The 497,444-nt window shown below is 39.9% G+C and overlaps 7 protein-coding genes, 1 long non-coding RNA gene, 2 other non-coding genes and 2 pseudogenes across 17 annotated transcripts in view; 5 read left to right on the top strand and 7 right to left on the bottom strand.

Moving 5' to 3' along the window:
* Positions 1 to 17,825, bottom strand: part of ARMC10 (armadillo repeat containing 10) — an 18,011-nt gene extending 186 nt beyond the window's left edge. The window contains exons 1-6 of the mRNA XM_036327615.1: positions 17,355 to 17,825; positions 12,417 to 12,565; positions 9,114 to 9,248; positions 6,019 to 6,195; positions 1,780 to 1,851; positions 1 to 886 (exon numbers count right to left, since the gene is read on the bottom strand). The exon at positions 1 to 886 is cut by the window's left edge and continues 186 nt beyond it. Of these exons, the coding sequence (XP_036183508.1) occupies positions 635 to 886; positions 1,780 to 1,851; positions 6,019 to 6,195; positions 9,114 to 9,248; positions 12,417 to 12,565; positions 17,355 to 17,493 (924 nt within the window). The 5' untranslated portion in view covers positions 17,494 to 17,825 and the 3' untranslated portion in view covers positions 1 to 634. The remainder of the gene's footprint in view (positions 887 to 1,779; positions 1,852 to 6,018; positions 6,196 to 9,113; positions 9,249 to 12,416; positions 12,566 to 17,354) is intronic.
* Positions 10,357 to 10,484, bottom strand: LOC118666699. The gene has a single exon (XR_004971042.1). It is a non-coding gene; the product is annotated as a small nucleolar RNA SNORA11 (small nucleolar RNA).
* A 23,725-nt stretch (positions 17,826 to 41,550) lies between the features above and the next one.
* On the top strand, positions 41,551 to 175,169 carry FBXL13 (F-box and leucine rich repeat protein 13). Of its 3 annotated transcripts, XM_036327617.1 has the most exons (18): positions 41,551 to 41,618; positions 42,504 to 42,658; positions 44,464 to 44,573; positions 47,861 to 48,025; positions 64,223 to 64,318; positions 67,746 to 67,878; positions 88,101 to 88,153; positions 92,982 to 93,082; positions 99,380 to 99,509; positions 123,102 to 123,200; positions 123,717 to 123,834; positions 123,935 to 124,097; positions 127,919 to 128,038; positions 129,054 to 129,180; positions 146,064 to 146,147; positions 165,417 to 165,551; positions 169,007 to 169,170; positions 175,046 to 175,169. In XM_036327617.1, exons 1-18 carry the CDS (start codon positions 41,551 to 41,553, stop codon positions 175,167 to 175,169), a joined length of 2,145 nt encoding a protein of 714 aa, XP_036183510.1. The 3 variants fall into 3 exon arrangements, with proteins under 3 accessions (XP_036183510.1, XP_036183512.1, XP_036183511.1); XM_036327619.1 differs by lacking the exon at positions 165,417 to 165,551; XM_036327618.1 differs by lacking the exon at positions 146,064 to 146,147.
* On the bottom strand, positions 69,322 to 99,618 carry LRRC17 (leucine rich repeat containing 17). Its single transcript, XM_036327620.1, has 4 exons — positions 99,450 to 99,618; positions 84,995 to 85,901; positions 75,170 to 75,325; positions 69,322 to 70,427 (listed from the first exon to the last, which is right to left on the bottom strand). The coding sequence occupies exons 2-4, from the start codon at positions 85,764 to 85,766 to the stop codon at positions 70,030 to 70,032; spliced, it is 1,326 nt and encodes a 441-aa protein (XP_036183513.1). The 5' UTR covers positions 85,767 to 85,901; positions 99,450 to 99,618; the 3' UTR covers positions 69,322 to 70,029.
* LOC118666039 lies at positions 119,621 to 120,610 on the top strand (annotated as a pseudogene).
* Positions 148,946 to 232,974, bottom strand: FAM185A (family with sequence similarity 185 member A). 3 transcript variants are annotated; one of them, XM_036327623.1, is made up of 9 exons: positions 232,499 to 232,974; positions 229,484 to 229,593; positions 226,639 to 226,731; positions 219,012 to 219,150; positions 205,549 to 205,590; positions 198,283 to 198,378; positions 192,545 to 192,679; positions 179,474 to 179,535; positions 148,963 to 149,067 (listed from the first exon to the last, which is right to left on the bottom strand). In XM_036327623.1, exons 1-9 carry the CDS (start codon positions 232,947 to 232,949, stop codon positions 148,978 to 148,980), a joined length of 1,218 nt encoding a protein of 405 aa, XP_036183516.1. In that variant the 5' UTR covers positions 232,950 to 232,974; the 3' UTR covers positions 148,963 to 148,977. The 3 variants fall into 3 exon arrangements, with proteins under 3 accessions (XP_036183518.1, XP_036183516.1, XP_036183517.1); XM_036327625.1 differs by lacking the exon at positions 192,545 to 192,679 and having other exon boundaries at positions 148,946 to 149,067; XM_036327624.1 differs by lacking the exon at positions 148,963 to 149,067 and having other exon boundaries at positions 178,879 to 179,535.
* Positions 199,470 to 199,601, top strand: LOC118666688. The gene has a single exon (XR_004971036.1). It is a non-coding gene; the product is annotated as a small nucleolar RNA SNORA51 (small nucleolar RNA).
* A 6-nt stretch (positions 232,975 to 232,980) lies between the features above and the next one.
* CCDC146 (coiled-coil domain containing 146) lies at positions 232,981 to 345,808 on the top strand. Its single transcript, XM_036327616.1, has 19 exons — positions 232,981 to 233,581; positions 251,646 to 251,814; positions 305,108 to 305,190; positions 307,022 to 307,231; positions 313,604 to 313,661; positions 315,673 to 315,849; positions 317,671 to 317,744; positions 319,046 to 319,273; positions 319,909 to 320,095; positions 324,846 to 324,938; positions 325,525 to 325,695; positions 328,431 to 328,519; positions 328,605 to 328,769; positions 330,600 to 330,824; positions 332,679 to 332,907; positions 336,182 to 336,310; positions 338,840 to 338,977; positions 343,356 to 343,604; positions 345,281 to 345,808. Exons 2-19 carry the CDS (start codon positions 251,656 to 251,658, stop codon positions 345,479 to 345,481), a joined length of 2,865 nt encoding a protein of 954 aa, XP_036183509.1. The 5' UTR covers positions 232,981 to 233,581; positions 251,646 to 251,655; the 3' UTR covers positions 345,482 to 345,808.
* Positions 271,498 to 277,013, bottom strand: FGL2 (fibrinogen like 2). The gene is made up of 2 exons (XM_036327621.1): positions 276,256 to 277,013; positions 271,498 to 273,948 (listed from the first exon to the last, which is right to left on the bottom strand). The coding sequence occupies exons 1-2, from the start codon at positions 276,827 to 276,829 to the stop codon at positions 273,242 to 273,244; spliced, it is 1,281 nt and encodes a 426-aa protein (XP_036183514.1). The 5' UTR covers positions 276,830 to 277,013; the 3' UTR covers positions 271,498 to 273,241.
* A 2,286-nt stretch (positions 345,809 to 348,094) lies between the features above and the next one.
* LOC118666040 (gamma-secretase activating protein) lies at positions 348,095 to 422,916 on the bottom strand. 4 transcript variants are annotated; one of them, XM_036327627.1, is made up of 31 exons: positions 422,727 to 422,916; positions 411,130 to 411,206; positions 409,852 to 409,908; positions 407,536 to 407,605; positions 407,172 to 407,225; positions 402,068 to 402,156; positions 399,754 to 399,823; positions 398,720 to 398,769; positions 394,501 to 394,605; positions 394,202 to 394,261; positions 393,256 to 393,299; positions 392,292 to 392,377; positions 388,494 to 388,571; positions 386,581 to 386,658; positions 382,496 to 382,588; positions 382,165 to 382,382; positions 380,573 to 380,642; positions 379,785 to 379,867; positions 376,312 to 376,365; positions 367,013 to 367,141; positions 366,045 to 366,103; positions 365,353 to 365,384; positions 362,955 to 363,016; positions 359,983 to 360,078; positions 357,910 to 357,980; positions 357,349 to 357,443; positions 352,221 to 352,340; positions 351,327 to 351,388; positions 349,682 to 349,783; positions 349,418 to 349,517; positions 348,095 to 348,828 (listed from the first exon to the last, which is right to left on the bottom strand). In XM_036327627.1, exons 1-31 carry the CDS (start codon positions 422,827 to 422,829, stop codon positions 348,737 to 348,739), a joined length of 2,559 nt encoding a protein of 852 aa, XP_036183520.1. In that variant the 5' UTR covers positions 422,830 to 422,916; the 3' UTR covers positions 348,095 to 348,736. The 4 variants fall into 4 exon arrangements, with proteins under 4 accessions (XP_036183520.1, XP_036183519.1, XP_036183521.1 ...); XM_036327626.1 differs by having other exon boundaries at positions 359,944 to 360,078; XM_036327628.1 differs by lacking the exon at positions 349,682 to 349,783 and having other exon boundaries at positions 359,944 to 360,078.
* A 17,648-nt stretch (positions 422,917 to 440,564) lies between these two features.
* LOC118665675 lies at positions 440,565 to 458,951 on the bottom strand. Its single transcript, XR_004970732.1, has 3 exons — positions 458,826 to 458,951; positions 441,656 to 441,727; positions 440,565 to 440,876 (listed from the first exon to the last, which is right to left on the bottom strand). It is a non-coding gene; the product is annotated as an uncharacterized LOC118665675 (long non-coding RNA).
* Positions 458,952 to 474,565: 15,614 nt separating this feature from the next.
* On the top strand, positions 474,566 to 477,940 carry LOC118666563 (annotated as a pseudogene).
* Positions 477,941 to 497,444: the final 19,504 nt, after the last annotated feature.

Below are 497,444 nucleotides of genomic sequence, written 5' to 3' on the forward strand. Positions count from 1 at the left end.
ATATTCATATTTCAGGGGTGTCTTTCCACATTAGCACATTCAGATCTACTTAGTTCTTTAAGACTAGATGACTGACTTAACCAATTGACCATAGGTGGGCACTTAGATGGATCCCAGTATTTTATAACAGCATCTTTACATGCTGGCACACTGCATGGGAGTGGGTGAGTAGTAGGAAACATTTCTCTGAGAAGTTTACCATTTTCATTGACTAGAATAGATTTTAATAATTAGAACAGACTTCTGAAAGCAGTATGGCTAGGCTGGCAGGTGGACTCAAGAGCACAGGATCTCATTGTTACTAAAAGAAGGTCATTCCTGTGGCAGTTCTGAAACAATCACACACTAATGCTCTCTCAGGTGAGTACTAATCACAGCAAACAGCAGAAGAGTAGCTTACATATAAAAAGGTCACTGTCACTTCATGTAGAAGAAATAATTAAAGTAGCTCAGCAAAGAGCAAAATAAAAGGAAATAAATGTTTCAGAACAAGCATGGTCCAAAATACATCACAAGACTATGGCAAGTTCTAGCTGTGGAAATGATGAAATCTGACATTTACTGTTTAAATTCAGCAGCTGAAGATGAAGTTACTTCCAGACTGCATTACTCTTTGGAAAGTATGACCTACCAGTTAGAATTTGGGTATGATTGTTACCTTTTCCTTCACGTCCGCATCATGATGATTAACTAATGCTCTCATTTTCTGGGCACATTCTTCTCCATATAACAGGAAAAACAATGAACCTTGAGTGAAAGTAGGCTGAACAGTTAAGTGGCCTTCCTTTTTGAGGCAGTTATTTATATTCTGAAATAGTGTAAGAGCTCGAAGAAGAATCTCCTTTGCCACGTGGCCATCATAAAGGGAAAGGAATGATGAATCCACCTGGAAAAGGAAACAATAAGTATTTTAATATATGAAAACATTTTTCATGTATATTTTCATTTTAAAACTGTTGAATACATCTTAAAAATCTTACCATTGAACATTATCCCTACGATTGTATAACATAAATGCAAAATCTTACGTACCCCCATACTGTATACTAATGGAAAAAAGAGGTTTCATATTTTAGCTGAAAAATATGATTTCCTTGGAAACCTAGAATATAATCATTTGGGGAAACACCCATTTCCTTTTTTAAGGTCCATCATACAGTCTTCGTGGGGCCTCCTCAATTCACCCGTCAAACATTGCACACATAATGAGCAGGTGAACAGAGCAGGGTCTCTTTCCACAGGAGCTGAGTTCGTTCTAACTGCACCACCTCTGCTTCCTTCAGAATACTTATCTTCTAATTGTCTTGTTCTCCTGTTACATATTTTTGTCTCCTCCCTACACTGTAAGCTCCGTGAGGACAAGCACCGTATCACCCTGTACTCACTCGGAGGATCGGCACTCGCCCAGCATCGGGCGCGTGCTGGGAACGCCTTTCACACTAGTGTTTCCGTAGGTAAGAGATGCATGTGAGCATAACCAAGTCAAGTGTAAAAGAGGTGATGATACAAGTATATCCCAAACTGGGTGGAGACAGAAAAATTACTATTTCTTTTTACTAGGGAGACCTTTTCAAAAACAAATTTTAAAAGTAAAATATGCTCCTTACAAAAAGTTTGGGGAATTCAGGTAGGCAAAAAGAACCAAAGAAGAAACATAACACAATATTGCTCCTCAGAGATGATCCCTGTTAGCATTTTAAAAGGGATAAATCCATCCAGATCTATCTGTCCAAATCTACACATTTGTATATTTACAAAACAAACATGTAAGCTATTTACTTGGGCACCAAGTAGTCCTTCAGTCATGGCTGGATTTTCAGACAAATTCAACAGCAGTTTTAAAACTTGAACCTGAAATTAAGAACAACATTGGTTTATTTGAGACACTTCAGTTGGCATGAATTTTTCTCTCCCTGTCCTCTCGCCACATCACATTTTAAAGCACTGCCTATGCTTCAAGGTCTGGCTCAAATTCTCTTACTCCATGGAGGCTCTCAATTCATCTTATGTAAAAGGGATCGCTCCCTCCCTACCCACACCCACTCCTGCCCCCCAACACCTGGCACAGGTCTCAGAGCACTTGTGTTATTTAAACCAAATTTTTCCAATTACCTTGTTAGGGAGATAGGGAGAAAATTGTGAAGACAATATTCACTCCCACCTACATGCATATCTAACAGATGGTAGGTTTAACATGTGTTACATAAATTGTATTATGATTACTGTTAGGTGAAATATGATCTTTGGAACAAAAAGGAATCTTTCAAAGTTCAGTTTATTTCTATTTAAAGTATGAAAATTTAAAAACAATTTGGTTACCAAGATTAAATAAATAACAATATGGCCCTTTTCTTCTTAGTAGGTCACAATGAATCTTTGAATTTACTTTTTTAATGTGAAAATGCTTTATAATCATTTAAATAGGCAGTGATAGAAATAATCAGCAAATAAATGTTAACTTACAGGCAAGTAGCTAAAAAATCAGCACTCCTAACTGAAAACTTAGTAATAAAAAAATTAAAATAGAATTCCTACTTTAAAAACAAAGGTCAAATAAAACTGTACTTCCTACAAGATATTTGAAATGAGAGTGAGGAGCAGGGAGGGGGTTCTGAAGTCAGGAAACGGTGACAAATGTGCTCTCTACTAGACCCGAAAGGAACCAGATGTGTATTTTACAAAACTTTCTTTGATTACAAAGGCATTATGTGTTTACTAGAGAATATTAGCAAAGAAGATAGAAAAACACAAAAAGGAAATTCACCCATATTTCCATGACCAGAAATGATCACTATTAAGTTTTGGTATTTTCTCCCTGGTCTTTATGTACTTACTAGAGGCCTGGTTCTGCGGCCTGGCCTGCACCCTCTCACAATCCAGGACCCCTCAGGGGATGTTGGACTGCCGGTTTTCGCCCGATCCCTGCAGGCCAGACTGAGGGACCCCACTGGTGCACGAATCCATGCATATAAGATCTTTGGTTAATCTCTTCCTGCCCTCCCCCCTTCTCTCTGAGATTCATCAGTCTGTTCCATGTTTCCTGCCTGTGCATTGAGCGTCTGCCCCCTGGTGGTCAGTACGTGTCATAGCTATCAGTCAAACAAATGGTCGCTTAGGCTTTTATATATACAGATCGTACATATTGATATATTCCTTTGAACACGTTGAACATACTAATTTGTTAATCAAGGAGGAGAATATATGACTTAGCTTAATTTATTTTTTAATCAACTATTAAAAATTATGCAGTGGAAAACTAAAATATTGATATTAAACTTTATTTTCCTTAAATTTTTAAAAATAAAATTAATGATCATGATAAATTTCAAACAGTGCAGAAGAACAAGGTAAAAACAAAAGCCACCATCCTATCTGCCTACTGCACTCCCAGTGGAAACCACGGGTAACAGTTTCTTGTATATGTGGAGATCATGTTTTCCAGACAGACATCCTTTGTAAAATTACAGCCTTTTAAAGTGAAAGAGCAAAGACAACTTCTGACCTTTTTCTTTAGTGCATTTCCTAGAGTCACTGTCAGGTCTGGGTGGCCCACCTGGCTGCCAGCGACACTGATAGAAAGTGTTAGGAATAAACACTCGTCTCCAACTTCACTGAAGTTTTGATTAAGAAAACTGGGACCAGAGTTCTGAAATAGGGTGGCCCCAAAACTATGAAATAAGCTTGGATGAAGTCAACAGGATCTAAAAGGCCCTTAGTTGTCAATGAGGGCAGATTTACACCAGAAATAATAACTGCAGCAGCATACAGTATCCTGAACTAAAATTCCACGTTGCTATGCTCTGTAGAAGAGAGATGACATGGAAAAAACAAAACAAAACAAAAAAACCCACACCAAAGAACACAGTATGTATTTTGGTTTGAAACCACATTAAGTCTCTGCCTCTTATCACAGGTGCCATCTCGTAGTGGGCTCTGGGTCACTTCTCTGAGGCCAGTAGTTTTCTTTGCTCTCACTGGAGATGGAGCAGTTTATGTACATTCATCTTCCACTATTCCTGTTTAGTTAGGGATCACTGTTATACCCAAAAGGTTATTAGAGTGCATGAGATCACTTATTAAAAATATGATGAAAACAAAGTCATTTTGGTGGTTACTTACCAAGGAAATATCTAAAATGGATACAATTTCCCACTTACAAATGGATTATTATCCAAAAGTTAGTTTGCAAGCTGAAACTTTAAATTCTTTTTTTTTTTTTAAGGAGAAAAACAATGTTATAATTGGTGGTTAGATTCCCAGACAGACCATAAAAGCCAATTTTCTATTCCAGAAATATTGTACTAGGCACAGTAATGGAAAAACAGAAATAGAACAACATACTATTGTGGTGTGTGTCACCTTTTTTTTTTTTTTTTTTTTTTTTTTAAATAATTCTTACCCAAAGACATGTTTTATTGATTATTTAGAGAGAGAAACATGGACCAGTTGGTTGCCTCACATGTGTGCTCTGACCAGGGATTGAATCTGAAACCTGGGATCAAATCCACAATCTTTTGTGTGTATGGGACAATGCTCCAACCAAGTAGCCACAGCGGCCAGGGCGTGAGTCACCTTTTAAGAAGTCATAAAATATATTAAAACATAGACCACGTCTGAGACCGATCTTTACAGCCCCAAGGTCAGACTCGCCTGGCTCTGAACTCCAGTGTTCCTCTGGGGTTTGGGGTAAGGCAGCTGCAGAGAGAGGCGGAGGAAGGATTTTTCCTACAGCTGCCAGGCCACGGGGGCGAGGGAAGGGAGTTTCCACAGGGCCCCAGGGGCTGGAAGTTACCTTGGTCTCCTGGAGAGAGAGAGATGCTGATGGGTGCATGCATTTTGGAAATTGTCAATGGATGAAGCAATATTGTTAAGATATTACTATTACGATTATTACATTTAATTTTGAATGCCTTTGGGTACATCCAAAGAAGTTTGGCTGCTGGAAATATGGAAAGCCCACATAAAAACATCTCAGGTCAAACTTTAAAAGGATTATAATGGGGCTCAGCTGTGATCACGATTTGATAACCGCAGAAATCACTTCAGTGACACTGTGTATTTGGAGTCTGGCATCACATCCAGTTCTTCTAAAATGCTTGTGTGTTTGCCCAGCCAGTGCGGCTCAGTTGGTTGAGCAACGTCCTGTGCTCCAAGAGGGCTTCGGGCTTGATTCCTGGTCAGGGCACAGACCTAGGCTTGATCCCCAGCAGGGGCAAGTAGGGAGGCAACCAATCAGTTTCTCTCGCACATGCTTCCCTCTCTCTCCCTTCCTTTTTCTATAAAGTCAATGGAAATATCCTCAGGTGGCAATTTAAAAACAAACAAACAATAAAATGCTTGTGCATTTTTATGTCAACTGTTCAGAGAACAGAGACTAACACAGTAAAACACTGATGGGTCAACCCCACAAACCAGAAACTCTGATTAATCTGCCTTCTGTTTTTATGCTATTTCTTAAAAAATGGCACTTGATAAGAATACACACTAGTATGAGGGGTTGCTTAAGGAACTTTCATAGGGTGTCTCTTGAGAGTCTACTTAATTCACCTCAACCTATTGCTTCCTATGTCTACCTAACAGGTCAAAGTGAAGCACTGCAACATCCATTACTAAAACTTAAGAGTAGTATTAAAAAGATTTTTCAACCAATAATGGCTGAACCAAAAATATGTTTTGTTAAGCCCAAGGTAAGCAAAAATTCAATTCACCAGCACTATCACTCGAAGACGCCATTGGGGTGGGGTGGGGGAGGGAAGCTAGCCACCTTCAGTAGAAGGTAAACTGGTGTGCAGAAAACCAAATAAATACCAATCTATTGATAACCAAAATATATTATTTTCACAAGTTAATTTTGAAATTCGTATTAGGGGATAAAACTAATTTACTTTCTTGGACCCATGTAAGGGTTTTTAATAAACTTTAACTTTCTCTTTTGAGGGACTTGAAAATTCAATTCCAATCTTATAAACTTGATGCGATAGCTCTTTGTACTTGAAGTAATCACCGTTTCCTGCGTACCTTGGTGGTTCCATTTCCTGCAAGCAACACTTGGAACAGGTCTGTAATGTAATTGGTAAACATATGCTGATGGTCGTTGGTAACTGTCATGTTTGTTAGCAATCTCAGTCCCGCCAACTGCACAGGGGAGTTCAGGGGGCCAGAGAAGACATCCTCACAGACTTGACTGACGTATACCTGGAGGTGGGGGGAAAAAGTGAGCATCTTAGGATCTCCAAAGTTTTTCTATTTAACAGTAAGTTTCTGCATAGTGAGTCAACTGTTCTGAGCACAACAGAATTAAGGAGGAACATGTGTGAAGTCTCTTTGTACCATGGTTAAGCACCTTCACATAGGGTCTAGGGCAGTGACGGCGAACCTTTTGAGCTCGGCGTGTCAGCATTTTGAAAAACCCTAACTTAACTCTGGTGACGTGTCACATGCAGAAATTTTTTGATATTTGCAACCATAGTAAAACAAAGACTTATATTTTTGATATTTATTTTATATATTTAAATGCCATTTAACAAAGAAAAAGCAACCAAAAAAAATGAGCTCGCGTGTCACCTCTGACACGCGTGTCATAGGTTCGCCATCACTGGTCTAGGAGGTACATTAAGAAGTAAAAGAGTAAAGAAGGTGAGGGGAGAGTAAAATAGAATTTTGCTTTATAGTTAGTCCTATCAAAAATAAGCAAAACTATATATGGCCCAAGGTTCATATATGCCTAGGGGAACGTATCTGAACTACTCCTTCATAATATTATTAACCACCACTGGCAAAAAATAATGCAATGCCGGCAGTACTCCTATTTCACACGTAACAGAACTAAACGCAGTGTGATGGAAAGTTTTTTGAACTCTATTTTCTATGTCTGGCCATGGTCTTTCCACCTTGGAAAAATTCTCTCTCTCAGATAATTGGTATTCACCCAACTAAATCTGAATTCCACCAAACATTCTAACTGGTAAGAAAAATTCCTAATATAAATGCTAAGAAATTTAACATTTAAATAATACCCAGGTAGTATCCATGTTACCACAGAAACTAAAGCAATGGTAGTAAAGCAAAGAGAGATTAAATTTTTAATCTAGTTTCAAGATCTAAATGATGTTTACAAGTCAACTGGCTCTCTTGGGTCACAATTTCATCACACATCATTCCTTTAAAAAAAACCACAGCATTTCCTTAGCTCTTATAAGTCATATTTATGTCAGATAGTGATGTCTCTCAAAGCATTTCCTAAAATGTGTTGGGTATTTACATCCCTATTGTGTCGGAACCTTTTGCCATTTCAGTTCTAGCAACGAGATTACCAAATGGGCAGCTCAGTTATTTCTGGAGCTGTGCCCACCTTAGCTCATTCCTTTCTCCTGGAATTCCCTCCTCCCCAACTCTACCTGTAGAAAACTTAGACTTTAAGAGCCAGGTTGTAATCTACCTTTTACAGAAACTTTGATGAGATCTCCCCTTTCTATGTACTCAACGATGTTTTTAGTTACATTTTTCCTTAAAGTACTTCGTGTTCTGCCTTGATTACTTGCCTTATCTTTCCGTCTAACTTTCTTAAAAAAGATGTTAATTATGTTCATTTCTTAGCTCTGTACCACAGATCAGGAGCTCAATAAATGTTGAATTAACATAATTTCTTAATTTGTTATTTCTATCTTTTGATGTTATTTGACTCCGGCCTGGTTCCTTTACTACTTGGATTAAACTGAATCCCCAAATTCAAAAACTCACTGCATCTCTTACTGGCTGGTTTAGATCCCTCCCTCCTCCGCCTTATTTTACCCATTAATGGGCAGACATTATTCCAAAGGAGAGATATACATGGTCACTAAGTTCAGGAAAAGATGCTCAACATCACTAATCACCAGGGAAATGCAAATCAAAACCACAATGAGATGTCACCTCACACTTGTCAGAATGGCCGTCATTAGTAAACCAATAGCCTGGCCAGTGGTTCCAAGGATAGAGCACTGTCTGTGCACAGAGGGTCTCTGGTTCGATTCCCAGTCAGGCCGTATGAGGGAGACAACCAATCGACATTTCTCTCTGTTTCCCCTTCCCTTCCTCTCTCTCTAGAATTGATGAAAAGGCATAATCTCAGGTGAGGGTTAAAAATTTTTTTTCTTTAAATTAACCAGTCATCAATCAATCAACCAACAAACAAAAAGTGGCAATGATGGAGAGAAAAACCATCCCTGTGCAGTGTTGGTGGGAATGTAAACTGGTGCAGCCACTACAGAAAACAGTATGGAGGTTCCTCAAGAAATTAAAAATAGAACTACCATACGATCCAGCAGTTCCACTTCTGAGTATTTATCTGAAGGGAACGAAATCACTATCTCGAAGAGAAAGCTATGTCCCCACGCGCACTGGAGCATTATTCACAATAACCAGAGAGAGAAACAACCTAAGTGTCTGTTGACAAATGGATCAAGAAGACGTGATACACACAACGGAATATTACTCAGCCATTAAAGAGAATGAAATCCTGCCATTTGCCACAGGGATGGAATCTGGGTACATTATATGAAGTGAAATAAGTCAAACAGAGAAAGACAAATACTGAATGATCTCATTTATATACAGAATCTGAAAAAGCCTAACTCCTAGAAACAGAGTAGCAGGTGGTTGCCAGGTGCTGTGGGTGGGAGAAATGGGGAGATGTTGGTCAAAGGGTACAAACTTCCAGTTATAAGATGAATGAATTCTGGGGATCTACATACAGCAAGGCGACTATAGTAATACTCTAGTGCAAGCATGTCCAACTCGCAGCCCTTGTATACCTGAAAGTTGCTAAAAGACTAGATTTTAGATGTTCTTACCACAGGAAAAAGAAGGTAACTATGTGAGATGATGGAGGTGTTAGCTAACACTATGGTGGTCATCATTTTGTAATGTATGTATGTATCCAATCATCACTCTCTACACCTTAAACTCGCACAGCGTTATATGTCAATTATATCTCAATAAAGCTGGGGAAAAAGGGTAATTCTTGGCCACAACATTATAAAGGGTAGTCGACTAACATTTTATTACTGACCTTGTCATTGTTTTCTCTTTCATTTATCAATAACCTTACACATTTGTGATTTTAGATAGCTTACCTTTATCTTGATTTGATTTTCAACATTCACACTCAGGTTACTCAGTGCATTTAAAGCCTTCTCTTTAATACTGTGGTTGGGATCCTTGATTTTGCTTCCAACAATAGGAATACCACCCAATTCACGAATAATAACCTAAGAGGGGGAAAAACAGCACCATAAATTCAGTCTGTAGCCCCCTACATTGACTTCTTTGCATCCACAAACACAAATAAAAAATTAACGACTCTTTGGAAATATCTTTCCTATATACAACCCATAATTCCTATTTAAAAAATTTACCATCCATAATATAATAGGTAAAGAAATCAACTGATGTATGCATGCATAGAAGCATAACCAGTGGACATAAGACATTGGGGGATAGGGGAGGCTAGGGGACTGTCTAGGGCGGGGGGATAAAATGGACACATATGTAATACCCTTTGTAATACTTTAAGCAATAAAAAAAAAAAAAAAAAAAAAAAAGAAAAAAGAAATCAACTGAAAATAAAATTAAGATGTAATTATTTAAACTATTGCATGGCGATAAAGATTTGCACAGTTATTATAATGATCTCAAAGCAATTTACAAACAAAATTATTTCAGTTTGAAATAAGTTATATCACCTCTACACAGGCAAATTTATAAAAATATGATTTAGAATACTAAAGCAGTGTTTTGTTAAAATATATTCTTTGGGATACCAAGCCCTCAAGATGTTCATGGATGTTCCAGATGTTAATGGGTGTTCCATTTTAAAAAGGGGAGGTCTTATGGTTAAGCAAGTGTGAGAGACTTTGGGTATAATAAGAGTAAACATATTTCCTTCTTGTGATGCATTAATGTTCATGTGCACTGGGAGCTCCAAGAGGGGGTACTGAATACAGTACAACTGAATTCTGAACAGCACGGGTTTGAAATGCATGGGTCCACTTATACATGGAATTTTTTCAGTAAATTCTATAACTGTATTTTCCCTTCATCATCATTATTATTATTATTATTATTATTTATTTTTTTTTTTAAATATATTTTATTGATTTTTTACAGAGAAGAAGGGAGAGGGATAGAAAGTCAGAAACATCGATGAGAGAGATCGATCAGCTGCCTCCTGCATGCCCCCCAGTGGGGACGTGCCTGCAACCAAGGTACATGCCCTTGACCGGAATCGAACCCGGGACCCTTGAGTCCGCAGGCCGACGCTCTATCCACTGAGCCAAACCGGTTTGGCCATTATTATTATTATTATTATTATTATTATTATATAGGGCGTAATGTCACAGGAAGGTCATGGTGTCCTGCCACCTGTGAGAGTAAGCCCAACTTGCTGTTGGATGTGCTATACACAGAGGAGCCATTTTTCAGGCACTCTGCTCTCTCCACATCCAATCTTCCTTATTATTTTAATGACATTTTCTTTTCTCTATATTGCCTTATTTTAAGAATACAGTATATAATACATATAGCAAAATATGTGTTAATCGACTGTTTATGTTACCAGTAAGGCTTTGGGCCAACAGTAGGCTATTAGTAGCTAAGTTCTGGGGGTATCAAAAGTTATTTGCAGATTTTCAACTGTACGGAGGTTGGTGCTCCTAACCCTCTTACTGTTCAAGAGTCCACTGTATGTCTATGAACTGTATACAAAAAGAGCGTCATTTTCCAGGGTGGAAGTGATGGCAGAGACAGCTATTAACATCTTGCAGAACTGAAGTGCCACAGTTTGACAAATGGTTCCCAAATCTTCAGAGGAAAATTAACTCGGGAATTTCTCACAATCAATTGCAACACTATGATACTATGTGCCTTTGGCCCTGACGATGAGCTGTACAACTGCTTCAACTGTTATAAGAAACACAGGCTGAAAATGATTACTGTCATATTTACCAACAGCCCAATACCCTTATTCTGTTGTTAAGGGTGGGCACAGCATGGAGAGGGAAAAAACCTTCCCTCTGCAGTTCCAGGTTCTTCCCCAAAAACGTGTGGTTACTGTTACTAGAAAACAGCACACCCCGCCCCCTCCCCCCGGGCTAAAGCAGATCAAGGCACTATAATTAACGATGAGGGGCACTAACTCTCATTATCCAAGAAAGCACTGATTTGCCAGTGGCCATTGACCCACTTGAGTACAGTTTGTTTCAGAGAGATATAAAACTATGGCATCAGAAATATCCCAATACAGGCATGCCAATAAATTATTCTCTGTTATTTCTGATTGCCTGGCACCCCTCTTTCCCCGGGGGCAGACATGGCACCTCCTCTATCCCATACAGTCCCTGGTGGGACTGCTGGTCCGCTGTGTTCATATCCATCCCTGCAGTATGGCTGCAGGATGCTTCTGCGAGCCAGGCCTCGCTAATCATGGTCCATGGGGCCTTGACCCAGAGGCTTGACCCTAGCACAGCAACTCCACCTCCTGGACTATGAGCTATAGGGATGAAGGCTTCAGAGGCCAGTGGCTTTGTTTCCGTCCCTGTGAAGGAAACCTCTTTGCAGCCAGAGACACAAAGACCAGCACACAAAAAGAAGCAGGAGTAAGCAAAGACAGAAGACAGAGAGCAGCGAGCTCCGGTAACACTTTCCATCGTCTTGAACGGTATTCACTCGTGCCTGAAACCAGCGCTATTCTTGGATGTCCAAGTTAACGGAGCTCAATATTTCCCCTTTCTGGTTTAAAATAATTTAAGCTGGGTTCTGTCACTTGCGACTGAAAGAATGTGAGCAATACACAAATATTCTATTTCATTTTAAATTTCTAGAGCTTTATAGTAAACCTTGCCTTACTGAAGAAAACTGGACTGAAATAAAGTATAAAATTCCAATTAATTTTGCATTCATTACATGTTAAAAAGGGGCACTAGCTGAAAATAATAACTAAAAATTTTTCTACTCTTTCTTCATGGGGTCAGAGATGAAAGCATTCAAATTAAGCTCTTTAGTCTTATAAGCTGTTTACCCTGGTTAGTGGTTGTCGGAGTGATCCGGGGACAGCCTGCACCAGAACCATCCTCGTAAGAGTTATTACAGCGTAAAGCGTGTACTTAAATGTTAGAGGCTTTCATTGTTCTACTGCTGAGTGTGAAATAATTTAAAAGGCCACGCAATGCTAATGTTAGATACGCTTATTACGAATGTGATACCTGTGACCGGCTTCATAGGGATGTAGAAGCAGATTAATAATTACAGGTCTTTAAGCTGCTGCAGGTGTAAGTAGTCACAGTCTGTAGGTGAGGAAATGGAGGCTGTAACTCCGCAGGGTCGCCATCCCGCGGTGGGTAAGGATGGGAGGAGCCTGTGTGCCCAGACAGGGTACTCACCTGGTTAGCGGAAAAGGCTGCATTGTTACCCAGAGTGACCAACGCTCTTTCAATGATCGCAGGATCCTCCGTTAACTCAAGCAGATAAAGGAGTTTCTGAAGTTGTTCAGCATTTAGGACATCATCATATGAGCCATTGGTTAAGTCTTCTGCATAAAAAGAAAATGATATAAAGTTCACCTAAAATCAATACCAGATTAAAAAATTTTTACCACAGTAGTGAATGCTCTGATGCCAGGCATGGAGTTAAGCACTTTATGCGTTTTGTCTGATATAATCCTCAAGTAACCCTGGGAAGACGATACTATTGTAATCTACAGATGGTATTTTTTTTTTTTTAGTAAGACACTGCATGCCGCCGAAACCGGTTTGGCTCAGTGGATAGAGCGTCGGCCTGCAGACTGAAAGGTCCCAGGTTCGATTCCGGTCAAGGGCATGTACCTGGGTTGCGGGCATATCCCCAGTAGGAGATGTGCAGGAGGCAGCTGATCGATGTTTCTCTCTCATCGATGTTTCTAACTCTCTACTCTCTCCCTTCCTCTCTGTAAAAAATCAATAAAATATATATACATAAAAAAAGACACTGCATGCAAATAATATATAACCTTAATGCCAACTGCATTTTCTGTTTCTTAAAAAAATCAGGTACACCAATCCAATGAAACATTTGCCCATAGGAATGTGATTTGCATGAAGCAGACCTTTTCTGATCACAATTTTAAGGGCACCTCTGGCAGGAGAGAGTTATGGGAGGAACCCAATCGTGTTTCTGGTGTGGCACTTTTGTTTGGTTTATATGAACAAGGCATTGCTGACTGTGAGGCTCGATAGGTGTCCTGATCTGCTGTGGCGAAGACAAAGGCAAAGCTGTCATTTGAGGAAATGCCAGAACAGTCAGATGCTGGGTCTGCTCAGTGACTTTTAGAATTATAGCTTTTAACCTCAAGGAAAAAAAAGATCCTCTTTGCAGAAATGAAAACGATTTTTACAACACTAGTGGTCCGGTGCATGGATTCATGCACATTGAAAGGAATTTAATTAGAAGAAATATTTTAATATCACTATTTGCCCTTTCTCTATAATAGAAGTGTCAGAGATGAAAGAAAATTAGTAAAATGTATATGAAAATGATATATAAATTGACTAATAAACAACAACACAATAAAGACGATATGAAAACAAAAACATGATATAAAAACATTGATAAAAACAATGACTAATAAATTGATTAAACTTATTCTAATATCTGTGTATACCACATTAATAGTAAAAACACTTTCAGAAAGCTTGACTAATTTCCCTTATGATGAAGTATTTGCAACTTTAACTTTAATGTCACATGCTCTTTGAACTCGAGAGAAAGCAACATATAACTGACCATGTCCAAAAACGGGTTCAGGTCGGAAAATTCTTACTCTGTCTGATTGGCGCCAGCGAGAGCTTTATATGTATTGTGCATGTACGAGTCAATGCTTATTTTTAAATTGCCAGTGCGTGTCATATGTACCGGTCGGTCGGACAGTCGGATGCATGTATGGTTGGTCACTTAGCCATTTATATATATATATATATATATATATAGAGAGAGAGAGAGAGAGAGAGAGAGAGAGAGGGAGACTGACTAGCGGCCCGATGCATGAAAATTCATGCAAGAGTAGGCCTTCCTTTCCCCAGCTGCTAGCACTGGCTTCCCTCCGGCACCCAGGACCTGGGACCTGGGACCTGGGCTGGCTTCCCTCCGGCCCGGCTTCATCAGGAAGGACATCTGGAATGACATCCGGAAGGATGTCGGTCTAATTAGCATATTACCCTTTTATTATATGGATTATTGTATTATAAACATAGAACAATTCCTTAAAAGTAAAACTAGGATTATAGGTCAGACAATGCATGTGTCCACACTACACTATTGGAGGTGGGGGAAGAGAAGGGTTATACAAAATAGGTACTATATTATGTCACATTTGTACTTTTTCTTTTTAAAAACATGTACCAAATTATTATAGGAGGTTATCTTTGGGTGCTGGGGTTAAAAGTGACTTATTTTCCACCCTGTGCTAATAAGTATTTTCTGATTTTTTTAAAAACAACAAACATGCCGAAACCGGTTTGGCTCAGTGGATAGAGCCTCGGCCTGCAGACTGAAAGGTCCCAGGTTCGATTCCGGTCAAGGGCATGTACCTTGATTGTGAGCATATCCCCAGTAGGAGATGTGCAGGAGGCAGCTGATCGATGTTTCTCTCTCATCGATGTTTCTAACTCTCTCTCTCTCTCTTCCTTCCTCTCTGTAAAAAAATCAATAAAATATATTAAAAAAAAAATAAAAAAAACAACAAACATATGTTACTGCTGTAATTAAAATAATTAAGTAGCCCTAGCCGGGTGGCCCAGTTTATTGGCACATGGACTTGTACACCAAAAGGTTGCGGATTTGGTTCCCTGTCAGGGCGCATACCTAATTAACAATACTCTATATATACTTGAAAATTGCTAAGAGAGTTAAGTCTTAAAAGTTCTCACCCCAAGGAAAAAAAATTGTAACTGTATGGCGATGAGTGTCAATAAACTTATTGTAGTGATCATTTTGCAATATATACATAAATCAAATGACTGTAATTTGATATATGTATATATTGATTATATATATATACATACATATATATATAAAGAATGTTATATGCTAATTGTAGCCTCAATTTAAAAAAATCACCTTCTAAAAATTTAAGAATGATGCTGACAAAATGGGTTTTTCTCAGTGTTATTCAAAGACAAAGGTGTAGCTTCAGGAAGAAGATACTGTGAGCAACTTACTTTGTAAGCTTCCTGACCTAAGGTAATGGTGATTTTGGGAAACGATAAAATTAAGTTTAAAAAAGTAAGACTTTGGCACTAGCTGGTCTGGCTCAGTGGTCAGAGTGGCCACCCACGGACTGCAGAATCATGGGTTTGACTCTGGTCAAGGGTTTGATTCTGGGGGCAAGTACCTTGGCTGCAGGCTCGATCCCCGTACCCAGTCTGGGCACGTTGAGGAGGCAGCCAATCTATGTTTCTCTCCCCCCTTCCTTCCACTTTCTCTAAAAATCAATGGAAGAAATATCCTCATATGAGGATTAAGAAAACAACAGAAAAGTAAGACTTTGTCAGTCTTCATCAGAATAAGTGAGAAGTATGAGTCCAGGCCAACAGATCAATTACTTACACAGAAACATCTCTGACACAAAGACAACATGTTAGGCTTTGTAAAGAAGTATAAATGCACATCTTTAAAAAGAGCTTTCCTTTGTGGAAAAGGGGAAAGAGACCTCCCCATCCACTCCCCTTTCTTACAGCATTTCCTTGAGCAAACTTGTAATTCCTTTATGTCTCTGACATAAATATACATCTTTTTAAAAGGTAAGTAAGCCTCTTGCAATCCAATAAAGTCTTTCTTAGTGGCTTTGGGATTATCTGTTTCACCCAAAGAACTTGTATGCATATATGCATAACCCATGGACACAGACAATAGGTTGGTGAAGGCCTGGGCTGGGGGTGGGCTAGAAGGGGTCAATGGGGGAAAAGGGAGACATATGTAATACTTTCAACAATAAAACTAAAGACAAATAAAGAAAATGTAGCCCTGGCCGGTTTGGCTCAGTGGATAGAGCGTTGGCCTGCAGACTGGAGGGTCTCAGGTTTGATTCCGATCAAGGGCATGTACCTTGATTGCAGGCACATCCCCAGTAGGGGACGTGCAGGAGGCAGCTGATCGATATTTCTAACTCTCTATAGCTCTCCCTTTCCTCTCTGTAAAAAATCAATAAAATATATGAAAACAAGAAAATGTAAACACCAAGGAACACCAGATGGAGCTGATCTCGTCTCTGAGTTTAGGCTTGGCATCTGGCTCCATGTTGCAACCACCGGCTTATCAAACAGATACTGCGACGTCTTATTTTCCCTCAGGATAAAAGCTAACACAAAGAGCCACCCCAACTACCCGTGCACTTAGGGTGCACTATGGGGAGGTGGGCTTCCCTGCAGTCCCCGGGGCAAATGCTGCGGTCAGGTCCTCCTAAGGACAAGCTGTTGATCTTGAGAACATACACGTAATATGAATAGGTTACATCTGGGTACACAAAGAGGCGAGGACTCTTTGTCTTTGCAATCCTAGTAGCAGATCGCCTGCGATAGGGGTAGCAATCTAGCGGAGTGCTCATTCTATGATAAAGCTACTTAGTTCTTCGTTTGGAGAGAGGCGTTTCTTGGTTGGCAGGTGATTTGAATGATTTCCCTCACAGCTTCCATGACCGGAAACATTCCGCAAATCGTCGGAATCCTGAATGCAGCTTTCCACTTCTGGACAGAAACCTAATCCTGTGCCAGTCCTTGCCCGCCAGCAGGCAACGGTTCCATTTTGAAACAGCGGGGTCTGCACCGTCTCCAGCATCCCTGGGCTGCAGACCCCTGGACCACGGAGAGCAAGGCGCCTCCCCTCCCAGGGCCGGGCGGTGTCCAGGCGGCACTGCCCCTCGGACGTCCTGTCTTCCCGGGGAACGAGCTGCACCAGAACCTCACCGACCGCTCCGGGCCCCGCGACACCCCGTCCACAGTCGGGGGAATCCCTCTGGTAACACAAAGGCCGGAAGCGAGCTTCACCGTGAGAAGCAACCAACGTGCTTTTGAGAAATGGAATCCTCAGCTGCGACGCCGGACTCCGGCAGAAAGTTTCGCAATTTTTTCACCCCAGGATTTTGAACCAAGAAGTGGAGGCAGGGACGCGGCTCAGAACCGCACCCCAAGCAAGTGGACGACCCACCCTCTGCACCCGGGCCTCCCGCCCGCCCCGGCGGCGGTCCCCACCGCGAGCACAGGGAAGCCGTGGGCGCTGCGGCATCTTCGGCAACACCTACCCCTGGGCCAGCCCCGGTCCCCCCGGCCCCCCGGTTCCCGGAGCCTCACCTGCGGACCGGGAGGGACGCAGCCGCAGCCCCGGGCCGCCCCGCCGCTGCCCCCGCGTGAGCCGGTAGATGCAGTAGCAGGCGCCCGCCCCGAGGAGCAGGCCCGCCGCCACCCAGCCCGCGTCCCGGGCGCCGCCCATGCTGCCGCGGGGGCCGGGGCGCAGCGCGGGGGCTCGTGGGCGCCGGCGCCGGAGTCTGCGAAGCCAGCGGGTCGCGCAGCCGCCGGAGCTGCAGCCGAACCGCCGGGGGAGAGAGGAAATGGGAGTCGGAGCTCCGCCTCTCGGAAACGGCGCTGCGAACGGAGCAAAACCGCCCCCTCCGGCCACGACACATCCCGGCGGCTCCCCCAGGATGGAACGAGGGGCGGGGGGCGGGCCTGCCTCCGTGGAGCACCGCACCCTGTGGGACCCGAGGGGGGCACAGGGGCCTGCCAATGCCCGGGATGGGCTCCCCAGGACCTCCTCCCAGGCCCGGGCCGCCCGGCCCGAAGCCCGCCCCCCTCCCAGCTGGCCCCCGCCCACCCCGCCCCCAGCGCCCCGCCCACCCGGCCCGCGGTTGCCGGGGCAACGTCGGGACGCTCTAGAGGCCCTGACTCCCGCTCGGCACCTGCCCGCCGCCCCAGCGAGGAGAGGAGGCCGGGAGCGCAGTTTCAGTGGAGCCTCTTGCCATGGCCTCCCTACGCAATGCCAGCCCCTGGCTGAGAAATTACTTCAAGGAGAACTATATTCCTCAGATCTGCGAGGTACTGGAGCATCTTGGCGGCGGAGTTAGAAGGGGGAGGAATGGGAAGGGGTTTCCCAGAGGAGGGCTAGGGTTTGGCGGGCTGAGGGAGTGGAGAGGAGGAAGGGAATGGAAGAGGATGAAGTCAGCTTTGGTCAGGTCTGGGCTGGAGATAGAGATCCGAGAGAAGGCAGAGGGGTGATGGTGGTTGAAAGAGGGGAGTGGCCGACATCTCCCAGGGAGAAAGAGCGCAGGGCCCCAGGACAGAAACTCCAAACTCCAACTTTGAAGGTTTGGAGAAGAGCCTGGAGTCAAGATCAGGAGTGAGAAAGAGGTACCTTAGGGACAAAGGACGGAAACCAGGAGAGTGTGGCTTTATGAAGAGAGTGGGCAGTGGTGTCCACTAAGAGAAGGACCTGAAGGGGTCTAGGGGGTACGGCCCAAGGCCAGCCTGAGGTTTCAGTGGAGCGATGAAGGCAGAAGATAGATTGGGGTTAGCTAAGGAGAAAGGGGAAGGAGAGACCTTAGGAGGGAAGTAGCCAGCTTTTTGTGAAGGGAAGGATCCCACATCTAGTATTTTCTTAAACCGGAGGGAGGACTGCCCCCACGCCTCACCACCATAACAGGAGGGGAGGACAGGGGAGGAGTGGGCAGGTTTCGTAGGACGTCAAGAAAGTTCTCCTCTGGTGGCTTTTTTTTTTTTTTTTTACAAATATTTGGTGAGATGTTTGCCAAGAATGTGTATGCTGGGTAGGGATAAAGGGAACAGAGGTGAGGTATGGGGACATGAGGCAGAGAGAAGTCTAGGGAAGGAAAGAGAAGGTGAGCAGTATTGAGAACCCAGCTGGGGTAGTGACTCTCCTATGCAGTTGGGAGGGCAATTTGGTACAGTTCCCCTCCTTTATGGATGGTAATTTAATAAAATGTTAAATGCATCTGACTTTGACCAATCATTTCCACTCCTAGGGATCCACTATAGAGCTATACCTGCAATATAGGATTAGAAGGATGTATAAGATATTCATCATAACATTTTTAATAGTGAAAATAATAAATAACCTAAATGTGAATACAAGAACAAGATATTATGTAGAATTAAGTATATCGGTACCTTTTGAGAAGAAAAGCTCCCCAAGACATATTAAATTTAAAAAAAGAAAATGCAAGTTCCCATCAAAGTGTCTACTAAAATCTAGCTACTTATCTGATTTCACATATGTATGTATGTATGTATGTATGTATAGCTGTGTATGTATACATATGTATGTATAAATGTATAGGTGTGTTTAAATGTATATATGTATCTATATTTAAGAATAATACATGCATAGAACATATGCCAAACTATTTACAGCAAATGTTTTGGGGGATGGTTTTAGAGAATTCTCATTTTTCACTCTATACACATCTGCATTGTTTTACATTTTGTGATACATTTCATTTATGTTTTACCTTTATATAATTATGTTTGAAAATATGTAGAGAGCATGTACTCATCTTCCCAATTGTGTGATTTTCTCAAGTAGCACTCAGTAACCCACATGTAGGTACATAAATACAAGTTGACTTCATCCAGGATAGGAGTTTGCCAGGCATATAGGATGGAAGGGCAATGGTGAGGGCTCTAGGTTTTTGAGAGTGCCCGAAGTGATGGGCCACAGACTCTAGGACTAGGAAACGAGAATAAAACATAATACTGATATGTCAGTAGAAAGTGCAGGCTCCTGAGGGGTGAGTGAAGAGGGCTGGAGGGAGTAATTGAGTGAGGGAGCTGGAAAAGTAGGAGGTAGGAGTCAGAAAGTGGAATATTTGTATTTAAGATTCAGGATAAAGGCATTCTGAGTGATGATAGTCCAGGTTGGCCATGGAGCAGGTAGCAGAAGTGGATTTGAGTTGAGGGTCAGGGAGTATCAGGGAAGTGATAGTCACTTGAGCTTACTGAATCTGTTTTATGTTGTGTCCAGTCTACTGTTAAATACCACACATGAGTTCTTCATTTCAGATAGAATGTTTTCCAGTTCTAGAATGTCCCTTTGATTCTTCTTATACATTCCAATGACAATTCTGCATCTTTTCACCCATTTGGTCTGTCATTTCCTGTTTTCTTTAACATGTTAACTCTTGTTCTTTTAAAATTGTTGTCAATGTAAATTTGAATTAACATATTTATTAGAATTTAATTGTTAGGATAGAATAAATGTTCTTTATTTAAATCACTGGCTGGATTTCTGTCTCCTGACTGGACCTTGACTGACACAGAAGACAGCTGGAAAGGGAAACAGGGAACTTTCTGGGGATTTGGAAAATGACTACAAGGTGTGAATGTATCCACTGTCAAAATTATACAGCTAAGATCTGTGCATTTGAATTCATGTAAATTTTACCTAAAAAATGTAATTGAGAACAGGTAGGAAAATGGATGGATATATAAATAATATAAGAATAAGAATGGTGATAATTGTCAAAACTGGGTGATGGTGTTCATTGTTTATATATGTTTGATATTTTCCATTATAAAAACTCAAAATAAAAGGCATATCTGGGTGTTTTTTTTTCATAATGTATGTAGCTAGGGATGGGTGGAATTACAGGCTTGATTTGTCTGTATAGCCATTTTCTGTGTTTGCTTGCTGTATCAATTATCCATGGCTCTGTAATTCAACTGCAACATTTCGTGACTTAAAACTACAGGAATCATTTAGTTTGCCCAACAATCTGAAATTCTGGCAAGGTCTTTCAGGAAGAGATGTCTCTGCCCCATGTGGTACCATCTGGGCTGGATCAACAGGGGGTTAAAGATCCATTAAAAAAAAGAATAGGTTTATTGATTCTGAGAGAGAGAAAGGGAGAAGAGAGAAACATCAAGTGAGAGAGTAACATCCATCAGCTGCCCCCTGCATGCCCCCTACCAGGGACCAGGCCTGCAACCCAGCCATGTGTCCTAGCCAGAATCAAACCAGCAACCTTTCGATTGACACCCAACTAACTGAGCCACACCAGCTAGGGCAAAGATCCATTTTTAAAATGGTTCACTCACATGCTTGACAAGTTAGTGCTGGGTGTTGGCTGGGAGTTCAGCTAGGTCTGTGAACAAGTAGGCGTGGTTCCTTCATATGGGCCTCTCCATGGGCTACTTGAACTTCCTCACAGTATGGTGGCTTGGTTTTAAGACCAAGCATCCCCAGAGAGAACGATGTAGAAGTTCTATCACCATTATTACTGCAGCTCAGATGTCAATATAACGTTATTTTCACCTAGATTCAAAAGGAGGGAACATAGACCCTACTTGTTTTCATGTCATTCTTAAGAGATATATTTATTTGTTGGGTTTGTATCACAAAGTGAGACTTGATATTTTACATCATATTAGCTCAAATTTGTATGCTGGAAATCTTCACAGAGTGCAACCACACAGTATCATCATTTTAATTCTGGCACAGAGTCTCAAAATGGGCTAAGGTTGACTTGGCTATCTGTCATCACTGTACTGGTTTTCTTTGTTTTAAAATTGAATTTATTGGGGTACAGGTTTCAAATGCACAACTAAACAAACCCCATCATCTGCATACTGTATCATGTGTCCATCATCAGCCCAAGCAATTTCTTTCTGTCCCCATTTCTCCCCACTTTGCCCACCTCCACCTACCCCCACCCCCCTCACCCCTGTTTCCCTCTGGCTATCACCACACTGTTGTCTGTGTCTATGTGCTATGTAAATATGTTTTTGTGGTTCTTTTTTTTTTTTTTGCTTAATCCCTTCATCTTCTTTCATCCAGTCCCCCAGTGCCCCTTCCCGCTGACAGCTGTCAGTCTGTTCCATGTATCCATGCCTCTGTTTCTATTTTGTTGGTCAGTTTATTTTGCTCATTAGATTCCACATAGAAGTGAGATCACATGGTATTTGTCTTTGTCTGTCTGACTTATTTCACTTAGCACAATACTCTCCAGCTCCATCCATGCTGTCACAAAAGGATTTCCTTTTTTTTTTTTTTTTTTTACAACTGAGCAGTATTCCATTGTGTAAATGTACCACAGCTTTTTTTTCTCTCTAAACTTTTTATGTATATTTGTTAATCCTCACCTGAGGATATTTTTTTCCCATTGATTTTTAGAAAGAATGGAAGGGAGAAAGGAAGGCGGGGGGGGGGGGGGGAGAGAGAGAGAGAGAGAGAGAGAGAGAGAGAGAGAGAGAGAGAGAGAAGAAATATTGATGTGAGAGAGACACATGGATTGGCTGTCTCCTGAACACGCTCCAACTGGAGGCCTTCATTGGAACCTGCAACCCAGGTACGTGCCCTTGAATCTGTGACACTTCGTGTTTGGGCCTACGCTCTATCCACTGAGCCCACCGGCCAGGGCACCACAGCTTTTTTGTCCACTCATCTACCGATGGGCATTTGGGCTGTTTCCAGATCTTGGCTATTTTAAATAATGCTGCAATGAACATGTGGACCACAACAGTATCACTCAGTAAGTGGGTTGGAGCCCTTCTATCTGTAATGATCTCTCATTTCTTCTTTCTTTTCTATGTTCCCCAGGAGCAGATATATACTGGACATTAACAAGTCACCTACACAACATCTACTTCCCCCTTCTCTCTCCCTAATATTCCTTACATTTTTATGTTATAACCTACCCTTTCCCCTCACAGCTCATGTGCTTCAGGGAAACTGACTATTTGTATCTTAGGTTGGAGTCTGATTAACTTACACAAGCAGTGCATTGAGTTTTCTAGACCACAATGTTTGTGACCATGGCGGGTGGTGGTGAGGATCAGGGAAAGGGCAAGATGTGATCTAAGCCAATTTAGGTCAGGTTGCTTGTTGTAATGTTGGGATAGAGATTTATCATCTCTGGGTATTCATGGGGGAAACATGTAGCCCTGGAGCCATTGGCAATGATCCTGTGTCCGCAAGGAGAGATGGTTTTAGGGTGAAGTGGATTTTGAGGAAGGCAGCATGGGGAAATGGAAAGAAATCAGGTTTCTAATGACATCAGTAAGCCACTGGGTTAAACCTGCTACCACATGCGGTCTGGGCCCGAAGTGGATCTGCCTTGGGCTGGTCTGTAGTGTGTGGGTTCTTGACTTCATGTAGGAAAGATTTCACCAACAAGTCCAGGTGATTTTGAGAGTACGTTTACTAAAGCTGGGGACAGTGACACAAAGGACAGGCTTACGGTAGAAGTAACAGGAAAGCCCAGGGGGGCTACTTTGGCTTCTAGAAATGTCATAGGAAAGAAGTGAGCCAAGGTGGGGCTGCTGTTAGCTCCCTGGGAAGTCAGAGAAAAAGGGGGCTTTGGCGATAGGATCAGGGGGTAAATCCAGGATGAGCTGCCTGCTGCCCATCACTCCCCTAGTTGCAAGTCTCATGGGGACTATTCGAGTTTAGGAGGAAGAAAGTAGAGATATAAGGCATGAGCATGCTCTAGCGAGAGCACACCATGAGTCCTTTTTCTTGAGGCTTTTAAAAATCTTTCTTTGAACAGTGGGAATTCTAGGAAAGGTCTTAGGGCAGTGGTTCTCAACCTTCTGGCCCTTTAAATACAGTTCCTCATGTTGTGACCCAACCAGAAAATTATTTTTGTTGCTACTTCATCACTGTAATGTTGCTACTGTTATGAATTGTCATGTAAATATCTGATATGCGGGATGGTCTTAGGCGACCCCTGTGAAAGGGTCATTCGACGGCCAAAGGGGTCGCGACCCACAGGTTGAGAACCGCTGTCTTAGGAGCGTCTTAACAGAAAATTCATTAGCTTTCCAGGTGTGTCCTTCAATATGTTGATTCATCAAAATGTGAATAGAGAGGGGTCAGAGTTGTTATCTGGTTAGTTTATTTTCAAAGAACATCTAAGAGGGACCAGGACCCAGGCCCTTCTGTCCCAGGACTGTTGGAAGGTGTAAAGCATTTGCTCCTTAGTGTCCTTGGCTAGGGAAAATAAAAATTTGTGATTCATTAGCTGGCTGTAAATTGCTCAAATTGTTTGGCCTCATTTAGTGATTTTGTCTCAGTTTCCCTTATTCCACATGTCAAGGAATTTCCCTAGCTTCTTACTGTTCTGCCTCAAACCCAAGCTTGATCTTTTGAATTTGCAGTTGTAGGAGCCAATATATGTGGAGTTGAGGTTTATTACTTGAAACCTAAAGCATCTGAAGCAAGACAAAGGGGTCATTTTTGCTATGAGATTGCCCAGGTTGGATTCGTGGCGTGCCAATTACTAGTTGTGTGTTTTGAACAAGTTTCTCAATCTTTCTGCCTCAGTTTTCTTGTAGTAAGATTCCAGCTGGATGAGAGAGGCCTTTATTTCCTAGAGTGAGAGAAAGCAACTGTGAAAGGAAAAAATGGGAAAAGAAAATCACAAAATGTGTCCTCAGGAAAATCAGTTTTAGGCATAAACAAAGACCGTCCCGGAAGTATAAAAGCATGGGAAAATGCTGGGAACTGCTGTTTCTCATCATAGGTAGCCAGCTGTCTGGCTGGGTCGCAGGCCTGTTCTGGTCTCCCAGGGGCGAAAGCCCTTTTGCCTCTGTTTATATGGCTGAGGTCGCTGGACATCCTGTTTCCTTGATGGGCCTGGGCCGGCCTCTGTCACAGCTGGCACCTTCCTAAAACCCTCTCACTCTGGTTCAGCTTTCAGCTGAGCCTGTGTGTGGCTCACTGCATACAGTGCATACCGGTAGAAGTGGCGTCTTTCTTTCTCTTTATTTTTTTTAGCAGAAGTCCAGGGATGTAAGGTAGAGGAGAAGCACTGGGAGCAAGAAAATTCCGCTTCCTCCATTTACTCCCATCTACGCCCATCTTACAATATCCAAGAGCAACTCTGCTTTTATCTGTTTTGTATTTTGGGATTCCCATGAGTTTCATTTTTATTGATTTCAGAGAGGAAGGGAGAGGAAGAGAGAGAGAAAACATCAATGATGAGAGAGAATCATTGATCGGCTGCCTCCTGCATGCCGTGACTTCCTGGTTTATGAAGCCACACCAGCCTGTGACTTGCAGTTTTTAAAGATTTTTTTTTCTGATTTAAAAAGCGAATTTCCAACCACTGTGATCAGCATCCAGGCTCTGTCAGGAAATAATCTCTTCCTTGATGGTTCATGTTCTCAGTGTTGTAGGAAGCTAGTCTTTTCCCTCATAGACCATCAGTATCTGGTATGGCTTTCCTACAACATGGATGTATTGTTTATACAAAAGATATAAACATAGAGAAAGAGGGTGGCCTTTTTCTTTTTAGATCTTGGAGTTGATACTTTTGTAAACTTTAATTTTAGATTTGAAATAAATGAACTAAATGGTTAAATACTTGGAATTTGAGCAATAAAATACTTTCTATATATTATTTTAAGGTTTAGGAGAAATATATTTTAGAAATTCAGGTGTTTTTTTTTTTTGTTTGTTTGTTTGTTTTTTGACATGTCTGCCTGTAGACACTCAGCACCTGAACCTGATAGAACTGTGGGAAAACTGTGTTTCCTTCTGATTCCCCACTCTCACTGTGTTCATCATTTCTCTCTGAGAGCTCTGAGATACTCACCCCACCACTAATTGGAATCACCTTCCTTGGAGATATTCCTTTCAAAAGACATTGAATTTTGGAAGATATCATTAATATAACAGCTCAAACAATGAAGCCCTGTTGGTAGAATTTCAGACAGTAGGTCATCCAAAGTATTTAGAAATCTGTCCTCCTCTTTTTTTTTTTTTACTGTGCAGAAATCAGCACACTGTTTACAAACAAGGCCTGCCCCACAGGGACTCAAGATGGGCGAGACATTGTGGTGTAGTGCCTACAGAATGATTAAGCAGCTATTCATGCAATTGTATCTGAGAGTAAAAGAGTGCTCATCAAATTGTTAGCTCCGATTTTGGTTTAACATCTAGGAAAGAATAAAAGAGTTTGCAAAACTAGATCTGTCCAGCAGAGGGCATATTTAAATTACAAATCATGATTTTACGCAGTTTTCTATTTTTAGAAATAAATAAATACATTTTTTATTTTTATGATTTTATGCAGTTTTTATGCTTTATGTTTCTTTCACGATTACTTTTCCAATCTTTGTTTTAAAATTTTATTTATTTCTAAATCACATAGACTCTATTATGTGTCTTTTCATGAAATTTAATTTATTTTATTTTTTGTTAATCCTCATCCGAGGATATTTTTCCATTGATTTTTTTAGAGAGAGTAGAAGGGAGGGGTAGAGAGAGAGAGAGAGAGAGAAACATCCATGTGAAAGAGACACATCAACTGAGGTTGCCTCCCGCACTGGGGCTGAGGATGGAGCCTGCAACCGAAGTATGTGCCCTTGACTGGAAATCGAACCCAGGGCACAGGCCGATGCTCTATCCCCTGAGCCAAACCGGCTAGGGCAGGTCTTTTTAGTTCCTCTCCGTCACTCGCCGCCCCCCCCCCCCCCCCCCCCCCGGGACTAGTTGCTGCAAATATTTGACAGATATGCAAGAATCAGGAATTACTGAATACATGAACAAAGGACCAATAGCCAATGTAGGAGAGAAAGAACTATTTATAGTAGCTAATTTTGCTGGACCTTGGGGGCTAGAAGGTAGTGGCTTCCCCTGACGGTGGTATTTACTGAATTCTCTCAACCCAGCCAATCAAGTCACAGATGCAGTTCTAGAGGCAAACCTGCAGGGCATATGATTTATTATTTCTCCAGGAACAATTCACTTATCTGGGGATTAGACAGCTGGTAGCTGCCTCCCCTTTGGGTCAGGCGCAATCTAGCTGCTATCAGAATCTGTTGTCTTGCTCTCCTCACTCCACAGAGACTACATGCCCTCACCTGCCCCCTCAAGTTGAATGGCTGAGGTCAGTTGGCCTCTTTCAATAACCTTCAGTATTCTTTCAGTTACAGAGTTTCTAAAATAAAAATCTAATACCCTCTATTTAAATGTTGAGAAGACACAGCAACCCCTTTATTTTCAAATTTTTAACTTACTTCCATAGAAACAAATTAAGCTTTGCCCTAGAAAAACAGCATGCCGACTCCAGCGCTTCCACACATGGGGATTTCAAGAGGTTGTGAAATGTCAGTTTGGACGTGTTTTGGGTGTTGGGAGGGTAGGGAGGTTGAAGGGACTTTGAATAAACCTGTTTCTAAGAAAAGGGGTTTCTGTAACTGTGTGATTCTGGCATTGCATTTCTGAATGCATCCCCACCTAATAAAAGAAAAAACAAGGTGCAAACTGCATGTTGATTATTCCACCACCTATTTAAAAGAATTTCCTGGAGTGGGGGCGGGGTAGGGCTAGAAGGGGTCATGGGGGGGGGGGATGGGGACATATGTAATACTTTCAGCAATACAAGTTTAATGTTAATGGGGGGGGGGGAAGAATGTGTTTCTGGGTTTGCATATAAGTAAAATATTTCCAGATAAATAGCATACAAAAAACCCCCTTCAACTTCTGAAGGACGATACACATGCACACAACGTTGTGTGAGTGCAGGGTATGGGTAAGGGAGGAGCCCTGAGTTTGTAGTTTCAAAATCCCTGACTCTGTGAGTCACCGGGCCCTTCTTTGCCTCATCTATGAAGTCCAGAAGCAAGAATACAACCTCTAAAAGTCAAGGCCATCCTAGTTGGATCTTGGAAACAAACTGAACTGTGACTCTCTGAGGCAAGCCACCTGTGACCTTTGGCCATGTGAATGGTCTTGCTGGGGTTTGACCATGAGTGACCTGTTGGGTCTAAAGGAGGACCAGTCCCAGGTTCTGGCTTTTTCACAGTGTGGCTCTGCCTGCTCCTGTCTTATATTAATCTTTTACTCCCGTCAAATTGGTCTGAGCCCAAGGCTTTGCTCTTGCCAAGAGAAAGACCTTACCTTCAAGCCCCCAGTCCTTTCCTTGCCAGCTGGAAGATTCTCCAACTGCCAAGGACCCTCAAGCATGTGGTCATCACTTTTATCACTACTCTCATAGAGCAATTATTTTCTGTATTTAGGCCTTTAGCAGATTTCACTATGTTTATCTGAGTAGCTTCAAAGGTAAGACTTGCTCTCTTAAGTGTTGTGTATCTACCCCTAGCCCTAATAGACAGTTATTTTGTTATTTATATCTAAACTATTGTTCTATCAAGTTCTCTCTCCCAACCATTCCCACCCCAAATACATTTGTCCTAATCTTTTCCATTAGTCTTGATATAAAGTCACTCTCTCTCTGTCATCACACTGACCTTTGAATGATACAAGGGAATGTTTTTCAACTTCTTTTCTCTTTGCCCAAGTCTTTTCCTCTAATGGTAGTGGTAATTAGCAGTGGAATGGTTAAAAGTAATGATGATGGCTTGCTATCATTATTATCTATGAAGGACTTAGTTTGTGCTAGACACTCTTCAAAGTACTTTACATATATTTATTCAATTCTCATTATAGTTATATGGAATGTGTACTTTCATTATCCCGTATATAGTTAAGGAAACAGAGGGACAGAGAAGTAACTTGTCAGAGGTTACACATTAGAAAATTGCAGACCCAGTATTTAACCCAGTGGACTCTACCCATGGAATCATCTTGCTCCTTGGAAGATGGGTAGTAGTGGAAAGTAGACGTAACTGTCCTGGATTAACCCACATTTGTCATCAGTACCCAGTCAGCTTTCAGAATATTTGAAAAATATTAGGGACTGAGATTAGGGAGGCAGAGCCAAAAGAAAGTTAAGGATTACACAATTGTTTTGTGAATTTACAAGCTTGATAAAGCCAATTTCTGGATAATTAAGCCATGGTCTTTTTTTTTTTTTTTTGTCCTTGATTATGTAAGTTTTTACTAAGAAAACGAGCAATAATAAAGCCTTGATTAATATTTCTGAGAGTCAAACATTCATCTTGTGGGAATTTTTGCATGTTTCACCTCTGCTTATGAAGACCAAGCTAATGGTTTTGTGATTTTTATTTTCAGTAAGCAGAAAAAAAGCTATTAATTTACTAACTATATTTCTTATTGGCATGTAGCTAAGCACAGTTCACAGTCCAAATATATAAAACCTTAGGCTACTTTATTTTGCCTAGTGGGAAACTATGAAGCATGAGATTTGTTGTGCAAAAGTGAACATTCGAACTATGCTGGCTCCATATGCCTTTGTTAGCATTCCAGAGACTTATCCTTTCAACCGGAATTGACTTCCGCAAGTTAGCTTTTCAGGAAATGTAGTTGTCTGATCTATGAGCATGAAGACGTGAAAATAAATAAGCAATTTCTCCTATATCAGATTCCAACCTCCTTAAAAATTCAAGTTAAAGGCGAATTCCATGAAGGACTAGTTTTCAGGCTATATGATACATTTAGGTTGGAATCACCCTGAATCTAATAAAAACAAAGGTTCCTAGGCCCCGATCTTAGAGACCACATCACTCTCCAGGTGATTCTGATGTCCTCTGGGTGCCAAAATAGGATGGAGGACGGAGGAGGGGGCGCGGAGCAGGGAGTACAGGAACTCAGTATGAGGGGGGCCCAGGCAACAAGTGCAAGAGAGCAGACGACCTTTCATCAGAGCTATTCAGGGAATGGCCTGAAGTCTGGCCTCCATGTAATAGAAGACTCCATCCCTTTGGTGGCAGAAGACTATGCAATGTGGCTTGCTGCTGTGGTGAGGACCCCTGATCTCCTGTGCAAGTCTGTTCTCCAGGTTCGGGGGAGAAGTCGGTCTGCGGATGGCGAAGGGCTCGCTGTGAGCAGTGGTGGGGTTCGGTGAGGGAGCCGAGTTGGAGAGGGAGAGACATCTAGGTCTTACCATTTTGTCATAATCTTAAGGGCTGGGTTTTAGCCTGCAGGCTGCACACTAGGAGGGGTTCATGGAGCTACTGCGAAGTGGGAAGTGTTGTGCAGGGTTCAGTCAGGATACACTATCCTTTTCTTTTTGGAGGAATACTGTGTGGACTTTTGGGAGCCTAAGGATCTGCTGACACGTGTCCAATGGAGGTGAGAAGAACTGTGCATGACTCAAGAAGTGGAATTATTTTGTTCACGAGAGAGAGAGGAGTAGGAAAAAAGCTAGCAAGAATAGCTATAGGTGGAAGAAGGTCCAAAGAAAGCCCCCCACCCCACCTCCCTGGAGACAGTGGAGGGAAAGGCAAAGAGAATGTCTCAGGATTACAGGTGACTCCCGTGGGCTGCGTGCTGTAAACCTTTTTCTCTGTCTCAAATGGAAAAAACAAAATAATTTTGTATTATCTCACCAAAGCTGCTTCTTTGGGGTCAGGTTGTGTCGTCTTCATCTCCTTAGTTTCAGGATTCCTGTTCAGTTAGCTTTCAGGTGGTTCTGAGTGATGGTTGTTCTGCAGTTTCATTGTAGTTCTGATGTAGCTGTGGTAGTTTCTGAGTATCACATTGACCTACGCCTCCATCTTGACCGGACCCCACAGTAAATATTGATGGTGGATTTTCTCAATCACTTTTGTGGTTGGCTCTGAGGAGTCTTTTACTTTAAAAAGGACTTCTTCATACTTCAAAAGGGTGGAAAACCACTGATCTGAAGAATCACAACAATGTCTTCAATTTGTCTATAAAGCACTCCTCGCCTATTCAAAACACCGTGCAGAGACTCTATGGTGTCATTTATGATAGATTTTAAAAGAGAGTAAAGGTAAACTGCATTTTGTTTTGACACTGAATAAATATGGAGGGGTCTCTATAAAGCATGCATACGACAACTGTCATATTATTTGACTTTGTAGTCGTGTGAGGGGTCTGTCTGTTGCTCTGAGAACATGCAGATCCAGAAACCCTGATTCCATTTCCTTTCCCCAGGTCCTGTTGTGTGGTCTGCTTGTTACATGTCCTCAGGATCCGCTGAGGTTTTTAGAGGAAATGATCATCATTATAATGAAAAATGGCCTCGAAAGTCTTCTCTGGTGAGTCTTGCTTTGATTTGTGGTAGGGAGGTATTTTGAAGGTAAAATAAATGCTTCATTGTAGAGTATCAAAAAAGGTCTTGCTAATGAATGCTTCCAATCTCAAGATGGTTCAAGAATCCCTCCACATGCTTTTAAGTCCGAAAGGACTTGGAAAGGAACAATTTGCCCACTGGTTCTCACTTGAAAAATAGTGTTTTCATCAGTACTATGTGCTCTAGGGCAGTTTATTTCAGGTTGGACACTCGGAAAGGGAGGCATGCCTTCCTGGGGACACAGCAAAATCTTGAGGGGGTGGGGGAGGTAGTTTGAAAAAGCCCTCCTGGTGGTTCTGCTCTGCTTCTCCCCAGGGACCTGTCTCTTCCTCCCTGTCCTGTACACTCCATCCCAATAGCCAATGATTGAATTATGGAACTAACTACTATAAAATGAAATTAATTTTTCACTGTGTTTTATTATTAAAGGGATATGTGCATTGATCCATCAATGAAACCCAAGATTCGGAGATTATCTGAAACTTACTTGGAACAACTTTTTGGATTGGATGATCAGCTGGTAAGGATTAGTAATCAAGCATTCTAAAATATATTTTTTAAGTTTTGATGGAAATTTTCAAATACAATTTCGATTTTATAAGTGGTGTGAGAGCAGACTGATTTTGCAATTGGGGGCACTCCCAAAAGTGATGGGGCAACATACACACTGAGACACATACACATACACACAGCCATACTCATAGTAACACCTCCCCCAACCCCAAATTTCCACGAAGCATTGAGACAGGCATTTATTCTCCCTCTTTCTGATAAAACCTTTATATTTAATTTCCCCTTTGCCCCTTTTCTTTCCCCTCCTCTCTTGCATTTTTATGATGATGAAAATAGTGGAGTGAGATGCTTTAAAGGAGGATATTTTCTTTCCTTCCTAATCTACTTCTTTCTGTATTCCATCCCCCTTCATTCTTCCTGCCATCTGCTCAGGAATTATGCTCATAAAGACATGGCCAATGAGGTCTAAGTAAAAAGCCAGGCCAATTATTAATGGAAGGAACAACCAGCTCCAACAGCTGTTTTTGATCCTGTAAAGAGGGCAGGGAAGTAATTCAGGACATGGACGCTTTTAGAACAAAGACTGTGCATCCAAAAGAAGCTAAAATAGCAGAAGGCATGTGGGGAGAGAAATGCTGACACAAATTAGACGTTTGCGGGACCACGTGTGAGACCTCCAGACCCCAGGCTGATGTCTCAGTAAGCACAGGCAGGGTTGGGGAGTGGCTGGGGAAGTTGAGCATTGATAAGTGAAATGAAAGCCCCAGTCAAGGTGGGTGGCAAGATGCAGGAAGAATCTGAAGCATCATTTGGAAGACTGGGTAGAGAGTAACACCAATCATTGATCCTAATCACTGGTCGGCAACAGAGGGACAGAAATAAAGGGGTGAAATATTTCTGCCAAGCCCGAGGTGATTCTAAAGCACCAATATACTGGGAAGAACCAATATATCTGATTCTTATTGATCTGCATCATGGTGTGTGTGTGGTGTCTTAGTGACTTGACTTTATCAAACACAGACCTCTGATCTACTGTGAGCGCAGACAACTGAAAACCAAGTTCCTGGAGATGTTTGGGGCAACCTCAGGGGCTGAGGGGTTGATCCCCCATCCTCACCCCTTACCCACTAGAATAGTTCTGCTTTGGGTATAATGTCACTTGAAAAAAAGCTTGAGAACCATCCTAATAGACAAACATGGTAATTGACCATACCTTCGCTACGCCTCCCATTGGCTAATCAGCATGATATGCAAATTAACTGCCAACAAAGATGGCGGCTAATTTGCGTACTGCAGGCAGGACAGGACAGCGCGAGCCTCTGGTGCGCCACCATCCAGGGCAGGCCGCCCCTGCCTTGCCGCCCGGGACCAGATCAGCGGGTCCCGGGCGGCAAGGCAGCCCCACCCCAGAAGCCCCAGAAGCCGCCTGATATGGCAGCAACTCTATCAGTAAGCACTCTGAAAGTCAGTGGCATAAATGCACCAATTAAAAGACAGATTATGAGGGTGAATCAAAAACAAAACCCACTTTAAATATAAAGACACATATAGATTAAAAGTAAATGAATTAAGCTGCAGCCTGTTTTGCTCAGTGGATAGAGCATTAGCCCTTGGACTGAAGGGTCCCAGGTTCGATTCCAGTCAAGGGCATGTACCTCAGTTGCTGGCCTATCAAAGCATGTGCAGAAGGCAACCAATCAATGTGTCTCTCCCTTTCCCTTCACTCTCTCTAAAATTCAAGGAAAAATATCCTTGGGTGAAAATTAACAAAAACAAAGTAAATGGATTAAGTAACATTAAAGAGATTATAAGAAAAATATATTCCAAATTTTGTTAGTTGTATAATGGTTATGTTTAAATTATTAACACCTAAGAAATTGGGTGAAGGGTCCATATAATATGCTGTAGTATTTTATAGGGTTTTTTTTTTTTACATGTATGAGATTATTTCAAATTAAAATATTAAAAAATTAAAAATTAATAAAATATTAATTGAAATGTATCTGTATTACATGAAAAATCTCCTAATTGCTTCTAGCATAATTTATTAAATTGTGCTAAAATTTACAAGGGCTCAATTAAAAAATATCTTAATTCTAAATGATATAATAGAAAATATATAATAGTGCAGTTATAAGCACTTATCTGAAAATAAAAATTTAAAGAAGTGAATTTAAAGAAGGGATTAGCCAAAGAAAATATATGCACAACCCATGGACACAGACAACAGTATGGTGATGGCCAGAGAGGAGTGGAGGGCAAGAGCTGGGTAGAGGGGGAAAAAGGGGGGAAATAGGGACATCCTATATAATAATAATAAAAGGCTAATATGCATATTGACTGAACGGCAGAATGACCGGTTGCTATGATGCTTACTGGCCACAGGGGCAGATGCTCAATGCAGGAGCTGTCCCCTGGTGGCCAGTGCACTTTCATATGAGGGGAGTGCCACTCAGCCAGAAGCTGGCTCATGGCTGGCCAGCGGCAGTGGTGGCGGCAGGAGCCTCTCCCACCTCCGTGGCAGCACTAAGAATGTCCAACTAACAGTTTAGACCTGATCCCTTGGGGGCCTAAGCCTTTAGTCGGACATCCCCTGAGGGCTCCCTGGCTGCCAGAAGGATGTCTGACTGCAAACTTAGGCCTGATCCCCCAGGGAGTGGGCCTAAGTCAACAGGTGGACATCCCCAAGGGGTCCTGGACTGTGAATGGGTGCAGGCCGAGCTGAGGGATGCCCCCCCCCCCCCCAGTGCACAAATTTTTGTGCACTGGGCCACTAGTTGCTTATAAGACACTAAAACTGTTAAACACTACTGATCTCGAGGGGTAAACCTCATTGTCAGTATTTTGAAAGCAATCTTACAAAATGCAATTAGATTGTGTCCAATGTCTAGATAAAAGCCTATAAAGAATTAAAAAAATGCATGGAATTCCAAAAGACACCAAAGTTACTTCAAACAAAGTTTTATTTAAAAGCAATTCTCAGAAGTATTTCATGGTGTTGAAAGCACAGAGGATAAAATGGAAGCTGATCCTGACTTAAAAAGGAGTTTGACAGTTCACCAAGACATAGGAAAGATGCCCACTTCATGTCATAAGTTAGGAAAAATGGAAACTAGATGTGACTTTGCAAAATGTAAACCCCCAGATGCCTTGGATTGCTAGGTAGAAGGCTTACCCTAAATTGGCTATAGATTAATTCATTTCTTCTTCACCCTCAGAGAAAATTGAAAAGTTTTTTTTTTTAAACAAAGAGATAAGACACTAATTTGCAATGTTTTTAGTATTATAAATTACATATAGTAAATTTAGCTTTCCTTTTTAATTTTCTCTTTTACACAGTAATAACTGACAGTAATAGAGTGTTTAATGTTTTTGAAAAAACATTTTAAAGGCCACAATATTGGTTATTAATATTGCTTTGCGTGGTTTCAGCATGCAGTCATTTTTATGGTCTCACACTACACAGTCCGGCACAACAAGGGCTGTCTGTATGTGCCTATTTATAATTATATATATTTGTTTCTGTTTATGAAAACAGAGAAGATTTACTACAGGAAACTGTAAGTCAAATAGTTATAGGAAAAATAGGAAATGTTCTCATAACAGTAGATATAAAGTTTAACTGTGTTCCAAGATGAAAGGATCAACCATTGTAAGAAGGAAACTAACTTCACAGACTTGATTCTCATTTCATAGGAAATGACATCTCCAGGTGGGCTTACTAGTTATAAGAAGAAAAAGCATCCATAGCATTAAAAACTCTTTAACACAAAGCATAACACAAAAGTAGAGAGAATGCCATCATACAGCTTCGCAATAATCAACATTTTGCCATTCTTGTTCATTATTTCCCCCTTACCCTTTTTTGCTGGAGCATTAGAGAACAAATCCCAGGAGTTGTATTATTTTACCAGTAAATACTTCAGTGTGCATCTCTAACAGGAAATTAGATTTTTAGATTACGTACCACAGTGCCATTGTCTACCTAATGAAATTGGCAATAATTCCTGAATATAATCTAGTGCTGATTGTATTCCGATATATAAATTCCATATTCAGTCCATATTCAGGTGTCCCTAATTCTCAAAAGTGCCTTTTTACATATGGCTCTAAGTTGAAATCCATACAGGGTCCACACATTGGCTTGGTTGTTATGCATCTACAATCATTCGTTCTTATTTTTCCCTATGTCATTTCTTGAATAAAAAAGATAATGTGTCATGTAAAATGTCCCACATTCTCATGGTTTCTTCCGGCATCATTTCATTTGTTCTGTTTCTTGTATTTCCTGCAAGTTGTACTTAGACCTGCACAATATTCAAGTTCTTTCCCCCCCTTATTTCCCTCTTGGTGACAAAAAGGCTGCATTGCGGGTGTTGTGTTCTTCCTAGTGCATCCCACCAAGAGGCACCCCTGGTCTGGCTGACCCACTTTTAATGAATCTTGATACTTATAAACATTAATATAATTCCTCATTTAGCTTTATCCTTCAATGTAATTTTGTTTTGATCCTTCAATGGAATATTTTTATTTCAGAATAATAATGCCACAGGGCCACTAACAATAAAACTACCTCAGTTCAAGAAAATTATGCAATTCTTTTTGCCTTGAAGATGTATATTTCCTACCAGGTATTTTCAGTAAAAAGTTAATTTTTTACCTAAATTAATTCTGTTTTTGGTACTGAAGGTCAACTTTTCTTTTAATGATGTATAACATTACATGGTGCAAAATCAAAACAATAAAATGAGAAATATTGCTTGCATTTCTCCTCTTTAGCCTCCCTATTACCTCCCTTTCTCTAGGTAACCCATTTTCATAGTTTTTAGCTTATGTCCTTCCACTGATTCTTTTTGAAAAATACTAGCAAATACACTGTATTCTCCGCCCCTCTGACTTCTTACATGGAAATAGCAGACAGTAGCCTTTTGCTTCTTGCTTTTCTCAGACATTAAAATGTCATCACACAGAGTATTGTGTATTGAAATCCTAAAGTCCAAATGGAAGATGTTGACTTAAAAGGTAAGAAAAAAGAAAAGAAAAGAAATAATTAAAAAAAAAAAGATCTTACTGATGTAACAAACATAGCTTAACTATGAAAGGAAACTGGGGTTTTAACCATTTGGGAGAAACAGACAGATCCTGTGCCCCAAACAAGAATCAACTGGTTGATAACCACATCCACTCTTGCTGGTTTGCAAAAGTATTCCTTTTCTAGATTATTCCTTTTGAGTAGATTATTATTTCCTGAGAAGGCATCAAAATAAGTATTACTGTAACCTAGAAGAAATAAAAATAAAGATGTAAAGAAATAATTAAGATATGAACTAGATTCATGTTGTTTATTTTTAGGATAAATTTAAGTGTAAAATAAGTAATAATAGTTAATGATATGGCATTTATGTATGTTTATCTGCTGTGTATGGCATTTGAGAGTTCTAAATAACATATTTGTAAGTTTTTAATTCACTTTAAATTGTTTCAGCGGTTTTATTTAATAAAAATTTGTTATAAACATTTACATGTTTAAGAAAATTTAGTTTTTCTAAGTTGTATATATTTAAATCTGTTTATTAAATAGAGCACTAACGTACAAATAGCAATGAGTGTTTCTCTCCATGCACAAAAGCCTGCTGGGCATTAAAGTCTCTTTAAAAAATTTGCAGAAGTAAAAATTAAGAAACGTGCCTGGCCAGTGTGGCTCAGTGGTTGAGCATCAACCCATGAACCAGATCATAGTTTCATTCCTGGTCAGGGCACATGCCCAGGTTGTAGGCTCGATCCCCAGTGGGGGGCATGCAGGAGGCAGCTGGTCAATTATTCTCTTTCATCATCGATGTTTCTATCTCTCCCTCTCCCTTCCTCTCTCTGAAATCAATAAAAACATATTTTTAAAAAATTAAGAAATTATATGAAAGAAAATAAAATCTCACTAGTGAAGGCAAACATATAGTAAAGCTGGTAGACCAACCACTTATAAATCTAGTGTGAAACAATTAAAATTGCAAGAAGTACTTATTTATAGTTTTAACCTTTTCTTTTCCTCTTAATGAATTTCCTTTAACAGTTCTTGCAATGCAGGTTTAGTGGTAATGAACAACTCACATTTATTTTTCATTTGAGTCTTACCAGATTCCTTATATTATACTAGATACCTCAAATACTATAGAAGTAAATCATACTTTTCTAAGGGTATGATTTAAATTATAGCCATTTTCTTATATATAATAAATGCAGTGTCTTACAAAGTTAAAAATTAATGGGACAAATTACTACTGACATTAAAGAGCCATAAATTCAGTAGCTGTAATTCATGATTTCTAATTGTATTTCATTATCTTTTCATTTATTACAAAATTTCCTCTGGTCTCATCAGCCTGGGATACAACTAATTTATTACTTCAACATTGCCACCCTTTAACTTTAGAAACCATTTCCCATGGCAGAATTTTCTCTCGAATTTCCAGACTCAAAAAAAAAACCAATCTTACAAAACAATTGGACTCTCAGAAATCGTATGGTGATACACCTTCCCCCCGCTGCCCTCTCTTCACTTATAGCCAGCAGGTGCCTGTGTGCTGCAGCCCAGGTGGGAAGTTGATGTGAGTGGTTTGTGAGGGCCCAGAAACGGCTCTCACCCTTAGGTCCTCTATACCAACGCCAAGTGGCTCTTCCACTCAGGAACTTCTCCACAAAGTTGTCCGAATCCTTTACCCTCCATTTGCAGAGGCCAGATGGCAGAGAACTGGCCTGCAACTAGGCAGCTGTCTCATCCAATCAATCTGTACATATGTGCTGAGCTCCTACTGTGTGCAATACACTGCCAGCTGGAATAAAACAGTCAGAGAACATTTTCCAACCAGAAGCCATTACCAATATACTCTACGAAGAGTACAAAGCATGCTGCGGGGGCGTCAGTGGTGAAAACTGGAAGCTGAACCACTTTACCCAGTGTACCTGCCTATGACTGATGGCTCCACCGGCCAGAGGCACTGCAGAGCTGGAGCTGGAGTGGAGCTGACGCATGCCCTGCCCCAGGGTGTGGGGGAGGGGAGAGGAGGGAGGGGAGGGAGGGGAGGGAGGGGGGGTAGGGGTGGTGATCACAGGCCTGGAGCTCCTGTTGCAGGCCAGTCCCTCGGAGTTATTCTCTTAAAGCTGTGCTTCCTTGTGGAGAAAACAACAGGGTGAGGAAAAATCATCTATTTTAATTCTATTAGTGGGTTTTTGTTGTTTTTTTCTCACTGGGAGAACAATATATGTGAAATTAAAACAATAATTTAGGGAAAGAATTACTAACAGGGAATGTTACAACTACAAAGTCTTCCAACAACAGAAACAAAACAACACTTTTATGCTGATTTAAAGAGTTGATCATTAGAAAAGTCAAGTTCAAGCGTTACTGGCTGAATTATCATTTTTCTTTTCAAAGTCATTACTACCACAATGACTATTCATTTGATTGTGTAACATATTTATATTCTATGAACTATGCCATTTATTGTAGATATTTATATAGCACTTTTCAGGTTGTATCGTCTAAAGAGAAGTTTAGGCTTAAGAAATTGAGGGATCAGCAGCAGAGCTGAAAAATAGTAACGTAGATGAAATTGTCTTTGCTTCTGCCACCTCATTCCGTTTTTGGTTTTATCTTTCCTGCTATGATATCCCTAATACTCTTACTTTACTGATCTGGATTCCTCCCCCTACATCGTACCCCAACATCAGAGTTTAGCAGAATTTAGTAAAGATGACTTCAGTGGTTTACATTATCCCTCATCACAAGAATAATTTGCAAGTCACTGATCATCAGAGAGATGCAAATTAAACCGACAGTGAGGTATCACCTCACACCTGTCAGAATGGCTGCCATCAACAAGTGACAAGTGCTGTGAGAATATGGGGAAAAGGGAACCCTAGTGCACTGCTGGTGGGAATGCAGACTGGTGCATCCATTATGGAAAACAGTATGGAGTTTCCTCAAAAAATTAAATATGGAATTGCTGTTTGACCCAGTGTTGCCATTTCTAGGAATATATACTGAAAGACCCAAAACGCTAATCAGAAAGAATGTATGCATCCCTATGTTCATAGCAGCGCAATTTACAATAGCTAAGATCTGGAAACAGCCCACGTGCCCATCAGTAGATGAGTGGATAAAAAAGCTGTGGTACACTTACACCATGGAATACTAGGCAGCAGTAAAAAAGAAGGATCTCTTACCCTCTGAGACAGCATGGAGGGACCTGGAGAGTATTATGCTAAGTGAAATAAGCCAGTCAGAGAAAGACAAGTATCACATATCTCACTCATGTGTGGAATGTAATGAACAAAATAAACTGATGAACAAAATAGATCCAGAGACATAGAAGCATGGAACAGACTGTGGAATCTCAGAGGGAAGTTGGAAGTGGGTGGATGGGTGGGAAGAGATCAACCAAAGGACTTGTATGCATATATGCATAACCCATGGGCACAGACAATAGGTTGATAAAGGCCTGGGGTGGGGAGGAGGTGGGGGCGGGCTAGAAGGGATCAATGGGGGAAAATGAGGACACATGTAATACTTTCAACAATAAAGATTTAATTTTAAGAAAGGAGTAATTTGGCCCTAGCTGGTTTGGCTCAGTGGATAGAGCATCGGCCTGTGGACTGAAGGATCCCAGGTTTGATTCCGGTCAAGGGCACATGCCTGGGTTGTGGGCTCGATCCCCAGTGGGGAGTGTGCAGGAGGCAGCTGATCAATGATTCTCTGATTTCCAAATGGCACTGAACATGAAGCAGACTATCAGGGGGCCCGAGGGTTTTTGTTGTATGCCCGAAATAAATTCATGAATAACATTTGTTTGCTGTATCTATTAACAAAGATGTACAGCAATGTGCAAAGGTGAAAAAGGGTTGCCTTAGAAAAGTAGAATTCAGAATTCTGGGAAGTTGCAACAGATATGAACCAAACATCTCTACACCAAATAGATACGACCACCTGTTTGTGTACTTGTATGATAAAGAGGGTGGCAATAGCATTGGAGAAAACATACAGCATTAAGCACTTTACAGTAGCCATGTACATATAATAAGCGTGTCAATGTGTTAAAGAATGGACAGGAGGTACAGATGATTTCAATCATCCTTAGCCTTTCCCACATATTAATGTGTATTATTATAAATAGTTGCAAGTGATAAATTTGCATCTTTTTCAGTGTACACTTTTAATATACACGGTGTTCTATTTCTGCTTGGTAATTTCTGTATGCTTTATTTATTTATTTAAAATATATTTGATTGATTTTTTACAGCGAGGAAGGGAGAGGGATAGAGAGTTAGAAACATCAATGAGAGAGAAACATCGATCAGCTGCCTCCCCCACACCCCCTACTGGGGATGTGCCCACAACCAAGGTACATGCCCTTGACCGGAATTGAACCCGGGACCCTTCAGTCCACAGGCTGACGCTCTATCCACTGAGCCAAACCAGTTATGGCTGTATGCTTTTTTAAAAAGAAAAATCTCATTTTATACTCCTGAGAAGGCAAAATCACCCAGTTTAATAGTGACAGAGTGACCAGCAGAGTCACAGCTTTATAATCCTGTCAATATAGCTGCTAATAATAATGCCATAGTACTTACCTTAATGCTTTAAAGTAAGTGCAATATAATGGGAAATTTTAAAGCTGTGACTTTATCTTTTAAAATGTGGAAAGAGATCAACCAATGAACTCATATGCATAAATGCATAACCCGTGGACACAGACAAAGGTGGTGAGGGCCTTGGGATGGGGGTGGGAGCCGGTTGGAAGAGGTAAATGGGTGAAGAAGAGGACTTATGTAATACTTTCAACAATAAAATTAAAAAAAAAATAGGCAATAGGCATACACAATAAAATTCCAAAATATGTAAATGGCAAAGAATTCTTCCAGTTGGTTCCCCTTCTCCCTGCCGGGTTATGCTCCCCAGATGCAACCATTGCTCGCATTTTCCTGGGGACCTCCCAGAGGTGGCCCGCGTTTATTTCTAATATTTGTTTTATTTATTTGTTTGTTTGTTTATTTATTTATTTTAGATGACTCCAGACTTGATGATAAAAGCATGCACTTTTTACACTGGACATTTAGTAAAGAGCCACTTCAGGTACGAACGTGAGTTTTTATATACTATTTCTTCCTCTTTGTGTTCTTATTCTTGATAGTCTCCATATGGAGAAAAGCTCACTTTTGGCCAGATGTGCTGATTTTATCTCTAGTTATAGTTACTTAAAATATGTTCTTTATTTCTTCAAGGTATCACTTTGTCTTTTTCATCTATAATAATAAAAGCATAATGTGCTAATTAGACCGGATGTCCTTCCAGACGACCTTCCGGATGAAGCCGGGGCTGCGAGGGCCGAGGCGGAGGTGGCCGCCGTGGTGGCAGGGGCCGAGCCCCTTGCAAGAATTTTGTGCATCGGGCCTCTAGTTTTTAAGTAAAACTCCAAAATTGAAAATAGAGGTCCATAATTCTCTTATCTGGAACCCTTGGAGCCAGATGTGTTTTGGAATTGAGATTCCTTTAAGAGATAATTTAGACAGGTAATCTCTGTATAGACCATGGTTATTATATAACATTTTAGTGGTGTCTGGGGCAGCACATTGGAACAAAACATATTTGAATATATTAGTATTTCTATAGTCAGATAGATATATACTCTAACTGTGAAATGAAGAAAGACGTTGACCAGCCATGTGTCAGATGCAGAGAGATTTTGATGCAAAATTACCCTAGACCAGGTCTAGTTTTGCCTCTATATAGGTTATGAAAAAAACGTTTGGATTTAAGAGTTTTCTGGGCTTCAGAAATGTAGACAAGGGAAGTGCAAGCTCAAAGAAAATGCAAGGACCGTCTAGAACTAAAGCAATAAAAATAATTTATTTCTGTGCTGTGGTTTTTGAGGAGGTATTACTTTTTCTCCCTCTCAATTTATTTAGTAATATATTGCCATAACATTAAAATATTATTTTCTCTATTTTCTTCCTATAGCAGTTGGAAAGACATAGCAATTCCTCGCATAAGGGAAGAAGACATTATAGCTAAAAAAATGGAAATAGCAATTAAATATGACAATTTAAAACTTCAAAAATACGTATTTTATCCCTGGCACTCTTATGTGAAAAGTCTAAAAGAACAAATTAAAGGTAAATCCTTACACAGTAGCAATTATTTTCTATATCCCCGTATTCAAAGAATAAAAAAATAATAGTTAAGCATAATTTATACTAAAGAATTCATTATTATTATTATTAAAAATATATTTTATTTTTTCCATCACCATTTATTCTCCCTGTACCTTCCTCCCCCTCCCCTCCCCCCCACAATCACCACACTGTTGTCCATGTTCACAAGTTCTTTCTCTTTGTTTTTCTTTTTTGCTCAATCCTTCCACCCTGCAGCCCCCCGGAGCTGTCAGCCTGCTCTCTATCTAGAAGTCTGTCTCTATTGATAATTTATTATTTTTATGTCTAAAGAATTGTCATGAAACATAAAGCCACTAATTTAAAGTATTTAATAAGATTTGTCTCAAGGCATATTTTAAATAAAATTCTATATGTATTTTTGTGATGTACACACATATATAAATATAAATATAAATATAAATATAAATATAAATATAAATATAAATATAAATATAAATATAAATGTAAATAGGGACCTACTATGACCTTCCTTTACATAACAAAGAGCTGGTATATTATAGATAGGTTTCAAAATTGACTATCTTTTGTAGAGAGCTCTGCATTCTTTATAGATACTGCATTTAATGGATACATGAGGAAACCTAAAGAAAAATAAATTTCTTCTGCTTAAATCCTTGATGGTTGTAATGAGAGGACAGTGCATGTATGTAATCTTAAGAGCAGGGATAGAGAACTGTAGCCTCTTAGATTTTGTCCCGCTCCCCAGAGACTGCTTGTTTGTGGCTGCTGCAAATCACAAGAATCATGCCCCCTGGAGGGCTGCTGTCACAGTAGAGCCTCTGAAGGTTTTAACACCAGGGGAATGGGCTCTAAAACAGCCACTGCCCTCTGTGAGCGGAGTCCCCAGGCCTGCCTCAGTCATCCTCCTTCCTGGCCCCCTGAACTTTGAACCCCTAGCTCAAATATATATATCAGTCTATTTAATCATAGGGCATTTCACTAAATCAAAATACTACTTCATGCCCTAGTCAGTTTGGCTCAGTGGATAGAGTGTTGGCCTGCAGACTGAAGGGTCCCAGGTTTGATTCTGTTCAAGGGCACGTGCCCAGGTTGCGGGCTCGATCCCCAGTAGGGGGTGTGCAGGAGGCAGCCAATCAATGATTCTCTCTCATCATTGATGTTTCTATCTTTTCCTCTCCCTTCCTCCCTGAAATCAATAAAAATATATTAAAAAAAAATACTACTTCATGATTGTATTTCTATGAATAAATTTGGAAGTTCTTTTTAAAAAAATAATTTTATTAATTTTAGAGAGAGGAAGGGAGAAGGAGAAAGAGATAGAAACATCAATGCTGAGAGGGAATCATTGATCGGTTGCCTCCTGCACGCCCCCTACTGGGGCCTGAGCCACAACCCAGGCATGTGCCCTGACCGGAATCCAACTGTGACCTCCTGCTTCATAGGTCGATGCTCAACCACTGAGCCGTGCTGGCCATGCAGAAGTTCTGGTTTTATAAAGAACACATTTGTTTAAAAAATAAATTATCATATTTGTGTATATACATATTGACATTTTATTTACATCTATTACATCTTAATTTCTAAGGGAAAGGTGATATTTAAAGTTTAATAAAGTCTCAGGAGTACTATCTACTGCATAAAAAATAATTAATTTCAGATGTAATTAAAACCAAACAAAAACTATTAGATACAACATTAGTTCATATTATAAACATGATAGAATATTAAATACTTTTTTGGAAACAGTTTTAGCTATATACAGTAATCTAATAAATTTTCTTTAGATGTGCTATTGCGGATACAACAGATATTCCACAATAAGAAGCTAATAATAATACTACATAAATGGAGGGATAAAGCAATATATCAAAGTAAAAAGAGAGAAGAAGAGCTGGTATGGTATACTAGAAACTTAAATTTTTTAGAAACTAAATTTTGCTGTTATATTGATGTTGCCTTGGGTAATAATGCTATGTGTGAAAAATACTAAAATCTTGACTATTATGTGCTTTTGATGTAGGTCTTTGTTCTTTTAACGTAATAACTTAAATTTCACTTCAGCTATCCAAAATATTTCCTAATAAATTCTGTTGTTTCATTTCAACTATAAACATCAAGAAATTTTTTTAAATATTTTGTCTAAACTTATTGGTAAAGACACTAAGAATTTTGTTTAAACATGTATTTAAATAGATATAGATATGTAACATGGAAGAGAAACTATTTGATATGATTACAATAGAGAAATAAGTGATAAAAATGGAATAGATTTATTTTTCTAGATAAGATTAGATTGCTATTTATTCTTTTTCATCATTCAATTTAATAAATTATAATCTTAACATTAAATTACTTTTAAATGGCTGAATTGCTAAGGTTATTTATTATTATTTTTTAATATTTTTATTGCTTTCAGAGAGGAAGGGAGAGGAAGAGAGAGAGATGGAAATATCAATGATGAGAGAGAATCACTGATTGGCTGCCTCCTGCATGCCCCCTACTGGGGATCAAGCCCACAACCTGAGCACGTGCTCTTGACCAGAATCGAACCTGGGACCCTTCAGTCCGCAGGCCGATGCTCTGTCCACTGAGCCAAATCGGCTAGGGTGTAATAAATTATAATCTTAATATTAAATTACTTTTAAATGGCTGAATTGCTAAGCTTAAATGATCATTCTTAACTGGACACCCACTAGCAATTAAAGCAATCAAAATAGAGGACCGAAGCAAACTACTCCAACTTTAAAAATATCTCTAGGGAGCTTAAGTTATTAATATATTATTATTTAATACTAGAGGCCTGGTGCACGGCATTCGTGCACTGAGGGGCAAGGGGGGTCCCCTCAGCCTAGGCATCCCCTGAGGGGTCCTTAGTGCTGCCATAGAGGCAGGAGAGGCTCCCGCCACCGCCACTGTGCTTGCCAGTCATGAGCCAGGCTTCTGGCTGAGCAGTGCTCCCCCTGTGGGAGCACACTGATCACCAGGGGGCAGCTCCTGCGTTGAGCATCTGCCCCCTGGTGGTCAGTGCGCGTCATAGCGACTGGTTGTTCCACTGGTCGATTTGCATATTAGCCTTTTATTATATAGGATTTTAGAATAGTCACAGTATTTCCTGAGGTTAGACAGAAACATGCTGAAAATGTTTGTAGTTACATTGTTTAGTAGGTAATATTTTATTAATATCCTTTGAAATGAAAAGCAGAGATAAAAAAAAAGGAAAATTGGAAGGGATTAAACCTTCTGTTTTGTGCTTGCCCCTGAGGAAGGCAGGATCGATGCCTCCCACCCCAAACTGCTTCAGATGTAGAGACTGATGCTCCTGCACACTTACAAAGAGAGAGCCTGAAAAGATGGATTACTCACCTGACGGTGCTAGCGTCTGTGGTGGGATGAGATGTCTGCGGCATAGTTCCCGCTCCCTAGAAGTTTATCACCTCCTGGCATTGAATTGGTTGCAGGATATCCTCTAGCATTTGCCTTGTGTGGGCTACATTTTCAACCTTGCCAGTTAAACAGTTACACCGCGGGTACCACTGTTTTAAGTCTGCTCATTCAGTGTTTTCCACCACTTGGGGTCCTAAGATAGAGTTTTGACCCCAGGCCCCCTAGTCTGACCATTGCTTGTCTAATAGGGAAGTAGGTAACTGTACAAGACCAATCAGCCCCTGTCTACTCCCCAGAAACTGAACTTTCCTAAGAGCAGACAGGATTGTTCTCTTATGCATCGCCATACACTGAGCACAAAGTTTTGCACACAGTAGATATATATCCTATATAATAAAAAGCTAATAATGCAAATTGACCGAACGGCAGAAGACCGGTCACTATGACGCACACTGACCACCAGGGGGCAGACGCTCAATGCAGGAGCTGCCCCCTGGTGGTCAGTGCGCTCCCACAAGGGGAGCCGCTCAGCCAGAAGCCCTGAGCCTGGCTCGCTGCTGGAGAGCGCAGCAGCGGAGGCAGGAGCCTCTCCCACCTCTTGGGGCAGTGCTAAGGATGTCGAATTCCGGTTTAGGCCCCAAGGGCTCCTGGACTGCGGGAGGGCGCAGGCCGGGTTGAGGGAACCTTGAGTGCACGAATGTTGTGCACCCGGCCTCTAGTTACGATATAATAATGCCTATTATATATAAAATAATAGCATTATCCTTAATGTGGCTGTGGATTATAGTGCAGTTAATTAGGTTAATAAGACGTTTTCTTTTAGTTAATAAGACGTTTTCTTTTAGTTAATAAGACGTTTTCTTTTAGCTGTGTGATTCCTTGCCCTCACAAGCATCCTGCCTGCACCTAGGTGGAGTGAGGATGGCGGGTGTGTGCTGGGAGGAGAATGAGAGAACATTTCCGTGTGCTCGCTTTCCAACGCATACTCTTACTTAGGCTCTGATAAGTACATATATTAACACAAAAGTGTGTGTGTGTGTGTGTGTGTGTGTGTGTGTGTGTATGTGTGTGTGTGTGTGTGTGAAGAGGTCGAACACTTATTTACCCTAAAGGCTTTTCCCTTTATTATGCAGTTTTCAGGACTGTTTGGAAAGTTAAAATTGGGAATTTCTGTAATGATAAGTCAGGCAAATCCCCAAATTCTTTATTTCTGACTCTCCTTTTTATTTCTGTGCTACCTCCCTCCCTTTATGCTGCAAATACAGGTCCTATTGTTTTTAGAAATTTGACACTCTGGGTTTCAGCTTCCTTGTTTATAAAAGAGGATGTTGGGCCACATCTTTTGGAAAAAAGTATTTTTATTGATTTTAGAGAGAGAGAAAGGGAAAGGGAGAGAGAGCAACATAGATGAGAGAGACACATCACTGATCCACTGCCTCCTGCACAGCCCCTGCTGGGATCGAGCCTGCAACCCAAGCGTGTAACCTGACCGGTAATCAAACCAGTGACCTTCTTGGCGCATGGGTGGATGCTTAACCACTGAACCACAAAGGCCGGCTGGACCATATGTTCAAGGTGGCTGTCTGTGCCAATGTTGTATGACAACTAATGGAAATGATCTATAATGCTTTGGTGGTTCAGAGAATATTAAAAATGCCTGGATAATGATAATTTATGTACTGATGGTGATAATGTTTGATAGGTGCTATCATTGTGTCAAGCTTTGTACTTTATTTATATCATCTCATTTAACCCTTACAACAATTTCATGGAATTTCTAAATTGTTTTCATGGCAGTTGTTAAAACATGAAGTTCAATTGAAAAAATGGAGAAACAGGATTAGAAGCAGAGGTGCTGTTGAAGAAATCGTTTCTGCTGAATACATTCGGCCTGCAGACTATTTTGCAGCTAAAATTACTGAATGTGACCTTACACAGTTACCAGAAAGAGCAATATTGCAGGTTTGTATGAATTTATGTCTTAACTAGTTATTTTCACAATGTTTGTTCAAAGAGTGGTTTTATGAACCTTACATGAATGATGGAAGCCATATTTTGAGGAAATATTTTTTATAATTAGCTGTTGGCTATCTCATTTTATGGAGGCTATACATACATTTGGAAGCTATCAGATAAATATGACAATAAAAAATGAAGAAATTAAAGCTGTAGGAAATAAGAATGAAAACAATGTTTTTCATTTCTCCTTCAAACATATATTGCCATTTAAGGTGCAACAGATTTTAGGTACATGGCAATCAGCCGAGGAGGGAGCTGGGCGGCGAGGAATGGGGGGTGCATAACTGCCCACACCTCATCAAACAGGCTTCCTCCAATCACGAGCCTTATTGTGACTGACATCAGCTGATGCCATAATTGGAGGTGGAGGTGGAGTGTGTGCAGACGCAACAGGGATGCGAGCGTTCTGAGCCCATAAAGATATCAAAAAACATAATGAAATGAATAAAACTAAAAAAAAAAAAAAGACTGTACCCTTTTATGTAATGATGTTTACTTTGAATTTATATTAGTTCACACAAACACTCCATCCATGCTTTTGTTCCGGCCCTCCGGTCCAGTTTAAGAACCCATTGTGGCCCTCGAGTCAAAAAGTTTGCCCACCCCTGGCCTAGGTGGTCCTCTGCTTTGTTCCCTAGAAAGATTGCAGGGAAGAAGTGAGCCATGCTGTTAGGTCACCGGAAAATCAGAGAAAAGGGGGGCTGTGGAGACAGGATCAGGGGGTTTGCCCAGGATGAGCTGCCACTGCCTGCTGCCCCCTGGTGGCAAGTCTTGTGGGGATCTTTAGAGGTTAGAAGAAAGTAAAAATGTCATGCCTGACAGTTTCTAGAAGCTGGAAAAGGACAAGAAGTGGATTCTTTTTAGAGCTTCCAGAAGGAATGCGGCCCCGACAACATCATTTCAGCTCATTGAGATCTGCTCAGACTTCTGACCTCCAGGACTGCAAGATAAACTTGTGTGTTAAGCCACTAAATTTGTGGAAACTTGTTACAGCAGCAGTAAGAAAAGCCCAATACGATAGGATATACTCTATCTATTTCCATTTGGAACATTACTTGCCCAAACTGACATGTCGACTGTGAAGTGCATTTATTTAAAGCCTGGCTCATCTGACCCAAAAGTCTGTGCTCCTCTGCTCTGTTGCACAAGCTCTGCTCTTATTAAAGGATGACCCTGTGGCCCTAACTGGTTTGGCTCAGTGGAGAGCGTCGGCCTGCGGGCTCAAGGGTCCCAGGTTCGATTCCAGTCAAGGGCATGTATCTTGGTTGCGGGCATATACCCAGTAGGGGGTGTGCAGGAGGCAGCTGATCGATGTTTCTCTCTCATTGATGTTTCTAACTCTCTATCCCTCTCCCTTCCTCTCTGTAAAAAATCAATAAAATATATTAAAAAAAAAAAAAAAAAGGATGACCCTGTGGACTTTTCTCTTGAATGATTAAAAAAAAAAGTTCATGCCTGAGAACAGGCATGGGTGTGCTCCAGAGAGAGCCTGCCCAGCATCATTTGTCTTGAGGGGTTTTTAATCTCTCTTCTGGGGGCCAGAATCTTAGGGGAGGGCTTCAGCAGAATATTCATCAGCTTTCTAGGTGCGTTTTAAATATGCCAGTGCCTCAAAATGAGTGTATGAGGGAGTTTGGGATCATCCTCCGGTCAGCTTCACTGCTTTGCTTTTATCTTGGGTCTGTCTGTCTGTAATTGGGTTTTGTTATTCGTTCCCCTGACTTCATCCATCCTTGGGTTTAGTGGCCACAAATGGCATGAATTGGGTCTCTGTTCTCTACTTCCCTGACCAGGGTGATTTAAGCTCTTTAATCTTTAGGCAGAGAGGAGAGGTATAAACCACTTGCTCTCAAGTGTCCTTGGTTAGGGAAGATAAGGCCTTGCGATTCACTAGCTGGCCGTAAACTGGTTAAATTGTTTGGCCTTAATTTTCTTGTCTCAGTTTTCTCATTCCACTCGCCCAGGAATTTTCCTAGCTTCTTGCTATCGTGCCTCAATATCATGTCATGGGTTACGATCCTGCTTCCGGTCCCTTCTTCCAGCCGGGTTTCCCCCCTCCACTTCCATGTGGAATGATGTAGAGGCCCTTGGGGATATAAGACTTACAGAGTCTGCCAGAGTGCTCAAACAGGCGCTAGAAAAGAACAAGACTTTTGTGTTAAGTTTTTGCCTTTTTCAGGAGGAACAGCTGAGGATCTCAGAAATTAAATGACATCCCCAAAGTCACATAACTATAACTCTGCAACCAGAACCTGGTTTCCCTACATCGTTGGCTAGAATTATAGCCTCTATATCATTTTGTTTTTCTTCTGGAGAATTCTAAGGAAATGCAATATATATATATATGAATGAATATTTTACTCTTAAGACAAAAACAATAATTAAAAAACCACTATATATCTGTTTAATTGTACTACCCTTACACAAATATGAGTAATTGTGTTTCTTTTTAAAATGACTGAATTTTGATATGATATTAAAGCACAGCATTACTTTTGGAGATATTCTTAAATTTTTCTCAACATAATAAATTGGTAATGTCCATTAAAAATGCATAGGTAGCTCAGCTGGTGTGGCTCAGCAGTTGAGCATCAACCCATAAGCCAAGAAGTTGCTGGATTGATTCCTGGTCAGGGCACATGCCTGGGTTGTGGGCTTGATTCCTGCTAGGGGTGTGCAGGAAGCAGACTATTGATGTTTCTCTCTCAGTCTCTCTCTCTCTCTCTCTCTCTCTCTCTCTCTCTCTCTCTCTCTCTCTCTCTCTCTCTCTCTCTCTCTCTCTCTCCCTCTCCTCTCTGTTCTCTCTGAAATAAATAAAAACATACTTTAAAAAATGCATAGGTAATAAAAGAGTGTATTTATAGAATAGTGTAAAACTAGAAATCAATGATTCTAACACTCATGCCCTGAACAGTTGATTTTGTTAAGCTTATTTTTGCAATAGATTTGCAAAGTTAATTTTTAAATCAAAGTTTTAAAATAGGATTTAGTTTGGTGGCTTCTCTGGTCAACTAATTCTCAGGGAATTGAGAAACAAAGGTGTAAAAGCAGAAAAATATAATGTGAGTTGGATTTAATTTTATTTAAAAATTTGGAAGTATTAGTTTTTAAAATAAATGGAAATTTGTACATTTAGGTTGCCTGATGTTTTGAAGAAATAATTAAAAACAGCAATCTGGAATGGGATACAATTTGAACTTGGAAAACACATTTAAACTGTAGGCTTGCTTTTTGATCCAGTTACATCAACTCATGAAAACAAGTCAGGTTCTGTTTTATAATAATTTTTCTTAATATCACTTAGTGATGAGGAAAGGCTGTTTAGTTAGCAGATGCTAGGGCTCATACACTATCAGTCAAACTCAGAGCTTGTGGGAGGGTTGGCAAAGAACATTTTCCATGAAAAAGCAAGTTTTTTGTGTTGTTTTTTTTTTTCGTATGTGTGTAATTTGACAAGGCATACAGAGAAAGCCTTATGTTGATGAATTTGGAAAGTCTAACTAATGTTGTTAAGTAATGTAGTTGTCTTAAAATGTAAAGTTGCTTGATTAGTTTAAAAATATAAGCAGCGTCTTAGGGCTTTCATTTTATTTTATTTTATTATTTTTTTAAAAAAATATATTTTATTGATTTTTTACAGAGAGGAAGGGAGAGAGAGATAGAGAGTTAGAAACATTGATGAGAGAGAAACATTGATCAGCTGCCTCCTGCACATCTCCCACTGGGGATGTGCCCGCAACCCAGGTACATGCCCTTGACTGGAATCGAACCTGGGACCTTTCAGTCTGCAAGCCGACGCTCTATCCACTGAGCCAAACCGGTTTCGGCAAGGCTTTCATTTTAAACTACAACTTTTGTGTGTTTGTAAAACATATATAGCATGTGGACTTGCAAAAAGTTATAAAATCACCTTCAGATTTTATAGTGTTGATGACTCATCTTCCTTGGGGAAAAAAAAATTCAAAACCCTGGATAGCTATTAAAACTCAACCCATGTTGTAGGAGAAGAACCAGATGGTTCAGATCTTTTGGATTAAATTACTTAGAACTGCTAAACAAAAGAGTATTCTCAATGAGTTTTTGAATCCATGTTTTGATAACCTCAGGGGTCAGTCTGACCTCAATTCAACAAAGCAGAGAGCGGTTCCAGGTTTCACCGGTGTGTACGGTGTGAGCTACAGATAGGGAGGGTTCCAAACCACATTGCCTATGAGGCAACTGTGTGTGTGCTGGCTTGGCCTGTGGAATGGGTGAAAAAGCAGATGAAGCAAAATATCTGAAAATTGCTTTAGCATCGGTTTATTTTTGGTAGAGGATTGCTCTGCCCATAGACCTTGCCTTCATCATGTCAGTAATCAGGAATTCTATCTAAATGAAGTAGTTTATAAATGATCTTGCTGTCACATTTTAATGACGTGTAAATTGTACAAGATGCTACATTAATTTTAGCAAGAACCACCCTTGTGAAATGATACATCCACTTGTAGGATGAAAAACTGTATCACAGAAAGAGGCACACGGACAGAGACAGTGCGCTCTGGAGTCAGGGTGGCTGACTCTGTCACCAGCTGTGGGACTTCAGGCCTGTTGCTCAATCTCGTTGTTTCTAAACTGTCTGATTTGTAATGGGATAATGATGATATCTCTTGCATTTGCGATTGTGAGGATTAAATGTATTCATATACATGAAGTGCTTAGAACAATGCCCGGCATGTGGTAATTTCTCAGTAGAAATCACTGTTATTAGCATGTTGAATTAGATGACTGAATGATGAAGCCACTGATGGGAAGTCATGAAGACTGGCTTCTGAACTTAGCCCCGCTGGCTTGCTGACTTCCCACAGGACATCTAGCTTCTCTCAATCTCCGTTTAAAGCAGTGGTTCTCAACCTTCCTAATGCCGCGACCCTTTAATGCAGTTCCTCATGTGGTGGTGACCCCCCAACCATAACATTATTTTCGTTGCTACTTCATAACTGTAATTTTGCTACTGTTATGAATCGTAATGTAAATATCTGATCTGCAGGATGTATTTTCATTGTTACAAATGGAACATAATTAAAGCCTAGTGATTAATCACAAAAACAATATGTAATTATATATGTGTTTTCCGATGGTCTTAGGCGACCCCTGTGAAAGGGTCGTTCGACCCCCAAAGGGGTCCCGACACACAGGTTGAGAACCGCTGGTTTAAAGACTTTGAAAATCCCTAACAAAGAGAACGTACTTGTAGTTTCTTCTGTAAATGAGAGGAGGGCGGGTTAGATGGCCTCTATGATTATTCTAGCTTTAAACATCTCTAAATCTTGGCTGGAAACTAGCATCCCAGCAGAGGAAAATGTCAGGAGTGAATGCAAAAAATCCTGGAGCGCTTTGCTCATATTCTTGTCCCTGCTTGTAACGCTTTTCCATCCCACTGTTAGCTTGACTAGGTCTTTCTCGTTCTTTACATCTCAGCTTAAATGCCACCCATCAAAGTGACCTCTCTTAACTACCCAATCTAAAATGAATGCCTGCTATAATGCCTGGCTCTTTTCCTTCATAGCACTTCTCATTGTAAATAGCTATTGATTTTTAGCAACACTTTTGTTTTTTTGTCTGCCCTTCTAAATTATATGTTTTGAGATTTTAGGAATTACATTTGTTTTAATTACTTATTGATCCTCGGCACCTAAGAGATTGGCACAAGCAAGCACTCAATCAAGATTTTATTTCATTTATTTAACCATTATATTGGATGCCTATAATGTACAAAGCGATGTTTCAGGCATTGGGGAAATAGCAGTGGATTAGACAAATAGCCTTGTTCTTATATGTTAGTGTGAGAAATCAGATAGTAAATAAGTAAATAAACACACAAGAACATGTCATGAAGAATTAATGCTATGTAGAAAATAAATTGGGTTAAAGGATGAACACCTTTACCAAAAGGAACAGCAAACAAAAAGGCAAAAAAAGCAAAAATAAGTGGTTCCTTGCTCAACAAAGAAATATTTTGTACTAATTAAATTTCTTGGCTATCCCATGGAAAATGTGCTTCTTATTTTTTCTTTTAATTTCTTTTAATAAGATATTGATATGCTTAATAAAAGTATTATGCAAATTAAAGGCAAACAAGTGGGACTAGATCAAACTAAAAACTAGACAAGTGGGACTAGATCAAACTTCTGCACAGCAAAGGAAATCATAAAAAAATGAAGGGCTACCTACCAAATGGGAGAAAATATTTTCAAATCATATATCTGATAAGGGGTTAATATCCAAAATATACAAAGAACTCTTACAACTCAATAGTAAAAAATCTAAAACAAACCAACTTAAAAATGGGCAGAAGATCTCAATAGACATTTGTCCAAAGAAGACACACAGATCACCAACAGACACAAGAAAAGATGCTCAACATCACTAATCAGCAGGGAAATGCGAATCAAAGCTACAATATCCACACCTGTCAGAATGGATAGTGCCAAAAAGACAGCAAAAAAGTGTTGGTGAGGATGTGAAAAAAGGAAGACCCTATGCATTATTGGTGAGAATGTAAATTGGTGTAGCCACTATGGAAAACATTATGGAAGTTCTTCAAAAAATTAAAAATAGAACTATCATATGATCCAGAAATTCCACTTGTGGGTAGTAATCTGAAGGAAATTAAAACATTAACACAAAAAGATATATGTGCCCTGATGTCTACTGCAGCTACAATAGCCAAGATTTGGAAGCAACCTAAATGTCCTCTGATAGCTGAAGAGATAAAGAAGATGTGCTATATACACACAATGGAATATTATTCTGCCATATAAAGAATGAAATCTTGCCATTGGTGATAATATGAATGGGTCTTGAGGGCATTATGCTAAGTAAAATAAGTCAGAGAAGGACCAATATTGTGTGATATAAACAAAAACTAAAACCAAAAACCCAACTCATAGATGCACAGAGAATAGGTAGGTAGTTGCTAGAGGTGGCGGGTGGGTGAAATTGGTAAAGGGAGTCAAAAGTAAAAACTTCTGGTTATAAAATAAATAAGTCATGGGGATGTAATATACAGCATGGTGATGTCATGGGGATGTAATATACAGCATAGTGACGATAGTTAATAATACTGTATTGTATGTTGGAAAGTCGCTAAGGGAGTAGACCTTAAAAGTTCTCATCAAAAGAAAAAATACTTGCAACTGTGTATGACTATGGATGTTAACTAGACTTATTGTGGTGATCATTTTGCAATATATACAAAGATGAAATCACTATATTGTACACCATATTTAACTAATATGATGTTAAATGTCAATCATATCTCATTTTTTAAAAAAAGAGGCTGGGGTGCACTAGACAGGGCTGTCAGGGAAGGCTTCTCTCTGCTGAATATTTGTTGAAAGAATTGAAAGAAAAATAAAGCCAAGAAAATGGGAGAAATACTTCAGGGCAGTTGAGTGGGTCAGTTTGGCTAGAATGGGGAATTTACGTTGGGAGTAGAAGATATAAAACAAATGATGGGATGGGGCTAAATCGTTGAGGCCTTGAGTGTCCACTCAGGAGTTGGGCTTCATCAAGTGGGCAGTGACATGATGGCTGACTTACAAAGCTGTTTTCTTTACCCTTCACCTGTCTTCCCTCTCCTCCCCCTGCCTTGTTTGGGTTGGGGGAGGGAGTTTAGGTAAAGTCTGAAGGCAGACGGAGTCTTCTCTAAGAAGGAGCAGTTGGGTTACACCATGGGAATGAAAAGGAAGACTCGTGCGAGAACCGAAGCTGAATTCTGGAACTAGCAGCCTGAAATGAAAGGGCGAATGAAGAGGCCCACAGCATAGCGTTAAGTCTGGGTGACTAGGGGGTGGGGAACTCAGAACTAATAACCTCAGGAGCAGAGCCAGCTTCTTTATTGATCTTAAATGCATGACTCACACCACTCACCACTTATTCCTGACTCATGGGTCCTGTCTTGCCAAGTGTTTTTCTTTCCATACCATACAATGTTCCATTGAAATGGTTGGTTGAGCCTAATTCAATTTAGCCGTTTACCATCTCTTCTAGATGGCTTGTGATCTGCATGGAAGCATTTACCAATTAACTCAAAAGTCTGTGCTTTATGTTCGGAAGACAACTCTCCTTTATTGCACTACAATATAAAGTTAATTAGGAGAGAGCTGTTACCCCTTCCCCCTTCCCTGTGCCTTCCCTGGCCCCACCATCTCTAATTTCTTTCTTTCTATTGATTTATTCCCTCAGGTCTATAAATGTATTCTACTCACCCTATTACTGTAAGACATTTCTCAACCCTCCTCCTCTCTTGAATTAATACTCTATTTTTTATCCCTATATGTGTTGTCAGACTTCTTGACTCTATCTCCAACTACTGAGAGGCCCAGAAAATGCTTTAAACAGTCTCTACCTGAGTGTTCCAAAGGCACAGGCCAATCCATCATTTCCAAAGTAGAACTCATCATTTCCTTCCTCTAACTGTCTCTCCTCTATCCTGTTTCTAAATGAGTAGTATTATCATCAACTTCACTGACCTAGCTAGAAATTGGAAATAATCTTTGACTACATTTTTTTAAACGTGTAATCTCTCTTACTTTCTCTTCTACATTCCCTCTGGCACTCATCATCTATCAGTGAGATTGTTATTAAAGCTACTTCCTTGAGCCTTTCAACATCAACTCTTGACCTTGACTCATTTTTCATTTGCTTACCCAGGGCTATCTTTATGTTTCAAAAGTCACATTTATTCATGTCACTTTGCTGCTTAAAATCTTTCTTTGATCCCCATCGGCTTTAACATGGCCCATAGGGCCCTTTATGTTCTATTTCCTCACTTCAGCTTCATTGTCTACCATTTCCCCTCAGGAATTCTTGGCTCTAGCCAGGCTGAGTTGCCTTTTACTACCTTAAATTTGAATTAGTAGACTGAGTAAAGCAGATGACCCTCCTTAATGGACAGGCATCATTCAGTCCACTGAAAAAGGCTGAGTAAGAAGGAATTCTCCCTATACCTGACTGCCTTTGAGCTGGGACATCTCATCATCTGCTGTCTTCTGACTCAGATGAGCCTGGAATTTCTACCTTTGCCTTTTCTGGTTCTCAGGCCCTGGACTCACATTTGAACAATACAATTGGCTCTCTTGGGTCTCCAGCTGCAGAATTTGGACTGCTCAGCCTTCATAATATGGGGAGCCAATTCTTTATAGTAAAAACACCCCCAAAACCAAAAAGAACCCCAAACCATATATTACATATATATGGTAAATACATATAAATCTATAAATCTATGTCTGTATATCTCCTTTTGTTTCTGTTTCTTTGGACTAATACAAGGACAAATGGACGAAGAAGAGAAACACCAGGGTGATCAGGGAAACACCAGGATGGGTAATTTGGCATCTTAGAAGCTGGAAGAATGGAGGCTTTTCATTTAAAAAATACAGCTCTAGCCGGTTTGGCTAGGTGGATAGAGAGTCGTTCCTCAGACTAAAGGATCCTGGGTTTCATTCCAGTCAAGGGCACATACCTCACTTGCAGGCTTGATCCCAGACCCTGGTCGGGGTGCATGCAGTGTTACAGAAAATCAGAGAAGAACCAAGCAACGCTTAGAGAGATGGAGTTAAATTTATTATTATGATTACATGCGGGCCCAGAGAAAAATGTCTCTAGAATTCTGGGCGAAGTCACACAGGAAGTTTTCTGTATTTATATTTTTTTATTCTCTTTGTCTCCCATATATGGGGTTCTGTTCTGGTTCCCTTTGCAAGTTCTTAAAGAACCCCTATGTGCTGGGGCTTTGAGACCTCAATCAAAGGCGTGGCCAGGTGCCAGCACTGATAACTTCGTCTGGGGGAGGTTTAATGGCCGCTCTGAAATGGGAGTAGTCTTATTTTCCTTATTATTTAAGCCAGCAAGCATTACAGGAGCCAAAATAGCAGGGTTAAAATGTCAAACAGCAGTTTTTATATAAGATGGATGCTTCAGCAGGAGGCAACCAAGCGATGTGTCTCTCTCACATCGATGTTTCTCTCTCTGTGTCTCTCCCCCTCCCTTTCATTCTCTCTAACATCAATGGAAAAATACCCTTCAGTGAAGATTAACCAAAACAATCAAACAAACACAAAACAATATAGATGCCAAAACAAAAACTAGGTCTACAGTAAATGGTTAATGTCATTGTCTTCCTGGGGTTAAAAGAAGGCCCTACAGAAAAAGTTCTTAAATTTAGTTTCTAAAAGGGTAATATTTGTTAAATTTGATTAATGGATATGTGTTTGTTATTAAATTCTTTCTCTAGATGCTTAAATGTTTCATAATGTTTTACTTTGTTTTGATCAGGATTTCCCAAATCTATTTGACCACATAATCATTTTCTTTCTTACAAAATATTTTAAAATTGTTTAAATTCTAAGTAACACATAGAAATATTGCTCTATATATCCCTGGGATTTGATGTTTGAATGCTGGATACATATGGAATTTATGTACAAAACAATATTTTGACTTTTAATGGCATTTGGAAACATACTACAATGTTTTTTTAGGATATTATATTCTAGGTATTATATGTTTCCTTTGAGAATAAGTTTATTTTATTTTTTAAATTTTAATAATACATTTTATTTAATCCAATATATCTAGATTATTATCATTTCTACACTTAACCAATACACAAAAATTGCCAATGAGATATTTTATATTCTTTATTTCACACTGTATTTGACATCAAGTTTTTAATTTATGCTTTTACAACACTTCAATTCTAACGCTAAATTTTCATCAGATATACTTAATCAGATATACAGATATGTCAGATATACAAATATAGATACAGATTGCATTTAGCTCTCATGTCACATCTGAAAAAGTATTCACACACCCAGATTGCTCCACGTGTAATTAAATGTTTTCCAATAACCAAATCAAGCTTCAGATTTTAAATTTAAATTAAATTAAAATTTTTGGTTCCTCAGTCATACCAGTCACATTTCAAGTGCTCAATAGCCACATGTAGCTGGTGGCTGTTGTGTCAGATAGTGAAGAACAAGTGTAAATTGGGAAAAGACAGAAGAAGAATACAGAGTGAAAAACTTGGACATTAATTAATTAATTGTTGGGTTTTTTTTGCCTTAAAATTCTATATGCATGAGAAAATGCTCACATTAGGTAAATTTTAGAATATCTACCATTGTAAGCATTAGAAATAGTACCACATTAAAATTAAAATTAATGTCTAAGGAATGTCCTACTTTGGGTAGGCAAAGCAAGATAATTGCTAAGAATAGTCCAGGTGGTGTATCAGTATTTAAAACGTTGAAAGAACATGCAGGTTAGCCATGGACTTGGGTCGTTCACTTGTTAAGTATTTTACTCTTTGGAATTCTATCCAAGTGGGATATGGTTAAAACGTTCCCTAACTGTTTGGAAGTGAAAGTGTTGTTATACTTTTTTTTGACACGAGATGTTATATAAAAAGGAATGATTGGTTTAAACAAGGAACAGGAAACTTTTGACCGGTCAAGGTTTCATTTTGAATGAGGAGAATGGCTTCATTATACAACTGAGGTTTACTTTTGAACACATTTAGCCTTCAAGTATATGGGTGTTTGCAGAATTTTCACATGAATATTTCTTAGGGGAATTTGTCAGCAAAAGTGAAGGAAATCATCATCACCTGTCAAGTAGTTTATGGAAATTGTCTAATAATTATGAGCATTTGGAAAAATGTTCCAAATAGTGTTTATATGCTGAGGACTGAATCTTATGCTGAAAGGTGTTTTATAAGTAAATAAACTCATTCTATTCTAGGCTGGAACAATCTATCATTCTAGAGTAGGGTAAAGTTTCTGTGGAAATTGTGTAGGGAAACAAATCCTAAATGTAGAAAACTAGAGTGTGAATCGCAGCTCTGTATAACTGTGTGTTACAGACCCAATGTTTGTGCCTACACCAAATTCGTGTGTTGAAACCCTAACCCTCAATGAGATGGCATTAGGAGGTGGGGTCTTGGGGAAGTAATTAGGATTGGATGAGGTCATGAGGGTGAAGCCTCCCCGATGGGACCAGTGCCCTTAGAGCAGTGGTTCTCAACCTTCCTAATGCTGCGACCCTTTAATACAGTTCCTCATGTTGTGGTGACCCCCAATTTCATTGTTACAAATTGCACATAATTAAAGCATAGTGATTAATCACAAAAACAATATGTAATTATATATGTGTTTTCTGATGGTCTTAGGCGATCCCTGTGAAAGGGTCGTTCGACCTCCAAAGGGGTCGCGACCCACAGGTTGAGAACCGCTGCCTTAGAGCAAGATGATTGCTAAGAATAGACAAAAGAGCTTCCTCTCTGCCTTGTGAGGAGACAGCAAGAAGGCAGCCGTTTGCAAGCCAGGAAGAGTACCCTTACTAGAAGGAGTTCAAAGTTCATCTCTTCCAACAGGCTCCTCCACCCCGTCAGTATCCCCTCAGTAACACACCCGATGCTCTCTCATAGTCAGCGGAGAGGAACCCTTCCCAGCCAGCCCGCTCTATTTTAGTCCTTCCTTGCTGCTTCTCCCTATGTGGAGATCCTTCTCCATTTGCAAGACAGGTGCTGATATCCCAATACCAACCTAACACCACAGGGAATTAAGGAATATATTTATTTCTCACCACGAACATTGCAAATTTGTTTCTGTTGGAACTTGCTTGTTTTGGAGAGCAGAGGGTTACAACATCTAAAAATCAGAGAATCTTTATGTCAGAAGGGACTAGCCTAGAGGTCTTTTCTTAGATAAAGCTGGAATCTGCTGATTTCCCCTCTCAGAGATCCTGGTTCTAGCACGTGAGGTCACATGAGAACGAGAATATTTTGCTGTGCTCCTCGTGCTTCAGATTATTGTCAGCAGCTCAGCTCCCCATCCCAAGAACCATCCCTGGTCCCTTGCAGGAGTATCATTCATTTGCGCCCGAGCCAGGAGGTGCGAGGAGTGGACAGGAGGCTTGACGAGTCTCAGACTCTAGGAAGACTCTTCTTGCAGCTGCCTCTGAGTTCCTTAACTGGAATCATATTCCAGCAGGGCTCATTCCAACCACTTAGAGGCAGAGCAGGCGTCCTTGCATTTGTAATTCTGCTTCCCACTAGGGTGCAAGGTTCCTCTCTCATCTTTCGTCCTCTTTGTTACATCCATTCATTTCTTTCGTGACATGGGCTTCCAGTCCCCTTGCTCACCTTATTAGTTGTTCATGGACCCCTAGATGTTTTTCCTTCCAAAGATTAAAATTCCCCCTGGCACCTAGCAGGTACTGATACACATTGAATAAGAGCATCGAGTAGCCTCATACTTTATACTTATACTAGAAACCGGTGCACAAAAATTCATGCCCTGGGGGTGGGGGGGTCCCTCAGCCCGGCCTGCACCCTCTCACAGTCTGGGAGCCTCAGGGGATGTCTGACAGCGCGCTGTCTGGCCTCCCTATGTGGGAGGCAACTGGAGGGCTGATCAGGGGAGGCACAGGCGGTGAGTGGCTGACCCTGTCCCCCCCATCACCCCTCCGCTGTTGCTGGTCACCGCACCCCACCCCCATCGCCGTCCCCTCCTTCTGCCCGCTGGCATGCACCGTGGCTGGCCTGGTGCCTCCTGCTCGCTGGCCCCACCCCCCACTGACCAGTCATTCCGCTGTTCGGTCGATTTGCATATTATGCTTTTATTATATAGGATATAGTTTCACTGGCATATAGTTTTCTTAAAACTTCTTTTTTTTCTCCTGTGCTACATCTTTCCAGTTTGAGGGTTAGGATGTCTTGCCCATGAGAATAACCATGCAGTGTTTGTCTATGAAATTGAATTAAAAATCCATACTCACCTGCCTGATGTTTTCCCCAGGTTTCCATGTTGGCAACAGCCTGTGTTTCTTATGGAATTGTTTTCTAGTCTTTGCAAGTATAAATGCATTTAACATTTAAAAATTCTCAATATATATTATACTACAATGGCATGACTTCCTAGGAGAAAGTGAGGTTCATGGTAATTGCACTTAAATTCTTTGCAAGGTTTATTCCACACTGAGATGTGAACACCTGCCTTTAAAATATTCCTGGACAATATTCTATGGAATTAGTAAGGTATGACTGTCGCTGAGTAGGTGCTTAACAATAAGTGTTAAATGAGCTAGTAAATAAATAACTCCCCACATATTGGAAAAGGCATTATATGGCCTTTTTGAGTAGCTCCTGTTTTCTCTACTATATAGACAAGAATGCAAGTGTACCTTTCAGATAAAAGTCTGTCTCCACTTATGTAAGAATCTAGCATCTCTATGATGTGTAGGATCCAATTAGATAGAACTTCTAAAAAATTACAGATAATATCCTGTTAGGATTTATAGTTGAAAATAATTTAATCACGTTGATGTGGAAAAGTAAACCCTTTAAACTCAACACTAACAATTACACAATGGCAGTACAGTCGGGGGTCTAGTTTTAACCACTTGGTCATGAATCACAATAGTAATTATAAGCTTCTAGGTATGGCAGAAGCCTTGAGAGATCATCTCATCATAGAGCCTCATTCTTCTGATGAAACAGACTCAGAGGAGTTAGGTCACTGAACTGGGTTGAATAATATCCCCCCCAAATTCATGTCTACTAGTAATCAGAACCCAGAATGTGATTTTATTTGGAAATAGGATCTTTGCAGATGTCATTAGCTAAGATGGGGTCACCCTGGAAGAGGGTAGGTCCTAAGTCCAGTGACCAGTGTTTTTATAAGAGACAGGAGAGGGAGATTCACACATGCCCAGAAGGAATGAAGACCACATGAAGACAGAGGCAAGGGTTGGAGCGAAGTAGCTACAAGCCAAGGAAAGCCAGCGACCGCCAGAAGCTAGGAAGAAACAAGGACACCCTGCTGTGCCTGCAGGAGGATGGCCCTGCCAACGCTGTGATCTCACACGTCTAGACGTCAGAACTGTGAGGGAACAGGTTTCTGTTGTATGAAGCCACCAGTGTGTGGTAGTTGGTTACAGCAGCCTTAGGGAACCGAGCTCGTGACCTTCCGAGGGGCAGTGGCGATTCTGGAATAAAGGTCCAGGAAATAAAGCCTCGATCCACCCAGAGCAGCTGTGCTCGAAGTTCTCCTGTCTACTTCGTGTGTTGGAGCTTACTAGGTCTTTTTTTTTTTAATTTTGTTTTATTGCTTAAAGTATTACAAAGAGTATTACATATGTCTCCTTTTATTTTTTTCCTCCCCTTGACCTTCCCCTGGCCTCCCCTACCCCCCAGTGTCTTGTGTCCGTTGGTTATGTTTATATGCATGCATACAAGTGGAGCTTACTAGGTCTTAATGAGTTCTCTTACAGTGTGCAGCCCTTAGGGCGTTGCTTCCTGCCTTTCTCTTTCTCTAAGTCAGGGGTCCTCAAACTACGGCCCGCGGGCCACATGCAAATACAAATATTGTATTTGTTCCCGTTTTGTTTTTTTACTTCAAAATAAGATATTTGCAGTGTGCATAGGAATTTGTTCATAGTTTTTTTTTTTTAAACTATAGTCCGGCCCTCCAACGGTCTGAGGGACAGTGAACTGGCCCCCTGTTTAAAAAGTTTGAGGACCCCTGCTCTAAGTTGTTCTTAGGCAACCCTTACACAAATTTTAGTATGTACATTTACCTTAATAAAGCTTATAGTAAATTAATACCTATACTTTCTTCCGGAATAATTACCAGAATTTAGGACACTCTCTAGTTTTAGAATATTAGTATTATCTGATGTTTTGTTCCACCTTGTGTTTTGTTTTGTTTTTTAAATATATTTTTTCATTGATTTCAGAGAGGAAAGGAGAGGGAGAGAGAGATAGAAACATCAGTGATGAGAGAGAATCATTGATCAGCTGCCTCCTGCATGTCCCCTACTGGGGATTAAGCCATCATGTGCCCTTGACCGGAATTGAATCCAGGACTCTTCAGTCCATAGGCCAATGCTCTAGCCACTGAGCCAAACCAGCTAGGGCAAGTTATGGTGCTTTAGATAAAATTCCTATCTTCAGATAAAGTTCCAGCACTTAGATCCCTGCTTCTGCAATGTATGGATTACATTATCATTATTAATAGCAAAAAATGCTAAGTGGAAGAGTTACATCAAAATTCATATTTTTCAAAATGACCTATTTCTTTCCTTCGTGTTTAGATTTTCTCCAACCTCAATTTAAAAGATACGATAATTTTTGGTCAAGTCTGTCATGCCTGGATGGCAATGATACAAAATAGCACATTGTGGAATCATGTAAGTAGTCACTACCTGAAGCTGTGTCTTTACTGTCATGTGCTGCTGAACACATGGGGATATGTCCGAGAAATGTGTCGCTAGGTGATTGTGTCACTGTGTGAACCTCACCGGGTGCGTGCGTTTACACAAACCTGGGTGGCGTAGCCCACTACACACCCAGGCTACATGGTATAACCTATTGCTCCTTGGCTGCAAGCTTGTCCAGCATGTGACTGTACAAAACAACATGAGATTAAATCAAGCACAAGAGAAAATGATGCAATTAAAATACGTGGCAAACACGAGACGTGAGGCTGCTGCCTGGCGTAACAGCAACCTGTTTTACAGCGAACTTTTTTTGTGTGTAAGTAGGAGTACACACTAAAATAATGATAAATAGTATAATAAGTACCTAAACCAGTAACATAGTCACTTATGATCAAGTATTATGTCCTGTGTGTAACTGCATGTTCCATACTTTTATATGACTGGCAGCACAGTTGGTTTGTTTGAAGCAGCATCACCATAAACATGTGAGTAATGTGTTACACCACGATGTGACCATGGCTACCATATCACCAGGTGATAGAAAATTTTCAGCTCCATTATAATCATATGCAACCACCTTCACACATGTGGTCCACCATTGACTAAAATATCATTGTATGGTGCATGACCGTATTTTAGTTCTTAAAAGAGAATGGACTGCTGTAAGCCAAATGCAGTAGTGACTGCCTTCCTTCCTCTCCCCTTTATGTGGCCACCAAGAGTAGGTGCACTTATTTCTCTTGTGCAGGCATGATGAGCCTGAAAGATGAGATAAAAAGGCAATGTTATTTTAAGAGATACATTATTAGTTTTTTCTAATGTAAATGGTAGAAATAAATTGAATATTATTTTTGGATTGATACAAAGTTCTATTGTACCTGTGAGGCTTACCAGTGCCTAACTCAGGATGCTGCAGAGATAAATGAAAACAATGCAAGTAAAGTTCTGAGTGTAGAGCCTGTATGTAGGGAGCATGAAATAAATATCAACTATATTATTTGTTCAAAAATATAACAAGGCAGCCCTTAATATGGCACAAAGGAAAAAAAAACTGAGCATGAAATAAGGCTAAAATACACAACACGTAAACAAAGCTTGTTCGATATTCTCCGTGTGTTTGCATGCACACAGACACGCGTCCACCTAGGCATTTTCTAAGATGGACTTCCTAGGCCGGTACCTCTGTACCCTTCCCAGCCTACTATTTTTGTACTGTTCTTGTAACTTAGAACATGCCTGCGTTTCTCAGTCCAAAAAGACATTGGGGAGAGGTCTCAGCCAACAACCAAAAATAAGCATGTATTATCCCTGATGACTTCTCTATTCTGTTTCATGGATGATGCTTTAATCTCAACAACTATGATCATGTATGCCATCGATCAATTTTGCAGTGGCAACATTTCCTCTGTTGCCTAAAGTTCAATCAATAGCTGACTTTGCCACTGCATTCTGACTGCTGATGATGGGAGGACTCATGATATCATGTGCTTAGACTCACCTATGAAAAAAAAGCCAGGGCCATTCTGCAGCAACTCTAAAACTTACACACAAAAACCAGCAGGAGTTGACAACATGTCCGAGGCTCTAGTGTGATAAGTCACCTCAACATTTTTTTTTATCCCATCAGAGCACCATTCCATTGCTTGGCTGTACTGTTGTGCTCTTACCTTGTGCCACAATGGCAAGAAGAAAATGAGCTTCTGTCTTGGGTAAGCCATAATGGCTAACAAATTAAGTATTCCTGTCTTAAATTTATTTTTTTCCCCAAAATATATTTTTATTGATTTTTTTTTTTACAGAGAGGAAGGGAGAGGGATAAAGAGTTAGAAACACCAATGAGAGAGAAACATCGATCAGCTGCCTCCTGCACTGGGGATGTGCCCGCAACCAAGGCACATGCCCTTGACCGGAATCGAACCTGGGACCTTTCAGTCTGCAGGCCAACGCTCTATCCACTGAGCCAAACCGGTTAGGGCTTAAATTTATTTTTAGTTTAAGGCAGTTACTCTCAAACTTTAGCATGTCTCAGGATCATCTGAAGGGATTGTTAAAACAAATTGCCAGTTGCCACCCACAGAGTCTCAGTAGGGCTGGCGTGGGGCTTGACAATTTTCATTTCCAACAAGTTCCTGGATGATGCTGATGCTGCTGGTCCTAGAACCACACTCAAAGAATCAAAGTAAAGTGGGGTTTAAAGTAAGAAATCTCCCCCCGCCCGTGTGGCTCAGTGTTGAGCATCAACTATGAACCAGGAGTTACCTCATGTTTCTATTCCTGCTCAGGGCATATGATCCCAAGTAGGTGGCGAGCAGGAGGCAGCCAATCAATGATACTTTCATCATTGATGTTTCTATCTGTCTCTCCCTGTCTGAAATTAATAATATATATATTAATAAATCTCTTACTTAGTGACAGATTGGGGTGTTACTTTTTTCCTTTGGAAAAACCTTAAAGAAGAAAAAAAATGAATTCAAATGGTCTGAAAGAGAAAGAATATGTACAATATTAATATGAAGACAAATACTTCAGAAGCCTGGCAGAAAAAAACAGCACTTCTACTTAGAGACCTGACTGGGTAGATGGAGCATATATGAGCACATGGCCATGAATAACAAAGCCAGGATAGGAATTTAAGTTTCATTATGTTCAGCAAATTTCCCTTTCCACAATTCTATGTTGCCTTTCATGTTCAATTACTTTTTTGCCTTTATTCGTGAATGCTCAATTGTGGCATAACTATAACAAGCATTTTAGCACTAAGAATTGCTTTGTTGAGAAGGCAAAAATTTGAATGTTTATAAACTTACCCTTTCAACTGAAAAATACTACTAATACTATGTTATCAATGTTATTGTTTATCAACTAGCCCTGGCCACTCAGAACTCACATACACCTCTGTGCTCTTCAATTTTACATACAATCAGCCAGGTCCATTCAGGCGATTTTCTCTAGAATAATGTCCAAATTATGACTTACGAAAAGGTCATTATAACCACACACTCTAAATTGTCTTTCCTGTGGTCAAGGACCCAGCATATACTCTGTGCTCATAAAACAAAAGGCAGACATATTAACCCAGATTGCATTGCCACTGAAGTGGGGGAGGGCAGCCTTGGGCTAACTTGAGATGATGGGGGTGTCCAGTCCACTCCAAGATAACTGATCGGGTTGGGGTGGATGTGAGGCTGCCAACCCTCACAGCTGTTGACCTGGACCGGACATTTTGAATTTGTTTGTAATTAAACCTAGGAATGACCATGAAAAACAACAAGAACAAAAGACCCCCAAATGAGTGATATTATAAAAAATGTTTTAGTCCTTGATGCTTTAAAAATATTTAAAAATTTTATATGCCTAAGATCTTTTTATTTCTTGATATCATGTTTATCCTTTTTAGATTGATTTTTCCTCAGTAAAACATACAAACATGGATAAATATGTAGTGTATACGCTGCAACGGTGGCGTCTCAATGTGCTGCGCTTGAATTTTCGTGGTTGTCCTCTCCGATTGAAAACTTTGCGATTTGTCAGTAAGTATGTTAATTACAACTGTGTTGCTTTCTTGTATTTTAATTAAACAAATGTAAAGAAAGGTAAAAAGAAAATGGAAACCTCGGTTACAGTCTTAGGCCATAAGAATGCCAATTACACGAGTATAAAAAGCTTATAATGTGGTCAGCTCTTACTGGATTGTATATCCTAGGAGTTGATTTTTTCTCTATTCTAATTGATCACTTTTTTTTGTGTGTGTCTAGCATGTGTTTATCTATATATCATCAATTTATCTCCTAACATAAATAGTAGAAGAACATAGTCTCATTTTAAAAGTTCTAACAATATATAGTAAAAGCAAAATTTCTCTCAAACTCATACACTTACTAAAAGATACTCAATCTTATGTTTTCTGTTTTTTAAATATGTATTTACATATATGTGACTAAAAAGACAGTTAAAATTTTTAACATGAAAGAGGCCATATTAGCTTATATTTTCCTTTGGCTCTTAGGAATATTTTCATGCCAATACTTATAGATCTACCAAATTATTTTATTATTATTATCTTTTAATTTACCTTTATTGTTGAAAGTATTACAGAAGTCCCCTTTCCTGCTCTTCCCCCGCCCACACCATTAACCCCCTTACACAATGAAATAATTACTCGGCCATAGAAAAGAATGAAATCTTACTATTTGTGACAGCCTGAATGGAACTAGAGGATAGTGTGCTAAGTGAAATAAGTCAGACGAGAAAGACAGATGCCAGATGATTTCACTTACATGTAAAACCTAAAGAATGATATAAATGAACAAACAAAACAGAAACAGATTCATAGATACAGAGAACAGACTGATGGTTGCCAGAGGGGAGGGGACTTGAGGGACTCAGTGAAAAAGGTGAAGGGATTAAGAAGTACAGATTGGTTATCAACTATATTTTACTTCCCAAAATAATTATTGGGAAGGAAAGCACAGCATAGGGAATATAGCCAATACTCTATAATAATAAAAGTGTAATATACTGATTAGACTGGACGACCTTCCGGATGAAGCCGGGGCTGCGAGGGAAGCCGGTGCCGGCAGCCAGGGGAAGGCAGGCCTACTCTTGTACGAATTTTGTGCATTGGGCCTCTAGTGTTCTAATAACTATGCACTGTGCCAGGTGGGTACTAGAAATATCAGGGGGAACACTTTGTGAAGTTTATGACTGTGACCACTGTACTGTACACCTGAAACTAATACAAAATAATATTGGTTTTCAACTGTAATAAAACAATAATAAAGCGCACTCTGCAGTCCTGCACAGCAGAAAGGGCTTTCAGTGGTTCTCAACCTTCTGCCCTTTAAATACAGTTCCTCATGTTGTGACCCAACCATAAAATTATTTTCGTTGCTACTACATAACTGTAATGTTGCTACTGTTATGAATCATAATGTAAATATCTGATATGCAGGATGGCCTTAGGCGACCCCTGTGAAAGGGTCGTTCGAACGCCAAAGAGGGTGCAACCCACAGGTTGAGAACCGCTCATGATTCACATCCTCTGCAGCCCCTCCTCATTTTCTGACCTGCCTCCCACATAATTCTCGGATTCTCTACTGTTGCTTGTGACAATTCTCCTTCAGGTCTAGCTTGACAGTTTTGCAAGAATCAACGAAGAGTAGCTGAGGATTTGGAATGCACAAGAATCAGAAATGGAAATTTATTCAATGTATAAGCTGACTTATTGAAAACAGGTGGGGGTGGGGACGGGGTGAGGATGGAGGGGAGAGAATGACATTCTATTATTACCAGGCATTGGTATCTTTTCATTTTGATTGTGTTTAGATAGGTCTGTACAGCTATCAAGAGGCATGTAAAAATGAACATTTTAAAAATTATTTTTAAAAAGCAGTAAAAACATTTATAACAGGACATTATGCAACTCTAATGTCATTAGAAGCCATCTTCCGCAGGCTACTAGTTTGGAATCATCATCAAAGGCTGCTCTGCAAAGAGGCAGGCAAACAGGATGAGAGTATTTCCTTGATGACTCTCATAATAAAAAATAATTAAAGAAACCTTCCTTTAGTTGGATAACCCTGCATAAATAGGCAACACAGTTAATCAAAATGTAAACATGTGGTTTTTTTGACACCAGTACAGCAAATATATAACTACTTGCAACTAGAAGAATCTCTAAATTATCCCACTATAGTGATTCTTACACTTTGCTTCTTTGCTGCGTGCTCCCTATGTATTTTTTCCCACTCATCCTCTTCCGTATCCTGGTCAAACGTTTCAGGGTACGCTGGTAATTTGTCTTTGGGACATTCTTCATAGTAACTCCGAACGTATTTCCCCACAGACCACCCCTTGTATTCTTCAGGCATTTTGCATTCCAGGCCGTTATAGTGGACGTTGTAGTGGTGCTTTAACCAGTAGTAGAGGTAGTGGATGTTGTAGTCACATCTCCAAGGGTTATCTCTGAGCCACAAGAGTTTCAAAAAGTACAAGTCTTCTAATACTCCATAGTCAAAGTTTTGCAGGCTGTTGTTTGATAAATCTAACTCTTCTAAATGTGTGAGTCCTAAAAAAGCAGCTAGAAACAGAAAATATTTATTAAACCAATGAGTAATTTATTGGGTTAAATGCAATTGTATGCTGTTTATAAGAACAAATATGTTAAAAATAAGAGACTTAATTTATCCTGTTGAAAAGAAAATATTTTATCCCCTCCTTTTTCTCAGAGCACATACTTCAGAAAACTTGTAATGCTAAGTACTTTCTCCTCTCTTTGAAGTGTGTACATATCCTTTAGAAGACTAAGGCCTTTTGTCAGTTTTATGAGTCATAATGTCTTTCTCAAGGACCTGGGAGCCCCCCTCCTTGAAATGTAATCATCGAGAAAGATAGCACCCCTCTCTCCCAGTTTCTGTGGGAGGGTAAGAGCCTTGTTCTAAGTTGCAAAACTACCTCTTGTCATAAAGATAAAAGTTTGTTTTCCCCTTGATAAAGCCAATTCACTAACACAGTTGGTCACCTCAATCACCAGGTGAAGTTAGGATTAACTGTGTGTGACAAATGCTGCTGTCAAGTCCTCTTACTCGAGGACTAGCTGTCACTTATCCTGACACATGTATGCATTGGATTGTATCTGCTTGGCTATGCAAAATGTTGAGTTTTTTCTGTCTTTGCAATCTCTTAGCGGATTGCCTGTGATGTGCATCACCGTCTGGTTTAATGCTTTTTTCTTTCTCTACTATTTTTGTGGAGAGGATTCCTGTGTTGGGAGAACATTTTGTGGTGCCCCCCCCCCAATTATTTATTTATTTTTAATCTTTCTTGTTAAAAGTATTACATATGTTCCCTTTTTCCATCATCAACCCCCTCCAGCCCATCCCTGCTCCCGCCCCAGGCCCTTACCTCCTCATTGTCTGCATCCATAGGTTATGCATAAATGCATACAAGGTCTTTGGTTGATTACCTCCCACCCACCCACTGTCCCCTGCCTTCCAATGAACAAAATAAACAGATGAACGGAGTGGATCCAGAGACATGGAAGCATGGAACAGGGGCATTTGGGTTTTAATCGTGTTTTCCTAACAGTACATGCATCCAAATGAGAAGTGCTAAAATATATTTTTACTCAAACAAAGCTTTCCCCTGGATTAAATGGGCTAGAACACAATATTTTATATGCTTAAAATCAGTTTTAAGTTAGCTTTCTGAAAGATGTATTTGGGCTCACGTGCATGTTTATGCTCACTGGAAAGATGCCACAAAATCGGCATGAATTAGGAAAATATTTCAAATGTAAGATAAATGCATATAATATAAATGCATAAAACATGAAATTGTGTCTGGTGATGATTTGAAAGCTCCTTGGGATATCAGTAAACTCTGAAAAATGTCAAAAAACAGCCTTTTCCCAGGTTAGAGGGAGGGAATTATATTCCTATAGATATTTCTGTAGAGTCTAAAAACAAAACAATTTTATCAACATTTTGAAAACATCTGGTTGTGTGTTTGGCAGACTATGGTAGGGGGATGTATTTAATTCTGCTGGGGAATGGATACTTAAAACAAATATCAAAGACATAACACAAAATAAGACAACAAGAAGCTTTATTTTTTTTTAAAGTAAACAAATTCAAACCTAGATTATCCCTATTTTATTTGATGTGGACTGACCCTAAAATTTATCGTTCAACCCCAATTTCAAATATTTTGCATCGATTTCAAACATTTTCTCATTGCTGTTTTTAAATACTCTTGTTAGAGCATAAAGTGTTCTTATTTTGAATTTGGAAAACATGTCCTCATACTAATACCATCAAGCATTTTCATATCATTTGTTCTCAGACAACACCCATAATCCCCCCCTCAAAAATAACTCTATTTTAGTACAAAGCAAATAATTGGGGGTGTGGGGTGGGGAGAGCAGGCGGTAGAAAGGAGCCAAAGGTCAGCTCTTTGTCATCTTCGTTCTGAAGATACTGCATTTTTTTCTATTTGCTAACATTTGTGAGTCAATGATCTCAACAATTTACTTTTCTTAAAACAAGTCAGCCCTTCAGATTGAAAGCATGTGTAAACATTCCTAGATTTTATTTTGAAAGCACTACAGTTGTTACTGAAACCATCTGAATCCAGGCACGTTGAAAAGCTAGTTTTCATTTGTTTCTTAAGGGAGGTAAAACCCCTAGTAGAGTGTCTTCTTTCCCCTTCTTTACAATAATACCTGTAATTTATGAGATTGTCGCTCACGCCTCCTAAAGACTGGCAGATCTTACTGCATTTGTGTATCCACCAGCACAAGTCGTTAAGTAAGCCTACTTTGGCAGGGTTTCATCTCAAAGGCCTCAAAATATAGAAGGTCTTTTATTTTAAAACTCCTTTAGATCATTTAAAGTGCTGAGATACTTTTTTGTTCCAGAAGATATACAAAGAAAAGTGATTGGCATTTGGTAGGTGTTCAATACACATTTGCTAATGTAGAAAATACTTTCCTGGGATTGAATTGAACAAAGGAGAAAGAATGCTACTGCTGCATTTTACAGTGCCTGTCAGCAAGGAAATCGCAGTGGGTGAACAACATCACAGGCCTTCAGGAAAGAAATTCCCAGGGGATGGAAAAGGAGTCCTCTCAATTATAAGAACTTCATAACTGATGAGAGGAAAATATCCTTAGGAGTACAACAAATCCATTTTGTACTATTATCTATTTCTGTGTTGTCATCTCTTACTTTTCTCTGGTTTTCTTTATATAATGTAGCTTTATTGTAATTAAAATATTGTTTGCATTATTATGCACTACTTTAATAAATGTAACTTAAAGTCTCTTTTAGAGATAGCTCTAAAACTTGTTTTCATGGGTACTTTTTTATGGTTGTTGTTAATCCTCACCCGAGGATATTTTTCCATCGATTTTTAGAGAGAGTGGAAGGGAAGGGGAGAGACAGAGAAACATCGACGTAAGAGACACACATCAATTGGCTGCCTCCCACACTCATCCCTACTAGGGCTGGGGATGGAGCCTGCAACCGAGTTGTGTGTGCCCTTGATGGGAATCAGCCCCAGGACCCTTCAGTTTGCAGGCCAACACTCTATCCACTGAGCCAAACCGGCTAGGGCTGCGTGGATACTTTTGATAGTTGGTTAGTCAAGATCAGAAGGAAATTAGACACTTGCCCAGGGACCTGGGACATGGCATGCTTGTCTCGAGGGTCTTTGGTTCTCCTGGAGCAAAAGAAGGTCCCCACCTCCAGGACCTTCACCCTGTGGCCTGGCTGGCCTGCACATGAGCATGATTATTGCTTCATTTGGGAGAAGAGTTGTCTCTGTAGCAATCTTACTCACTGTGAAGTGAAAATTGCTTTGACCTCACAATTTAAAGATACTCCCAAGTTTACATTATCTGTACAGGCTACATATAAGTGTAGCGTATTGTTGTTCCCTTGAGAAATGTTTAAAAATTATGGTTTCTTAATATTTTGAAACAATGTTATTAATACTAAAATATACCTGCGTAGTTCTAGAACATTCATTTTCAATTTTCACTTCTATATTGTTAAAATCTGAATGTTCTATTAATGGCATTAAGTTACCACCAAGAAAAGCAGAAAATTGTGCTCACAATGTTTGACATTAACATTGCACTTTTAATAGTATTAATAACCGTTTTTTATAGATAAGAGTTTTCAAATTGAAATAGCACTGTTAAGGCACGTAGAATATGTATGTTACAAATCTGACTAATATTGCAGCAATTCTCAGTTCTTTCTAAATCCATTGTGTAATTCACCACTCTTGTTTTTGCCAGAGGCTTGCTTAGAAAATGGAGAAGAGATTTGAAAGATGGGAAGAACTGATCTTGATCTAGGATTAGATAAAATATGACTGGCTCTGGTTTGAGGACATTTTATCTTAATTTATGAACTTGGTGCTTAGCAGATTGTTTTAAATTTACTTTAAACAAGTTTTTTTTTTAAGTCCTACTTTAAACAAGTTGGAACTTAATGAATAGCAAAGAAAATGCCAAATCTGAATTTCCCTTTAAAAATCACATTTAGAATTTCACTAGCCATATATTCTTTTTTTTTGTATTCTATAAAACACTCTTATTTGAACTAATTAAACAACTGTTGCTTAGTAATATATAGTATTACATACTTCATAAAACATTTCTTCAAATATTTCTGAGTGCTAAGTGAAAGGGCGAGGGCTATGCTCTCCATCTTGCCCCGTACCCTCCATGTTGGGGCGGCCGCCATGTGCTCAGGAGAGTACCTTCTTCCCGGAAGCCCAGGCCCCTGCTGGCCACGCCCGGGATTTCTTTAAACTAACCAATGACAATCAAGGGACGTGCGCGCCATAGAGATGACCACATCCTGTGTAAGAAGACCCGACTGGCGCCTGGCCAATCGGCAGGGCCCACAGTCAGCTCCCCTCCCCTCACTCCACCCCCTATTAAAACCCTGTTTTTCCCACGGTGGGGGCACTCTGCTTCCGATCGCTGCGTCGGCCAGGAGGCAGGGTCGAGTTAGCTAGTTCAAATGAAGGACCTTCTGCTTTTGCATCGGACTGGCTAGTTCCCTGGTGTGGTTTCCTTGGGGATCTTGAAATCTGGGCATAACACTAAGCAAGTTTTAACCTAATCTAATCTAACTAAACAAGTTCTAATTAAACAAATTCTAAACTAATCACATTTAATTTAAATTCAAACATCTTATTATACAGTTTTTTTTAAAAACTAAATTGTATTTACTATAAATGTTGCCATAGGAAGAAAAAATAGACGACACCTGTCACCGGTTAAAAGGGCTTGTCTGTGGGACTTACCAGGATCGATGAATTCGATGCCATTGCTGCTAAGGTTTAATTTCTTTAGCTCATGAACATCTTCAAACTCCTTGGGCCGAAGTAGGTTGATTTTATTGTACGACAAGTCAAGTTTAACAATATCTGGAGGGATATTGTTTGGAACTTTCTTCAACTCTGGAAACATTAATAATATTCAGGTTATCAAGCCTCCTCTCGCTCCCTTTTGCTCTTAAATTCTTACACCTGTGTGACTGAAGCATCAGCTCTTACAGAGAAAAGGACAGCTAAAGCCAAAGAACACCCAAAAAAACCAAGCCTTCGCACGTGCCAAATTCTGCCAAAGCCTGTGAGCCAAGAGCGTGACTCTTAAGGGGCCACTCATTGCCGAGCTGTTCAGAGAAACTTCCTCAAGGCGGCGGCGAGAAATCAAGGGAACAAGAGGCAACACAGCTCAGTTGGCTCAGTCATCAGGGGAAGCCCAGGGTGGGCTCAGGCCTCCTGCCCATAGAATCACCCAGGAAGCTTAAAAAAAGAAAAGAAAAAGAAAGCTAAATTGAAACGCAGCAGTTCCAACCTTCTATTTGTGTTTTTACTAGAAAGTATTGCCTCTTTGATGCTTCTTTATTTTATCCTTCTCCTCAGCCCAACAAATAAGCTCAGGCCTCTCCACCCTAAAAAATCAAACAAACAGCTTGGTGACCCTCAAGGTGTCATCTTATTTCTCCTTTTCTTGGGTGCTAACATGCCAGAGAGAGTCGTCCTGACTTGTTGCCTGTGCACCTCATCTCGCACTTATTCTCTGAATTCTTTAATTCAGTTTATGCTCCGTCACTGCCGGACTCTTCCCAGGGGACAGCAGTGCCGGAACAACAGTACCAGTAGGTACACTAGCGCCACTGCTGCTGCTACCACAGGCCACGCCTCTGGAAGGGGCGGCCAGGTGACAGGTTAATAGGAAGCCAAGGCTCACCTCTTGTATCTCCTACTCTTTACGTCTGCCTTTAAACCATGCTTTTTTAAAAATATGAAGTGTGTTTATTTTATATTTTAGCGTAATGCTTGCCCTTTCTCTTATCCCTTTGGAAAATATTCTGAAGAGATCTTATCCCAAATAAATAAAATCAAAAATGAAAGAGGTGAATTAAGTAGGGCAAGTAAAGTCAGGTTCCTTTTCTGTTCCCACAAAAGGAAACTAGAAGAAACAAGTAAAATGTCCAGATTCACTGATACTTGAGAAATAGCATGGCCCCAAAACTTCCTGAATAAGTAGAGATGCTTTGAACTGGGTAGAGTAAAACAAATGCATGAAAGGTGGTAGCCATTTATCCATAATGCCCCTTTTGGTACAGAATAATTAAATTGTTGATAAATTCATATATATATATATATATATATATATATATATATATATATATTCTGTTATTTATGATTTCTTAATCCATAGTATAGTTACTTTCAAAAAGACTCAGGCTTATCCCTCCCTCCCCACCTCCCACTTTTTTGTTGTTGTTGTTGTTAATCTTCACCTGAGGATATTTTTTCTATTGCTTTTCAGAGAGAGTGGAAGAGGGAGGGAGGGGAAGAGAGGGAGAGAGACAAAGAGAAACATCCACATTAGGGACACAGATGGACTGGTTGCCTTCCACACCCATCCCACCTGGGGGCAGGAATTGAACCCAGCCCGGGTACCTGTCCTTGACTGGGAATCAAACCCACGACCCTTCGATGCACAGGGTCCAAGCTCTAACAACTGTGCACACCGGCCAGGGCTTTCTCCACTTTTAACAGCTCAGAATCCATGATCTTTAATGGGATGATATTGGTAGATCTTTCTTTAGTATCCTTTTTTTTTTCTCTGTTAAATTTGCTTTCTCTTTTTGATGGGATCTTAGTATCAATGTGCAGGAACTGTTCTAAGTTCTCTAACCAGTATTAAATGACAAGAACCCTATGAGCTAAGCAGCATTATTATCCATTTTATTGTCTTTAAAATATTTTTTATTGATTTTTTTTTTTTTTTAGAGAGAGAGAGAGAAAGGAAGGAAGAGGGAGAGAGAGAGAGAGAAACATCGATGAGAGAGAAACATCAGAAACATCGATCAGCTGCTTCCTGTATGCACCCCGACCAGTGATCAAACCTGCAACCTGGGCATATGCCCTGACTGGGAATTGAACTGGTGAACTTTCGGTGCATGGGACGACACTCAGCCAACTGACCCACATCAGCCAGGGCATATTATCCTTTTATAGATGAAGAAACTCAGGCACAACTTGCCCACAGTCACATTCCTAGGAATTAATCATAAACATATTCATCCAGAATCTATGCTTCTAACCACTATGCTCGGCTGCCTATGCATGGCACCTTTCTGTTTCATTGATGTTATTCCACCTGCTTAGAATCCTCAAGGTTGGCATGTAGGGTGAAATAGGGGAAGGGGAGCAACTGGGGTCAGTCAATATATTGGGATGGCCATGAGACCTTTCTGGGTCTGTACATATTTAAAATAACATCTCCCTGCTTTTAAGTGGGTAATAATAATAGTACCATCATTCCTTGCTTTTTCTCAACAGTAGTTATCAACTACCCTAGTATACATTTCAGTGGTATTTTTTTTTTTTCATTTCTTACCCCCTCCTCACCATGGAAGCTTCATGAGGAAGGCTTAGAACAATGCCTAATCCTATATAATAAACCCCTAATATGAAAATCTGAATGGCAGAATGACTGGAAGAAGGACCAGTTGCTATGGTGTGCACTGGCCACCAGGGGGCAGACGCTCAATGCAGGAGCTGCCCCCTGGTGGTCAGTGTGCTCCCACAGTGGGAGTGCCACTCAGCCAGAAGCCGGGCTCATGGCTGGTGAGCACAGCAGTAGTGGTGGAAGCCTCTCCCACCTCCACTGCAGGTGGGTGATAAGGAGCGAGGGCGTCCTGGACTGAGAGAGCCCTGGACTGTGAGAGGGTTGTCTGACTGCCAGCTTAGGCCTGATCCCCGGGAGGACAGACATCCAGCAGGCGGACATCCCCCAAGGGGTCCCAGACTGGAGAGGGTGCAGGCCGGGCTGAAGAACTCCCCCTCCCCCTCCAGTGCACGAATTTCATGCACCGGGCCTCTAGTATATCATAAATAAATAGATGGTATGTGGCAGACACCTTTTAAAATGGCACCTAATGATCCCCTCTACTGCTATTCATACCCTTGTGTAAAACCTTCCCCTTGAGTATGGGTTGAACCTAGTGATTTGCTTCTAACAATGCAGCAAATGTGATGGGATGTCCCTTCCATAATTAGGTTACAAGAAATTGTGACTTTTGCTCTGCTAGCAGACTCTCTGTTGCTGGCTTTGATGATGCAAGTTGTTATGGTGGAGAGGCTCACATGGCAAGGAATTCAAGGTGGCCTCTGGCCAGTAGCTGGCAAGGAATTCAGGCCCTCAGTCCAACAGCTCTTAAGGAATTAAATTCTGCTAGCAGCTGTATGAGCTTGGAAGGGAATCCTTTCCCAGTTCAGCCTTCAGATGAGATCACAGCCCGGAGCCCTGGTCAACACCTTGTGATTGCAATCCCGTGAGAGGTTATGAACCAGAGGACCTGGCTGAACAACGCCTGGTTTCCTGACCCACACAAACTGTGAGATAATAAAGTGTGCTGTTTTAAGCCTGGAAATTTTGGAATAGTTAGGCAGCAATAGATAACTAGCCCTTGGTAAATAATAGGAGCTCATTAATGTTTGTTATGTTTAATGATTCAGGTTATATATTGAGGCCTCTTCTAATAAAAGTACTTTGAAAATTTGGAGTGATCTTATTTCTGTCTTCCAATATGACATGGTTCCGTTTGACCTAGAGCTATATCTGTCAACATACTAAAAGGAGAAAGATTTTAAGAGTTAAACTTATTATAATGGTGCAACAGTAGGGTAATCCTCCCTTTAGGATCAGCAAGACCCTAACTGGAGAGCTATGGTCTCTCTTGGGCACTACATGTAAACAAGGAGATGGAGATCCTGGTGATAATTGGAAACCACAGAGATAATTGAGAACAGACATTAGAAATAATTTCTTGCACTGTGTGCCCATCACGGTGTAATATACAGATCTTGTGCCCTAGTGGTTTGGCTCAGTGGATAGAGCATTGGCCTGCGGACTGAGGGGTCCTGGGTTTGATTTCGGCCAAGGGCACATGCCTGGGTTGTGGGCTCGACCCCCAGTGGGGGGTGTGCAGGAGGCAGCCAATCAATGATTCTCTCTCATCATTGATGTTTCTCTCTCCCCCTCTCCTTTCCTCTCTAAAATCAATAAAATACATTAAAAAAATATATATATACAGATCTTGTAACATAGAAATTCACACCTATATTCACACCTATAACATATATGTTCACGTTGACCAATGTCACCCCAATGAATTAAAAAAAGAAAATTTCTTGGCATTTAGCATTTGGGATATCTATTGAGAATGGCTGTTACATCTTCTTAGAAGGCTTTTAAAAACAGAATAGAGCTTTACTTTGAAATCCAGAATCCCACCTCTTCTCACTTCTTCCATTGCTACCACAGTGGCCCATATCACCATCACCTCTTATCTGTGTCATCCCAACAGTATCCTAAACCTATGTGATCCTGTTAAAATGTTGTAAATCAGATCATGTCAGTTTTTTCATTTTCCCAGATGACTTCCACCCTCCAGGTGGCAGAATCCTGCAGTGGTTTTCCATCTCACTATGAATAAAAGCCCAAGTCCTCACCAAGGCGCTATAAAGCCATTAAAGGCGGTAGGTCTTCCTTGTCACCAGAGTCAGCATCTTCTAGGTTCTGGAAAGCAGCCTTTGTATCAGGACTTACTTACTGAACCCACATCTGCTGGGCTGCATCTGAGACCACTGGAGGACAAGGGTTAACCACAAATAAATGGGTAGAAAAAAGGTTTATGAGAACACCCTGAAACCCCAGCTTAAGCAACGTGGCAGACCTGTGGATGCTGGAAAAGGAACATGAATTGCAGAAACAACTTTGGCATTGTTAGCAGCAGCCATGAGTAAAAACAGGATCCATAAGTAATACCAGGAATTGCAAACCAAACCTTTTACTAGTATGGCTTAGAAAATCATAGAAAAATTTTATTGTATTGATGAGTATAAACAACTCTTTAGTTCCTTTGCTTTAAACTTGAATAAGAACTGAAAATATTGGTGTAAAGCATGCGTGTCTTTTTAAATTATTTATTTATTTATTTTTATTGTCTACAGTTTTACATATGTCTCCTTTTCCCCCAATTGACTCCCCCCCCCCATTCCCATTCTGGGCAAGCCCCCACCGCCCCAGTGTCTGTGTCCATTGGTTATGCTAACATGCATGCATACAAGTCCTTTGGTTGCTCTCTACACCCACCCCCCCCACAACCTACCATTTGTCTCTGGATCTATTCTTGTTCATCAAATTATGTTGTTCATTATATCCCACATATGAGTGAAATCATGTGATATTTATCTTTCTCCAGCTGGCTTATTTCGCTTAGCATAACGCTCTCCAGTTCCATCCATGCTATAAGCATGTTTGTTTTTATAAAGATTACATAAATACAAATTTCCCCAGGCCAGAGGTCAACTTTGGCCAGAGCTCCATTTCCAGACCAGACACCACGTGGTTAATTGCTGCCACCTGAAATTCTTTGTAAACCCTCAACAAATACCATATTTACTTGATTATCACCCCTGACAAGCCTTGCCTCTTCCCCAGCCAAGCCTTGCTGACTTTGAGGAGGAAACTGGGAAGTTTTCTCCATGTAATTTCCCATTTAATAGTCTATCTTGGTTGTCAGCAATGTCAGAACTACTCTGAAGGCTTAGTAGTAGTGGGTAAAGAGACATAAATGGGCCTGTTTATTGCAAATAAAAAAAAAGTTAATTATTGTTCAAGCCAGTGGTGAAATTAACTTCAGAGGCTCCTGGGGACAATTTATAGGCATAAGTCTTCCCAGTCCTAATCCTAGAGGTAAAATGAATCCTTAAAACTGGTAAATTATTCTGGTAAATGTGAAGCTAAAAGGCAGTTTTAAAACTGCTACTTTCATGTATTTTTGGCAAATCAATTTACCTCAATATGGCATAAACATGCTTTTCAACTAATCTTACATTTATTCCCTTTGAAAGACTAACGTTTGTTGGCAAAGTGCCTGTCTCCCACTGAATAAAGCTATTATTTATTTTTCTTACTGTCAGATGTTTAAGGCAAAAATAGTGATCTTTGAGGTCTATGTGGTCATATTGTGGTCAAACTGGCCCTACACATACCATCTGACTCATCATCTGTCAGCTGGGAGAGGCACAACTCCTGAGCTAGGGGATCTGTATTCGGGCCCTTGTGTGGTACCATGTGCATGGTACACTGTACAGAGCCCAAGGAGGAGGGCTCAAATTCTTATACATTTTCCTGGGTTAACAGACCATTGAAGGGAGAGATGACATTGCATAGGGCGCAATGGCGTGGGAACTGTTGGGGACTGCCTTGTGCGGCCTAATTTCTCGACACCTCAGTATCCTCATTTATAAAATGAGGATAATAGTACTGCTTTTAAGGTGGTGAGCAGTGCATGAAGTCATGCATGCAGCTGCTGTCTTCGGCACACCAAGCACTTAGGTGACAGCTCTGGTTCATTAGCATCACTGCCAGCTTCACTCTTGGTGGCATGTTCCAGGCTTCTTTAGAGCCTGCTTAGTGTCCGACATGTGGTGCAATTACTCCATCCTGGCAGGGAGCTCGAGATGAATATGGCAGGACAATTATTCCCAGCATTTGACACTTATTACCTACTTATAGAACGGATAAGGAAAGTTACAGTGAATTATATTCAGAATGTCATACTTGAAGTCTAGGCATGATTTTTAACTCCTATGTATTTTGATTTTTAAAGTTTACTTAAATTACTGCTTTACCAGCGCAAAGAAAGCAGCTTAGTTATTGTCATCCACCTAAGCACATGCCCTGGGCCAAGCAGCACCAAAAGGCATTTAATAGACAAGATCTTTGCCGTTAAACATACAGACATCAACGATATACTAAAAAATTAAAAATAATCAATAGATTTATATTGATTATATTAAAAGACAAAACTACTCTTCATTTTATCTACATTTTAAATCTAAAAAGTATAGCTTCTGGTTTATGTATTTTTTAACATGTGGAGGAACTTGAGTTGTCTTTTAGTGCAATGCCCTATGTTATATATGCTGTGTATGTCATTAAATTTTATTTATATTGTTTTCCAGTAAATAGTATGTGTATTTTTAAAGCAGGGGGAATGAATTTATGAGCATATATGGAAGATTGTATTTAGACAATAAGTGGAGGAAATAAAGCAATAAAAATATATTTGTATTTTTGGAAGTTTATTTTTGCCAAGAGAAAGACAAAAATATCATGGAAAAAGGACAAGGGCAGAAATAGGCTCATGGGAGTGGGAAAGGCCCAAGAATAGAAAAGCAGTAAAAAACAAATTTCCTAACAAGTTATCTCTTCTTAAATGAAAATGTAATCTAGCTACAGAAGTCTTTAACTTAGTGTTATTGGCATTTTTTTCTCAGATAATTAATAAACTTAACTGTACCTACTTACTCTTTACCACCTGATGCACCAAGTGCAAATTAACTTTATTTTGAAGCTAGAACCTCAGCAATATCAAGTAATTTTTCTAACCCAAGTCTAGGATTAGTAGCTTTGAATTAGTTTTTATTTTATTTTATTAAAAAATATTTTTATTGATTTCAGAGAGGAAAGGAGAGGGAGAGAGAGAGAGAAACATCAATGATGAGAGAGAATCATTGATTGGCTGCCTCCTGCACGCCGCCCACTGGGGATCAAGCTTGCAACCTGACATGTGCCCTGACTGGGAATCGGTGACCTCCTGGTTCATAGGTCGATGCTCAACCACTAAGCCACACTCACCTGGCTAGTTTTTAAAAATATAGTTCAAGTTTCTAAGCACTACAAAGGAAACCCTAGTGAAACACACTCCTCAGAATGAAGCACTACTCACCATAACAATATTTGGGAAATTCCACCCAATCTGGCCACAGGGGCACTACATACTCGTATACTGACTTTTCTGGAATTGTCTAATGCTTCCATTGTTCATATAGCTGCTGGCTTGAATATAGAATTTTAGAAGACAGCAGGATCAAGACCTTGCTTGGCCCAGTGACTTGACCTCCCCGAGGCTCATTTCCTCAACTGTAAATGGATAGTCAACTGTGGACAGGACTGTGTGTGGAGTACCTGGAACACAGGAGGTTCTCGATTAGTGAACACTCTCTTAAGTCCAGGCCCCCGGAATGGCATCTCCCGGGTTACAGTGCTGCAATTGCTCTGCTATAGCATCAAAATGTATACAATTCACAGGGTGTCACGGTAAGCAAACCTTCCCAGGCCACATGGCTGTGATGTGACCCAACCAGGTGCCACCTTCCAGAGCCCAACAGAAGGGGGCAGGGCTTGAGCATGACCTCGCTGACAAATGAACAAACTTCCTGCTGGCTCAGGTTGCCTGTTTCTTCAACGTCAGCACATTCCTGCCTATGGTTCCCTTGAGAGGAGCCAGAGTCTCTATGTTCTGAGCCTTCCCTTTTAGTTCTTAAGGAAACAAAACAAAGCAAAACCTGCCCCCAAGTAAGTGGAAGGAATGACACCATGCCCCACAAGACCCTAATTCATTGACATCTGGCTTTAATATAATATTACAAATAAGTTATTAATCCATATGCATAAATGAGACAGGCACTGTCCTACGGCTTGTTACCCTAGGGTAGATCAGGGGTTCTGAGACCACACTTTGAGAATGTCTTCGCTAACATGTCAGCAGCATTACTAAAACCTCCCTTCTGTTTTATTTCATGAATTTATCCTGTACGTGCACATCCTGCACAGTACTAGCCTTAGATTGTGTGGGAGAAAAAAACCCAGTAATGATTTTCAGGAAGCAGGTAATATTCTGGAAAGATTCCCTTAGTCTCATAGTTCTTTGATTCAATACTTTTAACTTAGTTTTTCCCGCCGTGTTTTTGTGTGTTTTATTTTGGGTAACTGGGGGACGATTAAGACACAGGATGTTAGCCAGTGCTTATTAAACCTGAAGACTAAACTATGAGCTACACCATCGCCGCATCCCACTTGGCCTCCCTCTGACAGCGCTCGCACCAGCCCTGCTCTGCACATGGTTCTCCTTGCGGTCGGCATTTCCCCACACATGCACACCATGTTCTGCCTTCACGTGGGGTAAGTCAGGTTATGTAAACAGCATTTTGCACTTGCTTTCATACCCACTGGTTTGCCTACATCAATTAAATTACATCAGATTTAAGATGAAAAGAATTCCTTACAGCCACAGCTTGCGGCAAGCGAATGAAAGTAAGGCCCAAATTGCTGTCCTTCCCACCCTCCTGTAATGTCCCCTAAACCACCAACCATCTTGAGTTTGGACTCCAGCACTGTCATTGGAGAAAGATTTCTGGGGGGAGTTACACCAGAAATTCCAAGGCATGGCTTGGTGTAGGAATGAGTTATAAGATTCAAAGAACATTTTAACTTGCCCATGAAAAAGAAAAAGCAAGAAACTTTATACACTGACTGGTGTTGGCTCCATGGTTGGAGCTTCATCCCATGAACCAAAAGGTGGCCGGTTCTGATTCCCAGTTTGCAGGTTCAACTCCCCAGTGGGGGTGTGTTTGGGAGGCAACCAATTGATGTTCCTCTCTCACATCGATGTTTCTCTCTCTCTCTCTCTCTCCCTCGCTCTCTCCCTCCCTCCTCTTTCTGAAATTAATTTAAAGAAAAAGAAACTTACAAACCTTTTCTTTTGCAGTCCAGTGTTTGTATGGGAAACACGTAAATGTGGCAAAGAGAAGAGTCCATCTCAGGCTTGATAACTGGGGGTCTCCCTGACACTTGGGGTTTCGGGTCCAATTGTTCCTTTTCTTCTTCATTACACAACTCTTCCGATTTTATCTGACGCAGCTTTTTATTTTTTAGTTCCTGTGGGCTTTCGCACTTGGCATAGTTCCCCAAATTTCGGTTCTTTGGGACCTGCAGCATTGAAATAAGCGTCTCTATGTCGCAGGTACAGTGCCAGGGGTTGTCGTAAAGGCGCAGGTAGCTCAGGAGAGGTGTGTAAATGAACACTTCTTCGGTCAACACTTTGATCTGGTTATGCTGCAGTAAGAGGGTGGTGAGTTTGTTTAAACCAAAGAAAGCCTCACTCTCAATTTTGGAGATCTCATTCTGTTGCAGATCCAAGCTTTTCAGCCTTTTGAACTCGGAAAACATGCTGTTCTTCAATATGCGGATCTTGTTTCTTGCTAACAACATGTGCAGCAAATCGTGAGGCCAGTCGGGCAGCACGTAAACTAGTTTTCTTTCTTGACAATCCAAGTATTTTTCATGAAGATACGTGTACACTTCGCAGGGGAGGCCCGGTGCGTAGCGTTTGACCGGGCTGGAGCCTCTCCGGCCCCCACCCACCCGGCCAGGATTCGCGCGGCTTCTCACACCCCCAGGGTTTGCCTTGCGGAGCTCAGCGGCTTTACAAAAGAAAAGCAGGACGATGATGGTAACCACGCGCATCCTGACACCCAGCTGGCCCCAATTACTTGGTATGACAGATGGAACAATGAAAGTATTCCTTTGAAATCCAAGTTTGGGTAATCTTAACTAATGCAGATCAGAACAAAGAGATCCAACTGAGGTATGGTAGAGTCCCTAGGTTGCAGGAAAAAAAAAATTAGTTAAGGACGTTGTAAACACCGTTATTGACAAATAGCAGCTTTTTTTTTTTTTTTTTTTAAGCAAGACATTCCTGATAATAAAGGCATATGCAGAGCAGTGGTGTATAAGGCTCTGCACCCTCCAATTGCCTTGTTTAGTGGCTAAATGTTGGAGCCCTGAGCATGAATCAAGGCCCTCCTAGTTGCTAATCTGTGCAACCTCAGGCAAATTACTTCATCTCAATTCTGCATCTGTAAAATGGGACTGAAGATACCTCTAGTATTGTTGAGAGGATGAAACAGGCTCCTGTGTGTGCCTGGTCCAGGGGAAGCATTCCACAGTGTTACGCTTAGCGCTGTGAAAACCGAAACCTGTAGTTTATCAGCACATTGGATTCAAGAATTGAAGGGTTTCCTCCCTCTTGCAGCCTTGAGATGTGCAAAAAAGAGAGGACTCAATGGCTGTCTTCCTGAGCTTATTCTTTCATTTACTGTCTCCCAACCACCAGTCATGTTGAATGTGGACTCCAGAAACGCTCAGGGTAAACTGAACTGTATTGGTATCCCTGGCTCAAGGTCACCTTCTCAGCAGTCACGGCTCTGCTGTATTGGAAGGCACACCCCTTCCCATTCCAGCTGCTCTCCACCTCTTTCTTGTTTTATTTTTCTCGAGAGCACTTATCACCATCTGTCAAAGCAGATATTTCTTTTGTTTATAATCGTCCCACCCCTTCCCCCCAAACAAGAATGTAAACTTCATCAGGGCAGGGATTTTTGTCTATTTTGTTCACTGTTGTATTTCTGGCACCTGTAGAGTTTCTAGCATGAAGCAGATTCTTGGCAAAAACTTGTTGAATGCATGAATTACTCTCAAGTAACTATTCTATAAAAATCTTAATCTCATAAACTTAGTTATTATATTTGGGAGGCAATCTATTTTTTCCTTAGCCAGCAAGTATTATTGATGACTTCCAAGGTCTGCACATATTAAAGAATTGTCTCCATTTTTATATGAAATAATTGTTTCCATTTTTTTTTCATCCTGAAAGTGGTTTTGGTTTGCATTTATTACTTAGGACATAGTCCATTCTTGGCAGATGAAGAAATGCTCAAAATGGATTTATAATTAACAACATTTTCTGTTGTTATTACTGTGGGGCTATGTGGTTAGGAATGGCAGATGTGTTTTCTACTCATTGGCCGTGTGAATGCCAGGATCCCTCCCTAGCCTAGAGTGTTCCTTCTTGATGGGTGTCCTCCACCTAGAATGCCTCCCGCTTCTTTGCATCAAGCATCCCTCCTGTGTACTGTGTGTTCCTGCTCCTAACTGCTACTCTTTTATCTCAGATTTGGAGTGTTATTTCCTGTCAGTCTGAAGTGTTGACTGTGTGTCACTTTCCTATCTAGCTCTGTGTGCATGTCTTGTCTTCCTTGCAAGACCATAAGCTGCACAGTTGCTTCTGGTCCCAGGGCTAATCAGGCACTTGGCCTTTCTAACCCTCCACTTCTCTAATTGTAATTCATCATAAATTGTATGTCAATTTAACCTTAAAAAATCATAAGTGTTTTGTTAATTACTATACTTGCTGAATTATTTATGATATGCATGCTGGAGTATTTGGAGGAAAGTATGCTGATGTCTGCAACTTACATTAAAATGCATAAAACATAAGATGGATTGAGGGACAGAGAGATGGATGTACAAGTGGATATGTGATAAAGCAAGTGCAATAAGATGTAAATTGTAGCATCTAGGTGGTGGGTATATTTATTGGACAATTCTTTAGTTCTCTCAACATTTTTGTATGCTTGAAATTTTTCATAATTAAATGTTAAAAGGAAACAGAAAACAACAACAAAAAATGAACAAAAAGTCATGCCACAAAAAAGCAGGTCGGTTTTCATCAGCGCTTTGAAGCCAAAAGCTCTAAATATATGCTGTTTTCCACAAAGTAGTATTTTTCTCTTTTCCACTTCCTTCTGTAATCCTCAAACAATAACAAACATGTGTATATATTTTAATTTTAAAGCCAAAAGAAATCGTTTTTCTGGGAAAAGAAACCAGTACTTAGAATAAGACTTGCCAAGGTTTCTGTGTTCTAATGAATACATCGCATTGAATGTAGGATGGAAAAACTTTAAGTTTAAACATTTGTAATATGTTGTTTAGTGATATGTCACTTGTTTAATTTAGGCCTCTGTAAAAATTTGCAAGAGCTGAATGTCTCTGACTGCTCAACACTCACGGTGAGTATAAGAAGCTTATTTTACTGTTGTTTACATAGCTTTGGGCTTGCTCTGTTGGAGTGCTAATACACAGAGGTGTTGCCAAAACATATGGCTGTGTGCTCATTTAGGATTAAATATGGAAAAAAGCAAACTATGTTAAACATTGGCAAGAAATGTTATCCTACTTATATAATGCTGTTATTAACCCTGTAGATATACGTCCAACGCTGGAGTCTTTGGAAAGTGGAAACAATTCAACAATTACACAAACATGAGCTATATTTATATTTAAAGCCGTGTGTATGTGAGACAGAAAAATTGGGACCCCGCAGAAACAATAGGCTCATTGTCATGGTCTTCAAGGTGGCAGTGCCAGAGAAGATGGGAATGAACATGTGAACCTAGCCAACTCTCTCCTGGCCTGTCTCCAGGCTTTCCTCTACCTCCAGTCTGTTTCCCACCCTGTGAGCACACTGATACTCTCTCTAAAAGGCAGATCTGACTATTTCATTTCCAGTTTCCATCATTTATACACATACTCACCATTTACATTATTGGATAAAGTCAAAGCTCTTTAAAATTACTGTACCTTGGAGACCCTCTGTGGTCTTGCCTCTGCCTCCCTTTCCAGCCTCATCCTGCTCCAAACCCTGCACACACATTGTTTCAGCAACCACGAGCTGCTTTGCTTTCTTTGCTGGCTCGCCAGGCTGCTGCTCACTGCTTTACCTTTGCTCAGGCTGTGCTCTTCGATTGGAATACGCTTTCCCTCAGGCCTCGGGTGCTGCTTTCCTCCTGGGCAGGCTTAAAGGCTTACTTTAGACCCCACCGCCTTTCCCAAGACATCACCGACTCCCAGGAGGAGTCTGCTGCTGCTCCTCTGGGTTCCTGTCCTAAGTAGCCCTAATCACTGTGGTTCTGCCTCCTCCACAACCCAAGAGGCCCAAAGGACAGGAGATATGTCTCATTTTTGGGGGGTAGTCGTAGCACAGGGCACAGGCCTTGCATAGGAAATACACTATAATACAGAGTGGGCCAGAAGTAGGTTTACAGTTGTGAGTATGTGAAGCACAGAGTTTATTCTTGTGTTATTATTTATTAATGATTGTATTACTTTCCACACAAACAACTGTAAACCTACTGTTGCCCACCCTGAATATGTTTAATGAATGAAACTATATGGAGATTCTAGTAGGTAATGGACAACATTGACTAGAACTTGAGCTTTCATCTTGGGTTGACATTGATATATGTCATAACTAACATTTCAAAAATAAATAAGATCAACCTAGAGAGGGAAAGGGAAAGGGAGAGGGAGAGGGAGAGGGAGAGGGAGAGGGAGAGGGAGAGGGAGAGGGAGAGGGAGAGGGAGAGGGAGAGGGAGAGGGAGAGGGAGAGGGAGAGGGCGTTGCATGGACGAGAAGAGGACTTAGAATTGAACCATGGGGAATGCTTGCTTTTAGGAGCAGTCAGAGAAGAAACAGTGAAGGCTCTTAAGAAGGAATATAAGAGAAGTAGGTTGAGAATAGAGAGGTATCACAAAAGGCAAGAGAGTGAAGAGTTTCAGAAGGAAGTTACCAAGTGAGCAAGGCCTCCTAGATTTGAAAATAGAAAGTGACTGGAGGCTTTTGCTAGAACAGTTTCCATAGAATTGTGGGGGCAGAAATCTCATTGTAGTGAATTGCAAAGTGGACAAGAGGTGAGAAAATGAGGCATTAGGTATAAACCTATTGTTCCAGGACAGTGACTAAGGGAGTGGCGGAAGAACACAGAGGCAGGGCAACCTGTTGTAGGTTTACAGAAGCTGGAGGAAACTCACTTGAAGCAATGAACAGAGCAAGTTCCTGAGGAGACAGGAGGGACTAGAATGAGGGGCCTGATGGTGTGGTGCCCTCATTAAGCACCAGCTCCAGGATGGATCCACGCCCCTGGGCAGAGGTGAGGAGATGTCATGAATTGGCTCCTCCTTGCTGCCTCCCCAGTCTCATCATCATCATTCTTTCTCTTAACTTTCTACTCTACTTCATTCATTCTGTTAATATAGTTTTAATTTATCTTTATTGTTGAAAGTATTACAGATGTCCCTTTCCCCCCAATGACCCCTTCTAGTCTGTAACTGCCCCCTGCCCCAGGCCTTCACCACGCTATTGTCTGTGTCCGTAAGTATGCATATATGCACACAAGTTCTTTGGTTGATCACCTCCCACCCACCACCATTCACCCCTACCTTCCCTCTGAGCTTTCTGTGGATACTTTTAGTACCTACTATGTTAATAATATATAGGGTGTCCCAAAATATGAACACACGTTCTTTGAATAATTATAAAGGCAGAGTTTATTAAAATATATTTTATCTTAAAAATTGAGCTATCAGCTGTTAAAGTTTGTATACATTTTTCTGGGACACCCTGTATTTATCTCTATCTATATAAAGATATATAGGGAATTTATTATTTATTATTAGTGTTATAGGGATTTAAAAATGAATCAAGTTTTAGTTCTTGCCTTCAGGGACATTCAGTTCTGCACTTAACATCATATTCTTTAAATTTGGCTTTCTAATAGGAAAGTCAAAACAATGCCACCTGCATTGAATTTGTAAACATCAAAATATGTTCCAGTTTTTGAGTCTAATAATATACAGGGAGGACCATTTTATCCAATTACATTTCATTATTGTTTTTCCCCTTGAGACAGACTGGAAGACGAGTTTACATTTAAGGAGTTGAGTACCATTCATTCAAAAAGCTTTAATTTCTACGGAGCTTGCCTTAAGAATATATTACCTTCAGAAATGTTTGAGTGCATTGTGGACAAATTCATAAGCCATTCTGCAATGTAGACACTAAACAGTTCTTACATTTCTGTGTTCTAACATCTGGGGTTTGAACTTAAACTTATTTTAAATATTGAGAAGAGGATTCATTTGCGTTTTTTCCAAACAGAAAAATGCAGAGATGGTTTGCCTCCTCATATCACAGGGGAAATCAGAGTCCTCTGATACATAAAGCATACTCCATCTTCCTTTTCCTGGTCCCCAAATTTTCATCTTCTCTGTGGCTACCTCCCTATCGGTGCATAAACCAGCTTTCTAACCTCCTCTGCCCCAGTTGCATTGTTGCCAGAGTCTTCCAAAAGATCCACAATCACTTTGATGTTTGATTGGCATCATGAATATTTTTGCAGATAGATATTGTTTGTATAAACTACAAACAATCCCACACATTGTGGTTGTTCTCTCCATTGCTTCTGGGAAAACTATACTGTAATTTCCACATAACTCCAAATCCTACATTTTGGTGGTGGGGTGTCTAGAAAACTGCTGACAGCTCCAAAGCAGTGGCAAGAGTCTATAAAAGCTCTGCCCTTGCATGCTTGTGGCATTGGCACATAGAACCTTTCCTATAGCAGAACTACAGTTATATAACCTGGGTCCTCTTTAAAGTGTGGTTTGCTGCCCCTGTAAATCAACCAGTTCCTGTCCCATGTGATAGAGGCCCAACATGCAGGATTTTATTACTTTAATATCCATGACTCCAGAAAATAATTAGGAATAGAATGTTAAACATTGATGATCCAGCTGAAAATAAACTTTTACAATCCTCAGTGATGTTCGGGGTGACCGTGCTGGCCATGCAGGACTCTTCCCCAAACCACATCCCCTAGCCAAGTGACAATTTACCTCTTCCTGCAATGGCCTATTCTTTCTAGAACCAATGTACCATAAATATTTAAAACTAGCTGACCACTTCTGTGTTCCTGGGGAGACTCACCAACCATCATTAAATAAATAAAAACCTGCTGCTACTCATTCTAGAGTGTTTATAAGTAGTTACCCTATAAGAAGCAGCCCCATTGCAATCAAGCTTGCAGTTCATCTGGTCTTGTAAATGTCCATTTAGGGCTCATGCTCGAAATCACTGTTTGTTTTCTCTCTCTCTCAGGTCACAGTCACCCCATTGTCTTGTACTTCAGGTTCAGCTCTCTGGGGGAGAGTTGCTTGAATCTTTGAGATCCTCTCCGACAGCACTCCCAACCCTGAATTTCATGTAGCCTATATTTTACTTTAGGCCACCTCAAACTTGTCATACATTTAGTGAAAATCTGTTTAGCTGTTTTAATATATTCAGGAACCGAACCATAGAAACTTAATTACATACACACGCGCGCATACACATACATCTATAAATAAATATAGATGTGTAAGCATGGACTCACTTTTAATGAAGTCCAGTTAAGAACATTTACTATTTCTGCATAATAATTTCAGTAAGTTTAAAAATTGGTCCATTTTTTTAATACATTTTATTGACTTTTACAGAGAGGAAGGGGGAGGGATAGAGAGTTAGAAACATTGATGAGAGAGAAACATCGATCAGCTGCCTCTTGCACACCTCCCACTGGGGATGTGCCCGCAACCAAGGTACATGCCCTTGACCGGAATCGAACCTGGGACCCTTGAGTCCGCAGGCCAACGCTCTATCCACTGAGCCAAATCGGTCAGGGCAAAATTGATCCATTTTTAAATCACTTTCATGCATCCAAAGAGTCAGGAGTGTTTGACCCTTGAACATCTGAGGTCAAATTACTTGTCAGGGAATTGAACTTGTGAGAATTCACATTTTAATGTAATGTCATTGTGACGAAATGGAACTTGATTTCCGGAAAAAGGGGAAGTAGTGGAGCTTCAAGCAAAATCAATACTTCTGTTTAATTTGATTTACTACTAATATCAAAGAGTATGAAGAGACCACATGCACATACTTTTTGAAGCAGGGAGAGAGGATAGAGAGACTAGCAAAGCCTGTGCGGCTTTGATAAGATTCTTCTCCCCGCATTCATGCAGGATGAGTCAATGAAACACATCTCTGAGTGTTGTCCTGGAATCCTGTATCTCAACCTGTCCTACACAGCTATCACCAACCGGACGATGCGGCTCCTTCCAAGGTAATGCTTCTTTTATCTGTATTGCACCGAAAAGAATTACACTCCTCTCGCTTGGGCTTGCTCCAGCATTCTTCAAAGGCAGTGCTCCTCTGACCCACACCCCAGTACTGCGGCACCCCTGTTCTGATAGCAGGACTGCTGCTTTCCAGTCCCCGAGCTGGTGCCTATCTCCTCCTGGCTTGGCGGGCCCAGGCCCTCTGCCTGAGTTGAGTTAGGTTCTGCTGTCTCTTTCTGGTCCCCCTTCCTGGGCATTGAAGCTGGGCCCCTAAATTCCAGTCCAGTGCCTGGGACTTCTCTACAATAGAATGCCTCATGCTTTCAGCCCTGCGTCCCAGATTCCCTGTTGCCACGGTCTGGTTACCTGTTGGAACATCTACCACCTCCAGGAAGTACTATTTACATTAATGAGTTTGGCAAAAGTCAATGAAAGCCTGTGTGAGAATTGATTAGTTACAAGGAGTTTACAATTGGGAGTTGTTGTTTTTTTACTATTATTTGTAAGTTGTGTGCTACACATCTTTTATATCTGCAAAATGTTGTTCCATAATCTTGATATTTCTGGTTGCAGGGAAATCTAAAGCCAGCTTGATTTTTTGGTTTCTTTGTTGGTAACCTATTCTTTTTTTTCCTGCCAAGATACAAGAAATTCCTTTTCTCTGAGTTATTAAAAGTATTTTCCAAGTTTAATTGTGTTCTTTCAATTAATTTTCCTGAAACATAGTAAACCTGAACATTAAAACTTAGCTCTTTTCTCAGTCAAGGAAGGTATTTTTCTTTTTAATGCTTCCATTCGATTTATTCCAGTTTTATCTTAAGAATCCCTTTTTATATTTAGATCAAATTAAAAAAAATTTTTTTTTTTATTGATTTCAGAGAGGAAGGGAGAGGGAGAGAGATAGAAACATCAATGATGAGAGGTAATTATTGATCAGCTGCCCCCGGCATGCCCCACACTGGGGATCAAACCTGCAACCTGGGCATAGGCCCTGACCAGGAATCGAATCGTGACCTCCTGGTTCATAGATCAACGCTCTACCATTGAACCACACTGGCTGGGCTAGATCAAATTCTTATTTTTGTCCTTCAAAGCTGTCATCTTCTCTCTCGTTTTTTATCTCTGAATACATTTTCTATCCAGAGAACATACTGCATTCTCTGTCTCTCAAAGTGTGCTCCAAGGATAGCAGTATTTTGGTAAATGTTTAATAACTGTCCAGGGCACAGGGAAAGGGGATGTTCTGATTTGTGGAAGTTACTGATTTCTATAGTGTAAATACTTCTACCATAGCCAGTTTTAAGCTACCAACATGTCGTCACTGAATGTGGAGTTGGGAAGCGATGCTTAATAGGCTCTTGTGAGCTGGAGTTCTATAAGTTTCTCTAATCCTATAAAACATCACTCACTACTTTTCTTTAGACATTCCATATTAAGATATATATTATATGCATACATGGGCATATATGAATGTGTGTGTGGCAACAGATAGAAAAATAGGCCCCCAAATGAGAATTTTGTTGTGATTTTAACTTTCAGTTTTTTGCTATTTAGCGAAAATTTAGGATAAGTGCTACTCAATACTGATGTGTGCTTTTTGTCATATGAAAAGAATGTACACTGACTTTCTTATCTATTATGAAAATATATTTCATAATGATTCTCTATTTTTGCTTTGTTTTCCATTGTTTCAAACATGCTTGGGTATGCAAAAGTGTTCTTTAAACTATAAATAACCAGAGAAATGTTGCTTGTTGCTGCTGTCATTCTCTCTTCAGTGCCTTTAGCATTTTTCCCCAAAGAAATGCTTTGCCAGAAGAAAGATGTAATTTGTTTGCCCTTCTTGGCAACATTGATTTGCCAGTTTTTTAATTGAATATTTTTCCTCTCTTGGTTGGGGACTTGTTCAGTTTTCTAAAGTTGAAAATGAGGCTAGCCATAGCTCATGCCCACTCCAGGATATTTTTTGCTTCTAAATATTTCCTGAATGAAACCCCTTTCCTTTATTCCCATTGCCAGAACCTAGGTGGCACTCTCAGCACCTCCTCTGGCACAGCATCCTGAGGGTTCAGCCTCTGGTCTCTTTTCCCTTCTTCAGTCAGCTTTGCCTTATGCCGCAAGAAGTATCATCTGGAACAGTAGTCTGATCATGTCTTTGACATGCTTGAAGTCTTGTCTCTTCCAGGTTCCTTTAACATTATCTGATCAAACTTATCTGCCAAGATATCAAACAAGGCAAGTGCTGAACTCTGGTCATTTGATTGCTGCATGCTTTTCTTTCTCTACAGCTGGAATGCCTTTCTCCTTGTCTATGCTAATCCACAGCCTTTGCACCTCAAGTCACACCATCCACCAGAAGTCTGCGTGGTTTCTCCTTCCCCTGAATTCTAATAGCAACATTCATTCACATGTTCATCATATATTGATGAACTACTATGTGCGAGGCATTCTAGGCAAAGCGTGGTCATTAAAGTGCTATGGAGCATTATATGTGAGTGTGGTGTGGTATCTCATTATTTTTCATATGGATGAATTGATCCTTCACTTGGCTTGGAAACTTCTTACTGGCAGACATTCTCATGCTGTATAGTCTCATCAGTGCCCATCAGAGTGGGGCAGAGAGAGGAAGCGGCTGCCTGGGCTGGACGTCCTCAAGACCTAGCCTGTAAATAGGAGGTCAAACCACTGTACTTGGCTTTTCTGTAGGGATTCTATCATGCGAAACGGTCTCTGGGAAACTGAAGAGCCCACACACTCATCTCAAAAGAATCCACATGTGAATCCTCTCTTTTACAGACTGGGTCTTGTCTTGGTGATTTTTTAGAGAAATTTTTGGTAAAATACATAGTAATTTTATATTCTTTCCAGTAGTAACTGCCTCAAGTGTCGGAGATCTAACACAGAAGGCCTAGATTCTTTGATGTAAAAAAAGCCAGAAGAATGGAGAAAAAATTATCTCTGTAGTTTCTATAAGAATTGTGGTTTCCTAAAGACTATCATAACAGTAGAAAAGTAAATAACAAACAGAAACCTCCCCTTACATTAGAAACTTTTAGTTATCAAATAATTAGGAAAAGATAAACACTGACTGCAAACACTGCCTTGAAGCATAATTAGAATAATAAAGTTGTTTCTGGGTTGGGAAAATTATGAACCAGATCTTCCTCGTGTAAGGGACACATTTCTTTGCCAAAATTCAAAATAAAAAGTAGCAGTATTGCATAAAATTTGCCAAATGCAATTTCACAGTCAACTGATACTTTTCCTCAGCAGTTTCAAATCTGTGGCCCTGTAAATCCCTAGAAAGGCCTACAGGGCCACTCAAGATTCCTGTACTTTGCTTTCAAACCAATGGTCCCCATGAGGTTGAAGAGAGCCAGCTAGTGACTTTCAATCTGGGAGTCATTTCCTCTAATGAACACCTCTTTTGCCAAATCCCAAGTTCATAGCCTGGGGCCAGTGGATCCCCCAAGGGGACCAGGGATAGAATTCAGAAGTTCTATGAATGTTGATGTGGGGGGAAAAAACCCTCTATTTTTACTAAGCTCTAATGGAAGTGTAGGTAAAATGTGGGATTATTTCAACCATATGCACCACAGATATTTTCTTATTCTTGTTATAAATATTTCAAAATAACATTGGCACTTGCCACTACTTCAAAATCATGGTAGTTGTTAGACCTCTATTAGATCATATAAAAATACTTTGATAATGACTATCAGTATGATTGGCTGCTTTTGTAATCTTGAGTATTTTATTTTATGCATCAGTAACATTATGCTGACGAAGGACCCATAGATCTGTATGATAACTGACACAAAAAAGTTAAGAACTCCTAGCTCAATTTCCATTCTTTTTTTGTATTTGATAATTGATCACAAGGACTTTAAGAAATTAAACAGTAGGCTTGTGCCACATTTAAATACATTTGAATACTCATGATTTTGTAAGAAACAGTTTTACTACTATAGTTAAAAAAAGACTAACTGATATACACAACTGAAAAATGGGATGAGAAGAATAGTCTGCAAATGAGTGGGCAGCACATGAGAGGAATACAAACAAAATCAGAGACTTTCAATCTCACTGGAGTTGAAAATGATTAAACATGGCATTACCACCATGACCAAAATGAGGGTGTAGATGCAATGTGAATCAGTTTTATGCATAACTTTTGTCAAATGAGTATCTATTTCTTTAAATGGAAGAAGATAGTACAAGCTTCATAAGAACAATTAATGTGTTGTTATTTGAGGTAGTGGCAATAATAGCAATATATATTTTTAAAGCCTCTACCATATATCCCTGCTGGATATACATATATACACACACACACACACATTTGTATTGATTCAGAGAGGAAGGGAGAGGAAGAGAGATAAAAACATCAATGATGAGAGAAAATCATTGATCCTCTGTGTCCTACATGCCCACACTGGGGATAGAGTCACAGCCCCGGGCATGTGCTCTGGCCGGGAATCGAACCATGGCCTCCTGGTTCATAGCTTGACACTCAACCACAGAGCCAGGCCAGCCGGGCTTTTTGCTGTTTATAATCATCAAAAGTCACTCTAAATATAATACTATTACACTTATGTCCTCATGTAATTGTCACACCTCTAAGGGGAAAAGCAGGTAGGATTATATCCATGTCAAAGATGAGAAAACTAAGCTACAGGAAAGCTGGAGGCCCACAATTAGGGTTAAAAAAAAAAAAGTTAATATAATCTCCACTTAACAAAAGCAGAAACAATCTGAGTGGTTAGGGAAGTTGCAATGAGTGTCAGAGCTGAGATTTGAATCCAATTTGGTCAGATTCCAAAACCTTGTGTATTTCCCATTGTGTCCTGCTGTCTCCTCACAATTCCTTTCTCTGAATTAGAGAGCTAAAGAGTTGTTAGAAATGATGTCCATCCCCCCATCCCCAGAAAAATTGTACTTTACTCAGTTGAATCACAAGGGTATACTCCAAGGAGGGGAAAATAAAGCATTTCCGAAACTTTGGCATAGCTCTTAGTTAACTGAAGGGACCCAGGACGGGGGACGTGTCTTTGGGATGTTAGTGCTGCTTTTTCCTTCACAGCCCTGCCCACCCAGCCGCTGGGGATCCAGAAGGCGTCCCTGTCTGTTCTGTCGAATCTCATAGACACAGCAATTACCAGAGAGAATCTGTGTTCCGAACCAAGTGATTCTCTATGGAATGGAAATCACTGTATCACATACATGTGCTTTTCAGATTTTCGGAATAAATCTGATTAACGGTCAGTGCTCGCAGATCTTATTTCCCACTTATGTGAAGGTAAACTCTATTATTCACTTGTGGGCTTTTGCGGGACAGAGAGGCATCTTCTTTCACTTTGGTTCTTTTTGCTTTCCCATTTGCTGTTAAACTGTTGCAGACCACAAATCAAGAGCATGTTGTTAATTTCATTACAAGAGCAGGCAGTCGTGGGAGTCCTTGTACTTTTAAAAAAAATGCCAGGATCAAGAGGATCTGGAAAGTTGTCCACAGAGTGTCCTCAAACTGTGAGCCCTTGCATAGCTTGTCCTAATTACCCCCCCCTTTTCTGGAAGCTCTCATTTTGGTCATGTTTAATTTAATTTAATCGGTTTCAACTCCAGTGAGATTGACGGTCCCTGCTGTAGTTTTTATTCCTTTCATGTGCTGCCCACTCATCTGTAGACTCTTCTTAATCCATTGTTAAGCTCTGCATATCAATTAGTCCTTCTTTAATTATAGTTATGAAGATGTTACAAAATCATGCGTATTCAAATCTAATTTCTCAAAGCATTTGCTGATCATGTCCATTTTGAGAGCCTGTTGTGTCAACTTTGCCTCCTTTCTGTCCAAATCCTCACTCTCATGTAACAGCTCATCGCCATTTAAATGTTTACAAAGGATTTGTATTTCTAAACATTTTACTCATTACTTTGGTGCCTCAAAGTTAAAACCTAAATGCAACAATAGTGCAAACTCTGTAACTTTGCTTTCACACACAAGCTAACTTCCAAACAATGCACAAACCTCCCAGCCCCCACAATTCCAGGCTTTATCTCAGCTTTCTTAAAAATCTAGGCACATCTTTCTTTTCATTTGAAACGTAATTAGGCATTATCTAGTTACTGCAATCTCCTTGACTTAACAGGAAGAGCATTAACAATAAGGTTCAACTGTTGAACATTTGCAAGGAGAAAAGATTCACTTACAGTTTTACTTCTCTTTGTCATAGTGGCTTAAGAAAGATGTGAGAAAACAACGATATTCACTTTCCTTCCTCTCTCCTCTCACCCTGTCTTTTCAGGCACTTCCACAACCTACAGAATCTTAGTTTGGCTTATTGCAGAAAATTCACAGACAAAGGCTTACGGTACCTGAATTTAGGGCATGGATGCCACAAGCTCATCTATCTGGACCTTTCTGGCTGCACCCAGGTTTGTCTTTTCAGTCTTCCCTTTCCTGCAGCAGGCGAGGAAGTCCTCCGGAGAGCGGGCTGCATCCAGTCCCCATGTTGCACTGACGCTGTGCACAGACTGCAGCACACTTTCCAGAGGTTTTAAATTACATGGCCACAGCTGCTTACATTTTCCCCAGGATCCCTACTATAGGCTCTTGGCTTCCTTCCACTGGGGTGTCACATCCACAAACAGGCAGAGCTCATTGGATGATGAAACAGACCACTTCTGTTAGACACGCTGAGCAGTTATAATGCCAGAGTCCAAATCCTGAAATTTTAAAAATTGCTACCAAGATACAAACAAAGGAAAACTCTTTTGAGGGAGAATTTGCAAGGAACTTTCTGAAAAGTCAATTGGCTCCCACATGGGTTTTCAAAGAGTAAACATGCTTCAAATGTAAGTGTAAGAAAGAAAATACAACACAGATTGTAATTTTAAAAGTTGCGTTATATCCTCAGGCTCAATAACACGCAGATTTGAGATCTATATGGGGGAAATATTTAACTATGAAAAAACAGATGAAAGAAATTTGGGCAGAAAATAGGGTGGAGTGTGGAGGGTAGGACATGGAACGTTGGCAATAGGGGTCATATCATTGAAAACTTCTTCTGCTCTATTTTGATTGATAAGAGTCATAATTCTTTTAACTTATTTTCTGTGTATTTTAGTAATATTAGTATCATAGTATATTCATTCTATGATACTACAATAGCACAGATGAGAACTGGCTGAAATATTGATAGTTACCATTTATTACTATCAATGAGTTGTTACTACATGCCAGGCACTATGTTGATTGCCTCATACATATCAGGTTTATTCCTTGTACAAATGCTGTGTAGTATGTATTTATGATTCCCATTTAGAAATGAAAAGACCCAGGTTGCACAGCTGATACACATCTGCTGGTAGATACCTCAGTTTCATGGTTACGAGGCAGTGGGGAGGACATAGGGGAAAGGAGAGGAGGACTCTAAGCTAGGTCTGAAACATCTAGAATTTACATTTTGAATGATCCAATGATGTGAGACTTGCTGAATAACATCTACCATCACTCTTATGACCCGGATGGTCTTGCCTCCAGCTTGACTAAGCTTTAGAAAGGCTTCTTTCTGAGGGTTGTCCCCTAATCTCTTTTTTCTGAGAGCATTTATTTACTTTAGAAACTTGCAGTTATACATTCTTTTTCTGTTCCCTTTGAATGTAAACCTCTTAAAAAGCGTTTTACTAGTTTTGCAACCCAGGACAGTCGTTCTCAAGTGCCTGGGAGCCATGCTTTGGAATGTAATCACCAAAGGAGATTACACCAGTATCTCCCAGTCTCTTTGGGAAGATAGAAGCCTAATGTGATATGGGTGTCCATTAGCGAACACAGATGGCCTAATCATGGAGAAAAAATATTTGCAAAGTCAGGAATGCCTGTATGTGCTCGACATAGCCCATCGATCACTCTTTTCCCTAAATATACATCCTCTGCTACTTTCCGCTAGCTCACCGCATGCTTAAAAATCCCCCACGTAAGTGTGACTTACCTCCTTGTTCTTCTTAGTTTTCATGAGGTAATTAATGTAGCAACAACACACAAGTACACATAGACATGTCCTAAGGATAAACATTCTTAGACACAGAAAAGTAGATACTTTACCCAGCAAAGTTATCATTTAGAATTAAAGGATAGATAGCTTCCCAGGCAAGAAAAAGCTGAAGGAATTCATCACCACAAGAAATATTAAATGTCTTCTTTAAGAAGAAATTTTAAAAAGATAAAAAAGAATGGTAAAATGGCAATAAATACGTATCAATAATTACTTTAAATGCAAATGGATTAAATACTCCAATCAAAAGGCATGTGGAGGCTGAATGAATAGCAAAACAAGATCCTTGCATATGCTGTCAACAAGAGACTCACTTCAGATTGAAAGACACACACAGACTGATAATAAAGGGATGGGAAAAGATATTTCACAAAAATGGAAACAAACAAACAAAAAAGCTGGGATAGCAGTGCTTATACAAGCAAAGTAGACTTTAAAACAAAGTCTATAGCAAGAGACAAGGATCCAGCAATTCCACTTTGGGTATTTATTTGAAGAAACCCAAAACACGAATTGAAAAGACATATATACTCATATGTTCATTACAGCATTTTTTGCAATAGCCAAGGTATGGAGATGACCTAAGTGTTCACCAGTAGATAAGTGGATAAAGAAGAAGTGATGCATATGTACAATGGGATATGATTCAGCCATAAAAAAGGATGCAATCTTGCCATCTGCAACAACATGGATAGAACTAGAGGCTATTGTGCTGAGTGTAATAAGTCAAAGAAAGACATATACCTTATGATTTTACTTATATGTGGAATCTAGAAAACAAAATAAACAAACAGAACAGAAAAACATCCAAATGCTCAATAAGAATAAATTGTCTCTACAATCATATATATTGGTTTATAATGTAGTTATATACATATTACTGCACAAGCAAATTTAACATGTCCTGAAATCTTAGAGTTCATATATAAGAAGCTTTATAGAAGTATTCCCAAATTGAACATGATAAAGTTTTACATGATGTTACTGATAATGAAGAGTGAAGATGAAAGAAGCTTTCAATACTATCAATTTTAAAGTTTTGATTAATTTTCCCAGAGGGAAGACAGTTATCTTTTTATTTCATATGTAGAAAATATTACAGAATATCAATTGTTATATAAAGAGGCCATTAAAGGGTGTTTAGCTAAAAATGTGGGTAAAAGTACTACAAAGGTGTGTTAATAATTTAATTAAGAAACTACAATATCCTAAAAAAAGAAAGAAAAGTTGAAATGAGAAGTTTCAAATCAGACTGTATGGCTAGGTATGTATGTAAAACACACAGACATTGTCTCTCTGTCTTTAAATTTTGAGCCAACATTTATAATGTGAACTTAAAAATCTAGACTTCAAGCTTCTCTTAAAACACTGGAATGCCGGGAGCCGGTCCATGCTTGCTGTTTCAAGGGACCTGGCATATATGGCATACTGTTCTTAATATGTTTGCTCACCTTCTTGGCACTATGTGTTTTAACCAAGGTCTCTGAGAAAGGTTGTTTCCCCAGGTAGGGATTTTCCCCTGAAGTTAGGGAGGGAATAAAACCTTTTAACTAAATGCCAGGTGGGTAATTAATCACTTTAACTACAAACAATCATGCTTAAGCTACATAATCTTTACTCCCTGGAATGGAGATAAGAAACGCCCTAACCTTTGGAATAGAGATTGATAGGATTGGAATCAACTGGTATAAATACAGATGTAACAAGACAGAACTTAGAAGACAGAACTAAGAAGACAGAACCTACACAGAACCTAGAGACAAAAGAACTTTGCTGGAGAGAACATGGCAAAAGATCCTGGACAGAAACTGGCCTCAGAACCTAGAGACAGAACCTAGCGAGAGAACATGGCAAAAGATCCTGGACCGAACCTGACTACAGAAATTGGCAAGAGAACCTGACTAGAACCTGGTGACAGAACCTGGCTGGAGAACCTGGAGAACCTGGCTGGAGAACCTAGCAAGACAACTGGACACAGAACCTGGCTGGAGATCCTAACCAGAACTTCGCTGGAGATCCGAAGCAGAACCTCTCTGGAGATCCAGACCAGAACTTGGCTGGAGATCCTGGCTGGAGATCCTGACTAGGCTGCTGATCAACTGAACACTGTCTCCGTGTCCTTCCTTCTTCACCGACTCCGTCTACACCTTTGGGGACCCCTGGACCCGCTGGGGTTGGACCCCAGCACTGGAAGAACTGGCAAAATTGGGCCTGCATTCTCGTATGGCATCCATGGCTGGAGCTGAGTCAGCCTCACCCCCTTGAGGTGGAGCATGCTCCGGTTTGACACCCTCTCCACTCGGTAATGTCTACCCATGCACTTATACCTAGGCTGCTACCACTTAATTGCATCGCCTACCTGTCCTCAGCAGCTTTTGAGCTTGGTCTGAATGTATAAAGAATAGATTTACTTTCCTGATTGTTCCTTAATTTGTAAGTCTCAGACCACAGAGAAGTTAGTATTTCACATCATTCTGCAAAACAATGGTTGGTTTATTTTGTTCATTCTTCTTCCATTTCCATTTGTTCATTTAATAGTTCAACAGAGATTTAGCTCTAAGTATCAGACATTGTTTCAGGCACTGGGAATCGTACCATTTAAAACTGAGCCGAAATAGGCTCCTTCTTACCCATGATATCTTTCAAATGGCTGCTGCTCTAGCTGCACAAAGAAGAGGTGACGCTGGATGTTATTGCTTCCGAGGGACTTCAGCCCTTTGAGGACACTCTGCCTACCTCCCCAGCTCTGGGTGTGAGAATAGATTATTCTTTCAGGCCTAGCTGCACTGATATGGCAGCACAAAAATGGTTTCGGAGAGAAAAACTGACAATGCACATATTTTTCAGGTTCTCCCCTTGGAAACTGAAATCTATTTTTTTATGCTGGAAATTTTTCACTATGAAGTCATGTATCTGACCAAGAGAAAAAGATCCTAATAAAACAAAAAGACTTGAGAGTAGAGGCTAACAGCTAAACGCTTTTCGCTGGTGTGTGAACTGAACGCCTGCTGCACACTGGACACTGTCTTCAGCATCCCTTTCTTCCAGGAACTCGGGGTTAGGATAAATGAAATATGTCAAGGGCAAAGCTTTAACGTAGTCACAGCTGCGCCAAACAGGAAAGATGTCTTTATACAATGTTGTGAAAGAATTTTCACCATACTTGTTAGAAAAAATAAACAAATGGATGATGGGGAATTGCAAAGAAAAGTGAAAATCAATTACATACATTTTAGAAATGTTCTGCATTCTTTTGGGACTGGATCAACGCTGTAGATGCATTAAGTAATGGGACCGATTGCCTCACAAATACCAGCACTTGCACCTGCACCTGCTTGTCATCATCTTTGCTGTGGTTGAGGTGATGCTCTGCTCAGTTTCTCCTCCTCAAAGAAGCCTCTGCTGACACTCAGCCCTAAGCCGGGACAGGGCTGCTCTAGCCTCCTCCTTCGCTACCCACTGCAGACCTCTAGCCAGATACTTGTCACTTGGAATTTTGTAGTATATTTTTCACTTAAAAAATATATTTTTTTCTTATTCCAGGTTAAACGAGAGAGAGAGAGAGAGAGAGAGAGAGAGAGAGAGAGAGAGAGAGAGAGAAGAACAAAATTAAGTAACCTAAAAATTAACCACCTAGAAATAATAGACAGTACTAGTAAAAGAAAACCTTTTGGTCTTTTTTTCTATGCAGATGTATAATCTTTTAAACTAAAATGGATTATATAGTACACATATCTTTCATCACTTACTATTCTATGAAGTAAATATCTATTTTATGTTATATTTTCCTGTAACTTACTCTTAATAGCTACATAGTACTCCATTATACCAAAACACCAATATGTATTTCACTATTCATTTTTGGCCTACCATATTTTGCTATCAATGATAACCTGTGAGGAAAATTCTGTAGCCATATCTTTGCATATGCTTATGCAATTTGGGGGTACAAATTTTCAGAAGTGAAACAGAGGATATAGCTATTTTTAAGGCTTTCCATAATTTTACAAAGGTTGTCAATTTACACTTACCATAAATGTAAAATAATGTTTGGTATCTTTATAAATATATTTAAAAATATTTTGCCGATTTGGCATTGAACATGACATTTTGTATTTTTAATTTGTATTTCTTTGGTCACGTAAGTTTCAACCATACCCAGGTACTTAATACATATTTATTGAATGATAGCATTCCTATTCCAAGAGGCTGACAGTGTAAAAATAGCTTTGAAATTAATTTAAAATTTTCTTTTAGAGCCTGATTGCAATGTTTTTTTCATGCTATTTTCAGAAGGAAAAATAAATCTACATTCACTAACCAGATTCAAAAATTCTGCTTGAGTCAGTTGAACAAATTTAATTCATTTGCTTTTATACTTACCGTTTACTCAAAGTTATAAAATCTAAGCCTATGCCATAAAACAGTTTTTTAAAACCCATGTCTAAACACAATTTGGGAAGACTTTTTGGAGACAAAATAATTTCACCATGTAAAGAAAGTACCCTTTCCTGTACTCCTTTGTTATCCATCGTGTGGGAGACATTGGCAACAGTGAATGGATGCCGTGTGATCTAATCATGGCAGACATTCATCAGATGTTTATTGAATATTTGGATTAATGGTTAAATAAGTGAGACTAATGAACTATTATATGAAATGTTGGTAGTTTTCCTTTACACCTCATACTTTTTTCAGGGACTGATCCTCTCCCCTGTGGTTTTGTGAGAATATACCCTAGTATTGGGAGCATGAGTTCTGGGGTACTTTTCATCCCAAGTTTGCCATTTACTAGTTATGGGTCTGGGGCAAGTTGCCTAAACTTTCTGTATATGTCAGTATCCTCATCTATGAAATGGGGAAAATACTAGTATCTACCTCATAAATGTGTTGTGTGAATGAAATGATTTGATGCATATGAGAAGGTTAGAACAGTGGCTGCAAAATAAGTGTTTAGTCATCATTAGATATTATTATTATTATTAGAGTATTGGTATTAGTATTTTCCTGGCCACTGGTCATTTGGCCCAGGCCTAGATAATCCTAAATTTCATAAGCAGTAGCTATGATTTTTCTAGGCAGAGTATGATCCTAGCAGAGCAATTCAACATTGGGAAAAATGTTGCAGGGTCTGGAGTGTGTAAGTCCAGGCTGATTTGTGATTCTCTTGCACAGGAATACGGAAGAAATTTGTCTGCAGTGGGAAAGAACGAAACCATTACAAAGAGGCCAACGTTTGAGAGGGAGAGATGACGTGTTAAGAAGGAGAGATGACATATTGCTTAGCTGGACTTTTAGTTAGACACACTATTAACTCCCTTTCTACCTAAGCCAGTTTATATTGAATTTCTATCATTGCAACTGAAAGAAACTGACAACTGGTGAGGGTGTGATTCCTAGTTAGCCTTTAGTTGGGGGAGCAAAGAATGCTTCTGTTTGGGCTTGATGGAGAACCTTACTCAAGAAAAAGAAAAAAACCTAAAACCCAGAGAGAAAGTTGTGAAGGTTTCTCATGGCTTTTCACATGCTTGAATTCTACCATGTACCTAAATTTGTTGCTTTGAGCATGCTCTGTGAATGACCACAAAGCAATCCTTAACACTCAAGAAGCCAGATTAAATCTGCTTCCTGTTTTGCTGGCACTGAGAGTTGGGACCTAATGAGTAGAGGCATTCCCTAATGACTTTTTTTTGGGGAGGGGGGGAGGGGTGATGACTTTTGTCAAAGTATAATAACCATACAGAAAATGCACAATGTTATGAACATTTATATACACTACTTTATTTCTGTTAGGTATACACATAGGAGTCCAATGGCTGGGTCATAAAGTATGTGCATGTTTGGCTTTTGTTGAGATTGTTAATTTCCTACATTGGTTGTATCAATCCTGATGACATATTTTATGATTTAGAAAACTCATGTAGATTTGATTTCTATGAGAAAGCTAACGCTGTGGCTCTCCAACCCCTTAAACATAGAGGGCCCCAGGGTTCAATTCTTGGTTCACTTTTCTTCTCAGCCTATACATACTCCTTTGGTAATCTGACCTAGAGAATGGCTTTAAATATCACCTACAATCATGAGCATATATGTGTATATATGCATTATATATATATATATATATATATATATATATATATCATCATTACATGTATATATATGTGTATACACATATATATGTACACACATATGTGTAACATATGTATATCAGAGGCCCGGTGCATGAAATTCGTGCACTGGGGGTGAGGGGGGTTGTCCCTCAGCCCTCTCCAATCTGGGACCCCGCTAGGGATGTCCGACTGCCCTCTCACAATCCAGGACTGCTGGCTCCCAACCGCTCGCCTGCCTGCCTACCTGATTGCCCCTAACCGCTTCTGCCTGCCAGCCTGATCACCCACAAACCGCTCCCCTGCCAGCCTGACCGACACCTAACTGCTCCCCCGATGGCCCGATTGCTCCCAACTACCCTCCCCTGCTGGCCCAATCGCCCCCAACTGCCCTCTCCTGCCGGCTCAGTCACTCCCAAATGCCCTCCCCTGCAGGCCTGGGTGATGGTCAATTTGCATACTGGTCATGACTAATTAGCATATCCAGGCTAATTAGCATATCCCTCTCTTAGTATATAGGATATAAAAGTGTGTTTATATATACATATATATGCTTATAGAAGCTTATATGTATATGAGTTTATATGTAATATCCTATATAATAAAAGCCTAATATGTTAAGTGTCTGGTTGTCCAGTCAGCCATTCAACCAATCAAAGCGTAATATGCTAATGATATGCTAAGGCTGCTCAACTGCTTGCTATGACGTGTACTGACCACCAGGGGGCAGATGCTGTGATTGGTAGGTTAGCTTGCTGCTGGGGTCCGGCCAATCAGGACTGAGCAAGATGGGCCAGACATATCCTGGAGCCCTCCCACGGTCCCTCCCCAGCTGGCCAACCTCCCACACCCCTCCCCGGCCCTGATCGTGCACCAGTAGTATCTCTCGGCCTGGCCTGCACCCTTTCACAATCCCTTGGGGGGATGTCAGAGAGCCGGTTTTGGCCCGACGGCAGAATGGCCAGTTGCTATGATGCACACTGACCACCAGGGGGCAGACGCTCAATGCAGAAGCTGCCTCCTGGTGGTCAGTGCACTCCCACAGTGGGAGTGCCGCTCAGCCAGAAGCCAGGCTCATGGTTGGTAAGCGCAGCAGCGGTGGTGGGAGCCTCTCCTGCCTCTGCGGCAGCACTAAGGATGTCCAATTGCTGGCTTACGCAATTGGGCCTAAGCTGTCAGTCGGACATCCCCCGAGGACTCCCGGACTGCAAGAGGGCGCAGGCTGGGCTGAGGGACCCCTCACCCCACCAAGTGCACGAATTTCATGCACTGGGTCTCTAGTATGTATATAGAAGTAATGTATGTATATATGTATAAATGCACACACACATGATATATAATATATATCACCAACCCAGACTTCTCTCTTAAATTTTAGACTCTTATATCTTAAAAATATTTTTAAACTTCTGCTCTAAAAAATAACTCCTTGCCCCACCTTTGGTCTTCCCCAGCTCCATATTTATAGTTGCATAGGCCAAAAATCTTGGAGTCATTTGTTTTGGATTAAATTGTATCTCCCCAAAATTCATATGTTGAAATTCTAACCCCTAGTACCTCATAATGTGACCTTATTTGGAAATAAGGTTGTGGCAGATGTAATTAGCTAAAAATGAGATCATTAGGTTAGGCCTTAATCCAATATGACTGATGTCCTTATAAATAGGGGAAATTTGGACACAGAAACACACATATGGGAGAGTGCCATGTGAACATAGAGATAGTCATCTAGAAGCCAAGGAGAGAGGCCTGGCCCATGTTCTTTTCTCACATCGAAGGGAGAAACCTCAGAAGGACCAACCGTGCTGGCACCTTGACCTTGGACTTTTAGCCTTCAGAACTGTTGGACAACACATATCTGTTGTTTAAGCCACACAGTTTGTGGTACTTTGTTACAGAAGATCTAGCAAACTAATGCAATATCCTTGACTGTTTTCTCTCACTCTCCACATCCACTCCATTGGGAAGTCCCATTGACTATTACTTCAGAATGCATCCAGAATCTGACCACTTCTCACCACCTCCACAGCTACCATCCCACTCAAAGCCACCATCATCTTTTGCCTGGATCATTGTGATAGCCTCTCAATTAGTCTCTCTGCTTTCACTTCTGCCTCCTACAAGTCTGCTCTCAACACAGCATCTGGAGTGATCTTTAAAAACACACACATTAATGTCCTTCTTCTGCTCAAATACTTGGTAAGGCTTCCTATTCACTGGATAAAAGAAAAACCTCAAAAGGAGCTCCAAGACCCATGTAATACGCCTCCTCCCCCAGTTGCCTCTCCAACATCACTTCTTACTATTCTTACCGACTCTGCTCGGGAACACTGGCTTCCTTGCTGTTCTTCAAACACAAAAGGTCTTGACTCATGGTTTCTTTGCACTGGCTGTTTTCTTTGTCTGGAATATTCTTTCTGCAGTTATCTGTTTTGGCTACCTTCTCCATCTTTAAGTCTTTCCTCACATATCCCCATAATGAATGAATAAATACATAAAAAGGCATAAGCTAAAATGCTCCAAAGAGATCCACATTGGTTCCCTATTCATTTTAGAGCTCTTTAAAACATGTCCAATTCCTTTCAAAATACAAAAATAGAAAATATGGGTAGCATTAAGAGTTTTAATGGAGAGGACAAAGGTACCCACTTGAACATGAGAAAGTGCCAATTAGGAGGGCAGTGATTCCTGATTATGTTTTCCCTTTATCCTCTGCTCTGTGTGTAACTCCAAGGATTCTCCTGTTGATATTATCTTTAGCTAGCCTCTTTCCATACAGACTCATGCATCTCTCGCTGTGTGTAGCAGTCAGTGGGTTATAGCACTGTGTAGAAAGCCAGACATGGAATGACCACAGCTCTGCTGGGAAGGAAGGCATTCCAGCTGAAACCTAAATGCTCAGAAACCAACAACTCTGAACAGGGAGGACAATAGGGACCAGAACCAGATGCAGAGTGGGGGGTTTGGAACAAGACACAGATTTTTTGTTTAGATTTAAGGTAAGTAAACCAGAGAATAAGAGAACTTGCAGTCAGTGTTTCTCTCTCTGTGCCTCCCTAGTTCTCATTTCCAGCCTCAGTTGTTTCACTAGGCTCACCTTTTCCCTCCTGCTGAGACACCCTGATACTATTCTTTCTCCCACTCACCAGGTTAGCTTTCACACATACTTTGAGGAACTGCTCAATCACAACCTTCGCTAGGACGCCCTTACTCCCCCGTCTTTCCCCAAACCCAAGCTGGGTTATGTTCCTCCCGTGTACACTTCCAGCATTGCACTTTCACTAAGCATTCTCTATGTATGCAGCAGCCTGTTTATTTGTCTGCTCTCCTCCCCATTGTGAGTTCCTTGAAGGCCAGAATGATGCCTTATTTACTGGTATATCTGTATCCTTAGTACATAATATAGTACCTGACTCACAGTTGGGCTTTGATCAATGTTTTGATGACTGAATGAATAAATAATGAATGAAAATGCAGCCAATTTTAAGGCTTGGCTGACCAGGTCCGTAGGTGAAAGTTTAGGAGGCCTGTTGGGTGGCTGAGAAGTTGGCAACTTACTAGACCTAGGTCTGATGATCTTTTCTTGGTAAGGGTTTGACATTTACAAGGAGAAAAGAGCCTAGGAAACTATGAAATAAGTGAAAGTATTTTTCATCAATTATTTTTTAGTCATTACACACAAGTCAAAAAAAATGAAAAGGGACAGCATCCCAGATATGTTCAAATGATTGGAATACTTGATGCAATAAATAATACTGGTTTATCAGTAGTTCTTGTACTGTTAAATCTCTCTGGGAGCCATGAATCTTAAAGGTAGGCCATCAAACTGCACACTGGAAGATTCCAAGGTCATTTCAGTTCTCTCCAGGCTACATAAATTCCAAATCCCCCTCTCAGAGAGGCAAAGATCATGGAAGGGTGGAAGGTCTTGTTCATCCCTGGGGTTTGTGGTGGAGGTGGGAGAAAGCCACAGAGGCACATCCAGAGATGAATGTACTAGCCCAATGGAATGAGATTGCATAAGCAAAGCATGAGTAAACAGGGATTTCTCTCTCCCCCCGCCTCCCCGCCCCCGCCACACACACACACACACACACACACACACACATAGCAGAAGTCAGTGAATAGTGAAAGGAGCCCCAAACTGGAGGTTGGAGACCTAGGATTTAGACCTTGCACGCCACTGACTAATTGTGTAACCCTGGGCACTTGGTTGTTCTGCCCCAGCACCCTCATCTGTAGAATGGCTAGGTTGGGCTAAATGATCTTTTTCAGCTTTAGGATTTTGTGCTTTTGTATGAAGAATAACCAAGATAACTAAAGAAGAAGAAATCAGGGGGAAAGAATAATGGATTTTATTTTGGAAATCAAATTTATTTGAGGTTCTTGTGTTACATCTGGATGTCAATGATAAGAACTACTTGAAAGTGGAAGTCTGGCCCTGGGCGCAGAGCTGGGAGTGGAGGTCCAGATTTGGCAGTTTATCAATAGGGGTAATTAGAACAATAAGAATGGTGTGACCAGCTAAACCAGTTGTAAACAAACATATTACATACCCAAATGAACTGGTAACAAATTCAAATTATAATTCACTTATATTTGTTTGATTCCATTTTCCTTTACTCTTTATTTTAATGGATAGTAATAATAATTGCACCATTTGTTGGGTCTTGACTATATAGTAGGTATTCAGTTAAATGCTTTACATTTTTTATCTCATTTAATCTTTACAAATAATTATATGATGTAGGTAAAATTATTCCCATTTTAGAGATGTGGAAACTGAATAATGGTGTGCTAGTAAATATATAACAATTGTCTAGGAGCAGGGAAAGCCCTACTTTGCAGTGGTTGCTGATACCCATGGTATAAATACTCTCACTGTGGTCTATTTCAAGCTACCAATGAGGTCATTGAACAGGAAGTAGGGGAAATATGTGCAATAGTGCACTATTATGTGCTATTTTCACCATACAGATACAATAAACATAAGTATCCTCAAGAGCAGAGATAATGGCAACATGCAACAAAAAATTAGGAAGTGATGACTTTGAGTACTCATTACCTTAATATAATTTATTTAATTTTAAATTTACATGATAGAATTTAAACTGTTTGAATTTAATAACTGGCTTGCAGAGTTCCTAAAAATTTAACTGTCTGCTCTCATAGTCTAGTAAGCTGGCTTCACACACCAGTGAAAATTTTGCTAAGACAGGGTAAATAACTTGCCTAAGGTCGTACACAAAATGCCTGGGCCAAGATTAGAACGTTGAGCCACCTAATTCTGAAGACCTGGCCCTTAACCACTAGACCAAGCATGTCAAACTCACGGCCCACAGGCCGCATGAGGCCCACAACAAATATTTTTGTGGCCCAGCCAATATAATGATATGTAAGAAACATTTTAATGAAAATTTTGTAACTTAATTTTTACAATATCTTGTTATACATAATTATTAATAATGAACTACAACGCTCACTAATGACTAATTACTATAATCATGTTGCATTCATTTCCCTATGCACCTTTCGCGCAGGTGCACAATTTCTCACCACTAATACTAGTAGCGAATATTTTAGCAGCCTATTGCCATGTCATTAGTCTTGGACTGACTTGTTTGGTGTGCGCAACAGGAAATATTTTGCTTTTGGAGAACAAGAAAAATAGGTTTATTTGCGTTACGCTTATTAATTTGTGCAGTTATTCAGTGTCTGGTAAGTTAATGTTCAAGAAAAAATTAATTTTTATTAAAATGTTCTATTATTTTATGTTAACGATAACTCTTTCATTCAGCCCTTTGTATTCAGCATGTCTTTATTGAAATAAACCTTTGTTTCTATGAAAATTGAAGCTTTTGTTTTCTTGTGGCCCACATAAACTTACACCTTGTTTATGTGGCCCGTGTTAGCCTTTGAGTTTGACATGCTTGCACTAGACTGTCAAGTGCTATGTACTGCATATTGTAAAAAAGAAAAAATATTGTTGCGTTTTCTATTGGAAGAAAATGCCTGCTCTTAAGCGTCATCAGTAAGAAGTTCTAGTGAAGAAGCAGTAATGAGTCAGGAAAATCACTGCAACTTCTGCTTCTCTGGATCGGTTCTTGTGCCTCAGTTCCTCAGTAAAGGAATGCTTTGTGTCCAACCTGTTGTTGGAAATAAAAGAATTCATAAAAATATTTTTATGTTGCTTATAGGTAGGACTCAGAAATATACGTGGTTTAAATAACTACTAGTTTGAATTTAACTTTATGCTAGCCATTATTGAAAGTAAAAAATAAAGAAATATAACAAACACCTATTATTTAGCACCCATAGCTTAATGTAATCTCTTTGCAGGCAAAATGTATACAGATGTTTATTGTATGAAGTAGTAAAAACATAAAACATCTGGCAGCAATTTTTAGATCTTGAAGAATCAAATGGCAAAATGACGAGTCTCAGGGGAGTAAGATCATGTTTCCCACTCCTGAAAAATGGTTTGAACAATTTTTTAATGTTTTCTGGAAAACCATACTTAATTCTGTTTCTTCGCTCTTCCCTATCTTAGGAAGTGACTTACCCACAGAATTTCATAAACTGTTCACAGAATTCTACGTAGTGTTTTGGACCTGGGTGAAGCCTGCGGTTAGACTTGCCCCTTTACCGGTAAAGCCACCAGCTAGCTCAGTAAATCTAGACAAACCAAACAGCGCTCTGGATTTTGTGCTGTAAGAAGGAAGCATCATGATTGTCAGTGCCTCGTTCACAAAGGAGATGGAGCTCCATTAGAACGCAGGGAAAGCTGTGAGCAATTTGGCCACTGGCTGAGGAAAAGAACAGGACAGTGAACTCTAGTCAGGAATGATGAAGCTTGGGAAGGGTCAGCTTACTTCTGCAGATCTCAGCTCTGAGTCACTGAGAGTGAGTGCACACGGAGTTGGCACACACGCTTGCCTTCCTGGCATCTGTAGGCTTCCCTAATCTTGTGCTCTAGTTCCTCACTCATGTTGGAAAATGAAACCTTTTATTCATGTTTGGCTTTCCAATGTTTTTAGGTAAATATGGTAATCTTTAACACATGACTATACTGTCTACCTCCTCCCTTTTTGGAACTACTAATTCTAATTTACCTTCTGCAAGTAACTTATTCCATAGCTACCTGGTCTATTAACAAACCTTTGTGGTCTCATACTCTATGCCAGGCGCCGTGTTGCTAGGTAAGGACAAGAGGGATAAGATACGGTCTGTGTTCCTCAGCAAGGAGATTAGACATGTGCACAGTTAGCGATGGTACAAGGCAGGAGATACAAACTGCAAGTGAGGGCTGGGGTCTTTGGTGCTCTGAGATGTAAGAGGAAGAAACAGCTCTGCCTGAAGTGATCAGGGAGGGCTCCCTGGGAGAAGTGCACTAGTGAACATAGATGGGGGGCTGGCCATGAAGAATATACAGACTAGAAAGTACAGGGTCATCCAAAGAAAGAGAATGGCAGGACCTCAAAAGGGACAGAATATTTAAAAGCTTTTCAAGACCCTGGAAAGTGTTGCTATTGAAGATACTTGTGGTATATTTGAATGCAATAAAATAGAATGCTCCATAATGTTTTGGGAGAAATCTTTGATTTTTTCCCAACAATTCATTCTCCTTGCTAAGCCAGGCTTCTTTGGGGTCACTAAGAGGTTGTAAAGGATATATGGATATGACTAAAGTCATCACATTACCCATTAGTCATTGGTAACAGTACTGCAGAATGAGAGAAACAGCTGGAAATGGTACAGGAACACCACTTGGGCCATGTTTACCTAAGATGGATATTTCTGACTGCCATGGAGGGTCTTGCCTATATATATATATCTTTTCTGTGCTGCTGAGCTAATTGGTTCAGAGACAATGTTGTATGAAAGGAGTAGAAAAATGGAAGTTTGGTGAGCTGTTACCCTCACTGAGGTAAGTCCCTTCCTTCTTTTCACTACCTTTGAGTGGCAAAGAGGGACCTGAGATACCCCTGGGTGCTCAGCACTTTGGTCTTCATTGTATGGATCACTTACAACTCCTTTTTGTGCTGTCATGCTGATGGGTTGAGACCCACCAGAGGGAGATGGAGGAATTTTCCTATGATCACCAAAGCTTCTCTGCCCCCATCAGCAGCTGTAGCTGTCTGCTGTGGCCTGAAATTGGAACACCACTGATGTGGCCAATTTGCCCAACTTCTTAACCAATGGGAGCTTAACCAGCAAAGAGCAGAGTGGCAGGGCTCCAGTTGGTGTCAAAATTGAAGCCATAAAATCACCTCACAACGAAACAAAGAGGGATCACATCCAAGTTTTGTAAGAATTCTATACAGATATCAACTGTGGCAAGGCCTGCTATTTTAACATGGCAAAATATTTTGTTTTTTCCCTTAGAGAGGAATTTTTAATTTCAGGCTTATACCCTATTATTTCAGTGAAGAGTAAGGACAACTAATGGTTGGCTAGAAGATTCTGGCAGGAATATTCGAGTCATAAAATATCAGCCAAGCATCTTTTTGGATATCCTAAAATAAACTGTGCAGAAAACTAGACATCCTAAGCCAGGACAAAACTAAAAAGCTGTTTCTCAGAGGTCTCCCTGACCCCCTTTTCTGGATACAATCTTACGGGTTGATAGCACCAAATTTTTGGCTGCATTGCAAGGAATCACTACGCTGTGGCTGATGACCGCTATCATCACTCTCCCTGCCTTGTTCAGGAAACCTTGTTAGGAGCATGTTTCCAAGAAAGCAAAAGAGACAAAGTTGTTTGTTTGTTTAGGGAAAGCCATTATTGGAGATTCTAGTGCTAGGGTAATGGACTAGGGTCTGAGATAAAGGGGAGGAACTTAGAGAAGCTTTGTAAAAAATGACTGTTTCCATCCCTGGAGTTGTGTGTCTTAATGAGGAGAGGTGGCCTCTAGCCCTGGCTCAGCCACCAGCAGTGTGACTCAAGACCATTCCTTCATTCATTCAGCACTTATAGAGCACACACTTTGTTTGACACTGTGTCCAACACTGAGGACCACATGGTGATGAATAGATAAGAAACATGTTCTCAGACCACACAATGCCTCTGAATACCATTTCTTTATTTTACAATGAGAGGGATGTGTTAGAATGATTTCTCAAGGCCCTCTATCTCTAGTTCTTAAATCTTTATTTTTCTGTAGGAGCACAATGCACCTGGAACAGTTACAGGAAAACTGGTACCCAACATGCATGCCAGACACTGTGCTAGCTAATCATTTTTATATAGAATCGCCTAAAATAGGAATTATCATACCCATGTTATAGATGAGGAAACTAAGCATAAGAGAGGTTGAGTTTCCTTTTGTGATACGTGAGAAAGAGGCAAAGACAATCCCAAACCCAGCTCTGCTGACTGACTCCAAGCCCAGCATTTTTCCCTCCTCCTCTGTTCTCCAGGTTTTTAATGTTCATTAATCTCCCCTGGACTTCTTTCTGCGAGTACTTATGGAAAATTTATTCAGGAATTCATGGCAGGCCCTTGCCAGTTTGGCTCAGTGGATAGAGCATCGACTCACAAACTGAAGGATCCCAGGTTCCATTCTAGTCAAGGGCACGTACCTTGGTTACAGGCTCAATCCCTGGCCCTGGTTGGGTGCATCGGGAGGCAACCAATCAATGTGTCTCTTTCACATCAATGTTTCTCTCTCTCTGTCTCTCTCCCTCCTTTTCACTTTCTCTAAAGGTCAATGGAAAAATATCCTCAGGTGAGAATTAACAACAATAAAAAACATACCTTCTCCCCCCCGCCCCCTCAAAAAAAAGAATCCATGGCAGTATAATACAAAATACCTCATTCTTGCCTAAGGGGTCTTCCATTAGTTTTCCCTTTCTCTTTACCTACTAAATTTTTCTTATTCATCCCAAGGATGATCTTGCCACTTCAGTCAAGCCCAGTGTTACCACTGCTTAGCCTTTGCTTGTACTTAACCTTTGACTTGGAATAATTTTCAGTCTGGTCTATTGCCAAATTCTGTACTCTTTCCCAGACTTTATTTGTCGTTGTTTTGTTTAATTTTTAGAGAGAGGAAGGGAGAGTGAGAGAGAAAGAGAAATAGAGAAACATCAATGTGAGAGTAACCCAGGTACACTCTCTTGACTGGGGATCAAACCCTGATCCTTTGGTGCTTGGGCCACCGCTCTAACCACTGAGACACTGGCCAGGGCAAGGAGTTGCTTCTCATAGATAAGCAAAGAAAGTGGTTTCTTGAAATGAAATCTACTCCTGGTGAAAATCCTGTGAAGGTTGTTGACATGACAATCAAAGATTTAGAATATTGCATAAACCTCATTGATAAAGCAGTGGCAGGGTTTGAAAAGACTGACTCCAGTTTTGAAAGATGTTTTACTGTGGGTAAAATGCTATCAAACAACATCTCATGCTACAAAGAAATCACTAATAAAAGAGAGTCAATCAGTGAAGCTAACTGTATTGTCCTGTTTTAAGAAATTGCCAAAGCCACCTCAAACTTTGGTAACTACCACCCTGATCAGTCCCCAGCCATCAATATTGAGACAAGACCCTCCACCAGCAAAAAATATGACACCTCACTGAATATTCAGATGATGACCAACATTTTTTAGAAATAAAGTTTTTAAAGATTAAGGCATGCAATTTTTTGAGACATAATGCTATTGTATACTTAATAGACTACAGTATAGTGTAAACATAATTTTTATATGCTGGGAAACCAAAAATTTGTGTGACTTGCTTTATGGCGATATTCACTGTACTGTGGTGCTCTGGAATGGAACCTACAACATTTAACATTTCCCTGCAAGGAGAAGTCCACAGTAATAGGTGATTCAAAAACTTCCTAAGGGCTTTCTTATGCTGTCTCTCCCAAACGATGATCTTCTCTTTCTTTTTTTCTTCTAATATTACATGGTTAATGTAGAAAGTTTGAAAAACACAGAAACTATCCACACTCTGGAGGTAATCATTGTTAACATCATGATGCGTTTCCTACTATGATGGTTCATTTTACGTGTCACCTTGGCTAGGCTATGTTGCCCAGTTGTTTGGTCAAACACCTGTATAGATATTGCCACAAAAGTATTTTTTTCAGGTGTGATAAGCATTTAAGTAAGTAGACTTTGAGTAAAGTCTATAATGTGGGTGGGCCTCATCTAATAAGTTTAAAACCTTAAGAACAAAAACTGAGGTTTCCCAAAGAAGCAGCAATTCTACTTTTGAGACTGAGACAAACCTGCCTGAGTTCCAGGCTGCAGATTTCAGACTCAAGACTTCAACATCCATCAGCTCTTCCCTGAATTTCCAGCCTATCATCTGCCCTACAGAGTTTGGACTTGACAACCCCCACAATCACGAGATGAATTTTTAAAATGAATCTTTCTCCCTCCCTCCCTCCCTCCCTCTTTCTCCCTCCCTCCCTCCCTCCCTTCCATCTTCTATCTATCTATCTATCTATCTATCTATCTATCTATCTATCTATTCAATTGGTTCTGTTTTTCTGAAGAACACAACTCATACACTAATTGCCCCCATTCTTTTGCTCACTTATTTCCTCTGGATTAGCACCTCTCAAACTATACTGTGCATGTAAAATACCTGGAAATCTTGTTCAAGTGCAGCCTCTGGGGCAGTAGGTGTTGGATTGAGGTTCGGTGTTTCTAACAATCTCCTAGTTAACGCCCATGCTGCTGGTCCGTAGCCCACACTTTGAGTAGCATGGATTTATATAACCAACTTTTTCTTTTAAACTATATCACAATCTCAGTTATTCTCCTAAAACATAATCTATAGTAACTGTAATACATTCCATCATAGGAGTTGACAAAGTTTAGGTTAACCCACTTCTAATTATTAGAATTTAAATTTGGTACTATTTTTTCAGTATTATGGAACTTTGCAATGAACATCCTTGTATATAAATATCCATGTGTAGCATTATATCCTTAGGACAATTTTGCCGAAGAAATTCCAGGGCCAAATAGATACATTGTTCAGCCTTTAAAAACATATTTCTAGAAAGCTGTTTAGAAAAAAATGATCTAAGTATTTTGGTCCATTCAGGCTGTTATAACAAAATATAGATTGAGTAGCTTATAAACAACAGACATTTATTTCTCACCATTCTGGAGGCTGGAAAGTGCAAGGTCATGGTGCTGACAGATTCAGTGTCTGGTGAGAATCCACTCCTTGGTTCCTAGATAGCACCTTACCTCCTTACCTTACATAGTGGGTTACAGCGAGGGATCTCATTGGGCCTCTTTTATAAGGACATTATTCCCATCCACGAGGGTAGAGCCCAAAATTACCTCCCAAAGCTGTCCTGACGGTGCTGTACTGATTGTTGCTGCTGGTGTTGGTGAATTAGAAGCAGGTATCTCCAAGAATGGGCAGACCCATGAATATGCCCGTCTGGCCTACACACTGGGTGTGAAACAGCTGATTGTTGGTGTTAACAAAATGGATTCCACTGAGTGACCCTAGAGCCAGGAAAGACACGGGGAAATTGTTAAAGAAGTCAGCACCTACATTAAGAAAATTGGCTACAACCCTGACACAGTAGCATTTGTGCCAATTTCTGGTTGAAATGGTGACAACATGCTTGAGCCAAATGCTAACATGCTTTGGTTCTAGGGATGGAAGTCACCTGTAAAGATGGCAATGCCAGTGGATCCACTCTGCTTGAAGCTCTGGATTGCATCTTGCCACCAACTTGTGCAACTGACAAGCCCCTGCATCTGCCCTTCTATGATGACTACAAAATTGGTGGTATTGGTACTGTCCCTGTGGGCCGAGTGGAGACTGGTGTTCTTAAACCTGGCATAGTGGTCACCTTTGCTCCAGTCAATGTTACAACTGAAGTAAAGTTTGTTGAAATGCACTATGAAGTTTTGAATGAAGCTCTTCCCGGGGACGATGTGGACCTCAATGTCAAGAACATGTCTGACAAAGATGTTCGTTGTGACAATGTGGCTGGTGACAGCAAAAATGGCCCACCAATGGAAGCAGCTGGCTTCACAGCTCAGGTGATTATCCTGAACCACCCAGGCCAGATCAGTTCTGGATATGCACCTGTGCTGGATGGTCACACAGCTCATATTGCTTGCAAATTTGCTGAGTTGAAGGAGAAGATTTATTGTTGTTCTGGGAAAAAAGATGAAAGATGGCCTTAAGTTGTTGAAATCTGGTGATGCTGCCATCATTGATATGATTCCTGGCAATTCCATGTGTGTTGAGAGCTTCTCTGATACCCTCCTCTGAGCTGTTTTGCTGTTTGTGACATGAGACAGAGAGTTGCCTTGGTGTCATCAAAGGAATGGATAAGAAAGCAGCTGGAGCTGGCAAAGTCACCAAGTCTGTCCAGGAAGCTCAGGCTAAATGAATATTATCCCCAATACCTGCCACCCTAATTTTAGTCAGTGGTGGAAGAATGGTCTCAGGACCCTTTATCTCAATTGACCATTTAAGTTTAATAATAAAAGAGTGGTTAATGATTACAATGCATCCTAAAACCTTCAGGAAGAAAGGAGAATGTTTTGTGGACCATTTGTGTGTGTGTGTGTGTGTGTGTGTGTGTGTGTGTGTGTGGCAGTTTTTAAGTTACGTTTTAAAAATCAGTACTTTTTAATGGAAACAACCAAAAATCTGTCACAAAACTTTGAGACCCATTAAAACAAAGTTTAATGGGAGAAAATAAAAAGGAATAATGACCTAAATAGAAGAGCTAAAATGATAAAACTTAGAACAAAACACTGGAGGTAAATATTCATGACCTTGGATTTGGCAATGGCTTCTTAGCTAGAACACCAAAAGCACAAGCAACAACAAAATAGATAAATTGAACTTTATCAAAATTAACAACTTGTATGTCAAAGGTTAGTACTTAAAAAGCAAACAATGGGAAAATATTTGCAAGTTATATATCTAAGTGTCTAGTATCCAGAATATATACAGAACTCTTACAACTCAACAACAAAAAGACAAATAATCCAATTTCAAATGGGCAAATGATTTGAATTAGACATTCCCCCAAAGAAGATATACAAATTACAAAAAGATGCTCAATATCATCAGTAATTAGGGGGCTGAATATAAAAATCACAATGAGGTACTATTTCAAACCCACCAGGAAATTAAAAAGAAAAAGGAAAATAAGTGTTGGCAAAGATGTAGAGAAATTGGATGCCACATAGATTGCTAGTGGGAATGTAAAATGGTGCAGGCACTGTGGAAAACATCTTGGTGGTTCTTTAAGAAGTTAAACATAGAATTATCATGGAACCCAGTAATTCCACTCCTATGGATATAACCAAAAGAATTCAAAACTGGTACTCAAACAAATAGATGTACATGCATATTCATTGTGGCACCATTTAAAATATCCAAAAAATGGAAACAACCTAAATATCCATCAACAGACGAATGGATAAACAAAATGTGGTATATTCATACAATCTATATATATAAGAGCCTAAGCGACCATTCAACCATTTGACTGATAGCTATGCCGTGCACTGACCACCAGGGGGCAGACGCTCAATGCACAGGCATGGAAACATGGAACAGAATGATGAATATCAGAGGGAAGAGGGGAGAGAGGAGGGTGGGAAGAGGAGGGTGGGGAGAGGAGGGTGCGAATTCGCACACCAGTGGGGTCCCTCGGCCTGGCTTGTGGGGATCAGGCTGAAACCGGCAGTCCAACATCCCCCGAGGGGTCCCGGATTGTGAGAGGGTGCAGGCCAGGCTAAGGGACCCTACCAGTGCACGAATCCATGCACTGGGCCTCTAGTGTTATATAAACTCACTTATAGAAAAAAATTTAGAATAGGTAAATTCACAGAGACAGAACACAAGTTAGTGATTACCAGGGTCTGGGAGAAGGCAAGCATGGGAAGCAACTGCTTAATATGTTCAGGATTTCCTTTTAGAACAGTGATTTTCAACCAATGAGTTGTAAGAATTTCTAAAACATGCAGTACCTGACTAGTTAGGGGCACTGACCTCTTTTCCCTTAGATTGTCAAATAAAAAAATGACAATAGCCAATACAACAATAGCAGTCCAGTGTGAATGAATCAAAATTATATCTATTTTTTTCATCAGATCAGCAAAAATATATTTTTTTGGTGTGCTGCAGAATTTTAGTAATTAATTTATGTATGCCACGAGATGAAAAAGGTTGAAAATATCTTGCTTTAGGGCGATAATATGTTCTGGAACTAGTTAGAGGTTGTGGTTGCACAAAATGATTAATGGTTAAATGGCTTATTTAAGTGATTAATTTTATGTTATGTGAATTTTACCTTAAATAATGAATATGTTAGCTAGACTTGTGATGATCATTTCACAATATATACATGTAAAATATTAAATAATAAAGAGAAAATTCAAATCTAGATTCTTTACCTGTAAGCCTGGTTACTATTTTATGATTACCATTTTATGGTTACCATTAAAAAATTTTTTTAAATTGATTTTGAGAGAGAGAGAGAAGGAGGGAGAGGGAAAGGGAGAGGGAGAGGGAGAGGGAGAGGGAGAGGGAGAGGGAGAGGGAGAGAGAGAGAGAGGGAGAGAGAGAGAGGGAGAGAGAAAGAAACATTAATGTGAGAGCAAAACATCAATCTGCTGCTCCTATATGCCCCCACCAGAGATTGAGTGCCCAACCCAGGCCTGTGCCCTGGCTGGGAATTGAACTGGCAACCATTTGCAGGGGGCGACGCCTAACCAACTGAGCCACATCAGCTAGCGTTGGTTTCCATTTTAAAACACAATAGCAAAATCATGACATACCTTTGTTTATTACTACCAAAGGGTTTTATTAGATTTCATTCTAATGAGTTCTCCCATTATTTCCACCTACTCTGTAAAATTCAGATTTCAGTCCAAGGCTTCAGGAACATTGCAAACAGCTGCACTGGAATCATGCATCTGATCATCAATGACGTGCCAACTCTAACAGACAACTGTTTAAAAGTAAGTAGTTGGAAAGTACATTTTCTTCTCAGTCCCATTAGATGGGCACATTTTTTAGTGACTTGAATTACTAAAAATATGAATGGGCTTTTCATATTCGTTTTCTTTAATAGTAAGAAAATCATTTAAAATTTACGCACGTACACATTTGAGCATTTGAATCCTTAAGTACCCTAAGAAACTTTGTTCACAGTTAGGATATTTTTGTTTCAGTGATATAGCCTAAGCATTAGTTTTAAGTTTAGCTCTATGTGTGAAGCTTCTAAATGCAGTGATTTTTTTCAGCATCCTATTTTTTCTTATTTTCCCATACTTTCATAACATGGTTTAATTCTGATTCCTCTGCATTATTCTTATGTATGTATACTAAAATATATTGAAAAAAGTCCTGTTTTCTTTGAAGAAAATGAAAATTTAATGGCTAATGTGTTTCTGGAAATATTTAGGAAAAACATGACCTCATTACTTCATTAAACTTGTGCTGTGGCTAATTTAATAATCTTTTTTCTTCTAAAGGCTTTAGTTGAGCATTGTCTTCGTATTACATCGGTGGTTTTCATTGGTTCGCCACATATCTCAGATCTTGCTTTCAAAGTCCTCTCTAAATGTAACCTCAGAAAGATCCGATTTGAAGGTCTGTAATATTAAAAATGTGGTTCAGCACTAACTTTTACTCTTGTGGCAATTTAAATACAGTACTTATCTCTTCTTCTGTGTTTTTTTTTTTAAAACAGGAAATAAAAGAATTACTGATTCATGCTTCAAACATATAGACAAGCATTATCCAAACATTAGTCACATTTACATGGCGAACTGCAAGGGAATAACGGATAGTAGCCTCAAGTCACTCTCACCTTTGAAGCAACTTAGTGTGTTGAATTTGGCAAATTGTATAAGGTAATGAGTCACTTAGTCATATATTCAAGAAACACTGAAACTCTGGATTGTGCCAGGCTTCCTTAAAGAGCTCATTGGTAGCAAACATGAAAGTCAGGAGTCCAAGTAGAGGCTGTGGTAACACAAAGGAGGGGTACCCAATCCAGACTGGTTATATGGGGGTGCATGGAGATTCTCAGGGAAAGCTCAGGATATGTGGAATCACAGGCCCTTCTAAAATTAAATGAATTCATAGAAAGACTTATGGACTATCTTTCCTAGTGAGTGTTCCCACAGCTGGTTCAGTTAACAGGTTTTCCCCAAATGGACTTTCAATCTTGCTTATGAGGAACCAATCTTGGGTACTGGTTAGAGTTCTCCTGTGTGAATTTGCTGACAGATGGGTAGATGGTGAGTTCTTACTAAAACCCTGTTTTCAGCGAGGCTACTATTGGGCTTCTATCCTGGTATTCTCAGGTGGGCAAGGATGAAATTCTTGCTGAAACCTCTTCACCAATGAATATCTCAGCTTCTTGCCTATGTAAGTTTCTTATAATATTATTGGGCCAGAGGATAACAAAACAGCATTTGATCCTATGATGTTGACTAATATTTGGGAAAACATAAGATGAGTCTGAGTAATAAGCTAAGCTACACAACATCTTAAGCCAGGTTGTCTATTAAGATGAAGAAGCACGTTTCTGGGGGGTGGGGGGGTAACACAGAATTTGAAATGAGGATTAGGAAATGAGGCCCCCTATCAATGGGCAGCAAGGAACTTAGGCCTCCTGCCAATAGCCATGTGAGTGAGCTTGGAAGCAGACCCTCCAGTCTCAGTCAAGCCTTCATATGACTGAAGCCCCAGCTGGCATTTTGACTGCAAGCTCATGAGCAAGCTGGCATCATGATACCAGCACAATGTGTATGTGTGCATATGTGAATGTGTACATACGTGCATATGTGTGTGTGCATAAGAGCTAATCTTATCTGTATTAATATGTGAAATAAAATTGATCTTTATTCTTCTATTTCACTCAGGCTTCTGCAGGTTAACTACTTTTAAAATAAATGGAGGTTTTCTGCTTCAGGCAGTATAGCTGGTAAAACCCTTTAAAGGACTCGGGCTTCTGGAAGAAGTTAGCTCAATGATTCTTCTCTATAGGAAAGCATCTTCTATTTAGGATTTCAGGGTTACCATAGATTAAGATCAAATAAATCGGTGTTCACAGTTATAGACCATCAAATGTACAAAAATAGGAGTTACCATGAAAAGGAGTCACTAGAAATGGCAAAATATATTTGATCTTCAAGTAATTCATATATTAGAATGATCAGATTTGGAATATTAAGTAACTATGATGCATTTGAAGAAATAAATAATGGAATCAGAAATATGAGCAGGCAACAAAATGTAAAAATAACTAGATTTATTTGAAAAGAAAAATAGCTTTTAGAAATAAAAATATAATATAGTTATTGAAATAAAGAAACTCAATGGATTGCTAATCAGCAGATTAGAACTCACTGAAAAGAGAAGAACAGAACTGGAAGATAACTACTTCCATAACATCAGAGTAAAAAACAAACAAAAAAGGAATTTATAAGACTATAATATAGGGTGAAAAGATAGAGTTTCAGGTTCGATTTTTAAAATCCATCTATGAAAGATACACCTAAAAAAATAAGCGAGTGAGTCGAAGAATAAACATTTTCTTAACCACACACCAATCCTTTAAAAATGGACTGTGCATGAAATTTTAAAGCAAGTTCCCACAACCATTAAATTATTGGTATCAACAAACCTGTATTAATTTTATTTAAGTTTGCTAATACATCTTTGCAATTTCTTTTTTAGTTATTTTATTTTAAATATGTTTCTTATAGACTACTTATGGCTAGATTTTATTAAACAAATTTGAAAATTTCTGTCTTAAAAGGGAATATTTTCAACGTTTTAATATGTATCATAATTATAAAACCAGAGTCCCAGTACACGATTAAATCGTGCGCGGTTAGGATCCCCAGGCCTAGCTGCAATCAGGGCCACGTCCGCTGCCCAGAGATGCTCCTCCACCTCCGTGGCCCCTGCCCCGTGAACCTCCCCGCTCACAGCCCCCGCCCTGCGAGGCTCCTTGGCCTCAGCCGCCCAAGCCCCGCGAAGCTCCATACTCATAGCCCCTGCCCTGCTCCTCCACCTCGCTTCCACCGCCCCTGCCCTGTGACGCTCCTCCACCTCAGCCACCCCGGGAAATTCAACGCTAACAGCCCCCGCCCTGCTCCTCCGCCTCGCATCCACTGCCCCTGCCCCGTGATGCTCCTCTGCCTCAGCCACCCCGGGAAGCTCCATGCTCACAGCCCCCTGCCCCGAGAGGCTCCTCACCCTCTACGGCCCCGCCCCGCCCCGCCCCGCCACGCTGTGAGAGCCGGACCGGTCCTTTGGTCATTTGGGCCCACAGTTCTTTCCTCCTGCCACCGCACTGTGGGAGGCCGGGGCACACAGCTCCCACTCCCTCAGCTCCCTAGCCTGCTGTTTGGTCATCCATCTGGTTGTGACGGCACCTGGATTTTTATATATATTAGGATTGACATATTTGATCTTCTTTTGCTACTATTTATACCTTTTTATCTTTTTTTTTTCCTTTTTAATGTATAAGCTATGTTTTGTTATTTTGTTTTATTTAATTTAAAATTTTTTATTTTTCAATTACAGCTTACATTCAATATTCTTTTGTATTAGTTTCAGGTGTATAGCATAGTGGTTAGATAATAATATACTTTATAAAGTGTTCCCCTGATATTTCCAGTACTCAACTGGTACCATACATAGTTATTACAATACTAGAGGCCTGGTGCATGAATTTGTGCACCAATAGGGTCCCTCGGCCTGGCCTGCAGGATTGGGCCAAAACTGGCTCTCCAACATCCCCTGAGAGGTCCTGGATTGCAAGACCTGGAATGGAGGCGCAGGCCAGGCCGAGGGACCCCACTGTTGCACGATCAGGGCTGGGGAGGGACTGCGGGAGGGCTCCAGGGCATGTCCAGCCCATCTCGCTCAGTCCTGATTGGCCGGACCCCAGCAGCAAGCTAACCTACCAGTTGGAGCATCTGCCCCCTGATGGTCAGTGCACATCATAGTGAGTGGTTTAGTGGCCTTAGCACATCATTAGCATATTACTCTTTGATTGGTTGAATGGACGACCAGACGATCAGACACTTAGCATATTAGGCTTTTATTATATAGGATTATTGACTATATTCCCTATGCTATATTTTACATCCCTGTGACTGTTTTGTAACTACCAATTTGTATTTCTTACATACTTTGCTATTTAAAAAGCTTTTATATATCTAGATTTTCTCTGCTTCAAAAGGAAAGGATCCATAGGTCATTTATTAGGATTCCAGTCCAACTAAATTGACCTTGTATTTAGTGGAAATTCCTCCAAGATTCTAGCAGTAGTGTGACTGTTAGTCTCCTATTTTTTGGTCTTTTTCTTTTGAGGATATTGCATCAGGGATTGCTTAGCTTGATCACATTTTAATCCAAGAGAAAGACACCTTAAGAACCATCTGTTTTCTTACTAATTATAATTATTATGACACTTAAGTGAAGAGGAATAGAATTTTTATTAAAACTTCTATTACTATCATTTATACTTTTTAAACAAATTAAACTAAAAGCTTTATAATCAAATTTGGTTTTAAAATGTTGACAAAATACCAGTAGAAAGATATTATCTTGCTATTTTAGAATATATGGGTGTAGTAACTACTATTTAAATAGTATTCCATGTACTGACATATCAAATCACATGTAAAGCTGTTTTTACTCTTTCCTACAGAATTGGTGATATGGGACTAAAGCAATTTCTTGATGGTCCTTCAAGCACAAAGCTAAGAGAGCTGAATTTAAGTAACTGTATCCAAGTGGGTGATGCCTCTATTCTGAGACTAGCAGAGCGGTATGATAAAACAATATTTTACATCATATCATTAGTAATTGCATATTTACTAATAAGGAGAGATTAGAGATAGAACTTCAAAGCCATTTGAAAAACATCAGGACCAGCCATAAAGCTGGTCCAATATTCCATGAAATAAAATAAAAGACATTGGAGTCATAGATTAAACTAATCTTTTAATTGCATCTGAGATGTTTCTTATGAATTTCACCTTAGAGAAACTTTGAAATGAATCATTCATGAAGTTATGAATATCTAGGCATGAATGACTTCGCTGTACTTTTCAAGGATATCATTTCCATGTAAATCTTTACTCAGGTATTTCCTAAGGGATGTTCTAGCTGGTGGATTTATTCTTCATTCTCCTTACTTGGCGGAGGTCATGTGTATACTAAGGGCCAAGACCAATTGCTGTTGTAAACTCGTAAGGGATAAGTAAGAAATTTAACCTTGCACTTGTAGTGATCATTCATTGTGTTACTTACATGATATGTATGTGATATATTTTTTCTTATTAGAAATTGGAATATGAAATGAAATCACAGAAAGAATCCTATATAATAAAAGGCTAATATAAAAATTGTCCCCTCCACCTGGAGTTTGGGAATTCAACCAAGAGGTTGACCAGGGGGCGGGGCCAGCTGGCCAACTGCCTGCAGCCCCTCCCTCTGGCCAGTCCCTCCCCCCCTTGCCCCACCCCCCGATTGGGGGCAGGGCCAGCTGGCCAACCATGGGAAGGGAGGCCTTGGCCAGCAACCACCAGCCACTAAGCTGCTAGGGGCCCTGCCAATGCATGAATTTCATGAACTAGGCCTCTAATGCTTTATATAATAACCCATCTCCTTTTCATCAACCCTTGTAATGCCAAATTATTTTCCACCTTTAAGCTTACTTTTATGTTGAGAAAAGTAAAATCCTTGCTTCAGTATTATTTGCTTTCCCAGATAGTTTTTATGTGAAGAAATTGTTACGGACAGTAGTTAAAAGCTAAAATTATTTTTTATGATTCTTTCAGCTGCCCTAACTTAAACTATTTGAGTTTACGAAATTGTGAACAACTGACTGACTCAGGAGTTGAATATATCCTAAACATCTACTCCTTGATATCACTAGATCTCTCTGGAACAAATATCTCTAATAAGGTAAAACAAATATTCAAAACAGTTCAATAACGTTTGTTTTCTGTAATATAATCATTTTCAATTTTGTAAACAATGAAAAGAACAACAATTACTTTTAGTTCTTAAAATATTAGATTATAAAAGGCAAGTTTAGAAATACTGTTTCTGGAATAGTGATAGATGAGTTACTTGTAAATCCTGGTCTTGTTTCTCTGTTTAAAAAATGCAAAATACAGTACTGAGAGGAGAGTCCTGACAGATCAGAGTGCTAGATGATAGATCTGAAATTTGCTTCATAATAGAAGTTGGTCAATGTAGAAATAATATATTTTAGATGGCTTAAGTAGATTTTTCTTGTGGATTGCATATTCTGCAAGACTACCTGAGTGCCTTGAGATCTCGGGCTAATTCAAAACTGAAGTCTAGAAATGGCCTCATCAAATGTACAAAAGAATACATTTACAGAACCTCATTTCCTGCAAGCTGCTGGTGCTCCCCATTAGAGTTGAAACTCAGGTCACATGCATCCTGTCACTGCAGCACTGCCTCATGTACTAATCAATGGATGATAAACCAGGAGAGATTTGCCATGCTGCTGAAAGACTGAAATGGGCTGTAGTTAGATTAGTAATGCACTGGCTTCTCTTGAAGTGCATTAGAGGGACACAGGAAGACAACAAAGGGGAGGCTCTCCCCTCCACCTGCTTCCTAAATCCCGATTAATCCCTTAAACTCAAGAACCCTACCTCACAGACAAGGATAGGAACTTCCCCATGTGCATCTCCAGCCCCAGTGCATCCCTCAGCATGACCTGTTTCTGTTTCTCACTGTATTACTGGCATCTGGGTTATGTGTCTACCCTTCCCCATCATTCAGTGGGCTCTTTTAGATGAAGGGCTATGTCTGTTTATTGGCTTTTCTTTCTTTGTCTAATAGAGAATTTCAGTTCACCCTCCATTCTGCTAGATCAGTGGTTCTCAACCTTCTGGCCCTTTAGATACAGTTCCTCATGTTGTGACCCAACCATAAAATTATTTTCGTTGCTACTTCATAACTGTAATGTTGCTACTGTTATGAATCGTAATGTAAATATCTGATATGCAGGATGGTCTTAGGCGACCCCTGTGAAAGGGTCGTTCGACCGCCAAAGGGGTCGCGACCCATAGGTTGAGAACCTCTGTGCTAGATGGTCTCTTCCTCCTTCCTTGGAGTATCATTAAGTGGTATGAGAGTGGGGGTGAGGAGCAGTTGTGCATAGCTAATTCATTATGGTGGAGTCAAGTCTTATCTTCTCAATGTTGTCTTCTGCTGGAATTCACTGAGATCTCTGAGGGCCCATTTGGTCTTTGGTTTCCTGTCTAGGTAGATCCTTATGTGTCTCCCCTGTCCCAGCATGAAGACCCCTTCAATTCTTCCGGCACCCTTGTCATATGTGCCTTGCTCTGTCCTCCTCTGGGTCATGCTAGACCACGGGGACTCTGTGAGTCTGTCTTAGGTCCATAGTCCTAGACATTTCCTGAAGACATTTTTCTGCTCTCAGGATATATTTGCCCTCAGACTCATTCCTCACCCATCTCTACAGAGTGGCTGATTCATGTTAACTGGATTCTAGTTGTGTTTGGTGCTTGTGAGGCACTTGTAAAGAGTCACAAAAAGGAAGAGGCCAGGATTTTCTTCCACCTTTCTTTGCATCATTATTAGCAGCTGCATTTCATTTATGATCGACTGTCTAGTCAGGCCTTCTGTGGTTTCACTTTCCTAGGTAACCTTTGACCCTGAGCTCCAATAATACCACCTTTTCCCATTGTTCTTCCAACATAGTAGTGGCTTCCTGCTGCAGCTAATCTTTAGACTGTGTCATTATCCCTTCGGCTTTTCAGGTTCTCTACCACCTATGTAGCCAATTCCCTGTCACAATTACATTTCCTCCATTTGAAATAGAGTTATTTCTGTTTTCCTCATTAGATCTTGGCTGATATATGGTAAGCTCATGAAAACTCAGATGCCTTGTTGCTTTTCACAGCCTTACCAGGAAAGGTGACATTGGTTCTCATTTATTTAGGACCCCAATTCTAGCAGAAGATTCCTACTTTCTGTCCAGCTGAATAGAGGAGGTCCCGAATAGATCTATGGGGGATCTTCCAGCATCTCATTCTTCTGCTTCCCTGTGATTCTCCCTTCCCCTCTCTTTACCCCTCTCTTTACCTTTCCTCTCTTCCTCTTCTCCTCCCGCCTCTTCTCCTTCCCCCTCTGCTCTTTTCCTCTCCTCTCTTCTTTGTTCCTCTTCTTTTCCCTTGGCATTGATTCCATATCTATTCTGGGGGTGGAAAAAATGTTCAAACTGATTGCATGGTTTTAAAAAATGTTATGCCCCAAGTGTTTCAGGGTTTAGGATTTGAAGCTTAAAGGTCATAAAAGTTTAAAGAGGAAGGATTTTTTTCCTGTGTTCTTCTATAAAAACCCTTCCCTGACACATCCAAATAGAATGCCCAGCTGTTGTCTGAAGAGTCACAGGGCAAAAAGAAATAGGGGGTCAGAGCTCATTATAAAAGACATTAAAATATAATGCCACCACAGAACTCATCACAAGCCTGCAGGGCCTGGTGAACATTTGTTGAATGAAGGGAGTGAACTTTAAATGCTCTTAGTTTTTAGCTTTTTGGGAAAACTCCGTTTTTATTTTCAAAGATGATATATTAAAAAATTACCTACTGAGGACAATTTAAAACTGTAAATGATAACCTCATTTGCTGTTTTCATTTTCTTGTAAAGATTATTCACAATCTGAGAGAGCAGTAAATGCACATGTAAGGGGAAGAGTGCTCATTGTTTTCTGCTAAAAGATCAAAAAAGAAGTCTTCTGAATGTTGTTGTTTTTTCCCCCTCCAAATCAGTAAAACTCTGATCTACCAGGCCAATGATTGACAATACAGTACCACAACAGCTGTGGAAGCTAACCGCTAACAGTCAAATTAAAATAAACCAACCTACTTGTCAACTTGAGCAGCTGAACACTAAGTCTGGATTGTAGGTCTGATGAAATGCAAATTTGACTACAGACTTAACATTTGAGATTTAACCTCTGAATTTACAGATATTTATGAGAGATCAAATGTGACCAGTTGTGCCTTTTGGGGGGAAAAACATTTCTTATGTTTTCTAATAATTATGTTCACTCTCAATTCTTTTCAATAATGACTTTTCAGTTAAAATCACAGTACTCAGTTAACAAATATTTGCTTTGTGCTCAGTTCTGGGGATGCCAGAATGAACAAAACATGACCCCTCTTCTGAGCACTTACTTTCTAATGCAGTGGTTCTCAACCTTCTGGCCCTTTAAATATAGTTCCTCATGTTGTGACCCAACCATAAAATTATTTTCGTTGCTAATTCATAACTGTAATGTTGCTACTGTTATGAATCGTAATGTAAATATCTGATATGCAGGATGGTCTTAGGTGACCCCTGTGAAAGGGTCGTTCGACCGCCAAAGGGGTTGCGACCCACAGGTTGAGAACCGCTGTTCTAGTGGCAGACAGGCACAGAGCAAATGGTTACAAAGTGTGACAGATGTGGGAACCAAAGAGAAGGGAAACAACCTGGCTCAGAGACTCAAGTAAGACCTGATCTTTAAAATATATATATATATTTCAGAGAGGAAGGGAGAGGGAGAGAGAGAGAGATAGAAACATCAATGATGAGAGAGAATCATTGATTGGCTGCCTCCTGCATGCCACACACTGGGGATCGAGCCCACAACTCGGGCACGTGCCTTGACTGGGAATCGAACTGTGACCTCCTAGTTCATATTTCAACGCTCAACCACTGACCCATGCCAGCCGGGCAAACCTGACCTTTTCCAATAGAAGGGGAATGGGTATGGGCTGAACCAACAAAATAGTCTGAACCAAGACACTGGGGTTTAAAAGTATGGTGGCATCCAGGAAATCTGCCGAATTAGGTATGGCTAGATTGTGAGGAGAGTGGTGAGAGATGATGTTGGAGAGATGGACAGGGGCCAGGTTGTGAGAGGCCGAGAAGCCACATTGAGGAATTGGTTCTCTGTCCTTTTGGCAATAAAAGGACATTCAGTACTGTCAATTAGACATGGTCAGATGGACATTTTGAAAAGATCTGTTTGCAGGAGGGACATGGGAATAGTAAGTGAACTTGTGGCTGATTATGAAGCTGAAATCCAGGTGAAAAGCTATGAGGGTCTGCTTTAGGGCTAGAGCCAGGGAGATGGCTGGAGCAAAGTCTGAAGACTTGAGAGACATTTAGATGGAAGGATCAACAAGAGATAGAAATAGACCAAGTACAGGGGTATAGACGAGAGGGAGGGGAGCAAGGATGATGCCAGATTTTTGGCGTAAGCATCTGTATAAATGGTAGTGTCCCTTACTAACTAACCTGTGTGCCTTCCACAGGTTGGGAAAATGTCTGCATTTAGTTTGAGTCATCTATAAGATAGTGTTATACAGAGGTAGAGAGCTCAGGAAATAAGCAGGAAAATCATTGTAATTCACTCCTCGGAGGTACAAGAACTTTATAGGCTTGCAGAAGGTGAAGGGGAATTGTATTCTGAAACTCATGGAAACTCATGAGGTTAATTAGCAAAGGAAAAAATACAGATATTTTAAAATCTAGAAAGATTTTATTTGAGAGAACTAATTTAAATGAGGAAAGCAGAGGGAACACAGTTATTTCAAACTGTATACACTTCTTATAATAATTTTATTGTCTTTATCCATTCCTTTGTAGAAAATAGTGATTAATGTATTGTATCATCCATGAACAAAAGTTGAAAAGTTATCTAATATGCATAACCCATGGACACAGACAATAGGATGGTCAAGGCCTGTGAGGGGGACAAGGGGGTGGGCTAGAAGGAGTTGCTGGGGAAAAACAAGGACATACGTAATACTTTCAACAATAAAGAATTTTTAAAAAAGAAGTTATCTAATAAGCACTTTAGGGAAAGAGGAAATATGTCAATTTTCCTCTTTAATATAAAGAGGATGGGCTTATAAGAGGGGGGGAAATAGACTACTAATGTAATAGTTTTTAAAGTATCTTAAAAGTCTTTAATCTTCTATAGTTTTTCTTAATGTCTTATTAAATGGGATGTCATTTATTCCCTTCCTACTCCAGAGGATTGGTTGAAAATGAGGTTATAGCTATAGCTCCATTTATATGGAAAAATGTTTTACACCAGTCAGGAGACTTATCATTTACTAAAGACCACAGAATCTACAAACAGGGCAGTTTAATCTGTAGCTTAAGTTGCCTTAGTCACCGCCATATTCATGAGGGAAAATGAGTCAGAGCAATGTTCCAGACGGTGTGCTTAGACAGTGGTTTAAGAAGATTTTCATTTGTCAAATTTTCAAAAAATTTCACTGTGAGTACTAGGTCTGGAGTGCCCATTATGTAGGCAATCTCCTGGAGTCCCCTCACTAGGATGTGAGATCCAGGAAGATTGAGACTTAGTTTTGCTAACTGATGCTTTCCCAGAGCTCTGGGGAGTAGTAGATAAATATTAATTGAATGAAAGAACAAATGCTGAGCTGCAGAGTTATCAAATGTGAATTAGACCTATTCTCTACAGCCCAATTTAGAAAGGTAAGTAAGTATGGATAATTTAAATACAGGTGTAATGATAGAGGAAGCAGAGGAAAGGATATCTTAATTCAGCCAGCACAATACAGAAGCATGGACATGCATGCTTGTTCAAGGAACTTTATGTAGCTTAGTGTACTACTAGAATACACCATGAAAAGAAGATGTGACTGAGGGAATTTCATGCTATGCCAGGAGCTTGGACTTGAACCAATGAAGGTGAAGCAACAACTGGGAGGGTAGTCACAGTGCTAGTCAGCCTCCTATTTTATATAGATTATTTGGTTGTTCTCTAGGGGATAGATTAGAGGGGAGAAAGACTAGAGGAAGGGAGACCAGTGGAGATCATTTTAGTATTAAAAAAAAAAGATGGTGAGTTCTTAAATTAGGTCAGAGGCCAGAACTAGCATGGGAAGGACATATTCAAGAATACGTAGGAGGTGAAACTAAAATAATTTGGTGATTAGTTTGTTGTAGAAGATGAAGACATAGGGAGGGGGAGATTGAAGAATAAGAATGATTCCAAAAATATGACTTTGGGTGGATTGCGGTCCTACCTCAAAAAAAGATAATGTAAGAAAAATAATAGGTCTTGAGGGAAAAGTTACTTCATTTTATCAGACTGAGTGAGAGTGTATGGAATATTCAGGCCAAAGGCTTGGGAGAGAGACCCTGAAGGGAGATTTAGATATGGCAGTCATGAGCATGGAAGTGTGAATATGACCAAGGTCCTAAAAGATAGTGTAGGGACTGAGAAGAAATGTGCACCCAGGAAAACACAACAGAATATCAATATTTAAGGATCGGGAAGGAGATCACAAATCTATGAAGGACACTAAAGAAAGGTGAAAAAGGTTATAAGAGAACCAGGTGAATGTAGTCATGTGTGAAGTGAGTGTTTAGGGAATAACCAACAGTGTCTAACAGAACAGAGAAATTAAAGACCAAAATTTGAAAGAACATTTACCATTAATTGAACAGATCCCTGCCTTACCCCTCTGATAACATTCCATGCATCTGTTCACTTCATTCCCTTTCCTCTAGCTCCACTGCCATCCTCTGGTTCAGTGATGGCAAACCTATGACACGCGTGTCAGAGGTGACACACGAACTCATTTTTTTGGTTGATTTTTCTTTGTTAAATGGCATTTAAATATATAAAATAAATCTCAAAAATATACGTCTTTGTTTTACTATGGTTGCAAAGATCAAAAAATTTCTATATGTGACACGGCACCAGAGTTAAGTTAGGGTTTTTCAAAATGCTGACACGCCGAGCTCAAAAGGTTCGCCATCACTGGTCTAGTTCCTCAAACAAGCCAATTCTTTTCTACTGCAGGACCTTTAAACACATTGCACCTTCTGTCTGAGATGCTTGTCCTTTCACCTTCCTTTTTACTTTTTTTATTGTTGACACTATTACAAATGTCCCTATTCTCCCCACCCACTTAGCCCACCTCCACTCAGCTCCCGCCTCCCATCCCCCCTGGTCATCACCACACTGCTGTCTGTGTCTATTGTTTATGCACATGTTTCTTTGACTAATCCCTTCACCTTCTTTCATCCAGTTCCCCCACGCCCCTCCACTCTGACAGCTGCCAGTTGGTTCCATGCATCCATGCTTCTGTTTCTATTTTGTTTTTCGGTTTATTTTTGTGATTTAGATTCCACATACATGTGAGATCATATGGTATCTGTCTTTCTCTGACTTATTTCACTTAGCATAATAATCTCCAGATCCATCCATGCTGTTGCAAAACGTAAAATTTCTTTAGCTTTTTTTTTTTTTCAGCTACATAGCATTCCATTGTGTGAATGTACCAAGGCTTTTTTTGTATTCACTCATCTACTGATGGGCACTTGGGCTGTTTCCAGATCTTGGCAATTGTAAATAATGCTGCTATGAACATAGGGGTGCATATATTCTTTATGATTGGTGTTTTGGGATTTTAGGATATATTCCTAGAAGGGGGATCACTGGGTGAAAAGGTTCACCAATTTTTTTCTTCAAGGTCCTATAGTTTTTCAGGTACAGGTCTTTTTATCTCCTTGGTTAAATATATGCCTAGGTACCTTATTAATTTTTTTGCAATAGTAAATGGGATTGTTTTCTTAGTTTCTTTTTCTGATAGTTCATTATTGATGTATAGAAATGCCACCTGTTTCTAAATTAATTTTGTACCCTGATACTTTACTGAATTTGTTTATTAGATCTAGTAGCTTTTCGGTAGAGTCTTTAGTGTTTTCTATATATAATATCATGTCATCTGTAAATAATGACAGTTTTACTTCCTCCTGCCCAATTTGGATGCCTTTTATTTCTTCTTGTTTGATTATTGTGGCTACTTGTCCTTCCACTCTTCATGTGCCTAGGGAGGTAGATGCTGAACAAGTTAATCACTGATGATTATGACATAAAGCATTTTGACATAAGCTAAGAGTCAAGCTTTTAAGATTTTGACTTAATTTGATCTATAATAAACATTTTTCATGCTGTCATAATTATCAGAAAATCATACTTCTCAATCAATATCATTTCAAGGCAATATCAATAGGTTTTACTTCATTGATGCATTTTTTCTTTAAGAAAACATAAATCACATGGTGACATCAATGTCTCTATGTGTTTTTCTGAATAAGTAAGCATTCTTTAGTTCCTGGGTACTGTAACCTTATGTCTGCCACATTACAGCACAGTTCCCTAGAAGGGTGTTTCCTACTTAGATGACTTCACAATAATAATGACTCTTGAATTATGAATAGCACACAAATTATTTTCAAATTAAATTGCAAAAAACCCCACCTAATTAAATATCGGCATGTGATATCCATGTTAATTTTAATTGCATATGTTATAAGGCCATCCAGTCTCAGATATTTCTAGCCAAAAATAATCTATGACTAAATAATATCCTTGAACAGAATGAAGCCAATGTGAGAACTTTAACAATCATTGTAGTCTAAATATATTTTATATCTCTTCCCCTTCTCCCCTCCATCCTTGCTGTCACTGCCATAGTTCAAGCACTGTTTCTTCTTATTAACCCCTCTTGCCTTAAATATCACTGTCCTCAAATTTACTCTGCTGCAGTGTGACCTTCCAGCATGCAAATGTGAACCTTTGACTTCCTTGCTCAGAATTCTTCAGGACCCTCACAGTGACTACAGTATAAAGTCCAAATAATCCAGTGTGAGGGACCAAGCTCTTCCTGAGGTGGCCCCTGCCTACCTATACTCTCCTATATGGCTCCCCAAGTGAAGCTCTCCTTGCCTTCCCATTTCTGCAAGTTATTCCCTCTGAAACATCCTCTCCCCTTATCTTCCAAGTTCCAGCTGTGTGGAGCTCTGCTGGAATTCCCGGGCAGGCTTAGGATTTCCCTGGCTTGTGTTTCCACCATATTTTGTAATGCCTTCACTGGAGCAATCAGCTCATTATATTTTAATATTTGTTCCAAGCCTGTCTCCCTATAGCACTATGTGCTTCTTGAGGGCAGAGGCTGGATCATCCTGTCTTTGGGATGCCCAGCATAATGCCTAGAATGTAAGACAATATAAAGTATTTGACCAGTGTGTCAGTGAGTGAATGGATCTGGTACCATTTCCTTCCTCTCAACCAAACACGGCTTCTTTAAATTCCACATGCTCTCAGCAAAGCTCTGCGCTGGAGAGGGAGTGCTTACAGCTGCATGTCTTAATCTGATGATACTCTTTCAAGAGACCACCCATCTGCAGGGAACACACACACAAAGCCTGAGGTTCAGGGAAGCAAAACTCTCAGGCAGGAAACATATGAAATCACTTGGGATTCAAGAAATAGAAAGAATGGGAGTGAAAAGGAAGGAAGCAGGCTAACTCAGAGACAAACGGATTTGCACATAACAAGAAGTCTGCCCTTGTACTTTTCCACATAAAATGGGACCCCTCCTTAGTCCTTTCCAGGCCCCTCTTTCCAGCCACTGGCTCTCTATAAATCTGCTGGTTCCATAACTGGCAATAGTGGTTTTCCTCGCACAGGTTACAGGCAGTTGTCCCCTGCAAAACGCCTACCAAAAACATTGCAAAAAGCAGCGGCCAACTTAAGCTTGTCACTTCCTTCACGGAAATTCTTTGGTGGCATAACCCTCCTCTCTACCTCCATCAGGTAAGAGGCAAACAGTCTCAAGGCAAGTTGCTCTATTTTTAGATAACAGAGATGCTGATTTTCCTTCCCTCCATAAATATATAAAGATCTGTTTCTGTGTGTTGACCAAAGCCTAGTTTCCTTCTGTAGGTCAATAAATTAGGCCAGGGAGGTTGATACCTTTAAGAAAGAAATATGATTACAAAATTCATACTAAGAGTCAAATAAATAGAAATAAACAAAAATAACTGAGAAGAAAAGGTAAGTTATTTATACAAAATTGTAATCACTAACCAGAATATAAAAGGGAAAATCACTTGGGAGGTTAAGATACATTTTCAAGGACATTGTACAAGACAGTGTTATCAGTGATTCTGGAAAGGGAATGTGTTAATCGAGATAAAACATATTTCCAAGTAGAAGTTTTGTCCTTTACTCATAAAATAATGTGGTAGCAACACCAAACAGAGCAAATCTTTCAGAAAGAAACATATGAAATGTAAACACTGATTCACAAAGGGAAATAGATTCCAAACAAGAATTCTGAGAGTATGCCAGCAAGATAAGAGAAAACTGGGTCTACTAAAAACAGCTAATTTTATAGACTATTCATTCATTCACAAGTATTTATTCATTGTCAAGTATGTCAAACACTATGCTAGGTTCTGGGAGTACTCAATTTAAAGCCATAGTACTGGACTCAAGGTGCAGCCTAGTGCCAAAACAGCAATAGTAAGAGCACTACATGGTTACAGATTCCAAAAAGCATGAGTTCAGAGTGTGGGTTCACCTCTTGGCTGGTGCCAGCACACTATGAGACCTTGGGCAAGTGACTTAACCTCTCTGTGCCTCCATTTCCCTCTCTTTGGAATAGTGATTATATTACTTTTCCTCAGTGTTGTGAGGATTAAATAAGATAACAAATGCAAACTGCTTAACATAGTGCCTGGCACATGGAAAGTATCCAGTACATCTCAGCAATAATTAACTTGATTTATGAAATAATGAGGCATATTTGTTGTAATACAGACTTGTGCACAGATCCTGCATCTTGGCAGAGTGGAGGCGTTGGAAAGTGGGTGCTATGTCTTGTGAAGAAGTCAGGCGAGGCTTTTCAGCTTTTGAGGTGCAGCTGAAAGCTTCGGTAGGTTACTTGTCAGGCAAAGAAGGAAAGGACATTCTCAGTGGAGGAAGAAGCAGGTCAAAAGGCATGGAGTCAGGAGAGAAAGTTACCTGTTGGAAGGTGACTTCATATTGTCAGAGTATGGCCCACGAGGACAGGGGACGTGGCGGGAGATGAAGTCGGAGAAGGAGGTGGAGGGAAGAATGTGAGTGGTCTTGGATGGCCGCAAAGCGATTCAGACAACACGCTATATGCAATGGGAGACACTCTGCAGAGAAGGACTCAGACAGATTTGGGCACAGAAATGACAGTAAGGAAGATCTATGTAAGAAAGGGTGAACTACTGCAATGATAGCTAGAAATAACGAGGTTTTGATAGTAGTGGCAGAAGGGACATGTATGAGAGATGTTTCGGAGGGAGTACAGACAGGGCTTGGTGATTGATTGGCTAGATAGGGGGAACAAAGGGGAGAGGAGGAGACACAGACAATGCCCAGAGTTTTAACTGGTCAATTGTAGACATGGTGGTATCATTAATCAGGAAAAGAATCTAAGAGAGGGATGAGGACTTGGAGAAAAGATGCTGAATTCTGTCTTAGATCTGGTTAATTCCAGCACCAGGACACATCTCTCTATACTATGGGCCCCTTTGGGCCTGGGTGACAAAAAGAAGATAAATACCCATTTGACTTTCAGAATTTTCATTTTTGTTTTGTTCCTCAGTATGTTTGGCAAGGAATCACAGAACTTTTATGCAACCATTTAACAACCTCCTTCTCTTCCCCCCCCCGCCCCCCCCCCCCCCCCCAAAAAAAATTCTACCTTCTGTACCACAACTCATGTCCCACTGTATCCTCAAAATAAAGGCAGGAAGAAAGGAGGCTGCTTTTGCTTGCTGACTGTCAAGGATCTTTTGTTTTATAGATTTCCCATGATCTAACCCCCAATAATTACATCAGAGTTTTCAGTCATCCTAGACTCCTGGCAAAATGTTTATAATTGGTGAATTTAGGTAAAGGGTATATATATATAGGTGTTCATTGTACCATTCTTTGAACCTTTCTATGGATATTTTAAAACTAAGGGGAACGGATGCTTTATGTTTATGTTCGTGATACTCATTAGCTAAACAATTCCAGATGTAATATTGGGAGGGAGGAGAGAATAGTTTTCAAGGACTTGTCTGCTTCTAAATGTTTGTGTCCACGGATCTGTTCCTGGCAGTGTTCGATGTCCCCTCTCACTACTACTAGAGACCCCAAACTGAGTAACTTCTCAAACAGCTCACACTTTCCAAATGCAGTCTTTGTTCGTGCTGTTTCCTCAGCCTGAAACACTGTTCCCATTATTTCGCTTGTCAAAATCTTAGTCTTTAGGCCCTAATTTAAATTCTCCCTTTTCCATGAAAGTCTCTTCTAAACTGCCAACTGGAAGCAGTGACTTTTTGCTCTGTGGCCCCCTCGTCTCTTTCTTGAAACACATCCTTGTTCTTTTTTGCATTATGGCCACTTATATGGCAGCTCATATTCCCTACCAAGGGAAAGCTTTGTTTACCTCTGTTGCATGGGATGAAATCCAAATTCCTCAGAATAATGTACAAGGTTCTCGTGACTTGGTGCCTACTTCCTTTTGGGTCTTATGTCTTGACATTTCCTTCAGTGACTCTCGTACCAGAGCTATAATATAAATCAACTATGAGGGGCGCCTGGGCCCTCTGATTCAGGTTCCTGACTTCCAAGGTCTACGACGGAGCAAAGTGCTCACCAAGATTCTTACGAATTTCTGGGGCCTCGCATTCTCGTCCAATTTGCAATCTGATTCTTCCAGTCTGCACACCAGCTGCTTTCCTCTGTGCTTCACCTGATTAACTTTTGCTCCTTCTTACACTTTAGGAAAATAAAAACCAAAACCTTTCCTGCAAAGCATCCATGAGTGTAGTTAACTTTTGAAGGAAATGAAGGAAGCTTTAAATTTTCATGACGTTACAACTTTCCTGAAAAGTAAGCATCCATCTGCCTTTGCCCCATGGAGACACAATTACTCCACCTTGTTGGTTCTTCATTCCTCTTTCTTTTTTCTTGTCTTTGGACTCTCCTCTTTCCATCCCTCCCAGAAGTAAAAGCAAGGCACCAGCCAATCCCCAGGACTTTTATCCCAAGCACTTAACAGGGTATTAAAACAAAACCAAAATAAAGCCCCACAGTTTTCTCCTTAAGAGAAGTTCTTGGATCAGCTTTCAGATATTTTTTAAAAATTTGTTATTGCCCTGGTTGGCATGGCTAAATGGTTAGAGCATTGGCCCATGCACCAAAGGGTCATGGGCTTGATTCCTGGTCAAGGGCATGTTACCTTGGTTGCAGGTTTGATCCCCTGCCCTGGTTAGCGTGCAAGTGGGAGTCAACCAATCAATGTCTCTCTCACTTTGATCTCTCTCTCTCTCTCTCTCTCTCTCTCTCTCTCTCTCTCTCTCTCCCCTCTCTTGCCCCTTCCACTCTCTCTAAAAAATCAATAGAAAAAATATCCTCGGGTGAGAATTGACAACAACAAAAAATTTATTATAAATCTATTCATGCCATGCTGTATAGTTCCCTATACATGCCATATTGTTTTAAATCTTAATGCTTTTGCAATTCTGTTCCTTCTTCCTAGAATGTCTTCCCCTCTATAATTTTCTTGGCAACTTATGATTCTCCTTCATGGAGTCTTCTCTAATCCACAGTGGCTGGCCTCATCATCCCTCTGTGGTACCACCACTGTGCACAGTATTTACCTTTTACTGGGTTGTAATAATCTGTTGTATATGCCTGTTTTCCATGCCAGACTGTGGACTCCTTGAGAGCAAATACTGTACCTCATTGACCTTTATACTCCCAGTTTCTACCCCAGAGCCTGATCAGTATAATAAATACATGCTAAATATATATCTATCAAACGAATATGAATTAAGAATGAATGCATTTTGCCCAGACCTGAGATTTAAGACTTTGTAAAAGTATAAAGAAAGTCTGTAAAATGTTGAAACCATCACTTTTTTCAGAGAACACCTCCTAGTTTGGAGCTTTTATGAGCCTCATGGTGCCAAGTAGAACATTTTACCTCGCTGGTTCTGATTTCTTTAGGTCATTAATCTGAAAAGCTTCTGAGTCAGAAAGCTATGATTAAAATGAACCCTGCACACACCCAACAGAGGACTGAACCCACAAGCTGGTATGTGCCCAGATTGGGGCTCAAACCTGCATCCCATTGGTGCACAGGACTATACGCTCCAACCAACTGAACCACACTGGCCGGGGCTAGGTCTGGCTTCTTTTACTGAGCATAAGGTTTTAAATGTTCCTCTATAGTAGTATGCATCAATACTTTTTTTTATTGCCAAATATTCCATTGTATGACTATAACACATTTATCTTTCATCATTTGAAACATTTGGCTACTTTTACTTTTTTTTCTAAATGAATAATGCTGCTAGGAATATTTGTGTACAAGTTTTTCTGTTGACATACATTTTCATTTCTCTTGGTTATATAGCTAGGAGTGAAATTGCTGAGGCATATGGTAACTATGTTTAACATTTTAAAGAACTGCTAGACTATTTTTTAAAGTGATTGGAGCTTTCCACATTCTCATCAACATTAATGAGTTTTAATTTCTTCTCATCCTCACCAAGACATTTTATTATCTGTCTTGTTAAGAATAGCCATCCTAGTACGTATGTAGTGGCATTTCATTGTGGTTTTGATTTGCGTTTACCTAATGGCTAATGATGTTAAGTAATAAAATTTTGAGGTCACACATTTTAATGAGCAATTATAGTGATAAAACAAGGAATTCTATTTTAATATTAGCAAATATTAATTTTTAGTGATTTTCAATAAAATGGTGAAGAGAATGTAGACTGTTAAATGTCACAGTTAGCAAGTGTACTTAATTTCCAGTTCACCTTAAAAAATTCTAACTTGGCTACATAATAAATATAATAAAACATATTTAGCTACTATCAAGTACAGGGCAAAGAGACAAACTTTGCATCTCTTACTTAATATTTTTGTTCAAACAATATGGTTTCTGTTGGGGGAATACCTAAATCCAGTTCTTCTAACATCAATAAAATAGCATCCACATCTGGAACCCAGACCACATGTGAATGGCTCCACAGGGTTTGGTCATTCTTTGTTTTGAAACAAGGAGGCAGAAAACATAATGTGTTCTTAACAAAAGAATCCACATTTGTAATAAAGTAATTAAAAGAATAAACAAAGTGATTTTATTTTGGGGTGGTGTACAAAAATGTTAACTGAAGTTAGATATTACAATTTAAACAGTGGCTTTGTTTAATAAGAATGCCAAGCACTTTCTCCCTTGATCTGGATTTTTTTATGTGCATCATTTAAAAAAAACATAATATTTTCAAAATCATTTTAAATTATGGTCCCAATGTTGTGTTTAAGATCAGTAAAATGTAAATCAATCCTGCAAATAAAAATTTAAAAGGAGAAATTCATATACCATTTTTGTTATTTTCCCTGCCAGCCAGTTCTGGGACGATAGAATGAGAAAGAACTCTCCTTGTCCACCTGGTCAAGGGAACATAGCTTATGGAATTATAAAAGTAATGTGATCCCAATTGCAACCCGGAGGATGGCATCGATAAGGCACATTAATCAGTTCATTATCTGAGAGTTATGCCAGTTTATGGGGGAAGTACTGAGAAGTGGGACCGCAAAACCACTCGTAAAAAATTTAAGGGCTGTCTTCAGAGAAATGCAAATAAAAACCACAATGAAATATCACATCACACCAGTCAGAATGGCTATCATCTGAAAGTCAGTAAATAACATATTGTTGAGGATGTGGAGAAAAGGGAACCTTCATGCACTGTTAATGGAATGCAAATTGGTGCACACACTATGGAAAAGAGTATGGCGCTGCCTCAAAAAACTAAAAATAAAACTCCCATATGACCCAGCAATTCCACTTCTGGGTATTTATCTGAAGAAAATGGAAACTAATTTGAGAACATATACACACTCCTATGTTCATTGCACCGTAGCCAAGAATTGGAAACAACCTAAGTGTTTATACACACACGCATACACACAATGGAATTTACACAGCAATAAAAAAATAAAATCTTGCCATTTGCAAGAACATAATGGACCAAGTAGGTATTATGCTAAGTGAAATAAGTCAGACAGAGAAAGACAAATACCATATGGCTTCACTTAAACATGGAATTTTAAACAAACATAAAATGAACAAACAAAACAAAAACAGAATCGTAGAAACTGATTAAAACTGATGGCTGCCAAAGTGGTGTGGGCGTAGGGATGGGTAAAAAAGGTAAAGGGGAATATATATAGTCAATAACATTGTGGTAAGTTTGCACAGTAATAGATGATAATGACTTAGTGTAGTGATCACATTGTAAGGTATATGAATGTTGAATCACTATATTTAGGCAAGAAACTAATATTATATATAAACTATAATTAAATTTAAGCTGAAAAGGGCAATCTGTTTTTTTTTAAATAAGAAGAAAGAAAGCTTTTGAACTGAAAAAGAAGTGGACTATTGATGAATGATTTTATCTGTCCTCAGGCCTTTATATAAAGATCTGTTCCCTCTTTTCAAGCAATTAAACATAATAAAATCAGCTAAAGGTTTTTAGGTGAGACAATAAGAATTTATTGAAAAACAGATTCATTAGCCACATTAAATATCTTCAAAATAAAGGTGTAAGTTTAGGGGTCTTTAAGAGTTGTTTGTATTGATTTAGATAACATTTACTTGGAAACAGGTAACAAGATAAGGAGTTTTCTGGTCCTGGGGTACTGTGACACTTTTTGCAAAAAACATTAGACAGAGACAACCTGAAATTTTTATTTAACATTGTTGCCTAACCAAAGTTATTTTATGATTTTCTAAGTGTAAAGAAATATAAGACAGAAGCTAAATCTTTTTGTATGAATGGCTCTCTTAAGGGAAATATATCTTCTATCTAAACTATAACCACAAAATAATCTTTACATTAAACATTTTTAGGGTTTGTCGGCACTTTCCAGACATAAAAAATTAAAGGAACTTTCTCTATCTGAGTGTTATGAATTCACCAATTATGGAATTCAGGTAAGATAATTAAGTCATTTTGATAAAGAATTAAGATGGAAAATTAAGCACAAATTAAATGAACTTTGTAGGTCACAGTGGGAAAAATGGTTTGGAAATATAACTACATGTATGTGATCTTGGTTGAGACAAAACCAATTCCTAGGATCAATAGGTATAGGGTGACATTTTACTTGGAGAATGATGAAATGCAATATGGTAAAAGTGTAAACCTATAAAGGTGTCCTGCATATAGAAATGTTATATAGTCTAACCATGAAAATTGGGAGAGTTTGAAAAGTTATACCAGGCACTTAACAATTAGGAACTTAAGTTTCTCAAACACAGCGGGTAGCATATTTTACCCAGAATGGAAGCATGAGGTAAGTAACTGGATATTATAAACAATTATGTGTTCAATTAGTACTTTAAAAACTCATGAGAAAGGTAAATTTCCTAGACCTAGTCTTGAGGCATACCTAGGAAGTCACAAAGTAGCTACTATGAGCAAGGTACAACAACATTAAGCATATCAATGTACTGTTATAGTAGAAAAACCAGAATCACATGTCATACATGTATTGAACTAGGATAAAATCTGGTTGCCTATTAGTAAATTGTGGAAGGTAACATTTTAAAAGGGAACCAATAAACTAGGAATGGGTAAATGTTAAACACTGGAAGCTCCATATAAAGTTTCTTGAGAGTTCAAAATCCCTGAGACGTATAAAAACCCGGAGCTAAACTAGAGGAAAAAAATTTAAAGAAACTTATTGAAGTAAAAGGATTTATCCCACAAGTGAAAGATAACACAAGTGATAGCTGACAAGTCCACAGAGAATGGCAAACTTGAAGATGTCTTCCATGAGTCTGTAAGCTTCTTTACAAGAAGTTCTAACATGACTAATAGGAGAGTGTTAAAGTATTATATAAACTGGTGCGCTATAGAGGGTGCCAGATCAAACAGTGCTATAGACGTGAGCATATAATTCTAGTTTTACAAAAACGGAGAATAGAAATGGAGGACTGCTGCTTTAAATGGTTGACTGACAATATGACTTAGTGAAGAAAAATTGTTTTCAAATTATTTTTGACTATATTTCATTTTGTCTGAACAATGTAATGGTACTTAAGGGAAAAATTTAAGAAATCTTTAGGGGCATTAGTGTCAAGCAATGTCAATTTCTTCCAATTCCAGATCCTGGGTATCAAGATTCTAAGATGTTCCTAAGAAATGTGCTTACTACTATATTCAATTGTATAAAGAATTAAAAAGAACAAACACTATCCTTAAAAACAAAAATCACAGAGAGGTCAACAAGTTCCATTTAGGACAAGATTGTAACTCTATAGTAACAAAAAGGGTTACAGAACATTTAGACGCATGTAACCTACTAGGAGAAAAAGCCAAAAGGTTCCTCTAAGAATAAACCATGATTTACTAGTAACTATTGCAGCTCATTTAAGGATTAAACATGCATTTACACAAAACTTTATCCATGAATATGATTTAGTCAGACTTTCAAAGGGTCTTTGACAAGGTGATAGAGCAAAGGCTATTAAAATAAAAGTTAAATATTAATATATTTAATATTGAATTATATTTCTTAAATGGTAATTACATTTGACCAACAACTATGAATCATTCAGAAGTATTAAAATCATTCAGAAGTGTTGAAACAGCCTCTTAATATGCATCACTTATTAATTTTTAAAATGCTCCTTTGGGTGAGAGTACTGATCAAACGGTGAGGCTGAGTACCAGGAAGCCAGCATTTTTTGCCATTTCTCTTTTGGTCAGTGGGTTCTAGTCATTTTTATTTTCACTCTTTAGAGCTTGAAAATTACTCTATTTTTAGGTACTCTGAGATATTTTAGATTAAAGCATTTACCCATATGCTAACTATATGGTCACAGAGCTGAGTTTAGCATAGCTTTAAAAAATGTAATCTTTTGCCCTGGCTGGTGTGGCTCAGTGGCCCATATACCTGAAGGGCTGCAGATTTGATTCCTGGTGAAGGGCATATTTCAGTTTCATTCCCTGGCCCCCATCAGGGTGCGTGTGGGAGGTAACCAATTGATGTGTCTCTCTCACATGGATGTTTGTCTCTCTCTCTCTCTCTCTCTTTCTCTCTCTCTCTCTCTCTCTCCCCTTCTCTCTCCCCCCTCCCTCCCTCCCTTTCACTCTCTCTAAAAATCAATGGAAAAATTATCTTCAGGCAAGGATTAACAAAATAAATTAAATAAATAAATCCTATATAATAAAGAGCTAATATGCAAATAGCCATCATGCCCTCACACCATCACGATGTGATGCCCTCATGCTGTCACAATCCATCACCAGGAGGCTGCGTGCTCAGTGGGTGCATGCGGGTGGGCAGGACTGCGTGCGTAGCAAGGCCTGGGAGTCCCGCAGCTCCGCGTGGCATGGAGGCCGGATCCCGGCTCCGGCCTACCTCTTCGGGGCAATCCATCCAGGAGCCCTGGATGGGTGGGCGAGGCCTATCTCTTTGGGGTGATTGATCGCGGGGCTCCCACACTGTGAGAGGGCACAGGCCAGGCTGGGGTACCCCCCACCCCAGAGTGCACGAATTTCATGCACCGGGCCTCTAGTAAATAAATAAATAAAAATAAAATCTTTTAAAGTAGGTATATATTTATTTTCAGTGATTTACAAGAAAAAAATGGGTGAATACAGGGGCATAGAAATATAGAATTATTTAATTATTAGTTGCACAAGATCAGCTGTTCTATTAAAGTTTACAAAAAAATTGTTTCTCTTATTACCCCCTTTTCCTGCCTTTGGTGTGTGTGTGTGTGTGTGTGTGTGTGTGTGTGTGTGTGGTGGCTTTTATCCAGTTTCACCCCTTCCAAGGTTCACACTTCCAGGCATGTGGCAATCTTTCTCCTCTGTGCCTCCTCCAGCCCAATTATTAAGTTTCTAAATAAACAAGACAAAGGAGGTGGGGAGGAGAAAGTGATGCATAAAGTCAATTCCACAATTCCTTTATCTAGATTTACAAGAGAGAGAGGAAGGGAGTAACAAAAGGTGATTAAACCGAGATGTTTGAATTATCTACAATTTGTCAGAAATTTTTTTCTTGTTATTTATAAAAGGTAACTATAGGAGAGTCTCTTTTTATCATAAGACATTGAAAACTTTTATTTTACCTGGTACATAATGATTTAATGAGAAAAACAAGTAATTAAGCATTTTTACACTGGTTAGGTTTTTCAAGAGTCATGAACTACCTCATTATAGTGTTACTGAAAACCACAACACATGCAGATTGAGCGTGTGTAGTCTCAGTATTGACTTTTTAGGATCTGGTTTTCATTACTTTCTTCAACTTGAGGTTTTTGTTTTTTTTCCTGAGAACATGAGACATTCAATGATCATGTTAAATTAAAATTATTTGGTGCTCATGAAGACACACATTTTGGGGTGTTCATGAATTGGTAGAATTAAAATCGTTAAAATAGCCATAATACCCAAAGCAATCTACAGATTCAATGTAATCTCTATTAAAAATACCAATGGCATATTTCACAGATCTAAAACAAACACTCCAAAATGTGTATGGAACCAAAAGTGACCCGAAATAACTGCAGCATGCTCAAGAAAAAAACAAAGTTGGAGTGATCACAATATCAGATATCAAGTTATACTACAAAGCTACTGTAATCAAAACAGTCTGGTACACCTTAGCCGGTTTGGCTCAGTGGATAGAGTGTAAGTCTGCAGACTGAAGGGTCACAGGTTCAATTCCAGTCAAGGGCACATACCTGGTCAGGGCTCATGCAGGAGGCAACCAATCATGTGTTTCTCTAACATCAATGTTTCTCTGTCTTTTCCTCTCTCTTCCACTCTCTCTAAAAATCAATGGGAAAAAAATATCCTTGGGTGAGGATTTTTTAAAAAATAGAAAAAACAAAAACAAAAAACCCCGACAGCCTGGTACTGGCACAAGAACAAGCATATAGATCAATGGAACAGAATGGAAGCCCCAGAAATTGACCCAAGCCATTATGGTCAATTAATATTTGACAAAGGAGGGAAGAACATACAATGGAGTCAAGACAGTCTCTTCAATAAATGGTGTTGGGAAATTTGGATAGATACATGCAAAAAAAATTGAAACTAGCCCACCAACTTAAACCATATACAAGATTGAACTCAAAATGGATAAAAGACTTAAATGTAAGTCGTGAAACCATAAAAATCCTAGAAGAAATCATAGGCAGCAAAATTTCAGACATTTCGTGTTACAAATGTTTACAGATACATCTCCTAAGGCAAAGAAAACTAAGGAGAAAATAAACAAATGGAACTGCATCAAAATAAAAAGCTTCTGCACAGCAAAAGAAACCATTAACAAAATGAAAAGGGAGTCCACTGTATGGGAGAACATATTTGGCAATGATACATCTGATAAAGGGTTAATATCTAAATATATAAGGAACTCATACAACTTAACAAAAGGAAGACAAACAACCCAATGAAAAAATGGGCAATAGACACTTCTCCAAAGCAGACATACAGATGGCCAAGAGACATATGAAAAAATGCTCAAAGTCACTGATCATCAGAGAGATGCAAATTAAAATGACAATGAGGTATCACCTCAGACCTGTCAGAATGGCTACCATCAACAAATCAACAAATGACAAGTGCTGGCGAGGATGTGGAGAGAAGGAAACCCTAGTACATTGCTGATAGGAATGCAGACTGGTATAGCCATTATGAAAAACAATATGGAGTTTCCTCAAAAAATTAAAAATGAAACTCCCATTTGACCCAGTGATCTCACTTCTAGAAATATATTCTAAGAGATCCAAAACACCAATCAGAAAGAATGTATGCACCCTTCTGTTGACAGCAGCACAATTTACAATAACTAAGATCTGGAAACAGCCCAAGTGCCCATCAGTAGATGAGTGGATAAAAACGCTGTGGTACGTTTACACAATGGAATACTATGCAGTAGTAAAAGAGAAGGATCTCTTACCCTTTGAGATAGCATGGAGGGACCTGGAGAGTATCATGCTAAGCGAAATAAGCCAGTCAGAGAAAGACAAGTATCACATGATCTCACTCATATGTGGAATCTAATGAATAAAATAAACTGATGAACAAAATAGATCCAAAGACATAGAAGCATGGAAGAGACTGTGGAATCTCGGAGGGAAGGTGGGGGTGGGTGGGTAGGAAGAGATCAACCAAAGAACTTGTGTGTAGATATTATAGCCCATGGACACAGACAAGTTTGATAAAAGTCAGGGGAAGGCTAGAAAGGGTCCATGGAGGGGGCAGAAGGAGACACATGTAATACTTTCAACAATAAAGATGTAAAAAAATAAGATGAAAGTTAGATATAAGGGCAGAGGGGAGAGAGGACAGCTATTTAGATTAAAGGTAATATAAGTTGCCCTAACCGGTTTGGCTCAGTGGATAGAGCATCAGCCTGTGGACTTAAGGGTCCCAGGTTCGATTCCGGTCAAGGGCATGTACCTTGGTTGCGGGCACATCCCCAGTAGTGGGTGTGCAGGAGGCAGCTGATTGATGTTTCTTTCTCATCGATGTTTCTAACTTTCTATCCCTCTCCCTTCCTCTCTGTAAAAAATCAATAAAATATATTAAAAAATAAAGGTAATATAAATTGAGAGGTTTTTGTTATCGTCCACAGGAGAGAGGATGGCGGCTTGAACAAGGGCAGTAACAGTGAGGTTGGAGAGAAGGGAATGCAATGGAAAACTTTTAGGTGGCAAAATCCATGAGACTTGATAATTTAGATGCGGACAGGGGTGAAGACATGGTTAAGGATGATCTACTTACATCTGGCTTGCCTGCCTGGGAGTTTGTGGAGCCCTCATTTTCAAGCCCTTTCCACAGCCAAGTCACGTAGCCAGGGCTATGAACTACCAAGTCCTATTCAGCATTTTGGCATTTATTGTGGCACTTTCTCTTCTTGTGATTTTCTCTGTGCTTCCTCTAAGCTCTCTGTACCCCTCTACTTGTATAAGTCTTTTAAGCATTCCCTCTCCCACTCTCTCCAAAGGCGTGTGGTGGCTGCAGGCAAGCTAAGGGAGCTCTGTTGGAATTTGTTACTGTTTTTACTCTATTTACAGGTAATTTCAAGAATGTCATTGTTCTTCAAACTCAAACATGGCCTCCTCTTATCTTTTATTATGAAAAAGTATCTCTAACAGATAAGGATATCTGTTTTTTAAAGCCCCGCAACCAGAATGCAGTGGGTATATTTATAATTACGTGAGAAATAAGAGGTATGTGGTGGAGTTTCAGCCTCATCTACTCTTCTGTGTTTTCTGTCTAGTTTGTATTCTTCACAAACTGGTTTACTGATATCTTGCAAATGGCATCACTGAGGAATTTTAAGAGCCTAGTTGTAGCCTGGGTTAATGTCATGTTCTCTGATTATCACAAAGGTATCTAAAAACTTTGTTTATGTGGTATAAGCAGCAGCAGAGATGCTAGAACCTCTGCTTCCTCATTGTTCTTTCAGAGCCCCCTCTTTTGAGATCCTCAATCTTGCCTTAAGTGCTTGGACATGAGATAACAAGTTCCTTTTCTCCTTTGATCTTCCCTGTGTTTTAACTTTTTATTCATTCTTGGGTTGCAAACTTTTATTTTTGCTATTTATTTGACCCTTAATAACAGATTTATCTTGATTTACAAATAGAAAGGGAAGTAGAGAAGATGGATTAAGGAATAAGGGAGGGTGGCCGTGGGGGGCAAATCACAAGTCACTTCATAGTTGGGAGAACAGCAGAGCAAGATCTATTGCTATTTATTTGGCTTTCAGCCTGACCCAGTACTGCTCAGTAAGTCAAGCAGTTCTATAGATGTGGGTCTGCTCCACGCTGAGTCCAAATGGGGGCTGAGAGTTCAGGGACCTTAGTCCTGTATCCTGGACTACCTGCACTATAAAAATGAGACCCTTATAATTAGTGTGGAGAATTTACATGGACACTCAGGTCAGAAGGTCTAGGAGTACCCACCTCACTCAGCAACAGTCCTGAGTCCTCCTCCCCAAGAATGGCCTTTGGCCAGTCTGTTCTGGACATTTCTCTCTAGAGTGTAAGAAGAGTTGGATTTATGTCTTGACCTAACATTCATGTTGAATTCATTCTTGCCCAAACAGCAAAAACTGGATTACTTTCCAGGGACTCAGTTTTCTGATTTTAAACTCTTATTTTAAATCACTATTTTTTTCTGACTAGTTATAAAATGTTTATGCAAGATTCTCATCAATTAATTTCATAAGTTGATAGACTTCACCCCCTAGTGCTTAACCACAATTGATTTTAGAGGCCTTTGACACATACTTACTTACAATGCCAAGGATGATGTGTTGACTCCACATAGCAACACTTTTTAAAAAGCCAACATGAATTTCTATTTGGTTTCTAAGATTAAATCATTCAAGAACTGTCAAAGCATAAGATTTCAATAGCCCCACCTCTTCTCCAGGGATAGTTAAAGCAACACACGTAGGACCCCTTTACAAAATGGCCTTAATCCTTGGCCTTTGGGGTGGTGGATGCTCTGAAATCTCCTGTATGGAGAGATGGGACATCTGGAGGTCTGGATACTTTATCTCTTGGCCATACTGCTCAGAAAAATTCTTTACCTTTTCCAATACTCCAGGTTACTATTAGGAATTAATTGACTAAACTGTCTGTGATGAAGATCCCAGAAGGTCGCAGGTTCAGAATAATTTTACAGGGTCTTGGTTGAGGGAAATAAGGAATCCCTTTGGTAGAATTAAGAAATGGGTATCTGGTATCTTAAGGAAAAAGCAACTCCCACAAAACCTGAAACAAGTAAGAGCTTTGTTACAGAAATCTGTGCTATCCATGCCAAGAATGGTCTCCTAGAATTTATAATAGAACAACATACACTTAAGAGATCCAAGTACCTAGAATCAACTGAGAATCACAGACAAACTCCTACCAAGATACCTACACATTATTTTGCCTTCAAAGGCTGTGAGCAAAAGAATTAAGCTTGCTATCCTCTGTTGCTTCTCAGAGTAGTGTGTTTCCAATTGTAGAGACAATTCAATAGGATTAGAAATTTGCTAAACTTCAAAGGATGTGGGATTTGATGGCTTGTCATTTTCCCACAGTCTGTAAGGTTCTGAGGAATACTGAAGTCATGGGTACCATGTTTTCTTGGCTGATAAATAGCTGACTTGTAAGAAAACCCCATACCAGTCCTGGCTTCTTGCCCACTCCCACTGGGGAGAACCATTCTCAGACAACTGAAGCACTGATGGACTCACTGAAAGAATGTGCACATCTGTTATTTTCATGAAAAGAACTCCAAAGAGAATGTGTTTAAAGGGAGATAATCCTTGGGAGTCCTCTCCCAACCTTGAAGCTGCCCCTGGGACATTATTTTATCTTATGTTAGACAAAACTTGCCAAGACATCAATAAAACCTGTCAGATCGTCTGAAGGCAAAAATAAAAAGGCAGGAAAAATAAACATCAGAATCCTACTTTTATTCACATAAGATTAAGACTTTATGCTTCTTTTGCTTCTTAAACCTAAATGACCAATCTGTCTTTTATCTTTTATGCTTTGCTATTTGTGCCTCACCTGATATGAACTGAGTTCCTGTGGCATGTCTCACAGGAGCTGTGATTTCTCCATGTTATGACTTCTAATAACCTTCTCTTATCAGATTCCACTTAAATTCTGCGCATGGTATTTCCTCATCCCAAAGTCTTCAGCATGTTAAACTATAGACGAGATTGTTCTAGATTTTCTCTGGTTCCACTGCTGACAAAAGCCAGCATTTGTATAGGGCGTATGTCTGCCAAGTGCTTTTGGAGTATACATTTTCAACTTCCAAGAAGCCTGCGAGATGGGTAGACAGTTGCTTTCATTCTCTTCAGATGAGGACACTCGAGGTTAAATAAATTGCTCAAGGTCACAGACACAACTTCTGTTTCCCAGCCCTCCCTTGACCAGGAGGCTCCCTTGATGTCATCTCTTATTCTACATGCCCCCAAATGAAAGATCAAGGCAGCAGCACCCATGGTTCATGAACTCATTATTTCCTAGAGATTCTTAAATGGAAGAGGTCACGAAAGGATGTTGTGATTTTGTCCTTAGAGTAAAAGTCCTGAGTTGCCATTTTCTTGATAAAGAATGAGAAAGAGAAAACATAGGGTGGCAGGCTGTGCAAATAGACACCTGCCAGCTCTTTCAGGCTGGTTAATATAACTTAGGTAATTCCCATGCCCTTCTTGTCCCACGGAGGCTTTTGGAGGAGTCCCAGGTAACTGGGCCACTGGACACCTTTTTGTTTCACTTATCTTAGAAAAATGGAAAATGTGGATTATGCCACAGGCCACAAGAAAAATATTTGATTGGCTTTCGGGAAGTCTAACCCTGGTTCATTTTTATTTAGGTGATAAAGTCTAAAACCTTAAATGGTTGTGGATTTCCCCCCCAATAAATCCTAATTATAAAATATAATTTAAGTAGGTTTTGTTGCATTCTTTTCCTAGTCTTCTTTCCAATACACATTCTCTCTCACTGCTTACCCTTTCTGTTATTTAATTTCCCCTCATTTGATGTCTTTTTATGCATTTGTCACATTTTATATTTTAAAAGTAATCTACTTGTTTTCATCAAATACTCAGGGTCTGTGCAGCCAGAAAATTGTCAAAGTTTACTGACAACCAAAGGTGTACTGTTGAGTAGATATCTCCAGAGAAAACATTTACTTTGGCAAATGAGTAAGAAAATCTATTTCAGTGTGACAAGAAAATATTAGAACTTCTATTTAGATTTATTTTTATCTCATACATTTTATTTGTTTTTACTAGAGGCCCGGTGCACAAAAATTTGTGCACTCGGGAGGGTCCCTCAGCCCAGCCTGTGCCCTCTCGCAGTCTTGGACCCCTCGGGGGATGACCACCTGCTGGCTTAAGCCCGCTCCCCAGGGGACTGGGCCTAAGCTGGCAATCAGACATCCCTCTGGCAGCCCGGGAGCCCTCAGGGGATGTCCACTTGCCAGCAGGGAGCAGGCCTAGCTGCAGTCGGACATCCTTAGCACTGCTGAGGAGGTGGGAGAGGCTCCCACCACCACCGCTGTACTGACAGCCGTCAGCCTGGCTTGTGGCTGAGCAGAGCTCCCCTTGTGGGAGCACACTGACCACCAGAAGGCAGCTCTTGCACTGAGCGTCTGCCCCCTGGTGGTCAGTGTGTGTCATAGTGACCAGGGATTCCCAGTAGCTCTGCTGTTAGGTCAATTTGCATATTACCCTTTTATTATATAGGATAGAGGCCTGGTGCATGGGTGGGGGCCAGCTGGTTTGCCCTGAAGGGTGTCCCAGATCAGGGTGGGGGTCCCGCTGGGGTACCTGTAAATTCTGAGCTGGGCAGGTCATGGTGGGTAGTCATACCCTAGGCTTATAACTTCTTTAGTAAAAGGTTTTTAAGCCAGCTTGGGTGAGGGGCTGAGGGCCGTTTTCAGACTGGCCACACCCCCTTCAGGGTGGGGGTCCTTGCTGGGGTACCTAGCCAGCCGGGGTGAGGGGCTGAGGGCCATTTTCAGGCTGGCCACACCTCCTTCAGGAAGGGGGGTCCTGCTGGGGTGCCTGGCCAGCCTGGGTGAGGGGCTGATGGCTGTTTGCAGACTGGCCAAGCTCCCCAGCGGGAACCCTTACCCCATGCAGGTGTGGCCAGCCTGGGTGAGGGGCTGATGGCTGTTTGAAGGCTGGTCACAACCCCTTCAGGGTGGGGGGTCTCCGCTGGGATGCCTGGCCAGCCTGGGTGAGGGGCTGAGGGCCATTTTCAGACTGGCCACACCCCCTTCAGGGTGGGGAGTCCTGCTGGGGTGCCTGGCCAGTTTGGGTGAGGGGCTGATGGCTGTTTGCAGGCTGGCTAAGGCCCCCAGTGGGGAGCCTCACCCCATGAGGGTGTGGCCATCCTATGTGAGGGGCTGATGGCTGTTTGCAGGCTGCCCACAGCCCCTTAAGGGTACGGGCCCCCACTGGGGTGCCTGGCCAGCCTGGGTGAGGGGCTGATGGCTGTTTTCAGGCTGGCCAAGCCCCCCAACGAGGATCCTCACCCCATGAGGGTGTGGCCATCCTGGGTGAGGGGCTGATGGTTGTTTGCAGGCTGGCCACAGCCCCCAGCCACCCAAGCTCCCAGTGGAGGCTGGCTGGAAGCAGGTATGTGGGATTTATTTAGCTTCTATAACTGAAACTTTGTTGTCTTTTGCAGAGGCCACAGCCGGCCAGAGCAGGCGGGAAGCTTGGCTTCCTCCATCACCGGGGCAACCAAGCCTCCTGCTTGCTCCAGCTCCGTGGCTGCCGGCCGCCATCTTGGTTGGGTTAATTTGCATATAGTCACTCTGATTGGCTGGTGGGCGTGGCATGGGCATAGCAAAGGTACGGTCAATTAGCATCTTTGTCTTATATTAGTGGAGATATGTACGGTTGAAAAATGGGCTCAAAATAAATCTGAGCAAAAGTAACCTCACAGGGCAATCTGATCATAAATTCTGAGCTGGGCAGGTCATGGTGGGTAGTCATACCCTAGGCTTATAACTTCTTTAGTAAAAGGTTTTTAAGCAAGCACTATCCATTTTTCTTGTGCATCTAGGTTAACACAGTTTTGAAATGCCAGAAGAAATCCTCTTTTCCAGACCCCTTAAAGGCATAGCCAACCTCAAGGGAGCACATAATCTCATTATCTATCCTATACCTTGCTTTCTCCCACCTTTTATGTAATCTTCCTTATTCTCCCTCCTTAATTCTAAATTTGTAAAAAACAAAACAAAACAAAACTGCAAAACTGTCCTTCTCTGGAGCATTTGAGATCTTGCTTCCTGGCCTGTGGTCAGTTTGACTCAAATAAACTCTTATAAAAATTCTCTACAGCAGCGGTTCTCAACCTGTGGGTTGCGACCCTTTTGGCAGTTGAATGACCCTTTCACAGGGGTCGCCTAAGACCATCCTGCATATCAGATATTTACATACGATTCATAACAGTAGCCACATTACAGTTATGAAGTAACAACGAAAATAATTTTATGGTTGGGTCACAACATGAGGAATTGTATTTAAAGGGCCAGAAGGTTGAGAATCACTGCTTTACAGGTTTGGGCATTTCTGACATCAACATATGATTTATAAGATATAATACATATTTAAATAGTTGTATGTCTATATAATTTATAAGTAAACTAATATACATTTATTGAAAGTATGTGCTCAAAATATTTTTACTATGGTGTGCATGATTTTAGAAATTTGGCGATCATAGCCTCTGAGAAGTAGTGAATAAAAATAATCGTACTAGCTACTACTTATTGACTGCTTACTGTGAGCCAGGTACTGTCAATTGCTTTATTCATATTAACTCATTCAATCCTCACAACAATCCTACTCTGTGCTCCAGACACTATGCTCTTAACCATCTTCCTACTCTACCTCCGACAATTATTAAACAGAGTGCAAGGAAGGACCAGACTTGGTGTTCTGAGAGTGATCTGTGGGAGCTCATTCTCCTCACTCCTGAGCTAAGAGGCATTTCTCATTCCTTTGGACACTTTCCCATATTGAACTTCTGCATCATAGATATTGGGGCCGCAAAGTTAAATTAGATAAAGACTTTGCTCTCCAGAAGCTATGGTCAATGTAGAAGGTAAGACAATTATATAGCTACAGTACAAGTAGAAAGTGAGAAAGACAAAAAAAGAAATAAAATATATGGGAATTTGGAAGAGGCATTTCTTCCAGAGGAATTGGGGAAAACTTCATGAAATAAGCCACTTTTGAGCTGGCTTAAAGCTAATGTTCATTTCTCGAATCGCCATTCAGTAACAAATTTCATCATGAAAGTATCTTTGGAAATATTTGTTTGGGGCCTTGGCCTTGCCATTTCCCCCTTTCAGAGACCTCTCCATAGTTAAAAGCAGCATGGTCCTCCAAGGTTGGGCCTTAGCTAAGCCTTTCTCAGCCTGAACTCTCTGGCATGGAGGGTGAAAATGTAACTCACCAAGGGAAGAGGCTCTCCATAGTTTGGTTTTGGTGGGAAGGCCCATATTTCCCAACTCAGTGTGCTCAGGCCACCACTCCTTCCTGCTCTGATGAGTAGTGAAACAAGGCTGTCTTTGGTGAAGTGGAGCACTACACCTTAAGCAATATACGAGGCCCAAGAAATTATAGTTTTGAGTTTAATTTATTACTTAAAATTGTGGAAGTTGTGTTTTAGCCTTTGAGGCAGCCTATAATAGTCTTCATTATAGAAAATGTTTCTTTTTTTAATTTTTTTTTTATTTTTTATTGATTAAGGTATTACATGTGTCCTTATCCCCACGTTACCCCCTACCCCCCCCCCCCCCCCCCCCGCTCATGCCCTCACCCCCCTGTTATCTGTGTCCATTGGTTAGGCCTATATGCTTGCATATAAGTCCTTTGGTTGATCTTTCCCCCTTACCCCCACCCTCCCCTACCTTCCCTCCAAGGCCCGACAGTCCAATCAATGCCTCTCCGTCTCTGGATAAGTCCTTCTTCATCAGTTTATGTTGTTCATTATATTCCACAAATGAGTGAGATCATGTGGTATTTATCCGCTCTCCAGTTCCATCCATGCTGTGGCAAATGGTAAGAGTTCCTTTTTCTTCTTCCTCTTCTTAAAGAATACCTTTCAGCATTTCATATAATGCTGGCTTGGTGGTAATGAACTCCTTTAGCTTTTTCTTATCTGTGAAGCTCTTTATGTGACCTTCTATTCTAAATGATAGCTTTGCTGGATAAAGTAATCTTGGTTGTAGGTTCTTGCTATTCATCACTTTGAATATTTCTTGCCACTCTCTTCTGGCCTGCATGGTTTCTGTTGAGAAATCAGCTGATAGTTGTATGGGTACTCCCTTGTAGGTAACTGACTTTCTTTCTCTTGCTGCTTTTAAGATTCTCTCTTTGTCTTTTGCTCTTGGCATTTTAATTATGATGTGTCTTGGTGTGGTCCTCTTTGGGTTCCTTTTGTTTGGGGTTCTCTGCACTCCCTGGACTTGTAAGTCTATTTCTTTCACCAGGTAGGGAAAGTTTTCTGTCATTATTTCTTCAAATAGGTTTTCAATATCTTGCCCTCTCTCTTCTTCTGGTATCCCTATAATTCTGATGTTGGTACGCTTGAAGTTGTCCCAGAGAATCCTTACACTATCTTCATGTTTTTGGAATCTTTTTTCTTTTTTCTTTTTCGGTTGGGTCTTTTTTGTTTCTTTGTATTTCAAATCTTTGACTTGATTCTTGGGATCCTCTTGTCTGCTGTTGGATCTCTGTATATTATTCTTTATTTCAGTCAGTGTATGCTTAATTTCTAGTTGGCCCTTTTTCATATCCTCGAGGGTCTCACTAGATTTCTTGAGGGTCTCACTAAATTTATCGGTGGTTTCCATAAAATTCTTGAAAAACCTTATAAATGTGGTTTTGAACTCTATATCCAGTCGTTTGCTTTCCTCCATTTCTGTCATTTGTGACCTGTTTCTTTGTCTCCGCATTTTTTATGCTTCCCTGTGTTGGTAGAGTGGTTTTGTGTGCTAGGTGTCCTGTAGGGCCCAGTGGCTCAGCCTCCCCAGTTGCCTGAGGTGGACACTCTTGGTGCACCCCCTTGTGGACTTTGTGCACAGTCTTGTTGTAGTTAAGCCTTGATTGTTGTAGGATCACTGGGAGGAATTGACCTCCAGGCCAATTGGCAGTGAGAATCGGCTGTGTCTGCAGTGGGAGAACCTCTGTGCTGAAGACACCCTTCTAAGGCAAGACTTGCTTCAGTGGGGCTTTGGTGCTCACTGAGTCTGCCCCCTGGGTGTGTCCCTTATGGATCTGAGGAGTTGTGATCTGGATGGTCCCCCTCTGACCACTGGGTACACTGGCTCTTGGAGGTTACCCAGCAGGAGCTATGAAGAGAACTGCAGATTCCCCTTCCTTTTTTGGAGTTTGGAGGTGCCCTGATGAGGCCCAGCTGTGAAGCAATGCAAGCTGCTGTGGGACCTTGGGCCTTCTCTTGGAAGTTATGGGTCTGTGGCCCAGCTGCAGTTTGTTAGGTAATTTTCAGGTTGCAAAGGGCCAGGGCATTCATATGCAAAAGCCTCTGCCACAGCCTGGGTGGGGCAGGGTCTCAGGGAATCAAAGGGCGGAGCAAGGAACTATGGCGGATTCTCAGCCCTGCCCTAAGGGGCCGCACGCGTCTCAGTGTCCCAACAATCCAATTGCTGCAAGCACCTCTGACGGAAAGCCGCCCTCGAATTCCGACTTCTGCCCGCTGCCAGACAGTCCAGTTTCTCCCTGTATGAGTCCTGGGTCCCCAGAGACTTCCCGGAACCAGAGTTCAGAGCATTCGGGAGCTTGTGACTCCCTCCCGATTCAAAAAGACAGCTGCGTCCTCAGGTACCAGCCCCTTTCCGTGCGCACGAGCCTCCGTACCTTTGCACTTTACTTCCGCAGCTCCTGACCCTCAATATGCTTTTCTTTTTGCTTCTAGTTGTAGAATGTCCACTCCGCCAGCCTTCCTGTAAGTTCTGGATGATGTCCGTTTTGTCTGTTTATTGTGTTCTGAAGTTGTTTTAGGAGGCAGCAATTTCAGTGTTTCCCTATGCCGCCATCTTAGTTTCTCCCAGAAAATATTTCTTGACAGTACAAGATATTTCCATAATTATCAATAGGGGAAAAAACCCCCCACAAAACGTGGTACTCTGGTAGAATTAATCAGACCTAATGAGACAAATAGCCAAGAAATGGTGTCAGGAAGTATGCAACATTAGGTGAGCTCTTGTAAGGCTGGGAACTACCACCTGTCGAGATGATTAAAATCAGGATTTTGGCAAAAGCACATTATTGTGACAGTCAGTAAATGTGAGTGAAACTCAGTCTCCACTACATACCCCATTTAGGAATGCAGTTATTAATTTCCTTCCCCCCCCCCCCCCCCCCGCCACTGACTCAGCTCAGAAGGTACAGGGGAAAATACTATTTAACTAAGAGATTTGGAAGTTTTCTTCAAGGTTGTTAACCCAAAGCAAAATTGGGTGATATGTGTGATGGGAGCAAAACTTGATAATATTTCTAAAAAATATGTTTTTATTGATTTGAGAGAGAGAGGAAGGGAGAAGGATAGAGAGATAGAAACATGGATGCGAGAGAAACATCGATCGGCTGCCTCCTGCACACCCTCTACTGGAGATTGAGTCTGCAATTCAGACATGCGCCCTGACCAGGAATCTAACTGGCAATTTCTTGGTTCATGGGTCAATACTCAACCATTGAGCCTCACAAGCTGGGCTACACTTGATAATTTTTGCCTTTTCTCTCCATCTTCATTATAAAGGATTTTAACATGGAAGAAGCTTAGCCTACCACTTACCAAGAAAAGAATATCAACTGTACTGGTACATGTATGATTCTGCACCACTAGAGCCAGAAAAGTATATAATAATCTTATCTGTAGGAGAGAAATGGAATTTAATGAGTGATTATGTTGAAACATGCCTGTAGACTTAAGTACTTAATATGACTTACATGTCTCTAAAGGAAAATATGAATATGAGAGAAAAAGTTCTGACTTATTTCTCGGATCTGCACTGATTTATGCCATGCATAAAGCCTTATACCAATTTTTGTGTCTCAGATTTTCCATGGATGAGAATGCTACCATGAATGCATCAAAGACTTTTTAATCATTTTTGCATTATTGTTTAATTTAAACCTCTGAGAAAGTTCAACTTCAAAGAATATTAGAGCTTTTGAAAAAAAAAGGCTTAATGCATAACTGATTCAAGCAGCCCAAGACATTAAGATATGTCACCAATGAGGGTTTTCAGACACTGAGAGTCTTGAATCTCCCTTTAAAGCTTGTTTCATGTCTTCATAAATTATTCTTATTGTTTAAATATTCCTTTTTGTTTTAAATTTTCTCTGGTTCATTGAAGGCTATCTATTCTCTAAGTAGAAAGCAATGTTATCCTACTCCTTGAAACATAAGAATTCCTGCATTATTAAAACAGAACTCTTTATATCATTGAAGACACATAAAGATTGATCAACCAACTAGTTTTTATTGAGAATCTACTGTATTCTATCCTATATGATAAAAGGCCAGCGACCATAACGGCATAATGACCAGAACGATCAATTGACCAGTTGCTATGAGGTGCATTGACCACCTCTCAGTCCCTCCCTGCAGCCTGCAGGCTCCGGTTGCTGGATGGCCAACAGGGAACCAGGGTGGGTGGCAGCAGGGCAGGACTGGGGACTGGTGAGAGGGCAGAAGTCAGAAGTTTTGGTCTCTCCCCCCGGCCCTAGGCTCCCATGGCCAGATGACGAACAGGGAGCCATGGGGACCTGGGGTGAGTGGCGGTGGTGAGTGGCAAGCGAGCGGAATGGATGACCTCTTGGTCCCTCCCCGCCCCCCCACCCTGGCCCGCAGGCTCTGATAGATCGCCAGATGGTGAACAGGGAACCAGGGTGGGTGGCGGTGAGGCAGGACTGGGGACTGGCAAGCAGGCAGAAGGCAGACCTCTTGGTCCCTCCCTCCAGCCCGCAGGCTTTGATCACTGGATGATGAATGGGGAACCCTGGGGAACTGGGGTGGGCAGCAGCAGGGCGGGACTGGGGACTGGTGAGCGGGCAGAAGATGGCCCTGATTGCAGGCTAGGCCTAGGGATCCTACCCGCACATGATTTTGTGTGCTGGGCCTCTAGTGGGTATGAGCGGCAGCTGCTGACCCTGATTGCTTCTCCACCTCCCCCTGCGCCTGAGTGGCAATCGGGGCCAGCAGCCATCTCTCGCACCCACTGCCGGAAACAGCCCCACTTGTACCTGCAGCTGGCACTGGAGCCACTGCTCACACCCGCTGCTGGCGCCCGGTGCCGGTCCCAGTCGCTCAGCACCATCAATGAGTGTGAGCAATGGCTGCTGGCCTCGATCGTCCCTGGGGGCTTCTCCACCTCCCCCTGTTCCTGAGGGGTGATCGGGGCAGCAGCTGTTGCTCACACCCACTGATGGTGCCGGCCTCACTCACACCTGCTGCAGGTGCCAGGCCCCCCAATCGCTCTGCGCTGTCAGCGGGTGTGAGTGGGGCCAGCGCCATCAGCACATGGGAGTGGTGGCAGTGGGAGCAGGGCTGCCAGGAGACAGGGGACTGGGGGCCATGGTGGGAGGGGCTGGGCGGGGCACAGAGGATGGGCCGAGACCAACCCCTGTGCCCACTGCAGCCTCGAGGCCCACAGTTCCTTTCAAGGTGCACAGATTCGTGCACTAGGCCTCTAGTTTTCTTATAAATATAGTTTTAGTATCTTGAATTAGAAACTTGGTTTCCAATTTCTACTCATCTTGACCTATTCAGATATTTTTACAATTACTGCCAGGTTTATTTTGTGGGTCATTTTGTTCTTGTATAACTGCTGAGTTGTAAACTTTTGACTGTTATTTCCTTGTGGATGCTAACTATCACTCAGTTCTATTGTGGTTTTTTTCTTTCTTTTTTTTTACTGAAAAGAAAATGAAAATTAAGAACCACTGACATATAGGGAAGAAATTCCAATGATTTCCAGGCTTTTACTAGCCCTAGAAATTTCACATGAATATTTTGGCATTTCAGAACAGTTCTAGAGGGTTGATGTTAAAAGTGGCAGATTCAGAACCGCATATATGGAGGGTCAACTAAGGGACTGGAGCATCCCTGGATTTGGGTATACACTGGGGTCCTGGAACTAATCTCCTGTGGATACTGGAGGACAACTGTGTTTTCCCTAATTTTAAGAAGAAAATGAGGCTCAGAAAGATCTATACTAATGGGTAGTGGAAATGGAATTACAATTCAGGTCTGCTTAATACCAAAGACTGTGTTCTTTCCATTATATTATACTATCAGCCCTAGAGTGTTAGCCATCTAATTCTCACCTCCAGATTTCTGTTCATCCACTCACTTGGGTGAATATAATGCTAATAATTGCTGACTATGTAGGTAAAATGTCATTAGTGCTAACTTCAAGAAAACCGAAATCTATTATCAGGAATTTGAATACTACTAAGTTATTAAGCTGCTGTGTGAATATCTTTTGTTGTAAATTATTTTTAGATGTAATGGCTTTTTTTCCCCAACAAGATGTAACACATCTATATTTGAGAACTGAAATGCATACTAGGTAAACTGCTATGGGTAAGAAGGCTGTATATGTATATAACATTTCAATAAAGACTAAGGAAAATAAAATAAAAAAACCTTTGACTTTGGAATCTCTTGCAGGTATTCTGCAAAGTCTCACAAATCTTGGAACAGTTGGATGTCTCTTATTGCACCCAACTATCAGATGAGTTTATTACAACACTGTCCATTTATTGCCTTAACCTCACATTTCTCAGTATTGCTGGCTGTACACAGGTATGTGCAGAAGTCAGAGCTCAGAAATATCAAATTGAAGCACTGTTAAAGAACTCAGGCAGAGCAGAAGTGAGAGGTGGACTCATCATAGAACTTATTTTTCTTAGCCATGTCTGAGGTATTCATTAGATTTTTTTTTCCTTTCCCCAAATTGGAAATAGCTTTATGATTTCATTTGTGTTACAATAGACTATTCATAAAGCTAAAAACAATCCTCACACAAATATTTAAAACGTGTCAAAGATTTACTTAATTAATTAAGAGAACCAACAAAATGGTAAAGCCAGTTCCTAGAGCATTTGGTTGAACTGAGCACTTACAGGAACTGAAGAAAGAATGTTGAGATCTGATTATTGAGTTAAGATTTGAAATTGGTTAATGACCCATAAGGTAATCAATCCATAACCTTGGAATTATAGTTTCTAACAGACAAAAATCATTTGCATTTCTTCTGAACAAAAATATAACAAGTTATACCATGTAACTTCACTGAATATGGGCCCTGAAAGTAAAGAGTATGTCAAACAAAGGCATAATTCCAAATAAATTCCTCAGGTGGGCCTGTTAATGTTCCAATATAACTTCAAGTGTTTGACTTTTTTTCTTGACATCTATTTATGAAAGAAATATATGCTCATTGTAAAGTATTTGGATTACATATAAAAGCATAAAGGAGAGAGTAAAAATTCATTGTCGTACCATCATCCAGACATAACCATTGTTGGTATTTTATACTTATTCTTGTAGAATGTACAAAGAAGTTAGAAAAAGTTATAGAATGTTTTGTATTTTTTAAAAAAAGAACACAATCATATTTTCCAAAATACATTGTAACCTACTTTTTTCTCTTAATATACTATGGACATATTTCTATGTCAGGAAATAGATTTGTGCTTCTGGATTAATATGGCAGATTGAGTATACACATATAGTTTTGTTTCCTCTTGAAACGTTACTAAAACTGCAGAAGAAGGGTGAGGGCCCACGTTGATAGGGAAAACAGGAGAAGAGACAAGAACAACAAAATTTGGGAGCCTGAAAACAGCTGGACTAATTTAGCAGACTAGAGATAGCTTTGAATACTAAATCAACAGTCCACCACCAACATAAGCAGGTCTGGAGCCTGCAGTGTACTCCACCTGTCACCGGTGTCTCAAAGGCTCAGGCCCGCGGGGAGCAGCCCAAACTCCACTGTCCTGCAGCCTAGAAACTAAAGAGGATGTTACACAAATAACATATTATGAAATGAATCACTCTACTTCAAAGATCTAGGGTGAGAAAAAGAAAGGGGGTTGATTATTTCAGAACCTCAATGTAAGGGAGAAGGGTTTAGCTTTACCAATTATGCAGGTCAAATGCGTATCCTGATTCAGAAAATGTGGTGACCATAATTTGGGCCAAACTAAATATTCCTCACCCAAAACCATAGGGCTATGGTCTAGTCCAGTGGTTTTCAACCTTCTGGCCCTTTAAATACAGTTCCTCATGTTGTGATCCAACCATAAAATTATTTTCGTTGCTACTTCATAACTGTAATGTTGCTACTGTTATGAATCGTAATGTAAATATCTGATATGCACGATGGTCTTAGGTTACCCCTGTGAAAGGGTCGTTTGACTGCCAAAGGGGTCGCGACCCACAGGTTGAGAACCACTGGTCTAGTCTAATATATTCCACCGATATTTCTTTTGATGAGCCATAAAACACTTTCAGTGTCTGGCTCATCATTCTAGATTAGGTTTCCCAAAAGCCCTTAGTTTAATCGTGAATGGTCACCTTGTCCATCTCCTGGAAGGCCAGCTTTTCCTTGCAACTAGCTTACTTTTTAGATCAGTCCTATGACCCTGTCCTACCCGGCACTAAAATCGGAATAACCTCTGTTCAACAGGACTCAGAGTAGGACCTTGTATCTGGGAGTTAAGAATGTAGCCAGTCCTCTCTGCCTCTAGTTCCCAGCCCCCATAAGTCTGGACACCTCAGTTATTGGAGGCCTTGAGTTTCTGGTTTACAGGAAGTGATGGACTCCTTTTCAGTTCCCCCAGTATCAATAAAACCTAGCACTCTGAACTCCACCTGTTCTGGACTTTTCTATGAATTCTTTTTCTTTCCTTTCCTCGACATTTCTGAGGGCTCCCCATACACACAATAACATCAGATCCTCAGAGACCCACATAGTATAATAGGAATGTCTGAAGGCGTTTTTGTGAGAATTAGTTGCAATGTTAAACCTTGGTCCTGAGCATGTTCTGGAAAAAGAGCATGCTTAGACAATGACATCTTTTTTTCCAAACTTAAAAGTGTACATTTCAATTGAATGGTTTTTCCGCATAATTCTCTCAACTTTATGTTAAAAACAAGTCAAGTCTTATGTATGTTTTAGAATGTCCAAACATTTAAAGAAATTAAATCCAGTTGGACAAACATTCCCTTGGAGTGTAATCTAGTTGATTCTTCAGTAAGTCTCAGTTCAATTACAAATTCAAAAGCTAGATCCTAAGTGAAATAATCTAAGAAGTGGAGTTGAATTATTTCTGCAAAACATCTGGGCAAATTTTCAAGATGTTGGAGCCCTTAGCAGAATTTATCTGAGTGAGTTTCGTGTAATGTCTGTGGCTTCTGCTCTTCTTTCTCCCGCTGCCTGCAAACGTCTGTCTCGCTTACTTGTCCTTTCCCAGAACCATGCTACTTCACATGCAAACTATCAGCAATGTCCAGACCCCTTCTCATAGCAATCTGACCCTGTCTACAGGTTAACTTTTAGTGTTGTTAATTTTAGAGTTCTGTAACATGTGATGTTATAAAGCTCACTGCTGCAGCATTTAATAACTTACATATATTGATGTAACAGGTATTATTACTAAGGAAATTTTGTTGAAGTTTCCCATCCAAACAAGAGATCTCTAAAAAGAATAGCAAGATCACAAATTCTGTTGGTGCCACTTGAAATATGTATTTTATTGGTCTGAAAACAGTTATATCACTAATGTAAGAGTTATAGACCTACCATGTGGCAGGCTGATTAAAGACAATCTGCAAGTGCCCTATTTGTTAGGGACTAAAAGTTTGTGTCCTTCCCCACAAATATTTGTGTTTTCTCAAAATTCATGTTGAAATCCTCATCCCCAATGTGATGGTATGAGGAAGTTAGGCTTTGGGAAGTAATAGGGTGAAACCACCATGATGGGATTATCAGAATAGGAAGAAACGGGAGCTCTCTCTCTACCAAGAAGGTAGCTATCCGTAAACCAAGAAAAGGGCCCTCACCACACACTGAATCTGTGGGCACCTTGATCTTATACTTCTCAGCCTCCAGAACTGGGTGAAATAAATGTCTATTGTTAAAATTACCCGGTTTATGGTATTTTGTTATAGCAGCCCAAACTGACTAGTACACTGTTCTTCCCTGGGATGAAGTTCATCACAATAATCTGTACTTACTTTGGCTGTGTGTTCAGATTACTGACTCAGCAGTGGAGGTGTTATCAGCAAAATGCCATTACCTGCACATTTTGGATATTTCTGGTTGTTCCCTGCTTACTGATGAAATATTTGAGTTTCTTCAGATGGGCTGCCAACAGCTCCGGATCCTTAAGATGGAAGACTGCAGCCTTATTTCCAGGTAAATATTCACCCGATTATGTGAAGCTTTGAGAACTACTTTCTGAGAAAACAGAATATGTGACTATGGCATTTGTGATACATAATACCTTTTAGACTTAGAAAGTTTCATTTTATTTTTTGCCTAATTGAAGCCAACATTTTGAACTGCATCAAGGGAAGCTCCCGTATAAAATGGTCTTTGTGGTTTTATATCCCTCTCCCAGTAGATCTTCTTTTAAGCACTTCTCCTTCCTTGACCTTGCAGATGTCCAAATGATCACTAGCTCTCCCTCTACTCATCTCTCAAAAATTTCCATTCAGTTACTTTCCCCTAGGGGTTAAGAAAATAATCGGCTTAAACCAGCTCCCAATTTAATATAAATTGCTAACAGTTATCTTAAGCTCCATAACTCCCAAAGCAATTTGCTTGACAGTTGCCATTCATTTAACTAGGGGCTTCCTATAAGATCTGGTGTGCAGAGTAAAGTATTCTGACTTGACTATTATGGGCCAAATGACTGTTTCCTCAATTTGCAAAATGTTTCCAGTGAAATAACAGAGGGGTAAATAAGCATTTTTGTTTGTTTGTTTCCAAATATTAGCTATTGTAAATTGTGCAGATGTCCTTTCTGACTGGTATTTCTGTTTTCTTATGATATATCCCTAGATGTGGGATTACTGGGTCAAATGGGAGTTCCATTTTTAATTTTCTAAGGAAACTCCATACTGTTCTCCACAGTGGCTGCACCAGTCTGCATTCCCACCAGCAGTGAAGGAGGGTTCCTTTTTCTCCACATCCTCACCAGCACTTGTCGTTTGTCATTGATAGACATTCTGACAGGTGTGAGATAATATCTCATTGTTGTTTTGATTTGCATCTCTCAGATGATCAGTGACTTTGAGCATGTTTTCATATGTCTCTTGGCCTTCTGTATATCCACTTTTGAAAAGTGTCTAAGTCCTTTGCCCATTTTTTGATTGGACTGTTTTTCTTCGTTAAGATGTATGAGTTCCTATAAATTCTGGAGATTAGGCCCTCATTGGTTATAACATTGGCAAATATGTTCTCCCATGCAGTAGGCTTTCCTGTTTTGTTGATGGTTTCTTTTGCTATGCAGAAGCTTTCTATTTTGATGTAGTCCCATTTGTTTATTTTCTCCTTAGTTTCCATTGCCCTAGGAACTGTATCGGTAAAGATATTGCTACGACATATGCCTGATATTTTGCTGCCTATGGAGTCTTCTAAGATTTTTCTAGTTTCCCGTCTTACGTTTAAGTCCTTTACCCATTCTGAGTTTATTTTTGTGTATGGTGTAAGTTGGTGGTCTAGCTTCATTTTTTTTTTTTTTTGGCATGTATCTATCCAATTTTCCCAACACCATTTATTGAAGAGACTGTCTTGACTCCACTGTATGCTCTTGCCTCTATTGTCAAATATTAATTGAGCATAATGGTTTGGGTCTATTTCTGGGTTCTCTGTTCGGTTCCATTGGTCTATACGTCTGTTCTTGAGAACAGTGGCTTTGTAATATAGCTTGATACCTGGTATTGTGATCCTTCCAACTTCATTCTTCTTCCTCAAGATTGCTGCAGCTATTCGGGGTCTTTTTTTTTTTTATTCCAAATGAATTTTTGGAGAGTTTGTTCTAGGTCTGTAAATATGCCATTGGTATTTTAATGGGGATTGCATTAAATCTATAGGTTGCTTTGGGTAGTATGGACATTTTAATGATGGTGATTCTGTACTAATCCATGAACACAGTATGTTCTTCCATTTGTTTACATCTTCTTCTATCTCTTTTTTCAATGTCCTGTAGTTTTCTGAGTATAGGTCTTTTACCTTCTTAAATTTATTCCTAGGTATCTTAATTTTTTCGGTGCAGTGTTAAGTGGAATTGGTTTTTTTTTGGTTTGTTTCTCTTTCTGTGAGTTCATTACTGGTGTATAAAAAAGCCATAGATTTCTGGGTGTTAATTTTGTATCCTGCTACATTGCCAAATTCATTTATTAAATCTAGTAGTTTTATGATGCTGTCTTCAGGGCTTTTTATGTACAATATCATGTCATCTGTGAATAATGACAGTTTACTTCTTCTTTTCCAATTCAGATGCCTTTTATTTCTACTTATTGTCTGCACTTCCAGTACTATGTCAAACAGGAGTGGTGAGAGTGAGCATCCCTGTTCAGGGATGTCTTGTTCTTGTTCTTAGAGGAAATAGTTTTAGTTTTTGCCCACTGAGTATGATGTTGGCTGTAGATTTGTCATATATGGCTTTTATTATGTTGAGGTATGAACCCTCTATTTCCACTTTGCTGAGAGTTTTTATCAAGAAACGGTTTGGAATTTGTTAAATGCTTTTTCTGCATCAATTGATAAGATTATGTGATTTTTGTCTCTCAATTTGTTTATGTGATGTATCACGTTTATTGATTTGTGGATATTGTACCATCCTTGCGGAAGAAATCCCACTTGGTCATGGTGTATGATCTTTCTAATGTAGTGCTGGATCTGATTTGCCAGGATTTTGTTGAGGATTTCAGCATCTATGTTCATCAAGAGATACTGGCCTGTAGTTCTCTTTCTTTGTAGTGTCTTTATCTGGTTTTGGGATTAGAGTAATGCTGGCTTCATAGAAAGAGCTTGGAAGTGTTCCTGCCTCTTGAATTTTTTGGAATAGTCTGAGGAGGATAGGTTTTAGTTCTTCCTTGAATGTTTGGTAAACTGTGAAGCTGTCTGGCCCAGGGCTTTTGTTTGCTGGAAGTTTTTGATTACTGCTTCAATTTCCTTCATAGTTATCGGCCTATTCAGATTTTTTTATTTTTCCCGATTGAGTATTGGAAGGTCGTATTTTTCTAGGAATATGTCCATTTGTTCAAGGTTGTTGGAATAGAGTTGTTCATAGTACTATTTTTTTTACAATCCTTTGTATTTCTGTGGGGTCTGTTGTTATTTTGCCTCTTTCATATCAAATTTTGTTTTAAATAAGCAAATTTTAAGGATAGAAGGCCTAGAGTGTCTACCCTGTGTTTTTAAACAGAAAGAAGTTATCTGCTCCATCGTTTAGTTCAGCGGTTCTCAACTTGTGGGTCGCGACCCCTTTGGCAGTCGAACGACCCTTTCACAGGGGTCGCCTAAGACCATCCTGCATATCAGATATTTACATTACGATTCATAACAGTAGCAACATTACAGTTATGAAGTAGCAATGAAAATAATTTTATGGTTGGGTCACAACATGAGGAACTGTATTTAAAGGGCCAGAAGGTTGAGAACCACTGGTTTAGTTTTTCCTATTGACTGAGAGTAAACATGTGCAATTATTTTAACTGACCTAAAGAAGTAACCTGTGAAGTGTTCAAAATGAGAATTCTTGACCAATCCATGTAGATGAGATTCTTTTCTGCAAGCTGGAAAAATGAATAATATCAAAGTATAGACTGCATAATGTGTTCTAAGAATGTAGATGTCTCTCAGAGAACTTTTTTTTTTTTTAAATCCTCACCCAAGGATATGTTTTTCATTGATTCTAGAGAGAAACGGAGAGAAACAGTGGTCTGAGAAACATCGACCAGTTGCCTCCAGCACATGCCCCTACCAGGTATCAAACCTGAAACGTGGGTATGTGTCCTGACCAGAATTGAACCCAGAACCCATCAGTGCACGGGACAGTGACTCAGAGAACTTCCTTAATTAAGCAAGCCTGCCATGAAAATTGATCACCTGAGGTCTAGGGAAGAAAATGGTTTCTGATCCAAGGCTGGGTGTATTAAAATGAAATTAAAACAAAAACTTGTAAAATAGGTACTCCCTCTGGGACCAGGACTGAAGGGAGGGAGGGGGTCAGACAGCCAACTGAAGCTGGGTCAGATTAAAGAGGGCAGGCCCTTGAAAAATTTTGAAGAGGAATGGTGACTCAACCCTTCCAGATAGGTCTGGAGAAGACTGATATGGATATGAGGTCCTAGGAGTCTCTGCCAACCTTGTCATACTATTAAACAACCACATTTGGGCAGGTGGTAGTGAATGGATAACATATTACACAATGGAGTTAAGCTTCTAATCTTTTCATTTTATTTTGCCAATCACTCTTTGAGAAGTAACATTTTGAACTTCTAATAATTGGGATTTTAGCTAGATGAATGGGGACTTTCTGGCAAGGGCCTCCCTGAATCTAATCTGGTATGAAATGTTCAAGTGTGTTAAGTATTGTGTTTAATGAAGAAGACCCAAGATTTCTGTTAATATCCAAATCCTGCTTTTGATTCCTCACCCCTCTTGCCAGGTTACTAGATAAAAAAATATGCAAAGAAAACTAAGTAAGATTTTACTACTAGTTGGACTTGGCCCCAAAACCTAATGCAAAGCTATAGTGAACTAGCTGGATATACGGAAAATTCCTTTCCGAGCCAGGACAGCCAAAAGACCACTTTTGTTTTCTACCACCAAACCCAGCTGTCCCTATCAATATGAAGCAGAGACTCAGCCCTAATTTGGCCTCAATTCCTGAAATTATTTCAGAGTCATAAAGGTGAAATGGGTATCTTGTTATTCATAACAAGCCTGTTTCCACCACAATTGGGTTTATGTTAATAAGGTGACTTTTGGAAAGTACCTAAGTATTGGGGCTGGTTGCCTGGGGGAACCAACCATGAAGAGAGGGGTGGGACTGATTTCCCAGTTGGGAAGAGGGGCTGGAGGCTGAATCAATCACCAATGGCTACTGATTTAATAAATCACTGCTACATCATGGAAGTCTCCATAAAAACCCCAAAAGACAGAGTTCAGAGAGCTTCTGGGTTGGTGAATGCATGGAGATTTGGGGAGAGGGGCATGACTGAAGAAGGCATGGGTACTCTGCAGCCTTTCCCCATACCTTGCCCTATGCATCTCTTACATTTGGCTGTTCCTGAGTTACATCCTCTATAATAAACTGGTGATTGGGTAAATAAAGTATCTCTGAGTTCTGTGAGTAGCTATGGCAAATCAATCCAACCCAATGAGGTCACTGGAACCTTTGCTCTATATAGCCAGTTGGTCGGAAGCCCAGGTGACAACCTGGACTTGCAATTACTATCTGAAGTAAAGGGTGGTCTTGTGGGACTGAGCCCTTAACCTGTGGAATCTGATGCTAACTCTGGGTAGATGGTATCATAATTGAGTTGAACTGCAGGACACCTTGGTTGGTATCCAATAATTGCTTGGTAGTATGGGGGAACCCCCCAACAACACATACACCCTCATGTTGAAATTGGGAGTCCAGAACAATTTTTACATGCCCTCTTTGCTTCCTTCCTTTCTGCCTCCTAAGAAAGACAGTACTAGTATTTTTAATCATTTTGGTCACAGACACCTTTGAGAATTTGAGGAAAGTCACAAACCCTCTCCTCAGAAAATAAAGGCATATTAAGATAGAAACTGCATAAATTTTCCAAGAGTTCATGGACCTCCCTGAAACTCATCCATGTATCCAACAGAGATCTGCAGACTTTGGGTTAGGAGTTCCTGTTCGGGTGCCTGGTTAGCCTTCACAGATTGACTGCAAAGGGTTCTGCCTCATCTAAGACTGGAAATGGCAGGCAGAGTGCTCACTCAAGAGCACTATAGAGTGCTCTCAGTATTCCTAGTCCATGGCCATGCAATTTCGCGACTCATTCACTGTGCCTGTTAATCTCTGAACTGGCTAACCTAGAGTGCCACTGAGCTACTTAAGCTTTGGAATCCTGATTATTAGCACAATTACCCACCCCCTCCCCCTCAGGAAGGCAAGAAAGCTGTGGAACGTGAATTCAACTCTTGATGGTGAGTTTTTTAACTCCAACTTTGATTTAGTTTGAAAAATCTACACCGGCGATGATTTCTGCCAACTAGCTAATGCTAATCACTGTTATTGCAGGGAGGCAGCTATGAAAATGTCATCTATAGTTCAAATGGAATACAACCCTACTGGAACTCCAGCTTGGTCTAGCTATGATGATAAAGGCAAGCATGTAACAGACAGCAGCGGCGGCGGGAGATAACACCACTTAAAGATAGAGAACTGACAGTGAAAGAGTCAACATACAATAGTGAAGAGGAAGTAGTATAACCTTCAACTCAAACAGAAGAACAAAAAAATCTAGAATTTGGTGACTTCATTTGATGCAAATATTTTTATTAGCTGGATCTCAATGGTATAAACAGCAGCAAATCATCTCCTGATTCTTATTCCAACTACAAATGTTTTTAAATACATCATTAAATCTTCTGTCTGATAATCATGATTTTTAAAAAGTCAAATCAAGTATTGCTACTATATAAATTTTCCATGTAAATTTACCTTAATCAAACCAATAGTTTGATGAGATTATTAAATCTGAGGTTACAGTTATATGAAACAACACTGAGACTTGTAATATTTTTTGACAAGAAATTTAGAAGCTTTTCTTTAGAAAAGCAGAGGTGGCCTTATAAATCAAAGAGATGGAGCCAGGGCAAATGACTTTAAGGATCTGTGAAGCTTTATTGTAAAAAACATAAACATACATTTTTAAAAAAAATACTTTTTTATTTATTTCAGAGAAGAAAGAAACATCAATGATGAGAATCATTGATCTGCTGCCTCCCGCACACCCCACACTGGGGATCGAGCCTGCAACCCGGGTATGTGCCCTGACCAGGAACCAAACCATGACACCTCCTGGGTCATAGTTTGAGGCTCAACCACTGAGCCACGCCAGCTGGGCAACATAAATTTTTAGAGGAAACAAGGTTTTCTTATGGTTTCCAGATACTTAACAACAAGACAGAACTAAATGCCAATTGACCGACTCATCTCAACATCTGACTTAACTGCTAGGAGCAAATTAAATTGAAGCAAGAACTATCTGTGAATAGAGTGTCCCTGCAATGTCTCAGATAAATCTTTTTAATCAGATTTGCACAATAGGGATATTTTAAAACTATGCTATCCCAAAAAGGGTGCTCTCCCAATTTTATGCTAAGAGATATAGGTTATTTGTAACATTATTTAATGTCATGAAGACTGATATTCAGAGTCCAAGTGAGAGCACACTGTTCTGCTCGCCCCAAAGAAGTTGTGTCAGTAATGTTAGACCAGTATTTAACCCTATTTCCTCTGTTACTTATCTGTTAAATGGGGTTCATCACTACCCTTTTGTATCCCACAAATTTGAAGGATAACATTTAAGGAAAAGGATATGAAAGTTATTTTGAAAAATTTTTAAAAGGGCTCAACTGGTATTATTATAGGGTAATCTATATTAGCTAAATAGTTTTAATAATTCTCCCTTTAGTTTGATTTTGAAAGAGTTTTTGAAATTAAGTAGTATCACTTAGCTGTAGAAATGGTTCCTTAATGGTTCCTATTCAGCAGGGGAATCAGCTGAATAGGAAGTTTTAAAACCCGAGCCAAAAGATTTAAGATGATTGTTCTGATGGTGATTTTTAAACTACATTTGGAGATTTCTGGCAGCTACATAATAGCTGGCTTCTGCCCTGGCTGGGTAGCTCAACTGATGAAAGCATTGTACTGATACCCCACGGTTGTGGGTTCGGTCCCCGTTTAGGGCACATACAAGGGACAACGAATGAATGCATAAGTGAAACAACAAATCAGTTTTTTCTCTCTCTCAGTTAAAAAAAAAATTAAAAAGTTGGCTTCTGACCTCTAAATGTTTCAAGCACACAACTGGAGAGACCTATTGCTGCTTTCTTCAGCAGTAACACCTGCCTGGGGAAGACCAGAGTAAGGATCGACACACCCTATTATGTTCTCTAGTAACCAAGCAGGGTGTTTAACTCCAAAACTCTCTAAGATTCTCTTTTAAATAACAGCAACAGAGTCCTGGCCATGTGGCTCAGTTGACTGGGTGTCCTCCCATGAACCGAAGGGTTGCTGGTTTGATTCCTGGTAAGGCATATGCCCGGGTTGCTGGCTTGATCCCCAGTAGGGGATGTGCAGCAGGCAGCAAATCCATATTCTGCTCTAATATGTTTCCCTTTCTCCCTCTCCCTTCCCCTTTCTCTTAAAAAAAAAATCAATAAAAGAAAAAGAATAGGAGATACATTTGTTCTTCATGGGGAGACAAATTTTATAGACACAGAAATGAAAGAAAAGGTGTGTTAGAAAAAGTAGATTATGAAAAGGGGATCAAGAAGTAGAGTGAAGAGGGGGTGAAATCTTCAAGTTCTCAGTGCAAGGTCCGCAGGGTATCCAAATTATTTCTTAGGTCTCAGCTCTTAAGCATTTATATAAATCAGTCTGTGTTCAAGAGAACAAAATATGGAAGCTTTCCCTTTCTGTTTAGACTTGATTATGTGATCCAAATTATATATAATCCTTTTAATAATTTTAAATACAGTTGACTAATGTTATGCTCATGACCTTTTTGGCAATTGTTGACTAAGTTCATAAACTTTATTTTTAGTCATGAAAATGTTTATATAAATGCATGAGAGTGAAAAAGGATAAAAACTGTCTCATTGCCTCTCAGTTTCCTCTACTTATTACACACACACACACACACACACACACACCCCACAACCACATCAAATATACTAATTTTATCATCCAAACTTATACTAATTTTGATTTCACAAAGGGTAAACTAAAAGGAAACTTGGAGATATTACACAAAGCTGACTTTTTGTTTCACAAGTTAAAAACAGACAACTGTAAATAAGTGAAATATTAACAAAAAGAGACTATTATAAATCACACTATTTGGAAAGGTATATCAGAAATTAGTGTTTAAGAACTGATGTATCCTAATCATAAAAAATCTAATCTACTAGGTAGTCTTTCAGTGTTAATTTAAATGCTCTAGGAGTAGACAAATAAGGTTTGAAAGAACGAGAATTCATAACTTTATATAACACATCATTATAAAAGTGAAAATCTATCTTCAAACATCAGGCTACAAAATAGCTGAATGTTTCTCTCCCACTAACAAGGTATGTCTTAAATTATGCAAAATAAATGAAAAATCAGTAACAATTAATATTTATGATGTGTTTTATTCACAACTTAAATTTACTTTGATGTCATAATAAATACAAGTAGAAAACATTACATAAGACCTATGGTACAAAAAATTCTAAAATAACTCCCTATCCCCCTCCCCCTATTACCTATGTCTTTGTATAATTTCTTGAGTATGAGTGGAAACTGTGAATATGTGAGACATCACTCCCATAATTATGTTATATGACAAAACAAAGATTATCCTGGGTAGGCCTGACCTAATCAAGTGGGCCCTTTAATAGCAGAGTTCTCTCCACGTGGCTGCGGAACAGGTCAGAAGTATTAGAAAGACTGAATGCATCATTGCTGCCTAGAAGATGATCAGGGCCATATGAGAAGGGATATAGTTAGTCTCTAGAAGCTTAGAGCAAATGCCAACAGCAAGAAAATGGAGACCTCATACAGTCACAAGGAACAAGATTTTACCACCAATAAGAATGAGCTTGGAAGATTTATTTTATTTTACCAGAGCAGCCAGATGAGAACTCAGTCCAGCCAACATCTTGAGTTCAGCCTGATGGGTATCCTGAATGGAGAATCTAGCCAGGCTCTTGACCAGCCGTGGGCAAACTACGGCCCGCGGGCTGGCCCGTTTGAAATGAATAAAACTAAAAAAAACAAAACAAACAAAAAAAAAAAAAACCGTACCCTTTTATGTAATGATGTTTACTTTGAATTTATATTAGTTCACACAAACACTCCATCCATGCTTTTGTTCCAGCCCTCCGGTCCAGTTTAAGAACCCATTGTGGCCCTCGAGTCAAAAAGTTTGCCCCCCCCTGCTCTTGACCTACAGAACTGTGAGCTGTTAAATGAGTGTTATTTTAAGTTGATAAGTTTGTAGCAATATGTTACAGAGCAATAAGGAAACTAAACAATAGGTAAGTACAAATTTTGACATTTCCCCCTCCCCCCAAAAAAACCACAATTCACCAATACTCATCCAATTTGTTATTTTCAGTATTTATATATGAACAGTGGTATTTGCATTTTTGTAGCCATGGGTCTACTAATTATTAAAATTATAAATACAACTCAAATCATTCCTTTTTTAAAAAAGAGAGGGGGAGGGAGAGATAGAAACATCAACGATGAGAGGGAATCATTGATTGGCTGCCTCCTGCACGCCCTCTAATGGGGATCGAGCCCAAAACCTGTACATGTGTCCTGACCAGGAATCAAACTGTGACCTCCTGGTTCATAGGCCGACGCTCAACCACTGAACCACACCAGCCGGGCTCCAACCATTCAGTCCTGCAGTTTCAGGGACTGAAACCAGCTTTGATTTCTAAAACTTACAGTGCCTTTTGGGGCATCAGCCTTAATCCATTTTTCAAGTTTGCTTCCTTGATTCATGAGCCCTGAAACACAAAATGCATGAAGTTATATCTTGAGTGACAATAGCAATATTTGACTACATAGATCCTAACAATATATCTTTAAAACCAAAAATGCTTTGGAACAACAAAAAATCTTAGTTGCGATAGAGTTGGGAAAGAGTTACAAAGGTTACCTGGGCTTGATCCCTCCTTTCATTTTCTCAGAACAACTCTAAAAGGGAAGCTACTGTTTTTTATTTGTATTTTTTTGCACGCAAGTTTAAAAAAGAGCTTTACATGAGCACAACTGACCAAATAAATGACATGTATATAAAGTATGCAATGTATTAAGTTTTAGAACATGTAAAAAAACCCGTGAGACCATTTCTTTAATCAAGGTAATGAACATATTTATCACACCTACAAGTTTCCTTGTGCCCCTTTGTAATCTTTCCCTCCTGTGCCTCCCTGTCTGTTACCTCCAGACCCCTCTACCCCCATCCTGCAGCAATCACAACAGATTAGTTCATTTTTTAAAAAATTGTAATAAATGGAATCCTACAGTATGCACACTTTATTCAAATCTGGGTTCTTTCACTCAGCATAATTATTTTGAAGTTCATTCCCACTGTAGGAAGTGTTAGGTAGTTTCCTCACACACAGGGTGATCAGTACTTTGCTGAACGCTCATGGGCACCCTTTACAGCTGCCTACTCTCTGGAACTCTCCTATGAACTCCAGCAGCCCTGGTCTCCCTAGTCGTTTATTTGGCCCGTGTTAGCCTTTGAATTTGACATTCTTGCCCTAGATGCTCAGTTCAGTCCCCTCCTCTGGGGAGTCTGTTGGCTCTGCCTCTTACCCCTCTGTGCCCTGCAGCCTGGAAATTCTCTCAAGGTAATAGGCTGTGGCATTCATAGAGCTAGCTCACTGGTTCACTTCCCATCTCAATTCTTCTAGTTCTATGATTTTTTCTCACCATCAAGGTAATTAAGTTGTTACACCACCTCTGGCACTCCATTGCAATTCTGTCCTTAAGAACCCAGTCAAATTTGAACTGAGGAGCTGTAAATATACTATTTCAATTCATCACATAAATGTTCCTTGTTAAATCCAAGCACACAAATCAGGCAATCCTTTTCTTTAGTATAATTTTTTTTCCTTTGGTGGTACCATATAATGTTCTCAGCTGATGAAAAGGTGACTTGTACCATCCAATCTTTGTGTTAAGTGCTTCTTTGATACAAATTCTTCTCTGAATTATTGCATCTCCCATTTAATCTGAGCCATAATCTTATTTATGTCTTAGAGGTCACTGTATCTGTCCCAGAACACAGCTGAGTATTCAATGACTTCCTCTAGAGCAGCGGTTCTCAACATGTTTTCCCAAATATCGAGACCCCTTTGGGGGTTGAACTACCCTTTCACAGGGGTCGCCTAAGACCATCGGAAAACACATATATAATTACATATTGTTTTTGTGATTAATCACTATGCTTTAATTATGTTCAATTTGTAACAATGAAAATACATCCTGCATATCAGATATTTACATTACGATTCATAACAGTAGCAAAATTACAGTTATGAAGTAGCAATGAAAGTAATTTTATGGTTGGGGTCACCACAACATGAGGAACTGTATTAAAGGGTCGCGGCATTAGGAAGGTTGAGAACCACTGCTCTGGAGTTTTTCCTTCTACTTCTCTTGCTATATTTTCAATACCATTATGATTCCCATTAGTAAATCCTTGTGTTAGAAGCTTCTCTTTCCCCCCTAACTTCATCATTAAGGGGTTCAGCTCTGAATTTGTTCTTTTTATGCCTATGCTGCATTCAGTAGGTCAGGATTTTGAGGTACCTGCACCCAGTAGTCTTTCTATAATACAGAATTTCTTTTTCCTAGTGATTCAAATAAACAGAGGGAAGAACAGAAAATCTTGAACATAGGTTCTCAAACTTTATTATTTTTTTACACTATTTAGCATCAATAGGCAAAGTATAAAAAATAGTAAGGTTTTCCCAAATATCTACAATTTTTTTCCTTATATATTATTTGTCACCTTCCTAATAATGCATTTTCTTGCTTATGGAGAGAGAAGCCAATCTGCCTATTTCCTTCTGCAGCAGCAGAAGCCACACATGGTGCTGCTGATACCAACAAAATGAACACAAAAGCAATTTTAGCTTAGAGACAATACTAAAAAAAATAAGGTAGTTTACAAAATTACACGTAGGTTCCTTAAAATAGCTCTATCTTGCCAAAAAGTAATTTACTAAAAGCCCTTCATACTTTGACCTGAACCTGTGGAGACTCTACTCTAATTTGTAAAGTTTATAAATACTTTCCTTAAAAAATCTTGTAACACATATTGGAACTTGGAGTTGCAAAAACCTTGCTCCTTATTTAAATGCCTTTGCCAATGAAAATCAGACAATGTTTATTTGACCAAGAAATGGGAAATGCCCATCCTATCCCCACGTGGTTTGGCTTCCATTAAATGGGGAGAAAAGTTTCTCCTTAGGACATTTTTAAACTCTAGCATTTGCACTCTAAATTTGCTCTGTCCAAATCCACCCAAATATATAAATCTCCAAATTTATTTATTTCCTCAAATGCCTAGTCAAGAAGCGTTAGCCATGAACCCTAAATGTGCCTGACCTAATCAGCACTGGCTGTGGCTAAAGATAGGGCTCTAAGGAATCATTTGCATAATTTAGTTCTCTGGTTTAAAATAAGCTTGAAAAGCTTCTTGACTGAGATGAGTTTTTGCACCCTCTTCCCCAAACCCTATAACAGGCTTTGTTTATTTACATATTTTTGGTTCAGAGGGATAATATTCTGGTGCTGCCTTATTAGCCCCAGAATAAACTTCAGTGCATCACAGTTGGAGGATTCCCTCTTTTACAGTGTAAACTCTACTGACCACCCACAATGGGAAGCCCCATGCTAAGTATTTCAGGGAGGGTCAAAAGATGTAAAAAGACATGTTAGTAGCCTCAAAAAGCTTACCAGCTGGCTAGGAAAATAAATCATAATTATAAACATGAAAATAATTATGCTGAAATTTAATTATTTTAATGCATGTATTTCACAAACAAAACCTCTAATACCACACACAGTTCCATAACCAATATCTTAAATGTTGTCAACATGGTTTAACTGTTTACAGTTCTCTCGACAGAAATGCAAACCAAGTTATCTTGACAACAAATATTTACTGGCAAAATATTTTTTAGCTAGTTTTAATGGTGCCTATCATTGTATTTTTCTCTCAACTACTTGAAATCAGAACAAAGATAATCATACTCTAGGTTTTGAGCAAGTATACAATTAACCAATTTTGCCCAAGAAATATTCTTGGAGAGACTTTTTCTTCCTCAAATCTTCTATGCCTAATCCCAGCTGCTGAATTTTTCATTTCAGACATTATAGTTTTCAGTTCTATTTCTAGAAATTCAATTTCGGGTTTTTTTAAAAAAATATTTTCCATGTCTTTATTCCAACATGTGGAATACAGCTATAACTTTTATTTTCCTTCTCCACTAATGCTAACATCTGTGTCTGTTCTGGGTGGGTTTCAATTGATATTCTCTTCATTATGGGTCATGTTTTCTTGCCTCTGCGTGTCTGATAACCTTTGATTGGATGCCAGATATTGTGAATTTTATTTTGTTGGGCGCTGAATATTTTTGTATTCCTGTAAATCTTTAGCTTTGTTCAAGGATGCAGTTAAGTTACTTGGTAATAGTTTAAGCCTTTCATCTCTAGCTTTTATAATTTGTTAGGCAGAGGAGGGGTGCTCAGTCTAGGGTTAATTGTTTCCAACTACTTAGTCCTCTCCCTAATGCTCCACGAGTTATAATTTTCCCCAGTCTGGCAAGTAGAGCAGGCATTATTCCTGGACCTGTGTAAGCACCAGGCTCTATTCCCTCTGGTATTCTGTCCTATGAACTATAGCTTCCTTAGTCTCTGTGGACTCTTCTCAACCCAGGGAGTCTGCTGGGTTCCATAATAGATGCATTTTCCCTCTGTACTCACCATAGCCTGGAGATTCTCGAGGCAGTTAGGAGGGGCTTATTTTGTTTCCTTTCTCTCAGTGATTACTCCATTTCATTTACTAATATCTAGTGTTTTGGAAACTGTTTTTTATGTATTATGTCTATTTAGAAAATTGTGGTGGTGTTTTAGGTAGAAGGGTAAATAAGTCCTTTTTATTCCGCTTCTTGTCTGGAAGCCTTCATTTTTTTCTTTCTCTTCCCCTCCCTCCCTCTATCATGCTCTACTTGTTCTTACTCTAACACCCTTAAAAAAATTTTTTTTACTGATTGATTTTAGACAGAGAGGGGAAAGGAGAGAGAGAGAGAGAAAAAAAAAGAGAGAAACATCAACTTGTTGTTCCACTTATTTATGCATTCATTGGTTGATTCTTGTGCCTTAACTGGTATTGAATCTGTAACCTTGACATATAAAGACAACGTTCCAACCAACTGAGCTACCCAGCCAGGGCTCTCTTTAACTTTTTATTTTGAAATAATTTACGACTCCTAAGAAGTTGCAAAAACAGTATAAAGAGGTGCACCCATTAGCCAGTTCCCCCAATGGTGATATTTTATATAACCATAGTACATTATCAAAACCACGTAATTGGTTGGCAAAATACAATTAATTGGACTACACACCTTACTCCAATTTCAGCATTTTTACATACTCACTTTTTTGTATGTTTTAGATATACCTTTATGACATGTTATCACATGTATAGATTCATATAACCATCATTATAATCAAAATACTATCACCACTAAGAAAGTCCCTTATGACATGTCTTTATAGTTTTATCCTCCCTCTTTTTCCCTAATCTTTGGCAACTAATTATCTGTTCTCCATTTTATAACTTTGTCATTTCAAGAATCTCTCTATATAAAAGCCTAATATGCAAAGTGTCCCCTCAGGAGTTTGACCAATGGGGAGTTTGATCTCTTGCTATGATGCACACTGACCACCAGGGGGCAGACACTCAATGCAGGAGCTGCTGGGATGCACCCTGGCCATTTACAGAGAAATGGCACCACAGACCTGGTACTCACAAAGCAACACTCGGCTTCCCACAAGTGGGATGCGGGCCCCGCCACCACTCCAAAGCTACAGAGCACCAAATCACATCTGACGCTGCCAAGACCCCATGGCGCAAACGCAGCCCACATCCCAGCCCAAAATGGTGGCTGTGGGTGCAGGGTAATGATGTCACGTAGCAATGTTCAGCTTCCTCTCCCTAGTGACTAGCCTCCTTGCAGTTTCTTCAGCCCAGGAACACCACTTGCTTTATAGCCAGGTGCAAACATTTTACACTTTAACCAAACGTCTGTGAAGCATTTTCCCGTGCCTCATCTCATTTGATTCCCATAGAAGTCCTGGAATAGGTAGATAGGAGACTCAGTGGAATTCTATTTTCTTTTCATTAGACGGAAAATGAAGATTTAGAAAGCTTAGAAACTTGACCTGACTGAAAAGAAGTAAGAAATGGTGAACCTTGAAAATTACTTCAGGTTTTCTCATTGTGCAGAATATAGTCAAACACTGCTGCAGTTAAATATTTTACCCTTTGTTCTCCCTGTGTGATCTACAATAATAATCTGCTTCATGTTGATATTAACTGCTGTGTTGCTGACAATTACCAGAAAGAGAAGTTGGGGTGCCTCACTGGGCTGGAAAAAGTTTAGCTAAATCAGAAAGCAGGTCTAATTAAGCAAGTTTATCTATATAATATAAAGCTCTCGCTGGCACCAATCGCACACATGTGTTTCCATCCATCATTGTTGATCCTGAATTTGGTTGACACTTCTATTATAGAGAAAGGGCGAATAGTGATATTAAAATGTTTCTTCTAGTTAATTTCTTCTCACTGTGCATGAATTCATGCACCAGGTCTCTAGTGTTATATAAATGGAATCATTCAGTATGTAACATTTTGAGACTGACTTTTTCATTCAGCATCATTCCCTTAAATTTCATCCAAGTTGTATATATCAATAGATTATTCCTTTTTATTGTTGAACAGTTGTCCATTATATAAACATACCACAGTTTGTTTAACCATTTACTGGTAGAAGCATATTTCAATCATTTTTAGCTTTGGCTATTACAAATAAATCTATGAATATTTGTGCAAACATTGTTTCATTTCTCCAAGATAAATGCCCAGGATTGTAATCGCTAGATCATATGATAGTTTCACGTTTAGTTTTTTAACAAACTGCCAAACTGAATGCTAGAGTGGCTATATTACTTTACATTCCCAATGACAATGCAGGAGAGACCCAATTGCTTCACATCCTTGCCAGCATTTGGTATTATTTGTATTTTTCATTTTAGCCATTCTACTATATAGTAGTATCTCATTCTGGTTTTAATTAGCACTTCACTAATGGCTAGTGTGTTGAACATGTTTTTATTTGCCATCATATATCTTGTGTGGCTGCGTTGTTTATTAAATTTTATGCAGTTACACTTTTATGTGCACAAATCATTTTTAGGTTGCAACTGGGAAGAGTTCACTCAAGGTATGATTTGGCTGTGGTTCAGCATTTCGTGAATGACCAGAATAAATACAAAACCAAAACCAAACAAAACTCCAGGCATTACAAACAGAATTGAAATGCTCTGTTTGGGGCCTGTTCTTTGGTCTCTTGTCTAGTGGTCAGCAAACCATAGCCAAATTTGGCCTGAGGTCTGTTTTTTTATGGCCTAAGAGGTAAGACTGTCTTTTACATTTTTAAATGGCTATAAAAAAACAAAAGAATATGTAACAGAAACCATATGTAGCCTTCAAAATGTAACATATTTACTATCTGGCCTTACATATAAAGTATGCAGATGAGTAGAAACAAAACCTGTCCTTTTTTTGGGTAAACGTTAACAAAGTTGATGTTTAATTATCTATGATACTCCCAAGATCTTATACTTTACAAAATGCCGGGGAAACAAAAACACCATAAAAGCATGAACAACTGAAGACAGTTCCTACATTAACTCCCTGTCGAAGTATTTTTTAAGCAGTCATGAATCGACAGCATTCTTCATTCTGTTACTAAATTCCATCTAAGTAATCCTGAAGTACATGTACATGACTGACAAATCCATATTCTTTAAGCTTGGAGAAAACCAGAACTTCAGAATATTCTTTAAAAATATATATTTCTACAAATCATATCAAAATACTGGGTTATTTTCCCACTTGGAGAGAAAACAGTTTCTCTAGATCTTCTGAGTGCCATCCTCTGGGCTTAATCCCATTTCAACCTCTTTTCTAACCCACAAACCAGTTTTCCATCATAAATCACGATGCCATAAATGTATAACTATTTCAACTAAAAATTAGCTGAATGAGAAATCTCTTTTAATTTGATTTTGATCCCAAATGAATTTATTTTTACATGGTTTACATTTAGTTTGACTAAAATAAAGTAAAACCAGTAGTACCACCTTCTCTACTATGTCTATGACAAACAACAATCATTTGGCTGGCAATACACTTTCTAATAACCTCTAAACACCTAAATTGGGAGCTTTAAGAGAAAAGGACTTTGGACTTCTGGTCAAGATGGTGACGTAGGTAAACATGGTACCTGCCTCTTTCCACAACTACATAAAAATTACAACTAAACTATAAAAACAAGCATTATTCAGAATGCCTGTAATCAAGCTGAATTGAAGTCCTAAAACTATGGAATTAAAGAAGAAGTCACATTGAGACTTGTAGGAGGGGCAGAGACAAGGATGAGCTGGTCCCACACCCATGTGTGGCAGATAAAATCTAGGCTGTGACCACACTGAAGCACCACCACCCAACCACCTTCAAAAGCAACACACTCAAGGGGTAGACTCAGGGGCACCAGAGCGATGCTGAAGTAAGCCCTATTCTATGTGGTGTGCCCCAGCATAGCTGATCCTCTACTGTGGTTGTAGGTTAGTGGTCAGAGCCAGTCCTTACAGCTGATGGGCTTGGATAAATCCCTCCCATTGACATGTCAATAGCAATCAAGGCTCATCTATAACAGGAGGTACAACTCAAGTACCCAGCCTGGGTGATTGGGGAGGCTGTGCCACTGGATCCCACAAGACACCTACTATATTAGGCCACTCTATCAAGCCTAGGAGACATAGCAGCTCTAACTAATACATAGAAACAAACACAGGGAGGCTGCTAAAATGAGGAAATGAAGAAGCATGGCCCAAATGAAAGAACAGAACAAACTCCAGAAAAGAGAACTAAACAAAATGCAGACAAGCAATCTACTAGATGGAGAGAACAAAACACTGGTTACAAGGACACTCAGTTCATTGAGAATCTCAACGGTATAAATAAGAATCAGTCAGAAATGAAGAATACACTAACTGGAATAAAGAGTAATATAGGGAATCAACAGTAAAGTAGATGAAGCCAAAAATCAAACCAGCAATTTGGAATATAAGGAAGCAAATACCCCTCAGAACAGCAAAAAGAAAAAAAGATTTAAAAAGTGAGGATAGTGTAAGGAGCCTTTGGGACAACTTTAAACATACCAACATTCACATCATGGGGGTGCCAGAAGGAGGAGAAGAGATAGAGCAAAACATTGAAAACCTATTTGAAAAAATAATGACTTAAAACTTCCCAAACTTGGTGAAGGAAATAGACATACAAGTCAAGAAAGCAAAGACAGTTCCAAACAAGATGAACCCAAAGAGGACTATACCAAGACACACCATAATTAAAGAGCAAAAGGTTAAAACAAAGAGAGAACCTATAAGGGAGCTCCCATAAGACTGTAAGCTGATTTCTCAAAAGAAACTTTGCAGGTCAGAAGGGACTGGCAAGAAATATTCAAAGTGATGAAAAACAAGGATCTACAACCAAGATTACTCTACCCTGCAAAGCTATCATTTAGAATCCAAAAGCAGATAAAGAGCTCCCCAGAGAAGAAAAAGCTAAAGAAGTTCATCATCACTAAACCAGCATTATATGAAACTAGAGGCCCGATGCACGAAAATTCATGCAAGAGTAGGCCTTCCTTCCCTCAGCTGCTGGCACCAGCTTCTTTCTCTAGCCGCTGGCAGGCACTCAGGACCCGAGCTAATTTCCCTCGGGCCACCCGCAGGCATCCGGGACCTGGCTGGCTTCCCTCCAGCCCCGGCTTCATCAGGAATGATGTCCGGAATGACGCCCAAAAGACGTCCAGTCTAATTAGCTTATTACCCTTTTATTATTATAGATGTTAAAGGGTCTTTTTTAAGAAGAAGATAAAAAATACAACAATAAAATGGCAATAAATACATATTATCAACAAGTGAACCTAAAAACAAAATAAACAAGCAAAACAGAAACAGACTCACAGATACAGAGAACATTTTGACGGTTGCCAGATGAGATTGGCAAAAAAAGGTGAAAGGATTAAGAAGTAAAAATTGGTTGTTACAGAATAGTCATGGGAATGTAAAGTACAGCATAGGGAATATAGTCAATAATATTCGAATACTATAGTATATGGTGTCAGGTGCAAGATTTATTGGGATGGTCACTTAAGTTATGTAATGCCTAATCAGTGGGATATACACCTGAAACTAATGTAATAATGTATGGCAACTGTAATTGAAAAAAAAATGATTTAAAAGACTTTGTACCACCGGCATTTTGGGGGGCTTGGTATTTCACAGTGAGATTTCATATCTAGGTTGATGAAATCAAGTCTAAAAGCTAACAGAGAAGTCAGCTTCCTAGATATATCTTACCTACCAGTAAACCATGCACCATCAGTTGAATTTGCCATATATGGATGGAGAAGAAAGTTAGAACCAAGAACTTATAAGAATCAGAGAGTGCATCCCAAATAATACACACGTACACATCTTTTTAGTAGGAAAATATTTCAGCCTGAGAGTCCCAGGCGTTCTTTTGACTCAAAATAGCATGTAATACTTGTAAATCATACGATGTATCTTATTTATCAGTGACACAGCAGCAAGCGAAACCAGGAAGCAGGAAATCAAATAGAACTACAGGTTGAAACATAAAAGCCTGTGGGAAGCCTGAGCCCTCATGATAAACTTTATGGCATGGCTTCTTGCAGAAGTCATGCTACAGATACAAATCCAGACTTCTTAGCAGAGAGGGTTGTTATGCTTCATAGGCTCCGTAAGAAAGACCCAGATGAGATAAGCTCAGCTGCCTATAATAATTCACATGTAAAGCTTCCTATTATTTCCAAAATTGGGTTTCAGACTGAAATACCCACAGAAAAAGCAATCAGCCCTAATTTTCTAGGCCACTTAAAACATTCCATTTACTCGATAAATAAGGTCTGTGGCCTTTTGGGCAACAAGCACTTTTAGAATCAAAATGAATTATGAAAGTTCCTCTACTTGTTCATAAAGCTCTCTCCAAAAAAAGACTGCTCTCTCTTTATCTGAGGTCCTTCTGTATTATCATTCTAATGGATTTAATCTAATATCAGTGCAACCTATAGATCCACCTGAGGCCCAACTGTGTAGTATATATCATTTGCTACTATACAAAAGAACTCTGCTGATCAGTACCTAGAATCTCGCACTATGAACAGGAAATAAAATTCATTCTGTAATTTGAACCTTCCTGGTTTAGGAAGTAAGGCTAGAGTGTAATACATAATAATAACAAATAACACACAAAAAGAACTAAATAGGCTGAGAAGCTTCATGATAACCAATGAGATAAGTATGCATTTTCCTCATAGCATCCATTTATCTATTTCTTCAGCCAAAATTTGTTGAAGGTTATTTTACATGTTGAATTTAACAGATCATTGTGGAGTCCAGGCCACTGCACTCTTTCTCCTGAATTACTGCAATAACCTGCTGCTAATTAGCTTTTTCTTCAGTCCACCATTGTCTTCTCTTAGCTTTCTCCACTCAACATTCAGTGATCTAATATACAGATCTGACTATGTGAACCCCAGATTAAAACCTTTCAGTGCCTTGGCAATGCACTTAGCATAAAATTCAAATTAGCCCTATGTGATCTGACCTCCTTCCTAACTCCCCAGCCTCCTTTAATGCCACTCTTCCTCTTACTGTCTATACTCTAGCTATACTGGACTTCTCTCATTTCCTTAAACTCACGGTGCTAGTCTAAGTTAGATGTGTCACCTACATGCTCTTACAGTACCCCGTACATAACTCTATTGTAACATTTTCCCACTTTATTGTATTCACTGATTTGTTTGTTTTGCCTCTCTAGAATGTAAGCTCCTCTGATGTCAGACAGACCATACTTTGTCAGCTTTGCACTCCTAGTTTCTCATTAGTGCCTGACTCAATAAATGCTTGTTGAGTGATTGACCGAGTGAAGGAAAATACAGAAGACAGCAGGAGGAAGAGCTAGACTAGGAAAAGATACTGTTTGTTTTTAAGTATATTAAGGTGTTGGTTTAGTAGAGTAGAAATGGGCAAGAAGTTAATAAAGAGATCAGGTCTGCAAATACCGATTTTATCCTATGACAGAACTAGTAAGTGTTCTTAAATGATTTAATGGCTGAAGTGATGAGAATGGGACTTTAAAATGGAATTAAAATGAAATCTAAATTACTCATATGATTTATGAGTAACAGAATAAAAAAATGACAAACTTTATAATTCAAACATTCTTAACATATATAAAATAACTGATTACACTGTCATTTGGAACACTGTTAAACAAATTTGTATTACCTTTATATGATGGGGCCAAAAAAAAGATAATTCTGTGGGCTCCTTATCAAACTCGAGATTAGATCAGAAGAAGTTGATTCTTATCTCATTTAATACACTTAAATTTTCATCATGTAACTAAGAGCTGCCCATTTAAATGCAATGATTTAGATCTGAGAGTGTACGGGTATTATTTTTATTATTATTATGACTTTTGTTAATATTCTATGACTTCTAACAGACAGCTTTCTTAACATAAAAAAAAATATTTAAAACTGAAGCTTGATCTTATGAAGACACCCCACAGCCAGTGCCACCACACACTTTCTTTTTTTCTTTTATGATGGTAAGATTTAAAAGAAAACCTCACCATTAATTTTTTTAAGTATGTATATGTATTATCTATACAATAAATAACTTTAAAAGTAGTGTCAGTGATCAATACAGCCAGAGGTAATTAGGAAAAATGTGTAAAGCTATTCACATTTTTAGGGCTGAGAATTTGTTATACTAAAAGAACAAGTTTTCAAAGTGCACAATACCAAACCCAATTCCTATTTATTCTAATCATACAAAGTTAACTTTAAATCTTGCATTATATGTATTTAGCTGATTTTTAAGTCCAAGAATTAGAAAGCAGTAGTGCCAGGAAAAAATGTTTTTAATGATTTTTAAAATTTTAAATTGGGGTGAAAACACATAACATAAAATGTATCATCTTAACCATTTTTATGTTTACAGTTCAGTAGTGGTAAGAATATTTACACTGTTGTGCAACAGCTCTCCAGAACTTCTTCATCTTGCAAAACTGAAACTCTATACCCATGGTATAGCTCCCCATTTTCCCTCTCCCCTTCTTTCATGTTTCTATGAATCTGACTCCTTTAGATAACTCATATAGTGAAATCATACAGTTGTCTTTTCATGACTGGCTGAATTCACTGAGCATAATGTCTTCAAGGTTCATTCATGGTAACATATGAAAGGCCTTTCTTCCTTTTTAATTCCACTGTATGTAGTACATACCACAATTCATTTATCCATTCATCACTAGACATATGGGTTGCTTCTACCTCTTGGCTATAGTGCTGCTATAAATATGGTATGCAAATATCTCTTCAAGATAAAAATTTTTAATCAATATAACTAATGATAGAACTGGTGAGTATCCCAAACAAAATGTCTGCATTATGTTACTGATAAGCAGTTAGGGGAAAAAAAAGTGTCAAAACACCAAAATATGACAATGGAAAAGAATAAAAGACTAAAACTGAAATTAAGCATACCATGTTTCTATTTATGTATGGACAATGACTATTCATCTTACACAGTAAAATGTAGCCTCCTTACCAGTAATTATTACACCATCATCTTTATGAGTTTCGGCCATCTCTTGAACTTGGACTTCTGAGCTCACATTGACCTCTTTTCCTGATAACTGTAAATGAACTTGAAGAGAAGATGGGACCTTGACAAGAACAGAGCCTGTAATAAGTTTATAAGGAAGCTTATTAATGCAAAGAAATCAAAAGTACTAGAGCCCATTACAAAAATTAATGAATGGGTAGCACTGCTCCTGGCACACTGTCTTCTCCTTACTCATGGAGGTCAGGGGGGTGTCAATGTTTTCTTACTCCCAAGGCATTCACAGTAACTTCTGTCAAAAGTTTGAGTTACTAGAACAGTGTGAACTATTTCTTTTGTCAAAAGCTCTCATCACAGAAAAGTGAGTGGTTTATTACACATGAAGCTTGTAGAAAGGATTTATCATTAATTGAGTATTTACTAAGGTATAATGTTATTATACCTTAATCACATTATTTCTTTAAATCTCCATACCAACATTATGCGGTATTATTATAATCCTTATTTTACAGATGAGAACTTGCTCAAGTTCCCATTAGAGCTAGTGTTAGAATCTAGATCCAGTTCAGTGACAACAAAGCCCATGCTCTTAACCACTGTGGGATTTCACACACTGCTATGCTACCTCATCGTATTACAAAACTTGTGACCGCAATGACCACTGTAACACAACTAGAACCTTGAGGTCTTGTGCCTTCAGTTATACCTTGTAGGGGCCAGTGGGATAACAATAATAAAAAAAGAGAATTCTTAAATTTTAACTGTTTCTTTTCAATGGATTACAGTCTTTGGGTACCTAGGGCAAGACACTCAACTTTATTCCCACTATAATCTTGTAGTAATTCAAGCGTCTAAAGGAAGAAGTAAGAAAAAGTGTCCTGTTAGCTAAGGAATCATTTTTGAAACAACGACGTGGGTTGCAGTGCCAACTCATCCGCACATTCCTTTCAGAACTTTTTCTTTCTCTGTTTCTCATATATCAAAAAAGTAAGAGGCCGCTGCCATAAAACATTCACCTCAGCTCTGTGAACAAGACAGTCAGAATGACATCCATCGTGAATATTTTAAAGATTCTTTCTAGAATGCATTTATTTACAGGTCATTGTTTGCCTCCTACTGTAAGTAATTTCATATCCTGTTAGCCTTCCTAACTAGAGCTGCAAGTTTGGGGTAAGACTGATGAACTCTAATATATATACTCCTGCAAAAAGTGGGTAACAAAGCACATCACTAAAACTGGTTTATTTTATTTAAAAACAAATTGCTTTTCAAAGTTTAAATGTAAACTACTGACAGGAGATTCCCCAGAACAACAAATATGAGAACTTTAGGAAAAAAACAACCCTGAAAAATTTCCGAATGATGGAAAAGATGTTTATCTATCAAACATACTTTAAAAAGAAAATAACAAACTTTAAAAACTTTTTGGGGACTTTGTGTCTCTAAATACATCAATGTGATAATGTTTTTCTGTTCTTAAATGAATAAAGGGATCGTGAATCTGTGAGCTTTAAAAATATTAAGCAATGCAAACAGCATTACCCCATCTCGATATACCCTTTAAAAACAAAACCATCACTACCAATACTCCATTATTGTTTGCAAATGAAGAATTCTCATGACTTGAAAACTCCCAAATGTCCCCTCTTTAACAGGATCTGTTGTTTTTATTTGTTTGTTTGTTTTTTAGAAAGGAAAGTTGTTATATCTTCAGTCTCTTTTCACTTCATAAACTGCTTCATGGTTATCAACATCAATACCGTTCTTTTAAAAATTCAAAAATTAGTATTAAAACTAATACTAACAGCACCATTTATTGAAGGCATACTATATTGAGATTAGTGGTTTTATCAAGGACAAATTTTAAGTATAAAAGTCAGTATTCAGATGCAGGCCTGACTCTCAAATGTAATCTCAGCCTTTCTGAATGAATTAATAAATTCCCATGTTGATTTTCATTGGGAGAGAGAAAACAAGCATTATAACATTCTTTCTCACATGACAAATGTTGAAAAACTAGGAGACTCAAGTGGCTCTTGAACCCTACAGCAAGACAGTGGTAGAGTTGGAAAGGATTCCAGATGTCTTTACTAACCATTAAGCAACAGAATCCCAATTAAGTTTCCATTACTTTGAAAAGTCACTGTTGCCAAAGGTAGTGAGAACTAAAGAGAACTAAAATAAGACAGGAATCTTTGTTTCCAGTTATCTTTAAGCTTCTGCCAGTAACATGGTTTCAGTCGGAGAAAATACAAAATTGTAATCCTAATCAACATTCCAAATAACACTGAAAAATATTTCAACTGATGAAGATTAACAATGTTTTACTTTTCTGCCCATCCATACACAACAGGAAAAAACTTTCGTGTAAAAGCTTTTACTCTGTTACTAGTTACATTAAATGCAGTAATTGTAGGTTTTCTTCTCCTTTTCAAATGAAATTCTATGACTTTTTTGGCACTCAAAAAATACAATGAATAGCATTAATGAAGCTCTTAGAAATTTAGTCAGAACATGATATGATTTAAAGGGAAAAAAATTGATCTTGAGAAATCAAGTCACACCTGTGTGTCAGCAATAACTTCAGTTTCAGACCTCTGCAATTGTAGTTTTATTTTGACACTCTGATAAGTGAGCCTCGTTGACAAAAAAAAAAGAAAAAAAAGTATTAAACCAATGTGGGAAAGAAATTACCAACAGCAGGAACAACCAGTCTCTGTAAGGAAGTATTTTCCTTGTTATACATATATCCCTGTTATGGCCAATATACAAGAGCTTCTAGAATTTATTTTTTAAAAGCTTTTATAATACATCTTGATATCTGGTATTGAGATCCCCCCTACTTTGGTCTTTTTCAGGATTGCTGCAGCTATTCGAGGTCTTTTTTTATTCCAGATGAATTTTTGGAGAGTTCGTTCTAGCTCTCTGAAGTATGCCGTTGGTATTTTAATGGGAAGTGCGTTGAATTTATAGATTGCTTTGGGTAGTATGGACATTTTAATGATGTTGATTCTACCAATCCATGAACACGGTATGTTCTTCCATCTGTTTATGTCTTCCTCTATATCTTTTTTCAACGTCCTGTAGTTTTCTGAGTAGAGGTATTACAAAGCCACTGTTCTCAAAACTGCCTGGTACTGGCACAAGAATAGGCATATAGATCAATGGAATAGAATAGAGAGCCCAGAAATCGGCCCGAACCAATATGCTCAATTAATATTTGACAAAGGAGGCAAGAACATACAATGGAGCCAAGATAGTCTCTTCAATAAATGGTGCTGGGAAAATTGGACAGATATATGCAAGAAAATGAAACTAGACCACCAACTTACACCATACACAAAAATAAACTCAAAATGGATAAAGGACTTAAATGTACGACAGGAAACCATAAAAATTCTAGAAGAATCCAAAGGCAACAAAATCTCAGACATATGCCGAAGCAATTTCTTCACTGATACAGCTCCTAGGGCACTTGAAACGAAAGAGAAAATGAACAAATGGGACTACATCAAAATAAAAAGCTTCTGCACAGCAAAAGAAACCATGAACAAAACAACGAGAAAACCCACTGTGTGGGAAAACATATTTGCCAATCTCATATCTGATAAGGGCCTAATCTCCAAAATTTATAGGGAACTCATACAACTTAACAAAAGGAAGATAAACAATCCAATCAAAAAATGGGCAAAGGACCTAAATAGACACCTTTCAAAAGAGGACATTCAGAAAGCCAAGAGACATATGAAAACATGCTCAAAGTCACTAATCATCCGAGAGATGCAAATCAAACAACAATGAGGTACCATCTCACACCTGTCAGACTGGCTATCATCAACAAATCAACAAACGACAAGTGCTGGAGAGGATGTGGAGAAAAAGGAACACTTGTGCACTGCTGGTGGGAATGCAGACTGGTGCAGCCACTATGGAAGACAGTATGGAGTTTCCTTAAAAAACTGAAAATGGAACTCCCATTTGACCCTGTAATCCCACTTCTAGGAATATATCCCAAGAAACCAGAAACACCAATCAGAAAGGATATATGCACCCCTATGTTCATAGCAGCACAATTCACCATAGCTAAGATCTGGAAACAGCCTAAGTGCCCATCAGTAGATGAATGGATTAGAAAACTGTGGTACATCTACACGATGGAATACTATGCTGCTCTAAAAAGGAAGGAACTCTTACCATTTGCAACATCATGGATGGAACTGGAGAGCATTATGCTAAGTGAAATAAGCCAGTCAATGAAGGAAAAATACCACATGATCTCACTCATTCATGGATAATAGAGACCATTATAAACTTTTGAACAATAATAGATACAGAGGCAGAGCTGCCTCAAACAGATTGTCAAACTGCAGCAGGAAGGCCGGGGAGGGTTGTGGGGCAGGAGGTAGGGGGGTAAGAGATCAACTAAAGGACTTGTATGCATGCATAGAAGCATAACCAGTGGACATAAGACATTGGGGGATAGGGGAGGCTAGGGGACTGTCTAGGGCGGGGGGATAAAATGGACACATATGTAATACCCTTTGTAATACTTTAAGCAATAAAAAAAAATAATAAAAAATAAAAGCTTTTATACAGAGCTATGGTTCATAACTTTCTGCACAGGCCACTTCAGTCCCTATGGCCAAGTTACTCCAAGTACCCAAGCCACTTGCCAGCATACATGTGTGCATGTTAATGTACAGTCTTCAGATGACTAAAAAGTGTACCACTTTTAATGAAAGACCTGGACGCTTAGAATAAGTTATTTGAAATAAGATTATAGAAGGAAAAACAAAATAAGCTTTTTATTTATTTATTTGAGAGAGAGAAAGGAATGGGGGGAGAGGCAGAGAGAGAGGAGGGAAGAGAGAGAGAGGGAAAGAGAGAGAGAGGGAAAGAGAGAGAGAGAAAGAGAGAGAGAGAGAGAGAGAGAGAGAGAGAGAGAGAGAGAGAGAGAGAGAGAAAATCGACCTGTTATTCCACTTATTTATGCATTCACTGGTTGATCCTTGTATGTGCCCTGGCTGGAGATGGAATCTACAACCTTGGCCTATTGGAGCTACTAGGCCAGGGCCACATAAGAAGTCTTGGTGCTTCAAAAGACTAAGCCAATAATCACTTTAGAAGACCCTCCTGGTGATACCTTTATTTCAGGATCACATTTTGAAAAGAATTATTCTAGACTAGTGATGGCCTCAGAGGGTCCACGTACAGACTGGTAGAAAAGCTTCCAAAGAGAGCATTTTCCAAAGGATAATATATTTCAGACACAAAGCTAAATTGAAAAACACTAACACTAAAACTTTTTATAATAATAGCGAATCACTATATTATAACATTTTTGTTGGAACTACAAAGGGAAAGAGAGTCTTCATGGCCATCTTTCCTCAATGTTTCTCTAAGATCATTGGTCTACAGAGTAGTATTTCAGTCTTTAAATCAGTTTCTATCAGAAGATATGTTCTTGAGGCCATTGTAACCTGCCTTAGGAAAAGACAGGAGAGGGGAAAAGCCACTAAACATCAAAGGAAACCAGATGGGCTAGGGCCAGGCAGGGCTGCTGGGGGAGCCATGAAGACTACACAGAAGAGAGGGCAGAAGTTATGTTCTTGAAATCATTATGTCAGTACCACAGATAAGATAAATTGACCATCTGTTTCCTGAATGTTATGTAAAACCTTCCTTACACCACATGTCAAAATAAAATATTCCCTTTGGCTAACCTTTATGGGATTTCAATTCCACCTTCCCCAGTTGGCTGACATAAACATCTAAGGCACCCTGATGAGTTGAGGCTTTTAGACATCCAGAGGACGAATCTAGGAGGAAGGAAAAAAGCTATAAGCATAATCATTCTTATTCGAATAACTGAAATTATAAACTTGAAATAAAAAGCTCTGCTTCAGTATTAGGACAATGAGCTAAGAATCTTGTGCCGTTTTATAAATACTTCTTATAACTACGCCATCTTCTGCTTTAAAATGAAAGCAAAAACAGAAATCTAGAATTATACGCCCAGACAATAAAAAATCCCTATGTCTATAGTAACCTGCATAACTTATCTCTAAATATCTTAGGCACCCTGTCTAAACATGTTTACTGTAAAACCCAATGTGTAGGAAGGACAGTACACAAGCAATGAATCCTTGACAGCCAAGACCATTAAGCATCATTGATACATTTAGTTTATTATCAACTTTCAATCTTCACTAAAGAATTATATCTCGTGTACAGTCAACATATAAGTAGTGGCAAAGTTAACAAAAATTAAAACCTCATATTTTCTCCTCATCAAATTTGCTAGTACTAGAAGGTGCTGCTCAGAGTGAGAGATTACTCTATATAAGGTTTTGTTGCATTTCTGAGAGAGACAGAAATGGGGGCGGGGAATCACTTGAAGAGTGAGTGAAGCTCGTTTATATCTAAATATTTTTCAAGTTTCTGGAATTGAACAGATATCTTAAGTTAGGGAAAGAAAATCATAATTAAGGTGGTCCTAATCTGACACACAAATTTCTTTATGTCATCAATTTCCATTTTCAATCAGCCAACATATCAAGTTGATCATAAGAGCATGATGTTGAAGAGTCGCGGTGCTAAGTAGCTTCTCCTTCTTTCTCCTCTCCATGGCAACTGAACCTTTAATTGAATATTCTGACTGCCCTGCAAAGCCAAAGCATATTTTTTTTTAGAGAGGCCTCTTAAAAAACATATTTTATCTGGAGCTTTTATGGCTTCAAAGTGGAAACAAAGTAAGTAGGGAGTGTGATGAAACTAATGCCAAAGATGATACTATTATACTCCCTCTGTCCCATAATAATAGTAGCAGTTGATGAATGTAATTTGTCCCACAATAACAGTAGCAAAAGAAAATATAGAACGCAACATTTATTATCAAAAAACTAGATTAGGCCTCCTGGTGCTTACCACAGGCTGTGTTCTTACACTGACTGTACAGAAATAGGAGGCAGAGTAAACTTACCCCATATACACCTCAGCTCAGGCTCTTTGCCTGGTCTGTATTGTGAATGGGGAGACATTGAGAAAAAAAACAAAAAAAAACCCACAAAACTAGATTAAACAATAAATTAAAAATAGTACTCCTAATTTTTATTTTGAGTGTCCAGATAGTTTCTGGATTTTTCAATAATTTTGTTACTGTATTATAAACTTGTAGGTAGGATCCTTGGCTGCGAAGCTTTGCTTTCCCTATATGCGTGAGCTTAAAATCATTGCAGCCATCGTTCTTCATTGCTTCCAGCATAACTTGTTGAAGTGACAGAAACATATTATCCAGTATTTTGGGAGAAATATTATCAAAGACTAATATGGTGCCTCTTCTGCTAAGAGGAATATGTCTAAGTTTTTCAAGTTTTTCTCCATAATCTTTGCATTTACGTCCACAGTTTTGTTTTTTCAAAGAATCAACATTAGCATAAGATTCTCCTTGACAATTATTTTCAGAAGCACGCTTCCAAATTCTTGATGTGGTCATTCTGTTGCACTTAAATTGTTTTGCAGCTAATGTAATTGTGCCTTTCTGCAACTTTTCCTTTTTCTTTTGATGCATCAAGAACTGGACAATCGCAACTCGATCTTTGCTTGAAAACTCTCTTTTTTTCATCTTACTTTTATAATGGGTTGATATTCAACTGAAATAAAACAATTGATTTCGATCAGCAGATGAAATCAGAAAAATAGTTATAATTCGTAATAATTAGATTAACCGAAAACTTGAAAGATGTGTCAAAACAAATGACAGATGTCATGAAACATTTATTTTGATTGAAGGCTTCGCAATTTTGCACTACAACATAACTTACAGCTGTATTCACCAATAATTCCCCTTTAAATATTCACTTGCTACTATTATTATGGGATAGAGGGAGTACTTTTTATAAAATATGGAGAAAAAAACATCTGTATACTCATAAAGGAAGCAACATTTTTCTTTAAATTTTAGATGACTCAAAGACAACAACTGGGGAATAAACTGTTTAAAATCTGACTCTAAGGTAATTTATAATAATTTACCTCTAATCTATACTAGAAAATGGCCTTTATTAGAAACAATTTATTCAATTTTTAAAATTTAAGTATAGTTGGCATACAATATTATATTAGTTTCAGGTGTACAATATAGTGATTCAACATTTATTTAATTTTTTAAGTGTCTAAAGATATAAAATACTGGGAAATTAAGCCACTAGAGATAAATAGCATAGGATAGCTGGATAAAGATGAGTGTTTTTCTCCTCAGGTACCAACAGAAACTCCTTTTAAAGCCCCTTACTGCATCCTAAAAGAAGCCAAGTAAAAATATATAATGATAAAAAATGTGGACTACACAATGTGTGCATTATCCCAAGATGAGCAAAATAAGATATTTGAAACATTAGTTTGATTTCTTACTTTCTCTAGGGGGAAAATATACAAAACTTTTATGTGGTTTAGAAATAATACTTTTCATTTCTCTTCTCCTCCCCATGCAAATGGAAAATAAACACAGATAAATAATTATATTCTAAGCCACTAAGTCAGTGATAGCGAACCTTTTGAGCTCGGCGTGTCAGCATTTTGAAAAACCCTAACTTAACTCTGGTGCCGTGTCACAGATAGAAATTTTTTGGTATTTGCAACCATAGTAACACAAAGACTTATATTTTTGATATTTATTTAAATAGTTAAATGCCATTTAACAAAGAAAAATCAACAAAAAAAATGAGTTCGCGTGTCACCTCTGACGCGTGTCATAGGTTCGCCATCACTGCACTAAGTAATTACATTCTCATGTTATCAGTGTTGAGTTCTGATAATGTCTCATCCCTTGGAGGCTATCAAAAATTTTTTTAAATTCAATATATACTTTCCAAAGAGAAAGCAAAGGTCATATTGAAAAAGCTATATAGCAAAAACATACACTAACTTTTTGTTTTCTATAATACAAGTGATTGGAACTAAAAATTAACAATCAGGGGTCAAATTAAGGCTTCATTCACAGAATTTCTTATTTTTGGAGATTCATGTAATAGAGAAATGCTATAGCTCTTGGAGGAAACCTCAAGGGAAATAAAGCTTTAGGGTCAAAGAAGTAAACAGAAATTGTTAGTCCACAAAGTATTGGAATAAGTAGACTCTACAGTTTTGTATCATCACAATTTGAGACAAAGGTCTTATTGGTCTGAGAGACCACTGAATTTTCCTGAAAATTACACATACAACAGGAAAAAGCTGATGCCAACTACCAGCTAACACTGTATGCAGCCAAAGAAATAGAAATTTGTAATATGTGCCTTGCCAATAGCAGAGAATAACAAATAAGCTTAAAAGGCTAAAATTCCAAACTTTACTATTTTCCTTCAGATAAAGGAGAATTCTCTAAAAATTGGTCAAACATCTTCAGAAAGTTCTGAATTTTTATAATTCTACCTCCAGTTCAACATGTAAATACTAAGGAACAGCAATACCAAAGATATTTCTTAATTTTTGCAATGTGATTCTCATAATTCCAAACCTGCACTAATTACAAGAGTAAGGAACAAATTTTATATATAGGACTAAATAAATAAACCTTAATTTGACTCTAAATAACTTTTCATTGCAATCATTTATATTATAGTAAAGGATTTGCAAAGGCAGAATTTAAGGTCCCTTCAAGTAAAGTTTTCTAAATTAATGTCCTGCCCAGGTATTTTATATTTGGGGAGGAACACAGAGGAGGCTGGGTTATGAAAAACACACAAGGAAACCCCTCCCTCCAAATGAAGATGTTCTTTTTTTAAAGATAAAATTACCAGCAATGCCTTCCAAAAGAGGCCACATAGTACAGAGAAAGTAAAGTGAAGTGAGCAACTCTATTAATACCCCTATCCCACCATTACAAGATCTGCTCTCTCCTTTTTAAAATAGAACATGACCTGGCATTCCAGAAGAAAGTTATTATTTGTAAAATTATGAGTTCAGCCCTGGCCAGGTAGCTCAGTTGGTTCCTGATACACCAAGGTTTCGGGTTCAAGAAACAACCAATGAATTCGTAAGTAAGTGGAACAACAAATCAATGTTTCTCTCTCTTTCTCTAAAATCAATTTTAAAAAATGATTTCAAGGAAAATCAGGGTGTTGATAATAAAATCTTTTATAGTACTTCAGCTTCTGAGAGAACCCTGTATTAAGGAAATTAGGAAGAACAGGGTTTGGGGAGGTAGATTAGAATGCACATACAAAATCCAAATGACTGATGAGATTACTTAGGAGCTGATCAATTATATTATCTAAACTAGAAATAAAGAACCATTTCTTAATAAAGAAATCCTGGAGAGGACACAATCTATTTTCCTGAAATCAGACAGAATAATACCTAATTAATCTCGTCTATTAATATTCCAATTGGATAATATTATATAACCTTTTCTCAACACCCATTCCAATATTTTGAAGCTCCCACTATTCTAACATATTCCCCTCTCAGGTTCCCACAAATCACCTTTTGTTCCTTTGTAACTGTTTTGCTTCCACTCAACTCAATTCCTCAAAATACAAGCTACTCAGTAGACTATATTTTTTAATCCTCACAAGAGAATATGTTTTCATTTATTTTTAGAGAGAGAGGAAGGGAGGGATGGAGGGACGGATGGAGGGGAGGGGGTGAGAGATAGAGCGAGGAATATGGATTGGTTGTCTTCCATATACATGCCTACCGGGGACTGAACCTGTAACCTAGGTATGTTCCCTGACCAGGAATCAAACCTGCAACCCCTTTGGTGTATGGGATGACACTCCAACCAACTCAGCTACCCAGCCAGAGCCTCAGTAGGCTTTAATTAGGTTGTCATGCGTTATAAAAGCTGCCTTCAACTTTCTGAAGTAAATCTTTCAAGAAAAATACAAATCAACCAATCAAGGAATTTCAAATAAACATTATCCACTTGTCACCTTTGGTATTAAGACATAAAACCCAAAATTTCTCCAGAATCATACCAACAATGGGTTTTAGGCTCTAAAGCAGGGCGACCAAACCAAAGCCACCTCTCGTTTTGATTAACAGAGTTTTATTGAAACACAAACACATCCATTTACTCGTGTACTATCAATGACTGCTTTTGTTAAAATGACAAGAGTTTTATAGTGCAGACAGGCTATGTGGCCAGAAAGCCAAAAATATTTACTATGTGGTCCTTACACACAAAGTCTGCCAATATCTAGAGCAAACCATTTTGTTTAGAGGGAATGAGTTTTTCTGCAAAAAAAAAAAAACAAAAAAACCCCACAAAATATAAAATTTGATTCTATTTAAGACAAAGAGATTTACCAATTTACAACCAGCTCTTTTCTTAAGGGCCAAGTGATATACACTTAGTTATAAAATTATTGCTTATAGAAATGAAAAAAACTTGTTGTCTCAAGGCAGTTCTAACTTCTCATTGTCTCTGATTGCTTACCATTAAAAAAATACAGGAAAGGCACAGACTGAGAGAAAATACAGGGAAACAATGTCTGACAAAGGATTTGTTCCCATGATATATAAAGAACTCCTACAGCTCCAAAATAAAGACAAATAAATGGGCAAAAGATATAAACAAAATTTCACAAAGGAAGGTATACTAATGAATAATAAGCACATGAAAAAGAACTGACCACCATCAGTTCGTATCTTTGCTCCACAAAGATCCCAGTTTCCCATCCCAAACCCCCTACCCTCTAGGGCAGTGGTTCTCAACCTTCTGGCCCTTTAAATACAGTTCCTCATGTTGTGACCCAAGCATAAAATTATTTTCATTGCTACTTCATAACTGTAATGTTGCTACTGTTATGAATCGTAATGTAAATATCTGATATGCAGGATGGTCTTAGGCGACCCCTATGAAAGGGTCGTTCAACCACCAAAGGGGTTGTGACCCACAGGTTGAGAACCGCTGCTCTAGGGACTAAAAAACAACCACCACTCAGAGAGCTCAGAGTGTGCCTTCACCTTATAGGCAAGCAGATGCTACTTGGGATAGAGAAAGTTTTATATAAACTATCTTGACATCTGAACTTTTTCCTTCAGCAGGCACAGCATCACACGCAGTGATTTAGTGCAGCCGTGGGCAAACTATGGCCCGCGAGCCGCGGCCCCTTTGAAATGAATAAAACTAAAAAAAAAAAAAAAGACCGTACCCTTTTATGTAATGACGTCTACTTTGAATTTATATTAGTTCACACAAACACTCCATCCATGCTTTTGTTCCGGCCCTCCGGTCCAGTTTAAGAACCCATTGTGGCCCTCGAGTCAAAAAGTTTGCCCACCCCTGATTTAGTGATTTGGTCTAACGTACCATTAACTACTATTAGTTCTGGCCTAGGGTTAGGACAATAACAATAATAAAAATGACTATTATTTATTAAACTAGAGGCCCGAGGCACGAAATTCGTGCAAGGGGCTCGGCCCTCGCAGCCCCGGCTTCATCCAGAAGGTTGTTCAGCTGTCTGGTCTAATTAGCATATTATGCTTTTATTATTATAGATTTTTACCATGTCAGACACTGTGTTAAACTACTATATATATATATATATATACACACACACATACACATACACACACACACATACATACACACAAATCGTGTTTAATCCTTACAACAACCCTATATAATAGGTCCTTACAATTATTTCTACTTATTCAGATGTGGAAACTGAGGCACAGAGAGTTTAGGTAATTTGCCCATGTATAGAAAGCAGTGAAATCAGAATTCTAACCCTTTTGGTGCCAAACCAATAATTATACAATATTTATAGGATAATAAATTTTGTAATTATAAATTTAAATTACAATAAATTTCTGGAAATAATTTCACGTATTCATACATTGGGTCTGTCTATATTTAACTTGCACACCAGGATCCTATCAAGTCATTAGCTAAACTGTAGACTTTATTTACTCTAACAAAATACCACAAATATAGTCATTTTAAAAAGCATGCAAAATTTACCAATTAGCATCTTAGCACATACCTACTGTGATGTTACCCATCTTGCTTTGTAATGTTATATTACCTGTAAAAGAGAGAAAAAGAAAGACAATTTCATATATTAGGAATAATCTAGAAAGGAACTGTGTATACTAAAACACGGCTGGATATCCACAATGTTATTTAATAACAGTTTTTGTTGTTGGCAATTTTTCTCAGTATCACACAACAATCAGAGATTTAGCTGCAACTCTGAAATAAAAAGTTTTAGGCATCTATACACACTCTTCCTCCACTCCATTTTAAGCTTTTTAGCATAACTACAAAATATACCACCATACATTCTGGTAAACATGAAAGAAACATCATATTCCTAAAATCCACAAATGAAAAAATTACTTAATTAGATGAAAGAAGGTGAGGGAATTAGCCAAAGAATATACATGCATAACCTACAGACACAGGAGACAGTTTGGTGTTGGATAGAGGGAAGGGGAGGAGGGCAGAGAGAGAAAAATGGGGATATCAATAATAATGTAAACAATAAAAAAAGAAAATATTATTTAAATACACTGACTATGCATTTTCAACCTAAACATCACTGTATTTATCAGATTACACAAAGTCAGGTTTTGAACCAAATAATGCTAAAATAATCTATGAGAAAAAAAATAACAATTATTTTTCAGGCCAATATGTCATTCTTATATGTTAAAGTGGTTTCTGTGCCAAGAGTTAAGGAGGTTTGGTACAGGAATAATGAATCCATTGAACTATGACTAACAAAGAAAAAAGCTTCAAAGGTTTCCATCTTTAAATGAAAACATATTTTCCAGGTCAGGTATAGGATATTGCAACTATTCTTCCCAGTCCCCCTCCTCCAATACCAAAAATAGTAGGATATTTCTTCATGTATTATAATTACTCTGGAGCCATACAATCCATATTTACTATGCTAAGGTATAAGCAATACCATCTCTTCTATCATAATTCAAAAACTACACTTAAAAGTAAAAGAATATTATTACCTTAAAATTAATCTAGGGTAAGTAAACTCATTTATTTCATTTCAAAGGCACATAATTTATTTTGCCAATAGTCAGATATGCTTTGATAACAAAAATCTCTTAAAAGTCTTATATTCCATCATACTTCATGGGAGTATATGAACAACAGTTACATTTGTGTGGGAACAAAACGTGGTTTGTATGAAGTTAAGCTCATAAAATTGTTTTCAAGTCTCAGTAGGTTATAAGGTTGTAAAGAAACTGTTAAATGTGTTATGTAAATATTATTTCACTGGTGTGTTCTAGACACTTTTCTAATTTCAAATCCAAGAAATGTAGATTCGCCATCACATGCAAATAGTGGCCAAAGATCATACAGCTGCTTAGATGGCTTACAATAATCCCTGCCTCTCAAGTCCTTGTATAATTTCCTCCCCTCATGTGTAAGCTGGACCTAATGATTTGTTATTGACAAAGAAAATAGGGCAAAAATGATGGGATGTTAATTCCAAGATTAGGTTACAAAAAGATTCTCGTTTCTGTCTTGCTAGCCATCTTTTGCTGTGATGGAAGCCAGCTAGACATGGTGTCAACTGCCCTATGAAAGAGGCTCACAAGCAAAGAATTCAAAGATGCCTCCCTCTAACACAAGCATGTCAAATTCACAGCTGAGGGGCCACATGCCTTGTTTAAATAAATGAAGCCTGCGGCCTGCAGGCCGTGAGTTTGACATGCTTGATCTAACAGGATCTGAACTGAATCCTGCCAACAACCACACCTAGTGAGCTGGGAAGTAGATTCTCCCCTAGTGAACCTTCAAATGAGCCCACAATTACAACCCCCTGAGGGATCTTGAGGCAGAGGGCTCAGTTAAGCCGTATACAGACTGTAAAGACAATAAATGTTGCTTTCAGTTGCTAAGTTTTGGGGTAATTTGGAACAATGGAAGAGGTAACTAGAACAAATTTTGAAAGCTAAAAGTGGGATGCTGCCCTAATAAATACCTAACAATGTGGGAGTAGCTTTAGAACTTGGCATTGGGTAGAGGTTGGAAGGATTTTGAGGAGCATGTTAGAGAAGGCCTAAATTGCCTTGAACAGACTGTTAGTATGCTTCCCATGAGGGCTCAAAGGGAAGTGAGGAAAAATGTTTTTGGAAACTGGAGGAAGGAGGACCTTTGTTAAGTAGTAGTAGAAACTTAGCAACACTATCACCTTCAGTAATATGGAATATAGGAAATATACTTAATAATATGAATGACCTAGCTGAGATTCTAAGCAAAGGCAGTGTCGTAGGCGATACCATTTTTTTTTCTTCTTGCTCACAGTAAAATGCAAGAGAAGAGAGATAAACTAAAGAACTGTTAAAACAAACAAACAAAAAAGAACCAGGACATGACTGGTTTTGAAAATTCTCAGTCTCTTAAGATAGCAAAAGATGCTAAAGTGAAGAATGGCTTCCAGGCCACTGACACACATGGCCTAAAAATATAGCCAAGGGGGTAACTGTAAAACCTTCTGTTAAGACCCCAGAAAGATGGAGGGTGGTACTTCACAGTATGAATGTTACACAAAAAGTCCTTTAAAAAGACTTAAAAGATCACAGATGCTCTCAAACAAACAACAGGCCCTCTAGAAAGCTGGAGGGCATTGTACCTCAATACCTCTGCAGAAGCCCATATTTCAAAGATTCTTGGATATGGCTTTTATCTAGTGGAATAAACCCCAATGCGATTCACAGGAAGCTGACAAAATTTTTGACAGAAATACGTCAGCAAACACACTGCAAAGTGGACTAACAGGAACAGCGACAGTAAAAAATGAAGAGCCCACTGGACCCACAAAATTCTACTGGCAGGAAGCAGTCTAAGAAAACTACTCAGCTCCAAACATGTGCCACATAACATAAAAAAGGACTCAGAGGCAGGAACCCAGAGCTCAGACAGCAAAGCCTGGAGCCCTAAAGAAGTATTCCCAGAACTTGAGGTTTAATCAAAACCTCCAATGTTTGCCCATTCACATTTCAAAATCACTACAGACCCATGACTCCTTTGTGCTTCTCATTTCCCCCTTTGAACAGGAAAGTCTAGAGCAGCGGTTCTCAACCTGTGGGTCGCGACCCCTTTGGCGGTCGAACGACCCTTTCACAGGGGTCTCCTAAGACCATCCTGCATATCAGATATTTAAATTACGATTCATAACAGTAGCAACATTACAGTTATGAAGTAGCAACGAAAATAATTTTATGGTTGGGGTCACAACAGGAGGAACTGTAAGGTTGAGAACCACTGGTCTAGAGCAATTTATCCTATTCCTATTTTATCATTATATGTTGGGTGTGTAGGTGATGTGTGTGTGGGTTGAGGTGTGAAGAGTAGGCAATTTGTTTCTTTAGTTTATAGGTCTTCAGATTCAGAGGCATACCTTGGAGATATTGCATGTTTGGTTCCAAAACACCACAATAAAGCAAATATTGCAATAAAGTGAGTTGCAATCATTTTGCTGGTGGAGGGTTTGACCTTCAATTTAAAAAACATGCAACATCTATGAAGCACAATAAAGCAAAGCACAATAAAACAAGGTATTCCTGTACTGGAGGATTTGTACTTACTAGTAAGTAACTATACCTGCGGAGCCTCATCTACATTGGATCTGATTTTGATGCAGACATTCTGGACTCTGAGGTGATGTATAATGGGATGTGACTTTTGGGATCCTTGGAAGGAAGGGAGTGTATTTTGCACAGGGGAAGGACATGAATCACCGAGGATGGAGGTAAGATTTTAGCCATCCAAAACCTTATAGGATATATGGGGGGGATGCACACATTAAAAGTTAAAAATTAGTATTTATTAATAATTACAAATTAACCTCATAAATGAACAGTATGAATTAGGTGCCAGAGCCATTCAGAGAAAAGAGACTAAAATGACCTAACATACACAGGGACAATAGTCATATTGGAGATTATCACCAGAGTTGGGATTTGAAAAGGATAAAATTTGAATATGCTGAAGGGGAAGGATTCTCTGGGAAAAAGAATTACATAAGCAAAGATAAAAAGGCAAAACTATACATGTTATGTTTAAATCATGCAGATCAGTTAGGCTGGAGCAATTAGGCAAGTCTATGAGGACAGGGATCACATCTTATTTAGCATTATATTTCGAGAGCTTAGCACAGTGCCCAGTATGTACACAGTAAACACGATTATTTTTTTGAACTAATGTTCAAATTTAGTTTGGGAAAAGTAAAGATCAATCTGCAGCAGAATCATGGAATGCTAGTCTACTGACTTTATCCTACACTGAAGGAGATGGCAAAGAATTTCGAAATGGCAACCAACAGATGAAAACTATACTTTGGACAATTAACCTACTGTGAGACACTGGATGTTTCCACTCAGAATTCTCTTTACTGCTTACAACTCCTGAACACTTCAATAATAAGATGAAGCAGACACCTAATATTTGTGATTTTAAGTAAGTATTAGGAAAGAACAATGACATAGTTTTATAGTTAGTCATTTAGTTAGTAAGTCCAGTCACATACTCAACAAGGCAAAGGAGCTTTACTATCTTCAAAGAATGCAGTAAAAACTCACTATTTTTAATGAAAATACAGTCTTTCTTAAAGAGTGTATCATTAGTACTCATGATGAAAGTAAAGCAAAATCAAGAAAATAATGGTTCTCAGAACCATAACACAGTATATGACAGGAGTCATATACTAGGCCTGGTTTCTGGGACTTCTCACATGATCCTCTATGATCTCTCTTCCTTTCAAGGAAGACTGGAAGTCGCACACTGAAGATGGCAGCATCACCTTTATAGAAGGAGCAAGTCCCTCCACGCAGCTGAGCTGAGTCCAAACAGGGCATGGACTAGCAACATTTAGTATCACATGTCTAAATCTTGAAAAAAATTTATGCGGTCTATACCACAAAGGAAGTGTAATTCCTTTCTAGTATTTCCTATAAAAGTGTTTTAAGTCCAGATTCAATATTAACATAACATTATCATAGGTCAAAATGATAAACCAACATTTTATAATGGACTTAATACTAAAATTTAAATGAAGTATTTTCATAAACTTCATGAAAAGTTGTTTAATCCAATTAAAAGCTTCTTTCTTTTAAAATTTTATATTATTTCTGACTTTCTAAATTTACAAGGCGGATTTATAAATTCACCAGTGACTACATGTCCTTCTTAAGGCAAACTGGGACATTTCTTTATGAAATTCTCAGTACTATCAAAGTTATCAACTGGCCCTAGCTGGTTTGGCTCAGTAGATAGAGTACTGACCTGTGGACTGGAGGGTCCCAGGTTCGATTCCAGTCAAGGGCATGCTTGGGTTGCGGGCTCGATCCCCAATAGGGGGCGTGCAGGAGGCAGCCGATCAATGATGGTCTCTTATCATTGATGTTTCTATCTCTATCTCCCTCTCCCTTTCTCTCTGAAATCAATAAAAATATATTTTAAAAAAAGATTAAAAATAAATAAATAAAAATAAAAGTTATCAATTGGGTGTGTACAGTTAATGTACCTTTTCTGTGAAAGTTTCTAAAAGGCACAGTAGTTATTTAAGAAAGAAAAAAAAAAAAAAAAAATTATAAAAATAATATGCACATGGTCAAAAATTAAAACCATGCAAAAGGTTACACAATAAAAAGAACTGTCCCCCAGCCAGACCCTGTCCCATTCCCAAAGGTCCCGTCCTACAGTAGGGGCGACACTTTGTATAATCTTTCTAAAACACTGCTTACGTAATATGGGGATATACATTTTTCCCTAAAGAAGAAGAAAACACTTGCTAATGGAGAAATATTACACACTGCTTTGTATCTTGCTTTGTCACCTAATGTCTCTTAGGGAAGATTTTTCTCTAAAATAACATGGACATGTCGTTATTTTTTTTTTTAAATGTATTTATTGATTTTTCACAGAGAGGAAGGGAGTGGGATAGTTAGAAACATCGATGAGAGAGAAACGTCAATCAGCTGCCTCCTGCACACTCCCTACTGGGGATGTGCCCGCAACCAAGGTACATGCCCTTCACCGGAATCGAACCTGGGACCCTTGAGTCCGCAGGCTGACGCTCTATCCACTGAGCCAAACCAGTTAGGGCAACATGTCGTTATTTTTAACTGCATATTTTTCAACTGTAATTATCTTCAATAAATTATTTAAATAATAGTCCCTGCTGATCACAAAAAAAAAAAAAAAAAAAAAAAAAAAAGAAAGAGTTTAAGCACGTACAAACTGCTAAATCTTTGGTGAAACAGGAATTTTGAAGTACTGAGAAAACTAATACTCAACAATTTATTTATTAAGGTATGTTCCCCAAAAAACTAAAATGAGATCCTAAGTTATAGATGGAATCTAAGTATTTACTATGAAATTTTATTCATTAATCACTTATTCTAAACAGTAATTTAAATATAAAACACTAAAATAGCTGTCATGAGTATCTACTTATATAAAAACCCTGGGTGTAACATCACGACCCGAGGTGGGACCAACTGGAAGGAAGTCAGTTCTGCAGGGGTTGTCTTGGAAACGGCTGTACCCTCCCCCAATCTGTTTCCCGTAAGGGCAGAAACCCGCCCTTGGAGCATGGAGGCATATCTTTATAAAGTGTGCCTGGCCAGCACAGCCAAGGGTGAACCTGAGTGGGGGCAGCTGAAAGGCTTAGAAAAGACAGACAAGAGAATGAAAGCTGGGTCTCGGTGGGACACTGCTTCTCTGAGACAGCGACCACACCCACAGCGGTGTCTTTATTTTATAGCAGATGCCACGAGACAAAGATGTTTAGAACATTCTCCTGGGTTTCAATCCTACTCAACTACATGCACCTTAACTCTATTAAGCCTACATCACTCAGGCACGTGGGGCCATGTGTTTGGACCATAGTTTCAAGCTTACAATTATAGCTGTTGGCTATAATTGTGCTGGGAGGGCCCTGCCCTCCAAGCTGGGACTTGCACGTGGCAATGAGAGGACTGTGCCCTCTCATCAGTCCAAGGCTTGAACCTGTCCAAAACACTGTAGCGGCTCCCCACAATGAAGTTTTAATACATTATATTAGAGGTTGTGGTGGTACTGTTTTACCCACAGCGTCTATAGGAATTGCTGTAAATTTAATTCTCGGTGGAAGAACATTTCATTCCCAATATAAATGACCAATTCCATTAAATGAAGCTTCAATTTCTAGACTCAATATAAACAGTGAAGTTGCTAAAACTATTAAAAAGGCCCAACTGCTCATTATTGATGAATGCATCATGGCATCCAGTCATGCTATAAACGCCATAGACAGATTACTAAGAGAAATTATGAATTTGAATGTTGTATTTGGTGGGAAAGTTCTTCTTGGAGGGGATTTTCGACAATGTCTCAGTATTGTACCACATGCTATGGGATTGGCCATAGTACAAACGAGTTTAAAGTACTGTAATGTTTGGGGATGTTTCAGAAAGTTGTCTCTTACAACAAATATGAGATCCGAGGACTCTCTGCTTATAGTGAATAGTTAGTAAAACTTGGAGATGGCAAACTTGATAGCAGTTTTCATTTAGGAATGGATATTATTGAAATCCCTTGTGAAATGATTTGTAATGGATCTATTATTGAAGCTACCTTTGGAATAGTATATCTATAGATAATATTAAAAACATATCTAAACATGCAATTCTTTGTCCAAAAAAATGAGCACGTTCAAAAATTAAATGAATACATTTTGGATATACTCGATTGAGATTTTCACACATATTTGAGTGATGATTCCATTGATTCAACAGATGCTGAAAAGGAAAATTTTCCCACTGACTTTCTTAATTGTATTACTCCTTCGGGAATGCTGTGTCATAAATTAAAATTGAAAGTGGTGCAATCATCATGCTATTGAGAAATCTTAATAGTAAATGGGGTCTTTGTAATGGTACCAGATTTATTATCAAAAGATTACGTCCTAACATTATCGAAGCTTAAGTATTAACAGGATCTGCAGAGAGAGAGGTTGTTCTGATTCCAAGAACTGATTTGTCCCCATCTGACACTGGCCTCCCATTTAAATTAATTCAATGACAGTTTCCCGTGATGCCCGCATTTGTGATGATTATTAATAAATCACAAGAACAAACTCTAGACAGAGTAGGAACATTCCTACCTGAACCCATTTTCGCACATGGTCAGTTATATGTTGCTTTCTCTCGAGTTTGAAAAGCATGTGACGTTACAGTTAAAGTTCTAAATACTTCATCACAAGGGAAATTAGTCAAGCACTCTGAAAGTGTTTTCACTCTTAATGTGGTGTACAGGGAGATATTAGAATAAGTTGAATCACTTTATCAGTCATTGTTTGATCAGTGTTGTTTTTATATCATGTTTTTGTTGTTTTTATATCATGTTTTTGTTGTTTTCATATAATGTTTTTGTTATTTTTATATCATGCCTCTGTTGCTATTATATCCTTTTGTTACTGTTTATTTATTAATAAATCTATATGTTATTTTCATGTACATTTTACTAATTTCCTTTCATCTCTCACACTTCTATTACAGAGAAAGGGCAAACAGCAATATTAAAATATTTCTGCTAATTAATTCCCTTTTAATGTGCACAAATTTCGTGCACCGGGCTACTAGTTCTTACATATTAAACCTAATCAATATGTTTAAATTATGTTATAAAAAACCAATCCCAACAAGCTATTTCAAGGAAGCTTTTCTTTCTCTCTAAAGGAGTCAGAAAACTATATATATGTTTATGTTCAAAAAATATATTTAGAATACATGTGAATATATTTCACATATATGTATAAAATCTTTAAAATCATAAATATTCAAATAGCAAAATAGAATATACTTACAATCTAATTTTTGATAACTTAGAATGAAATCAAAATAGTATACTGTAACAAAATCTTTTATCTAAAAACAAACTACCCCCTTACCCCCGCCCTCTTCTGGGGATAAACTTGTATGACTTGTATACATGTATATAAGCCAAACCAATGGACATGGACAACAGGGGGATGGGAGCATGAGTGTGCGGGGCGGGGGGGCGGGGGGGTGGGGAGGTTGTGGTTAATGGGGGGGATGAGGACACATTTGTAATACCTTAACTAATAATAATAATAATAATAAAACAGAAAAATAATAAATAAATAAATAAAAAATAAAAACAAACTACCCAAGTACCCATTCTCTCACTATATCTCCAGGGCCAGAGCAGCGGGGAATATTTGTTGAATCAATGAATAAACTAGTTTCTTTTTTATTAGAAGGCATAAATACTTAATAACTGTGATTCAACCAACTTTAATAAGAGTAACTACTACTCATTAATTACCTTACTCATTACTCACTACTAGAAAATACAGGGTGGGATAAAAGTAGGTTTAACAGTCATGGTATGGGAAATAATACAATCATTAATAAAAAAAATAGCCAAAACCGGTTTGGCTCAGTGGATAGAGCGTCGGCCTGCGGACTGAGGGGTCCCGGGTTCGATTCCAGTCAAGGGCATGTACCTGGGTTGCGGGCACATCCCCAGTGGGAGATGTGCAGGAGGCAGCTGATCAATGTTTCTCTCTCATCGATGTTTCTGACTCTCTGTCTCTCTCCCTTCCTCTCTGTAAAAAATCAATAAAATATATATAAAAAAAAATAATAAAAAAAATAATATAAGAATAAACTGTGCTTCGTGTAGTCACAACTGTAAACCTACGTTTGCCACACACTGTGTGTTGAATAAATCAATAAATGTAACTGTAGTGGATGCTGTGACTCATCATCCAGAACCCTTTGTAAAACTGAAGGGCTTATTTTCTTAACTGTTAGGAGTAATGCTGGCAGACAGCCCTCAGCTGTCAGCCTGCTTAGGGGCTCAAATAGCCTTTTTGGCCCAAGATTACACTCATTCCTGAGGCAGCTTGCATCTAATTGAGGCAGGATAATAAGAAGCTAGGAAAATTCCTGGGCAAATAGAATGTGGAAACTGAGACAAGATCATTAAACAAGGCCAAAGAAATTAACCAATTGATAGCCAGCTAGTGAATCAACAAGACCTTATTTTTCCTAACCAAGGGCACTTGAGAACAAATGGTTGATACCTCTCCTCTCTGACCAGAGGATAAATAGCTTAAGTCACCCTGACCAGGGAGATAGAACACAGAGACCCAATTAATGCTATTTGTGCCAGCCAAACCCAAGGATGGATGAAGTCAGAGAAACAAATACCAAAAACTCGATTACAGACAGACAGACCCAAGATAAAAGTAAAGGAGTGAAGTTGACCAGAGAATAATCCCAAACTCCCTTATACACTCATTTTGATGTATCAGCATATTTAAAATGCACCTGGAAAGCTGATGAATATTCTGCTGAAACCCTCCCCTAAGATTTTGGCCCCGAGAAGAGAAATAAAAATCCTCAAGAGAAAGGATGCTGGGCGGGCACTCTCTGGAGCACTTTTTACTTCTTTTCTCCTAAACTCTGAGGGTCCCCACGAGACCTGCAACCAGGGGAGCAGCAGGTAGCAGAAGCTCGTCCTGGGTTTACTACCTGAACCTGCCTCTAAGCCCCTTTCTCTCCGACTTTCAGTGAACTAACAGCAGCTCTGCCTTATCTCACCTCTGTCACTGTGACTGTTACTTCCCAGTGAGCTATCAGTAGCCCTATCTTAGGGCTCACTTTCTATGGAGCCAAAGCAGAGCATCGCCTAGGCCAGTGGTTGGCAAACTGCGGCTCGCGAGCCACATGTGGCTCTTTGGCCCCTTGAGTGTGGCTCTTCCACAAAATATCACGTGCGGACGTGCACGTACAGCACGATTGAAACTTCGTGGCCCACGTGCAGAAGTCAGTATTTTGTGGAAGAGCCACACTCAAGGGGCCAGAGAGCCGCATGTGGCTCGCGAGCCGAAGTTTGCCGACCACTGACCTAGGCTCTCTCCTGTTATTTCTTCTAACTGTAAGTCCTTCCTTTGCTCCACTGTCCGCAGCTTTAATAAATGTACTCTCAAAATCACCTGGACTCATGTGAAATCTTTCCTGCAGGAAGTCAATAACCCACACACTACAGGCCAGCCTGAGGTAGACCTGCTCTGGGTCCAGTCCCCATCCGGTCACATAATAATTGGGGATATAAAGGTCCAGCTCTCCTTACCTCAATTTGAGACAATTATGAGGATCACCCCAGCTTCCGAGCTCATTCTTGGGGTTGCTGAGACTGCATCACAGTCCAACTTCCATGGGAACTGGGCTTCCTTTCTTTGCATGGCATTGAAGGCCTCCCTAGTACATTGCTATACTCTAATTTTCATCTTAGAGTCTGCTTTCAAGAAACCCAATCTAAGACAAAAGATGATATAGGTCTGATCCAGATTTAAATCTCCCAAGGAAAGGTACTTAACTTCATAGTAAAGTCAGTAAATATAAAAGGCTTTACAAAGACTAAGGAATGATAAACTCTTTTATCCCTACAATTCGTTTCCTTATTTCAGCTACTTTAAATAATCAAGAGACCTGGAATATTTTGAGGGCTGCCTTTGTGCATCTGTTTTAGTATCATGTAAACTATTAATGACAAACTGTACCAAATGCAATTATTACCTAACTTAAAAGAAAGCAAAAATTAAAAATTAAACATTAATGAATTTAGTATAAACATGGCATTGCAGAGAGAAGTTGTTCTTATCATGGGTGTTAATTAAATTTGACTTGATAAAGAATTGCTTTACCATTAAAAGCTACTCAATACATTAAGTACAGTACGTTTTAAAAAAAATCCTCATCTGAGGATATGCTTATTGATTTTAGAGAGATGGATGGAAGGAAGAAGGAAGGGAGGGAGGGAGGGAGGGAGGGAGGAAGGAAGGAAGGGAAGAGAAGATAGATTAATGTGAGAGAGAAACATCAATGGTTCCCTCCCATATGCACCCCATCCAGGGATGGAACCCACAGTCTAGGTTTGTGCCCTGACCAGGAATCAAACTCCCAACTTTTTTGGTGCCTGGGACAATGCTGACAACCAACTGACAGACCCAGGGAGGGCTTAAGTACAATACTTTTAATTATAATGGACAGAAATGCAATGCTTATGAAAAAGTCATTGTTAAAATATGAAAAGTTACAAATTATCAGAACTATTCAAGGCACAGCTGAGTAAAAAATAAATGAATAAGTAACAAAACTATTTGCTTTATCTGGATATAGCGCTATTGGACTTAAGCTATTTTGGGCTTAAGTAATACCTTAATTTGGTAATAATGGTTGATGAAGTACAACTATTAAATTGAGGCTCAAGAATTACTTCAAGAATGTAAATACTCATTTCCTAAGATTTAAAAAAACAACAACATGTTTTTTATTAATTGCAGAGAGAGAGGAAGGGAGAGAGAGAGAGAAACAGCTATCAGTTGCCACTCATACAGGATGGAACCGGCAACCTGGGCATGTGTCCTGACTGGGAATCGAACCAGCGGACCTTTCAGTGCACAGGACGACACTCAGCCAACTGAGCCACATGGCTAGGACAAGATTTTTTAAACTGTAAGACTATTTGTCAATTTGCTATACAGATTGGCTAGCACTAGCCATGCTTTTCTAGTACCACCTAATAATTAATGCTCACTACTAAAATCTGGAAGTTTTGCCAAAGTGTATAGATCCCAATATTCAGCTTTCCGATAAAAGTTAAATGATTGGTCTATATATGGAAAATGTTTCAGGCTACACTCCCTGGAAAATGGCCCAAAAGGCATTTAATTCTATCTATCTATATTTCAGGAAACATGCCTAAACTTGAATCATCTGCTATGTGGAAATTTAAGAGGCATGCTGAGTGACAAATTACCATCATGACCTTTGCCATATTTCTTCACCATATTCTCTTCTTTCAATAAAATGAATCAACTAAGTAATACTACTTGTCCACGGAGATATGTTTTGATAGTCACAAGATGATATTTAATCAAAGAAAACTGAAAACAGCATAGAGTATTGAAAAGACCTGGTGCCAGTACTAACACACATAAAATATTTTAGTCAGAATTAGTAACTTATCACTAAGTTACTATAATTAGATTCCAAGTATTTCATTAACTTATTTAATACTTACCTTTCCCTATCATAACATAAAAGCAACCACTGACAACCCATCTTTATTTTTAACACTGCTTTTATTTATTTGTGCTTTCCTCTAAATATCTCCTGCTCATATTTCCTTACTGCTGCTTTCTTTTTATAAGAAAATTCATTAAAAATCAGAATCATTATTACTTTCATGTATAATAGCATAATGTTCAATTTCTTGCCCAAATTAAATAGCTTATAAGTCATTTTATTTTATGGGTTTTTTAAAAGATGGTTACTCTGTATTAATCAATTAGAGGGCCAACTTCCTAATGGCAGATCCTTTAATGACAGAGAAAGAGTCATCTCTTAAAATGTACATTATGTGGAAAGTCTGAGAAGTATTAGGCCGTTGTCATCTTACCATGAACACTTCCTAATGTAATATCCCCAGCAGCAGAAGATAGAAATGATGATTCTGTGTAAAGATACTTGGCTTTCAGCAAACCATCTTCAGTAGATATATTAACAGAACTTCCCTGAAGTTTATCTATGGTCACAGTCTAGTAAGAGAAAGACTCAAATTAGTTCATTATAAAACAAATACTGGTAAAAAGCCAAAATGGTACAGAAGTAGTAGGTAACTACATAAAAAGTTAGTACCAAATCACTTTATTGGCTTTGATTCCCTAACTCTATCAATTACAAGATTAAAAGTGACAGTGCACTCTCTGTAGAATGTGAAATAGACCCATTATATTCATTTATTTAGATCTTTAATTTCTCTTAATGTTTTACATTTTCTATGTAATTTTTCATATTTTGTTACATTTACTCCTATTTGATATTTCTAAGTGCTACTATAAAAGATATTTAAAATTTTACTTGACCTAATTTGGCTTTTTTATTTGACCTTAAATCCAACAACTTTACTAAACTAATTTTAATAATTTATCTGAATTAGAAACATGTTTTTACATGCATAATTATATTATCTACAAGTGATAATTCAGTGGTGAATAGAAGCTATGGGGCAGCAAGAATTCTCATCTTATTCCTGTTCTCAGAGGGAAAGCTTTCAACATTGTATCAAGTAGGATGTTTGCTATAGATACCTTTTTGATCTCTTTTACCACATTAAAGAAGTCCTCTTATACTTCAAATTTGTTTTGTTGCTATTTAAATAAGGGATTTTGAATTTTAGCATACTTTATCTGATTTTATTAGACTATCATGATTTTTCTCATTTCGTTGTTTAATGCAGTGAATGCACTATAATTTTAAAATTTTTCCACTTTACATCTAATAAGGCAGTAGCTTTCCACTGAACAAGATGGAAGGAATTTTGTATTTATCCCTAAGTTTCCCTAGCAAAATGTGGTATGCATTTATGTCTCACATATTGTGCACAATATAAAATGAAGATAGCTAGTTTAGAATTGCAAATCATCTTTGTAGTATCTTAAACAAATGTTTTTAAGCATAAAATGAATGTTAATATAAAATTGTTAATATAGAAACTGAAATCACCAGGAAGGCTTGCCAGTTTTGCCCAGGGTCAAATTAATGTATTACACTGGGGTGTTTAAAGAAAGAACATCATTGTTTTTTCAACACATGGGCACTGGTATAACCAGCTCCTAATACAGCCGTGGGCAAACTATGGCCCGCTGGCCGGATCAGGCCCCTTTGAAATGAATAAAACTAAAAAAAAAAAAAAGACCGTACTCTTTTATGTAATGATGTTTACTTTGAATTTATATTAGTTCACACAAACACTCCATCCATGCTTTTGTTCCGGCCCTCCAGTCCAGGTTAAGAACCCATTGTGGCCCTCGAGTCAAAAAGTTTGCCCACCCCTGTCCTAATATATCCTTCAAAAACTGTTAAGCATTCAAAATATTTTTAATAAGAATTGAATTTCAAGAATACTAAAATATGAGAAGACAAATACAAATATGAAAAGGGAAAGAAAAGTACCCAGTGGTTCTTATCAGAAGTAAATTAGAATCATTTGGCCCTCTGGATTTGAAATATATAGTTTTCTTTTTTAATGGACTTTTATTAAATATACTAGAGGCCCAGTGCATGAAATTTGTGCACTCAGGAGGATCTCTCAGCTGGCCTGCGCCCTCTCGCAGTCTGAAAGCCCTCAGGGGATATCTGATAGTTGGGCATCCTTAGTGCTGCCATGGAGGCGCGAGAGGCTCCTGCCACCACTGCTGCACTCGCCAGCCATGAGCCAGGCTCAGGGCTTCTGGCTGAGCAGTGCTCCCCGTGTGAGCACACTGACCACTGGGCGGCAGCTCCTGCATTGAGCACCTGTCCTCTGGTGGTCGGTTCACGTCATAGCGACCAGCTGTTTTGCCGTTTGGTCTATTTGCATATTAGCCTTTTATTATATAGGATAATACACACACAACTGCTTTTTTACCTACTACAGTTTGTTCTAAGCTAATTTTGGATCACGGAAATTTTCACTTTAAATTTAGTTTCAATAATCCCATCAACCAAAGATAGATATATTCAAATTTGTGAGAATACAATGTTTGGCATTCTTCAGTGTTATAGTGAAGGTATAAAATTTCTGAAAAATTTATCTTTTACCTACAAAATTTCTTCATGAAAAGTTGCCTTATGCATATTTTTAAATTTTCTAAGCTTTTACAAAGTAGATAGCAAGTAGGAATATTTCAGTTTTTACAGACACAGAAGCTGTTTTAGGGAACACCAAAAGATAAACAGATAAACATTGAGAGAATATTTGAATCTAAATTGAACTGGCAAAGAGGCACTTTTGATTAGACGCTCCCTATAACCAAATAGCCTTTAAGAGACTCTATGAATATCTGGAAAATGCAAGGATTTACTTTGTTCATTAAACAGGAAATATTTTACTCTGTAGGAAGCTAAAAATATACCCTCCACTGCCCCACCAAAGCAAATGAAAGCAAGTGAAAGTATACTTCCCCCACTACAATATAGTAATTTTAACTGATTATTCTATAAAATTAATTTCAAACAAATTCAAAATTCACTAATATAATGCACTATATCAGATAATAATTAGAACAATTAAACTTAGGACATCACAGTTTACAGCAAAATATTGAGGTTCTAATTTACAGTTATTAATGATAATGAAACAAATCATAAGTAGACTCTTTGAATTAAATTATATAGCTTGCTTATTAATAGAAAATAGCTATTTAAAGAGAAAAAATAGATCCCAAAATCAATACCTTCCTGAGAGATATTACTATAATTAATTCCCTTTTCTAAGAAAATGAGAGGAAAAACTTTTCATAAGTTTAGTTATTATAAATCAACATTGCATGTAATGAAAACCAAGTTTTAAAGAACCATTGTAGCTTTGCAGTCCAACCTACAAAGAGAGGTCAACTAACAACTATGTCATTAATTTATCCACCAATCATATGAATTTCTATCTTCTCTGTACCAAAATTAGGGTATTGAAATTACTGATATAATTTAAAAACAGCAACTCCATATAAAATAACATGTAAAGAATGCTGTTAAGTGTTTTCAGAGCTCACTTGATTCTCATAATCTTGTTGACTGGGGAAACCAAATAATACCATCTCTGTTTTATGAATAAAGAAGTCTCAGTAAAGTTAATGGTAGATCCAGGACTGGTCAAGTTGTCTTTGTTAAATGTGTTTCATTTACCTTTATCACCATCATTATAATCTCTAGTATAAAAACCCCATGGCCTTGACGCCTTGATGCTGTAATGACCAAACTCCAAAAGGCACCTGTTGAACATCATAGGATTTCTTCATGGGAACAAGTGTTGCTCTGTTCAATTCTCATCTTCCAATGAAGGACAATTTAAGTGCTCTTGAGAAGGAAAGGTTAGGGCAGGAAACTATTCTTATCTCCGTCCACACGGTTTTTAAGGTAGGCAGGCTGCGTGTGCGGCGAGGCATGTGCAGGTGGGCGGGGACTTGATGCTGGGCCCCATGGTGCACTAGGTCTAGGTCGCATGCAATTTCGCACGGTGGACCTCTAGTAAACACTATATTAGAGTTAGCTACATGCCAGACATCATTTTAAGTACTTTGTCTGTGTTAACTCATTTAATCCTCATAACAACCCTCAGAGTGAAGTACATTACTATTATTCCATTTTCCAGAAAAAGCAGACATATAGAGATTAAGTAATTTGTCTGAAGTTAAAGAGCTCAGTAAGTAGCTGAACCAGGATTGAAACCCAAGTAGTTTAGTTCTTAATTCTGTGCTCTTAACCAATTCACAATGCTGCTTCTCAAATATGCAAAGCATATGTCTGTGAAAGTAGTATATTAAAAGTTAACATCCTATATAATAAAAGAGAAACATGTAAATTGACCATCCCTCCACTACACTCACCAGTCAATCAGGAGAGTATGCAAATTAACCCGACAAAGATGGCGGGTTAATTTGCACATGCAGGCACCGAGTGGCCTGAGTCCTGGGAACATCCTCAGGACTCAGGCCGCTCCTAGCCTGTAGGCCCGCACATAGGCCCTGAGCAGCCAGGGTTCCAGAACGCCCCCGGCCAATCCGGGCCTACGGGCGCAGGCACCAAGCGATGTTCCCACCCTGTGGCACTTGCGCATGTGCCAGCGCCCCCCAGCTCGGCGCCCATCACGGGGCGAACAGGCCAGGCCAAGCCTCCCCCCGATCCCAGGCAAAGAAGCCGCTCCACTGACCAGCCTACGCTATGGACCTGTTTGGGTAGGTGGCGCGGAGTCCAGGGCCTCTAGCCTGCAGCCACGGGAAGTCTCCCTCTCTCCAGAGTTAGGAGCACCAGCCCAGGTCCACCCAGCAGCCAGGTCCTGACTGCGGGGGTGAGTTCCTGCGGGCTGGGGTTTGATCCCTAGGCATTAGCAGTAGGAGACCAGTGCCTTTGTTATTGCTGTGTGTCCGGGTTTTAATTGGACAAATGCCCAATGGTCCTGGGCGCCAGCTTAGCAAAATCTTTTAGGAGGAGAATTCTGTCTGGGTTTCCTCAAATTCCCTCAGCCACTACTCACCCATCTGTAAAGGTGCAGAACAAGTGAGGCCACTTAAATAAAAATTAGAGGTCTCCAGCAATGGTGGGCCTCTCTCATCACAATCATTTGGACTGTAGGCATTTGAGTATTTATCTAGGCACCATGACAGGGAACACACAAGCTCAAGTCATGATCTCTGCTCTTAAGTAATTCACAATCTTATTAGAGCGAGTGGATGATAAAAGCGCAGTAATGACATCAGAATGTAAGGAAACAATACAGAGAGGAACAGAGGCAATTGCTAGGATGATTTTCCAACAATTAGTACAGAGTATGTGCTGTGAATTAAATGAAAAAAATATGTGTGGAAGTAGCTGCTTCATGAGTATGGGATCCCTTCCTATTTTAAAAAAAACTGAGTTCCACGTGAACTGTGTAATATGCTATGATATCCGAGGCACAGGACAAGGGAGGCCCTAAGTGTATTATGCTTTGATATTTGAGTCATTCTTTATTGTTCAATGTGATTTATTTCTGCACGCCTCAGTTTTGTAATAGTTAAATTACTAGAATAATACATCTTTCTATAAAATATTACTAGAAGATCAAATGATCAGGTGACATTTATTGTTATTTTCTATAAATGAACACAATCTCTGGTATGCTAAAGTGATAGCTATTATAGAAATATTCAGATACGGAGACCTACAGGCTTGATTACAAGTGAGGCTTACTATCACAACCCAAATTTATTGCTTAAAAAAAAAAAAAAAAAGCAGGGAGCCAACTAGAAACTGAACCAAATATAAGCCCTTGAAGGGCAAATGTAAATTGGATAAGCTTTGCCATTACAAGAGCAAGAAGAAAAATTCAGATGCAAGAAGGAGAAGCACACTGCATCTACCCTAAGTTGCTGCTAAAGAAAAAGAATGATATACTATGAAAATACTTAATACAGATTATAAAGAGATTTGTTCAAAGAGGATTTCCTAGAGTAGGTGGTATTTCAGTTAATTTTTTTAAATGTGAAGAGTTTAGCTAGATAAGAAAAAGGTGTAGGGATCCCAAATCGCAGAGGGTGCAGGCGGGGCTGAGGAGCCCCCCACCCGCATGCACGAATTTCATGCACCGGGCCTCTAGTATTTCATAAGCATTTATTTTATATAAGACTCCTTAAACTTAGAAATATGCTTTAAAATGAACACTATAAGTTAGAAAGAAAAATCTAGATCAGTGGTTCTCAACCTTCCTAATGCCGTGACCCTTTAATACAATTCCTCATGTTGTGGTGACCCCCAATTTCATTGTTACAAATTGAACATATTTAAAGCATAGTGATAAATCACAAAAACAATATGTAATTATATATGTGTTTTCCGATGGTCTTTGGCAATCCCTGTGAAAGGGTCCTTCGACCCCCAAAGGAGTCGCGACCCACAGGTTGAGAATCGCTGATCTAGACTGATTCAACACAAAACTCAATCAATCTAGAAAACAAAGTAGCATAATAGAAAGTGGGACTAAATGAATATGCAATAAACCATGAAAGTTGAAAGAAAGAAATGAGTGGAAACAGTAGCCAAAATATTCAAATTAGCAAATAATTAAGATATAATTTAAATTCTTCTTTGATACTTGTATTTGAATGTCAATATGTAATATTCTGGTCACTTAGATCATTTCAGATAGCATGAGCTTTCATTTAAAGTACAGAGTCTGAAGGAACTATAAAGTTGTCCAATTTCCCTTTTGTACCTCTAAGACCATAAGCCCTTGAAAGGCAAATGTAAATTGGATAAGCTTTGCCATTACAAGAGCAAGAAGAAAAATTCAGATGCTGAGAGATGAAACTAAATGCCATCTCAGAAGAGCTGCTTTGTAAGGCAAGGCAGTGTCTTTCAATACTAGATTAATTTAAAGAATAAATGTGTGGGTTTAAACACTCTCTCACAGGTTAAGGATAGAAAATAAAAGTGACAACAGTAGAAACAATTAGTGTTATAATCTACCTTGTTTAATTATGCTAACAGTAATCTACCTATAAGATACATTCACAACTCCTCCCTACCAATTATCCTATATAAAAGGCTAATATGCAAATTGTCCCCTCGGGAGTTCGACCAACCAGAAGTTTGACCACTCACTATGACGTGTGCTGACCACCAGGGGCGGCACAGAACGCAGGAAGGCCCCCCGCCGGCAGCCAGCAGCTGGGGGAAGGAAGGCCCCGATTGGCCCTGATCAATTGGCCAGGCCTAGAGACACTACCCGCGCATGAATTTCAGGCACCGGGCCTCTAGTCTGAGAATAAAACTGAATATGGATTTTAATAATTGTATAACAAAAGAGCCTTGTAAACTGTGTAAGTGCAGAACAAAAGGTGATTTATATGTTTCTCAAAGATTTAAAACATTATCATGTTTATAAATTTTGTGACAATTCATACTTCAAAATTTACCTTTACTCTTAATACTATGTTAAATCACAGAAAGCAACAAAAGTTGATTAAAAATATACAAATTCTCCTATAACAACCAAAATGCATATGGCTAATAAAAATTTTTGAGAACGGTAATGCTATGCTATCTAGTGGTGCCATCTTGTGGAAAACACTGAAGAAAGCTGAGTTTTGAAAATCATCCTTCAATTGCCTAAAAGCAAAGTAAACAGGTTTTGGAAAAATACTCAAATAAATCTAACACATACTAGTAAGGAGAATTTAATTCCAGTTATGGTGGTATTATTTAATAATTCATTTTAATCCATAATCATAAAAATCTCTTCAGAACTAGAATAAAATATTGAGTATTTAAAGATGTTATTGATTCTAAATAAGAAACTAAATAACTGTCAAAAAACTTAAATCACAAACTAAAATTTAAATTGTATAATATTTAATCACCTTAATTTGAAATTTAAATGAACACTTGCTAATGAACTAAAATGCAGCAAAAGGGAATGTTATGCCACAAATTTGGTAGAACCTACCCACTGTATGAGCCAACTTGATGTAAAGCTGAAATTACTTTTTTAAAAAAAGTGTCAATCTTACACTTTTATCTGATGCATGAATATCTATATTTCCATAAATTGTTCCCAGACAGATCACTTTGCCTCCTTTCGTTTGAACACATAATTTTTGACTCTGAAAGACAAATGCAAAAATACATAGAGAAAAAGAATAAATTTGACTTATACTAATAAGATTTCTATCATGTTACACATTTCCTTTTAAATAATAATAAAACAGAAGAGAGGAACCAGGAATTAAAAAGAAATGCACTGTTTGGAATAATAACATCAAGTAAAAAAGAATGTCAACTGCTTTAAGAAGATTAAATAAGTCATGTGGATTCAAAGGGGGAAAAGAGCTACCTGGGCATTCCAGTAGCTTCACTGAAAAAGAACTTGGGAATCAAAGACCACTGACTGGCTAACTACACATAAAGGATGAGGAGGATAACACCAATAACCACTGTTACTGTTCACTGTTATTAATATTTGTCATTATTAATAAGAACATTTAGCACTTATCTGGCAATTCTTTGCATCAAAATATAATATTCACTACTTTACATTAATTATCATTTAATCCTCACAACAACTCAGAGAAATAGGTATCATATTTTCCCCATTTTACAGAAGGAGAAATCCAAGAATCAGAAAAGTTAAATAATTTTATCAGGCGACATGGTTAGGAAAAAAAAAAAAACTAACAGAATTAAGCTCTATATAATTTCAAAACTCACACTCTTATGGCTGGGTTCATCAGAAGGATATACTGTATTCACACTTAGTATAACAGCCCACTGACTGTTAAACTTTTCAGCACAGCACCTCAGAAACTGGAATTAAGTGAAAATTCCTCTAAGCACAAATAAAACAGCAGTCACAAATTGCCTCCTCTGCCAGATTTAAAAAAACAAAAAACAGTGAGAGTGAGTGTGTGTGTAACTTGATGTCACAATTGTCAACTGTGGCAGAAACTACTATTGGTCCACAAAAATCCACTTTCCTCCCCAAATAGAGGAGTATAGCTGGGCTCATGAAGAGATTGTCTCTTACGTGTTGCTAAATTCTTGCCAAGAGAATATAAGTGGAAATGCTATGTGCAATTTTCAGGCTTGTGCTTTTAGAAGAGTTGGTGTGCTTTCTCCATGATCTGTCCCTTCCACCAGATAAGTGTAGGTTACAAGAAGGTTCTTTGAGATGGTAGAGCCAGAAAATGGAAGGAACCTAGAATCACTAAATAGAAAAAAGCCACCCACACTTTTGGACACAAGTGAGAAATAAATTATAGTTGTATATGAACCAGTAGATGTTTGGTCTATTTACTAGAGTAGCTTCTTTACCTTATCACTTACATACGTCTTCAGTTCTGCCACAATGATAAAGAAAAATATATAGGTAAATATGCCTGGCCAGCATGGCTAAGTGGTTGCAGCATCTGCCGGCACACCTAAGGGTCGTGGGTTCAATTCTGATTTGATTCCCTGGCCCCATTTGGGCACATGCGCAAGGCAACCAATTGATGTGGCTTAGCACATGAATGTTTCTCTCTGTCTCTCTCTCTCCCAGTCCCTTCTACTCTCTCTAAAAATCAACAGAAAAAATATCCTCTGGTGAGGATTAACAACAAAAAAGAATAGGTAAATAGTAGAGAGAAAAAAATAGCAAAAGCAAACTCACCAATATGACCAGCAAAAGCAGAAGAGTACCTAAAACATAAGGAGTAAAAAATGCAAAACCACCACTTTACCTTGTGGTTGCTTTATTCGGGGGGGGGGGGTTGTAAAACCTTAGACCAGAAATGAATTTTTAAAAAAAATTTAGTGAAAATGTCAAAATGAATCTTTCTTACAAGTTTTTCTGTATTATAGCATAATAGACTACTTCATGTCCATAGTGACATGAGTCTGAAGTCAAGTGGTATATAATATAGTCTTTATCAAGCAGCTAATTGATGAACATTAGAAAATAGTATCTCCAAAACAACTAATATTTTAAATCAAGAGTTCTTAACCAAGCCTACTGAATTTCTAGAGTCAGTGAAACCTATGAAATTGTAAGCAAAATTTCATATATATGTGTGTGTTTTTTCTTTTCTGAGACAATCATCAGATTTTCAAAGACGTGAAGGCTCAAAAACATTGGGCTAGTCTTATAATTTAAAGCTTATCTAATTCCCCCCCAAAAATGTGAAGATTACAAATTTTAAAAATATTTAAAACAAAATAGGTAGCCCTAACCGGTTTGGCTCAGTGAATAGAGCGTCAGCCTGCAGACTCAAGGGTCCCAGGTTCGATTCCGGTCAAGGGCATGTACCTTGGTTGAGGGCACATCCCCAGTAGGGAGTGTGCAAGAAGCAGCTGATGGATGTTTCTCTCTCATGGATGTTTGTAACTCTCTGTCCCTCTCCCTTCCTCTCTGTAAAAAATCAATAAAATATATATTAAAAAAAAAAAGTGGAAAGATGATGAGCTTGGAAATCAGAAAGACCCAAGTTCAAATCTCAGCTCAGTTTATTACTATGTAAACCTAAATGAGTTCCTCAATCTCTTAGTGCCTCATAATTTCTTCCTTGATAAAAAGAGATAACTCAAGGATTAACCTAATATTTTTTAAAGGTACTATTAGTTTCATTGTAGAATTCAAAATGAAATCTAAAAGGAATGAGGAAAAAAACCTTCAAAGCTGCTACAACCTGTGTACTTTCAGAACAGAACTGACTTCAATGCAAATTTTTTACAAGTAATTTCTCATTGATAAATAAATTATACTTAATATTCATAATAAATGATATTCAGAATAACAGCTTTAGTCTGATATTGCAGTTCATAGTTTAAGGTGTGTGTTTTGTAAATAATGCTGACACAAAATTAGGAAAATGCTTATACCTTAACAGACTGTAAGATGCTCGTCCCCTGCTCAGTTTCAATTTTGCAATTCTCACACTCAATATTTTGGACTTTTATACAGCCAGACCCTGAAGACTTGATATTCAAATCTAGAAATGAAAAAAGAAAGTTCAAGTTAGTACGATGGTTAATGGGCTCCAAAGCGTTTGAATACCCCCTAGAAATCCAGCTCCTCAGTTAAGTTCACAATATTACTGAACCCTGGAGAGAGCACAGTTGTCAGTCACTCTCTCTAAAGGTAAGGAGTCTCCATCATGGCAACAGGAACAAATGTAATGCCTTTTCCTGCCAGTTCTTATAAATAGAGCAGTTATTTCTGTTAGGCAATGTCATCTAAAGAGAGAAAGTAATGTGGAAGGGAAGTAAAGGAGGTCTTAAACTCCAAATCTTAACGGAACTCCTGGGAAAGATCATAGAAGCTTCTTTCCCACTGAGAGAACACACACACACAGTTCTAGTAAGAATACAGCAAGTTAACAAGTCATTATGATAAACTAGGTAAGTCAGTTAGCCTATTCTTCCTTATATTCATGACATTTCAAAAATTTGCTCCCAAACCTCCCCCAAATTAAAAGCATTTTGCAGTAGTGTGGATTAGCATATATGATCATGGCTTAGTATTTCAAAATCCTATCTCTAATCTTTTGTATCTAAAACAGAGGATATTACATAAGTATTTTCAGTAATAAAAAATGGGAACAACTTGGAAAAACCTAGTAATATGCAGTGTTAAAATCTCAAAATTGTGGATAAATAACAGTATTATCCAAAGAAAATTGGAAAATAAAAAGTCACAGGTGCCACTCTTGACTATTAATTTAAGGTGTAATCGTGGTTGTCTCTGTACAAAACATTAAAAAATAAACACTGATATTTAATACCTAATTCAAAAAATTATTGATGATTTCCCTTAAACTAGGCTAGAGTAATAAGCACTATGTTGCCCCAAACACAAAATACTGGGGTATGATACCACAATTTCAACAGTTATGGCATAAAAAAATCAATTTCTATAGTTGTGTATACTGTAGTCTTTACTCTATAAAGGTTTAAAATAACAGCAATATTTTGGTTGGGATTAGTCTAAAAGATATAAAAAGACAACTTTACCTCCTACTTCCATGGATGCAAACGTAACTACAAATTTTTTACCCAGTTGTGTGACAACCTAAGGCGTGACCTGAGGCAGCGTTTGATAGACAGGGGAAGAAGGAAACATTCTCACTCGGTAGGTAGAGAAGTTCGGGCTAGAGCCAGGGGTGGGCAAACTTTTTGACTCGAGGGCCACAATGGGTTCTTAAACTGGACCGGAGGGCCGGAACAAAAGCATGGGTGGAGTGTTTGTGTGAACTAATATTAATTCAAAGTAAACATCATTACATAAAAGGGTACGGTCTTTTTTTTTTTTAGTTTTATTCATTTCAAACGGGCCGCATCCGGCCCGCGGGGCCGTAGTTTGCCCACAGCTGGGACACTGAACAGCAGTAATGCTACTCTTACCTGGTCACTGAAATCCAGTGGTTCTCAACCTTCCTAATGCCGCGACCCTTTAATACAGTTCCTCATGTTGTGGTGACCCCCAACCATAAAAATATTTTCGTTGCTACTTCATAACTGTAATGTTGCTACTGTTATGAATCGTAATGTCAACATCTGACATGCAGGATGTATTTTCAGGGGTCGCGACCCACAGGTTGAGAACCGCTGGTAGACAAACTGGAGGAACAAGTATGAAAAAAACTGAATCATGCTGATTTAAGGGGCCCATGCAATCGACACATGGAAACAGTCCATTGGAAATGGGGTTCTTGCGCTAAAAAGAGGAATCAACAAACCACGAGGTTTGGGATCGCCAGCACAGGTAAGTTCCATTTTTATCTGTGCTGACATAAAATTCTGTGCGTCTCTATCTCAATACCCAAGTCTATTTTGTACTACAACCTGCCCCAACCCCAGACTGTTACATGTTGAGGTCAAGGGTCTCTTATTCGTCTAAACAAGCTGGAAGAAGTTGAGAAGCAAAAAGCACAGTGGCTCAGCGGACGCCAACCAGTTAGACTCCCCATTCCACCACTTTGTATCCCCGAGCGGACAGGCATGTATTTCCTGATCTAACCCCTAGAATATACATTTCATGAAGGCAGGGATCTTTTTTTCTCTATTTGTTCACCGACAATAAGTACATACTTTATGAAACTTGCTCTCTCTCTCAACTTCCTTATGTGAAATGGGGACAATAACAGTTATCTACTTTTATAGATAGTAGATAGCTGATGCTCGTTTGATCATCAACAATGTCCGAGAGTCTCAGGAAGGAGCACCTGGGGCGGCTTTCCTAGGGAAAGTGTTGGCTTGCATTTGGGAAATAACATGCAACCCAAACACGTGGGAAAGAAATCTTGCAGGCATGGCCAACGGAAGTTTCCCGGGCAGCCTTGCTCTGTGTTTGTCTTCAAAACCTGCTCCCCACGGCACATGATGAACGGAGACGGATCGGTAGGCAGCTGGGTGCCCATCTGAAGCCGAGCACGTGGTCCAGGTTAGTAACGGAGCATCCAATACCCGGGCTGTGTTGGGACAGACCCACAAGCCAGGGGAAATGCGGGCGGGCGGGCGGACGGACGGGCGGACGGCCATACCACCGAAGGGGTGATCAAGAAACATGCGCCTTAACAATAAACCTTCTTTCTACGGACAAGGTGCAGTGGCAGAAAGAGGAACCAAGTGCCAAAGAAGAACACAGGGGGCTCCACAAATGTTATCTGACTTAGATGAATCCAAATCATGTTTCCATTCGACTTATAAAACGTCTATGGTTGGGGAAACGAATTTGTAACCAGCACTGGGATCCTCAGAGTAGAACAGAATAAAAATAAAAAATAAATAAAAAAAAAGGAAGCCTGTGAAGGGGACAGCCGTAAATGAGGTTAGAAAGTCAGGTCCAAAACAACCACTACCAGTGGCCCAGACCCGCGTTCACGCCCCTGCACTTGCCGAACTTCAGGGGCGCGTCCACCTCCACGGACGCCTGGGGGTCGATGGTGTCCGACACGATGGCCACCTCCTTCGACTCCTCGTCGTACCGAACGTGCAGGCCGGCCAGGTGCGGCGCCCCGCGCTCCGTGCCGCTCACGGCGACCAGCACGCGGTCGGCGTCCGGGTAGGCGAGGGGGTCGAGCGGCCGCACGGCCAGGTGGCACGGCAGCCGCGCCCGCAGCCGCCCGAACGGGCTCACCCGCAGCGCCCACTCCTTCAGCGCGCGGCGCGCGGGGCCAGGCGGCGCGACCCCCGGCTCGGACCCCGGCCGGCGCTCGCCGCCCCCCGAGCCGTGCCGCCGGGCCTGACGAGCCCCGCACGCCCAGCGCCCAGCAGCCTCGCCGGCCCACACTCGGAGGTGACCGAGCCGGAGGCAGCCGAGCCCCCGGCCCCAGCGGGGGGCGAACATGGCGCGCCCCTCTCACGCTGTCTCAGATCACCTCAGCCACAGGCCGGTTGCACCCCCACCAGACGACTTGGTCCTGCGCCGGCGCAAGTCCAAAGAGAGAAGTTTGGGGGGGACTTGCTGGAGCAGAACAAGCCTGCTCAGGGTGTCCGGGAATTGACACCTCAGCGCCAAGTTGCAATTTCAAAGCAGTGCGTACCCTCCCGCACCCGGCCTTCTCTTCTACCGCCGCCCCTTTCGCAAAGGCAGATGGGATAGGTAGTTCTAAAGGGAGCCAAACAGCAAGGGTTCGGGGTGCTCAGAAACTACATATCCCAGGAGGCAATGTGCAGGGTGGAAGCTAGTGAGAGCAGGTGTTAGATAGATTGTGCTCGGAGGCGCGTGCACTTTGCCTCAAAACCATTAGCCATTGGAGGGACGGAAAAATGGGTTACGTGGAAGTTCAGCTGGCCAATGGGAAGCGCGGGAGGGGCAAGGTGGGCAAGGCTGTGTGGTTTCCGTGGATACCGAGGACGCGACTTCTTTGGAGAGAGTGGAGCTTTAGAGTGAGCCTTGAAGGCCATAACCCGCGGAGACACAGGAGCTTAAAGAAAGATCAGTACCAAGGGAAGGAGTGAGAAACTGCGAGTTTAAAGGTGAGAACTAGATGCACACTAGGAGTACCCTCAGTGGGTGGTTAGGTCCAAACTTCACTAAACTGGAACGGGGTATCTTGGGAGGGAGAATCCCTTCAAGAGGATAAAAAGCCAGATTGGGACTCTTTGAGGGAACGTCCTCTTTGGCAGAATAAATTGGAATAGAGTTAGAGTCCTACCTCATTCTGACTCTAAGTGATCTTGGGCCAGTCATGGGACGTCTCTGTGTTTAATTGCTCGCTTTTAAAATGAGGTCAGTAATACCTTCCTTGACTTGCCTCAAAAGGTTTTTGTAAGGATCAAATGAAGATAATGGGCAGGCCATTTCAACAATGTAAAGGACTGTATTTTTATTTTAGGGATAGCATTGACTCTTAAGTTACCAAGAAAAATCTGAGAGTTCAGGACTTGTGTTGGCAGCAGCATTGATCTCTTGTCTACAAATAATCTTTGGGTTTTAGGACTAAAATAAGATACAAAAAAAGAGAGTCAACGTAGTGCAATGGGAAGAACATGGGACTGATTGTTTTCCTGGCTCTGCCCCTGGTTTATCTGTGTCACCTGGATCTGTTTCTTCAACCTTAAGATGAAGAGGGATTTGTACTGAATGCTCTATGAGGTCTCTTTTACCTTTTATTATTCTGTGGGTAATTAAAAAGATGAAAAAGAATTTTTTTCTCCTTTTCTGTTTATTTTTACTTTTCAGTGCCACTTCCTCCTCCTACAAATTATTCTCTAAGTTCTCAGCAAAGACACACTGCAGACAATGATGTTTAATATAATGCAAGTGTAGCCCTAACAGGTTTGACTCAGTGGATAGAGCGTCGGCCTGTGGACTCAGGGTCCCAGGTTCGATTCCGGTCGAGGGCATGTACCTTGGTTGCGGACACATCCCCAGTAGGAGATGTGCAGGAGGAAGCTGATCGATGTTTCTCTCTCATCGATGTTTCTAGCTCTATCTCTCTCCCTTCCTCTCTGTAAAAAAGCATATATATATATATATATATATATATATATATATATATATATATATATATATATATATCAAGTGTAGAAACTGGATGCCTTAAAGAAATTGACACCCTTGGCCAAGTGCAATAACCAGAATTACTGGGGGTTAGAGTGATAGATGTGGGCTAAATTCCTCATGATGTGAGCTAAAGCCTTTACAGGCCCAAGTCACAGGGTTCTTTGCTACCCATTACCTTTTTTAAATTTTAGTACTTTCTTAAGTTATTCTTTCCTCCTTTCTATTATAGTCCTTCCTCCTTCCTTATTCTTCCTCTTATGAAGGCTCACAATAGGTACTAGCTTTTAAGTTTACCAAGTTCCCACTAAAAACTGGTTATATTCTTGGCTTTTGTGTCATTTTGTCTGAACTTCAAACTGTCTTTTTTAATGAAAACCCAGGAGAAAAACTTTGAAAAAGAACTCAAAAAAGGTATTGGTTTAAACAAGTTGAGAATGTGTTCAAATTTGTTGTACACGTGCCTTATATTTTTAGGTTAAATAGGAATTTCTAATAGATCATTTTGTTTCTATGATAATTTCTGAGACAAACCAAGTAAATGGAATTGGCAATTGACCCTTAATTGCCTATATGAGAAAATGATTTTATTATTTTGACGTAAATACAATAAAACTAAAGATAATTGAAAAATTACTTTTTGATCACATAAGTTTGAAAATGGAGAAAATTATTGATAATTAAGATTAATACAAGATATTAAAAAGTTATTGATACCTGGCCTGTGTGGCTTAGTTGGTTGTGATGTCATCCTGTACACCGAAGAGTGACAGGTTTGATTCCCAGTCAAGGCACATACTCAGGTTGAGGGTTCGGATCCCCAGTTGGGGAGCATACAGAAGGCAGCCAATCATTTCTCTCTCACATCGATGTTTCTCTCTCTGTCTCTCTCTCCATTCCTCTCTCTAAAAATCAATGGAAAAACATTGATTTAAAAAAATGTATTGATGCTTTAAAAAATGTTATTGATACTTTAAAAAGTCTAATGATTTATATATCAAATCTGGCCTCATGTTAATAATGACTAATAAAAATACTACCTTCCATCTGTATGACATTATGGTTTTCAGAGCATGTTCACATGTATCATCTCAGGGTAACCTCACAAAACATTGTGTTTAGCAGAGCAAGTATTATTATCCTCACATTAGAGGTGAGAAAACAAATTCAGAAAGTTTAAGATTAAACAGTTAAAGGATCTGGCCCTTTTACCACTTTATCAAAAGATCCTATCTTTTTGACACCTTTGGAAAAAAATATTCATCAAATGAGTGGAGAATCATATATAAATGTCCCCTCTTATTTTAAATTTACTTGTTAGATATTTTTACATCTTCCTTTTTTAAAAAGCTGTTCCTGTGGTCAGGAACATATACTACTGGTGGGAATGTAAGTTATTACAACATTTCTAGGGGCCAGTTTAGCATTAGACATAAAGCACCTTAAAATATGTGTATCTCTGACCTAGATATTGGGCTTTTGGAATGTAATGTAAGCATAAAGTTAGGGATATTAAAAAAACACGTTCAAGGAATTTTGTTTTGCTGGGTTATTTATGGTAGTAAAGAATTGAAGCAACTTAAGTGTTCAAAAATAGGAGGGTGTTACAGAAATGAGTATATATCTGGAATACTATGCAATAATTTAAAGTTATATTTTGAAGACTATTCAAAAATATGGCAATTTTTCCATAATATAATTGTAAAGGGAAAATCTACAGTTTTCCTTCTGTGTGTGTCCCCTCTACCCTCACACTACTCCCACACTCACAACACTTCACTTCTGACATTCTGGTCATCAAATGTGTGAGGCTTCTCCCCATAACAAGCAATTATCTGGGACACCAGCTGGGTTTCCTACAATTAACTCAACTGTGAGACTACCTACCTGGTGATAATGTCAAATCCCACAGGTTAAGGGCTCAGTCCCACAAGACTGCTTGCACCCACTTCAGATGCCAATCACAAATTGTAGGTCCCTTGGTTACCCACAACTTCTGTCTGATTTGCCTACAGATTGGAGATTCCCATGCCCTTCCCCTCAAGTTAGATTCATTTGCTAGAATGATTCACAGAACTCAGAGAAATATTTAACTTACATCTATCAGTTGATTAGGGGATATGATAAAGGATACAGATAAACAATCAAAATGAACAGATATTTAGTGCTAGGCCTAGGATTGTCCTGAGAGCAGGGACTTCTATTCCTGTGGAAATGGGGTGCATTACCCTCTGGGTGAGGATATGATCCCTGTCGAAATGGGGCACATCACCCTGTTGGTGTGGATTGGTATGGAACACCAAGCAGGTGACACACCCCATCCCCACAGGGATAGAAGAAACTTCTGCTCTCAGAAATATTAAGTGAGAAGGGTAGAATACCAGGTTGTATGTCTAATATGATCCCAATTTTGTAATAATAATAATGATGGTATTTTAACATAAAATTATATTTAAAAATATATTCCATAGAAACAATTCCAAAAGAAAATATACAACTTGATAACAATTGTTATCTCTAAGTAGTGAGATAATGAATTATTTCTTCATTTTTTTGTGTGTGTATTTTCAGTAGGAAACATATTACATTTTTAATTTAAAATATTTAACTAATTTCATAGTATATATTGTTTCCTAAAAGTGACTCAATATGTAAATGCCCATGAATACTTTACTTTATTTAATAATTTATATTCAGTAAATGAACAGCAGAGGGCATGAGAGAATTTTCAGAAAAATGTAACCTAAACAAGGATTACGGAATTCAGCTTCAAGTGAGGGAAGCCCCAGGAATTTGCTAACTTTCTTAATTATAAACTTTAAAGATAAATGTATCTTATGACTTTTTTTGAAATTTTAATAAACTCAATAATCTGAACTATTACCTAATAGTACTAAGAAGTATTTAATGAATAGGTGGGTAGTCCCCATTTGAAATTTGCATGTTATTTGTATCCATGCAGAGATGTACACGAAAATCTTTGTTGTAGTCAAATTTTCCCACTTTAAATACCTTGAAAAGTTACCTAGGTTATAAATATCTCAGGAAGATTCTTGAGGTAGAGGGATGTAATGCTTTATACATTAAAGCAATATGTATTTTGTGTGTGTGTGTGTGTGTGTGTGTGTGTGTGTGTGTGTAAGATAGTATTTATTGCACCTTGGCCAAGTGGTTCAGTTAGTTGGAATGTCACTCATACACCAAAAGATAGTCAATTCACAGCCAGGGCACATACCTAGGTTTCAGGTTTGATCCTTGGTTGAGGCAACCAATGAATGTTTCTCTCTGTCTCTCACTCCCCCCCCCCCCTTCTTCTCTTTCTTAAAAAAAAAAAAAATCAATAAAATAAAAAATCATCCAGTGATGAGTTTTTTGAAAGATAGTATTTATTGCAACCACAGTGTTGCAATAAATTTAAAAGCTTCCTTCAGACTAGAGTTCTTATAGTGCTAATGTTTCATTCAATTTCTACAAGGTAGCAATAGTGTTTCAACCAATCACAGTAATAACACTGATATATCCTTCAAGTAGAAATTGCATTTATATTCTACATATGTTGAGGCTATGTTGTTAGATATGTATAGATTCATAATTATTATTGTTTCCTGATAACATTTTTTGTCATTAAATAATGACCTTCTTGATCTCTAGTATTGTGTTCTGTCTTGATGTATATTATCATCTAATAATATTTTCATTCTTTTATTTCAAACCTGTGACATTACATTTGGAACTTGTCCCCTATAAACAGAATAAAGCTTGATATTTTAAAGTCAATTTGAGAATCTGTCTCAGCAGGTAAATTTAATCCATTTACATTTTTGTAATTAATTTTACATTTATTTTCAGACAACATGATCATATAAGGAGAAAATTCTAAGGAATATTATACAAGCTACTGAATTAATAAAACGGTTTCACAATGTTACAAGATACAAGGTCAATAACAAAAGTCAACTTTATTTTGAAGGACTTATAATGGTATTTGGAAATTGAAATTTAAAAACAATACCATTTACAATAACATATAAAATGTGAATACACAGGGATCAATTGAATAAAATATATACAAGACCCGTTTTCTTAAAATCATAAAACATTGCTGACAGAAATTGAAGAAGACCTAAGTTAGTGGGGAGAAATACCCTATGCAAGGAAAATAAGATTCAATATTAAGATGGAATGGCACCCCACACGGATATATTAATTCACTGCTCAGTCAAAATTCTAACAGGAGCCCAATAGAGACGCAGGGCCAAAATAAAAAATTTCATTTGCAGCCGCTCACCCTGGGCTCTGGCGGAGGGAGGGCAAAGTGAACTAGAGTCACATGAAGAGACACTGGGGTGTGTGTCTCTGGGGATAGAGCTGAAGGGACAGCTGCCAAGATTCCAATGCTGAGTCCCTCTCCCACACCACAGACACTACCTGTTTGGATGGAGCACTCCCCTCCTTATGGCATCAGCCTGGGGGAATGACATAGCCCCACTCTCTGGCTCCCTGTCACCCCACCCTGTGGAGCTTGGGCTCTTTTGAGGAATTAGCTGCCGGTGCCAGGATGTAGAGATCCAGGCAGACTCAGGGGTGTCAGTGACTGAGTTGTGTGGCTTTGGGACCAGGGCCATTACTGCCATTTTCCCTGGAATCTGACTTGCGCCACCCCCTCACTGGAGCTATGCTAGCCCTACTTGATAGGGTCCCGGCAGCCCCATCCTACTGATTGCTGGTGGCTCTGCCCTGCCAAGGTCTGGGCAGAATCCAAGACAGGCTGAGCTGTGTGGCTCTGGAGCCAGGGCCCTCCCTCCTACCCCACCCCCGCCCCGCCTTTCTCCAAGTCCCAGTTGGGAAAGGAGGCACATGATCCCTCTGATGTTCTTGTATATCCCAGTTCCACTCTTTCACTTTCTGAGCCTGGTCCTGGGTGGACAGGTAACCTCAGGGCTCATGTCAACTTGTTTTCTCACCAATTCTCCTGGTTCCCCAACTCAGAGAAAGGGGTGTTTTTTTTTTTTAACTTATTTTTATTTATTATTTCATCTTCCAGTGTAAAATGGGTAGAATGGCTTGGTAAATATTCTTGTAACCTTATCATTAATGTAAGAATCTTTGCCTTTAGAGCAGCGGTTCTCAACCTGTGGGTCACGACCCCTTTGGCGGTCGAACGACCCTTTCACAGGGGTCGCCTAAGACCATCCTGCATATCAGATATTTACATGACGATTCATAACAGTAGCAACATTACAGTTATGAAGTAGCAACGAAAATAATTTTCTGGTTGGGTCACAACATGAGGGACTGTATTTAAAGGGCCAGAAGGGTGAGAACCACTGCTTTAGAGGAAGGAAAGAAATTGAGTAAGGGAAGCTGCCCAGGCGGAGGAAGACTAAGGTGGAGATCTGCCTAGGGCCAGGGGAAGCCTGAGAACAGGAAATGCTTATGCAATGAGTAGAATAGACTATGAAATTTCCAGACATGAGAGAGGGGGAACTTTGGCTGCTTTACTTCATTATCTGAAGCTGGCTCTGCCCATCCTTGGATTTGACACATGTTATTTTAAATACTTTAAAAAATACTGTGTTTCTTCCTTTCTCCCTCTCCAGCACCGGGTGTCCTCGAGTCTTTCTTATCCTAGATTTATACATCTCGCAGTGGGATTTGAAGATTGCGTTTACCAGGACTCTAGCACCAAGTCCCAAGGAGTGCTCTGGGACAACTTCCTGCTGCAGAGACCTCGGGTCACCTTTTCCAGATTCCCAAACTGACCTCTACTTCTTTGTTCCCTATCAAAAGAAGGAATTTTAGGCAGATTATATGTGAAAGCAAGAGAACCAGGCAGTGTTGTTAGGGAGCTAACATTTATTGAGGACCACGGGCTGGGCTCTGGCCGGAGACTTCACATGCATTGTCCCACTTAATCTTCACAACTTTTCAACCATCTTGTATTTAAGGAAACAGCCACTTTGAGGTTGTATATCTTGCCCAAAGTCACGCAGGAAAGAGAGGGATGAAATTCAAGCCTGAACTGATGAACTTCAAAATAGTTATTTCATTTATCTCACGCTGTCATCCTAGTAGACTAAGTTAAAACTTCTAATAACGGTCTTAGATGAAGTAATATGAGAAGAAGGAGGAAGAGGAGAGGGAGGGAAGGAAAGAAGGAACCTGGGCCGTGGCAGATTAAAGCCGTGATAACCCATATTTCGTGAAAATTCTTTGCTAAGAAAACAAACCCATCTAGACACACAGTTTTTACTAACTAGGGTATGAAAGAGTAGCTTTGCCAGGCTCTATGTATCCTAGTTAGGTAGGATACATAATCTATTACGGAAATTTTATAAATGTGCTTTCTAGCATAATTTTTTAAAGATTCAAGCAAAGACAGTAGAATTTGAAAAACATGCACATTTTTGTAGCAGCGGTAAGGAATAGTCTGCCCTGTGAGGATTCTAGATTACAGGCAAACATGACGTAGAATCTCTCCTTTATAGACCTCTGGGCGACCCTCAGCTTCAGAGCTGCTTGGGCATTTCAAGCCTCCCACAGGATTTGGAACTCAATTTCTGCTCGCTCCTGAATTATTTGGAAACTATTACGGGAAGTGATAGGGCCTCTTATGTCCCCTTTGAATTTCTGAAGCCTGCATAGACTTGCAGAATGACTATAAGTTATTGCAGATATGAAACCAGAGTTTCTTGCCACAGTTTTGCAAAGGCTTTCCTTTGTTTGTAACTATAGCAACAAGTTCTTGTAGTCCATTGTTTTTGCACAGCTCCGTCTTACCACCTCATGTACTGCCTAATTACTGCTCTACAATAATTACTTTGTCTTTAATTGGTTTACACAGTGTTGACCTGCTCTCTTTGCTAAAGGGGTCCTAGTTTTATGTCTTTGGGGAGACAGAAGTTAAATGCCATCAGCCTGCCTGTATTCCTGACTCTGCTTTCCATTACTGGAGACCAAGAGGAAAGTGCTTTGCTAAGGCCGTGGTAAGAGTCCTGTTCAGTGTGCTAGAAAAGGGTGAGGAATTTGGAGCCAGTGGATGTGAGTTTGAGTAAATACTGCCATTTATAGTCGTGAGATCTTGGGCACATTATTTATATTCTCCGACCTTCAATTTTCTCCTCTATAAAATCAACATAATTAATTCTTATGGGACATGGTGTTGTAAGGGTTGAGTGAAATAATGTGAGGGAAAGTGTTGTTTGAATTGTGAAGAGCTATGCAAATGTTGTTATCAGGTGCAAGGGTGAGCAACCACTAGTCAGGAGTTTCTGCATGCTAATCAGGAGGATATGTTAAAGACAAAAATCATGTCTGTTTCTATGATAGTTCTTTCATATGGACAGTGTTCCCCATCATGACCCTATATGTTACACCCACTCAAAAATGAATAATATAGAGCCCCTTTGGGCTGTGTAGATTTCTGAGAAGAAAGAAGGGAAAATGCAAGAAGGTCTATGTTTGGGGTGGGGTGAGAGTAGGCAAAGGGTTGCAGAGGGAGGGAGACATGAGTTGAGGAGAGGCCTAACTCTTTCAGCATCCTTTCATCCCAGATAGGGAGCTATTACTTGATCTAAGACAGTTATTAGAGTTCTCCACAATCATGGGCAATTATATAACTTAATTGTCCAATACTGTGAACATTTACTTTAAAGCCTGGATATGGAGCTTACTTGCAAGAGTTTTGTTTTCTTTAATGGGTATGTATATATTTTTAATTAAAGGTACTCCAAACCACATGGTTACTTTGACACTTCAATTATGAGGCAAATTTATTTGCACATATTTACTGCAATAGTTTTGTTTTTTTTCTGTGCCAGAATGGTTTTTTTGTGGGGATTTTTTTTTTTTTTTTTTGGAGGGGATTTTCTTTTTTTTTCTTTTTTTTAAACAGAAGGAAGTTGTGGTTTGATTTGTTGAGTCTTTGAATCACAGTTTTCTACCTACTCTCTTTTTTTCCTAAATATTTTTTTTCAATTACAGTTGACATTCAGTATTATATTAGCTTTAGGTATACAGCATAGTGGTTAGACATTTATGTAGCTTACAAAGTGATCCCCCTATAAGTCTTGCACCCACTTAACCCCACGTACGATATAGTTATTAAAATATTATTGACTATCTCCTCTAATCTGTACTTTATATCCTGGTGGCTATTTTGTAACTGCTAATTTATACTTCTTAATCCCTTCACCTTTTTCATCCAGGTCTCTAACCCCCTTCCGATCTGGTAACAATCAGTTTGTTCTATCTATCTGTGAGTTTGTTTCTGTCTTATTTGTTCATTTGTTTTTTAGATTCTACATATAAGTGAAATCACATGGTATTTGTCTTTATCTGTCCAATCTATTTCACTTAGCACAATATACTCTTGGTCCAACCATGTTGTCACAAATGGTGATACTCTATTCTTTTTATGGCTGAGTAATATTCCTTTGCATATATGTACCACTTCTTTATCCATTTATCTTTTGATGGGAGCATTTAATTCATTTACATTTAAAATAATTATTAATAGGTATGTAGTCATTGTCATTTTATTAATTGTTTTTTGCCTGTTTATGTAGTTCTTCTCCATTCCTTTTTTATTCTCTTGTTCTCTTATATGTTGATGACTTTCCCTAGTGTTGTGTTTAGGTTCCTTTCTCTTCATTTTTTTATATCACTTGTAGATTTTCAGTTTGTGCTTCATATATACCAAGTTATGTTTATAGCAGTCTATTTTAAGTTGAGGGTCTCTTAAGTTTAAACACATTCTACAATCACCATTTTTACTCACCCCCTCCACACACACACACACACCCATTTATGTTTTTTGTCATTATTTTTTACTTTTGTGTGTGTGTATTCCTTAATTTACTATTGTAATTAACATGAGCTTCCTATTTTGCCTTTTAACCTTTGTAATAGTCTTAGTTTTGGTTGATTTACTCACTGCTTTTATTATGTTTGCATTTGTCAATGAGAATTTCTTTGAAATATTTTCTTATTCATATTTTTTATTTTTCCCTTTCTTCTTAAAGAAGTGCCTTAAATATTTCTTGTGATACTAGTTTGGTGGTGATGAACAACTTTAGCCTTTTCTTGTCTGGGAAACACTTTACTTTTCTCCTTTAATTTTAAACGATTGCCTTGCTGGGTAGAGTAATCTTGGTTATATAGGTCCTTGCTTTTCATCACTTTGAATATTTTTGTGCCAATCCCTCTGGCCTGCAAAGTTTCTGGTAAGAAATAAGCTGATAGTCTTATGGGAGCTCCCTTGTAAATAACTGCTTTTCTCATGCTGTTTGTAAAATTCTTTTTGTCTTTAATCTTTGGCATTTTAGTTATGATGTGTCTTGGTGTGGGCCTCTTTGGGTTCATCTTATTTAGGACTCTCTGAGCTTCCTGGACTTGTATAACTATTTCCTTCACCAAGTTAGGGAAGTATTCAGTTATTATTTCTTCAAATAGGTTCTCAATCCCTTGCTCTCTTCTCTTTCTGCTACCCCTATGCTGCAAGTATTGTTACACTTGCTGTTGTCCCAGAGATCCACACTATCCTCATTTTTTTGGATTTTTTTCCTTTTCCTGTTTCTGTTGAGTGTTTTCCACTTTCTTGTCTACCAAATCACCTATTTGATCCTCTGTTTGATCTCATCAACTATTGAGCCTATCTAATGTGTTCTTCATTTCAGTTATTGTATTCATTTCTGACTGGTTCTTTTCTGTGGTTTCTATCTCCTTTTTTATTTTTTTCCATCTCTTTGTTGAAGTTCTCAGTGATATTGTCTATGCTTCCCTTAAGTTCATTGCGTGTCATTACAACCAGTGTTTTAAACTGCATCTGGTAAATTGTTTGCCTCAATTTTGTTTAGTTTTTTTTTTTTTTTAGTTTTATCCTGTTCTTTCATTTGGAATATGTTTCTTCGTTTCATCACTTTGGCCGCCTCCTTGTGTTTGTTTCTATGTATTAGACCTGCTACTTCTCCCAGTCTTGTCAGAGTGGAATTATGTAGTAAGTCCTGTGGGGCCCAGTGGCTCAATCTCCCTGTTCACTTGAGCCAGATGCTCCAGGGGTGTCCCCTTGTGTGGATTGTGTGTGCTCTGTTATTGATTGCTGTTGGCATATCAGGCTAATGGACTGTGAGGGCTGTCTGTGACTACAGTAGGCAAGCTGTCATGTGGGAGCTGAACCCCTGGAGCAGGATTTGCTTTAGTGGGGCTCTGGTGCCTGCTGAGTTGGGTGTGTCATTTGTGGTCCTAATTGGGTTGTGCTCTGGTATGGTTTGAAGCCATCCCCCAGATGTGTTGGACTGGGGCTGCTTGGGAGGAGCTCTAGTGCAGGCCAAGCTCAGCCGCTGCTCATGTCTGGCCTGAGGCCGTCTGTAGGAGCAAGCTACAAAGTGATCTTCGGTTGGTAGCTGATTATGCTGGGTTTTTGCGGCATCTGGGAGTGGTTATGCTGAGAACCAAGTCTGGCTGCCACTAGTGCCAGGCTCAGGATGCTTAGTAAGAGGTACAGGGCACACTGAGGCCAGCCACTGCTCATTCGGGGTTCGTGGACCTTGGAGAGATTTTAGGAAGGTGGGGGAAAGGCTCACCAAAAGAACAGTGGCACCTGCAAGCACTTTAATTCTTCCAGCCCTTACCTGAAAGCCAGACAATTCTATTCCTTCCCATGTGCCCCTGCTGTCCATTTGCTGGAGCTTAGTGGGAGTGTTTGTGAGTGAGTCTGTGTGTGGGCACTTTAAGAGGATTCCCGGGTCTCCAGCAGCCCTCTGTCTCACCCAGTCAGAATCCCAATTGATTTTCAGAGCCAGATGTTGTGGGAAATCCTTTTCCTGGCACTGGTGGTCCAGGCTGGGGAGCCTCATGTGGAACTGGAACCCCTCACTCCTCTCGGGGGACCTCCACAGCTGAGATATCCCTTCCTATTCTGAACCGCTACACACAATCTGGGGCCATCTCCTCCTGTGTCTCCACCCCCCGCTACCAGTCTCAATGTGGCTTCTTATAGCCTTACTTATACAAGTTTTGTTCCAATAGTTTTCGGGTGGTTCTTTGGGATGGTTGTTCTATAATTTAGTTGTAATTTTGAGGCGGTCATGGGAGGAGGTGAGCACAACATTTATCTACTTTGTCATCTTGAGCAGAAATCTCAACCCCGGATATTTTAATACATGACCTGAAACTTTATTTATTTATGCTTTTAAAAAATGCTTCAAGTCTAATCTTGTTTAGATATAGTAATAATGGGTCTTACATAATAGGACATAGAATACAAGATCTAGACAGGAATAAGTGCAGTAATTATATATGTGACATTTAGAACTGCCAAGTTGATATTATCTGATGATTTTTGTTGTTGTTGGATTAAGTGGATCTGAGGTAACTATAGTCTGTGTATCTAATTGGCTACCCAATATTGTAAACCTCTCATAACATGGACCAGAGGCCTTTCAGAAAAGGCCTTTAATGTATATTTTAACATTATGTCCAAAAATGAATATATATGTATATGTGTGTGTGTGTATGTGTGTGTGTGTGTGTGTGTGTGTGTGTGTGTGTGTATTTTTTCACAGATATACAGTGACAGGATTGAGAGGAACTTGTCACACAAATTTAAATATACCACTATGTTTGTAGCCCTCTTTTGATCTATCTATGTTGTTTTTTTAATAATCACCTGAGGATATGTTTTTATTGATTTCAGAGAGAGAGAAAATAGATGTGAGAGAGAAACATCAATCAGTTGCCTCCCACATGCCCAGACCAGGGATTGAACCCACAATCAATAAGTATGAATGAAACCTACAACCTTTTTTCATATATGGGACAATGCTGCAAACAAGTGAGCCACCCGGCCAGGGCAACATATCTATGCTTTTTAAATAAAAATAGGGAACTGAAACAACAACAAAATATCAGTGTCCCAGACTTCTCCCTTCCTCCAAGAGGTCTGGCTTTGAACGACATAGAAACGGTCATATAACCAACTTATAGCAATGGGCAGCTGGGAAAAGGAGAATGTGATCGTGTTTCCAGGGCAGCTAGAAGAGCTAAATTATGAGAAAGAATGCTCAGGTTCTATGTGAGACTAGTCAGGTTTGTGTTTGACTTTATCTCCTGCTTTTCTAAAATGAGCAAAACTTGTGCTTGTTTCGTGACAAGTCATATTGAAAGACAGAGTGGTTTCCTGCTACATCTTTCTTGAAGCAAGCATTGCCATTTTACCTTAAAAAGGGCACATCATTTGTGTACCCTGCCCCATGCCCTGATGATGGGTATTTGGGTTTTACATGTGCTCCTTGTAACTATCAAGAAAAATTTCCTTAAGAGTTCAAAATCAAAACAAAATGATGAATCTCCTCTTCAGATTTAGAGAAGAGGAAGTAGTGGTATATTTTACAAAACAAGTCATACCCTGCAATGTTCATTGCTTAATATTTCTTTGTGAAGCTTCCTATTTGGCTTTACAGTGGTTTTTAACCCCGAGATGAAGTTTGCATAATAGAGGGTTCAGTGTTCTTCTGTAATAGACTAAAGCTTTATTTTACCTTCCTTTCTCCTTCACTGGCCTTTTGCTTTTCTCTGTCAATGCTCAGTACATGCACTGTTCCTTTTAGAAAGCCTCATAGAACCATATGCTCTCTTCTTTGAACTCCTATAGCACAGAGAGACTACCTTTCCTTGGACTCTCATCATCTAACCTTCCTATCAGGGCTGCTTCCACTGTAGAACTTGCTATGCAAATGGTACCCACTGGAGGTGTGCAGTACACAGCAACCCTACTTCTCTGGGTCCAAGCTTTTATAGAACCTATTTCAGTTATATATATTTATTCCCCAAAAATGTATACACACACTTAGGATAAGTATAAAGGCAGTGTTTATTAAAAGACATTTCATTTTTAAAATTGAACCATCAGCTGTTAAAGTGTGTAAAACACCATATATATATATATATATATATATATATATATATATATATATATATACATATTTTTGTGATTCCTTGATTAATTTCTGTCTTGCCCACCAGTCTGTGAGCCCCCTTGAGGTCAGGGACCTTGTCTGGTTTTGCTCACCACTGAATCTGTCTCCTACCCATAGTGCAGTGGCTGGTACACAGCCTCTAAATTGTCCTCTTGCCTCCAAATTCATATCCTTTCCAAACCATTCTTCTCACTGTCACCAACATCTTTCCAAACTCAGATAACTCCTTTCTAAAAAAAAAAAAAAAAGTATTGCTTCCAATACCTATAGATTAAAATCTAAATTCCAGGCTACAAACAAAACCTAGGTGTAGGTTTTTAAGCCTTGTCTACCTTCCCGAGAATGTTACTTTTTATTCAGGCTTATTTTACACTAGAGGCCCAGTGTACAAATTCGTGCACCGATGGAGCTGGCCGGGGGGGAGGGGCCTTGGGCAGTTGGTGGGCTGACCCCACCCCCTGGTCAAACTCCCTTTCAAATTCCCAGTCGAGGGGACAATTTGCATATTAGCTTTTTATTATATAGAATTACCTTGTCTGAAACAGAGCTAGTTATTTCCCTACCTTGTTTCCTCTTTAGATTGTAAATCAATTGCATCTTTGTAAACTCTCTGTCCTCATAAAATTCAATTAATAGTTTAATTGGCTTATTATGGAGCTATCTCTAGAATTACCATACTTGATAGCTATGTAGTTCTTCCTACACAAATTTAAGATGTTTTATAAATATTCTCTTGTTTATATCACAGTAGACTAAGAATATATTTTACTCTATTGTTTCATTTACAGCTGTCAATCGTATTGCCTACAGCATGGTAATAGTAATATAATGGGCTTTGCAATCCTATATTAGTGAAACCTTGAATATTTGTTTTATCTATTAAACTTTGGTATCTACTTCAGCCCTTTGCATCCTATACTTAATTAGATTAATTAGTGTTTTAGGTTTTAACCAATTATACTTCATATTTGCCTCTATTGTATTTCTTTTCTAAGGGTTAGTTTGATAATGTCTATCAGAACTCGGTCATAGTGTCTTTTAGTTGCTTCCCTATGTGAGATAAAAGTTTTACCTGTTTTAAAATATTTAGAATGTTTTGAGATAATAGAAAATTAAAATTTCAGCAGAATGAGGATTTGCACAAATTCAATGTAATATCTGTCTTTTGTTGCCTAGGTAAGTTGTATCGTATTTAAAGGTGCAGTGATTTAAGAAGGTTACCTTAACTTCAGTTTTCAAAGTTAATCCCAACTTGATTCCAAAGATTCTAAGAGCCTTTTAAAAATATTTAAAAATAAATAGATGAACTATACTTTGCAAAGCTATAATAGCAGAAAACTGGAAACATTCCATATGGTTATAAATTGGGAGTTGTTTAAATAACTTGTGGTGCATCTCTGCAAAGGAGTGCTATGCAGGTGTGAAATAGAATAAGGACTATCTCTGTATATTATTATGGTGTTCTTCAGGATATATTATATCTATGTACCTAGGTTTTGCTTCAAAATAATGAGAGTAGTGAGAAGTAGAAGGGTTTAGATAAAACAAAATTGCTTATGAATTGTTATTTGTTGAAGCTGGTTGATGAGTATATGAGGATTCATTATGCTCTTCTACAGCTTTTGTTTATATTTGAAACATTTCTTAAAGAAAAAGCTAAAAAATAACAGGCATGGTCTAACATTCTGAAGGAAATATATTTCTGGGATAGTCATTATGTAATTGAATATACAGATTTTAGCATATTAAACACAAGCAAATCTAGATATATAATCAGTTTTCCTCTCCCTGAAGATTTAGACAATAAACTGTAATTACTTATCAAATGTAAAGTATTGTGATGCCTTAATAATAATAAGTTCTTTTTAAAAACTGCTTTATGTCATTGAAAAAAAATATATGTGTGTTAAAGGAGGGAAAGTCCAAGTGATATCAATATCTATTAATATCGCATTAAGACAACCTGACATTTAGTGCCTTCTGATAGAAGTATGTGCTGCCACCTAAGACGTATTTTTGTAGTGCGCAGAGGAAAACAAGTGCATGTGTAAGCTATAGCTATGGCAGAAAATCAGAAATAGAGAATGGAAGCTAGCAGTCCAGAGGCATTAGCACGTTTAATCTGCACATGTCAGTGATTTTCAACTGGTGTGTCGCAAGAATTTTTAAAATATGCAGTATTTGACTATTTAGTCAGGGACATTGACCTCTCTTCCCTTAAATCAGGGGTCCTCAAACTTTTTAAACAGGGGGCCAGTTCACCGTCCCTCAGACCGTTGGGAGGCCAGACTATAGTTTAAAAAAAACTATGAACAAATTCCTATGCGCACTGCACATATCCTATTTTGAAGTAAAAAAACAAAACGGGAACAAATACAATATTTGTATTTGCATGTGGCCTGTGGGCCATAGTTTGAGGACCCCTGCAAATAGTCAAATTTTAAAAAATGGCAACAGTCAACATAACAATAGCTATCTGGTGTGAATGAATCAAAAGTATACCTTTTTTGTTGTTTGTTAGATCGGCAAAAAATATAATATACTTTCTGATGTGCCTCGGAATTTTAGTAATTAGTTTATGTGTGCCATAAGATGAAAAAGGTTGAAAATCGCTGGCATATATTCTTTATGAAGCAGAAAAATTAGTTACTGTTACTCCCATTTTAGAAAGAAAGAAAGAAAGAGCCATAATGAATAAATGACATGCCTGTGGCCACTTGGTAAATAAAGGAACCAGAGCCTACTTGCATTCTCAATTCATATTAGAGAATATGCTTTCCATATTAAAAGAATGGAGATGCCTATGACCACGGAGCAGCTAATCTGATAAGATGGACATGAGAGATAATATGTGTTCAACAGAAGATCCAGACCTTAAAGTTATGACAGTTGGTTAAATATATGGTGACAGATGGAGACTACTAGGCTGTGGATGGTGAGCACGCAATGCAATATACAGACGACATAGTATTGTACACTTGAAACTTACATAATGCTATTTAACCAATGTCAGCCCCCGAATTTAATTTTTTTTTAAAGAAAAAATTCTGACAGTTGGAATTATCTTCTTTAGCAAGAGAAGAGTACAGGTATACTCTCCTTTTGCATGTAAAGTCATATATTTCAGAGATGAAAAGAGCAGATGATTGACTTGACATTCTCTTGTGCAATGGAGGCCTCTTATCAGCTCTCTCTTGGAAGGACAGCCATCCCAGTGCACCAAAGTGGGCCAATGAAGACCTTGCAGGCCAAGACAGGGGTCCTTTTAGAAACTGCTCTGAGTCCACTTGAGCACATGAGCCAATCAATGGCCAGTACACAGAGCTGGCTCCATAGGCGTGTGGCCTGTGCCGTGATATATGACCTGCTCTTAGAAGGGTCTTGCATTTGCTTTCATGCTCTGGTGTCACCATCTTGATATTTTAATGATTTGATTTTTGAGCTTATGCTTTTAAAGTGAAGTCTGATAGGACAATGGAACATATGCATGAGCAGCAGAGGTAGGCCAGGTGGCAGTGCACACAAGCATAGGCTCGCGCTGTGGCCATGGCAGGCAGTGTGGGTGCTGAGCATGGAGCCTGGTGGCCTGGTGTTCAGGTGCATGCCTTAGGTAGTATAGGGCATCCCAGGGTGTTGGTTTTACTTTTCCATAAACTTTGAATAAACTTTGTGTTGTATTTTAAGGATGAAGGCTTATTTATTTACCCAATCAATGAATAGTAATTGAATGCCTACGACAATGCTCGGTAAACAAAATTAGGTTTCTGCCCTCATTAAGCTTACATTCTAGTTATATGTATTTTTTTCCAGTTGATGCAACAATAATCTACTTTTTAAAGTTAGAATTATTGATTTGAGTGTAACAATGAAGAGTATCTTTATAACAAACAGGCTTTTATAATAACATGATTATAAATAGCTAACTTTCCTGATTTATATAGTTCCATTGGAGAATAGCTTAAACCAGTTGAGTTTTGCTTGCTTTTATTATTTTCCATTAATTTTACTTTATAAGTGAAGACATCCCGAAATAGCTGAATATTAAATAATTTTGTTTTAGAATTGTGAAAATGGGAGACCGTACCACAGACACAGAACAAGAAAAGAAAAAGGAAAAAGAGAAAAAGGATGGAAGTGTTCCTGTTCATACATTAGTGCCCACAATTAACATCCGAGATGAGCGGATTGTTGATTTATCTACAACTCCAGCTTTCATTTGTCTGCATGAGGTATATTTATTTCTTTTTATATATTACCATAGTAAGACCTGAATCATCTACCTCAAAGGTCAGAGGAAGCTAATATCATTATCAAAATAATATATTACAAATAACCTGTAGGAAATACGTACAGTTTGGAGCACTTTAGAATAATAAAATAGTTTCTACCTTCTCTTGAAGAGCTTGTCATATAATCCTGGAGTAATGCAGTAGTGTAGGTTCTGATACTTTTATAACATAATAAATATTTGCATATATGCAGCCAGTTAAGTACATTTGCAAAGGTTGGTAAAAGAAATTTATTTCATTATTGATATACTACATTTACTTCCATAAAATGAAGATAAAAGACCTATAATAATACAAAGAATACATGTTTACCTAACTAAGTGTAGTTACGGTAACAGAGTACTGAAACCTAATGTTTCCTTCAGCAGAGAAGCAAAAGGTGGAATATTCTATACTAGTGGCCCAGTGCACGATATTCTTGCATGGGGATGTCCCTCAGCCCGGTCTGCACCCTCTCCAATCTGGGACTCCTCGGGGGATGTCCAACTGCCGGCAGTCAGACATCCCTCTCACAATCCGGGATTGCTGGTTCCTAACCGCTCACCTGTCTGCCTGCTTGATCACCCCTAACCACTCTGCATTCCAGTCTGCTCACCCCCAACTGCCCCCCCTTGCCTGCCTGATTGCCCCCAACTGCCCCCCCTGCCAGCCTGCTCGCCCCCAACTGCCCCCCCTGCCGGCCTGCTTGCCCCCAACTGCCCCCCACTTCTGACCTACTTGCCCCCAACTGCCCCCCTTGCCGGTCTGACCGCCCCTAACCACCTCTGCCTCAGCCCCACCACCATGGCTTTATCTGGAAGGTCTCCTGGAAGGTCTCCAGGTCTAATTAGCATATTACCCTTTTATTAATATAGATAATAAAGAGTTAATATGCAAATGGTCATCACAACCTCACACCATCACACTGTAATGGCTCAGACACTCAACACTGGGGAGAGAAGAATGGGGACCAGCCAGGCACAAATGAGCTTGCGAGAGAGGAATGGGGACCAGACAGGCACAAATGAGCTTGCGAGAGAGGAATGGGGACCAGACAGGCACAAATGAGCTTGCGAGAGAGGAATGGGGACCAGCCAGGCTGCGGTCCAGGTGAGGGATAAGCTGCCCACCCCGTGGTCCTGGGTGCTAGCGCCTGTGTCTGCAGCCTGGGCGAAGCCAGCCCGGGTCCCGGGTGCCTGCGGCTGTCCAGAGGAAGGAATCATGGGTCCCTGGTGCGGGGTGAGGCAGAGGCAGTTAGGGGTGATTAGGCTGGCAGGGGAGCAATTAGGGGCAAACAGGCAGGTAGGCAGAGGTGGTTAGGGGCAATCAGGCAGGCAGAGGTGGTTAGGGGCAGGCAGGCAGAGGAGTTAGGGGTGATCAGGCAGGCAGGTGAGTGGTTAGAAACCAGCAGTCCTGGATTGTGAGAGGCAGTCAGACATCCCCTAGGGGTCCCAGATTGGAGAGGTTGCAGGCCGGGCTGATGGACCCTCCCCCCCCACACACACCTCGTGCATGAATTTTGTGCACCGAGCCTCTAGTGATATATATTCTCATTGTCTGACTTTTAAAAAAAGGGATGAACATTTAGGAAATACCCATACAGGAGGATTTTTAAAAAGATATTGACCATATATGCAACTGTTACCATGTTATGCTTGAGAGTTATACTTTAGGATATGGTTTAATACTGGACTATGTGACTATAACTGAATAAAACATCTAAGAAATTTAATAAACAGTCATAATAAAAATAAGCTAAAAAACCTTAAAGTAAAAAGAGTTTATTCAAAACCAAGACACAAAACTAAATCTCCCCCCCCCCAATATTTTATTGATGTAAATACTTTAAACAATTATCACAATGACTGTTGAGCATGTGTGTATGTGTGTGTGTATTATCACATACATAATATTTATGTTATATATATAATAAATATCAGGAGCACATGATACTGTATTGATGTGTCCTATTACTGGTGTTGTTAACTTAGATCACATAGTTAAGGTGATGACTTCTAGATTTCTCCTCTGTACAGTTATTATTTTTCTGTTTGAAATTAATAATCACCTTGGGGAGATACTCTGAGACTATTTATATACCCTAAAATTTTTACCTATTAGTTTTATGTCTCTTGATGATTCTTGCCCAAGTCAATTTATCACTGTTATGATTGCCAAAGGGAGATTTTCTAATTCCATCATTGCTTCTACATTTCTTATAAGTACCGCGTGCTAACCAATTGCGCAACTGGCATTGCTTCTACATTTCTTAGTTGGCTTCCTAATGGAAAGAAAGTACTTTCTCTTATCTATCTATCTATCTATCTATCTATCTATCTATCTATCTATCTAATCTATATATATGGACTATGAATGCTTATTCTATTCACTGTCATTACTCATTTTGATGCTTCAATTGTTCCAGATTTGATTCTTTGTGCACTTTTTTATGTCATAAGAATATGTTCCAGGCTCATCTTGCATTTTCTTTTCTCCAACCCTGGAGTCAGCCATTTCTCAAAGGACCCTTTGTTCCTTTTAGTGGAGAATGATATTTGAAAACTAAGACCTAATATTGGGTATGTTCATTGCTACTAGTTTGTCATTGCTTCTAAGGCCTCTCAGTAGACAGAGCTATGAAAAGAGATGCATGATTATAATTATTCACACAAATTTATATCTATTTCTATGTTAAATCTTTATATATTTAAAACTATGAGTTCATATCTCTAGTCTTAATATTTTTAAGTGAGCAGGGTTCTCTATTTCTGCTAAAATTCATCACATGCCCAACTTTGCAATAGGATTTCTAATTTTACACCATACCCTTATAATTCTATCAAACAAAAAATAAGGCAAAACTAAAGTTTATTTCTACCAAAGGTATGCTAACAATAAAAATTATAGTTTAGTTTTTTAAGCTACAGGTAAAGGAGCAGAAATGGTTTGTTTTGCAAAGTCAAAAGAGAACTTATGACATCCCCTTCATGTTGATCTTCAGTGTAACAACTTATCCTATATAATAAAAGGCTAATATGCAAATTGAACCGTATGGCAGAATGACTGGTCACTATAATGTGCACTGACCACCAGGGGGCAGACGCTCAACGCAGGAGCTGCCCCCTGGTGGTCAGTGCACTCCCATAGGGGGAATGCCGCCTGGCTCATGGCTGGCAAGTGCAGTGGTGGTAGTGGGAGCCTCTCTGACCTCTGCTCCAGTGTTCAGGAGCAGTGAGCTGAGTGATACGGAGCGAGAGGGTGCAGGCCAGACTAAAAATACACCCTCCTCCCCCATGCATGAATTTGTGCACTGGGCCTCTAGTTAAATATAAAAAGAGTCAGTCTCTCACTACACATGTATACATAAATTACAGTTATTAATTCTTAGGTATGACCAGCCCTTGATGAAGTAGATACCTTAGATTATAGCATCAAAGAACTATCTTACCTACCCTTGTGAGAATTATAAAACTACTGAGTAAAATCACATCAATAATTACATCAGTAATTTTACTGCATGTGAACTGTTCCTCAAGTCAGCAAAACTTAAAATGAATTATTGGCTGTAAACGTCTTTATTTTTATAATAAATACCATTGAGATTGTTCCCATTGGCATCTATAACTTTATTTTCTAATTCTTTTCCCATTCCTCTAAGATTTATGAATCTTACAAAAAATTTTAACCTACTTTGTACAAGCTATCCCCCTTCAGTTATATAAACAGAAGCGGTATTTGCAGAATTGCAAGAGTTCAGATGGCAACTGAAAGGAAACAATCAGATTCCACTTCCAAAGGTCCAGATGCTTGACATCACATTGCAAGAACCAGAAGCTGCTTACAGCATTTATTTTTATTAATGTCAGTCGCACAACTGGCCCAGTGCTACTGAATCACAAAGCATGGATGTCATGCTCTCATCTGATCATGCCTACAGAATGTGTTCAGTATGGCATTCATGGCACTCTACAATTTGTGCCCAGACTTTTTTTGCAAATAGTAAGTCACATAGACCCTCACGATCCTCTGCTTTTGTTGCTCTCTTAGCAAGTCTCTCAGATTCAGATGCCTGGGAAACTGGCACATTTTCACAAAGCAAAATGCAAGGCCATGGATATCCACAAATCCTCCAGTCTGATCACCTCTTGAAAAACTGTGCCATTGAAACTGAAAAATCAAATAAAATACTTGCATCGGCCACACTCTACAAACCCTGGATCTGGTCTAATCTTTTAGAGTCTGGCTCAATTTCCAAGTCTCCTGAGAAACTTTGCCTGAGCGGTCAGCTCACTGTGGTTTCTCTGACCTCTCAACTATTACAGCGATTGTGGGCTCTACCTGTCACTTAATACTAAAGTCATTAACAAACATTTATTGAATATTATCTCATCATAAAATACTTCTCGGAGAAAATTCAGAATTCTCCACTGACATTATAGATCATATTAAGCAGCAAGAGCTGGCCAGGTGGCTCAGTCAGTTGGGAGTTGACCCATACACCAAAAGGTTGTGGGTTCCATTCCTGGTCAGAGCACATACCTAGGTTGTGGGTTCGATCCCCAGTTGGGGCACATGCGTGAGGCAACTGATCTATGTTTCTCTTTCACATTGATGTTTCTCTTTCCCTCTCTGAAAAAATAAAAATCAATAAAGTCCTAACGGGGCAGAACTACACTGTGTTAATTCACAGTTTGGGATGAATGTTCAAAGTAATGCTTTGGAATTAAGCCACACAGTTCCCATCAATGGAGTCTGTGGGTCAGTGCTGGAAACCTGCTCCCCAACTCTGCCACCGCTGCCTAATGATAGGCCTGGCACACCACGGGCTTTTCTTGTCCCCTTGGAAATTGGACCCTGCTCTATTTTGCTTTTTTTTTTTTTTAATTTTATGGTGTTAAATATCTCTTTTGAATATCTCTTGAATGTATCTGTTCACTGTAGGATGAGCTGATGTGGTAAAAGCTTTTTGGAGGCAGTAGGACATGAGAGGGGATAGTTCATCCCTCTCCATGGCATCCGCTGTGAACCTGCTTTTTATCTTTAAGCTTTGCCCACACCCATATATGCACATACTTAGAATATCTTCACCTGGATGACTCCCAAGTTACTATACATGCTCAGAAGTAAACTCATTATTCTCCTCCCAAGCCCAGTTCTCCTTCTGTATTCAGTCAGTTAGTTCTCTCTTAGATATTTATTAAATTTATCTCATTTCATTCCTGCCATACCACCAATTAGAATACCATTGCAGTGATTAAGATAAGATATTAGAGAGGCTAAATCAAGGGTTGGCAGTGGGGAAAAAATCTAGACTACACACAGGAGAGATATTACAGAAGTACAAAATGCTGGATGGATGTGGCAGGGTGGAGGTGAGGGAGATGAAAGAGTCTAAATTGATGCTTGGATTTCTGATTTCAGAAAGTGGCTAAATATCCTATATAATATAACCCTAATATGCAAATCTACCAAACCGCAGAAAGATCAGTTGCTATGATGCGCACTGGGGGAGCGCCACTTAGCCAGAAGCCAGGCTCATGGCTGGTGAGCGCAGCGGTGGTGGCGCATCCTCTCCCGCCTCTGCAGCAGCGTTAAGGACCTAAGCCAGCAGGCAGACATCCCCTGAGGGGTCCCAGATTGTGAGATCTGGGGGGGATCCCAGGCGGGGCTGAGGGATCCTCCTCAGTGCACGAATGTTGTTCACCGGGCCTCTACTGGTACTATAAGTGACAGAGAATTCAGAAGAAGCAACAGGTCTGAGGGAAATGTTGAATATGTGGATCTTGAGTTTCCTATGAAGTCCCTGGGCTGGAGATTTAGTCATTGCACGTTCTTGATAGTATTCATATTGCCCTTTGAAAAGACTGCATACTGTTTCTTATGTATATTTAATAGCACAGTCTACTGCTATGTATTTAAGGAAAGATGTTGCCATCCTTTACTAATTCCCCACTTTTAAAATTATCTCTTTTACTGGGATGTTCACCTGTTCAAAAGATATTTTCTTACTTTTTATACATTTCGTTCTTGTAAGGCTGGTAATAGATTAAATACATTTTGGGATTTTTAATAAAAAATTTAGATTAATTACTAAAAATACTGATTTTTCTGAGGCTATTAAAGCTTCCTGAATTTTCCAGGTTGGACTTTCTATAGAGTTACTGATGAGTTTCTTGAGATAATCCGTAATGAAATTTAAAATGCTTTTCAAATAATTAAAAAGTTTTCTATTTCTTTCATACATGAATTAATTAAGTAACTGGTAAGAAAGATGAAAATATAAGATCCCCATTCTTAAGGAGCTTACACTCAGTGTAGTATCAAATATATAATTTAAATTTCACAACGACTCCTTAAGGAATAGAGGTTTGAGATGTCATTGTTTTCATCTTAAAGGTGCTGAAAGATTGAGGCTTACCACAGGTTGTACAGATGGGTGGATGCAGAGCCAAGCATGGAACCCAGGCTCCTGCCTTTTGTGTTAGCACACATTTCACCTGGCGGTCTTCACTTTGACATTCACACATCTAAACACTGCTATTTTAGGATTGTACAAATTGACTTTTTAAGTAAACTGTATATTAAAAGAAAAAAAATAATGGTAAATATTTAATGCTCTATTTAAATATTTTTCCTTAGTCTCCCTGTCCCCTTAGTTATCACACCTCACTAATAGCTGTACTTAGAGGATATGCATTAAAAAACTACTAAACTTCTTTTAAAAATCTTTCTACAAATCTTGCTGTTGTTGCATGCTCTTGCTTTTCCTTCACACATCCAGGCAGACTTGCAAGAATTTTGATTGACTGTCAAAAAGCTTTAAACAGACGGATCATTTATTAAACAATACAGATAGGTTCCATTTTCTCATAAAGGCTTTGTGTTTTGTTTTGTTTTTTTAACTCTGACAGTTAGGTGGAAATATAAAAATCTATCCAGTATGGGAAAAAACCCTGGTACATGCCTGGAATGCACTTAAACATTTGGAGTATTGACATGGCTCATATCTACTTACAAAGATTAAAGATGTACATTAGAATTACAGGAATATAAGCCATTTGCACTTTGCAAAGTAGGTTAACACCCCTAAATCCAATCAGTAAAATTGTACAATGAAAACGTATTCAGGGTAAAGAAAAGAAGGTCCCATGTTAGGGCATTCTACAGTGTCATATTCAAAATGGAAAAAAACAAACAAACATGAAGATTGATTCTGGCCAGAAATCTGGGGTCTTGTCAGAAAAACTATGCTGTCTGCACAGGCTATGAGTAGCAATTAGGAGTTAGAAGAGTGTTAATACTCAGGAACAGAGAAGAATTGACAGTTCCTCTGCCTCCTGTCTGGGGATTACCTTCCCTTACTCATTCTGAAAATCTATACTGAGCATCGACCACATGCCAGACTTGGGGCTAGTTACCAGAGGAAAATGCAGCCGCAGCCCTCAGCTAAACTGTCCCAGTCTGTATGGTTAATTTTCTTTAATTTCCCTTTCTCTTTTTCAATTCCTTTACTGACTTTACTAACATAATGTGGACCTATTTTGTGTGTGTGTACACTCTGGGGTGTTTATTTTTAATTATATATTTAACAAAGTTTTAATTGCCTCTATTTTTTTTATTGCTTCTTTAGCTAATGTTGTAGCAAGTTGATTAAATATTAAAAATAATAATCTAAACTCTGATGCTGTTACTGAACAGATGTTGCTTTTAAAATAAGGATTAGGAAAAATAATTGATGGCTTTTTGTTCTCTGGAGAAAGCACTTGAGAGAGAAAGCAAATTAACTTTTGTAAGCTTGTGGCTCTCAGTAGAGAATGGGCATCTTGTGAAGAATGTGCATAGTACCTTCAGTAATCCAAGAACCACAGTCATGCACCCATTAACGACAGGAATAAATTCTGCAAAGGGTGCTGTCAGGGGATTTCCTCACTGTGTGAACATCACAGAGTGTACTTAACACAAACCTAGATGGTAGAGCCTATTGTTGTGATTGTCTGTGCTGTATTATGATATGACTGGCAGCACAATAGGTTTGTTACACAAACATGTGAGCAGTTGTAGCATAAGCCCTGTCAGTTGGCTTTTCTTTTTGTAAGGCAAGTACCTGACTTAAATGGCGGAGGCATCCACTTCAGCAAAGGCTATCTCCAATAAACACATTGTCAGCCCCACACTAGATAAAGAGCCAGGTCTTTTCCCCACCTCCTAGACCCGTGAGGGTCTTTTTTGAGATCTTGGTTGATTTCGATAACTGACCATTTAAGCTATTTACCCCCTCTTCTTGAGCTCTGTATCCCCGTTCTTATGTTTTAAATTCACCAATAGAAAGGCCCCCACCCTCAGCCCCAATAACAGTAGACCCCCAGGCCTGTGTGTTCTCCCTTTCTCTCCTGCCCATGACCTCACTCTGTGCCCCCTGGTTTCTGGCATGCCTTGAGTGCCCCAGGGCTTGTAATATACTTTTATTTCGAAGTTTTCTAGTGGTTATTGCTGAAGGGCATCTCGTAATCATAATAAGAACCACAAGAATCAGTCCAGCTGTGACACTGGTTTAGAAAAGGAAGACGTCTGCAGGATGCTCACCAGGGCCTGGTGAATGCCCCCAGGTATTTCTAGCCCATCGCATTACTATCAATAGACTGAGACCCACACAAAACAGTAATACTATGTTACAACAACCACAAAGTTACTAGCTGGTAGGAAGCTTTCACCTCCATTCTAATCTTATGGACCACCGTCGATATGCGGTTCATTGTTGACCAAAACATCCTTATGTGGAATATATTTGGTACTAAAGACGGAAGCTTAAGGATTAAAATAAATGATGTCATCTTCAATTAAAATCTATTATAGATAGGTGGAAGGGGAGAGGGTACCCTTGTCTGCTGGGTAGATTCTTTGGGGAATAAAGCAGAAGGGAGTAGGATTGGGAATTAGACTATCCAGTGACTGGATTTATAGGCAACACCAGTAAATGAGTCAGCAGTAGTGAACACTGGGAACTTCAACTAAGACAAGACAGTCATTACGGTTTTCCTTAGGCAAGCAAGATCCAATGGTCAAGTAGTGAGACACAAGCCATATTAGGAAGTTTATGAACAATATCAGAGAGCCAGGTAATAATGTTTTTTTTTCAGCCACAGGGTTAGTTTTTCTTTTTTCTTTTTAACTGTCTTTAATACATAAAATATGCCATGGTATAAAATTAAAAAGTTGCAGAATATTATAGTGTAAAAAGTAAGCCAGCCTCCCACCCCATTCCACAATCCAGTCCTTCTGTGCAGAGGGAACTATTGGGTCTTGCATATAGCCTTATAGAAGTCAACGCACAAATGAGCAAGTGGTAGTATAATAGACACACTTGCTTTTTTTTCACACAGATATACAACTTGTATATTATTGTAATGCTTTGTATATAGTATTTCAATGCATGAATGGACCATACTTTAAGAATTTAGGTTATTTTCAATCTTTTGCTATTCCCACAATGAGAGTGTCAATAACCTTATACAAGGCATCATTTCATACTGTAATAATCATAATGAAAGGACAACTTTCTAATAGTGAGATTGTTGGATCAATGGGTTTGCTCATTTAAAAAGTTTTTAATTGTTGGAAAATACATATATCATAAAATATACCACCTTAACTGTTTTAAGTGTACAGTGCAGAGATATTAAGCATATTTATATTGTTGTATAACCAGTGTCCAGAACCTTTCATCTTGCAAAACTGAAACTCTGTTCCCATTAAACAACAACTTCCTATTTCCCCCTCTTCTCAGCCTCTAGCAGTCACCATTCTACTTACTGTTTCTATGAATTTAACTACTCTAGATACATCATATAAGTGGAATCTTACAATATTTGTCTTTTGTAACTGGCTTATTTTACTTAGCAAAACATCCTGCATGTTGTAGCATGTGGCAGGCTTTCCTTCCTTTTTAAGGCTGAATAATATTCCTTTAGATGTACATACCAAGTTTTGTTTATCCATTCATCTGTCAGTGGACACTTGGGTTACTTTCACCTCTTGACTCTTGTGAATACTGCTGCTGTGAACATGGTGCACAAATATCTCTTTGAGATCCTACTTTCAATTCTTTTGAATCTATACCCAGAAGTGGAGTTGTCATATCATGAGTTTGTGCATTTTGGCATTTTGTTTTTATTGCCAGGATACTCTCCATAGAGGTGGTAATAATTTATGTTCCCACCAACAATAAATAAATGTCTCTTCACTCATACTAGCATTGCATGTTATCTAACTTTGGGATCTTTGTCACTCAGATAGGGGAAAAATATATCTCATGTCTTTATATTTATCTTAAAATGAGTGGAGTAGAGCTTCCTTTTATATGTTTACGGTTGTTTTTAAAATGTAGTGTATTAATAGAAAATGTGAGCTACAAGGAGGCCAACAGATCAGGAGACAATTGCCATTGAAATTATTTATTACTCATAGTTCCTAAGAGAAAGGGGCATGCATGCCACAGGGCTCAGCATGGGGAAGCACTGGGTCAGTCAGGAGACAGGGAGAGGGGAGAATTGGGGGCCAGCACCTTTATTGTGATTTCCTTGGGAAGGAATGGGGGAAGCAGAGGAAGCAGGCTCAGGATTGACTAGATTGAGTAATTTCGGCCGGCTCTGGGGCATAGGAGATATCCCTAGTTATTTGGTCCCTGGCGCTGGGGTGATCAGGTCAGGTGTATAGTGGCCTGAGTGTGAGATCCTTATGAAGGAGGTGGTTGAAGAGTGTGGACTCTGGATTGGTTGGTTTGTATTTGAAAAACATGGCCCTGAGTAGAACTCAACTCAATGGCGGGGTGGGGGTGGGGGACCAATGAGGAAGGCAGGAAGCCAAGGCAAGGTGACTCAGGCATATTATCAGACTGTCTAGAACAAAGTGTATCCAGCATAAGCATGTAGGACAGACCTTAATGCACCAACTTTACAGAAGCTGAAAGCTTGGTTAATACAAAGACCTACTTGTACTTCGTTTTTGTGTGAATTCTAGTCACATCTTTTTTCCATTTTTTTATTGTGTAGTTTTTTACTTATAGATTCATAGAAGCTCTGTATACATTTAGAAAATAGGCCTTTATACATTTAGAAAATAGGCCATGTATAATAAGCATTGCACAAATCTTTCAGTTTGTTGGACTTCATTTAAGGGTTCTTTCCATGTGAAAGTGTATCTTTTATGTGTTTTTCTTGTGCAGCTTCAGGATTTTGTGTCACACTTAAGAAGACCTTTGTTACTACTCTGAGATGATAAATTTGTTTCCTGTTTTCTCCAAGTACGTCGATAGTTTGAGTCATCATATTTTAACCTTTGGTCTATCGGCATGTCTGTTGGTGTAAGGGGAAATAGGAAGGAGTTGCCAGCAACAAGCTTAGTACATACTAGAAATGCCAATCTGTTACCTTCTGAGGCAAAATTTCTGTACATATTCCCAGCCCATACATATCTGGCTGGAGGTCAACAGGTATACCTGGGTGGCATCAGAGATATGAAGTGGGGGGGGGGGGGTTCAAAGGAATATTGCTGTCTGTAAAGATTATGTCTAAGAACAGACAGGCTCAAAATGTCTTAAACCTTAATAGTTTGAAAAGAAAATCCTCTGACTGGCTGGTGGTGGGTCAGTGGGGCAGTAAAAACGAGCCTTAGTTCTAGCTCTGCATATACTAGCCATGCAGCCTTCTGCGTGCCATTTAAGTTCTTGGAACCTAACTTCACTCTAATAGTACATTTCTCAGCTTAATGATCATTCAGGGGCACCTAACTCACTGCCTACCATAGTGGGTTTCACCCTCTTTTTAAACTACATGTATCACTTTTTCCAATGGAAATCTTACACAGAAGCACAACACGTAAAACAGATTCGGATGTGGTGAGAGTAGAGGTAAAGGATGCAGAGGTAACAGTCCTCTGTTCTCTTGCTTCACATCTACTGTCCCCACCAGCACCACTGCCCCAAGGCCCTGAGCACCCAGGCTCTCTGCAGATAGTTCTGTGACTGAGTAAAACCGAGCCCTCTCTCCCACCTCCAAATCCATCTCAGCACAGCCAAAACACATCTGCCCCCAGACAGCCTTGACAAGCAGTGAGACTATATCGAGGTTTCCTTTAGGAATCAAAGAGGGAGTTCCGCAGCACATCATAGAGCAAAACTCCCAAAAATCCCTCATCACAAAAGACGCCTCTCCCACGCCCCTTAAATCCCCCTTTTAAACACTTCCCCAGGAAGTTGTTTTGTTGCCCTCATGCTGGTTTCCCACCTCTGTATGGCCATCCCTCTTCTGCTTGATACCTTTGACGGTTTCGTTATTTTGTAAAACAGTCTTCAGAGTTCCTTCCAGTTTTCCTTCCCACCACCCAGCATCGTACCATCACCTCACAGGCCCGGGCACTGAGCAATCAGTCCGTGGCACGGGACACTGCAGATACTTAGATGTGAATTTTCCTTGCCCTGTCGTAAGGATTAAATGCCGCCTCTTTGACTTTACAGTCCAGTCCCTCTACTCTAATCTGACCCTCCATTCCTTTCTTCTCCTGGTGTCTGTCCCCTGCCGCATGCCCCATGCTCCAGCTGTTTTCCAACCTGCTGCAGACTTTGCTCATGCTGTGCCCTGGGCAGGGGTGCCCTCCTCCGCGTTTCTGTGCTTCAGCATTCCACGCTCTTCAAGCATTCCACTTCTTGACAGTGATCGCTTCTGTTTCTGTAACCTTGCATGGTGCTTGTCCATACCTCACTCCGTTTATTATTATCTTGCCTGTTTTTTTAAGATAACTGATAGTAGCTGTAGAAACATCGAAGGCAGGAAGCCTCTGGTAGTCTTCTTGATGCTCCTTGTGAATTCTAAGCTCCCTGTTGCACATGTAACCATGCCATTTTCAAAGGAATGATGTGCACTGTAATTCATAAGGCCCTTCACCAAAATAATCACACTACTGAATGACTATTTTACAAGGCAAACTTCAAAAGGAGAAATTTCTTCTGAATTTCTGCATGTATTTTCCACATCAAGTCCACCTAAACTTTCAGATATTTAAATGTTTAGTGTTAGAAAGAACATACCACATTAGAATCTTCATGTGTCTATTCCAGTTTTTATTTTTGCCGGCTGAGCTCCCAAAGGAATATGCTATGGGGAAGCAATGATTTTAAAATATTTTTTAAAACAAAACCAAACCTTTTCTTTAAGTGAAATTGAGGTGGAGCCCCAAGATATAAAACAGAAGCAGAACTACTCTAGGTGAACAGTGTTTCGTGCATCATATATTGTCCTGGCTTTTTTTCATATGCGTAAAATATGTCTGCAGAACTTAAGGGTCTCTGGGGACACAGTTTGCGAACCCCCCTCTACCAGTTTAGCATGCTAACACCATTACTGTATTCAAGGTAAAAGTATCAGTCTTCCAGCCCAACTTCCATACCTATCCATGATATCAGAGCCTCCCTAGATTTCTAATCATTGGTTTGGTCAGATAAAGACAAAATTTTGTTATAGAATAGAAATAAAAAAGTCTTCACTAACATCCTTCATTTGTAAATTATATTCACATTTGAAAATAATTATTTCACGTAACAAATTAAGAACTTCAGTGTTTATCAGAGAAATCTTTCAGCTTCCAAGGAACTTACAAAGTGCTCTGAACTTAAGCAGTATACTCTCATCAGTGATTCTGCCATGTAACCATGGAAGTGAAATAGTGTTTGGAGAGCATAGAAACTTGTTTGCCTTTTCTGTCAGAGTTGTTATAAATTCTGACTTAACTGCAGGGAGAAAATAATGTTTAACCACTAGGTTAAGTAGGGACATTAACATACTTGGAAAACATATTAAATTTTGAAATATCTCCTGTCAACAGAATATTATGTAATTGTTTTTGAAAAGATACAAAAAAAGGTGTTTCATCCTCAGCTGAGATTTAATTGGAATCATTTCCCACTTAATAGATTTACATAGAAAGTCAGAGCAGGGGTGATACTGAGATTTGCTACATGGGGATGCTTCACCACGGAATCACCACGAGTTATTTATCATGGAAAATTAGCCCACTTCATGTGAAATACACCAAGAAAGCCAGGACAGCTGAAAATGGATAGTGGTCCACACATGATAAACAGTTTGTAGATAACAGAAGTTTATTGATTGTTTTTCAGGGAAAACTTCTGTGGTGTAAAACATTACCTCCTTATTGTGGCATTAATCACAGCCAACAGAGATAACATTGCAGATGCTCCTAGGAAAGTTGGCACTCAGTAAGTGACAGCTGCTTGTCATTATTAGTATGTAGCAGCATGAATCTCTAAACAAAAATTAAAACAGGTTATGGAGATTAACTGAAAAGAATTATGATACTAGCAGTGCTGAATGGAAAATAAATGGAAGCAACTAGTTTTGTGGGTCCTTTTTTTTATAAACCCTCACCACTAAGCACAAATTATTTGCTTCTTGTGGGAGATGAGAAAAGCCAACTTACAGAGATAGAAGCTCGACAAATGTTCAGATCCAGATGCTGCACCTTTGTATGAGGCCTTTGTAATAGAGAGGCAGTCTATCTTAAACAGCATCACCCTTAATTACTCAGAGGAAATCTTGAGTGCTAGAGATTAAACTCAGATTTTGAGAGTTTAGAAAGTTTTTATTTGGAAAAAAATCATATTCAAAATACTTTGATAAACATATAACACCATGTTATACACATGACAGGCAGGTGGTAAGTATTTATTGGATTAAAATAATAAATATAAATGTAATATTAGTTGTTTTAAGGGGCTGTCTACCATATGGTATACATTCAATAAATACTTTTTTTAGTGAATTACAGATAAATTCACTCCAACATTTCTATTTCTGTAAGTCTTAGTCCCAAGACATTTCCGGCTTCGTGGCTTTAATTAGTATAGCTGCTGTTGAATCTAGGTTTGTGTTAATCAAGCAAGCCATTAGAACGAACCACATCTGCTCACACCAGTCCATTGAATTAAGAATTCCTGGCAAATATATCTACATCAACTAATTCAATCACATCTGAAATTGTTTTTTTTTCTTTAGTCAAGCAACCTTAAAATCTGACTCCACATGTGTTTCCCCAGTTTTCTGCTGATATAAAGTGGTATAAAGGCTTCTTCTCCAATATGACTATAATTGACAGTAGGGCATGCCCTGCTCAAATGTCTAGAGATGCCAAAGGAGGATTAAGGTTACTTCCTCATGAGAAAAAGTAAGAGTGTCTTTCAGCAAGAAGAGCCTTAGGGACCACTTCAAGGAGCAAGGGAGGCTGAGTCACTCTTGGGAATTTAGGGGACTGAGTTCTTCAAGTATAGCCAACTTCTCTCATTTCTATTCTCACTCTCAACTTTTCCTAATTGATCAAAGAAACCTGGCAAAGCTATGATTCAGCAGACGTTGCAACTTGGAAACACATAGAATGAAATTACAGTTTGGATTCAACCAACCCTGCTTGTTATCTCAGGGGAGAAAGGGGAGGTTTGGAATTGAAGATGGTTTCCAAAGGGGTCTTTAGTCTAATCTGTAATTTTTAAAAATTAAAGCATTCGTAAGTCTTGTGAGATTAAAATTAATTTCAAGATTACAATCGACTATATAAAAAGCCTGTGGTCATCACGCCATCACGCTGTAATGACCTATCAGCAGAGGCTGCGTGGGGCTGCGTGTGTGGGGAGGCGCTGGGGGGTGGGCGGGGACTGGACTCTGGAGGACTTGACCAGAGGCGCAGGTGGGTTTCTGGGTACCGCCTCCCATGGCGGCAGCAGCCGCAAGACTCTTTCCGGATCCCGCCAAGCTGTGGGACTCTGGGTCCTGGGTCTCACTCAATTTCATGCACTGGGCCCCTAGTATAGTATAAGAAGTGTGAAAATACTTTTTTTCTTTAGAAACTCAGGTAGGACAATCACTGTCCAGTCCAGTACAGCCCTGCCCTCTACATGACATGTACCCAGAGGCTGTACCTGTTACCAGACTGGGAGCCGGCCCTGCTCCAGCAGGATCTGGGACTTGTAGAGTGTCAGGCAACCTCCAGGTTCTTGACAAGCACAGGCAATTTTTAAGACATGAGATGAAATTGAGAGTAAGTTTATTAAATCTTGGGACAGTGAAGCAAAGGAAGGGCCCTGGAGACAGAATCAAGGCATAAGTAATGCTGGGAGAGCTGCCGCTGCCCATTGCTCCCCTGGATGCGCTGCCCATTGCTCCCCTGGGTGCGGGTCTCATCGGGACCCGTAGAGTGTAGGATAGAAGCAAAGTACTCACCTGAGGAAAGAGGGGGAGGGGAGGGGCCGGGCATGCTCAGTGCTCGAAGAAGAGCGTATGCTGGCGTCCTTTGTCCTGAGGGTTTTATGTTTTCTATAGGCGGGAATTTTAAGGGAGGTCCCAGGGGAGGATCTCACAGAATATTCTCTAGCTCTCCAGGTGTGTCATTTAGAATGCTGATGTAGCAAAATGAGTATATAGTTGGTTCAGGGGTCATTCTCTGGTTAGTTTCACCTCTATCTTGGATTAGTCTGGCTCTCATTGGTTTTTTGTTATCTTTCTCCCTAACGTGATTTAAACCATTTGCTTTTAGGCATCTTTGGTTCGGAAGAATAGGGTCTTGTGATTTACTTATTAGCTGGCTGTTAATTGCTCAGCTATTCTGGCCATTTGTTCAACCATGTGTCTCAGTTTTCTCCATCTGCTCTCAGTATCGTTGGTTGGGGGGGTTAGCTGGCTCTGAGTTGCTCAGCTACTCCAACCATTTGTTCAGCCATTGGTGTCAGTTTCCTCATTCCACTTGCCAGGGAATTTTATTAGATTCTTACTAGCCTTCCTCAGTTCCAAAACCCCTTCTAAATTTTGCCCTTGTTACCTACCCAATCCTGTAGTTTATATTTGATCTCTCTTGCCATATTTCCCCCTGGCTTCAATCACTTCTCACCTGTATGTAGCCTCTCCCAAATCCTCTGATTTGAAAGCCCCCACTCCTTCCCCAACGATAACTCTGGCTTCTTTAGACTATAGCCTTCCTCTACGTGAATGCAATCATGAACCACTTTGAGTAACAACATTCCTGTCTCAAATTTCCTTTACATCCTAGAGACAAACAGATTGATTGTAGGGTAGAACCTACATAACTGTTGAATAATGTAATGTATAAGAAAGAATACAGTTGAACCTCGGTTCTTGAACTTAATTTGTTCTGGAAGGCTGTTCGAGAAGGAATTTGTTCAAAAAGCAAATCATTTTTTTCCCATTAGAAATAATGTAAATTGAATTATTCCATTTCAGACCCCCAAATGATTTCGTTTTAACCTTTCTTATATACAGTACATGTTTAACGTACTATTTAATCTATAAATAAACACTTCTTTTATTAAATTTATCAAACCACCCCCTACTGGCCTTAAAGAAATCACTTTCAGTACTCGTTCCAGGGGTGTCTTTCAGGTCAGCATGCAGCATCTTCACTTGTTCATATATCACTGCTTTCCAAATGCTGTCACCAGCTAACTGCTTTTTGTTTATCCAAATCAACAACAGTTTTTCCACCTCTTTTATTGCCTGTGATCATTGTTTTTTTCATGCCCTTAGCAACATTAGCATTCTTGATGGCCTCCATATTTTAAAATTTTGCTAATCATTGATTTTGGCCAGCAACAATAGCATTCTCTCCTTTGTTTTGTTGCCTGAGAGAGGCTTTTTGTCATGCTAAGGTATCAATCAGCATGAAAGGATTGTCAGGTCCAATCTCAAAGCTTGTCTAGATAAACTGAGACATTTTTTGTGTGAACAACTTGGTTGAGAACCGAATTGTTTGAGATGGGAGACATTGGAGAAGTGAGATTTGACTGTATTACAATGGTATAGGACAAAAGAGGAGAGTACCAAACTCCTTCTAATGTCTTCAGAGAAGACTGTCCAGAAGAGATAACTATTTAGTATGATAATGATGATGATGCATATGTATGTTCTGAGTGATTTAATATGTTATATCATTTAATCCTCTCAGTAACTCTAACAGGAAAATTCTCTTGTTACCCCTATTTTATCATTGAAGAGACCAAAGAACAGTGAGATTGACTTTGCATATGATTACACAGCTTGCAAAATTTCAAACATAGGAAGTCTGGCTCCTGGGTCCCTGCTCTTAAATCATAGGTGAGAAGTTAAAACTCAGCCGAGGTTGAGGATGGCATTCTACCTAAACCAAGGTAATAGTATACACAGTCATGAAAATATGAGAGAACATGGTTTGCTCAAGAACAAGGCATTCAGTGTGGCAGAAGTGTGAGTAGAGGTGGAAAAGGGCACTAAAAAGGTAGGGAGAAACCAGTTCATGAAGGGGCTTATTTGCTGGATTATATTATGTAGGGAATGAGTTGTTGAAAGGTTTTAAGCAGGACAATAATGTGATCAGAACTGCATTTTTGCACAATCCCTCTGGCAGGGATATGGAGGATAGATTGGAATAGATTGAAACTGGAGGCACAGGTTACTATTCAGAAGCATTTGCATTATCCTGAGGCTATGATGAGGGCTGAACCAGAGCAGCAACATCAATGATGGAAAAAGTGGAAATGGAGTTGAATACCTCAAAATGAAACTGAAACTTTTGTATTTCAAATGTGTCAACAGTATTCTAATAGAGGGAAATAAGATAATGGTGTTCCTGTATTTGCCTCTGTCTTCCTGTTAGTAATACAGCACTCATTAAAGTCTTGAGTCAAAGGTATTATCCAGTTAGGTAAACATTATGCAACTTCTCAGACAAGAGTAAATATATAAATATTATTTCATGGACAATAATGTTTAATATTTTCACATTGAAGAAATAAACAGATATGAAGATTAACTCTTATATATTACAGTGTTTTTGAAAGAAATGAAACATTTATTTATACATAAAGAAAAATAAGAATTATAAATGAGCTTATTGTGATGACATTACCCATAAGGACTAGCAAATATTGTTACTAGAATATCTTCTATGCTTCACATATTTAAGCTCTTTATCTATTAAACTGATGTGTCATTAATTTCTTGGAGTATTACTGCTTATTAGAATAATTTGATTTTTTCCCCTCAACGATGTGAATCCATTCCACTTGGAATTTCTAAGGACCTATTTTTAGTCTCTATTTTCAAAGAATGATAAAGCTCAGAAATAAAGTCTTAATTAAGATAACAAATATTGGCCATTAAAATGGAACCAAGACAAGACTCTAAAGTAATATATTTGTTAATAGTAAATCCACGTTTATGAACATTAGTGAATATTAGTAAATAGTTATCTTTCTTTTTAAGTAAATAGTTAAGTCAAAAGACTTGTAGATATCAAAATGTTAAAGATTATAAAAATCTAAAATATATTTAATAAGTAGCATGAAATGATTTTAAAAAGGAATTTCTAAGTTAAAGAATTTTTTATTAGAAAGGTACCATAAAATATAATGGAAAATAATATTTTGATCCTTTGAAGTAAGGTGGAAAGATAGAAGGATAGCTTTTGAATATTTACATGCACTAATGAATTATATGCCAGATATTCCTGAAATGATACCTAGTTCCCATTAAATCAGTACACACTCACTATATGAGCTATTTTTCTTCAGAACTGTATTTTGTGAGGAATCCATTTTTTATCACAGAAATTTAAATTTATTTAAATGTATACATATATTAATAATTGTATATGTTGAATCAAAATGCCTTATCTGTAATAAATACATTGTATGATATTAAAATGTTCATTTAAAAAAACAAAAGAGAAAGATAAAGAGTAAATCAGTTACAACATTTACATTTGGTATTTTATTGGGTAGATACGCAGCCTTTGAAATAGACAATTATCAATTTTGGTCTACAGTGATACATTTTGGTCATAACTTAATTCTATTTGTATTTCTCTTTAACTTTTTAACAGTATTCATAATAACTTAATTTTCATCATGTTTATCTAAAAACTCTGTATGTTATATATTATTAAAAGGATTTTTACTTCTTTTTGATTAAAAGTTTCTGCAAAGGGTAATACTTGAAACGTTAACTTGTTACCTTATCATTTTCAAATAATGAGTAAAGATGCATCTTTGTGAATATATTTTAAAATCTTGATTACTATAGTAGAAACAGACACTAGCAATGAAAGCTTGAATGTATTTCTATGACTCACATACAATGAATATTTCAAATTTTATTCTAGAGTATTTTTAAATATGCAGCAGAATACTACTGTTCTCTCTGAAATGATCCCTTTTTACAAAGATGAAACTTAACACATTATTTTTTATAATCTTTTGAGTATGATATTTGCATTCCAGAATTAATTAATGAATTATAAAAGATCCAGATACTTTTGATTGGTTAAAAAAATAAACATCTTTATTTGAATCCTTCTGATAGTAAAATAACCAATATACCAGTTAGGATTAAAATATATACTATTTGAACTACTGTTCTATATATATCAAAATTCATATGCTTTTTATAAATACACTTATCTATTTATCCTATAAAACTTAGCTTTAAAGCTATTACTGCTTTGGATATAAAACTGGCCTTCAGAGCATTATAGACTATAAATAAATGCTTCATTCTTCACCCACACTAACCTCTTCTAAAGAAAGCTTACCAGTAGTCTTGCACAGTAGTGAGCAATTTTAAAAACTATTAGGCATAGAGAGTAAAGGAAGATAATATTTATGTTAGAGCATTTTTCACCATAAAACATCTAAAAAGTTAAAAGTGAATGAATTACCTTTAAGCTATGGTCCTTATGGTTAAATTAATTTTCTAAATACCACATTTTTTAATATTTTAAATGACAAATATTTTACAATTCATGGAATACCTGGACAGCATTAATTTGCCTGGGAACTAAAATGCTATAGGGTCTTTCTGACCAAAAGTAAATGCCATAAATTGAAGAAGTTTATCTCAAAATGAGGATTAGGGTATTTACATACAAATAAATACCCAAATAACTCCTTTATCCCAAAAATAATGATATACCCTCAGATGTGTTTGCCATAGCCAAAATACAAATTACTTGTGTAAAATCTATCCTGCTGAGTAAACAATTATTTTTTAAATATAGCAAGTAATACAATTAATGTAAAACTTTCCAATGAATAGAAATTAAGATAATTATAAATCTAATGTGTAATTCTCAATATTCCCTGGTGCTTGCAAGTGTTCTTTAGCGTAACAGCAACAAAGGACTCCTTTAAATTGCATATATTTTTTAGCTTTATTTCAGATGCCGTGTAGCATAAGAACCCAGTGTTCAGAGATAAATGTGTAGCCATGGAAAAGGAATACAGAAAGGAATTAATTGCCCTATTAGGTAATGAATACTCAGAGGAATGAGCATTAGTGATTTATGGCTTGAAGTGCTTGGGTCTGATCATCATTTTGGCCTTTTTGAAGGAGGACTTATAGCCACCAGGGTGTGCCTCACTCATACCAGGCCAGGTGCCCCAGAAAATCCCATTACGGACACCTCTGTATTTTTGGTGATAATATTTGCCATTTAAGTTTGCAGAAAGACATGCATCAAACCACCAGCCTGAACTATAGAAGTGCCCACAGTTCCCAGAGGGATATCGATCATTGTCTCTATCTGGGGTGGTAAAAAACTTCATGTCGTGGTTGTAGTGTTTACTGAAACGTAAGGCATCTCCAGCTGTGCCATTATAGTTACCAACGTGTAAACGGTATTTGAGAAACTCATTGGCCACATAAAACTCATCATACAAGGCATAGAGTTTGACACCATTAAAGTCTTCAAGGTCTATTCTTAGAATCATCTCCTTACTCTTGGTCAGAAGGTGGATTTTATCATTCCCCAGCCAAAATTCTTTTCTGAGGTTTCCAAAGCCTGCTTTGTAGTCTTGCCATGTTTTGTTGAAGTTGGTGCTTCCATCGAGACGTGACTGCAGCACTGTCCAGCCTCCCCCCATGGTCTCCATGTCACAGTAAACTTCGAAGCTACTATTTTTGGGATCCGGTGTAACTCTGTAGGTTTCACTGCTCCTTTTGCCTATAGTGTAGTATTCGGAGCAATCTTTATAGATTAGATGTTGAACTGAAGGGAGAAGAAAAGAAAGACATTGGATTTTGTTAAATACATATATATATATGCATCTGAAGAATTCTTTGTATGTACAAAAGCAGCTTGACAGCTCCATCGATGGTGATAATGGAACCTTGCTCTGCTAAACTTACTTGAAACCATTCAGCAAATGCTTGTTAAGGCCTCAGAAAAAGAACCTGGTGTTACAAAGCAGACAACACACTCTTGGTTGGTAATAATTTTGACATCGACAACAATCAACAACAAGAAGAAGAAATAAAAAGAATAGTTTTAAGAATTTAGTCATTTTTAGCGAGGGCTACCCTCAATAGGCATTCTGCCAAAGGCTTGATAACGTTTTTACACTTAATCTGTACATGATCCTTATGATGTAGATACTATTGCAAATCTGCTGGTGACAGTATTTATATTCAAAGAGGATCAGTGGCTTGCCCAAGTTCGCAGAAGCATTAAGTGGCAGCGTCAGGACTGAGTTCTAGCTGGCTGCATAGCTTGTTCTTGTAACCACTGCATTAATTGGTCCTGAAAGTCAGATGATTCCAGCTCTCCTATTCCGCGCTTACAGAGGAACCAGAGGCTTCTCTTTCCTTTCACCTAAAGGGGCTGATGGCCTCTGCTGTCAGAAAGTGTTACAGGATATGTTCCAAATGACGTGTTAAAATTCTAATGCACAGCACTGATCATACATTCACATTTATTTTACTTGCTTGACCACTAAATAAAGAAGCTCAAAAAAAAGAAGCTCAAGTTAAAAGGAAATTTTTTCAATAATATTCCAATATTCTTATTACCCAAAGAAAGTATTTAGCCAGGCTTCATATATTTGATTTCTAGAAAGAAATGACAGGTGATTATGTTCCGAATAAAAATAATAATTAGGTAGCATGGTTCTGTAGGAATCCAATACAGGTATTTACTCCCAGATAATATTTATAAAAATCTATCCCAGAGAAGTTTAATATAGGCTGTCCCCCCCCCAAAAAAGTATACACACTTTGAATAATTATGATAATTTCAATGGGTTAAATCTAAACAGAAAGAAACTTCAATGAGCTATCAGCTGTTAAGGTGTGTATACTTTTTTGGGGGGGGGGGGGGCATAATAAATCTATTCATGCGTATTTAGGATTCAAAGTATTCTGATATTTTCCTAAAACTTTTAGTTAAAAAAAAAATAGACGAGAATCTAATGTGTGCCCACGGATGTCATCTACCTCTCCACCTTGCAGTGTGTAGGGTAACTTCAGATCGGAGCTGCCTCGTGTATTAGCAACAGAGGTCCTGAAAACCCCCACCTAAAATCACTGGCAGCTTCCCTGGGAATGGAGCAGGCATGAGGTACTCGTTCCAGATGAACGTGATCCCTGCCCTAAAGCACCATATCCCTTCCACCTCACATTCGTGATAAGTCCTAGACCTAATGCCCACATGGCTTTCCAAAGTGTAACAAGAGCATCAGCAGCTGTGGCCCCAGGAACTCAGATGCACAGCCAGGGTTTGGAGGAACCAGTGCCACAGCTGGTTCATGGGCAGAGCAGGCAGTTAGGTTTATTATCTTTGACACACATTTATTGAAGTTAATTCAGGTCACCTGGATGGTGAGGATGGGTTCTATTGTTACACGCTTGGATTCTACTAAAAGAGGGGGGAAGAAACAAGAATGTGCTCCTTCCCTGAGTGGCATTCCAAATCTCCCCTTACCATGTTTTTGTGTCACTAGGTCTCAAAGTAAAAAGTTTTACCCACACGTGAAACCATATGACTGCCTTTATTCCAGCTATTAAATCTCCCATTTTCACTAGGTATTTGGGGTTATCTACTGCAGATTACTTGCCAAGATCTTTCAAAGATCTCCTATTGCTACATGAGAAGGAGCGGTCAGCAGACCATAGAAACTGACTTTCTATGAACAGAGTACAACCGCAAATACTGCCTTGTCTCTCTCTATGTTTTCAAGCACTTAAGTAAAGAGAGAAGCTAAATGCACTAAAATGTTAAAAAATTCTATTTCTCTACAAAATTTATATGTAAATTTGACATCAGCCAAGTGCTTTGAAATTGAAAGTGCTTTCTAATGGCTACAGAACTAATCATGATTTTTGTAACTACCGTTTCTATGATCACACATTTGCAAAGATATTAGTATTTTCCACACTACCTGGGTGAATAAAAGGCTTAATTTATTTAACCAGTCATTTTTTTTTTTAACTTATTTGCTCGGGTGGTTAATGTTTATAAGTATTGTCTAGCTACCTAACATTCATGAACAAATGATAAGAAAATGGTTGTTATACATACCTGGACGTGATTGTATCTGTTCTTGACTGGGACACTTTGAACACTTCCCATCCAAACTATTGACCACAAATGTCAGATTTGCTACTTTGCTGTCAACATAATTTTCTACGTTGTTCATGTTTACAAGATTCAGCTTCTCCAGGCGACCCTGAAGCACGTCGATCTCGTCCTTGGCGTTCTTCAGGTCAGAGGACAGCTTGTTCACCTCGCTCTCCAACTCTGTAACTCTGTTGGCATCCGCCTCTCCCGGGTCTCGGTTGTCATCCGCCTGCAGTTTGCTGTCTTGGCAACATTTCTTCAGGCTGCTTACGATTTCCTTGAGGTTCTGGACTTCTTTGAACACCTCCTCCATCCTGCCGAACTGCTTGGGGAGCTGAATCGTCAGCGGGGGCAGGTTCACCTGGTAGGGGCATTCACCTCCCTGCTCGCATTTCCCTCTGCTCTCTAGCCTCACCGGGCAGGCGTCCTTGGCCGTTTCGTCTTTAATTTCTTCTGTGTCATTGTTTGCCGCAACCAAACAACTGTAAGCAGCCAGGACAGCCGAGCTCAGGCAGCACCAGGTGGCCAGCTTCATCTCCGCGGCGGCGCGCACCCCAGCAGGGAAGTGTGGAAGCGTGCTGGGCTGAAGCTGTTTTAACAGCCGCAGCTGCCCCGGCCTGACTCAGGCTTTCTGTTGTCAGCAAAGGGCGGGAGCACTTGCATCACAAGTTTCAGAAATGAGGAGTTGCCCTCAGCCAGCTCAGTTTGCCAAAAACTGTTCCTTATTCCCAATCAGAAGTACGCTCATCGGGATTCCTATGAATTGGTTGGATGCACATATTGAACAAATTTTACTTTCATCGTTTACTTGATAAAGCACAAGAAAAATCTTGTATTTCAAAATAATTATGCTCCAAGTAAATCATTTAATTGTACCTAACTCCACTAGAAAAAAAAATATTTTGAAGATACAAATTAAGTCCTAGTTATATTCACACTCTCTGAAGAACAGAAATACTTACAGAAACAGAAATAGTCCTGTTTTCCTTTTTAGTACATGGCATTGAGGGTCCTGCATTTTCTTCATGTTGGACATGCAGGTGAAATCTTAAAATTTTTTAAAAAAATATAACGAAGTGCATCCTTCTGACTTGTGCCATGGACTGTTTGAAAAAGGGAAGAAAACTGGGGGGGGGGGGGGGGGGGGCTGCTTTTTATTACTTTGACCATAACATAGTGTAGTAGAAATGACTAAAACACAGTTAAAAGTACATCATTGTCTTTCAACAAAACCAGCAGCCTCCTCCTCTGCCCCTTCCCATCTGTGAGGTTATGTTGTCATCTCCCAGAGCTGCCCAAGTGTAAGTCTTTGAACCGTGCCTGCCTCTGCTGGGATTCTTCTGTCTCCAAGCATCTTTGCCTGCCCTTCCCACTGGCAGTCCTGCTCTGTGAATCCTGCCTCTATCTCGGGCCCCATTCACCTGCTCTCTATGCCTCTTGGTGTAACACGTCAGCACTCAAGACTTTTCAGACTTCTGTTTCATATTTTTCAAACTTTTCTCCTCAGAGGCCAAGGGCAAGAAGGAGGAACAGGTTCAACTGGAGAAAACCACCTCCTTTTAATTTGTTTTGCATATTGGCATCTCACACAAGATTTCTTATTTAAAACAAAGCCTTTTATTGCTTTAAAAATAATTTCAAAATGACTGATGTGGATAAAAATCCAAATTCTTTATTATATTACTTAAGGTACTCTGTAATCTATCTCATATTTATTTCTTGAATTGACTTTCCTCTGTACCCTCTTCATTCCAGCCAAACTACCCTATTCATGTTCTCTAACTGTGTCCGGCTCACTTTACATTCCACAGCTGTATTTACTCCTGAATACTTAGGAGGCCTGGATCCCACCCCTGGATCTACCTCTTATCGGATATATAGATTATTAACTTTACTGAGCCTTGGGTCTTGTAACTGTGAAGGAGGAATTTGGCTATTTTTCCCTCGTACAGGAATGAGAGTTATAAAAACCTTTGAGTGGAGTGCTTCAGGGGGAAAAAAAAAAGTGTGTATAAAAGTAACATTCTTTCCAAATAAATTTGTCAAACATGTTCTACACACCCTATGCCTCATTTTTCCTCCATCTCCTTCCAGTCTTTTAAAAAATTAGGTTGTTTTCTCTTCATTTTATTCAATATATTCAAATCAGTTTTATACAATTTTTAAACTTTCTGATTAAAAATATCTATTTAGTCTCCTAATTTTATTTCTCTTCCCTTACCCACTTTCAAGCTGTGACACTCCCCTGTTGTGGGGGGAGACATAAATGAATGATTAGATAAATTTTAAAAGAAAGAGAATGATTATAATATAGATGATATAAAAAGCCCATATAATAAAAGGCTAATATGCAAATTGTCCCCTCAACAAGGAGTTCAACCAGGAGTTCGACCAGGGGTGGGGTCAGCCGGCGAACTTCCCCGCAGCCCCTCCCCCTGGCCGGCCTGGCCTGATTGACCCTGATCAGGGCAGGCCGGCCGGACCCCACCTGTGCATGAATTTGTGCATCAGGCCTCTAGTATTTTATAAAGTAGAAGCATAAAAACAAAGTAATATTTTAAAAGAAAGAATAAGATATTATGTAATAATATTGTATAAAGTAGAAATATATTGGAATAATGTTTAGTTTAAGGTACATTGTTAAATGCCCTTGACTGACTAGGGTATATATAAATCTATATAGTTAGCCAGTCAAGTACTTATTAAGGATCTTCTGTGTACTTGGACCTATGCTAGAACATATAGAAGATGTAAGCCATGGGCTCTTCCATTTGTTCATTCATTCATTTAATCCATCCATCCAGACATCATAGTAACTGAGCACCATCTACATGCAAGACTACACAGGCACTTAACCTACTAGAGAACAAATCATACAAAAATTCCTTTCCCTTCTTAGGAAGGTGTATTGAGGATCTTGTAGTTTCTTGTGGGACAATCAAGGAAATCAGAAACACTTTTAAACATCTCTAAATATAACAAAAGAGCAGCTTTCTGGCTCTTGTAATGGGCTTTGTTTCATGTGCTTGAATCCAGGATTTGCTTTCCTAGCACTACTGATAATTCTTGGGCCCTGCACACCCCCACTTAACCAAGGGCAAATAGCACAATCTCACCTGAAAAGGTTGAATATGCTGTGGAACTGGCTCCTGTCCCCTCAGGACCCATAAATAATTCCCAAGTAAAGGCAGAGAACTGCCTTATTAATCAGTTTTTGTTGACACTGATAGATGATCCTCTGGGCTCTCAATTTATAAAATCACTTACTCCAGGCAGACACTAAGTGACTACCAAATGAAAGGCTCAGTCTGCCTAGAGATTTATAACCCGTGGGGCCAGGGAGTGCTGTGCTATAATTAGTGCAAGAAGCTTTCACAAAAACAGTCTCACTATATCCTCCCCTCTCTACAAGTACTTGCAGATGAGAAAAACAAAACAAAAACCTCAAAGCAATCAATGACTTGCTCCTGGTCTTATGGTATTTAAGATACAGAGTTGGAGCTTGAACCTGGGTCTGATTCCAAAGTTCATGTCTTTTCTCCTACGCCACATAGCCAGGCATATTGGTAGCATGTTATGGAGAGCCTGGTGCTTAATCACTGCTTGGATCAGTGGGGAACCACTGGAGGTTTCTGAGCAAAGGAATAATATAATCAGTTAGGCACTTCAGAGAAATTAATTCATCAGTGAAATACTAGATGCATTGGAAAAGGGAAAGATTAGGCAAAGAGAGCAGTCTAGCCCTGACCGGTTTGGCTCAGTGGATAGAGCATCGGCCTGCGGACTCAAGGGTCCCAGGTTCGATTCTGGTCAAGGGCATGTACCTTGGCTGCAGGCACATCCCCAGTGGGGAGTGTGCAGGAGGCAGCTGGTCGATGTTTCTCGCTCATTGATGTTTCTGACTCTCTATCCCTCTCCCTTCCTCTCTGTAAAAAATCAATAAAATATATTTAAAAAAAAAAAATAGAGCAGTCTAGAGGCCATTGAAATACTCCAAGCCATTGTTTCCTAACGTGTGTTTCTTTTTTTTTTAAATATATTTTTTATTGATTAAGATATTGCATATGTGTCCTTATCCCCACGTTACCCCCTACCCCCCCCCCCCCACCGCTCATGCCCCCCCCCCACCCCCCCGTTGCCCGTGTCCATTGGTTAGGCCTATATGCTTGCATATAAGTCCTTTGGTTGATCTTTCCCCCTTACCCCCACCCTCCCCTACCTTCCCTCCAAGGCCCGACAGTCCAATCAATGCCTCTCCGTCTCTGGATCAGTCCTTCTTCATCAGTTTATGTTGTTCATTATATTCCACAAATGAGTGAGATCATGTGGTATTTATCCACTCTCCAGTTCCATTCATGCTGTGGTAAATGGTAAGAGTTCCTTTTTCTTCTTCCTCTTCTTAAAGAATACCTTTCAGCATTTCATATAATGCTGGTTTGGTGGTAATGAATTCCTTTAGCTTTTTCTGCCGGGAGCCGGTCCACGCTTGCTGTTTCAAGGGACCTGGCATATATGGCATACTGTTCTTAATATGTTTGCTCACCTTCTTGGCACTATGTGTTTTAACCAAGGTCTCTGAGAAAGGTTGTTTCCCCAGGTAGGGATTTTCCCCTGAAGTTAGGGAGGGAATAAAACCTCTTAACTAAGTGCCAGGTGGGTAATTAATCACTTTAACTACGAACAATCATGCTTAAGCTACATAATCTTTACTCCCTGGAATGGAGATAAGAAACGCCCTAACCTTTGTAATAGAGATTGATAGGATTGAATCAACTGGTATAAATACAGATGTAACAAGACAGCAGGACACAGAACTTAGAACACAGAACTTAGAATACAGAGCTTAGAACACAGAACTAAGAAGACAGAACCTACACAGAACCTACAGACAGAAGAACTTCGCTGGAGAGAACATGGCAAAAGATCCTGGACTGAACCTGACTACAGAAATTGGCAAGAGAACCTGACTAGAACCTGGTGACTGAACCTGGCTGGAGAACCTGGACAGAACCTGGCTGGAGAACCTAGCGAGGGAACATGGCTACAGAACCTGGCTGGAGAACCTGGAGAACCTAGCAAGAGAACATGGACTCAGAACCTGGCTGGAGATCCTAAGGAGAACCTCTCTGGAGATCCTGGCTAGGATGCTCATCAACTGAACACTGTCTCCGTGTCCTTCCTTCTTCGCCGACTCCATCCACACCTTTGGGGAACCCTGGACCCGCTGGGGTTGGACCCCGGCATTTTTCTTATCTGTGAAGCTCTTTATGTGACCTTCTATTCTGAATGATAGCTTTGCTGGATAAAGTAATCTTGGTTGTAGGTTCTTGCTATTCATCACTTTGAATATTTCTTGCCACTCTCTTCTGGCCTGCATGGTTTCTGTTGAGAAATCAGCTGACAGTCGTATGGGTACTCCCTTGTAGGTAACTGAGTTTCTTTCTCTTGCTGCTTTTAAGATTCTCTCTTTGTCTTTTGCTCTTGGCATTTTAATTATGATGTGTCTTGGTGTGGTCCTCTTTGGATTCCTTTTGTTTGGAGTTCTCTGTACTTCCTGGACTTGTAAGTCTATTTCTTTCACCAGGTAGGGGAAGTTTTCTGTCATTATTTCTTCAAATAGGTTTTCAATATCTTGCCCTCTCTCTTCTTCTGGCACCCCTATAATTCTGATGTTGGTACGCTTGAAGTTGTCCCAGAGGCTCCTTACACTATCGTCATATTTTTGGAATCTTTTTTCTTTTTTCTTTTTCGGTTGGGTCTTTTTTGTTTCTTTGTATTTCAAATCTTTGACTTGATTCTTGGGATCCTCTTGTCTGCTGTTGGATCTCTGTATATTATTCTTTATTTCAGTCAGTGTATGCTTAATTTCTAGTTGGCCCTTTTTCATATCCTCGAGGGTCTCACTAGATTTCTTGAGGGTCTCACTAAATTTATCGGCGGTTAATCATAAAATTCTTGAAAAACCTTATAAACGTGGTTTTGAACTCTATATCCAGTCGTTTGCTTTCCTCCATTTCTGTCATTTGTGACCTGTTTCTTTGTCTCTGCATTTTTTATGCTTCTCTGTGTTGGTAGAGTGGTTTTGTGTGCTAGGTGTCCTGTAGGGCCCAGTGGCTCAGCCTCCCCCATTACCTGAGGTGGACACTCTTGGTGCACCCCCTTGTGGGCTTTGTGCACAGTCTTGTTGTAGTTATGCCTTGATTGTTGTAGGATCACTGGGAGGAATTGACCTCCAGGCCAATTGGCAGTGAGAATCGACTGTGTCTGCAGTGTGAGAACTTCTGTGCTGAAGACACCCTTCTGGGGCAAGACTTGCTTCAGTGGGGCTTTGGTGCTCACTGAGTCTGCCCCCTGGGTGTGTCCCTTATGGATCTGAGGAGTTGTAATCCGGATGGTCCCCCTCTGACCACTGGGTACATTGGCTCTTGGAGGTTACCCAGCAGGAGCTATGAAGAGAACTGCAGATTCCCCTTCCTTTTTTGGAGTTTGGAGGTGCCCTGATGAAGCCCAGCTGTGAAGCAATGCAAGCTGCTGTGGGACCTTGGGCCTTCTCTTGGAAGTTATGGGTCTGTGGCCCAGCTGCAGTTTGTTAGGTAATTTTCAGGTTGCAAAGGGCCAGGGCATTCATATGCAAAAGCCTCTGCAGCAGCCTGGGTGGGGCGGGGTCTCAGGGAATCAAAGGGCGGAGCAAGGAACTATGGGGGATTCTCAGCCCTGCCCTAAGGGGCCGCGTGCATCTCAGTGTCCTGATAATTTAATTGCTGCAAGCACCTCTGAGGGAAAGCCGCCCTCGAGTTCCGAGTTCTGCCTGCTGCCAGACAGTCCAGTTTCTCCCCGTATGAGTCCTGGGTCCCCAGAGACTTCCTGGAACCGGAGTTCAGAGCAGTTGGGAGCTTGTGACTCCCTCCCGATTCAAAAAGACAGCTGCGTCCTCAGGTACCAGCCCCTTTCCGCACACTCTCGAGCCTCCGTACCTCTGCACTTTACTTCCGCAGCTCCTGACCCTCAATGTGCTTTTCTCCTTCCTTCTAGTTGTAGAATTTCCACTCCGCCAGCCTTCCTGTAAGTTCTGGATGATGTCCGTTTTGTCTGTTTATTGTGTTTTGAAGTTGTTGTAGGAGGCAGCAATTTCGGTGTTTCCCTATGCCGCCATCTTAGTTTCTCTCCCTAACATGTGTTTCTTGAACATGAGTGACCACATGCTGATGAATGTTATATGAAAACAGAGTTCCAGGACAAGCACCTCTGAAAAATATCAGTCTTATGCTAATGTGTATATGGATGGCCAAGAGGAAATGATGTATGCTGCATTTTTTAAACATTAATTAACAATAGAAACCTTTTATTTTCTAGGACAATTTTTTAAGAAATGAATCTTCTGCTAGAAGCCAGCAGGAAATAGTGAGAAGTGGTAGTGTGGTGGCAGGTGAACCAATGTAGTGGCAGGAGGAGTGGTAAAGGGGTTGCAGACATTATTATAAAGACTGATAGAAGAATTTTGGGACACCCTTTAAATTCCCCAGATCCATATGCTTTTAAGTTGCTAAAAAAAGCAACTTCTTCTTCCTCCTTACCCTCACTGCTTCACACTGCAGAAGCAATGATATAAAAAGGAGGGGGAAACGGGGATAACAGCAACTGTTAAAAAAAGTTTTAATATACAAGGTGGGGCAAAATAGGTTTATAGTTGTGATATGCGAAACAGTCTATTGTATTATTTATTAATTACTGTATTGTTTTCCATACAAACAACTGTAAACTTTTGCCCACTCTGTATTTACCTTTAGAATGTATTCTAAAATTTTCAGTGTTACAGCTATATCTTTATTCTGTGCATTCTGCAGAATCTGCAGCTTATTGAATTGATAAACCCTACACTCGTTAAATAAATTTAAAACCGAGGGAAGTTACACATGTCATTTTTATGAGATAAGGTTTATTTTAAAGAGCTCCTTTCATTCTAAACACTTCCCTTTTTTGCTTTGTAAGTGGGAGATTTTGGAGTGATGGTAGTTAGAAAGGTGGGTTACGAGGCTAAGAAATAAAACTAATAAAGGAGAGAAACAGGAAGCTTTCCTCTCTGCCCAGGCAGCATATATCCAACACAGCAGTGGTGGTTTATCGACGACTTCTGTGGTCTAAGTTGGAAAAAACCCCACAAAAAACCTCTAAAAGTTGTCATTTCAGAGTTAGCAAAAGGAGAGGCTAATGCCATGGCAAACTGGGAGGGAAGGAAGGGTTCAGAAAAGGCCTTGGTGTGCATACTGAACCCCTTCTAAGGCCAAAGACATTGCCTCTGCCCACGGCTGGATCTGGCTTGAAATATGTTGATCTGTAGCTTAACCCTCCACTAAGTTAGGGATATGTCTGTTTTTTCACCCTTGCCATTCCCAGGGGTAGGTACAGAGCATGGTTCAATAAATGCAAAATAAGTGTTCACTGAATGAATGAATACCTAAAACGAGGTAGATCTTTATAATCTTCCCTTGGAATTAATTTTTTAATTAAAGGACAGTCTATACTTATGTTTACATTTTAATGATTTGCTTTGCTATTATATGGCTTCTAATTAATAATATTTAGAGTCACAAACACCTGAAAAGGATCTTAAAGACCTCTAATCTGACCTTCTCATATTATAGATGAGAAAACTAAGGCCTAGTTAAATGGCAAGATAGTGGAAGAGTCCTCACTGAAAACATGGGTTCCATGACTACCATCCTAAGGCTCTTTTTGAGATGATCACAGTAATGAATGGAAATGTATTTTAAATTTATGTTTATATGTAACTGTGCAGCTTGTGTGTCTATTTTGTCATCTTTTTTCTGAAACAGCAATTGTTGAAGCTAAACTTTGTGTCACTTGTAATTAAAAACACCTGCTATGCCATTTGTACATATAAACATGATCAAAAATAATCTTGTGTTAAATACATAAGCCCAGGAAAGCTGTGATAAATAATCATAAATACTTTAAAATAAGGACCAAGCAACTTAACATCTGTTGATAATGATCATGAAGTGGTTTCTTCTGCTCTGAAGTTTTCACTAAAAAGAACAGGAAATTACTCAAATCATAGATATTATCAAACTAAAAGCAGAAAAATAAATAAACAAAATAATATTCTTTAGAATGCTATACTTAAATCATATAGAAAGATTTCCTTAAAAGAACCTGGATGATGACCTATCAGTGTATTTCAATGTTTGCTATTAACACTAACATTTACCCCTTTCATAAATTTTCTTTAGTTACCAACACAATGGAAATCACCTTTAAATTAACATTTATTGAGAGTTCACATGCTGACATATATTTCATAAGATAAACTCAAGTCTTTTAAAAACGTGTTTCAAAGAGAGCAAGGACAGGCATTTAAAAGACATGCATTCAGCATGAAATTATTCAATTAGCATGGAGTTAGTTGAATATTTTTTACTTTTCCATAAAAATTTAAGATGCACACTATTCTTATGAAGTGAAATATTAAAATAAATTCTTAAGCTATATAATTTATATGTATATAATTACAGCATATACATATTATGTAACATAAAATGTATATAAATGTAATATGTTATATAAAATATAAATTCATATTTACATATTAAAGAAGTCAAAGCTATGGTTTTTGTAATAATATAGAGTTGATCCTCATTATTTATGACTTCTGTATTTATCAATTCATCTACTCATTAAAATTTGTTTGTAATCCCAAGATAATACTTGTGGGCTTTTGAGATAATTTGTAGACATGTGTAGGGTGGTTGAAAATTTGGTAGCCCAATGCATATTTCCAGCTAAGTTCAAAAAAGGCAACACTCTGCTGTCTTATTTTAGCTCTCATACTGTAAAGCAGTGTCCTTGTTGTGGTCTAATTATTACATTTTTTTATTTTTGTGCTTTTTGTTGGTGATTTTACTGTTTAAAATGGCTCCTGAGCTTAGCAATAAAATGCTGCCTAGAGTTCATAAGTACAAGAAGGTTGTAATGTGCCTTATGGAGAAAACACATATTAGATAAGCTTCCTTTTCCTTCAGGCATGAGTTATAGTTCTGTTGGTTATGAGTTCCATGTTAATAAATCAAAAATAGCCCTGGCAGATGTTGTTCAATATTTAGAGCATTGGCCTGTGTAATGAAGGGTCATGGGTTTGATTCCTGGTCAAGGGTATGTACCTGGGTTGCAGGTTCACGCCCCAGCCTCAGTCTGGGTGCCTGCAGGAATCAACCAATCGATGTGTCTCTCTTACATTGATGTTTCTATCTCTCTCGCTCTCTCCTCTCCCCCACCCTCTTTCCCTCCTTTCCATTCTCTCTCAATGGAAAAAATACCCTTGGGTGAGGATTAACAAAAACCAAACCAAAACAAAAAATCAACAATATATTATTTTTACCCTTTTTTATTTTTAAATAACAGTTGACATATCCTATATAATAAAAGGATGACACTCAAATTGACCCTAACAGCAGAACAACCGGGAACGACTGGTCACTATGATGTGCACTGACCACCAGGGGGCATATACTCAATGCAGGAGCTGCCCCCTGGTGGTCAGTGTGCTTCCACAGGGGGAGTGCTGCTAAGCCAGAATCCAGCTCATGGCTGGCCAGTGCAGTGGCGGTGGTGGGGAGTGGGCCTAACCTGTCAGTTGGATATCCCCCAAGGGTTCACAGGCTGCCAGAAGGATATCTGACTGCCAGCTTAGGCCTGATCCCCCAGAAGGTGGGCCTAACCTGGCAGGAGGACATCCCCCAAGGGCTCCTGGACTGCAAGAGGGCGCAGGCCAGGCTGAGGGACCCCTGAGTGCATGAATTTTTGTGCACTGGGCCTCTAGTAATAATATATTAGTTTCAGGTGTATAACCGTGTGATTAGACATTTATATAACTTACAAAGTGATGACTCCAATAAACTGGTACCCATCTGATACCACATATATGCCGGGAGCCGGTCCATGCTTGCTGTTTCAAGGGACCTGGCATATATGGCATACTGTTCTTAATATGTTTGCTCACCTTCTTGGCACTATGTGTTTTAACCAAGGTCTCTGAGAAAGGTTGTTTCCCCAGGTAGGGATTTTCTCCTGAAGTTAGGGAGGGAATAAAACCTCTTAACTAAGTGCCAGGTGGGTAATTAATCACTTTAACTACGAACAATCATGCTTAAGCTACATAATCTTTACTCCCTGGAATGGAGATAAGAAACGCCCTAACCTTTGTAATAGAGATTGATAGGATTGGAATCAACTGGTATAAATACAGATGCAACAAGACAATAGAACACAGAACTTAGAACACAGAACTTAGAGACAGAACTTAGAATACGGAACCAAGAGAGACAGAACCTACACAGAACATTCTCTAGAGACAGAAGAACTTCGCTGGAGAACATGGCAAAAGATCCTGGACAGAAACTGGCCTCAGAACCTAGAGACAGAACCTAGTGAGAGAACATGGCAAAAGATCCTGGACTGAACCTGACTACAGAAATTGGCAAGAGAACCTGACTAGAACCTGGTAACTGAACTTGGCTGGAGATCCTGGCTGGAGATCCTCGCTATGCTGATCAACTGAATGCTGCCTCCATGTCATTCCTTCTTCGCCGACTCCGTCCACACCTTTGGGAACCCCTGGACCCGCTGGGGTTGGACCCCGGCATATATATTTATTACAGTACTATTGACTCTATTCCCCATGCTCTGCTTTATATCTCCCTGACTATTCTGTAACTACTAATTTGTACTTCTGAATGCCATCACCTTTTTGGCCTATCCCCCTAACTCCTCTCCCATCTGGCAATTGTCAAAATGTTCTCTGTATCTATATGAAAACTTTTTTTAACAGTTGCTGTTATCCCCGTTTCCCCCTCCTTTTTATATCTTTGCTTCTGCAGTGTGAAGCAGTGAGGGTAAGGAGGAAGAAGAAGTTGCTTTTTAGCAACTTAAAAGCATATGGATCGGGGAATTTGCTTTCTCTTTTCTACGGCATGAGAGGAGGAGTCTGGCCTGGCTTGGAGAATCTAGGCCACGTTTAAGTTGCTCTTCCTCGCCTCTCCACAAATAGCCAACATCTGCTGCTTATTATGTGGCCCATCTTCTCTAACCTTTCTAATTCCCACCCAAACACAGAAGACAGGAATATAGTGTAAAGGAATGAAAGGGAGCCCAGAGAGATGAACGTGGTGGGGTAAAGATGGCAAAGAAACAGAGAAGAGAGACTTGGGGGAAAAGCGGGGAGAGAAATTGGATCATGGTAGGAGCTGCACCACCAGCCTCTATTTAACGAAGACATTAAGTCCATACGTAAAGCTAATTTTATAGGATTTTTGTGTTCCAGAGTGGACATGGAAAGAACAAAGTTAGAGTATGTTATTAGGGCATCAAAGATAAACGCCTTCTCCATCATTTTGACAATGGCCAGTCATGCTTCAGATTGCATTCTTATATTGCCCATCAATAAAGTGAAATACCTTTTTAGAACATACAAGTTCCTAACAGCTTAACTTTCTAAACAGTGTGAGTTTTTAGCCAACATGCCCAATTTCCCAAAGTTTGAAGGAGTTTTGCTGTGCAACTATTTGCTTTCTTAACAATTTGTTGTAAATTTTTTTTAGTTTCTCATATTTTAAAACACCAGTACTACAACTCATAGCAAAATAACATTGTCAGTTGGAAGTTGACTATACTAGATATATATTCCAGTAATTAATGTAACATATTTGGAACAAAGAGAATTTAGAGTTTACTAAAACTATTTTAATGCTAAATAGCGATTTCAAGCTTATCCTTCATGGTGCCATAAAACCTCAGGAAATGACGTTCCATGTTATCGAAACCAGTCCCTTCATTTTACAGCTGAGTAAACAGATCTGAGGGAAGCCTAGAAGACCTGTCCAAGCCTGACCAAGTTTGCTCAGATTCCAAAGTTTCAGCCCATCGATTCTAGACTGACCTCTATGGTACCCTTAATTTGTCGCTGACTATAGAAAACATGCCACAAAAGTACAGTTTACCCACATTAAAACTTTCTTAGCACAATGTGCCTGGGATTTTAGAAATCAAGACAGTTTCTTCAGGTCTTTCAAAATAATTGGGAGTTCCCTCATACTATTCACATACCTCGCTGTACATGAAAATGATTCAGACAATTTCTCCAATATATGCTAATATGTCTCTATAAATTTTTTTATTTGCCTTTTGATATTTATGTTTCTATGAGCTGTCTGGCTTAGAGTATAAATTCTTAGAATAATAATTTAAAAAAAAAAAATCCTGTGCCCCACTCTGCCCAGAGCTGCATTCTAGAAAGCCTATGGCTTTTCCCTGAAATATTTTCTCTGAAAAAAATTATTTTATAATACAAATAAAATTCTTGCTCATTGTAAAAAAAAATTAGAAATGCATATGATAACTGTAACCCTACTACTTTTTTATTGTTGTTAAATATCAATAAGGTGGCCATTTTAACCATTTTTAAGTAAATAGTTCAGTGGCATTAAGTGCATTCACTTTGCTATGCATCAGTGCTGTTTATCTCCAGTACTCTTTTATCAGCCTGTACTGAAAGTCTGCAGCCATTGAACATGAACCTCCCATGTCCCATCTCCTGGTAACCACTGCTCTACTTTTTGTCTCTGTGGTTTTGATTATTCTAGGTACCTCGGATGAGTGAAATCATACAATATTTGTCCTTTACTTTCATAGAGGCTTAATATGAGTCACATTGAAATATATGCGTATATGGTGGAGTGGGAGGCAAGACCACTTTCTAAATGTTGCCATATAGTTTCATTCGGAGGCACATAATACTGGTTTTCTCCCTTTTGTTGAGGTCACCAGCCAGTGGATCCTTGTCTGGATCCATTCATTAGGGATTGCAAAATGATAATTTTGTAATATTATCATTTCTTCTTCATTTATTAATTAGAATTCTCCTAAAAAGAGAAACTTCTTTTCACCAATGATTTGGCTACCCTGAGGTAGAATTCGTGCAGGAGAGTCATGATAAATACTTGATTTATTCCCTTGATATACCAGTGTTCAAAATGCTTAATTGATACTATCCTCCAAAGGTGAGAGGTTTATTTCTTTTTATTATAAATTCATACATATTAACAAAAGGAAGATAAACAATCCAATTAAAAAATGGGCAAAGGACCTAAATAGGCGCTTTTTGAAAGTAGACATACAGAAGGCCAAGAGACATAGGAAAACATGCTCAAAGTCACTAATCATCCGAGAGATGCAAATCAAAACAACAATGAGATACTATCTCATACCTGTCAGAATGACTATCATCAACAAATCAACAAATGACAAGTGCTGGCGAGAATGTGGAGAAAAAGGAACCCCCGTGCACTGCTGGTGGGAATGCACCCTGGTGCAGCCACTGTGGAAAACAGTATGGAGTTTCCTCAAAAAATTAAAAATGGACCTCTCATTTGACCCAGTAATCCCACATCTAGGAATATATCCTAAGAAATCAGAAACACCAATCAGAAAGGACATCTGCACCCCTATGTTTGTAGCAGCACAGTTTACAATAACTAAGATTTGGAAACAACCTAAGTTCCCATCAGCAGATGAGTGGATTAGAAAACTGTGGTGCATCTACTCAATGGAATACTATGCTGCTGTAAAAAAGAAAGAACTTTTGCCATTCGCAACAGCATGGATGGACTTGGAGAGCATTATGCTAAGAAAAATAAGCCAGTCAGAGAAAGATAAATATCACATGATCTGACTCATTTGTGGAATATAATGAACATAAACTGATGAACATAAATAGATCCAGAGATAGAGAAGCATCAAGCAGACCATCAAACTTCAGAGGGAAGGCAGGGGAGTTGGGTGGGGGGCGGGGGGGGTTAAGAGATCAACCAAAGGACTTGTATGCATGCATCTAAGCATAACCAATGGACACAGGGGTGTGAGGGCATGTGCCCGGGGGGGAGGGGGTGTCCAGGAAGAGTTCAATGGAGGAAAAAGGAGACATATGTAATACTATATGTAAGACTTTAAACAATAAAGAACTTTAAAAACAGAAATATTGGGAATAAATATTGGGGGGAAAATGAGAAACAGAATAGGATCATAGTCAAATTCCTACAAAGCCTCTCCCCAGCTTTGTGACACTGCTCAAGTTACTCAACAGTTTTTTGTTTTGTTTTAAATTTTGTATTATAATGCTTATTTCATAGGGTTATTGTGAGAACTAAATAACAACATCCAAAAGTACTTAACATAATAAATGTCAATCACTCAATGAATAAATAAATGTTAATCGTTACTTTCAATAAGATATAAGAGAAGAATTATTAATTTGTACTTTTCATGTATTTGTTTGATAAATGTGTATTGAACAACTTTATTTCATGAATTATTTAGTGAATATTTATTGAAGACTTATTTGCTCAATGCTCTCATGTACTCTTCCTTTCACTGACTCAACAAGTACTTATGAGTGGCACATGAGCTAGACTTTGGCAATGTAATAATGGGAAAGATGGACATGGTCCCCACTTTAATAAAACTTCCAGTCTTCCATCTTACCAGAAGTCATAAATTATGCTATTTTTGAATAAGTTATTTTTATATCGACAACGCCCCTTTTAGAATCTCTAGTGTGCTAGTGATTGATTTGCCTGGAAATGATTTACTTATTGGACTACATTACTGAATGTTCACTTCCTGTTTAGCTCAAACCACTACTAAAATGATAACTGCTGGGGTAAGTTCAGAATTTATCTGCACTTCCCTTACAAATTACAATTTGCTTTTTTTTTGTCAGAGCTCATAAAGTACAGAGCCAAAGGGAACATTAGTTCCCAGGGAAGAAAACGTTCTTTATGTTAACGGAATGTTTCCTGTTTTCAAGCCCCAACAAAATTTAGCTGACTGACACATTTTTTTCAGTGTCTTCATAGTCTTTTCAGGTTATATTTTGTTTCATGGTGGGGTTTTTTAATTGAAAATACATTTGAATACCCAAGTAACAAAATATTTCAATTTAAGTAACTTTTAAATATTTCAGTTAGTCAAAAAAGTATCAGACTCATGTTTATTTGATCTTTTCATAAAATTATTAGAAGCAAAAGTGGAAAAACAGTAAGAAAATCTCAGAAACTTTAAAACATTAAGGGTGCAGTCATACACCCTTATGCTAAGGAAGGTACAGAGATAGGCAAGGGAAAGATACAACACTGAAGAATATGACATTCCAAAATGTCTGTGCAAGAATTTTGTAAGTGGAGCCATTCTCTCAATCAATTGAATATTTTCTACCTTTAAATATACACGTTCTATATCAGGGTCCCAATCTCAAATGCCTACAAGGTCCATAAAAGTAACATAAATGAGGGAAACAGCCTAGGTGTTATGTTAGTGGGGTAGACAATGCTCCTTTTAAAAGGGGCAGCCCTTTCAAAGTACCTCTAAAGTCAGTCTCAGCTAAACACCAATTAATTGCTGTAAAGTTAGAATGTGAATCCAGTGTTATCAAATCTAATAATTTTTCAAGAGAGGCTGACAAGTCAGATTTTTTTTTATGGCAAATACATCAATTTTTAATTGTGCATACTAAAAATATCTGCAGAATGGCTGCTAGTTTATAGTCTCTGGCATGAAATACACCCTTATAGCATGGATTAAAGTCTATCTTACATATTTTAAGAGATGTAAGTAGTATCTTTCCTCCTTTTTCTGATACAGAAATCTGTAGAAATAGTAACATATCCCTAAACTGTTACAACCTATTATGAATAACTGGAAATGTGGCGTTTCCATGAAATTAGGCTATTTATGTTTGCCAGAAAGCACATTAAAATATTTTGTAATAGTTAACTTAGTGAACTAGAAACAGCTGTGTTTGGTGAAATGTTTGTTAGAATCTATTTTTAAGCCTTTTAAAATTTTTATTTTACTTTGCTTGAGTATCAAAGTTGGTGTCAAGTGAAAAAAAAGCTAAAACTATACTTAGTCGACATTATATAGTTTTCTCCGCTTTCTCAAAAACTAAGACAAGCTAAAGAACTATGTCTCTAAATATCATATAAACCAGATTTCTTGGAAAATTGTTAATTTCTGAATATTCCACCCTTTTCTGAGGAAATTCCAGAATAATCTGTTACATAATTGCTATGGGTAATAACCATCCATCTGTTACCATTCATTATAGTAATTCAAGAAATTTATAAGGTGAGTAATTGGTTCATATTAGTTCATAAACAAAAAGATTCTGAGGATCTAATTTTAGGTTTAAATGTAACACTTTATAATACACATTTAGTTATTTAAAAATTCTATTATCTTGCCCTTTAAAGAGTTTTTGTTAGGATTCAAATATTTAGATATTGGATTTTCTGGTTTATTAATGGATTTGAATCTCTCTGAATCTTAAATTTGGCCCACCCACCTTTAGTAGCTGTTTATGTTGTGTAACTATGGGCCGAGTTAAGCGTCCTTAGAAGTAGATCATGTAAGCACCTTCCCTGGGTGGCAAGCTGTCAAGAGAAAATGTTTGATACGTTTTCCATTCAGAGGCTTTTTATAGTCCATTCCAACCTGTATCGGGAATGTGTATTCCACAAACAACAAACCAATCCACAAATCTCCCACAATCAGCTTTAGGTTTATGTCCTCCTAAGCCAGCAGTTCTCAACCTGTGGGTCGCGACCCCTTTGGCGGTCGAACAACTCTTTCACAGGGGTCGCCTAAGACCATCCTGCATATCAGATATTTACATTACGATTCATCACAGTAGCAACATTACAGTGATGAAGTAGCCACGAAAATAATTTTATGGTTGGGTCACAACATGAGGAACTGTATTTAAAGGGCCAGAAGGTTGAGAACCACTGTCTAACTTCACATATGTGTGCACTTGCACACACATGCACACACACACACACACACACACACACACACACACCCTTCAGGTTGCAGGTGTTTCTTCTAGACTGATTTCTCTCTATTCTTTATATTGTTTCAGCGATGTCCTTAATGATCATTTTGGCCCAATTCACATGTGCATGAGGAAATGGAAAGCCATACTTTGAGATTGCCTTCTGTGATATGCTCTACCCTTCATGCCACACCCCACTTTGCCAGCTACTGATAGATTCTTCAGACAGGTGTTAAGCACCTGCTGTATGCCATGTACTAGGAAAGCTGCTTGGGGCACTAGAATGAGCCCTGCCTTCAGAGAGCTTCTTATATGGAGGACAGATGTGTGAGCATGATTTCAACACAATTGAGGAATGAGTGACATATTCCTCATTCATTATATATTTGAAGTACCTTAATGGGATGCAGTCTTCTAGATACTTAGGGTACACCAAGCGAACAAGAGAGCCAAAGATATTCTGCCCTAACTGGAACATCTGAAGAAAGGTTTACGCCAGGATTATGAGGATTAGCCTTTATTTTCATGGTTAATCATTGTAGTTAACAAAATGGAATGGCTTCTATGCACTAGCAATAAACAATCCAAAAATGAAGTTGCAAAAAAAAAATTAATTTATAATAGAATAAAAAAGAATAAACTACTTAGAAATAAACTTAATAAAAATTAAACGGCTTGTCTAAATATGCTGCCAGGATTAAAAACAAAAAACCCTTACCAGCGAATTAGCAAGAATGGAACTCACACATCCCCATATGCTGCTCCCAAGTTTCCATTTTATGGTATCAGTGGGGAAGTCCAAGCTGAAGCTTTGAGTTTTTGTTCTTTTTTAAAGAACACTTCTGTGATTCGCAGTAAAAGGCTTCATTGTCCGTCACGATCTGCCTGCTACAAGGGGAAGTGGAGGGTAGTGCTGCCGCACCACACTGCTGGGCAGCACAGCTTCCCGGACGCCTCTATGCTAAATAAACAGTTACTCACGAATACTGGAAATTGTATTGTGGGCAGAAGCATCCTCAAAACAGGAAGGTGGGCACCAGAGGCCCCAGGGTTCTTTGTTGTGGGTAGTGGCTATGTCCCTTTCCTGAAACCCCAGAGCTTAGAGCTGGGAGACACTGGCTGACAGCCGGATAAGAGGGGCGGTTCCCTCAGCACACAGGAGGAGGTCTGAAAGGTGGGCACGCACACCTACTCAGCACATAGAAAGCAGCCAGTCCCAGGAATCCAGCCCCCTGCTCTCTGGGGTCAGCCAGAGACAGACCCGTAGGACAGGGTCAGGGCAGGACAGTGAGATGAACAATTTACCAGCTGTGGACATCTTCAGGCGTTAGTGATCCTGGTGCGGGAGGTGCTCTGGTCTCTAAGGGTCCCAGCTCCATGTAGGTTTCTCACTGCCTAAGCCCTCTCCAGCACTTTAAAGGTGCCCTACGGCTGGGACTTCTGCATGTGAAGGACTGAAAGCTACACAGTCAGAGTCAACTGGCAGCACAATTTTTCTGCGAATCCTGCCCCCACCCCTATTCTTCTGGTTCCTGTCTTGTGACTTTAGTGAATCACTGGCTTTAACCTGGCTCTGTTTCCTGACTCTGATAATCTCCTGACGCTTATTTCAACAGCCCTCGTGGCTTTGGTCCGGTGAGGTTCACCCTTTGAAGTTCTTGAAGAGGCAACTGGGTTTCCATCTGGCTTGTTCACTGCCTTCCAGGCTTACAGCTACCAACGCTCCCCAGGATCTTTGGAAGTAGGGGGAAAATAATGTTAAACAGGGTTAATAATTGTTAAAGTTTCAAGCAGTTGCACTTTTACTGGGACAAATATGAATTTTTAAAGCAATACCACTCATTAGCATTTTTGTGCTTAGGCATGCTTTTTACCGAGTTGGCTGTACATGTTATCTTAAAGTTATTGTGACTTAACTTCGAAGTCTTACATATAGCTAAGCACCTGCATTACTCACCCACAATGTCCATTACATCTGATACCTCCCCTCTTGGGAAGCCCTGTTGTCACTTGCGGCCTCCTGGTCACATTCCTGTGGTGGGCCACCAAAGGAGGAGCAGGCAACTGTGAGACAACAGCCCCGGATCTCTGCCAACCACACAGAAGGGAGAGGAGAAGCTGTGGGTGAGGAGCCAGTTTTGCGTGGCAGATTCTTTGCTCTTTCAAGTCTATGTTTAAGCCAAGTTACTTTTCACTATTCCTCCTTTTCCATTGCCTTCTCGGACAGGTAAATTAGAATGGAAGTGAATGAGTAAATAAGACTTCCCCCAACTAGATCACTGGCTTTTTTTTAAGTTTAAATAAAAAACAGTTTAAGATGGCCAGGAGACATATAAAAAGATGCTCAGCATCACTATTCATCAGAGAAATGCAAATTAAACTGCAATGAGATATCACCTCACACCTGTCAGAATGGCTCTCATCAATAAATCAACAAACAACAAATGCTGGTGAGGATATGGAGAAACGGGAACCCTCAGCCACTGTTGGTGGGAATGCAGGTTGATGCAGCCACTGTGGAAAGCAGTATGGAGCTTCCTTAAAAAATTAAAAATGGAACTTCCTTATGACCCAGCAATTCCACTTCTGGGAATATATCCTAAGAATCCTGAAACACCAAGTTGAAAGAATATGTGCACCCCTATGTTCATTGCAGTGTTATTTACAATAGCCAAGATTTGGAAGCAGCTCAAGTGCTCATCAGTAGATGAGAGGATAAAAAAGCAATGGTACATTTACACAATGGAATACTACTCAACCGTATTAAAAAAAAAAAAAAAAAAAAAAGGAAACCTTACCTTTGCAATAGCCTGGATGGATCTGGAGAGTATTATACTAAGTGAAATAAACCATTCACAGAAAGACACATACCATATGATTTCACTTATATGTGAAATATAATAAACTAACAAAAGAAACAGACGTATAGATACAGAGAACAAAATGACAGCTGTCAGAGGGGAGAGGGTTGTGGGGCTAGCTGAAAAAGGTGATTAAGCAAAAAATAACTTCATAGATTCAGGCAATAGGATAGGGAGGTAGAAGAGGGTAAAGGGGGGATAAATGATAATGGAAGGAGTCTTGACTTGGGGAGGTGAACACATAATACAATATACAGATACTAGATTGTAGAATTATACACCTGAAATCTATATAACTTTATTGACCAAGGTCATCCCAATAAATTCCAGAGATCTGCAGAAGAGCACTGATCAGTGCATACTTTCTGGATGCTGCTGAGGCTGGCAAAAGAACTCCCAGAAAGGAGGTGTGGGACAATCCACAGGGCCAAGAATAGTTCATGTTCCCACCAACCAGAATAGAAAGACCTCTGAATACTTAGACTCTGAATAGAAGGGTATTGCCTCAGTAGTGGGGCCAAATTAGCCCTAGACAACAGATAATATATTTAAAAGAAGAGTTTATATTTGAGAGCACTGGTAGATGAGTTAAAAGCAAGTTATGAAAAGAACCAAACCGTTTTCAACAGTTTAAGTTAACAGTATTTTAACTGAGACTCATTGGACCTAAAAATATTTAAGGGAATGCCAAAAATTTTTTGTCTCCCAACAGTATAAAATTCACAATGTCTGGAAGTCAATCAAATATTACTAGGCATGCAAAGAAGCAGAAACATATGACATATAATGAGAAGAGGCAATTAATAGAGTATACACAAATAGAATTAGTATACAAGCTATTGCACATATTTTGAATGTTGGAGAAAGGGTGGAGGAAAGCATGAGCATAGTGAGAGAAGTGGAAGTTATAAAAAGACCCAGATCAAATTTCTAGAGATGAAAAGTACAGTAGATGAAACAAAAAATTTACTGGATGGGATTAACAGCAGATCAGACACTAACGAAAAAGAGATTAGTGGGCTTTATGATCTAACAATAGAAACTATTCAAAATGAAACAAAGAAAAAAGAGTAGAAGATAAAAATGAACAGACCATCAGTGTTCTGTAAACATCATGTGGCCAAACATATGAGCAATCAGAATCACAGAAGGAGAGGAGAGGGAGACAGAAAAAATATTTAAAGAAATAACACAAGAAAATTTCCCAAATTTGATGAAAACTATAAACCCACAAATACAAAACCTTGAGCAAATCTAAAGCCAAAGAAAACCACATCAAGTCATAACATAAACAAATGTGATGAAGAAAAAAAATGTCAAAATCAGCCAGAGATATGAGGAAGTCATTGGTCAGTTTACTAATTTGGTGACGTACTGGTAGTCTGTTCACTATGGAGATAAAGAGAAGAGACTATTCTTTCTGAGAAAAACTTAAATGAAAGTGAAAGAGAGAAAGGGGTGACTAGCATTCAAGATAGATTTTGTCTTTTTTTTATGAGGAAAACTTGAGCAAATTTATAGGTTGAGGATAATGTTAATGATATTAATTATAAAATAAATGACATTGCTTAACTAATCCCTTACTTGTGTACCAGATACTATACTAAATACTTTTCATATACTGAGTCATTTAGTCTTCACTACAGTCTAATAAAATGGGGCTATTTTTACAATGGAAGAAACAGGCACATATTGATTCAATATTACTCCCAGTTACATAGTTAAAAAGTAGCAGAGCTGGAATTCAAACCAAACCCACCAGTGATATACCTGACCACTCTATGCTGAGCCAGCAAAGGGGTAGAAGTAGAGGTTGTAAAGGAGAGAAGGTATAGCTGATGAGTTAATGTCTAGGAAGAGGTAGAGGAGTATATCTTTGAGATCATAGGTGGATGAGCTGGTCTTCACCACAAGGACAGGAAGACTTTGTTTTTGAGATTTGGTGAAAGAAGTGAAGGGTGGATGTGGGTATAGATAAGTGGATCTGTTGATGTGGGGAATGAGTCTAGGCGGCCTTAATTTGTCCGGTGAACGAGTTAGGTATATAGGAAAGCTGAAGCTTCATATAACTGTTAAGGGGAAAAGTCAAACAAAAGGAGTGATGAATTATTGTCGAGAGCCCGGTTGTATTTGGCATCTACTTCAAATGACTATGTTGTATTATTTCCAGCAGTGAAAGGGACAGGGGGCGGGAGATGCATGATAAGGGTTTCAAGTTTATGCTACCTCCCAAATCATGGCAACTGTTTCTCGAAATGAGACCAAACTAGTAGGTAATGTCAAAGGAGGCCACAAGGATAGAGTAGGTTAATAATGGTGGCCACCTTGGTTTCCCTGCAGACACTCACACAGACACCTAATTGTTTCCTTATGCTGACCCTCTTCCAGATAAGTTCACTTGGTATTGGCTCTTACTGAGCTATTCCTTTCCTTGGAATGTCCTAGAATTTCAATTTTTGAAATTTTTTCCATGTTGTTACATTTCATCTATGAATCGTGAACTCTTGTTAAACTTTTAGCTCTAGAGTAAATGTTTCCTTCCATTCTCAATTACCAACAAGCCAATTCAGTAAGACAAGTATCTATTGTGCAATCATATTTATGAACTTGTGACATTATATCTAACCTTTTGTTGCAAATACTAGTTGACAATTTAAGATTGTCTTTGTGCTCTACTTCTTAGATTCTGCATTTTTAAAACATGACAAACTTGGTATCCATATGTATCATGCAGTGTGAAACTGCAACTATTTTTTCTAGGTTATGTTTATGTGTGAAGCATTTCATCTACTAGAATTGAGTCTGAAATTTCTAACCAGATCTTGATCTGCTGAAAAAGACAATTTACAATTTTATGGAAATGTCAATTTTTAAAAAATATATTTTATTGATTTTTTACAGAGAGGAAGGGAGAGAGATAGAGTTAGAAACGTCGATGAGAGAGAAACATCAATCAGCTGCCTCCCGCACAAACCCTACTGGGGATATGCCCGCAACCAAGGTACATGCCCTTGACTGGAATCGAACCTGGGACCCTTCAGTCTGCAGGCTGACGCTCTATCCACTGAGCCAAACCAGTTAGGGCAAAAAGTCAAATTTTTATGAATATTAACTTCCAGATTATGATTTTTACTAGAGGCCCGGTGCACAAAAATTTGTGCACTCGGTGGTGGGGGGAGGAGTCCCTCAGCCCGGCCTGTGCCCTCTCACTATCTGGGACCCCTCGGGGGATGTCCACCGGTTGGCTTAGGCCTGCTCCCCAGGTGATCGGGCCTAAGCTGGCAGTCAGACATCCCTCTGGCACCCCGGGAGCCTAAGCTGCAGGCAGACATCCTTAACGCTGCTGAGGAGGCAGGAGAGGCTCCCGCCACCACCGCTGTGCTGGCAGCCGTCAGCCTGGCTTGTGGCTGAGCAGAGCTCCCCCTGTGGGAGTTCACTGACCACCAGGGGGCAGCTCCTGTATTTAGCATCTGCCCCCTGGTGGTCAGTGTGTGTCATAGTGACCAGTCATTCCCAGTCCTTCTGCTGTTAGGATCAATTTGCATATTACCCTTTTATTATATAGGATTTTTTAAGGAGGGCAAAATCCATTCTTCAAGGTTTGGTCTTTCTTTTTTGTTTTTTAGTGGAGTAAACCATATAAAAAAAAATAGCTTATCAGTCCTCTTTCTGAATATCTATGACTTAATCTTTTCCAATTTTGTGTAGAAACTACAAAGACCTATCAGATGCTTGCCCTGTCAGGCTTTCTTCAGTTTCTTAGACACCAAAGGCAGTGGAGTGATAGAAACAGCAAATAGGAAAGGAAACCTCTCCATCCTCCGGCTTTTCCTGTGGTCATAAAACTTGCCAACATGCATCCTTGGCCCACCTCTCAACAACCTTCAAACTATTGCTACTTGAGAGGAAACTCAACCTGGGGAAAATATAGCTGAGTTTTCACTCCGTCTGAGCTAGGATCCGGCTGCCCCCGCCACTAGGATCTGATCATATACTCTCCAGTCTGAACTTCTGCTGTGAATCCTTCCTGTTTTCAAGCTCAATAGTTTTCAAGCTTATTTCAATCACCTTTTATTGTTGAAAGCACTAGCTATGTGTCAGGGGAAGTTAGAAAATACAGATAAGCAAAAATAAAAAGCATGAAAGCCGTACATTCTTACCCTCCAAGAACATCGTTTTGATGCCTTAGTTCTTATCCTCCTAGATCAGTGCCTCATTATACTCTCTGTTCGATGAATTGTCGTCACACTCTTTTAATTCTTTAAATACGGTTTCCTTTCATACTTGGAACGTATTTATAATAGTTGCGTTAAGTCTTTCCAACATCTGCACCCCCAAGGCAGTTTCTGCCTTTTCCCCTCTATTTCTTCACATATCTCATACTTTTGAAAATAGGACCTTTTAGATGATATGTTACAGCAATTCTGGATCCTCCCCTGCCTTTTTGTTTTGCTGTTTTGTTTTGTTATGGTTGCTCGTAAGTGTATATGTTTAGTGACTTGGCTGCGCTAAGTCTGTGAAGTGTATTTCCCCCATAGTGTTCAGCCTCTGACGTCTCTGCTTAGATATCCCTTCCTTGTTTTTATTTTTAAGTTTGGCTTCCTGGTGATTGCCCCTGTGTCAGCATAGCTTAGTGGTCAGCCACCGATTGGTCAGAGATAGAGTTTAAGCCTCCTGAGTGAGTGACATTTTCATCCTTTCCTCTGAGTCTGCATGTGGCTTGGGGACCACTTTTAGAGCTCAGGGGATTGGCCTATCTGATAGTTTGGAAGCTCCCCTTGAGGTAACTCCTGCATGGTCACAGCCGTGAGCTTTTCCACAGCCTCTGAGCCACCAGTACCAGCAGGGCCCTCTTTGGCTGTCTCAGGCACCAATTTCTTTGTTAAACGCTCACCTGCCTCTACTGGTATCATGAAGCTATGAGCCACCACTTGCTGTTAACCCTTGTGATAGCTATTGTTTCTGACAAAGCCCTGGGGCATGGATTCCACACTCCGTTCCAATAAGTCAGCGTCCTCAGGTAGAGCTGCAGGTCTTGGCAGCTTACTCAGCCCCACCTTGATCAGCAGGAGCTGGGGGACAAGGCACTCCGATCTCCTTGGGCTGCCCTCCCCACAGTCTCCCCATAGAGCAGGGGCCTGGGCGTGGGGATGGGAGCCGCTGAGCAGCTGCAGCTCTGTATCCGGTAAAGCTCTTTCACAACAGGCCTGGGGGTGGGGGAGGATGCAGCAGCTTCCCGGGCCTGCCCCGCCCCCCTGACTAGATCTGCAGCAGACGGAAGGTAGGTTCCTCACTGGCTGCCAAACCTGCCCAGAATAGTTCTTCCTCCGCGGGGAGCTGGGGTGATGGACACAGCGCTTGGTTCAGATGCCAGGATCTCCACTGTTCCCAGGCAGCCTCAGTGTATTTTGTTGAATAAATGCTGCTCAGTTTTTTGCACACCCTTAGGTCCCTTTCCAGAGGCTGTAAATGGTTGTCTAAGATAATAAATCAATGTTTTTCTGAGGGAGAAGATTCCTCAAGCTCTTCACACCACCATTCCAGAAGTTCCACCCCTGGCAGTGGTCTGTCATTTATAATGTTACTTATTTGCTTTAACTTACAATATGAAGAAAATTGTAAAATGCCAAATAGAGTTGTTGACTAACAATACAACTACTGAGTGTAGTTTAAGTGTTCTGTAATTTCTTTTTGTGTGTATCTCCTCAACCTGTGAGCTACCCTAGGGCAGGGCCTGTGTCACATTCACTTCTGTTTTCATTGTGCAGAGCAGTAGGTAGCAGACAATGGTCTTGTCATCTTAAAAACAAAATGAGTCCATAAACAGATGAGTCCATAATTACCTTACCCAATGGCTTGCCTCCTGTAGCTAGCTTGTTGGCTAATTCCAAGGCTGGCTCTCACATGGCCTTCATACACACATGCATATGTGAACACATACTCTTACACTGACCTTTTCATTGCCTTTTCCCAGTAACAATGTTTCTGAAAAGTGCCCATATGCAAAGCTTTTTTCTTTTTTTAACCTATTAAACTTTAAAGGCATAGTGCCTATATCCTATCCCCTTTTTCAGGAACCAATGAAAATATTTGAGACCTGAAATAAATTATACATTGGCTCAAAAATACAAAAAGAAAACTGCAGAACCAAAATAAGTGTGTTTAATTAAATATCTATAAAATGTAACATTAGGTCAACCTATACCAACAGCAAATCAACCTTTAAAAGGTTACATATAAATTATATTTAAGGTGACATATGAATACATTTAAAGATATTTCATTGAGAGGGTAGTTGGAAAATCCTCAGAGGTTTTAAAAATCTGTTCACAATATTTCATCCACATTTTAAAAATAAGGGTTGTGGGGACTGGAGCCCAAACCTGGCACCAGCTTTTAGGGACCTCGTGAAAGATCCCAAATACTTTCACAAAAAAAGTAATGGTTTTATAGTGCACTTAGCAATGTTTTTCTATTCTGATTTGGATAGAGACACCACGAAGCCCCATTGTGTAGACATTTTGTCATTTACAGTCATTCATTTGCTCCGTTGGCAAACATTTGCCAAACACATACACTGTGCCTGTGGTTCCACTGACTGGTGTGAGAGTGAAGAGCAAGGTAGCCTGGGCCCTTTCCTCCTGGCGTCTATTTACTAGTTGGGAAGAAACTTTTTTTAATCACATAAGTCTATTGGTGCCTATTGTAAAATGAAAAACAGAGTTCTTTGGGGATGGGTGGTGTATGTGGATATTAAGATTTAGAAGTCAGAGGAGATTGATATTTAAGCTGAGGTATGAAGAAAGATTTGGAGTGAAGCCGGAGTAAAGTGAGGAATGGCCAGTACAGCAACCCCGGGGAAGGAAAGAGATTGATGCGTTTGTGGAAATGGGAGGCAGCTCGAATGGCCAGAGTGCTGAGAGAATGAGGAGGGTGTGTGAAAGAGGCCGGGAGGGTGGCAGGCTCGCACAGGACTGTAAGGACCATTTCAAGGATCTTGAGTTCTATTCCACTTGAAGAGTTTTGATCACCCAGCAAAACAAGACTTTGTTTGAATTTTTAAAAGTTCCCCATGGAAAGCAGATGAACAGGGTCCCTAAATGGAAGCAGTGATGGGAGGGGAGCACAGCAGAGGTTTTATAGTCCTCCACTGACAGCTGGTGTGACTTAGACCAGCAGGATCAGGGGAGGGAGAGGAAAGTTACAGATTCGAGAAAATATGGAGGTAAGGACAACAGGCATTGAAAAACAAATCGTTTCTTTAGTTCTGTTTGTCGATACTGTTAGTTCAGCTAAAGTCAAACCTAATATAAAATACTCATTGCATTGTGGTAAAACTTGAGGGTTTGGTGCTGTGTTATGATGTCTGTTTACTACTTACCGCCTGACCCAGAAAGTAAATCAAAAGTTCCTTTATCAGAAAGGAGAAAGGAATAAATCATATTGCTGCATGTACCAGATAAACTTCCATGTTCCTTTGATAGTGGTGGCAGAGGCGTTGTGTACACGAGAGTGAACATGGATTTTTGGAGCTGAACCATTTAGGTTTCAATCCTGATTCTGCCTTTAACTATCTCTATAACTTTGAACAACTTACTTAACTTTTCAAACGTTAATTTAACTCGAGATAATACCTACCTCATAAACCATTTTTGTGAACAAAATAACTGATGTACAACACTTGCTCATAATAGATGCTCAATAACTACTAGTTCTCTCAACATAAAAAATAGCCATCCTAGTTATCTATACTATTCGGATTGTTTGCTAGACCTAGAAATATTTTAGAAATGTTTTAGAATTGGAGGAATTTGACTCAATTCATTTCCTCAATTTGCAGATGAAGAAATTGCAGTCTTCATCTAGAGAGGAAAACGGGTTGCCCAGGGGTGCAGAGCTTACTGGAGGCAAGATCGAACTAGAAATATTTTCTCCAAACATCGTCTCTTTCTAGTGAAAGATTTTATAAGATGTCCACATATTCATGTTATTCCTGCTAACAGCACAAAGAAGCTGATGGCTAACCATGATGCTGTGTTCTCTTTGCTAGTTGCATGCCTTGGGAAAACTTGCTGGAACCAGAGTGGCAGAATTAAAAGCCAAGTACACCTTCCTGCACGACACTCTCATAAGGTATGCTGCTTACTCAGTAAAAGATGTGGGGACACCTTCCATCACATTTATATTTTTACTTGTGATGGGACCTATCTTATTTTGCATTCCCCTTAAAAGCAGATCCTGAGGCAGGAATTTGAGCCCGAGTACTTTGAGAAGTGATACCAGAAATTATCGTGAGAGAGTGGGGAAGTGAGACGGGGATGGGAGGAATCCAGCTGGCCATGTGTTAATCTTCGGGTTAACACTGTGGCCCCTGGGGCTCTGTCTCTCGAGGACACTGTGTGTGACTGTGCAGAACACACATCAGAACTCTCCACGGATGGGCAAGGGCATTTGTCCATCCCTCTCTGATTAAGGATTGCTGCTAGGAAGATGAGCTCCTGGCACATCTAGCTTGCCCTTTGAAAAGCCAAGCAAGCTCCTGTGACCAGAGAAGTTTCTCAGACAGAAGCACAGAGGTGCTGTTGATATATATATGAGACTGCGCCAAGGGATTTGGGCGGGACACTGACATTCTCCCTTTCCCCCACCTCCTGCTGCATAGCCTTGCATGATGTCTCCATCAAAAGCCAAGGAGAGCCGAAACCGGTTTGGCTCAGTGGATAGAGTGTCGGCCTGCGGACTGAAAGGTCCCAGGTTCGATTCCGGTCAAGGGCATGTACCTGGGTTGCGGGCACATCCCCAGGGGGTGTGCAGGAGGCAGCTGATCGATGTTTCTCTCTCATCGATGTTTCTGACTCTCTGTCTCTCTCCCTTCCTCTCTGTAAGAAATGAATAAAATATATTAAAAAAAAAAAAAAAAGCCAAGGAGAGGCAGCCATGGACAGAAACTCCATTCTGCCATTCCCCAGCCGTCCCTTCCCCCAGTCTCCAACCGTTGCCCCTACTTCTTTTCTTGGTCAGTCATTTCTCCACCCTCAGGATGAGAGCAAGAGTGAATGGCTAGGAGAGCAGAGCTGCATCCCTATGCATCCTGCCCCATACTTCTCAGCTCCAGGAGGCCCCTCACCACACCACACTCCAGAGCCTTCAGCTTTTATTCCTCCTCCTCCTCGTCCCCATCCCCAAGCTAAATCCTCACCCTCATCCCTAAATGGAGACTCCATTTCCCACAATTAGTCCTGCCTGACTGTGTGCACATGTAGTTCTCAAGACTCAGGAACTTAGAGGATTTAGATGGAAAGTCTGGGGTCATCTTTCCCAACACACTGACCATTGCTTAACTGGGAGAAAACTCCATGCAGTTCTGGGGCATCTCTCTGAGCCTCTTTGCAGATGCAAGGACCATTGCCACACCCTCACCTCTTAATAGCTCTAATCCAGAGCCCTGCTGAGCTTTGCTGGTGCCGGCATGCTTCCTCATTGCCTGGCCCACTGGGCCCCAGTGACAGACAGCAAGGCAGGACCAAGGCTATAGCGTTATTTCTTCCTACTTCCCAGTCGTGTTGCAAAACCATTACTCACCTTCTGCCACCCACACGTTACCTCCTCTTGAACCCTTAGTTCTGTTTTCCTTTTTGTCATTATGAACACCCAGTGCTCTCTCCCACCCCCACTGCCTGGTGGGTGGGGAAGGCATGATGGAGTAGACTGTTCGCTTTGCTGCTGGGGCTGCAGCAGGGCAGATAGAGGCTGGAAATGCTGGCCTGAAACTGATGAGTTTTCCCGAGAAGCTACGTTATAAGAGCCATTAAAGTCTCTTCTGCTGACACTCTCTTTCAAGTCCATGTGGCTAAATGGCCACTTGCCTTCTGGCGGGAGCCCTAACCGCCTTGTCCACCCCCTTTCTGGGAGAAAGCAGGCCCTGTGTGTCCCCGCGGCGTGACCCTGTTCTTGTGGGACGCAGCACACAGGACTCAGAGGTCCACCTGCTCCAGAACGCCAAGCGGTTCACCGAGCGGATCCACCAGCAGCGGCTCCACCTGCAGCAAGCGGACAAGTTCCCGGAGGCCTTCTCCACCGAGGTCTCCAAGATGAGAGAGCAGCTCCTCAGGTATCAGAACGAATACAACGCCGTGAAGGAAAGAGAGTACCACAACCAGTACAGGCTGAACAGGTAAGTGCCCGGTTCTCCCAGCACGCCGACGACAGACGCGAGCCACGCCGTTTCCACATGAACAAAACGCCGCTAAGTTGGGAATGTTAGGGACGATGAGTATGAGCTAGCAACGCTGACATGATCAGCGGCCTATCTCTGTCCTTGATTCCCTAGAACAGTCAGTCCCTGAATCATAAGGTTGCACAACTTCTAGAAAAAGCTGAGGTGACAGGGAGACGCTCTCAGGAAAAGGAGTTCCCTGCTGCGTTTCCCGTGTGTCAGGGAAGCCACCAGCTTTGGGAGCTGCAGCCAAAGAACACACTCTTGAGAGCCAGGGTTGGGGCTCGCTGGCTCTCGGGGGCCCTGGCCGGGGCCCCTGAGTCTGTTTGCAGCACCAGATCATGCGTCTGCAATGGCGAGTGCCCCCCCCCCCCCCACACACACACACTTTCCAGACTGGCCTACGTGAGCTGAGAGTCTTACCTGGCTAGTCTTCTAACATCAGAACTCAGAACACACATTCAGCCTCATTCCCCCATTACTAAGCTATTCCTGAGGATCAAGGAAGAAAGTTACTTCCTTTTCGAAGAAACATTTACTTATCCAAATCTCCAGGATGTCATTCGGTGAACTAAAGCAGAAAATGTATTGCGAGAAGGGCCGATGTTATTTCCAAAATCTTTACTAACATTCTGTCTGTGAGTAGCAAGTCAGGGAGAGAGTTTGTATAGCAAATCCCACTAAATTGAATTTTAAAACGAGTGTAATCCAGGTTTTGTGCTGCGGTGTGCTGTTTGCTGTGCCTGAACACTGGAGAGAAAGCCAAAACATCTCTCCTAGAATTGGTTACTGTGTAAGGTATCACAACGTTCTCTGGCTATTTTTAAGAGGTAAATTTCTGACCAAGGGAATGTAATTCAGTCCTGCTGATGGATAAGCAAATGACTTGAGTGACCTCCTGGGGACCTTGAAAATCCTGGGTTTTGAATCCTCTCTTTGGGGCCTATTTTTTTCAGCTGGGGGTGCGGGGAGGGCAGGAGAGGGGGTGAAGAAGGCTAGTTCTTTTTTGTCTTTCAATCTAACCAGTTTCAGACTCACCAGTGCAATCTATAAAAAGAAAGCTTAGCTATTTCTGTGCTTTGTAAGCACTCTTTCAGTTGAAAAAATAATGAAATTAAAACAATTGGTGGTTGTTCATTAGTATTGAAAATATGAATGCTTGACATTTCCATGAAAGGGTAAGAAGAACATAAGTCACTTGATATTTAAGTTGTTTAAAATTTCCGAGTATTCCTGCCAAGGGGAAAAAAACAAAACAAAACACAAAAACATCCAGAACTCTTGCCTTTTAGGTATAGACAGGCAAATTGTTCATTGAGCTACTTGGGGCAGGGAGGGACCGTGCACACTGACCAACAGTGAACAAGAACATTCAAAACGCACATTTGCAAAACTGCTTAGTGTGTATTCTTTTTGGATTTGTAATGCATGATACTTTAGCTTCAGCAGACTCCTTTGCATTCTCAAATGTTAACAGCTCCAAGAAGTAACAAGTGTATTTTCATAAAAATAACAGTGATGCCGAAAGAAATATCAGGAAAGAGTAACAGGCTGCGTATTTCATTGGCTTCACATGCTTAGTATTACATGGTACCGAAACAAATTCAGTCAACACTCTTTCCCCAGGAAAAAAAAGTAGATATTTCCATCCCCACAGAAAAATAAGCCAGTTAGAGACTGTTCATCCAAATATACAGATGGTGTTCTTCACATCGGTACAACAAACCCTCTTTTTATTCAGGGTCTAAATAATAGAAACCCAAATAACTAGCACTTCTCAACCCCAACATCTGTAGGAATTTCTGAATCATTGGAAACAACTAAGAATATTATACTGTTCAAATATGCTATCAAGAAAGGACTTGATACTGTATTTTGGTTGATTTTCTCATGTTTTCACATAATGTAAATCAATAAATGCTAATGGTAAGTATATTATGTGGTCAGTTAATAATTTGTTTTAATGCGTAGTTTTGGTTTGGAGATTAGTGCTTATTGATGATCTCTTGATAAATATGCAGCTCAGGACATAGTATGTAACCCACTTAAATAAGTTAAGTGAATACATTATAAATAAATAATGAAGTAATTAAATAAACACTATTCATAATTTATTTTGAAACGAAATAGAACTCATTCTATTTCTAGAAACTTCCCCTGAAAAGATTTTCCAATATTTTTCAACATTTTCCTTGCCTTCACTTTACCTTTTTTTTTTTTCACTTCTCTGCTTTCTAATAATTCCTAAGATTTGGAAAGTAAATAAATTGAGTCTCTCATGCTAAATCTGATGCATTCTGGAAAGTGCCCATCAGCTGGGGGAGCAAGGCCACGGCCCGCGCTGTCGCAGGAGAGGACGTGGAGAGTGGGGACACTGTTGCACATGTGCGGGGCTCTCCCTGTGCGGTCCTGGCCTTGGTGACTATGCCCCCCCCCCCCCCCCCCCCGTAGCTGGTCCCTGTGGGTGCTCACCCAGAGTGTAGTACAGTGGGGCCTTGACTTAGGAGTTTAATTCGTTCTGTGACAGAGCTCGTTAAGAAGCTCGTTAACTCAAATTACTCTGTCAACTCAAAGCAAAAAAATCGGCCGAGAGAGACGGCTCGTATCTCAGAAAAACTCGTTAGTCAGGGCACTCGTAAGTCAAGGCCCCACTGTAGCTATTTTCCATTCTTACTCCAGTAGTGACAACAACGTGGGAACCGAAACAAACAGATCCTATAAGAAGGGAACAGGAATTATTCTAGCACTGCATCTGGCATCCCAGCAACTTAGAATATGACAGAGAGGCATACAGGTCATCAGGATTAGCTGCAAGGAAAACTCACAGCTGGAACAGATTTCACCTTCTGAACTTAAAAATCTTTCCTAGCTCGATCCCCAGTGTGGGGTGTACTGGAGGCAATCAATGATTCTCTCTCATCAGTGATGTTTCTGTCTCTCTCTCCCTCTCCCTTCCTCTCTGAAATCAATATATATCTATATATATATACTTTCCTGCCTGCCTGCTCTGCGGCAACCAAGAACAGAACCAGCTTAGCACAGGTTTTGCAGTGTAGTCCTCACAGCCGAGGGAGAAACACCTGAGCTCCAACCCTAACGATCCCGATTCCTTGCTAAGCCTTCCCACCGAATGTGACATTTGAATTGTTTCCAAGCTTCCTATGTGGTCCTGATTCATGTCAGAGTTTGAGAACCGTTGGTCCCAAAAGTGGTTCTCAGGCCTGACTACATGTGAGAATCACCCGCGTCTCCTCCCAGTGACACTCAGCCTCTGCCAGCACCTTGGTGACAGGGCCACACCTCCACAGCAGCCAGCCCAGCCCTGGGCGGCCTGCCTCTCAGATGGCGATTGCTTGTACTGGTTCAGAAATCTATCTTCTTGCAGCCTCCTCCCATTGGGCTGGTTCTGCTCCTGGTGGTGAATAATGCCTCTTGCCCTCGGCAGCACACAGGGTTCCTGCACTGTCCATTCACCCACAAGTCCTTCAAACCAAAAACCTTTGATGGCATGGTTTTAGTTAGGACTTTCTTGCTGCAGAAAAGAAATCCCGAGGAGCTTTGACATCGAAGCACCTCTTCGTCAGGAGAACTGAAAACGTCAAACAGGTTTCCATTTTAATGTCAGTTTAAAAGGTTAAGAGTTAACAAACCAAAACAAGGGGAGTGGTCAGCATGTTTATAATGTTCTTGTGAGTTTCAAATCTATTTCCTTACTCAAGCCTTGTCTTGGCAGCACTTGCTGCACCTCCTACAGCAAGAGGCACACAAAAATTTTTTAATCCCCACAATGCCATGCAAAAAAGAGAATCCAAAAGGAGAAAAAAAGACATTCTGCATAAATATGTTTATTACACTATCTATGATCATAAAAGGGGTAATATGCTAATTAGACCAGACATCATTGCAGACTTCCTTCCAGACGAAGCTGGGGCCGGAGCAAAGCCAGTGCCGGCAACTGGGGGAAGGAAGGCCTACTCTTGCATGAATTTTCATGCATCGGGCCTCTAGTTATTTATAAAAGTAGAAAAATTGAAAGCAATCTATGAACCATGTCCAGCACGGTCATGGTGAACCTGAGGAGGGGCAGTGAAGGATTAAAGCAGATAGACAAGAGAATACAGTAGGTGCCAGGTAGGATCACTGCCTGGATGAGGGACAATGGCACAGCCTATAAGCCAAAGCTTTATTTTATAGTCAGATCACACAAACCTAAACAAGGGGAATGGTCAGCATGTTTATAATGTTCTTGCGAGTTTTAAATCTATTTCCTTACTCAAGCCTTGTTTTAGCAGCACTTGCTGCACCTCCCACAGCCCATTAGCTACCTAGGAACAAGGGAGAACTATAAGGTCAAGCTTAATTGTGCCTGCAGGGCTCTGCCCTCCAAGCTGGGACTTGTATGTGGCTCTGCCACAGGTCAGTCCGAGGTTTGACCCTATAGACACTCCCTACACATCTAAATTCTAAAAAGTAATGGAATGTTAAAAAAAAAAATAATGTATTCCAGAGGCAGCTTGGTACTGAGAAACTCACTGGAGTCAGATAGGAATGGGTTTGAATGTCAGTGCAGCTGGGACTGTGTGACTTTGCAAAGGTGCTTCACTCCCCAGTTTCTTCATTTGTACAATGAAGATAATAATACTTACTAGCAACGTTCTGCAGTTTAGAAACGATGCGTGTACCTGCATATGATGGGTTCAGTAAAAAACAGATAATATTTAGAATTATTTTATTATGGTATATCCACCCACTAGAAAACCTTGAAACGATAGCTATTAAATTATTAATTATGAAGTCTGTTTTGCAATTGGGAAACTATTTTAATTAGATGCTGGGTCAAAATGGATTCAATCATATATACAGATTTAACATAATTTTATTAAAAGGTACTAAAAGGAACATAATACAAATATGTTAATTAAGTATAATATTAAAAATCTTTAATATTTAGATAAGAAAGATCTAAATATTAGATCTTTATTAGATTTATTTGAAAGATATTAAAGTAATATTAAAGATGATAAAAGGAAAATAAAAATGACCACCTGGTGTGATGAGGTGGGATTATGAACGATGTACTGTTGACCCCTGAACGATGTGACAGGAGGCTGGGGCACCCCCCCACACCGCCAGTCAAAATCTTTATATAACTTTTAACTACTAATAGCCTACTGTTGACCAGAAGCTTTACCAATAAATAACATAAACAGTCAATGAACGCATATTTTGTACATTATATGCTATATTCTTACAATAAAGTAAGCTAAAGAAAATGTTATTAAGAAAATCATATGGAAGAGAAAATACATTTACAATATTTCTTGAAAAAAAATCTGCATATAAGTGGACCTGCCCAATTCAAACTTGTGTTGTTCAACAGTTAACTGTATTTCTCTATAAATACAAAAACACATTTTTTCAAAGGACAAAAGTCAATCACTGTTTCTTCATTTAAAAAAGAAAAAGAAAATGAATAATAGAAAAAAACCAAAATGAATAATAGAAATATAATTAGTTAAAACTTCCCTAAATAATTAGCCATTTTACGTTTGTTTAAAGAAAAGATTGTAAATTGACTTGTGAGAGAGCTGCTTTGTCACCATTTTGAAACTCAAGCACACCAAGGTTGCCTTTACAACCGAACTATAGCAGCACACTACTGCCCCCACGTGGCAGGATGGGTGAGGCGTAGGATCAATAGCTTGGAAGTAGTAAAATATCAATTTATATGCAAGCTCTACAAGCAAAGGCATAAGTATTCAAAGGTCTGAAAAGTTCAGCTTTAGCTTGTGGCCAAGACAGCTAACCTACATTACATTCCATGTGGCACATATTGATTACACGAACCTTAGTTTACATTATTGCAAATAAAATTTCACAAAAATGAAACCTGGTATGCATGCATCTTTAGCTCCATGTTCCCAGACCTACCGGCTAGTAGGACCTGCTTATGTGATGGAACCAGTATAAGCTGATTCAGGAATCCAGAAAGACATTAGTTCATTGCAAATAACATAAGAAGAAATGGCCCAGAGCATGCCTGGAAGGAGCCAGAGTCTAGGGAGGGAGTCATGTTCCCAAGTACCTATATGTGATGAGGTAACTGTCCCAATAGGCTGCGTTTACAGTGTTGTGGGAGGTCTGGAAAGCATCACCTACATGGGCCTGTGGGACGCGCTGAAGCCATCATACAGAAGAAACACTGGGCCTGGCAAACAAGCATTGGGAGTACACTGGGAGAAGGGAAGGAAAAGTTATTACTGCAGAAATAGCTAACTCTTTTGTACTTTGTCAAACCTCCTTTTTAATTTTTTTTTTTTTTTTTTGCAGCTTATTGGAAGAAAAAGCTCTCATAATAAAGGAATTTGAGAAGATACCTAAGCCAGGAGTAAGTCTTATCTAGATGGTCTAGAGTTTGTTAAAATAGCTGGATTCAAACATCATTTTTTATAAATATGAATGCATTGCCACAACCAAACCCCAAACATTGGAAAGATCCAGAAGTCTTAACCATGGACAATACCGAAAGGAATAGCTGTATAACTTCTGGAGTAAACATAGGTGGTGCCTATTACAGGCTTTAGCTATTTGGCACCTAATTTAGGCTGTTTTGTTAGACAATATTTGCTTTGTTTCCAGAAGGAGAGAAAAGGATTCTGTGGTTGGCATTTGTAAACATTATTTTTGCTATAGCTCTTACCCTTAGAGTTTCCCAAACACCTTATTACAAGAAATTTTTCTCTAGAAGATGTATCACTTATCTATTCCTGCATAACAAAACAACCCAAAACTTAACGGCTTGAAACAACAACCATTCCTTATTTTTCACAGTTCTGAATTCGCCTGGTCTATGCTGGACCAGTTGGGGCTGGGTGGCCTAGGATGGCTTCATTCTTATGTCAGCCAGTGGGCAGCTGGTTGGTCTAAGGTCACTTGCCACTAATTAGTCACATGGTGGAAGGGTTTCCAGCCTCAGAAAAGAGACAAACTCATGAGAGGGCAAGCCCCAGCATGCAAGCACTTTTCAAGCCTATGCTTAAATCATTTTTGGGCTATTTCATTGGTCACAACAAGTCACATGGCCAAGTCTAAAATCAAGGGATAGAGACATAGGCCCTACCTCTTCATGACAAAGATTTGCCGGAATAGGAGCAATTTGTGTCTAATTTTTGAAATCTATCATTCAGAGTAAATAGAAAGATCATCACACTTCGAATTGCTTGCACCTTTTGAGTGGATATATTTCAAAAGCATGTTGTTGGTGTTTTAATTCCAAGACACAAGAAACCTGTTTAGCATACAACAAAGTACAATTTTAAATATATGAATATATATTATATACAGGGTGTGCCCAAAATGTATACACACTTTAACAGCTGATAGCTTAATTTTTGAAAATGAAATGTATTTTCATAAACACTGCCTTTATAATTATTCAAAGTGTGTGTATACATTTTTTGGAACACTCTATATGTATATATTCATTTGGGAAGCAAAGATTTATTATGAGTCTGGGGTGGAGGGTATTTGAGGAGAATGTGCATGAAATGGGAAAAGTAATATCAATAAGAAAGTGGGAGATTAGGAGTGCAAGAGTGTTCGAAATTCCAAATACAAACTCCCTAATCTCATGTGGGACACAAGTTAACCAGAAGCCAGATATTCAAAGATTATTTGCATCTAATTTTGTCAAAACACAAAGCTACTAAAAAAATAGCCTGCAAGTTTTCACTAATACTTTTTGGTATAAGATAAAACTTAACTCAGAAAAAAAGGAAACATTTTAAATATAGGAGGCCCTGGACAGTGTGTCTCAGTGGATAGAGTGTCGGTCTGTGAACCACAGGGTAGAGAGTTCAATTCCTGGTCAAGGGTACCTACACGGGTTACAGGTTCAATACCTGCCCCCATCAGGTCACATGTGGGAGGCAACCAACCCATGTGCCTCTCTCACATCGAGGGCTCTCTCTCTCTAAATATATATGTGTGTATGTATGTATGTGTGTGTGTGTGTGTGTGTGTGTGTGTGTGTGTGTATCCCTACCTTCTTTACCTCCCTCCCTCCCTTCCACACACACTCTAAGAAAAAAAAAAAAAAGGAAAGAAAAAATATGCTCAGGTGAGGATTAACAAAAAAATAAGTAAATAAAATATAGGAGGATAGAAAGAGCAGTAGTAAAAAAGTATGAATCTAATGTAAAATGTTTAATACATTCAGCACAATTGTCATGGCTTTATTGAAAATGTCAGAAATCATAAATTGTATTTAACTTGATAAGAAATCATTCATGAAGCTCAAAACAAATATAATCAAAATGGCGAGTAAGTTACTTTTAATCTAAGTAGACAAATGTTTGCTCAGACTCTAAATAAACTAATAATTTTCATGACCTTTAAAGGAAATGGATAAGAAGATGCGAATACAGAAAGAAAGCACTGAAGAATTACGTAAAGAAATAATGCAGAAGAAATCAGAAATTAAAAATTTACGGGAGGATTTAACATTTAAGCAGAAGCAATTGCTAAAGGAGCAGAAGGAGCTAGAAGAATTGTTGGAATGTCAGGTCAACCTAAAGGTGTGCTACTTACTTACCATTCATAAATATTCAGACACTGTGCCTGTGTGAACATTAAAATGCATGGATGTCAAGTTTGACTGCATAGGTTTGACGAAGAGGTGTATCATCACACAAAAACATTCAGCATTGTGAGTGAGCCAATCAAACGAAAGCTGGACTCTGGGAATTCACAAAAGTCTGTAGAGTGTCCGGCAGGATCATTGTAATTTGGAGTCCCAACCCGGGAACGGGCCTCTCTAGACTGCCAAGCATTTTTCGATACTAGAATTGTCACAAACACAATCTCTTCCTTGAATAGGAACCAAATTTTCTAACCTCTTATGTATATTTTTATCACCTTATCCTTGTCTGTTTGGTTCCACTCTACTTCCCTCTGACCATGCAACTGATGAGGGGCCCGTACTTATGTTTTAGGAGATAATTTACATTCATTTTATTTTGAAAAAACATGTAATAGCTCTCCAAACAATTTAAGTAACCTAGAGTTATTTTTTAAATAACATCTGACACTCTTTGCTTAATGTGACACACTTGGACCTCTTTTTGCTTATGAGTCTTGTGAGCCAAGATGTACCCAGCTACTATCTGGAACTTAGGAACTCAGCAGAGATTTCTAAGGAACTCAATGAAGCTAAAGCTTCAGGCCCCTCACTTGCATGAATCTCTTCCAAGGCCCTGTACCTAATTCAGCATTTGTAATTTTCTACTCTTTTTCTAAAAGAGCAGACGCTCCCCTTTTCCCCTCCCCCGCTCCCCCCAAAAAACTGTACAAGTTTCAGCCTCACAAAACTTGGATCTGCCCCAGGACTGAGCAAGATCCCAGGGAGAAGTGCGCACACTGCAGTGATGTGTTCCCCTCTGTGCACGTTACCCAGGCCCCACAGTCCGCTGCGATCCTCAGGCAGGAGGGGCTCTTCCATCACCCATGCCGTGTACATAAGATTCTTGAGGCTAAAACTGAATGTTCCATGAACTCTCAGAGCCTAGTGGAAAGTGGCATTAGACACACTTAGCTTCTGATCTTGGCCTTGACGTTTTTTGCTTTTTTGGTTTTTTCGGTGGTGGTTTTTTTGTTTTTTCGGTTTTTTGTTTGTTTGTTTTTTAATTTCATTATTGATTAAGTTATTACATATGTGTCCGTATCCCCACATTGGCCTTGACATTTACTAGCTGTGAGACTTTGGGAAATTTTTTAGCTTCTCTGAGCATGAGTCTCAGGAAGGATCCTAGAAACAGAGCTTAAGACAAGCATTCGTGGAGGGACGTCTCTAAGGAGAATCTGATAAGGGCGTGAGGGAAGCCGGGGAAGAAACTGGGCCAAAAGGTGGTTCAGGAGAACCTTAGTATCAACCTGATCCCATGGGATCTCTTGACCATGAATTGCACTGCAGAGGTTGTTCCAGCCAAAGGCAGAGGGGAGGGGCTGTTATATCACCACATCAGTTAGTCATTTCACAGCCTGCTCTCCCCTTCTCTGTGCCCCGTGTCCCCCAAAAAATCAGCTCTGCTCAGTTTTGGAGAAGAGAACAAACATGAACTGTTAGCAGCCAATTCCCGCAACCTCTGATGGATGGGTGTACTCCCATAAAGGGAATCTGGGCTGAGCACCCACTGTATTTCTTAGACTCGGTTATCTTCTCTTTAAAACGATAATATCCATAACTATAGTATAAGTGTATTGTGAGTATTAAATAGAATAATTAAAGCACCTTGCATAGTACAAAATAGATAGTGAAAGTTCTACATGTTGTAGTTCTTTTCTCTCCTATTTAATTTGCTTATCTGATATAATTTAATATGGTTCCATTTCTTTACTAGGATGAAGTGGTCCACCACCAAGCCATTCCTGTACAAATTGGAAAAGAAATAGAAAAAACAACACGCAAAAAAGTGTATGATTTAATATTTTTATTTTTAACTAGAAGCCCGGTGCACAGATTTGTGCACCGGTGGGGTCCCTTGGTCTGGCCTGTAGGGATCAGGCCAAAACCGGCTCCCTGACATCCCTCGAGAGGTCCCAGATTGTGAGAGGGCGGTTCTCAAGTGACACACCCCACCATCGGGCTCCTTCCTCTCTGGTTCTGGGTGCATCACCCAAGAACTGCAGCTGCCAAGTCACCGCAGCTCGGCAACTCCTGTGTTGAGCGCCTGCCCCCTTATGGTCAGTGTGTGTCATAGTTACTGGTCAGAGTGTCTGTGGTGGTCATTGCACATCATAGCTACCAACCAGTCGGCTGGTCGGCCGGTCGCTTAGGCTTTTATATATATAGACCTCTCCCAGCCTACTCTCCCCCAAGTTATGTGTGCACATTAAAACAAGAATATTAACCACTGAAAACATCAAATTGCTATTATAATTTTAGAAATATTTGCATTTTTTCCTGTCTAGGTTGTGTACTAGTATACTAAACTCATTAAAAGAAAGTAGTACAGCACAATGCTATCATTCATAACACTCTTTTATGTCTTAATTTGGGGACAATAGTCTCTTTCCAACTTATAAATCATATCTTTATGGATAACTCCAATTGACTTTAAAGAGATGTTCAAGGGATAAATTATTTAAACATGGTTCAGAAGTATGTCAGCCAGCCAGAAGCCTAAAGCCCAAATGATAGGAACTATTTGCCACCAATTCACCTGTGTAACATCTCCCCCCCTCACCCCACCCCTACATATACAACATTCAGTATAGATTCTGAGGCAGAAGTCACTGAGGAAATGTTCAAGGTTTCAAGGAACTAAAAAGATAAAGATAAGTGAAGACACAAAAATTCTGGAGAAATCATATGATTGCTCTGGTGACTGATCTCGAAACAAGAGGGAAAAGTAGGCTCTAGTAATGGTTCTCAAAGCCAAGCCCTCCAGCACCAAAGTTGATAAATTCAGGTTAGTTCTGGAAGGCTGGGCAGGATGAGGGTAGAACCCCAGGATCTGGGGAGAAAGTGGGAAGGCTGGACAAATCCCTGCCTTCAGTGGAGATACCGTCTGAGTCCCACTCATCTATGGTCTTCACCCCACTTCTGAAATCACTGAATTTATGAGCAGCTCTTCTGTTTCCTGGTGAGGAAGTAAAAATAGGTAAAGACAGCATGGGATCAAAATAAGGCAAATGTGTGAGTATGTATGTGTGTCCATGTGTATGTATGTGTCTGTGGGTATACATGTATGTGTATGTATGTATCCCTCACAGAGAAATAGAAAAGAAAAAAATTATCTTGGAACATGAACTCAAAGAACTAAATGACTCCCTAAAGAAAGTTGAGACCAAAGTTAATGCTCTAATGGAAGAGAAGGAGGATGTAATAAAGGAAGTTGAAGGCAAACGGGCCTTACTTGAAATCAAAGAACGAGAATATAACCAATTGGTCAAGCTCTTGGAATTAACCAGAGAGAATGAAGCCACTTCACTAACTGAAAGGTTAGTTATCTGTCATCTAAATTTTTCTTCAATTTATGTATGAGGGTTCAAATCATAATCTCAAACAAATTTGGTTTTTATAGAACTTTTCAATAAACATTTTTATAGAATATTAAATCGAATTTTACCGTTAATAAAACATATTATTAAATAAAGCATTTTAGAAGTATTTTTTCCATCCTTTATTCATTGTCCTCAATTTCCTGTGACCAAATCTTCAGGACACAATCTATTGTATTTCGTAAGTTTCTGAAAAGTGCCTCTGGAAAACCCTATCACTGGAGAGTGCTATAGTTGAGGGATGTTTTTTCTACACATGAGTGGTATTTCTGAGGAAATTATGACTTTTTCCTAATGGGAGCAATTTAGTGATGTGATTTCCCAAGAGTGTTACTTCTAATTTTAAGTATAATTGCAGGGAAATTGTCTGCCAACCTACTATTCCATCTCGGGTTTTTATAAGACTGTGGTGTTAAATGATACCAGCTTGCAAACAAAGTTGCTTTGGGCATTATTTACAACTTGATTCTAACATGAGGAGAGTTCTGTGTGTGCATGTTGATCATGTTTGTCTTTAAAACCCCCAAGGGCAGCTGATGACTAATCACTTTCATTTGTCTCTTTACCTGGAACAGAGGGATCTTGGATCTCAATTTACGAAACTGTCTCATCGACAAACAGAACTACCACGATGAACTTTCTCGGAAGCAAAGAGAGAAAGAACGAGATGTTCGAAATTTGAAAAAAATGGAGCTACTCTTGAAAGTGTCCTGGGATGCCCTCACTCAAACCCAAGCCCTGCATCAGAGGCTGCTAACAGAGGTGGGTGCTGTGCGCCACTGTCGGACTTCCAAGCTCAGTGTTGTCTTTTTTTAAGTAAAAAAAAAATATTGTAAGAAGTTGTTTTTGCTATCAATAGGAAAAGAAAACGAACAGAGAAAAGATCATGTTAAAATGCATTAAACTGATGATAGAGCCTTTAGTCCTACACTGGTTTTCAATCTCTATTTGCTGTCCCAAGATCAGAGAAATGTCTTGTTTGGATCGGGCGTCAGCCTGACCAGGGGAAGCAGTTGGGCCATCCAGTCATTACAGGGTAGGACCAAGATGACTACACTCGTCCTTGACTTATTAGAGTTCAGTATAAACTAATAATTTAATTTGTCCCAAACAATGCTAGAACCTTTGAAGACTTTAACTCCACTACCTTTGTAATTCTTATGCCTTCAAAGATATATTTTAATACAAATTTTTCAAGTTATTTTTGTTGGAAACATTGGTTTACTATAAGCTTCTCTGTTTTATCTCAAAGTCTACCCTGTGGCACTCCATCTTAGTCATAGTGAAATTTACAGTAAATGGCAGGTATAATATTTGTTCCAAGTATTGATGGAAACCTAACTATGATGAGCAGGAGGCTCCTAAAACCAGCAAGTGTTGCTTGTATTGATAAAACAATCCTTGTTTATTGACCAAATAGACATAAGTAAGATTTCTTTATACAGTAATAGGATAACAATTGTATTAGGGCACTTCTAGCTATTTAGTTCACAATATAGCACTCATAGGCTATAAAACTAACAGAAACTAAAATATATTAAAATCTTCTTCTCTCATTGATTTTAAGAAAAATCTAATTTTACTATCTCTACCATCACCTGGCTTAGTCATCCAACAAGAAGAAATTAGCTGGGCCAGTGTTGCTCAGTAGTTGAGTGTCGACCTATGAACCTGGAGGTCGCGGTTTGATTCCCTGTCAGGGCACATGCCCCTGTTGCAGCTCAATCCCCAGTGGGAGGGGTGGGGCTCAGGAAGGGTATGCCAAGCAGGAGGCAGCCGATCAATCATTCTCTCTCATCACTGATGTTTCTATCTCTCTTTCCCTCTCCCTTCCTCTCTGAAATCAATATAAATATATTTTTTGAAAATGTTTTTAAAAGAAGAAATGAATATGAAATTCCAGTAATAAGAAATGAACAAAAGATTGAAACTGAAGACTTTAAATGCTCGAGTTTTGCCCGTTGACAAGATAACTAGAACTGTCTTCATTATCTATGCAGCATGAGGTTTTTATTATTTTTATCTAAAGACATCTCTTTTTGGAAATGACAAATGTTTTGTTTTGTTTTTAAAGGCTGTTTTTTTCTCAATACACCTTTAAAGTTTTTAAAATTGTTTCCTATCTGGTCAAGTTGAGATTTTTAAGAACCTCATTTTTAATTTGTAATAAAAGATTACAAGTTGATTTTTTAAAAGTCAACAAACTGTAAGCACCTGTTAATAAAGGTCTTAAATAATTGTGTTTGTGGAGAAAGAAAGAAAGAAAGAAAGAAAGAAAGAAAGAAAGAAAGAAAGAAAGAAAGAAAGAAAGAAAGAAAGAAAGAGAGAAAGAGAGAAAGAAAGAAAGAAAGTTAGTTTCTAGTAAAGTTTCAGTGGGAGACCAACTGCCTCTTTGCCTTGTGCCTCATAATTGTCCCAGCCACAGTCCCACAGTGGGTTGGAAGTACTTGAAAATAGGAGTGGGTCAGGTCAGTTACTCCCATCCTGAATGAACATTCAGACTTGCAAACAATCCAAAAAGGAAAGAGATAAAAGGTAAGTGTGAAGGGCTCTGGCTATTTTTCAGAATTTGTTTTCCCCTAGAGACAGCTGTTTGATTCTCCCATGGCCTTTGATCGTAGAGACTGTCCCAAAAATTCAAGCCACAAACCACATGAACATTTGAAATATTTCAGAAAAATATCAAAGCCTTAAAGAAACTGACATTCACTGATATCAAGTAACTGGGATGTTTACAGCAGCAGAATAATGTCTAGTTTCTTCACAGTTATAAAAGTTACTGATATCTGTTCGTGCATTGAAAATGTCTGGAAGAACAGACTCCAAACTATGAACAGTGACTCCTGGGGAATAGCATTTGAAGTAGAGGTGGGAAGCAGAGATGTTTAATTTCTTACTTTACATATTTTTTAGTGGTTATAATAAACACTTTTTTTTCTAAGTATGAAATGCTACTCCATAAAAACAAAGAACTGAAATAAATAAGCTTACCAAACCTGCTGATACATGCAATTTGGAGCTTGGATGTAATGCTACATATCTTGTCACGCCAGAATGATAACATAGCTGGAAACATAACTAGAATCAATTAGGTTTGCAAATTGGCTGCAAGGAGTAATAGAAACTCAATTACAGTGGCTTACCTACATGGAGGGTTGTTTTATTCACACAATAAACATATTGGATAATCAGAGGTAGGCACAGCAGGTAATTTCATAGTCCAGGATCCTCTTAGCTTCTTCGTGTGTCATCCTTAACATGCACATGTTTTCTCCAAGATCACAAGATGGCCATTTCACCTTCAGGCATAAGGTCATCCTGAAGTGGGGAAGGGCAGAGAGCAAAAGGCGTGTGGCAACTGACTCTCCCAGGAGCCCCATCCAGCAGGCTTGCACTTGCACTCCATTGGCCTGTGCTGCAAAGGAGTCTGAGGATGCCTGGATACATCGCAGCATTGAACAAAACAGAGGTTCCATTAGCAAGGTCAAAGTGGGGGGTGGATGTTGTTGTCTGGGCAACCAGCAGGCTCCGCTGCCAATGGCTTACCTTGTTACCTCTTCCACAAAGCACGAACACTTAATTCCTGCCTGACACTGGAGGATTGTGTTTATGGAGAATTGAGAAAGGTATCCGGGAAGCAGCTAGCCCAGGTTCAAAAATGAATACATTTTACTGCAGTATTATTTGTCATTCAAAACATTGGAAATAACTAAATGTCTGAAACCCAAAATTAGGAGAATTAGTCGACAGCCTTTAGTTGGCATAGAGTAGCTGGTGAGTGTGCTCTCATCATATTGTTGACAGAAACCTTCTAAGCATCCCTGGTTCCAGGTATCGTGTATGTACAGATTTGCCCACACCTGGGAACAAAGCATTTGGAGCAGCCCACTCTTGGGCACCTGTGGCAGAGAATCAGGCGGGCACCAGGATGCCTGCTGGGCTTCCTCCATCCCAGAAGAATTCACTCCACTTTCCAGCAGGAGAAACCAAACTCTTCCGTGCTGATTTCTTAACCTCTGCATGAAATCCCCCCTGATTATTCAAGTCCATGCTGGGCTGTCCCTTTGGACCTGCTATAGCCATTAGCTGCCAAGACTACACATTCTGTCTATTGTTATATGGACTTCACAGGACTATGTCTTATCTCCCTAAGTCCAGTGTGTGCCTCTCAACAACTAGCTGTCCGTGATAGGAGAGGCCCTGGAGGGCAGGACATCCTTGGGCATCTGAGGGTAGAGAAGGTGCTACTGAAGATGCACAAGTTCATGGATGTTGGGGCCTCTAAAGACACCCTTGAGCTCGTTTAAAGAGTAGCATGAACCTCAGAAAGATCCTGTTAAATGACCTTTAAATCACTAAACAGTATGATCTTCCCTTCTTGGGACAAGTTTTAGCCAATATCCTACCTTGGTGCCTAGAATGATGTGCTTTCACAGTAGAAGATAAACCACATTAGATTGGAGTCATGTGCTTTTAGTATAAACGTCCAAGCCTAAGCCTGCCCTAAGTCAAGAATGCTGTCAGCCCGCCATGTTGGCCCTTGCTGTATCCTTGGTGGGCATTTCCCAGCAGCTGCCATGTGTCTTATTCCTCTCTTCTCTGTTCTCCATCATAAAGAACCTGGCAAGTTCATTCCTAATAAGGCAGCAAAGACTGATGGAATGAGATGTTGCCTTCTCCTCAAAGTACTTTAACAGGGAACACAAGCACAAGCTAATACAATAGAAAGGTAATGGGGGAATTTCTGGAATAAATAAGAAAGGTTAAGAGGATTTTCTTTTGTGTAAGAAGTTTCCAGCTGCTCATCAAACCATCACATAAAAGTAGCCAACTACTCTCACTGTTATTAATAAATAGTTCCATTTTTCTTTAACCTATAGGATTCAAATTCACACTTTGTAAGTATCATATCATTAGAATATACGTTTCTGAAGTGCTGAGTGGTGAGTTAGAGAGGCAGTAACGCACTCCAATATTACAATCATGGGTTCTTAGTCCAACTGCCTGGGTTTGAACCTATACCACTGAGGCAAGTTGCCTAAATGTCTTCGTTCCTCATTCTCCTCATCTGTACGACTGGAGGTATTGCCTACCTCGTGGAGTTATTGTGAGGATTAAATAAGACCATACATACAAGCATTTAGAATTTTCTCTGACACATAGTTAATGCTTTATAAATGCTGGCAGCTATTATTATTAAGACATTTTATTTCCAATCAAGTGAGAAATAGTATATTTGCAGCTAGGGAATTATAGATTTTTTTCAGGTCTTTATATTTTAGTTTAAGGGACAGTGACCTGTTTTACGAATTAGATAATTTTTAAATTAATCTCAATGACTTCAATGAGAATATTCAATGACTTCATAAAGAATATTCAGCAAAATAAGTGTTCCTATATGATTCAGAATTATCATTTCCCTACCATTTTCAAAAGGCAAGTGATCGGTTCACTACATGACCTTAAATATTTCTTTCTTGTATAAATGTCTGTTTTAAATTTTGACTTCCAGATTGAAGCTATCCCTAAAGATGATTCTATTGCTGAGAGGAGGAGAGAACTCCACAAAGAAGTTGAAGTAGCTAAAAGGAATTTGGTCCAACAGGTTCATTTCATCTGTCATTTAAGCTTCTATCTAAGAATGGTTAATATGAAGTTGGGTTTTTAACAGTGCTCCACGAAACCTCGTCAATAACAGAGTCAGTAAAGAGAGTATGATCCTACCTAACCTGTGTCCACTCCAACCCTACATTGCGGGAGTGGGAAGGGAGGATGTACTTGAAGCAGCAAAAATTACACAAATTCGTGATATTTTAAAATAGAAGCTATTGATTATATTAAAAACAAAAATAAATGCTTTATTTCACCAATGTTTAATTTAAATTTTTCAAATTTTATTTATTCAAGCCACTGCCAAAGTATTTTTAAACATGCTTTTATGTCTCTTCTTTTTCTTAAATTTACTTTAAAATACAGTTTGAATAAGAAAAAGTTCTGCCCTATTAAATATGTTATCATATTTTTCTCATTCTTTTAAAGATCAAAAATACTTGGAGCTAAGGCAGTAGAATTACTTTGTTTTATGTTTTAATAAAAGAAATTCCACATAGGAGTTTAAAAATAGTCTAAGATAATGGCCTTAATGTGTTCTTTCAAAGAAATAAATCATAATACCTTGTGTTTTTCAAAAGAAAATCCTATCAGAAGCTGAGTCTAAGTTAGTAGAACAGCAACTTGCAGAAGAAAACAAGCTTTTAAAGGATCAAGAAAACATTCAAGAGCTGGTATTCAGCCTTATCCGTATGACTCAAGTCAAAATTGAAGAGAAAGAGCAAAAATCCAAGGATTTCCGGAAAGTTCAGGTAACTGCATTTTTGCAACCATCCATAAATCACTACAACAGTTCAGGTTAGCCTCGTTTGAACACAGTGTTCATTAGAAAGCTGTAATTGTAAAGTCTCCAAATTCCAGTGATGACATAGCTTCCCAAAGTAATAGTCCCAGGATCCAATTAGTAGGAGTCAACAATCTATAGAAAGAAAGAGCTAAATCAACCAAAGGAGCAGAGGATTTGAACAGATGACAAGTCAGTAAGAATAACGTAGTGGACACGGCGGACAGCCACACAGGCCACAGACATCTCACAGCCAACTGTGATTTGCCTGGGAATGACTCAAGAGCGGTAGCATTAGACCATTCTCCCTCCCAAGGGAGAATCAAGCCATCATCATTTAAACCCTTAATTACTGCTTCACCCAGTGCCACTTGGTGACATTCCTGGGCTCCCAGCAGAGTACCAGAGCTGACCCAGTGCCACATCCCCGAAACCAAAACAACAATAAAACCAATGGCAAAAACAACCCTCCTGTCATGCCGGCTAAACTCTAATATTAGAACCACTTATTCCACTTGAGGATTATGTCCAGAGGTTCCCTGTTAAAAAATGAATATGATATGACATATCACTAAACTGGAAAACCTGAATTTACCATCTGGCCCAGATGTTGGCCATTTCTAAGTGCAACCTTTGTTCTAATTCTGAGCAAGTATTTGCACAGAGTAGCCTTTCTTCTTATTCCCAAGAAAGAACTCACATCAAAGCATAGTGTACAATGAGGTTAAATAAAGTTTTTCCAAAGAAGACTGAGGAAAAGATCACCACACAATCCACAGCAAACTCTTCAGATTCCCCTTTATCTGTTTATTTTTTTCCACCTTAGAACATTTGAGAAACTACAAGAAGTTCAGCATGGCTGGCCCAGTAGAGTTCGTAGGCTAGCTGGATTTCATAGAATAAAGAAAAGAAAGGCACCGGAAGGGGTGGGGAGGGGCGGGAATGAAGGCAAGAAGGCAGCTTGAGAGAACAGGGTGGCCGAGGGGAGGACGAGCAAAAGCAAAACAAGGAAAGGAGAGAGCAAGGGGATAGTTGTTGAAAGGGACAGTGGCCTGTTTTACGAATTAGATAATTTTTAAATTAATCTCAAAAGTTGAGCCCAACCGGTGTGGCTCAGTGGTTGAGCGTCAACCTGTGAACCAGGAGGTCACGGTTCAATTCCTGATGAGGGCACATGCCTTGGTTTCGTGCTCTATCCCTGGTGGAGGGTGTGTGGGAGGCAGCAGATCAATGATTCTCTCTCATCATTAATGTTTCTCTCTCTCTCTCTCTCTCTCTCTCTCTCTCTCTCTCTCTTTCTCTCTCTCTCGCTTCCTCTATGAAAGCAATAAAAGGATATTTAAAAAATTGATACATAGGCTATTTATCAAACCAAACTTCATTATTAAATGAGCTCATTCTTATAAAAGCACACAGTTCTTTCTCTTGAAATAGGGAAATCAAGAAAGGAAAGATAATGTTTTCTTTAAGTATTCTTAGAATTGGGAATTGGTCTATTAAACATTAGCCTTAATAAACTATAGCTTTCATAAGACAACAGTCAATTTCAGCATTTTATTTTGTGTCATCTACATCCTCCCAAAAAGACAAAGGGTGAAGGAGAAAAACGATGTTGCTATTATCCCCAAGATGGAGTTGATGATACTAAATTTTTATATTTGTATAATTCTTCACACATAGAGTTACTTAAATAATATTAGTCTCTTCCTGAATCCTATTCTCACTGAGAACAACATAGCATTGCTACATGTCAATCTTGGCTCTGATGTCTAATTTCTTTTTAACCACTCATGCCAGATGGGTTTTGCTTTCACAGTCCTCAAATGAAAACCAACAGAAACTAATTCCTCAGGTTCTGTCAGCAAATACTTCATCTTTAGATGTGTTTCTTACTCTAGATCAGCGGTTCTCAACCTCTGGGTCGCGACCCCTTTGGGGGTCGAACGACCCTTTCACAGGGGTTGCCTAAGACCATCCTGCATATCAGATATTTACATTATGATTCATAACAGTAGCAACATTACAGTTATGAAGTAGCAACGAAAATAATTTTATGGTTGGGTCACAACATGAGGAACTGTATTTAAAGGGCCAGAAGGTTGAGAACCACTGCTCTAGATGAAGGATCCAGTCTCTTTATATTTGAAGAACATAACTAGTCTATTAAACTTGGTATATTTTTAGGGTTTTAGAACTTTAAGTGCTGACTTAAAATATTTATGCGTAATTTGTAACATCTCCTTAGGGTGCTTTATTGTGTAGGACAACACACTCAATGTACAAGTGGAATCGTGCTTTAAAATCATGGCTTGTCTCTGACAAAATACCACAGAGGATTCAATCAGTAACATTTATCAAAGCTTACTACAAATCCCCTTCCCTCATCTACATTCCACAAATTCCCCACTCACCTCGCCCACTTTTCGGCTCCCTCAAACATTCCCCAAACTTTTCCTCAAACTCATCCTATACAGCCTCTTCCTTTTCCTCCTCTCTTATTCTTTCGCTTCCTTGATTAACCCTTTGTCTTAGCTAGTGTGATTTAGTTCAGCTGATTAGGCAATTTTCAGATCTCACTGAATCTGCACAAAGGATTTTTCATAATGGATAGGAATGAGATGGGTTGAGGCTGGGAGTATTCATACGTTGTTGGTGGTGGGCTTTATTCTTATTACTATTTCACACATAATTTTTCTATTTCAGCAAAAATATGTCAACATTTTGAAGGAGATCAAAGCAAAGGATATTGAAATCAGGATACACAAGAAGAAAACGAGTGAAATTCAACGGAGGTAAAAGAATTACTGATGATTATCTAGTTAGGAGGCGGGAGGGAAACTAACTTCAGAAGTTTCAAAAACACTGGTATTTTCACAGACTCAAAGAGTTTGCTCAATTATATGACACTATTCGAAATGAAAGAAACAAATTTATTAACTTACTTCACAAAGCTCACCAGCAAGTGACTGAAATAAAAGAAAGGCATAAAATGTCACTAAATGAACTGGAAATTTTAAGAAATAGTGCAGTTTCTCAAGAAAGGTAAGTGTTATAATAACTATTATCCTTTCAAAGTCTTCTGATTTATTGATCTCTAAAATACTCTGGAGATAATGAAATAGAAAATGATCGTATTTTACGAAGCTAGAAAAGCCCTTACGCAAACACCTTGCTTTACAGATGATAATCAAAGCACCTGAATGTGATTCCTTATGCTTCTACTGCTTGCAAGCCATCTATTTTTTAAGTGAACGAAAAACTGTAGTATATAACTATGCTTACTATGTTTACTTTCATTTATCCAATTAGAAAAAAAAGCACCAATTTGATCATTTGCATTTAAAGTTAGAAGGCAATCAAATGTTTATGAACCAGCATTCCCTGGTTGTAGATTTGAAGAGTAATGTGCTTGTAAGAGGCAGTGTTGTGGTTAAGAGAGTTGGCTTTCTAGAGCAGTGGTTCTCAACCTTGGCTGCACATTAGAATCACCTGGGAATCTTTTTAAAATCCTGATTTCTGGGCCTCATCCTCCACAGGAAATTCTGTTTCTTTGTTACTAATGTTGTAGCCTCACCCCATAACAAAGAAACAGAATTTCTGGAGGATGAGGCCCAGAAATCAGGATTTCAAAAAGATTCCCAGGTGATTCTAATGTGCAGCCAAGGTTGAGAACCACTGTCCTAGATTCAAATCGCAGCCCTGATACTTACTAGCTGTGTGACCTTGGGCAAAATACCTTACCTCTCTGGGCTCACTTTTTTTTAACCATTTTTTAAAAATGTCCTTATTTCATAGGACTTTTTATTATTAAATGAGTTAAACCATGTAAAAATACTAAAAAATGTCTGCCAAATGGTGTTTTATAAACTGTATCACTTACCATGTGCCAAGATCTGTTTGACTATCTCACTTACGTTTAGTCCCTGATCTACTGAGTCTATATAACCTGAAATTTTTCTGGTGACCATTATTGTCCAGTTTGCTTTTATGAAGATATTACAAAATGGGCCCTTGTGTGTGGATAGTGGATGGGGTGGGGGTGGAGGGGGTAAGGGATTTGTATGAAAAGGAAAATCTAATTTCCTAATCAGGTTCTAATCCTACATAAAGATCACGTATCATTTATAGAAGCCATGCATTCATCCAGCATTTATTGTGATGCTTTATGGCAGTGATTCTCAACCTTCCTAATGCCGCGACCCTTTAATACAGTTCCTCATGTTGTGGTGACCCCCAACCATAAAATTATTTTCGTTGCTACTTCATAACTGTAATTTTGCTACTGTTATGAATCATAATGTAAATATCTGATATGCAGGATGTATTTTCATTGTTACAAATTGAACATAATTAAAGCGTAGTGATTAATCACAAAAACAATATGTAATTATATATGTGTTTTCCGATGGTCTTAGGCGACCCTTGTGAAAGGGTCGTTCGACCCCCAAAGGGGTCGCGACCCACAGGTTGAGAACCGCTGCTTTATGGAGTCAGAGACCACCTTAGGTCCATTGGACATTATCAGCTATAACCCTCTCTGCCCTTAAAGAGCACACAGTCTTCTGGGGACAGCAGAGCAGTAAATGAATCACTGTAGTCTCTTGCTTTGATAAAGTGGGAGGAGGGTACAGGAGAGTCTTGTGGCACAAAAGAAAGATGTCCTAATCCAGATGGAGGGGGAATCTGAGAAATGAAAAGCATGCAGAAATTCCTGGAGAGTATCGTTTGATGAATATCATTATTACTATTGTCATTGCAAGGGATGTATTAAATCAAGAGCTGTTTTGATGCAGTTTGTGTTTTGAAGTTTTCATTGTTTTTGAAGAAACTAAAGAAAATTATAATCTTATCTATTTCCCATTATTTTTAAAGAAAACTACAAAATTCCATGTTGAAACATGCCAACAATGTTACCATCAGAGAAAGCATGCAAAACGATGTATGCAAAATTGTAGTAAAACTTCAAGAAATGAAAGCGAAGAAGGAAGTCCATTTAAATAACATTGACAGACTCGCCCATATGATCACAATGATTGAAGAGGAGATGGTGAAGCTTCGCAAAAAATATGAACGAGCTGTTCAGTCTCGAAATGAAAGGTAGAAATCAGGAAACTACTGTGAGAACAAAGCACCCAGAGGTCCTATTTAGAAATGTTTCCCCTTTTTCTATCTACACATGACAGTGGGTAGTGAGGGACATTTGATATTAAGGTTTTATTAGTTTTGGAGGGGAGGAGTAGCTTCATGTTTTGCCTGAAAATAAGAAACTCTGACCCTGGATGGGTAGCTAAGTTGGTTAGAACATCTTCTGACGCCAAGGTTGCAGATTCAATCCTGGTCAGGGCACATACAAGAATCAACCAATGAATGCATAAATAAGTGGAACAACAAAATTGTTGTGTCCCTCGTGTCTGTCTCTCTCTCTCTCTCTCTCCTCATAAATAAAATTTTAAAGAAGGAAGGAAAGAAGGAAAGGAAGGAAAGGAAGGAAGGAAGGAAGGAAGGAAGGAGAAGGAGGGAGGGAGGGAGGGAGGGAGGGAGGAAGGAAGGAAGGAAGGAAGGAAGGAAGGAAGGAAGGAAGGAAGGGAGGAGGGAGGGAGGGAGGGAGAAAGTTCTTGTAAGAGAAACAAGTGACAGTTGAGTTTGGGGAGCTGCTTACTTGAAGATAAAAGTCCTTTCCCAGATTACCTTTCAGGATGCCTCTGATACCATCAAAATATTACAGACAATGGACATAAATAAGTCTTTGGATCATGTATCCACTTTTGTGACAGGCCTGTTCATAGTATGATATTTATTCAGCCTTTCTCCCAGTTCGTAAGTAAGAACTTTAGGAGTAGCATCGCTTCTTCCAGGCCACAATAATATCATTACTCAATTATACTTTAGCAGTTTTCCCAAGTTTCTAGTGCTTTGAGAAATCTGGCATGTGAGATTGTAGAGCTTATAGTAAGTGCGTCTGGTATCAGAGTGTTTTTCATCAACCCTTGGTTGTGTTCTGTGTAAGTACTGGACCCTGAGAGTACAAAAGGATGGTCAAACATTGCTCCTGCTTTCTGTTTTAAAGAGGACTGAGATCATGAGAAGAACCAAAAATTGTCAAATGAGACAAAATATAGAGCTAAGATTAGTCAAATACAACTACATACACACATGTTTTGAGGAGAACAGTGAGAGAGAAGCACTTAAAGATAAGCTCTGGGGAAATGGATATGCAGTGTGTGGGAAGAACTTGAGGGTGGTGAAGAATACCATTTTTCAAAGGGTTGGCTGGTGTGTCCTCTGGGGGATGGGGGAACCTTCTTACTTGACTCCTGGCACAAACCAAGGCATTTAGGCAGTGTACTCCCAGGCCCTGGTCAGATCCGTGGGGCTGGAATTAGAAATTTCTTACTCTGTTTCTTCCCCAGATTCTCCTCACAAGGAGGGGTCTTTTTCCTGGCATTATTATAAATGACGGAATTTGCCTGTTCATTAGGAAATCTGCATCGGAAATAGTCAGCTTTAAAAGGACCTAATGGGCTTGGCACGTTACATAGAGCAGAAATACATTCCCTGGCCCTCTGCCCGAGCGCATCTGGCCAGAACTTGGTTGGCAAGCCTGGTCCAAGGAAAGGATCTGCAGAAAATCAGACTGTGGGGTCACTTTGTTCATGCATGGGGAACAACATTCTTTCCCACCCCAGGAAACCTTGGGGACTTGCAGAGGTTCTGGCCAGCCAATCGCATGGTCAGCTCAGAGTCAAGAGGCTCAACAACCATCCCTTTCCAATCTCCCAAAATTCCAAGTGTAGAGTTTACCTAGAAAGCCACTGGTAAATATCGTTTGTCTTCTAGAATTACACAAGGCTGATGTGCATTCTGCACACCCAAATCCAGAGGAAACCACAGTAGCTAGTAAAACTGTGGCCTCAACATCCTCTTAACCTCTGCCCCTCCATTTGACCATAGTGGCGTTCAGCTGATAGAGCGGGAAGAAGAAGTGTGCATCTTCTATGAAAAAATAAATATCCAAGAGAAGATGAAACTCAATGCAGAAATTGAAATACATGTCTTGGATGAAAAAATCCGATTCCTGAAACTGAAGATTGCTGAGAAGCAAAGACAGATTTATGTGACCCAGAAACTGGTGCCAATCAAGAAGGCCCTGGATGCCGACGTCGCCGTGCTCCAGATTCAGGTGGGCACGAGCTCATGAGACACTGCCTGGGACCATTTGCCTTTCCCCCTCCATTATTGGTCCATAGGTTGTATGTTCTTACATGTAAACCGACCCATGCTGCTCCTGGAACCTGTGAGAACCCAGGAGTTATGTGGCACACTGCTGCAGGGCCACCCTCCAGAGGTCTTCTCCCCATGAAGCATTTCCTGCCTTTCTGGGAACACACTCCTCCCAAATCTCAGCTCTAGCTCAGCTTTCTCACAGCTCACAGTTACATAATTTTACTTCCACCAGCATAATGATGTTTTTGATGCTTGCTGGAAAGACCTAGCTCTCTGATTTTTAGTACTCTTGCCCTCTGGAGCTGAGATTGTTGTTCGTTATTAATTGGCCATCACATTTAATTCGACTCCTTGTGAACCCCTGTAGTGTCCCTGTAATTTAATAACCTGGCCTCTGACATGGCCTTTTAAAAAGTGTAATAAAGCCCACAAAATTAAACATGAAGTAGCAATAGAAAGAGAGGAAAGAAAGCTGCTTTCTTCACATGTGATAATCGCAATTTTTTATGAAAATAAAAGAAAAAATTAAACTGAAGAAAACTGTGGCTTGAACTTTTTTCCATCGACTCAGTGTAGGAACAAATTTTAGCCTATAACAACTTTTCCAAAATGTCAGGTGGCTTTCAGGTTTTTTTCTGATTATAAAATGAAGACACGTTAATCAAGTTTTTTAAAAAATACAAAGTTTTTAAAGAAGAAAATAAAATCGTATCCCCAAGATATATAACCACTATTAAAATGATCAAAAATCTGGAAGAGATCCTTCTAGTCTTTTACTTTACAAGTGAAAGGTTTTTACTAGCTTGTGGTGTAAACACAGTTTGGGGTCCTGCTTTTTAATTAAATCACATCAAGGGGATTCACAGATCCCCTCATCACACAGTGCCTGGTCCACCTCTGCACCGTCCAGCACAGACTCGGCCAGCATCTGCAGCCTGCATCTACACTAAGGACCATTCACGCAAGGCCTTTGTCTGTGAACTGACTTTCTTGAAGATTTGGGGCAACAGTGTGAGAAGGCCCGGTACAGAAATGCAAAGAATTTCAAGTTAAGTATCAGGTAGCCATGCCCTTCCGAGCTCCGTAGGGCCACTCTATCCCTGGGAGCGGTCCCCGCCTGCATTACCCCATGTAGCACCCTACTCTAGCTCCATTTCACTGGCTTGTCTTTCCATCTTTCATCCCCCATCTGCCCTCCACAGCCTCACCATCCAGGTGGTCCCCCAGGCACTTCGTACTTGTCTCACTCCATTTTACAGAATCACTTGGCTCTCTCTAGCTCTTTCCCCAAATACAGTTTCAGGGCCACCTTTGCCCATACTAAACTGTCAAGATGCCCAGCAGAACAAAGGAACTAAATTCAATAAGGCCCACAACAGGAAAATTCACTCTCCATTATGTAAGCATTTTAACTCTGTTCATTGCAAATCAACAATTCTATTCAATGGCTAAAATGAGTTGTTCTTAAGACATATATACTTGGCATTTCATTATATGAAAGCACTTATCCGGTGTGAACTATGAATTCAGATTACCCGAGAGGGAATATTATGCATTGAGTGATAGTATGCCCTGCCTAATGGGAGACTTTACCATTCTGACTGCGGATGAATTGAGACATGTGGATTTGTGTTCTATTAGCTACCTGTTCTACCAGAGTTGGCTCTAACAAGCTTAAAAACAGTTGAATAGAAAGTTTCCCATTAGTCTCCACACATCACTTAATTATTTAATTGTCTACTCAGCGCTGACTACGTGGGCCTTTGAAGGACTGTGTGTAAAAGTTTGAGCTTCAGGCAAGCCATTTTGTACGCTGCCTGACAGTGCCGGATCCCTGCCATAGCCTGTTATTTGATAAAGCTGCTGTGTTGTTGTTGTTTTTCAAAGTCTTCCCATTTTTGGAATTCTCTTAAGGTTTGCATTTTTTCAGCTGTTTGAAATAGTTTTTAATCATTCAACAGTTTAATCCAAGAATAATCATGAGTCATATATTCCTGGATGTTTGCAATCAGAGGTCCTTTTTAGGGATCTTGGAAATCACATGAACTACTGTAGGATACAAGAACACCATTTTATATAGAAAAAGAAAACAATTTTTCCTCAATGGCCCATGGGGAAATAAGATCAATCAAGGCACCGCTGGATAAGCAAGCACCATATTTTTGCTTCCTATTTAATTTCCTAATTAAGAGAAGGAAATGTTGTGCTGAGCAAATGCTTATTTACATATGGGTGTATACTTTAAAATTCCATATTGATGGCAATTAAGAAGTGTGGAGAGAGGGGAAGAAAAAGAAAAAAATCAAATTATTTATGTCACCCTTTAAAATTATTTTTTGTCAGGAGCATAAATTAAAAATTTTAAACTCTATCTATATCATCTTGGACACATAAAGTTCCTTAAATATATTATCTCGTTTACTAGGTCAACACCATTATATTAAGCTTTATCTTCCAATTTGACAGTTGAAGAAACTGGCTTAGAGAAGATAAATGGTTTCCCTGAAATTATGCAGGTTTTCAGTAGAAAAGCTAAAAATGCTGACTCTTGGTTTTCACCATGCTCCACATCTCCCTATAAAACAAAAGCTCAGTGTGGCTGCCACTTCTACTTGGGAGTGGCCATATTTCTTCATCTACCTCCAAGGTCTCATTAATTCAACAAATAGAGTTGATATATAAGACATTATCTTGGGTATTTAGCAAAAAGTATTTAAATAGTTCAGTCTGTTTCTCATAGACTGTACATTGTACTGACCTAGTAATGAAGAACTTCATTCTCCTGTGGAAAGCCATTAAGCTATTGCCAGCATAGGGTTTTAAACTGGAGTTTATTGTGTTCCATACCCTGTATGTTGTCCAGCTTGCCTCTGTAACAACTTTCAATAAAGATGTCAAGTCTGTATAGTCTGAGCTCTGCAACCACACAACTTCCCATGAGTATAACATGAAATGGGAAGTAACAAAGGACTGGCTGTAAAATCAGCTTTTTCTTTGATGACTCAGAAGTCACTGCCTTCTTTGTAGAGTCAATTACCGACATCCTGCTCATGGCACCAAAGTGATCAGAAGCATTGCTTAACCTCAAGTTCCAGCTGATTGGGTGTTAAGAATTGTCTTCCACTTTTGTCTGTGTCAGTCCCACTCAAAGATGCTAAAAACCCTTGGCTGTGTGATTTTAAGATTTATAAGCAAGAGAGTTAGTTTTAAAATTGTTTCTTTTTTAATAGTTTTCACAGTGTACAGACAGAATAAAAGACCTGGAGAAACAGTTTATAAATCCTGAGGGTGAGAACAGAATCCGCTCCCTTCCAGGGAAAGATATGACTACAGAAGAAATGATCAAAAAATTAGATTCGGTAACTATTCTTTCTTTCTTATTTCTTATTTTTTTATTTATTAAATTTATTGTGGTGACATTGGCTAATAAAACTATATATGGCCTGGCCAGTGTTGCTCAGTGGTTGAGTATTGACCCATGAACAAAGAGGTCACCGGTTCAATTCCAGTTAGGGCACATTCCCGGGGTTGCAGGCTCATTCCCCAGTAGGGGACATACAGGAGGCAGCTGATGGATGATGTTTCTCATCAATGCTTCTATCTCTCTATCCCTCTCCCTTCTCTCTCTAAAAATCAATTTAAAAAACATATTTTAAAAAAGGAAAAGAAAAAATTATATAGGTTTCAGGAATACAATTCTACAAAACATCATCTATATGTTGCATTGCGTGTTCACCATCCCAAGTTAAGTCCCCTTCCATTACCATTTATCTCCCAACTTCTTCTGGATCTTAAGAGAAATGCTTGTAGTTTTTTGCCCATTAAGTATAATGTTGGCTGTAGGTTTGTCCTATATGGCCTTTGTCACGTTGAGGTATGTTTCCTCTATTTCCACTTTGTTGAGGGTTTTTATCATAAATGGGTCCTGGATTTTATCAAATGCTTTTTCTCCATTTATTATATAACTATGTGTGTGTTTTTTAATTCCTCATTTTGTTTATGTGGCGTATCACGTTTATAGATTTGCAGTAATGTACCAACCCCAGAATAAATTCCACTTGATCATGGTGTATGATCTTTTTAATGTCTTGCTGAATCTATTGCACAACTATTTCGTTGAGGATTTTAGCATCTATGTTCATCAGGGATATTGGCCTGTAATTTTCTTTCTTTGTAGTGTCTTTATCTGGTTTGGGGATTAGGCTAATGCAGGAGGGAGACCAGAGAGTGGGGCTGTTGCATTCCACCAGGCTGATGGCATGAGGAGGGGAGTGCTCCACCCAAGAAAGATGGCCTCTACAGTGTGGGAGACTCAGCTCAGGGGCCCTGAGGGTTGTCCCTTAACCTCTCTCCCCACAGCTACAAACTCCAGTTTCTCTTCACACAACTCTAGTCCACTCCGCCTTCCCTCCACTGGAGCCCAGGGTGAGTGGCTATGAACGAGATTTTGTGTATTGGCCCTTTAAGGGAGTTCGAGGATTTCTAGGAGACTCCTGTCTCTCCCTAGTGGTCAGAATCGTGCTGACTTTCACAGCCAGATGTTATGTGAGTGCCTCTTCCCGGCTCTGTGCTCTGGGCTGGGGAGCCTGGTGTGGGGTTGAGACCCTGCACTTCTCAGGGGAACCCCCACAGCTGAGATATGCCTCCAGAATCTCAGCTGCTGCCCATGGAAGTGGGGCCAGCCCTTTTCGTGTCTCCGCCCTTCCTACCAGCCTCAATGTGGCTTCCTCTGGGAATCCTTGGTTATGAGACTTCTCTTCTGCTCGTCTTCAGTTGGTTATTCAGGTTGATCGCTCCATAATTTAGTTTGTAATTCCAATTTGGTCCTGGGAGAAAGTGAGTGTACCTTCCGCCTACTCCACCGCCATCTTGGATCCCCAAATAGTATTTCTTTTTTTTTTCTTTTTTTTTTTTTTAATATATTTTATTGATTTTTTACAGAGAGGAAGGGAGAGAGATAGAGAGTTAGAAACATCGATGAGAGAGAAACATCGATCAGCCGCCTCCTGCACATCTCCTACTGGGGATGTGCCCACAACCCAGGTACATGCCCTTGACCGGAATCGAACCTAGGACCTTTCAGTTTGCAGGCCGACGCTCTATCCACTGAGCCAAACCGGTTTCGGCCCCAAATAGTATTTCTTAAAATAGCATCAATTTGCCCCTTGTTGGTCAGTGTCACATATATCTGTACTAGTGTTTCAGGTTATGGGGATAGATTTATCCTTCATTATTCCCAGCCGTGGGCAAACTATGGCCCACGGGCCAGATCCGGCCCATTTGAAATGAATAAAACTATTGAAAAAAAAGACCGTACCCTTTTATGTAATGATGTTTACTTTGAATTTATATTAGTTCACACAAACACCCCATCCATGCTTTTGTTCCGGCCCTCCGGTCCAGTTTAAGAACCCATTGTGGCCCACCCCTGTCTCTAGCCACTAATATAGTAGACCTTCATTGTAATCTAATAACAAAACCTAAGCTTGACTTTAAACATTGCCAAAAGAAATAAAATTTGAGTGGTTTCAAGATGCCCACCTTTGTATCATAGCCCCCCATCCTCCTCCCCCCACCAAAAAAATAACTTTTTAGCATCTTGAAGGGATTAACGTGCCTTGCTGATGGGAGCATATCAGAGGAGGGGCAACGGAAGGTAGATTGAGGTGAGAGGGCCATTCTCTGCCATGTGGAGGAAGAATTTCCAGAGCTATCTGCAGGAGTGGGGGCGTGGCAGGGGAAGTCATGACGTAGCCCAGCTCTAAAGACTTTCTAGAGGTATCTTAGCAACTACAGAAACAATGTGTCTTCGTTTAAGGGGGGGGGGGGGGGAGTTTTTTACTTGTATGACCTTTTCCCCCTTCCTATTGCAATTGTTTTGACCGTAGCTGGAACTACAGCTGGCCAAGAAGGAGGAGCAGTTACTGGAAAAGGATTTCATCTATGAACAGGTCTCCCGGCTCACAGACAGGATCTGCAGCAAAACGGAGGACAGCAAGGGGGACACCCTGCTCTTGGCCAAGAAGGTCTGTCCGAACCCCTGCCTTTTCTCTTCGGCCCTGGCTGCTTTATTATGGTTCATTTCCCACTGAATGCTTTGCTTACTGAGCAGAGCGCTGGAGCGATTAGGCTTTATGACAGAGAAGCAGAATGGATGTAGAATTTAAAATGTAAAGAGGATGCTTAGATAATAGTTCAAAGTAAGTTCCCATCTTGTTCCTTGAATGAATTCACTTTAAAGTGGGAAAACCTAAGCTTTTAAATGGCAGTATACAAGTTTCACTTAACTGGGCACCTACTCAAATATGACAATTATTGTCTTTATATTCCACGTGCCAAGTTAAATCCTTTTGAGTTCCTTGTGAATGGAAGGCTTCGCTTAAACAACAGTCTGGCTGCATGGGAACTCAGCCAGAACCCAGAAATGGAAGGGGACCATTGAAGACAACAGTCACACAAGCATGGGCCCATTACACCCTGGGGTGGAGTCACCACTAGTGAGGAGAGGCCAGTGACACAGAACTTCCTGATTTCATAAACTTAAAACACTGTAACAGGACTAAGATTCAAAGCTATAGGGTCAGACTGGGACTGTTAGAAGGTACCTGGAAAGGAGCAGGCGGCAGGAGGGGGTTGGTGACTGTAACTCAGAGGGGCCTTGCAGGGCAGCCTGGCCTCCGTGGCCCCTTGGTGCACCCCACTGTGGCTGCACAGGGATTTCAGTCAGCCAGCAGTGCTGAGGTACTACGAGCTCCCCTCATGCTAGGCATGGGGGCAGGAACAGAGAGGAAGGGGCACACCATTCACAGTGTCGAGTTTGGGGAGACAGATGGGAAAATAGATCACGGTAACATCCACACCTGACTGTGGGCTCCACAGGGCAATGACTGTTCCTCATTCTTTTTAGTTTCCCCAAATGCCTCGGTGCACTAAACTCTAGAACAACATTTATTTAAAAAGTAAACAGTCGATCCTGTTCTAAACACATTTCTAGCCCACCAACTAAAGTGGAAATTATTGTAAAACTCAAGCCTCCTATGCCATTTATCTGGCTTTCACACTTCGTTCTGATGACTTGCACGGGTGGATGGTCACCGCAGCTCATGCAATTCACAACTTCACCTCATAAAGTAAGGATGTTAAGCCCTAGCCTGTTTTGCTCAGTGGATAGAGCCTTGGCCTGGGGACTGAAGGGTCCCGGGTTCAATTCTGGCCAAGGGCATATGCCCAAGTTGCGGGCTCAATCCCCAGCAAGGGGCATGCAGGAGGCAGCCAATCAATGATTCTCTCATTGATGTTTCTCTCTCTCTCTCCTTCTCCCTTCCTCTCTGAAATAAAAAAAAAAGAATAAAAGAGTGTTAAGGCTCCTAAACTTTGCCTGAATTAGCATGTCTGATGTTTCTTTAAATGTTGCCTTCCTTCTTTTTGCAAAATGAATTTTCCTTTCTTTGGAGAAGGTCAGTGTTTACTGAGAGCTGGCTTGTCAAAGCTGATGGCAGTGTCTCCTAAAATCAACAATAATCCTAGAGAAATGCTGAAAGTGTCGGGAAGGTCCCAGTGTAACTGAGTTCTGGCCCAGTGGTTTATCGACCCTTTCCTTCCCCACCTTCCACGTTCTCTATCTGGATTTTTTTCCATTTAAAATTATAATGTCCTCATAGTAACCATAACTTGAAGGTAGAAATATGTTCAGATCTCAGATACTAGCAAATGACCTTGAGAAAGATACATAAATGACCTTATAACTGAGTTTCCTGATCCGTGAAATGGGTATGATATCCGCTAGCGTCGTTGCAGGCATTACATAGTCAGCAGAAGTAGCCTAGCTTTTTGTTGGTGCCCAACAAGAATGCGTGTCACCCCAAGCCTCTCATCTTCCCTAGGTAGCTTATGGCTCATCTTCCAAGTTTCCCAAATGAATGGAAAATCTCAGCAAAAACTCAGACCAACCCAGGATATAACATCATCCTTTCTTTTCTTTTTTTTCATAGAGAAGATGGAGGTTGGCTGGTTACACATACACACAACACACAAGTGTGCAGGGACTGACTAATTAATGAAATTGGATAGAGATAATGACTCACCCCTGAACCTTTAAATGGCCGTCTTTGATTCAATGTGTGCTCCCTCAAAATTACTGCAGTATAGAAGAGTTTACAAATTTATATTCCCTTAAGAAGACAAAGTGTGTACATAATAACCAGTCATTACATTTTCAGAGGCAGGTGCATCACTGGCAGCAACATTCTTCTAAGCAAATGTACAGATAAGACCAGTGTGTGCTCTATTAGAAGAAGGAAAGTCTTTCAAGTTCAGGTGTAGTTTTTTGGAAGTTCATATTCATGTCTCAAAGTACCCTGGTTCAAAAGCCTGAAGGATTTAAATAGACTAAGAATTTACTCGTTCCTTCATTTAACAAACATTCTATTATAATTTTGCTTGGTGCCTCCTATGTTCCAAGCACATCCTGGATAGTGGGGAATATGATGAATAAAACAAGTTGGCCTTGTCCTCATGAAGAGTACCTTCTTGTGGGACGACCGACTGTAACCAAATAGCTAATGCATACACATACACTGAGTGGCCAGATTATTATGACCACCTGATGTTTGTAGGCAAATTAGCTATAATTTCGCGCTGAAGTTGCTAGAGGGCCAGACCATTATAAATAGGGAAGCAGGTTGTTTACCACGACAGTAGAAGTGATTTTTTTCTGAAGATATGGGTAAACAACGCGATTTAACAGCCTTTGAACATGGGAGATATATATATATATTGAGTGGCCAGATTATTATGACCACCCCATCAGTACTTCGTTGGGCCACCTTTTGCCTTCAATACCGTGGCGATTCCTCTTGGCATTGACTCCACGAGATGTTGAAAGGTGATGCGAGGAATCTGACACCATGCCTGATGAATAGCACTGTCCAGTTCTGTGAGATTTGATGGTTGTGGAACCAGCTGCCTCATGGCTCTTTTAACTTCTTCCCACAAATGCTCAATTGGATTGAGATCTGGTGATTGTGGGGGCCACCTGAGCAAGGTAAAGTTTCCCTCATGTTCTTGAAACCACTCCTGCACAATACAAGCACCATGGCATGGCGCATTGTCTTGTTGGAAGAAGCCATCTCCATTGGGATACGGCATCAACATGATAGGATGAACCTGATCAGCAACAATACTTAGGTATGTTGTGCTATTCAGGCATTGTTCCACACGAATTAAAGGGCCTACATCATGCCAGGAAAACATACTCCAAACCATCACACTCCCCCCACCAGCTTGAAGTGTTGTACTCATGCATGTGGGGCGCATGCTTTCATGCTGTTTCCGCCAAATTCTCACTCTGCTATCTGCATGATGCAACTGGAAACGTGACTCATCGGATCACATGACTTTTTTCCAATGCTCGACTGTCCAATCCTTGTGTTCCTGTGCGAATTGGAGACTTTTTATCTGGTTAACTGCAGACAGCAAAGGTGTTCGAACAGGCCTCCGGCTTCCATATCCCATTCGATGCAGTGTCAGGTGGTCATAATAATCTGGCCCCTCAGTGTATACTACAATGGCGGTGGTGAAACAGGTTACACATTAAAAATACAGCAAGGTGATATGGCAGTGCTGGCAGGTGGGGGAATCACCACTCAGTGCCCCACCATGGCTACGGCCACCCTGAAAGGTTGTGCTATGGGCCAGGAAGCTTAGAGGAACCACCAGTTCCAACTTTACTTCTTTCCTGTCTTTTAAAATTAATTATTCCACTAAGTCCTGTCCTTTAATTCTTTGATGATAAATAGCTGATGCAAAACGGTCAAGACACACATACAACCAGAACATTTCACTTCAAATTAGTGGCCAGATTTTCCCCAGTTCGGCACATGCTTGCTTATGACTTAATAATTATGCACCCCAGAAATTATGATCAATAATACAAACATGTTGAGGTGTGATTGTTTCCATTAAAAATTATTTCAGATGCAGAGCCTCTGCTGATTACCTTATATAAGTAAAGAATAACTTTTAAATATAGTTTTTGTTCTACCAGATTCCCCCCCCCCCCGCCCACACACACACACACACACTGGATCAGTGACAAATTAATAACATGGCCTAAGTAAGCCAGAATTTAGACATAAAGAGCACTCTATTTCCCTCTCCTCATCACCTCTTAAAAATACAGAGACTTCACTATTCCCCTCACTACTACCCACCTGGACAACTAGTAACTTGATGAACACATGTCTTTCTTTTCCCCTCCTCATCATTATTTACACAGCTAGGGTGTCTGAGGTCTCATCTAATTCTTATTTGTCTCCCATATTATAGACAGCCAGCAGCCTGCCATTTTCTTAAATTCTTCATGGAACATATACATAAGCTAAGCCTTGGGTTCTTTAATTCTAGATGAATGGCTACCAGAAAAAGATTAAAAATGCTACTGAAAAACTGATGGCTCTTGTTGCTGAGCTGTCCATGAAACAAGCTCTGACCATTGAACTCCAGAAGGAAGTCAAGGAGAAAGAACACTTCATCTTCTCTTGCAATTCCAGGATGAAAAAGGGTCTGCCCCTCAACAAAGAGATTGAGAGAGAATGGTTGAAAGTACTTCGAGATGAAGAAATGTATGCCTTGGCCATCGCTGAAAAGTCTCAGGTACATTTAGGCTTTTATATTGCATTTGTACTAGTAAAGTGGCCAGGAAGGGATGTTTTCAAGGATTTCAATCTTCTCAAAATATATGAAAAATTCCCCACTCTACCATACACAGTTCAAACAATCAGGAGAAATTTTGGGTGTTTTTTTTTAATTATTATGTAGAGCCCTAGGTTTGCTCAGTGGTTAGAGTTTCAACCCGCAGACTGAGGTCACGGGTTTGATTCTGGTCAAAGGCATGTACCTCAGTTGCAGGCTTGATCCCTTGCCCCGACTGGAGCGCATGGAGGAAGCAACCAATCGATGTGTGTCTCTCTCACATTGATATTTCTCTCTCTCTGTCTTTACCTTCCCTTCCATTGAAAAATCAATGGGAAAATACCCTCGAGTGAGGATTAACAACAAAAAACGATATTATGTAGACAAATCAAAGTACAATAGTTCAAAGTACTATAATATTCTCTGGAGAACATCTGGCAAACACCAAGTTCCACTCCACAATCTTACATCGTGGCTGGTGTGGCTGAACACCATGGACTCCCATGACACGGCAATGACCAGGCGAGGCTGGCTTTGGTTTTACTAGTATCCATAGGTCTCCTATCTCTGTCCTTGCACCCCTGCTCAAACCACACCTTACTCTTCCATGTCCACCTGCCGCGGCCATCACAGCCTGTTGTGAGGCCTCCAGAACACCTTCGCAGACTCTGCACTTGGTGTGCACCCTTGGCCTCAACGCCAACCCTTTTTTTGTCCTGCCACTGGCCTAAGTCGAGGTCCATCACTGGTTCCGCCTTCACGTTGGGCACCCAGTTCTTCTGCCTTTCAGTATTTGTAGAATGGAATTAGGCATCTCTTTCTAAGGAGACTGTGTCTTGAGGGCCTACAACTCACTCTCAGGCTGTCAATTAGGTTCTTCAAAAAGATGACTGTTCACTAACTAACCCAAGAAAAAGGCACATTCCAAACAGAAGTTAAAAATATCTGAAAACAGGGTCTGATTTGTAATTCCCACACTGCCTGGAACTGTATTTACTAGCACCTTCAGGTTTTACCGAGCTTGTCCCAGCATCATTTACCTGTCTCCGTTATTTAGAATTCTTTTTCATGCTGTAAGAGAGTCGTCTGTTTTCCAGGAGCACAGGCAGAAACTTGAGGACCTTGAGGGTCAGGGCAAGCTACTAACCACATCTTCCCTCTGGTTCTACCTGACGCCTTATCTCTTCCTTTCTAACATGTGTTCACCAATGACTTACCAAAGGGAATAGATTGTCCTACCTCTGTCAACAACAAAACCATGGAAATACTTAGTATTTGATCAAAGATACTGAGGTTGGAACACACGGAAAGTTAGAACCCACCAACCAGTTTATGATAAACCGTAAGCCCCCCAAACAGTGTGATGCTTGAGCAACATGGGTCATTTCAGCAAGGTGCACCATGTGCATGAGTATGTGAGTGTGTGTGTGTATATGTGTGTGTGTTGTGTGTGTGTGTGTGTGTGTGTGTGTGTGTGTGTGTGTGTGTGTGTGGTGACTTCACCCTCATACCCTCCTTGGGGGAATGTCAACCAGCACTGCCTACAACTCAGACCCAGCTATGTCTGATAAGCCCTGGGGTGAAGTGGCTTCACCAGAGTTTGCAGAAAACTGAAAAGGAAATTTCATTCTTTGCAGCAATTCTTGGACGCACAACGCCAGCTGCCCAACGGTGTTCTCACAACTGCAGAGCTGCGTCCGACTGCCTACATCCCAGATGCAGAAGCCACTCTTCCCTTGCCGAAACCATATGGTGCTTTGGCTCCTTTTAAGCCCAGTGAACCAGGGTCCAATATGAGGCACATCAAGAAGCCTGTTATAAAGCCAATTGAAATCTGAATGTGTAAACCAATTCAGGCTCCTCAAGGAGACACTTCGGCCAAGCTTCGTCATATCCACAGCTGGAAAATGTCAGCATAATAGCTTGAGATTACAGGCAAATACGACAGCCACAATTAACCAACAACAGAAATAACATAGTTTCCTTTTATACTCATCAACTACTATATTTTATATGATGTTGGGTAGGACATAGAATTGTTCTACAATTATGTCAAACATATATTTGCATTGTACATTTCTTTCTTTTTCACTCTATATATTGAAACCTTTCAGATATACATAGTAGGCCAGGTGCTATAAAAATTCAATAAAAATAATTTTCAGTGAAGCACAGAAATTGGCTGAGTGGTCCTTATTTATTAAAGACAAAAAGGAAATACTGTTCAATATACTGACTTTAAAGAAAAAGATAGAATGATCAAGTATCTCAGAGACCTAACTGACTTTGTTAAGTAAATGGTTGCATTTAAAGTTAATGTTGTTAAATCTAAATCAAGTAAAAAGCAGGAGGGAAGCTTGTCATTTTCAAAATAATGTTATGGTGATTCTTTTTACAAGTTAAATAATCCTTTTGCTGCAAAAATTATTATGCCCTAACTTATCTTTCTTATATTTAGATTTATCAAAATGTTGGATGCAAATAAACTCATGATTATTTTAAGTTTTGATACCAGATTTTTCGAAATTTTCAATAGAAATATTTATAACTTGGCATGTGAAAGAGTTGAAAATGAGGCCAGCTCCCCTGATTTTATTACTCTAATTTTATTGCATTTCATCCAAGTATATTCCTAATTCTGTTTTTATATGTTCTTATGTATGAATATACACAAGATTTCAAACCCGTGATTTTATATTTGTTAATATGCTTAGTCTATCTTTACTTCATACTGATACCAGTTATGAATTTTAGTTCACAACTCTGGGCGTGAGAAATACCACATTCCTTTATTTTGCTAAATCAAACAAAATTTGTTCCTGCCAGATTGGAGGAAAATTTAACGTCATTCTCAGTCTCCGAGTCCTGAATCTAACCCAATTGCTTTGTGAAGTTATTGAAAGGCAATTCCTTGGGAGTACCCATAAGTAACCATATAAATCGTGTGTTTCACACAAAGAAATGCATACACACAGGTCCTGTGTTGTAGGAATTAGCAATTGCATCAGGGATTCAAAAAGTACACATTGGAAGCTTAACAACATAGGAATGGGGGGAATTTAACTTGCAAAGGAACGGACACTTAAATAGTATAATGTGTGTTACCGCTTGAGAGGGGGAAGGTGGCACTGTGTGCTGGAGTGACCGGGGTCACAGTCAGAGGGAACGTCTCACAGAGAAGATTTTAACAGGTGAAGAAGAGGGCATCCCAGGTGGGGGAAATAGCCTGAGCAAAGCTTTGAAGTAAAAAGACAAAAGTTGTGCTCCAGGCCCAGTGAACGGGCCTGGCTGGAACAGAATGTTCATATTGGGGAACTGTATCAGCGGGATTAGGGGGAGTTGGCATTTTATCCTGTAATTTCAAATGTGAGTTTGAATTGTATCCTATAATGAATGGCAAGTTATTGAGGAAGTAGGACAGGATCGAGCTAGTGTTTATCTCAAATATAAGTCAGTTGAATTAGACCTTAGAAAGTCACCGGCACAAGCCAGGTGTGAAAAGAAAAGGGTAAGGAATGAAAAATAACGACCTTACAAAGAGAAAAAGATCAGCACTGCCTTGCTCATATGGCTCTAAGATTTTGAGCCTCAGTGACCATGAAGTATTTAACCAAAAAGGGGAATTCTGTAGGAGAGGACAATTTTTAAAATACAATGATCATTTTAGAAAAGAACTTGAATTATTATACCAGCTAGTGATATTTATGATGATTAAAATTTCACAGGTTCACTGAGGGAAATAATGTGAAAAGAAATTAGCAAAGGGTCATGGGCTGACCCCAGGCAGCAACTGTATAGATGGGTCAGAATTAAGTCACTGTAGACTGGGGGGCGGAGGGTGGAGGGATGTTGTAGGGGGAAGTGGGAGAACTAGTTAGATGGCATGGGGGACTTTAGGGGAACATGTTCATAGATTCATGATTCCTGGCTGGACTATAAAGTCTTTGAAAAAAAAGAAAAAAGAAAAAAAAAAGACCTGACCAGTTTGGCTCAGTGGCTAGAGCGTCGGCCTGTGGACTGAAGAGTCCCAGGTTCGATTCCGGTCAAAGGCATGTACCTTGGTTGCGGGCACATCCCCAGTAGGGGGTGTGCAGGAGGCAGCTGATAGATTTTTCTAACTCGCTATCCCTCTCCCTTCCTCTCTGTAAAAAATCAATAAAATATATATTTTTTTTAAAAAAAAGTGTAGAAATGACAAAAGAGTCAGGCCAAAACTTACAGTGTTTTTTGGTTTTGTTTTTTAATGATAAGTTATTTCTAAATCAAACTTTTATAAATATAAAAAAGCGTAAACACATTAAATACAGTTCCATCTGAACCATAACAAAAAAGTAAAATCTTGCCCTAACTGGTTTGGCTCAGTGGATAGAGCGTCAGCCTGCGGACTGAAAGGTCCCAGGTTCGATTCCGGTCAAGGGCATGTTCCTTGGTTGCAGGCACATCCCCAGTAGGGGGTGTGCAGGAGGCAGCTGATCGATGTTTCTCTGTCATCGATGTTTCTAACTCTCTATCCCTCTCCTTTCCTCTCTGTAAAAAATCAATAAAATATATTTAAAAAAAAAAAGTAAAATCTTACTCTGAATAGACAGTATGTACAAATTGCTGTATGTTACAAATTTTTCTATACTGGAAATAGCAGATATGACTTAGTCCAAATTCAGTTTTTTCAAAGCTATCCTCTTTACACATACATTTAATTTTTCCACTTGTCATACGTTATTTTCAATGACACTTACTAGTGTTTGTTTTTCTACACACTAGTCCCTACATTTTTAAAGCATAGATTATTTCCGAGTGCGACAGAAACCAGCTTTTGGCCTATGTGGCCACTAGGAAGAGCATCCTTTATGCCACTGCCTGCCTCCGGGGCTGGCGGTCATGTCTCCACACGTGGCTGTCATCGGCTGTCCAAAACTGGGATGAGGGACAGCAGTTGACTTCAGTCTGAACAAGTACCAAGCTGACGTTCAGTGGCTCAGCAATGCATTCTGATTTTGGTAACCAGTTTCAAATACTGCTAGAGAATTCTCAGTAGAAGTAGAGCTAATGAGCAAGAGTAAAACTTGGAAGCTGACACAATTATATTTTCTTTTTTATAAGCCTAAAAGCATTGTGGTGTGTTTCAGAGCTGCTTCCTCCACAAATTTTGCATCCACGTTGTCATGTCCTATGAAAGCATCCAGGCCTGGAAAGAGAGAGAAAGAGAAAAGAGTTACTATGAAACTATGTGGCATTTATAATGCTGTGCCCACGGCTCTTTGAATCATCATTATTTTATATTTCAGTAAAACACACTGTCCTGAGAATGGGCTGTTAAAACTTACTAAACCTCAGAACCAGGAAAGGCCAGGTGCATCATCCAAATGGGTTTTTAACATCTTAAACCCTTTTAAAAATTCAGAGGTGCCCTAACCGGTTTGGCTCAGTGGATAGAGCGTCAGCCTGCGGACTGAAGGGTCCCAGGTTCGATTCCAGTCAAGGGCATGTGCCTTGGTTGCGGGCACAGCCCCAGTAGGGGGTGTGCAGGAGGCAGCTGATCAATGTTTCTAACTCTCTATTCCCTCTCCCTTCTTCTCTGTAAAATACATTTTTTAAAAAATTTCAGAGGTGATCATTCCTTTCGGTAATTTGCTCCAGGTAAGTTGTGTATTGCTAGTTAAGACCAATTGCAGTAAGGACCTACTTATTAATTTGGAAAGAAAAAGGTACAGGGGTGTAAATAGGGACTGACTGATGTGCCAAGGGAAAACTCTGAGGCCAGAGGAGTGAATTACCTTGATTGGAGGACTCTATCTCTGTCAGTGTTTCAATGAAGTAGTTCAGAGGCAGAAATTCCATACTGAATGACGACTTGTCAGTTATAGAACTCTGAGGCTAAAAAGGAAACCACTTCTGGTGTTAGTTGATTATCCAAAACCAGCACAGACTTAAAAAAAAAAAGTGGTAATAACTATAATTGCAGTCCATATAGGTAAGCTGACATGGGCAAACAGGATCCATGAAACATTTAGTGGGGCTGCGCTCTCACACTGGCTCACCTGCTTCTTATAGTTCTGAAGCAACCGCCTCACATGGTTCCGGGAAATAATGTTAGAACTCATAGGATGGTCCCAAAGTCGGCAGACCTTCTGACCAATGAGCTATGATGCAAATTGAAAAACAGGTCGAGGAGGATTTTTAGGGCAGTGCAAGTACGACACTATAATGAGGGCCAAATTCATAGAATGAACACCACCAAGAGTGAACCCTAATGCTGACTGTGGACTTCGGATGGTTGTGATGCAGGTTCAGTAACTGTAATAAATGGACATTCTGTGGGGATGTTGATGGGGGGAGGCCATGCATTTGTGGGGGTGGGGGGAGGGTGGAAAAGCTCTATGCCTTCCACTCAATTTTGCTGTGAACCCTAAACTACTCTAAAGAAAATAAAGTCAATTATAAAAATAAACGGATTGAAAAACATATAGAGGAGAATATAGCTCACACTATATTAAGTAAATGTACCTTAAATTTATTCACAATGTTAAAAATATTATTCCAAAGTCACCAGTTAGTCTAAAAGGCCCTTTATGCTTAACGACCTTTGGAAAAAGGTCGTTTCCTCGGAGGTATGCTTCTGAATTTTGAGTAAATACTCCCTTAAATGCAACCCTGAGAAAGCAGTTTATACACTGATGTTGCCAAACTCTTTTTCTGAAATGGAGTTCATCCGCTACTCTTCAAAGCTGGGGTCCTGCATGCCAACTCCAAGCGATGTTTTGATAGGAAACGAAAGGTTATAGGCATATTCTCTGCCAATGTCTTGCCCAGGAAATTTTAATTCCCTGAGAACATGAGGCAAAAAAAAAAAAAAAAAAAAAAAAAAAAAAATCTCATTTAAAGACCAAAATAAATGTTCAGAGACAATCCCCTGAGAGATCCAGCCTTGGAAAACATGCTTTGTTTTCTCTTCTCGCCTTTGCTTCAGTAAGCCTGCAAGGGGGAGAGGGTGTTACAAAGCAAGCCGATTCGGAGCAGAAAGGCAATGACACCCCTTCGTGGGAGGATCGTGCCAGAGATGCAAGGGCTCAAGGTATGTAAACAGCACGCAGGGCTGGCCCTGGCGCCCAGGGTCAGAGATCTCAGAGTCGAGGCTCTGAAGACCTTGCTGTGGAATTTCATATTTTCATAGTATTTCTAAATCCAAGAGCTACTATTCCCCACGAAAACAAGGAGTGTCTTCATAACGCTTTCAGGTCCCTCATGTTTCTCGTTCTTCCTTCCACCAGGAATGTTTTCCAGCCCTGGTGGAAACTGCAGGAGGAGGAAACTCAGTTCCAGGACCTTCTGACCTCACCTGTATTTAAATTTCTTATCAGTTTAGAAGCCAAAAGCACATGTTTCCCCTCTCCCTCCCCTGACTCCCAGATGTAAATATTAGAGCGGTTTCCTAAGAGAAGAAAATGGCTAAGTGTGTGAGGTGGGCTGTGCCAAGGCAGAGCCGAGCCAGAGGCGCGAGGGCCTCGCAGGCCCAGCCGACCGCGGCAGAGGGTGGGGATGGATGGGGTTTCTTGGAAAGAACTGAAAAGTGAAACAATTCAACTGACTTCAGCCCAAATCAAGTGAATGCTCCTTTTGCCAGAAGAACTTGAAGGAGGTTCATGCCAAGGCTCAGGGAGAAAATAAAATGGGGTTCAGGATTACCGGAGGAAGCCGCACAACGATGCTGAATTTCAGTTTCTCATTTTTCTCTGTGTTGTCCAGATCTACAAGAAAGTCAGAGTGACAGGCAAACCAGAAATCTCCATTTGAATATCTGACCAGGCTACTAGTACTTCAGCGGTTCGTCCTGATAACACATCTCCCGACCTTGTATTAAGCATTGTGTCTGTCTGAACAAAGGGTTGTTTAAAGGAAACGGTTTCTATATATCATGGGACGTGGTTCTGGAGCAGGCTGCTAGTCAGAAAACAATTTTACTAACTGAAAACAGGAGGTACCTTGAAGAATGGGAAATACTTCAACATATATTAACAAAACTCATCTGTAAAATACCACAACTAAATCAGTTAGGTGAGAGCGATTATACTACAGACCACATTTAAACTTCAAAATCATATAAGCACTGCATTTCTCATTGATTTTTCTTGCATTTCAAGTCTGGCTTTGCAATGATCGTGTTAATCAGCTGAAAATAAGCCATTCCGTGACTTAAGAAACACGCCTTCAGAGGCTCCTGTCCTCAAGTGCCCTCATGTCCAGTAAAGGAGTCGAATAGCTGTGTGTGGACTGAGAAGTCATTTGGGGTCTCCTGAAGGGCGAAGACACTTTAAATTAGCCCAAAGGATGGTTCCAGGAAATGAACTGCACTCAGAAGGGCCAGCTGCATAATTTATGGTGACCGATGCAAAAAAAGAAAATTAAAAAAATGAGGAGCCCCTTGTTCAATACTAAGAATTTCAAGATGTCATGCAAGGCATTACCGTAAGCGTGGGCCCTTCCGAGTACTGCTGGGCCCTGGCCACACAGGTGGCACCCCCGGGAAGCCAGGCCTGGAGGTGCTCAGACAGGAAAGCGCAGAGCCTCGGAGCCTCTTACCTTGCATGAGCTTCGTGACAGCCGTTTCTGTGAGGAGCAGCACCCCGCCATCGATGTAATGCAGCAGGTTATGCAAAGGGAGACAGCGGACGCCCAGGATCGTGTGCAGAGTGTGAAAACCTAGGATGAGAGATGCGGGAGGGTACAGCGGTCAGCCAGCATCTCAGGCAGAATGAACACAACGGTGTTCATAAAGCACTTAGCTCAGTGCTTGGCTCCTAGAGTCCACGAAATGCTGCGTGAAGACAAGGCTACGCATTACCAAGACTAAGCACTGTGCTGGGCATAGAAGTTCCCAACAAGTCTGTATGACCGTCACCTGTGTCCCTCCCTAAGCAAAAAAGAGGAAAAGTGTGCAAGACGGCTCGATGAGAAACGGTTTCAGAGTTTAGCAGTTGGCAATGCTACGGTAAGATGGCAAAAGAGAACAGTTAACAGGAGGCCTTCAGACTCCACATGCCCAGCTAAAGGCTGATGGATAGGAACCATTTTTGCTAAAGAGGAAAAAAATCTGACCCAGAAGGAGCCAGCTTATATGCCCGGTCTCCAGGTATGCCTTTGGGGTCTACTTGGACTAAATTATTTATTACAGAAGAAGAATTACAACAATATGGTCAGATAGGAAATCTATAGGAAGCCATCAGAGAGGAAGGCTCTCCAAAACCTGAGTATCATGGGGAAGGCTCCTCAAACTTGTAGAAACCTAGAGCGCTAAGTGCGCTGTTAACAATAAATGATAAAAACAGCACCCATGGGAGAAGACATCAGACCAAGAAAGAATCAGACAAGTCCTCTTGGAAAAGTGGCAGATGAGGGGAGCTGTGAAGGGTAAATGCGATTCCTGGGGGTGGGAATGAGGCAGGAGGACACAGGGGGGAGATAGCAGAAAAAGCCATGTTTGTGCGAGTAGCCTGAGGCTGGAGTCCTGCCACCTGCTTACTAGCGGGGGCAGCTAAGCCCCTGTGAGCCTCCGTTTCTGCGTCCTTCCAATGGAACCGCCACCACCTTTCCTGCAGGGCTGCCCTGAGAACCAGAGCTGATCTAAGGAGCGCCCGTAGGATAACAACAGTGGCTAATACCAAACGTGTGCTGAGGCCGTCCACCTACCCACTGGCTTACTTGGTCCTCACGCAGCCCCATGAAGGGGGAACAGCTTTAAATGGAGAAGCCGAGGTTCACGGGCGCTGGGAGACTTGCTCAGGATCATATAAATAGTAAGTGGCAGAGTTGAAATTTGCACACAGGCTGTGGGGCGTTAACCTAGGTTTCTACTGTAACATAATCCAGCCCCCATCATCGGTAGCTGTGTTAATAGAACAATAAGAACAGGAGCCCAAAGGTAAGAGAGTATGGGGCATGTTCAGAAAACATTAACTGGTCCGGCTGAGCTGGAATCAGGTGGAGGACAGGAATGACAGGAGGTGAGGTTGGAAAGGTTGACTTGACAAATCCCTTCTGTATACCACGCAAGGGGCTGGGCGTACACTAATGAGCAAAACAGGGGCAACTGCTCCCATCCACCTTCCAGTTTGAGGGGGAGAGAGAAAATCAAATAATTACCAAGAAAAATCAATATCTATTTTTTAACGTGACCAGGTCTATGAGAGAAAAGTGCAGGGTGCTCTGAGTAAATGTGACGGGTTGAATGCTGAATGGCAGCAAGGACTTTGTTATTTAGTAGGCTTGGGGGAGGCACTAAAAGTTTTTAAGCAGCCTGGAAAGAGGATTGAGCTTTACTTTTGGAATATTAAAATGGCAAGAAGGAGGTAGAGTAACAGTTTGCTACAAGGGGTATGAAGACCTGTCGGGAGGCAATTGCATGAACCTGGGCAGGAGGTAATGAGGGCAGGGATGGGAGACGCTTGGAAACTGATGGGACGTGGGCAGCAAATGACAAAGACTCCTAGTCTAGTCCTGGGAGCTGACATGACAAAGAAATGATACCCAAAGAGCAGGGGCTTGCATTCAGACAAATCGTGGAGTTCTCGTTCTCTCTCTCTCTCTCTCTCTCTCTCTCTCTCTCTCTCTCTCTCTCTCTCTCTCTCTCTCTCTCTCTCTCTGAATCATGAGCAGTGAGGAACTCAAGTCCTGGCAACATCGAAGGTCAGATAAAATGCAGGCTCTGCTGCCCACAAGCAGATGTTGCTGGCCTAGCAATGGATGAGTCCACTAGCTCCCCTGAATCCAAAAGAGAAAATCATAAGTTTACTAGCTAATTAACAACATAAGATTCTTCTAATGGGTTTGGACAGTCTTCCCAAGATTTTAAAAAAAAGTTATGAAATTATTTCTGAATAAAAGTTTGGAAGTTCTATAAATTTTCTGGACTTAAAATTCCTCTCCAGCCCTGTGTCCATGTCCTAAATATCCCTGATGACCCTTCATCCTCTGTCCCTAGGGCACAGGCCCAAGTTCAACAGTCCATTCTTGGCCTCCTCTCTGCATGTCAGCTCTGGCAACAGGAAAAACTAGCTAAAAGTAGGCATTGGTTCCAAAAAAGAACTTTTCCAGCCAACTCTTGTCCTCGTCCTCCAGGGGTCCTGGCCTCCTCTGGCCAGCAAGGGGGACACAGGTGCCCTTTAAACTGCAAATGCTCCAGCTCTAAACCATGACTTCCTTTTTGTGGATCCCATCTTTTTCTTCTTTAACCAATTCGGGTTACATGTTTCTGACATGTGAAACTCAGTCTCCTCTACTCTAGGAGGCCTGGAAAGCATGCACACTAACACATGCAAATGAAAAAACACCCTGTACTTATACACACGTCTGTACACACACATGATTCAGTGTCGCTTCACTTCCATTTCCATGTCACATGAGGGAAACAAACATTTAAGAGAAAAAGGATATGCCTGGCCAATGTGGCTCAGTGGCTGAGCATCGACCTATTAACCAGGAGGTCATGGTTCGATTTCCAATCTGGGCACATGCCCAGGTTGTGGGCTCAATCCCCTGTAGGGGGCATGCAGGAGGCAGCCCATCAATGATTCTCTCCCATCATTGATGTTTCTCCCTCTTCCTTCCTGTCTGAAATCAATTAAAAAAAAAATGCATTTTTTTAAAGATAGAAAAAGGATAGAAACTGCTCTTCCTTATTTAACCCATGGACACAAGCTGTTAAGTCCACTTAAAATAATTCTCAGTCACTACGGATAACATTTTCCTGGTTTCCCTCCTTATCCATCCCTGTGAAAGAATGCAATGTTCTGCAGAAAGTGAATGAGTTTTTACGATCTCCCAAGAATAATATTGTCCCCAGTAAGTCAAGTTCATTTATTTACAAAAGGAGCTTGTTCACCCAGGGTGAACAAATGTGAAAGTGTCAATTCATCCCTCTACTAAGTCTTTCATGTTACTCATAAATAATTAAGAATTTAAGCCAGGAAGCCATACACAGTTTTCATGAAATCCCTTCACTCTTTCTAGAGGGCTCCTCACAATTTATATTCCATTGGAATAATTTAAAGCCATCCCTTCTCCTCATACATGGCCACTTTCAGATTTCTACAAACTCAAAAGAAACCTGCTTTGTACCCTCACTACATGCAGACCTAGTAAGATAAGGTGTACGGATAGAGAAAGCATAAAGGATTCCATACCATATTAGATATGTCACAGATCCAGGGAATTTCAGACGCTATAGGGATTTTCTGGGCCCATAAATAGCCAAAGTTTGAGCATCAACTAATTCAACTGGATTATAAAATTCAAAAGGTAGCAACAGAACAGTAATTAAAAGCCCAGAATTTGGAGCCAGATTGCCTGGATTTCAATACTGGCTCTGTGTGACTTTAGGCAAGTTATTCTTAAACTTGCTGCACCTCAACATCGCCATCTTTAAATGGGAATAATATTAAGTGGAACCATACAAAAGTGCCGTTTCTGTTGGTCAAATATTTAATGTGGTTCAATTTAAGCTCCTATTACTCAGGATTGTTATGAAAATTAAATGTGCTAATTTATGTAAAAGTACTTGGAACAAAGTACTATAGGCACTATATACATGTAGGCTTAACATGAATGAGTAAAGGAATTAATTAATGATGGGTGAATGGCTAGCTATATATGAATACATTAAACTGGCTGACGTATGATCAATAAATCAACATAACAACAAGTGTTGGCAAGAATGTGGAGAAAAGGAAACCCTTGTGCACTGTTGGTGGAATTATAAATTTGTGCAGTTGCTGTGGAAAACAGTATGGAGGTTCCTCAAAAAATAGATCTAACATATGATGCAGAAATTCCACTTCTGGGCATTTATTTGAAGAAACCCAAAACACTAATTTGAAAAGATATGTGTGCCCCCATGTTCAGTGCAGCATTATTTACAATAGCCATGATATAGAAGCAGCCTAAGTGTCCATCAATAGATGAATGGATAAAAAAGATGATAGGAATGGATAAAGAAGATGTGGTCTATTATAAACAATGGAATATTAGCCATAAAAAAAGATGAATTTTTGCCATTTGCAACAACATGAATAGTACTAGAAGGTATTATGCTAAGTGAAATAAGTCAGGCAGAGAAAGACAAATGATTTCACTTATATGTGGAATCTATAAAACAAAATAAGCAAACAAAAAAAACAGAAACAAGCTCATAGATACAGAGAGCAAACTGATGGCTGCCAGATGGGAGGGGGATCAAGGGGATAGTTGAAAAAGGTTAAGGGATTAAGAAGTAAAAATTGCCAGTTATTAAAAAAATAGCCATGGGAATGTAAAGTACAGCTTCTAAGCACATAAGAATCAGTTCAATTTTGACACCCAGCCAGACCCACTTCCTTCTGTGTTAACTTTCTTGTTCAGATAAACTAGGCTTACAGACATCAGAGAAAGATCTCCCTGAATCAGCTCCACTGGTTCAAAGTATCCTAGAAAGTTACATGGGGACCAAGCTGGGCTCCCTAAAGTTACTGACAAACTACAGTATAGTTTAATAATTGGGGGAGATCTGGCGAGCAGAGACCAACCTCAGGCCCTTCTCTCACAGTGACACCAGACACACAGTTTCTCAGACACAGCAGGTCTCATCCTTAAACTCATAATGTGCCTTCATCTAGGGACCATGTGAAGAAGAAAGAACAAGTCTATTATAACAAAGGATAAAAGAGCCAAGACTTACCAGGAGGCAGAGGTAAAAACAAACTGTTAGTAGCTTCCAAAATCCTGGTCATGATGTGGAAGACTGCAGATTCAGCAGCACTAGCCCGCCTGTTGCTGGGGGAAGGACCAAAGCAGCATGTCAGCCAAGAAGCTCAGCTCTGAAACTCCATTTGTCTAAGCAGTAGCTCTGAGTACCATAGACAAATGGAATCCATACAAATCGTGAACAGCTACCCTGTAGAAAGCTTCAAAAATATGATGGTGACCACCGCCTAAAGCCTAGAATCTAACCAGGGAGTTGGCACATAATTAATTATGTTAACTTCAATTCCCCTTCTTGGTAGTACTTAACTCATGTGCCCCTCCCCCTCACCATCAGCCACATGCCAGGAAAGAGGATGAGTGACATAATAGGGGCATAACTTTAAACATTGAGCACGGAACTAAGAGAGATGGTGTCAGGACTGGTGAGAATTGCTTTCAACTGGTAAGTTCCAAAAAGGCTTTGAAAGCAGGCAGCAATCAGAGTTGTTTTGGCTCTTTGCACACCATGACAAACGAACGAGAAATACTTGCGTACAAGTGGAGAACCGAGGGATGAAGATTATGTTTCCTCCAACTGGTTTCCAGTATTTGGCAAATGACGTCCAGCTGGAGGGGAAAGACAATCTATCAATCTTTGCTCATCCCACCCACCCCTCAGGGGCCCCACAGCTATGCTTCCCAGTTCTGACAAGCACATTTGGGGCAGCTGGCGCTCCGGCTGTTCCCAGACACAGAACCAGCCTTTCTGAGGTCAGCTCTGAGGCGCTGGAATCCCAAGTGGAAAGACTGAAAATGCACCCCAGAGTCCAACAGAGTACCCTCTGTCTGTGCGGGCCATGCCCCAGCTGAGCTCCCCCAGCCTGGCCAACAGGCCCTCAATTAAAGGCCTTTGTCCATCAGTGAAGGTCAAGTGCAACTGGGTCTGCTCTAGGCCTGCTGTGTGGCAACAGCCAACCACTGGCAGTGAGGAGAAAGGCGATACTGAACAGCATGAAGTCCCGAGCATGGGCTGTGGTGTAAGACTGGTTTCAAGTCCCCAGGTTCAACATTTTACTAATGTGTTAATACTAGTACAGCCTCCACTAAGCAGTTATCAGCCATGCATCCAAGCATTGCAGGTGTGGGCAAAGGACAGGGCCTCCCTACAGGCACAGACAAACGCCATTTATTCTCAATTATATAGATTCTCAGTTTCTCTTGAGCTGAAATCAGGTAAGATAATGCGTAATATGTCCAGGTTCTGCAGAAACTTCTGGAATTTGTTTTAGAAAGGCTATCAAGCCACCCTCCTGAGAGGAGCCTGGGAGATGTGGCTGTTGGCCGCTGGGCTGGGGCAGGCAGATTTGGCTTCAATCAGTAACTGCTGAGGCAGAAAGTCAGGGGCACTGAGTTTCCTGAGACTACATCTGTACCATTTCAGGTCCTATTGTGTTCCAGGAGTGTTTCACACAAACCAGTGTCAAAACTTTTATGAGGTTAACTATGGGGAAAAATAATATTTAAACAAAAACTCTTAATACTTTGGAAGGTGAAATCTAAAGTCAACAGAAGTAAAGGTGATAGGCAGATGTGTTAAATAGTTGTATGGTATTAGTTAAAAGACTAAAAAAGTAAGTTAATATCAGCATGGGGAAGATCACTAACACATCGATGAAAGTCAGCCCCTCAGTATAGTTCCACTTCAAGGGTGGATTATTTAAGATAGTTTCAATGCTCTGATTATAAATATCAGTATATGAGAATACCAACCTCTCCTAATACATTAAAAACTATTAAATTCAAAGATATTCTTTTAAAAAGAGACACTAATGATTACAATGAAGGCAGAAACTTTAAAAATAAAACATGAAATTAAATGAGGGTCCGATCTAATAAATTTAATCTTCCAGAGTTCAATGCAAAAATATGTATCCGACACTGACTGGCTCATTTGCATAGTGGTCTTACCCAAACTTGGGAAAATGGAGTGTTCTTTCTCTTTCTATGTACTTTTAATTTTTTTTTTTCTGGCACATTATTTCTAGGTTCTAAGTAGGGTCAGGCTTCAACTCCATATGCTTTATAAAAGCACCCAATACAGCTTTAGAATTCAGTCTAAAAACATCACTTCTATTTACACATGAATTGGCATTCATTTGGATTACATGGTTTCAGTAAGTGGCTGGCTATCTGGTAGATGAGCTGCCAATCTCATCAGCAGATTCTAATGTGGTAGTATTTCTACAACTAACTGGAATCTGGCCTAATTGGACTGTTGGAGCTAATTAAGAATTGAACTTCAAGTTCTCTCATGTTTACATAAACCTCCATGCACAGAAATCATTACCTACTGTTTAATAAAATGCCAAGATGAGATATGAACATTAGGCAACCATGCTAAACTCATCACTGGTTTAGGCTTCATGAGCATACAATCACTATTGGAAGGTTGTGCAATACACCAAGTTCTCTTTGTTTTGAGGGTTTTGTTTTTTTCCCCCTTTCCTCAATCTATAGCACGCAATATACTGGTTTGAGAATGGGAGACCTCCAAAAACCTAATTTGAAAAATATACTAGGAATTATATACCTGGGCTTTGGGGGATGGAAAACAGAAAGCAAAACCAACCAGTTTTGAACTGTAGTCCAGAACCATCTGTTCAATTTTCTTCTTTTCCACACCCTGTAGATGTCTCGAAAGATGGTCTTTTAGTTCAGACACCATCTGAAAACAGGATATAAATTAGATAAATCACAACCCACCCACTCACACTGGCAACTGGTTTGAGTTGGAACCATTTATTAACATTCCTTATTAATATGAAAATATTGGGTGTAAAGATCCCACCAGCAGAAATGCATAATCCTCAATCTTCCTCTGATTAGCACAAATCCAGGGTGCCAACGTTTTCAAGAGGAACTATTTCTGATCCATCCAAAGCCCAGGGAGCAGTTGAGAGTCAAACTCCAGGCCCTGGTGAGAATTCCCCAACGAATTCTCAAACAAAAGTCATTTACCGTGTTAGTTTGTCAGACTAAATTCCTAGAAATGGAATTTGTTGGGTCACACACTTAAGGTTTGTGGAGAGATCACCAAAATGCCTTCCATTGTGGTTACACTAATTCTCACTGCACTGGATGAGGCTGTCCAACTCCCTGTAATCTGAACTTTGCTGGTATGATTCTTAAATTGTTGTCAATTTGATAGACAATAAAAAACAAGCAAGCAAAAACACTTGTTCTATTTGTCATTTGAATATAGCAATGGTAAACAATTCTTTTTCTTCCCTTTCCATGACTTGAGATTTTTGACCTAAATTTACTTTCAAAAAAATCATTGGTCACAGCCTTTATTCATTTCCCTTCTCATGTGTTGCTCTTTTTAAAAATATATATTTTTATTGATTTCAGAGAGGAAGGGAGAGGGAGAGAGAGAAACATCAATGATGAGAGAGAATCATTGATTGACTACCTGCCTCCTGCATGCTCACAGTGGGGATAAAGCCCGCAAGCCTGATTCATAGTCATTGCTCAACCACTGAGCTACGCTGGCCAGGCTGATGTATTGTTCTTGTATTGACCTATAAACTTTACTTATACACCAAATGTTAATCATTTATCACAAATATCACAAACAATTTTTCCAAATTTATCGTTTTCCTTTTGTTTTTCTGTTTAAATTTTCAATCTATCTTTTCCTATATGTCTATATTCAATAACACACTAAAGGGCCTTCTTTATTTCAAAACTATTTATCCACCTATTCAAATTCTTTCACATAGTTAAGTATTGTATATCCTACTCCTTTATCTATCTAATATTTCTATTGATTTATGGCAGTGATTTTCAATTGATGTGCCACAACAATTTTTAAATTGTTCGAATGTCAAATAAAAAATGACAACAGCTAACACAATAGCCTCCAGGGCGAATGAATCAAAATTATACTATGTTTTTGCAGAATTTTAGTAATTAGTTTATGTGTGCCCTGAGATGAAAAAGGTTGAAAATTGCTGTTTTATGGTATAAAGTGGTGGTATTTGGGATAGGATGAATCTAACTTAATTTTCTTTCGCAAATAGATAACCATTGACTAAGTTTTTAAAACTTATTACTTTCCACATTGACTTTTATACATATTATACACTAAAGATTCTAATCACATATCATACTAAAGATTCTAATTAAACTACAGTCTACTGACTACTTTGTACAAGCACCATATTGTTGCTGTCCATGTAGACCAACAACACAGTCAGATATCTGGTAATGACAGTCCTACACCTCTTTACTGTGTCGACTGAGTCATTTAGTTGCTGACAGAGACATTTTATTGGCTTTTTTATTTTATGTTATTAATCTAGAATTCTAGATGCTAATAAATATTAACCTAGATGCTAATAACTTGTAAATGGGATATTGTTTTCCATTATTATTTCTAACTAGTTAATCCTGACTTTTTAAAAAAATAAGATAAAATAAATAATAGAATCAGCAGCTTACTAACTTGTTCCTTATTTTTCATTTTCCCAGTTGTTTATTTTGTTTGTTTGTAGTATTAGACAGTCTTAGCATCTTCTTTTACTTTTGTTTCTTATTGCATTGGCTGGAATTTCCAGAACCATGTAAAATTTTAGTGAAAATCGCAATGATCCTTAACTTATTTCTGATTTTAATAGAAATGCCTCCAACATTCCATTAAGAAGGATGTTGACTATTAATTAGTATTAGATTATTCATTGTCAGTTTTGGTTTTAAGGTTATGCTGGCTTTTTAAAGTGATTAAGACACTTCCCATCTTTTTTTGAAAATAATTTACATGCCATGAGAATTACCTGGTCCTCGAAAGTTTGAAAGAACAGGCTGATTAAGTAACTTTGCAGTCTTCTGGGGGATGATCTTTGGCATGTTTTTCTTATTATTTTACAGTAATTGTGCTTTCAGGTCTTCTATCTCTTCTTGGCTCAGGTTTGGTCATTGTATTTGCCAAGGATACTTTGTTTAACTAGAATTTTGAAGTGTGTGAACATGTATTTATACATACTGTTCTCATATGTTTTAACTTGCCATATCTAGTAGATCATCCCATTCCTAAGCTTGCACAGCATTAAAAACATTTTATTAGACTTTCCTGATGTCTCTAATCAGTCTTTTAAAGATTTTTGGAGTTATTTACCAATTCTGATCTTTAATTAATTTATTTTGCTTTATATTTGTTTGGTCTTCCTAGTAGTAGGATTTCTTGAGAAAGAATACTTTATTCTGTTTTATTTTAAACTAGAAATACAAATGCCACAGAGACGTTGCTTTTTCCTCATTTTAAAAACTCTTAATGTACATTTCCTTATGATGTTTCGTAATTATGTATTTATATTGGGGTAATTGACTAAAGTGTGTCTCCCCCACTAGACTGTAATTCCAAGAGGACAGAAATCATATAGGTGTTCCTTACCACTGAACGCACAGGGCGTACAGTGGCTGGACACAATTCTGTGTTGAAAGAATGAAAAACAAGATCAGGATGAGAAGTACAACTTAGCGCTTTCCTCCTTCTTGGAGCCCATGGTTTGCTGCCACCTCAGTGTCCCACAGACCACTCACCAGCCCCACAAGCAGCCTCTGGTGGCTGTCTTCCTCCTGCAAGAGGGGTGTCACTCTTGGCTCTGAAATGAAACAGAGCAATTGTCAAGCAGGAAATGGGCTGGAAAAAAATTGAATCTGCCTGGGTTTCCCCTCTCTTAGTCACTGGGAAAACATGACAGTTCCCAGATAAAATAAAAATTTTTCACTAGGTTAGCGTGACCTACTCCTATAAGCTGAACTTCTCACTCAGGTGACTGCAAGAGAGCTCTGGGCAGCAGATTCAGGTCGAGACCCGGGTGAGAACAAAGGAAGGGAGGAAGGAAGGGAGAAGGAACACATCTCCCAACAGCAACAGGCTCTGGCTTTGATTTCTCTTCAACACAAAACCTCACCACTGTCCAAGAACTTCTGCTTCATGGGAGACAGAGTAACCTCTCTAAACTCTAAGGGGGACACAAACACAGGGACAGGGACTTGTTGGAAGGATCACATGACTCCCTTCCTTCTGGCCTCCCATAGTTCAGTGTTTTCGGGAAATACTAAGCTGAGGGGACCTATTACTGTGGCAATAATACTAATGGGTATGTTATCAGACTGAAAGCAACTAAATCAACATGGAAAGTGATATGTAAGGTCAAATCCAACGGCGCTTTCTCCACCGTGACTTGCACTTCACCAGCAAGACTGGGAGTGGGGGAGCAGGGGAGCAGTGTTATTGGAAGAACTGCCCTAACACTCCCCTGAGGGCACCTGGGCACCTCTGCCCTGCTCTTCCTGTCCCAGAGCCTGAGGCACGTGCCGGTCAGGAGAACTGAACTCTGCCTTCCCCGGGCTGAGGGCTCCTGGCGGGAGGCATGAATGCCTCTTGACACCTCAGGAGAAATCCTACATGGATCCCACATAACCTTCATGATTAAGAAGAAACAATGCAGGGTTGAGCCCAGCAGCCCTGAATTTCACACGAGTGTTCCCTTTCTGGCAGTGATGTCATCCTTCCTAGGCAACTGGCACAAGCAAAGCAGGGGCAAGTTCCCAAAAAGGTGTCAAGAGAAAATGACTCGTCACAGGACGCGAGCAGGCCTGAAGGACAGGAGCAGAAGGGGCTCCTCGGGTGGGCGGGGGGGGGGGGGGGGTGCCAACAACAGAAACAGACCACAGCAACATTTCCCATATTGCAAACCCCTGAATCCCACACGTTCACACCCCGCGCACTGGGCAGGACCCTGCCGACGGCTGCTGCCAGGTGCTGGTGATGCAACCCCTGGCTTCAACATGGATGGCCTGGTAACAGGCAGAGGCTGGGCCCTGGGGCCGTGCAGTGGGCCCAGGCTCCATCTGCCTGGCTGGCTGACAAGTTCACCGTCACGGTGCATGATGGTGGACCACAGCTGCGGATGTGCAGCAATACACTGTACAAAACAATTTCCGTTAGGGTCACCCAACATATACCTAACAGCCAAGCCCATAAACATAAGTGAGATATAAAAGCAACAACTTTTTACATAAAGACTGACTTGTATGAACCCTGAAAGAGTTCTGACAAGACTGCAAAAGGGCTTATACCTGGATATGCTTAGCATTCTCCTCCCCCAGTTTTCCAGCTGAGTCCCCTCGGTTGTCAAGACCCGCCCCAACCATCCCTACTCCTGCCCTCACCCCTCACCCCTCGCTCCTTGTCCCTCACACCTGCACCCTGAGGTTACATAGCACCTATCATCTGGTTTAGAAATTACGTGTTAGCATTTCTTCCTCACACACGAATGATATACCAGCCACCCCAGGTATCCCACTGTGCCAAGAGCTATAGCATTTACTCTCCTTTTCTCCCCACCCTTGCCCTGAGGAGGACCACACAAAATGGTTAACTGGTTTGCCTAAAAGGACACAGTTAGCATGAGGCCCAGCTGGAGTTTAAGCCAGTCCTGTCTGGCTCCAAGCCCAGGATCTTCCCCCACATCGCTGGGCTTACCTAGGGGCTCCTCATCTTTGCGCCCCTATGACCTCACCCAGTGAGTGCCCAAGTGTCAACCAAAATGAAAGCAGCACACCAGTCAAAGGCCCTTGTGTGATCAGACAGCTGGAGGGAGTGGCGCCCTGAGCCAAGGGAATTTCCAAAGCACATCCTGTGGGTACAGCCAGTGGGCATGTTAACTAGATCAACTCCATGCGGGAAAATAATGAACGCCAGAGGCCAGCACTCCGGGACCAACAAGCAAAAGCACACTCAGCAGCTGTCCCTGAAGGTCCTGGTGCCAAGACAGACATGGATGGAGCTCGGACAGGAAGATGTTAAAGGTGCTGCCTCCACTGCACTGTTGGAAGTGGGTTTCTTGCCAACCCCCAGTGGAAGGACGAAGGGTGTTAAAAACAAAACAGTGACTGGAATCCAAAGGCTTGATTACAGGTCTTTTCTTACCTGAATTCCTTGCTTCTAGGTTAGAAATCACCCTACAAAGAAATTAGCCAATGTTACTCACACAGGAAACGTTCTTTTTTTTAATGAAAGCCACAATAGCGTACAATGATATCCTCCTCTAACAACCCCTGCAGAAACTGTTTCTCAGGCGGGTGAAAACCTCAGAAACTTTCATCAACTTGGCAAAAGCCACATTAGGCAATTATGAAACTCAAAGCCCTTTGGTGCAAACAATGACAATAATTTAGAACAATTGCAGCTCTTAGTTATTGGAAATAATGGGAACAGAAAATAGAACAGAAGTTGGAATGGGGCCTGTACTTGTAGCATTCTCAGATGACTCACCATCCAGAAAATCTGCTTTCAAAATAAGAGCAAGCTCACAGGCCAATATCACTTTTTAAGTCAGCCTACTGTCTGTATCCCCCTAAAGTGTTCAATTAATAAGAACTTTCTCTACCACTTCCTTACAAATCATCCATCCATAGGGTACAAACCTGTAAGGCTTAACAGATAAACTTTTCCACCAGAAACCTGACATCAAATTCCAGAATAGGGCCCCACTGACTGCATTCAGTAAGCTGACAGCATCATGATACACAAAAAAAGTAAGCTACTTCCATGAAAAGTAGCCAAAAAATAAGTCAAATGATAACCATCTTACAGATACAAGAATCCCCAGTTTCACTTACTTTACTGCATTATCAAGAATATTCCTCACATACGCCTTGGACCTTCTTTTTCCTGTTTTCTAGGAGTGAGAATATGTCAGAGGTATAAAAGCTGAAGGTATTATGGGTGACATTTTTCACATCAAGGACATAATGGAATACAATTAAGAGTTTCAGGAAAAAGAAATACACCTTCTAGGTAAACAGATAAAATACCTAGATTATTAAAACTTTGTTTCTCTAAAACTATTATAAATTTACTAGAGGCCCAGTGCACAGATTCATGCACTGGTGGGGTAGCCTCAGCCTGGCCTGCAGGGATGGGGCCGAAACCGGCTCTCCAACATCGCCCGAGGGGTCCCAGATTGCAAGAGGGTTGTTCTCAGGTGACGCACCCCAGAATCAGGCTCCCTCCTCTCTGGTTCCAGGTACATCACCCGATAACTGCAGCTGCCAAGTCACTGCAGCTTGGCAGCTCCTGTGTTGAGCATCAGCCCCCTGGTGGTCAGTGCACATCATAACTACCGGTTGGACAGTCAGATGGTTGCTCAGGGTTTTATATATACAGATAGGACACTGCAAATCAACTATACATTAATATACAGTAATACTACAACTATATACAACAATCCTCAGGTCTCTTCACCCGCAATCTTCCCAATGTTTACATCTTATATAAATGACTATATGTGGTACACTATCCAAATCAGACACTGACACTGGTACAGTGAGTGTACAGTGCTGTCATTTTATCACATGCGTAGATTCATGTACCACCACAATCAAGAGACAGAAGGGCTCTATCACCCAAAGAAGCATCAGAGAAGCACCTCTGACTGCCTATTGGGAGATTGGTAGCAACAACGCAAAAGTGCCTGGCAATTGGGGAGGTGCTGCAAAGGTAAGCCAGCCTTATGACTTGGGGGTCCCACCGGGATCTAACATGCATGCTCTTGCTTCTTGCTTTGTTGTCATGAACCCACACGTACCTCTTCTGAGATCAGGCTGTGCCACTCACTCCTGACCATGCTGTTGTTATAGTGTAAGGGCGGCTTGGAGTACTTAACATATTCCAGGTTGGCGTTCAGTTTTTCCCAATAGTTCTTAAAGCTATGCACCTGTAGGGGACAAAAACATCCGTGAGCTTGAGCAGCGGGCCCTGTTGGCCAAACTACCCAGGCGGGCCACACAAGCCTGCTGCAAACCTGGGATCCCTTCCTTCCTCAGCTCGCATGGGGCAGCATTTCCGAGTGAGTACCTCCCATGAAGGATGGCATTCTCATACCAATAGGGATTCTAAAGTAGAGAGATTTAAAGGGTCTTTGCTTCCCCACTTCCTTTCCTGCCCCCTTTTACACAGAGAGAGCCGCTGCCCCCTTCCCCAAACTGGTATGACTCCCCTGGGTTAAGGCTAAGCGGGTCAGCCTATGTTACACACACAGTGTTGTATCAACAATGCATGTTCAGTCAGAGAATGCTCATGAGATTTGGAGCACATGGAATAGGCTCACTTTCCCACCAAGCTTATCTACTGCCAAAGAATTTATTTTTCAAGATGTAGGAATCGGAAAGGCGAAGTGAACTAGCTTCACATCCAGTTGTCAAATACTCCAGAACAGAATAGTTGGCATCCTAATTAGGTCTTTGACTTATTGATATAATTGTACTACCCTGAAGCAAGAATGCATCCATTAGGTTCATTTTTAAATTAAATGAAATATTAAGCCTCTTCAGTGTTGAAGGATATAGTGACACAAATTGTTTTCTTTTAAATCAATGAAGATAAATTTGATACACATGTTCTTGCCAACGTGTGTATCATATAAAATATGCAATTATAAAAGATTTGAATGGAGCCAAGGTTGCAATATGAGGCCATAAAACAAAGTGAGCTAATGCTTACTGTGGTAACAGACTTGGCTGTATTGCAAGAGAAAAAATAAGAAATAAAATATGCCTCAATCAAGAAACATGCCACCCTGGCCAGTTTGACTCAGTGGATAGAGCATCAGCCTGGGGACTGAAGGTCCTGGGTTTAATTCCAGCCACGGGCACAGGCCCAGGTTGCAGGCTTGATCCCCAGTAGGGGGCGTGCAGGAGGCAGCCGATCAATGATTTTCTCTCATCATTGATGTTTCTATCTCTCTCTCCCTCTCCCTTCCTCTCTGAAATGAATAAAAATATATTTTAAAAAAGAAAAGAAACATGCCCTTATGTTAAATAAGAGCACATTATCCAAATTCTTATTGAACGGACGGTCATAATTGGTTCAAGATGGGTTTTGGAGTATCTGTGAAGTGAGTTACATAATAATAATAACTGCTGTTTTAGGAGCCTGAAAGCCCAGTCCAGCCAACAATCCTTCTCACAAAGATAAAAAACTATTTCCAAGACAGTGCCATTTCTAGGGGAATTGTAACACTGGAGCCAGGTCATACTCCCCCTGTTCTATCTCGTTCACCTTTTCTTTCGTTTTCCGTTTATTTATACTGAATGTATCTTTATTCATCCTTTGGACTTCCTTGTATTGAAATAATAATAATAATGAAAGTAAATCCTGCTAATATTAGGTCCCTGATGGTTAAGTTACTGCAACGTACTTGCTATTTCACCTCTGGGCCCAGGCACATGGCAGCCAAAAGCCAGAAAACTTACTGGTGTTGTGGTGACATCTAGTGGTCAATGAAGCTATCGGCTTTTCCTGCATTGGACAGGCGTTGCACCATGCGGCCCACAGGTATGTGAGGGGAGGAATGCGATGTCCTACCTGTCACAGGGCCTCTTCCCCTCAGACCAAATGCCACCCTCCCATCAGAAGACCCCACCTCCCACACCCACACCCACACTATGGGGCCTAAGAAAATCTCTCTCCCAAACTGCCTTCCTCCTCCTCACTCCCCCACTTAAAAAATCCCTTTTCTCAGATGAGAAAAAAAAAACAGGTAAAGCAAGTCCATGGACAGGCTTCACGGGGGCTCATGAACCCCCTGCTGGCATATGAAATGGAGTGTGTGTTTGTATGAGCGCTTTTCTGGGAAGGTCGATAGTTTGCACCAGATTTTCAAAGGAATCCGTGGCCTGAAATAGTTCAAAACCACTGAGTTTGAAGGAAAAGAATTTAAGATTAAAACAACGACAGCAGCTTACACTTAAATAAGAAACACTGTTAGCCAAAAGTCTCCAAAATATTTTCATATAAACTTACAGGTCTTTCAAGGAGGCCACTGGGCTGCATGTTATACTATAGCTATTGAGGGAGTCCAGAGAGCAATGCCCAGCATATGTCATTACGTGGTATCTACTGGATAACTGATGCAACCTTTTGAGCTATAAAAATTCATGGGGATCATTGTAAATTGGGAGATCTATTCGGAAGTCTGGTTAATAGATGAGACCCAAAGGATGAAAAGGATTTGAGTAAGTGAAGAGGGTATTCTTCATAAGAAGAGGATATTCCAAGGGGAGCTCTGAGGAAGTGAGTGAAGACTGAGACACTCCTATGTGGATTCTGGGTTTAGATCAGAGGCAGAGCCTTAGAGGAAGCAGAGAAAACAACCAAGAACACTTCATTCTCGGTGGTGTAGATAGCTGCCTCTGGAGTTGATTCCAAACCTTCGCAGCCACTGGATCCCATCCCCTGGAGATGTAACTGTTTGGGGCGTGACCTGAGCCTCCCAAGTTTTACAGGTTCCCCAAGCAATCCTACCGTTCAGCCAGCACTGAGAACACCACTTGAGCATGTCCAGGTAATCCCAGTCCCGACGCCCACCCTCAAACATTTTCCTCTATCTGCGCCCCTGGTTAAAGGTGGAGGAAGGCTGAGATTGTGTTGTTAAGTGACAGGAGACAGCATTAAAGAGGAGGTTGGGCCAATCTGTGAAGGATCTCAACTGCCAGTGAGTACCAGCATGCTCGTTAATCCAGAGAATATACGAAGCCCACGATAAAATTGTAGATATTGGGGGCACTGCACAACCACATCCCAACAGCCAACCGGGGAGCACAGCCAGCCACTCCTCTCAGTGAACCAGCACCGATGGAAGTACTTGTTTACTAAGCGCTGTGTTCATCAGAAAAAACTGAGCGAAGAGAAGGACCGAGGAGCGCATGCTGGCTACTTTAAAAGAACTCATAAAACTTTAAAACACGCACACAAAAGTTTTATCAGAAAGATGCCCATGAATTTAGCTGCTTCTGGGAGACGTGGTGTTAGAAGCCATTAGATACCCCAGGAACAATCCAGAAGCATTTTCCGACTCAAGGGGGAGTTTTAAACTTTGATTTTGAAAGAAGTTTCTTCTTGAGAAATAATCTATTTTTGTCTCCTAGGACGACATGGAATAATTAACAAATGTAGACAATGACTACTATTAACTGAACAAAAGAACGACAGAGTTACATTAAGGGACTGTTTCCCATTTATGATTTGGATTGCCAGTTGATTTTTTTTTTTAAGTATTTTTAAGCCCTGTGGTGCAGGCTCATCTGCAAATTGCTGTCAGGAGAAAACATCTGCCCTTCATTTCCAAACAACCCTCTGGCTCTGGTCCTAAGTCTTCTGATTCACCAGCATCTTCTCACTGGAGAGGAAGCCAACTCAGAGAGAACCTTCCCTCTGCAGGCCAGGGCTCAACCAGCAGGGCTAAAGCTCCGTGCACTCTGGCTCGTCAGTGGATACCACCTCAGTATCAGCTTTTACTTGCAGCCCAGAGTAACACAGTGACCCACCACCTCCAGCGCAGCCAGAATAAAATAGAGAAGTCTATGTGTCCTCGAAGCCAGCGAGGCACCACGCTAAGCCAAGATGCTCTGGTGACTGGACTCCTGAGGGGACAGAGTGAAAGGCTCAGCCTCTCTGGCTGCACCTTGTTCAAGCCTGTGTTGTTCCCATGGCTTTCCGGCTAACAGCTTCTGCTTGGTGTTGCATATAGACATGCTAATCATTAGAGGTATGCCACTTGCACCTTGCATTTTGCAAAACAGTCAGCCCCTTACCAAAAAATGCCTTTCCTGAGGAGATAAGGGAACTATGCACAAAAATAATAATTGTTTATCAAGGATTTGCAGGAACCTCATGACTGAACTCACATCAACTAGAGTGAATAGGCTAAGAACAAAGAAGTTTCGCAATCTTCCTCGGACCCCTGCTGGTGCCCAGATGTCTGTCATCCTCTGTCACCTCTTGCCCCTACCATTTCCCCTCCCTTGATATAAAAGAAGCCTGAATTCTGTACTTTCTCAGGATGGTTCTTTAGGATGCTAGTCCGCCATATTCTCGGCTTGCTGGCTTTCTGAATAAAGTCACCTTTTCTTGCCTCAACACCTTGTCACTCAACTTATTGGCTGCTGGGCAGAGAGTGGTACGAGCTTGGACTCAGTTTCACTGAGGCTTCCTGTTAAGGGGATTGCATGTTGCAAGTGCAAGTTCTCCTATTTATAAATGGACTTCCTCCTTTTCCTAACATCTAGTAACAAAGAGATCTCTTCTTAGTTGGGTGAAGTCCTCTTAGCCATTTTCATAGGTTTTATTTTAATGTAATCACTAAATATGGCTCTAAATTATTCCATCTCAAAATCAGCATGTACCCTGAGAACGCCAATAAGGTATTTCCCTCCTGTCAGCCTTAAGAATGAAACATTATGACTCCAACCAAAATTCTGAATAAGAGCAGCAGCACAGCCTAGTGACTAGTAGGAGAGAAACAAAAACAGGAATCCTTGATCCTGGGTGTGTTCTTCAATTGCATCATAGGAGAAGTAAGCTGTCACATCTCTACAGACATGACAGGAGTGGATCTACCAGCTTGGTGCTCTGTTTTTAGTAAGTAGTGTTTCATAAAATTGTTTTACAATATTAATTTTACTCGCCATAGCTCACTGTCCAGAAATGCTGTATAGGAAAAATTCTTTTTTTTCTCTCTCTACTACAGTCTACTCACAGAATACTTCACTTCTGGTCACCAAATATGTGAGGGTTTTTCCCCACACCCATCAGTTCTCTAACATCAGTTAGGTGTCTGACCATTGAACTTAATTTTGACATTATCTACCTAGAGACAGTGTTAGATCCCACAGGTTAAGGGCTCTGTCCCATAAAAATGTCCCCTTCTTCAGATGCCAATTGCAAGTCCAAGTTGTCACCTGTGCTTCTAACTGCTGGTCTGTAAGTCGAAGGTTTCCAGAACCTCCTCCTTGGGTTTGATAATCTGCAACAGTTGTTCACAGAATTCAGGAAAACAGGTTCCTTATTATAAAAAGACACAATTCAGGAAGGGCCAGATGGAAGAGATGCAAAGGGCAAGGCATGTGGAAAGGGGCTATGAGCTTCTATGCCCTCTCCAGGCACACCACCCTCCCTGCTCCTCCACATGCTCACCCAGCCCAGAAGCGCTCCATATTCGTTCTTTAGGAGTCTTCACGGAGGCTCCCCTATAAAGGCATGGCTGGGTGAATCATTCGCCATTGGTGATGGAACTCAATCTCTAGCCACTCTCACCTCAGGAGGTGGGGAGTGCGGTGGGGCTAAACGTGCCAACCCTCTAATCACCTGGCTGCTTCTCAGGGCCACAGTCCCAACCTTAGATGCTTTTCAAAAGCACCTCAATAAGGTCATCTCAGATGTGGTTGAAAGGGGCTGGTTATAAATAACAAAAGACACTCTCACCTTCCTGCTGAGGTGCCATTTCAGAAACTGGGAACAAACACTAACTATAGTTAACTATGACAGTTAACTAACAACTTAACTATCATAACAAAAGACGTCCCTGTAATGCTTATCACTTAGGAAATGATAAGGATTTTAGGAGCTCTGTGCCAGGAACTATGGATATGTCTAGAAGACCAAATATATATTTCTAGTTATAACACAATATCACATAAGTATAAAATGAACTTTGAAAAATTAATATTTCCCACATAACCAATGGACATTTCTGATAAAGCTACATTTTTATCAAAGCAACAATTCTCATTTTTAAAAACTGTCAGCTGTGGGGCATGGTGGTACATGGTGGAGCAAGATGTCCCAGGGCCGCAGGGCCACAGGGCTGAACCGTGGCTGTGGCTGCTGGTGCATCAGCGCCAGGCAAAGTCTATTGAATGTTGAGGAAAGGGAGAGGGGGGGAAAGGGAGAAGAAGAGAGAGGGGGACAGAACGGGAAAAAGAGAGAGAGAGAGAAACGTCGATGTGAGAGAGACACAAGGATCTGCCACCTCCTGCAAGCACCCCCATGAGGGATGGAACCCGGCTTTAAAGGTGTCTTCCACTGATAATCACAGTGACGTGTGACAAGCTCCATGGGGAATCTGGACACATCTGTCAGAATCACAAACCGTGGCAATCCTACTTTAAGACCTGGCCCTGTTGGTAATCTCACACACGTGCGCTAAAACCTTTATCACCAAAGCTCATGGAAATATTGTGTGTTTGAAAAAGGGCAGAAACAACTCAAATACTATCAGTAGTAATATTAATTAAATAAAGTATGGCACAGCCCTAGTATTACATTTTTTAAAAATAAATTAAATAAAGTGCCATTTCGTTGTGGCTCTGGCTTTTAAAAAGATAATCAGCTGTTACACTGTGACTGCATCAGTGGATCTCTAACAAACTTTTCATTTAAGCCAGCGGTTCTCAACCTGTGGGTCGCGACCCCATTGGCGGTCGAACGACCCTTTCACAGGGGTCGCCTAAGACCATCCTGCATATCAGATATTTACATGACGACTCATAACAGTAGCAACATTACCGTTATGAAGTAGCAACGAAAATAATTTTATGGTTGGGTCACCACATGAGGAACTGTATTTAAAGGGCCAGAAGGTTGAGAACCACTGATTTAAGCGATGGTGGTTGTCGGTGTTGGGAAGGTCAAGGAAAGGGTGTCATGGTGTTTCACTAAGCAATTCATTATACTCATGCTCTGCCCAGTTAAAACAGTATTTTTAAACTTTTTAAGAAAAGAGGCATAATTAAATAAACAAGTCTAAATGGAACCGTCAGCTACTCTTCTCCCAATTGCCCAGCGGCCTTCAGACACCTGATCGACACTTACAGCCACACCCTCACTCCTGAGTGGTCGTAGGCGGGCCAGTCTCTGGGTCAAGTAGTTAATAACCTCTAAACAAATGATGAGATAAAAGGCTTCCATTTTTTATAAAATGAAACTAAAGATGTCTGGCTTAAAAAATACTTGGGTAAAAATACTACATTTCTCCATCTTTGGGATGCTCTTTCAACTTTTATCTTTATTTTCAAGTTACTCTTCCTTTTTTTAATCTGTACTAGTACATGCTTCCTGAGGCAGGACAGTCTTACCAGCTTCTCTTGTCATTATAAAATCAAGAATGATTTTTAGCCTTTTTCAAAAGTTGCCGCTTCCCTGGAGAAAGCCATGCTTTAAGCAGGGATAAAACCATCCTAGGAAACTGCTCTCGATGGCATCCCTTCTAGGATGAGGCTTGTTTCAATCTACCCCTTTTTTCCTTTTTAAAATTCTTTTGAAAGTAATTTTATAAAGTAAGGAAGCCTGTTGTCTTTCGGGTGGCAATCCTCTAATTCAACTGGTTTATGTATCCTAACATGTTCATAGGGGCAAAAGCACATTTACAGTTTGAATACGTGAAAGTTTATTCTTTATTATTATTTATTAATCATTGTCTTATTTATTTGTATTATAACTGTAAACCTACTTTTACCCACCCCTGTATATGAAACGTCTGTAAAGTGCTCCACTTCAAACTAAAATTATCTGCAGAGAAAGCAGGAGGAAAGCACATACCCAGTTGCATTTTTCCTTCCCTCTCCCGACTCCTTATCAGGGCAGTCACACCAAGGAGAACAGAAGCAACTGTGGGTCAGAGTAAACAGGGGGTCCCTTGGGCCTCACGGAAAGTCTGGCTGCAAGCACGCTTTCAAAGGTCGCTTAGGATTCAGGTCGTAGGTGCTCAGAGCCAACTGCTGTCAGGTGAGCGTGGCAAGAACAGTCTTATAACAGGGGCTGGGAGGGAGGCACAGAGGGTGGGATGTGTCACCGCAACAAGGTCCCTCACAATATAATTAAGCTGGAACTTGGGGTAGAAAAAGTTGGCCAAAGGCAGCAGCATTCAGTGATAGTATCATTCAAGCAGAGATGGAGAAACAAATGAGAGATATCAGGGCCAGGTGTCCTGTGAACCAGAAGGTACTGATTAGTCTTCCAGGCTGAGTGATTGGGGTGGGGGTGAGGGAACTGGCCACGCCAAACCCAGGACCATCTTCTCCTGAGCCCAAGGCCAGTCCCAGCAGTAGACCCCTGAGCCCCACCCCCCTCACCCCACCCCCCGCCGCCATCCCCCACCCCCCATCCCCAGCCCTCATCCCCAGTGCATCTCTGTGACCTCAACCACCCACGGCTTTCCCCCAGCTGCCCAGGCCTGGCAGGCTATTCATGGATCCAAAAGAATCAAATGTAAAGAAAAGGCAGTTGCACACTGAGCTGCCTGCTGCCAACAGTTGAGAGTTCCCAGTACACACCAGTCTATAATTAACAGGAGGCAGTGCCAAAACCAACAAAGGAGCTTCAAGGAAACTGTACTAAAATACTCCCCAGTTCTTAACTACATATGCATTCGCTACTACTCACCCACCCACCCCATTCTCCCTATTGTATTCAGACAGTCTTCTGAAACCACCAGACTACAGAAAGACACTAATAGCTACCTCACCCTCTGAGGGCAGGAAGGAGGGGTGCAGCAGCTTGAGCGAGGCCACAGACAGCCACTGCAGAAACAGAAAAGCTGTTCTTAGAAGTGAAAGGAAATAATCCCAGCCAGGTTACTTAATGGTTTTAGGGTCGTGTGTGTGTGTGTTTGTGTATGTGTTTGTGTGTGTGTGTGTGTGTGTGTGTGTGTGTGTGTGTATGTTATGAGGGGGTGACAGCACAAATGAAGTAAAAAAACAGCTACCAGGCCCTATAAGATAATTTACCAGAGCTGATGGGTTTAAGGCACAGTATAAAGCACTAGTTCTATATGGTTTACAATGAGCCCTGTAATTCTCTATCCAGAAAACTTCCCTGTTCGAAGAACATTCCTAAGAATGCCATAACATCCTTCTCCGTGGCTACTCAACCACTTAGGAAGGATAAAGGCTCTAACCTTTATCCCCTCCTCCTCTGACAGTTCACAATCCCTCTGGAACTGCCATTATACTCGGGCCGTGGTGGTGTGACGAGGTGTGACTCCAGTGTGGCCGCAGCAAGGAAGCCGGGCACGGCTGCGCCTGAAAGTCTCTGGCTGTGTGGACTCACCTTCATCAGAGGCAACGTGATCTCTTCCGTCACAAGGCTTATTCCAGGAATTTCCTGCAGTGGGGGCCAAACAGACACACAATGTCAACTGATGTCAACGGCCACAAGCTCAAGCCCTCAGGAAAGGTCTCCTGCACAGACAGAAGCCGAGGGCAGCGTCCAGTTTGCTAACCTCTACTTTAAATAAACCCCGGAGTTTATAAATAACAGTGAACACAGCCTATCTCTTGCCTCAGGAAGAAAAAGACTCCTTAACGTTATGATTTTAATAGTTGACAGTGTCTAAAGGAAAGAAGAAGATGAATAAACAGAGCAAACAGTATATGGTTTGCATGTTTCCATTTGCACTACCAGTGTAATAATAAGGGGTGCATGTTCCAGGTTTTATAATCCTCCTGCTCCTCCTCTTTCATTTAAATGCACTGCAGTTGGTTCCAACTCACTAGAAGGAACCAAGATTAACTGGATCCTTGTATGACTGCCGTAGAAAAGTTTTCTGCACCTCACCCTCCACCATAATTTCAGAGCTAAGAGACCCCTATACAGTTGGCGCAACGCTATCACCATGGCAACTGAGAAGCGTGTGCACTTCATCTCAGGAAGTCCCAATTATAACCTCCTGCTGACAAGTGGGCATTAAAACAGACACTGACCATAAGAGGATAAACTTCCAAAATTGCCTTCTACTCACTGTTATTTTCAAAATGTGTTTCTGTATGAATTATGCATATCAGCCTCTCAATTAGTCAATTCATCTTCCATTTCAAAAAAAAAAAAAGTACATAATACATGAGAATATAATTCAGAAGGTGTTAAGTAGAAATAAAATCTGATATTTGGATAGGACTTAAATGTCCTGGGTTATACTGGGTTTAGAAAGGGATTGCAGGGATAGAGAAATTTCTAGAACAGTCAAGCAACTGAGTTCTCCACTGCGAGAATAAAAAGCCTGTGAAAAGAATCTTCTGTGTGCTTTACAACATAGGACACTTCAAAAAAAAGCATTAAAGTGTCGCTACAGCTTTAGGTTATAAATAACACCTTAAAATAGGTATAGCAAGGCTAATTGTTTGCATAGCATAATTTAGGGTTACCAATGTGTAAGAGCACCCTATTATCTGGTATCTGAAAGGGCGAGTCGTCGCGGGGGCCTGACCACGCTGCTGGCGGCCTCGGGCACCGACTCCCCAGCCCACGGCGGGAGCCCGGCGCAGGCTGCCACCCGCCTGCCACCCCCGGACCGGACCCACGCGGCAGCAGCGGCGGCGGGGGCGGGGCACGTGCCCTCGCCCGAGGAGATGGAGGAGGAGGCGATCGCCGGCGCCCCCCTGGAACGAGATGGAGGACGTGGACTTCCTGTCTGGGCTGGAACTGGTCGATCTGCTGGACCCCCAGCAACCAGACTGGCCCCTGGAGCCTGGGCTCAGCTCGCCCTGGGGGGGGGGGGGGGGGGCTAGCACTGCCTGTGCCCTCCATCTTGCCCTGAGTCCTCCAGTTTTGGGGCGGCCGCCATGTGCTCAGGAGAGTGCCTTCTTCCCGGAAGCCCAGGCCCCTGCTGGCCACGCCCAGGATTTCTTTAAACTAACCAATGACAATCAAGGGACGTACGCGCCATAGAGATGACCACATCCTGTGTAACAAGACCCGACTCGCGCCTGGCCAATCGGCGGGGCCCACAGTCCCCTCCCCTGCCCTTACTATAAAACCCACAATCCCATCAGGCCTCGCTCTCTCGGCCACTGGGCTACCGTTGCATCGGTGAGTGTGGTCGGGGAGCCAAACCTAGGTTCGAAATGAAGGACTCTTTGCTTTTGCATCGGACTGACGGGCTCCCTGGGGGTCCTGGGAACCTTGAAATCTGGGCACAACAGCATCTTTAAAAAAATCCAATTCAATTATTTCACAAAAATAATCTGCCTCCATACAGAAGTGTGAAATTAATGTTTTCTATTGTGCCAAGTACTTATTAAGGGTGCAGCAATGAGAGCATTTGCGGGTTAGAGAAAGAAAAAAAATATCTGCATCATTGCTAAGGAGAAGCATAGATTTTTAAAATTTCAGGATCGAAGAGACCTTCAAGGTAACCTACTTTAACCACAAGAACCTTAAAGCAACATGGCAAACCCTAAAATAAGCTGAGTACACAGGGGGTTATAACTTGGGGGTTTTTTACATTGTGCTTCTTGTAGGATGTCACTTTACATGGCCACAGCAGCTCCTCTGCCGCACGAAGCCATGAGAAATGCAAAAGTGAGGACTCGCCTGTCAGGCTGATGTGCTCCATCTTAAAACACAACCCTGAGAACTCCAGGTCCTGACCCTGCCTCCAACACTGAACCTGACAGGGCAGGACAGCAAGAGAGAGCGATGGGTGCTGAGCGGAAGAAGCCGAGATGTGCATTTCCTGACGGGGTGGCGTACCCTGCAAACTTCCTGCCACATTACCACAACGTCTGCATGTGTATTCACAAGGGCTCTTAACGAAAACAGGGCGGACCTGGCATAAGCTCAGGTCGCCCCCTTATAATTCTACAGTGGGGCATGGACATTTCATAACTAACAGCTAAAGACAAGAACAGAGGGCCTTGAGGAAAACACTGCCATTGCACATACCAAAAATTGAGATCTTAATCGAACACACCTAAGGTGTCTTTCTTCAGGACGATGTTTAAGTAGTCTCCGTACAAAACGGAAAGGGCCACAGGTTATCCGGGAGCATCTTTTCCTAGGTCTATTTCCAGAATTGAATTTATTTCTCTAAATGCCTTTCTGATCCGAACTCCCTGCCTCAAGACTGGCTAAGCATGCAGGCTGGCATCTACATAGGAAAGGAGAGAAAGCAGAACCAGAACCTTTTTCGGGGGAAGCCAGTGCTTGCTTTGCACCTTCCCATCCAGCCAAGTGCAGTTCATTGCACCTCGTTCAAGAGAAAGTGAACCATGCTCTAGCTCAGCGCTCCCGAATTAAAAGGAGGCAGCCGGCACCAACAGGAAGAAAAGGCTCAGGGAGTGAGTTTGCTCAAGGTTACCAACTTACTGATTGTAAAGCTCTAGCGTTACCACACATTTGCCTTGCAAGGTCAAGGAGGTGCTAATCTGCTAAGTAAAGAGAACCACTCAGACTAACAGCAGTGGTCCAATGTTCCTTGTTTATAAAACCCCAAGAAATGTTTTAATCCACCCTAGATGCTAATCAAATTAAGATACCTTTTGAAGATGATAAAGGTTTAGGTCTGTTTGGTAGTGGGGAGAATAACAAATATCCTCTGCCTTCTCCTCAATTCTCCTGTTTTATAAATACCTTTGGCCAACAGTAAGTATTATTTTTCTGCCAGAAAATGCCAATTCAGTTCCTTATCAGTCAAAATCAAAATGAAATCACAGCCTTAGTCACTGTGACAGGAATGCCCTACAACTGACCCACAACTGTGAATTAATTTCAATTACATAAGGAACACAAAAACTCTAACTTACTGTATTCCAAGTGAGCACTGAGGAATATGGCAAAAGTTTATCCATGTTACTTGTCTCTGGGTATATGCTCCAATATGAAGACGCTGAGCAGGTTTTTGAAAGGAAAAAAATAGACATGGTTTAATAATCAGGCAGTAGACACTGTCATTTGCCAAAATGAGCAAACCAGCAACAGTTGTCATCCTCTAAACATTAACCATTATAATTTTATCTACTGATTAGAATGTTCAGATTCTGCTTTTGACAATGACAATAAATTTTTTAACAATTATTTGACATCCTGGCTGGTGTGGCTCCGGTGGTTGGAGCATAGGCCTGTGTACTAAAGGGTTTCTCTTTCTTTCTCTTTCTCTTTCTCTCTCTCTCTCTCTCTCTCTCTCTCTCTCTCTCTCTCTCTCTCTCTCCCCCCTCTCACCCCCCCAAATCAATTTTTAAAAATAAATAAAAGTAGGAATTGCTTTAAAAAATTAGGCACTAATATTTATCCAAATGGCATTATACCACTTTATATCAAACCAGCCAACACAAAACAAATGCTACATTTTATTGAAAAAAAAATCACTGATGAGGTTATAGAATCATAATCATATCTTTTATCTCATCAGCCTCTGAACAGCCACAGCTTCTCACAAAACCACAAAAGAATGAAATTTAATTAGCTGCTGACTATAATAGAGGGGGTGGGGAAGCTATAACCAGCATTTTGACAGGTTGAGGCATTATCAGTGTAGTATTTTCCCTCAGGCAAAAGGGTCAAGGATCCGACTTAAAATGTGAGCAACACCTACCAATTATAAATTCCTGAATGGGGTCAAATGAATGGTAGGCAGAGATGTTCTCAGAAATCCATTGAATAATCTTTAAAAAGTAAGAAGACAATTCTGTTAATATTAAAATCTGCACCCTGCCCCCACCACCAAAGAAGTATAAAATATATATGAAACTTATATCTATTTTGGAATTGCCTAAGAATATACTTATTTCTATACTATTCTAGACTAGACTAGACTAGACTAGACTAGACATGACACATAATGGAAGCCTGTGTAGGTAAAACGATATTATAAATGAGATCCTTTTTACATGTCTTTTTAATAAGTGCCCTTGGCTGGAATCCAAATAAACCTTCCTGCACCCAATGCCCAGTGTTTGTTTTTGCTAGAGGAGGTCATATTCTAGCAAGGAGCCAGCGGGAAGAGCTGCGGGATAAAGGAGTAAACAAACCCACTGAGCTGGAGGCAGCAGAGCTGGGTCTGACTTCCAGCTCAGTCATCAGTCGGAACATTGCCACGCGATTTAATAGCATGTGCTGTCCTCTGAGGGGAGGGAGGAGGGATATCCTGTGGTCGGCAGCTCTCCCATCGTCTCTAAAACCATCCTCGTCAGCTAGAGGAAGAAAGCCCCTCGTTCTCTACCTTAGAATTTACTCTCATGGTTCTATTCCTACCAATAATTCGTTTTTTCCAAACCTATTCCTGTTCATTGTATTTATTTTCACAACTAATTAAACAAACTATTACCATAGACAATCAAACCATGGATGCAAAGAGTGTTGTTGGGTCAACAAAAGTTGGTTGTGTTGGAAAGACTCTAAAACACTTACTAAAAAACGAGGTATAGGTGAGACGACTATAAAAGACTGAGGGGGAAAAAATGCCCTACATAAACACATTGCTTTTAAATTATTGCTCTCCTTAGGAAAAGAAAAAGAAAAAAAAGAACAGGAATAAGAGACAACACATTACTAGTGTGTGTAATGTAAGACAAATGATTTTGAACTTCAATTAGCTGACAGTCAAATAAAGGGCTTTCATTTACATCAGAAGATAGGTGAATAAATGTACTTTCATTTGCTTTAGGTTAAAATAAAATGTTTAAGATATCTGTTTTTCAATTAACCAACCACCCATTGGTGCCAATTAAGTCTCTGACTTCGCAGGAACTGTAAAATTTAATGACAGAATGTGTAAAGGTGCTTTGTAAACTATTATGTGAAATTTAAATGTAATTTTCAATAAAATATATGCCACCAGAGTTTAGTCCATTTGGCAATATACTCCAAATATAGAACAGGTGAAAAGTAGATATTTGAGAAACTCATTATTTACGGAGCACTTCCTTAGAATGTTACTGATGTAGCTACACATACATTCACAATATCAATAAAAGAGGAGTCAAAAGAACAGACGGCACCCTCTAAGGTCTGATTGGGATCCATTAAAAAAGAGCACAAGAGAAAAATATATTCAAGTCAGGATGAAGACATAAACCTTGATCAATTGCTAACAAATAAACATAGCTTCTGTTCATGTCCAACCACTAAATAAATACATCTGATACTGTCTATTTGCCAATGTTTAAACTTAAGCTATGTCCCCACCTGGGCTTCCAGAAACTCCGGGTCTCGGCCACATGAGAGCACGCAGTGCAACACGGCCATCTTCTCACAGTCTGGCCGTGTGTCCCACAGGAGCCCTAACAAATAGGACTGGTTGAGGGATGCTCTGTAGAGCTTCCCCGAACACCAATCCAGCACCAGGGACCCCAACAGTGACTGCAGTGGTCCATGAGGTAGCATATCCATCCCTTCATTGTTTCCTGGCCAAAAAACAAAAAGATCAGCAAGTAAAAGGAACCTTTCTTACCCAAACATAAACATTCAAGTCAACAAATTCAAACGGATCATGTTGAGGGGAAATCTTCAGCCGTACCTGTCAAAAACAGACTGTGGCAGATCAGGTCTGGATGCTGAATATTAAGTAGATGAAAGAAATGACCAGGTAAGTAAACAGCCACGTAATAGTCTGTAGAAGAGAAAGACGGAAGTCATCTACATGTGGTAAAAGCTGTACAGGTACAGATAAAGCCCAGGACATCACGGTATTCCTTTTTTTTTTTTTTTAATCTCTTAAAACAAAAGGTTTGGTCAATGTGGTAATAAGCTGTCTGCTGTCAGTACATCCCATCTTACAGCCAGCTCTCATTTATTTCTATCTGTGGCTAATTTTACTCAGACCTTTAGCTATGGTTATCTTAATTTGATCTATAGTTTTGTTTCTAAGTGAATTATGGCTTTATATAATTCTAAATGATCTTTGGGAGCAAAATAAAATAGAAAAAAATTTTTAATAAAAGAAAAGAAAAAAATTAAGCAACATGAATTATTTCTTAATCTGATAAATTGGAAATAGCTTATCATGGGAATTTCCTTCAAAGTTTCTGCCAGTTTGGGGAAGTTCTAAGATTTCATTTCCCATGTTTACCCACTTATCATCACCATCATCATAGTCATGCTTATCGCTGTCCTCATCATCATTATTTTGTTCAGAGAATCTTTAAATTGATATTCATCAAAACAATCTCTGCAGGCATCTGACACATTATGAAGTACTAGTTTATTTCTTTGCATAGCTCACTGCCTCTATAGAATTCACACCTTCATGGTCCTTGCACTAGATATTTTTGTACCAAGAACATTTGTATGCAGATTGAGTCAAAGTGTAAAAGTACATTTCTGGAGAATGGGAGGGTAGAAATACCAATATTTTCTCTAGAATCTTAGGAAAACAGAAATTCACATGACTGTAGTGAATATTATGCAGAAGAAACATTTAAATTACAAGTGAGCCAGCTGGAATCTTATTTCCCAAAGAAGCAAGTAAATATGTGCTAATCATTTGCATAGAAGGCATTCTATGCAAAGGAAAGGAAAGAAGATGTAAAACTCTAACCAGTCACCATGGATCCAGTGAAGCTAAAATACTTAGCACAAATGGTTGCAATAATATAATTATGGCAAACCTTAAGGAGAAAAACATAAATAATAATATAGTAGGGTCCAGTGGTAAGGGTTTAGGCATCAAATGACCTACGCTAACCGGTTCATTAGGATGTCCCTGGGAGAGGGGGCATTTGGAAATATCTGAAGGTGTTTAGGGTTGTCACAATCATTGGGGTGCAGGGGGATTCATTCCTACTGCCATTTGGTGAGTGGGATGTTAAATCGCTCAATGTGCAGGACACTCTCACACAAAGAATTACTGTCTCACCAAAAATAACAATAGTATCTGTGGTAAGCTGGCCTCCAAATGTTCAGGTGCTAATCACCAGAGCCTACAAATATGTTACCTTAAGGGATAAAAGGGATCCTGTAGATGTGATTAAGGATCTTGAGATGGAGACAGTATCCTGGATTACCCAGTGGACCCAGTATAATCATAAATGTATAATCAGTATAATCTTCATAAGAGGAAGATCTGACTACAGAAGAGATCATGTGATGAAAGAGATTGAAATGATGTGGTCACAAGCCAAGAAATGCTAGCCTCTCAGGGGTGGGCAAACTTTTTGACTCAAGGGCCACAAGGGGTTCTTAAACTGGACCGGAGGGCCGGAACAAAAGCATGGATGGAGTGTTTGTGTGAACTAATATAAATTCAAAGTAAACATCATTACATAAAAGGGTACGGTCTTTTTTTTTTTTTTTTAGTTTTATTCATTTCAAACGGGCCGGATCCGGCCCGTGGGCCGTAGTTTGCCCACAGCTGGGATAGATGCTGTAGGGGGCAAAGAACCCTTTCTTCCTGGCATCTCCAGAAAGAGCCATTTAAGTCCACATGTTGATTTTAGCTCCTCAAGGCTCATTTCAGCATCCTGACCTTCAGAACCGTAAGAGAATGTTTTGTTGTTTTAAACCCAAAATTTATGGTGACTGTTTTCAAAAGAAATAAACCATAATAGTGCCCCTGATAAGAGATACTAAAAGAAGCCTGGGCAGTCCAGCCGGTGTAGCTCAGTTGGTTGAGCACTGTCCCATGCACCAGGAGACCACTGGTTCCATTCCCGGTCAGGGTGCATGCCCGAGTTGCAGGCTCAATCCCTAGTAGGGGGCCTGCAGAAGGCGACTGATCAATGTTTCTATCTCTCCCTCTCTCTTCCTCTCTCTGAAATCATTAAAAACATTTTTTTAAAAAAAAGAAGAAGCCTGGATATACATCTCAGCCTTTCTGAGCCTCAATTTGATTATCATCACTAAGGAAAATTATTGTCATAGTCAAGATAACTTAAGTAAAATAGCATATAGTATTCATTTTTTTAAATGGAAGCTTTTTATTTATAAACATATTGCTTATATAGTGGTGCTTAGGAATTCATTGAAAATTTCCCCTAAACTCTATTTTTTAAAATTTCAATCAATATAAGCCCTTTTAACACAGTGGCAATTTAGGGAAATTGCATGCAATTGACAGCAAAAAGTACATCACTCAAAAAAGCAATATTGTTGTCATAAAAATTACCTCTAGAACAGTTTTAGTCAAGTACAATTTTGAGCCTATAAAATGTGTTTACGAAGGAAAGATAACCTATGTAAGCCAGCCTCTTTTCACAAAGCTCTAGTATTTCTGCCTTCTCCACATTCTGAAGACCATTGATTAAATCATGCCTGCCCTTTTCAAGAGTCATTCCCAGGGTATAAAGAAAAAAAAAGGGGTGGGGGGTGGGCGGGGAGAATACCTTTGACCTCACAAAATGCTAAGTTGGGGTCTGTTTGATGCTTTTTTAGTGGAAAGTTTCCCTGCATTGCTCTTTAGATGGGATGCTGATAAGAATCAAGTCCTAGTCCCAAGAAATCTTATATTTATCTCTCTTACCACAGGAAGCAGCAGCAGCAGGCCTCTCTAAGGCCATTTCCCACAGGTTCAGAGCTCATAAGATCTGCCACATACCGGCCAACATAGCATAAGATGTCTTACCTCACCAATAGTATTACTCAAAATAAAAATCTTTTTATGAACATTCTTGTCATTTTGGTTCTCACTTTGCCCGCTTCTCTCGCATCACACCTTCCTAAACCTTTGTCATGACAGTAGCTCCCCCCCACCTTTTTGTTGGTTTGTTTTGTTAATTCTCACCCAAGGATATTTTTCCATTGATTTTTAAAGAGAGTGGAAGGGTGGGGAGAGACAGAGAGAGAGAAACAGCTATGTGAGAGAGACATATCAATTGGTTGCCTTTTGAACGTGCCCGGTTAGATCAAGCATGCAGCCAAGGCACGAGGTGCCCTTGACCTGAGTCAAACCTGGGATCCTTCAGTCCGCAGGCTGACACTCTATCCACTGAGCCAAAAGGTAGGGCAGCTTTTCCTTTTTAAATATTATGCCATGTCCCATATGTAGGCAAGCAACAGTTCTGTGCTAACCTGTTTGTGCCCCATATACCAATTAGCATGGAAAAGCCACTTTCCCAGTAGAAACAATAAACCCCTTCTTTATTTTCTTCTTCATAGATTCCCTTAGTAGAACTCAAGTTCCACTTACCATATTTACTCAGTGAAAAACAACTCACTTAAGCGGATCCATTAATCATTTGTGGGACTTGGAAGCTTTTAGCAATTAGCAACAGGGAATGGACAATTTCCCAAATGCCTTTGTCCTCTCTAGAATCAAGGGCCAACATGATATATTATTGCTCAGGGGCTTTTAGGGAACAGCTCATTCACTGTCATCATTTTACTCTAACAAAATGGCTTTTATGATTGCTACTGCAAACATGAGAAAGCTCACAGTGCGGGTTCTCTAAAAAGAGAAATGCATGCTCACCTCAGACCCCCATAAAGGCTGATGGAGTTGGGTGCTTCCCTAGAAAACCTTCTCCTATCAGATTTCAAAAAGGACAGTGACTGTCATTGCAATCTAAGTCCCAAAGAGGCATGAGAAGATGGGATGGACAGAGAAGAAAATGATATGGAGAGGTGGGGGCATAACATGCACTGGAAGGATGGCTCTCTCTCACTCACCAAGGTTAAGGAAAGTAATGCCCTTTGTCACCCGTGAGTGCGAACTCCCAAGAGCAGCAGTAAAGGTCTTGCTGTACCCTGTGGAGAGAGAACACATTGAGAAACGAAGAGCTGGAATGCCACCTAAGGCAGTGAGTCTTTGTAATACTCTAAACTTTATTGCCTGTGACACATAAAGCAAGCAGCTTTGACTTCTAGACTTCATGGTTCCCATCCTTCTTCCAAAGGCAGCATTAAGGGTAGGTGACGTGAGTGCAGTCACATTCCAGTAGTTGTTCTGGGCTTATTACAACCTCAGACCTTAACAGGTAGGTTGTGCTGGGAGGGAATGATCCGAAGGAATCTACTTAAGGATCCAAGAGATGGAGGAGACCAGCTGGCTCGCTGGCCCTGGTGCCTCAAGGGTCACTCCACACTCCTGAAGTCATTAAGACCCTCTGAGACTTCCCTGAGTCATTTTGGAATACCACTTCGAGGTAGATTGGATTAGGCTATCTACTAAACTTAAGTGTTTTAGGCTTCACTTTCCACTTTCTAACTCCTCTTAATCTCAGAAAAGTTTTATTTACTTGTTTTTTAGTGTGTGGTTTTTTTTGTTGTTGTTTTAATATATTTTTATTGATTTCAGAGAGGAAGAGAGAGAAGGAGAGATAAAAAACATCAATGATGAGAGGGAATCATTGATCGGCTGCCTCCTGCACACCCTGTACTAGGGATCAAGCCCGCAACCCAGGTATGTGCCCTTGACTGGAATCAAACCCAGGACCTTTCAGTCCAACACTCTATCCATTGAGCCAAACCGGCTGGAGCATATTTACTGGTTTTAATCATTAATCATTAGAAAAATGTGTGAAACAGCGATCAGACAATTAATCCCCAGAGGGAAAGTAGGGGAGGGAGGGGCAAGGGGAAGAGATCAACCAAAGGACTTGTATGTATGCATGTAAGCCAAACCAATGGACATGGACAACAGGGGGATGAGAGCATGAGTGGGGCGGGGGCGGGGGGGGGGGAGGATGGGGGTTTAATGGGGGGATGAGGACACATTTGTAATACCTTAACTAATAAAGAATTTTTTTTTAAAAAAGAAAAATTTGTGAAAACTTTCCACAACATACTAACCTTATACTACACTAGTAAAGCATGTATATATGTCTAGTTCTGAAGGGACTTTCATTTTCTTCATTATCAAGTAAGTTATTAAACTTTCTTGCCTTGATCTCTAACTTCTGAAAGAAATATTAGGCCCACTTGCAGAATAATAAACTGGTGTGGCCTGGCATAATATTTTTTCAATTTTGGGGGAAAAAATCCATCTTTAAAATTTTTTAACTTCACCTACAGTATATACTACATAAAAACCAATGTTTAAGGGTCTAAATAAGCAAGATAAATACTCCTTAGCATTGTTCAGACTAAAACTATTAAAGGACACACTGTGAGCAATGACAGAACTGGAAGAGGTTGCACATTTTACTCCTGCTCTCTAGGCTAGCTGTTGACATATCAATTTTGGGGATAACAGATATGTGAAATGAAATATCTTAGGTTTTAGACCTGTTAATGTCTGAGATCATGGAAGCTTTTAACTAAAACCTTAGGTATGTTTGTAAGTTAAATCTACCAACATTTTCCAACTAGTAATAACAGAAAAGCAAACAAACACACTTTGGAAAAATATGTTCATTAGGATTGACCTACAGACCAAGAAAAATATATTGGTCAGGATAAAAAGCATATAATATATAAAAATATTTAGCTAACTTAATATTCATCAGTGAATTTCTTCAGGAAACGTATTATATAGGTATACTGGTATAGAATGTACTCAATGATACTAAAATCTATCAAATTTGCTACTATTTGGAAAAAGCGATTATGTGAAAGTAAAACACAAAGTAAATGAAAAGTACCTTTATGAAAGTAAAACACTGAATACGTGATTTGTTCCCAAGAGTCAAACTTCGGGCTGTAGCACACACATAAACTTCCTAGAAATTAGAAGGTATTTAGTAGAATCATAAACAAAAAGATTCCTAAACCACTTAACCTTACTTATATTCCTTTTGATGCCTTGTCTCAATTTACCTCCTAGATTATTCCCAAACTCTAGAAATGATCTATAACAAGTTGCTAAGAAATTTCAATTCAACCATTACTCAGCACACACTATACGCAATGTATGAATAGAGACACACTCCTGTGTATGAAATTATGGGAGACTAGAGAAGTTTGCAAAGTTTCATGAGTTTCTCCTAATACACACGTACAGCCCTGCCCTCTAATCCAGCTTGCCTTCCAGGCATTGCTAATAGCTAAAGACCCTACTATATCAAAAGGTATCTCCTTTCATGGGAAGTTTCCAGTCTTCTTAGTTACCTAGAATAAGAGGTGAACTCGGCAATCTTATGGAGCAATAAGAGCAAATGTAATATGAGAGCCCCCCCACCACCACCACCCACCCATATTTGCGTCACTGAGGGCCTTGGCCCAAGGCTGAAGGAGAGCCCTGTACACCTGCATTGTCCACCACTCCAGGACACCCTTGGTCTTCCCACCTCTTTCAATGTGTGAGAAACTGTACATCATCTCTAACAACTGTTGCTATGTGGACAACTAGATAAAGTCCATCAATGACCTACAAATGAGGGAATTATGCTTAAACTGATAGTTCATTCTGATGCTAATGTTTATGTGATTAACTGAAATAGAAGATTTTCCAGGTGGAAAGCAACTTGACAAAGAGTCTGGAAAGTTCTAGTCCCCAAGCTAACGTTTAACTAGATGTGTGAATTCAATCATTACTCTGCTGCAATGAACCACCCACTATTTCCTCCATGAACTCCACTAATTCCTCTATGAAAGAATCAGGGTAGGAAAAAAAGTCCATTTCCCATAAGGTTATTTAAGGATTCTGTTATAATACTTAGCATTTGTGACTATATTCAATGACATTTAAGACTATTGTTACATTTCATTGCAATAACTTAAACAAAAAAGAATAACTTTATCAGATTAAAATAATAACAATTCTGTTAGATATAAAATTTCTACTATGGTTACCGAGTAAACGATGATATAACTTTTCTTCAAAATTACAACAGATTCACTAAAAATAAAGTAATGCTATACTAAAGCATAAGCAAAAATAATAATTATGAGAGTTACAAAAGTCCCATGAAGCACTCTGCCCAGGCTTCACTTTAGATCAACTATATCAGAATTTCCAGGAGTGAGACCCAGACATCAGTAATTTTTAAATTTGCCTGAGGCAAATTAATTAAATTCTGAGCCTCAGTTTCCTCATCTGTAAATAAAATATAGAACCTACTTCATATGTGAGAATTAAGTGAGATAAAGATTAGCTGTTATTATTATTATTATTCCAGAATAATTTTGCTTCTATCTACAAGTTGGAGAAAGTCACAGTTTGAAAAAACAAAGCATGCTCTTAATGGTGTCTGCAGAGATGTTTAATAAATATTCATCAATGATGAAGATAACATCTCCAAGTTGGCTAGCCTTCGGGAAGCCATTTGGACAATGAAAGCTATTATGGACAAAGTTTTCCAAGGGAAATTATCTCATTGTAAAAGGCTCTAATTCTAAATGCTAAAACACAGGCCTAATTCTGGGAACTTGCGAAGGGCAACTCTTACAGGAAGGAGAATTTACACTTTTAGCCCCTCACTACCTCCCAGTGGGTGGTACACGAAAAAGAATCACAGCCACTGACTTAGGACACACAAGAGTGCACTCAGTCAAGCTTCAAAGTTGACTATCAGCTAGGAAAGGAATGAGAATATTTTCTTTCCTCTGATTTGCCCTCCCACCGTAGAAGATTTATTAGAAAAATCTATATGAACTCATAATCTTAGAACATATGTGGCCTGACCAGCAGCACTTTCGCCCACCATCAACTCTCAGGAGCATCCCCCATCATCCAGGTTTTAATCTCTGATTCCTCGGAAGTTCTCGAATTTCATTTCTCAGGGCAGTACATTCAGCATAAAGGTTTTCCAAAATGTAAGAAGTAATGGTGACAGGGTGGGGAGAAACCAAGATGGAGGCAGAGGTAAACACCAGAAATTGCTGCCTCGCACAACCACTTCAAAAATACAACTAAAAGACAAAACGGACACCATCCAGAACCACAGGAAGGCTGGCTGAGTGGAAATTCTATAACTAGAAGGAAAGAGAAAAGCACACTGAGACTCAGAGGAGGTGCGGAAGTAAAGTACAGAGGTACGGAAGCGCACGCGGTTGTCTTTTTCAATCGGGAGGGAGTCTCAAGCTCCCAACTGCTCTAAACTCCAGTTCTGGGCGAGTCTCTGGGGACCCAGACTCATACGGGGAGAAACTGGACTGTCTGGCATTAGGCGGAACTTGAGGGCAGCTTTCTCTCAGAGGTGCTTGCAGCGATTACCGGGACACTGAGACGCGGGGCCTCTTAGGGTAGGACTGAGGAACAGCCATAGCTGTTTGCTCCGCCCTGTTGATTCCCTGAGACCCCGCCCCACCCAAGCTGTGCGCAGAGGCTTTTGCTTATGAAAGGCCTGGCCCTTTGCAATCTGAAAATTACCTAACAAACTGCAGCTGGGCCAGAGAAACCCAGAACTTCCAAAAGAAGGCCCAAGGCCCCACAGCAGCTTGCATTGTTTCACAGCTGGGTCTCATCTGGGCACCTCCAAACCGCAAACAAAGAAGAGGAACCTGCAGATCTCTCCATAGCTCCTGCTGGGGAGCATCAGGCAGAGGCTAAATTAGCACCTCCTTAGAGATCCAAGAGCCAGTGTACCCAGTGGTCAGAGGGGGACCATCCAGATTACAACTCCTCAGATCCATAAGGGACACACTCAGAGGGCAGACTGAGTGAGCACCAAAGCCCCACTGAAGCAAGTCTTGCCCCAGAAGGGTGTCTCCAGCACAGAAGTTCTCCCACTGCAGACACAGCTGACTCTCACAGCCAATTGGCCTGGAGGTCAATTCCTCCCAGTGATAACTACAACAATCAAGGCTTAACTACAACAAGACTACAACAAGACTGTGCACAAAGCCCACAAAGGGGTGCACCAAGAGTGTCCACCTCAGGTAATTGGGGAGGCTGAGCCACTGGGCCCTATAGGACACCTAGCACATGAAGCCACTCTATCAACACAGGGAAGCAGCCAAAATGAGGAGACAAAAAAACAGGTCACAAATGACAGAAATGGAGGAAAGCAAACTACGGGATATAGAGTTCAAAACCATGGTTATAAGGTTACTCAAGAATCTTCTAGAAACTGCCGATAAATTTAGTGAGATCCTCAATAAATCTAGTGAGATCCTCAAGGATATGAAAAAGGACCAACTAGAAATTAAGCAAGTCTGATGCAAGAAGCATCTCCATCACTGTGCTATTTGTTAAAGATGAAGCAGGAGAGAAAATGTAGGCTGATTAAATGTGAATCCATCTCCTCTGTTCGAACAATAATACAAAAATAACTATTAAAACAATAACCCTGTTGAATATAGCTTATTTTATATCGCTAGCAGATTTATAAAATTACAGCGGAGAAAGTAATCTGTTATATAAAAATCCAAATAATCATTTATAGAAAAATGTGGCCATTATATTTCACTTTCAAGATCCATACAACTAAACAATGACTACGTTTTGTATAGAACTCAAGTATAGTTGAACAAATTGGTAAATGCAACGCTGGTTCTACCTGTACGGTTGGTAAAAACGCACAGAGTCGGGTATCTGCATAACTTCTCTTGATCTTGAAGATAACCACAGCCAAAGTTGACAAGTCTAAGAACATAAAGGGCAAAAAATGTTGGATGCATTTTAAAATCACTTCCCTTGCAAAGGATAGTAACCACTAAAATATACCTATAGAAGTAGAGACATGTCCCTGAAAATTTTAAGTATATACATTCTTTTGTTTAAAAATTCCATAAAACAGTTATTTTTTTAAAAAAAAAAAATACATGGTACATAAAGGATATGGTCTGGGAAACAGAAAAAAAATTATTTTCAACTTCCATTTTTTTCTGATTTACAGGACTGCATATGTTTCAAAATAAGCGCAACTGGACATTTATATATGATGAAATAAAGCTAGTAAAACATCGAATAGTTTGGGATTATCATTGCTCTAATTCAAGAAGACTTTCCTTTTTCTGTGCACTGATGGTGTTGTGTCTAGTTTTTCAAAAGTGTTTCATGTTTTTACTAAAATAGTCTCGGGGGGGTGGGGGGGGAATCACCTTTTGTGTAAAAAGGAAAACAGAAAAGATGTAACTCAATAGATTCAGTTGAGCTACAAGTGGATTGACCTCTTTGATGGCTACAGAAAGGGTTTTTATGTTTGATTTAAATGTGCTGTCTCTGACTCACGGACTCCTTTTATTAAATCACAGGGAGGAGCGTACTTCCGTGGATCAAAACAGGCAGAGACAGCTACAGAAATAAATGGCTACAAAAATCAGCACAATTGGCTTTACATGGAAACACCCTGTGTTCATGCTTGACAAAGCTGTTTCTATTCCCTATAGAAAACAGAAGGATAAGAGAAGACATGGAATATCTGACTATCCTTTTGTCTACATACAATAGATTAGGCATAAATATAACCATTCTGCCCACAAGTGTCTATGAAAATTAAGAGAAATCTTTGAACAACTTACTTAAATCCTGAGTCACTTAATGATATGTCCAAAGGTGCTTCAAACTGTCAAAGAGTCAGGAGAAAACAAACAAAAAATGACATTCAGTGACAATAGTGCTGAAGCCTGACACTGCTGTGCTCGCCTAATGATGAACAGCCCGTTTAACCATCATTGTCTTCAGAGGTTATCCTGAAGACACACAGCACAGAAAGCCCATCGGGAATATTTTGGAGCTTACTGCAATCACAAGATTCGCCTATATTTATTTCTCAAAGGGTTAATATTTGGCAAACTTTGCTTCAGATTTGAGTATCATAAACGGATTATATAATAAGCCAATTAAAGGGAGTAAACTTTTACAAGACACAGATGACCACATAAGGAAAGAACTGGTGTCTTTAGCAGGAGCATGGATGAGTCAAAAAGGGGGAAGGGGGAGGGGTGCAGGAGGAATAAATGAATTCTTATAATGGTATAATGCCAATCTAGACCAATATCAGTCCTCATCAGGAAAAATAATAATGTACTGTCCATTACAGATAAAAATATTTATGACTCCTCACCCCAAGGCTAGCATTCCAAATAGCTTTTTCAGGAGTCATGCTAGATTTTTACTAATTAAACTATGCCCTCTCACTGACCTGATTCTCAAATCCTCCAACTTCATAAATCCTTTGGCATCAATGACTTAGAAGACCACACCTATTTCCTTCTACTAATCCTCACTCTTACACTTGTTTCTTTCATGTGAAGCATTCAGTTATCAGAAATTTCCTGTGTATATTCATTGGAATTGCTATAGTGGTGAAGCCTTGAGATGGCAAGAACTATTTTACTTGTTCACACAACTGACAAATCGCACATCAAGCGTGCTAAAATGCTGTTAATGATGACAATTCTCTTTAAAAAGGGGCAGCACCATGTTAAAAAAATTTCCTCTAGCCCAGTCATTATCTGGACTTACCATTAGGTTAAAGTTCTCATCAGCACAAAACTGGATACATTTTAAGGTACTCCTTGATCTCTAAAAGAGGAAACCAAATAAATGACATTTTATCCCACTAAAACCAACAAAAACACAAGTTAAAAAAACAAAAGAGCATGAGAGAGAAAGAAGCAGCCAAGAAGCAAACAGTAATGAAAAGCTTTTCATTCTTTTCAATAAACCATCAATGAAAATGCAGTCACTGGTAAATTACAATAACGATAATGTCAAAATTCAATTGTACCTATGAAAAGGAGGGCCACCGGACTAGCTTTTACCTTCAGGTCAATGTAGTATAATCTCTGCTCTGCCGTATCCCATTGAGCCCAAACGAAATCCTCTGCTATTCTCTCTTTTGGGACATTGCCAGAATTTTTAATCACCTAAAGAGGCAAACAGATTTTAGAAATAAGAAACTATTTTAAAAGAAAAAAGATCTGGAATTCATTGTTAATTTGCATATTTTATCTAATACATATAAGTATTTCCACAGTTTATTTTTAGCAGCCTTCCCCTCCCCCCAACACATGCATATGGCAAGTCTTTTTAGAAAAGATTTAAGGCATCATTTCATTACTTGCTCTTCCCAAACACTTTATAATATACGATTTTACTCTATTCCTACTTTAACAGACAGGCTGGTGGTGTTGAAGGCAAGGCCACACATAGCACAAGTCAATAGCTAAGTTAATAGAGGAGCCAGAGCTTTCTGTTCTGGACATAACCCACTCGGGTCTCTGCTGACGAGGCCTTCACAGAGGCCGGGCTGCCAAGGGAAAACTTAGGCCCAAGACCAAGGCAAAGCTTCCCACCTCTGTACTCCTATGGCACTTTGGGATGCTCCTGTTACAGTTACATTTTAATGAATCCTCTAAGTCTCCCCAGTGAGCATGCACTCCTCTAGGCCACCTTCCTATTCTCAATGCCTTGTCTCTAGCACATAACAGTTCTCAAGGAATGCTTATTCAAAAGAAGGAAAATGAGATAAGGTATGTGAATTGCCAAGGACATTACAAGTTTAATGCAAGGAATTAAGTATTCACATCCCTCAAAATGCTTTATGTAGCACAAGTATTCTATATAGGGACAGATGAGTAAAGAATGTAGACAGGGCCAGGGAATGTCAGGGGGCGGCGGGGGGGGGGGGGGGGGGGGGTAGGAAAGAGACATATGTAATACGCTTTGTAATACTTTAATCAATAAAAAAAAATTTAAAAACAAGAATGTAGACAGGTTGAGGTAGAAGTGAGAAAACAAAAAGGGAACATAGAATGGTCCACTTTCTTTTTCTTTTTTTTAATGTAATAATTTGTTCTCTTTTTATTTATTTATTTTTTAATTTAAATTCTTTATTGTTTAAAGTATTACTTATGTCTCCTTTCTCCCCCATTGACCTCTCCCCTGCTGCTCCCACTCCCTAGCACATTCCCTCACCCCCTACTCTCCATGTCCATTGGTTATGCTTATACGCATGCATACAAGTCCTTGGTTGATCTCTTACCTCCCCGCCCTCTTCTGCCTTCCTCTGGGTTGGACGGTCTGTTTGATGCTTCTATATCCATTTTCATGCCTAAACCCTCTCTAACCCTAACAGGGATTTTGCGATTGAGGCTAACTTGGAACTTACGGAAGGCACAGGGCACGCAGAATCGTGCACCTCTGATTCTGGCTTGCCGATGCCCAGAGGCTAGAGGGAAGAGTCGCTGGAGAAAAATTCCAAGAGGGCCTGTTTGTCTCTAAACCTTGGAAAGCCATCTTGTTTCCATTTTCCTGAAAAATGTTAGGTTCAGATAGATTTGGGAACTCTTTCAGATAAAGGTATATACTGACAAGCTCTAGCTGGTTTGGCTCAGTGGATAGAGTGTGGGGGAACTGGTTTCATTCCCGTCAAGGGCACATGACCAGGTTGCAGGGCTCCATCCCCAGTAGGGGGCGAGCAGGAGCCAGGTGATCAATGATTATATCTCTCTCCTCTCCCTTCCTCTCTGAAATCAATAAAAATATGGTGTGTGTTGTGTGTGTGTGTGTTGTGTTTGTTTTTTTTTTTAAAAAAAGGTATGTACTGACAAGAACCTCATTACCAGAGTGTGGCAACCCGGGCTCACATCTCTGGAGCTATGTCATCTCTGAGTCCTGGTTTTGTTATTTCCTGTAAAAATGGAATGAGTATAACACCACCTCCATCACGCAGGAATGTGAGGAATGCGCGGAGCCGCACACTGCCTCACGAAGCTGTGGTCTAAGCCTTTAAGAATGAAGGCAGAAGTGCCTCTCACAGTAGGGCACACATGGACCACGGATGCTGAGGCTGCACCCTCTCGGCAGGGAGAAGCCTTTCTGGGCTGCTGACAAGTGCCCGCTGCCCTCGCTGTCTCTACAGTGTCTTCTTGGCTCCCAAACCCTCTTCCAACCAGCCAGTCCTTGGTCTATTGCCGCTCCCAGCTTCTGAGCCCTGCTTGTTTATTTACCTCTCTCCCCGAAATTCTCATCACAGGCTTTGGGATCTTGCCTTGTTCTTTCCTCTCCGACCACTGGCCGTGATCTTGCCCTCCCATCCACTTAGTCACTGGTGGCCCAGAGCTCTAGCCACACATGTTTTTCTAACCATAGATGGTCATGTTCCAGCCTGGCCTCTGGATATAAGGCAATCAATAGTAGATACATGCTAATAAATGTGATTTTCCATTTCAATTTTCTTCACATAACCTTAAAATTAAAATCTTCAAACACTAGTTTGATGCTGATTTAAATATTGAAGGACATTTTAAATAACAAGAAGATATTAACATCACAAATTGTCAAGAAAAGACAACCCAGTAGAAAAATAGCAAAAGAAAAAACAACTAAACAATGTTTAGAAAAATTCAAATAGCCAATAAGCATAGTAGATGTTCAAACTCACTAATACCAAGGGAAATGCAGACTAAAATATTAGCATCAACTTATACCCACCAGATTGGAATTTTTTTTAAAAAGACAAATACACCTATTAATGGTATGGATAGAGAAAAGGGTTTTGCTATACTTTGCTTTTAAAACTGTAAATTGTTACAATTTTTTTGAAAAGCAATCTGGCAAAATCTATTGACATTTATTAAAGCATCAACCCAATTATCCATACCTGAGGATTTAACCCTGAAATATGTGTACCAAATATGGAAAGCTATAGACACAAAAATGTTTGAGACAATTTCTAATGCAAACAAATAAAATAAGTTGGTAATCAAGTAAATGTACATCTGTGGGAAAATGGTTGAAAACTGTTTACATTAAGTACTTCTAAAGACAGTAAGTTGGAACTATTCTAGGTGACCTACAGGTCATTCCACAAAGTTGAGTGAGGAAGGAGTGAACAATAAACAAACCCCTGGGTGTGTTAGGGGAGAGGATGAGAGACAACAGACGTATAGAGAAAAGCATGATAGGATACATACCAGGTTGTAAACAAAAATAAAGGTGAGAAGGTGAGGGAGAAGTGGAAAACAAGCAAAAAAATAAATAAAAGAAAATTAAACTACATAAAACCCCAGCATATATGTTATGATCCCATTTATTATATATGTATATGTATCTATAGATAGAAAATTAGAGGAAAAAGTTATATATTTATTTAGAAACCTGTAAGGATACCCATGATATATTATGCAAAAGCAAACACAAAAGCAGCAAATTAATATATATGCTATAATTCTATTTTGCTAAAAAACAATTGAATCCTTGTATACATGCACCTGAGCAAGGCAAAGTTGTGGAAAGAGTCACACAGGCTGTCATTATAAGTTATCTCAGGAGACCAAATTAGAGGCTGAGATAGAGGTAAAGAGAACATTTAATCCATATATATATATATACATACACACACACACACATACATATTGGGTTTGTTGTTGTTATTAATCTTCACCGGAGGATATTTTTCCATTAATTTTTTTTTTTTTTTTTAGGGAGAGTGGAAGTGAGAGGGAAAGACAGAGAAAAACATTACTGTGAAAGAAATGCATCGACTGGTTGCCTCCTGCAAGAGCCCTGACCAGGGCCCAGGCTGGAAAGTAGCCTGCAACCAAGGTACATGCCCTTGACATGAATTGAACCCGGGACCCTCCGGTCGGCAGGCTGACGCTCTCTCCTCTGAGCCAAACCAGTTAGGGCTCCTTTATATATCTTGTATTAGTTCACATTTTACAACAGCAACACTATAAGTTGAAAGACAGCAAACAAAGAAAATATTGTTTCTATAATGTTAGCCTACTTTTTAATGTCTTTCATTGATTTTAGAGAGAAGAAGGGAGAGGGAGAGAGAGAGTGAAACATTGATTATATGGGGGATGGAACCCACAATTTGTATGTGCCCTGACCAAGCAACCTTTCGGTGCACAGGACGACACCCAGCCAACTGAGCCACACCGGCCAGGGCACATTAACCTTTCACCGTCTAGAAATGTCATTCTTGGGGGGTGGGGGGTGGGCTCTGAAACAAAAGGAACTTCAAACACTTACCACTCTATTTCCATCTTCTTGAATGACTTGGATATGAAATTGTTCAATATCTTTAAACAAAGAAGCAATAGAAAGATCATTTAACCTTTGTGAAAAACATGAGTGCTACTTTTTCACCTAACCATTGTGAATAATTTTTTTATTAAAAAAAAAGGGAGATTAAACAACTGACTGAAAAATATTATCACAGACAGTAATCTCACAGTAAAGGTTCAAAACACAACCTCCCTTTACAGTCTCTTTCAAGTCCAATATTTACCCTGCTCCTCAATATCAGCAATGCACACATAAACCTTTCTGCTCCCCTGAGTCCCCTCAACAAGCATTTGCCTCCCCTATACCGGTGATGGCGCACCTATGGCACGCGTGTCAGAGTTGGCACGCGTGTCAGAGTTGGCACGCGAACTCATTTTTTGGTTGATTTTTCTTTGTTAAATGGCATTTAAATATATAAAATAAATATCAAAAATATAAATCTTTGTTTTACTATGGTTGCAAATATCAAAAAATTTCTATATGTGACACGACACCAGAGTTAACTTAGGGTTTTCAAAATGCTGACACGCCGAGCTCAAAAGGTTCGCCATCACTGCCCTACACCATCGTTCTTATGTGCAACTAATAAGAGCTCATTTGTTAGGGTTTACTTGCAGTTTCCAAACACCAAACACCTGTTTGTATGAAAATATCAAATAGAAAACTCATAGAAGATATCGGGGAGGCTTTTTTATAGGGAGCAACTTCACATTAACAAAACTGAACATGTTGGGTGAATGTGTAGAGGTTCCCTTTCTCTCCGTAAGCAATTTAGATTCATTCATCCTACTTACCTTCTGCCAGTTCTAGTTACAAAAGTGTGAGACAGACAGCTGGGCAACAGCCCTTCTACAGGAGTCCCAGGTCTCAGATGGACATTTGTGGTCTGCAGAGCCTCAACACTGGTGAGTGGACCTCTAGAAAATTCAGCCATGGCCCCTACTTCAATAGGAGAGCCCACTCATGAAGTCCCACACACCACCTACAGATGCACTTACACTTCTCCTCTGAAATCAGTACCAGACGGGTCTCTGGAAAGGAACGACTGTCAACATGCGGGTAGAGGAACTGCAAAAAGAAAATCAATCAAAACCATGAGCAACTACCTTGCGTACACAGCTATTTCAAAAGCTGTATTTGATCACCATATTGCTACCTACCAGAGAAAGGGCTGGGAACCACAGAACAGTGCAGGTGAGTCACACATTTAGGCACGCACACGTTACAGATGGAAGCCAGCAGCAAAGTGGAACGCTTTCAGGAGCTCAGGGGGAAACTGACTGCAGGTCTAACACAATTCATTTAAATGGTAAGGCTAACGTGTAAGCTATCTCTAGAGACGGGGCTTCCTATTTGGAAAATGTGATTCTGAAGTCAATCAGAATCACAATCAGCTTTCTGTAACATTTGTACAGAAAGCTCTATCTCACATGGCACAAAATAAGAGCGATCAATACATTGGTTGTGCAACTAAACCCTAGTATTTAATTAGAGAGCTAAGTAAACGTACCCTCTGTTACAACCTCAAGTCCCACATCCAAGAGACAAAGCCAAACACAGCCAGGGACTTTCCAAGAAAGGACAGTGAGTCACCATATGGCATGTGGTGGAGGACTTGCAAGCCTCAAAGAATGACTGCCCCTGGGAAGAAAAGGGGAGGCCACCCCACTCCTCCTCCTCGGTGCTCTCCCCTATGTGACAAGCAGGCAGCCAGAAACCCATGGCCCGACGCTGTCAACTGTGATATGAGGGAACACTGGTCATGGGATGAGACCCCAGTGACTTAATTCTTTCATCATCAAAAGGTTTACTACAAATCAGCAGGTTTGTCTTGCAACATGAAAGCTTACTAGAGAAGATTCACCAGGGAATTTCATTTTTTCCCTCCAAACTTGAAAGCACACTGAAAGGACACAACGTTTAACGTCCCTATGGTATAGTTGGCAGCCTCTCTACAGACTAGGAACATTTTTTACAAACTATATATATATACCTGGTGTCCTAACTTTTCACAACGACAAATTGGAAATAGAAACGGTCAGTTTTAAAAATTATTTGTAGTCCGGTTTCCCTTTTAGAACTGAAAAACAAAACATTAACTATATACCATTCTTCATAGCAATAACTTCACCATTATAAAATAGATAGCAAGTGCAGAATTCTGCTACAAAAATAATACAGAATTGATTATCTCCTGACTTGTGAAGTGGGGCACATCGAGCAGGGTACTTTGAGTCCTGGGGAGAGGAGAAGCAAAAATGAGCGACACCACATGCATAACGGAAGAGTAGATGCTCAGTGTCTCAACACAAGGAGGTACTCCCACAGGAGATGGCCTGGCCTCCCCTGGGGCCACACAGGTGGCGGGGCCTCCCCTGGGGCCACACAGGTGGCGGGGCACGCTCGCTTAGGGCTGGACCTGGACGAAGGTGCCGTGGAGTTCTAACCCTCTGCCTGGTCCTCGTGCGGCAATCAGTGAGAACATGACTTGGAAAGTCCCACTTAGGTGTTGGTTGTCTTTCTTTCTTTTATGAAGCAACCCTAGAGCAAGGCCTAGAAGTCAGAATATAAATCAACAGGCTGCAGACACAGCTCCACAAAAACCTGCAAGGTCTGGGGTATTTTTTATTTTATTTTACTTTATTTTATTTTTTGCATTGTGAGTAAGAAGCTATAAAGACGTTAAGGAAATATTTATCTTCACAAATATGGAGCTTCGATTGTTCACAGCCATCATTGGAGAGCTCGCATGATAGGGGTGTAGGTGGGTGTGTAATTATCCACTGGAACTATCTGGAAGATGCACCTCATGCTGCAGGGGAACTCTCAAAGGGCACCCGGTTAGGATCCAAACCTCAGCTCTAGAAATGTGTGCCCTGGGTAACAAATTCTCCACCGTTTTGAACGTGTCTGCAAATGACTGTGAAAGGACCAGGAGTACTGGTTTTGGGTTACAAATAAATTTTAGCAGAATTTGTCAATTCAGGAGGAGCAAGCAAGGAGGGCTGCCTCTGTCTAGTCCCCGGCGTTGTCCACACAGTGCTTCTACGTCCACTTCACGGAGCTGATCAACTACGGGGTTAAGTCATTTAATCAGACAAAACATGATCCAAAAGAGACAGAGGAACCAGGATTATTTTAAAGATTCCCATGTTTGCAAAGGAAGAGCTGATAATTCCTGCCATACCATTTATCAGAGTGCTTTGAGGGTAAAATGTAACAAAGTATGTGAAGGCCCTTGGTAAACACCGTTGCCTCTAGGTTCAGGCCTTTTGATTAATGAGGTAAGTGTTAAATGACAAGCTCACTCACCTGAACCCAAACATAGCTATCCACTGCTTTCAGAACCTTCACATTGTTGACCGGGTGGATTTCAACCAACAGAGTTAAGCACTTGGATCCTACAAAGTAAAGGAGGCTTTTAGAAACGAAGACCAGAAAATCGCACATTATTTTCTCCACATAGGTCTGAACTTGGAAAATGTACATGTGTTGCCTGTTGTATCACACAAAGAAAAATAATTTTCTTAAAGTTGACTGTGACCTTTCTTAGAACCCCAAACAGACACAGAAAACATCATAAAGGAGAGGCCGGTGCTCACGGAGTGAGGAGCCAGTTCCTCCCATTCCTCGGCCACTTTTAGCGCAGCTTCACGGGCCCTCGCAGCTTCTAAGTCCAAATAAGACAGTTTACTTCAGCGTCACTCCAGCTCTGCAGCACCGTGGCAGGTGCGGTTTGTGTGTGGAAATACGAAGATACTCCTGATGCATGAACATGTTTGAGCTGACAGCACCCATCAGTAGGACGGGGACTTGGCTTCCCTCAGGAATGGGCGGAGCTGCTCTGATAAACACCCACTTATTTCCTCAGTGTCACTTTCAAGCAAATGTCAACAAAGATAGCAGCTAGGAGGAAGTCCTTGGACACAGGCTGTAATGGGATTATCGCAAATATCCAAATATAGGCCAGAAGTTCCCCTCCCTCAAGATTAAACTTCAAAAGGAGTTGCCTTATAGTTGAGCTCTTATAAAGACTACTGTTCTCTGGTACTTTCCAGTGACTTCATTTTGAATGACAATGTCTAATTTGGGGATAGCACAGCAGCCTAGAATGGAATCAAAGCCAGTTTTCATTCACTATTTAAGAAAGTAACCTGATAGTACTTTTCATTTAATTTTTTAAAAAAGGCAAAGAATGTAAAACAATTTCTGGGATAGTCCTCCTAATTGCAAGGACTGGACATCTCTATAACTTGCCTTTAAAGATTACTTACAAATCAAGACAGTGAGTGAGTTATTACGTGGGATCACAAATATATACAACAGAACAAGAAAATCAAATGTTGTTTGGTCAATGGGTACTTGTAACTTCGAATAAAAATCCAGGATCATACACTGATTAAAAAGGACTGTATTCCCAATAAATGGGATAGAATAAAGGTGAGGTGCTTTAGGAATTTGCCTGGTGACTCAAAAAAATGGTTCTAGGAATAAAAAAGACCATGGTGTCAAAGATGCTGGTGATGAAAATAGAATAGAAATGTTCTGTGAAATGTGAGAATGAAGACAATTATAATTGAAAAATAAAAAATTATTTTTTTAAATGTGAACATAAAAAGAAAAAGCAATTTTCCTTATTGAAATAGGAATATTTAGGGGTAAAATCGGCAGGTTTAGGGGATTTTTATAATTAAGGGGATCCATGGAAGAAACACAGGGCTACAGAGCTACAAAGGTTACATTTCCATAAGACAAGGAAGTTGGAAGCAGCAGAAGTTACATTTCCATAAGATAGGGGAACTGGGAGTAGCCAAAGGTCTATATTTACAAAATAAAGAAGAAGGGCCTCACATGCCCCATGTGAGATTTGACCTTTGAGCTCAGGAGTTGCTATAGTGACCAAATCAAAGGGGAATAGTGGCCAATCAGAGGGGATATTGAGGCACAAAAACCGTAGCCTTTATAAACTGGGGGAAAAGGAACTCAGTGAGACTCTTTCCCCCTCCCTACGTGGGAATTTGTGCTGTGGGACTCTTTCCTCCTCCCCACATGGGAGTCTGTACTTGTTCTTCAATAAATTTCCACTTTTGCTATACCATCTTCCATCAGTGGTTTCATTCTCTGACTCTGACAGACAAAGAATCTGGGGAAGCCATCCTGCCCAGGGGAAAACTGTGTGTTCCAGTCCAAAATTCCCATGTCGTTATTATTTTACTAGAGGCCCAGTGCGCAAAAATTTGTGCACTTGGGGGGTCCCTCAGCCCGCCTGCACCCTCTCACAGCCTGGGAGCCCTCAGTGGATGTCCACCTGCCAGCTTAGGCCCTCTCCCCTAGGGGATTGGGCCTAAGCTGGCAGTCAGACGTCCCTCTGGCAGACCAGGAGCCCTTGAGGAATGTCTGACTGAGCTGCCGAGGAGGCAGGAGAGGCTCCTGCCACCACCACTGTGCTCGCAGCCATCATCCTGTCTTGTGGCTGAGCCGAGCTCCTCCTGTGGGAGCGCACTGACCACCAGGGGCAGCTCCTGCATTGAACATCTGTTCCCTGGTGGTCAGTGCACGTCATAGCAACTGGTCTTTCCCAGTCATTCCACCATTAGGGTCAATTTGCATATTACCCTTTTATTATATAGGATGTTCTTTTAATTTGGTATAACGACATTAACATATTAAGTAGTGCAGCTGGCATCTGACTATTTTATTTCTTGCCCTAAAAGCTTATATATTTTAACGGGGGGAGAAAAAACTTTGGGGGGGGGGGCAGGCAGGGGAATCTTCTCAGTGGAAAAAAGGAATCACTTTATGTTTACCCTTTTTGGCAGTGAATTGTACCCAAATGAGATAACCAGCTATCAACTAAATTAACTTGCCTGAAAATGGGAGGATTTTCAAGGACAGAAGCCATTTTCCTACACTAATATTTCCCTTCTTTAGAGCAGCAGAGAGACATCTAACTAATATAATTAGCATAATAAGAATAATTGTGCCAAAGGGCATTTCTCTCAGTAACATACCATGTGTTTTCACAGTGTACCAGGAAGCACTCTGAATTAAGATTCCGGAGACATCAGTTCTAGTGTAAGCTCTGCCACTAACCTAATATATACCTTTCGGCAAGTCACAAAGATTTCTAGGCATCCCTACCTTATTATTTAAAAAATAAAATGAAGAACTACAGGACCAGATTATTTCTACAATTAATTTCAACCATAAAAATCCCATGGTTCCATGAAATGTCTAAAATTGTCTTAAGAATTTAGAGAATCCAGCTATCAGTGGAGACTGGGAGGGCATCCCTGAAGGGAAAGACGGGGCCGCGGGATATGGGCATCCAGGAAGTAGAAACAACAGGATCAAAAGCTGCAGCAGGGAATGCACTTCGAGGGCATTATGCTAAGTAAAAAGTCAGACAGTCCTGGCCAGTTTTTCTCAGTGGTTAGAGCTCGGCCATGGATGGAAGGGCTGTAGGTTCCATTCCCAGTCAAGGGCTCGTACCTGGGTTTTGAGTTTGTTCCTAGTTCTAGTTGGGGTGCATGCAGGAGGCAACCAATCGATGTGTGTCTCTCTCTCATCAATGTTTCTCTCTCTCTCTCTCTCTCTCTCTCTCTCTCTCTCTCTCTCTCTCTCTCTCTCTCTCTCCTCTCTCTCTCTCTCTCTCTCTCTCTCCCTCTCCTTCTCCCTCTCCCTCTCCCTCTTTCTCTTTCCCTCTTTCTTCCCCTTCCTCCTCCCTAAAAATCAATGGAAAAAATATTCTTACAAAATAGAAAATAACTAGGAGGGGCAGGGACCTAATCCAGCCTGGTGATCGGGAAGAATACAAGCAACTGGGCCTGTCTCTCCTTGGTAAAGGGATGTATTCTCCCAGGAAATCAGGGTCATATCCTGATTTTGTTCATACCCTTGTTTTAAAGGTCAGGACACCAATATCTTAGATCCTATTTCGCTTAAGCTCATCCAGTTCCATTACCTCTGATGTGAGCATTGCGAAGAGCAGAGAATGCTAAGAGCAGGACAGGGCACAGAAGAGGGAAGAGGACTGCTGCAGCTCTCAGTGTAACGTGGCAGGAGGGAAGGCTGGGTGCGTAATACATGAGATTTCAGACACTGCATCCCGCTCACCAACATCTCCCAGAAACTCCTCTGCTGAGGATGAGAAGGTCCTACCCAGACTTGAGTCCCTCTAAGCTGGCTCTGTGGGAGCCCAGGACCGCCTCATAAGCCTCGTGTGGAAAGTATGTAAAAGGGTTTCTCCATTACATGCAACTGCAGGTGAATACATCCGAGTGGGAACTATGCTAGCAAAAGAAGGAGTTTAAGTGCCGAATAAACAGAGCAGATGGAACACACTGCAGGATTGGAATAGCAAGAGATTGAAATGAGATCCACTAGGCCAGAGGTTGAAAAATGGGAGTCCACAGGCTAGATTCAGCCACAGGTGGTTATCATTGCCCAAGGAGAATTTTTAAAAAATATTTGAGCCAACATTTAAAAGTAAAATTTTTGCATCAACATCCATACTTGTCTTTTTTAAAAAGAAAATCCTTACCTGAGGATATGTTTTAATTGACTTTTAGAGATAAAGGAAGGGAGCGAGAAACATCAATCGATTGCCTCCACACATGCCCCAACCAGGGATCGAAACTGAAATCCAGGTATGTGCCCTGACCAGGAATCGAACCCACAACCTTTTGATGTACGGGACGATGCTTCAAACTACTGAACCACTCAGCCAGGACCATAATTCTCTTGATAAACTGAAAGCTGATCCCAGTGGGCTTCCTTCGAAGAAGGGGCACATGCTCAATGGGGCATCCCCACCCACCACTAGTCCCTATAACTCCCCCTCAGGGCAATTGCCACACCTCTTTTCGAACCACTGTATCCTTAGCAGAATGCATAGTGCCTGACCCACTGCAGGCATTCAATATTTCTTGGGTTCTGAGCAGAGGAATGGATATTATAAAATGTTAAAAGGATGGCAGGGGGGCATCACATAGATAACAAACTATGAAGTGGGCCTTGACAAATGTGTAGAATTGATTTTATATTTAGAATTGATGGACTACTCATATTGCATTATGCATTGGTCAATAGTTAACCAGATATTTTTTTTGTAAATGGTATTGTTAAAGAAATACCAAACTTTTACCCTTTACATCAGCTCCTGCCCATGGGGTTCTAATATGTTCTCAATGTGTACTTTGCAGATGCTAATTGCCTTTTTATACTCCTGCCGTTTACTGTTATAATATTTTCTGTACTTACTTGTTTACTTGAAAAAAATTTAAACTCTTTCACATGCTTGACCTTTACCTTTTCATTCTGAGATAAAGCTACTTGTAAAGATGCCTGAAATTGGACTAAGTCGTTCAATAAATCTTCATCTATCAGTAAGCACTAGAAAGTATAATTTCATTACCTGGTTGAAGCTCATTCTTTCTTCCTTCTTTAGTAGATTGAACTAAACTTGCAGCTAATGGGAAAAAAAAATAAGTCATTAGCAAATGCTTCATGCAGTGGCTTGTTCAAGTTTACTATTTGCTATGTGAATTAAGTGAGGGCTCAAAGCATCTGTCAGGGATGATTAAGGAGGAATACCAGGCAATCTTTTTTTGTAAGCAGACTCAACAGATTCTTTATTTCACATCTAATCCCCTAAGAGCTTCTCTTCACAGAAAATCATTGTCATACACTAATCAAATATTGTAAAAATTCAATACTTTGAAACTCAAAAAAAATGTAATTTAGTTCTTGACATGTAGCATTAAAAGAGTTCAACTTACCAAGCAAAGTTCTCTCACTGTTGACAGAGCAACTGACAACTTGCAAGTCTTTCTCGAACGTATAGAGATGCTATTAAAATAAAGCATTTTTTAATTGGGGGTTTTATATACAGATTCCCATTTAGCTATCTACAAAATATCATTGTGGCGAACATTTTACTAAAGAACCCTCAATGAACCAGTTTATTCATACTGAGGAATTTCTGATTATTTTTTAAGAAAAAAAAAATGTGCTATTTCAGCCATGTTTGGCACTGAAACTTAGCAGTGAGGGGCACAGACCTCGGAGCCAAACTAGACCCAGGTTTTAATCCTGACTCTGCCACTTGCTAGCTGTGTGGCTTTGGACAAGTAACTCAACCTTCCTATCCTCCCAACAGTAAAATAGGAATCAAAATGATTCCTATTATCTTATGAAATTGTTAGAAGGATCAAGTGAGATGATCCATATGAAGCACTTAATACAATGTTTGCCATACATAAGCACCCAAATGTTAGTTATTAAAATCACTGAGGTAAAGTTTTAATCAAATTATTTAACATGATATAACTAGCCATGCCTAAGAGACTCACAAGTACATCTCTTATAGGACTCTTGTATTTATTGCATTGGCAAAGTAATCTATCTTTATTTTTATTGTCTTGTTGCTGTTTGAAATTTTGCAAACATTTGTTCCATTTCCTTGAATATTAAAGAAAATGAAAATGGTCACTCAGAAGGAGGATGTGAGGCACAGATTGAGGAACTGGAGACAATTACTTATATTGGGCAAACTTATAAAGTACACTCAGAGGATAAAGAAAATAAAGAGTCTTAGATGTCAGAGGAGAATGGGTTAAGACAGCGGTTCTCAACCTGTGGGTCGCGACCCCTTTGGGGGTCGAACGACCCTTTCACAGGGGTCACCTAAGACCATCGGAAAACACATATATAATTACATATTGTTTTTGGGATTAATCACTATGCTTGAATTATGTTCAATTTGTAACAATGAAAATACATCCTGCATATCAGATATTTACATTACGATTCATAACAGTAGCAAAATTACAGTTATGAAGTAGCAACAAAAATAATTTTATGGTTGGGGTCACCACAACATGAGGAACTGTATTAAAGGGTCGTGGCATTAGGAAGGTTGAGAACCAGTGGGTTAAGAGAAACAATAAATAGTAGAAGTATTAAGAAGGTAATTAGTACCTGCAGGCAAAAAAAGCACTGAGAACACATGAGAATCCTATGGCCAGAAGTTGGTAAAAAAAAACTTGGGGAAGTCAGAACACACTAAATTACAGAAAATGAACTTTGAACAAGAACTAAGAATAAGAAGGCTCCGAATTCATGTGAGAATGTTTGGTTTCCTTTGACTCTTGCTCTAATTGAGGAATTCTAATTTGCAAGTAAGAAGAATCATGGATGTATACACTTCATGTTTAGTGTTTTATCCTTTTAATTATAAAATAACGCGAGCATAATCTCCATATTTAAAACATGTAAACACTACCAAATAAAAAGTCAAAGCGCTCCATTATGCTCACGCAGTCCTAACTCTCTTCTAAAATGAAACATGATGGTAATTTGCTCTTTTTTTAGTCTTCCGGAGTTTTTAAAATGAGTTTTTAATATATATTTATGCACATGTGTAACATAGTTTTCTTGCAATTTTTTAAAACATAAATGGAATGTATTACCCTGGCAACTTGTTTTGTTCATGTAGCAATGTTTTGTGCCAGTGTACATTTTTAGACTTCCTAATCCCTTAACAGTTGTAAATTGTTTTTATATGGGCACCAAATGACTTCCTCCCATTTGCCCCCAAAATTGGACAAGCCTATCACATTATCTAATGCCTTATGTGGGTGGCTTGGGGAAAATTTGAGAAAAGCAGACTAGGTTCTATACCTGGGTCTTTGAAAAGTGAGGTAAGTGAAGGTTAACAGAAGCAGAACGCAGAGCTAGAGGTCACTGTGAGATCCTGAGCTTTTAGGGGCACACAAGCCGTGGAGAGGGCACTGGACTCCCTACATTCCTACAGAATATTGGATAATTGGCCTGAGCCAATTTAGCTTAAATCTCAAAGGACTCAGAGACTTCAGCTGATGTTTTGGTGCAAAAGACTTTGCACTTAGAGAGAGAGAGAGATAATGGTGCTGAGAGAGAGTCAAGGGAGAAGAGAAGAAAGGCAAAGAAATAAAAACTAAAATTTTAGAAAATAAAATGAGAATGTGGATCTAGAAAAAGGAGGCCGAAAGAAGGAAAACTCTAAAAGCAGTAAAGTAACCAATGAGTAATTTATAATCCACGGTGATTTTTACCTCATTTTGTCTGGTCTGGCAATCATATAATCCAAAGACGACATTTCCCTTATCATCCTAAAAAAAATGCAACGAGGTGTTTATTAAATGTCATTGTTTAGAAAGTTAGGATGTTGCAAGTTTTAAAACAAACCTGCAATAAGGCAATCAACGTTGGCAACAAGCACTCTGAAGGCAGCATGCTGTGCCCATCAGAAAGGGACGGAACCTATTTCAGCTCCTCGTCTGGGCTCAAAGTGTAAAATGCATCGAGAGTGTACAGCTCAGTGCGTTTGGGTCACACTGCAGGACTGCGCATGGTGAAGGGGCGAATCTCTTTGTACTTCTATTTATGTAAGAGGACATATATAATGAATATTGGGAGTTGCTATATCAAGGCCATGATGTTCTTATAAATAAAATGTTTTTAATCATACGATTTCTTAAATGCAGCATACTTAGAGATACAACTTAAAACAATAACTTTTTAAGCAAAAAAAAACCGTACAGTGATACAACGGTGCAAAACAAACTGGCCACTGAAATTATTCTTTCATGTTTCTCTACTATAATAAAATTATCAGTAAAGTTAAATTCTCTTTCCTTAAAACACTTAACATTGAATATGCCTTGTTGCCTGGCTGGAGTGGTTCAGCTGGTTGAGCAATGTCCTACTGTATACACCAAAAGGCTGCCTGTTCGATTCCAGGTCAGGGCACATATCTGGGGTGCAGGTTTAATCCCTGGTTGAGACATGTACAGAAGTCACCCGATAGATGTTTCTCTCTCCCCTCCTCTCTTTCTCTCTCTCTCTCTCTATCCCTTACTCTCTCAAGCATGTCCTCAAGTGAGGATTTAAAAAAAGAAAGAAAATACATTGTTAAATAATAATACCTCAAAAATCTGAGCATATATCTAAGTCTAAACACATGATGTAGAATAATCATATTTTACATTTCCTCAAAGATAAAAATTTAACATATTAATTGGGTTTAAACATCTTCTACTGGGCACTTTTTCTCTAGAAAATGGAACTTTTCATTTATTAAAAAAAAATGAGTACTATATCAGACACTATGCACAGTTTTATTTTATTTAAAAAAGACTGAATTTAAATCACCCCATTGAATCTCCAAAAATAAAAGAAGTGACATATTAAAGGTTAAATGTCAACAAGAATTATTTGTTACCCCTCAGTAAAACAGAGCATAAAATTTTAAAAACAGACTACAAATGGTTAATAGTAAATTTTATTCTATGTATATGTTACCACAATGAAAAAGAGAGACATAGACATACCTTATAGGTATAGATTATGTTTCCATTTCTTTCAACATTTAACACACGTAAGCTCTCATAATTATTTTCTAAAACACCTGAAAGACAATAATAATAAGTTAATACCTAGCAGGAGATGTTTAAGAGCATATCTAACAAATATACATATATATATATGTATGTGTATGTGTATGTATGTGTGTGTGTGTATATATATATGAAAAGCCAAGTACAAAGAATACATACTGATGATTCTATTATATAAAGTTTAAGAACAGGCAAAGCTAATCTATTGAATGAGAGGTCAGAATAGTAGTGACCGTTAAGGAAGAGGGAAGGAGTAGTGATTGGGAGGTATATCAGGAGCCCTCTGAGGTGCTAGCATGTTGTATATACTGCTATGCTCACTGTGTAATAGCTCACTGAGCTGTACACTCTTGTCCTGTATACTTTTCTGCATGTATGTTATACTTCGATCAATTTTAAGCACTATTAGCTTTTGCTTTATGTATGTTATTCATTAGGGGCATAGAAATGTAGAACTGCTATTGCTTCCTGGTGGATTAACCTGTCAGAAACTCAGCAGAGCTGTCACAGTAGCAGATTACAGCAAAAAGCTAATAAGAGCAAATAACAGTCAAGCCTTTAACACTTACTGTGATTGTAAAGCAAAAGGTTAAACCAGAGAAAACACCCCTTCCCAGTCTGTTTCCCCATGAAATGGATGGCGGATCAGGCAGATCAGCAGAGAAGTGGGGATCTCTCACTGCTCAGGGGGCCTCCAACAAAAGGCTCCTCAGCATTGTGGACCCAAGGGCTCAGGGAAGGAGGGGGGAGAAGAGCTAAGCATGGAAAAGCACTGAGTACTGAGTCAAAGGGGAGAAAAAGTACCTTCAAGGTTCCGCTCCTTTTCCTGCTCAGGTGGTTTGTGCAGGGTCTCCTACGGAAGACCTCTACTTCAGGTTCCTGCAGAAAACCCTCTGGGCTGGGAATTACGTATAATTTTATGATCCACCAGGAGGGCCTGGGCTGCAACTCCCTTTAGGGACTGAAGGGCCCTGGCCATGCACCAAGTCTGGTTTGGGGAAGGCAGCTTTCCCCCAGGAGGCCTGCCAAGAAAAGCTTTTGTAATTGCATATGGCTGGGCTTGGAAAAAAATCACACATAGGTTTTTAACCAGGAGGTGGGCTAGTCAACTCTTTCATTCATTATAAAATGTCTTTTAACTTTAAAAATTCTTTTTACTGTAAAGACTACTTTTTCTGATATCAGTATAGCTACATCAGCTTTTTTTTTTTTTTTTGTTTTGTTTTTTTTTTTTTTTTTGGTTAGTGCTGACATATAACTTTTTCTATCCTCTTATTATTACTCTTCTTGTATCTTTATATTTAAGCTGTGTCTTAAGGTAGTATCCTTTAAAGTATGTAATCTATTTACACTTAATGTAATCACTGATATAGTGGGTTTATATCAGGCATTACTATTTATTTTCTGTGTCACTCAATAATTTTATTCTGTCCTTCCCTTCTAGTTTAATTGCAGTTTTATTATTTCAGTCTCTGACCTATTAACTTGTCAATTACATATGTAGTCTGTTGCTATTCTTTTTTCTTAAATTTATCTTTATTTTTTAAATTTATCTTTATTGTGCCGAAACCGGTTTGGCTCAGTGGATAGAGCGTCGGCCTGCGGACTGAAAGGTCCCAGGTTCGATTCCGGTCAAGGACATGTACCTGGGTTGCAGGCACATCCCCAGTAGGAGGTGTGCAGGAGGCAGCTGATCAATGTTCCTCTCTCATCGATGTTTTTCTCTATCTCTCTCCCTTCCTCTCTGTAAAAATCAATAAAATATATTTTTTTAAAAAAATTATCTTTATTGTTGAAAGTATTAGAGATGTCCCCCTTTCCTCCCCCATTAACCCCCTCCCCCTGGCTCCTGCCTCCTCCCCAGGCCTTCACCGCACTATCGTCTGTCCATGGGTTATGCATATATGCATATAAGTTCTTTGCTTAATCTCTTCCCACCCCCACTCCTTCCCTCAGTCTGTTACATGTTTCAATGTCTCTGGATCTATTTTGTTCATCAGTTCATCACATATAAATGAGATCATAGGATACTTGTCTTTCTCTGACTAGCTTATTTAGCTTACTAGAGGCCTGTTGCACGAAGAGATTCATGCAATAGGCCTTCCTTTCCCCTGGCTGCTGGCACCAGTTTGCCTCCGGCACCCAGGGCCCAGGCCTTCGCTCTGGCCAAATTCTGGCCGGAGCCAGCCTCAGAAACGTCAGGCTTTGCTGCCCCTCCGGCCCCGGAAACATCAGGCTTCGCTGCTCCGCCAGCCCCATAGCCAGGACGCCTCGCTGCTCCACCAGCCCCGTAGCCGGGAGACATCACTGCTCCACCGGCCCCAGAAACATCAGGCCTCGCTGCTCTGCTGGCCCCAGAGCCATGAGGCCTCGCTCCACTGCTTGGAGCCTAAGTATGCAAATTAACCGCCATCCTTGTTTGTGGTTAATTTGCATATCATGCTGATTAGCCAATGGGAGGCATAGTGAAGGTACGGTCAATTACCATGTTTGTCTATTATTAGATAGGATTCTCCAGGTCTCTCTATGCTGTCTCAAAGGGTAAGAGATCCTTCTTTTTTCTTTTTTTTTTAATATATTTTATTGATTTTTTTACAGAGAGGAAGGGAGAGAGATAGAGAGTAAGAAACATCGATGAGAGAGAAACATCGATCAGCTGCCTCCTGCACACCTCCTACTGGGGATGTGCCCGCAACCCAGGTACATGCCCTTGACCGGAATCGAACCGGGGACCTTTCAGTCCGCAGGCCGACGCTCTATCCACTGAGCCAAACCGGTTTCGGCAGATCCTTCTTTTTAACAGCTGCATAGTATTCCATTGTGTAAATGTACCACAGCTTTTTTTTACCCACTCAACTACTGCTGGGCATTTGAGCTGTTTTAAGATCTTAGCTATTGTAAATTGTGTTGCTATGAACATAGGGGTGCTTATATCCTTTCTGATTGGTGTTTTGGGATTCTTAGGATATATTCCTAGAAGTGACATCACTGGGTCAAATGGGAGTTCCATTTTTAATTTTTTGAGGAAACTCCATTTTGTTTTCCACAGTGGCTGCACCCGTCTGCATTCCCACCAGCAGTGCACTGGGTTTCTGTTTTCCCCACATCCTCCTCAGCACTTGTTTGCTGATTTGTTGATAGTAGCCATTCTGGCAGGTGTGAGGTGATACCTCACTGTCATTTTAATTTGCATCTCTCTGATTATTAGTGACTTTGAGAATTTTTTCATGTGTCTCTTGGCCATCTGTATGTCCTCTTTGGAACCAAGAAAGACCCCAATAGCCATAGCAATCTTGAAAAAGAAGAACCAAGTAGGAGGGATCACAATACCAGATATCAAATTATACTACAAATTCATTGTAATCAATACAGCCTGGTACTGAAACAAGAACAGGCATATATATATATATAATGGAACAGAATAGAGAGGCCAGAAACTGATCCAAGCCATTATGCTATTCTTTTATTAGTTACCCTAAAGATTATAACATGAACCCTTAACTTATTATGCTTTAATATTATGTGGTGCCATGAAATTTGAATCAACTGAAACTTTCACACATTGCTAATGGGACTATACATTGAAAAACTGGCAGCATACACTGAAATTGAACATAGATGGCTCAGCAACTGCACTTGTACATATATCCCAACAGAAATATATACATATTTTGAAAGATAACACATCCCGTGGATAGCCAAACCGTGGAATATTATGCAACAATAAGAAATAATTTGCTATAACATACAACATAAATAATTGACCAAAAGAAGCCCAGATCCTATCCTCTCCCAAAAAAATATCATAAACTGCATGATCTAATTTATACACAAGTTCCAAAAAAAAGGCAAAATGAATCTATGGTGCTAGATGAGTGATAGCGTGAAAGGAGCACGAGTGGGACCTTGGGAGTTTATTCGTGTTCTCTTTCCTGCTCGGAGTGCGAGGTGCCTGGGTGTTTCACTTATGATCTGTGTACTTTTCTGTTGGAAAGCCATATTTTAATGGAGGATATAAAGATTCCTAACATAATACATTTAACATGAAGGTTAACTGAGTATCATGTTTCTTCTAAAATTTTAGGCTATTTCTTCCAACTCTATAGTTAGAGGACTTAAATACCAATAGATACAACATCTATAATTATCATTATTGATTAAAGAGAAATATCTCTTTCCCCAATTTCCTCAAAATTAATTGCTTTAACTTGACTCATTTTCCTCACACATGAATAGTGTTTTAGGCGTTAAATATTATGACAAGTTCCAATATTTAGACAAAACATATGCAAAATACCCTATAACTCATAGCAAATTTCAGTTTGCGTTTCCGATTAAAAAGGAAAAAATAAGGTTAAAAAAATAAAGATAATTGGGGAGCTGGTCCCCTGCACCAGAGCTGGAGGTGGGAACCATTTAGAGACAAAGCATACATTTCATTGAGAATTTAGGAATCATCCTGAGAGCTCGCTTCCCTCCTGACAGGAAGAAGTTGCATGATCTTCTGGGGGCAGGACAAAGAAAGGAGAGAAGTGTTTTTTATACATGGTACACATACTGTTCAATGTATACTGGGCTGTCAGACACATTTCCCACTGATTAAAAATATAAGCTTCCTGCCCTGACTGGTTGCTCAGTGGTTAGCAGCCGTGGGCAAACTACGGCCCGTGGGCTGGATCCGGCCCGTTTGAAATGAATAAAACTAAAAAAAAAAAAGACCGTACCCTTTTATGTAATGATGTTTACTTTGAATTTATATTAGTTCACACAAACACTCCATCCATGCTTTTGTTCCGGCCCTCCCGTCCAGTTTAAGAACCCATTGTGGCCCTCGAGTCAAAAAGTTTGCCCACCCCTGGGTTAGAGCGTCAGCCCGCAGACCACAGGGTTACAGATTATTCCGGGTCAAGGGCACATACCTCAGTTGCAGGTTCAATCCCCCGGGACCCCACCAAGGCCACATGGGGGAGGCCACCAATCGATGTGTCTCTTTCACATTAATGTTTCTCTCTCTCTCTTTCTCTTCCTACCCCACTCCTCCCTCCCTTCCACTCTCTCTAAAAATCAATGGGAAAAATATCCTCAGGTGAGGATTAAAAAAAAAAATAAGCATAATTATTTGGTCTCTTAGAAGAATAACATGATTCAATCAGATTGCTACTCAATAGCACTTCACAATTTTCAGAGTTCTTATTTCTATTTCATCCACACTATGTAAGGTATTATAGGTCCATTGTAATGATAAAACAATTGAGTTTAAATAAGGTTAAGACACTTATGGCCAGTATCATACATGGAAAAAAGTGGCACAGACTAAATTCAAACCTTAGAAAATGGTAAAGAGAATGAATTAAATTTCCTGTACCACACTTACAATGGGAAAATGGATAATTACTGAAAAGTCCTTTTGCAGTAGATTTTGTGGACATCTAAGGAGAATTTCAGTGAGTTTCTTTTCGCCCTGCACATGACTCAAAACTTCTGGAATGCAATGAGTCAATACTTTGAGCAGTGTTTCTTTTTCTTTCAAGATTTTAAAGATAATGAGAGACTTTTTCCAAAATACACTTAAAAGGTTTCAGCTAAGATAAGAAACTCCTTGACAAGAAATCTTGCTAAGAAAATCCAATTTCCGCCCTACCCGGTTTGGCTCGGTGGATAGAGCGTCGGCCTGCAGACTGAAGGGTCCCAGGTTCGATTCCGGCCAAGGGCACGTGCCCGGGTTGCGGGCTCAATCCCCAGTGGGGGGCGTGCGGGAGGCAGCCGATCAATGATTCTCTCTCATCATTGATGTTTCTATCTCTCTCTCCCTCTTCCTTCCTCTCTGAAATCAATAAAAATATATTTAAAAAAAAAAAAAGAAAATCCAATTTCCTTGCAAAAGCACATCTATTTTTCAAATCACTAAAAAATTACAGAGAAGACTATTCTCCAAAAAGTACAGATCACAACAAATGGTATATGCTTATTCCTTTAAACCACTAGTTCTCAACTCTGGCTGTGCACTAGAACCATCCTGAGAGCTTTTGAAAGAACATTAATCCCCAAGCTCTACTCCAAAATACTCTGATTTTATTGGGCTGGTGAGGGGCCTCGTCTCCAGTGTATGTGTTGCTAAGTTCCCCAGGGGATTCTAATGTGCATCGGGGTTGGGAACCACTAAACTACATACAGGGGGTCCCCCCCCAAAAATGTATTCACACTCTGAATAATTATAAAGGCAATGTTTATTAAAATACATTTCATTTTCAAAATGTAATAGAATCAGCTGTTAAAGTGTGAATACATTTTTTTGGGGCACCCTGTATTTATAATATACAGGAGTGGGCAAAAGTAGGTTTACAGTTGTGAGTATATGAAATAGTTTTTCTTGTATTATTAATTATTGTATTATTTTCCAGATGAACAACTGTAAGTGTACTTTTGCCCACCCTTGTATATTAAATAATATTCATTATATAGCATAACTAGGACTAGCTTATAATGTAACCATGTTAGACAGTTGAAAGAAATAATAAAAAGAATACCTTCAAGGGTCTGTTAGGTAGTAATAACTGCAGTTTAAATAATCCTGCAGGGATGTACAAGGTTCACATCTCAAAAACATTTGAATTAGACAAACTGGACATTGTGGGAAATTCGGAGACCAACGTCTCAACACACACCATTAACACAACACACATCGGAGCCCTTCTTCCCCAGATTAGTTGCTCATGTTTTAGGCACACCCTTTTAAAAGAACTATTTAATAACCTCTCTGCTTATTCATCCTGACTCTTCTCCCAGTGGTTCATCACCGGAAAGTCCAGAGGAGGAAGTTTAGCAATTTCAAATGAGGAAATGAGGTTTCACCTTACATAAAGACTCAGTGCTCATGAAGAAAAAAAAAAAAATGTAGCATTTTGATTGATAAGACGCTTGCATAAATAAACATACTAAAGAAAAGGAGAGTACCTAGATATTAAAGGTGTTGGCAAGTCATTACTCATGGAAAATTGAAGCTGGTTTGCCTAATTCACATAAATCCTCAGGCTCACAGTGACCAGATATTATAATTCCTAAACTTATGAAGTGAACACCATTATATGATTTAAAATTCAAATTATGAATAAAAATGAGACAAGGCAAGGATAGGGTGATTGTTAAGAAGCAATAAAAAGATAGGAAAAGGAGAAAAGGAGACTAGGGAGGGAAAAGGAGAGACAGTGCTGAGAGGACAGTAAAACGAAGAATGATTAAGAAGCCAGAAAAGGAGGCCCGTGTCTACGTGGAAACCGTGATGTGTGACAGAGTGTCTTTGCTGTCACTGAGAAGTGGCAGGGCTATTTGGTTAGTGATTCTACAACAATTAGCTACTAACGTGGAAAAACAATAAAACTGGATTCCTATATCATAAATTTCCGTATGGATTAAAACAAAATATGAAGAGAAAAAGCTATAGTAGAAGTTAATGTAAAAATGTCTTCACGCCTACTGAATAGGGGAGGATTTCTTTTAAAGATTCTCAAAAAGCATAAACCACAAAGGAAAAGACTCATAAATTCGACTACTAAAATTAATTGTTTATCAAAGGTACCGTCATGAACTTAAAAAAAAAAAGTAACATTGAGAGAAAATATTTGCAACATACATGATGAATAAAAGACTAGAATCCAGAATACATTTTTCAAAAACCCTTAAAAATAAATTTGAAGAAAAACACCACACGATGAAAAAGTGGACATAAGAATGACAGGCATCTCATGAAAGGGGAAACTCAAATGGCCAATCAATATATAGATACTTAACCTCAGACAACAATTAAATAATATTTAGACCCACCCATTTGACAAAAACATCTCAAATATGGAAATATTAAGAGCTTGTGAGGATACAGAATACCAAAAACATCTCTATACTACAAATGGGGTTATTAGTAAGTTCCACTACTTTGGAAAGTAATTTGGCACTACCCAGGAAGAATGAGGATGTGCAGAGCCTATCTATGACTCAGCAACTCCCCTGTCAGACATCCAGCCGAGAGAAGCTTGCACACTGTGCACCAGGCCACAGCCACAAGGGTAGTAAAAGCACTGACTGTGACAGCACATCCCAGAAACCTCCCAGACGTCGCCAACAAGACAAGGGGGTGAAGGGCAGATGGGTTCTCGAGGAAGCGGTCTGAGACCGTTTGGTATCCGGCGTGTTCGTGAGGGAGTGCTGAGTAAAGTGGGACTCAAACATGCAGGAGGAAGGAGAAGCCAAGATGCAATGGAGGCCCATTAGCTTTAGGCGACCTCAGGGTCCTCCACCGGGGAACCCGTAGAACTGAAACGGATGGTCAAAGTTGTCCTATTTTAAGTCAAAATGGCCAGGCCTTTATACCCCACCTCACACGCTAATTAGAAGTGGTCCACACCCAAAAGGTCAGTCAGCCCTCTGTCAGAGCAATCCCTGAAGGTCTGGCAGCAGAAGACTATCTGCTGACCACTCTCACAGCACCTGGGACAAGTTCTTCCTTGAAAAGAGGATCTAATGTTCACCATATTGCTGTATACTCACACGATGGAATACTATATAGCAGTGAACATTAATGACCTAAAGCTACAGCAGTCAACATGGATAAATCTCACAATATTGAGAAGAAAAAGAAGAAGAAAAAAATACAGATCGTTTGCTTTCATTTATTTAAAATTCACAAACAAGCAAAATTAACTGCGGGGGTGGGTTTTGAGCTACCACCCACTGGTAATTATCAGTAGTAACAATTTCTGTCAGAGACATGAAAATTGAATCTCGAGTCTTGGCACCCCTCTCTGCCCTATTGCCTCCTACCAGGGACTAACAGAGCCCCTTGAAGGTGCTTAACAGTTATTGAAGAATAAGTTCAGTAATCAGTCACCTGTTCCTTCAAGCTAGGGTCTGAAAACTACCTGCACTGCAGTCACCTGGGCAGCTGTTCTATAAAAAATTACCAATATTTTCCTTAGGGAAAATTACATATGGGTTAAAACTATAATTAAGATGAAAGGGATGTTAAAATATAAAAGTTTAAATGGTCATTACCTCTGGGAGATGAGGGATAGAGAGAGAAAAAGGATCCGATAGGGGACACAAGAGCCGCTCAAAGTCTTGATATTTTTCTGTTTTTAAGGTGGGCCTATGGTTTTGTTTTGTTATTGTTACTATTTATAGCTTACGTGTATTAAAATATTCTTTTGGATAATTGTTTTAATTTTTAAAAGAACAAATATTTTCCTCATTTATTTCAGGAGAACCCATTTTCCCAAAGTTCAACCCAGAACCAGGAGATGCTGTAACCAAATCTGGTCTCCTTACTCCTTGACTCCTGACTGATTAAAAAAGGGAATTTCCATGGTTAGCCCTGGCTGTTTTGCCAGGAATATGTCATACTTCACCAGTGCTACCAAGCTCCACTATGAAATCTTCAATTGTATTTGTTGATGTAAAAAATCTTAAAGCTTCAAATTTAGATAGCAAGTGTGCAGGCAGGAGACATTACAATGGTATAATTATTCACAATTTACATTTGAAAAGCTGCGACTTTGAAAGGAAAATAATTTGCACAATGTGTGAAGTAATAGCTGTGCTAGAAATAAAATGGAATCCCAGACTCTCCCGCCAGTGCTACAAATTACAGCAGAAGAGAAATTAACTGGGGGGAAGGTTTTGAGCTACCACCCACTGGTAATGATCAGTAGTAACAATTTCTGTCAGTATAACACTAATATCTTGCTAAGGTGCTCTGAAACAGCAAAAAATTACCAATATTTTTAAAAATCTGGTATTTTTAGTAAGTTTACTTTCTGAGGCCCCAACTTTCTGTTGTTTAGTGGAGTGTCAATACACAAATTTCTATTTCTTCACAGATGAGTAAAAGACACAAGGAAGCCAAAATCTAACTGGCTCACACAGAGATTTTCAATCAAAACACACATTATGGGAACATAAGACTGTGGCATTTCACACTTCATCTAACTTCTCCTTTGCAGACATCTGCCATTTAGCTATGTAAGGTGGATGTTCAGAGAAAGGACCACTTTGGGGTGGAAAGCACTTTGGAGCTGCCTGCTGTATTTTTAAAAGGTAAACCATCAAAAGCTCTTTGATATTCAGGTGACTTTTTTTTAATGTCCCCCAAAGTGAGAAGTTTTGCTAATAATGACACTAGTGACTAGTCATTAGTCAACTCACTAGTCAAACTCAAGCCTTGAGCTACAAAAACATGGCTCCTTATTTGGAACTAACAGCCAATAGGCCAAGACAAGGAACCCTACAAATATTCCACTGAAGCCTCAGGACAGTGTGAAGCTATAAGGAAAGGATAGACACCTTCCACCAGAATTAAGGAGAAAGGAGTTGTATAAATGGGTAATTTGAGAGTCCTTCCCAAAAAGTGTCCTCCAGCAGTCTACAGTATCTAATAGGGGAGACTGAGAGACAAGCACAGTTGGGATCCAGGGGTCTCACTTCTTTGAAGCTGAATGTAAGCCCTGAAGATGCACCATTGTACTCGTACACAACACACTTCTTACACACACATACACACACACACCCCGCCTGGGAAATCACAGCGTTCCCCTTTAACGTTTTGATTGGTCCATGCTGGGAAGGTTCAAACGTCACTTTTCTCTCTCTCTCTCTCTCTCTGGTCAAAATCAAAACAAAGGATTTTTTGGTGAAGGGAGAGGTCTCAGCTGCCAGGATTGTATTCCGACCGCCCCGAGGAAGCTGGGCAGGAAACCTGAGCATCCATCGGCTGCCTGAGGCCGCCCTGGCTGCCGGTGGCGGGCTGGGCGCTGCTTTGGAAAACAGCGCGCTGTCGGCTCACGGCTCTCCGCTGAGGGCGGACCCCCGGCCTCCGGCACTTCACCCCCAAAGCCGCACGTCCCCTAGATCACAGACCCTGTTCCCACGGATGCAGGAGCGCGTCGCACCTACGTGGGGACAACCCGTGCCACTAAGTATTTATCTGCGTTTCTTGGGGGCCGTGATTCTTTTCTTCCTCAGCGCCAAGAACTTCCAGGCGCCCCTGGTCTGGCCAGAGCCCCGGGGGTGCTGAACCTTCCTGCCCCGGCAGGTGGGATGCGAATGGAGCGTAAGGAGCCCCCCTGCCCGCGCCCGCAGCCTGGGCCAGGGAGCGCAGCCCCGCCGCGGCTCCCGCACGCCTCCCGCGCATGAGAACCTGCTTAGTGCCCCAGGGCCCCCGCCTTGCTGCTGAAGGTGAATTACTCCGGCAACGAGCTAGCGGGAGGCTGGAGGACTCGCTAGAAAAATCAATGCATCCCAGGGGCGGCCCCTCCGACGGCCACCCAGCGGCCGGGGTGAGGGTTGGCACAGCCCGGACTCCAACGGGGGAAGCTCATGCCCGGGGCGCTGACCTTCCCAGGTTGGCGGGGGCCCGCCGGCTGCCCACGCCCTTCCGGCCTGGTCCGGGCCCACCACCCGCCTGGGAGCGCCCGAGGATGAACGGCTGGCTCCCCGCCCGCCCGCCCCGGCTCCCCGCCACCCCGGACGCGCGCCGCCAGCACCTGCGCCGCCTCCGCGGACCCCAGCGCCCGCCGCCCGCTGCGCTCGCAGCCACGGAAGCACGTCCTTTCCGAGATCGAAGTCGGTGACCAGACGGAGAGCCATGGCCGGGACGCGGCCACGGGGCAGCTCTGGGGCCCCGCACCGCGGGCATTCCCGGCTCTGGGTTCGCCGCCGGGTCCCTCTCCCCCTGCGCCCGCCCCTCCTTCCTCTCCCCGCCCCGCTAGCCGGCAGCTTTCGGTTCTGCCTGGTCCCGGCTGAGAAGCCCCAGCACCGCCTCCTCCCGGCCCACGCCGAGCACCCGAGCTGCGAGCTGGACATGCAGGGCCGGGGGGCGGGGGGGGGGGGGGGGGGGCCGAGGCGCCGGGACCAGGCCCACCGGCCTGAACCTCAAGGTGCACCCTCCGGGCGACGCACAGAAAGGGCTGAGGATCTGGGGGTTTTTAAGGGCTTTGCAGGAGATGTGGCTAAACCAATGGTTTCCAAACTGTTGCACATCAGGTGTGGGCACCAGGCACCTTCCTTCCTTCCTTCCTTCCTTCCTTCCTTCCTTCCTTCCTTCCTTCCTTCTCTCTCTCTCTCTCTCTCTCTCTCTCTCTCTCTCTCTCTCTCTCTCTCTCTATTTATTTATAATCCCCTGGTGATTCCACTTTGCAGTCAAGTTTGGAACCCACTTGGCTAGACGTGTTAGTAACTGGGTCTTCTGAGAAGGTTCAAGTTCATGGCAGGGGCAGAGGTGAACCGCATTTGGGGCCTACTGGACCCAGTTTCAGGGTAGTAATGTCTTAGTAGTGTAGGTAGTTAAGTAGCAGCAGGAATCGTGTGAATAGGATGCTTCTATTTAAGAGAGATAATGGAGACACCAGAAAGGGCTAATCAGCTTAACATAGACAGGTGTCTGTTTATGGGTTTCCTACCACTGGCTTCAGTGAAGCTGAATTGTTTAGGATTCTCTCTGCAATTGGCCTTTCAAAAGGTGCTCTCATTCTTGTGGGGGCACCTCCTCATCCCCATCATCACAACTATATCCAGTGTTTTCTGAATCTCCTCACAGCTTTCTTTTCATTCCTGCCCACAGCATCCTAAGTTTACTGCCAGCTCCAAACATCAGCTTATCCCATGGCCATCTTATCCTGAACATCAACACCAGGTTATTACTCACCCTAAAACAAAGCTGTCCTCGCGTCCCTATACAGAGACCGTGAGTCGCAGCTGACAACCCCAGAATAAAGTGCCTACGCTTTACTGAACCCTTCCAGTCTTTCACCCAGAACTTCAGCTCCAGGCTAACCTGACTTACAGAGCCCCTCTGATTCTACCCTCTATCCTTGGAGAGAAATCACCAGGCTCTTCGAACCTGGATCCACAAAGCCTTCTCACAACTGCAGCCCACAGCAACCTTCCCAGCCTAGAGGGATAGTCCCCAGTACACCGCATATACGTCTTGAGACATGAAAATTGAATCTCGAGTCTTGGCACCCCTCTCTGCCCTATTGCCTCCTACCAGGGACTAACAGAGCCCCTTGAAGGTGCGCAACAGTTATTGAAGACTACGTACAGTAATCAGAAAAAATCTTTGTCACCTGTTCCTTCAAGTTCAGGTCTGAAAACTACCTGCATTACAGTCACCTGGGGAGCTGTTTTATAATGCAGACTCCCGGGCTCAAGTCTAGACCTGGGCAAGATCCCAACATGTTCCTTTTTGCCAGAGCCTCAGCTGATTCTTGGGCTTGCTGTGGTTTAATAACTACTCTAAATAAAGGTTAAAGAGGGGTTTGAAGATGGCGATGGGATAAGTGGATCTTTTTTTTGCACCTCCTCCCAGAACCAAAACTGGAAATAAAACTAAATTGGGGAACATTCACCCTGAATTACCAGTTGAAGACTACTTGAAGAGGAGACTTTTAACAAGGAGGAGCAGAAAACTCCTCAAGGCTGGTAAGAAGGGTGGGGTTGCAAGAGCAGCCCAGACCCCAGGCTGGGCTCCCCAACCCGGAGCATGAGATCAGAGCTGATTACATCAGCCCACCTAGCCCTGAAAGCCAGCAGGGCTTCTATCCACCAGGGAGAGATGGAGCCTGCCAGATGCAAAGCCACTTTAAAAAAAACAACAAAAAATAAAACCAGCACAGAATTTTCGTTTGAAGCCACTCACTGAGGCTTAAGGAGAGGGGAGGCAATGAGGAGAGTCAGGGGTGGGAGACATTGCAGGAAGACGTGAAAGAGGGCCAGCTGGGATATGGGTGCTCAGTGATAAGGGCATACCACAGCCTCTCCCAACAGCAACAGCCTGGGCAAAGGCAATTACCCCACCCTCAGGGATATAGCTTGACCCCTGTTGAGGAGGCAGCAAAAGAGGCCCAGCCTATGGTTCTGGCCAGTCTCAGAGGGCATCAGTGACTGGCTTTGAGGTCCGGCCATTTCCCCCACTTTCCCGGGAACCTGACTGGTGCTTCCTCCTCATGGGAGAGTGATGATAGAAACAAGGAAATGGCCACCTGAAATGACACACTAGACCTGATGGATTTGATGCTTACAGAACATTTCATCCCAAAGCTGCAGCATATACATCCTTCCAAGTGCACATGGGACATTATCAAAGATAGACCACATGGTTGGACACATAGAAAGTCTTCACAAATTCAACAAGATTTAAATCATATCAAGCATCTTCTCAGATTACAATGGCATGAAACTAGAAATCAACTACAAAGACATTCAAACACATGGAGGCTAAATAGCATTTTATCAAACGATGACTGGATTACCGATGAGATCAAGGAAGAAATTAAAACCTTCCTGGAAACAAATGAAAATGGACATACAACAATCCAAAATCTATGGGACACAGTGGAAGTAGTCCTGAGAGGGGAGCTCATAGCACTAAGGGCCTACCTCAAAAAACAAGAAAAAGGCCCTCCTTGGTTTGGCCCAGTGGATAGAGCATCGGCCTGCAGATTCTGGTCAAAAGCAAGGGCACATACCTTGGTAGCAGGCTCCTCCCTGGCCCAGGCCCTGGTCCAGGCTTGTGCAGGAGGCAACCAATTAATGTGTTTCTCTCCCATTGGTGTTTCTCTCTGTCTTTCCCTCTCTCTTTTAATCTCCCTAAAAATCTATGGAAAAACATCCTCAGGTGCGGATTAAAGAAAAAGCTCAAATAAACAATCTAACCCTACAACTAAAAGAATTAGTAAGAGAACAAGAAAAGCAGAAGGAAGGAAATAATTAAGATCAAATAGAAAATAAATAACCTAGAGACTAAATGACAATACAAAAGATCAACCAAACCAAGAGCTGGTTCTTCAAAAATATAAAAAACATTGATGAACTTTTAGCCAGACTTATCAAGAAACAAAGAGAAAGGACCCAAATAAAACCAGAAATGAAAGAGGCAAAGCAACAAATGATATCACAGAAATATAAAGGATTGTAAGAATATACTATGCCAACAAATTGGACAATCTTGAAGAAACGGATAAATTCCTAGAAATTGAAAAAAATCCTAGAAACAAACAATCTTCCAAAACTCAATCAGAAAGAATCAGAAACCTGAATAGGCCAATAACAACTAATGAAATTGAAGCAGTAATCAAAAAATTCCCAGCAAACAAAAGTTCTGGACCAGAAAGCTTCATAGGCAAGTTTTACCAAGCATTTAAAGAACTAACACCTATCCTCCTCAAACTATTTCAAAAAATTTAAGATGAGAGAAGACTTCCAAGCTCTTTTTACAAGGCCAGCATTATTCCAAAATCAGAAAAAGACACTACAAATAAAGAAAATTTCAGGCCAATAACCTTGATGAATATAGATGCTAAAGTCCTCAATAAAACATTAGCAATGTGTATGTACATTAAAAAGATCATACACCATGACCAAGTGAGATTTATTTCAGGGATACAAGGCTGGTAAAATATTCACAGAACAATAAACATCATGTATCACATAAACAAAATGAAGGATAAAAATCGCATGTCATATCAATAGATGTGGAAAAAGCATTTGACAAAATCCATTACTCATTTATGATAAAAAAAAAACTCTCAGCAAAGTGGGAATAAAGGAATGATACCTCAACATAATAAATGCCATATATGACAACCAGCCAATATCATACTCAATGGGCAAAAACTAAAAACATTTCCCTTAAAATCAGGAGCAAGACAGATATTTCTGCTTTTGCTACTCTTATTCAACACTAGAAGCCCAGTGCATGAAATTTGTGCACAGGGGCTGGGGGGGGGGTCCCTCAGCCCAGCCTGCATCCTCTCACAATCCGGGACCCCTCAGGGGATGTCAGGCCTAAACCGGCAGTCGGACATCCCTCTCGCAATCCTGGACGCTGCATGCACCAGTGACCATACTTTTCATACAGGTGAAAGGTATCTAGCTGTTGTATGGGCAGCTACATTTGTTTTGCTCTGATTATAAAAAGTAGTGCATAAGATGATCTTTCTGAGGCAATAGTACCATTTTCCCCGTCTTATGGGTGGAAAAACTGAAGCAGAGAGAAGTTAAGTAATTGGCCTTGCCACACAGTTTAAGTGTCGGAATCAGGACTGACCACAAAATGTGCAAGCCAGAGTCCATGCATTTCATCGCTGCATCATCCTATTTTTTCAGTGTTAGAGTGGCCTTGCCAGGTTTTAATTTTTAAATCTAAGAGACTGTTCCCAATATATAGGGTAGGGTCCCTAGGCCTGGCCAGCAATCAGGGCCATCTGTGGGGCGACCAGCTGGCAGGGTGGTGGGGGGCCCCCCACTGGCACCCACCTTGGCTGGCGGCCTGGTGGTGCCCACTGGTCTGCCCCTCAATTGCTGCTGTCGTTCGCCTCCCCCTTGGGGGGACAGATGCTCAACACAGGAGCTGCCCCCTGGTGGTCAGTGCACATCATAGCGACCTTTCGTTCCGCCATTCGGTCGATTTGCATATTAAGGTTTTATTATAGGAAGGGTTTTGTTATTTGCATATGTTATATGCAAAACCCTCTGTGGCTAGGATAGTACTGGAAATCCTGGCCACAGAGAGTCTCTTGTAGATAGCATATACATGGGTCTTGCTTCCTCATCTATTAAGCTACCCTATGTCTTCTGATTGGTGCACTTAAGCCATTTACATTTAAAGTGATTATTGATGGGTACGTATTTATTGCAATTTTATTCTTTTAACTCTCTTTTCTTCTTATTCTTCAAGATGGCTCATTAACAAATTATACCTGCTTGGTGGTAACAAACTCATTTAACTTTGTCTTGTCTGAGAAGCTCTTTATTTCTCCTTCAATTTTAAATGGTAGTCTGGTTTTTAGGTCCTTACTCTTCATTTCTTTGAATATTTCATTTAATCCCTTATGTCCTGAAATAATTCTGTTGAGAAATCAGCTGACAGTTTTATGGGAGCTTCCTTGTAAGTAATTAACAGTTTTTCTCTTGCTGCATTTAAGATTCCCTTTTTGTCTTTAACATTTGCCATTTTAATTAAGATGTGTCTCATCCTGGCTGGGTGCTCAGTGGTTAGAGCATCACCCTCAGACCAAAGGCATGTACCTCAGTTGCAGGCTCAATCCCTGGCTCCAGTCAGGTTGCTAACGGGAGACAACCAATCAATATTTCTCTATCCTCCCCCTGACCTTCCTCCCTCCACTCTCTCTAAAAATAAATCAATGGAAAAAATATCCTTGGGTGAGGATTTAAAAAATTATGATGTGAGTTGGTGTGGGCCTCTTTGGGTTCATCTTGTTTGGGCCTCCTGTGTGTCTTTTTCCTTCATTAGGTTAGGGAAATTTTTAGGCATTATTTCTTCAAATAGGTTCTTGATCCCTTGCTCTCTCTCTCTCTCTTCTCCTTCTGGTACCCCTAAGATACAGATATTGCTATGCTTCATGTTATCCCAAGGTTTCTTTAAATTATACTCATTCTTTTTTATTCAGCAGGCAGGGTCTACACTTGAACAAGCTACTACATGATGCTGATGCTGCTAGTCAATTGCTGATACTTTGAATAGCAAAGTTCTGCTATTAATGCCTGGATCTTTCCACCTGTGCAGTGCTACCTTACTTTAACCACAGAGGGCCAGGTGTGGCTAGGCTTGGATGGGCTAGCTGTGGAGATACCCCAGGGCTAAAGGCCTAGGTTCAGAGAGAAATCTAAAATGGGGCTGAGTACTGATTCCATAAGTGAGAACCAGGCCATAGGCAACAAGTTCTAGTAGCAGACCACAAAAAGACAGGAACGAAAGGGGAAATTTTAGAAAAAGGAAAAAGCTCTTACCCCAGCACTTCTAGAAAGCAGAGCCTGGGCAAAGATTAAACTACTGATACTTTTAGGAGAGATGCAAACACAAGGCAAGAAAAAGGTGAATCAAGGCAGTGAACCAGAATCTGCATTTGAATAAGCTCTCTGGGTGATTCATGTGCACACTGAAGTTTGAGAAGTAATGTTCTGGCTACCAGATGTTTTAAATAGAGTTGTTCTCTTTCTTTTGTGACTGAGTTATTGAGTTTCAGGCCTGTGTTGATTTGGTGCAGAGCAGAGACTTCACTCTAAGATGTAAGAGGCAAAGAGATAGGAGTACAAGAGTCCTCCAAAATATACCTACTCTGTGAGAATCACAGGACAGTATCTCAGTAAAATAAATGGGCATCCTAAATCAAGATCTTCTTTGCTTAGGTTCAGACTTTCCAGTATTTTACTGAACATGATTCCAGTAACAGTATTAGAGATCTATACAATAGAAGATGAAAAAAGGATGTGGCCTTTCTAGAGGATTTTTTTAAATCTATAAGATGTTCAAGGTAGATAATCTATATGCCCCTAAATCACCAGTTCCAATTTCTGTTACACCAGGATATTTTTGCAGTTATTTCTTAGTATTTTTAAATTCTGTCCTAGAAATGAAAATGAAACATATTGACATCTTACACATTTTCTTTTTTTTAAATTTTTTTTAAAATATATTTTATTGATTTTTTACAGAGAGGAAGGGAGAGAGATAGAGAGTTAGAAACATCGATGAGAGAGAAACATCGATCAGCCGCCTCCTGCACACCCCCCAATGAGGATGTGCCCACAGCCCAGGTACATGCCCTTGACCGGAATCGAACCCGGGACCCTTCAGTCCGCAGGCCGACGCTCTATCCACTGAGCCAAACCGGTTTCGGCTTACACATTTTCTTTATCTAAGAAAGGAATCTTATTTAGATATGTTTAAAAATAAAATATAGAGTCCTATTTCTTACCAGTTACACATGTAATTCCAAAGACTATCTCATCTCAACTGTTAACAATAGTTATATCTGGGAAATGTGAACTATGTGACATTTATTTATTAAAACTTAGGCACATGTTATTTTTTTTAATATTAAAAATTAGCTTTAATTTTTAAGAAATTTGTCCTCACTCTGGTTTTGGTTAAAAAAAAAAAAAAAAAAAAAAAGTCTTGTTCAGCCTTGGCTAGTGTGGCTCAGTAGGTTGTCCTATACACTAAAAGGTGATGGGTTCAATTCCCAGTCACAGCATCAGGGCATATGTGGGAGGCAGTGGGTCAATGTTTCTCTCCCTCTCCCTCTCCCTCTCCCTCTCCCTCTCCCTCTCCTTCTCCTTCTCTCTTCTTCCCTCTTTTCCTCTCTGTAAAACCAATAATAGAAAAGTAAATAAATAAAATAAGAGATTTTAAAAATTATTGTTTAGGCGTTAATGTACCCTCTTCCTGACAATTTGAGCCAATTTTTGTCCTCTGCAGTTGCAGAGATGGCTGAATGGCAAGGGACATAATATGTTGTTTTTATGTTTTTCTTAGAGAGATGACACTGTTCAGCATTGATTGATAGAATAACTGTTTAAATCTGCTTCGTTATCTTTTATGTTAATGGGAGAGCACTCTCCCTGCAATTTGTTGAAAAGATGACTGACATAGATTTTTTAAAGGAAATGTTCTAAAGAATAATAGCCCTATGACTTAGAGGGAAATAAAGGGTTGCCATTTAACAGGATGGAGTAGACAATAGTTTGAATCCGTTCTAAAGGAATTATGCCTGATTTAATCAGGGAATAAGGGAGAATTGGAATAAACAGATAGAAAGGGTGCTAAATATCTCTGACAGCAAGAATGCTTCACCAACTTCCTTTAAAAATTTGGCTGATGAATGAATAGTATTAACTGTGTGGAATTACTATATCTCAAATAGAAAGAACAATGGAACATACAAAGTATGAAAAGATTATCCAAAAATCATGTAAAAGATGGGCTGTCATCTGTAATACATGGATTTTGCTATTATTTATAATAACCAGGGTGGCTAAGGTTATATCCTATCTCAGTCAGAAAATACTCCATTTCTAAGTGGCTTTTTAGATTCCTCTTTTCTTTAAACTTAATATGCTTACTTGTGATTTATTTAAACATAAATTTGTTCTTTTCCCTTCCTTCTTCTTCCTCTTCTTTTTCACCCCTATTCCCTTCCTCCTTCAATCTCTGTCCACTCTATTCCTAAGCAGTTCCATCCTAAAACCATTAGGTGGGCAAAGAAAAGTAAGCATCTGTACAGATGGTTGAGGGCAGGGTGTTGGCCAAAATCCAGATGTCAGAACCCAAGGAGGGTAAAGAGGGTAGTCAAGGGGGCAGGGGTCCTCACCCAGGGTAAGGTGTCAGTGTCCAATCAGGGTGAGTGGGGCATCTATGTGGGTAGGTAGGTGGCAGTAGTTTTGTCCAGCATAGGGTATCAGATTTTAAGTGGCTTGGAGAGGGCATCTGCACAGGGGTGGGAATGGCAGTTGAGATGGGAGGTTAATTGTCTATTTACATGTGTATTGATCAGTTAAGCAAATATATTAAGAATAACACGAGCTATGTTTCTCACTGGCAGCCAAGGGTGTCAATGGAAAGAGAAAGAACTAAAATAAACTGATTGAAATTGGAAGTATTGGTGTAAATTTACAGTTTTCATTAGATAGATGATGATTGGTATCGATGTAGATGGCTAAGTAAATATGTGTATGTGTGTATGTGTATAGACATATGCATATATATTCCCTAGTTATATCTACTGAAAACTTGGTAGCAACAATGCCCCCAGTATCAACGAACACACCTGGAACAAGGAAAGAACAAGATGGGCATGGAACATCTCATGGTGTCAGAAAGCAAGAATAGGTTCCAAATATGCTGAGGCTATGTCAGAAGGATGCAGGAGCTATTATGAAGGGGTTCCCCGCTGGCCAAATCTGGAACAATTTGAGCACCGAAATAAACAATGACAATAAATGATAACTGTTAAGATATCAACTGAGGCATATTAACATTTAAAGAGTTTATTGGAACAAAATCTATTCAAATCAGGCAGCACCAAACAGGAATTGATTAGAAGTGCTCCACTGGGGAAAAACTTTTATAGAGAAAAGGCAAAAACGAAGTAAGGGAATTATTGATTGGCTGTAACTGAAAGCCTGATTGGCTACTTGTGATTGGCTGTCCTTAGTTTTTAATTTCATAACCTTGAAGTATCTATGGGTCTAGACTTTGGTTTGTTTAAGTAGGCTGCCATTGGCATTATAGCCACCTCAGTCTAATGGCCTTTTTATTTAATTAATTTAACAAACTTATTAAATAAAACAGGAAACCATAGGAATATACATATAGAAAGTTTGATACAGGACAGGATATCTAGACAGTTTCCAGGCAAATCCCCACAAAATACTTATTAAGCCTGGTGTGCACTACCTAAATCAGGGGATCAAAGCAAATATCATCAATAAGGGACCAACTGAAATTATAGGATAAAATCACTTCCAAAAATGATAACCTTAACCTAATCACGGGGAAACATCAGACAAACACAATTAAAGGATAGTGTACAAAATAACTGGATTGTTACCTTTTTAAGTGCTGAGGTCGTGAAACCCATTGAAAGACTAGGAAACTGTTCCCGACAAAAGGAGGCTAAAGGAACATGACAGGTAAATGCTGCATGTGATTGTGACCTGGATAATTTTGCTGTAAAATTCATTATTGGACCCAGCCAGTGTGGCTCAGTGGTTGAGCATTGACCTATTAACAAGGAGGTCACAGTTCATATCCCCAGTTTGGGGCGTGCTGGAGGCAGCCAATCAATGATTCTCTCTCATCATTGATATTTCTCTCTTTTTCCCTCTCCCTTCCTCTCTGAAATCAATAAAAATATATTTTTTTAATTTATTATTGGTTCAACTAAATTAACTTGAATGGATCTGAGGATTAGGTGGCAGTGATGCATCAAGGTTCATTTCCTGATTTTAATTGTTGTCCTGTAGTTATATAGGAGAATGTTCTTATTTATAGAAAACTAGTGGCCCAGTGCACAAAATTTGTGCACGGGGGGGGGGGGGGGGGTGAGATGTCCCTCAGCCTGGCCTGCACCCTCTCCAATCTGGGACCCATTGGGGGATGTCCGACTACCGGCAGTCGGACATCCCTCTCTCAATCTGGGACCGCTGGTTCCTAACTGCTCAACTGCCTGCCTGCCTGATTGCCCCTAACCACTCTGCCAGCCAGCCTGCTCGCCCCCAACTGCCCCCCCACTGGCCTTCTCACCCCCAACTGCCCCCCCCCTTACTGGCATGATTGCCCCCAAATGCCCCCCCGCCAGCCTGATCACCCACAACTGCCCCCCCACTGGCCTGCTCCCCCCTACTGCCCCCCCCCACTGGCCTGCTCAGCCCGAACTGCCCCCCACTTGCCTGCTTGCCCCCAACTGTCCCCCCTGCCAGCATGCTTGCCCCAAACTGCTCCTCCCACTGGCCTGATCACGCCCAACTGCCCCCCACTGACGGCCTGCTCGCCCCCAACTGTCCCCCCTGCCAGCCTCTTTGCCCCCAACTGGATCCCCCTGCTCATCCCCTATTGCCCCCCCCATCAGCCTGCTTGCTCCCAACTTCCCTCACCGCTGGCCTGATTACTCCTAGCTCCATTCCTTGGTCGCTGGGGTGACCCAGGAAGCCAAGCCTTCCCTCCCACTCTCCCACTCTCTGGCCAGGCTTGGCTTCTCGCCCACTCTCCGGCCGGCTCCATGGCTTTGGCTGGTGCCGCCATCTTTGTTGCATCAATTTGCATATTCCCTCCTTATTGGCTGTGGGTGCTGCCATCTTTATTGCAAAGGGATGGTTAATTTGCATATTACTCTTTTATTAGATAGGATACATACTGAAGTATTAGAGGATAATGAGACATAAGATAAGCAATTACTCTCAAATGGTTCAAAAAAACAGTTATTTGTATGATACTCCAACTTTTCTGTAAGTTTGTGATTGTTTCAAGATCAAAAATATTTTTAAAAACATACCTGTTAACCGAATGACTGGTGTTTCAGAAGCCTCATAAAGTTTTTCCCCATAAAAGGAGCTGTCATCTCCTATCCTGCTAAGAATGAACTTTAAATAGTGACATGGGTGGATTTTATTTAAAACACTGAATGAGGTAGGGGAGGCCAGGAGAAGGTCAATGGGGGGAAAAAGGAGACATATGTACTACTATTTGTAATACTTTAAACAATAAAATAAAATTTTAAAAATAATAAAATAAAACATTGATGACCAGAAAATGCAAGGTCTTTAAATTAGATTGTATTTTCCTCCTCTATTGAAAACTTATAATTACTGAACTTATTAACCTTAAGCTCTGAAGTAAATTCTCCAAACTGGCTGAAAATAAAAGGTGGGAAAATTATATTTTCAAAAAGATTTTCTACTACATGGATTTTTTTTTTTTAACTGTTAAATGACTATCTTTTTACCTTAACAGGAATTTTCCATTAACTGGCCTTAGAGGGGGAAAATTACTAAAACATTTCTTTCCCAAGCTATCACAAGACTTTAGTTCATAGGAAAATTGATGGCAAGGAATAAATAATATCTATTATATAAATATTTTCATTAAAAATGCACACATGGATTTCGTGAAATTCTTTGTGAATTTTATGAAGAGTACTTAGCCATTAAAAAAGAAACCTAAAAGAGATAGATATTTGTGTGTGTGGCAGATTTTTAATGTCCAGTTGCCATGTGTTCTGCACATAGATGATTTTTTTTTCCTTTCAAATTTCTAAACACAGTGGAAGCCATGAGAGAGAATATCTGAAGCAATTCATTAAAATCTTGGCAGCTGGGCCCTCAGCTCCCGCTCTCCCTGAGAGCTGCCTATACTTAATGCTGAGAGCTCTCCCAGCATTTCCCTCCACAGAAGACCTATTGTCATGGCCTTTGGAGAGGCCATTCCTGGAGGGACTGCCTCAGCCAATCTAGGGCTTTGAATAACAAAAACTATGCAAATAAATTACCATCTGGGAAGCACTGGGTTAGTGTGCTCTTTCAAACGCTCCCAGGAAAACACATTAGATTAAAATGAAATATTCTGTTGTATGATGTAATGTCCCAATTCAGGGGATCCTGGTGTCCCTCTGGCAAGTGTCACTTGTGGGAGGAAGGGAAATGATAGGCTGTCCTTCAGCTGTAGAATCAGAGAAACCTCTTTCCTTGGACAAGAGTGTACATTTAAAATGTGTTGTAGGTGATTTAAAATGAAAGGTATTATTCCTTGCTAAGAACATTGCATTTCCTGCCTTTTTCACCTGTTTTGATTCCAATTTTTTTTCAGCTGCTTTCCCTCCCACTTGGCTTTGGTAATTATGGCTGGGAATTTCCTGATTCCAGTGTTCCATGGTAGCCTGCCCACCCGCTTCCCCCCACCTCCCAGTTTCCTCCCAGTGGCCCTATCTCTTTGGTGTCTTTGTTCTCACATAAAATAGTCCCTGCAAGCATTGATCAAAGTTCTGTGAATACACACTGACTCATTAGCTGCTTAAGATCTTCTTCACTAAGTGGCTTCTTTTTAAATTTCGGTGGTGGGTTGTTTGTTTATTTGTTTTTTATCTTACCATGAATCACAATATACAAAGGGAACATGATTTGACCTGAGGGCTTAAAAAAATCCATAGAATAGATCATCTTTTTGAAAAAGATTTTACTGTGTCAAAAAATAAAAGCAGACCTCTGAACCTTTCTCTGTGTGCATTCTAATAATATAGACTACTTCAGAGAAATAGAAACCAGCCCAGCACGTTCAAAAGAGGATCTAAGAGCACTTACAGAATATTTATGGGGATATAAAGTACATAATAGGGAATATAATAAATAATATTGTAATAACTATGCATGGTGCCGGGTGGGTACTAGACTTATGGGTCAGGGGCAGGGGGAGATCACTTTGTAAGTTATATAAATGTCTAACAACTCTGCTATCCACTTGAAACTAATACTGAATGACAACTGTAACTGAAAAAAATGTTTTAAAACAAAAGAGAAAAAAAAAAGAAAAAAGAAAAAAAAAAGAGAGAAAAAAAATAAAATAAAAATAAAACAAAAGAGGATATGCCTGGCTGGTGTGACTCAGTGGTTGAGCATCAACCCATGAACCAGTTCGATTCTGGGTCAGGGCACATGCCCAGGTTGTGGGCTCAATCCCCAGTGGGGGACATGTAGGAGGCAGCTAATCGGTGATTCTCTTTCATCATTGATGTTTCTAATCTCTCTCTTTCTCTCCCTTCCTCTCTGAAATCAATAAACAATCTATATATTTTTTAAAAGATCTAAGCAGTTAATCACCAAAATGGCTATGCATCAGTCCTCTTAAAACCTATTATTTTCTAGAAATAATTTGAGCTGTGGAACTATTGAGATTTTTAGGTGATTTTTAAAAATTATTATTGATGGTTCCATGAGTGTTCTCCCTCATGTTCATTTAATTTTTGGAAGTATTTAACTTAAACTTTCTTCATTCTCAAAAATACAAACCTTTTCCAAATTTTGAGCTTACCACCTCCATCACAGAATTTTTTTTTAAAAAGATGACCTCTATCTATGTCATTTTAGTCAAGACTGGTCTTGGGCCTGCTGAAAGAGGGACTACAGAGACAAATTAGAGCCAGTGGGAAAGAGATCTCTCTTCTGCATGGAATCAGAATACTATCAGAATACTTAACAGTAATGTCAGCCTGTAATGTGTCACCTTTCCCTACAAGGCCTCCAGCTTTCCAAATGCCCATCTGATCTGTGTCCACCCCTGGGACTAGATAGTGCAGTTCCCTGCCTGGGTGCTCGTTGATAATATCAAAACCTCATCGCTTAAGAAAAAGCCTGATATCAACACCAGGTTGGCCAACCGCTCAGCTCAGCCTCAAGAGGGTAAAGAATTTCAAGTGTTTTAAAAAAAAGAAAACCAGTAAGACAAAAGGGTGATGTGTTCAGTACTTGACTGCGAGTTAAAAAGCCAGAATTCTTGTCACAACTCTTTCATCAAGTTGCTCTGTGACCTTGGGCAAGGCACTCACACTTTCTGGACTTGGGTCCTTGTTTATAAAATAAAAGAAGTTGCACTATGGCCCCCAAAGTCCTTTTTAGTTATAAACAGTTCTAGGATTCTTACCTATAGTAGCAATAAGATCATCTAAAAAGGGTATCCACTCGTCAACCCCTGTCACCACATCATCTGTGAAGAGAGGGTTAGGGGGAATGTTGCAAATCTAGTGTCCATGGAAACAAAAATGTTAACAGTGAAAGATGCCCCATATAGCAGGATAAGACACATTCTACAACGCAACCCAGGAAAATGGAATTGAGGATTAAGGAATATTAGGGAGTTTTTAAAAATAGCAGTTCAGTTCTACTTTCTAATTTCTCCTCAAAAAGCAAACAGTAGATGTATCCACATAGTTAAGACCTTCTGAGATTCAAGCAATGTTGCTAATTTTTGCTTTAAGATGCCTTAGTCGTGGTTTCTTTCAGTGTTAGAAAAATCCGAACTTCCCTGCTTACTGATTATATGGACTCTCATTAAACCAACAATGTGCTTAAATCAGAAGTCTCTTGCAGTGTGTGCACTGAATAATTAGCTCATAAAAAGAGTTAATATTAGAACAAATAAGGACCCAGATGTCTCAGGTGGTTGGGTCCACTCAGTTTCCTCTCTTTTATATATTGTACATATTAATTTTAAACTATAGCTGAAAATTAATGCCTTCTCTCTCTCTCAGTCTCTCTTTGATGTTGCAAAGATCAAAAACTTCCTAAGGGAAGGTTTCTTGCAGGGAATACTGATTCCACGTATGACTAGTCCCCAGATCTGACTGCTAAGATGTGTGAGCAGGACTGAAATGCTCTGTGGGCCTCAGGAAGTGGGCCACATTGTTAGCCACTCTCCAACAAGGACTGGGGTGGGGATCTGGGGTCCATTTGGAAACTAGGTCACCAACAGTTAAAATTGGGATATACATCATAGTAACATCTGTTTAAGTGAAAGACCACTTCTATTTCCAGGAATTGCTTTTTGAGAGGGAAGGGGGAGTGGAGCTGGACACAGAATAGTCATGGTTAGCTAAGATGCAATTAGAATTCTGACTGGCATCAGAATCATGCAGGCTAATGGGTGAGGTCAGGACTAGCCTGGGTAGCCTCTCTCTGAGCCATCTTTAGCACATATGTCACCTTCATTCTGTCACCTCTCCCACTGTTCACTGGAGAGCATGCTGGACACAGGAAGGTCAGGAGGAAAAGGAGAAAAGAATAGTGGGAGGGGGTAGCAGAGATGAGAAACGGTAATGGTGGGATCAAACCTATTTCAGGCCCTCTTGTCTCTTTTCTCTCCATCTTAGGCCCCTCCTTCAGCTCTGTAAAGGAATGTTATAAGAGCAATAGAGAAAAGCTCTATCATGGCATACAGTATTAACCACAAGTCAAAATATCTCCCATTAGAGCATTTATCTGAAATGAAATCTGAATCCCAGAGGAGAATAATTCCCCTCCCAAAATACAAGTACTGAGCTGGCTCCGACAGAGGAGCACCCACTAATGAGTCAGAGTGATGAGCTCAGCCACTGCTCATACTGCCCACAAGATGCCCAGCCCAGTCCCCACCGCCCTGCGAAATTCCAGTTGTAAGAGGCACCCTTTAGCACATACGGGAACCTCTTGGAGGGCTTGTTAAAACTGGCTCCACCCCCTGAGTTTCTGATTTATGTAACTAACAAATTCTCACGTGTTGCTGATGTTGCTGCTCTAGGGAACCATACTTGAGAACCAATAATCCAGAACATCTTACAAACATTTGTTGTTCATTTTCATAATGGGAGGTCAGAAATGCATGCTGTGGAACAGAGGAAAATAGGAGTCATTTCATTCTGGATTGCTGGGTTTCTATGTATTTGTTGTACTTTTACTCCCTTTGTTTCCCATGTTGTTGATGCAATTTTAGCACTGTTAATGAAATTTTAACAATTTTCAGTAAAACCATTTTGCTTTCCTCTTTGAAAGAAAATGAAGGTTGAACAACAGGGAAAATGATATTTTGGATGAAATTAGTGTTTCTGATGTATCCATGATAGCCTTGCTTCTTCCATAACTGACAGTAGACATTATAGGGGGCATGTCAATTGAACTTTGATTTTCTTTTCAATCTTCAGAAAAACTTGTCAATTAAAAAGGTCCAGGTGATTTGTCAAGATTTACACAGGAACTATTTTTAAAAAAGCAGAAACAAGCAGGTCTGACCAGAAGAAATATTTTCTAACTCCAGTGATCACTTTTGATCATAAGCCTAACAAATAATGGGTCTGCCCAGGGAAGCTCAGGATTGCTGCTTACTGCATGTTGTTTCTGAAGTTCATCTTCTTTAGCTTCAAGCCTGAATGCAAGTGAGTTAAAAGAAAATGGATGATTTAAAACCTACATTTGTGGTTGATTATCCATTCTCCAAACTCCCTTCTCTTAGACATACACAAGTTGGGGAAAACTCACAGAGCATGAAGAGCTAATAAAATGAAATAATGCATAGTCATCAATATATTGATAACTGGAATTACTTAAGATTTGCAAGGACCACTGCAATGACAATATATTTTCTTATAATTTTACTTTTCCATGCTCAAAAAGCTTTATGAACTTTTTAAATGAATCTCTATAACATCCCTCTGAGGCAAATGAAGAACAGTTGTAATTATCCCCTTTTCACAGATGGATGAGTAGACACACAAAGGAGGGGACTGAATCATCCAGGAAGGAAACCCAGCTAAGGGCCCAAATAATTCTAATACTGTCTGCCTCTACGATCAATGCCATTTTCCTTTTTCCTTTTTTTTTTTTAACACGTTTTATTGATTTTTTACAGAGAGGAAGGGAGGATAGAGAGTTAGAAACATCGATGAGAGAGAAACATCGATCAGCTGACTCCTGCACACTCCCCACTGGGGATGTGCCCACAATCAAGGTACATGCCCTTGACCAGAATCGAACCTGGGACCCTTGAGTCCGCAGGCCGATGCTCTATCCACTGAACCAAACTGGTCAGGGCAATGCCATTTTCCTTTGATTCATAATAACGTGCTGTGCAAAAGTTTGAAGGCACTGTTATCATTCTTTAGTGATGTACCAAACTCTATGGAGACTTCTAAAGAGAGGACATGATGATGAGACTTGGTAAATATAGGCAGCAGCAGTGTATGTCTATGGAAACCCAAATTCAATTTCCTGTGTGGATAATATGATCAAGGTCCATCAATGCCGAATTCCATCAAGCACCTGATCAGCTGGCATCATGCTGTTATTTTCATAAGCGCACACATAAAGAGGGTAATGTTTAACTAATAAATATAATTGCAAGGCTGCAAACTTCCAAAAGTACCCAACATTTGGGAATTTTTTCTGCGTGACAATAGTTTTCAGTGCAACCGGCTTAGAAAATGGGCTGTGCCTGGCCAGAAGCCAGATGGCTAACACAAAAAAGCAGAACAACGACTCAAAACATGCACTGCAGACTCTTTTTCATATCATGCCATGTTTTACTAAGAGATTCATACTACAAAACTGCGTTCTTTAGGAATTATTAGTTTTAATAATCCCAACTTTTAAGCAATGGACAGAGACAGGTCCATAAACCAGAAGGCCTGGAAGGCTCGTCTGCCGACTTCCTTGAGGCTCCTCCATATCCCCTGTCAGGGGTCTTCAGCAGCAGCAGACGCCCCAGCTCTCCAGGGCCCTAGTCGTTCCTGCCCCTCACACACGTTCCCAGATGCCTCCATCCAGGGATCCTGAGGCCGCAGGGGATGAAAGGCCACTACGCCCCCAGAGCGGGGAACCTAAAAATACAAAGGTTTGGGGTTTTCCTTTTCTCTAAGAACTGTTCTTTACTAAGGGCAGTAAGTTTTGAAGTATGGAGTTCCCCTGTTCAAGGAGGAAGGGGCAGAAACAAACAAAGTTTCAAAAAAGGCAGACATTTCAAAATGGGTAACCTGCTATTCTAAAAATTTGCCTTAAATTTCAAAAAATAAAAATAAAGGGCATATCTGTGCAGTGTTCCTTCTAATACTTTAAAATTGAGAGGGTAACATGCTACATATACAATATGCCTGGCTGGTGTGGCTCTGTGGTTGAGCGTCAACCTGTGAACCAGGAGGTCACGGTTTAACTCCCCTTCAGGACACATTGCAGGCTCAATCCCCAGTAGGGGGAGTGCAGGAAGTAGCTGATCAATGAGTCTCTCTCATCATTGATGTCTCTATCTCTCTCTCCTTCTCCCTTCCTCTCTGAAATCAATAAAAAATATACTTTAAAAAAAGAAAGTAAAGAGAGAGAGAGAGAGAGAGAGAGAGAGAGAGAGAGAGAGAGAGAGAAGCATGAGAACAGATAAGCTCTCAGGCTGGGAGGGAAAAGGAGAGAACATGTTAGAATTCCGTAAGGGACCAGGACTATGCTGGTGGTAGGGCAACCTCTGCTGACTATTTAGCATCTTTCAGCTTGCAGCTATGACTACTGCTGTATCCATGATACCCTTTGGATACAAAATAAGGTCAGAGAAGACAAATATTGTCTTCAGTTTCTTAAGTAACTCCTATAAACACAACTAAAGCAGACTTACCTTCAAAGCCATCCAAAACAGACGTGGCTTTCAATAGCAAGACAGGCAGTGCCCAAAGAAATACATATTCTTCTAGGAAGGAAGAGAAAAGACCATGAAGTACTTTCTCTCTATCAAGTACTTTGTATGGAAGGAGCTTTCATATGTGGGTGTAATATTCATTTAATAAATTCTTCTTCAGAATCGTGCAAAGCACTGAGTTAGGTGCTAAGAATGTAAAAGGGATGGTCTGTGCCCTCGTGAATCTTATACTATAATAAAGGTAGATGTTTAAAAATAAACATAAGTGTGAGTTATTTGGTAGGTTGAAAATTTATCATCACAACCCAGATGTGCTGAAGGTGCCTTTATCTTTTCTAATGGAAACTTTGTTCTTTAGTCCCCTTTTTGCTGATAGAAGAAAAATTAACTCAGTCTTGCCTCTTGAGAAAAACAGATTTTTCACCTGCAGCTTTCCCACAGTCTGGGTTTGGCTGCTTATGTGTCTGTGTTATAGTTACAAGGCAACTTTAACATTAAGGAAAATGTTCCTGCATATTATTAGTCAAAAAAGTCAGAAGTACCCTAACCGGTTTGGCTCAGTGGATAGAGTGTCGGCCTGCGGACTGAAAGATCCCAGGCTCGATTCCGGTCAAGGGCATGTACCTTGGTTGCAGGCACATCCCCAGTGGAAGGTGTGCAGGAGTCAGCTGATCGATGTTTCTCTCTCATAAATGTTTCTAACTCTCTATCCGTCTCCCTTCCTCTCTGTAAAAAATCAATAAAATATAGTTAATAAAAAAAAAGTCAGGAGCGCATGAATGTAACTTTGTGCATAACTGAATTCTACATACATAGCACACAAACCATAGTTCCCAGCTCGGATTGGAAAAACATAAACTTGACAACTCTTGGTAATCATTTCCACGTTGGAACTTTTTCTCTTGTGACTAAGCACCAAGTCAAATTCAATTCTTCCTTCCTCTTGTCTTCTCTGTAGGGAGAAAGAACTAAGTTCCTGGGCCAGGGTCATCCCATATATCTGCTGTTCTTTACTCCGTCCTCTTTTTTTAACTGAGGTTGAGTCTATTTCTTCATTCTGCATTTGTCCTGATCTCATAGGCTTGTTGGAAAAACTCTATGGTCAGTCAGTCCTCCAGATAGAGAAGGGAGGGGAGACTCAGAGGAGACGAGAGTAGATTGTAGATACTAATGGGAGCTGAGAAGTTGCCCCTGATCAACTACACCTCAGGAGATGCATATATATGGCCCACCAAAGACCATGTGCGCAACTGCACTATACTAGCAGAAGCCAAGGCCACAGAGCCAGTTCACCACGAAGGTGTTTTGAGAGGATCAGATAACATTTGGGAAATGGTGTGTATAAAAACATGTAAAGTGTTAAATGTCAAACAGATGTTAATTACCATTATTATGACTGTGAGAATTTTTTAATGTCTTAAATATATTTAATAACATATAAGATTAAAAAATAAAACTTTGAAAGGGCTTATTACCAGAAACACCAATCAGAAAGGATATATGCACCTCTATGTTCATAGCAGCACAATTCACCATAGCTAAGATCTGGAAACAGCCTAAGTGCCCATCAGTAGATGAATGGATTAGAAAACTGTGATACATCTACACGATGGAATACTATGCTGCTCTAAAAAGGAAGGAACTCTTACCATTTGCAACAGCATGGATGGAACTGGAGAGCATTATGCTAAGTGAAATAAGCCAGTCAATAAAGGAAAAATACCACATGATCTCACTCATTCATGGATAATAGAGACCATTATAAACTTTTGAACAATAATAGATACAGAGGCAGAGCTGCCTCAAACAGATTTTCAAACTGCAGCGGGAAGGCCGGGGAGGGTTGGGGGGCAGGAGGTAGGGGGGTAAGAGATCAACCAAAGGACTTGTATGCATGCATATAAGCATAACCAATGGACATAAGACACTGGGGGATAGGGGAGGCTAGGGGACTGTCTAGGGCGGGGGGGAAAAAATGGACACATATGTAATACCCTTTGTAATACTTTAAGCAATAAAATAAAAAAATAAATAAAATAAAATATTTCTTCTAATTAAAAAAAAAAGAAAGAAAGAAAGGGCTTATTGTAAAAAGACATAAGAAGTGTGTAATGAAATAATGGATCTAAGTAATGATCATGAATGGCAGCTAAGACCACAGGTGAAAAGCTGAGGGAGAACTTTATAATAGTTGGATCAGGGTGACAATTCTTAAACTCACTGATGAAAGTTAATATAAAAAAGAGAGATAACCAGCCCTGGCCAGGTGGCTCAGTTGGTTGGAGCTTCGTCCCCTACACCGAAAGGTTGCAGTTTGATTCCTGGTCAGGGCACATACCTAGGTTGTAGATTCAATCCCCGGTTGAGGTGCACACGGAAGACAACCGATCAATGTTTTTTCTTCTCTCTCTCTCTCTCTCTCTTCTTCTCTCTAAAAAGCATTAAGCATATTCTTGGGTGAGGATGAGAGAGAGAGAGAGAGAGAGAGAGAGAGAGAGAGAGAGAGAGATAGCCAGATATATATGTGTTCTGATGGAAACATATAACCCCATTTATCCATTTATGATGAAAAATTAAATCTAATCAAGACTGTCAGCCTAACTCTAGTTTTTAGGGGACAGAGGTACACTAACCTGTCAAACAAACCACGAGATGGAATCAGCCAAATCCAGAATCTGAGTATAATTATAAGACAAATGATTTGGTTTCTTCAATAAATTCCAAGATAAGGGGGAGAGGGAAAATTAAGATTTTTTAAATATTTAAGGAGAATGTATAAAATGTATTGTCTAGCCCTAGCTAGTTTGGCTCAGTGGATAGAGCATCAGCCTGTGGACTGAAGAGTCCCAGGGGGGTTGTGCAGGAAGCAGCTGATCAATGATTCTCTCTCATCATTGGTGTCTCTGTCTCTCTCTCCCTCTCCCTTCCTCTCTGAAATCAATAAAAATATTTTTTAAATAAATAAATAAAATGTATTGTCTAGAGACTTTGTTTGACTTGACTTGAACAAACCAATTGATTTTTAAAATATAGGGGAACTTTGAATATTGACTGGATTATTTAGTGATAATAAGGGATTATTGCTATTACTTAAATGGGCTATAGCACTGTGGGGGTTTTTTAGGCCTTATATATTAGCAATGCAAATGGAAATGTTTACACCTGAAATGATATATTTATGTTTAGTTTAAAAAATTTAGTGTGGCAGGGAAGTGGGGCATATAGATGAAACAAGACTGGTTATGAGTCAGTAATTAGTGAAGCCAGGTGATATGTACATGAGATGTTATTATAATATTCTATTTTTGTATGTGTCAATTTTTCTATAATGGAAAAGGTTTAGGAGGAAAGGGGAAACAAGATGCACCAATTGAAAACAGTGTCTGAAGCTGAAAATATTATTACTCTGAAATTGAAAATAATCCAGCTAAGTTTCATTTTCTGTGTGTAAAATGAAAATACATTGCAAATGTGCTCTTAAAAAAGACAGTCAGAACCACTGGGGATTTGTTATTTTTTGTTTCTTTCTTGTTTAATTTAGGAATTAAGAACTTAAAAAAAACCTACATAACTTTAATTTAATTGTTATTAACAACTGTTCACTGAGCGTACACTAAGTGCTAAACTTGCATTTTGCTGTATATATTTGTGGAATTTTAGCGATAGTATAAAACCAGCTGGGGATACAAGGAGACCAAGAAATTATAAATCAGTGCAGGATAACACTGTATGTAACAAAACTAGCTAGCTACCCTCTAGAGATTTGTACTTCCCTTCCAGAGAATATGGTTTTAGGGGATGCAACAACTTCAAAAATACAATGAAAAGACAAAACGGACATCATCCAGAACTACAGGAAGGCTGGCTGAGGGGAAATTCTACAACTAGAAGGAAAGAGAAAAGCACACTGACCCAGAGGAGCTGCGGAAGTAAAGTGCAGAGGTACGGAGGCTCGTGCGCACGCGCGGAAAGGGGCTAGCACCTGAGGACGTTGCTGTCTTTTTGAATCAGGAGGGAGTCACAAGCTCCCGACTGCTCTGAACTCCGGTTCCGGGAAGTCTCTGGGGACCCAGGACTCATACGGGGAGAAACTGGACTGTCTGGCAGCAGGCAGAACTCGGAACTTGAGGGCGGCTTTCCCTCAGAGGTGCTTGCAGTAATTATCGGGACACTGAGATGCGTGGTCCCTTAGGGCAGGGCTGAGGACCAGCCATAGCTGCTTGCTCCGCCCTTTGATTCCCTGAGACCCCGCCCCACCCAGGCTGCGGCAGAGGCTTTTGCATATGAATGCCCTGGCCCTTTGCAACCTGAAAATTACCTAACAAATTGCAGCTGGGCCAGACAGACCCAGAACTTCCAAGAGAAGGCCCAAGGCCCCACAGCAGCTTGCATTGCTTCACAGCTGGGCCTCATCAGGGCACCTCCAAACTCCAAAAAAGGAAGGGGAATCTGCAGTTCTCTTCGTAGCTCCTGCTGGGTAACCTCAGGCAGAGGCTAAATTAGCATCTCCTTAGATCCAAGAGCCAGTGTACCCAGTTGTCAGAGGGGAACCATCCGGATTACAACTCCTCAGATCCATAAGTGACACACTCAGGGTGCAGACTCAGTGAGCACCAAAGCCCCACTGAAGCAAGTCTTACCCCAGAAGGGTGTCTCCAGCACAGAAGTTCTCCCACTGCAGACACAGCTGATTCTCACAGCCAATTGGCCTGGAGGTCAATTCCTCCCAGTGATCCTACAACAATCAAGGCATAACTACAACAAGACTGTGCACAAAGCCCACAAGGGGGTGCACCAAGAGTGTCCACCTCAGGTAACTGGGGAGGCTGAGCCACTGGGCCCTTCAGGACACCTAGCACACAAAACCACTCTACCAACACAGGGAAGCATAAAAAATGCGGAGACAAAGAAACAGGTCACAAATGACAGAAATGGAGGAAAGCAAATGACTGGATATAGAGTTCAAGGCCACGTTTATAAGGTTTTTCAAGAATTTTATGGAAACCGCCAATAAATTTAGTGAGACCCTGGAGGATATGAAAAAAGACCAACTAGAAATTAAGCATACACTGACTGAAATGAAGAATAATATACAGAGATCCAACAGCAGACAAGAGGATCCCAAGAATCAAGTCAAAGACTGAAATACAAAGAAACAAAAAATACCCAACCGAAAAAGAAAAAAGAAAAAAGATTCCAAAAATATGAAGATAGTGTAAGGAGCCTCTGGGACAACTTCAAGCGTACCAACATCAGAATTATAGGGGTACCTGAAGAAGAGAGAGGGCAAGATATTGAAAACCTATTTGAAGAAATAATGACAGAAAACTTCCCCTACCTGGTGAAAGAAATAGACGTACAAGTCCAGGAAGCACAGAGAACCCCAAACAAAAGGAACCCAAAGAGGACCACACCAAGACACATCATAATTAAAATGCCAAGAGCAAAAGACAAAGAGAGAATCTTAAAAGCAGCAAGAGAAAGACAGTCAGTTACCTACAAGGGAGTACCCATACGACTGTCAGCTGATTTCTCAACAGAAACCATGCAGGCCAGAAGAGAGTGGCAAGAAATATTCAAAGTGATGAATAGCAAGAACCTACAACCAAGATTACTTTTTCCAGCAAAGCTATCATTCAGAATAGAAGGTCACATAAAGAGCTTCACAGATAAGAAAAAGCTAAAGGAGTTCATCACCACCAAGCCAGCATTATATGAAATGCTGAAAGGTATTCTTTAAGAAGAGGAAGAAGAAAAAGGAACTCTTACCATTTGCCACAGCATGGATGGAACTGGAGAGTGGATAAATACCACATGATCTCACTCATTTGTGGAATATAATGAACAACATAAATTGATGAACAAGGACTGATCCAGAGACGGAGAGGCATTGATTGGACTGTCGGGCCTTGGAGGGAAGGTAGGGGAGGGTGGGGGTAAGGGGGAAAGATCAACCAAAGGACTTATATGCAAGCATATAGGCCTAACCAATGGACACGGACAACGGGGGGGGGGGGGGGGTGAGGGCATGAGGGGAGGGGTAGGGGGTAACGTGGGGATAAGGACACATATGTAATACCTTAATCAATAAAAAAATATTTTTAAAGAATAAAGGGAACAAAAGTGAATTAAAGAAATCAGGGAAAAGCTAACGAATAGGATAAAATGTACCTTTTCATTGTGATCAATTTTATAAGAAAGCCAAATGGCCAATTTTGAATTCTCCCGAATCATGGTGTTTTTGGACACACATTCCCAGCTTCTGAATTAAGCGCTTCAGTAAGATTTTGTGTACTACTTGAATACTTATATTCACAATGGTTGCAATAGAAAAATCAACACATTGACCTCGATTTTAATATCCATCAAAGCAGTAATCAAGGTAAATGTGACTGAAGGCTTCATTTGAAAAACAAAGGGAAGGGCCGAAAAACTCAGTAGATAGAAGCGAGGTTGTTCGGGGAAAGAAGTGTCTTATCGCAATGGAGAGATGATGTTTCGGGAACTGAAAATAAAGATACCATCATTAGTGGGACGCACACCTGCCCATAATGAAGTATTTGTCTCAAAATAGATTTTCTCTGAGCCTTAAACCTACATTCTGCTGTGTCCCTGAGGATATCACAGGATGGCCTATTTTCACTTGTTAATCCCAGTCCTAAAAGCTAATCTTTTACTTTGCCTGTTAAAGGATAGTTTAAATTGGTATGGATTGCAAAACTAGACATGTATTAATATATCTTTTATGGCCCTGACCTAGCAGAGCATGAGAAGCATCTGGGGTATGAAATAAATGCAGAGTGGTGCTCAAAAGGGATTATATTTTAAATTGCAAATGCAACATTGATTTAGTTTCTGTTTTGCAGATTCTTTTAATTCTACAAAGAAGAAAACCGCTTGCAATATTGAACCACTCTTGTCTGCAGTCTGTAAACATAAGGAATCTTAAGTCAATGGTCTTAATCAATTTAGCACATTTCCATCCCTTTTTCGAGATGTAAATTCAATATCCTGCCACTACAACCTTGCCCGCAGTCTTAACATATAGGTTGCAATGTTCTAAAAGATAATACTGGAATTTCACCTAGTTAACCTCATTTGAATGCAAGTACTTCAAGAACATATTTATTTAGGAATTAAATTGTTTGTCTGTTACACGAATTGTCAAGATATATTTATGAAATAGGACTCTGCAAACAAATCATTAATCTAGAAGAGCCTTGGACATGACATTCTGAAAAAATAATTTACTTGCCATTTAAAACATAAATATAACTTCCCTTCCACGGTTTCGCTGGGCTGGGTTGGTCATGCATGGTGATGGTGGCGCTGAGCGGGAGCCAGCCTGGGGAGTCGTGAGGTAACTGTGTCTGCTGGTGAGTGGCTCAGAGGCCCTGTGGGCATGCGGGCTCACGGTGGGGCACTTCCGCCCGCTGTGCAGTAGCATTAGCCAGGGTGCCACAGACTCAAATACATGGCTCCCTCCCATTCCTTAGTCTTAGGGTCGGTCTTAGAAAGAATTACTGAGCTACTTGGTGTGGGCACAGAGGAGGTACAGGACCCAAAAGGAATAAGAAAGGGTACTGTTTCATACACATATTTATCTCACTTTATCCTCACAACTACTCTAATAGTTACTGTTATCACCCCTTTTGCACAAATAAGGAAATGGAATGTCAGAGAAATTAAATAATTTGTCTAAAGCCACCAGCTAGTCCGTATTCAAACCTGGACTTAAAACCGGGACTGTAAAACCCTGTGTCTACCCATCACACTACAGAAATGGATCTCAGCCTGAGTGCCCAGGGAAGCTCCCCAGAGGAATCAAGACTGGAAACGGGCAGTAAAGGTTGCAGGGATTGGATGAACAGGGAGAAAAGGCGCGACCTGTCTAGAGGGACGAGCAGAAGAGAAAGGACAGAAGCGGAACGCCCGTTTCTGGAACAGTGAGGGAACCAGCCTCGCAGGGTTAATAGGTCATTCTATTTGGAATAATAACGTAGGATTTTTGCTCTTGAAAGTACATTCATATCAAAAAAAGAAAATACATCCATATCCATCTCATAGACATAGATCCTCAGAACAGATCTTTCAATGAGGGAAAAGTTATTATAATCCCTCTTTGCATGTATACAGAAATAAAAGTTCAAGAAGATAAGTGATGCCTCCATCACATACCCCTCCCACCTTAGGGCCTTTGTATATATTGCTCCTTCTGCCTGGAAAGTACTTCCTCTCCTCTATCCACCCATCAGCTCAGTTTAACCTTGACTTCCTCAGAGAGTCTTAACTGACTTCCGCCTTCATCAAATCCCTCTCTCGTGTCTATACTCATTGAACCATCTCCTTTGCAGGATTCATCATATTTATTCTACTTGTTAGTGGAAATATATGCAAAAAGATTAAATCATTGAATAAACAAATTAATAGGACCCAGCTCTGCCTAGGGTTATTGCTCATACATTTTCCACATTATTATACTATTTATAAAAGGTACAATTGAAAGAGCTGAGGCTATTTTACCTGGGAATGAGAAACTTTAGGCGAGAAGACCTGACAGTTGTCTTCAAATGTCTGAAGAACTATCATGTTGAAGGATTAGACATATTCTGCATAACTCCAGAGGGCAGAACAAAGACAAACGGGGTGAACGTCTAGGGAAGCAGATTTCATTACAGCATAAGGAAGTGAAATATGTAACAATGAGACCTGTCCAAATTTGAACTGGGCTGGCTTTTAAGGAGGTGAGTGTTCAAACAAAGGCCGAGGAACACCTGTCAGGCTGTTGTAGCGGAAATTCCTATTCTGGATGGGAAATTTTTAGCTACTTAATATGCTTCTCTAGCTCTGGCAGGGACTTGAAAGCAAAATTGAATTTTATTTGAACTGACCTCAAAAAGAGAGAGCTGCAATGAATAATTGTTCTTATGATGCCCTACTAGCATTGGACCCTTTAAGAAATACATCTGCAACTGTGGGTGGCCACTTCAGTGCCATCGCTGAGGCCTTTAAGAGCTAGCATTCCAACAGCAGTCAGGGATGTGCAGCTGCCACTGTGACTAAACAGCAGGGAACACTCCAGTGGACAAGGGATGGTTCCAGGGTCATCCCCTCCTCCAAGCAGAATCTCCCTGTCCCCACCCTCGGTCCACATACACACAAACACATGTCTACGCTGGAAGCTACCGCGGATGTGCTGACAGATCTTGTTCCAAACTATTATTGGAAGCTGCCCTTTTCCCAGCTACTTAGGCAACCCCCTGTGCTGAGCACCACTTTACAGCAATGCTTCTCTTCATGCAGACACTCAGATCATGAAAGAGACATTGGGAGAGAAGAAAACTAAAAATCATCTTTTTAATACATTCATTTCGATCTTAAATTCACACACACACACACACACACACACACACGATTTTAGAAAATTATGTGGATGCTGAAAACTAGGAATTCTGAGTTAGAAATTGATGTCTAAGGATGCTAATAGTGAGCTTGCAGATCTCTAATTTTATTTTCAGCAGGCACAGGCCTGGGCCAACAAGGGCAGTTTTTCTTTAGAAAAATGTAATCTGAGTATCAAAGAACCAGTTTGCAAATTTTGGAATTCAACCCATTTGTGGACAATCCAATTCAACATATTGTAATGTTAAAATTATAAGTTATCCTTAATCACTTATATTTCAAACCACAGTGTCCATTTTGTTTAAAAGATATCTGGTAATCCAATCATCAAATATTTATTAAATGCCTACTACGTGCCAAGCACTATGGTAGGCACTGATTATAGGGAAGTAAACAAAATAGATATGATCTCCGATGTTACAGGTTTATAATCTAATTTAGAAAATAAATTATAAACACCAAGTTAATACATAACACAAATTGTGACAACATGAAGGAAAAGACATACTCCTAAAATCACAGTAGACTTTTCTGAGGAAGAGACATTTCACTGAGAAATTAAGAATAAGTGAAAATTACCCTTCTGAGGGGTTAGAGAAAGGACATTCCTGGCAAAAGGCATGTCCCAAAGCTCTGTAATAAAAAATAATTTGATTCCTTCAAGAAATGGAAAGAAAGCCAATATGAGCAACCAGGAAAAGCCTCGAGATGACACTGAGAAGATTGCAAGGGCACAGCTTGCAGAGCCTTGAAGATTGAAGGTTACTCTAAATACAATGGAAAGCCCAGCTGGCGAGGCTCAGTGGTTGAGCAACACTATGAACCAGGAGGTCATGGTTCGATTCCCGGTCAGGGCATAAGGCCGAGTTGCGGCCAAGTTGCTGGGGCAAGAGGCAGCCAGCCAATGATTCTCTCTCATCATTGATGTTTCTATCTCTCCTTCTCCCTTCCTCTCTGAAATCAGTAAAAATATACTTTTAAAAATAAATTCAATAAGAAGCCCAACAAGAGGGGAGTGATGTAATTCACATTTTTAAAATGATTATTCAAAAGGTCAGATGTGGAAAATGGATTAGGTGGAGGCAAAAATCATGTCTCTTTCTATATAAACTCCCCATTCACAAAATGACAACTTCCAATTTATAAACATATTAATGTAGCATTTTAGAGTTATTTCTTTTAAGTAATTATAAAACTTTAACATCCCACACATTTTGTTTGTTTACTAACCAACTCTCTCCTAAGGAAACATACTATTGCTAAATGAATGAAAACTGATGAGATCTTTTCTATTCAGGCAGTATAAATTCTAACTTACTAGTACATTGAAAAGGAAGACAAATTACTTTTTCCAAGACAGAGGAAGGAATAAAAATAAATGCCTTTTCATGTAATGCTGCATTCAGAACATTGTCTCTATTTTACAATCAGGGGAAACTGTGCGCTTCACTGAGGATGCTGGGACAGAAACAGCTAGAATTAGACATTCTCCATGAGTGGCTATTTCTGTTTCTGTTACCCAGTGACTATTTCTTTCTGTGGAGCATGTAGGAGCCGGCAGCCAGTCCTCTGCATCATTTTCATCAAAGTTAAGTGTAGACTGCCAGCAAAATCAAATATGTGTAACTGGGTAACACAATAATACTTTGAAAAATAATGTGCTCTTCTATTACTGCTGTGAGAACAGGACCCATGGCCTGGTTAGTTCTGGGCGGGAGGGGGAGGAAACTAGTACATCTTCAAGAAGGACTACAAAGGCAAAAGTAATACTTGGCTCCTGGCATTCACAATAGGATCTTGCAGCAATCCAGGCTATCTTCCAAATTCCCTCCCCACTTTCTAAGCAGCCCCAAAGGGTCCAATCACACAGTTTTGCTTGTTTGTTATGTGATTTATTTTCTTTTTTTCTTCTTTTTCTTATAAGCCAATCTCTCTGACTTTAAAACCAATGGTATATGTACTATATAAATAGATTCTGTTAAAATACACTTTTTTATTTCAGGACAGCTTTAGATTTACAGAATAACCACAAAAGCTAGTATAGAGAGTTAGATATTCTGCACCAGGGTTTTCCTATAATGAATGTCTTACATTAGTAGGGTACATTTGTTAAAATAATGAACTAATAGTGATATACTATTATTACAGTCCTTACTCTATTCAGATTTGCTCAGTTGTTATATGATGTTGATGTGAAAGTTGATGCTTTTATGGAAATAGGATATTACATTAGGAAAAGTAAAAGAAAAGCTTACTTCTTTTAATCCCAGAGGGTTGTGGAAATGTGTGTGTGTGTAAAGGAGATAGAGGTAGAGATAAAGATAGAGATAGAGATAGAGATAGAGATAGAGATAGAGATAGAGATAGAGATAGAGATAGAGATAGAGATAGAGATAGAGGTAGAGGTAGAGGTAGAGATAGAGATAGAGATAGAGATAGAGATAGAGATAGAGATAGAGAAAGAGGTAGAGATAGAGATAGAGGTAGAGATAGAGGTAGAGATAGAGGTAGAGATAGAGATAGAGGTAGAGATAGAGGTAGAGAGAGAGAGACCAAGAGAAAAGAAGTCAGTGAATTTCATTAAATCTGTGGTTCTCAAACTGTAATGTGCCTCAAGTGACCTGGAATGCTTGTTAAAATACGGTTGCTGGGCTCCACCCCGTTTCTGACTCAGTAGGTCTGGAGTAGTCCTCAAGAATTTGCATTTCTCACAAGTTCCCAGGTGATGCTGATGCTGCTGTCTCAGTGAGAACCACAGTTTGCAATAAATGTAAGTAATCCCAAAGGCAAAGGAGTTCCTTGTCCTTGATCTTCATGCAGTGCCCTAGAAAGAGATCATCTCTAAGACTGACCCCTGCTTCAAATCTCCCCACCTCATCCCTCCTCAATGGATATTTGTTACTTATTCTGATATTCAAATATATTAGCCGCATCCCTCTCCCATTTATATTAGGGCATCTTCTTAAGGAGAGAAACAGGTTGGGTCAGGGCATCTCAGAGATTGACCAGTTTTTCCTAGGAAAACATAGCATTACCTAAAGGACAGTTTAAATTCCCAAACCTAACTATTCTTAAACCATATTGGACACATAGTCAAATTTCTTTCTCTTTCATTTACCTCTCCAATAAGCATGTCAGGCTTCATAAGGCCTTCTGCTTCCCTATTTCCTGTTGGTATGGTGGTGAGCCATCTTCAGCAGTGTGAATGATAAAGACTATACCTTCAAGAATGGCAAAGCCTAAAAACAGAAGGAGCCTCAGACCCAGACACTATCAAGTCACCTTACAGATACTGGATTTTACTTATTTAAGTCATTGTATATTGGACTTACTTAATACAACAGTCTAATCAGTATCCCAGCCAATACAAATGGAGTGAGAAATATGAGTGGTGTGGGAATAATACATAAATTCATTGCAGTGCAGTGCTTTAAATGCGCAAACACATATTTCCTGTTATATTTTCTACGCTGTTTGTCACTGATTCACCCAAGATTTAAATTAGATCAGTCCTTTAATGTTTCACTCTTCTTATTTCCAGTCTTCCTTCTCTTTTTGGACTGTTCTTTGTCTATCATCATTGCATTTATTCAGGTCTAGCAATCTACGTAATTTCACCTCATGTTTTATAAACGTTTCTTCTACAGTGGCTTTAGAGTTGTTACAATTTGCTCAGGCATTTTTTAAAAACCTTTTAATATATTCAAATATCAGAATAAGTAACAAATATCCAAAAGAGTATACTTGTTTTTGTCATTATCAATTTTTTACTTCCTGGTGACTTAATAGATATGATATTGATTATGGTGATAATGTGAAAATTATATCCAGCTGAATCTTGGGACAACATACCTAAGAATATAAGCATGTATTTACTTAGATATACATATTTATCTTTATTTATTTACATATATATCCCCTAAATTTTTAATTTGTATGTATGTATGTATATAATAGACACAAAGATAACTTCTATTGAATATAAAACCCTATAAAATATGTTTAAAATCCTTTTATTTAGTAGTTAAATATTTTAATCAGGTTTGTCTCTTCATAAACTCAATACATATTCATATAATGTTAAATATTCTTAATACTTTTACCAAAATAATGTATTACAGGTAATAAAAATAACCTCCCAAGCATTGCCACTCAGACTGTAGGACACTATATCAATTCCATCCTCAGTGAATACCAATTTTGAAATATTTTTGGTTATTTATAGAAATCACAATCCCTCAGAATACAAATCATTCAAAACAACCAGTAAACATTCTAAATTCCTTTCTGAACTGTCAGATCATTAACTTAGTTTAGCCAAGATAAAACAATTTGAAAAATGAATGTACATCACAGTTTATCTCTCTTCGGAGCCAATTAATGTAATACTATTTTGTATTTCTTCCATTGAAAGCACCAATAGTCAGGAAGTCCTTTTTCCAAACAAACAAAAAAGTACAGCTTTAAAATTAAAATAGATGGCATCATCATTTTTACAAAATTATAAAAACATGTCAAATTTTATTTAAAACATTTTGGAGTACTTTTAAATATAGTTTGGAAGAAAGGAATAAGTGAATGTGTTCTATTAAGCTCAAATGCTTCAGGAAACCACAAGATAATCTTTTACTCATCATAGAGATGGGATAAGAAGCCATGACTAGGAGACTGAAACAATGAAACTTTATGACCAGCTACCAGAAGACAGCAAAGCCAGAGACATATGCATTGCCTGGGAGCCAGTTTTCAAGACAGAACCAGTAGTCAAGAGTCAAGAGAACCATCGTGAGTTAAGGAGCACACACATACAGTTCAAAACAAGTCTTGAGTGACACGGAACAGAGTCCAAAGCAAGGCACAAAATCAAGAATCAAAACAAGAATTCAGAATCATGCATATGGAGCACACACTGTCCTACCCATTGGTCATTTAAGTAGATCTAGTTGCAGCAAGATAGTGTCTGTTCTCATGTGTGGGATATAAAACTGAAACTCGTGGACCCAGACGGCAGTGTGGTGGTTACCAGAGGGAAGGGGTAGGGATAGGCATGGAGAGGCCCTAATAGATGGTGATAGAAGATGGTTTGACTTTGGGTGGTGGGCACACAGTGCAATAACACAGATTTTGTATCATAAAAATGTACACTTGAATCCTATATGATCCTATTAACCAATGTTACACCAATAAATTTAATTAAATTGATGAATTAAATGTTTTAAAAAAAGAATAGTGTGTGTTACCTGCATGTGAATTAGTCCTAGCCATTCCTTCCACCGCAGTGGCCTCCCAGATACTGGGGACTACACATACCATTCATTTTTCCCACTATCCATCAGTTGGGACTTCAGAAGGAAAGTCAGACTGGCTACAGACTAAATAAGAACTTATATTTTCTTTTCATGTCTGAGTTGCAGTGTGAGTTAAATTTCCACCCTGCTACAGTAGCTATTGGCTGGACTTCAAGCAGAATTAAAGGGCAAAGCAAGTCTGAAATTAGGCATGGGAATGTTCAGCTAGCCAGAGCTAGGAGATAAAATGAAATGGAAAAATACACACACACACACACAAAAGCAAACAAACAAACAAACACCACATACCTTTTTTCTTTTTCACAGCTTTGTTCACATATAATTCACATGCTGTACAATTCACCCAGTTAAAGTGTATAATTCAATGACTTATAAAATATTTAGACTTGTACATTCCTCACCACAATCAATTTTAGAACAACTTTATTACCTCAAAAAGAAACTGTACTCCCCTTAGCCGTCACTCGAGGAAACCACTAATCTACTTTCTGTCTTTATAGATTTGCCTATCTGAACATTTCATAGAAATAGACTCATACAATAAGTTTTTTTTAAACTAGTTTCTTTCATTTAGCATGTTTTCAATGTTCATCCATGTTGTAGCATGTATCAGTACTTCATTCCTTTTCATTGCTAAATAATACTCCCTTTTATGGACATGACAGATTTTATTTATTTATTTATCAGCTAATGGACATTTAAATTATTTCCACTCTTGGGCTATTATGAATAATGTTTCAATAAATATTCTTGTATAAGCTCTTGTGTGGCCATATGTTTGTACTTCTCTTGAGTATATACTTAGAAGTGAAATTGCTGAATTATATGGTAATTCTATGTTTAACTATTTGAAGAACTGCCAAACTGTTTTTCCAAAGTGGTTATACCATTTTCCATTCCCACCAGCAGTGTAGGAATGGAATATAGATTCCAATTTCTCCACATTCTTGCCAATAGTTGTTATTATCACTCTTTTTTAAAAAACATATATTTTATTGATTTTTTACAGAGAGGAAGAGAGAGGGATAGAGAGCTAGAAACATCGATGAGAGAGAAACATCGGTCAGCTGCCTCCTGCACACCCCCAGACTGGGGATGTGCCCGCAACCAAGGTACATGCCCTTGACCAGAATCAAACCCGGGACCCTTCAGTCTGCAGGCTGATGCTCTATCCACTGAGCCAAACTGGTCAGGGCTATCACTCTTTTTTTATTATAACATCTCACCCTCTATTTGAAAATCTCAAACAGATCTTCTAGATCTTTGGATCTGGACATTGAACCAGCTCCCTGGTTAGAGAAGCCTACTTACAAAAGGCAAAATCCTGAGCACAGACATGCCTAATGAACAAGAAGGAAAGAAAAGACCAGAGTTGTTTGGATATGCGTGGGGATATGTGGGGGAAGGGGCCGGGAGAAGGTGACCATATGAAATTGCCAATAGTCAACCATTTTTTGGCCTACAAAAACAGTACATTCATATGATTCAATCTAATACAAAATAATTCCCATGGTGTGTAGAATTAATGTTTAGGACTTATAGGTGAATTAGTTAGATAAATAGTTGGGGTGAGTAGGAAGAGCCTTGCAGTGCCTTCTAAGTTTCAACTTTATCCCATGGGTGATAGAGAAGTCAATTCACAAAGTAATTTCTGACAAATGGCAAATAAATGTATTTTTTAATGTTTGAAACATTTTAGGTTCAAAAGAAAACTCTACATTCTTTTCAGTACCCCAAAGAAAAAATATTTAATGATAACATTCAATATTAATAAGGACTCAGGGAAACTGACTGCTCTTATATATAAACTGGAAAGACTTTTCTGGAAGGCAATCTGAATACCCTATGACCAAGCATTCTTCTTCTAGGAATTAATTCCAAGGAAATAGTCATACATACTAAAAAAAAAAAAAAAAAAAAAAAAAAAAAGTTTAGCCACCAGGATATCCTTAAAGTCCAAAAATATCAAGTTGATTAAATAAATAATGAACCATCTTATACAGCTACATTAAATATTTAGATAAATATGTAACAACATGGAAATGTTCATGAAATTTTGGTATATGAAAAAAATAGGTTATAAAAATATGTGTGTAAGTCAGGGCTCTTAAGAACTACATCAAACTGACTAGGCTTGAATTTCAAAGCCGCCATTTACAGTCATTTGACTGATCAAGTAACTTAACATCTCTGTAATTCAGTTTTAATATCCATAAAATGGGGATGATACCATAATGTACATTATAGGATTGTTGTAATAATTAAATGAGTTAATACACATAAAGCACTTTGAAATTTGCCTGACACGTATTTTAAACAGTAAGCCACTTATATAAGAGTTATTTACTGTTAGAATTTGTTGTCAGTAAATTAAGTCAATTTTTAAGCTAATTAAAGAAGCAAAGGTGGAGAGACAAAACACTGGGCAAGAACTGTACCCAAAACATTCCGCAGAGCTGGTCCTGTGAAGTTACCACCGCAGCTGCCAAGCACTGACCCCATGGCTTGTACTCAGATGCTGGACACTGCACACTGCCATGGTACAGCTGTCTCTGCTGCCACTGGAAACCGGACGCAGCTGCCATCGCCACCATCCCCTGGCCAGAATGGATTCTGCGTCATTCCTGCTGCTTTGAGTCACCAGCTCCTGAATCAAAGTCTAGAGAGGATGCATCTGCGTGGCTGCACCCAGTCCCCAGTTCCCAGATGTCAGGGAGGTTGAGAAAAGAGCACTGAGTGTTTTTATCATATAGAAAAAGCAGATTCTACTTTACAAGACAGAGGATTCAACACAGAGAGCAAATTTACACACGGGCAACAAAAGAAAGATATAAATGATTCTTTTGTGGTTTAAAAATACAGGTATAGCCTAAATAGCTAGTGACATGCAAAGAAAAAAGGACTAAAAGAATATGCATCAAAGTGTTAATGATTAATTGTGAATGGACCATTACGGTTGATTTGAATTTTTTTTATCTCCTCTGTGACTTTCCAAATCTTCTATGGCATGGGAAAGACCTATCCTCTTTTAAAGCAAGACTGGACAATATCAGATCTCTATTTTGAAAAAGAATTGAGTTTTTCTTAGAAGTAGCCATGGAATGGGAAGTGAAAGACTAGGCTCAGGTGGTCATTGTTACCCTAGAGCAGGCCCTTGCTACTCAAAGGTGGTCAACAGACAGCAACATCAGCTTGACTCAGAGGCATTTAGAAATGTAAAATTTCAGACCCCAGCTCCAATCTACTGAAAGCAAACACGATTCATCAAGAGATATTCTAGAAGTATAAGCAGCAAGGCTTGACAATTAACAATATGAAAAAAAGTCATGAACTTTGGAAGCATTTCCAAACTTGAAAGAAGGCAGGGTCATTAACAATAATGAATTACTAAAACAGGATCCAGTTTTAATGGAAAAAGATAAATTTGGTTTTAAACACATGAGATTTGAGAATTTGAAAAATGGCCAGATGGATATACTCAGCCTGGGAAATGTAAAACTGGTAGCCAATAAGAAATGTCAAGATTTGGTTTACAAATTTAAGAGTAATCTAAAGAATGGAGATAATAGAAGCCACAAGAACATGCAGAGCAAGAAAAGAGTTCCAAACAAGATTTTTTAATAAGACCTATCTGCTGGAAACAGGAGAGAAAGAGAAATAAGACAATAGACGGCCACTACTAAGATCATCAGGAGACTATAGTGTCAAAGAAAGCAAAGAACAGATGTTTCATTATTATTCAATTCTTTCCTCCTTTCATGCCAAACTAGGAGTGGTTTACACGATTATACTTGCTCTAAACAGGATAGTGATGAATTAATGGAGATCTTAATTCTTAAGACATAGAAGGACTAAAATATTTGGAGCAGGGTAGAAGAGAACACTGTAACTTGGATGTTATAGCAACAACATCCAAGGTCTCATCATCAGAAGGTATTCAAAGTTTTGTGGCTTTTTAAAAAGTTGTGATGAAAACTGCAATTTTTACAGTGTTGCGAATCAAATAAGACCATGACTTATCTTTGTTTCATTCATTCATTCATTCATTCATTCATTCAACAAACATTTGCTGAGCACTTCTATAAGCCAGCCACTCTTCTGGATGTTGACAAAACAGTTACAGATCAGACAAAGCCCTTTGCCCTTCTAGGGCTCATATTCTGGAGAGGGAGACAGATAATAAACAGAAGAAATAAGTCAACATTTTATGTTAGATGTTGATAATTATTATGGAAGGAAGGGGTAAAGGGGTGGTTTCAGAGTTGTAATTTTACGGTAAAAGAGGTGATAGGGAAGATACCACAGGGAAAATGAGTAGACCTAAAAGAGGTGAGGAAGCCACTCATGCAGATGTTTGAAGGAAGCACATTCCAGGATAAGGCTGAAGTGGACATGGTGTGGTCAAGGAGGCCAGTGTGGCTGGACTGAGGGAGTGTAGGGGTGAGCAGGAAAATAGGACTAAGGGGTAAAGGTCATCAGAAGTTTTTAAGCATGAAAGTGACATCATCTGTTTTGGATTTTAACAGAATCATTCTGACTGCTCTTTCACAAACAGATGGTAATAGGGAAACCAGATAGGTGGCTATTGTAAATATCTAGGCAAGAATAACGGTGACTTGGACCAGGTACCTTTGACAGTTTTATCTCTTTTCAGATAGCTACCGTTTTTGTTTTTCTTGTAGTATAGCATACTAAAGTGGGATGAGAGGAGAGGGAGAGAGATTGTGTGTATACCAGGGAAAGAAATGCAGAACTCTCAACTCTTCTAGTTAAATAATTCTATGTGTTTTCACATTTATCTTCAGCCACACAGGAAAAAAAGTAAGCAATGTAATCTAAAATTTTAAACTTAACTTAAACATGCTTAAATAATTAAATCTTCTTAGTTATTACAGCTTCAAGAAAATTTTCTTTTAACAAATTAAAAATCAGTATCATCACCATGTCAATAAATTTGTATTTGGGCCAAAGTAACAATAAAAGAAACTTGTCATTTATTTTAAAGGCATAAGCAATATTTTCGAAAAGGAGAGTCACTAAATAATGACTGATTCTGAAAGGTACTATTTTAAACTTTCCACTCCTTCAATGCTATAATTAAAACAAAAATGTACTAGAGAGTACACACAGAGATCTGAGTCACATCAGGACATGTAACTTGCTTTTTCTATGGATCTGACACCAAAGGCTCCATTTATTTGCTAAAGATTAAAAGGATAAACTGATTATTTATTATACCAAAATACAGAGGCAGGATTCCAAGATGGTGGCAGATTAAGTAGAAGCTACACTGGCATTCTCCCAGCAGGAAACTGGAATTACAACTAAAACATAGAAAAATCATCTGAACAACCAACTGAAGACCAGCTGGAGAGAACCCTTATCACCAAAAACATAAAGAGGAGGCAACATCCAGACTGGTAGGAAGTGTGGAGGTGCGAGAGAGCTGGCTGGGCTCCCACAAATACTCAAAAAATTTATATGCAACCAAAAAAGGATCGTGAATAGCTGAAGCAATCTTGAGAAAGAACAAAGTAGGAGGGATTACAATACCAGATATCAAGTAATACTACAAAGCCACTGTAATCAGAACAGCCTCGTACTGGCACAAGAACAGGCATATGGATCAGTGGAACAGAATAGAGAACCCAGAAATTGACCCAAGCCATTACTCTCAACTAATATTTGACAAAGGAGGAGTAAAGACAGCCTCTTCAATAAATCGTGTTGGGAAAATTGGACAAGTACATGCAAAATAGTGAAACTAGACCACCAACTTACTCCATACACAAGATTAAACTCAAGCAGACACCAGGGGGGTGAGGGCATGAATGGGTTTGGGGTGGGGGGACATTGGGGGGGGATAAGGACACATATTTAATACCTTAATAAATACAGAAAAAAAGAATAAACTCAAAATATATAAAAGGCTTAAATGTAAGTCAGAACCATAAAAGTCCTAGAAGAAACCATAAGCAGCAAAATCTTAGACATCTCTCATAGCAATATGTTTGCTGATACATCTCCTAGGGCAGTGATGGCAAACCTTTTGAGCTCAGTGTGTCAGCATTTTGAAAAACCCTAACTTAACTCTGGTGCCATGTCACATATAGAAATTTTTTGATATTTGCAACCATAGTAAAACAAAGACTTATATTTTGATATTTATCCTATCTAATAATAGAGAAACATGGTAATTAACCCTAACTTCGCTACCCTTCCCATTGGCTAATCAGCGGGATATGCAAATTAACTGCCAACCAAGATGGTGGCCGGCAGCCAGGCAGCTGAAGCGAACAGGAGGCTTGCTTGCTCCAGTGACGGAGGAAGCCAAGGTTCCCTGCCTGCCGCTGCCGGCCTCTGAGCTGCACTCTAAGAAACAATGTTGCAAATATAGAAGCTAAACTATCCCCAGAAACCTACTTTCAGCTAGCCGGGATCTCAGAGCTGGAGTTGCAACAGTGTTACAATTATAGAAGCCAAACAAACCCAGATCAGCAACCGAGGTCTCAGAGCTGGAGCCAAGCCTCAGAGCTAAAGCCGGCTCTCAGTTCCAGTGACAGCCATAGAAGGTAAATAAATCCCAGAATTAAAAAAAAAAAAAAGAAAAAAGGAGAGGTTGGGAGCTTCAGTCGCCCTCCAGTCTGAAAACGGCCCTCAGCCCCTCACCCAGACTGTCCAGGCACCCCAGTGGGGACCCCCACCCTGAAGGGGGTGTGACCAGCTGCAAACAGCCATCATCCCCTCATCCAGGCTGGCCAGGCACCCAAGCTGGACCCCCACCCTGATCCGGGACACCCTTCAGGGCAAACCAGCCGGCCCCCACCTGTGCACCAGGCCTCTATCCTATATAGTAAAAGGGTAATATGCCTCCCAGCACTGGGATCAGCGGAGCCGCGAGGCCTCCCAGCACCGGGATCAGCGGAGCAGTGAGGCCTCCTAGCACGGGGATCAGCTGAGCAGCGAGGCCTCACTGCCTGGTGTCAAGTGGAGCAGTGAGGCCTCCCAGCACTGGGATCAGCTGACCCGCGAGGCCTCCTGGCCCCTGGAGCAGTGTGACAGGGGGCAGCGCCCAAACCCCCTGATCCACCCTGCTCTCTGTGTGACAGGGGGTGGTGCCCCAACTCCCCTATCAGCCCTACTCTGTGCCTGATAGGGGGGAGCTCCCCAACCCCCTGATTGGCCCTGCTCTATGCGTGACAGGGGGCAGTGCCCCAACCCCCGATGGGCCCTGCTCTGTGCGGACTGGGGGCAGTGCCCCAACCCCCTGATTGGCCCTGCACTGTGCGTGACAGGAGGTGGCGCCACAACCTCCCCATCGACCCTGCCTTGAGTGTGACAGGGGCGGTGCCCCAATCCCCCAATAGGCCCTACCCTGAGCGTGACTGAAGGTGGCATCGCAACCTCCCAATCCGCCCTGCTCTGTGCAGGACAGGGGGTGGCGCCCCAACTCCCCAATTGGCCCTGCTCTGAGCCCGACCAGGGGCTGCACCTAGGGATTGGGCCTGACCTCTGCCACCCGGGAGCAGGCCTAAGCCAGGAGGTCGTTATCTCCTGAGGGGTCCCAGACTGTGAGAGGGCACAAGTGGGGCTGAGGGATACCCCCTGCCCCCCGCCAGTGCACAAAAATTTGTGCACTGGGCCTCTAGTTTTATATATTTAAATGCCATTTAACAATGAAAAATCAACCAAAAAAATGAGTTGGCGTGTCACCTCTGACACAGTGTCATAGGTTCGCCATCACTGTCCTAGGGCAAGGGAAACAAAGAAAAAAATAAACAATGGGACTACATCAAAATAAAAAGCTTCTATACAGCAAAAGAAACCATCAACAAAATGAAAAGGGATCCCATGGTATGGGAGAACATATTTGCCAATGATACATCTGATAAGGGGTACATTTCCAAAATATACAAAGAATTCATACACCTTAACAAAGGAAGACAAGCAAGCCAATTAAAAAATGGGCAAAGGATTTAAATAGACACTTCTCCAAATAGAACATATGAATGGCCAAGAGACTCATGAAAAAATGCTCAAAGTCACTGATCATCAGAGTGATGCAATTTAAAATGACAGTGAAGTATTACCTCACACCTACTAGAATGGCTACCATCAATAAATGACAAGTGCTGTCAAGGATGCGGGGAAAAGGGAACCCCAGTACACTGCTGGTGAGAATGCAGACTGGTGTACCCACTGTGGAAAACAGTATGGATTTTCCTCAAAAAATTAAAAATGGAACTGCCTTTTGACCCAGTGATCCCATTTCTATGAATATATCCTAATAATTCCAAAACACCAATCAGAAAGAATGTATCCACCCCTCTGTTCATAGCAGCACAATCTACAATAGCTAAGATTTGGAAACAGCCCAACTGCCCATCAGAAGATGAGCAGATAAAGAAGCTGTGGTACATTTACACCATGGAATACTGGGCAGCTGTAAAAAAAAAAAGAAGAAGAAGAAGAAGAAGGATCTCTTACCCTTTGAGACAGTATGGAGGGACCTGGAGAGCATTTTGCTAAGCAAAATAAGCCAGTCAGAGAAAGACAAGTATCACATGATCTCACTTACATGTGGAATCTAATGAACAAAATAAACTGATGAACAAAATACATCCAGAGACATAAAAGCATGGAACAGACTGTGGAATCTCAAAGGGAAGGAGGAAAGGGTTAGTCGGGAAGAGATTAAGCAAAGAACTTATGTGCATATATACATAACCCATGGACACAGACAATAGTGTGGTGAAGGCCTGAGGGAAAGGGCAAGAGCGAGGGAGGAAGGAGGGGTCCATGGGGGGGGAAAGGGAGATATCTGTAATACTTTCAATAATAAAGATAAATTTAAAAACACATAGAAAAATAAAATACAGAAGCAACTGTCACATTGAACAATGATTCAGAAAGAAGAGTTGTCAACACTATTAAATTACCCTAGACCAGCAATTTTCAAAAGGTGTGCCACAAGAATTTTTAAAACAAGCAATACCTGACTGTTCAGTCAGGGTTACTGACCTCTCTTCCCCTAGATTGTCAAATTAAAAAATGACAACAACATCACAACAATAGCCATCAAATGTGAATGAATCGAAATTATACCTATTATTTATTAGATGGGCAAAAATACATATAATATATTTTTTGGTGTGCCACAGACCTCTAGTAGTTTAATTTATGGATGCCATGAGATGAAAAGGTTGAAAATTGTTGAAAATTGTAGAGAGATTTATTGTTTACAAAGCACTTTCACTACCATTATCTCATTTAAGCCCCAGAATAAACCTATTAATATCACTGTTATTAATTTACAAATGAAGAAACCCAGACTCAGGGAGGGTAAGGGACTTATCCAATGCCAGTCAACTAATTAGCAAGTACCAGAGCTGGGAACAGAATCCTCACTTCACTGTTCTCTATACTATACCAACCCGTGTTCTTTTCTAGATATAGAATTAGGGGATTTTTTTTTTTTCCCCAGTGCAGGTCAACAAGACCAAACATAGAAATCAGTACCTATGGAAAAGTGCTACTCGGGAATAATAAATAGTGTTACGGTAAATTCTGTCGACCCCATTTAATGTTAGGAAAACCAAGGAGCAGAGGTTTGTTCGTCAAACACTGGCTCTTTAATTATCCAGGGCTGGCTTGCCATGTAGGCAAACCTTGGGTCTTTTTCACTGCTTCCCTTTAAGGCTGCTTGATCTCCTGGCCTGCTCTTTAGCACCTCCACCAGAGGGCGGGCAGGGCAGAAGAGAGCGTTGGAACCTGTTTGATCAAAAAGTTGGAAGAACAAAACGTAACTCCCGATCTTAATTTAGGCTTTTGGAGTCTTTCTAGATTTCAGTTGCTAATGAAAACTTTGCTACCATTCTCCTATGTAGACCTAGAATAAACCATGCAGCAAATTATTTCAGAACTAGAGAATAACACTTCATTATACTTCTTTATTATTTCAACTCTGATTTTTCTACACGATGAATATAAAATGTTAAATCTTAAATATGTACACTTAAGAACTGTGTGGAGCCCTAGCTGGTTTGGCTCAATGGATAGAGTATCGGCCTGTAGACTGAAGGGTTCCAGGTTCGATTCCAGTCAAGGGCACATGCCCGGGTTGCATGCAGGAGGCAGCCAATCAATGATTCTCTTTCATCATTGATGTTTCTATCTTTCTCCCTCTCCCTTCCTCTCTGAAATCAGTAAAAATATATTTTTTTTAAAGAAAGAAAAAGAGCTGTGGGGAAATACACGGGCAATGAATAGGAACAGAAAATTCACAAGAGGAAATTCAACTAGCAGTGAACATGGGGAAATGTTCCATTTCACAGGCAATTAAAGAAATAAACATTTAAAACAAAACATATTTCATCTGTCAAATTTATGAATGTTACAAATGAGAAGTACTGGTAAGGGTGTAGTAAAACAGGCATTTTAATATATTTTTAGTGGAAATGTACATTGGAACCATATTTCTGGAGAGAAATCTAACCCCATAGAGAGATTAATCCTGACAGAAGAAAATCAGAGTAATTTCCTACTACCTAAGTAGGAAATTAACTAAAACCTGGTTTTTTCCCCTCAAATCAAGTGAGCCCTTACTAGTACATGAAGAATACAGACTCTTGATATGATATATGACAGAAAAAGCAAGCTTTATGCCACTGTAGTCTCAAAGGGCTAGAAAAGGGAGGGCTCTTACCCCAGGAGAGTGTGAGGGTTATAACCTCACCACTCCAGGAGAGATGCAAGGGCACACTATCAGTGGAGGTGACTAGAAGCATCTGGATGCCTATGAGTCTCCCAGGATCACAGGGTTTGCCTTGCACCCACAAGAGAGGAAAGTGGTGCTCTCTGCAGGTTCCAGCAAGTGTAGCACATGCCACTGACCTGCATCCCATTATTCCAGGTTGTCCCAGAGAAAGAGAGAGCCAAAGGGTTCTGATGTGTATGGGACTATCCAGATATAGTCATGGGTCTTGTCAACAATGGCTAAGCATGCATGGACTGGGTCACCCATGCAACCTCAAATTACAATGCCATAACCCACTCACACAGTCTTACTGGTCAACTACACCCTCTAGCTTCAGCTAATTTAAGAGATAGTCTGATGGCAAAAAGGAGAAGGTCTCATTACAATAAGAAATTGCTTGGAAGGCCCAGACCTCACAAAAAAGATTTTTCCTGAGTTCTCCTAACCATCATAATTTAAATAGGGAGGAACTGGGAACAACCCAAATGTCCAGTCAAGAGTGTAGTATGGCCCAGCTGGCATGGCTCAGTGGTTGAGCATCGACCTATGAACCACGAGGTCATGGTTTGATTCCCAGTCAGGGTTGGGGGCTCAATCCCCAGTGGGGGATGTGAAAGAGGCAGCCGATCAATGAAAAAAAGACATTCCAAGTAAGAGGAATAGAATGTGCAGAGAAGTGTGGTGAGGAAGCAACATGAATTCAGGGAACTAAAATTTAGTTCAGCATGATCAAGAAGTTAAGTTGGAGAGAGGAAGAGAGTGCTGACAGGCAAGACTGAACACGAGGGCAAATAGACCATAAAGAATCTCGTATGTCATGCTAAAGGTTTGAATTTTATTCTCAAGGCAATTGGAATACATTGAAGGCTTTTAAACAGAAGAGGGCCATATCAGGTTTGTCTTTTAGAAGGTCATTTGTTGGCAGAACAGAGAATCAATGTTGGAAAGAGGGCAAGCAGCTGGGAGCTAGTGCAGTCATCTAGGTAAGAAATTGTAATGGTGTCAACCTAGATGGTGATACTGAAGACAAAGAAAAGAGGATGCAACTAAAGATATTTAAGACAGAGAGTCAGTAAGGCCTGATAACTTCCTGGATGTGAGAAAGGAAGGACTTCCTGGTCATGATCATTATAAATGTTTGTGAAAATGTTTGATTAGTATAAAATTCTAATGAAAACAAATAATACTCATTCTTATTTTTGAGTCCTAAATTTTTATATTGAAATCTTTTCACTCTCTTGAATGAAAAAGATTCTTTTTTTTAAAGGAATTTATTTTTTATTTTTGCTCTTTTAAAGTTTCTTCTCATTCTCAAAAGCCACTATTTTTTATTTAAGATTCTGATGGTCTTATCTCTCATCAGTACATCTTTTTCCGAATCATAAAACCACCAGTTGCTAAGAAGGTGACCAAAAAAATGGGGATGTGGTTCTTTAGAATTGTGGCAATTTCACAACTCTGTCACCACAATCTACTACACCTGTTTATACACCCACCTCCTGTCATTATTAATAGTCCTTCGCTTTCTCAATTTTCCATTCAAACCTAACTTTTAAAAAATAGGCTGACCACCAAATTGGGTGAGTCACTTTTAAAGCCATTCTTATGGTTAGTGGAGTTTCAGTTCTCAAATTTGTTTTAAATAATGAGAGTTATCCTAAATGTCCAAAAATGTGGTTGAGTAATTCTGTCAAACTTCTTAAGTATATTAGAGGAAGGCAAGGGAATTGCAATGTGTAATGCAATATGAATTTAAATTTGGTCATGTGCTATGATAGGTGTGATTTGAAGGAAAGTGTATGCATTAATGTCAACTTGCAACACTTGAATCAAATAGGAAGGGAAAGTCTCAACAGACTTTATAAATATAAGTTGTAAAATGTAATATTGCACTAGAGACTTTGCAAGCCTTTTTAATAAGCTTATTAGCCTATGAAACATATTAGCATGCTTAACTTGAACCATTTTTTCCTTTATATGCCCTTGAATTTAGTGTTAAATTTCTGTTTTTATAATAAAATATTTAGAACTCTATTACCAGTGGCACTTAATGGTACAATTAAGAAATGGGAATTAGTTTGGGAAATTCTGACTCCACTATCCTTGAGTGACTTAATGTCCAAGACAGAAATTTGGGCCTGGGTTTATACAGTGGACAAGTTCTTGTAACTTAAATTTACAGATGAAACCAAGGAGATTATCTTGCTTAGACCTCTATATTAAGAACCGAGAACCAGAGAGTTATGTGATATAACCAACGAAACAAAAGTGGTTGGTAATGGCCCTAGAATCTAGACCGGAGCTCTTCCCAAGCATCCCTGCCTGGCTTTTCCATGATCTTATCAGCAACTTTGTTAAACCAGAGAAGTTTCAACTAGAGGAGGAAATCTTTTTCATAAAGTTAATAACCAGCCTCTAAATTATACTATATTTTATATAAATTCTGACTTTCATATCTATATTCAGTATGCTTAAAGAAAAATACATCCAAATAATTACATTTATCAAATTTGAACCTGAAGGGGCCGGAGGTTGTGTGTACACATAACCTGAATTAATCAAAAGAGTGAAATTTTTTTGCCCCAGCAGATTTGGCTCAGTGGATAGGGTGTCGTTCTGTGGACTGAAGGGTCCCAGGTTCGATTCTGGTCAAGGGCACATGCCTGGGTTGTGGGCTTGATCCCCAGTAGGGGGCATGCAGGAGGCAGCTGATCAATAATTCTTTCTCATCATTGATGTTTCTATCTCTCTTTCCCTCCCCCTTCCTCTCTGAAATCAATAAAAACACATATTTTTTAAAAAGAGTCACTTTACATTTTTTTTTAATGAATTTTTTTTTAATTTAGAATTTTTTTTCTTTGGTATAAATATAGCAATGAGACTAAGCTGACCATGACTTGCTTAGAGATTAGAGGTTCTGTTTTAATAAGTGGATATGGGTGATAAGTAATCAGTATATATCACATGCTCCATCACACCCTACATCAATGAGGTCTAAAGCAAAGCCAGCTTTTATCTAATTTGTGGTTTTCAGAAGTTCTAATTATGGTGTTACTGTAGTTGTAAAATATCTCCAGCAAAAAGAAAGTGGAGGCTTGGCAGGAAACTGCATCAGAGATCCTCAGTGAAGACCCAAACGGGAACTTTCTCTGTCTCTAGTTCTTTTTCTCCTCATATCATCCATCATGAAATGTGAAAAGACACGGGAGATAGTTATGCTGAGGATATGACACACAAGAGTCCTTCAATTTATTGGAAATCTTGATCTTCATATGCAACATTCAATTATAGTTATTTAATTCCTGGCCATTAAATTCTTTTATAAAAAATTGTGTTGAAAGTGCTCACAACTGAGGAACAGTTGGCTGCTCACTAGTATTCATTTTCGTAAGGGCTGGGTGGGGCCCTGTGTCAAAGGAAGTTCAAAGCAATAAAACAATTACTCAAGCCCTTGCTACTGAGCCATTATTATTCAAGAATCAGGCTATTCATTAAAGAATTTACCTTCTGAATCTTAGTCATGTACTGACAACTCTTTCCATAAAATGATGGCTACTCCTAGTCAATAGGGAAGGGAACTGACATTTGAATACCTGCAATGTGTTTTACATGTTTCAACATTCTCACAACAGCTCTGTAAGAAACACATTACCCCATTTCACAAATGAAGGAACAAACTCTGAGAAATGAAGAAAGTAGCTTAAAGTCACACAGCCAGAAGACTGGTCTGTCTAATCTCAAAGTTCAAGCCTGTTTTGCCATGTTCTGCTCTTTCCTCAATTTAAGAAGAGGTGGAGGGTCCCAGAATCTCCATTCAGAGTAAAAATATATTGTAAAATCCAATGTCCTTTGGATATGAAGAGAGTTAGCCTTGCTTTGAAGCCAGATTATGCCTCTGTGCATTTCATCTGCAAAATCCGATGGCTATCCTTCAGAGAGCCAGAAATTATCTCTATGATTAACTAACTCTAGGATGGGTGTTTAAGAAATGCAATGTGATGATGACTGTGGGAACATTTGCTCTACAGTCATCAAACCAGACCTAATCCCAGCTTCACTGCATTGAGATTGTCAGATGCCAAAAGAAGTGATGACAGGAGGCCAAGGCAGATGTTATGATAAATGAAGGAGGCTGCAGGCCAGGAAAGAGTGATGAAGAGTTTGAAGCATATATTGTAGTATAATTTCAAGTCATCTAACATGGTTGACTGAAAGAGGCTGTCAGAAAAGTAACCTAGTTTTGAATGAAAGAGCCACTGAGTCAAGACAGCTGAGCTCCCAGCAGGATCTGGTTTTGTCATCAGCAGTTTCACTGCTCTGTAGCTAAGCATTTGGGCTGGCTTTCACATGCAATAGCATTGTGTAAGATGGAACATTAGGTCATGGCCAGTTTACCAGAGTTAGTCAAGTGTGTTCTACATTTAGAAAAAGAGGAAGAATTTCTGGGCCTCTGCCCCCTTAAAAGGCCACAAGACAACCTAAGGTCAATTAGAATGACAATGTCTTGGTTTTACTTACCCGCCATATACATGGAAATTGTCTCTAGCACTATATAGGCCACATTTTTATATTATTCATCTTGGAAAAGTAGTAGTATTTTCTTCATATTCACAAAGGTGAATATTAAAGACCTGCCTAATTGTGACGATTCACATTTTATCAGTGCAAATTATCTCCCAAATGTGCTGATCATAAAATGCAATGGTGTATTGAAGGGGCCAAAGAATAAATGTGTTAAAATATAAATATGGAAAAACAAAAAAACAAAAGACGTGCAAATAGCGTTTTAAAATGTTCACCATCACACTAATAACCAAAGCTGTGCAAAATTGCAATGAGTTCACTTTTTTGCCTCTAATATTAAAAAATTACAATATTCAATGCAATAAAAGGATCAGTGAGATGACCTTTCTATACTATATAAATTTCTCTGAGCTCTCTGGAAAGTAATTTACCACTATATTTTAAAAGCCTTAAAATATTCATAAGCCTCTGAAAGTACAGTGTTATCAGAAATTCTGGGGTGGGACCAAGCAATCCGTTTTAACAAGCTGCCCAAAGTGATTCTGATGTACATTTATGTTTGAGAACCACTGCCCTCAGGACTCTCACCTACTCCAATGGCTTAACCGCCATGTCTAGGCAGATGAGTCCTAAATCTACTTTCTGTACCTAAGATGTCTTTTCTGAATTCCACATTTCCTTTTTTGGTATTTCATAGATATTTCAAAATAAACACGTTTAACTCTAGGTTCAGATATTTCCCCTCCAAAAATTCTCAACCTCCAGTAATCTCAGTCTCCAAAAATGACAATTATCATTTCTACTCATGCCACAAACTTAAGTGTCATCCTTGACTTCCCTATCCTTTTCCACCTCATTCCTACATCCAATAAAGCACTATTTCTGAAACATATAAGATATTGCTACAGACTAAATTGTGTTCCCTAAAATTCATATGTTGCACTAATCCCCACTGTGATTGTATCTGGAGATAGGGGCTTTAGGAGGCAATTAAAGTTACATGAAGTCATAGGTTGGAGCCTATGAAGAGGGAGAGAGAGAGAGAGAGAGAGAGAGAGAGAGAGAGAGAGAGAGAGAGAAGACCTGCCATGTAATATGGTCATCTGCAAGCCAGGAAGAGAGCTCTCACCAAAAACAAACCCAAATGGACCTGTATCTGAGACTTCCAGCCTCCACACTGTGAAAAAATAAACTGCTTTTTAAGTCACCCAGTCTTTATTATATATTTTATTATGGCATCTGAGCAGACTAAGACAGTTATCTATAAACTGCCCATTTTATTTTATCTCCACTGCTACCATCCATGTACAGACTACCATCACCTCTTGCCTAGACTATGGCAATATCTTTCTAGCAGTTTTCCCTCTAGATCAGTCCCACCTCCTTCAAACCATTCTCTATACCCAGCTAGAAGGATATCATCAACTCAGGTTTCTATTTAAAATCCTTCAGTGGCTTTCCATTATCTTTTAAATAAGGCTTAAATACTTAGCATACATATGCCAGGATGATATAAGAAATATTAACTGATGGGCTCCAACCCCACCCCCATCCCAATATATACTGATCCCTTGTCCCTCCTTCTCTAGACACTTGCTGCCTCAGTGTGTACACTGCCTCACCAGCACCCTCCTGGTCAGCCTGCTCATCAGTGTCACTTTCTGCCACACTGGAAAATGTCTGGCTGCTCCTTGGGTCTTTGCACATCATGGCCCATCTGCCTGGAATACTTTTATTTTGCCCTTCCTTTTGCCTATTCACCTTTCATGTCTTAATTTAAATATCATTTCCTTAGGAAAAACATGTTTGACCACGTTTGTACAAGCTAGATCTCCTGTCATATATTCCCAGCACACTTAGAATTTCTTTCGATTCATAATTTATGCACTTATAATTATTTACAATTATTTGTTTAGTGACTATCTATCCTACTAGGCCTGTGGTCGGCAAACTGTGGCTCGCGAGCCACATGCGGCTCTTTGGCCCCTTGAGTGTGGCTCTTCCACAAAATACCACAAAATACAGTGCGATTGAAACTTCGTGGCCCATGCACAGAAGTAGGTATTTTGTGGAAGACCCACACTTAGGGGGTCAAAGAGCCACATGTGGCTCATGAGCCACAGTTTGCCGACCACTGCACTAGGCTATACATTTCAGGTGTCTGTTTCCTCTAACGTAATTTCAGTATCTAGACCAGTGATGGCGAACCTTTTGAGCTTGGAGTGTCAGCATTTTGAAAAACCCTAACTTAACTCTGGTGCTGTGTCACATATAGAAATTTTTTGATATTTACAACCATAGTAAAACAAAGACTTATATTTTTTATATTTATTTTATATATTTAAATGCCATTTAACAAAGAAAAATCAACCAAAAATATGAGTTCACGTGCCACCTCTGACACGCATGTCATAGGTTCGCCATCACTGATCTAGACCATGCTAAGTGTTCAATAAATATTTATGACTGATCCACTGACAAGGTTAAGTCATTATATGGTTGATATCAGAATTAGGGCTCTTGTACCATATCTGTTTATTTACAGTATTCCAAGATTGCAAAACATGTCGTTAAAAGAAATTATTCCATTTGTAACCACTTTTCTGAATAAGTCAGGACTTCATCAATATAAATTTGGAAAGAAATGTGTTTGCCCACATACTCCCCTTGTCCATATACCCTGGTTTTAAATTTTTATCTTCATAAAAATAGATACATTGTTCTCATGAACCTAGACAGCTTTAGAATAAATAAATGATATGTATTTGAACTCAATCAAGTATAGTTACATTTCTGAAATATTGTTTCTGCATAAGATTTCACTTGAAAAAAAAGAGCTTGAAGGCCTCTCTAAAACAATGGCTTTAAGTCCTGGAGAAGAAACAGATCTTTTACAATATGTTGGAATATGAGTCCAGAGTCCTCCTTTACACAAAGACCTGTGAGACAGCTCAGAAACAGCATTATTTTACCCTACCTAGTTTGTGGGCCAACTGAAACATGTGTAATAATATTTGTAAATTTAGTTTTTATCCTCTTCTCTTCCATGTATCCCACATAATTTTCCTTCCACAATTTACACAACTAATATATATTTACCACTAGGCTGGAGAAAGGGGAAGGAAGGATTAAGGGAGAGGGGAAGGAGAGATCTAGGGAAAGAGCTGGGACTTGGGCATCTCTTAGGCAACCTATAGTACTGATTATTCTACCATGATTCTTCTAACTCTTCCTCTTATGCAAAATATATTTGACTCCATGTCATGTTGGGAATGATGCCAATAGATGTATGTCATCTTTAGGACAATCCTGGTTGCACCACATTAAAGAAATAATTTAGCTACAGTAGTAATTCTCTGAAGTGCACTCAACAGAGAATTCATCCCAATAACCAACCTCCAGGGCCGAGTCATTCATCCATTCCAAGCTGCCAACAATATATCATCTTCTTTGGGAAGAACCAACAAATCTCAAATAATATTCATTATTTCCTCCACAAACTGATTTACCTTATTAATTTCCCTGTGTGAACAAGTGCTACAATTATAGCCCTAGTCAGCCAAACTTAGAACCTGGTGCTACCTTTAACTTTCCTCTTTTCTCGCCCTCCACAGTACAGGGAAGAATGAAGGAGCAAGGGCCTACTCTGTCCTAACCGCTGACATCAGAGAGTTGTCAAGGTGCAGTTCAAGGCCAATGGATCAGAATGACCTGTTGCATTTGTTAAAAATGCAGACTTCCAGCCACATCTCAGACTACTGAATCAGGGATGTGGGGAGGAGTCCGCATTTTAAATTAGCTCTCCAGGGAACTTCTTAGGCCAACTAAACAGACTACCCTAAAGGAAATGACCCAATTGAGAAAAGACACACTGAAAAGGCAGCCTGTTCATAGGGCACAAGAGGCAGTAATGGAGTCCAAGGCAAGTGGATGGAACGAACATACTAGTAGAGGCAGAAAAACAGAGGACATAAACAGCGTGTAAGGGTTCAATACTCTGAAGCCACCGTTTAGATATATTCATGAACAGCCTTCACCAGGGCAGGGCAAGAGAGACCCCAGCTCACCAAAGAGAGAACCAACCAGAACAAGTGGGGCCTCTGCTACATTGCCATAGAAAAACCAGAGCTTCCACATCGCTGCTTGCTAGTAGAAACAGCAGAAGTGCCACCTCTATCTTCCAAAATATGACATTCATATGTCTGCCTTGCCAGAGAGACTGGGCCACATGTGGAATCTGAGGAAGTCTGGGAAGGGAAGCTCCAGCTCTCTATCCTCTAGCATGTTACAAGGGGTGGGAGGTGGAATAATATGGGCCACAAATGATATCTCTCTCAGCATCATACTCACCTATGAACTCCTCTACTAGACCGGAAGCTATCAGAGGCCAGAGACCTGATTGATGTTAACTGTTTCAGAAGTCCAAGCACTTAGCAAACTGATGAATAACAGAAGGAAGGAAGGAAGGAAGGAAGGAAGGAAGGAAGGAAGGAAGGAAGGAAGGAAGGAAGGAAAGGAGAGAGGGAAGTGGGAAATTCTGTTTTGTCAGTATTCAAAACTTAATATGAAATGAAGCAGGGACTGGCACTAACAATTCTCATTTCTTAGTAACATTTGCTTTGCAGTCTGTTTCCATTCATTTCCATGACTGTGAACTTAATATAGTTCAAATTCCTTATATCTGGAAAAAATCAATTGTCTGCTCACTGTTGCCCTGCCCAAATTCTCCTCGTTTTTTTCCATTCTAGTCCCTTCTACACACTGATCTCTAACCAGGTTTTCTAAAATAGGGGTCTTCAAACTTATTACTTGCAAATACTTTCAAAATTTTGTAACACTCTGTATCCTTGTGCACATTATTAAGCTGACATGTAAAGCTTTTCATCCCAAGTTAAAATGGTTGCAAAGGATGTGACTTCCAGTGTATTGTAAATATTGTCATTACAAAATATTACAGCACTTTAAAAATATATCATACTGAATCTAAATACCATGTCATCTATTTTTTTAAATATATGAACAAGCTGTTGTTACTACATTTTTATTTTATTTTTTTAAATATATTTTTATTGAACAGTTTCCGGCACCATGTTTAGTTTGTCTGGAGGCCAGTGGCCGGCAAACTGCGGCTCACGAGCCACATGCGGCTCTTTGGCCCCTTGGGTGTGGCTCTTCCACAAAATACCACGTGTGGGCGTGCACACAGTGCGATTGAAACTTCGTGGCCCATGCACAGAAGCCAGTTTTTGGCCTGGGCGAGTCTATTTTGAAGAAGCACTGTTGATATTTGGCTCTGTTGACTAATGAGTTTGCTGACCACTGGGACTCTGGCCTAAAGCCCAGCATGGCCCTTGCCAGTTAGCATTGCTGCTTTTACCCCTCCTGCTCGGCCCCAGTTCGGTTCTCGCCATCTCCTTCCATCTACCCATCAACTCCCACAAGTGCCATAGGGACCTGCTGGTGACGGGCGCATAGAGATCACCGACCAATCTGGGGGTGCTGGCGGCCTGCGCACCCACCTCAAGGTCACAGATTCTGCTGGCCATATTCTGTACTCCAAGGAGGATGCAACCAAGGGGGAATTTGCCTTTACCACTGAAGATTATGACATGTTCAAAGTGTGTTTTGAGAGCAAGGGAACAGGGCGGTTACCTGACCAACTCTAGATCCTAGACATGAAGCATGGAGTGGAGGCGAAAAATTATAAAGAGATTGCAAAAGTTGAGAAGCTCAAATCTTTAGAGGTAGAGCTACGACGCCTAGAAGACCTGTCAGAATCAATCGTTAATGATTTTGCCTACAGGAAGAAGCGAGAGGGGAAGATGCGCGATTCCAATGAATCAACGAACACTCGGGCCCTGTACTTCAGCATCTTTTCAATGTTCTGTCTCATTGGACTAGCCACTTGACAGGTCTACCGTCGCTGCTTCTTCAAGGCCAGGAAGTTGATTGAGTAATAAGGCCTACTCTCCTCCCATCTTGTATCTTAGCCAGCAGAACATCACCGGGACGTGCCTGGCCTAAGGCATCCTATCAACAGCACCATAAAGGCACGTTGGAACTTCCTTGCCAGAACTGATGTCTCTTGGTGTGGGAAGACATGGGTTACCGCCTACACCCAACAAGTCATTGAGGGACTTCTTTTTAACTTGATAGGATTTGGACTGGTTTTGCAACAATAGGACTTAATAGAGTCGCCTGTGACAAAAAATAGGGGCTACCTAGTTAATGCCAAAGCCAGCATTTGTACTGGGTTTCCTCATGTGATCTGTTGAACCATGTTTTCTTTCCTTCTCCCACTTGTTCACCAGCTTAGGCTTCCACTCTAGTTCCTTTACCAAGATTTGAATGACCATGTGGAACTTTTTCATTCTCATTGTCCTCTTTGGATTTCTGTGTGAAAACACCCTTAACTTCATCGTAACCGCTAGCTGAAAGGTTCAGGTAGCTTCTGGAGGTATCCTTTCTTAATATTATGTCTCATAAAAGGGTAATGGATGTAACACCTCATAGAAATGAGCTTTGAACTATAGATAACTCCTTTTAAAATTTTTCATTTTAGAGAATTTGTGCTCAAATTAAATAAGTAAAGCCGAAACCGGTTTGGCTCAGTGGATAGAGCGTCGGCCTGCGGACTGAAAGGTCCCAGGTTCGATTCCGGGCAAGGGCATGTACCTGGGTTGCGGGCATATCCCCAGTAGGAGATGTGCAGGAGGCAGCTGATCGATGTTTCTCTCTCATCGATGTTTCTAACTCTCTATCTCTCCCCCTTCCTCTCTGTAAAAAATCAATAAAATATATTTAAAAAAAAATAATAAATAAATAAGTAAATAAATAAATAAAAATATTTTTATTGATTTCAGAGAGGAAGAGATAGAAACATTAATGAAAAGAGAGAGTCATTGATCAGCTGCCTCTTGTATGGCCCTTACTGGGGATTGAGCCCAAAACCAGGCATGTGCCCTTGACTGGAATTGAACCTGCAATACTTCAGTCCGCAGGCTGACGTTCTATCCACTGAGCCAAACTAGCTAGGGCTGACCAAGCTGTTTTTAATAGAGATTTTGAATCTTTCCTTTTTCTCTCTTTGAACTCATATTTTTATTCTGCTTATACCAAAGAATTCCATCCTAATAGGACATATTTTTATTCTTGAAAGTCTTTTGTCAATTACCTTAATTATCATAACAAAAAGCATATCCATTGAAATTACATTTAAAAATTTTGGGTGACCATAAAGCTGTGTTTAATAATTATCCTGGAATATCATTTCAATTATTATGAGCATACTATTGATAAAAATAGCATGATTACATTTTATAAGGAAATATATTTAATAAGAAAAAACTAATTTTGTTTTAATGTATCTCTTAATGAGCTGGATAGAACTGGCTGGTTTGGCTAAAATTAGATCAAGTATATAATTTTTACTAAAATTAGGTCAGGTATCAATTTAGCATAATTACTTATTATTTATAGCTAAATTGAGATAGGGTTTAACCTCAGTCTTATTCCCCTATCTTTTTGTGCTTTATTATTAATGTAAATGTTGAGCAAAATTTGTTCTTGTAAATAAGTGGGTAGAAATAGGAATTTTGTTACAGCAATGCCCGCAATTCTTTGCACTCTCAGAATCATATGGCAAAAATCATGGGGAAATCTAGCACCAAATTTGCTTTTAATATTCTCTCAGTTGAGAACGTGATTGTAGATCTTTGAAAGTGAAATAGAAAACCATCTAATTGCAAATGGAATTGTTACTCATTAATGTAACTCCTTTCTCAACACAATACCAATACCAATACTTATGCTGTGTTTCTAATTATCTCTGTGGATTAGAGAGGTTTTTCTACCAAAAGGTAATACACTATAGAAAGATTAGGGTAAGAAGGGGCCTTTCTCCTTTAATATATGACATAATGGGGAAGAGATGTGTGAAAGAAGAGGTGGAAATTTTTTATCTTGAGGCAGATCAGGTTTTTAAAATTATTTTTTAGCTTTATTAATATACTAGAGGCCCAGTGCATGAAATTCGTGCATGGGGTGGGGGGAGTGGTGTTCCTCAGCCTGGCCTGCACCTGCCGGGAGCCGGTCCATCCTTGCTGTTTCAAGGGACCTGGCATATATGGCATACTGTTCTTAATATGTTTGCTCACCTTCTTGGCACTATGTGTTTTAACCAAGGTCTCCTCTCTGAGAAAGGTTGTTTCCCCAGGTAGGGAATTTCCCCTGAAGTTAGGGAGGGAATAAAACCCCTTAACTAAGTGCCAGGCGGGTAATTAATCACTTTAACTATGAACAATCACACTTAAGCTACATAATCTTTACTCCCTGGATAAGAAACGCCCTAACCTTTGGAATAGAGATTGATAGGATTGAATCAACTGGTATAAATACAGATGTAACAAGACAACAAGACACAGAACTTAGAAGACAGAACCTACACAGAACCTAGAGACAGAAGAACTTCACTGGAGAGAACATGGCAAAAGATCCTGGACAGAAACTGGCAACAGAACTAAGAAACAGAACCTAGAGAGAACCTGGCTGAAGAACCTAGAGACAGAACCTGGCTACAGAACCTGACTAGAACATGGCTACAGAACCTGGCTGGAGAACCTGGAGAACCTGGCTGGAGAACCTAGCAAGAGAACATGGACACAGAACCTGGCTGGAGATCCTAACCAGAACTTGGCCGGAGATCCAGACCAGAACTTGGCTTGAGATCCTGGCTAGAGATCCTGGCTAGGCTGCTGATCAACTGAACGCTGTCCCCGTGTCATTCCTTCTTCGCTGACTCCGTCCACACCTTTGGGGACCCCTGGACCTGCTGGGGTTGGACCCCGGCATGCACCCACTCCAATCTGGGACCCCTCAGGGGGTGTCTGACTGCCAGTTTAGGCCCAGTCTCACAGGCCCAGTCAACCCGGGACCGCTTGCTCCTAACTGCTACCTGCCTTCCTGCCTGCCTGATTGCCCCCTTACCGCTGCCCTGCCTGCTTGATTGACGCCTAACTGCTCCCCTGCTGGCCTGTTCGCCCTAAACTGCCCTCTCTTGCTGGCCATCTTGGGATGATGTGAGGGCATCGTGTGAAGACGCGAGGACCACCTAGGCTTTTATTAGTATAGATAATTGATAAAATTATAAAATAAAGTGTATAACACGATAATTTGATATAAGTATACATTGTGAAAGAATTTGTCCCATCAAATTAATGAATACATTCATCACCTCACATATTTATTTTTTTTTGGTGGAGAAAGACGGTGAGAACATGTAAGTTTTACTCTCCTAGCAAATTTCAATTATCCTCTACAGAGTTGTCAACTATAGTCACCATGTTATACATTAGATCCTCAGACCTCATTCATCCTGTAACTGAAAGTTTGTATCCTTTTATCACCTTCTCTCTATTTCCCTCAACCCCCAGTCGCTGGAAACCACTTTCTACTCTCTGTTTCTATGAGTTTGGCTTTTTCTTAGATTCCCCATATAAGCGGTACCATGCAGTATTTGTCTTTTTCTGTCTGGCTTATTTCACTTAGCATAATGCCCTGCAGGTTCATCCATGTTGTTGTAAATGACAAGATTTCCTTATCTTTTTTTTTTTAAGGCTGAATAATAATCCAGCGTGTGTGTGTGTGTGTGTATGTGTGTGTGTGTGTGTGTTACATTTTTCTGATCCATTCACCTGGTGGCGGACATGTAGTTGTTTCCATACTTTGTCTACTGTGATTAAAGCTGCAATGAGCATGGGAGTACAGATGGTGATTTCATTTCCTTTAGATATATACCCGGAAGCGGGATTGCTAGATCATGTGGTAGTTCTATTTTTCATTTTTTGACGAACCTCCTTACTGTTTTGCATAAAGGCTGCACTACTTTACATTCCCACCAATGGTGTACAAGAGTTCCTTTTTCTCCACATCCTTATACATACACATTTCTTGTCTTTTAGAGGATAGCCATTCTAACACGTGTGAGGTAATATCTCATTGTGGTTTTGATTTGACTTATATTTGTGCTGATTAGTGATGCTGAGCACCTTTTTATGTACCTGTTGGGCCATCTGTATGTCCTTGGGAAAATGTCTATTCAGACCCTTTGCCTATTTTTAAATTGGGTTATTTCCCTTTTTGCTAGTGTTCCTAGCAAATTTTGCATAGTAAACTTTTACTGGTTATGTGGTTAGCAAATATCTCCTCCCATTCCAAAGGTTGTCTTTTCTTTTTGTTGATGGTTTCCTTTGCAGTGCAAAACATTTTAGTTTAATGTAGTCCCACTTGTTTTTCTTTTGTTGCCTTTGATTTTGGTGTAAAATAAAAATAAAAAAATCACTGTCAAAACCAGTATCAAAGAACTCCCCCCCCCCTTTGTTTTCTTCTAGTTTTACAGCTTCAGATCTTACATTCAAGTCTTTAATCCACTTCGAGCTGTTTTTGTGTAAGCATAAGATAGAGATCCCATTTCATTCTTTTGCATGTGACTGTCCGATTTTCCCATCACCATTTATTGATAATATTATGTTTGTTTGCTGTGATCTTGTGGGTCTCTTGGAAGCAAGGCCCATTGACTTTCAGAGCTGGGGTTTTGGTGGCCAACTGAGTGGGATTCTTTAAAGTTGGGGCACTCAGTATAGAGTCCAAACCCTTCACTCCTCAGGGAGCTTCACTCCCGCTTCGTTGTATGGTGCGGCGCTGGGGGGTGAGGTTTATGGAGACAGTGTGTCTCAGCTTTTACCTGTTTTGATGTGGGTATTTTCTTATTTGTCTGATATGTGGGAGTTGCTTGGATCTCTTTCAGAGGGAATTGCTCCACATGTGGCTGTACTACCAGTGCATCCACGGGAGAATGGGAGCTCAAGAGGAGCCTCCTCTTTTGCCCTCTTGGGCCACTCTCCATACATTATTTTTGCAGAATAATTTTAGGTAGTGCAAAGGGAAACTGAATATACAGAATCCTGATCCTTTAAAACTCTCCTTGGCCTTCATAGCTCTTAAAAAGTCTTCCTATACCATCGTGTGTGTGTGTGTGTGTGTGTGTGTGTGTGTGTATAGGTATAGTTTGAAGACTGCTACCCTAAAACAGCACAACTTGCCTAAGGAGTATCCCCTCATTGACATAAAACATTCACAAATTTTTAAAATTTTAAAAGAATGAGAATGACTAACCATTGAAACCAGTATTTATTTTATTTTTGTTTTATTTTTCAATGACAATTTACATTCAATATTATTTTGTATTACTACCAGGTGTACAGCATAGTAGTTAGACAATCATATACTTTGCAAAATGTTCTCCATAATATCTCTAGTACCCACCTGGCACCTTACATAGTTATTACATTATTATTGATTATATTCTCTATACTGTACTTTACATCCTATAACTATTTTGTAATTACCAATTTGTACTTCTTAATCCCTTCACCTTTTTCACCCAGTCCCCCACGCCCTCTCCCCTCTGACAACCATGTTTTCTGTTTATGAGTCTATTTCTTTTTTAAAATATGTATTTTTTTATTGATTCCAGAGAGGAAGGGAGGAGGAGGATAGATAGATAGCAACATCAATGATGAGAGAGAATCATTGGCTGCCTCCTGCATGCTCCCTGCTGGGGATCGAGCCTGCAACCTGAGCATGTGCCCTGACTGGGAATCCAACCGCAACCTCCTGGTTCATAGGTTGATGCTCACCACTGAGTCCAGTTCTTGAGGAAATACACTTCTAAAGCAGAGGGTAGGTAGGCAGAAGAGGAGTAGTGGTTTACTGTTCTTGGTCCTGCCATTTCATAGCCAAACGAAAACTTCCTCCTAAGCTTTGCTGCCAGTTGATAATGTGCCCTGGACCCCGTTCCCAGGCCCCACCTCCAGAGATTCTGACCCAGAATGCCTGTGGGGGGCAGCACTCCACGCAGCTGGACAGAGGTGGCCCTTCGGTTACACTTTGGGAAATATTCACCTAAAGGGAAAGTGTCCTGGAGAATGTATAAATTGAAATTGGTAGAGGTGATCTATAAAATGAAAAAGTTAAGAATTAAAGGTGTGTGGGTTAAGCTGGATTTGGAGCAAGGAGGACCACTACAAAATGCACACATTATGAGTTCGGAATTGTTTTAAACAAGAAGAGCACAAACTTGCTTGTGGTCATTGTTCATCTCCAGCATCTCTGAGGTCCGATGTGAGCTCAGCCTGGTGAGCTTGCCCTATGCTCTGGAGCCTGTGCTCACCCAGGCAAGAAGAGGACCCATCGAGTCACCTTACCATTCCTGTAACAAAGCTTTTTACATGCTTAAGAGAAGCTGAAAACATCTCGCGCTATAAGCTATTCTACAGGCTAAACAATTTGAATTAAAAAGAGACCTGATTTTAACAAGATCTTTATTGTCCCAAAATGCCTGGAGTTCTTTTACAAAATTTTTAAATAGGTGGAGGAAGGCACTGTAAAGAAGACAAATAAATCAATATAACTTGATACATTGTAACAGGAGGAAAATTACAATTACACTAGGTAATTTTTATTCATTAGTGTTTATAGTGCAGATGTGCTATAAAAATAAAAGACAATGACAAGCTAAAATAAGAAATGGTGCACTCTTTGGGATAAGAGGTAGAATTTTTAATGTTGTTAGATTTGCATGTTTAATTGCCTACTTAGTTATCTTTAGAAATACTAAAAGGTTATTTATTTACATATAAATGTAAAATCCTTTACCGCAAAAGGCATTAGAGTCCTTACACAGAACTCAGCCTGTCTCAGCCTCTGGAGGGGCTAATGAATTGAGGATATTAAAGTACCCCATGTGCCTTTATATTTGTAAAAATGATTATTTCTTTTTCACCTACAAGGACAAGATGAAATGTGACTATAAGGTAAGGTGACTTTTTACTACTGAATGCTTTAAACATGCAAAAACAGACTAGTGCAATGAGCTTCAGATGTCTATCCATTAATATTATTTTGTCTACTCCCCACACTTAACCTTTCCTCCCATCACCAGATTATTTTAAAGCAAATCCCACACTATTTCACCTTATTATTTCAATATGTCTCTCCAAAATATGACTTTAAAAAGATAACCACAATATCATCACACCTAAAAATTAACAATATGTGACTATTTTAAAACACGCTAGAATTTGCACATCCAGTGGAGTGTTCTTTTCAAAGAATCTTCTTTAGAGGCTATAATTGATGCTAGAATTTCTCAAAATATTTTTGGAATACTTCTCAGGGTTATTTTCAGAATTTGCTATATACTGTTTAATTATCCCAATTGATGATAAATCTTCAGTCTTCCAAGATGGAAAACAGTCAAGTCCTTGGGGAAATAAACCCCAGTAAGCAGGAGGAGTAATCAGACTGGGAGTGGCTGGTTTTGTTAAAGAAAGTAATATGAGGCACAAGGCGTGTCCCTTTCATGAAAGGAGTCTCATGCTCATAAAGGAGCTGAGAAATTACCCACTCAGTGCCCAGAGGTGCTGGGGGAGGAGAAGAGCTCTGTTGTATTGGGAGCTGAAGCAGGACTGAAACTAAGAGGAGAAGGTGAGAGGCAGCTGGGAGAGCCCGCCAACTGGTGAAAGGAACTTATGCTTAATCTTTGTACCCTAAATTCCAGTGATTCCAGGCCACTTTCAGGATTTATCTTGCATTTCAGGCCTCCCTGCTTTTGCAAACAATGTTCCCTGTAATTGAATGCCTCCTCCCACTGGGTAGGCCCACTGGGCGAATCTCTAGTCATTCTTTAATACCGTGATCAAATATTATCACATTCCTTGACTCTCTTTGGCACAATTAGTTATTCCCTTGTCTAGTCCTCGTTGTACTTTGTAGAGCTCTTTTAATATTTCATTGGCTACTTTATAAGTATTCAAATATGTATGTATTCCCCCCAGTTAGCTTCATTTTTGTAGCTCTGGCACCCAGACAGCGACTGGCACATAGTAGGCACTCAAAATCATTTGTTTAGTATATACAGTGAACAATACAATCAATAATCTGTATATCTCTACCTGATTTAGACCCTGAAATGTCCTCAGAATGCAGCAAAATAGTAGTGGGCTTGAAACATCTATAATAATAAAAGCCTAATATGCTAATTAGACTGGACTACCTTCTGGATAAAGCCGGGGCTGTGAGGGAAGCCGGGGTCCCGGGTGCCAGAGGGAAGCTGGTGCCAGCAGCCCGGGGAAGGAAGGCCTACTCTTGCATGACTTTCACGCATCGGGCCTCTAGTTATAGAATAAAACAGAGAAGAAAAATATTATGCAAGAGCAGTTTTTGTAAAGAAACCCTGGAAATTTCAGATGCTGACAGTGAAAAGTTATAGCACAGAACTGCCCAAAGAAATGTTAGCAATTTCTTTTTTTAAAATAAAATTTCCCCAAATCCATTTTTCAGGTTCATACTTGTTTTATTTTTCTTTGAGGAAGTAATACTTGACAAGGTAACAAATTAAGTACCAGTTAAAATTGAGTTCAAAGTTAATTGGTCCACATTTTTATCAAAATAAATTTGGATGGCAGAACACAAAGCAATAAAAAAAAGAATCTTCTACTTTAAAGGAAATAGATGACCGACTCTTAAGGCCATTGTGGAAAAACGAAAGAAATATGGAACGACTGAAACAATAACTTAAAAAGCTCTCTTGTTCGGATGATTCACATACAGTACTCCTCTTGCTTTTTCTCCCGCCTTCTACCCAGAGCAAGAACAGCCCCATCCATTCCTACTCCAATGACCTGTTCTTGGGCCTTGGTGGGAAGCAGAAGCTTTATGCCAGTAGCAGGGCCACACCTACCACACCTGTGACATAGTCCTAGGATGAGACATAAAGGGAGCTTATGGGTATCCTAAGTGGGTAGAAAAGAGAGAAGGAGAACCACCTGTAAAAAACTAGTGACTTTGATATCACCTGTTCTGGGTTGAACCTGGATTTTATCTAAATAATAAAGTGTTTTTCAAAATGCCTTCCAAGTCCCACTTGGCTCACAGCATATTTTCAAAGTTTTTTTTGTGTGTGTTTTTTTAATTCAGTAAGTCCACAGAAATTTTTAAAATCCTTATCACCTGGTAAATATTCTACTGAATCATGTTTGTATTGAAATAATCTAATTTGGATACAGAAGAAATAGAAATGAAGTAGTTGAGTAACAGGTTTGCTTGGTTTTAATGGTTACATTGCACAACCTGGGCAAGGCATCCCATGACATAAAAGATTGTTCTAACTCAACTCGGAAATCCGGCCAGACCACCCATGGACTTAGAAAAGCACTTCAGCTTCCACAACACAGGAATGATCTCATCCTCCTCATGACACACATGGCCACATCCTCAACTGGAAAATAGAAGACATAAATTCGCAATTGTTGTTTGCTAGTTTTATAAAGAACATTTACTGTTTTTAATTTTTTAAAGAATCCAAAATTATAGCCTAAAATGAATATATACACACATAGTTCAGAATATAGAAATGATGCAAATCCAAATAACAGTACCACTTTTATGTTGTTTGAGAAAACAGCCTATTTTGATTTTTACATATAAAGAATTTCACATTCCTAATAAAGAGGGAAAAGTAAAACATTCAAGATCCCCTTTTATCTTTTGAAATATTAAATATCAAAAAATAAGATTTAATCATATTTCCAGAACTCATAGAGTTTTATGAGGGATACGCTCTTAAATTCTCAGAGAAAACAAATCTAAAATATTTTAAATGATTTTTATAGATGTATATAGTGCCTGGCCAGCGTGGCTCAGTGGTTGAGCATCGACCTATGAACCAGGAGGTTGCAGTTCAATTCCTAGGTAGGGCATGTGTCCCAGTTGTGGGCTCATCCCCAGTGTGGGGTGTGCAGGAGGCAGCCGATCAATGATTCTCTCTCATTATTGATGTTTCTATCTGTCTCTCCCTCTCCTTCCTCTCTGAAATCAATAAAAGTATTTTAAAATGTATATATTGTTTTCTCTGAAGATCAATGTGCTAAATTGAAATTTATTTTTTCCTAAAGAAAATTTAATTTTTATTTGCCAGGTCCAACTTTTGCATATGGAAATTCATAAATGTTCACTGTAATTGCTGCTTTCTCCAGTGGGTTAGAGAGGGTCAATGGGGAGGAAAAAGGGGACATTTATAATACTTTCAACAATAAGGATAAATTTGCCCAGCCAGTGTGACTCAGTGGATGAGCACAGACCTATGAACCAGGAGGTCGTGGTTCAATTCCTGGTCGTGGGCTCCATCCCCAGTGATGGGGGTGTGAAATCAATATATATATTTAATGCCCTAGCCGGTTTAGTTCAGTGGATAGAGCATTGGCCTGCAGACTGAAGGGTCCCAGGTTTGATTCTGGTCAAAGGCACATACCTACTAGTAGGTTGCAGGCTTGCCCCTTGACCCTGGTCAGGGCATGTGCAGGATGCAACCAATCAATGTGTCTCTATCACACTGACGTTTCTCTCTGTCTCTCCCCATCCCTTTCACTCTCTCTAAATATCAGTAGAAAAATATCCTGGGGTGAGGATATAATATATATATCTCACTAGTGAATGAGAGCTTAGGAAAAGGAGAGAAAACTCAAGTCAGTTAATGGGGTTTCCCAATAATAACTGGTGAAAAGTATGGTAAATTATTTTCAAGATGAGAATACCCATAGATTGATAAGCTGTAAATAAGACATGTTTCCTTAAACATGTTCATTCTTTTTAAAATTTTGTTTTTATAACATGTACATTTTATTTTAATACTATGTATACAGTATTTTCATTCAGAAAGACTTTTTAGTAAAGTGAGCCCAGATGAGACGACAAAGTAATTTTTATACCCAGTGACCATATACACCAGATTTTCCAGAACAGTCCCCATTTTAAACATTATGTCTCATTTTTCTTAAACCATCAGTATAAGAAAATTTCTTACTCATTCCAACATGTCCTAAATGTATCATGATTTGTGACATAACTATATCACAATATGTATTGGCACATTTATGTCACCTTTAAAAAAAGTCTCCAGGTGAACTTCATCTAGGTACTCCCGAGAGCTAGTAAGTGGACTTTAGCAAGCGCTCCACAATCCTTCCCAAGGAATTTTACTTTATATAACATACAAAGTAAAACCTTTCTTTTTTACTTTATTTTGGGTGAATGGTACCACCATTCATCCAGTAGAACCTGGGAATCGTGACTCTTCCTCCTCCCTCAGCCTCCTCATCCCGTGGGTCTCTTAATCTTGTACTTAAGCTTGTGGCCTCACCATTCATTGTCCACAGTAAGCCAGCATGGCCTTTTCTAAAAGAGCAAATGCTATCTTGCTTTAAAATATTCTTCAGTGACTTCCCATTGCTGTAGCAGAAGTAAACGCAAATGTCTATAGGGGTAGATAGGAATCCTAAGTATGTTATTAGTCCGGCCAAATATAATATGGAGAGGTGGCCTGAGGAGACAGAAAACTGCAGGCATTCTAATTTTGAAAACTGACAAACAAGGCCTATCTGCGGGAAGCTTCCACCCGTGGGGTAAGAGTTCTCATCCTTTTTACTCACCAGCATAGTATAACAAACCTCTCCATTATCTGGTCCCTACAAAGCATCCCTCCTGCTCTTCAATTATTCTCAAATATCTGGAGCTCTCCAAAATCGCCGAGCACCTTTGCCCATGTCACTTCCTCTGTCCAGGATGCCCTACTGGTGACTTTCTACTCACCCTGAAGGCTGAAATGTTACCTCTGGGAATTTTTCCGTCGTACCTAAGCTTAGTATTTCTCCTCTGCATTCCAGAACATGTAGTTCATACACTGTTTAGATGCAGAGCTTATCTCACTCCTATAATTATTAGTTTATATGCCTGTACCATCCAAACACACATATAGCTCATGGTGAGTATTTAACTTAGCTTGGTAACTCCAGCATCACACACAGTACCTACAGCAAAGGCACTTGGAAAACATTTGCTGAATGGATGGATGACCTAAAAAACTAAATAAAATGTCTGATTTTCAGGTGCACAGAGTAGGTACGGCTGTCTGAAAAGTGTTGCCAGTAGAAGCTACTGTCAGTAATGTCTTAATGAACAGATAAATCTTAGCTATGATTGGCATACTCATTTATGTGAACAAACGGAGTCAAACAAGGTCCACCCTCTCCCCTCCCTAAGCACATGGAAAGACAGTGCGTGGTAATGGTCAAAAGCCTGGGCTTCCCAATAAAACACATACCTGGTACAATCCCAGCTTTGCCACCTACAAGTTTTTAGACCTCAGGCAAGTTACTTAATCACTCTCTAACCATGACCTCCTTGTTTGTAAAATGAGCATAATAGTACTTACTTCATAGCATATTGTAAGGTGTCAGTGAGATAAATATTTAAAGCATCATTATAGTGTCTGGTGCAGGGTAAATACCCAACACATATTGATAATTGTGGTAGGATAGTATTTTGAGATATTGACCTTGATTTTTCTTCCCTCCATTTTCCTCTTTCCTTACTCACCACTCAGAATTCAAGGAGAGAGCCATGTGTTCACTGTCTCAGGGAAGGGATTATAACATGAAAAAAAAAAAAAAAAAAGATAAGCTTGTTTCTAACTTTTATTTCTAAAAGTCCTGGAGAGGGTGAGAAGGTTGAAGTACAAAATATTATGGTCATAAAAGTAGAGAAGGATTTCCCCAAGACAGAAACAAAAAACAAGATTAAGGTTGGGGGTGAAGGATAGCAGGTCTGCAAATAGGTCTGTGCTTCTAGGAAAGGAGGGAACTCGGGCTTTGCTTCCTGAGCCGAGAGACTAGGAAGGCACACTCCTAGTGGAGAAACACATGGTGTGTTGGGGGGGGGGGGGGGGGTAAAGGGCATAGACAACTGCACAATCATTTCCACACCCCAGTGCCTCATGAAACAGCAGGAGACTTCCTATGTTCCTGGGGTGTCACGTAAGCAAAAGACAATGTTTGGACCTCAACGAGCCATGCTGAATTAGTTATGTATTGCTCTATGACATATTACCATCCCAAAACTGTTTTAACCCAGCAACAAGCGTGTATTATCTCACACAGTTTCTGTGGGTAAGGAATTCAGGAACAGCTTAGCTAGGTAATTCTGGTTCAAGGTCTCCCGTAAGGTTACAGTACAAACATTGGCCATGGCCGCAGGCATCGGAAAACTTGACTGGGGCTAGAGAATCCACTTCTAAGATGGCTCACCCTCGGGGCTGGCGGGTTGGTGCTGCCTGCCGGCGGAGGCCTCAGCTCCTCGCCATGTGGCCCTCTCCTAGCGCTGTCTGAGTCTCCTAGCAGCACGGTGGCTGGCTTCACCCACAGGGAGACATTCAAGACAGCAAGTCAGAGGGGGCAATGTCTTTTTTTTTTTTTAACCTGGTCTCATTAGTCACCAATTCTCTGTCACTTCCCCAGGATTCTGTTTGTCACATAGACCAACCCTGGTATAGTGTTGGAAGAGGCTACACAATGGTGCGAAAATCAGGTCAGGATCCCTGGGTGCTGTCTTGGAAGCTGGTTACCACACAGAACAACTGGGGTGGTAACTGTTTCCGCAGCAAGCAGGATTGCTTGATTTCCTGAACAGGATGCCAGCACCTGACAACCTACCAATGGGTAAGGTATCAGAATCTAGCATAATTGAGGGAAGGGGATGCTTAAAAAATTGCTCTTGCCCGGCTGGCATGGCTCAGTGATTGAGCATCAACCTTTGAGCCAGGAAGTCATGATTCAATTCCCAGTCAGGGCATGTGCCTGGGGTTGCGAGCTCAAATCCCAGTGGGGGCATGCTGGAGGCAACTGATCAATGCTTCTCTCTCATCATTGATGTTTCTCTCTCTCTCTCTCTCCCTCTCCCTTCTTTTCTGAAATCAATAAAGATATACTTTAAAAAAATTAAAATTGTTGCCCTGACCGGTTTGGCTCAGTGGATAGAGCGTCAGCCTGCGGACTCAAGGGTCCCAGGTTTGATTCCGGTCAAGGGCATGTACCTTGGTTGCGGGCACATACCCAGTGGGGAGTGTGCAGGAGGCAGCTGATCGATGTTTCTCTCTCATTGACGTTTCTAGCTCTCTATCCCTCTTCCTTCCTCTCTGTAAAAAATCAATGAAATATATTTTAAAAAATTAAAATTGTTAAAAAAAGGTAAAAACATTTAAATCTTAAAACTTCCAGATAAAATCACATAAAAACACTTCTCTTGGAACACATTCGCTCACTCAACAAATATTCATTGATATGGGCAAGGCACTATTCTAAACTCTAGGGATGCTGCTGCATTTATAAAGAGGACTAAGCAGTGGGGAAACCAGTACCGCACACCAGGTTGGAAGATAAGAAGGAAGGCGAGGGCCAACTATGGAGCATAGCAAAACAAATGCCATTTCGCTGGATCACTGGACAATTTTCTTTCATCAGCACAAACCCACATTTTGCAGCTGTCCTCATGAAGTTTACATATTAGTGTGGGAGGGGAGAGGGGTAAACGGTAGAGGACAGGTTGATAGACAACAACAGTAACAAAAACAACAACAACAAGCGAGTAAAATATAAAATCTGCCCAGAGAATAGAAAGTGGTATAAGAGAAATAAAACAGAGAAGGGACACGAGGCATGCTGCAGGATAGCAGGGAAAGCCTCAGTGAAAAGGTGGCATTTCCACAAAGAACTGAAGGGAGGGAATGAATCACTTAGATCAGCGGTTCTCACCCGCTGGGTCACGACCCTTTTGGTCGCCTAAGACAGCCGTGGGCAAACTACGGCCCATTTGAAATGAATAAAACTAAAAAAAAAAAAAGACTGTACCCTTTTATGTAATGATGTTTACTTTGAATTTATATTAGTTCACACAAACACTCCATCCATGCTTTTGTTCCGGCCCTCCGGTCCAGTTTAAGAACCCATTGTGGCCCTCGAGTCAAAAAGTTTGCCCACCCCTGGAAGACCATCGGAAAACACATATATAATTACATATTGTTTTTGTGATTAATCACTATGCTTTAATTATGTTCAATTTGTAACAACGAAAATACATCCTGCATATCAGATATTTACATTACGATTCATAACAGTAGCAAAATTACAGTTATGAAGTAGCAACGAAAATAATTTTATGGTTGGGGGTCACCACAACATGAGGAACGGTATTAAAGGGTCGCGGCATTAGGAAGGTTGAGAACCACTGACTTAGAGCCTCATCAGAAGAGTATTCCAGCACAGGAAGCAAACAGCAACTGAAGACAGAGGTCCCAAGGTGGGCATGTGCCTGAGGCTTTCAGGAACAGCGGGGAAGCCAGTGGAGGGAAGTAGGGAGTGCAGAGGAGAATAAACAGTAAATAGTAGATTCCATCAGAGAGGTAATCGGACAAGAGGGGCAGTGCTTCTCTAATCTAATAGGCCAATGCTCTCTTTTTATAACAAATAGTTAATACTTTTCATTTACTAGCTTGAAATTAAACTCACAGATAAATAACCTGTCTACACACCCAACTTCAAAAGAACCAATATAATGCCAAACCTCTCATATATATGAAAGTAATTTATAATAAAATAACATCTATTTCAATACGTAAATGTTCATGAACACTGTAAAAGACATAATGAAGCATTTCACCTGTATGTAGAACCACTGTAAATGTTGACGACAAATGCAGACAAATAGAAGAGTATTCTCTTGGAAACTCAAATGTCACAAATGGTGATGTTGATAGAACCTCAGACATGATTTTCCAAAATGGCAAACCTCAGGTAAAATTCTGAACAGAGAACTGTAACAGTGGAAAATTGTAACCACCCCCCCCCCCCCCCCCCGCTATTCTTTTGACATTGTTTCTGTAAATACTGACTCTAATATGTAGCTTGTAGGTAAACAGCATGTTTGTATAAGAATTCAAGGAACTAACTTCAGAAGATACACATTCCGACCTTCAGTCATCTCAGTTCCGGGAAATTGCTGACCTTCAAATGTAAAACCAGGATGACATAGAAACAGGATGACGCACATCAGACCATCTCTTGACCAGTTTCCAGGTCCTTATCGGAATGGACTATGCCAGTCTGCACGTACAGAACTTTTCAACCCCTGCCCCTTGATTTTGTTCTCCTCTCCCTCTACCTCCTTATAAAAACCTCTACCTGCGCAAAGATAAGGAGATGGGTTTTTTGGCAAGAGTCAAATTTTGAATAAAACCTTTTTCTTTTTTCGCCAGTGTCTGTCTAATGAGTTTGGTTTTGGGGGGCAGCAGGCAGCTAACCTTGGGTTCTGGTTACAGTACCACCTTCCCTCAATTTAGATGATAGTTGCATTTCTGGAAAATCAGGTGTACATTAAAACCATGCAAAAAATATTTTGTATTTATATATAAATAGAGTTGGGTTCTAGGCTCAGATCATTATAAACAGATTTTTCACCTTCAAGAATGTCCAAAACATTCGAAGGTCACACAGAAGGCACACAAGGGGACGTTTTGTGGTGATGAGAATGTTTTACACCTTGATGGTACATGGTGTACACATCTGTCAAAACTCATCAAGCTGATGCATTTTATTTTATATGAATTATCTTGAAATTGATTTTTTAAAAAGTTATGCAGAATGAGAGAGAATTATTTATAGTGGGACTTTGTGGGATGGGAAGCCACTAGAGGGTTCTGAGCAGAAGAATGATAGGATCTGACATGTTTTGAAAAGACTGTTCTGACCTTTGGGGCAGACGCAGGCCAAGGCCAATGCAGAGAGACCAGTCAGAAGACTAATTATCATAAAAGGCAGATGAGAGATGATAGTGGCTAGACCTAGGGAGTAGCAAAGTGATAATCATCACATGTATCAGAAAAGACCTTTGAAACTTTCAAACAGACTCTCCCCCTACCTCCAAGAACATGTAGAAAACAGAAAGAGCTAAAAAAAAAATAAAGTTAGATTCAAAGAAGTAAAGAGTAGTAGTTTCCATTATTCTTTTTTAAAAAAATATATTTTATTGATTTTTTACAGAGAGGAAGGGAGAGAGATAGAGAGTTAGCAACATCGATGAGAGAGAAACATTGATCAGCTGCCTCCTACACACCTCCTCCTGGGGATGTGCCCGCAACCCAGGTACATGCCCTTGACCGGAATCGAACCTGGAACCTTTCAGTCCACAGACCAACACTCTATCCACTGAGCCAAACCAGTCAGGGCAGTTTCCATTATTCTTAACAATAATCACATAACACTAATTCATTATTCAATATAAGTAAAAACCACTTTGGGGCTCTAGTTGTGTCATTTTAAAATATATATATATTTTTATTGATTTCAAAGAGGAAGGGAGAGAGATAGAAACATCAATGATGAGAGAGAATCATGGGTTGGCTGCCTCCCACACACCTCACACTGGGGATGGAGCCCACAACCCACGCATGTGCCCTTGACCAGAATTGAACCCAGGACCTCTCAGTCCGCAGGCCGACGCTCTATCCACTGAGGCAAACTGGCCAGGGCTAGTTGTGTCACTTTATATCTAATATCATGAAACATTATTTTCTGGTGAAATGAAATTGAACAAAAATGTGTGTTTTTTTTTAAACATTATCCTCAAAAAGTATATTTCTTGCCTAAGTAACATATTTTATCTTGGCCATTGCTTTGAGGATTTAGATCTTGTAATACCTTAAGCTCAGTGTAAGGAACATTAGTTTGTCATTTGAGAGCCTTTGTAAGTATAGAAATTTAGGAGATTATGCTGGATTTGTTTTAAAACTAGAATCTACTAACATGAATTTTTAAGATCCAAGACTGCAGATGATTTCGTATGACTTTCTTGTACTCTTAAAACTGGAGGGCAGTTAATTGAAGGTTCTGGATAGTTGACTCCAGGAACACTAAAGTTTTATACTTAACTAGAGGCCCGTTGCACAAAGAGATTCGTGCAATAGGCCTTCCTTCCCCTGGCTGCCAGCACCGGTTTTCCTCCGGCACCCGGGGCCCAGGCCTTTGCTGCTCCGGCTGGAGCTTTCAGTCTTCGCTCCGTCGCTTCTCCCCTATGTATACAAATTAGCCGCCATCTTTGTTGGCTTAATTTGCATACTCTCCTGATTGGCTGGTGAGCGTAGCAGAGGGATGGTCAATTTACATGTTTGTCTATTATTAGGTAAGATGTTCAAATATTTCCCTTAAAAATGTCAGAAAAGTATTTATGAATAAAATTATTTCTGAGGTTTGCTTCAAAATAATCCAGTGCAGAGAGGGAGTATAAGGAATTTAGATGAAACAAGAATGGCTCTATGTTGATAATTGTCAAAGTTGATTAATGAGTAATAGTGATTCATTTCACTATTCTCTTTTCTTTTACAAATTAAAAATTTTCCATAATAAAAAGTTTTAAAAGGGCAGTTATTGTTTAATGGGTGTAGGACTACAAAGGCATCTTAATTCTCTCTGTAATGTTTTGTTACTTAAATAAAATCTAAGGCAAATATGGCAAAATACTACGATTCGAAATAAACAAAACTACATTAAGTGAAAGAGGCCAGACACAAGAGGGCATATTGTTTGATTCCGTTTATATGAAATATCCAAAATAGGTCAATCCATAGAGACAGAACAGGTTGGTGGTTGCCAGGGGTTGGGAGGATGGAGATATAGGGAGCAACTGCTTAATGAATATGGGCTTTCCTTTTGGAGTCATGATAATATTTTAGAACTTGATAGAGGTGAGGTGGTCGTTGCACAACATTTTGAATGTACTAAATGCCTCTGAATTGTTCATTTTAAAATGGGTCATTTTATGCTATGTCTATTTCACTTCGAGTTAAAACTAAATCTAAGAAAGGGGAGAATTCAAGAAGGACAGGTATTTATTGAAAAGGGTCAAATACCACAGAAAAGTAGAGAAGGATATAGATTAAGATGTCATTAGACCTGGCAAGTAGGAGGTCTTTTAGGAGAAGTGTGCTAGTAGCCAGATTGTTAAGGGTTGCAATAGGCGGCCCTGTGCAAGGGCTTAAGGGAGTCTTGAAGCATTTTGTAGGATAAGGAGAGTCAGTGGAGAGGGAAAGACTGCAGATAGATATAGGAGAGGAGATATTTGTACAGCAAGACTAGAAAGAGATAAAAGAGGATACAGAGGATCAGCAGGGAGGGGTTAGCCTCAGAAAGGGTTACAAATATTAATATTGGAGAGAAACAAATAAATATAGAGATAAGTTTATGATTTCCAAATTTCACTTGGAGAGGGGAGTGATTGAGTTGACACCTGATAACTCCTATTTTCTCTAGGAATGAGGAAGTAGGGTTTGAGGAGTCATGGGAGTTCACCATGAAGGAATAACAAGGCTGTCTGGGCTTTGAGGGCCTTAGTGGAAATCATAAACATCTTCCCCACCCCCACCCCTCACAAATCCACAAGTGAAAAAGCTAATTGTTAAAAGCATTGTATAATTAACATTGTCTGACAAATTGTTAATCAGAAATAAAATGACTGCACAGTACCATCTGTATGACACATGATACTGGATTCGTGACATATTATGAATATACTTAAAATAGTTTTATGTAACATGCAACAGAAAGATCAGTCAGGGATAATTGGAGAAAGAGCAGATTGGAATCTATTGAGGAAACATTAAATATCAAACATTCAACTAGGAAAAGGAAATGAAAGATCTCCAGGAGACAAGTTACTATTAAAGAAAGATAGAAGCAAATATTTCACTAGAATTTTGAAATAATGAAACTACTTAAAAACTGATAAGAAGAGAGAGGGTAGATCACAGTTGCCTTGATGAATTACATAGTTATTTCTT

Source organism: Myotis myotis, unplaced genomic scaffold (genome assembly GCF_014108235.1).
Source record: "Myotis myotis isolate mMyoMyo1 unplaced genomic scaffold, mMyoMyo1.p scaffold_m19_p_11, whole genome shotgun sequence".
Classification (NCBI taxonomy): domain Eukaryota; kingdom Metazoa; phylum Chordata; class Mammalia; order Chiroptera; family Vespertilionidae; genus Myotis; species Myotis myotis.

Excerpts from the sequence above, each read along its gene's own strand:
- FBXL13 (XM_036327617.1), top strand. The coding sequence starts at position 41,551 with ATGACTCCAGACTTGATGATAAAAGCATGCACTTTTTACACTGGACAT. Across the intron at positions 48,026-64,222 it reads CAGAAAGAGCAATATTGCAG|ATTTTCTCCAACCTCAATTT; the intron begins GTTTGTATGAAT and ends CTTCGTGTTTAG. Across the intron at positions 99,510-123,101 it reads ACCTTTCTGGCTGCACCCAG|ATTTCAGTCCAAGGCTTCAG; the intron begins GTTTGTCTTTTC and ends TGTAAAATTCAG.
- LRRC17 (XM_036327620.1), bottom strand. The coding sequence starts at position 85,766 with ATGCGCGTGGTTACCATCATCGTCCTGCTTTTCTTTTGTAAAGCCGCT. Across the intron at positions 75,326-84,994 it reads ACTGGACTGCAAAAGAAAAG|AGTTGAAGAAAGTTCCAAAC; the intron begins GTTTGTAAGTTT and ends TAATGTTTCCAG. Across the intron at positions 70,428-75,169 it reads CATCGAATTCATCGATCCTG|CTGCTTTTTTAGGACTCACA; the intron begins GTAAGTCCCACA and ends TTCTGTTTCTAG.
- FAM185A (XM_036327623.1), bottom strand. The coding sequence starts at position 232,949 with ATGTTCGCCCCCCGCTGGGGCCGGGGGCTCGGCTGCCTCCGGCTCGGT. Across the intron at positions 205,591-219,011 it reads TACATTAGGAAGTGTTCATG|GTAATATAACATTACAAAGC; the intron begins GTAAGATGACAA and ends TCTCTTTTACAG. Across the intron at positions 192,680-198,282 it reads GGAATTGAAATCCCATAAAG|GCTCTGTTCTTGTCAAGGTC; the intron begins GTTAGCCAAAGG and ends AACTTATTACAG.
- CCDC146 (XM_036327616.1), top strand. The coding sequence starts at position 251,656 with ATGGGAGACCGTACCACAGACACAGAACAAGAAAAGAAAAAGGAAAAA. Across the intron at positions 307,232-313,603 it reads AACCAGTACAGGCTGAACAG|CTTATTGGAAGAAAAAGCTC; the intron begins GTAAGTGCCCGG and ends TTTTTTTTGCAG. Across the intron at positions 332,908-336,181 it reads TCGCCGTGCTCCAGATTCAG|TTTTCACAGTGTACAGACAG; the intron begins GTGGGCACGAGC and ends CTTTTTTAATAG.
- FGL2 (XM_036327621.1), bottom strand. The coding sequence starts at position 276,829 with ATGAAGCTGGCCACCTGGTGCTGCCTGAGCTCGGCTGTCCTGGCTGCT. Across the intron at positions 273,949-276,255 it reads ACAGATACAATCACGTCCAG|TTCAACATCTAATCTATAAA; the intron begins GTATGTATAACA and ends TTCTCCCTTCAG.
- LOC118666040 (XM_036327626.1), bottom strand. The coding sequence starts at position 422,829 with ATGGCTCTCCGTCTGGTCACCGACTTCGATCTCGGAAAGGACGTGCTT. Across the intron at positions 399,824-402,067 it reads ATAGCTATGTTTGGGTTCAG|TTCCTCTACCCGCATGTTGA; the intron begins GTGAGTGAGCTT and ends TTCTTTTTGCAG. Across the intron at positions 348,829-349,417 it reads GATAGAGTCCTCCAATCAAG|GCCTGGATGCTTTCATAGGA; the intron begins GTAATTCACTCC and ends CTCTCTTTCCAG.